The sequence below is a fragment of the Anticarsia gemmatalis genome, chromosome 2, assembly GCF_050436995.1.
Source record: "Anticarsia gemmatalis isolate Benzon Research Colony breed Stoneville strain chromosome 2, ilAntGemm2 primary, whole genome shotgun sequence".
In the NCBI taxonomy this organism is placed as follows: Eukaryota; Metazoa; Arthropoda; class Insecta; order Lepidoptera; family Erebidae; genus Anticarsia; species Anticarsia gemmatalis.
In genome coordinates, this window is record NC_134746.1 from 6,485,733 (window position 1) to 7,062,448 (window position 576,716).

General features: G+C 36.4%; 37 protein-coding genes and 1 pseudogene across 88 annotated transcripts; 22 read left to right on the forward strand and 16 right to left on the reverse strand.

The window, feature by feature from the left end:
• The first annotated feature begins 380 nt into the window (after positions 1 to 380).
• LOC142981659 (protein tramtrack, alpha isoform-like) lies at positions 381 to 19,012 on the forward strand. 5 transcript variants are annotated; one of them, XM_076127715.1, is made up of 5 exons: positions 381 to 843; positions 3,102 to 4,179; positions 15,332 to 15,778; positions 16,127 to 16,357; positions 16,662 to 19,012. In XM_076127715.1, the coding sequence occupies exons 2-5, from the start codon at positions 3,330 to 3,332 to the stop codon at positions 16,838 to 16,840; spliced, it is 1,707 nt and encodes a 568-aa protein (XP_075983830.1). In that variant the 5' UTR covers positions 381 to 843; positions 3,102 to 3,329; the 3' UTR covers positions 16,841 to 19,012. The 5 variants fall into 5 exon arrangements, with proteins under 5 accessions (XP_075983830.1, XP_075983840.1, XP_075983822.1 ...); XM_076127725.1 differs by lacking the exon at positions 381 to 843 and adding an exon at positions 1,389 to 1,660; XM_076127707.1 differs by lacking the exon at positions 381 to 843 and adding an exon at positions 1,403 to 1,571.
• Positions 19,013 to 19,200: 188 nt separating this feature from the next.
• LOC142981683 (uncharacterized) lies at positions 19,201 to 20,638 on the forward strand. Its single transcript, XM_076127756.1, has 2 exons — positions 19,201 to 19,491; positions 19,580 to 20,638. The coding sequence occupies exons 1-2, from the start codon at positions 19,441 to 19,443 to the stop codon at positions 20,510 to 20,512; spliced, it is 984 nt and encodes a 327-aa protein (XP_075983871.1). The 5' UTR covers positions 19,201 to 19,440; the 3' UTR covers positions 20,513 to 20,638.
• Positions 20,639 to 20,706: 68 nt separating this feature from the next.
• On the reverse strand, positions 20,707 to 103,359 carry Sulf1 (Extracellular sulfatase Sulf1). Of its 2 annotated transcripts, none has more exons than XM_076127695.1 (17): positions 103,083 to 103,359; positions 68,119 to 68,930; positions 67,447 to 67,586; positions 36,858 to 37,009; positions 35,216 to 35,385; positions 27,566 to 27,704; positions 26,890 to 27,077; positions 26,295 to 26,459; positions 25,664 to 25,835; positions 25,027 to 25,186; positions 24,543 to 24,691; positions 22,993 to 24,449; positions 22,783 to 22,897; positions 22,486 to 22,705; positions 22,086 to 22,217; positions 21,900 to 21,987; positions 20,707 to 21,787 (listed from the first exon to the last, which is right to left on the reverse strand). In XM_076127695.1, exons 2-17 carry the CDS (start codon positions 68,793 to 68,795, stop codon positions 21,709 to 21,711), a joined length of 4,203 nt encoding a protein of 1,400 aa, XP_075983810.1. In that variant the 5' UTR covers positions 68,796 to 68,930; positions 103,083 to 103,359; the 3' UTR covers positions 20,707 to 21,708. The 2 variants fall into 2 exon arrangements, with proteins under 2 accessions (XP_075983810.1, XP_075983802.1); XM_076127687.1 differs by having other exon boundaries at positions 22,993 to 24,470.
• A 2,246-nt stretch (positions 103,360 to 105,605) lies between these two features.
• On the forward strand, positions 105,606 to 116,434 carry LOC142981698 (uncharacterized). Its single transcript, XM_076127774.1, has 22 exons — positions 105,606 to 105,748; positions 106,111 to 106,169; positions 106,653 to 106,820; positions 107,534 to 107,552; positions 107,804 to 107,833; positions 108,046 to 108,075; positions 108,160 to 108,544; positions 108,631 to 108,771; positions 108,857 to 109,254; positions 109,448 to 109,549; positions 109,836 to 109,951; positions 110,152 to 110,257; positions 110,565 to 110,677; positions 111,038 to 111,223; positions 112,733 to 112,920; positions 113,592 to 113,716; positions 113,946 to 114,060; positions 115,092 to 115,251; positions 115,457 to 115,499; positions 115,753 to 115,841; positions 116,161 to 116,179; positions 116,318 to 116,434. The coding sequence occupies exons 1-22, from the start codon at positions 105,742 to 105,744 to the stop codon at positions 116,338 to 116,340; spliced, it is 2,622 nt and encodes an 873-aa protein (XP_075983889.1). The 5' UTR covers positions 105,606 to 105,741; the 3' UTR covers positions 116,341 to 116,434.
• A 140-nt stretch (positions 116,435 to 116,574) lies between these two features.
• LOC142981692 (uncharacterized) lies at positions 116,575 to 124,265 on the reverse strand. Of its 2 annotated transcripts, XM_076127764.1 has the most exons (8): positions 123,795 to 124,265; positions 123,579 to 123,719; positions 120,135 to 123,230; positions 119,812 to 119,947; positions 119,399 to 119,498; positions 119,128 to 119,208; positions 118,790 to 118,933; positions 116,575 to 118,659 (listed from the first exon to the last, which is right to left on the reverse strand). In XM_076127764.1, exons 1-8 carry the CDS (start codon positions 124,059 to 124,061, stop codon positions 118,518 to 118,520), a joined length of 4,107 nt encoding a protein of 1,368 aa, XP_075983879.1. In that variant the 5' UTR covers positions 124,062 to 124,265; the 3' UTR covers positions 116,575 to 118,517. The 2 variants fall into 2 exon arrangements, 1 of the variants encoding a protein (XP_075983879.1); XR_012959944.1 differs by lacking the exon at positions 116,575 to 118,659 and having other exon boundaries at positions 118,876 to 118,933; positions 119,386 to 119,498.
• A 613-nt stretch (positions 124,266 to 124,878) lies between these two features.
• Positions 124,879 to 126,800, forward strand: LOC142981707 (transcription factor E2F7-like). Its single transcript, XM_076127788.1, has 3 exons — positions 124,879 to 125,313; positions 125,388 to 125,721; positions 125,826 to 126,800. Exons 1-3 carry the CDS (start codon positions 125,126 to 125,128, stop codon positions 126,306 to 126,308), a joined length of 1,005 nt encoding a protein of 334 aa, XP_075983903.1. The 5' UTR covers positions 124,879 to 125,125; the 3' UTR covers positions 126,309 to 126,800.
• Positions 126,801 to 127,177: 377 nt separating this feature from the next.
• LOC142981713 (prenylated Rab acceptor protein 1) lies at positions 127,178 to 130,163 on the reverse strand. Of its 2 annotated transcripts, none has more exons than XM_076127811.1 (6): positions 129,999 to 130,163; positions 129,089 to 129,191; positions 128,902 to 129,005; positions 128,717 to 128,801; positions 128,324 to 128,432; positions 127,178 to 128,210 (listed from the first exon to the last, which is right to left on the reverse strand). In XM_076127811.1, exons 1-6 carry the CDS (start codon positions 130,067 to 130,069, stop codon positions 128,107 to 128,109), a joined length of 576 nt encoding a protein of 191 aa, XP_075983926.1. In that variant the 5' UTR covers positions 130,070 to 130,163; the 3' UTR covers positions 127,178 to 128,106. The 2 variants fall into 2 exon arrangements, with proteins under 2 accessions (XP_075983926.1, XP_075983916.1); XM_076127801.1 differs by having other exon boundaries at positions 129,978 to 130,163.
• Positions 130,164 to 130,430: 267 nt separating this feature from the next.
• LOC142981853 (uncharacterized) lies at positions 130,431 to 132,457 on the forward strand. 4 transcript variants are annotated; one of them, XM_076127993.1, is made up of 4 exons: positions 130,452 to 130,659; positions 130,730 to 130,932; positions 131,013 to 131,178; positions 131,921 to 132,097. In XM_076127993.1, the coding sequence occupies exons 1-4, from the start codon at positions 130,575 to 130,577 to the stop codon at positions 131,962 to 131,964; spliced, it is 498 nt and encodes a 165-aa protein (XP_075984108.1). In that variant the 5' UTR covers positions 130,452 to 130,574; the 3' UTR covers positions 131,965 to 132,097. The 4 variants fall into 4 exon arrangements, with proteins under 4 accessions (XP_075984123.1, XP_075984108.1, XP_075984116.1 ...); XM_076128001.1 differs by having other exon boundaries at positions 130,733 to 130,932; XM_076128008.1 differs by lacking the exons at positions 130,730 to 130,932; positions 131,013 to 131,178 and having other exon boundaries at positions 130,431 to 130,558; positions 131,921 to 132,457.
• Positions 132,426 to 230,613, reverse strand: mtd (TLD domain-containing protein mustard). Of its 19 annotated transcripts, none has more exons than XM_076127888.1 (27): positions 230,169 to 230,613; positions 216,356 to 216,563; positions 173,561 to 173,623; positions 171,904 to 172,001; positions 169,494 to 169,555; positions 167,399 to 167,534; positions 163,061 to 163,153; positions 161,418 to 161,521; positions 160,450 to 160,643; positions 159,583 to 159,655; positions 159,021 to 159,188; positions 158,524 to 158,616; positions 157,451 to 157,654; positions 156,995 to 157,165; positions 156,186 to 156,380; positions 155,739 to 155,881; positions 154,097 to 154,189; positions 152,821 to 152,966; positions 151,392 to 151,554; positions 150,789 to 150,927; positions 149,962 to 150,018; positions 148,901 to 148,993; positions 135,854 to 135,972; positions 135,336 to 135,495; positions 134,830 to 135,007; positions 134,520 to 134,625; positions 132,426 to 134,433 (listed from the first exon to the last, which is right to left on the reverse strand). In XM_076127888.1, exons 2-27 carry the CDS (start codon positions 216,490 to 216,492, stop codon positions 134,298 to 134,300), a joined length of 3,324 nt encoding a protein of 1,107 aa, XP_075984003.1. In that variant the 5' UTR covers positions 216,493 to 216,563; positions 230,169 to 230,613; the 3' UTR covers positions 132,426 to 134,297. The 19 variants fall into 19 exon arrangements, with proteins under 19 accessions (XP_075984003.1, XP_075984010.1, XP_075983938.1 ...); XM_076127895.1 differs by lacking the exon at positions 230,169 to 230,613 and adding an exon at positions 220,014 to 220,136; XM_076127823.1 differs by lacking the exons at positions 216,356 to 216,563; positions 230,169 to 230,613 and adding exons at positions 191,554 to 192,287; positions 199,786 to 199,971.
• Positions 230,614 to 232,701: 2,088 nt separating this feature from the next.
• Positions 232,702 to 234,676, forward strand: LOC142981846 (ankyrin repeat domain-containing protein 13C). The gene has a single exon (XM_076127982.1). The coding sequence runs from the start codon at positions 232,974 to 232,976 to the stop codon at positions 234,303 to 234,305; it is 1,332 nt and encodes a 443-aa protein (XP_075984097.1). The 5' UTR covers positions 232,702 to 232,973; the 3' UTR covers positions 234,306 to 234,676.
• Positions 234,677 to 235,824: 1,148 nt separating this feature from the next.
• Ccdc39 (Coiled-coil domain containing protein 39) lies at positions 235,825 to 251,359 on the reverse strand. The gene is made up of 24 exons (XM_076127970.1): positions 251,073 to 251,359; positions 250,883 to 250,991; positions 250,655 to 250,802; positions 250,197 to 250,354; positions 247,020 to 247,139; positions 246,609 to 246,710; positions 246,168 to 246,359; positions 245,606 to 245,731; positions 245,332 to 245,421; positions 244,858 to 244,984; positions 244,368 to 244,456; positions 243,991 to 244,088; positions 243,486 to 243,615; positions 242,510 to 242,704; positions 242,011 to 242,150; positions 241,759 to 241,834; positions 241,358 to 241,517; positions 240,852 to 241,017; positions 240,344 to 240,491; positions 238,319 to 238,494; positions 237,627 to 237,682; positions 237,234 to 237,352; positions 236,750 to 236,774; positions 235,825 to 236,333 (listed from the first exon to the last, which is right to left on the reverse strand). The coding sequence occupies exons 1-24, from the start codon at positions 251,198 to 251,200 to the stop codon at positions 236,221 to 236,223; spliced, it is 2,991 nt and encodes a 996-aa protein (XP_075984085.1). The 5' UTR covers positions 251,201 to 251,359; the 3' UTR covers positions 235,825 to 236,220.
• Positions 251,360 to 251,788: 429 nt separating this feature from the next.
• Positions 251,789 to 254,403, forward strand: LOC142981883 (uncharacterized). Its single transcript, XM_076128026.1, has 4 exons — positions 251,789 to 252,751; positions 253,051 to 253,248; positions 253,340 to 253,443; positions 253,852 to 254,403. Exons 1-4 carry the CDS (start codon positions 251,902 to 251,904, stop codon positions 254,359 to 254,361), a joined length of 1,662 nt encoding a protein of 553 aa, XP_075984141.1. The 5' UTR covers positions 251,789 to 251,901; the 3' UTR covers positions 254,362 to 254,403.
• Positions 254,404 to 255,196: 793 nt separating this feature from the next.
• ctrip (E3 ubiquitin-protein ligase ctrip) lies at positions 255,197 to 290,117 on the forward strand. 7 transcript variants are annotated; one of them, XM_076128037.1, is made up of 39 exons: positions 255,197 to 255,544; positions 270,004 to 270,308; positions 273,644 to 274,569; positions 274,800 to 274,910; positions 275,023 to 275,114; positions 275,530 to 275,628; positions 276,120 to 276,225; positions 276,765 to 276,838; positions 277,168 to 277,261; positions 277,697 to 277,921; positions 278,173 to 278,363; positions 278,613 to 278,801; positions 279,097 to 279,245; positions 279,433 to 279,568; positions 279,831 to 279,995; positions 280,217 to 280,391; positions 280,732 to 280,859; positions 281,208 to 281,301; positions 281,475 to 281,653; positions 281,873 to 282,076; positions 282,266 to 282,401; positions 282,495 to 282,582; positions 282,699 to 282,886; positions 283,080 to 283,275; positions 283,887 to 284,079; positions 284,321 to 284,505; positions 284,712 to 284,940; positions 285,108 to 285,205; positions 285,311 to 285,448; positions 285,779 to 285,903; positions 286,063 to 286,215; positions 286,328 to 286,539; positions 286,631 to 286,722; positions 286,831 to 287,524; positions 287,601 to 287,789; positions 288,142 to 288,310; positions 288,569 to 288,685; positions 288,769 to 288,948; positions 289,204 to 290,117. In XM_076128037.1, the coding sequence occupies exons 2-39, from the start codon at positions 270,250 to 270,252 to the stop codon at positions 289,398 to 289,400; spliced, it is 6,975 nt and encodes a 2,324-aa protein (XP_075984152.1). In that variant the 5' UTR covers positions 255,197 to 255,544; positions 270,004 to 270,249; the 3' UTR covers positions 289,401 to 290,117. The 7 variants fall into 7 exon arrangements, with proteins under 7 accessions (XP_075984152.1, XP_075984165.1, XP_075984179.1 ...); XM_076128050.1 differs by having other exon boundaries at positions 284,715 to 284,940; XM_076128064.1 differs by having other exon boundaries at positions 283,095 to 283,275.
• A 749-nt stretch (positions 290,118 to 290,866) lies between these two features.
• On the reverse strand, positions 290,867 to 292,699 carry LOC142981932 (transmembrane protein 256 homolog). Of its 2 annotated transcripts, none has more exons than XM_076128102.1 (3): positions 292,564 to 292,699; positions 292,123 to 292,395; positions 290,867 to 291,590 (listed from the first exon to the last, which is right to left on the reverse strand). In XM_076128102.1, exons 2-3 carry the CDS (start codon positions 292,342 to 292,344, stop codon positions 291,447 to 291,449), a joined length of 366 nt encoding a protein of 121 aa, XP_075984217.1. In that variant the 5' UTR covers positions 292,345 to 292,395; positions 292,564 to 292,699; the 3' UTR covers positions 290,867 to 291,446. The 2 variants fall into 2 exon arrangements, with proteins under 2 accessions (XP_075984217.1, XP_075984210.1); XM_076128095.1 differs by having other exon boundaries at positions 292,490 to 292,657.
• A 561-nt stretch (positions 292,700 to 293,260) lies between these two features.
• On the reverse strand, positions 293,261 to 307,116 carry LOC142981941 (inter-alpha-trypsin inhibitor heavy chain H4-like). 10 transcript variants are annotated; one of them, XM_076128126.1, is made up of 21 exons: positions 306,948 to 307,116; positions 302,834 to 302,950; positions 302,429 to 302,640; positions 302,172 to 302,282; positions 301,562 to 301,815; positions 301,184 to 301,431; positions 300,729 to 300,929; positions 300,324 to 300,480; positions 299,758 to 299,949; positions 299,318 to 299,461; positions 298,893 to 299,059; positions 298,520 to 298,666; positions 298,090 to 298,278; positions 297,739 to 297,826; positions 297,427 to 297,453; positions 296,837 to 296,962; positions 296,277 to 296,333; positions 295,406 to 295,534; positions 294,203 to 294,381; positions 293,874 to 294,019; positions 293,261 to 293,687 (listed from the first exon to the last, which is right to left on the reverse strand). In XM_076128126.1, the coding sequence occupies exons 2-21, from the start codon at positions 302,939 to 302,941 to the stop codon at positions 293,639 to 293,641; spliced, it is 2,931 nt and encodes a 976-aa protein (XP_075984241.1). In that variant the 5' UTR covers positions 302,942 to 302,950; positions 306,948 to 307,116; the 3' UTR covers positions 293,261 to 293,638. The 10 variants fall into 10 exon arrangements, with proteins under 10 accessions (XP_075984241.1, XP_075984231.1, XP_075984260.1 ...); XM_076128116.1 differs by having other exon boundaries at positions 294,203 to 294,405; XM_076128145.1 differs by lacking the exon at positions 296,277 to 296,333.
• Positions 307,117 to 311,630: 4,514 nt separating this feature from the next.
• On the reverse strand, positions 311,631 to 312,567 carry LOC142978316 (histone-lysine N-methyltransferase SETMAR). The gene has a single exon (XM_076122698.1). It carries the CDS (start codon positions 312,432 to 312,434, stop codon positions 311,631 to 311,633), a length of 804 nt encoding a protein of 267 aa, XP_075978813.1. The 5' UTR covers positions 312,435 to 312,567.
• Positions 312,568 to 313,042: 475 nt separating this feature from the next.
• On the forward strand, positions 313,043 to 334,974 carry RasGAP1 (Ras GTPase activating protein 1). Its single transcript, XM_076128198.1, has 15 exons — positions 313,043 to 313,657; positions 321,516 to 321,636; positions 326,787 to 327,591; positions 327,668 to 327,783; positions 328,416 to 328,608; positions 328,736 to 328,884; positions 329,113 to 329,329; positions 329,582 to 329,785; positions 330,033 to 330,176; positions 330,366 to 330,460; positions 330,768 to 330,878; positions 331,003 to 331,139; positions 331,243 to 331,381; positions 331,468 to 331,658; positions 331,749 to 334,974. The coding sequence occupies exons 1-15, from the start codon at positions 313,573 to 313,575 to the stop codon at positions 333,275 to 333,277; spliced, it is 4,236 nt and encodes a 1,411-aa protein (XP_075984313.1). The 5' UTR covers positions 313,043 to 313,572; the 3' UTR covers positions 333,278 to 334,974.
• A 1,015-nt stretch (positions 334,975 to 335,989) lies between these two features.
• On the forward strand, positions 335,990 to 338,551 carry LOC142981990 (uncharacterized). The gene is made up of 3 exons (XM_076128210.1): positions 335,990 to 336,193; positions 336,432 to 336,869; positions 337,148 to 338,551. The coding sequence occupies exons 1-3, from the start codon at positions 336,166 to 336,168 to the stop codon at positions 337,864 to 337,866; spliced, it is 1,185 nt and encodes a 394-aa protein (XP_075984325.1). The 5' UTR covers positions 335,990 to 336,165; the 3' UTR covers positions 337,867 to 338,551.
• LOC142981999 (protein cereblon-like) lies at positions 338,540 to 339,847 on the reverse strand. Its single transcript, XM_076128222.1, has 4 exons — positions 339,512 to 339,847; positions 339,236 to 339,438; positions 338,962 to 339,142; positions 338,540 to 338,734 (listed from the first exon to the last, which is right to left on the reverse strand). The coding sequence occupies exons 1-4, from the start codon at positions 339,603 to 339,605 to the stop codon at positions 338,691 to 338,693; spliced, it is 522 nt and encodes a 173-aa protein (XP_075984337.1). The 5' UTR covers positions 339,606 to 339,847; the 3' UTR covers positions 338,540 to 338,690.
• Positions 339,848 to 340,080: 233 nt separating this feature from the next.
• LOC142982006 (uncharacterized) lies at positions 340,081 to 344,123 on the forward strand. The gene has a single exon (XM_076128236.1). It carries the CDS (start codon positions 340,255 to 340,257, stop codon positions 342,400 to 342,402), a length of 2,148 nt encoding a protein of 715 aa, XP_075984351.1. The 5' UTR covers positions 340,081 to 340,254; the 3' UTR covers positions 342,403 to 344,123.
• Positions 344,124 to 344,258: 135 nt separating this feature from the next.
• Positions 344,259 to 349,517, reverse strand: mtDNA-helicase (mitochondrial DNA helicase). The gene is made up of 10 exons (XM_076128252.1): positions 349,183 to 349,517; positions 348,782 to 349,008; positions 348,184 to 348,448; positions 347,822 to 347,969; positions 347,269 to 347,425; positions 346,004 to 346,153; positions 345,608 to 345,796; positions 344,946 to 345,134; positions 344,753 to 344,839; positions 344,259 to 344,671 (listed from the first exon to the last, which is right to left on the reverse strand). The coding sequence occupies exons 1-10, from the start codon at positions 349,442 to 349,444 to the stop codon at positions 344,354 to 344,356; spliced, it is 1,992 nt and encodes a 663-aa protein (XP_075984367.1). The 5' UTR covers positions 349,445 to 349,517; the 3' UTR covers positions 344,259 to 344,353.
• Positions 349,518 to 349,989: 472 nt separating this feature from the next.
• On the reverse strand, positions 349,990 to 375,743 carry LOC142982015 (mediator of RNA polymerase II transcription subunit 12-like). Of its 5 annotated transcripts, none has more exons than XM_076128273.1 (49): positions 375,600 to 375,743; positions 375,302 to 375,513; positions 374,905 to 375,064; positions 374,353 to 374,544; positions 373,914 to 374,027; positions 373,721 to 373,822; positions 373,280 to 373,463; positions 372,644 to 372,825; positions 372,038 to 372,408; positions 371,053 to 371,202; positions 370,751 to 370,838; positions 370,526 to 370,668; positions 370,059 to 370,212; positions 369,577 to 369,684; positions 369,283 to 369,408; positions 368,930 to 369,069; positions 368,708 to 368,841; positions 368,504 to 368,586; positions 367,320 to 367,538; positions 367,028 to 367,140; positions 366,606 to 366,788; positions 366,029 to 366,173; positions 365,195 to 365,384; positions 364,821 to 364,912; positions 364,601 to 364,709; positions 364,028 to 364,248; positions 363,479 to 363,658; positions 363,005 to 363,145; positions 362,531 to 362,648; positions 362,025 to 362,066; positions 360,044 to 360,229; positions 359,698 to 359,785; positions 359,115 to 359,278; positions 358,614 to 358,737; positions 358,268 to 358,380; positions 357,797 to 357,950; positions 356,938 to 357,158; positions 356,222 to 356,429; positions 355,998 to 356,078; positions 355,573 to 355,712; positions 355,287 to 355,389; positions 355,048 to 355,146; positions 354,665 to 354,809; positions 354,190 to 354,299; positions 352,760 to 352,857; positions 352,395 to 352,674; positions 351,853 to 352,149; positions 351,586 to 351,660; positions 349,990 to 351,262 (listed from the first exon to the last, which is right to left on the reverse strand). In XM_076128273.1, exons 1-49 carry the CDS (start codon positions 375,604 to 375,606, stop codon positions 351,062 to 351,064), a joined length of 7,290 nt encoding a protein of 2,429 aa, XP_075984388.1. In that variant the 5' UTR covers positions 375,607 to 375,743; the 3' UTR covers positions 349,990 to 351,061. The 5 variants fall into 5 exon arrangements, with proteins under 5 accessions (XP_075984388.1, XP_075984397.1, XP_075984378.1 ...); XM_076128282.1 differs by having other exon boundaries at positions 356,222 to 356,417; positions 368,708 to 368,844; XM_076128263.1 differs by having other exon boundaries at positions 368,708 to 368,844.
• Positions 375,744 to 376,061: 318 nt separating this feature from the next.
• On the forward strand, positions 376,062 to 377,572 carry LOC142982036 (peptidyl-prolyl cis-trans isomerase NIMA-interacting 4). Of its 2 annotated transcripts, XR_012959960.1 has the most exons (3): positions 376,062 to 376,368; positions 376,477 to 376,965; positions 377,179 to 377,572. XR_012959960.1 is itself a non-coding variant. In XM_076128311.1 (2 exons), exons 1-2 carry the CDS (start codon positions 376,284 to 376,286, stop codon positions 376,794 to 376,796), a joined length of 405 nt encoding a protein of 134 aa, XP_075984426.1. In that variant the 5' UTR covers positions 376,062 to 376,283; the 3' UTR covers positions 376,797 to 377,572. The 2 variants fall into 2 exon arrangements, 1 of the variants encoding a protein (XP_075984426.1); XM_076128311.1 differs by having other exon boundaries at positions 376,477 to 377,572.
• Positions 377,573 to 378,161: 589 nt separating this feature from the next.
• Positions 378,162 to 388,255, reverse strand: LOC142982048 (uncharacterized). The gene is made up of 5 exons (XM_076128327.1): positions 388,113 to 388,255; positions 384,804 to 384,936; positions 380,989 to 381,149; positions 379,595 to 379,783; positions 378,162 to 378,727 (listed from the first exon to the last, which is right to left on the reverse strand). Exons 2-5 carry the CDS (start codon positions 384,931 to 384,933, stop codon positions 378,554 to 378,556), a joined length of 654 nt encoding a protein of 217 aa, XP_075984442.1. The 5' UTR covers positions 384,934 to 384,936; positions 388,113 to 388,255; the 3' UTR covers positions 378,162 to 378,553.
• Positions 388,256 to 393,888: 5,633 nt separating this feature from the next.
• Positions 393,889 to 401,116, forward strand: LOC142982055 (SPRY domain-containing protein 7). Its single transcript, XM_076128338.1, has 4 exons — positions 393,889 to 394,099; positions 395,207 to 395,377; positions 396,380 to 396,697; positions 396,931 to 401,116. Exons 1-4 carry the CDS (start codon positions 393,988 to 393,990, stop codon positions 397,026 to 397,028), a joined length of 699 nt encoding a protein of 232 aa, XP_075984453.1. The 5' UTR covers positions 393,889 to 393,987; the 3' UTR covers positions 397,029 to 401,116.
• Positions 401,117 to 401,379: 263 nt separating this feature from the next.
• LOC142986279 (cuticle protein 19-like) lies at positions 401,380 to 403,059 on the reverse strand. The gene is made up of 4 exons (XM_076134699.1): positions 403,048 to 403,059; positions 402,359 to 402,502; positions 401,811 to 401,977; positions 401,380 to 401,466 (listed from the first exon to the last, which is right to left on the reverse strand). The coding sequence occupies exons 1-4, from the start codon at positions 403,057 to 403,059 to the stop codon at positions 401,403 to 401,405; spliced, it is 387 nt and encodes a 128-aa protein (XP_075990814.1). The 3' UTR covers positions 401,380 to 401,402.
• Positions 403,060 to 411,459: 8,400 nt separating this feature from the next.
• On the forward strand, positions 411,460 to 413,675 carry LOC142986287 (para-nitrobenzyl esterase-like). Its single transcript, XM_076134711.1, has 3 exons — positions 411,460 to 411,654; positions 411,947 to 413,196; positions 413,306 to 413,675. The coding sequence occupies exons 1-3, from the start codon at positions 411,460 to 411,462 to the stop codon at positions 413,553 to 413,555; spliced, it is 1,695 nt and encodes a 564-aa protein (XP_075990826.1). The 3' UTR covers positions 413,556 to 413,675.
• A 622-nt stretch (positions 413,676 to 414,297) lies between these two features.
• Positions 414,298 to 416,648, forward strand: LOC142982058 (para-nitrobenzyl esterase-like). Its single transcript, XM_076128354.1, has 3 exons — positions 414,298 to 414,492; positions 414,758 to 416,031; positions 416,396 to 416,648. Exons 1-3 carry the CDS (start codon positions 414,316 to 414,318, stop codon positions 416,592 to 416,594), a joined length of 1,650 nt encoding a protein of 549 aa, XP_075984469.1. The 5' UTR covers positions 414,298 to 414,315; the 3' UTR covers positions 416,595 to 416,648.
• A 379-nt stretch (positions 416,649 to 417,027) lies between these two features.
• LOC142982071 (para-nitrobenzyl esterase-like) lies at positions 417,028 to 419,380 on the forward strand. Its single transcript, XM_076128396.1, has 3 exons — positions 417,028 to 417,325; positions 417,587 to 418,851; positions 419,131 to 419,380. Exons 1-3 carry the CDS (start codon positions 417,140 to 417,142, stop codon positions 419,318 to 419,320), a joined length of 1,641 nt encoding a protein of 546 aa, XP_075984511.1. The 5' UTR covers positions 417,028 to 417,139; the 3' UTR covers positions 419,321 to 419,380.
• A 2,276-nt stretch (positions 419,381 to 421,656) lies between these two features.
• Positions 421,657 to 423,951, forward strand: LOC142982063 (carboxylic ester hydrolase-like). The gene is made up of 3 exons (XM_076128366.1): positions 421,657 to 421,888; positions 422,225 to 423,498; positions 423,599 to 423,951. Exons 1-3 carry the CDS (start codon positions 421,685 to 421,687, stop codon positions 423,804 to 423,806), a joined length of 1,686 nt encoding a protein of 561 aa, XP_075984481.1. The 5' UTR covers positions 421,657 to 421,684; the 3' UTR covers positions 423,807 to 423,951.
• Positions 423,952 to 424,049: 98 nt separating this feature from the next.
• On the forward strand, positions 424,050 to 427,315 carry LOC142982068 (para-nitrobenzyl esterase-like). Its single transcript, XM_076128383.1, has 3 exons — positions 424,050 to 424,373; positions 425,303 to 426,585; positions 427,019 to 427,315. The coding sequence occupies exons 1-3, from the start codon at positions 424,188 to 424,190 to the stop codon at positions 427,221 to 427,223; spliced, it is 1,674 nt and encodes a 557-aa protein (XP_075984498.1). The 5' UTR covers positions 424,050 to 424,187; the 3' UTR covers positions 427,224 to 427,315.
• A 141-nt stretch (positions 427,316 to 427,456) lies between these two features.
• On the forward strand, positions 427,457 to 430,433 carry LOC142982078 (juvenile hormone esterase-like). Its single transcript, XM_076128408.1, has 3 exons — positions 427,457 to 427,671; positions 428,770 to 430,046; positions 430,195 to 430,433. The coding sequence occupies exons 1-3, from the start codon at positions 427,483 to 427,485 to the stop codon at positions 430,397 to 430,399; spliced, it is 1,671 nt and encodes a 556-aa protein (XP_075984523.1). The 5' UTR covers positions 427,457 to 427,482; the 3' UTR covers positions 430,400 to 430,433.
• An 862-nt stretch (positions 430,434 to 431,295) lies between these two features.
• On the forward strand, positions 431,296 to 433,343 carry LOC142982085 (para-nitrobenzyl esterase-like; annotated as a pseudogene).
• A 1,812-nt stretch (positions 433,344 to 435,155) lies between these two features.
• On the forward strand, positions 435,156 to 440,208 carry LOC142982095 (juvenile hormone esterase-like). The gene is made up of 3 exons (XM_076128431.1): positions 435,156 to 435,374; positions 438,125 to 439,401; positions 439,802 to 440,208. The coding sequence occupies exons 1-3, from the start codon at positions 435,186 to 435,188 to the stop codon at positions 440,007 to 440,009; spliced, it is 1,674 nt and encodes a 557-aa protein (XP_075984546.1). The 5' UTR covers positions 435,156 to 435,185; the 3' UTR covers positions 440,010 to 440,208.
• A 44,085-nt stretch (positions 440,209 to 484,293) lies between these two features.
• On the reverse strand, positions 484,294 to 549,464 carry Hs6st (heparan sulfate 6-O-sulfotransferase). The gene is made up of 8 exons (XM_076128443.1): positions 548,791 to 549,464; positions 540,641 to 540,877; positions 533,786 to 533,883; positions 505,208 to 505,333; positions 503,101 to 503,183; positions 496,671 to 496,915; positions 489,853 to 490,037; positions 484,294 to 488,066 (listed from the first exon to the last, which is right to left on the reverse strand). Exons 1-8 carry the CDS (start codon positions 548,977 to 548,979, stop codon positions 487,925 to 487,927), a joined length of 1,305 nt encoding a protein of 434 aa, XP_075984558.1. The 5' UTR covers positions 548,980 to 549,464; the 3' UTR covers positions 484,294 to 487,924.
• Positions 549,465 to 551,675: 2,211 nt separating this feature from the next.
• On the reverse strand, positions 551,676 to 560,323 carry Ythdf (YTH domain-containing family protein). 3 transcript variants are annotated; one of them, XM_076128462.1, is made up of 6 exons: positions 560,098 to 560,323; positions 559,965 to 559,989; positions 556,789 to 556,920; positions 555,451 to 555,576; positions 553,454 to 555,186; positions 551,676 to 553,344 (listed from the first exon to the last, which is right to left on the reverse strand). In XM_076128462.1, exons 1-6 carry the CDS (start codon positions 560,119 to 560,121, stop codon positions 553,303 to 553,305), a joined length of 2,082 nt encoding a protein of 693 aa, XP_075984577.1. In that variant the 5' UTR covers positions 560,122 to 560,323; the 3' UTR covers positions 551,676 to 553,302. The 3 variants fall into 3 exon arrangements, with proteins under 3 accessions (XP_075984577.1, XP_075984567.1, XP_075984585.1); XM_076128452.1 differs by having other exon boundaries at positions 555,448 to 555,576; XM_076128470.1 differs by lacking the exon at positions 555,451 to 555,576.
• Positions 560,324 to 560,580: 257 nt separating this feature from the next.
• Positions 560,581 to 562,754, reverse strand: LOC142978321 (ribonuclease H2 subunit B). Its single transcript, XM_076122712.1, has 5 exons — positions 562,532 to 562,754; positions 562,199 to 562,408; positions 561,877 to 562,001; positions 561,291 to 561,465; positions 560,581 to 560,990 (listed from the first exon to the last, which is right to left on the reverse strand). The coding sequence occupies exons 1-5, from the start codon at positions 562,626 to 562,628 to the stop codon at positions 560,668 to 560,670; spliced, it is 930 nt and encodes a 309-aa protein (XP_075978827.1). The 5' UTR covers positions 562,629 to 562,754; the 3' UTR covers positions 560,581 to 560,667.
• A 1,850-nt stretch (positions 562,755 to 564,604) lies between these two features.
• Positions 564,605 to 569,319, forward strand: LOC142982131 (replication factor C subunit 4). Its single transcript, XM_076128481.1, has 6 exons — positions 564,605 to 564,796; positions 564,873 to 565,148; positions 565,602 to 565,820; positions 566,162 to 566,321; positions 567,012 to 567,094; positions 568,301 to 569,319. The coding sequence occupies exons 1-6, from the start codon at positions 564,687 to 564,689 to the stop codon at positions 568,518 to 568,520; spliced, it is 1,068 nt and encodes a 355-aa protein (XP_075984596.1). The 5' UTR covers positions 564,605 to 564,686; the 3' UTR covers positions 568,521 to 569,319.
• The last annotated feature ends 7,397 nt before the right edge of the window (positions 569,320 to 576,716 follow it).

Consider the following 576,716-nt stretch of genomic DNA (forward strand, 5'->3'; position numbering starts at 1 on the left):
GCCGCTTGTATCTATCGCAACGTGATGCGGATCTGCCCACAACGGGAGGGAGTGTCAGTGATAACGATAGCGTTCAATCCAGTCACCATGATACTCTTTGAGGTCCACAGAAATAATATCTTTGATACAAATTTATTGAAACATTATCCTGTTTAAAATATTGCAAAAAAAATGACAGATAGTTAATTCTAGTAGAGTGTTGTGGTTAGTATTTCAGTGTGTTCGCTCCTGTAATCCTTCCCCACCATGTATATGTATCACAGTCAGGAATCAGTGTTCGTGTTTTCCACGATTCACTTTTGAAACTTTCTAACCCTGTGCCGGAGTGTAGCGGCAGGGAGGGGCGCGCGCGGGTGCCAGAGAGAGGGTACCGACCTCATTGCCCATTGCCACTCCTCCCGCCGAGGCGGCAGGCCATTTTTATTAAAAATACTTCCGAGTAACATCGCGCGCGGATTTTTTTTCATGTCCTGAAATCCCTCGTATTTAATGGTCCAACATAAAAATATTGAAGTGGTTAATCGCTAAATAAAAAGTAATGAATATAATTTTCGGACATTCTGTAAATAAATAAAAAAAACATTAGTGTTTGTTCAAGTGAATTTCAAACTTAAAAAAATACAAGTGCGCCCTGCGATCTATTTTCCGTGCGGACTCGGGTGGGTTCGGTTGCGAAAAGTGGCGGCGCTCGGCCATCATCGGCGGCGGTCGCCGCTAAGAGGGCGTCCATCCAACCCCGCCCGTGCGGAACAGAGACAGAAAACACTGCTGACATGGCGACAACACGAATGGATTGATGTTTTTCACGTGGAAAACTCATCCCTTCAATACATCTATGATAAGGTAGGTTGATACAGACGATAAGTACAGTATTATCGGTTACAATATAACCCTTCACGTAAAATCACAGGCAGCCTCAAGTTGTGAGAACATAAATAAATCTGTAGGTTTAATACTCTAAAATCTTAGCTATGTCATAAAAAATTCTACTGATCCTGTCATTTTGGCAAGAATAATCAAACATAGTCTATTCAAAATAAAATAATCAAACTGAAAAATAATTTGAAAATAGACAATATAAAAAGTCTCATTCAATAAATAGCTATAATTTAATAGTTTGGGTTACCGGCTACACCGGCATTGACCCTATTTGCGTCCTCGGTTTAAGGGATAATGAAGTTTTAAAACCCTTTAGCATAATCTCTGAAGGTACAAAAAATCACGAATCAATTACAGACGAACACTAAAACAAATAATGAAAAGCGAATCATCCTCTCGGGGGTGACGTTCAAGCTAACAGAGGAAATCAATAAATTTCAATAAATCAATATTTTACCGTGCACCCTGCGCTGAATATATCCGCTGCCGCCATTTCGATGATGACGGCGTATTTTTTGTGAGAGATATTCGAGTCGCGGAGCGAGTCGGTGTTCGTCGCGCGGGGTTGCGGGCTGCGGCCGTCAGTCGTCGGGTGAGCGGGGTGCGACGTTAACGCGGACTCGGACTATGGCGGAAGGGCTGATCCTCATTCCCATAAAAGGGTCGAGTTGATTGTGGTGCAGATACGTGTGGTACGTTCTCTTACATTAGTGCAGTGATATAATTATTCTCAAACGGTGCTTATCTCGACGTATCGGTTGAATTAATGTGGATATCGGAGGTAATAATGCCATTGTGATGACGTAATGTAACGCGCTCGACTGGGTGCGTAGTAATAATTCGAGCGCCCGTTTATACCGCGATAACGTTTGTGGTCAGCACCTGTGGATGTGGAGCAAATGTTCGTGTTTTTGTAGCTTTCAAATTATTTCCAGAGTATTCCAATTGGATTCTGATTGGATTGTGTGTCGATTACAAAATTATAGACGATATTTCAAGAAGATTGAATTGATTGCTAAAGAAAATGAATGATAACTAGTAGACGATATGATGTTATATGAATGTGTGTTTGGTTAGGCTGCAGTAGGATACGGCTGGGTTTGGTACTGCAGTGCAGTGCGCTCGGCGATGCGATGCACGGAGTCGGGCTCCTTCACGCCGCTAGACTAACGCGCCCTCGATTTTTTTAACCTTGATTGAATTGTGTAGGTAGCTCTATTGGATTCATTCACAACTTGCTACAAATACATTAATGTGGTATCCCAGTGATTAATTAGAACTTGTGAATGTTTACAATGTGTAACTAAAGTATATTTACGTTTTAAATAACATTAGGCTGAAACTGAAATAATACTTACCATTAGCCAACATCTTTTCATAACCAATAATATTATTTCTTTTAAAAATATGAGGTTATTGTGAATTTAAAATAAGGTCACTTTTAACCTATCAAACATGGAGAATTCATCATTAGGTATAGGTACTTGTAGGCAATATTGGTTCTCTAAGTAGATATTTTCAATTTTATTTAGTTTATTATTAATAGCTCCCATATCTACTAGGTAGGTACCGATATGTAGAAGGCATAATCAAATACAGCCGATTGGCAAAACGTTTTTGTCCAATTTCTATTCGTAATTTATTATCTCACTGCTTATTTGCTTTATTCCACTAAGGTTCTTCCTAACCTCTTACCTAGTAATATTCGTACGAAGATTAAAATATATTCTATTTAATATCAGACAAAGCGGCTGCTACTATTATTTAACTGTCGTAGATAAGGCTACAATGTTGTAACACTTATAGATGCTAAAATATTAACAAGTTTGTATGTTTTATGTAGTTATGTACAAACGTGTAAATATTATTATGTTTCGCAAGAATATGTTAAAAAATCTAAAAATATTGGTGTTGTTGTACCGAATTCAGAAATTAAAGATGTCTTATTTATATAAAAAGATTGTTAGCATACAAATATTGCGTGAATTCTCCCTGTGAGGATAATAGCGTGACAGAATCAAGCGCTAATGCGCACAAATACTGTAATCACATAAGCAGACTACCTAATTACTCATAATCGACACGAAAGCAGAGAAATCATGACGATCCTCAACTTTCTGTTTTAACCATAAATTAATATGACGCCGCTATACCAATATTTATAATTTACGTGTGTTTGTGTGTGATGTAATAGTAAAACAATGATTGTTATCTCGTTACAGGTCCCCCTGCGCCCGTCACACAAACTGCACTAAACACTATGAAACATACAAATTGAAAATGGCTTTTAAAAAGTAAACATTATCTATTGTTGACGTTTTGTTGTATTGTTCATGGAACAAGAGAGAATACTTATGTATACATGATTGATATAATTGTTGGTAAAATTAGATTTTAAGCCTGGACTGGTAAAAATCATATCTTCCAAAGAAGAATATATAAAAGCGAAAATGGCCACGCAAAGATTTTGTTTGAGGTGGAACAACCACCAATCTAACATGCTGTCTGTGTTCGACCAACTACTACACGCCGAGACGTTCACAGACGTGACGCTAGCCGTCGACGGCCAGCTGCTGAAAGCACACAAGATGGTGTTGTCGGCTTGCAGTCCCTACTTCCAAGCTCTGTTCGTTAACCACCAAGAGAAACATCCTATTGTTATATTAAAGGACGTTCCATACGCAGACATGAAAAGTTTATTAGACTTCATGTACAGAGGAGAAGTGAGCGTCGACCAGGAAAGGCTGACGGCATTTTTGAAAGTAGCCGAGAGCTTAAGAATTAAGGGCCTCACTGAAGTGAACGAGGAGAAGTGTGATATTCCAGCGCTCACGAACTCGTTAATACAACAACAGGGCAACGCGCACACGCCTCCCCCTCAGCTGCACAGAATACACCCGTACGTACATCAGAAACGACCGGCATCCGGGATGCCCAGCGGAGGGGCGCCACCTAACTTATTAATGCCCTTACTCGGAAACGCACTAATGCAACCGAAAAGAAAACGAGGCCGACCAAGAAAACTTAGTGGCAGCTCAAGTGACGCTCTCAACACAGCGGCCAGCCCTCCCGGCGAGTTCGTTCCCGAGGCGGCGTCTCACGCATCAAACAGACCCGGCGATCAACTGATAAGAGGTTCTCCCGAAATGTTGGAAGTCAAGATGTCGATGGACAGCTTCAACGCCGAGGACGGCGGCACGTCGGGCGGCGAGGAGGCGGGCGAGGCGCTGCTCATCGACGAGGGCGACGACGCCCAGTCGACCGAGGCTCCCATGACCGGCAAAGACTCCGAGTCCGCAGGTATGTGTTCCGCCTCTACATCTGTTTCTTTTCAGCGACATGGTTATACAATCTATTCACTTGTTTATATCATAATATATAATGTTGTTTTTATTTTACCAAAACTATGTGGATCATCTCTAATATGTACCGCAAAATATATGACTCCAAAATTTTAAAAATATATTTAAAAAATAATTAAAATAGCACGCAACAGTTGATAGATGAAGATAATTATATTGTTTATATTTGCTTACTTTTTGTAAATACCTATATTAATCTTCCTTTCCAAACATCTAACATTGTTGACAATACCTAGTAAAATTTAAATCAAAAAGGGAAAAGCTAATGGGATATAAGCTTTGATGTTAGGATACAATAAGTGAAAAGTGAAGTGTATTACGAATACCTACCTATTATTTAATTATTAAAGTATTGAAAAGGGGTAAGTGATAATATATGAAATTTTTTGACATATACGAGTAACAGACGCTTATTTCTTCTATAAATCGACAATAACTATTGCTTGCTTTTCTGCTTTTGGGGAGAGCTATTAGAGGAATGGCCAGGGGCAAATTCGGTGTGGTACTTAATGGTTTGATCATTTCTGTCTATGTAAACTTCTTCAAACATAAATAATTTATATTACGAATTTAAAGAAAAGGGTACACAAACAAGGCTTATTCCCAATAGCTTTCCTTGGTAATGAAGCAATTGGAAATATTATAGTGGGCGACCACTCAACTTAGGTTCGTAACTTAAACATTAATATAATATATCATAAACAATATTATTATTTATAAACAAACCGCGACTCACTAAAATATTTCCAAGAACGTTAGTTAACCAATGAAATAAATAATATTTCATTTATTTCATTAGTTCTTATCGATTGAGACCTGAAATAAACTTTTCAGATCCCGAAAAACCGCCCAAAGAGGAAATACAACAAAACTATTCAACAAACGGGCCTGTACTATCTATCGAAAATGGATCCATTAAACAAGAACCCGCCGGCGACGTTAACGACGGTTACAATGAACCAATTGAATACAAATATAATCCCGACAGAAGCCGCGAAAATTCCAACTCGCAGGATGGCCCTGTTAAAGATACAGAAGACAAAAACAGACTAGGTCGTAACTTAAAGCCAAAGAATAGTAAAAAATTGCTACCCCAAATGTCAAAAATTAGAGCTCGAAACTTGTTCAATCAGCTATCTGGCTTGTCCAACCTGAACCCCGCGTTAAATACGTTCGACAAATTCCCCCCGGAGCCCGTGCTCATGCCGGCGCTCGCCACGCAGCTGTTCGCCGCTGAACTAGAGCAAAATAACCTTAACTTGGCTAATAACGACGTATCCGATTTAGCGCAGACCAATTGGGAGCACCGTATATTTCCCTCGCCTATAAGGAAGGCCAATATGGGAAGCGTGGGCAACTATCACGAGGAGACAAACGAATCGGTGCGAGATTACTGCATTAAAGAAGGGGAAAACGTATTCAGATGTAAAATATGTGCGAGGGTCTACACTCACATTAGTAATTTCTGCAGGCACTACGTTACTTCTCACAAGAAAGATGTCAAAGTTTTTCCCTGCCCCATCTGCTTCAAAGAGTTCACTCGAAAAGATAACATGATCGCCCATCTAAAGATCATCCACAAAAATCAGCCAAATGCCAACGAGCAGATGGCGAAGCAGGAGTCTTAATTAATTGTGAAGCTTTAGTACTTGGTAACACTCAGTAGGTACTTACTTACTTACTTTACTGTTCGTCGCAGATGTAATAAGATCTGATTAGCCAGAGTAGACTTTAATCATGTTATACGTTATTTAAAATTTGGATTTTCAATAGTTTATATAAATCGTAGATTGCGTATGCGTATTGAGTAAGCGTTCGAGCTCTAAGTTTCATGCGTATCAATAAGTTTGTTGATATTAAGCGGCGCGAGCCGTTTGTTGTTAATATTTATCTATTTATTTATATTGTTCCATTTGTTTCTCAGAGTGCTGAATTCAAAGAGATTTATAAAATTTTCTATGATTTACTTGTTATTTTGCACTTACTTGTTACTTAATTTTATTAATTACAACATTTTCAGGGTACAAAATAACTACTCATGGTGATCATAAATTCAAAAGTAGTATAATTGTTTACGTGCTGAATATTTAATGCAATTCTCATTGAACTGAATTAGTTAGTTAAGTTTAGTTAATATGTTTATGAGTATATAATATTATAACAATGGCATAGTCTTTTTGTAAGTGTAGTGGGCAGTGGCGCTAGTAGCGCAGTGGTACGAGAGTGCAACACAATACGATACACTAGCGGGCGGGACACAGTGTTATGTACACATTGTACACGCTGTGTGATGTGATTATTTATATCGCGGGAGGTTAAAGGGACTCTTTATAAAAAGACTTGACAGCAAATGCCATTGTGTAAGTAGTAGCGGAAAATGCATTTTCATTTAACTTGCCTTAATAGTGATCTTAGTTGTAGACGACGATTTAACTTCTTCGAAGTAAAACTCAACACAGGCTATGATTTTATTTTCTAGAATTTGTTAAGATTAATTTAAAATAGTTTATCAATGTTGAAATATTTGGTTGTAAATGTTATTATGCTATCAAATACTTATTTAAATCGAATAAATTATACAATAGTTAAATTGTACAAGCGTTCTATGATAGAATAGCTCGTGAATTAGATATCGAGAGCTAACAGAGTAGTCAGCTTACACACTTACATTATGAGTAAACGTTCAGTTCCTGAGTATCTAACAGAGCCCCAAATCATTTAGATATTTTAATAAAAGTTTTCAATTCCTAACTTTAACTATATAGGAGTATATTTCTTTGTTAAATTATTAAATTATTTACTTAAATAAAATATATATTATATAATATTTGTCAAAGACAATACAACAATTACTGTAGCTAATATAGTAAAGATTGTGATACTGCGTTTAGCATCGAATTGTTATTTGTACAAAGACGTGAGAGGCGCGGGAGTAGAGCCGGTAGAGCAGCTATTTGAAGCGTGCACGGCGTGTGCCGCGTGTACTGAGCGTTGTCGTGCGTAGCCGTGCGTGGCGTGTGCATTATACGAGCACGCGAGCGCGGCCTAGGGCGCCGGGTGCAAGCGTCGCTATCACAGTCCTTCACAACACACATCTACCTTATTCACATTTGAGTTACTATCGAAAACAACTTTATGAAATTGTAACATATGATATATTTTAAAAGTTGAAGTTTAAATTGTATATATTTGAGACGATACAACAAAGCGTTGTTGTTAAAGTGATCTTAGCAAGGTGCTTTGAATGAAGTTTATAAGTAACTGGAATCATGAGATGATTTGTAAATTCTATTTTAGTAGAAAACAAAATGCCTTAAATATAAAATAAGGAATGGTACTTATAAATTATTTACTTAGTTAAATTTAGAGGCAAAAGTAGTCTTCCATGTAACGATAGCGACACGGTTTCATATTTCAATTATAAAGAGAAATTAAAATTGTTTAAAATCTATGTAGTACTTATAAAACGCGTTTAGTTAATATTGTTAGTATACGTTCACGAACGTGGTGTGACGTGACGTGACGTCGACCCAAAACCAAATCTCCAATATAATAACGTAGGTCCAGGGAACGCTTGCCTATTAGTGTGCCTTTACTTGTATATTAATAAGTTTAATATTTATCGACTACTAGACGACTAAGAAATTTCAAAAATATTATGTATTATTTATTTTCATTATTCAGAGTTTACAATATCTACTTTAAGAAGCTTCCTTAGGAGTTTAGAAAACCTTTTAGGCCCAAGTAGTTAAATTAAATGGTGTAATTAAATTAAGAATATATCATCTCATGTTTTCCATTTTGTTTGGAAATCGGAACAACTCGTGAATGTTATTTACTAAATGAATATAAAATTCGTGTAATTTTCGAGGCGTCTGGGTCTTGATAATCAATATTAAGACTGTTAAAATTCATAAAAACGAATTTATTGTACCTACCTTTCATAAATCTTTATACGAAATTTACCTTGAGCATTGATAGGTACTTAAAGATGAAATTTAGACTTAATAACGGTGAGGCTATTATTGAACGAGTTAACAAATCACTTACATTATGATAGTCAATTTAGCCAGTGCCTAAGCTTAACCCGTTCTCCTATTATTTGTGTTATTCGATACTTACTACTTAAATATCTCATTTGTTAACTATTATGTATTTCTATGTTTTTCTTAATATTTATTGTTGTAACTTTCCAAAACATAAATCACATAAAATAATTTGATTTACCTATGTACAATGAATATAATATGTATTACAACATGTCACTAATGAATAATTTTATTATTTGTTAATGTTATATCATAATTGGTGCTAAATTATACTTAAGAAAATGTCACATGTGATGTGACATAAAACGGAATGTCCCTAAAATATACATAAATTATATATTGTTTGTTGATATTGTTGTTTTAAAAGCATCTATGTAAGTACATTTATAGACGTTATATTTATCCGTTGACAAAGTTATCATGGGACTTGACATTCGCAATTATATCGTTTCATTCAAACGTTAATCAATATTTATATTACTCCTCGTTGAAACAAAATAATAAGGAAATCTTTTAACTGTTTAGTATCGAATTCTTAAAGCAATATTTGTATAAATAACTACATGTAATAAAAAGAGAAATAGTTTTACCGTTAATGGAATAGTACGATTTATCAGAATATCAACTAATAATTATTATATTTTCATCAAGTGAAGCTTCATATATAAATTAATTACAGGAAACACTTTCTTCTTCGTAAATGATCTAAGTACTTAATTAGAGGTATATATTATTTGAGGGTTTGTTGGTGTCTCGTCTGGAACCATGTTACACATTATATTTAGCATGATTTTACTCCAGCTACTTATGTACACATTTAGAGGGCTACCTGCTATCTATTATGTAATATGGTTTCTAACGATTAGTGTTCTAATATTTATTGTCGACACTCAACCTCTCAAATATAAGCCTGCAAGAGATTTAGTTTATGAATTGCTCTCACAAATATTATATTGAAACATTGCAGATTAAATTAATATTTAAATGGTATACCGATAAAGTTCACACGACAATTATTATAATTATAGAAATTAGCCAAATGTTAAGCAAATCCATATTTTTTGTTATTTGCACTTAGACAATAGAAAATGCAAAGAGTAATGTTTAGATAAATTTAGAAAAGGAAGTTACACGACTTAGCATATTTGTTAATAAAACAAAATACAATGGTATACAATAAGGTGTTAATTACTATTTTTAGAAACTTTAAAGAAAATAATAAAAGTTACAGCAAAAATTACCAATATTTTCAATATCTCTTACTTATTATTTTGTTTTGATTTATTTCTATTGTTATTTAAGTTTTGACCTTTTTGAGTTTATTTATTGTGAGATGTATGTATGACTTTCTCAATGTTCTGTTTGATGTTATTATACTTACGATGATGATGTTCTTGTACCTAATATTGTTCCGTGCCTATGTGTTGTAGGTGCTTCGTGCACGTGTAATCGTATGGCGTAGAGCACTGTTGTGTTCTACGCGCAATATCTTGCCGATTGAATTATGTTAAACTTGTATGGTGACATGATCTTGATAAGTTTGTACAGTCAGTCACCCGTGATTTATGCAGCAACGATGACGAACACTAACGATTTCAACAATATATTATTATTTTTTATATTTAAATAGTAGCAAAGTAACAACACGGGTTATTAGTAAAGAGTAGATTAAAAGTTAAGTTATTTATAATATTATAGACATAAATATAGTGTTGTTAACAATGGAGTGAACATTGGGACACACACGTGTTACTGTGTACTGTGTACCGTGTACTGTGTAGGATGTTTCATATAGTCACGACGAGAGGACTGATCAGGTACGTTGTCCTATGACGCTACTCTCACGTTTCGTAGATGGTGTGGTTAGAGCTAGATAGATTATGTTTAATGCTTTCTATGTTGCTCAAATTGATGCTCTGCAATGAACAAAGTATTGATTTGTTGGTCCAGTACAAATTGTTGCTTTTTATTTTTATTTATACCATACTCTTAGATATCTCTGATGCAATATTATCCAGATATTAATTAATGAGGCTAATTACATGTTCCTGATATTTTTATCCAAACATGATGTCTTTCGGCTCTTATTTTCCGTATGTGCATTGTGTAGTACTTATGTGTAATAGTGCACAACAGTGTACATACGATATATTGGCAACTATTTTGTTTATTATGTTTCATGTGCGTAGAGTGTGTAGTGAACTCGACACACACCTGCTGTATGTTATTTCAACTATAAACCCACCTTATGTGATCTTAAGAGCTTAAGTTAACTGAAGTGTTATTTTTATAATTATGTACCTACTACTGAACTTGCCGAAATAGTTCCAAATGCAAACACTTGAGTCCTATTATGTCATAGTGAAATCTATTCTTTTTTGTTATTATTTTTTAATTTATTAATTTATGGTTATTTTAAAATAGAGTAAGCAGTTTGACTTTGCTAAAAGTTCATGGTTTAAATAAAACAGTTATTAATTGAACTTTACTGTTATCTATTCAAATTTCTTTGCTTAATGAGTTTTAATTTATAGGACTGATGATTTAAATTTTGGTAAATATATATACACTTAGTAAATATATTCCGAAATTGATATTATTTCACATTTTTTCTAGTTTTAAATGTTTTATTTTGGGAGTCATGTTCTGTGAGCAGGTTTATTGGCTCGTGACCATTCGTCCATACCTTAATGTAATAGTGGTGCTATCTATACCTTATGTCAACTGTTTCAAACATTTCAATGGCAGCTAAATACACGAGTAAATCTGTTAACGGAATAATGAATCCCAACAATCGTGGTTTTCATTTTAATCATGGTGTAATAAATTTCGTCATTCAATTTGAACAAATAAAGTTAATATATTTTCTTTTTTTGTTTTTATTTTGTTTTAAATGTCCTTTCGCTTTGTCACCTCGTAGTCATCACACATTTGGTTTTAATCCTAATTTGCAAAATTGATTTACCTTTGCCTGTTTCCACTGTAATGTAAGTTGACAAATGTTAACTAAGGAGGACAATTCTAGAGTAATCACGAATACTCAACATTTTTTCTATTCCGTCAAGCTGACGCGTAATTTATATATGTTAACATGGCAAAAATGTGTGACTATAGCATTGTCCTCATATTTACGTTTAATGACTTCTAACTACATAATCAAACCGATTTAAAAAATACAATAATTTTATAACTTATTACAGGACGAGGTAGCCCTGATTCGGAGAATAAGGACATGAAATATTCGCGACAGTCACCATCAAACGATGGATCAGGAAAGATACGCGTGAACCCAGCGACCCAAGCCTCCACGTCGGAATATCAAAGCGACTCTATAAACAATAACAATCTTCAGAGCGGAACCAACCAGATGCAAAGGCCCGCTGTCAGGAGAAGGATAAGGAGAAGAGCGAATTCTGCTTCCAACGACCCCGCGGAGCAACTCACCGAGATGTCAGTGAGGGGACTCAATCTCTTCAGATACGCGTCGGTCAACGAAGGTGTCTACCAGTGCACTGAATGCGCTAAAGAGAATATACAGAAAACCTTCAAAAACAAGTATTCATTCCAGAGGCACGCTTTCCTGTACCACGAGGGCCACCAAAGGAAAGTATTTCCGTGTCCTGTGTGTTGTAAGGAATTCTCTAGGCCCGACAAAATGAAAAACCACATGAAAACGACGCACGACTGTTACGTGCCCAAAGATTGTGTGTATCCACCGAACGCGTTCTTCATGATTCCGGGCATGGAGGGCCAGCTGCCGCCCGGCATCAAGCTGGAGCCCATGGGCTCGGGCTCGCCGCACGGCTCCACGCCGTCGCACTCCTCGCCCGATCCCGCGCAAGTTTGAGTGAGACGCGTTTGTCGCACAATTTTTATTGATTCCACATAAACTTGTAAACTTTTCCTTTGGCTAGTATGTAGGTCGTCCATATAATATCGAGGTTTCGATTATAGTATTCAATCTATTTTTGGAGTTAAATTTTCATGTACATTTTTACATTGTACGTATTACATATTTCCAAGAATACTGTTATGCATTTATAACGAATGTTTGTTACATAATATAAAGCTCATTATGTTATCTTGTTTAAAAGTATGGTTGTGCAAATATTAGACAATAATATACAATGTATTCACTGAGGCCAGTTACTGCGTGTTGAATTTAACTTGTTTGTTGAAATTATAGCATTTGTAGGTGCTACAAAAGTCTGAGACGTGCCTTCCATTTACGCAGTTTATTAAAGTTTATAACTGAATCGTTGTCGCCTTGAAGTGCCTAAAGATACTTATAGTTATTCGAAATACCGCAAGACACCAACCAAAGACTGTATTACAAATAATGTTAATGTCGTCTATGTTCGCAAATTGCAACATTACCGCTATGTGATCGGAACTCGCGGACACTGTGGCCTTATGGCGCTGTGCACGAGCGGCGCGGCGGTGCGGTGCGCCCGACTACGTACACGTGCACGTGCGCGCTCGCGTGTACGTGCACGTGTCCGCCGCGACCGACCGCGCACACGCGTCTGTGTCATACACTAGGTATTGTTACGACAATATTATTTAGATATCACTTGCAAGCATTATTAAAATAGCTATATTAATTATATTAAAATAATTATCATTTCTTTCTTACTAAAGACTTTAATAAATAGATTATTATAATATTTGAATATATTAGTGAGCCTACTGTTATGTACGATATGTACCTATTTGATGAATCTATTTTAACAAGAGAAGTATAGTGGGAAAATATCAATATGTTAACATATAACTTAATAGTGCCATAGCGCAATTATTCATTTTGTATAATGTTTAATATTTACTAAAGTTTCCAACTCTTATTATTTCACTTTTAGATTATATTTAGGGCATAGCGAAGACGTTCTAGGTAAACTAGAACTTATAACAAAATCAGCAGTTCTTCCATTGATAAGGGAAATAATATTTGTTAGGTAATATTAATGTAACGCCTAATTTCATGTATATTTTTAAGTTCAGTTCGGAATGATTATACCTAATCTAGGTTACGTTAAGTTCACGTTTTGGAAGAGTACCTCTATGAGATCGATTAATGTTTGCATTCAGTGATGCAACTGACATCTGAGTGACAAGACAAGTGAACCTGCCTAGCGTTCCTTTGAGTTCTACTTAAGACATTAATCGGTTATGAATAATTGAGTTTTTATATTTTAAATTTTAGCGCACAACTTTGATATATTATAATTTCATGTACGATAAGTTAACGTAAATAAGTTTTTGTTAGTTCACGTTCTTGTATATAGTTTAACAGTGTATTACATAAATACTTAGATATATATATATAGTCGCCGACAAGGTATTAACAATTTGCAGTGTGATTTTTATTTAAGTAGGTACGTCAGCGCCAGTCAATCGCACAAACTAACTCAACGTAACGTAACGTTGATTTTATTATTATTTTGACAAGGATTACATTTTGTTTGTATTTTCTTTTCATTATTTCACCACTCATTGTAACCTTATAAATCTTGTTTTACTTTCGAGTCCATTCCTTGACGATCTTGGGACTACAATGCTATGTTTATTTTGTCTTCTATAACGAGGGGTGGTGAAGTGTTATGCCTATCTTTTTACCTTTTTTTGTAGTATTTTATTTTGTGATATTAGTGCTAACTAAGTTGGCGATCATGTTCATTGTTGAGTTATTGTAATTCTTACTTTCTCACTTCTAAACACATGCTGCAAGGCAGCCTAATTATAATATGATTAGAAGCATCGCAAAAATATATTTTACTTTATAAATAGAGTATTATGAACACATTGCGTGTTATACGGTAAATTTAATTTCGGCGATATAATTGATATGTTATGTTTACTTGTAACTGCAAAATTAAGATTTTCTGCACACAAATTCATTAGTAACCATTAGTAAGTAATTTTGTAAAATATTTTTTTGTAATAATTTCACCTGACTCCATTTATTTACATATAATTTGTTTATCATTTTTAGTTCTGCTGCATTCACTTGAGAACAGAGTAGGTACAGAACCGTTACGTATGTTTATTGATTGCAATCATTTACCTACTGTGTTACGTAGAAATCGTCTAGAAGTTTAATTAATTTTTATTATTAACTAATACCTATTGCAAGAAAAGTTTTTACTATTTTAGGTTCGTGTCAAGTGCAATGATTATATATGCAAGTGTTGATTTTTTCTATATTCTATTGATTCTTACTCGATGCTAGCTGTTCTTTATAATATTACATTTTATATGTCACGTGTATCATGAAACAGTCCACGTTAGTTGGTAACGCGTGGTGGTCGCCCGGCGAGCTAGTGTCGAGTATTAATAGTTTACTATCGTTCACATATAATGTACCGTTTATATTTCAACCGATGTTATAGTATTACATATCTATAATTATATTCTATTACATTCTTGTTTCAATAATTTAATTTGAGAGATTCCTACCAATTAGTCGTTGGAGAGTATATCTGCTACTAGGTACATAGTCTACAGCTCTACGTAGTGTACAGACGCGTATTACTTCCTCTATCGTACCGCTGGGTGACGAACTATCTGTTGACTAAACCCTCGGTAATGTTTTGTTTATAAGGTGGGCCATACTAAAATATGTTTATATTTCGACTACTCCTACAATATTGTAATGATATAGTAATTAAGAACGTTAGATATTCGATAGTCTATATTAACAATAGCGATTAACAAAATTACTACCACAGTCTAACTGATAATTTTAATAGTTCTATTGTAGGTATGTAATTATCGTTGCAAACATCAAAGCTTTAACAATAAATTGATGAAAACGAGACAAAAGTTTATTTTTATTATAACAAAAATATAGTAGTTATATTTTAAAGGAGGATCTTACCAACACGTATTGAGTAATTATTGTGAAAACATTTACCTACACTACAAATAAAAACATTAAAATATCTATGACTTTAATTTATCCCTTTACTAACGATCAATTGTTTTATATTCACATAGTAATGTATGATGGTTTTATACATTTATGTGTTTATATGATTGCAGCTGAAATTTCAGAATACCACTATACGTACGAGGATGACGCTGATCATGGTAACATGCCGGTTATTACACTAGAAGTATTATCGGATTCATCTTACACTGATCCGATCATCGCGCACTATGAGAATGAGACCATTGGTAACCGCCAGATAGAAACAATGACTAAGGATGCGTCGACAGGAGTACATTTCTTAACGGAACCAATTAACGACGAACTCGATCCTAAAGTCGATAATGGGAAGGAAGAGCTAACACCCAAAGGCAGAAGTGACTTACTAGAATATATGATGCGAAACGATGGTAGTGTCATTTGTAAATTGTGTGGAGAGATATTGCAGAGCCGCACGCACTGGTACAGACATAAATATAAACTCCATGTTATACAACCCCTGAACCCTGCGCCGCTTTTCCAATGTGAACAGTGTCTTGTATATTTTAAAAGTCGAAAAGGTAATATAACGCTCGTATTTTATAACAGCATTTCATAGAATAGTAAACTAATTCATTAATGAGTCACAATTTTGTCTTGTAAGATAATAGCAAGGGATCTTAAAATTAAATATTATATTTAACAACCACTCAGAATCAGTACAAATAAGATATTTGAACAATTAGAATTTTGTCTGAGTTGAGCATATTGATAAGTACTGTCTTGGTCCTTGTCTGCTGTTTTAAGACGCATTAGCTAATCCCGATTTTGATGGAACAATAAAGCACATATTAATCAAGTGACCATTAATATTAACTTGTAATTAGTCCCCGCTTCTATTTATTAGGTTAATGAAATATTTATTTTAGGTTACATCGGGCATTTATCTAGTAGACACAGCGAGGTACTCTCGGATGCAAGTCCAGTACTAACTAACGCGCAAATAGAAGCCAGTTGCAAGGAAAAGATCCCCATTCCGCAAGACACAAGGGAAGAATCCGACCCTGAATCAGTGATACCAAAAACAACCGTACCAACCTACCAGACAACTATTATTAAACATGCCTCGAAAGCTACAGAAACTAAGAAACCTTATAGAGGTAATTATGATTAAAAACATATTAGGTATATTTCCATTTCTTTATTCTGACAATTTTTCTTCTAGGTTAATAGTTCACAAGAGTGTGTAATGTACATTATGTCTTGTACAGCCCAAGTTAGGCAACGTCTATCAAGTCGGCAATGTTTGCCCAGTAATCTTTCAGTTTAATCTAAATTCTTAATCATCCGCCACTAGTCTACTGTAGTTGATTGCATTAATGTATCATCAGTACAGAAACTTTCTGAGATATTCTGTGCCTGTATGTATTGGAAACTAGAAACAACTCTCAACTTATTTTTCAGAACAAGTGATTCCAACAAAGCCAGCAGATTGGGCAGAACGTCGTTCTCGAGAGGAAAAGTTAGTAGCCGATATCATAGATCGAGTGCGGCGGGAGTGCGAGGCGCAGCAGGGCACGGGCGGCGGCGGCGGACCCACGCGCCGCGGCTACACGCGCAGGACCACCGTCATGCACACGTAGCCGCACACCTCGCCCGAGAGCGATCAACAAGTTCCTCTAGAATAAGTACTATTGTAACAATATCAGGGATCTGAAAAACACTATAGTGATGAATACTGAACATAACAAAAATGCTTCCTTTTAGACAGATTCATGACGAATAAAAATAATAGATATTTTACATACTTACTAAAAAGTATACAGTATAAATCTACGAAAATTATAATTAATGTCACAACTTACCAAATATATAATAACCAGACCGGAAAATATAGTTCCTTCTCCGGACGCCAGAGGCGCTGTTCTATCTTCCATAGAAAATAGTCGTTTGTTGCTCTACAACACTCACTAATAATTACATGATCGTCTTCTATCCTCTTGCTCCATTATTTTGTTGAGCATTGATCTCCATTCAAAGTAAATTTCAACTTGCATTATAGGGTCCCACCCTTGTTAAATAAGTGATTCTTAATATGTCGGCCTAAAATGGTCTGTAAAATCGTGCTCATTTTTTGTGCCAATCGTTTGTAAAATATTATGTGCCAATAGATTTTAACGAAATTAATGTGCCAACGTTGTCCAGAATTTGTAAATATTATAAATTATACATTATTAACTCGATGTCTACCTTAAGATAATAATCATTTTTGTGAAAATATTTCTTATTCTAATTTATTGTAACGTAAGCGTAAGTAAGTGCAACTCTAACTTAAAATATAATAATATTGTCTATTGTGTTCCTACTAGTATTTGATCAGAACTGTTAACAGAGTAGAGATGCGTATTAGCGGATGCAATAAAAGAATCTGCTGTTTCTAATGGCGTAAGAAAATAATAATAGGTACCTACATTTAATCGAGAGCTACAGATTTATCAATCCTAACTGTTTGATATTAAAGTCTGTTTAAAGTTTTTAATGTATTAGGTACATTAAAAACTGGTGTGAAGCGCCTATACATTATTCAAGAGAGCACTATTTATTATATTTAGCTAGATTATGGGTATAGTTAGCGACAAATATCTTCTAATAAATTCGTATACAGCTGCATAAAAAGAACTTTCTGCCACGTTTGCTGAAACTACCATAAGTTACAATAAGAGCCCGTAAACAATTTATTACGGCTGTTTAGACTAAGTTAACGATATGTATTTCATACCTACGGTTTTTGTCGCCATCTATACCCTATGAAATATGTATTATGTATATTATGGAACATTGACAACCCATATAAATATATATACACGTACCTTAGAGTAAGTCCTCAACTGGTACAGCTTATTTTTATTTACAATTAACAAAAGTATTTTTTATCACTTTACAGACAAATTAGTTATTTCATAATCATCTTGCAGCTACGATAAGTAGATACGTATAGGTACCTGCCAACCTAATGCTTACATTTATTATAATATTGCTATAAGTTGATATACCTACCTACCCACCTAATATACAATATATATTCTTGCTCCAATTTTACCAAAATCATTGCATAAAAATAATCCTTCTAGATCTATCGATGTATCGTGACTAATTCTGTCCCGTATTTCTCTCTTTCTCTCTATATACTTAATAATAACGATATCTCTCAACTAATATTATTAGATAGGATCGAAAAGTGAGACTGAAGTAAGAAAAGAGTTATATACTCCTGGAAGCCTATGTTGTGTATTATAAGTCAAGTATTCTATGGGTTACTTAGTTAAGTAACACTTGTCAAGATCAGCACTATTTTTTTTATAATAAGTAATTTACATAGTTTGCTATAAATTACGTCTCAGTATCGTACATCTAAGGTTTTTTAATTAATAGCCTATATAACTACATCTATGTCGCTTTATGTTTTATTTCAAATTACCCACTATATGAAATTTTAAAATCCTGTATCAGGATTCTATGAGTTATATTGATTAATAATATAATTTAACTGTATAACACACAGTAATTAAAAGTGTCATATTTTTTTGTCAAAAACTATTACATAAGTACATATATAAGTAAAAATTAATACTATTTTAATGTGTCAAACTTGTACATATTGAAATACGGAATCTGTGATGATTGTGGCTCATAAATATATGTTGTAAGAATGTATATTAAAGCTTTTTTTTAAACCTTTGGACATTTTGTCCTCTAGTACATCTCTGGCTTACAGCGACGTATTATAGGGGTGAGGAAGGCGTGAGTCGGCTTACAATAATTCCTCACTCCATACAATAAGAGCACTAATATCTTATAATGATGCAGCGGAGTCTCCAATTTAAATAATATGACCTTTTCAGAATTATTGTGATTGAACTAAGAATACCAATATACAAATTCCTTCAAACTGCGTTTTGTAGTGTATAATGTTATATCGACATTTAATTTTCCACACAATGTGTCGATGAAATGTAATAATCTGTCGTAATTCTATGTCAAAACTCATCATAACTTTTAAAAATGGCAGCACATTTCATGAATTTTTTTCATGTGTCAACTCGAAGCTGTCAAAGTCAAAAGTCATAACAAAAACAATATTTACCAAACAACACACACTAGAGACAGAAAAGCGTTGCGTTTTATAATAAAAAACCTCACAACAACAGTAAAAGTTCGTTTCATTAATTAATTCAATTTTATAATGCCGCAGACATTTCAAGTATTGCGATGTTACAAGTGTTTAGTTTTTCAGGTAAGCAATACAAAGAGGTTATGTATGAGTTAGTTTATTTTTATAATATGACGGTCGTACATTTATTCTTTTTCTCAAATCAACACAGGTTCATCAAACCAAGAAGTCAATTAAATGGGAATGTAAGTTGTGTGGCGAGAAACAATCAATTAAGAGACATTATGGAATTGGTACCGGCAAGGATTGTAGAATACATGTACAAAAACTAAATAGTCTTAGAGGTGAAATAGATGAATTAAAATGTGGTCAAATGGCTAGAAATCAAGATAGCGATGAAGCAAGTGAAAGTGAGTCTTTAGAACTGCAAGAATGTAATTTCCAGCCCGCAGCAGTCAAAGACAGTAAGTGGTCTAACTATGTAGAACAACAGGAAGAGAAGTTAGAAGAGCCTAATGAGCCGATGCTTCTTGGAGATGCAGAAGTTGTTCTTGAAATACCTAAGAAGAGAAGAAAGCAGTTCCAAAGCTTTTCTAGAACTAATAGATATAGTAAAACTGAGGCTGGAGATTACGGAACAAGACAAAACACCTATGACAAAGTGAACACAGATGATTCCTTAAGTATTAGTACAATTCATTCTGTTTCCAGTATTGAGCCTGCTTCTAATTTTGGTACAGGAATATTTGATAAAGAAAATAGAACAAAAGCAAAAGTTCCTCACAAAACATTTGCTCCTCCAGTATTGAGTAAGAATTCAAAATGGGCAGAATTTAATGAGACAGATGCCGCATTATCACCTGATATGGACAAACCACAAAATAATATTACAAAGGCTTATTCTAATGTAAATGTTAATTTAAAATATGAATCCCTTCAGCCAGATGAAATTAAAAAAGGAATTGAAATGAAAAAGAAATTTATTCCACCTGTGTTGAATAAGAATTCAAAATGGGCACAGTTTGCTGATGCTGATGATGAAACAACTGATACATTATGTTCACAAAACCTAGGTGCATCACAAAGTAAGCTCATGTTTTCTCAATGTGATGAAACTGAACTTGATAATGTCTTAGATCTATGATTATTACTTGAGTAAATAGATACTTTTAAGTAAAGATGTAGGTATAACATTTCATTTTATTTTTATAAAAGACCATTGAATACTATAATTTGTTTTAACAATCTTATGATGTTACCATTTTGCCAATGATTGTTTGATGTTGTTTAAAAATGACTCTTTTAAGGGTGAATGTTGTTTTCTGAATTAAAGTCAAATAATATTTTCCAATAATTTTATTATTACAACCAATACACATTATCATCACAATGGCAACAGTTTAATATCACTTTCATTAATGTCTACTAGATAAATAGCGAGTGTACTACAGGCATACTCTTACATCATAACACCTACAACAAATTTCAATGATTACATCCAACAGAGGTCTCACAGCTCCCAAACTATATGTGACAGTGAGATATACACATACATGTCTGCTGCACTCTAGTCCCGCGTGGGCGTGAGCACACCTCTAAGCCGCACTATCACAAGGTGAGTAGTTACTGCTTGAAGCTAACATTAACAATATTACATGGATAATAATTGCAGAATATTTATTAAAGCTACATGTACACAGACTCACAGAAAGACAGATCTATAAAGAATTATTGTACCGGCTGACTCTTGCAATGTTCAAGTCACACTTAAAGCTAGTCTTGTTCAAATATTATTATTAATGTAAAAAAATCTAAAATAGTAAAGTCACAAATATTCCAAATGTCCTTTGCTTTGGGCAGTGCATTTTTATAGTACTACTTAATAAAAATGTTGAATCTACATATTGTAGATTAATCAATAATTCCAAAATTTGAAGACAGTAAAGACAGCCATAAAGTTTAAATTATGTAGAGTACATAACAGGAAGCCCTACTGCTTTCGATGTATAGTAAGAATACCTTAGAATTTATAAATGTTTACTCACTTATGTATAATATCATTCAGACTGTTACTATGTTTACGTACAAGATTTAAGTTGACTCGTATGTAGATGGAAACTTCCATAATATCTATAAACTAATTTGATAGTTTCATTGGCTCGTCACCTACAGTCGCGGGCCGGCGTCGTGTGATTGAAGCCCGTCCTCACGTAACTCTGCGTCCTTAAATATTAGCAAACTATCGTTATTGCTCCCGCCCCGTGCTGCCTGCAATGTCCCCTCGTAGTTGAGCAGTGTGTCTGCTCAGTGTCATGTTCCAGAATGTTAGCACTACAGTGACTAGTACGGCGTCATGTGCCTACGTCTGTGAAGCTCTCGAGCGCGAGCGTAGCGTCGACCGTAGCTCCACCGCCATGCCCTGGGAACAAACATTTAATAAATATCAAAAGGACTTAAAACTTGCAGTCCGGGAAGAATAAATAATAAGGAACATGATAGGTATTCACATAAGGGTCATAATAGGATCCTACCTTTCATTATACCCGACATTGTCACCTCTATACAAGTGATCTTCGAAACGGTCGTCAAATCGTCGATTTACTGTTTCTTCACTGCTCCCTGGGAAAAAAGATTTGGATTTAGTCCTTATAATAATAATAATATATTTATTTTAAGATCCTCAATTTTGCTACGATATGATGTGTGTATTTACTTACCCATCGGGTTGGAATGTGAGAACCGGCGGCAGGAAGGACCGCGGCACGTGAGCAGTTGTTGCAACTGATTGTGAAAGTATTCCTTCTCAGCCGTAGTCAAGTACTTCACACGATTTTGAGTTTCAAACGGATCTGAAATTACAACAAACGATCTTATAAGTTTTATGCAAAATTATTATTATCATTTATTCAAGAAATGGACCATCTTTCCGACTTATGTTCGCTGTAATAACAACTTCCAATCTAATTAACTATCAATTACTTAGATAGTGTTTTAAATAAATAGGAAATCTATAAAAAGAATTAAGTTTTTAGCTAAGCTTGGTATCTAGCTGTCTGCTAATTTATCTGTATCTGATTTAGTAGCATCCAAGCATTCGACTAGTTTATGTATACTGACCGATCCTCAAGTTGTAATAAGTGACAAGTCCGGTGATGAACTCGCAGTAGAGCAGGTTGTGTGTAGCGTTGATGGTTCGCACGCAGTTGTACGTGTTGTTGGACGTGCTCATACAGAAGCAGAAGGGGCCCGCCGTCCAGAACGGAGCCGTGCGCCAGTGGTCGTTGTCGTGACGATAACAGTTCATTCTCTCCGACTCACATAACTTCTCTAATTCCGCCTGTAACCAACATAACGTGTTATTCAACTCTCTAAAATGTATTGTCCAAGTTAGATGTTTAAGAAATGTGTAAGTACCCTCTTTTTGGCTTTCCGTAATTTCTTTTGTAGCAACTGTGCTTTACGTTTTCTCTGCTCATCTCTTGCCTTCTGCGCTGCTTCTAAATAGCTGTGTCCAGGTCCTCGAGTTTTCCTATTAAAAGAAGATATAAAATTAGAAATAATCCGTTTGTACTTGATTTAAGTATAAACATCTAAGAAGGTATATAAAAATAAACGTAAACCTACCTATTTTCTTCACAATAACACACATGTTTGTCTTCATTTTCAATAAACAGTGGGTGCAGTCTTCTCTGGAACACATCAACTGGTTTGTCGAAAATGCCCATGGTTTTAGAAGGTCCTTTGTTCGGGTTGCTTTGTTCGTACTCTGAAGCGTCAAGTCTCGCGGGGCCGAGGTTCAGGGGCGCTACTGTCGTGTGTTTTGTCGTGGTCGGTTTGTTTGTAGTTGTACTTGTTGTAGCCTCACTTGTAGTACTGCTACTGGTAGTGGGCTTAGTCGTCGAAATCATCTTATCTATAGTAGAACTGTAATAATTCACATTTCGAGTAAAATACGCTTCATCCGTAGAAGTTTCTTCAGGTGCTCGTTTTGTGGCCACATCCACGCGTTTCACAAACTCTGTTGTCACTTCTGCTTCAGTCGTCACTATACTCTGTACCGTACTCTTATCATCTTCCACAGTGTTTTGATCTAAATAATTACCTTCTATAATGACAGTCGTCACCTGAGGTTTAAGTAAATCTACTTTGAAATCGGTACTGTTTATAGGTACATCTACTTCATTGGTAATGTTAGGTGTAAGTGTCGTGGGCACCTTCGTCGTAGTCTCATTCTTCAACTGTACGCCAAATACATCATCTTTGGTTTTAGCATTGACTGTAGGTAACACGAATTCATTCGACTGCCTGAATTTCTTTTCTTGAGTCGTATTGTTCCTGTGTTTTGCTTTCGTCCTATGTAGTCTTGTTTTTCTTAAATGCTCTTTAGAACTGTTATGATCATGTGTGATGGTCTTATTCAAAACGTGATGATTGATCACAGCAGGATGAACTGTTTGCGTTTCAATCACAGGCTTTGCAGTTTTTAAATGCCTCTTTATCTCCTTTAAATCCTCCAGTTTTGTTCGTAACTGTCGTATTTGATCTTCTAAACTTAATCTATTCGTGTGCCATGCCTTCAAATCATTGTATATTATTTGCGAACAGTTAATGCTTCCGTCTTTCTCAATTTTGCATTCCAAAGACGATTCATTATTGTTTATTATGGCATCATTCTTTTTATGTTTGTTGTGGTTCCTATTGTGTTGAGCTCTACGTTTTATTCTTTTATGTTCTATGTTTTCTTTGGTACGTTCATAAGCCTCGAGGAATGCTTCCGTTTCTAGAATAAGTTTATCTATCTTGTCCTTGGTGTTTAAGCTCTCTAGTTCATCAATGGGTTCGTTTTTGAAACTCAAGTGTCCGATACTAGGGTTTTCTTTAAGTATGCTGTCGACTGTATTCGGTTCATAGACGTCATTGTCAATGGACCTTCTCGTGCGAGTGGCGTTTTCTTTGATGAGGTCGCCGGGTCGTCGTGCTATGGTCCCGTCAGTTTCGAGTCTCGTATAAACAAGTCCGCTTGGCGTGAAACAGGCACACTTCTTAGTGCTCATCTTCGATTGTCCCGTGATGGATTCGCTCTGTAAAACGGAGAGATACGACTTTTTAAACCAATATAATGCCGAATAACCATAAAAGAGGTTTTAAGATGTCCATATTGTGATGATATTCACCTCATATCTGCACTTGTGTCGCCGCCAGCGTCCGTTGACGAGCACACACTTCCACTTCCTGCCGGCGGAGCACGGCGCGCGCAGCTCGGCCTTCGAGCAGTCAGCCGCGATGCGAGCAGCCTTACTCTCCATACTTGCGTCTGCTGCTTCTGTTACATACAAATACAATTTCAAAACTTTCGTTTCAGGAATGTTCAGTGCCTCGGAATTTGAGTACGAGTTTCGAAATATCGATTTTTTATCTGCAAGTATTTAAGAAATTTTGAATTAAATCAGCAGGTTATTGCAGTATTTCAATATGGTCAAACCTCTATTGCTTTCCATTAGAAAAAAAAGACAAAGTACGAGTTAATTCAAAATGATTCCATATGGAAATAATAATAGATTTACCTATAGGTTACGAAATGTAAGCGAAATTTTGATCCAAATGGTCAATAAAATAAGAACCTGAGCTAATCATCTCTTTAAACGTGTAGTAACTTACGTTCAAAGAACTTGGCCCCCGGCAGTAGGAAGTTCGGTTGTTCCTCTGCGTCGAGCGCCTTCTCGAGACTCGCCTCAAGGAGCGGATTATGACTCTCGTTGGTGATCAGCGGCTCTGAGGACTTCTTGATCGGCTCACTCACCTCACTCTCAGAGCTTTCCTATAGCACACACAACGACATTTTACAAATTAAAAATCTAATTTCTTTATACGTAGTTACAAACCTTAATGTGACTTCGTAATAATATATTTATAAGTAGCATAGGTACTTACTTACCTGAAGATTGATGAAAATATAATTGAGAGAACTAAAGCTTCACTTTTGACAAATTCTATGTTCAGTTTATTTAACGATAGGTTTTTTTATAAATTGTGAAACTGGCTCTTAATGACATAACCTGTGTAAAAACCCTGTAATTCGTTACAACAAAAAATGTCTGAGGCGCTGTCTCCACGGGCGAGAGAATTGCGACGAGTCCGCCCTCGTATCGTCGGACAATCTCCACGAACGAGCGATAATTCCGCCGCGTATCGTCGCGAGTCGTAACGGAATCGCAGAGATTCCGCGGCTACCAGTAGTTACACAAATTGACTATCGTTAATCATAGAATAAGTAATCATCCCTATATATCCTCACATCGTCATCATCATCATCAGGTTCCAGGAAGTCATCATCATCAGTGTCTTCATCGAAGTCGCCGCTCTCGGACGAGTGAGGGGGGGACGTGGTCGCTCTGTTCTCGTTCATCTCGCGGCTGTACTTGTTCTCGCGACGGTGGCCCATGCCTGGTAACTCGCGGCGACCAGAACTGGAGATAAAGATTTTGATTATGAATCTACTACATTTAACTATTTAAGTTTCTAAACAAATATTGGTTTTCGAAACTTTATAACGTTATAGACTGTTGTTAAAAATGTCGAAACTGTCCCCTACTACGCGTCCCACAGCATATGAGTGCGGAATAAGATTACGTAGATTTTGGACTTTAAATTTAAATATTACCAAATATCTAAAGTAAAAAGGTAAAGCTTCATGTAAATATACTCATTTGCGACTTACAACGGTTATTACCTAATTAATAGAAAATATTATAGTCCTCTTCTTTTTTAATAGAAATTACCTAGAACATGAAAGAACATGATGTCGCTCTGTTCGCTCTCGAATTTTCGTAAAGAATATCATAACAGGTTAACATTTTTTTTGTGGACCTAACTAACTGTACCTATAATGAAAATTCAATTAATTTTGGATGTATTATAATGGGTACCTTTCCACAAGGAAGCTATCAGGCCAGTGCGCAGCTGCATGACGTCGTCGTCTTGGCTGCAAGAGCGGCAGCAAGGAGCGACCGTCCATGTGCGCCGGAGGCTCCACACCGCCCATGTCCAGGAACGTTGGCGCCAAGTCGATGTTCAGCACTATATCGTCCACGCTGTTTACACAAAAATAAGTATTGAATATCCGCTATTAACTTTGTTATTTTTTGTTAGGTAAAGTTTAATGACATTAAGTTTAACATCTTACATTTTTTAATGAGTACAGACTCTGTTCTCATAAAAAAAATAATAATCAAACAAACTATTTTCTAATTTAGTAATGGTAATACTGGCTGTAACGTATCAAAATAATTGACTAGCAGCCTTTTACATTTAAAAATAAATAATATTTTTTCAATTCTAATGGCTTCCGAGATATTTTTCCGACCCAATCAAGCCAGAGTGTTTTATAGGTTACGTAAATGAGGTTGGCATCGAGAAAAATATTGAAAGATAAATCTGTTCAAAGTAAAGATAGGGAACATTTTTATTGAAAGCACTTTTTAATTAATTACGCAGTTACAAAGAAAATATAAAAATACTCACACAGTGCCGGGCTCCACTCCAGGCCCTCTCACAAGGAAGGGTACTCTGATATCGAACTCAAAGGGGAAGCTCTTGCCTTTGACCAAGCCGAACTGGCCCAAGTGATAGCCGTGGTCTGAAGTGTACACCAAATACGTGTTATCTAGTTCACCTAACGCCTTTAGTTCTTGATAAACTCGCTCTACAGCCTGCAAAAAAGATGGGTGTAAGGAAAAACTCGCTATTATAAGAAGTTTAATCGCTGCTGATAAATAGTAAACGTAGAGATATAATATGAAGATTATACTTACGTAAATATTGAAAAAGAAGGGAGGAGGACATATTATAACATTTGTATCATTTATGTAAACATTTCACTGATTAATTTGAGTGAAAAAAGGCAAGGATCTCTTCGCTAAAGGGTCCTCGAAAATGTTCCAAATAAGTCTAATTAGGGACCAACCAGGCGACATTGAGTTCAGCGTATTCTATTTATGTACTTTGATTTATTATTTGTTTAGTCAAAACTTTCAATTCGGTAAGAAAAATACGCAATTAGGCCTCGATAAAAGTGCCAATAGTCAATAAAATTGAGAATATATAACAAAAACAATAAATTGGAAACATAGTCTTAAGAATCTCAGCAGCAAACATTTCACGGAAGCAATAGTTGTAAATAAAAGTATTGTTGACGCACCATATCAACGCTCTGCAACGTTTGCAATCGTTTAGTCATCAGCAGGTCGGTGAACTGACGATGGATCGGCTTCATCTTGTCTGTCACGCGAAGAATCCACTGTTTGTCTGGATTTGGCGCCATGTCGTACGTCGGAGTACTACGGGTTAGCAACAAAATGAAGATTAAACAACGTGATTCATAGCACATCGGGTAACTGAGAAACTATAATGATATAGCTGCTAAGTATTTTTTATAATATAATGTTGTTTAAATTGTTATAAATATCGCAATACTTTTATTACCCTTGGTAATGTGTTTGTATCCATTTCTTTACAGATTTTTTTTTTAATGATTTAACTGAAACAAAAACTTTGATATTATGACAAACCTCCTATATTGTTTAAATGCTGGTTACAGATGCTATAATAAATATTTTATGCCATTAAATGGATTTAAAAAAAGAGAAACTTTTTTTTCTTGTTTCTAATGGCTGTTTTATATTTTTTCATCATAAATCAGCCAGGACGCTTTAAGCGTTAAAATAAATCTTTTAAAAAAGTATGAATTACCCAGAAAGATTTTATGCCTAGAACTACACCTACAGTCCCACAAACTTTTTTGCTTAAGAAAGTACACAACAAACATTTATTAAAAGTGAAAATGCAAGTTGCACTGGTTAGTTTATTGCCCAGTCAGCATATAATTATCAAGTTTCATTAAAAAGCAAGTGCAACAGTATATTTACGGCCCCGTAATTGCAATTCCTGTATGTTAATCCGGCTGAAAGACGAGAATCTACTTCACAAATTAGTGTTAGAATGTATAATATAGGTTTTAGTAGATAACCAGATCGTTAATCTGAATTGAGGACAAGCTGGTTTTCTGTAAGCCACGTCATTAACAGAGTTAGACACAAATTATAGATTTAATGTCAACAATCAGACTCTCCCAGACACTTCGAACAGTTGTATTGCAACTAAGTAGGTAAGTAGGTACCTCTGCTCAAACATGAGAATATAATTATGTTTCAAGCACTGCAAGTTACTACTGAAATTACCATAAACAATTTTTACCCCTATTAGTTTTTAGTTTTGAGTGATTGAATAAATACAATAATGCTCTATGGTCGGCATATCATTGTCACGTCATATTGGATACCGAAGATGCAGCTCTTACTTGAAGAGCTAATTTGTCTTTACTTTTTTAAAAGTTTTAATTTAATCATCATTATAATAAAGGTTATCAGATATTCATGTATTTATAAGCATACGTAATGGCGTCAAAATCGCAACATTAGGATAAAATATTACACATTTCTTAGACGTTAATTATAAGATTAGAAACATTATCCACGCAATAAATTAGCGAATTTATGCTTATTTTATTTATTTCATAATAAAAACGACAATACCAGCGGTTATGTGCTAATGGCGATCAAAAGGTCGTGAGTTCAAATCTTATTCCGTGAAAAAGTGGCATAACACACGAGTGACAAAAAACCTAATCATTTTTATTGGTCAGTTGAATACATTATTATTATTTAATAGCAGATTATATGGAATTATATAAATTAGCTATATGTATATGTTCCATACCTACATCCTCATGCTGTCATAGCTTCATAGGTTAGACCGTATTAAATAAATATAATTTTAACCATATAACTAAAGAACCCGTGTACAAAAAAAGTGATTTAAAAAGTTGTTTACCAATTTAAAGATTATTGAAATTATAATAATATTTCATGTTTTTTTGGCAATTATTTAAGGATTGTATTATTCAGAGCCGCGTTGCAGAAACACGATCAACACGGACCCGCCGCGAGAGGCGTGGCGCGACGAAGCTTAATTACAAATTAATACACACAGCGTTCTCAACTAATAACACTGTTAAGACAAATAAAAAGTAAGCTTAAATATAATGTATTCTGCGCCATTAGAGTATACAATATTACATATTAAAAGGTTCATTTTAGACATTTTTCAATTCGCGTTTGTCGGCGCGGGCCGAGGACAGGTTCCTTGCGATACGCCCGACCACACAATACGTCGATGGCTGAATATTAAAACATGCCAGGGTTACCAATTTAAAAGGATAAAAGTTAAGCCGACACTCTCAGTTCCTCGATTTTGTATAAAAATTAGCATTAATCTTGTATGAAAGCATCAAATTATTCGTAACCTTTATGCGATCATTTATTTATTTTTCACCATCTCCCGATGAGTATCAGTGCATTTTAAAAGTGGGATTTTCATGTATAGGCAGCCACTTTATCCCTTCACAATAACTTTGTGAGACACTTTTGAGTTCAAGACCTACCCTATACCTCCCGTTTCAAAAAAGTTTGACCGTTTCAAAAAACCTTGTAGACACAACATTTTGAAGCAAAAAAATAAAAATAAATTATACTTCGTACTACTCGTAAATAATGCACCTGGTAATTAAGTCAAAAATATAACTAAAACTTTACCAAAATAACCCATTAAAGATATTTACAGTAAACGAATTACCTACAACAAGAGCCATGTTTCTTCTTCGCAATGAATATCGCGCAAAGGACAATAAAAGCAAGTGAACGTGAACCCTGAGCTCAGCGTAGGGTCCCGCACCGAGTCTGGTTGCCGGCGCCGTCGCGTCGCCCTGGCGTCCACCGCAATGTACACAACCTGGACTAATCAACCACCACTCTATGTCACTCTCCAGCGTAATAAATAACTGTAGAGATTATATTTAAAACGATGATAAAGAATTGTTTCTGGTTAATAACGGAGCCTTTTATTAATTGTTCAGTTTTACAGATAGAATTTATCGGCTAATTTTCTGTAAGATTTATTTTTATAACAAAAAACTGCTCTAACTTTAATTCTGTCGAAAAATCTGTGAAATTTCAATTGAATCAACGTGTCTACAAACTATATAAATAAGTTATCAATAACATTTTCGTGGAACTGGGTGCATTTTACTGATACTCATTAAAATTTTCAATTTTGCAAAAATGTTTAATATCATAAACATATCAGCAAAGTTAGTAAGTACAAGTTTTCCTACAAACAAGTGCAGGTTGTAAATACTACCCCGTCAAAGTGGTCAGCCATCACTATCGATCAAATGTTCCATATCAGAGTAACCATTATCGTTTATTGGATTATTACCGGAAACCTGTTCTAGGAACTACATTAGCTAGTGTAGTAAATAGTAAAGCTCTATGGCATAACACTCATTCAATGAAGGCAGTAAAATTATAGTAGCATTCGAACAATAGGCTGTTACGGAATTTCTTTGCTTATTATATTGTTTACACTGTTTGTAGAAGAATGACATGGAAGTAAGTAACTGAAATGATATAAGTAAGATAAGACGAAGGTTGTTTTTCCCTGAAGGCAGGATTTATTTATTTTTAGACACCTTTTTCACGTATTGGCGTTTCGATGTGGGCGAAAGGTCATGTCAATCCTACTTATTGTTGAAAGATTATCAATGGTCAATTAATACCCAATATGTATTTGTATGACATGCGTGTTATTAAATATTGTAATTATCTAAGCTAAATAACTAAACACATGACTGAAAACTTTTCAGATAAACCTTTCTAAGAAACTATTTGCAGAAATATAATCATTCCTTTTGGATTAATAGAGCAACTTTTCAATACTAAGCGGAACGAAAGTCTTCATAGTAAATTATAAGTCGGGCACTATAATTATCTCGACATCTGCTATCTAGAGGCATCCACTTTACATAAACGGAACGTGTGATGTTTCCAATTACAATCAGCGATTGGATCGGAAACAACTTAGTACATACGTTGTAAACTTGTAACGTTATAAGTCAGCCCTAACCGCTGCGGCACTGCTACTTTAACGAAGGCTTCATCGAGCAGGAGTCTTAGCACGACTACAAATAAACAGTTTAACATTTATATGTTAAGTAATGATTGGGATAAAGATTGTGTCGTTTATTTGCATCGGCGTAGCTTTTAACCGCCGGCTGCAGTCGCCCGACCGGTATAATTTATGCGACGATCGGCACAACGAGAGACATGGCCGTCGAATGTTTCAACCGTACGATAAATAAAATCATGCAAGGAAGTCGTCCGTATAAAAAATAACGTAAAATATGCACATACATACATTTTTGATGCATTTATGTAGAGCTGCGGCTGTACTTTTATGTTCTACTGAGATGCACCAACGACGCCAATAATTGTGTACAAAAAATACATCGGGTTTTTTACTTATCTGTATATGGAATGTTAAAAAGTCGTTAAATAATAAAGAGGCGGCTCTTTATCAACTTAACGATAATTTCGTCGGCTTGGATTACAGAGGCATTAGCATCGAAAATTACTATAATACTCGCTCACTTATGACGAGAAACAGCATTAACACAAAGCATTCAAGAAGAATAAAATTGAAACCTAGTACCGAGAGAGTATACCTATATAAAGGAAAGGACACTAACGTAACATAACAATAGTCGCCTGAACAATGTAAAAGTTACGCTCAGTACTTACTAGCTATTTTTATGCTAAATTTATTCGTGTATTTTATGTAAACATTTTGTTCAGAGGCTACGTAATTGATTCAACAAAGTGAAAAATCTTCGGCCGAGGGTCTGTTTCTGAAGGATCCGTTCACTGAGATAGAAACTTGATGGACGTTTTAATACCAATTTTAATGCTTGGTCTATTACTGAACATTTTCTTTATAACGTTTTTGTATTTGTTTGAAAAAAGATTTATTAATGTAGTTACTAGTCATGCGCTCCATAAACGAGCCTATTTTTATTTTATAAAGACATGTTTCTTGTCAAAAACCAACTGTCTGACATAATTCGAACTCTATCAGCCTCGAAATATGAAAACTCATCGATATGATGAAGTTGAAACGAGTAGCTATCATACATATTCAGCGTGCATATTGTGTGGGCGAGCCGACAGGGCGACAGAGCGCAGGGTGCAGGGAACGTCGCGCGACGTCGCGCCACTCGCAATAACACTACATCGTGCATCTGCGACATCCGACACCCGATACCTCCCGCAACATCTGCCGCGCACGAATACTGATCCACTATTGTAATGGAATATGGAATATTCTATACTCTATTTGGCTTAAAGCTGTCTGTTAGATTGTGATTGCTCGTTTCCGTGTTGGCTGCAACAACACTAGGTATTGTAGAGTTATTCTCCAGGGCTGTGATTCCAAAATATATGTCGCATTTCTTTTACAATTCCGTTTTGTGTAATCTGGTTCATGAACATATTTTCATAAAGAACGCTCCCGCTCTGCCTGTATGCAATTCGACAATTGATACGTGAGTCAAATGCCACGCGCGACACCTGCCGGCGCGTGCCGTGAGCGATATTCTCGTTACATTATTCGGCGCCTACAACTTCCGCGGAATGAGCGAGCGAGTGTGATGCCCCCGAAATCGTAAGAGACCAGAATATAACGTCGGGCTGAGTCTAAACATTCTTATGAAACATAAATCAGCCTCGCGCCAGCTCCCGCCTGAGTGGAAGTCAAATTATTCAGGGCATCGCGTCCGCCGTAAGTGTACGTGAAGTTTTCGGAGAGTTCCACCGCGAAAAAAGGTCGTTCGTGATTATGAACACGCCTCGACTTAAGCCAGTATAAAATGGACAGCTTTTTACTATCTAGTATGAGGAAGTTATAATGTGCTAAGGATTTAATACTTTTCATGCTAACGTGAATAATTTACACGACAGTAGACAGTGTTCACACAGAAGATTATGCAAACTCGGGGAAATTTATTTGTTTAAGTAAATGTCCCTACAGACCGACAAAAGGCCGACGTCTGCAAGTATTTACATTGGACTTTTGTGATGAAGCCACTTAGTCACAGAAATATTAGTATGACAATCTGGATAACTCAAGTAAACAAGTATTGAAAACACCGATGTTTACAATGTGCAGGCTTCACTTTATGAAAATATTCGTATTACGAGATATTTTCTACATTAAACATTATATTATGATTTCAAGCAACTTCATATTATCATTTCTCTTAAGGCTGTAGTATAATAAATAACGAATAGGTTAATGAGATCTTAAAAAGTAATGATAGTAAGTTGGTTCCGCTCATTTGGTGAGGGTCTCCAGTAAACATCCCTAAGAGTATTTTTACAGCTAAATGTTGTAGGGTCGACCACAAACAACGAAGTGGCATCCCGAAAGCTATTTGACTTGGAAGGAGCCCGAAAGCCCAAGTTCTTAAATATTTAAACAGTAAACCAACCATCTTGGATACCCTCGCAAAAAAAGCCAATTAGTGTTTTGTCGAAATGCTTTGAGATATCATGATTCGTAATGCTTGCAGATAATCAAAATAAAACGTGATTTCACATTTAATTATAGTCTGTGACGAGTGAAATTTCGAGACTCCCAGGGGAATATATTAAGAATTGAAATATATTGATTAAAGAGGTACAATCTATCGTCCTTTTTTGAAATATTATTATGAGAACAACATATTAATTCAGGAGAGACTTTTGAAAATTACCCCTGGAATATCCAATATCGCATTATAGTAAGATCTAGGAACATAAGATACGCGTGAAAAGATGTCAGAGGTCACCATACAGAGAATAACGTTACCTGCCTTCAGGAAGTATCAGATCATAAGAGGTGTATTAAGTTACGCATATTATAGCCATTTATTTGTTTCTCACGCATAAGTAAACAGTACCTTCTTTGAAGATTACTTAATACTTGATCTCTTATTTGGTAAACAAACAGCACGAAAGTCTTTGTTCAAACTGCATCAATACTCAGTTGGTATAAAAAACGTCTGTCTACTATGCTTTTACAGTAACAAGAAATAAAACTTTATATGAATTGTCCTGTGAAAAAACAAAAGTGAACGACTGCCCTCGTTCACTTTTGTTTTTTGACAAAAAGCGTATGCAAATGGCAGATCCTAGTCGTAAGATATTACGTAATTATACTGTTATAGGGTTACGCAATGAGCTATCCCACAGTTAAAACCAAAAATTTAAAAAGTTTATCGTGAATTACACATAATTATAACCTTCGATAGTAGGTCTCTACTCCCAACGAAAAATCGCAACGTATAGGTTTAATATAAAGCTGTTAAAAAATACATTTGTTTAGTGTTTAACATTATAATCACAATATTTTAGCAGTAACCGTGTAATAAAATATCCGTACATACATTATGGCTGTAAGAATAATAAATCGCTGGTCTTAGCACTCGGGGGGACACAAAAGCTTTCATTTATTTATGCGAACTTCCTGTTTACCTCCCGCTTCAAGTGACGTGAACAATTGTTTATTTGCCGCTGTTATTACTTTCCTATTCCACTAATTGAATATCATTTTGGCACTTATATTTGGACAGCTGCGTCTTACATAGAGGTCATGATAACTAAAAGACAAAGAGATTTTAGAAAGCACCTTACGTTTATGTGTACGTGAGATCAAAACTTGCAACAATATACATTATATACATATAGTACAAAAGGTAAAAATGTGCATTATTGCGAGCTTTCGTTTCAAATTAACGAAAATTCATGATTTCCTAATTGTCTGTGAAAGTTACATTCAGACAAATATTGTCAATTTGCTACACTAAAAAGGAAAATCGCATATGTATCCAAATCAAATTATTTCTACAAACAATACTTACTGATGCGTGGTGACGTTGAAGAACAGATGCGAATACTGCGGCGCGGAGTCCTCGGGTCCGTGTGGCGCCGGGAACGACATCACCAGCAGCACCGGCTTGCGAGAGAACCGCCGCTTCGAAGAGCGCAGGAATGCTATCGAGTCGTTCGCTATCAAGTCCGGGTAGTAGTCCTGTAAAATTATATGAATTTTACTGGCCGGTTAACATTATTTTCTCCTAAGGGCTGATATTGTCGAAGTCATATAACTTAATTTGATGAATAACTTTGTCGTTTGGTTCTTTAATTAACAAAATAAATAAATCTTATTGATAATACTTGAAATTATTTGACGGAAATTTGCGTGAAATTAAGTGTAACTGCTTGTTGTGTATTTTGATCAAATCTTGACACCGGGTACTATAAAGGAAAATTAAGATATTTATAAGTCGAAAAGCTTGTTAAAACATGTGACTAATGTTATACCAAATTCTGTGCACTCATGCTGCAAATAAGCTGATAGTCATAGCAATGAGAGATGACATAAGATCGCATAAATTTCTCATGTGTACAAGACTAGGCCACATTTCTATTAAGATGTGTGAAGATAACGTAAGTGGCCGAATTTAGAAAATGAAACTGGCTTTGTCTCATCGTGATTGTGTCACCGCGGATATTTAGTACCGTCATGCTTCGTCACGACACACTGAAATATTATTTTACTAAAATAACAAGTAAATTGCCCTTGGCCTAATAAATCTTTTTATCCTATGATGCGGGCATATTGAGGTCGACTTCTCAGGCTAAATACGGCTCAAAATCTTTTTTATTCATGGAGTATATGGAATTTATTTATCTATCTTTACGAATATCCTATGTTCTCGTTGTGATGTCATGTTAATATTTAAGCTTAGATACCGATTTAAACCGTCTTTGGTTCACGATCGCCGTTTAGACGGTACGAATGAAAGCTCTACTCTTCAGCACTTAGCTATTGTAAATTTAACTAGAGTAAAGTCAAAATACGAAACTACATAATCAGTTGAGAAGGTAGACAAATACGTCCATATTGTAATACCTCTACCTCTGTGGTCCAGTGTTTGCAAACTAATCGTGAACAGAACTTTCAGGCAATGTAAACAAATATTTAATCAATATACGTGATCGGGCCACAGTGTTACATTGTTTACATTCGGAGAAAGGTCTATTGAAGGCTCGGCCTAACTGTTGAATTACAAGTAACGGTGGTCAAACTACTGACTATACCTTTATGCTTTGATGGCCATGACTAAGGGATTGAAACGTTGCGGCTTTTTGGAGTTTGTGCTCTCACGAAAATAGGGACTGTGAACTTTATAAAGTAATTATCATGAAAGAAAATCTTTGGACTAATAAACCACATGAACTCAAAGTTATGACATAACTTTCAGTTTTCTGAAGGCAGCATGTATGGAAACACAAATTCGTCTATACAAATGTATAGTGCATGATTGAAAATACGCTGGATTTTTCCTTCGACGAATTAGGCAGGTATCACTCAGTCATATTTTTAAAAGTGTATGTCTGTGCCTGCTGTTGAAGGAAACTTAATTAGCCAAACAGTTTTTAGCCCACGTTTGCCCTAGTATATTATATTGAATATTGTTCTGTTATATTGTTACTTACCCTCAGATAATCGTCTCCATGTTTGATCTTCTTGCCATTCATGTTGATGCTGTAGTTGTAATACTTGGAGTTCATGATGAGGCCCCCCCACTCGCGCCAGCCGGGCGGGATGTACGAGCCGTTGTACTTGTTCAAGTACTTACCGAAGTACCCTGCACAGACAACCGACAAACATCTATTAAAAGTTTAGAAAACTCACCACTATTGTGAGACTGCCCGATTGTGAAATGAAATAAGTTTTCAGTTTGAAAGTTTCGTGGAGACGTTTGTAGAGTCCTTGGGCTTAAGTTTTTTATTCAACTAAACGCAAATTATACGAACTCAAATCCGTACAGTTCAAGAGCCTTTCAGTTTTAATGGTATGTTATATATTGTACCTTCCTGCCTCAAGTGAAAAAGCATGTCTCAAGGAAATCTTGAAAGTACGAAGATAGTAATAAAATTGAGGAAAACGTTTTCCACAAATTAAAATGTCGTAAATGGCGTCCAATTAACAAAGGACATTAAGTGATTCCCGAGCAAAAAACAATAACACCTTAATTTAAACGGCAAACAATTCGCATAATGAATGAAGGGAACGAACAAATCTACAGAATGAATGAAAAGTGCTCAGTAACAAGAGATCATTGTTCGCGGAGACAATAGTTCTCAAATTTTAATTTCGGCGACATTAATGCAGGGAGGGTTTTTAATTCTGTCGCGAGATGAAGCAGTCGGAGAGGCGCCATCGCCTTCACGGGGCTGAGGGCTCAATGAAGTACAGCCGTTGATTACGGACGCGACGAACTATGTACCCGAGACGTAACATACAGCCTGATTTAACATTCATTTGGCAGAGATTTTTTACGCTACGACACGGGAGTTATTGAAAGATGAGTGACAGTCATTTTCATTTTATACGTCGAGATTATTTGAGAAGTTATATTAATACGAGAAGAACAATTTTAATACAAGTAACCCACTGCTAGGTAAAATGCTCTCCTTTAGATTTTTGCTGAAAAGTACAAAGAATTATCACTTTATAACCTACAAAAAAATGAATATTTTCTATATAAAGAAGGCTTCGCAACACCTTTCTCCTATTAACCATTTTTCCTCATTGTGGTGAAAATTGGATAACCCATTGAAAAGTTGCAGAGCAACCATAAATTACTCCTCATTGTTGGATATAAGACAACGGGGTGCTATAAAAGTGACGTACACTCGAACCAAACAAATACGCAGAATTTCCTTATTCTGCTGAACATTTTCTTACATAAATTAAAATTTAAAAGTACAACTTTTCCTTTCATTTCATAGGGAAATTTGATTTATCTTGCTTACATACGATCCTAATTTAAACTACTGGCAGCACTTTGTGTTGCGACTTAAAGCTCTACCTACCAGTATCCTTTTATACTAGGTTTAAGAACAAAAATATGTGAGCCGTTAATAAAATCCTGTCCTGTCAGATCCTAAATACGTTACTTGTTTCAGTAAGTGAAAATAGCGATAATAAAATATGTCTACAAACCACCACTCAAGTATTGATAAAGTGAACACAAATATAGCCTATTATTCAATCATTCTAACACCTAATTAACGTTGAATTGTTATAATTGAAGAGATAAAGTCTAGTATTTAGAGTATAAATCATAGTTCGCGATTGAAACCAGACGTTGCCAAATGAGAGCGTATTCTGAGAAACTAAGGCGCAGCTGTCACTATCGGAATTAAATTCCACACACAGGAGCTATCTGTCTTAGTAACTTGCGAGATATTATCACCAACTATGGATTTTCTAACTTAATTTATTTGAACTATTTGCTTTTGTGTGTGGTCTTTAACGGGTCTTTGTTTCTTTTGTTTAAAGTTTTGTTATATTTCTAGTAACACGAACAGTTTAGATACATAATTGAAAAATATTAAAGTTAGGCTTTATCTACTTTAGCGTATTTAATTCTTAATTGATATATCAAGATAAAAAAGTCAGAATCAATAATATTATGTACCAATTCAAAAATTACCATAAAAAATTCCAGTTAATTATTTCTTCAAAGAGTTAAATTGATATTGCTTTATTAAATTTCCAGGTATCGTAACATATTAAATGAAACAATAAAACATGTCCGTAACGATTCCGTGTTGTAAATGCAAAAGCAATTGCAACTGTAAAAGCTCTGCCAATTTATTGTCGTGACATTTACTTCGTAATTATTTATGTCTCAAATTATCGCGGAACGTGTCACGGTATAATACCACAGAGAAAAAGAGCACAGCGATATTTAACTGTAGTTCTAGTGTGTAGTAATTTAAATATTAATAATACTAAAGAGAAATCAGTTCTCAGATAAAATAATTACGCGCGTTTTTCATCCAATCATCCTCCCGAGAATTTGTTTTTTCGAGCTAAAAGCTACGGAGTACGGATTAATCCTGACATTGATTTTAATATCTATCGTCTTTTCATCGAATTCTTTCAAACGAAATCAATAGCGTAATGAAAAAATATCACCTTTTCGCTACTACAAATCTGTCAGCTGATTTGTACTACAATCATAATTTCTTTCGGTATAAGCTTTTTTTACAAATAGTTACTTTTTGTCGCCCTGTCATCATCATTACTCTCAGGTCATTGCGACTACTACTAAATATAGGCTTGCACTGTGCTAATCGCAGCCAGTTATTACTTATACCTAATACTATTATTTACAATCAGTAATCGTTTTCATAGCAATTTACCTAGCAAGAAATAGAGCTTTTTCATCGCAAGAAATAGAGTAATTGAATGTGTTAATTTATTAAACTTGCGAAAAATTTATTAACTTGTAAGGTTCTACCAAAATGCTCATGCCATGACAATTATTTAAAAAAATATATTACATACTTAAACATATCTCTTATATTGGGATTTCATTTTATTCCAACGAAAATACGAAATTATTACATCACTTTGTCGAATTTCTTCAAGTGTGTTTTTGATATTTGATGAACAGTAGCTGATTTGACTGGTAGTCAACCTAATAGTATACTACTGAAGTTTAGTACTTATAAAGCCAGTTAAAAATACCATCTTACTTAAGTATGTAGGTCTACTCATGTTCTATATTTAACTCAATCGTACGGTCCTATATCTAATCGTGTGGTTCCAGTTCAAGTTTACCAAGTTATCAAGCTGTCAGTTAGCACACTAGAGCCTCAGTATGACATATTCCGATAACACTATGTGCATCTGTTACTGTATCACGTTTATGTAAATATATGAATTAAATTGTATACATTTTATAAACTTTGATAATATTATGACGTTCAAAATACTTGGGAACGGAAAAGGCTTTTCATTTGAAGTCTCTGACGTGACTTCCGACAGTAAAAGATTTATAACTTTTGAAAAGGATGATGACATTTCGAATTGTCTGTTTTTCTTTTACTCGTTTGATAGGTTCGTTGATTCTATCAATTACATTCAAATTTTACGCATAGATTAAAAATAGATTTGGAAATATGCACAACCCTAAAACTTGTGATAAAGTGTCAATATAATGTTCTTCAGTTATTCGGTTAATCCGTAGGTCAAGCATAAGCATTTTTTATCATAGATTTTCTTTGAAGAGATAAGCATTATTTAAGCAGTCTATTAAAGTTGCCGCTTCTATGTTATGTATAATACAATATATGTGTAAATTCGAAGTAATTTGGCCTACATATTTGGAATACCTTGTAGCCAAAGATAGAGTTCGTTGAGGTTGTAATATGTCAATCTGACAAAGCTCTCGGATCACGACGTAAACATAAATTTTATGTGGTTACATTAACTCGGTTCAAATTCAGCTCATATCAGGGTTAGGTACTATAAAACCTTTGTACACGAAAAGTATTTTAAGTACATTAAAGCTTTTTACGATATATGCAGGTAATTCTTTGTTATCTTGTTTTTAACGTATGTTCTCTTTAGTACCTGCCCTGAGAGCATGAGTTTTACAAAGTACAAAAGTTCATGTTAGCGACTACTTTTTTCTGAATGACGATAATGTGGTATACTTTCACATTAGGGCAAGATATCTACTGATATGAAAGTCGAAATGTATTTCTAATATAGTATACATCGGAGTAATAACACATTGATGAATAAGGGCATGAACTCCGAATCACTTTTCGTACTGCTATGCATCGAAGTAAAACCACAACAAACAATACGACGACTATGAATGACTTTTCTTGATACATTGTTATTCTTTTAGACAGTGCTTTCTAGCACTAGTTAGCTTTAAAACTTTGAGATACATTCTAATCAATATACTCAAGTTACGTAATGTATAAGTAAGGTAGGGCCGTGTCAACCGCGGGTCACGTTCGAAGCAGGAATTTCATTTAGTGTCGGCAACCTTAATCTGGTTGCAGCGCCGCCGGTCCCCGCTGTAATTGCGTTAGGCACAAGACAAACGACCCATTTTACCATAGAGCTTGTGAACCTTTGACAGCTGACTGATCTTTGTTTAATAACTAACGTTTTTGGTATTTATGAACTGTTCGCGGAACTGGTTAACTTATCAATTAGTTTGAAGCAGAATTTGGCAATGTGCTTTTTGTATTGAATAATTGATATATATCTATCTGGCCCAGTGTAAAAAATAGTCACATTTACAGCAGTCAACTAGACTTCCTGTAACGTCTTTTCTTCTTAGTTTTTCCAGGTTTTTCCTCATAAATGGAATGACATGTGGCATAGACATTTACGTATTTGACAAATACCGAATATTAAAAGCTTCCACGACGACTACAATCCGCTTTTAACTTTACCAATTTCCCGTTTCCTAAACATCATTAACTTTTTTATTTCCTATTTTCCTTTCATACTGAATGCTAACAATTTAGTTCCTTACTTCCGGTACTATAGTACTTATTATTCTGTGCTTCCGGCTCGAATATTTCCAACCTACAGCGGGACATATAAATTTTATTCTACTTACTACAGTTTGTTGTTTACTCACTGACTTTTACTATCATAACAAAGACGAATGCGTATTCAGATTTTATTGTAGTTCGTAAAAAGCGAAAACTGTTTCATTATTATTTTTGGGGGTCAAGTACCTTCCTGAACAGTTATGTTTTTGCTGGTAAAGAACTAGGTTGTGCTATTTCCTGAATCCGGCAATGACCTATAAAATTGAATAAAAATCAATGATCAGATTTTATTATTAAAGTGAGTGTAAAAACTTTTATGTCTCACACATTTTTTTATATTTACATAAAAAAAAGAACCAATACCACTGTCAAACGCACGACCAATCTACACTGTTTAAAATTCGAATAGCAAAAAAGATGGCCACTGATTTGAAAGTTTATGTTTCCTAGACAACAGTGGATATTTATTTTTACACTTAACTTGAAAATGATAATGTCTCCTTTTATTTATATTGTTAGTTTCACATTATTAGCGTGTATCGCAGTGAACAAGTCTATCTGGAGGCGGTGTCGTGTCATGTCTCGGTAACCGCGTCCTTATCAATGTAAGTTAGAGGGCTATTCGCGGTAAAGCTCGCCTCGAAACCACCGATACTGACCATAGACACGCAAATCCTACACCTATTGTTTACTTTTTATTTTTAGAACAGGTTTGAATGTAAATATTTTGATCGTATAAAATAAACCCCTTAAGGAGTGTTTTGTTTTTTTTGTAATTTATTAGATTAGATGATATTCTAAAAATGTATAGAAGGGGCTATGAAAAATGCTACGAAATGTTTTGCTAAACATAGTCACATAATAGAAAAGTGTTCATATCTCAAGCGGTTATCGTAAACAAGCAAATAAATCGTTCAAACCTAATATTAGCGTGCAAGCTTAGAATACAATCCAAGCCGATAAAATCTTTTATTTATGACATTAGGTAAACAAGCCAAAACACACCATTTTTATACAAACATTATAGAACCGTAGGCGGACTTCATTAGGACCGCCCGCGCATAATTACAATGTGTCCGATTCATTTCATATTGAGCGTGCTATTGCCATTAATCATATCAACAACAGTGTGTTATAATTTATGGCGGCCAGACGTTGATAATAGATTTTAAGTGTAATTTATTGTTGTTGTGGCCCTTCGAGTTTATGTTACTGCACTTAGGCTTATCTACGAGACTGTTGCGATTAGTCGCGCCATGACGTGTACCAGCATAACGAAACCAATTATATTATTATGAAAAAAGAATACTTGTGAAGAGCAACGAATATTTTTATTCTAGTCATAACGATAAGTTTAAATTCAGAATTAATATTTAATTTATCCACTAATTCTCTTGCTTCATTATAAATTATATTAATCATTTGTATTTAAAGAACAATTTCTTAAGTATATAAATAGTGTTATTTGAAGACCAAAACTCAAATAGGTTTATTAATAGGATTGTTTATAATTAGTTATTTTTTTAGAACATAACAATAAAAGGTTTGAGAAAAGAGACTCAATATGTTCATTATCCTGATGCGTTTGCAAAGGAGGTCAAAAAACTTAAAACAAGCCTATATTGGCAAGACATTCCAACAGCTAATACAAACGTAGTTAGTGTCAGTTAGCACTCAGACCAATATGTCTGCGAACTAACTGTCTTTGTCTATAAAACAAACACACTAACTACTAACTATATTAGCTTAATTATGACAGACACACGAGCGATAGTCAAAGAGTAAGTCATGTTCAGACACTTCAAAGTAAAGTTTTCAAAATATTTCTGTCCACTTTGATTCTATTTTGACTAATGACTTTCCTGTTTGAAACTATGTGTAGCTGTTCATAGGTTGTCAACTTAAGTTCAAATAAATAAATAACAGAGAATCTTCTGTTTTGTTCAATGTGTTATGAAATGTTAACTTTGAAAGTAAATAGGTATATTACCTATTTGTTTATTAACCAATATATTCGCGGATTAAAAAAAGGTTTATTTGTAAAAACTTTTTCGCGTCACATGGAAACATACTGGCATCATATCTTTGAAAAAAAGTAGAATTGCCATTTAAAAATAAACAGTATCTTTTTTTTATTGATTAATGGCTACCATCATTTAATTATATTTTCAAGCTTGCCATTTAAAAAGAAGTATTTCATTGAGTTTTTATTTGCTTTAGTATTTTCAAAGTTCGCATCATTGACAGTATAATTTTTCATAACGGTGTTGTTCAAGTAATCTCTTGGTGTTTCTTTCTTAAAAACGAGTTCTATATTTACCATTAACAACTTTAGTTTAATTCCTTATCTCAATCATCTATTTCAAATCAGAAGTCAATAAAGAAGCGTCAAGTCAGCTTATCGTTAAAATAAAACAAGAAAGGTAAAGACAAATCGACTTTCTTATTTTATTGGGCTCATAAACACGTTTTATACGGTGAAATAAGTGCGTTGTCGATTGTAGCAATCACATTACGATAATGCGTGGTATTGATAACGCGATGGGGGTTTCATTGACAACGGGCTATGAATGACGCCGACGCGTTATGGTACCGCGGGCGTCGAGCAGGCACTTGGGCAGCGTGGTCGAGGCGAGGCATAGAGGCGCCACGTGCCTCGCCCACGCCTCGCGCGGTGAGAGGCGGAGCGGAAGTGTCGTCCGATTTGTCCGTCTGTCGCGCTACTGGAGGCGGTTAACGACTTAGCCTAAGCATCAAGCGATGGGCGACTTGGACATAAATAATCTGCTGTCAAAAGTCTTTATAGATCTTCCTCCTTTTTACGGCAATTTAAGCGAAATAGGCATAATCAAATGACAAACATTTAAAGTGAAAGCCTTCAAACTCTATCTTATTGTGCCTGTCAGCTACTTCTGCACGTATGCATTTGTAACGTGAACATCATTTTTCTTACTGCCTATGAAGAAACCTCACAATCTAAATAGTTAATGCGGCAAATCGATAAATCTGTCAAACAACACACAGACGCCTATTACTCAGACGTGGAGCGCGCCCAGAGGTGTAAGTTGCATGTGATTGCGGCGCGGGCACTGCGGCCGCCGTGACCCGCGTGGGCGGACCATAACTCGTTGAATTATTTATATTTAATATATTATATACGCCTCGCCCGGCACCTTTGACAACACCGACTATTTCAATCATGCCTTAAACGACATAAATTTTATCGAGATCTTGAGAAATGCTGTCTGAATAATTGGAATAATTGTTATTGCGTAGCAAACACGTGTACCTGTTTGCAATTAATATTCCAATTCATTACATCAATTCACTGCCTTTTTTGGCGTAGCTGCTGTAAACGCTACCATTGATTGTATCGAGTTCCTGAGTCAATTAACTCCTGTAGATTGTGGATTTGAGTTCTTGTTGCATTCGATTATTGTCAGAATTTATTGTTATAGATAGCGACAAGTTATCCTGGTCTCAAATAATTGTATAAGTTATGCAAGGTTCATTACTCCCAAACGTTGCGACCCACTAATCATTGCTTACCATTAAAATCAAATAATAATTTTGTATCTAATGTACCATGCTAACCAAAAAGTGATTCTGACTCATTATTCAAATTATAACGAGTTCTATCTATGTCAAGTGATTTCAACTAAGTATAAAAATAATTATGGTCGGTGGGCTACCGGGAGTTGGTTTGGAGGAGTCATCGAGTGCAAGTCAAGGACGGTCGCCTATTGACAGCTCAATTAGGAATACAATAGTCACTCGGTGGCTGAGAGTCGACCAGCGGCAAAAACTGGATCCTGCTTCGAAGAGCGCTTCTGTAGCTGCACACCGACACCACAGACTGGACGCGATTCAATCACTCTCATTCATTATTCTAAACTTCTTTTTGAGCAACATTTTCAAGAACGATCAGATTGTTCTCCAAGTTCCGCAATGGTATGCCTCAATATTCGCTTCTATTCCAACAAAAGCGATCCCAACGCAAAATGTTGAGTTGTTTCAAAAGAACGTATTCAATCATAAATATATTGGAAAAAGTCTAGCTGACTCACGTTACCTGAAAACATTTTCTATTTTCTCTCACTGGACACATTTCTATTTTACTCCGCAATCTGTAATTTTTCGGCTTCAGTGATCTGGGTTGCCAATAATAACATTGGGTGTTTTCGCTCTAATAAATTCACTTATAAATGAAATATTCATTCAATGGTATTCGATTCAACTATTGAAATAAACTGCTTTGCATGTTCACTGGCTAACAAACGTGTATTTAATTTACTTAGCAGTTTCAATATTCAGATTTGTAACTGTGACCATTGCATTGAAATAACTAGGATATATAAAGGAATGACTATTATTTTCCTTTAGAACGTTTAATATTATTAAATAATGAAGTAGCTGAACTAAGAGCTGAATTGATACAGCTTAGAATTGAATTAGAAAAATCTCAAGAAGAAGTTGATTCCTTAAATGTAGAGAACTGTTCTTTACAGAAAGTTATTAGCAGCCAACAAATTCAAATTGACCAACTAAAAATAATTTGCACTAATACTACTGATGGTAAAAAAGTGTCTAAACGCTCAAAAAGGCAAACATTATCTCAGTCCACAAAAACATCTAAAAAATTCCTAAATCTAAATGACAGTTTTACAGAGTTGAACATAAACATTGAGGCATCTAAAGAAAATGATATCCCAAACTCTAATAACATATGTATCACTGCTAATGAGATGAAACAAATTGAAAAGGTTCAAGAGGCACATACTCCATCATATGATCAGCACACCCCCAGTTATACCCAGTTTCAAGTAGAATTTACAAAAGGAGACATCCCTCCTAAACAAGATTGTAAAAGAATTCTCATAGTAACAGACAATTATGGATCTAGCTTAAGAAAAATTACACAAAACATATCAGGATCTTCATACTTAGTGACCTGCATCAGCAAACCTGGAGCAACTAGCGATAAACTTCTAGAATCCTGTGAAAATGTGTGTAAAGACTTTAGCAAACAAGACTTTGTAGTGATCTTATGTGGTAATAATGATAAAAACCCACTTCATTTACAATCATCTCTATATAACTGTATTGGTAGGCTATTACATACTAATGTTTTGCTATGTAGTGTAAAACGTAATAAGTTTCTAAATGAATCAAAATTAAATCAGTTACTTAACCATGTTGGCTCGCAGTTTTCCCACTGTACTTTTGTAAAATCAGATTATGAAGTACCTACTCAATTGTACAATGTTTCCATGTCAAGACACATAGTAAGGCACATACTACATGTTTACTACAATTATAAACATCAACAATATTTGCAGTCAAAGACACTAAACAATAGTAATTTATTATGTAATGCTAAAAAAATTAATGTTATTTCAGTGGGTACACAAACTGATTCATTCTGTCAACAAAATATTAGTACTTTAGATAATATTGGTGTTCAAACTGATCCTGATTCAGAGTTTTTTCGTTCCTAATAACAAATTCATAATATTTCATAACAATATACAGGGTTTAAGATCTAAACTGAATGAATTAGAAATTATTCTTTCTTTAAAAAATGTAGATGTACTATGTCTAAGTGAAACCTTTTTCAAAGATGATAACGCAGACAGCTTGAAATTGTCTGGTTACAGGGCAGCAGCACACTTTTCTAGAAGAAATAAACATAGGGGAGGAGTATGTATCTATGTAAAAAACTCCCTTTGTGCTCAGAAAATTGACTGGATTACAGAACTTTCGGTAGAACAGCACTTTGAATGTTGTGGTATTGCTATTCAAGAAATGAACTGGATCATTGTATGTCTATATAGAACACCAAACAGTAGTTTAGAAACATTTATGTATAAGCTAGAATTAATGTTATTAAAGTTAACTGTTAGATCTCGAAAGTTACACAAAAAAATATTTATTTTGGGAGATTTCAACATAGACACTTTAACTGTAAATACTAGAAGTATAGATTTCATAAACCTACTAAAAAAATACAATGTACACTTGACAATTGATAAGCCTACGAGGATTACCCATCACTCCGCTACCTGTATAGACAATATAATTACCAACCATAAAAAATGTAAATCTGAAGTTTGGGACTTAGGCCTTTCAGATCATACAGGCCAAGCTGTGATAATACCATGTAGTTTAAGCTTTAGAGAAAAATATTGGTACGTAGAAAAACGTATACTTAACAAGTATCACACTGAATTATTCTTAAAATATCTATCTCAAATAAGTTTTAGTGAAGTTTTCGAAGAGAATGACGCAAATTTAGCATACAATGAATTTAGCGAAATGTTTTGCATGTTATTTAATTTATGTTTTCCACTAGAACATATAAAAATTTGCCATAAAGCGAAAACAACATGGAAAACCAAAGGTATTGTAATCTCTAGTAAAAACAAAAGAAAACTTTACGTGCGTACTAAACTAAACAACAATCCTCCACTTAAACTTAATTATAAAAAGTACTGCAAAATATTTAAGCGAGTCACAAAACAATCTAAACAGCTTTCTAATATCAAATATGTCAATGACAGTGAAAATATCACAAAAGCAAGTTGGAACCTAATAAAAAGACAAACTCAGTCGACAAATGAAATTAGAACTACTATAGATAAAATAATTTACAATGAGAACACTATCACATCACCTGAGGATATAGCAACATCTTTCAACAATTTATACATAACTCAAAATTACAAGGTTTGCAGTCAGACAACATATACATCTGAGATAAATAATAATATAAATAGTATATTCTTATTCCCGGTAGATAGTGAAGAAATTATTACAATAGTAAGAAATTTAAAGAATAAGACTAGTACTGGTTACGATAACATTCCTATAAATATTATAAAAATAAGCATAGAATATACAGTGGATGCTCTAGTACATATAATAAATATCATGCTTGAAACAGGAGTTTATCCCGATAAATTAAAGACAGCCATTATAAAGCCACTATATAAAAAAGGCCCAAGGCACGACCTTAACAATTATAGGCCGATTGCTTTGTTGCCAGGTTTCTCAAAGATATTTGAAAAAGTAATTCATAATAGACTGAGCAATTTTTTATCTAGTAATGACATATTGAATGTCAACCAATTCGGGTTTCAAAAAAGAAAAACTACATCTCTAGCCATATTTAAACTTTTTCAGAATATATGGGATAGTATAAATAATAAACGGCGATGCTGCGCGCTGTTTCTAGATATGTCGAAAGCTTTCGACTGTGTGAAATATGATGTTTTATATAATCAGCTAGATAATATAGGTATACGAGGGATAGCATTAAAACTAATCGAATCATATCTAAGCAATCGATGGCAGGCTACAGAGATAGAATTCTACGATACTTCTACGAAAACAATGACTAAAACTCAGTCAAATTTTGAAAATATGTTATTAGGTGTACCACAAGGTAGTATCCTTGGTCCACTTTTATTCCTTATATATATCAATGAGCTCCCCAACATAACAAGACACCCATGTATCATGTACGCTGACGACGCCACTATTTTCATCTCTAATATCAACCTAAGCGATCAAGAATTCGAAAGCGAAATAAACAATACTCTATACACAGTAACAAATTGGCTTAGCACTATTAATCTCAAAGTTAACCTAACAAAAACCAAAATAATGCAATTTAGAAACTACAACACTAAATCAATATCCTTAAACATAAACGAACATGATACAAAAATAGAAGAAGTCAGTCAAATAAATTTCTTAGGGATCACACTAGATCAACACCTAAATTGGAAAGATCATCTCCATAAAATAAATAAAAAAATCTCCAGCTACTGCTACGTAATATCCATATTAATTGAAACTACATCTATTTCTATAGCTATGTCTGCTTATTTCGGTTATGTTTATCCGCTACTGACATACGGTGTAATATACTGGGCAAATTCCACCAGCATACAGTCGACATTTCTTTTGCAAAAAAAATGTTTAAGAATTATATATAATATTCAACCCACTGAGTCCCTTAGAACTGTATTTAAAGATAAGGGTCTACTTACACTTACAGGAATATATATATTAGAATTATGTCTATTTGTAAAAGGTAATACTGAAATATTTAATTTTAAGTCTAACACGAGAACAAACATAAGAAATAAATATAAATACAATATAAATTTGCCTATCATAAATAATGTTATATATCATAAGAGTACTTATATCACAGCTATTCGCGTCTTTAATCACCTTCCTGTGAGCATCAAAAGCTTAAACGGAAAGATGTTCAAAAATACTCTGAAGAGATGGCTAGTGTCACATGTTTTTTATACCCTTCGCGAGTTTTTCGAAACTGAAACAGTTTAAATAGTGTGTAACTTATTATAGTAATACAAAATATTATATTATATAAGATAGAATAATAAGTAAATGTACCCCTAAAAATTTGCAACACCCGAAATGGGTAACTATTGAAACTATTATAATTATAATAATGTAACAACTATTGTACACAGTTTTTATGATGCAATAAATATATGTCTATGTCTATGTCTATGTCTATGTCTAATACTGGCTGTGCATAAAATCAATAATCCTACAAAACATAAAAGACATTAAATAAATTAGTTTTGATCGTTTTCTGAATGGGCCTGTGACATTTAGGAAATTGGCTCGCAGTACCGTTACCTTATCTTATACCTATATTACGTACATAATATGGTATTACATAAAATACACATATACACTTAAGTTTTACAACTGGTGAGTGGCGCGTGGGCGGGCCGGCGTCGTTCATTCATACGTTTATCGCAACCGATGAATGAACTACCAAATAAAACGTTTATTGATAGTCATTTACATTTATTTCCATAATATTATGTGTCTATGCTACTCGAGACTTGAAAGGGCATAAAGTGTAATTTTCCACATTTTATAAATTTGGATTAAAGTCACATAACTGAAGTTCAAATAAATGTAATGTAATAGCCAATGAATTTATACGAGCAATTTTGTGTTATTAAACCGTAGTACCTACATATTTCATCGATTTCGGGTTGTCTGCTAGTGTTACTTTAGTTGAAAGCTCTTTCTATGTAAAATTCACTTGCAAACAATCTTGATTTAAAACCTGACGTATGGTGGAAGATATGATATGATGCGTTCGTAGACTACCTACATAGATAGTGCATGTCTAATTGTAAAGTTTCAGATGTGAGTAATGGTATTAATTTGACGATGGTGTAGACAATACGAATTAGTCCCTTTCCGGTCGTTAAGCAGGACATCCAGAGGGCTATATTTTTAACAGAACAATTGCTACAATTAGCGTGTCGTAAAATTATGACGTGAAATCTCCAACAGACAATTATGAAAAAGTTGAATTATATTCAATTAGTGAGCGGCTACGACTATGTGGGATATAATAGAAGCTTCCTTGATTTACCGCTCATTTTCTAATAGGGCTCTCAATTGGTTCAAATTATTACTATGATTAGCACTGTTGTTCAATGTCCTTATTCTTATTTGAATTGCTAGATTGGCTAGTGTAGCGACTACACTAGACACACTCGTAGTGTGTAACTGTGTACAGTTGTAGATTAAGAATTATGTACCTACGTATGTATTACAAATGTAGTTTGCTTTACGCAATCATTAATTTAATCATGTTTACATAAGCGTCCCACGCTGCACAAATTGTTCAAACAGATAGACAGATAGTTTATTTGTCGAGTGTCTGTTGCTGCGCCCTATCGACATGTAATTAAATTAATTATAGGTTCACAGTATTCCCATCATCATCATAATTCGTGTTTTCAAGTCATAAAGAAGGCTCGCAGTCAATATAATTGTAAACCGAATTACGTTCATTAATAAATGAATGATTACTTGATTGGTTCTTAAGCGAAGTCGGACATCTTAGAATGTCTGTCAGAGGGACACTAACATTTTTGACGCGTCCCTTCCGCTCCACTAATTACGTTCGTAATGAAAATCGACTCAAGTTCACGGGCGACCGTCCATTTCTAAAAATAAACCACTTTGGAGCGCCATAAAAGAGAGATGAGAGAAATATCTGAGCACCAATAAAATTGAAAAGCCTCATTATCGGGGCCGCATGTTTGTGATGACCGAAATCATCAGTCACGTTTGGGATAGTGATGTATTTGACCCACGAGTTAGCACCCACGACCTTTGGGAAGGGCCCGTCATTAGGCCGCTGCGCCCCACGCAAAGGTGTCTAGTGGCTTGCGAAACGATCCGTGGCAACTACACGTTTCTCATGAACACTTTTAGTCCATTGAAATGTTACATGAATTTTACATTTCTTAGAGGACGCAATTTTATTTTTGGAACATGTAGGGGGGGTCAATAGAAGCTTAACTTGAAGTTTGTGGGGTCGCCACTCTTGTCCCCCGGCCGCCATCTTGGAAAAGGGGGTGGAAACCCTTTTTTCGCTATATCTCGAAAACTATGCGTCTTACAATGAAACTGTAAAAGCATAATTTGTAGCAAATTATTTTGCCTACAAATATGTTTAATAACTTTTTGCCCTAAATCAAAAATTAAAGAAGTTATAAGCAAAAACGTGCAATTTTTTTTATAAAATTTTTCTTTGTTTCTATATAACTTTTTTTAACAACAGCCGCGCGGATCGACCTCTGAGGTTAAGCCACGCTTGCCGAGGTTGTTCTGTGGATGGGTGACCATCTTACACATATCGATTTCCGCCTTGTCTCGGAAGGCACGTTAAATTGTGGGTCCCGGCTGTCATTTTCGAAGATTTTTGACAGTCGTTAACAGTAGTCAGAAGGTTGAAAGTCTGACAACCAGTCTTAACGAAGGGTTTCGTTTTAAATCCCAGGTAACTGGGTTGTGGAGGTCAGATAGGCAGTCGCTCCATGTAAAACACTGGTATTCAGCAGCATCTGGTGAGACTGAAAGCCGACTCCAACATAGTTTGGAAAAAAGGCTAAGCTGATATGAATATATACAAAAAAATACCTCAGACCAATCTTGTAGAGTATTTTTCGAGGAAATTTTCTTCATATATTTATTTTCAATTTCATTAAATAGAAACTAAGTAACAGCGCTCCGAATTAGACCGGATTCGGAAAGAAATTTTTTGTAAAAAAAATCACTTTATTGCTTATAACTTGTTTAATTGTTAATTTAGGGCAAAAAGTTATTGAACATATTTGTAGGCAAAATAATTTGCTACAAATTATGCTTTTACAGTTTCATTGTAAGACGCATAGTTTTCGAGATATAGCGAAAAAAGGGTTTCCACCCCCTTTTCCAAGATGGCAGCCGGGGGACAAGAGTGGCGACCCCACAAACTTCAAGTTAAGCTTCTATTGACCCCCCCTACATATTCCAAAAATAAAATTGCGTCCTCTAAGAAATGCAATATTCGGCCCTTAAATTGTAACATTTCAATGGACTATTTAAGGTATTTAGAATTCGTTGACGCTTTGATTGATACGCGCGATGTGATAAATAATTGAACGTTTATTAAAGCTAATTTGTTTATTTATAAGTCCACCTACAGTTTTTGTTCAATTTCAATTAACTTTATTTCTTCTATAAATATCGAATGATAAATTACCACATTACGGTTATTATTTATTATTACTTATTTACAAGAAAAGGTAATTTGAGCATGTAATAAAAATGTTTTTTTTTTCTTTGGTATGGTAACACCTGGGCGGTCTCAGGTGGCAAGCGTAATACAATAGTTAAATTAATGGCTAACGAGTAATAACATACAGATTCAGTTTTGGCTTCGATACATTACCCAGCTATGAATTATGTTGTAAGTAAGTGTAAAACAATAATAATCTAATTATGTTTTTAAAATAAACATTAGAAATTTCACAATCTTTAAAATTGAGTAAACCTGCATATTTATGTACACCGTGCAGCCTGATACAAGTTTATGCGACATGGCTGCATTTTAGCCTTCAATTTTATGGCCTGTACAAATACAAAGATTTATTGTATCCTGAGCTAAAATTGTATAGAATCCAAGGTTCATAAACACAGAGTTTATCTTATATTCAATTTTATGGTCCGCAGCCAGCAGCGTGAAAATGACGTTTTGAAATTAAACATTGGTGCTCTTGCAATAAACACAGGAGTATACTTAGCACGCACTCGCCAGACATAAAGGTCGTGCACTCCCACACTCGATCATCTCGGCATTCTCAAGTGATGTTTATCTGTTAGTTGGCACATACAAGGGCCTGCCCTAAGCGGGGATAATTAGCGAGTGTTCAAGCACCTGGCCGCTTTCCCTGCTCGTGTGAAAGTTACTCACTTAAATGCAAACAACATTTAGCTGAACGAATGCATTGCAAGCATGACCTTTAACATCTCAATGGCCGCATAATAAGCTGAACCGATCGTGTCAATAACATTGTTGTGAAGTGAGCTTTCGGCAGACTTTCCGGTTCCGATAACCATAACGTGAAACACAAACCAAGATACTACAAAGTCGTATATGAAAGTCATCTTAACTTACTATTAATCTTATCCGTCGATTATAAATAAACATTGTCATAATACAATAGGAATGTAGTAAAACTAACTGGACTTTACGATGATAAACGAGAAGGGTCTCACTCATAGAGGCCGACACCACCCAACACTATTGTTTCACCACAGATAAAAAAGCGCGGTTATCAAATATCCAGCAAAGAGGTTGTAGTCGCAGAGGTATGTAATATACACCGGGACCACAACGAGGTCATCGCGAAGGTGCAAGTGGGAGATGGCTCGTCACTACTCATACCGTTAGGGTTGTCTATGATCATCTTGAAATGAAGCAAAGTCGTGCCTGATATTCGTGCACGATTAGATTTGCTAATGATGTTACTTTCTTAGAAGAATCGGTGAATAGAGAATATGGTACTTTTAGGTTCATTTCATTGGCATCATTTTTAACAACAGTAACATTGCTGAATCAATATTTATCCAAGTATCTTATGTCCAATTTTAGTGTTTAAAACTTCTGCTAATTAAGTTCTGAGCATTGAAATAGAATTTTCAACAGTAAGAACTCTTATGTCAAACCAAACGTCAGATTTTACAATATTATTATATAGAACACCACATTAATCTAGGTAATATCACTAAAATGGTTGACTGCATTTAATTGTCTGGCTCCGGTGTATCAGTTTTTCAGCTATACATTCCTAAGACAGAATTTATATTGCACATAACTATTAATAGACATTAAACCATAGCTGGAATATTTTCTAGTAGTTTACAGCTGTGTGGTACGGAACGCTAATTACGCAAGACTTGTGCGTGACTGGTCCAATAATGTGTTTCCTGTTGGTTGACACTATCTGCACGATATTGAGAGAAAAAGTGCTTTTTAATTGATCTGATAATTGCTGTAACTTATATGTAATTGAATTCAATCAACGCCGGAAATTATAACAAAAAATAACGATAAATATCGCAGTAAAGACTAGTATTAGTTGTAGTAATTCTAGAACATCCATACTAGCCATATCCATACTAAATATTATAAATGCGAAAGTAACTCTGTCTGTCTGTCTGTATGTTACTCAATCACGCCTAAACTACTGAACCAATTTGCATGAAATTTGGTATAGAGATATTTTGATACCCAAGAAAGGACATAGGCTACTTTTTACCCCGGGAAAATGACGCATGCCCATGGGATAATTCAGGTGGCAGAGGAAGTCGCGGGTAAAAGCTAGTTCTTTATAATATAATGTTCGAGATATTATCATATAATAACGTTATGAAAAGTGTTACGAATACATCAAGATTATAACGTTGACACGGATTTGAGGTTACGCATATTCTATTGTTACAAATGGTTATTAAAATCGTGCTAACATGATTAGTGATTACTGTCTTTGTATTACAGATCAATCAATTTATGTACTTTTAACGGTCAATGTATACCGCTTAAGTGTATATATATATTAAGTGTATATATTTTACTTTTACGACTCTTATTCAAGATTTTGAAGGAAAAATGTATCATTTAAGTAAATTATCCATGCAGCTTTTGTTACGATAACCCTTGCGTTGTATTCATGTATCTCTATATCATAGACAATCGTAGATTCAAACTTGTTTTTACAGATTATGTTCGCTGACATCTTTGCGTAACTACTTTTCTGTTTTTAACTTCAGAACGTTTTAAATCATGTGGCAGAAGGAAATTTCATCTTCGCGTATTTTCTTATTACACACATAACTTTAAAAGGAATAGAATAAATGCGTAAGAATTCCAATTAGTGCGGACAGCCCTGTAGTGCTCGCTCAAAGGCACGTAAGTACGTAGAGTCGCGGCCGCAAACCTCGGGCGGCGCGGCGTGCCCGTGCTCGTGCCCGCTAGACAGAGCGGCGCGCCACTAACTAGCAACTTTATCACCTCAGTTGTACTGAGCTATACTTTATCCACACCTAGCTCATTGTTTGCTAATCTTGTTCAAGCAAAAAATAGCTATTGAAAATTGTGATGTGGGTGGTGAGTTGACACTATGTTTAAGGCCTCTTCGAATTGTTGAATGAAGTCGAGTAATGTAGAGTTATCAAGGTTTTTGTGGGTACTAGTTAGATCTATAACTACTTTAAACAATTATGTTGATTAAAAAGTTCGAGGTTAAGTATTTCATTATGAACTGGAAAAAGCTTGTGTTGAATTTTCACAGCGAAAATAATCTGTAAATTACACTGAAAATGATTATCGGTTATTGACGTGATTGTTATAATCTGAATACACAACTGATCAGCATGAAGCAGAAGAAATTGTCTCATATAATTAATTACTGCATTGATTTGGAACTACAATTGTATTTTTATTTAAAATTTTCCAAACATACGTAAGACTTTTCAGTTAAGAAGTTTAGGTTAGAATTTGATTGTACATTTAGCAGTAAAAATAGCTGTTAAAGACGCAAATTCGAATAACTATTTGCTATCAACAACAGTGGAGGTCATCTACGTAACACATGAATTCGTTTAACTAGTGATGACGTCACTCGCAGATATATGATACAAACGAGCGCACTTCGCAGTAAACCATATCAAATATTATTTATTACGAGTTTATCCGATAATTCTAGGAACGTTGCGTAATAGTTGAATCGGTGAAACTCAATACTGCAAACAGCTTCGGGCCACGGTCAACACAACGGAACTAAAGTGGTCGGTGGGAACACCAAGTTTATTTAAACATCACCATTATTTTAACTAAACATTACCTTAAATCTCGACACGAATTAAAATGATGGGAGAACTGAAGTAGCTAGCAAATCACTAAACAAAGTTTAACTTTCAAAACATTATTTACTTGGGCTCTCGTCGACAAAAATAGTTGGGATTGTTTAAGTTGCGAATACTGGCCAATCCCAACAATTCTGTTTAATAACTTAAGTACAATAAAATGCATATTATTTGAAAGTATATGAGTCTGTTTAGCGTTAATGTTGACCGCACATTACAACATTAATTTCCTAACGTTTAAAAATTCTAGAAATGTTGTTTTCCCCGCAACGGTAAAGCGTCTAATCTTAAAACCATAACGTCCTATTAAAGCAAATTAAAATCAAATTCCTACATACCGAATGCTGCGAATATAAGGTTTTCCCAGACATCAAGTTGTGTTCTACGAAATACTAGGTAATCAATATATTCATCAACGTATAAATTAAACATAGGCCATCTTAAATTCAACAGCAGACCGGTATTTGTATCTAGACGTCGTTAAATATAATGTTGCGGACTTTTTTAGGTTTTAAATAATATTATGCTCTATGAATTGTATAGTTTGCAAATAATCTACATTTATAAAACGTATTTCAAAGGCCGTTAAATATATGTCGGATAACCCAACCGAGGGATAAAATGACAGCAAATATATGAATAAAAATTCCCTCCGTCATGCCATCCAATTATAAAAAAAAAATTGTTGACGCAAATTAAATACATTCATATGAGACACCTTTATTATTAATTATTGTAAGTTATTTAGCGCCTCAGCCTACTAAATATTCCGCAAAAGCTGTTTTTACGTTTTACAGTTACCGGCGACACAACTCCTTACCAATAAATATAGTAAAAGATTTCTAGCATTAGCTATCACTGTCGTCTGCGACGTGTGAGTGGTGATATTCCCCAGGTAGGCTAGACAGAGCGGCGCGATGAGCCCACGCATCTACGCACACTATCGCTAATAGCTTATACACTATTTATAACTATTATTTATTGGCTTCATTCCATCAACATGGCTGTGTGAAAAGAATTAATGACCTCGTCGATGGGCATACAACAGTTATTTTAAATTGGATTTAGATTTGAACTTGAACATTCATAGAAGCTTTATTAACTTGCTAGTTTCTCGCCACAATTACATTTATTAATGTAAAAAGTATAAGATATTAAAATTTAAAGAGACAAAAAAAATATTAACTCAGTATTGATATCTAAGAGATTTTGTTAAACATTTACTCTCCATACCGAATTCACTTAATCGAATTTCAATTGAAAATTCGGACGTGCATTTTGGAAGCAAACTTTGTATTACTGACCACTTACAATTGAATCAAAGCTGCTTTTGTGGTTGTTGTTTATTGAAACAATTCGCGTATAGTTTAAATAAACCACTCGGTTCTGGATTCAATTCAATTTTCCAGTAAATGTGGAGTGCAAAGTTCTCTCTTGTTGCAAATAAACGAAATTCTATTGTTATTAAACATGAGCAAGTTTTAATACGATTGGGTCTGAGGTTCTTTCGAGACATCATTTTTTTTAATGTATATAATTGAAAGAAATACATGTATATATGATGTTTTAATAAAACCTGCACTAACAGTTAGGTAATAAATCTTTAGTAATACGAAGTTATTCCGCAGCTGCGTCGAGATTCATTTCAAGGCAACATAGAGTGTGGAATTAAGGTTACATTCAGTTGCTAATGCGTCCACTATACTTACACTTTACTCCATTACTTACAACAATTTTTTTTTAATTTTTATTCTCCGCTGGTTTCTACAAAATATTTCAAATCTAATAATAGCTTTTTCCTACAGCTACACTTACTAATGACTATAAATAATGTTAAGATTTATGTAAAAACAGTAGCAAATGAATACAAAGCTTTCCATCAGCATAGTTTCTTATAAATCAGTCCGGTAACTTAGCTGTATACGCATAAAACATAAACAACTTAACTTTACTATTCTCTTTTCAAGCATATTTTCAGCCAAGTTCGACAGCTGCAGTCGATCATAAGCCTCAATATAAAACCAACACGAGTTCCTTCATAGAAACCTAAGTTGTCATTGTTAAGAACTAACACACGTCTAGAAATCTTTAATGGCCTTGTATGAGGTTGCTAGATTATATCTTTACTAGCTGACCCGCGCAACTTCGCTTGCGTCACATAAGAGAGAATGGGTCGAAATGTCCCCCATTTTTGTAACATTTTTTACTGCTGCTCTGCTCCTATTGGTCGTAGCGTGATGATATGTAGCATATATCCTTCCTCGATAAATGGGCTATCTAACACCGAAAGAATTTTTGAAATCGGACCAGGTGTTCCTGAGATTAGCGCGTTCAAACAAACGAACAAACAAACAAAAAATCAAACAAACAATCAAACAAAACAAACTCTTCAGCTTTATAATATTAGTATAGAAGTATAGATTAATATGTTTAAAAGCACAGGTCCGTAGTAATAAAACTGTGAGCCTAGCGAGATAAAATACAGGAAAGCTGTAACTTTCATTTTACGACCTCCATACTACATAGGTAGGTAATGAAACAAATGTCTACCTGCTTTCAAACATTACAGTATATTTTACATGCAAAGTTGAACCAACATCCGCAGTAGTAAAATCACTGAGATAAAATAATTACGAGTATCAATTATATTATTGAGGCGCTCATAGCCAGTTGTGCTCTCCAGACGGTAAACGATCTGTGGGTTAAGCAACCGTTGGCGCGGTCATTCTATAGGTGGGTGACCGCATAGTGATATTTGAACTGGGCGTCTCCGTGCTTCGGAGGGCACGTAAAAAGTCGGTCCCGGTTGTTATCAATTAAGATAACAGTCGATAAGCCATGTCAAAAGCCTTTCGTGCGGCTTGAACAACATTGTCAGTAGGTTGACCACTAACCATACGATGGATAGGTATCTCTAGACTCTGTCCGTAGGTTCATTTGCTATGAAAAATATATCCCAATCCCCTTCTATCCGCTAATATGGTTAATATTAACAGGGTTAAATATTTTATTAACACAAGATATTAAGACTTCTTTGAATATAGAGGTATAAGAATTAAATGTTACAAATAATAAGATGATACGATTTCTAAGCCTGATTCAAAATTCACACATAGCAGTTCCGTCGCTTTGCTCGCCGATTGCAAAATAGCATATTTTCAGGAAGTAGTAGTGCTAGTTAAAGCTATATTCAAGCTCAATAATAATCTTGAATAACACTATCAATATTTAACCACAATAAATATTGATCAGCTGGTTCCAAGCATAATGCTGCAGGATTGTTAAAACCATATTTTATTGCAGTAAGTAGGTATTTGTAGAGAACGTTGCCTCTTACTTAGTTGCACTTCGATTTAACCACATAATACCTATATATACCTACTTATCTATACTAATGTTATAAAGCTGAAGAGTTTGTTTGTTTGAACGCGCTAATCTCAGGAACTACTGGTCCGATTTGAAAAATTATTTGAGTGTTAGATAGCCCACTTATCGAGGAAGGCTACCGGCTAGATATCATCACGCACGATACAAAAACGGGGGAAATTATTGCCCATTCTCTCTTATGTGTCGCAAGCGAAGTTGCGCGGGACAGCTAGTGTATTTATAAACTTGTAGTGCTAATTAAATGAACCGTCGTACACAGAGCGCTAATACACTACTAATGTATAAGAAAGTTTGTTAGTCAGTTTGTGCAGGTAAATATATTTTGTTTTGTTTGTTCCGCGGGGAATCGGAGATATCCAATGTTTGTCAGTTATTGCATAGTTGGCTTTCAAAAGCTTATTTGAGTATATGCAATAGTTCCCGGTTATCACTTAAATAGTTCTGTTCTTTGTTAATGCATTTGAGTTTTACTTCAAACTTAATTATACGTTAATTTACTATTAACTTTAACTAACTAACGATTTGTTAGGGTTAGAAGATTTTAGCTTTTATATTCTGAGTGTAGGTACTTAGGTAATGGCAAATCTCGTAATGTGTTAAAACAACTGCATCATTAAATATCTGTCATTTAAATAATTAATATAGAAATACCGCATGCATATAAAATATTTATTATGAAAAGTTAATAAATAAATTAGCAATATATGTACGTGTTGGCTGCAATAATAATTTATAAGCAAAGTAAATTTTAACACGAAATCCATTGAGGTTAAATATCTACACAATAGCTAACAAAGTTGGAGAGTCGGTCGTGAGTTTTGATTCTACGGCGTAGAGTCCGCGCTCACGATCTCCGATCATTAGTTGAACGTAGCCTTAAGGCTGTTGAGGCTTGTTTATATTGTCTTACTGTGTATTCGATAAACAGAAACGAATTCACAAGGGATGTCTAGTTACTTACAATAATATTTACTCAAAATATAACAATGGTATACGTTCATATGCGTTGTATGTTGAAATACAAAGAGCCACTATATAAGCGCTTTACGTAAATACCACTGAGTATGAGCAGACCTTATTACGTATTTTCAATAGCTCCTTTAAGTATTGTTTGGTCGTAAAAATACTCGTAAAACGGTACTCGCAGCTATTGGTAACTAAGTTATTTATTAACAAACTGTTTGGTTTATAGCTTTGTTTTCACACTTGTTTTGTGAAATGTTGCTGTCAATACAATCGCAGAGAATGGTTTAAAGTCCATTAAGGCACGTGATAGTGTCTATAGAACTCGTGTTACTATGAAAGATTGTAAACTTAGTAATTTCCTACATTTTGTGTTGCCAACCGAGTTGTAGTTAAAAGTAGCAGCATCAGCCTAGCCTTTCTTCCAACTATAATGGAATCGGCTTCCCGTATCACGGGGTGCGGTTGAATACCAGTATTTTCAAGGAGCGACTGCCTATCGGACCTCCACAACCCAGTTACCTTTTTTTTTGTTTTTTTTTTCGTGGGGAAATGCGTTACGCATACCCTGCGCCCTGGGTGGAACAACCCAGTTACCTGGGTTAAAACACGAATTAACATGACACCCTTCGGTAAAACTGGTTGTCAGACTTACAAACTTTTGAATTTTGTTTAAAACCTTAAAAGAAAAAAACTACTTAACTACTTCTAAAGAACAACAACCTTAAGCTAAAATGGCTGGCTAATGTTTTATTGCAAGTTCAGTGAAGTAACATGTACGAGGATGGTGTGAAAGTTTCAAGTGTTTCGACAAGTGAGCGCTGGCCACAGCTGCTAATCTCAGTATTCATTACAGTATTGTTGGCACACAGCTAGACACGTTCCTTTAAACGCCACTGTCCTTTTGTGTTCAACAACTTCAAAGCTCCACAGGCTTAATTGTAGCTTTCCTGGTGCTAAACGACCAATTAGTTCTTGTACTAGTTATTTCTAAATGCTCAGCGAATAAGATGGATAGGTTTGTTTGTTGGGAGCTGAAATAAATCATTCGGACTTTGTGTTATACTTTGAACTTTTGATTCAACTATAGGCATGTATGTTATGCATAACTAAAATAATCTACGGTAACTATGTATGAAACACACAATGTACAGGAGAGTGAAGAGCATATTTCAAATTGAAACGGAAACTCATTTGACTAACAAGTTTAACTAATAGTAACTAGTAGAAAGAGTGAGCAGCTTGCTGTCCAGTGTACAATCAACGACAATTTGCACTCCCACACGTCTCAACTTTCATATCTGGACGGAAGAGGCAATATACGTGATTAGGCTCTATCATGGACACACGGTGTATGAACGAAGGCGATCCGGCCCAGCCGTGGGTGTGCCCTTCGCCTACAGACCAGCCCGGAAGGGAAAGTAAGGGGCGAATTTATGATAGCTCGTTTGGAGCATAAATTTACAAGGCAAATGGATTCTTAAGAGAACAGAGACAAACTGCCGACACGTGCTCTGTGTCACAAAGGGCCTTTAAACACACGAAGAATGTACAAAATGTGCATTATTGAACACATGCAAAACACCTCGGGCACCTGCGGTTTCCATTTTAATCAGTTTTGTGTTACACTGGAAACTACATCCATAACTCTGTGTCACACGCAATTAACGATACCTTCCCTTAACTGTTATAAATGGTGGTAACAGTTTAGCGTGTGATATATGGCGGCCACAATACGCGCTACAATTGGAAATGATGTAATCGTAACAAACACTGGAAAGCTCTGTAATGGCAGTATTATCGTGGCGCAGTCATACTGTAATGGGCTGTTAAAACGCGGCATGTAATAACATTCTAGACGTAGGTCAAGTCAAGACGAGTGGCGACAAATCTGACGCGCCGGATGGAGATAGCCGGCTCGATCGGTCTCCCCAAATACCGGCAAGGACACTTCCATCTACATTTATTCGTACGTACCTACGTAACTGTTCGAGTGATGCGATCAAATCGGCCGCGTCCGCCGACCCACGTGCGCCCACGTCCCATATGATATTTAGAACAAATCTTAGAAGATGCATAGTGCAGTTTACAAATTGTGCTTGTCTACCGCTCCGTTATTGATTTATTGTTTATTAAGTAGAGCGCTGATAAGGACAGTACGAATCTATTTAGATGTTCTGTGACTAGTTGCGAGTGTCCGCGCAACAAGCAACTTCCGCGACTAGCTGTTAACTATTGCCAATTCTTGAATAATACTTGGGTGCTGTGAACTGCTGCGATTATGAATGAAAATAAAACCGTATTTAATTTAACATTTTCTTATGTGCTAAATATCTTATATCGTATTTAATGCCAGTAGAGTATGTGTAGAACAAAACTTAAAAAATCTGTTCAGTCACCTGTACGAAAATGTTCTCCGTGTGCATGATTCTTATCATTCATGTATTTTTACACTCCTACTTCAGAATTATTTCCCACTAATCACTATTTATTATACAATACTATTACGTTCTAATAATCTGCTATATTTTTGCCTTATCAATCACATGCAGAACAATACTCCATCAATTACATTTACGTAATGATATTTTGCGGTCGTATCTGTTCATAGAGTCATGTCGTCAAACGATTCAATTCGAATGAATACACAATTTGCGGCTGGTTGCGGTGCATAATTTGTGCCGCAACAAACTTGAACAAAGTGCTTGTAAATGATTTCGTTACGACGATGAAGTCATCCTGATTATGATTGTCGATTCTTTTGTGTCACTTTTAATTATGCATTCAGAGAATCCGACCTTCTAATTCGAAATTTAGGCGCCTCTGACGACAACGCTTTCATAAGTTTTCATGTAGCTTGAATTCTACAGTATCAAGTCTTAATCCCAAAGCTTTCGTTAGAAAAATATGTATTTAGAATTCCGTATTACTTTTTCAGCGTTTTGATAGCATAACAATTTATTGCGTATTTTCACCTTTATGCAGTATATTCGATTCTACGTGAACATTGACCATGGGCGTGGAAATAAACCAAATTTTCATTGGCATTTGTATTAACAGACACATAAACAATGCGCGATGAAAACCAGATATTACGTTTGGCATATTTCAACAGATAAAAGCGGAAAAATTGCACAAGAATTATCGCAAATAGTCATAATCATAAAATGTTCTAAGGTCCGACATTTTTATATAAGTTATAATATTGTCATGTTCTGCACTTTATTGTTAAGAGAATCTGTTGAAAATCGACATAAATGGTTCGTGATGCAAGACGCCATAAATCTCGCAGATGGAAAATATATTTTGTAAGATCCGTATTGGTATTCCGTAATCCGTAGCTACCTGAAAATGGCGTGGTACAATATGTATGGCATATGTTATGTTACATTCTCGTCGATAGGGCTGGCACGCACGACCGTCACAATACAACTGTCACGGAATCAATGTCTGCACTTACTTTACAAAGCTGTACACAAGTTCCTACAAATCCGTGACACATGTATTGTCACGATGCCTATGTGCTATGGACGGGCCAAACAATACGTAGGTAACGCCGGTTCTAAACAGAATTGAAGAAAGAATATTCTCTAAAAATATTAGGCAATCATCAGATATCAACTTGGTCATAAGAATTTCACTTATTATAAAGAAATAGACTAACTTCCATCTGATTTTCAAACAATTATACGAAAAAAAAAGAACAACGGAGAGGTGCCTTCGAACCCAACACTCGAAAAGTTAGTGATGAGCCAAGGGAGTTCAAAAGAACTATGCGCGGGGTCACAAGAGTCGAACCCACGTGGCACACACATATATTTCAATGTGTCAAAGTTTAGTTCGTTTAACATTTAACTTGTGCAAGTAAGTTGTATAGGTGAAATGTGTGAGTCAGGCGGCATTCCTGACCCTGTTGCATCACGTCGTACCTGGCGGATAAGCGTTCATCGCTCCACAGTACTCGCCGCACACGGTACACAGGTATAAAGAGTATCAACGTATTATAGTATCGTGAACGTCTTCATATGTTCCTCGTATCACCGCTAAGCTGTACACACGCGTAGAAAAGTTTTACTCAGTTACAGCATTTGTTCAATCTTTCCAATCTATACTATCTATACTAATATTATAAAGCTGAAGAGTTTGTTTGTTTGTTTGGACGCGCTAATCTCGGGAACTACTGGTCCGATTTGAAAAATTCTTTCACTGTTAGATAGTACGCTTCTACCAATAGGAGCAGAGTACCAGTGAAAAATGTTACAAAAACGGGGAAAATTTTGACCCATTCTCTCTTATGTGACGCAAGCGAAGTTGCGCGGGTCAGCTAATAGCATCATAAATAAGTAATCATGTTTTTTTTATTTGAATCACATTGTTCTACCACAGCCTTGCTCCGCTTAGAACACAATATTATTCATTCCTATAATTGACAAGATTATTCATAGATCTTCATTTCAAAAGAGTTGTTCACATTCAGATATTTATAATGATAAAATATTGTATTACCCTCGTTTTCTAGTTTAATGGTGATATATTTTTTATAAAGACGTATTAACAGTATTTCCATCATAACTTCAGACCTAATGAATAAATAATAAGATCATAATTTCTCATTGAAATTTCAATATAGTTTATAGCACTAATAAAGTAAAGCCTCTTAGAGTGAGGGAATTTATGAATAAATTAGTGAGTGCACATAAAAGTTTGTTATGCGAAGGTACATTATTATGATCTAGACAGAGTAGTGATGTGCATTCCCAGGTGCTTGGGTGTCGGGTTACTATGGCTTGTGCACTCAGTAATAAAACAAGTTGATCGTCAGACGTACTCCGATCATACGGTGTCAGCAAAAACTTATAGCTCCATATAAATGCTAACACATGTGGCACAAAGTGTGAATAGAAAGGAGTTCCCAGAACAACAATGCATGTAGGGAATAAGGAAGAAAATATCAATGTTTTGCTTTGTGTTATCGGAAAGTTCACGGCAATGCACCTTGTTTTGGTATTGTTTGCTGCCAAAGGTTTTCCAGTTCGAGCTTGAGAGATAAATATTCTGTTTTATGCTTAAAAGTACACAGAAAAGACTCCAAAATAGGAACTATATTTATATGTTCTGTTTTTTTAAACAAATATGTATCTATTTTGCGACACTCAATCATTCAGCATCCGTTTTACTATCCTAACGACCACGTTTCCTTCGCAGTAAATATGACGTAAATTAATAGAAATTATCCAGTAAAACGCACTTTCTAAGCGATTAACATAAATGATCGAAATTGAACGTTTTCAATATAAAGCCGCAGCGGTTCTCTTTTGATATAAATTCAATAAGCTGACCACATTTTAATAATCCAATTTTAATTAGCTACATGTCATATTAATGCACTGATTAAACAAATTTAAATTAACCTTAATTTCACAATTGGTCACTACGAACATTTTATATTTCTAATACTCGATTTCAGTAACACAAACCACTACTATTAATTCTTAGTCGAAGGAGTACTTAATCAAAAATATTCCATAAATTATTCACGAGTTAAGCGCTCGGAATAATATTAACTGTATCAAAATATCTAAGTGATTGCAGGCGGATGATTAATGGTGTTAATCTACATCGATTATGCCTACTTGAGCACTTCCAGTATACGACGTCGGCGTAGCAGTTACAAAACGTAGACAATTCCGCCAAGTGGTAAATTGCTTTGTAAATCATGGTTTGATAGACGTGACATTTGCTTTACGCAACTCTGTGTACATAACAGGTAAATTGGGAAGCGCGTAGGATACCAAAAGTTTCTTGCCGCATTAAAACTTGGAAATTACTTTTCAACTGCGTGTGTAGTTCCTACTAAATTGAAAAATAAATGGAATCAGGCAAAGTATACATAAGTTTAATGTCTAAAGTTAGTGAGAACTGTTAAATAAAGAAGTTAACCGCATTCCAAGACGGATTATCACAAAAAACGAAGCACAGTTCTAGGAGTAAGTAATTATAGTGATAAATCTACCGGTTCAATTAAGTCGATTACAAATTTTATGACTTCCGTAAGTAATGCACGCTGAGTGTGAGATAAAGTGTTACATACCAGTGCGATAGCCAGCGTTGGAGAGGTAAGTGGCGAAGGTGTTGGTCTCGTGCGTGGCCTGCCACATCGGAGACGAGCAGTTGTCGTTGTTCGTGTACACATTGTGATTATGAACGTACACACCCGTCAGCAATGAACTCCTGCAAAAAAGACAATGTTTAAAATGATGGGACAATAAAAATAAGAAGGATAAATTTATGGCATTTATAATTAAAACATTTAACAGTACCTATATTGCACGAAAATTCTAAACTACACAGTTGATATTGACTTTCAGGAAGAAACCATTTAGGCTCCAAACAAAAATTATATGGTTTTGAAAACCGGCTCACATATAACCAGTCGCATTACTAGAACCGTAAATTACTTCGTCATTTAAAATATATATTATTAAGTTTGTCAGTGAAGACGTAAATGAGCCACAACATTATTCTAATAGTCCACTAGCAGATAGTAAATTGGCAGCTGCAGGCGCGCGGCGTGAAAGCAGTCGTATTAGGCAGCCACCAATTAGCAATACAGTCGTTGGGGCAGTCGTAATTGTAAACTGTCAGTCAGTCGATATTGCAACGAGTAATTTGAGTGCGCCGATAATAGCCCGAGAACTGTGTAATTTATATTCAACAAAATCATTATGCAGCAAACGGCGTGAATAGCGATCAGATACCGTACCTTGATGGACAGCACATCGGAGTGGTGGTGTAAGCGTGCCGGAACTCCGCGCCGGCGCTCCTGATGGCTTTCATCGTTCTTGGCATAAAATTTAAGCTCCCCAACTCGACGTCCTGGTCGTCCGTCAGGATTAAAATGATATTTGGCTTTCTCTCCCTCGGCTGTGGATACGGAATATATCCGCCGGCTTGCCATTTATTTGCAGTCTTCAGCTTAGACCTGGTTGAGTTGTCTCTGAGGGGCAAATGTGGCCTCTCTTGGGCTTTATTCTGAGTGATCCTCCTCGCTGAGTTCCAAGTCTTTTCCAAGCTGCTTTTATTTGTGTGCTTATCGGTTTTCCGTAATTTATCATCCTTCTTTAAACTGTACGGTTCGATTGTTCTGTTCGCGCTATCTTCAAGTGAGTGTGCGTCGGAACCTTTCCGCCGATCCCTTCTTGTTTCATGTTCCCACCGGCGTCTTTCTGCGCGATACCTCGAACTATTTTTATGTCTGAGGTTCCTTCTTTCAGGTAAATCAGTTAGTGTTCCATTAAACGTGGTTCTATTTCGGTTGTTATCTCTGTTTCTTATTTCTCTAGACCTCGATGATTCTTCGTCTTCATACGAGGATTCTCGCCTAGCAGATATTAGTATGAAATTCCACGTAAGAAGTAGGGATATGAACTTCAAATTCATATTGATTTATTATTTTAGTAAATAAATTAAGTGTATTATTTTCTTGATTAGCGTCTAAGCTGTTATGTTGTAGCTGAAGTGGAAAACGAAATGAAGCGTCGTCTTGTGCAGTGCCGTTTCATTTTCTAACACCACCTGTAAAAAATATACAATGTATTAATTACAATAATCATTTCATAAATCACTTACGTATTACAGTTTAAAAAAAGTGGTAAATAAGCTAAATTTTTTTATATAATACAAATATTTCATAATATACTACATATATAATCTTTCAGTATTTTTTTCTTCCTGTGTAGTTGACGGTGCGCTCATTCATCATAGTAAATGAAACATGTTTCGCCTAGTGTTGTAATTTTATATTCCATGTCGTTGGCGAACTAGCAGCAGCATTTAATAGCATTCGACTGGGGCATCAATCGCGAATTGCTTTTAACAAAATTGAACCGGTATTGGGGCCTTGCGACTAAATAATTGCGCCATGGCTGCACGAGGGTGGTTAAAATTGATGTTCGACAATCTTTACGTCCAAATACATTGGCAGTGCATTCCTAGAGCCAACTCTCATTTATCTCGTTGCGAAACTATGTAATGGGAGGTACACACGATCATTGATAAAATAATAAGCTAACTTATTATAATAGTTTCTACTATGTTCATGTTTTATTTTATAATTATGACCCTATTGTTATTAACGAGAAAGTGAAGCGTGATGCGAAAGAACTGGTAATAATTCTGCCATATGATCGTCAGTCATAAATTTCACGTTTGATAAAAAAATTGTATTGATACTTTCGAAGTATTGCAAAAAATATATACAATATTCAAAAACAGTTGAAAAATTAGCAAAAATTAATGTAGTTAATGAAACTATAGTGTAAGAACCTGATATATATTATGATGAGATATTTTGTTCAATGAAGTAACGTTTATTATTTTGATTGAGAGCGCGTGCGCGTGCAGTTCTTGCGCCCTGCGCCGCGTCCACGCTGATCTTGATTTATGTGAGCCCACGCCACGCCAGCCTAATTGATAGGGGACGAGTGCTGTGACGTCACACTGTCACACCACCCTCTATATTGTGCCCCACAATATTTATTATTCGACAATATGTTGAGCTCAATTGGTTTTGTTGATGGAGCGGCCGTAAACCCAACTGCTATTAAAGGAGCTCCCAATTTCAACATGGAATGAAATGTTTTTGGGTGTGATAAACAGTATATTGACAATTTAATAGTGACGAAGGATCCTTTTTGTTTTACACGTCACTATTTTAACAAATTCAGTTTAGATTTCCATCAGGAAAACTTACATGAACATCTTGAAGCTGATTCATCTCATTGTGCCTCGCAGTAGGAACCATAATATAAACGTGATCAGGATCTTTTACCGATTAACAATGGACTTCTAGAACGTCTGTATTCACGTCAACGTGTACATTATGGGTTATCGGAACACTTACTTAGACCTTGGAAATATTGGCCACGTGTGCTAGATAACAATGCACTGTGTTTAGCGTTCATTGCAGCACTAACATCACTGGTGTTACATTATTTAAACTAGCCACTGAGCTACGAGGATGAATGGCGATAACTCTATGAGTACGGCAACGGATTAGTAATAGAATGAATGGAATTATAGTTGAATCTGTTGAGGCAACAAAAAGGTTTCGATAAAGAAAAAGAAACGAAGGGTTTCAACAAAAACTGAAAATGCTACAAAAGTAGATATATGTACATTCTACATTTTATAAGCTGTTATTCAAAGTATCATGTATTAAAAGAGTAGTACCAACAACGACGGTCAACAATAGCCGTTCCTATTTTCATCTAAAGCGAAAAACGCAGGGAAAGCTCTCTAAATTATAAAAGCGCCCTTTAGCAATGTGTTAAGAAACATTTTGAAATGTTTGCATTTCTTTACAAAGTCAGAAGTAGGTCGTTTTTATCATGATGTTAAATTAGCTAATGCTTTTCACAAAAGGACGTCTGCGATAGCAAATTTACGAATGTAGGTGAGTGAGGTGCGCGGCCAACGCTCCGCAACTCTGAATTAATAAATGTGTGTTCACAAGTTAAGAACGAACCTGCCGGCGAGCTAGTATCATATTCAGCATTTTTATTCAGTTGACCTTTTCAACTGCGGTGTGTATAATTAATTAAATTCTCTTCAGTCGGCGCTTCGTGTTGATCTAGGCTTTAATTAGCCGTGTTTTGTACACATCACTTTTATAAACAAACTAAACGTCGCGTCGGCTCACTCAGCTCCGCTCAACACTCTCGTTGTTTACGAGTAGAAAGCACGCAGGTTTCAGCTCTCCGATACGTTTATAGAGCATTTACTGTTTTGTTTTACTAGCAGTATATAATATAGTATGAAAATGTGTACGTTTATAGCGAGTCGATGTCGATACTTTGATGTGTTCGCCCACGTCCACGTTCTCGTCGGGAACACAAACAAATGGTTATGTCGCTATGCGCCGCGTGTTATGCGAAGCATGTGCCGAATAATAATATTTATTAACAGTGGGAATAAACGCCTCGTTGGCTACAGCTTGAGAGTGAGCGCCGGTTATAATTCTCAGATCGAGTTTAGTGCAGAACCAATATTATACTGGTGGCTGCGTCAAATAATAAACATTTCCTGATTCGTCTTTTGCAAAATGTGTACCGAGAAACAGGAGTGTTTTTTTATCACTTTTTAGAACTTATTTCGGGCCAGTCATTTAAAATATGTTGCTTTATTAAATGTAAGCATTATTCGACGAGTAACTTGTACTCACACGATAGATCCTTGTTACGAAATACCAGCAAAAGGCGCTAATGTGTAAGCACCACAAGTGGGATGTCGAGCGCGTAGCTCGCGGCCATAAATACTGCTACGGCGCGATGGTACTTAGCGATACGTTTGTCTTCGCCTCTTAGCGAACGCGTATCGCAATTCGCGTATAACTGTGGTATGACCTATATCCTGCCATGTATGCAGTATTCATGGTATCTTAGGTAAACCAGAGAGAACTGTTTGAATGAAATACTGATTTAAGTTAAATTTTACCGTTGCAGTATTGCTGTATGACTAAATTGCATGTAAGCGCCACACGATTGTCTACAAAGGCATATGTGGCCAAGAATTAAAATGTTAGTCTAGACTTAAAAAAAACTGGCATTTTCTATTATGAAGCTACTAATGTTATAATTTTACAAACAAATATTACTTAGAGTTTGTATAAACATAACAAGAGTTTCAAAGAATTTGTAAACATTTCGATAATCATCAATACACAAAATTAATCTGAAAGATACTTCAATATTCTTAAAGTTAAAAAGTCAACCGAAGATATTCCAAAACGTTCATAATAACATCTTAAACAGGAAGTGGGAAACTCTGGCAACACAACCATAGATAATGAGTGTTTATAAATGAGGAGTTAATCATTCGAAGTTTAAACTTGATGTAAATCTCCTTAATGGAGCCGCAACAAACTTTATTTGTACCCACTGCTCTTTACTCTCTGATAAAATTAATTGTTTCATAAAGTTTCTATTTGCAAATTTCATGATAGAATTATTCGAGTTTATAGTGTTTTGAGATACGAAATCCTAATGACTGTAAACTTAGTTGAATAATATTCATTGCCGAAATTCCTAATGGTACAAAATATGGTTATAGCGGAATTCAGGTAATGTGCTTTTGCAATTTACTTTAGATAAGTACCTTGTGATATAAATGACTAATTGTTCAACATGATAAGCTACAATTTGAACCCTAATAACTTGGTTCTCATACCTAGCTCAGTAGCTCTCATGATGTTATAACCCAGAACCTAAAATATTTTTATAAATAGTTGAATTGCGACTTCTTCCCTCAGGGTTTACGATATAATTTTTAAGCAAAGTTACAATAGTCGATTAAGATTTTTGGCTCAGAATGATGAATTACTATTATAACTAGTCCTGCATTTGCAACATCAATAAATAAATTTAATAATTCTATAATTTATTTAAATACCTCATGAACTGCTCGCGTGAAGTTCGAGCGCATACTTAATCTGAGTTTCTCTTAAGCGCAGTTTTAGTTTAAGTGCACTCGTTTTAGTGTTCGTTAACGACCTGACTATACCTCGCACGAGAGCTCTTACTGACGGTTCTCGATACCACCAGATTACAGTAAAACGTGAGACTTAAACGACTTTCAAGTTTTATCACTTAAGTGTGCATTCGTCACTTGACCAGCTGATGCACTACCTACTGTGAGGAATCAAATCCTTAGTAATTGTACAGATCAATATTATCTTATACATATATAAAATGTCCATGCCACAGTGCTACCTAACGTACTCCTCCGAAACGGCTTGACCGATTCTCTATTTTTTGAGCATATTGAGTAGGTCTGAAAATCGGCCAACATTAATTTTTCATACCCCATTTTTTTTTACTTATATGGCAAACAACGTTTGCCGGGTCAGCTAGTGTTAACACATATTGAAAGTATTGAAACAAATAGTTCAGATTCGAAATGCAAGCTTCTGCCACACTTCCTTACTCCGTCCGTTCCGTACTTCCTTACTTCCGATAACTCGAGTGACCAGCCTTCGTTCGCCACCATTGACCATCGGTCGCCTGTCAGTCAGCGCGACTATATTTATTTGTTAAACACTACAGTACTTAACACTAAAACCCTACTAGAAATACTAACTCAGACAATCTTTGTACCTCAAAACAAACCAATCTTCTAAATACCCCATACATGGCGATACGATCGACAGAACAGAATATCAATCTCAAAATAATTGGCTCGACATCTCGACACTAGTACGACACGAATAGAACATAAATGGAATATAAAGCTTCATTATTATGAAGGTAACAAATATGCAAGGAAACTGCTACGTTCGTGTGATATCGAAAATAGTTGAATGCAGACCACAGTGACATTTAACGTGGACATTTGTAGAGCTGTGTTGCGTTCAGACATTTCTACGAAAGTGTGAAATATAGCTGTGTAACATTTATATCAGGCAATTAGATATAAACATGTAAATTGGACGGATGTTGAGCTTCTAAGAGAGTGAACACACTAATTTTATTAAGTAGTATTTATTAATTTAGTTGTGTAAAAGTAAAAATATAATTATTTATTTTAGCCTCTGTTTGGAAGTTGGTTGAGTAAAAAGTAAAAAATGTATTAATTTAATTATTCGTGTGAGTGAAAGTGTATGCATTTTAAAAGCTTTCATTTTATTTCGTCAGTTAATTTGTTGCTACAGTTTCGTAAACTAGTATTTACCTATGTTTAATTTTTATTAAACTTTCATTGAACGTTATCAAATACAAGCTTAATGAAATTGGTTTGAAAATGTTAAATATTTAAATAAAGGAAGTGTGAACATAACACGCAAGGCTAAGTTAGTCTCTCGCCTCTTCTTCACGAGCGATTAACATTGTGTCAAGCCACTAAAACTTAATATAGAGAAAATATCTCAAACTTTCACAGCGTGCACAGCGCCTTAAGAAAAGCTTAACACTACAACTTACTAACTTGTTCAGCGCTGAATACTTGTCGTAAGTCAGCTTGCATAAACTTATTACACGTTCTTACATACTGCTTGTGCAAAATGACGTCTATTTTAGTTGCAGTCTCATAATATTGGTTTAATATCGCCCACGACGCTCTAAGCCAATGTATTGAAAACAGCTCAAAACCAGTTGCCAATCATGTTCTAATTCAGTAATGTTAACACATTAAACCGACAGTTTGTTCTCATTAGTACATGACATAAAATATTTACGATTACTACTAAAATGATAATATTGAATACGTCAATTTATTTCGTTATTTTAAGCACTGCCGCGTACAGTCGGTTCGTGTGAACCCAATAAATACTCCGAATTGCATTGAAATTAAATCAGACACATTTTATATGATAATAAACATTAAAATCCGAGAAAGTCCGCGTTCAATCGAATATTAATATAGGAAATCGTAAATATTTTTTATGTTTCAAATTATTGAGTTATGAGAAGTTATGAGCCGTCATTATACCGGTATTTGGTTTAATTTCCTTTAGATGAATATGAAAAATGCTGGTAAAGCTTATAAATGAGGAGCTTCTAGTTGCTTGTCATTTGTTCTGTTTCTTTACCGCGAAGAATAGCAAGCTAGCTAAACCTAGTCTACATATTTAAGTGCTAAAACCTAGTCGGCAAGTCTCTAACCAAGCAGATAGAATAGAATCAAAAGCTTTCCACCATAAGTTATAAACCTATGACTGTGCAAAACAATCGCACAATCTGAATCATAACATCTAAAATATCGTAGAAACTGAGTGTATTCATAGTTCTATTTAAATGTATTCAACATTGGAGCTGTATTTATTCAATGCGGAGTGCGTTGCATGTTTTCATAGATCGTAGAAGTAACAAATTTAATGCAGCTTACATAATAACGAGACTGTTTACCATAGCCAGTGTAGGCTAACAAAAACAGTTCGCGCCAGCAATATTTACTGGACGCTCTAATTCTGAGTTACGGCAGACTAAACAGTTATATACGAACTGCAACTTGCAGTTGAAATACTGGCGAAATATTACGTATTTTTGCAACCAACCCTTTAAAAGGCTGCAATGAATAGTGTTGAATAATGTTGAAGCTAAACTCAAAAAGAATCATACATTTTCGGTAACACATATTTACTGAGCCTACGAGAATACGAATAATACCCGTTATTGTGCAAAATATGAACCACTTTTTCCTTAGAACCTATCTATAGAATCAGTTAACCAAATAATATCTTCTAAACGATTTCAAGAAGCTTAAAACACGAATACTGAGAACTTACAGTCACGCTGGAAGATTTATGAAATATAATAGCACTTTTGCGAAAATTCATCGAGAATGTGCAGTAGGGGTTGCAATTGGCTTCGTACGCACTAAGTCACGATACAGGCACCTCGGCACCAACGAGCCGCGAGCTCTACAAAGCATTATTACATCTGAAGCGTTTAGAAACGTGACGCATCATTTATTACATCCTTCGATTCATTTTTAAACGGCACGAATATCGTAAGGCGGGAAACAAGATGGCTGCGCATTAATTTCAGCGATAGAACTACGATATTCTTTGTAAAAAAAACACTGAAACTTATAAAATTTGTATTATTAAGAACTCTATCGATGCAATTTTACAAACCGACTTCAAAAAAAGGAGGAGGTTCTCAATTCGACTCTATGCTTTTTTCTAAAATCAAAATTGTAGGTACTTAAAGACAATTAAAAGATGTAAAAGATTCGTTTCATTCCTAAAGTGTAATTTTGTTAAAATTTTGACGTTTGAGAAAAACTAACGTGTTCAAAAATAGACCTACACGTTGGCCTTTATTGACTTTAGGCTTTGTAAACAGCGTAGTAACTATTTTCAGGTAATTCAGGAGCTAATGAGGTTGGGAGTCTGATCCGATTGCCGCCAAACGTAGTCTAAATCAATTTGGATAGCCGGACCAAATAGACACGCTTTCAAAAGCTACGGTAATTACATATTGAAACCTACGAATCCAATCTGTAACTACGTTGGGAGATTTACTCTCGACCCTCACTCGCAGTATTTACACAACTTTGCTTTTTAGGACCTAAATGGTAGAACGAAAACCCTGACTGTCCGTCTGTCACCAGGCTGTAGAAACCGTCAAAGTTAGACAGTTAAAATTATTATGATGAAGTTTCTGTTGCCGCTTTAACAACAAATACTAAGGTCTAAGCACCATAATAAAATTAATTATAATGCCGGTTTTAAAAATGGTATTGAAATGTTCGTGCGCGAGTCAAACTCGCTTTCGTCTTTTTTCAGGATATTTCATTTTCTATTTGCTGCGTTCTAAGCATGTTTAATAATGTTGCTCAGCTCACCATCTTCGCATATGTTGACTAAACACAGAAATTCCTCAATTGCTGAAGCAGAAAATAAAATGGCATGGCTAAGTGCGTGTCGGACACGCATTAAGTTAGGTTACCGGTCCGGTTCCATGGCTTTTGTATAAGCTATGCCATAATGTACTGTGCCCATACTGTGCATGGAAACATTTTATGGGCCTCACTTGTGCGGTCGTGGTTGGAATAAACTTGCACCGCGGCTCTCGTAGATTACATTATTTATTAGTGCACAATTTCAATTCAAGGCCTCACCTATTTCGTAAATAGAATTTTAATGCTTAAATAGGTATGCTGATGTAAATGTAAAATGAGAGTAAACATATACTTTGATGAAGGAACCATAAATATAATTATAGATCATGATTTTTAAAGCTATTTGAGGATTGACAATTTCTCCATACAGTCCGGGTATAAAGCGTAGTAAGCAAAGCATATATCTCCTATTTCCATTTACTGAAAATTCTGCTTCCTTATTGATTTCTGAGTTTCATATTAAGATTATAAAATTAGTCAACAAATTAAGCCGGTTTAAGTACTAGAAATTTTACTACTGAACGTGTTTTAGCTTCTACGTAATGCAGTAGTACACACATACTAGAATAATAAAAACTTTTATTTAGGAATGCTACAACGAAGTACAATAGTTGACAAGAACTCTTATCATCTCCGAGATAATCGCTGCTGATGTAATCTGTTCATTTCCTCTAGCGCTTATTTGTAGTCACTTCCACGTAACATTACTCAGTGTTTATTCTTAACATTTAAATCAATCTTAAGACATTTTAATCGTCTTACCAGCTGCACTATATTTCGAAATATTCGATGCAAATCTTTATCGTTGCTAATTTATGCCTACCATGTAATTCAGTTGCCAACGTTTAAAAGATTATGATCAATGACAATATTATTAATATCGGTAAAAGGTACTTTCAGAATAGACCTACTTAGTTGACAGTTTATAATTTGAATAAAAGAGGTGTGGCAAAGGCATGTGTTAATTCAGCCTGAGTAATTGGATATTAGGACGTGGGTAATTTACAAAGTAGACTGTGTTTATAAGATTAGGTAATTTTGCTTTAGATTATCTGGAATTACCTCAATATTCTGGTTGTAAGACTGGAATTTGCATAAGGCTGTGATCGAGTTGGCGATACCCTGTTTTGATTTCATATTCAGTTACTTTAATACGGTAAACAAATCGTAATACTAAAGGCACAATGCAATAACTGTTCATACTGAAAGCAATTTAAAACGTTATTACGTTCATAATTAGGAACTTTCATCTTATAAGGGTTTTCTTAAGAAGAAATTAAACAGGAGTAAATAATCAGAACTGTTATTTAGCTTATTATTTTTAACGAGTATTTTTGTTGAATTTTCTTTTGATAACTTATCTTGTCAGATTCTAACTTAACTATTTTATTTTGTGGTGAGATCAAAATCTTTAATTGATTTCTTTTGACGTCACGTCAGGTACAAGTAATTCTTTTACTTGTGACATATTAGGTCGGGAAAAAAGTCTTTTCGCATTATAATATGGTATGTATGAACTTGTAATAAAATCTTTTCTCTACACAAAAAAACTCGATATTTGGGTACCTCACGAGCTCACTGAAAGAAACCTAATGTACCGTGTAGTCATTTGTGATTCTTGGAGCCAAAGAGATTTTATTACAAGTTCATACATACTATAATGCGAAAAGAGTTTTTCCCGACCTTATATAAAAATCATGATCTTGACTAAACATATGTAATCTCAAGTGTTCCGTGACCATCACACTGTTGACATATACAAAAACAAACTTTTTTCGACACGTTTTTCAAACGCCACTTAATATTATTCGTGATCTGTAATTCTGTCATAATTATAACCACATGTATGTCATTGTGTTCACCTATAATTAACAACACATTGGTTATGATCACATGACGTAACGCTTATTTAAAACTATGTACTTAAACGTATGTTATTATGTAGGGAACGTAAGCATCATTGTATTTTTACCTTCTGTACCCACTATTATTGTTAATTGTCGTATGAAGTCATACTTTTGTGCTGTTCGTTTTATAGCTATACATTAAACTCGTGTTCCTACAAAATGTAAACACTCGCGGAATCTTCACTTAATTGCTATTCTTATAGGTCTTGGATCATTATCTACCAATAGAAATAAAAATAAGAAAATAAGAAAAAAAATTGTTAGTAATAAAAAAATGAGTCTCTACGGGATCCCTGAAGAAAATGTAAAAGTTTAATACAATGATGCCAGGACTAGTTAATAGTTCAGCAATACACCTCTCCTATCTAATGGTATTCAGCTGATACCACAACTGCGTGGCTGCTGGCTGGTCCATATATATTTGGTAGGACAAAGTCCATAGACACTGAAATCATCATCTCATCTTAATAGCGTTATATCCTAACGATTTTTAAAGTCAAATGATATTTGAAAGTTCAAAATGTCACGGAAAAATTTCATCACAATTTTACGTAACTACATATTAAATCAAATATATTTACCGTTTTGTAAGCGTATTCTGAACTTTGTAAATCAATAAATAGATTTGTTATTAAAATGTTTGACATCCAGCGAAGTTCGGTGACCCCACTTGATCGTGCGACTCCATTTTTGGTCAGAGATGATCGAACTATGGTTTAAAGAGCTTGAACTATTTGCAGCTGTCACTCAAGTGTTAAACAAGACTATCTTTATGTAACAACTTCACGGTATTATTTTAATGGCCTGTACAAACAGTAAATGGTAAACATTGTAAATAAGATTGATGTATTGTTGTTGATTAGGGGTTTCCCAATTATGTTTATCTAAGATTAAATAAATGGTAGGAAAATCCGTATTTATTTTTATTGCAGCATATATTTATGTGCAAAATAATGCTTATTGATGCAAAGTTTTTTTTAAATCTTGAACAATTGTACACAATTTACGTAGTTTCAGGTGACGTATTCAGTCGAGATAAGACAGTGTCGCGTTCTTAGTAGCTTTTTGTGACAACTTTCGAAACGCTTACGCAAGAGCCTATCAAGAATTAAAAAAAATAACTTGATTTCGAATTAGGAAAATATATTTTGAAGTGGATTTTTTTAATATATGGTTAATAAAAAAGTTGTTAATTATATTTTTTATTAATTAATTTATCTTTATAGTGGTTTTTATTCGAATTTATTAGATTTTCGACCTATAATAACAGTAATTCAGTCTAAGCTTAACATGGCGCAAGTGTTATAATTCAAATGAATTAATGATGGTTGCCTAATTAATAATTAAATATGACTGTTTATTATTCTATAGGCTTGTCAAGCATTAATAACATTAATATGTCAATATCTTTGATTTGATTGAGTAACTTGTTATGTTAATACAAATACCTCATTGACATAAATACAAATAAGCGAACATATTTTATTGTTAGTCTATGGTCGACGAATTCATAGACAAGATTTGTGTCACTGTATTTACTGTCAGTTTCCGAATTGCCACGGCACGTGAAGCAAGGAATATATTAGTCACCTATGTACATTGTATTTTATAAGGTCTCAATTCTCAACTTCTACAACTACATCCTAACCGTAAAACCTATCCCATCTTATATGAAATGCCAAAAATGCCAAAATAGCACAGTGATCCGGGGGTTGTTAAACAAAAATTGAGTGTGTGACATGACAGAACAAATATTTTTTTATGAACTAATTATAAAAACAATCGAAAATCAACAGTGTATGAAAGCTAACATCAAAAACTACGCTTCTACTCTCGTAACACAATAAATCACGATGTATCACACAAAAATAATTACTAGCCGGGAGTTTACAAACACATTCAGAACAGCGATTTATCACCGCAAATAAACAAAGCTATGCAAACATTGTACATATTGTACAAGCTCGTTACATATCTACATCTACATCTACATATTCTACATATAATATTATAAAGCTGAAGAGTTTGTTTGTTTGTTTGTTTGTTTGAACGCGCTAATCTCGGGAACTACTGGTCCGATTTGAAAAATTCTTCCAGTGTTAGATAGTCCATTTATCGAGGAAGGCTATAGGCTATATATCATCACGCTACGACCAATAGGAGCAGAGTACCAGTGAAAAATGTTACAAAAACGAGGAAAATTATGATTCTCTTATGTGACGCAAGCGAAGTTGCGCGGGTCAGCTAGTATCTACATAATAATAATAATTTATCGCTTCATAAACTTAGCTTCATATATTTTAGTAGTCCAATGTCAAGAGGAATAGTCGTTCTATGTAGGGATTGCAATCCGGTCCGCCGGATCCGGTGTTTGAATGAATACTAATCATTTACGGTTAGAAATGAATAGTATTCATTCGTCTTTTCTGAGCTAATGAAATTAATATATAATAATTCTAAGTAATCAAATAATCAGTCACAGTTATTAATGTAATTATCTGTAAGTACCTACCTACTAGAGGAGAGCATACTAATTATTATCTCACTTGACGAAAATATTTCAAATACAAACACCGGACCCGGCGGACCGGATTGCAATCCCTAGTCCTATGTTGATGACTCCTGACACAATATTATGCGACAAATTTACGAGTGCCGTCTGTTCGTTGAACATTACGTATGATTGTATTGATCGTGTCGATCGCTTTCGTAATTGAAGCATCATGTTATAACAATGTTGTTCTATTAAGATTATTTGCATGTTATTATGAGATGAATTGAACTTTGTTCAAAGGTTCTTCGAACAAAGCACGATGGGAATGGAGAATTGATTTTAAATGAAAATTGTATCTTTAATCGCCACATACGTTCCAGCTCTTTTGATCGAGAAATCAGTTTTACGAATATATTGGAAAATAAAACCTTGTTTCTTTTGTTTCTGCAAAAGACTGGGCTTAAAAACAACATACAGTAGCTCGATTCTCTATTACTATTGAGTTCCGACAACCGACCTGTCATCGAGAAATTTTGTATGAAAATCTGATCAGCGCCTTTCACGGGTGTAGTAGGTACTATTTTGGCAGTACATTCTAAATGTCAAACTTTCGATACTCGACAGTACCGACTGTACAGAATCGCGCTACAGATATCTTTCTTCACATCTACGTATAAACAGGCACAGTCAACATTTTTAATAAGCAAGCTCGGACTTAAATAAAACCGCACAAGAGTTTCATTAGAAGCAACACACCGCTCGTCGCTATTGTATGCGATTACTGCGCTGTAAATGGCCTAATCCGTCGGTGAAAGACCGGCTGTAGCTTACCGGCTAACCGCGCGCCACAAACTGCTGCTTAAAGCGCTAATAAGCCGGTGCAACCCGCCTTATTAACTATACTAAGCTTGTAAACATGCTTTCTTAACTTACTCCAGCTGTTATTTTCACGCTTATCAAAAGGAAAATTGAGTTTTTGATGTATTCCGCGTATAAAAAGCTGTTAAAACCAGGAAAAAATATCTTGGATATTTTTATCTACTGTTAATTTTGAGATTTTCCTGCTAACTAATGTTACCTTAACAAATTATTTTGCATGTAGGTGCAATGTTTGCCAAGATTTATAGCTAGATTCAAGGCAGACATATTGATTACAATGAAGTGGATCACAGACGGATTTATTTTGCTTACTTTACCTTGACGTAACTCGTCACTTCTGAAGTATTTAGCATATCTGAAGAGAGCTCTTGACCCGCAAACGATGCGTAGTTTACATAGAACTGCGAATCTCGCGGTTTTAAACACTATGTGTATTAACCACATGCCTACATTGCCTACACATATTTAGCTCTACCGCTTCAAAACGAAAGATTTCACAATAAAATTTTAAGTAAAATCGTTTAAAACCGATCAAATATCTTGAAATTGATGCAAAAAGTATATAAAGTCAAGTGTAACTTTTGTTATGTACAAAAAACCTATAAACCTATAACCTTTACCTTGCTTACAATCCTACTTATAATATTCTACAACAAACAAACATCAAAATAAAATACGACACCTAATCACAGAGAAATATTTACACACAACGGTGCTACAAGTTATCAACGAAACTAATGCGTAGACAACAGTAGACATATCATAATACGTGTTAGTAAAGTAACAAACAACTGAACAAGCTGTTTGATGGCGATGCGCCGCGCCGCCCGCGCCGGTGGCCATCGTATCGGGTTACAGCACTGCGCAGACGCAATGTCTGTCTGCCGACACTCATTGACTCATCTTTAATCAATTAACTATAATCAACACAATCATGTTACGCACTTTGTTAAATGATTGAATTGGATTCAATGACTTGTTTATGATTCTTGCGGTATAACGCGCTCATTGCCAGTTTTATGATGACAAAAATTAATGATGACATATCAAGGATGATATACAGCTACTCTGATGGTAAGGCCAACCCTTTTGATTTTTAACGATACTTTTCAAGACCCAAATAATAAAAAGAAGCAAAGGTTTAGTATGACATTAGTGTTACTCCATAAACTATTCGCTTTTCACGCCGCTTAGCTGTAAAAGCAAAACAAAACTTTCAAAAAATAAATGCCAAAGTTATGAGGCGAAAATAATTTCTTTACTGCTTCTATTTTATTCAGCTTTGCTAGAAATATAGGTCAGGCTTACTAAAAAACAGGGGCCAACGCTAGCCAGAGCTTAGCGCCACTTAAATCCGACATATTGCGACGCTAAACCCGGCCCAAATACTTGTTTTTATATGTGCCCAGTGCGCAGATTGCGCAAGACTGATGGCTCTTTAGTTATTGCAACTAATAACTTAGATATGTACGACGTATAAAACAAACTGATATCTAATGAACACGTTGTACAATGGACTGTTGCCTTTATCTCTGCCGTACCCAAATATAAGGGCTTAGTACTGTTACTACGCATAGTACCATTTTTATTTACTTTTAGTATACCTAAACATTACCGTTATAGAGGATCGTCAACGCCTAAAAAGAACGTGACTACAATTTCCACATTCTTTTAAAACCAACAACTTTTAGAGTTCTTTATCGAACAAGAATTTCACCAAACACCGAAATAAAACAGACAAAACACAGCCTGGTTCCAGAAATACTAACAAATATCACGTATTTTTATCTTTTTACCGTCAACTCGCTAATCCTTACTAGAACACCAAAAGGAGATAATGTAAAAGTTAAATATTAGTACATAATGGTAAAGAATCGTGACTGTCTCTTTACTCGTCTGAGAAATAAGTGAGTTCGTGGAACTGCTCCTAATAATGTGGGTTAAATATCCATTGTTTACGCTAAAGACTTGTAAACTTGTCGTATTATTTACTGTCTTCAAACTTGAATGCATACTTAATATGTTGTTTGTATAAATACCTTCTTGTTTCTGTAAAATATGACACTTTTGTCTATTCTTCTTATTGTATCCGGGAAATGTACACCTTTCTAGCCTACGCAAAGAAGAGGAGGTGCGTTAAAAACGTAAACGTCTACATTTTTAACCAATATTAGACAATATACAAAACTACACTTCAAAATATTGTAAGTAAGAAAAATACCTATAGTAAATCAAACAAACCCCGTAAACTACTATAAAAAAAAGGCACACGATTCATACAATCTTATAATTCTCCTAAACCCTATAATATAAAATACCACAATCCTAATATACAACGTATCCCGGTACGATTGTTTCAAAGCTAATGGCCCCACGATATATTCTAGTTACGAGTACACACTCCACAAAGGAGCTTTGACATCTATATTAGCTTAGGACGGGCTCTAAGCCAACTTTATGCTAACCAAATAGTTATTCGTAATAACACTACGGTTCGCTAAGTAATTGTTACGAATGATCAAAGCTTTGTCTAGCTCTTTGAATAAAGAATATTTGCATAAAATGTGTAACGTATCAAGTTAGCTAGAATTCGTGTGTTTGTTTTTGCTAACGTAACTCTGCTTGTGTAGAATAAATTGTTAGGAACTTTTTTGTTAGACGATACATGGAAATCTGTGTCAACATTCATATGTTACGTAGTTATGCACATGTAAACACACTAGGACATTCGTTTAGGATCGAAACAATAAATATATCATAATATTCTATTTCAATTACACCAACGAACTGAAAGCGTGATGGTAATCTCAATGTTCATATTCATTTAGTTTAGTTCAAGTTATTACGACGTACACAAAGGATTATCTTCACAAGCTTCAGACGTAATTAAAATCATTTCGAAGCTTAGAATACCTCAATAATGAGACAAATACCAGTCGGTCTGTAATAACGTACGATTTATGCCACACTAAATGAAAGCCCGCTCTAATTAATTTCAACAGCTGCTCGTTATGATTCTTGTCGAATTTTACAAAGTTTGTAAGGACAGTTTTGAGTGCTACTTAATTTGTGAGGACTCTTACGATCTTCATTTAAAGTAGAAGTTTGTTCCAAAGTGCTTCTATAACAATAAATGTAAGATATTATCTTTTTATTATGAAACTGCAACTCGAACCGTGAAATTCATCTACAACTTTAACCCAGATGGTGAAGCGATAAAAATGCCTGAGCTATTTTATGATTTTCCATACAAGTCGGTAAATTAAGTAACGGCGCCATAGTTCAACCGACTGAATACTTAATTGAGACAATAAAACAGAAACAATGTGTACAAATCAGCAAACATTTTAATGTAAACACAAATAGTAGCATGTTTCCCACGATACTGCGCGCAGGCCATATGGCGCCAACGCAGCAACGGTACCAAACTAGATAAATTATGAAAAAAAAATATTTGCACACATTAATAATCTTTATGTGAGCTGCACGGTTTTTATGGTCGTGATTCTTTTAAATGTTTTTTATTCTTGCATTTTATTTATAAATTATGAATGTTTATTTACCATAATATTGACTCAGTTGGCCGGCAACATAGTAGCTCGCGTCATATCAAGGCATAGACTAAACAATAATGTGCTAGCACACGTGACTTCTAGCCGCGAGGAACTGTTTGTTTTTACTGCAATGTTTAACTCCTGAAACATTGTGCGTATAATAAGCTTAAAATGTAAATAATAGATATATTAGATTACAATTAAATAACATAATTTCTATAGCGATAAAGTATTTTACTTATCGTATATTTAGCCTTGTGACAAAGTTGTTAAAGACCGCTACATTCTTTATGCCAGCAAGGAAGCTTTTAACTCGTCACTCGTCAGATTTTCTTAAAGCCTTTTCAGTATTCTCTTTTTACCGTTGTACATGTTTCAACTCACCTTTATGCGCGTTAAAAAGTATTTTTCTATTTATTTTTTAGTGAAAATGTGTAGTTTTTTTTTTATTTTTGTTCTGTAATACTCAAAATTCCATACAATTTGACCTTTAAACAGTTGAACTCATGTATCTGTCACCGGAAGATAATAAAATAATGCAAATTAAAAAAAATACAAATTCTATTTAATTCGATCCTTGTTGGTTTTTGACGAGTCTTAAAAGTTTTAAAAAGTAACTTTAATGTAAAAAGTCTACGCGCGTACTAAGTGCAAACCACTATCTTAAGTTTGAAGAGTGTTTCAACAACCATACTTGATTATCAGATATTTTAAAGCAAATATTTAAGAAAAAGCTTGCTCATGTACGTTTTGCGTTGTGAATTTTAAAATACTTGAATAAAGAAGGTCATTAAATATTTACTTCTTGTCTATGAATGTTCAAATATTGTGGCCAGTTCGTGCTTATATGTAACCGCAGAAATAATCATTTACGAAAATAATGAAACTTCATTATGTAACAGATCTATTATTCTAATATTTACTTACTTCGATCGACAATAATTTACTCAATATTGATTAAACATACGTAATTTAGCAGACAGAAGGTTTGAAGATAAGAAGTCCAAACCAAACATTTCCGCATTACTGTTTAAATCCATCACCGTGGCGTGGAATCAAGCAACGCACGTAATTCTCAACAAACCCAGTGGATCAGTTAACGCAAACAAACAACCTGAAACATTTGTAATACTACGAAATCAGTCTAAAGTCTAGCGTGGACCGGTTTCATCCCGAAATCCTAATCCGAAGATTTCCACTGTTATTTTGCTCGTATCGTGTTTGCTTCCCGTCTCTCGTTCGTCGCCGAAACATTCTAAAATACGCATTTGAACGTTCATAGAGCTAATATTAGTTGTTCACAAATGTGCATACGACGAATGATGTCAGTGACGAATTCGCTCGTTTTGCACTTAACGAGTAATACGCGACAATTGTTAGGCGACCATACTTGTTTCAGAGCAGATTCAAGTGACGCGCAGATTGCGCAGATATGAAAAATATGCAGCAAACGTGTTCTTGAGATTTACAGATGTTTTCCGTCACGTACGTGAACATAGTTGTAATAGATCCCATATGTATAACGTATATGTATGATAATTAATTGCAAACAATGTCTAAACTCGCAAGAATCGACTGAAAAAATGTATAATATAATTGTTATTCTTCACAAACAATGGGAAAGTGAATTCAAAAACTGTACAATCTGTACATGTTTAAGAATAGCTATCAACTCTATTCTTCCCGTATAATAATGTGAATTTATTGCTTGACATGCGTTTGAAAGCTTAAGTATTTCATTGTCAATATGTTCATAAGAAACTAACAATAAAATTATAATGAGTACGAATAATTACAAATATGGTAAGAAAAGATTAAATGGCTCAAGAACTTTAGATTTCTACCATTTTACTCGCATGATACAACCGCGGCAAATGTTTCCTAGAAATAGTACCTACATTCACGGTGAAACAAACATCAGCCAGAATTATTCGTAATAAAGAAAATCTTAATACTTATTTCAGTAGGTATACTCAGTCTTCTGTTTTATATCGTTATCAGATTTGTGTGTATATTCTATTGCACTGCGGCGACCCGTCCACCGGCATTCCATACTAAAGCTCTATCGGTTTTACGGAGCTATAATAAAATTCCCCCATTTCGCTCACATAGTTCCAACGCCGATGAGAAGTTTCAACTCAATTTTCTATAACGAGTGAGTACATTTTATAGTGCCGATCGCTATTCGTCGTATTTTATCGCTTCTATACTGTGCATTTCACGGTAGAATATAACCGCGGAAGATTTTCACAATCATATCAATTACGTTAGAAAATCATACAGTGGGGACGATGACATTAATAAATTATGTAAATATGTGTGTAATATACACATGTTAAATCTTTCGGAGTTAAATTTGTGGACCGACATAAATCATAAGCAGATTTCGAAGCAAATATAAGTTATAAGATCGCCCACAAACTTGTAATATTTGATCATCATTGACACATTTTATTTGATGGGACATTAAAAACATGCGCATTTGCTTTTTAACATGTTACCTACAAGTAATAGAGAACAGGTTATTTACACAAAATAATATTTTATTAAAACAAATTAGTATTGATATAAAATAAACCAGTTATATCGATAGTGACGATTTTTGAATAAATATATAATGTAAGTCGTGGATCTAAGTTGGCGCCATATTAACCTTGTGTCACAATATGTTAGGCCCCTCGGCCTTCACATAAGTCAATAAACCCATTCTAGACAGGGGAACAATTTATCTGAAAGCGAAGCCTAATCGAGACAGACACCAGGCGTCTAGCGCAAATCCCTTCAAAAGACAGAGGATACGACGTCTTACGGGAAAGCCTCGACGTCAGCCGACGGTATCCAAGTGTGTTTATTTATACGTTTTCGACAAGGAAGTAGAAAGCGTCAATATTATGCAGTCATACAGTCTGCACATTCATTCCAGTTTCAGATACAGCGCACGATTCACTCCAACATTTATGCTACAAGAAACTAACGAGCGAGATTGTTGAATACATTAAACTCTTGCAATCAATCAAGTATAAAATCAATATTCCGTTGAAATACAGAAGTGAGGGCGCGTGTGTGCAACGAACACTAACTTTAACGATGGAGAGAATTGACTTCAATAAGAAGTGCCAGTTAACGATGATTGCGAGAGGCTCCTCTTTAGGCGATAACGGCACAACCTTCATCAAAGTGAATATAAGCAGTTCAACGAGAGACAATAGACCATTGGCAGTACGCAATACGTTTATGACACATTGTACGATGTACACCGATGTAATTAACAACGTATGTGCGTCGACCACACGCAGTGCCGCTGAATCATGTGAATTTACGACGACAATTAAATAATACTAGCGGATATACAACACATTACATGTCATATATTCCAAAATAACCCTTTCAGTTGTCTTAAGTGAGGCATTAAAATAGTGTTTGCAAAATATATACGAAACAAGAAATATTTATTACTTTGACATAGTCGTACTAAATCAGAATTGTAACTCATTTTTGCAACAGCAGCGTGTGAAATATGTACCATTCGGAAAATCTACATGTGAGTTGAAAAAAACAAGATTGTTTATTCCGCGGACCGACAGAAAATACAAATTTAAACTAAACAAACCTATCTGACAAATTGCTTAAAGAAACAACCTAACAATTTAACTCACATTTTTCAGAAACACATTGGTTGCATATTAAAGAGATCTTATTCCAAGTCATAAATATCTAATGATCAAATGCATCCGAAGCGGTAAAACGCCAATGATTGCAAAGTTTTTCTTTTAGAAAATGCCCTTAAGTGCCATGATCTAGCGACGTCTTTCGCCTTAGATAAGACTATTTATTCGTCCCGTATAAGGCTTGCATGTAATATCGGCAGACGGCCGGTCGTCAAACAAGTCGGTCCACGGAGAGAGGCACCAAACATAGACTTGAATCCAAACTCAGACGCGAATTTTGATACGAAGAGTTGATGCACTTCCGTTTTGTTTTCATGATTTATTTCACAAGCTCCACTCATAATGCTTATCTGATAACGGAATACATTTGAACTTATTAAAATAGATTTAATTGATAACTTGCCAAATGAAAATAGATACCAAAACTCAGACTCTCAGTAAACATTTTCCATTGATACTTCTAATATTTTGCTTTAAGTATATTTACAATGTCAAGTAGGTTGATGGACTTTACGTCGATATTATATACACTTAAGACCTCCTAAGTTTGTATAATCCTTCAACTAATAGAAGCGACACACGGCGGGTAAATGAAGCAACGTCAAGTTAACCGTCCGCGTCATTTAGTTAAGCTGTAAAGTATGGAAGCAGGTAATCATGAGCTGACGTTAACTGCACTTTAATCGTATGTTATTTACAATCCACCGATTGCTCAGCGGTGAAATAGTATAGCGGTTCGACAAGAATAAATAAAATCAGACATTAACGTCATTATTAAAATATGTCGCGTTAAACATATAAACTTATGACAAATTGATGGTAAACTTTAAGTTATTATACAATTTATACATTGAGTTAATAAGCATTATCTACTTATCGTCTTAGTTCACGTAAAGAACTTCATTGGGCAACTATCTAGTATAAATCAGTATCAAATTGTGAACGTTCCATTTGCCCAATGAAACGCTCCTAAGGAAAAATAATGTTTGAGCATTAGCTTTTTCAAGAAAGTTCCGTGTGGTTGCCATTAATTTGGGAAAATAATGTCTTCATAAATGTCCTATAAAACCAACTTTGAGTCCATTTTTCTGGTAACGATCTTTAAAACACCCGTAATGGGTGTTACAAGTTAGAAGTGTAGAAGTGAACAAAAATCACGATGAACGAATCTCTATAGAGAAGAGTGGCGACGACATATTTTACGCAATTTGATGTTCGTAAAATTAGTATTGTGAGCGCACAAATAGGATGGAATATTTCGCTCAGGACGGGAGGTGTTCAGAAACCCCTCAAGGTTCCGGAGGATACCGGCCATTTAATATCCACCTTGTCAACGCCTTGCCAAATATTTGCTTTGGGATCTGCCGGTGACATGTGAAATGTTATTGTTGGAGTTTCGCGTTAGTTTATCTTGAGTGTGAATCATGGATTTCCATAATAAGCGATCTCCTTACGAAATCGTCTTTGTCAACTTAGAAATATGCAAACGCATACTCCACTTGTCTTACCTTTTGTCATTATTTAAATTCTAAGAAATATGTTTTAATAAAGTTCGCAAACATTAGCGAATTAATTGTAAGAAAGCAGCGGCGCGACGTGAAAAACGTTTCGGTTGTTTATAACAATGGGATGTAAGAATGGCACTCGCAGTTTCTCCGGACACCTGCTGTTCTAATTAAGGCTTGGCTCTCGCGATAAATTCGCCAAGACACGCTGATTCTCCGTACGTCTGGAGGGAATATTACACCGGCGGAGTTTACGGTTACCGCCCGGATTATATTTAGAGGGCTTTTTGTAAGCTTAGCCTATAATTATACGAGGAAGTTTGCACGTCACACGTCAGACAAATTGGTGTCGCGGGTTTTGTTGTCACGCAAAAAGGTTACATGTGTAAGGATACTAAGTCCGATGTTAAATATGGGTTTTATCGTGTATCCGGCGAACTTTACACGGGTTGCTGGAGCCTAAGTTCATGTTAATCACACATTTTCACCTAAGTGTCTTAAAACGTGTGCTTTAGATCTTATGAGAAATATCCATTGGAAATGCATTACATATCATCGTTGTACATGCGTCACGCGACATCATAGCGGAAAAAATGAGTAAGTTAATTAACATGTTCGATTTCATATGAATCGCTGAGCAAAAACAATACAGTAACTATTTTTGCATTTGCATTTAGATATATAAAAAATCTCAGCACGAGATTAATTTATAATTTAGATTTTTTGTAATTGACTGAATACTACGGATCTAGGCATAGCATTTGATATAAAACACCAAGGCCGAGTGCAGCAAAAAAATTGACTGTCTTTAGAATCTTGAGTGTAATAAAGGCGAATATATTCAAGTCAGGCTCAGATCCGCGTTCCTATCGCGAAAGGAAAGGATGAGCTAAAACAGCTATAGATAACACACAAAGTTCTCTTCCTGCTTTCAGACTGTGAAGCATATCAATTATCCGGAAGCTATCCATCTTTATTCAGAAGATTTAGTCACGCGAACTGTTATTTAGTTATTAACAATGATTGAAATACTGCATGTTGATTAATTATTTCCGACACAGTTAGATTCAGAGAACTCATTAACCTATATTCAGTTTTCGATCATATATGATGTATAAGACCAAGTTTATTAAATGCAATTTTATGACTGTCTAAAGTGCCCAAATGGAATGTTACTTATGCATTACCGTTCTCAATATTATCAGTTTTAAAATGTGTTAAACTACAGATTGGCCGCGATAGCCGCGTGGTACCACAGAACAATTTGTGCAACAGCTTTTAGAAACGAGAAGCCATTAACTATCTACGAAGCATAGCTAAAGGCGAGAACATCAGCCACACATAACGAAACTCACCGATCGTCTATTGAAACTGAGCCATAAATGAGCAGATTTTCTATGGTTTACTTCATGTGTGGAAACTCGACGGAAGTGGTTACACACTTTATGTTTCCCTATTTAAGCCTGTTTAACATGAGCCGGTGTCACACATATCAACATTTACAGTCAGAATTTACAAGTAAAAACTATTCATTTCTACAGACAGAAAAACTGCATTATAAAATGTTTTGTTGGCATGTTTGCAAATTTCATTTGCTTTATTAACAAATATTATTGTTAAAACATAATTTTTCGACCCAAAAGCAGTAGGCAAGTAGCATTCGAACATTTTATTTGGTATGTGTTGAGTACAACACAATAGTCACGGTTAGTTAAGCGAGCACACAGGTTAGCGCCCATATCCAATTATACACTTGTTGTAAACTTACCGCCTACAATGCTCCAACTGTTGCGGGCCTCAAATAGCCATGGATTAAGATAAGACTCAATGAGAAGCGTAGTATTCTACTCACAACATAATTGGTTCGTAAGGGTTTCATGATCAAGTATCATAATAATATCCGTACGTGTTAACGCGCAAAATGTGGAATGTAATTTTCTCCGAGGTCTTCCCTCAGCGTGGGATTATTCCGAATAGGAATTTAAATTTTCGGCAGCGCCTATCTGACGTTTCGTAACGAATCGAGAATGTTGAACATATTTCGTCGGTATTGCACGTTGGTTCGCCTCAGGAATGTTGGCAGGACTACACGTCTCAGATCGGTTAGATTAGAGTGGACCAACTTAAACAAGAATGATGACAGGATGTGAAAGGCGGACAAGAGCAATTGTGTGGTCCACATCCTGAGAAATGTCTAACATTAGATACCTACATAACTCTGACTAAACATTACGTGGGCACGCATATGAACGCTTTTATGATAACGATAGTCTCCCAAAAAATCGTATACAGTAAATGGGGGTGATTCAATGTAAAAGTATAAGGGATTATCGTATATTGGGTGGCACATGAAAGGTGAATGTGATCGCATTTCGCTGAGAGACGGCCGGTGGAGGCTACAACGGTTTTCCATTACACGCGCCCGACGATGGATCGGCCACCCGATAAGTACCCAGCGCTCCGAGGGATATTCCTACCAGCGGCTCTCATACTTATTACAATGTTACTGTATCCTCACTCTGTTGTGTTGCTCTATAACCGCACACATATTTGGCTAACGTTCAGTCATTCAGATAGATGAATACGAATTTAATTTTAATACAATGCGGCAGATGTCAATTAGAGTTGATTTAGTGGTGGAGCTAGTACCTACTCGAAATAACCAATGTTATAAACTGGATTTCAGATCTATTATAATAATTGTACGTGAAATAACTCCAGCGATATTATTATACACGGCATCTATCCATATCTAGTATGTGTACTTGTGTAGGTTTCATAAAAGTGCTGCATCATAAAATAACATCGAATAAAAAATATAATTTCAATACTCTCGCATCGGAGTCATCAAGAAAATAAATGGAAGTATGGACGGTGCAATAATCGGAATTAATTAATTATTCAAGCACGTCGGTATTCCTTATTCGGTCCATGGTTCCCTACGCCTCGCCATATCTGTCACCCTCTCCTATGACGACGCCTACAAAAAATATAAACCACAAAAGGATCGCCGGTATTCCTGCGAGAGACTTAATATCGCCACCAAACGTTTAAAAGGATAATCAAGTTTTTTAATAATCTTTTCCATAACATAAACTGGCTATTAGAATGTTTATTACCTGTCAATATAAAAGAACTGGAACAAAATAAATTGTAATAAAAAGTTCCAGTGCTCAGCTCGTCTAGATGTAGTAAACCTGTTATTCCGCGGTTAGGTTAGGTATAGTAAAACTGCATTCCACGTTTGATATCCGTCATAATATTTGGCGCCATCAATTTGCATAGTAATTAACGAAGAGGTTTATTATGATGCAAATTTTGCCCGAATCGCTCACATAACCTTTGAAACAACTTAAACTAACGTCGACCTCAAAAGAACCTGTCGCTGCCTAATGCCTAACATACGACTACACTCAGTCATAGTAAATAAAAAATATCCTGTTATTGCACATTCCTGCCTGATAGCACAGAATAAGTAATAGTACTACCGTACTGATAGTTTATGAGATAAGCCGCGTTAAATACGAGTAGGTACTTAATTCTACTGCGAATAACCTAAACGTGTGCATAAATGTCGAAACATAAATATCTAAAATCTTGAATAATTAAGCAATCCTAAGCTTACGAGAACCTGTGTTCAATGGATGCTAAATTAGCATACACGGTTAATTAAGTAATTAAATAACCTTTTGCTTTAACGTACCTGACAAGGATGAAATATATGCACATTATGTTCAGAACAGATACCTAAACATCGATAAATGATAATTTATTTGATGTATTGTAATTAATTGCGCATCCTAGAGGTCCCGTTTCTCACCTAACAGTCCCATATCTCCTGGAAGCTATAAATATTGATAACATTGAACTGCGAGAGGGTTATCGAAACAAAATAATACCATGCTACTGGAATTTACTGAAGTATCGGAAAGTAGGAAAGAAATCGTGATCATATTATACTTAACTATTATAACAGGGAATATTAAGAAAAAGGATTTAGCTAAGCAACATCTAGAACAAGCATTAGTTTCGGAGACATTTTGAGGATTCAAATAACCATATCAATAGCATGGGTTATGGCCTACAGTCAGATTGAATATGCAGAATACTATCGTATCAGTTAATATACCTACTTTCTTTATCACAACAGTGTAAACATTCTCAGTAAGCGCATAACAGCTGGCGACACGTGCGCGGGCGCCACAAGATCTAGTCTAAACATTGAACGACCCGAGTGACTATACCGATATTGTTTCTATTGAATATGCAACCATACTCCACCCAGTGCTGGTAGCCAAGATGATCTAACAATAGATTTACAGATGAGTAGTAATCACAATTGGTTTAGAAGTGTTAAAAGAAATTAATCAGGAATAGATGCAAATGTTTTTTATTGCAGTTTATAGTTCATCTCTGAAAGTTTCACGAATACTTTGAAATTGAAACATCCAGATCTTCACAAATTACGTTACCGTTAATAGATTCTGGGATAATTCCATCAGTTGGTTTTACCGGTAGGAAGGCGGTAATAAATCTTTTCCGCTCACTGTTATTAGATAAAATATAGCTAGCACTTTGTTCTTTCTTACAAAACGAGAGGAAAATTTTATTGGATCACGCTTTTCTTCGTTGATGTCAGTGATGGCTACGTCTTAAATAAAACTCTTATGCCCAGCCGGTAACAGCCAGTATTATCGCTAAGATACTGGTCAAAATGGTTATAAAATACATAAATTGAAGTATACTGTCTTACTAGCCTCATCTGCAGGATTATTTTATTACAATAAAATCGGAAGGTTTTACAGATTATAAGAAACCATAAATGTTTGCCACCTCCATAACAATAGTATCTCAAGTAGAACTGTTAACAGGCCAACATCGCACTTGACAAACAAAAGCAAAACGACAGACCTACTAACTATAATAAACAATAGTAATAATATTAAAGAATGGTTGTTACTTTTCTCGGTAGAGAGGACAGGTATGAATGGGGGAACGCGAGTCATTCACCACACGAAGCATTCTTTTGTTATTCGCCGCTGGCTCAGCGCCTCAACACGATAAAAAAGGGATGGCGCCCTTACCGACACGGTTAAGACGAACATCACTATTATACTGGTACTCGTTTGAGAATTCCCCTATAAATAGAATCCGTATGAAGCTATCAAATGTAATGGCTAATTTATCGAAGACGCTGTAATTACTTCTTAGGTATTCATGAGAAATTGCCTATTGCTTTATATGTTCTTTTTGTAGACCATCGCTGAGTCACGATTTATTTGCTATAGAAATGAATAAAGGAGTATCTATGCCTGGAAGTATAATAATATGCTTACTCGTAGATAGCCGTGCTTACAATTAATGTTCCTTTTATAACCACTGTTTAAATACATAGGTAAAATGTTATTTCAATAATCACTTTCAATTTTTACCTTAAAATAAGATGAGCTTAGCAACTTAATATGCGACCAGAATGCATTTACGACAAATGAAAATAAATGAATGTAATTCTCAATTTGTTTAAAACATTTATTCAGGGCATGCAAAGTCCCCAACCCGCACTTGGCTAGCGTGGTGGACTCAAGGCCTAACCCTTCCCTCATTACGGGAGGAGACCCTTGCTCAGCACTGGGACATTAATGGGTTAAGTACATTTATTTATTTTATTTTATTTTAATTTAATCTCAAGAGAGAATCATCTTAATAGTAAACAAACTCGTATCTCAGCGCAAAATTGTAGCGCCAAGTCCAAAATACTAAAGACGTGCCTCCAATTCAGATGATACGTAAAAAATCTAATATCCACCAACAAACAGAAATACGCCTTTGTCTCGAGAATTCATGAATAGAATCTTCATAAATAAGCGATAAAATGTCGGAAAATATTCTCGTACGGCATTATGGCGGCGTTCAGAGGTAATGCGTTAATATTTCGATGAAGACGAGCCATGCCTGCACGCGAACCGATGTGGAAATGGGAAATTTTCTTCCAACTAATCATATTTTAAGTAAAATATCATAAAACGTTTCTGTTAACTTGCAAGAAACTAAAAAAAACTGCTTACTAAACATAGCCATTAGGTATAAAATTTAGGTATAAAACAAAATAAAGAAAGTAGACATACATAAAGGTGCAACGGAACAAAACAACAGTTATTTAAAGTAGCCATAAATATATTTCCACAAGCTAGAGTAAACTAAATCAAGATAAGAGAAAGTTATTTGTGAAGTTTTACCCAACGTGAATATTCAGCGATATAAGCATGGATGGGCACCCTGAGAAATCCAAGAAGATCTGAGCGGCCGATAAGGTGGAGAAGTCCCATAAATGGCGGACGCGAGTCGTGCTACTGTTGCCATAGACAAGATAAGAATGTGTACCTAGATAAGCGACCCTGCAATAGACAAACACGCCCAGAGAGAACTACAGACAAGTTGGTAACACATTGATCGTAGTTTTTTATTTGATATTTTATACAGAGTACCTAATATCGAGAATAAGTTGCACTTTATATTTTAAGCGCTTCGTCTTCTTAATGTATTACACTTTTTGTAATTATCGGATGCAACGGTACGCAAGTTTTTGCTCTTAAATGTTTGTTTAATTACACTATAATTATCAATCTCGTTGTATTATTTATGAAGAACCGTTTATTATTCTCCAATATTTTTTACGATGAAATAAATCAAACAAGCATACTTCCTCATATCTTGTTAATTAATTAGTTCTTCTTTATGGTGGTAGATACGTTTAAAAATGGACAGGTAGCTCGTTCACGACAAAAACACCAAACAAAAACTAATAGGTTCATAAACAACTTAACAACTATTTATAGTGAGACCGGCATTTAGTTTGAAGACATATTTGAGAGGCAAAGTAATGAAGATGTTAAATATAATATTAACTATTATTACGAATAATTTAAAAAGATACGCAATTTTATCTGAGTAGGTTATTTTTTACAGAATTTTATTATATTTGTATCAAAGCATCAAAACAAGTCCTGTTACAATACACCTAGTTATTCAATTGTTGTTTCGTGTAAGCTATTTAGACTCCCCAAGATGTTGAACTAGTCATAAATAAGGGTGGTAAAGCAAGCGACGCGGCGACGCATTTTACAAATTTGCATTTTGCTGTGCCATAAACAACAAAGAATAACATTGCAATATTACACTGCTTTCTATTTTAAACCATCTAGCTTTTTACATAATACTTTTGTATTTATCTTACTAATGTTAAAAACACGAAGGTTTGTACGTTTGCCTGGATGTTTGTTATTCAGACACACCAAAACTACAGAACGGGTTTTGATAAAATATGGTTTATATCAATATCAAAGCATACCTTTTCCCCATCAGATCTTTTCACGCAGCCGTAACCGCGGGCAGAAACTAGCTGAATGAGCCCTATGTTTACATATAACTATAATATTTACAGGTCCTGGTTTATTACAAAGGTTTCAGATAAAATTACAAAAGCGATGACATTTTGATCACAACGTTGTATTGCATACGTATAATCTGTATTCATATTTGCTGAAGCACGCTTGCAGTTATGAGCACATTTCAAAAGATGTCTTAGTTTACGTTCTAAGCACTGAATATTCATCTGAGTATGACTTTGAAACATAGCACTGTGAGCAGTGAAACTAGTGAGCACTGAAGCATTATTACAAAGGAATCATTTTACAGGTGGGATAACTTGAATTAGTCAATTGAAAGGGTCATTTCAAATTATAATTCACTAGATGACGCGCGCCACTTCGCTTGCGTCACGTGTTGTTAAAATTTTCCCCGTTTTCATAACATTTTTTACTCGTACTCTGCTCCTGTCGGTCGTAGCGTGATGTTATATAGCCTATACCCTTACTCAAAAAATAGGCTATCCAACTGTAAAATATTTTTTCAATTCGAACCAGTAGTTCCTGAGATTAGCGCGTTCAAACAAACAAACAAACAAACTCTTCAGCTTTATAATATTAAGTATAGATTTACTTTGCAAGACAGATATTACAGTCAACTTCTGCGTTAATTTTTACCTTGGCTTTAAATGCAATTAGCATATTTTATACTGACCACCAAAATGTAATAAAACCTGTATTAAAATAAATCAATCTTATAAGGAGAGATGTGAAGTCGCCGCGAGTCTTTCCTTTGCAGAAACGTAACCAGTTTCCTATAATTTACCGCATCAATACGGCCTCAGATCGTTATTGTACTCGCACAGTGTGCGAGATTCCTTATAATGTGAAATAATGGCAACAAACTGTTTTCTTTCTTTTTATTTGAAGGCAATTTGGCAACATAATCGACTTTTAATAATGCCTGCTGCGTGTTCGTTAATCTCAAATAATTATTAACCGTACTTTTTGGTTTTATGCTTTGCTTTATAAAAAACAGTTGCCATAGCGGCTGCAAGGAACTGGCGCTAACTAATATTAATACAACGGATTTGCATCTTCGCAGCTGTATTACAAGATCGCGTGTTGTTGAAGACAGCTTGTCAACGACACACCCTCTCAAGTCGAAAGTCAAAGATCAAGAATCAATTAACTGATGACAACCATGAATATTCTTATTCTTTGAATTATATTTATAGTACGCGATAACTTGCGACGCACGCAAAAACTTATCGCCAGTTTATCGCTAAAGAAATAAATTATTTCAGAACATCGTATTACCGTTTCTTCTCGTGGTTTCTGAGTAAAGCCTTAAATCAAATCTATCTGTTTTGTGCGATAAGGATACTTATCGTAATAATAAAATGGTAAATTTCATGGTTTGCGATATGAAAAATTATTATGTATCAGAAGATTATCCTAGTTTAATACAATTACGCAAATAAGGATATTGAGAAGTGCACTTAAACATAGTGTTCATAGGCAATCGCCGTCAGACTGGTTGTAAAATTGCACTTTTATCGTTGATCTACATAAAAGATTGCTTGCAGCTCTTGTAATCCTAATCGTAATACTTATCAGACAATTACTCTGGTGCCAGGTCTCTTTTCAACGTACCTCCAGCAGATAGCTAGTCGGCAGAGGCAGTCAAGTGCAAGTGATGAAATATTGAACAGTATTTCTTACCGCGCGTTTCACTTTCGTTAAAGTATTTCCCATGGTCTTCGAATACTTCACGGAATAAAGCTTAGCATCATTGATTGGAAAACATTTTTAAAGAGTTTAGTTATTTAAGATTTTGTACAATACTTTGTTACTGTTTATCAAAATATGGATAAATTTCGAAAAAGTACATATAACAGACGCAAAAAGCTTTCGTGTAAGATCTTAAAAAACCGAAAAAGTGATGGAAAAATGTGAATAGAAACAAACACTTTAGCTCTTTAAAACATTCGTCATTATAATGGAAGTGTAACTTGCATGTTAAGTTTGTTGAGGCTGAACGAGGGTTTAAGTTACGACACTTACGACCTCTTATGAATCGTTTGCATTTACAACTCGTGCGTGATTAACTATGCGTGCACTGTGTTCACTAATTCACCTCTCGATTATCTGATCTTAAATATAGGTCTTAACATTTTCGCATCATAAATGTACACAATCATTATTCTTATCTCGTCTGTTTAGCGTATCAGGCAAGATTCTACGTAATGCTCCAGATAAAACGATGTTTCGTGTTACATTTTTAAGTGTTATAAATCCATTAAATATTCATACATTTTTGGAACGAAACCGCACATCAAACAGAGACAAAGCAACATAATTCATAAAGGTGAAACAGGACAATTTACGTGACCTATATAACTACATTGTTTGAAGACAAAGCTTGAACCTAACCAAGTAAGCTTTCGTTGAAATCTTGTCTTTCTATTTCTGCGTATGCTCAAAAGCTATTTTATGTAATCTGTACAAAGTCTGCAGTATATCTCGTCCAGATTCTCTGTCAAGATCACATCTATCAATAATGTCCGGCCGGACTACTTAAATAATGGGTCACAGATATTTAACAAACGCATCCAGAATTGACCTCCGACCGTGACAATCTAAAATTATTTCAACGTAAAGTGGGTCAAAATGAGCATAAATTTATACAACTTGATATTATCTAATGGGTCGTTGTACCAGGGTCGCAGTGAAGTGAGGAGCGCGCCGGTGGACCGTGGCGCAGGCCTATTGTCATTCAATCGGGCCATTGTGGAGTCTTTGTCGGCCGCCGCTGGAGCCCCGCCATTCGACATGGGGGATGCGGGACTTGAATTATGTCGAAGAGGAATGCAACATCATATCTGTATTCCACATGGGGTAAATTTTGACAGTTCGTAAATGTAACATTAGTTTAAATTGATATCAAAATAATGCTACAGAGGCAAAATAAATTGTTAATAAAAGCTATTCGCTCAGATCCCTGATATAGCATTTCTAGAGATTCTTGTACGGTTATCAATCGTCAATAAAGATCTCTAAACAAGTGATGGTACGAACAAGATGATCAAAACTGGATCCTGTGGTACATAAGCTACATAATATGACACGCACGTAGATATTAAAATGCATAACATAACACATTAAACGCGCATTATCTGCAATTAGTCGGCCGCTCTTAAACCCGTCACTCGTACGCACCGTGAGAACTCCGGAAAAAGCGGCATGGCTTAGCGACAACACTTAGCTGCCCATGCGATCATTATTTATAATATCTTTTATCTATAACACTCACAAGATAGCCAGAAAATTCAAACCAAAAAACAATCATAGGAACTGAAAAAAAAATGACTGATCTGTAATTGTGTATTATTGTAAAAAGTACCCACGACACAAGATAATTTTTTAATGAGCGAGTTGTCTTTAAAAAATCTGCTAAATGTGAGATGCAAGGTCTTGTATTTCTCTCTTGTATTTATTGGTTGGACATATTATTACCGATTACTCATGTTAAAATACAGTTTAGGCACATTATTATCCCTTTATAGCTCAAAAACAAAATCCGTGTTTCCTTCCTTCAGGTTTCTAAGAATACATCAAAATAATTCGATGACTCACTTTTTCTGCTTTGCGGTGCAGTTACTTATGACCTGCGTCTCATTAATTTGAAATTAAGATCCCATTAGTTTTACCAATATCTGAATATAACCAACTTTATTTCGTGTATTTTTTGGCGTCTTGTTGTTGCTAAAATATGTATGTTTAAACTCTTCATTCATAAAAGTATTTGGGGCGTATTCTTGACGTTCCGTACCTGGTTTACGGGGGCCATAAAAACTTTTTTTATTAAAATATTAAAATGAAAGCACTCTCTTTACGGTTCTCGTTTACGATGCACTTGTTTATTCATCAGTAACATGTTAGACACAATGACGCCTTAGTTCTTCACCTGTTTGTTATCTTTTGTAAATTATCTTGTTGCACTTTTTTCATTTTATCTCATATTGAAGGGTTGCGGTTGTTCCTTTAAACGTTTTTATTTCTAACAATACAAATCATAGCCTTGATCTCAAACTCTTTCTGCTTTGGTATTTTCGGAAATTATTAAAAGCATTGGAAGAATTACTATTTTATTTAGCCTAGTGTTAATGAGTTTTTTTTTTATCTAGCATTAGCATTTTTTTTTTTGCATTATTTTGGCATAAAAGAAATATCTTTATCAGTTGTCAAGACGGAAAAATTTCAGTTTAAAATATCTATTTCACCATGATCACCAAGGATTGATTGCCTGATAAATTGTAAAACATCGACGAAACATTTAACACAGCGAACTGGTGCATTTGTTCGTGTCGAGGTAACCGCAACACATCTAGATGTTAACGCTGGTAGCTATCTGAGTCTAGACCTATAAATCTATAGTGTATCTCCCAGATTTCATCTACATTGTAACCACACGATTATTGCAAGACACTCTCTTTTTTACACATTGTTTTATTTAAATCTATTTTTCTACACTGCGGTTTATTGAACGTAGATAAATTTGTATTTTAGGTGGGTATTTTTATGTTTGTTAGTTAAAAAGGCCTTTGTAAATATTTAATTAAGATCGAAATGTATTATTCAATGAGAAATATTTATTTTACATTCTACATTCGCGAAATAACGAGCACGTATATCGAAGAAATCATTATGATATTACGAGTTAGTTATCAACGCTTTGGATGTTGTGTACTGTCCAATAGACAAAAATCACTTTTAGAGATTTTAGTTTGTCCAGTCATAAGTAACAGAATATTTAATACACCTTTGATCTTAGAGAGGTCAAGATAGTTTTATGAACCATAAATAAAGAAGTTTTTGAAACAGCACGAAATAAAGAGGGGAATAAATCAAACTTCCGAAAATAAGAAAGTGTCGTAAGTTTAAAAATACTCACCGTTATTAAAGGTGCAACAGGATCTTCCTGGCATGCACTCGATACCGATGCTTTCCACAAAACTGAAGACACGATCTTATTCCTATCCAAACTGGTTAGTTTATATGAACAACTAAATTAAACATAGACTCCCAACTGGCTATTAAGCTGCTAAATACACTGATATATTATTAACAGTTTTAGCTAACAACCACAGGTGGTTTAAATATTTACGTAAAGTTTTTGACGTTTGAAGTTGTACGAGCGCGACGTAACGCGAGGCGGTCGGCTCCCAGTCGAGCCGACGCAAGACTATCTCGGATACACTCGATCCTCGAGCTTTCGGCCCGAGACTTCCGTCCCGCTCTCGCACCCGGTCACCTGCCGGTTAAAAAAATATGAGAAGCCTCACATTTCGCCGAAATGTGAACCAAACTAAACATTTTACATTCGAACAGACAGGTACGGGACTTCTCTGCTTAGCGCGGGAATCCTCTACAGCCCCTACATACTTTCATATGTATACTTCTACACAATACCTGGCGTATTATTGCACTTATACGATGCATGGGAAGGATACGCGCTCGCACGAAGCAAACCGCAATTTGACTAGATTATCTATTATTCCAGCTTCGTAATTTACAACAATACTAGGAACCTTTATTTTCTAAAGGACTAGCGAGCGAAGAAACATTCGTGCCGATGATAATGACGCGAGTAAACATAGGAAACATTTTAGCGGTTAGCTTGTAATCACCGATACAAACTGACCCGTCGCTTCCCAGTACTAAATTCAATTACTCGTTGTTTTCTCGTTTTATCTCCGTTAAGAACATCCTAGGTCAATATTTGTTAATACAGAATCGAGCAAGCTGAGCGGTGCTGTTGTTGACTGAAACAGATCAGATAAACAAACTCAATTTTCACCGATATGCCACCCTGTGAGATTACATCCGTCCATAATGGAGACTACGCAAATTAATTCGTAGAACTATTTGGGTTTAATTCCAACAATTAAACAATTTAGGTCGACCGTTATTCAGCAAATACGCAAACTGTTGGCCATTAAATTTTACGATATCCTAATTTGAGATCCGAGCTTACAACTCCAGCAAAGTTCCAAAGTACGTGCATATAAATCTGCAATGAAAAACTTTTGAATTACGTAAATATCGCGAACATTCCGAGTTGTGCGCGCTGCGGTGAGATAGTCATCAATGAGAAACCGCGGCGCGGTAGCAGTTCAGTGGTTTATTTATTTACTCTAGACTGTGCTCAAATAATCATGTATAACGACCGACTCGTTCGTGTTATACTTATGTTCCTTAAGAGCTTCTCGTGCTCAAAGAAAGACGAAACAGAGTTAGTATGACGCGGTGTCGACGCGAGCATGACACGGCAAAGCACTCAGAAAGTCAGCACCCCCAGGCTTAAAATAGAGTCCGAGTACCCGCAAACCGCTCGCAACTCTTAAATCCTATTAAAGGAGCTCGGGAGTACCTCTATTCATAGACTTCGCCAATAATTTAAAGGTGCTCCCTGGCGGCAGTTTCGCACTGTCGGCCGAGAACAAAAGGTGAAGTTTTTCCTCTAATAATGACTAAGGAATTTGTTTTGAGTGATGTAACCGTTCATGGAAAACTGAAATAGCACGATCGCTTACGTGATAAGATTACCACACTATATGTATACTCATGACTACGTGATATACTGCAGGCATCAGGTGTCATTCACACCTAAATTTTAATGGTTTTAGGCTTTAAAACGATCGTTAATAGTTTGCGTGAGGCTGCCTACTGCCTATTGTATTGAAAGCAGCAAAAAAAGACATTTTAAAAGGAAACCGTTATCACCATTTACATAAACTGATATTGCCCGCACATTAAACTTGCCCTTTGGCGAGTCACATACAACCATATCTTAGTACCTATTAATTTGGGCTACATTATCCGATCACAAATCCCAGCAGACAGAAAATTTATATTAAAACTGGGCTATAAATACTGGTCTCAGTTTCCTCGCTCAGAGTAAAAGCAAAAAGTCCAAGTCCACAAACTCGAGCGAGCCTGTGCACATAGCCCTCGTACTAATATTTTATTTTTAAAATAAAACAGTCTGGGGTATCCTGTTCAAACTAGGATTCGGTTCTAGTAGAAGTTAAAAGTTCATATAAACTCTATTTACTTACTTGCCTTCTTCACAATTAATTGCTTGTTTCCGACGAGTTTTCAGTTACTTTCAACTGCTGTCTTGATTAAGTTTATAGTGGTCGCAGCTACCTACAATGGCCCTAACTAGCCACTCTATAATAAACGGCATAAGAGGATTAAACTAAAGCCGGCTTACGTCAAACGACTCGGTGAAGGCAACATTGAATATAGTGTTCATTCCTTGAACCTAGAAAACCTAGACCTATACCAATTAGGTACATACTATTGTGGTTTTTGGTTACAAATCTCTTTGCTGAATCATGAACCACAGAGAACATAAATATGCAGCAATGTGTCAGAATTAAAAAAAAATAAACAAACAATAATACGTCACTGTATGTCTAAAGATGAAATTTTGCAAAATATTTACAATTTTTTTCTAGATTGCGAATATTTTCGATCTATTTTAGTTTGTATCGGAATCAACGTTGAATTTTATTTTTTAAGGACTAATTAACATAAACAGCAACATGGCAGGTAAACAAAAAGTTACTTGATCGTGATACTCATTACTATCGTGTTCGATCTTGCTATTTTGTCCACTATTATTTCACCCCAGAAAAGATATTTGAGAATTAATAAATAAGTATTGTATAAACTCACAGATACCGAAAGTTTTATATCTAGTTGCAATGATACCTACCTGGTCTGGGATAATAGAAGATATTTTAATCCCAAGATATCTTTCCACATAATTCGTGGGTAGCTGCTAGTCAATCTAAATTCCTTCTTAAATCAAACCCGTAGAGTTCTCATCTAGCAATATAATATTTAATTCATAATTGCTAAGTAAAGTTTATTCGCTGCAGTAAAAATTGTTATTTCTATCTTACGCACAGAGGAGGGTATCCTAATCAACTTATCGGAAATGATTGACCTAGCCATCGGCACGCCAGAGGTAAATATAAACCGAACTTTATTATTCTACTGACATAATATGGATAATTTTAAGTACTTACATACATATTCTAAACGAGGAGTATTTTGTTAAAACCCGTTAATATCTGGCTATACTTTCTGCAATATACGTAATAAGTAAAACATTACTGGTGAGTGGTGACTACTATCAAAGATGTTTAAAAATGACAGTCGTAACCCACAATTTAACGTGCCTTCCGAAAAACGAAGTAACTCTGTTAAGTTTATGGTCACCCATCCACAGACCAACCTCGGCAAGTGTAGCTTAACCTGAGAGATCGATCCACGCGACTTTGTTTACTTAGCCTCGAGCTCCTTGTATGATTGTCTAACCCCCGGTTTCTGAGTACATTTAATGGTAGTTTATTTATTCAATGGCGTTTTTTTTTGTATGAGTTTTTAAATGTATACCTTAGAGACCGGGGGTTAGTTAATTGGATTATTTCAACTATATTTCCTATAGGTTGGCGTGGTGGACTTCTGCATGCTGCAGACAGTGTTGCACTGCCTCGCGCAGCAGCTGCGTGTGTTGGACAAGAACATAGAGCTGAGAGGCACCCTGACTGCCTTACCTGTCGGCAGGCAGGCTGAAGCTGCGCCGACTATAGCTATCAACGAGTTCCTCATCGAGGTCAGTTGAAACAAATAACTGCTCAATATATTAAACATATTCGTTGTTTTACACCAGTGGTTCCCAACCAGTGGTCCGTGGAATTCAAAATATGGTTCGCGAATGATTTTAAAATTTTAAATTTTCATGATGACTATTACACTTTATTTTTAACTAGCTGACCCGCGCAACTTCGCTTGCGTCCAATGAGAGAGAATGGGTGAAATTTTTCCCCGCTTTTGTAACATTTTTTACTGGAACTCTGCTCCTTTTAGTCGTAGCGTGATGATATATAGCCTATGTCCTTTGTCGGATATCAAAATATCTCCATACCAAATTTCATGCTAATTAGTTCAGTAGTTTAGGCGTGATTGAGTAACAGACAGACAGACAGAGTTACTTTCGCATTAAGTATGGAAGTATGGATATACTTACGTAGTGGTTCCTGCTAACAAGAATAATATAAAAGTGGTCCCGGACTAAAAAAAGGTAGGGAACCCCTGTCTTACACGAAGACCGGCCTTAGATACACCCAGGTTTAATATATGCTTGATTCGATGGAATAAGTAGACTAAGCAAGTTTTATAATCCATAGGACCTGCTAATTTGAATTTCGTGAAACAAAATATGAAATAAATGTCCTAGCCCAGGTCTTAGTATGGAGCGCTTGGCAATGATATTTAGAAATATTTGTCTGTTTTACTATTTACAAGCTGTTTTATTTTACGTTTCAGGTGGATGGAAAAGTTCAAGGTAACCGTGTTCTAATGGTTAGACAAGCTTATTCTTCGTAAGTTTTTGAAATGATCTGTATAGATTTTAGAAAAAAAAATAATACAAGAAAGTCATTGGATTTTGTTTGTTGTTGTTGGTGCTCAGTTGCTGATCTTTACACCTGTTAACTTATTTAGTTTTTAAGCATTTTTCTTTATATTAACTGGATACATTAAAAATGCATATAAATTAAAATACTGTATTAATTATTAACTTTCGTAACATTGCAGAACCCGAGGATGTTGAAACTATTCTTGTTGGTAAGATCATTCAAATCTATTCACAAACATAATTAGTTATTAAGAAATATTTCAATAATAGGAAGAAGGAGTATAATGCTATGATATCTCAGTTATATAATTGACTGAGGTACTTACATTTTTACGGAGAACATACTTAGTAAGTCTAAATACGTCCTCAGTAAAAAAGTACACATCGAATGTACTGACTAAAAGGTTTATATTATTTTCAGTTGAACGCATTACAAAGGGAAAAGCGCCAGGTGAGATTGACAGACACACCTACTTTCCATATTTGATAACTGAAACATAAAAATACATTTAATATTCCCTATCATTTTTTGTAGCTGCCGTCGCACCGCCGAAGTCTGCGCCGGCTGGAAAGCCATTCTCGGCTAAGGAGTTCCGATCTGCAGCACGTGCAAAGTCACCGTCACCAGCAGCAGCGGCGGGTCCACCGGCAGCAGCTCCTGCTCCTGCCGCGCCACCTCCACCCCCACCTCCCCCTCCAAAAGCCCCTTCCCCTCCGCCAGCACCGACCCCCGGTGAAGAAACGGCTCAACCTGCTGTTTCAGCCACGTCCATGCCACCGAGACAAGGCTTGACATCCACCGAGAAACTCTCACTAGTCACACTCAGCAAATTTAATTTGTTAGAAACTACCGTGCTTGATCTGAAGGAACGAGTCTACGGTAGTATTCCTAAGAATGAAGAGATTTTAGAAGAAGTCAGGTACTACTACAGGTCCCAAATATCACTTTTATTAGCTTTGACGATTTTTGATATAATTTTTACCATTGTTTGTTTTCTGTTTTGAGGTCTCAATCGAATTTGAAAGCTATTACTGATATGTGGACTTCATTGAATGTGTCATCTCGCTTGGAAGCAGCGGAGGAAGGTATAGGGAAATTAAGCTCTTTGGTGCAAGATCTCGTCGGTGAGACAAATGAAATTAAAGGGTAACTTTAATACACAATTACACTTGTTAATATTAATATACCGCCATCAAAAATTAATATTAACAAAAAATTACGTTATTCGTAGTCAAGCTGAGGCTGCTGTTACAGCGGCAAATGCTGCAACAACAGCTGTCGCTGACACTGCTGCTAAAGTGTCAGCTGCTGTGGCGCAAATAGCTGGAGGGGCAGCTGTAGAAGCCAGTGCGCCGGCTAAATCTGTGGCACTGCCGCCGCCCGAGCCCCCACGCACCGCGTCCGTCACTGGCACTGCCCCTGCACAGTCAATGATGGTGCCCGCTGGAATAACAGCGCCTTCAGGAAACATTATGTTCGCCCAATCCGCAATGGAACCAAATTTAGATTTAGTCGCATCGAGAGACGAATTTGCTCAGCTGGTTGTTGTGGTGGAACGTCTCCGGGAGGATCTTGACAAACTGACGCAAGTATTCTACACGGCTATGAAGGAAATGGACTCGAAGTTTGGTAAGTTTGATATTTTTTCTACACATTTTACGACTTCTTCTTATCCACTACATCTCCACTTAACAATTTGTAAGCTTGTGTTAAGTCTTGGGCGGAAATGGGCAAGATCATGATATTTTGAATACGACATTCTGATAAGATATTTTATTGGGTTGTAAAATAACTCTATATATTATTGATGTTATATTTGCAGAACCACCTCCTGCGGGAGCACCTCCGCCGACGATAGCTCCCATCCGCTCCGCAATGCAAATGGCACCACCTCCTCAAGCTGCAGGCGCTGCGGGCGCTTCAGGTGCTCTATCCATATCTTTTTTTAGTTAGAGATTAAACTAGTTACAATATCGTACAATCGCGTGGCTTTGAGTCGGCAATGAGTTCTAACTTTGCACTTTATTAAGTATTATGTATATGCACGCAATGGATTTATAAATGATAGGTTTTTAAGGAGTTACATAGGAGCACTGCCACCATAGATTGCATCGCGCGTTGTTAAAATATGCCACATCCGAGATCCGTGCCTGTCGTGGTTCTGGTACTTTTGGTATAAAGTGTTATAATACTTGATGGTTTGTTGGCAGATGGCGCCACAGCTCAGAGTATAGCAATGATGAGCAAAAAGCTCGACGACATGGCTTGCAAGGTGAAACAATGCTGCGAAATTGTGTTCACGCCTGATGGCAATCTTAGAGAAAAGGTAAGTTGGTCTACAGGCACTTGACAATACGCAGACAATACACTTAAAAAGGAAAGGAGTTAGAACTTTATTAATCGTATTCACAAATAGTATAAAAGCAAAAGTTTCTGCCCACCTTCACTCGGCATCCGTTCGCTGAACCTATTTAGAGACAAAATTTGTACGGTGATAGATAATACGAATATTCTAATATTTTCCAGTTGGAATCGATGCAAGATCAAATCGAATATTATACTAAGCAATTCGTAGCGGATCAATCTGCCGCTGGTGGTAAACTGTCTCCAGACATCGCTAAAGACTTACAAGGTAAATTCTACGTATCTATAATCAGACATCATCAGCTCCATCAACGTATAACGGAAGTCAAGACATCGTGATGCAAACTTGCATGCTGCAGAGTTCTTGAAACATTTTGTAGGGATGCAATGTCTCCAACCTGCACTCGCCGGCACCAACAGCAGACATAAAAGGACTACATTATTTATTTATTCAAATATTTTTGTTAGAAAAGCTCGGAATTGGAAACAAAAGTCTAAACTTTACTGATTATATTCACATCTGAAAATAATACTATACTACAGGTATGAAACTACTTATATTTTGTATCTTTCAGGGTTGATGCAGCTGTTCCAGACGGTGAACACGATGCAGACGCAGCTGTCACAAGTGCACGAGACAGCGCTGCAGCTCGCGGCTGAGAAAGAGGATAGACAACATAACATCAATGTAACTATTTATTACTTGTACTGTTTAGAATGCCCCGAAAATGTTCTTAAAATCGTTTATGGATAGTGTTCGATGAATAACGATGCGATGTCACTAGGTTTAAAACATTATTTAGTTTGCGTGTTTGTCAAATTTTCTTTCAATTTAACTGTTCTGTCTATTTAGTTCGGCATGTGAGTAAATGAGACAATATTATGAGGATAAAACGTTTCATGTGATATTTTGATCAAAATTCTATGCTCGATAGTGTCCTTATAAACTTCTAAATCTCGATTTATGTGACCTAACAAGAAACAAAAAGTCAAAAAAAAAAATCAAAAGTTTAACAACAAGAACTAATTAAATTCTCATTTTCGTCAGGCATTGTTAGAACAAATCGAGCTGCTGAAGGCAATAAAGTTGGATCGTGAAGACATGGTGGAGGCTCTGGCTGACAAGGCGGACCTGCGCATGTTGGCGCGTAAAGTCTCTCACGACCAGTTCGAGATGGCCTGCGACGACCTCTCGCGGGGACTCGAACATGCGCTGGGAAAACTCAATGTTCAGGTACTTATCATTTGTTACTAGTACAGCCTTTAATTTGATCTTCAGTCCTGTTACCATCACTATCTTATCACACACTGTCATACGTAGATCGAGTATATAATAGAGAATTCAAGGATCGGTAACCTAGCATCAGGTGCGGTGAGTTTTATTGATTCCGTCTCTGGATGACCCAATAGCTCCATGATAGTTAACATTGTCGTCCCCAAGAAAAACATTCGTATAAAAGAAACCGGAGTGGTTAACTGACAAAAGAAAACCTGAATAAATAATGAGAATGAATACTAGAGACCACTTTTTAGCGATAACTTTCGCAGTTCCAGTTCCTACCTCTATTCGCGGAGTGTTCAAACTCCTGAAACTGATATAAGTCCCTTCCAAAGAAGTTATTTGAAATCATGCCAATTCTAAGATAAGTTTTGCAAAACTTCCGCAGTTTCCTTCCTGAACATTTTCGAGAAGTAAGCGAGTCACTGAACTAAGATCACGATAAACTAGATAACCACTACGTGCTCTACTTAAAAACGACTTTTAATAATTAAGTAGGTTAGAGGAGTTGAACATTACAATTTTGTCATGCTTACTTAATTTTACATATTTTTAATGCAACTGTATTAGGAATACTAGATAGATAAGCTTGATACACCCAGGGATCGTCCCATTATCATATCACAGACAGGAACGGGTCCGTGAAATTAGAATACTCTGTGCCTTGTCAAACGCAATCATATCTGAGGGGTGATTTCCTACAACTAGCGACTCTTGAAATCTTGGATGAAAATCCCATTAGCGCCTCTAGCGGGCGCCGAAGGAACGAATTTAACATTTTTATTTCACTCTCCATACTCGGTGATTCCGACTGTAGAGTTTCACGCCACTGAAAATTTAATATTGTGACTGGCTATGAAACAATAAATGATTGATCGTAACTTTTTCAAATCAGTCATTTTATCCAAGTTAATTAAACTAATTACTATCTGAATACTGACAGCTCAGACTGAATCGTTCCGGTATTCGATTGTGAGAAGCATCCAAATGTCTTATTGTCCAAGGTTACGGCTGTACCCACTGGGCCATGGCACAATGGATGTAATTGTTCTCAATAAATATACCCCAGTATTTAGCCCACTCCTTAAAATAATCTTACAAATTTCGATCACTACCTACCTATAAGTAGGTAGGCTGTTTTCTTTCACGTCTGATAGATCCTTACCTTTTTATTGTTTTAATCACTGGTTGGCCGAAGGTTCAACTCTCACCTTCAATTAATTCTTATCTTTGAAAACACAGATAGATTAGATTTGAATGTACTTTAATGCCTCTAATAAAATTTAAGCTCTACAGATTAATCTTATTTATTTTAAACTTAATATACAACTCTGAATAAAGGCGGACTTAATGCCAGGGGCATTTTCTGCCAGTCTACCTAAGGGTGATGCAGAGATAATTACGAAGGTGTTTAAAAGAGGAAGGAAAGTGAGTTAAGAAATTTAAATGTTCTGCGTATACTAGGAATCTCTATGGCAACAAGCGCTGGACGACATTCAGCGTGAGATTGAGACGAAACTGGACAAGATCGAGTTGTCTCCGGTGAAGGAGTTCTTCAACGCCAAGCTGAAGCAGCTGCAGGAGAACCTCAAGCAAATGGCCGCACTACGGCGCGAGGCTGAAGCCGCCGGCACCAAGAAGAGATTGTTGTCGTACGTAGCATAATTATTATGCTTCTTTTAAAGGCTCAATTACAGAACAAATTGGAGGTAACAAATAAGAATGATTTCTGCTGTATACCTTACATAAAAGCCTCTACATACATACGTAAGTAACTAGGTAATGCAGGAAAAATGATGATAACAAATTTTAGTTTTATTGGTCGACGCTAAGGAATTGATATAATTTTTGAGGAGCTATTTCGTAATACATTTTACAAGTCGATAAGTTTTAAATCTAAAAAATACAGATTATTAATATTACAGATTATTTACTAATTTTATTTTTAAAAGTTATTATTTAGTTGCCTTCAAGTACAACCTTCAACCAGCTACCGTATCCGTCTCGAGTCTTGCTGAGTTCTAAGAATTTGAACATTCGTTCTAATTTAATATGTACATTTCCTTATATAATATTTCGTCAGCGACAGACGCGTAAGTAAATGCATACGTATTGGGATTTACACTTTCGATATACAAGTCTCAGAGCCAGTATACTTACTTAGCTATAATATTGGTAAATAATTTTCATCTCATAAAATCATCAAAATCAAAATATAGTCATCACATATAGGTACTTACTGCATGCAATAGTTTACTTATCGACGAAATATGAGAATTCTTTGGGTTAAAAAATGCGATAATCCTTTCTTATTTTTTACCAGGAATGTGAACTGCATATCGTGCGACGCGAAGGCCGTAATGAATATGGAGCCGTCCCCTCCGACCGGCTCCAGCAAACCGCTGCCTGCCACCATGTCTATGAAACCCTATCTCAGTTACGAACTTGGTAAGTTTGTCAATGAAATGATTAACCCATTAATAATTTTGATTTTAGCGTTAATATCTATGATTGCACTTTCTGTCCTATGTCCGTAACATATAAGTTGGTATGATTGCAAATTTCTAGCGACTTAATTATTCTCGATGCGAATGCAATAAATAACGATTATTATATTATTTTTTACACCTTTGATATTTGCTTGAGCCACATTTACATTAGTAATTGTCCCGCACAGATGCGATACGCAAGTCTCAAGCTAGCAACTTGCCGCAACGAAACATGCACGACTGGGAGAACATCGACAAACAAATGACTGCGCCACCACCAGCGAAAGCACCGCAGAAAGTCAGGTGTGTTCTAAAACTACAAACTCCTTTTTTATCTGATCATCGCATTATCTTTCATCCTGAATTTCGCCATAGATGTACCAAGGTACCTCAGCTATAACAATTTGCGTACGTTTTCCATTACATAGAATTTGACTTTATGCCTCTTCATCAGCAGCACTCTTGTTTCTTGATCATCGAGTTATTTAGTTTGGTAGTTTAGTGTAAAATAAAAACAATAAAATAACATAAGAAAGATAAAGATAAACTTAAAGAACCGTGCAATGAAAGCGGCAGTTGACCGTTGTTAAATTTGTCTAATTCACAGGATATCAAAGTTATAATCTAATCAATCTTATATGAAATAAAGATATGCTTGCAAATTACGAGTGGCGTTAAACACAGCTGCAATATAATCAATTAATTATTTATCAGACCTATAATAAAATGCTCACCACACAAACGATTATCTCTATTAAAATACTATTCATAACTGCAATGATTACCTGCTCTAAAACTGCACTATTCCTTCTATGGAAGGTGGTAGAATCATATTATAAAACGAACGTGATGTGACTTTTAAACCTTGTGTGAACAATTTAATTACGCTTGTATAGGCTTAGTATATATTTATAAGACTAATTTAAAAAGATTAGGTACCTATATTACCATTCCTATATCGACTAGAAAGGCGGAAATTTCTTGAGACCACAACACGTCTAAATTAGCAGTTTCGGTACAGTACAAGTAGGATTATAGGTAAAGGGGTAGTATAAAGAAAACCTGTTTCGATTACTTAGCTAGGTATTGAAACCGTTTACAGCAATACTCACTTTAACGTAAGGAAACTTTTTGAAAGTTTTAAATAAAAGTTTCCCACCTCCCAACTTCACGTACATTATGATATCAGTTAAAACTGCCTGCTTTACGACAAAATATTTTGTCGCTGCTTCTTTAATTTACCGAGCTGCAACGAACTCTAACAAGATTTGTGTAGTTAGTAAAACTTGGCTTACCTAAACTTTGGCTTTAACTCGATTCTTCCCACCTCATAGATCTGAAACGGACAAGCACCTATGTAACCGCTACTGCGGCGGGTCTCACACGACGACCACTCCTGCACAACGTGTCGCACGACTTGGTCACTTCATTAGACAGTGGGGGCCCGAGGTGCTGCCACTCTCGTCTGCTTTTGCGACTGGTGATGACGGGAGGGTAAGTTAACAAATAATTCGAGTAAAATTCCTAATAACATAAAGTTGTCAAACTGACAACAGTCTGACACAGTAGGGTATCTGAGAATCTTAATACAACGAGTCCTTCACAACATTTTAGTGCCACGGCGATTTAGTACCTTTTTAATCCTTTGATGATTGCTGATAGATTTTATATATTAATGTAAGTTTTTTCTTACTTCTAGTTGTATAAAGTCAGCGGCACAGAAGGCGCTAACGTAGGTCCAGGTAAACCGCATCAATTAATAAGCTCATTATCGCAATTAGTATTTTCTACTTGCTTATTTGTAACTGAACAAATAATAGTTTAAATGGATGTTTGCAACTCAATCACGACGAAACTACAGAATGGATTTTGATAAAACTTGGCAATGTTGGCCCATATAGCAAGACATAATAATATAGAAAGCTTTTGCCCGTGGTTTTATCGCGGGCAAAAGCGTTGTATAAAAGTTTGATCATGATTTTGACTGTCTTGTAGGTGGTGCAGTGGATGCTCCATGCACGCCTAAATCTGCGCCGAAAAAGGCTGAGCCACCCAAGCCACAGCGGCCCCCACCATTCAACCCAGTAAGAGTTTATGTACAAGCTATTAGCTTAGTATTACTGTAGATTTCCACTTCTAAGCATTTTAGCAGGTCACCTTTCCGCTATGCTCTTAAAATGTTCTCCCAAGATTTAAGGTTTCTTAATAGAATGATCAAGCTAAAGGCATGATTTAATGATGACAAATTTTATTCGTTTTATTTTGGCTGTAGTTGTGTTGAATCCCTTTTGAGCGCAAATCCAAACCAAGTTGATGTATTCATTGGAGTTTTTGAAAAAAGCTTTACGAATTTTGATAAATGTAAGCATCTGTATATTTCATGTAATCATTGTTTTATTACAGGACTGTCGCTGCTTAGACGGTATGCTAATTTCATTATCTTTATTGACATTCTTAATAACTGCCACTCTCTTTATGTTATAGCGAGTGTAGTGAATATATAGCTGTTATCTATTGTTAGGATAATGGTCATTTATAACACAGATATCATTTGTTACAGATCGTGCTGCACAAAAAGACTGAGTTGCCAGCTCTTGACGTGCGATTATTTTTTATATTCGTTTTTTTAAACGTCGCTTTTGATTGTTATTATTGAAATTAAACACGTTTGATATTATTATATTGATTTTAATGGTAAATCAATTACCATACATATTGGCTTAGATGTAATTCATATCACTAAATATTCAAAATAATAACAAAATTGTCTTTTCACCAGTTCACATACTGAAAGAAATTACACCATTGTCAAATGCTACAATAGCAACATTAAGATAAGCCTGCCACAACATATCTAGATAAAACATTCGTATGATATAATTTGGAACAGAATTTGTTACATATATATTCATCTGAGTTATAAGAACTACTACAATTAATATTTACAGAGTAACTCAATGTGTCATTAATTTGGGACATAAAGCCGCAAACAGACGCTGAGCTGATATGTGCTAAGTCATGTTGTTAAAGTTAATAAAAGCCTCCACTTGACATACCCATTTGTATTCTTTTCAAAACACCGAAAGGCACAATGTTTATAAATATTTGTTCAATTCAAACTTACATTTATTTGATGGTCAAAAATATTTTTTTGTGTTAAAACGAGACAAAAGCGAAAACGCATCTAAGTTCGATTCCCGATATGATAAATGGGCTTCAAACATGCATTCTGCCGTCCGAGCATTGAGATGACCTCTTGAAATAGTTTACTCATTCTCCTGCGTATATAAAATTTGATTTATATTATCTTTATAAACGTGCTCTTACAACTGTCAATTATATAAGATCAGTGTCCGTTTGCGGCATTAAAATAGCACAACAAAATGAACTCGCCCATTATTCTCGAACAGGTCTGCACTAATTCCTTTACAACCAAAGAAGCAATTTGATAAAATTGCCCTTAACCACCAATCAGTCTTACAATTTTTACATAACAGCTTTCAAAGATAACATTATCCCAATAATTTCTTAATCTTGACAAGTTTTCGCGTTGATTCTATCATAACAAGCTTAAGGCGAGAGATGATACGCCGCATATTCACAGTAGGCAACAATTAACACAAACCATATGACGCCGCGTGACGTTTCGTCAGTTTACTTATTCTAAAGTCCATTATATATCAGCAAAAAATAATATAACAAAAAAACTCAAGCTCTTACGAACAAAGTCCGATAATGAAACCTCTTTTTAATTGTTGCCTCGTGAATATAAAATCGGCCTAGAACAGCATATAAATAAAGAAATCGGTTTATGTATTAAGTATCTCGTAAGTTCCTACGTGCGATTTAAGTGGCTTATTCTGGTTTACTGATACAATATTATTTCAAAGTCATGATATATGTTATTACTTCTATGATACCTTAAATGCTTTAAAAGTACTATATGAAGTGAAATATTAACAGCTCTGCTACTCTACAACAGATATATGGACGCAAAAAAGCACAGCAGACAGTTATTATATGAATTTTTAGTTCACAACAAATGGACGAGGTAACAAATTTCTATTGTTTAAAAATGAATACAGTATTGAGATCCTTACGGTTAAGCGCGTACATGAACAATATGTACTAAACTTTGAATTCCTACTTAGCAATTATCACAAAGCGCAAACGCAAATATATATTGTTTTACAGACGCAACACAAAAATAATTTGGATTTCGCGAAAGTAAATATACTACAAGTATACTGGGTGGAGTCCTAGTCACAGTTTTTGACTATATACAAACATTTAACTGACCTTAAACAAAGACAACTACTCTGTCTAACCTACAACGCGACGTATCTGACAAGATTCCGTCCTTTAAAACAATTTACAATTTTTTGTCAAACAATGCAAGTTATTCCCAGGTAACCATTCCATTTATCACTAACAAGAAAGTAGGCAAATAATTTCCAGCTTTTACATCGACAATCGATATAAGCTTAATATAATGTTCACCAATATTCGCTGAAAAAAAATCATCACATGATCGGAAACAAATCCAGCTCGTCACCTACTGTACAAACTTGGCCTGGATAACTGGGAATAATCCAACACTAGTACATACAAAACGTTAACTCGCCACTTGCAAGAGCTGCATATATCGGGTAATATTACAAGGGTTTCAGTCGAAGCACGAAGGTTGGCGGTGAACACTCATCGTCGCTATGCTAGTCCCGCTTCGAACACTGGAGCACTCACTGTCCGCACGAGGCGGCCTAGCGGTGGCGGCCGCGCGACGTGTAGTGCGTGCCTCCGTCGCGGCTGTAGCGCCGCTCCTTGCGCTCGTCGCGGGCGCCGCGCGACCGCTCCCGCCGATCCCGCTCGCGCGTCCAATCCTTGTCGCGACCTTCGTGACTCCTGCCAAAACGTAACACATTCACATTTTCTCTAGAGACTCAAGATCCACTTCCTATTCTCCTCTTGAAAATTCAACGTTGTACTTTCATTCACATTATTATTATACCATACGAAATATTGCGAGTATTACCTGGATTCTCCCGCTGAGCGACTGTCTCGTGATTTACGTCGGGCGGAGCCGGTAGAGCGTGCGCGAGGCGACCGTGACCGCGTCCGCGACCTGCGACCTTTTGGTGATGACTCGCGCTCACTGTTTAAATTGAAGTCGTCAAATCTGCACGAGAAAATTAAATTTAAAACATTAGTACGATCTTATTACATTTCTTCCAAGCACGACCCTTTGTAGATATATTTAGCTACATAATAAGGGTTTAGGTTACTATGAGCAAATAAATCACAATAAAAAAAAATACAAATAATAATATATTGAAATAACAATGACGCGAGCATGAATGACCTATAACTCACTTATTTTTTGGTGCCTGCGAGGAACTATGACTAGAAGTGGAACTGGATGACGAACTCGACGACGAAGATGAACTTCTAGACCTGAACAAGAAATAACGTGTAAGAAACAAAAAAGTTCTACATAATTCAACAAATAAATTTTAAGATTATTCTACATAAAAAGCGCAACTATACTCGGAGCTTCAGCAATATCTACAGATAATTTCAAAATTAGAAACTTAGAAAGCCTCCTCATAATGAAGCTAAACAATTACCCACTTATAAGACCAACCTTCTCTTACTACTCCTAACGGGAGATTGTCTATCGTTCTTGTCCATCATACTCTCTTTAGAATTTTCTCCGCCTTTCATGTTTTCTTTTTCTGCATTGTCTGAAATTATATATAACATTATTATTATCTTTTGATTACTTCACAGTCAACTAAAAAAAAATAAGGGGTTATTTTTTTAAAAAAATATATGGTTAATCATAACTTTAGGGTAGACATTTTGATGATTCTTTGATTACGAAAAGTTCCTGTCTGTGGTCCCATTAAACTTTGATTTAGATTTGACAAGTAGCTTTTTGAAGTCAGTTCTATCTTTGTTAAAATTTTTTGAGATATAAATCTCATATCAATTTAAAGTAAAGATGGTTAGAATGACTTTGACTTAAGGCATTAAAACTTATGTAACAAAATTTACCAGTTTTAGAAGAGTTGCCCTGCTCTGCGTCACTGCCCCACAGGTCGTATTTAGATAGATCGGCTTCGTCTCCGGATTCTTCGTCCTCGTCCGCACCCTCGCCCTCACCGCCCTCGTGCGATGAACCAGACTTGGTCTGCAACAAGGTTATCTTAATAGCCAACACACAACAGTCATAATCACATACTAAATTGACGAACTACTCGTTTTCATAACCTGCACCATTCCATAGAATAAAATAGCAAGTTCCATTGATTATAAAATGAAGTTTAAACTTTAACTTGCCATACATTATTCTTTATGTACAAAGATTGTATACAAACCTTTTTCTTCTTTTTCACTTTTTTGCCGTCTGTAGATTTTTTCGAGCTCTTGTCAGCTGTTTTTACTGTTAATTTTAGTCTATTCAGTAATATTGGTTTGGGCAGAGCGAAACTTTTGAAATTCCCTATAACAGGCGCATTTTCGTTTTGGCCTTGAGATTTTGATTTGTCATCTTGGTTATCGACGTCAAGGTTTAATTTTCGGGCCACATTTTGAGGTATTGAAACTGGACCAGGATCAAAAATATCGGCTAAAAAAGGAGTATCGCCAGGGAGTCCGTCCAATCGTTGTAACTGTCTCTCTATGCTACCATCTCTGTTAGATTCTTTCTCCCACTCCTCGTCATTTGTCAAGTTAATAGTTTCCACATTTGGAGGATCCTCATTTGGCTTTTGTTGCTCAACATTATTTTGCATACTATCAGATGAGGAGTTCTGTGTTAACTGATGAAGATTTTGTAGAGCCAAAAGCAATGTATTAGTATTTATACCAGCAAGCAAGTTGGACAAATCCAACTGAGGTGCAGGTTGAGCGCCAGGTTCAGGAACAAGCGTTTCTTGTTCAGGTGACTGTTCTGGACTGACTGTAATAGGTTCTATATTTTGTATAGGCGATACATTTGCATTCTCATTTACTGGTTTAGGACTATGATATTGATATTTATTTTGACGAGGTGACGGCCCGTATTTATAGTTGGAAGCAGGTTGAATAGTAACAGATTCTATAACATGTACTTTCTTCGAGGGACTGATTAGTTTAGAAGATTTTTGCATATCATCAGAGTGCTCCTCTGACATATAAAATGTTTCGTCAGACAAGACTGTCGCAACTGGCTCGGGTCTGGCACTGTTGTTGATAGGTGCTTTTGTTTGTACTTTATTATTACTTTCAGATATTTCTTCTATGCAATGTTTCTGAGGTGAAACCTGCTTCAAGGGTGATAAGACTTCACCAATTTCTTTATTTTGAAAATCTTTTAACAAATCCAGAAGCATGTCTTGTTTGCCTTTGATCATTTCTGCAGGAACTTTGTTAGGTGTGACTTGTAGTGGAGTTTGTTTTTCAGTGTTGTACAACATGTTAGACATAGGGCTTTGAGTACGAACAGAACTAACACTCTGAGGAGACAAAGCTCGCCGCGGTGGCGACTGTCTCTCCTCACTGTCTGAATGTTTATAAAGAGCGTCATCATCTTCATCCCATTCAGTTTCATATGCTTTGCGCGCAGTGTTATAGTTTTCTAATTCTTTATCTCTTTCTGGACTGTCCTGACCTGGATCGTCATTGTCGAAGATGTCCATAATGCTTCTATTTTTACTTGCACTGTTTGATTGTACCAGAGCAAATATTCTATCTGTATGTTCAGGAGATTGAATTGTAGGTTTCTGACCTAGGGCTACTTTATCAAAAGGTAAAGAATTCTCAGCCATAGTCATATTATCACTTACATCTTTAGTGTAGCTGGTAATGTGGTTTTTGGCAAGTTTTGGCTGATCTTGTACAGGTTCATAAACTTTAACACCTGTGTACTTGGATATAACTGTTTCCTCTCGTGGTCTAATTGTTATATGTTTTGGTGCAGGACATACATCTGTTGAGATACTATTTCTTTTCTGTACTATGGTAGTGCCATTCCCTTTAGCCCAATATCCTTTTTTACGGACTGTGTCTTTAAAATCCTGGTAATTCTTTTTAGCAGTTGCACCTAACCTAGTAGGAACATATTCAGTTGAACAATTATCTATATCAGTTGGCATATTTCTTGGAGGTTTAACATTCATATTACGCAAATTTGGGGTGTAAATATTTCCAGTTATTAAGGCTGATTGTGCTACTGATGGTTTAATAGTGTTGTACCCTCCAAATGATGGAGTCTCATTTGAGGCATAATTGTTAACTTTGGCAACAGTAGGAACAGGGCGCCTTTTTATTTTTCGTTTTCTCCTGCCTTCTCTATTTGGAAAACTTCTTGACAGGAAAATATCTTCTTCACTATTATACGACACTGAATCAGAATCAGTATCTTTAATGGATTGTATAGCAGAGATGCTTCCCGATTTAGTGCATGATGCAGCTCTGGAACTTACAGGTTTATTGGCCAATCTTTCTGAATCTGTTTCTGGATAATTAGAATCTTGACTGTCTCTTGAGCTTGAGCATGTTCTTCTGTGTGTAGATTGTGAATGACTGCTTGCTCGAGATTTCCTCTCCTCAGCAGTACTCCCCGACCCACCTGACGCATCGACAGATTTATCTGGTGGAATCACTAATGTTTCGGCACTTACACTTCTAGCTATAGGCTTCTGAAAACTTTTATTACTATCATCATCACTCTCAGATGTAATCAATATCTCATCTGGATTGGGGAGTTTAAAAACAGGTTTCTTCTTATTGCCCTCTTCAGTATTTAGAGCACAACTTGTTGATTTCTCATTTGTTTCTTTATGTGAATCAACTAAACAACCAGTAGTTAAAAGTCTCTGCCTCCAACCAAAAATTGTCTTGAAATCGGGTGCAGGTTTGTCATACAGTTGCTCAAATTTTTCAGTACTGAGTTTACAATTGCAATAAGCAATAGCAAATGCTGCAGCCTTGACTCTTTCTTCAACAGTATATGTGACTTGGAAATCTTCAGCTGGAGTAGGTCCAGTAAACTTGTACACCACATCATTATTTGTGGAAGAGACCATGTTTTCCATGACAGGATTATATGATTTAATAGCTGGAGATATAGAGCTGTCCCTTACACTTTTGCTTTTCTTAGAACTGGTTTCGTAGCCAGATGAAGCAGTTTGATCTCGATCACCAGTGCTCACAAACCGTTTTCTTGATGGGACACCATTTGGTTTAATAATTGGTTCTAAATGATTCTGTCTATGATCCATAATATATTGTCTAGTGAATGCTGCATTAGCACGAGGTGTCACATCACACACAGAACCATCACTAAGACTGCCATTAACTTTTTCTTGTGGTCTAGTTTTAGGTCTGGACATTCTAGTTTCAAGGACTGGCATAACATGTTCCATGTTTGAATCCTTCTGCAGCACAGTTGGTGGCAACTTTTTGAATACTGCTGCTTCAGTGATGCCAACCTGAAGGCAGGAAAAATAATCTCCACTTTAGTAATGATGTGCTTCAAAAATTTATTGCACTTATAATACAACATCAAGTCTTCTGAGCTTCAAATTCCATAACTCCCTGAATATTTGATAAAAAAGAAATATTTGACACGACAAGCTGTTGATATGGAATGTTAATGGTAAGACTTAATCATAAGACGGTGTAATATATTTTTAGTTGAATGAAATAGGTTGGTATGATCTTTCTTGTTTGAATTTTATATCTTATTATGTTTAGTTTAGACTGTCTTTAATTAAATTATTTGTGAATCACTCATACAAAATTTTAACTGTATCATATATTAATGCAAAGAAACGTACCCTCTCTTGAGACTCCGCCTTACGCTTGCGCTTCTTTCTGCCAAATTCATCGTATTCATCATCTGAAGAAGGTTCGCGCCTCCGGTACTCCACTACTCCGCGCTCATTGTAACCTCCGCCGTAACCGGTACGAGCTTCCACCTTTAACGACCACAAATAGTAAACAAATACAATTCATTCAGAAGCCACAATAATTATAGAGCAATAAATACTTACTTCACCATATTTTGGAGCGTTGCAAACATTACATGTTTGCCGCCGGGCCCAGTTAACATTAGCACATTTGTTGCACTGCCAATCATCCGCGTTGAATAAACCTCGCGACTTTTCAGCGGCGGTTTTGCCAATTTCAGTCCCAAGTTTCTTTTTAAAAGATTTGGAGGTATCTGGTCTTTCTTTGTTACATCGGTAACAAGAAACCCTGCGAGCGAAATTTATATTTCCGCAATTCGCATCACTGCATATCCAATCACCGTCGTTCATTTTGTTGTGATATTACACCTTTCTCTAGTGCAAACGAGACATATTCATTATACCAATAGTTCCACTTAAAATATATAACCAAACATTTCAAGACCGCTTATCCCGAAATGTAAATAAAAGTCAAAACATTATCTGAAACCTCCACTTTCAAAGAAAACCAAGCTCACTTTTGCAAGAAAAGTAATCAAGCTTCATGCCAGCCATGACGTGACGCAAGTAAAAAAAGAATTTCCTACCATAAACAATGGATACTTCCGCTTCTCGATGCGTATCATTTGTCTTACTTAAGCTTGGGTTACTTTGAAAATTGTAAAAAGCACGCTCACGGCTCATAACATTATTTATTTAATTTCAGGATAATAGAAAGTTATTTGTATATACAGTGTAACTAGTAAAACACCGTTCTCAAAGGTTTATCTGACGCGCTTACTTATCAAGATTAATAAACAATGATTGGCTACCAGCTCCGACGTAAAAAAAATATACCTTGATTGGCTTGATTTGTGGGGACAGGACAATACCGAGAGTATAGGCAGAGCTAAGGCTTCTCTTTTTTTTTCATCTCCTCAAATTTACGTAACATAACACATAGAAAACGTAAGACACATAACGATTGACTATTATCGACCAAACTACTCCCTTCTTAGAGATGATAATTAAACATTCAATATTCCGCAGCAGATATATCAATTTTTCATTTTAAAAAATTACAATCTTATCTCCAAACAAATTAATAATAAATATTTTATTATAACCAATTTCACAATTTCTCTCAATGAAACGAAACGCAAAAAAGTGGAATTTCCAGATTGAGAAGTTCGAGCCTCGCGCGCAATTTACTACTGTCAAAATTGTTTACCGTGAGGTTACTTTTATTGAATTTGTTAAAATAATTTACTATTATTTCTTATTTTAAATGAAACTAATATAAGTTTTGTTTTCGTTACAATGTCCTGTTCACATTGAATTTCTAAAATATAATCGGCCATCTAGATTTGTGTAAGACTGTCAAAAAGTACGCGAATATTTTGTAAAATTGGTATTTTGCATAATGTTATCGCACGATGTATGAAGATGACAACATAACTTGTACTCCAAAGCGTTGCGTTCTTACTGAAGTTACAAATTCAACGAACTATGTTTCACCAACGGCTAACCTCAAGTTATTGACTAATGTCGCGCTGCAATACCCCACTCCGCCTCCGAGTGCTGTTCACCGGAAAGAAAAGTCCCTCCAGATATTATGTGATAGGTAATCACTCACAACATTCTCCCTGGGTTAAGATTTGTTTAAAGCTGATTATTAATAGGTAAATGCTATTACAGATTCCTCAATCTGTATCCCCTTCATGGCGATGGACCAGTGGAAATACAGCTGGATAGCACTGCAGCCAGGCTAGGTGTAGAGAAACGACGAATGTATGACATTATCAACATACTTGAAGCTATGCAGTGTGCTGTTCATAAGAGGAAGAACACATATCTCTGGCATGGAGGGTCACGGCTTAATTCCTTTTTAAAGATGCTTAAGAAGCAAGGGGAACACCTTAAGTTATCTGATGCATTGCGTGGAAAAGCACCAAAACCTCCAACACCCAAACATAAGACACTGGGTGTGTTGGCTCAGAGGTTCCTCATGCTGTTTTTGGTGGAACCTCCGGTGAGCTCACTTTTTGGTATTTTATAAACTAAGAAAGCAAATATTGTGACCTCTTCTTATCCATGTTACAGGTCTGAATTAAAGTATCATAATTGATGTTACAGAATACTTTAATCAATTTGGAGATGGCTGTGCGTGTGCTGATAGATACATCAAGTAAGAACAAGACAGTGATCTCCCCTGAGCAGCAGGACCGCCAACACAAGTCTAAAGTCAGAAGACTGTATGACATTGCCAATGTATTTATTTCAATTGGTCTCATTGAAAAAGTGTCAGGTAACTTAATATTAAAGAAGCCAGTTTTTAAATATGTGGGGCCACACAAGATGAAGAAGTGTGACAAAACAGCAGTGAACACTCCATCACCCATCACACCACTGTCAGTACTGGACAATCAGCAGCGGACGCCTGCGTCTGTGTGCGCCGGCCGCTCCAAGAGGAAACTGGAGTTCACTACTCCAACTTCCACCAAAGAACTGAAGTTTGGTATCACAACCCCACCTCACACACCGTCACACAAGTGGGATGAGATCTTGCTTGTGGCTGACATGGAACTGACTAGAATTAACAATGGAGTACACTTGTGATTAATTATCAATTCAAATATAATGTATTAATTCAGATTTTTATATACTTAGTTCTTTTTTCTATTTTTGTCTTCCAGGAATTATATTAAATGACTATTATAGACAAAATTATAATGTACTTTGTTCCTATATTTAAATTTTATTCAGTTGTTGCTTAGAGCAGAATAATTTTATTTGTCGCAATAATAACAATGTCTCTGGTTATGAATATGGTCATAAAAGAGCATTGTGTTTAATATAAGTAGCAGAAAGTAATATTCATGTTTGAGAGATTAGACTGGAGTTCTTTATATTATTTCTATTTATAACTTCTTGTCCTAACTGACTAGGATTCTTAAATATCAACTATTAAATCTATGTTACAATAAATTATGATATGTTTTAACTGAAATATGTATAACATGTCCACTAGCTGTGCTCTTGGATTTATATAGAGTATGCTTTATTTTTTACTTGTTTAATTTGTAATCATAATAAATGAAATGCCCTTTATCATTTATATTCTTTGCTTAAAAGAGAATACCCTTAACTTATGTTTAACATCGGTATTATATAGCAGGGGTGACTAACTTGATAATAGTATACAACAATATATTATATACCAACTACACTGTACAATTTATTACTTTACATACATACATAAAATCATGCCTTTTTCCCATAGGGCTAGGCTGAGACCAAAGAACTCCACCTGGTAATGATCCTTACAATAATCTTACCTTGCCTCATTCAAATCCATACATCTATTAATTTACCTTCATAAAAAAATTACACCACAAGGTTTTAGGTTTCCTTACATCAGGATAAACTGGATCTATGTTCGACCTGCTGGCCACTCCTTATACTTCTTTCAGAAATAAAACAGTAAATTGAAACTTAAATTTAATTAATAATAGTCTGAATTATAAGTACTGGCAGAAATGTACATAATTACAAAGGTCCTTAAATAAATCTAAAATTACAGTTATACAAGCTAATAATTTCATGATCATTATCAAAATCTTGATTAAGATAAATATAAAATTTAATCACAAAAAATATCAGTTTTGATATACTAAAATATTTGAATAAATTGTGCTATACTGGCCTCTAAGTTAATTTAAGGATGAAAAGATGAATTTTACACACATGTTCAGCCTCGTTTTTCACAACTTTATATAGTGTCCCTAATTCATTTAAAATCAACACAGAACCTAAAGATTAATATTTTCATCTAGGTTCCACAGTTTTGCATTGAGATAGGCCATTATTTTGTTATAAGATCAACTAGGTTGTTTGGTTTGCACCAAACATTGTTATATAAGTAACATAGAATGAAATCTAATAATATATTATAATAATAAAGTTATTCGATTATAATTATCACACACACACATAGAGTTATATCAAAATTACATTTTGTATATAAACATTAGGTAGGTACTAATTGAATATGAGTTAAGATGATGAAAAAATCAGATTCAAGATTAATTTCTAGCTAACAATAATGAGCTAACTACATGTCAACACATACAAGCAAAAGAAAAAATAGTCTGCAATATCTTCATTGTATAATGATACTAAATAAATAATACATTCCTTCCCTCTTGATTGATTCACAATAAATGATAGAACAACAGATATAGAGGACATTATACTTCTAAGCTATTTGTATATAATAAATATTAATGGCATGTGATGTGATTCAGAGATACCTATAAATGATAGATAAATAATAAACAATGCCTCAATTTGGCTCATTGATGTGTTGGTACATCATCCGGCTGGTCGGAGGCAGGAACAGCGGTAGATGAGTCTGTCACACCTGTTCAATCATAGGGAACTGTTCTGGGTCGTCAGAAGGAGGAAGCGCCTCCGCGTCAAAGAAGCTTGCATGCAGAGCTACTACTGTCACTGTAGCACCTAAAACAGAACATTTTCAATATAAAATCTATCAAAGTCCATGCTTCAATTTTATTATCAATATGTGTGCAGTCTTAATGACATAATTTTAAATTAATGTAAGTCAAACTTACCTAAGACCCAGAAAAGTACAGCTCCAGCTCCAGCCAGCCAGCAAAGTGCCATAGATCCAGCTGCTGCCACTGCATACTGCTGAGTTTTGCTTAACTCCCAACCACCAACCTACAGGTGTTACCACAAGAGGAAATGAACTCAAAGAAAGAAACCAGACAGATCCAAGAAACCAAACATTTTATACATCATGTTAGTAAAATTCCTTCTTATCAAACAAAGCACATCAAGATTAGATATTTTTGATTAATAGATTTAAAATGTCTATAGAAACTACAGTAATTGTATTAAGAACTTACTCTAGGCTGAAAAAATAAATAATAAATTTTATTTTTAATGTTTGCTTTTGAAAACCACATATTACTGTAATGAGTAAGGATAATGATTGGACCTACCTTCCAAGTGTTTGGTCCTGATGTAAGTTTTCTGTATCCAAAGAAACTTGCAGCCATAGCAATAAGCAGCAGAGGTGTAGTAATTCTAAAATAAATAAATAGAGAAATAAGTGTATATAGTGCTATTGCTATACTAATTTTAGTTTAAAATAGGATTAGAAATAAGTACATTTCTAAATACTTACAGGCAGTAAGCAAACAGTCCCAAAAACACCATCAGGTAATTGGCTTGAAAGTACTCAACATTTCGGTAAAATCGTCTTGACAGTCGTGGTATGGATGGAGGTGCCTAAAACAGGAATAAATATATATCTACACCTGATAATTTAAATACACACATTAGGATCATTAAAATAATTATATCTAATTCACCTTAAAGTTGTCAGTGGCAACAAACTGTGTCCATGGTCTACGAGTTGCAAGTAGTCCCATGACAAGAGCAGGCCCAGCACCACTACGGACATGCTGAAGCAACCTTAAAAAGTTTTATTGATATCATTACAGTTTCACCAAAGAAAACACAGGTAGCAAAAAATACAAGCAACACAAACAATAGCCAAGGAATAATGTAGGTTAATAGTTAGGGATTGGAAACTCAGTGGAGAGGCCTTTGCTCAGCAGTGGCACATAGAAACAGGCTAATTAGAGAAAAAAATGTTATAATGTTACTAATTAGAAATAGTTCAACTGTGCAAGGGATCATATTATTGTTGAATTATTGTAAAGTTAAATTACAAACATACATGGTCTTTTACTATTTCTATATGATCTTTTTTATGATAGCTTATCAATATATGTGGAAAGTAAATAAATTAGAAAAACTTCATTATCAGATTAGGTTATTTAGTCAGCAGTAAATTTAGATCACGTTTAAGAGTCAGAAGCAGCATGCAAAGTTGTTAGTAATGCTATTCAGTGGTATATCACTAAGTGGTGTATCATTATTACATTACCTACTAAATATAAATACCAAATCATAATGCTAACGGTATAATCAAAATTCATTATAGTTCTTCTATTTTAATTCATGAGTAATATTTGTTATGAAATATTTTTTGTCAAAAGTTCTTTTGTTAAATACATTTTATTAATATTATGATGAAGCGGTTCGCATTTATTGAATATGCTTAGTGATTGTATGTAACTACTTCGTGAATTAATTGATAATTTTGTTTTCACGGCGTGTAACAGCGATGAATGATAACGCATATACAAATCAAGCTTAGAAAACACCACGTAGCGTTATTATGTTATGACTTACAATTCCATATCATTGACATACTTTTGAAAACCTTTCTTTTCAACCGTAGCATTCATTTCTCCAGATAAATCAATATTCACGTTTTCGGACATTTTGAGGACTGAATATTTTATTTTTCACTGAAAACAATATACACAAAACCCAACACGACTGCTATCACTTGTGTTTTTCAAATGTCAATGTCAGATGTTTTGTCAATTTGTCATAATATTTTACAACTCACACAAGTCAGAGTTACAAGAAAGTGAAATTAGTAACACATGAATTGATCAAATAAACTAAATAAGGTATGGAAAAATCGATGATTGATGTCTTCGTTAATAATTCGAGCTGAAATATAATTAGGCATATTAAAAAAGTAGAAACTAGCAAGTAAATAAATTGTTATTTTTAAATAGATAAATTGATGATTATTATTTCGTATCGGCACATCACTATCAGACGTGACGCTAATGACATTTGACAACCATTCAACTTTGTGAGGTGTAGAGGTTTCAGCTGATGACTGACGAGTTTAATTTTATAAATATATGCATTTCCTTTTTCATATAAAGGTACCTAGCTAATATAGGTACAAAAAAGTAAGCATTATCAATAATGATTTCTAATATTTATTGTTTCTTAATTGTTTTATTTATTATACTTAGATTTGACAACGTACTGCTGAGTCTTCAAAACACTGGTAATATCTCTAGTAGTTCGTGTTTGTTTTTATATTAAAAGATTTATTTTAAGACTGAATGCTGTTTCAGAAGTTATCCTGTGCCGCAGTTGTGGTCACGACGTGTCTTCCAGTAAAAACATATTTCCTAAACCAAGTCCAAAGGCTTACTATTACTTCAATGACACTTTGTTTGATAAAGATGAAGTTTTAGTGGAAGTATTTCTTGCTGATTTATTCTTCCTCTATCCTGTGATAGCATTTTATGATTCAACATGTGTAGGAGTTGGTGAGGTAATTCTTATTGAGACAGGGTGATATTCTTCACCCCATCTGTATTTGTGTAAGAACTGTAGCCACATAATGTTTTTCAGTGGCGAGAGGATACATCTTGGTACCCTGGCTATCGTTGGAAGTCATGTGTCTGCCCTGAGTGCGGAGCCTATGTTGGATGGATATTTGAACCTATTTATCCTGATTTGGTTGAGCCTTCTAAGACTTTTTATGGTCTCATCTTGACGTCTCTTATCAGTGAAAATTGTAAATATCAATATTACTCGTAGGTGATTGTTGTGTGGAGCTGGGTTTGTGTTTGTCCTGTCATGTTGTGGTTCACATTTGTATAATGGTGCTCTTGTGAAATTCATATATTGCGTGATCATTCTGTGTTCTGTAACTCATTCTATGTGATTACTGATCCTGTCCTTGAAGTGATTTCATTCCAATTTCTTTAAAAATATTTTATTGATAAAAACATCACAGTTCTATTCATAAAATATTTGAAGATGCACACTTTTTTTTGTTTGTTTGTTCAAAATAAGAGCAAGGAAATTCTATTTGTAGGTTTTAATATCTGCATGCGAACAGTCAATAGTAAAATTATTTGCTCTTATTTTTATTTAGCATCTAAATTAACTTATTGCAATAATGTTGACAAAGTATATTTGTTTCTTAATGTAGGTAAAACTTATAGTTCTTACTGTTCTGATGATGATTATCAAAAATCCCAAAATATTTGTAATTTGCAGATTGCTGATTAATTTGCAATCTTATCTAGAAATATAGGTAATTTATTGTTTGCATGAATTATGTGGTTGATTCATATGTTCACATAGGTACATTGTCAAGAAATTGAATGTAAAAAAGCAGTAGCAATGCTAATAGAACAAACATATTATATTTGTTTTCTTCAGAATTCCATCCCCCATTTTTCTTCATCAATCGCCAAAGGTTGAGTGTGTGAGTATGGTGTTACTTATTTTAATATATTATGTTTTTTCAGTTCTAAATTCCCTGACTGAGTTTCCTGAAGCCATATCCAATTAATAATGGCTGCGGACACAATTTCGAGTGAAGACCAGGATTTCCTAGCTAGATGTGAAGAAGTACTAAAAGATAGATATACTGACAAAGATGAAGAATTCATGAATGTGTTCAACTGTGAGCCATCCACACCACCAGTTATTGATTCATGGTGGGCTCCAAACAACTCTGGTCGTCGCAACGATCGTCGCAACAATCGGCGCTTCCACCCGTACGAGCGCTACGGCAACAGGGACCGCGATCACGACAGACGCGATAACCGCGACCACCGCGACAACCGCGACCACCGCGACAACCGCGACCATAGAGACAACAGGGACCACAGGGACAGAGGGTACAATGACTACGACAGAGGATACGACGCCAGAGGACATGGACGACATCAACGACATAGATATCATTATTAGTAAAATAAGGCTCATAGAGAATGTACTTTTTATAATTACATGTGAATAAATAAAACATTATCTTTCTCAAAAGAATATATTCTCAATTATTATGGCTTGATTTACATTTTAACAACTTAGAATTACATAATAAATCATCACCGATAAAGTAATGCAGCTACAGCAACCTTAAGATGGAAACCATAACAGAATAAATAAATATTTTAATTCTCACTGCTACTCAACAAGTCTAATGATTATAAATTTATAACAATAATTATGCCGATATAATTTTAAAACCTAAGTTCATCTATTACATTCCTGATGTACACAAACAATAACAACGTCAAAATATTCTGCATGAATGGACACACGCGCTAATATTTTATACTTCGTTAACAGCTGGGACAATTTTTGGTACTTGTACTTTCTACCATCGATATACACAATAGTTATTTCGCGTGGCCTCTCGCAAAAATATATATATATTATCTCTTCTAATCTCACATAGGAATATGTTTTTATATACAGTACACGACAAACAAAGACGATGCCATTATACTGGCCATAGCGGTAGATATACGCGGCGGCAGCGCGCGGTGCTCTAGACAAATAAATAATGTTATACGACCAGATAGTCTGAGTAACATCATGCTAACGATTACAAAGCACAATGACGATTACATTCATCAAGCATTCTAAGATATCTATTTAAGATTTTTTTTTACTATTTAATTAATAATATTCATATATTGGCTACTCATTTCTGTACTGAAGCGTCACATCACAAAAATAATCTATGGTTTACTGACAACTATATTGAATGCGTGTTGATATTTGTATAGATGTATGCTATCATCATAAACATTGTTGTAAATGTGTGACATGAATGAAGATATGTTCCACCATCGCTAACTCCGATCAGCACGTATACAAGATCGATCAGTGACAACGCTCCAATAAGTGAAAAAATGCAACCATAATAATCAAATCACAGTACAAGTGTAACATAATGATGCTCACTAACTTAATATTATGACTCAATACAATCAGACACGACAACATAACATACAAAATCTACTACACAACATATAAATAACATATTGATACTGACAGTGTCACGGCGAGCCTCTCCGGCAAGTGTGGCAACAACTGCGGAGCAACTCTCAGAACAACACGGAACTACTACAACCAGCTTCACTAAATCAACGCGTGTCACATGCTCCTTACTCCATAACTCCATACGGGACACTCCAATAGTCGGCGTCTAAACACATACGTAATGATCGATTCGTTATTATATAAACTTCTACATAACATACAGATTTTATAGTTACAAATATGCTTTTTAATTTCCTTAACAACAATGCACAATATTAATTGTATGAATTGACACGTAATAATTACAGGCGCGTGCGGGGCGGGTGCGCGGAGGCTGCGGCCCCGCGGCGACCCCGCTGCGCCGCAACACGATCTATGCGTCGGCTACCCTAGAGTCCTCAGCTATGAGCTCTTTCCATCTCCGTTAACTTTCAACTTACATACAAATGACAATTGACTAGGATTAATGCACTTGCTCAGTTAGAGGCCGGGGCGGGGCCCGCGGCCGAGCGGCGGCACTCGTATCCGAACACGCCTCTAAATTCGGAGAGGATGAAAACATTGGTCAGGTTTCAGTACATTTGACTAGAAATGCGCGTAGACGTTAATATATTGTCTCCGTTCGGCCGATCGAGGTCGATCCGCGCCGCTACGTTTCGAGTCACAATGCGAGTACAAAATCGTTTTCAGACTCATCGGTACTAAAGTCGAAAAGACTGACTTGTAAAAGTGTCAAATCTTCGTAGCAAATTTCATAAGATAATCTAAAGCTTATTTTTTGATTGAAAGTAGAGTGGCGGCCGGCGAGCGCGTTGCGTGGGCACGAGGCGAGGCGCGGGCGGGGCTCGCTCAGATGAACGTCCAGCACTCCATGATCTTGACGATGAAGTCCTCGCGCGTCGTCAGCGGCTCGTTGCCGTACGTCTTGCAGCGCTGCGTGCGGCCCAGGTACAGGTCACCGTCCAGCCACAGCCCGAACTTACCGCTGCAACGATCACACAGCGTTACTTCATAGTCAACACACAAACACACACTATGCAGAATGTCACAAACAACAAAAATAACACTTACTCGCCAGCGCCGATAGATATATTGTCGTTGCTGCCGCGAATGAAGTACATGTTGTCGCCGGTCCATCCCCAATACTTGAATTTAGTTTTCACTGCTACTGGTTGATCTGTAACAAGTACATAATAAGTAAATATCTTTTGTAGTCACTTTTAGATGGATGACCATTCATAAAAATCGTTAAACCTTTGAAATTGGAAGGTATGATGATCATATTACTTGACACACAGGTCTGTACATCATATTTGTACGTATTCTTCAATGTTAGAGCTATATTTAGTAGCGTATATGGTCAAACAATAATTATACTCACTGTCTTTTTCATCCTTGTTGGTTTCATCTTTCACGTCTTTGTCTTTGCCATTGTCGATGGCAGGCTGTGAGGGGCGGCGCGGCTCCTCTACGCGCTGGAATGAGAACAGCAGCGACTCGCCGGTGCCGTAGAAGTGCTCCGATGGGTGATAGGCGCACGATGTCAGAGCGCCGAATACCTGGACATTAAAGAATTCAAGTTTGGCAAGTTAATCCAGCAAGGTTTATCATTTTACTAGTTGACTCGCGCAACTTCGCTTGCGTCACATAAGAGAGAATGGGTCAAAATTTTCCCCGTTTTTGTACTCTTTTTTTACTGGTACTCTGCTCCTTTTAGTCGTAGCGTGATGATATATAGATTATAGCCTTCCTCGATAAATAGGCTATCTAACTCTGTTTTTTTTTTCAAATCGGATCAGTAGTATTAGCGCGTTCAAACAAACAAACAAACTCTTCAGCTTTATAATATTAGTATAGATTTGTAGGTGGTAAAGATAAAGTTCTCACATTGTTGTCAGTGTCCTGTATGACGAGCAGCACGGGGCTGTCGACGCGCTGCATCTTGCGGTACATGGAGGCGAGCGAGAAGCCGTGCTGGCTGGTGCTGAACGCCAGCGACCACATGTAGCCCTGCGCACGCGCCGGCAACACGCTGCATAGCTTCTCTCTATAATACACAACCATATAACGTTAACGGATTAGCCGTATAGCAACTTTATTGCGTTGCCGCGTTGGTTTGATAAGAAAATATTGTGTTTTGAAAATAAAATTGTAAGGCTGCGTTCATATAGCATGAGTTTCCCGCAGTCTGCAGTTGATTGTCATTTATCACCGAGCATTACGAAACTCTCGAAACCGAACAACTCGGATCACAGCGGCCAGAGGGAAATTATAAAAAAGCTTTTAATAGCATTCGTGCTGACAATAATAGTTTGAGCGAAAAAAAAACACAGCTGTTATCGTACACCCAAATGTCGCGTCGTTTTCATGAATAAAATACTTCAACTTTGCGATGTTGTACATACCTGTGTTCCATGGTGAGCACCTCGGAGGTGCCGATGAGATCGGGCGGCGAGAACTCCATGTCGATGGAGGCGCCCGACGAGTAGAGCGCGCGGCGCAGCTCATCGCTCATCGACAACACCTACACACAACACGAACAGAATTACTCACACGCACAAAACGTAACAATACTCTACAAACTACATTCGATTCTGAGCCTCAGCAGATGATTAGAAAACTTCGTTGTCTGCTTCTCTATCTACAGAAACAGTTATTCATACCATAAATACTTTAAAAAAAAAATGTAACATAGATATCGTGGTATCGCCCTGAAAATTTTGTTCAGAAAATGAAATGGTTACAGGAGCGAAGTTTTAAAAACTGGGGTAGGTAAATGTTAGTGATATTTTTAACATTTTTAATGAATTTTAGGTTGCATTTCATCGTCTGCTGTTGTTCATTGTTTATACTAAATTCGATCAAATGAACTAAATTCAAGAACATGGCAATTTTATAAAAACGAGGGAAATTCGTGCTCAAATGATATGAAGGTAAAGTGCGACTTACAATATGTATATTTCGAAATGGATTAACTCTTGCAATGATAGGTGAAGTGAACTATGGCACAGAGTTGCCGTTTCTAAAATAATAACAACTAAAAAAATAAACAATACTGTCTTAAATACTAAGGGAAGTGGTAACTAAGAATAGAGAATGAATGAAACGGCAACACTGAATGTTTTTCAGCATTGTCGGCAAGATGCATAGATGCAGTAGCAGTGATACATTCCCGATCTACAGTTCACATTCAACATTCACAGTGAACGGTGCGTGCAGTGCTCATGCGCACTACTTACACTACAATACAATACAATACAAATACGACCAATCGTCTCTGCACTTGCTTACATGTTGTAACGACCTAATTACAAAACAAAATTGCACCGCATACATAGAGAGTACAAATATTTCATATAATAAATGGATTACTTATATTTTACAAGATATAGTATTTATAATGGCTAAATATAAAAAAAAAACATATCAATTCAACTAGTCAATTATATTATCTCGTAAAGTAAGTGTGCTTCATTTTAGATTATAAAATAAGTACATTTTATAATTACACTAAAACTATTTGATAGGTACCCTAAACCGTATATACCAACTAAGAAGGTTTCACGAAGATGCGCAAACATGATCATCGCAGGAATACTCTGGAGAATTGATATGAATGAACACAGGGGAAATACACGTCAGAAGTCAAGATGATGCTCATTGGATAACCCTAGCTTTGCACTTGTTCTTACTAATATAGATAAACAACGTAAGTACAATCATGAATTATATAAGTCTACGCATGTTGATCTATTAATTGAGAACCATCTAGCCTAGTACTGTTACGAACTTATATAAACATGGACACAGCGCCTACACAAGAGTACGAGTTGAATCTTCGACAATCGTGAACGGATATAAATGTTATACTCATAATTATTTCGTTGCAATGTTAATTAGGCAACCAAAGTAAAGTCTCAATGTTAACGATGTTTATGTCATCATTAGACCATTCTCGAGCGTGTCCAACTAACTGTTTATATTATAGAAAATGACGTGAACGTGACAAGAGCGTCGATGAACTTGAATTTATGTAAATGTTGGTAGGTCAAGCACATAGTAATCTCACCTCACGTATGGAATGTATGGTGGCTCTCCTACGACCCGCGTAACCTAACGTTCCCCTGTCGCACACCGAGTGAATAGTCCCCCTCCTCTGCATAGTGACGTTGAACACAATCATTTCAATCTTGCGCAGCTTGCTAGCGATGCTGCGAGCAAGTCTACGTATCAAACGGAACATTTTTGGATATTTTATATTATTTTACTTGAATTTAATAAACTTGGATGTAGCTCAGAAAAGTTATGATCACTGAAGGTTTGTGTTTAACACTTTATGGATATGTATGGGGACGGCGGCTTGACACTGTTTATGTTAAGGCTGTATTCCGACAGGAGACATGTTGACTAGATATTTATTTTCACATTGACGTATAATACTAAACTTCTAGTCGTGGTGCATGTCAGCGAGCAGGCACAGACGCGGTGTCGTATCAACTGTGCCCTGTCGGCACATTCGCCGCAAAAGAAATTGCGTCAGTTATCAATTTATCGGCTTTATCTCGATGTATTAAAATTTAAGTGTGGTACAACAATCTCGGGATTAGGTTCAGGATTAAGGATTATTTACTATGCCAGTTAATGGCAATAAATATTTACTGATAACATACTTTGGCGCTGGGATCGTCTGCATCGTCACAAAGCGATCATCGTCTTAACAACCAAATGTGATTAAATTATTTCTCCATTTGACACAATTTTATGTTGGTAAGTGTCCAGGCCGCAGTACTCGCACTTGATACTATGTTTGGTTCCATTTAATAAGTATTAAATATATCCTTTACGTCGTTAAATCTTAAAATTGAGTATGATTGAACCGCCACTAGCAGAAGATACCAAATGGCAATGATGCTAGCTAAGGAGCTGCATGGGGAGCATTCACATGGCGTTAATTAATAATAAGTACAAGTTATAGGAAAAGGAAGAAACTTCAAACAGACGCGTATTAAAGGTTTTACACCTAGGTGTATTTCACATTATTGGTTTTGCTATAAGCCACAATATAAAATGATTAATCATCTAGTTATTTTATATTACGTAGGGTCTCAGTCGTGGTACACGTCAATAGTTACGCAGACAGGTTTAGATTTTTTCCTGTTAGTAAATAAACACGTACATAGCCCTAATAAATAACATAATCTTTACAATATTTGCAGCGTATAATGAAGTTAATATTGGCACGATAATAGCCGATAGTGGGAGTTTACAACTTGCACGTAACGTTGCTTACGTGCTCCAATATTCATAAAGCCGAAGATATTGTTTATAAGTTTCTTTATAAAATGTAATAAACCTGACATCATGACAATATACACAGTATTCAGTACAAACATTTTTTAAATAAGGTTCGATATAAATATGAGTGGTAGAGCTGTTAACGACAAAAGGAAATTTAGTTTTGTAACTAAGTATAATACATTAGGAACAGATCGCTATAAAATCACCTATAACAAATTCCTCAAATTTAGGATATTTCGAATCGATAGCCGACATTTATGTACATAAATTTCTAAAGATCAATCTGGGACAAGGCACGCCAAATTTCTTCCGTGATGAATACCGATAAACAAATTAATACAAATATCTACCTGTTGATCGTGTCAGAAGATCAAGGTAAAACTATTTATGTTGTCTACAAACATCATTAATTATGTATAAATAGTAATCATAAGCCACTAGCCAGTGGAAGATTACTGAACAAACAAATCAATGGAGTAGGTGGGCTTGTCGTTATGGCCATGACCAAAAACTAACCATAATAAGTCTTTAAAACAGTAAACCGTCGGAAAAACACGAAAACCTTTTTACTCGGGGAAAGCCGTGGGCAGAATCTATACTACTATAATAATGCTGAAGAGTTTGTTTGTTTGTTTGTTTGAACGCGCTAATCTCAAGAACTACTGGTTTGAATAGAAAAAAAAAAGATGTTTTGAATAGACCATTTAGCGAGGAAGGCTTTAGGGTATATAACATCACGCTACGGCCATTAGGGGTGGAGTAACAACGTAAATTTTACAAAAAATTATGACTTATTATCTCTGTGACGTAAGCGAAGTTGCTCGGGTCAGCTAGTGTATGTATAGTTTGAATGAAGAATTTTAGTTTCTAATCCTACCAAAATCTCTTTATGCAGTAGATGCTAGTGTCAGAAGTAAGACAAGTGTCACATAATTGACCCCCTGGCATCTAGATGGATGTCACACGGTTTCATCAGATCGTCTTACTCACTGAGTGCAAGGTACACTCACTTTGACGGATATTATACACTCTGCAATAACAACCAGTAACGGTTTCATAATATTATCATTTTATATGAATACGTTTTTATACAAATGGTCAACAAACAATTGTGTTGAGGAAGTATACTTAGAATTCAACCGTGATTTCGATTTCTTACATTCCCATATCAATATCTGTATAAGCATTTTCAATACGAAATTTGCTTTGTTTTATTAAAGAAATTAATGAGTACAGAATGCTTGCAATGCAAAATACGTAAATGCTTACATATCATGTGCGTTTTAACAAACAAAGTAAACATGAATTAATATGGACGCACCTTAGGAAGTCTACAATTTTACATAAATAATAACCACGCAATAGAATTACTAAAGTAATTTACTGCAGTATGCACATAACTTTACTTTTGAAGGGCTTATAGGTCTTCGACTAGACTGTATTGTTACTTTCTATGTAAACTACCAACATAACAACAAGTGTTGCAATGATAAACAATGAGTATAAAAAGTGAGCCGTATTTATGATATGTAAATACGTCACGATTGTATTTATCATTTATATGCTCAGTTCTAATCTATATGCTCAGCCGTGGGGGGTTAAGGCTCTACATAGAGCAGGTTTTGATATTATCCGACTCTTAAAAAAATAATTCTAAGAGCTCACGTGAACGGAACTAGTTTAACACGAATTTTGTACCAAAACATTTATGATGATTGAACTAAACTCACAAGTAATGAACCTAACGATGAAGCCATAAAATTCTGTAGTATTAAATAACTAAGAAGCAGAAGTATATTGTTTGAAATACTATATAAGGGGATCCTAACTTCCAACAAAAACACAAAGCAGATGAAGCTCACAATAACTTTAAGTAGATCCTTATAGGATAATACGAAAATAGCTTCCGTCCTTGTGGAAGTTTCCCTCGATCCAATCCAACTTGAAAGCCACAAAGGGTTAACGGCACAAATCAGATTGAGCATAATATTAAAACAATGTTTTGATTTATAACAACAGTTGTACATAAAAAGTTAAAAATCGAGAAGTAACTTTTGTGATAAATAATCTTAAAAAATACTGCCTTATAATTCCAGCATATACTTAAATTGTCAGACATGGCAAAAACTACAATCTCTTTATAATCGGAACCGAACAAAAACCACTCATTTTGTTTGCGGTGGCGTGATAACTTTTTGTTATTCACATATCGTAGCGTCTAGATAATATTTAATTAAATAAATTTGGTTGTTTCAGTGCAATCAAGATACAAGTACAGCCAATTACGAGCGGCACCTAATAAAGGGGATAAAGAAACGATACGTCAGTTTCTATAGATGGTGTTTCACGATTCATGTGACCCTTTGGCCTGTCTACAGTAATGTATTACACTGAATAAACAAATAGTTCCTAGACCTTGTGATTAGATACACCGCGGCGGTTTACCTCTCTCTCTCTATTTATAGAAGAATGAGTGTGACAACTAGATTAGTTAGGATTAGTAAGCTTCGGAAAAAATAGACTACCAATATCACAGTGTTGTATTGAAACAATCTTATCACAGCATAAACAGTATGTGTGGCGAGCACGTGGCGCCTGGCGGTACCTCCAAATGACTCTAATACTAGTTAAGCTCGCATGTTACCAGTCACGATTTGATTTCAAAAGAAATATCAATGCCAATGTGTTGAGTAAGAAACTCTAATGCTTAAGTATGTTTGAACATTTTTTTTTGGCTTATGCCTACGCGTTTAAAATATATTGCTTTAACTAGAACGGCGTAGTTTCCCTGTGACATGAAAATTGTGTAAACTATTTATTCTTATCCCTGATTTAAGCGCGTTATTGTGACGAGCTCTGCTAAAGTCGAATATAAATAATGCTTAATTGTATAACAATTCATTGTAAAATACATAGCTTCTTGTGATACAGAAGGCACTTTCTTCGAAAGAGAGAGCGAGCTATAGTCTCCAAGACACGGTAAAGTTGAACATTCTTACAGCTATCGATAACTGTTTTTTCGATAGTTCGTGAATGAGCAAGATATTATTCTTATCTGTAAGTAACAAATTATGGACGCAATTTGAACTTATATTGATAAGTGTTATTGTCATAATTATTGATATTTTAAAACGTTTATGAGAGCCGTTGTTTTAACACCGACTTGTTTGTATAAAATATGCAAACACTAAAGACATACATAGATTGTTCTGATGGGAATTATAAACCTCCGCACGTAAATAACGTGTTGACGTAATGCTTACTTCAAAGTGAATTATATGACATTGAATTGTGATTCAGAAATGCATAACTGTCGATAGACGACCTAATTATACGCACGGTGGCAAACTAACGGTATACCGACACACTGGCTCACCTTTTCATCGTCGTAAGTGGTTGAGGTGTCGGTGGTAGTGGGCCCGAGCCGCACCATCTCTATCCATTTGACAGTCTGCATTGATAACACACGTTTTTACACACACAACAAAGGCTTGAGCACTGAACCGCACGTTTTAGTACGCGTAGAAGCGATGCACCACAAAAAACTCGTCGTCCACATCACAATTGCCAGCGCTTAATTTAGAAATCACCCACGCGATTACAAGGTTTCATAACTAAACAGTGAACACGAGAGTCGTCAGCGTCTGCTTATAAACAAAAGTTGTTTGTATTCGTTACCACCATACATGAATCGGTTTTTACGTTACAGCCGGTTACAATGAGAGTACATGACTAATGATAAAGACTGTAGATCTCATTTGCGTTAGTTAAATGGTACGAATTTAGAGATTTATAATCGCGAAAACGCTCCGAGCGTGTACGATTGACAGCGGATCGAGTCGCGTTGTAATTAACGCTGGAATAGTTGTAGGTTTGGCAAGCAGAGCGGCGCGCAGGCGAGCACGAGCAAGCGACGTCGCTCGGAAACTAGAGTCCGCAAGAAAGGAGCGCAACACGCGGCCACCGACGACCCCGCCGCACGTCTCACCACAAAAAAATGCGCTTACTTCAAGCACCATACGTGCGGAAACGATTATTTTCGAACCAATAATTAACAGTATGAAGAGACTGCACAATACTGCACATGAGTACAACTGGACTAACACTATTAAGTATCAGTTTTCGGAGTTCCCGGGGCACGAAGCCAACTAATTACTACATAGTCAATTAAATAACGAGGTGTAATTTGCTAAAAAGTTAAATAGTTAATTGACAAACCCGGATTATTGTTAAACTGTAATTACAGCGAGTGTCAAAACTCGAAAATGTACAAAAACAATAGTTGTTCCAAGCGCGGGGATGGTAACCTTGGAAGTAATGTCAATGCTTGTTGTTGGCTTGCGGCTGACCCGCGCTCGAAGGTAACGTTGCCGTGCCCGATGTATCCGGGGTGCACAATTGTGAATTATCTTATTTAGCGACAAAGGACGCACTTAATGAAGCCGCTCGAATCAACAGCAAAAATAACTTTTCTTTTCTCAGAACATTAAAATTCAACTCAACGGTACTACTTCGAATAGTAAAAGTTTTTAATACAACCTTCTGTTGACGCTGTCACTAAAACAGGTCTTAGATTGACCATTGGTTTAAAAACGTGACAATTTATAGTAACTAATATTGATCCTTTAAGTTTAAACAAACATATTTTATGCTAGCTTTACTCACTGTCGGCGTGGAATAATTTCCTGGTGTAAAAACTATTCTATTTGTTAACTAAGTTACAAAATATCTGGGTGCTAAACCCTCAAAGTCTATTGGCGTGACAAAAAACTGAACATAGATGATAGTTCAAACCCTTTTCTTTTATAATATTAGTAGGATTCATCTCGATGGTATCAGAACGCACCGTAGAACAATGTTGATACTACATACACAAGTACCTACCTAGTTAGGTGATCATTATTACAGACTAAGCACCAACTAGTACAACTGGTTCTAACGAATGTTATTAGTAAAAGGTTTAGATTTTGATTTGAAAATAAATACACAGTCTGAGATAACATAATGAATGCATTACCTGTTACTTCAGAAGGTCTTGTACACAAGAGGTGTCAGTAATTTAGTCTTACACTAAAATGTTTATGCAAAATCAAAGGCTGTTCACTATTTCGTATAATCCATAGTTAGCATGAAGCTCGTTTACATTGTGACACAGAGCATACCGAGTACGCATATAAATTCAAGTAACCTTGCAATACGAATCGTTGAAGAGTTCTACAAAAGTTGAATTACGCGTCAACACGTCCATGTGACTGCACTCCACTGAGGACTGAGGTCCATCGTCGTACAATATCTTATATTACACGCATCAGATGCATAAATCTCCGTATATTTATGCAAGTCGAGCAGGAGCCGACAACAATTAGTGGCGATTATCACCCGGCGGCTAAACGCGGCGATTACGTCTACCATGTAAGTATATTTCTTAATTGAAATGTCTCTGAAAAGTACGTGACACCGCATGCATATTAATTGTCGCATCATAAACTACGTTGTTTAATAGAGCTTACGGCGACATGTTCATTAACTTCATGACTTCGTATTAAGTGCAACCGATACCTCTCATCAAGCTAATCTTTTATACGACTTGGATTACTTCAGAAGGCAGTCGATGCGCTATAAACAGATCTTATTATTTGTATGCAGAGAACCACATCTACTGTGTTTGAACAAAGGTACATGAACTGCATATCCAATTTTAATTGCAAGCGAAGTGTTTCCAGATCTAACTACATTAAACTATATTTATCTGGTCCCACTTGTTTTGAATCAGACGTGTAACTGAATACTTCAATTAACCTTCACGTTGGTTCTGAAAACTCCAAATTAAAATCCTCTATTTCTTGGATGAGCGAGAGTGAAATATCACCAATTGGTATAATTGTTCAGCTCTACATTGGCAAGAGTCAGCATACGATTTGAAATACTCCTTATGAATGTCGGAATTTGCAGGGAAGAATTAAGTAGATATATACATTTTGCAATATTTATTTAAGTCGCGACAGCTATTTCATTACTAGAATCGGATGTTATCACAAGTAGATTCCGAATAAAAACATTTTGCTTACTTGAAGTGGACATGAACAAATACTAACAGGAAACCGGTACATCAATATTCCCAACAACTCACACTATGTTTGTGTGTTTATTTTTCAGGATATTTATTAGCAATTAGTCAATGTTTTTTAAGCAATTTGTCAACGGAAGTATCTGCCATGTGCCACATAAGTTACAAACCACGTCAAATTATCGTGTCTGTTTATGGCAATAAAACATGCGATCAAAATAAGAGCACGCGGCCATTTGGACGATCATCACGGTTTACAAATTGTAGTGTATCAAATGAAAATAGGTTAATAATTTTCCGCTGAAGCATTAAGTAATTGATGGTCAATTGAGTCTTTATGTTATTGTGGAATATCCTCCAGTTATCCCGTCACGAGATGAGTGACAACGACGCGCGATCGTTGCGCAACGCAATTGGATAATCTGATTCGGGCCTATCGCGAAACATAATATATATCTACTAGCATTCAAATGTACAGATACTCTAATGATCATAATTGTTAAAATGTATTTTATATTTAACACATCTGTGAGAAATTACAATAAAAGCTTGTAAAAACGCAGTTTATAAAGTCACGTGAAATCATTTTAGCGATAATCATGAAATTTTAACATATTTTATTGTGCAGTTAGCATTAGTGAGAATCGAGGAACAGACTTCAAATTCAATATCATCGTAGTAAAATCTTAAAAAATAATAACTCTTAGTATGTGTGATAATAGTTACTGTATTTCGGATAATCATATTCCTTATCATTACTACGTCCTACCATACTCCAGTTTATACTTCTCCAGTATATAAATCTAGGATTGCATAACCAAGAACAGTTTTTAATATCAATTAAAGTGATACTTTTTATAACTATGTTTGTTAGATTAGTTTATAAATATCTTATGTTCTGTTATATAATTGAAGAAGCTATTATCTAACGGCTTGGACGTATGTTTGATCTAATAAATCGGCTACTGGTCGCATAAATGCGAAGTTATGTTCATCATTATTTACTCGTTAGGTTCGATTGCGTAACTCCTATTGTCGTTCAGATTATAATGTCTATTGTCTGTGAAATTGTGACATAGTTATTTGACTTTCCAGAAATAACTACGGTTTTAAAAAATGCTCTTGTGAAAAGTGCCTAAAATTGGGTGTAATTTATATGAAAATAATAACTCTTTCAATCATTTGTAACTAGAAAGTGGAACCAGACATGGTTTTCAATAGTATGGCTTAATAATACATCACACTGATTGAAACACTTTAAATTTTCCCGACACATTTCTAACGCCGTAGTTAAACAAATCCAATATCAACGATGTATATGTTGAGACTAGTACCGGTTATCGTTATTTACGTAATAAATCCTTACCAGAACATCATTCTTAGGGGCTTCTGTTTCTTTTTGCATTTTGTACAAAAATTTCATTTACAAATTCTAGACTGACATTTAGAACTATTGATATTTTTGACAATGTCGACAACGCGACTCTATGTCTTCTACACCAAGAAAGGATGCATACAGCTACCAATACTCGAGTAAATGTGTTACGAATAACATTGTAAATTCGTTTGCAGTAGGTTACCTGAATCCTTGGAAATATTTAGGGAGCACAATGAAGGACTATACTATATAAGAACCAGTAAAGAGATGGCTGTCTGACTTACAGAGTTTCGTTAGGTTCGTACAAACAAATCGGGTGTTTGAAAAACTATTTAATAATCCACGTCAACATCGCCTTCTCAGCGACATTATGAATGAATGCATAGAACCATATTTTATACGCATATGAATAATGTATCGTAAGACTTCCCGGCGCGGTGTAAATAAGCATTTGTAATGCTGAATACTAGCTGCCACACTCCATGTTGACGTTTTTGGTCGACTTTTGACGCACGCAACATGGTAATGAAGCTTTCTAGTAAATATATATTTTCTTTAATATTATTCAGGAAACAATGAACAAAGCATGTAGTAAACATGCTCTTTGTACGTTGTTTGTTGTTGAACCATCAGTATAGCTAATAGGTAGTTAGTTCTAGTGACGCGGTGGATCCGATATATTTTTCAGCGTTATTAGTTCCATACAGAAATTCGTTACAGTATTTATACATACGTAATAGTAAATGCAGTTTAAGATTGCGTAAGTATCCAATAAAATGCAAATCTATGTAGTTTAATCACGTTATGTTCAGATAAATGTAGTTTTGCCTGTTTATAACTTCATTCACAGATACTGGTTTATCTATAACGGTGTTAACGGTAGCTTAAAGGTTAGCTCTCACATAAAACATATCGTTGTTATATTCTTTGAAATGATCTTGTAAACAAAGAAGTTCACTGCATATTTTAGCATTGTTTGTTGTCATTCAGGGCTGTTACTTGTAAGTATAAGGTTTCATAAAGCAAATTGTTTGTTTACAGTACGTTTGTAAAGAAGAATGGGTACAATTAGATGGCCCGTGGTTGGATTACGCGTAATCAACAATAATTCTACAAAGCACCTTGTGAATGTCACGGAGCGGCGGTACTCCAGCGCCGGCCTATTGTTCACCTGCCATTGTAACGTAACGCTAACTATACCCGCGTTTTATAACATACACCGACTAATCTCACTGAAAATAACATGCCAACCATCACTGTAACTTTGTTATGTAACTTGGCAGTCATTGTGAAAAGTCGTGCCAAATGTATATCATATTAAAACAATGCTAGAGTCAGATTTAGGTTCTAGAATTTTGTGTAAGGTAGGATTAGGTATGCTGATGCCCATCCATCTATGTATTGACAGATTGCTATAATACCGAGCTCTTTCTCACTTTCCGTTCGTATTCTTATAAACAGAAACGCGCATAGTCGGCTAAAGAGTAAATAATAATCAAGAATTTACAATCGTGCTTACAATCACTACACCAACAAACCAGTGCCTAAATACTTAACATACTAAACATATTCAATCACATATCGTTCCTCTTAAACATAACTTCCTATATTCTCTTACAAGTTCAAATACATCAACATATAGTGCAACATGGTACATTCAATCGACTAGAACATACACAGCTAATGTGCTCGCTAACATGAACAATCTAGCCTAAACAATCGTCTTGAACAAGTCGAACATCGCTACTACATAGTCTCGGATGCAAACTAGGGGCAGTGCGCTTAACATTTCACTATGTGCTCAACAGTCGCACTACGAGGTATGTACAGAGACTGAATATGACATTGTAACACAAGAAACAAACAACATATTTAATATAAAAAAATGTTAGAACATTTTTTGCACCAAATGCATAATAAGTAGTAGGTACGTGCCAGTCGTTGCCATAAAAAACATATAAATAAATTATTTCCTGTTTAGTTATTCTGTATACATAATTTTGTTGGACTCTACATTTGGTTCGAGCACTCTTATTTATATTGTAGCAGTGCCTGAATAACCAAAACGAAATAAATGAACTTGTATTCTTTTTTTATAAAGTAAATAAGATAGGACTTGGCCCCCAACCCGCACTTGGCCAGCGTGGTGGACTCAAGGCCTAACCCCTCCCTCATTACGGGAGGAGACCCTTGCCTAGCAGTGGGACATTAATGGTTTAAATTTATTATTAAATAAGATAGGTACTTAAGTTATAGCAAAACAGATTTAAAACAGGTTTTTGGTCTGTTATTAAAAGGTAATTATATAAAACTTAGTAATTAAATACAGACATTGTTTTATTTTATGTTTTAATAAAACATTTACTTAGCGTGCAAGAGGATTCCGTACCTGTCGTACATTTTGTCTCAATATACAAGTTCAAAACAATTATTCGACTACATTCATCCATCGATACGTGCACGTTAGTGTACGTATACGTATATTCATACCCTCTTAATGATAAACACACTATAAACCTATTTTAGTAAAAAAACTACTATAATATGTTTTCTCCTTTCATTTCGCTATGGAGTGAAAGTAACAAAACTTAAGCCTTTCATAACTTCATATATTTATATGAATAAGATAATGTCTTATGGTCAACTACACGTTTTTTTATTGTAGTAAAGTCAATGTCATATTCAGTCTATCGCGTGTCATCGCCGTACCTCCGGGCGCGGCTCTTCGCCGAGCGAGTCGCCCAGCGCCTCCGCCTGGCTCTTCATTATAGAGTATATTTTCACGTAGGGCGCCTTCAGCAGCTATCGCAATACATTACTTTATACTATTCATATATTCAGTGTGTTTGCCATCGTGTTTTAGTCTTGTGTTGTAGTTAATAAAGTGAATATTGATATACCCTAATTTATTTATAAGTATTTACTATAATCTATGTATAGAAGTACTTATTGAAGTATAATTAACCCTTATAATAATTTTACAAACATTGCAGAACATTATAACAACGGGTCATCGACTACAATAACTCATTTCATTCACCTTAACTATTATTTATAACAACAACAATAGCATATTATAATGCAGGTTGCAGTTGTCTGCCTTTATCTAACGTATGGAACAGTGACAGATATTGTAGGTGTTGTCGCCAGTTATCAGCTGTTATCAGCTCATCAGTGACGTGTGTCATGTCACTGTACTACACCAGCGGACCTTGACTGATTGATAATGTAAAACTGTACTGCTAATTGGATTCTGTAAGTGACACCACTATATCCTTCACACTCCATATTTGCGAGTTCCATCGTGTATCTAAATTCGACGATTTCCAAAATAGGTGTTGCTAAAACAGTTGTTTTTCAACACAATAATAGTTTAAAACCACCCGTTAAATACATTACTTTGAATCTAAATTGTACGACCAAATACTGCTAATGATTAGCAGTACAATTTTGCATTCACTAAAAATCCTAGCCATATTGAATATAACAAGTCCGTCACGTTCTAATAGAACCTTAAATATTCTGTGTACGTTGACTTAATAACGTGGTTTCGAATGCAAATGTTATAGACAAACCTATTCACAGTGCCAAATATGGTATAAGACTAAGAACAATTTGTAATAAAATATCGATGTTCAATGTGTACTGTATGTGGGAGTGAGATGCACAGTCGTCGAAACGTGTGTTAAAAGCGTTTGTTAATAAAACGGTGTTTGTAAAAGATTGATGTAATATGTAAATAATGTCAAATTATAATGAGTGACACTTACCTCCCAGGACTCGCGAGTGAGGTCGGACACATCGCCCGTACTGCCGGTCCTCTCGTCCTACAAGGAATGCCTCATTAGTAACGCAATGTGATGGACTATGGGCAAGTTAGACCACAATGTAACACCATTGCATCCTCCTTTAGTTTGTGTTATATACCAAAAAGCGAGAACGTTATAAAGTTCCTGAAGAGTTAGTTGAACCATGAACAATGTTAGATAATAATAATTAGATCTTCAGAGTAACAATGTTATCAAGATGAGTGATGGCAGTAAACAAGATAAATCATTAAAAATGAGTGACATAGATTTCATATGAAATACAGCAGCTCATGTCAACACGAGTAGGTATGTTTACACCTGTTTAATTTATAAGATTGCAGTAAATTAAATATATAATAATAGTTAAACTCTATAAATGCGGAAAATGCTTTCTAAGTAAGAAGAACAAGAGGTGGCAGTCGGCTAGTTGTGAAGCCAGTATTGACAAGTAAATAACTGGCATTGTTTTCATTTAAGCCAACACAGCAATTTTAAGGCGCAGTTTATTCGAGTAGCATATGTCCCGCACGGAAAAGATCTCAAGTACATTCCTAGGTTCTAAGTCAATAATAAATAGAAAACACTTGAAGTTGTTAAAACGCAGTTATATTGCGTCGCAGAGTTCGTTTTGCCGTTTTTCCACATTCGTTTTTAAGCAGTAGAGAATTAAAGAAAGAAGTTTATACGTTGTGCAAGTTCTAATAATGATGTAAAGATCAAGAAAGAAACGCCTTCAAAATAGGGAAAACTTTAAGAGGCTCTACTGTAGGGTTTCAAAACAAACTTACTTTTTGTCCCGGCTTGGCTTCATCATCGTCCCACTCGGTGTCACTATCAATGAGCTCGTAACCCTGTGCGCTGACGTCGCCCAGTGGGCCATATCGGTCCGGCACCCAGTGCGTTAGGAACTTGAACAGGTCATCCACCCTGTATACAACAAAACATATTAGAATTGTAAAAAATATTAGTAAAAGGGTATAAATATCCATGTTGTGAAGATATAAGTGTTTGCGTGACTTTGAGGCGATAGAAAGTGACTCTTTATCGTTCATTTATCAGATCTAGAACGCGCCGCGTCATGCGCCGCTCTTTTAGTCACAGAATATAATATGTAGGTCATTTCAATCCGTCACAATTTGTCCGTAAGAAAAGATTTTCTTAGGATTCTTTGTACTAACGAATAAAAGAGAAAAATCTGACGATTATTTTTTTTGTATTATTGTAACTAATTGTTTTAATACTGTGAAGTACCTATAATTCTATAAAGAATTTTATATAGATTATAGAATAATCGTCGTAAAATATGTTAATTGTTATCACGATTTAAACCGACAGGATAATTAGGATATAATGGCCCTAGATGTAAATGAATCCTAAGTTATATTTCTTACCGGTTCCTGGGTACTCCGAACCAGTACTCGGGCTTCATGCGCTTGCGTCCGTAGCTCATGAGCGGGGTGGTGCGTGGCAGAGGGCGGCCGATGGGCTTGCCCATGCGCAGGCGCAGGTACAGCGGCGGGTCGTCACTCGGGCGAGCTGGCCGAGGTATTAACTCTGTTCACAAAGTAAATAGAACCACAAATTAAGAAAATATTTATCACTATTAAATACTTAAATGTGAAAAGGAAACTTGTCATCTTTCAATATTTTTAATTATCTGTTATTAAAGGGTAACTAAGGTAGATTTCCATTGGCTTCATAATCTTTGTAATCGATCCTGCATTTATTTCTCATTAAAAATAAAATTAATAACCTTTTTCATTATATATTTATATTGTTATTGTAATTATTATAAATAGCTGTAATCTGTACTCAATAAAAGTGTAGATTACAATAATTCACAGTTCAATCAGCGTCGTAAAGGTCTTTAACTTGCCTTGAACGAAATTCGATGACAAAAATCGTAGCGACGTTTTTGTATGCCCTTTGAAGCACGACTTAAATATCACTGAACGGTTTTCCAACTGTGGAACGACCGCTAATTATTGCATAACTTGATTAATCTTTTACCAATTAGGGAGAGCAAGCAGAAGTATATTAAACTAGTTTCACACCTAATTTTGGTTTTCTTTCGGTAAATTATTGTAATGTATTAAATCTAATATTATAAATTTAATGAGAAAGTGTGTCTATGTCCGTATTTACGCAAAGAAAAAGTAATTATTTTATCTCAAGGAAGAATGGATGAGCGTTGTCATAAATAAAAATAATACCGTTTGCCGACAGTTTGTTGCTATTTCAGAAACAGATTATTATAGCTATAAAATAACGTGGCTTCTTCATATCAGTTTAGTGGAAATATAATGGCTATAAGTCCATAGTCCTAAATAGATATGCGGCAGAGCTTTGTCTTAGATTATAAACGACTTATCATTTGTTGATAGGATATTATTTGATGAATAATAATGTTTAATCTGTATAAATATTCCAATGTACCCATTTCTTTAATCATAGTAAACAAATAATCAGTTAAGTGCAGTACTTTTTAATTGCCTTCTTAATGAGAATTTAATGAGTCAGAATTAGTGTAGTGACAAATATTATGATTTAAAAAGAAGTCCAAATTATCATTTGCAGTTTACATTTATACCCAATTCATGATATGGACACTAAATGTATTATATATGAATTAGGCTACTATAGTTGCTTCTCTACAGGACCAAAATTAAGAATCAAACAACCTAAGCACGGACTTTTTATTGTTGTACGACTACTTGGTGATATTTGAGCTCACTTTAAAAGGCACGTTAAATGTAGTAGTCAATAAGCTCAGTCGTTTAAATAACCAGATTGACCGCTGATAAATAATAGTGAACTTACTATCAAATGAGGCGAAGAGATCAGGCATGTCGTCGACGGACACCATGCTGCGGTAGTCAAGGCGCGGCGGCTGCGACGCGGACTGCGAGCCGGAGCTGGACGTAGACTTGGTGTGCGACCGACCGAAGCCGCCCAGCGAACTGCGTCTACACACCCATAAATACTTAGTACACAGGTTTATGCCATCGCGGACTCTGATATAACCATCTTTACATTTCAATTATAAGAGAGTTAGATATACATTTATTAAGAAGAGTTCATTACATACAATTTCAAAAAGGACTTGAATAATAAAATAATAGAAACTTTACAGAGAAAAGAAGGGAAACATTTAATCAGCACCTGTAAACAATCAAAGATCAAAATGAGATTTTTTGACAAACAAAATATTGTTTTAAATAAATCTTTTAGCAATTCAGATAGAGACACGCAAGGCACGTCTGTTAAAGAAGACGTCTTAAGCTAAACATGCTAAAACAGTACATATCAAAGGTGCCGGTAATAGAAGAGAATGACAGTGTTCAGTGAACCTATAACACATTGTTCCTATTGCAATGATTGATGACAATATGATGACTCAGATAACAATCTATAGGATTCTATCTGGGAGATGATGACTAAGTTCTCCTAACACATATACAACATGCTATTTAATTGATATACCTAATATAATAGAGAATAATTGTGAACTTTGAAAACATAGAATGAAACAGCCAATTAAGAGACCATATTTAAAAACAAAACTGTTAATTTTATCTTTGTATTACTTAATTTTGTTGTTGGCTGTTTTACCCTAAATAATGTTCCAAAATCCTCATTAGTCAGACATAAAAACAAACACATTTAAGCCGGTGGAAATGCCTAGAAGAGTGATAACGAATAAGAGGCCAGACAGTGTGACCACGGCGTCATAACAACACGTCTTGATACTTTGACTTGATGCACGCCGACACATAATCTTCTCTGTGTACACATAGGAAGTGTTTGTCAATCTTTATCTTAATCTCAGACAATGCATTGACTTTTCTTCAAAGCGTAAATAATGAAACCGAATAATAAATAGCTTATCGACAGATAATATTTGATCCTTGTTTTGCATATACAGAAATAAACAAACAAGACTTAAATCGCAATTCGAGATAAAATAGAAAGTCAAAGTATCAAAGTTGACATCAAGTGGTCGTGCTATGTCGCTGTGGTCGGATCGGTCCTCAAAGGCAACACATTACAATATTTGGCACATCGACACTTTGCAGCGGAACGTGACGTCACGTACCCCGAAGCCGAGAACACGTCGTGAGGCGCCTCTTCCGAAGGGGTTTTACTCAGGAACAAACCAGTACCGAACTCCACTAAGTTCATTGGTGAGCTATGAGCCAATGAACAGAGCGAAGTTGCGTTATTCCCGGTTAGCATCCACGGTAGCAAGGAAAAATTTACGATAGCAAACATTAATTGATATTATCGTCCCAGCATGTGTATATGTGTGTCGCATGTTAGTGGCATCCTCCTGTCAGTAGCGAGCTCATTGTTTGTGCACACATCGTAAAGATTATTCTAGAATACATGGGTTTATGATCGACGATGTCGTAAAACATTCGTTACATCATACGATTAACAGCAAGGCCGCAGATTCTTACGGCGAGGGATTAAAAGCTAGACGCTTTATTAATTGCAGGAAGCTAATGACATTAAAATCTGTTAAGTCTGAGACTTACACAAAATTTGTTGGTGAAAGTTGATTTGCTGGTTAGCAAGATATCATTTGAATACTCGCATAAATGGACATTTCTTTCAATTTCAATTAGATAATAATGCTTTACAATTTCAGTGTTATACAATTTTGTTTTATTGGCTAGGACGATTCATAAGTGGAAAACAAGACCAGTACCACAAAACACAGTTGACATCGATGGAAAACGCTTATCACAGACTATCAGTTAATGTATTCATAATTAAAATTCACAGACACGACCTCGTTTCAAAGGGTTATTTCTCCAGTATGACAATCATGTAAGTAATATCTTTGCATGACATTCCTTCATGCATGTTATACATGACATTCTGAAGTAAATAGTACCGTCAACATTGTAATATATACAATATCGTGACAGTATGATGAATGCCACTGACAATACACGGATGCGCCCATGACACAATGTATGCGTATTACGTATTTTTGTGAACGTTTCGATGTTCTTACTAAATACTGTGTAGATGTGACACTTCATACCTATACGTGTACTATAGGCATCGTATTCTTAGCAAGATGCTTCGAGCTTGTTGCACCGACTTATTGAGTAACAAAACGATAACTTGAGAATAAGTATTAGGATCGGTACATTACCACCAGTCCTCTGATCATACATTTTGAATTGAGTTTAATTCGAGATTTTTCAATTCTCTAACTTTTTAATTATGAGAAAGAGATATCACTCATCCAATCACGACTATGTGCTATTCAGGTCAATTATCATGCCGTCTTTGTCTATACTTTAAAGTAGAAAGAGATAGCACGACATGTTCCGTTACTCAACAGTGGTTTGTTGTATCAAAATCTATGATTTACTTAGCACTATAGTGTAGTCGCATATTGCCAGTGTTATATCTACTAACCGGTTTAATAACCCATCGTCAGTAAGGTCTATTAAAATTAACTTTTGACTACCATTGCTCATTAATTAAATAGTATAATCTTATTCCAAGTGTCAATTTATTTTGTTTTTAGTACCTATAAATAGGATTCATAAGGTAACCCCTTTTTCATTACGGGATGTCAGTGTTACATTTCTATTTAATTTTAACAGATTAACAGATGATCTAAGTCAGACAGAGAGATTGCAGTGGATTACTTAGTTATCTTAGTTTTTACTGTCGATAGGTTATCGGCGTCTGTGAGTGTGTAAGCTTGTATTTACCTGTTGAATACTTTGGAGAACATGCTGGTGGAGTTGTGGCTGTCGGCGGAGGTGGGCAGCGAGTCGGCCTGCGACGTGGACGCCGCGCCCTCGCCCGTCAGCCCCTCCACCCACGACAGCGGGTACGACAGGCGCTTTAGCATCTGAGTGATAAAATAATATCTATGTGTAATATCATAATCAATTTAAGTACAGGACAATATTTAAAATAATTGAATCGCGTTATTTTCCGTATTTTATTATACATTAAACACGCAACGCGAGAATTTAAAAGTTATGTACGATCAGTATTTGGTAATAGCAATTAGCATCACTACCCCAGTACATGGCATTAAGCACACCCCTATTCCGCAGGATTAACATTGTAAATAGCAAAACGTGGGTATATTTCTTACACCCTTGCACCAAAGGCGTATAAACGGCGTCATATTATAAAATGAATATTACCTTATTTTTCTTATCAGGTTTGGCATTATCATCCTTGTGTGAGTTCCCGTCGAGCGAGAAGGACACGTTGGCCTTGGAGTTCCTCGGGCGCTCGGCCTCGCCCAGCGGCGGCGCCGACAGCGGCGCCTCGCCCCGCGCCAGGCACACGGGCGGCACCCACTCGCCCGACAGCACGATGTCCGCGTCGCTGTACACCTGACACACCACATTACTCACTTAATCTTACTGTTTATTACACGCCCGACCGTTTTTTAATGATAGAGTAACATTTCCAAAGTTGTCGCCTTTCAAGAGAAATCTGCGTACTTCAAAAAATACCCAGCAGCTATCAGTGAAATACTATTTGATGTTTTTATTTACAACGGGAGCGAATATTGCTTTATCCAAATAATAGCATATAATTAAACGCTATGCAGAAACAGTTTACAGCATACCTTACCTGATAAAAAAGAACTGGGTCAGAATTTGACCATTAACCTCTGAGAAATGACGTACCAATTTGCAAAGGAAACACGATTTAGTTAGAAGAAAGTCAGAAAACAACACATTTGAAATGTACACGGAAGAGAAAAATCCACAGAAGAATAAAGTACAAATAGCAAGAATACTTAATTAAGACGACACACGAGACCAAAAGTACCTAAACCCTCAAAATGTAACATCACAATCGAGAAGAAAATAGAACGAGGAAATTGCCCAACAAGTCCTGCATAATTAAATATACAGCATGGAACAAAGGCGATAGTGTTCAGCGAGCTCGTGACGTCATTGCGAGAGAGAGACAGACGTCGACCACCACCGTTCCTCACCTCTTCGTGTGAGGAGGTCGACATAGCGTCCATATTGCGGTGTAGTACAATAAAACACTGTAACTGATGTGCCGCCTCCCGGTACTTATCGTGGCGGGTTATCTCCAGCTCGGTGGACTCGTATATCGTATCTATCTCATGGTAACACTCATCGTAATCTACAAGCGAGCCCTAGAAAATCATGCGGGTTAGTACAAGTTATAACGAAATGCTAACTAAAATTTATTAGTATTTGATTGTTAGTTGTGTATTTTGTGTAACTTTAGTATAATATAACCTTATTAACCATCAATAGCGTTTAAGCTCATGTAAAAACGACAGTTTGTATAGAGAAACTACCGCTAAATGTGCCTTAGAAACCGGGCATTAGTGTTGCAAATACTGTTGTTCCGTTATCTGTCCTTTTATTTCCAATCTAATTAGTTTTCTTTTCAAATGAATAAAGTGTGTACTTACTTTCTTGGAGTGTGCAGGAGTGACATGAAGCAGCGGGTCGCGGATGTCGATGCCAGAGTCGTGGTAGGATAGCTTGACGAGGTGCTGGGCGTCATCGTCGGCGGCATCTCCGGCCTCCGAGCCGTCGGGCGCCGCGCCCAGGTCGGCCTCGGCACCGCCACACACGCTCTCGTCCTTGCAGCCAACATCGGCTGTCGATGATACCTGGAAATTACCGGGGGGGGGGTGTAAAATTTCATTTCTGGTCTGTTCCATTGTGTCATAATATGACTTTCCTGAACGAGACTTGACCATGGTTGCTAATACCTAGCCATGGATTCTAGGAATCAAGTAATTAGGTAGATATTTGCTTATCGGCAGAAATATGCGACCCAAACTTTCACGCTCAATCAACTATGAATTTCGCGACAGGAAACGACTACACCTTTTTTAAGACCTGAACAGGGCTTAGTAACATGTGTCCTCTGGCCAGTATTTCATCACCAAAGGGTATTAGGTACATTGTGCTTTGTTATCGCTCCACGAGTGTATCACACGATAGTCTCATGTGATTGAATACAATAGAAAGTTAATCAATACTCTCATTGCAATGATATTGTGCGGCCGTACACTAGCGCGTGCAAAATATATTCTTATAGCGGGACCGATAATGATGTTATTATCGTTGATAGGTTTACAGATTGTAAGGTATTGAGTTGTATAAAGTTATAAATATCACTATTATCAACGTCTTTAAACATACATTTAAAATTTTCTTTTTGAAATACTCGCAATCAAGCCCCGAGTAAGTTAGTAACGTAGTAATATCTTTCAAACTTAATATTTTGACCCGTTTGCAACTATACCATCACTATACTGGTATATATTTTAAACACACATACATAATATCACGTCTTTTAAGTTTCGTCATTACCAATGTTAATCCCATATAATAGGGGACCTATTGCCATTTACTAGGCACATTACCAAACTTCGGACTACTGTTGTGAATAATCTACTCTATCGAATTCTGCAGTGTTCGTTACTCTATCGACGTCTGTTCTCTATTAACATGGTAATGTGTAGGTACTAACCTCGCTTCCTTGATCAATGGACATTCGGTCCTTGCTGGGAATGGCCCAGTGTTGGTCGAGCAGAGATTTCCGCCTGTCCTCGGTAGTTTGTTGCTGTAAATATAGTGTAACATAATTATTATTTTTAAGAACTTAAAATCGTAAAAATATATTTTAAAATCCTTCAAGAAGGCTAAGTGTATTGAAGTTTTGATGGCGGAATGTGCGTAAAAATGTATAAATATAGTTGCAGCAAAAAATAACTCATGTAGAGGGCGTAGACATTAGTGGCGAATAGCTGTAATTATTTGCAGTTTTAAAAAATAACACTGATCAACCGAAGCATAGTTATTGAAAAGAATTAACCTGAGTTTCACCACATCTGTATAAGAATCGGATAGCTAATTAAGTTAGCGGTCACTTTATTTATCAGATAGGTAAGCCGACAGTTATCCACTGAACTGTAGTCTAATATTATGTGGATATAATAGGTGTAAGTGCCATGTAAGTGTACAGACCTGTAGAGCAGTAGGAGTGACGAGCTCCCTATCGAACGCCTTGGGGAAGGCAGCTCCGCCGCGGTCCTCGGCGTCGGAGCCGGGGCGCTCGGCGGCGTCGGGCCCTGCGCCCTCCGCGCCCTCCGCGCTCTCGCCCGTAGCCGCCTGCAGCTCCGGGAATGTTTCGTCCTACAAACATTAGGAAATTGAAATGTTAAGTTATATCGCTGAATATTTTGAATAGTACAGTAATTATATGCTAAATAATATATTGACAGTACGTCCTTAGCTTGAATATTTCCGAAATAAATCAGGGATTACGTATTCCAGCAAGGTTTACAACTTTACCATTTTTACCCATATTCAACAACAACAATAATAAACGAAATTTATTACGACTTAGATCGAGGAAGTTTATTCTATGATACTTGTGACTCAGTGCTATAAAGAAATTGGATTTTCTCATGACATCATAATCTTCATCGTGATTGTAATGTGTTTAGAGGATTACACAATGAGTGCAATAAGTTACTAACTGTTTACATTCTGTGTAACACTTTACAATATGTGTTAATAATCTTACTTTGACTAGAAGAGAGTCCTTTCCGGGTGAAAGTTCCGATTTATTCATGTAATAGATTTCAGCTTGCTCAGCTCTGAAACAAACAATGACATTATTAGCCAACATTCATCAAGATATTTTGAGGGGAATCAAATCGCTAATTTATATGACGAGTTTATTGCCAGCTCAGAGCACTAATCAAGTGTTACAAGCAATAAAATTAATGGACGAAATGACGTTTTACAGTTTCTATTTCTGATTGCTTGCTCTGCCAAATGCGCACCAAACAAATTGATATTAATTAGTTAATTTACTATCATCACAAATATTGTGAATCATAGTTCATAAAATATTCAGATCATACACCTTTACTGAAATATAACAGGAAAAATAAAACTTTCCTGTTGCAAGTAATATATTAAAATGAGTCACTAAGGACAAAATATGTTTGTGTGTAATAAAACTACGTATTTATAACAAATTGAGAAGTATAAATCTCTTTAAATTAAAGTAGAGCACATTAAAGTTGTCATCAAACATCTGTGTAAACAGTGTTTAAATGTAAACACATTATGATATTTCTATCATTACTGTTCAAAGGTCAAGTTATGTTTGTTTTGTTATTCTATAAACACTATAGCTTTAAATTAAAAAGAAAATCGTATCATTTGTGTTGATGATGACCGAAAATGGTCAATTTCTGGGCTATTTTTATCACTTATATTTAAGACTAACGCAAGTTTAATAAATATTTTAAAATCTTCGACGAATAATTTAAAATTTTTGAATCAACATAATCTGTACCCAGAACTCCAACGTGAGAAAAAACTGGCTTGAAGTAATTTTGTTTTATTGGTATACGTACTACGTATACGTGCGTATACGTACTTGTGCGTGTTATTATCGGGTCCGTGCGTGCGCATGTGCGCGATGTCGTAGAAGATGGCGGCGTTGACGACGTACTCCATGGGCGCGATGACGCCGTACGACTCGGGCCCGTGCTCCATCACCAGCGTGTCCGACACGTTGGGGTCGAACATCACCGCGTTTGGTGTCACTAGCAACACTCCGGACACTACGCCCTGCAATGTTAAGTATAGAACAATGCTGTAGAAGTAGTTCTAAATGACTTTGTCTCAGTAAGATGTTGGATTTTCCAAAATCTGAACATTTCGTTTTCCAGGTTCGAGTTTTTTTGTTTGACCGCGTTAATTTCGGTAAGTATTGGTTAAAATTGGAGAATTCTTAGTCCATTTATCAAGGAAGGCCATTCATAAATCATCATGGTTTGGCTAATAGGAGTGGAGCAGAAAACTAATGCCCACGCGGATGCAGTCGCGAGCGGTCGGTGATATGAATAATAAAATCAAGTAAAGGTATAAACGTTATTCATCAAAATAAAAGCAATATATTATACTCGCTAATAGGTATGCTAATCTTTGAAGAGAGAGAGAGAATAAGAGACAATTAAAATGTGTCACGCGCGAGTAATCACAACAAACAAAAGATGATTATTATTTAACTGATGATACTGCATTTAAGTGATTTGCATTATAACAATTGAAATTTAAACCTTTTACTTTGCAAAATAATTATTGTCTCCTTTATTCGAATTATTTGTGATGTTACCATTGAAAATTCTAAATAGAAAGGGACAGACAGAAACAGTTTAAGAGATCATTCGGAATGTTATATTGAAGAAAGAAGAACGTTGATTCGCTATACGAAAAGTGTAAATATCCCTACATGCTGAGCCAAATCAATATACATCAAAGTAAATTACAAGCTATTGACATACATTACATTGAAATTTTGTTAACAAAAAAATTTAATATGGGAGGTACAATGATCGTTACCTGTCCATCAGTTATATGTCGGACATTGATCTTGAGGAAACGCTGCGGCCCGCTGCTGCTGGCCGGCGCCTCGGGCGACACAGGCCGCAAGCTGTCCAGGATCTCTGAAACATCAACAAATACGTCATATTAATACATTGAGACCATATTCTTATACCTTCTTCATCTTTCTTAGCTAGAATTTAGTAGAATAGCTACTTTTAACCAGGTCCAGGGAGGCTATTGTGTATCTTAGTTGACAATTGTTTAAAAGCTACTATGATATACATTGCTTTCTCCCTTAGAGAATGGCCATTAGCACGTTATATCAAAGCATAAATGAACGGAATACGGACTCTCAATTTGACATACACTAGTTCGGATCATGTACTACACACGGATCAAAAGGTCGTCTCACCTCTATTTTGTGAAGTGACCTGGTGCTACTTAAACTAATCAACCTGTCCTCATTAATGTCGGATCTTTGCAGCATTGACCCACACCCCGAAGTACATACAAAGATCATTACATCCATATTAGGTTTTATTAGCTCTGCCATCAAAATGTCGCAGTTGACATTGAATCATTATCTGACTCCATCTGGCATTCGTAAGAAAATCACTTGAAATTTTAATTACACCAGAAACGCAATTAAATCTACGATTACGTGCAGTACTATGAGTCATCGAATATGATTTTTTAGATGACTTATAATGTACTGAGTAGATCTATGTTTTAAATAGTTGAAACGATTTTCAATTAAAAATGCGCCTATCGCTAGGCGGAGACCTGAGGCAAAGTATTCGTAACCTGTAAAACATTTTAACCGCTTGATAAACATAATCATTAAATAAGATTTCTTTTATTTTCACTTCAAACAAAAAATGAGGCTTTTGAACTCAGTTAATACACACATAACATTTTATTACGCATGATCACGACAGGCCAACGACACGTCCAAAACTAAATAATTGACACAATTGGCTGGGTTTTTGTCTGAATGCTCGACACGTACATATACATGTGTAGAGAAGGCACTGGGCTCGTTTGTCAGAGGCGTGTCTCAAGTGCATTCATCTTTTCGTCATCATTCATAGACAGACAGGCCTCCAACACGACACATTGCCTACATAGATTGACGCCTCATTGTACTATTGTACCATCCATCCGCCGCACGACTACAAAATTTGCTTACAAATTCCACCCGATCTATTACATAACAGTAGTTTCATTTCTAATAAATCAATCCTGCCTGAAAATAATCAGCGTAATTTAACTGCGATATAAACGTGAGCTATCATCATACTTGACGATAAAATTGTTATAACGAGGGGCCTTGATCATTGTTATAGTAATAGATTACGAGTAGAATTGTTTTTTTATCATCAACCTGCATATTGTAGACAAACATAAATGTTGAAACCGTGCGAGTGCGAGTGCGACTACGGTGCGTCGTTAAAAATATTGCAAACACTCGTTAGGTGCTCGATAACAAGTCGAGTTTAACGTGATCTGATAACAGATGCTAATATGTCGACGCCGCTGTTTCATAACCATCATCCGCTGCGGTTCTTTGTTGTGTTTTATTATATTTACTTCGTACAGTAATCTTCATATAATACAGACCGGTTTATTCAGATTTATATTATAATGAGTTCTTGTACCTTTTTCCTGTGCGGGCTCGCTAGGTGCTCCCTGTGTTGACTCAGATGTGTTATCGCCGCTCTCGGACGGACCATCAGAGTCTTTATCGCCATCTGAAAATTGACAGACACGCGTTATTTACACCTGTTTATGTTTACCCACGACACGTCACGGCAAGAGTCACGCCACGAGCGACGACCACGTTGAATATTTAATAAAAGAGCGAAACAGCACGAAAACACACCGTGATACCACCGCTTCAGGAACTCAAAACTGAACATTGTGGTGATGCAGCGACACTAGGTCCATTATATCGGCACTTATCGTACGTGATAAAGCATATCCATATCTAAGCAGCTGTAGGCGATGACGGGTGTCCGCAGTATTGTTTTGAATGTAGCGTAATTATAAATGTAGGACGGAACGTAATTTAGTGACAAGCTAAAATAGCTCGGTATTGCGCGATGCGTTCGCTCGGCGACGCGGTCGCGTCAGTACTCCGGCAAATGTTGTAACTTTTGTTTGGCGTGCAAATAGGAGAAAAATTTGTTCCATGTCTACGTCATGCATGAATGAATAACACCAAGGTTGAATGTTATTGTTTTGCTCCATGCCCGAACAATGCATTATTTACAACGTGCGTGCAGCAGATGCTTTTCATCTCTATTCACTTATGTAGACATTAGACATTAACTCAACAATATCATTTATTGAAGACGCTCCGACAGTTCAACTAGTCTAAAAATAATATTGTAAAAAAATATGAAAATATAAATAAAACAAACTAGTTTCTGATTTATAAATAATATAGAGTTGTTTATAAACAACGAATGAACGACTTTTCATTTAATAAATATTGCCAGAGAGGAAAATTCTAAATTACAAGCAATGTTTGTAAATTATTCAGATACGTTAGATATTCAGATTAGCGAGATTTATACTACGTACTTCCTGAACACGATGCATAAACGATATTATTATTAGGCACTCGTGTTTATTACACTGTCTTAACATATAAACCTCGTTTACTTTTATATAGCGTCAGTAATAACGTTGAAATACCGCATTTGCGACCCACCTTCAAAGATATAGGTAATAGTTTCTCTCAGCGCCATCACTTTATCTCACATCAAACGACACATTATATTGAACTACTAAACATTTTTTTAGGTTAATGTACAACTCAATTAATTGACATCCGCCTGTGTCATATATTAATAGAACGCATTAAGACAAGAATACAACTGCACACGTTTCAAATTCTTATTTAGGATAGTTGATTAATAAATTGAATAGGATTTCACGAACAAAGGCAACGTGCTACAAGTAACTAAGCAAGATGGAATACTTTCAGTTCTTATAATTGCTAAATTATTGTACAATATTGAAGGCCGTGTGTCGTAAGTTGTATTTTCTCAATTAAATGATCCGTCACGACTCAGATTCGACGACAAGCGTATTAACAAATTAATAGTTAAGTACTATCGCCTCTATGTAGTTTATCTACTGATAGAATAATTAATCTAATTATTTCTATCAAGTATTTTGTTTGACTGCAGTACACACTACTATATCTAAAAATCCCTTGCACTACCTGTTATACTAGAAGTACTTCATCACTTCAAATTACTAAACAGTGAGAAGAAATTGTCACATCTCTCCAGATAGGAACTAACAAATGATTGAATAGTTGACCACTAATAGAGCGAAAAAAAATATTAGGTATGAACAGGACAACAATATTGACCTAGGTCACAAAACTAAAATATTAAGACCAATAAAGAAGACTGCATAGACACGTTTAAGACAGTACCTAACATTCATGGGAAATTAGATCAACGATATAATTGGTAGCCACGTTTGTGGTCATTAGAAGGTTAATAAGATAATTGCATGTTTACATGAAGCATTTAATTTATGTGAAAATACTTCCTACGAGTTGTTTTTATTCATTCTTCAATCACGTGGTACCAGATAATACTTGGAACAATGTATCAATGGACAGAACGTTATATCGGCCCAATCAATGAGCAACATTTATATTATTCAGAGTATTTTACTTTTGCAATCAATGTCTATTCATCGTATTCTATTGTTTCATTATAACATACGGACAATAGTTTTCGAATTCCATGACACGAACAATTATCTCGTTCGTAGAAATGTAAACAGTGATTTCTTGCTCCAATAAGTTTTCATGATGTTATTGAAACTGCTAATTGGTTTTAATTCAATTTGATTCGAAGTTGATCAAAGAATAGTTTTACTTTATAACAGTTTATTTCACTGTAAACATTTCTAACGTTGAACATTTTTAAATTGCACATTGCCAACCCAATAATTTTATTTAACCAGGGAGACCTAAATGTCAACGAATATTTTAAAAGTTTAGTATATTGCATTTCTAATATTGTTTCAGAATAAAACAAGCCCTTGTTAATCATAGATAATAATATAAATAGCTCATAGATTCATAAAAAATCTCTATGCACACGCTTATTTCAATCAAATTACAAAACTTGCACAACAAAAATCAATAATCCAAATTATCTATGGAAAACGAAAGAATTATTTCGAAACTTTCTTTCGCAGTGATAAGGAGTATGAGAATAATTTGTCATATGTACATAGTGGAACATTATCAGGTGAGATAACCGAACGGCGAACTGGCTTACAAACGTACATGTTCATATGACAGGCGACATAGTGACAAGCAGTCGGACATCGCTGAACACTCGTATTATTTGTAAACAAATAACCGGTTTATATTCTAAGCAAACCGAACATAATATGTCTAATATTAAACAACTTACTAAACGATACATGTGTCTATTAATCGACTAAACTATAGAACATTACGACAATCCTATTTTAAATTACATTAAATTGCAATTTTACTAAAATATAATAGTTAGTGACTTTTGTGAATTAAACTTATGCACTCTGATTATTATTATTTTAACTAGTGTTTCTAATTTTAAAATAACCCCTTATCTACCAAATATTCTTGCAGGCCACAAACAATTTGATAAAGAACATCCAAACTAATTCGATTACATTCCAATTTTAATATTAGCTATTCGTGTTCGTAGAGCCCTGACTCTGCATTTTTAATCCACAGCCTTTTTTGCAGTGTAACGTTTTTGCTTGTAGAATCATAATTATATTTGTATACAAACAACAGAGTCAACCTTTACTGCGACCTGCCACAGAGATGAAAAATAGTTCTAAAACACTAATTTATTTAAATTCGGTTTCCTATCTGTTTCTTTCTCGATAAAGTGTCTTTTCATCTAGGTATCATAAGCAGATTAAACCAAAGTTGTCGTCAACAGTATTATAAAAGACGTACATTATTAATAAATGCCTATAACGACAATATAAAAGCCCATTATCGTTTGACAGATCTTAGATAATTCCCGCTCGAGCCGATATAACTACTGAATTACTGATATAATCTATGCAAGTTACGGCCTTGCTAATGTTATAATGTGAATTTAGTCGTAGCATTGATGTGTGCTTATATTTAATGACGTATAATTGATCCCCTTAGGCGGTTCACAAGCTGCCTGTAATTATTTCTGGTGTTTATAATTATAAACATGTTAATTTTAGTTTGTTGGCCTTGTGTGTACAAATATGATATTTTTGTTTAGGGTGAGGAGCCCAGACTAAAATATATCAAGATAATTTATTAGCGTAATACTACCTAACCTAAATTTATTCTAGTTCATTCAAAACAGTGCTGTTAATTACTCCGTATTCAATTGAGATTGATTACATCGATACAATTGAAAGAGTCGTCTGTTGTTATCTAGAGTAATTTATACACGACCAGGAAAAAAAACTAAATAATACTAATCAAGTCAAATATAAGAAAATTAAATAACAGTCTATATTAATTTAAACAGTACTATCGTTTCGATCCCATTTGTCATTTTAAATTACACGTAACGGATTTCCTAATTGACTAGGAGGCAGTAACCTCAGAGCGGTGATATAAGCGTCCCACCCCTTCCTAGCGACATTATCAGTTACAAATACAATGTTATAGAATGTTTCTAATACAATAGTTGCTAGCGTAATTTTCACTGCCCTTTGAATTTTCCATTTCACCACCATAGAGTACTAAAAAGTAGTCTGTACTCGGAGAATACAGGTATCTATGGTAACCGGGGATCATATAAATTCTGTCTCTTAAATAACCCATTTTTAGATTTCTTCAATAGCGTCACAAATTACCCCGGCCAAATTCATGGGCAAATAAATTTAACGTTTTTGTAATGATTGACTAGAGCGAACGAACAGTCATATGTTATGATTCAGTACCGAAGCAGTATCTTAGTTGATAATCTTACCTTTCCTCTTATCGGGAACGAGGAGTGTTTGTCCCGGGAAGATGAACTGCGTGGCGAGCCTGTTTAGCTTGGTGAGCTCCGACGGGGTGGTGTCGAACCTCGCCGCCAGCGACGTCAGGGTGTCACGGTCTCGAACCTACGCAAGAAATTTACTAAGGTTAGTAAAAAATACAAGAATGATGAAGAAATTTAAATTAGTAATAGTTCATAATAAGCTAAGCCTACAGGAAAATGTAGTACTATTTACTTACGACACGTGTCTAAGTACCGTTAATTAGTTAAATCTATTCATGAGAAGTGGATCTTCTAAACGGTTTTCTAGAAAACACCTAAAGTATCATGGCGCCTCGCCGTCGTCGCCGCATTGTAATCGAAAAGTTTCTTTTAAATATTTAAAAATAAACCAGTGCAGAGTAGAAGATGTGCAAATATTTTAACGTTACATTTACCCAAACAAAAAATATCTCATTCCAGTCATAATATGACAATCATACATATCTTTGTTCTATTATAGTTGTTAAACTTATGATCTCATCTTATCACATGATCATGTATTTGGAATTATACTCGGAATATAATATGATATTGTCCCTAGACTCTTAGAAAATCTCGCGAGAGTTAGATATATTTTGTGTTTTTTTTTTTAAATTACAATTTGTGTCCACAGCATATTTTGTTCAGCTTGATAACAATAGGGAAAATCTTTCATTATACTTAATAACAAAACCTCAGTAAAATTAGTAATTCCAAAACATTAAGCAAATACTGAACAAAATGTGAATACAATGTGTATTCATGAAGCATATAAAACTAGAGCAAAGGATTTGTATGATAAAGACAGCATAATACGTAGATTTTGATGCAATGCTGTAGGTGATTAATCATTTATTATACTAGTACAAGTAGTAGGAAGCGAGAGATTACCATAGATAAGTATAGGGATGGGTAGGTAAAAACTATCAGAGATTAAGGTACCTGCGGGTATTAAGGCCTGTCGGGTAATAAGGCCTAAATCACAAAAAACGTACGAAATACAGTAGTTGACGATCAAGATTACTGTCACACAAGCTCAGAGCGTATACAAGTCGCTGCAAAGTGGCGGACGCACTCTAGCACTTCTCCTCCCGCAAATATCGTCGAAATCATTCAGAAGTGCGGTTCAGCAGCACGAATTATAAAAATTGACTCTAGTAAAACGTAAGTTGTTTAGAAAATATCATATTTACTAACCTGTATTGACTGTCCGCTTATTAATTAATGTATGCTTGTCTGTAAATTACCGTTTTAAGAGACTTGTAGTTATAAAAATTATATTATTATTCTTTTCTGTAAATAGGTGGTTGGCGGATATTAAGGCCTATAAAATTTTACAATAGGCCTTATTATACTCCCATTTTTTTAACTGCTATATAAGTAGGAGCGTGTTTTTAAAATGTTTTTTAGTGGTAGTATATACGTAGTTTTTATTTTCAATTTATATATTATTGTTTTTAGTGCTTACAGTCACGATGCCTCCCAAACGAGCATTGTGGTCAGAAGGCGATCTGACAAAAATAAATCACAAAAAAAAATGATCGGTACTGTCATGCCTGCAAAGAAGATAGAATGGATGATGCTATGAGGCAATGTTCGCGATGCTCTAAGTGGTACCACGAAGAATGTGTCGGTTTGACTGCAGAATATACTGATGATTTTCAATGGCCTGATGGATGCGAATAAGGACATTTTTTTAATTTATTAAGACTACTATGCTTTCTATTGCCTTATGTTAATGATTATTGATGTCAAGAATACTAATTTACTTAGTTTAAGTTGATTTTTGAATAGTTTATAGTATAGGCCTTTTTACCCTACCCTATTATAATAAGGCCTAAAGACAGCGTTTTTTTAAAAGTGATATAATGTTTTAGTTTTAAGCTTTAGAAGCTATTTTTTGTTTAAACTCGGTAGTAATATAAGTACATGACTGATTATTATAAAAACTGGTTGATTATATTGGATATTCTTCATTTTATTACAAATCTCCCTTAGCTAGGCCTTAATACCCGCGGGTACCTTATTATTTTAATACAATGATGAAAACAATTATACGTACCGTGTAAGTCATTGTTTTAATCGGCGGTGGAGGTGGTAATCTCTTAGCATGCTCATCTTCATCTGAAACAATAACAATTGAGTATTACCACAACGTATCAGTGTCATTATAATAAAAAATAAAAACGCCTTACAAAACCGTCGATGAGACTTCACAAGGCGCAAATTGCGTCGCTCAAAATGATCGGCGTTTTAACGGCCAAATTGTAATGTATGCAAAATGATTTATGAAGTAATCATAAATGTTTCGATAGCCGAACGATTTTTGTTCTTGCGAAAATCTGTTATTGCATCGAGTGGTTTCAGATATTTGGTTACTTTCTGCGGTCTTGTTAACAAGATTATATTATACGTGTCTTGTTTGAAGCAACTGTATTGAGTTTAGCCACTAGAATATGAATATTCGACGATTGCATAAATAGAAGGTTAAATACATACCACATCGTATTGATTTGTTACGATCAATCCAAAAAGGACAATAACTAAGCGTCTTTGTCAGAACCATCGGTTATAATATGTCGAGTATATTGTCTGCGATTGGCAGCCCTTTCATTAATCATATGCTCAGTTCCACAACGTATTTGGCAGTTTATTTATAGAGTCAATTATAAAGTTATCATTAATTACCATAAATCAACTGTCAGAAACGAACGCAAAAATGTTGATCGATTTTTAAATACGTTTAGTTTGTTAATATGTAGACATTGAGTTAAAACATTTTAGAACAAGATTTATCACTAGTTATGAAATCATAAATCTAAATAACGTTGAAGTAAAATTGCCTCGATAAAAAATATAAACAAACATTGGTTTCACAGAATTTACTGGATTAATTATATGTACTAAAAGCCGGATGTTAGTTTATAGTTGTGTTTATTTTGGAAATATGCCTCGATGCCAAGGAATATTTCGTAGCCAGCGAGAATGATTCGACGTGAAAATGTTCATTGTCACAAGTTACGAGTACGTTTCACGAAATGTATGAGAGAATGCAGTTGTTTTTCATGTCACAATTGTTCATACGAATAATATTACTATAAATCTCAGACAGTTCACAAGAACTGCCAGACAGAACCAATTCATTATAATCTGAATATTTTAAATCTTCGAGAAAGTGTATTAATCATACATTTTAATGTAAATTGTAGTTCAGCTTATGTCTGATTCCGCAGAAGGAGGTCAATATTGCCAATTGCCTTGGGTTATTCATTATTATGAAATTTTAAAGGTACTATGTCTAATAGTACTATTCACGACGCAATAATAATAATGGAGATTAAAGCTTAGTATTAATCTCTCCATAGGTCGATTGACCAGCAGCATGATACTCGTACTTGAGGCAAGTTACTTGTTGCACGAATACTTTGAATTCCATACCTCAATGGCAATCTTACTTAATGTGCCAACTGCTACAGAAACATAGCAAAGCTTTTCCACGATAACCGGTCTGTTAGAACTAAGGACTATTAATAATAAACTGACTTCTAGCTGCACTCGATAGACACAACAGCGTACGCCTTTAAGAGACGGGCGAAGTTCAGTGATTCGTAAACTAAAAGTTGTCGGTGTATACAGAGAGGAAAGAGGAAGTCTGGCTGACAGCGCGACATCAAATAAAAGCTCTACTACCTCACAATAAGTAGCAGAGAGAAAAGAAAATGTTAATTTCTTCCACAAAACAGCAGCGCACAATGGCTTTTATAATTACGTAACGTAATGGAAGAAAATAACCGCAATATTTCATAAGTGCGTTTGTCGCGCCTCTCGTATACTAAATATAATAGCACACTTTGTAATGTGTTTTAATGAAAGGGTTTAAGTTTTAACATGGTTTTAATTTCGTAACAACGCAACAATAATGTTAACTGTTGTGTAATGAAAGTGGTAATAAAACCGTTTCGTTGTAATGTAAGTGGACAAAGCTTCGGCGTTTATACACTGTTAGCAGGATTTATTAACGAATAACAACTCGTGGGAATATCTCCGTGATGACAATTGAATACAAAGATTCAATAAAGATTACACTAATAAGAAAAGTATTCGTAATGTAATTAAACATTTTATATTACGATCAAATACAGCGAAAAAGCAACTTATCGTTCACAGCAAGAAATCTTTCTGGAAAAGATTTCTATTCCATTTGATTGTGTAGTGAACTGAAGTGCACTCCATACTACTGCGTATTCTTATTCTCGGTTTTATTTACTCTCTAGGGAAGTAATCAAATCACCCGGAAAAAGTAAGCACGGGTCATTTATGTTAGACTATAACTGGCGTTACATACCAGCTACATTTTGTGCACAATACTTATATGGGAAGGCTCGTTGAGCCAGGTTATTGAGCGCCAGTATCGAACAAAGACATCACTAGGTTTATGGAGCAAAAATTATTAAATACTTATAGATATTTACCTCTGTGAACAGCGTCGAATCTGCCCTCGACCTTGGAGCGTAGCGCGTCCAGGTCGAAGGGCGGTGAGAACCCATGATCTACCGAACGACTTTTAGACCTGTAATACAACAAATGTAAATTAGCTCATCATTTTGAATAAGTGCCTTCATCAACAGATATAACAATGTTATAAATCTGTTGCTTCTTCCCTGAAAGATGAAACAAAAGAATAATCACAGGATGAAATGCATTGGACTCTCCTACTAATATTTGATTAGCAATTTATTTGCGTTTAATATCTTTCTATGCAACTGAAGTTTTTGACATTGACTTCCATTTAATTTAAATATAAACGACCAAAATTATGATCATTTTAACTGATTTTAATCAGACGGTATTATACATACCTTACAATATAAAAGAAGTTTTCTACAGATGAATACGACGTTAGCAGTTATAATAAATCTATTCGCGCAGTAGTAAAAACATTTGAAATTAATTCTATCCTGTCACAAAATTTTACACAATTTATATTTAAGTACTTCACGTATTCGTGTTTTTACAAATCATGTTTATTATATAGGATAAATAGTTTTAAAATTTCCCGGAGCTGAATAGGAAAACACAGCTTCCATATCTTATACCACACTAGTGGTTATCTAACTAGCAGCAGAGTTTGTAAACAGTGGGGGTCAATGCACGAATAATTGGCCACACTCTTAAAAGCTAACGTCCTAAATACTTGTAGTAAGACAGAAATAGAATGAGCCCGAGGCCTGTCCGACTCACCCACATACGACACACATGTGGGGGTTCGCCAAATGCACCTTATATGCACAATAGTCAGGTACGAATTTGGCAACACGCTACCAATATCAGCATATAACAAAGTAGAGGTAATTATACCGAAATAACTTGCATTTCTGCTTTAATCTATTACATCTGTATTTCCTTGGGAATATAAAATATCTACAACAGGAAGTATTCTAGTTGTTTCTAATGTGTAATGTTTGATTAATGAATTTCTCTGACACTCACTAATGCTAGTTTACATTTCTGCATTCATTAAAATGTCTATTACACTACATAAAGGCCAATATCGTATACTCGCTTGAGATTGGCCTCTAATAAGGCTAGTGGAGGTCAATACTTCACAATATTCATTTAACATAATAATATGAGTCACAAATCATTACAAGATATAATAATATTTATTGGACACAGCTTTATCGAATTTCGGTTACATTCTATAATTCAGGCTTGTGTTTATTTGTAGAATAGTTCCATTAGGAAGTAGAGTTAACGTAGTGATTAACCAAAAATAATAGTACAATCAATTCAGTAGCACAAGATTATACCTACACTGTAATAAACGTAATAAATAAATGCAGAATATGATTAAATTATATATCACACTCTAAACACACGAGAATAACTAAATTAAAAAAGCAACCTTGCGGTAAATAAAATGTGACACCTAAAAATGCTTAGAGAATACCGGTACATTTATCCATTGGCGAGACTCTACCCATAGGTACATTCTTGTACATTTTTAAACCAAATACATATTATAACAATAACATTTGTCACTGATATGCAAAACGCTGGCCAATAGATTGGGTACCAAATGAGGTTGTAGTAATGAATACAGATAACAAAAAGTGAAAACATGAATACCTCTTGTAGGACTGGTCGATGCTCTCGGCGCTCCTCGACAGCTGCTGCGAAGCGCGCCTAGACCTGCATGCAACAGAGACCACGCGCTACACAGCCATACGCATGCAAAATAATAACAACATTCAGACAACTCTATATGCTCATACATAACAATATGCATGTTATTGAATTAAATTATAATACAATTTCAGTTCACATTAGAACGCAATCAATTCGAGCAATTGCTCTTATATTTTTCCATTAGACTTGTCTGAATATTCATTAACCAATTTCCAATCTGATTCATCACAAAAACATTTATAAAATTAATAATGTCGCTTTGAAAATATTTTAGTAAATCAGAGTGGAAACTTACGTAAATTTAACAGTGCGGTTGGCAAACAAAAATATTTACATAAAATTATATCAGCAAATAAAAAGTGAAACATAAAAATGCCACATCGATCCATGCGATGGGTCGTTTTGCGAATCATGCAATGTGTAAATAATGACACGTAGTGAATAATGTATGTGACATTATAAATATTTGTGCGGACTTTTTTTTGGAGTAATTGTGACTTTAATTGCGAATGGCGATTACTTGACCCCATAACTTTAACAATTTATTGTCGCGATGACAACATCTCACAAGTTGAAGATTAACATATATCTTTTTAATAGCCTCGTCCCGAAAATTTTACAATAAAATCCTTAAAAGTAGGCGATTTAATAACATATATTTGGTAAGGAGTTTTAATTTTAATAATACCATCATTTTGTTAGTCACTCATTTCTCGTAAATACTCTATTGTTCTAGGTATAACGTCAGCTTTAGTAAAAAGCTGTTAGTGCAGTTCCGACTAAATTAATGTCAGCGATAATACAATTGTGTAGCGCTGACCCGGTCTATTGTTTATTGGTTAGCTTTGTAGCTCCATTCTAACCATTTCCCAGGAGTGTTGAGTCGACTCGACCCTCAATCAATCTGAGCTGGATTAATATTTGTACAAGAGAAGTGTTTTCAGAATATTCACAGATACAACAGTTACATAAATTCTAGGGAAAGCGCTGCAGAGTTTTCAGATTCATCTAGTACTTATATCCAGTATACAGCTACTATAGTACTTATTATTCTGTGATACAGCTGCAATGATGGTAAAATTGATCCCTGAACGTCCTCCCTCAGGCACGGAATATTTCCGATATCCAAACTATGATTAGCCCCTAGGGGTTAACCTCGGCACCGTTATAAAAATGTTCTTAGCTTTATAGTAGCTGTAGATATTAAGGATCCAACTTCCTTTTGTTTTCTAGTTGGCACGTAAAAGATACAAAAAATTATAACGTCGGTAATTTTTAACCTCGTATTAATAAGAAGTTGAATACCTAATAATTAAACTCCACCCCAAATACAATAACATCCATAAAAATCTTTAAACTATTTTATCAGATATACAGTCTAGAGAAAAACAAAGTTTAAGTCTCCGTAGTAAATTATGCGGATTATTTCCTTTATTGGTAGTGAATACAAATGTTTAAATTAATTAACGTTGAAGACCATGTATGTAAAATGTCTTTGATGTTTATTGACTTTTTTTATAAATAGAAAAAAAACAACCTTCATCAAATGGAAAACCTAGATGTTTATTCAGTGGGAGAGAAAAATAGGACGCGTTACGCTACAGATCTTAATTAGAGGGTTTAACTGTTATCTGCTTGGGGGGGTTAATTGCTTAAATTATTAGTGTTAATTTAAAGAAGCCCTCTAAGTTTAAGCGTGTATAACGCAATGCAAGCAAGCCGCGTCCCCGCCCGGGACACGGCGGGGTGGCTCCACGCGACAGCCACCTACGATTGAACTCCAGTGTTTCCTTTCTCCACGCGTGTATGATACGACCGTTCAAGAATGTAGGGGCTCTTCTTACATTAGCTGCTCCTCGAGCGTGATGGCGAATGAATGTGGGGAGTGGGCGCCGCCCTTGACACTGGGTGGGCGCCAAGCCACTCGCATATTTACTAACATCCGCGTCTACAAGTCATCTTTTTCGTCGAACTTTATTCATGAATATAATTATTACTTACTCGAGTTCTAGTAAATAAATTCAGTGTACAAAATGCCTATGTCTGATAAAAAGTATCATTAATTATTTTAGTAGGAAACTGCGATCAATCTCGTGCTGGCCCTGCTCGTGACAATATAATTACGAATATAATCCGCTCTATTAGGTTCAAATTTATTTCTTGCTGTGGCTTTAAAATTCTTACCAGAGCATTAATTTGGAAGATTTACAAGAGATCGCGAGCCAAATGTATGTCAAAAATACATACACTTTAATAAAATACTGCGCAGAATGTTTACACCGATTCTCAGCAGTATTTACTCGTACGACGTAGTTTAGTTTCTACTTCGTTGTATGTAACGAGATCCACATCCTCGGGTATTGTGACAACCTTTTATGTAGAAGCCTTCGCCGAGTAAGTGTAAAAATATACGTCAACATTGATTGCATTACACAAATATTTAAAACAAATCGAAAGTGGCATTGTTGTCTAACAAGGTTCGGAGTATAAGTTTTCTTGTTGTTCTGTCAGCATTTCAGCAAGAGATGTGAACAGAAAACAAATTCAGTACATGTGATAAAGTTATTGTAGTGGTAGTTGTAGGCAAGCAATATATTCGCGCAGTGTATTAGGAGACTAGTGTTTATAATGCACAGGCATGTTCGTACGACATGTCAACAATACTAACGCTATTCGACATATGACATAACACTAGTGTTATTTGCATACCAACCGACTGAAATACAAGTAATAGGTTCACTTGGGATCTCCTTCAGAGACAGATCTTTGGAGACATTAAATACAAGTACCTATACGTTTATAAGACACATTCATAAATATAATTGTAGTTGCTAGCGCTAATATGGAGATTGGAGGTGTGTCAAGAACTAGGCATGTAATGAGATAAACCAAAGACTTAAATCTGCCGTTTGTTGCGAACGTAATTTTATTAGATTACTTCGATATATTTGTTCGAATTTCATAAAATTATTGAGTCACTTCTCAGTAGTTTCTGTTTTTAATTCTCAACGGTATTTGTATAAATATTTATGAGGGAGCTTATTGCACTTTACACAGTACTCTATCTACAAGTTCAATGTCCACGAGTTATATTAACTCTCACATTTATATTATCAAGTGCACGTATGTAAATACTTTGATTATAATAATAATTAAAGCCAAGGCGGAACGGAACGTTTGCCGGAAATAATTTTATTACAAATAGGCGTGCAATTACACTTGGACGAAATAAATATGTACTAGGTTAATCTCGTTGCCTTCAAATTAGCATTTTTAATGATAGCCCAGCAATTATTATAAACATGTATGTTTATAACCGTACTATTACGAAGGCAAATCATAGAGTCGACATTCTTAAACAAACAACACAAAAAAAGTAAGTAGCTGCACATAATGTTATGTAGAATGCATACAGAAGTTCGTGTAGTGGGTTTTAGTGATGCAGAAAAACTTGTTTTTGATTTTATTTATCTGATTTTGACCGTGTCTTTACCCTTACTAAATACAACCTGCTCATTTGCATACTTTTGATAATCATATTTACGATACAATAACTATAAGAAATGCAGGGATTTGCTATAATTTTAGTAAGGTATTAATAGAACAAATCGTCACCTTAGTTCATTACCGAATCAATACCTAAAAATGGAACCGTTTCTTTTGTTATTCATGGAATATAACTTGAAATTTAACATAACTTCCGATATCCGGGGCGGTTGAGTATCGAAAATGATTCATAAGTTAAGGGTAAATTTAACGTACTATTAGTCAGAAAACAGTTTTATTGGTCAGACAGAATACGTCAGGCGGGATTAAACATTATCCAAGGTTTTCAAACCATGTCCATAGTTAGGGCGTCGAACTATAAAATGCATAAGTAATCGGTATTATCTATTGTCATAACCGTGGTGCGAGGAAGTAGAAGTAATCTACTAACCTATTCTGTGACGAGGTCATTGTACTGTTGCTGTGGTTTTGAAATGTGAACGAGCATAGTATACGCGCGCTCGCGCACGTACATCATGATTTCTACCATACTCCTACTAGTAACTAGATGTGTACTAATCATATTGTCGTAATACACGCAAATCGTAAGATTTTAATATTAAACCAAGGAAATTGAAATGAGCTACATCAAATAACTCAGTCCCTTGTTTAATCGTTAAAATGTTAGTCATTCCTGAGTGAAAGTTTTATTGCCACCTGATTCTAAAGATACAGATTTATTTGAATTTCTTAAAATCGTTTAGCATTGAAACGCTCAGATTTATAGCACTGAATTATTGATTGTTTGACTTTATTCAATGAATTGCCTTTATACATCACATGAATCACGTCTACTTAACGGACATTTGCAGGTGCAGGTATTCCAATGTTAGTGTCGAATTGAGGCAAAATTATTGACGTAAGTCATATTATTATATTGAATAGATTTCAACGCGTTGGTGACTTATTGTGATTTGTTTAATTCGGAGAAACACAGGAAAATAAAAGTTTTGAAATGTATTGTGTTTTATTTTCTCTATTTTGTGGAACACTGGTTAGTGCCAAAGTGGTGTTTTTATGATGTAAGAATTCTTTAAAATTCGCAGTTATAGCCTGGAACAGTGCCCGCGAATAAAATTTGCGATAGGTTTTAACCATTTTACATAAACATTGCATCACGTCTGTATACGTCGGAAGAGCCAACCAAACGCATTAATCAAATTTAATCAAGGCACAGCTTGATGTTATTTTGATTCTATGTTATTAGTAAAAAACTAGTAAAACACGATTCAAGTACTACATTTCAATGCGATGAGCGATGTAGGTTGTCGTTTATTATACTAGTGTTTCTTGTACACATTAATCTATTTAACAAATCCGAATTTATTTTCTTTCAGCAAGTACATGTATAATTATCAACACTCATCAGGCGTTATTTTTTGTACAATTTCAGGGACGTGGAGACAATTTTAGTTACGATTGTTGTAAATAAATAATGAGAGATGAGCATTGTAGAACTGTTGTAGTTTTTTAGACGGTATGGCGTCAAGGCAGACTCGCGCTACGTCAGTGGGTGTGACGCAGCGTGCGAGTTACACAAGCGTCGCCTGCGCCCGCGCCCGCGCCGCTTACACGCGCAACATACTTTATGTACCGTAAATTAAACGTTGCTCACGGGGACTTGTAGACCAACATGAAAACATACGTTTCGATGAGTTATTATTTTGTTTATACACACAGCCGATGTAGCAAAAACATATAAGTTTTCAAGATGAAATTGTGAACCATGAGATGACACCGCTCATTGGTCTGACTCGCGATATCAAATCATGATCTATTTTGATACCCACACGTGATGTATAATGGCCTATTAAATCAACAGCTACCGATATCTGTACAGTGAAGACAGATACAGACGTATCATTAGATAATGTATCTCGAGTAAAAACACGTATGACTCAATTGTCCTAAAATCACCGGAGCGCGTATCTCTTACGGCCGTACAATGTGGAGTACGCGTGTTTAACCAACGGAGTATAACTAATTATACCTACACAAATTATAATACATCGAAATGTTTGTTTTAGTTTTAGATGTACTATTCTAAATTACATATTTTTCATGAAATGATCTATACAACTTACGTCGAGAAAATATTACATTGCGTATTCTATATTTACCAGAAGCATTGCTAACTAGTGGTAATTTTAAGATTCTGATTGGTCGAGAGGATGAAATTGCTTCAGTATACAGTCGACATTTGTATCAAACATTAAAAATAATATGACTGACACACTTCTGGTCGACAGATAACATTATTTCGCTGTTTTGTGTTGCCGGAAATAAAAACTTTGCCTCATTAGCATGTTACTAGCCTAGACTCGTAAGCCTATAAGAGGTGATGAGGAGTTGAAAATATTACAATTAGTGCCAAGCAACGCTTGAAACCATATTTGGCACGTATCTATAAGACAGATTGGTAACAGATCACCTAACAACAAAACAGATTATAATATCATATCACAAATATCATTATTAGACAAGAAAATGATGAAGAATTAGGAATACTATTATAAATTATAAACAATGTAATTAATGTGTTTGTTTGAGCAGATAAATTGATCTTCAGCGCGGTGAGAAAGCAAACATATTTCGTACAAGAAGCTAATAAACGTAAATTATGCATGATGTAGGGTCATTTCGCCTGTTCGCGTCCATTTAGTGCAGTTAGCAAGTTTGAGGGAGAAAACAAAAATGTTGCAGCACTAGTTCCAATTAAAAAAATTATGTAATGTGGTGACTATATAGTCTAGTTTAATATTAACTTTCAGTTTCGTTTGTAACATCATGAGTTTTTTTTAAGAAAAGGCAAACCACAGAATTAGGCTTTTCACCTACTTTGCGTCCACAAAATCCAAATTGCGTCCACCCTGGGACTATTTCGCGTCCACCAGCTAAGAAAAGGTATGAGGGGGTGATATTATTAAAGAAATGTAAAGAAACACTAGATCTTATTAATTTATTTATTTAAGAACTAGCTGACCCGCGCAACTTCGCTTGCGTTACATGAGAGAATTTCCCCGTTTTTGTAACATTTTTCTCTGGCACTCTGCTCCTATTAGTCGTAGCGTGATGATATATAGCCTAAAGCCTTCCTCGATAAATGGGCTATCTAATACTGAAATAAGTTTTCAAATCGGACCAGTAGTTCCCGAGATTAGCGCGTTCAAACAAACACACAAACAATCAAACGAACAAACTCTTCAGCTTTATAATATTAGTATAGATAAAATATGTCTTTATAATGACATTATTGTTTCAAACTAACGCTTCCCCTCTTTATGCCAGTCATCAGTTGCGCGGGTCAGCTAGTCTCCGCCGCCGCGGCCGGCCCGTACCGTGCCGCAATACTAATATCGTGATATCTCCTAAACTATATGTCTAAATAACACACTGTAAACTGCAAAAATAATCTAAATTAAATGCTCGTGATGATGAACTTACTTATTTTGATAAGGATATATGTATTATTGGTTATATCACCAGTTAAACATCACCCAACGAATTAAATGTTTTTTTAATACAGAAAAGTAGTTTTTGTGACTTAAATAAAAAAGCTGGATATATGTCATCGCGGACTTTTTTGTAGAACTAATAAAGACCAATGTTTTTGCTATACATTGTTCTTACTTGTATCCAACGGTATAAGCGGCGCACGCACAAATGCAATCTTCAATTAGATTTTTTTTCTGACTTCTTGGACATAAATCGCTATAACTCAGCTAATATAGTTTCAATGTATTTCAATTATATATAAGAACCTTTCGGAGAAAATACTCTTTCTATTAGTGAAAACCGTATCAAAATCCGTTGCGTAGTTTTAAAGTTTTATGCATACGAAGGGACTACAGACAAAATGGGCGACTTTGTTTTATACTATGTAGTGATATACCTAATTATTAAAAAAATCTCTTGTACCTAAAACTTTTCCTGTTTTTGGACAGAAAGCAAAACCGCTTTCGTCTCCATTGAAAATTCATTTTGGATCACTTAAAATATCTTTCTGATACATACTTTCCAAATATTATTCAAGTTCTCTAAACCACAATCTGATTGATTCTTCTGTTACTAGGGCTCTAGCTTTATTAATGCCCTCCGCATTCTTAAGCGACTATTCTTTATTTCTGGCCAAAAAAAATTCAATCCACTTTGACCTGGACGGTCATCTTTGAATTTATTTTTAATCTCCCCGTCTCGAATGATTTTCTGAACAGTATCCAATAATTCCTGTTTTTTCACTGGGAATCCACATTGGGATATGTTGAGAAGCCATTCAACTACCTTTTTTTCACCATCTACACTTAGCGTTGGTTCTGGTCCCGGTTTCTTTACTCCATCTGGTCAGCGCCCACTGATTTTATCCAATATTGTGGTCTTGGGAATTCCATAATCTTTACATACTTGACTTACAGATTTCTTTTTCTTTCTTCAAATCTTCTTCTGTATAAGTTTCCTTTTCCTTCTTCTTGTTTGACTCTAAAGAAGTCATCTTAAACAGAAAAAAGAATTATAGAAAACATTTAATGGACCTACTAGATTTAAAATACTGAATAAAATAAAATATTAATATTTATCCTATTATCAGTATTTTACAAAAAATAAAGCGATTATTTAATAAAGACGGACGCCATTTGTTACAAGATTATAGCCTATAGGAATAGTGTGCGTCCACGTTTCGATCTATCTTTGTTACTTTTTCTACAATCGTAATAATGTGGACGCAAATTGGGTATTACAATTGTGTAACTTTAATGACAAAATGAACGAAAACCCAATTTGTTTTAATATTTTAATCACTTAAAAATAAACAACTAACTAAAACGTAAATGGATGAGTTCGCGTCCATCGTGGACGCAAAGTGGTAGTTTAATAAATTCAGTGTAGCACTTCGCGTCCACCCTGTTTTAACTATTTAATAGATAAAAAAAAGCAAATTAGTAATTAATATAATTAGTTTATGTTATGATTCATGTCTCGAAACATCTATGTGTCCTCAAGTTCACATAAAACATAAAGAGACTTACCGCCAAACGCACCGTTGCACACTATTTTTTTTACTAAAATCCCACACGTCCGCACTCCGTTGTTGAACAACCAAAATTAACTTTTTTTTTTACGGAGATTAATTAGGCACTCGGAGCTTTTGTCTATATGTGCGTGCTTCGTACAAATTGAGCTATTGACAGTTATAACATTCACGTTCATCAGTGTGATATTACATTTATTTGCAAGTATTTTTATAGGCAGGTTCGAAAAATGGACGCGATTTAGGCGATGGACGCGATAGGGCGAACTTACCCTAGTAGTTTTATACTATAAACCGTCACGTTTATCATGTACGTGGATTTTACAAGGTGTATTAAAGTTCATTGGCTTTCATATTAAAATTAATATCAACAAGGTTCTTTGGATCCAAACAAGAAAGTCAGAACAAACTGAGGATGACAATGCAGTCTCATGCTATGTTGTTGCAACTTAATAATTTGTTATTTCGTTACACAGTCGATACTTTATATATCCCATAATATAAGTGTAGAAGGTAACTCCATGCTGTCGGCCGGTGTTAAATGTTAGACGCTAGTTGACCCTAATGACTGCAATGGCCTTCTAGTGTGCGCGTATGTCCGATGAAACACACAACACACCTTATTGAAAGATCCCCGTATGCGCACTACATTATTTTACATTGTTGATACATATATGGCAGCACTACGCTATGTACTATACAGCTAAATATACATAGATAATCCTCACGAAATTTTCAGGTTACTACATTAAGTCCTTCTAAAGCAATTCAAACTTAGTTGACTATATTTAAATAAAGCAAGAACTTGAGAACAGAGCGCTACAAGGAAAAATAACCGATTTGAAGTTTAAAGAGATAATGTTTTTTATATCAGTTTGTCATAGTTCAATGACATGATGTTTTAAGAAACCAACACCAAGTCGAACGCATATTGATTGGTACCGCAATTTCGTATTATTCTCTCCCTTGGGGTTTTCTTATTTGATTTGGTACCATTCTCATTCTAATATCGAACAAAAATATGGTAGCACGACGTTACTGGGACGTGTTGATTGATATTTTCACAACAACGATAGCAGTGCTTTCTATTAATAGTGTCATCGGTTCCATGGTCCGTCACTGGCTGTTTGTTTAGTGGAAACGTCAACCGTCATCAAAGGCATGACGCGGGCCGGCTGGGCAGACGGCGAGAAGCCACACAACCTGTCAACGCCCAGTCTCGACGGGAAGGACATGTTTATTTTCATTGTTTTTATGCAAGGGGTTCATTAGGCGCTTTTGTCTACAGCTAAGAAGCGCGAAAAACAAAATTAGCTTTACAAACGATTTTAAGAGGTTTCGACTTTCACTTAAAGCATTAGTCATGTTCATTCATGAGCACTCCGCCACTTAAGTGGAACCAGGTTAAATAATGTTAGTTTTGTGAAACATTTGGATGCAAATAACGCGTGATATTCATTTACAAACGTCGCGAGGTGCGCACTGTACATCATGACTCGTTCGTTAATTGCGGAGCTTACAATTAGTTGAGTGCCATCCGCAAACGAGCGCAATTGGCGCAATGGGAAGGAAATGGACATCCATCCTCGAACACCTATATTATACGAGCACAAACACACTGATCATAGTACAGCTTCTGTGTACATGTCACATCACATGAGTCGAGTAAACAAATAATTTGTATAAACTAAGTATCAGGTGATTTAGGCGATTATACTGTCAATGTATCCTCACTCAGTACAGGAAATACTAATCATGCATAATCAATAGCAGCTAGTTTCCACATATTGAGTTGTTTTCATCACACTATGCCGTTAAATTGTACTTTACAATAATAATAATTGTACAGTACAGTAATGTTCTTATAAACCTAGCTTACAATTTCGTTTACTAATAAACCACGAATTTACATAAGTCATCTAATAATATTTGGTCTGAGAAAGATTATTAGCTAAAAGTAAAATTCCATAGAAATCACTGAAATGTTATTATGAAGTAAAGCTTTGCAGAAAGTATTGAAACATGGCTGTATTGAAGTACAGCGGTTATAAGTCGTGCATGACTCATTAAAATTAATTGCATCACTTGTCGTTGAAACCAGTCTAAAAATGGTATGTTGTAGTCCGTGCACTAAACGGTAGGCAATATAAATGAAAACGTGACCGCCGGAGACGATGCCGCGCCGGCACTGACAACGTTCAATAGATCTTAGAGACCACACACACTTACAAATACAATAACAAATATTATATTTTAGCATTTATACAACTTTCCCGTAATCTTTAAAGTTGCGATAGCGTTTATGGTTTTTATTTATCTAATACCGGATTGCACTATTCGTCATAAATTGTCATATACCTACTTAAAGATGCAATAAGTATATAATTTGCACCACATCATGTCGATACGACGCCTATAAGCAAAAGATGACATCATTGCAAATAATATCTAGAGCGATTTGGTAAAAAAATCTTGAAGCTGAGTGATATAGTTTGAAGGAATAACGCAATTGAAGTGCAACGAGTACCTCAAGTATACTGTGAGCGAGTGTTAATTTGCAATAAAATAAATACGAATGTATGGCTCAGTGTTGTCGTTGTAAGCAGTGCATGAATGTGACCGTCCTTGTACGAGACGACATTGTCACCGCACCGCGACCGCACTGCGCACACATCTGGGTCAGGTCTCTTTCCGCACTACATTCGGAAGTGGGCATTTATAGAAAACTAGAAACATTGAAACTGACACTCATCAGACACTATCAATGTCCATTTACGTACAAGGTAATGTGCAACGAGAATTAGCGAGTACGTGCCTTGTTACTCAATTTACTGCTCAGTAGTGCTCAGCGCGACAGAAAACATTGTAGGCGCAAAGAGAATAAAGGCTAATGTTTCGTGTAAACATTGTAATTTGTTGTGTTTACCCAAACCTATTTCTAGATTGTCTGGCGTCTGTGACCACTAACAACTGGCGGACTGAAATGAATTTTTCAACGATACAGATACATTGTATCAAAACCACAAATCGTTTATTGAGCTTCATGTGAACAATTCATGTGATCCTCCCGTCATTGGTGAACAGATTCGTGTGCATACAAATGAGACCGCTACTTTGTCTGATGACCCCGTTATACAGTGATACAGGGAGCGGGCTTATGGCGAATCAACTGGTACAATGAGGGATCCAAGTGAATAGCGATTTAATGCTGACTTATTATGAAATGTTTTTGATCACCCGAAATCGATTACAAGAGAGAAGGTTTAAATGAAGTAATAAATACTTTCTACATACGAATTCAAGTATCTGCACAAGAATAATGAGACTATTATTATTGTAAAACTGCCACATGTGCCAAATTGGTATTATATTTATTTGCAACGATTTCGTGGAACGGATCATTTAAATTCGTAGATCATCGCCAAGCACGAATTACACGTGAAAACTAAAAGCTGTTCAACAACACATTACCAAGGAGATATATTTTCATTTCATCGCTGACACCTGTTTTGGCGTGAAGATATGAAATACACAAACTCTATTTAAGTTGTATCTCAATCCTGTACTAATTCAATCACAAACTCTTAAGTGATTCTGACATAGATTCATGATTCAACAAATCAAAGTAACATTATATTTATATATCAGGTAAACGCAGAAGATAATTTATTATGGTCCTAATATAAGTTTTACATTTCTGCTATGATTAAGGCATTATTTTTCTTTTGTTGTATAGGTATTATTTTATTTATTCTATTAACTTCATGCCTAACAAATAATGTATTTATTTTACAGGGCGCACGTTATATGAATTCAGATTCATGTTTGATAAGTTCCATGCCACCGAACTTGCTTCAACGTAAAATTTACCTTTGATTTAAATGAATGTGTGTAAAATGTTAGATTCAATGGACATTACAAAATAAGGGACATAAAAATATTAAATTCATATAGAATGGATAAACGAGAGTGGGGTGAACACAAGTGGAAATAAGGATACAGTGGGAAGAGAAAAATCTCAGAAACCAACAAAGCGGAGACAATTTCGGTATGTGCGGAGAGCTGAGGATATTGCTATATTGTTTAATAGCTTTTGTTCCAGTGGGCCATACTCTCATTTTTTGGGTCCCCCTTGAGGCTACCCGGCTCGCCGACAGCCTATTCCCGAATAAATATGGCGATAAAAGTATTATTTATACAGAAAAAAGAGTTTTCAAATGTGTGAGACATTCGAGGGCACAGGCAGTGTCGGTTGAAAAAGCTCGCTACAAGCTATGATTATAATGAACACAAATAATGAACGAAATTTGAATTTGCTAAACATGTTTTGGGTTGGCACGTCTGTCGCCTGACACCAAAGCCCGCGGTGGGCGGGGTGATTACGTCAATTACTGGTCTTGGCTGTTGGCGACGACAACTTCAGATACGCCTTTAATGAACCATAGTAAATTATTACAATTCACAGCATTTTTCACGAGAATGTAATAATGTTGATATAAAAGGATATTAAAGAACATTAAAAGGCGCGGTCACGACAGTTTCATTGCTGTGAATTGAGCTATTGGCTCTTACAGACAAAATCCAATTAAGCTTTTTTCTTAATATTCATTAAGTATGGGAAATAACGACAGACCAGTGATTCATCTTATTTTCTTTAGCATGACAGATGGTCTTACTATAAACCATGCTTAAAATATTTAGATTTGGTGTGTTCGTCAAGTTTCTTCGGGTGTAAAAATCATAAAAAAAAGAAAAACAGGAGTAAATAAATCATTCCTGTTAGCACTATATTAGTAACAAGACCTGTACATTAATATCGTGCCGTAGGAAGGCGTATGATGGCAAAAACATCTAAAAAATAAAACGATTGCAGATTTTTTGTCAGAAGTGCGCACCTAACACATACTAATGAGCACTGGTACCGATTTACTTGTGAAACACATTTGCATCAGCTAATAAGAAATAAAGATGCTAGCAGCACTGCCAAGCTTCGCACAAGTGCAATGTATTAATCAATCGATATTTCTCTACATTTGTATATCACAGTGATAACTATATCAGTGTGTGTTGCCTCGAGACGAGGATAGTGCCTTTATTTTATGCAATTTAATGATGTAAACATAAATAAAATAACATCAGTATCACTATTATGCATTAGCATCGTAGTTAGCATAATGTTTTAATCCATTACATTAAAATTAATCTGATTCTAGCTGACACTAGTTTAGTGATAAATACCTAATGCACATGATGAACATCGAATCGAAGAAATACTACACCAGATTCATTATGTTCATAGGAACTTTTATCATAATATATGCAAACATAATATTTTTTGAAGATTTTAGAAATACTATCATATTAGATAATACAGCCAAAATAGTAACGGAAAAAATATGTATTATTGTTTAAGATCCAGGTACTGAAACTAGTAGACAAATAAACAGAAGATCATAAAAGAATATTAAAATCTGTCATTGTAGTAGCAAAAGTAAAATAGTGCTCTTTGCACACTAATTTCATGTGGACAGTCCTCATGAAATTTCAATTCTATTTGAAAAGTAAAATAAAGGAAAACATATGATGTCACAAGTATTTTAGTAACAATGTAGGTATAGTGGATGCACTAGGATAGCGAGACAGATGCGAGACGCTTGTTTTTGTCTCTGAATAGTTTTTAATAACAACATGATGTAGTTGGGAAGCGAGGCGACCGCATGGACTTCTGGCTACTCGCCAGCCTTGAGATATAAATCGCACACTATCTCAAGGTTCATGTTTTCAAAAAAACAGTTCAAGTCCAGCGGTGGGCGTATCAAGTTGTGCATATGTTAAGCGAAGGCCGGAGGTTTTATTATGTGCAATATAAAATATATAAGTAATACTATGTATGCCAAAACCACAACCTTAAAGTATGAGCGCTTCTTTTATAAATGTGTCTAGAACTTTTTATGAAACTTTATAACAAGAACAATCTGCGATAGTCCGTACATATTGTGTAGACATTTTATCTTGAAATTAAATCTGGTTTGTGCATTACTCATCGATTCCAACGAAGCAATACTGGTCAAAAATCTAATCCTCGTACGACCAGAAAGGTCGTTTCGTTCGGCTAGTTTATCAGGTGACAGCTAAAAGCTTAAGTTAACAACTTCCTGACCTTGCGATGAATATGTTCACATTCGCGCATTAGTCATATCACTTCCTAATGTAAATAACAACTGATTTCTTCACGTGACAGTCTTAAATGTAACATTAGATAATATTTAGCTTAAAGTTGTAAAAGTTTTTGAATAAAACCTGCACAAACAGTACAATAATGAGCATGTAGCAGGAGTGGGTGCGCTACTCACAACCGATGATTTAACTTCAGTTTTGAATTTAAATGAAAATAATACATTATTAATTTAAAAAATGTAGGTTACATATATAATTCATTTAAGTTTTATTACAACGCGGCGACGGCGGCGGTCATTCATAAAATGTGTTTTATGAGGGATAATTTACAAAAAATTGAAGCTTTTGAAGGCAATTAATATGGCTATTCCCGCGATTTATTTTTGTAATTACGTTGGCGGTTTCCCAAAATTCCTGTAAATGCAGAAACTTACATACGGACTCGTCATTTATATTTCAGTATCAAACATTTTATTGTTACAAATGCACGAATATGTCGTTTTTGCATTCACCTACAATGACAAAGTTGCTATAATAAAGGTAAATTATAATAATGAATACTGCATCATAAAGTTAATTTGCTTGTTTAGAAATATCTGCCCTGAGTTTAAAATGAATCAACAGAGTTTTCATAAAATACAAAATCATGTCGCAGCAGAAAGTAAATTTTCCAGATGTTTTATATTACAAACGTTTTACGTTAATTTGACAGTATTAATCAATCAATGACTTTATGCTCTATAAAGACGACCGTGTGGGTTATACGAATGCGCAATTATAATTTCATACTTGCAAATGAACTAAAATTTAAGTCGAGAATATTCCAAATATCAAGTGTTAACATATTTATGTGGCCGGCTGTTTCCGGTAATAATATAAGATGTTAAACGTCAATTCAGTACTACGGAGGTCGTAACTGTAAAACACGCGTATTTAACTCTATTAACAAAGACAATGTATGATACAACACACATGAGACAAAGGGTTTTCTTATAACATACAAATGCAAAGGTGAACGCACGATCGCGGAAGCTACGTGGAGGCTGTACAGACGCGAGCATGATGAAACCACCTTGTTCTATGACGTACAGTGTCTCCAACGGGACACAACACAAACATCATACTCCATGCTAATCATTTAATTCAGATTTCCGCATGATTATTATGTAGTCACTTAGTAAGTACATAATATCAACGCCTACCCTTAACCTTTTACTTATGTTTGCCATTTAAACTGGACTGTCCACAATTGGTCGCTGCCAGTAATGGGTTAGTTTGCGGAACATAATCATAACCTAGCGTGGGTTGATATTAGAGGTCGATGTATATTCACAACATCGATTGCAGGCTTCAGATAAGTCTGAATTTCATCTCGGTTCACAAAATGAACGTTCTTTGTATGTGATGCCACGTATACTTTAACAAAAACAACGAAAGCGAAAAACCAGAACCGGACATTTGAAACAATGTGGCTTACATACAAATTACGGGTACTATAATACAGATGTTGGTTTATGAGAAAGTAGAATGTTTGTATGTAATGTTAACGTTGGCAACATTTGAGGGACTTTTGTCATAATAAGATTCGAAGTACAAACATAAAGTTTGTATAACAAATTGTGTGTAAGGTAAGAAAGATCGGGAAGTCAAGGTGAAAACGATTGATGTATTTTGCACGCGTACTTCATATATACATTCGTACTTAGGTACCAATAAATTTGACACGCTTTGCCGGAGATGATCCAAAGAAATCGTGATCAAATACTAACACTAATAGAATAGCTACACGGTCGTCACTAAGGTTAACGTTAGTGGACAAGGCACAGCAATATTGATATGTACACAAATTATGATAGGTTTATTGAACTAATTATTGTGTACACCGAAATCTTTATTATAGTATAGTTAGAGACCTAGCGTTAGCGGCAACTTTGAATGATGGCATACTTCATATTCGTTTATTTTTCTAAGGACAATGATACTTGCGCAATGGTAAACAAAGATATTTATAAAGTTTCAATCTTGATGAAAGTTTAAACCTTGATGTACATAATCTAGTGGCTTATCTTTGGTCGTAATTCCCCTTCGCACGTATCGTCTGAATATCTTAATTTTTGACTGATGTTTTCAGGTCACCATATTTTGCTTTGATTGTTACTTCACGATGTTTTTTCGTGGTTAGGTGCTAATAATAATTATAATAAATATATAAATCTACATCCGATTCAAATGTTAGCATCTCGATGTTATTATATGGATTGTTTTTTTCTATTATTTAACAATGAGTATTCTAGATACGAAACTGCGTAATCTCAGTGAATTTACATTACAAATGAAAGCGATAAAATCTAAATTAATTTCTGATATCGCTAGTTTACTTTAAAACGATAACGCATAAGCGTTAACAGTTATTACTTGAATACAAATGTTAGAAAATATACTGCATCACGTGCGTGAATACCCGTCACGATTATGTAAAAAATGTTCACAAAAAATTACTTTTAGAATAAATAAATATATTATCAGTAGTGCAAAACAAACAATGAAGAGCTTTAGTGGTTTTAACCTTAATCACAGTAAGAGCTATAAATACAGTAAATATTTAAGATATATTTTTGGTAATAATGATACTTATTACAATGATAAAGTAATAGTGTAAATCTAGATAACGTCTGCCGCTGATTTATCAACAACAAAATACTCATAAATTAATCACGCAGCTAACTATCTATGTACACAATTGAGACACATCATGGAAAATTTAGAAAACATGAATTCTAGCAAAATATTCATACGATACTGAAACATAGCATTGTATCTTAATGGTGCAATGAGTTTGCCAAAGTTACAGAGGAAAAAAATTGTGTATATTTGTGTAAGTTAAAAATAATGATTTCGCAGTTCCACCCGCAATGTAAGATAACCCTGAGAGTTGTACACCTAGTTCACAAACATAAACAATCGGACTCCGAGCATTGGGTCAAGGTAATCCTGTGCCCTAGTACAGCTAAGTATGTACCATAACACATTCTAATCCCGTAAAAGGAATACGAACATTATGTCACATTGCATTGATTAGCTTTAGTCATTTTGAATGTCAATGATAACAGTTTTTAATTGTTGGTTGGACCAAAGTGTTAAAGTTAAAACATATAACTTTGCAAATTACGTGTTAAAACGATACCTGTTTTTCAGCATGTTATCTGGTACAAAAACGTTCCACCACGATGGTCGTTTTTGACGAACGTATATCGGAGTGTCGCTTTCTTCGTCAGTATCGTTTCCGCCAGATTTTCTTCTCTTTTTGCGTTCTAACTGTAACCGTGCTGCCCAAGAGCGTCTCCGTCCTTTATCGTTTGGCCCGTAGCCGTCGGGGCCTACCGGCACAGCGAGAGAGGCCCGGCGTGGCGACTCCGGCGGTGGCCCATCGAAATCGTTCAATTGTCTATATCGTTCAGCGAAAGTAGCGTCAGATGCTCTACGTCCATTAGACGTGGATCTGGATGGTGTGTCGGATATGGCGCCATCAGTGAAGGCCTCATCATCATCCGTGTCCGCAGAGAAAGTGTCTCCACTGTAACGTCTAGGAGACTCGTCTGCGGACTCCTGCAGGCTAGCTAGCTGCAGGCTCGGCCGATGTGCGCGCAGGTTGCGCGGCAGCCGGCCTGGACGTGTCTGCAGCCGCGACAGTGCTAGTGGCACTGGGGACTCGGTTAGGGTTGGTTCGACACTCATTTTATATTTGCACTTGAACTCGGTAACTGTTTCACACTTTTATATTCTTTCATATTATGAAGCCGAAATAATAATTACGGCTCCGCCATTGTCAATACATTTGTATCGAAAAGTTTCAAAATATTTTTTTACAATTGATGTAATATTGGAGTATCCAAGACTTTTGTAAACCAAACTTCACTCCTGAAAGTATATTATTATAATTTTACATCCCTATTCGTGTGACAAAAGTACTGTTTTTTTTAATTTGCTGTTTTTTAAGACACAGATGACACGATGATTTTGTTTAAGCCGATACACACTACGTTGCACCGACCACAATATACTCCCAAGTATACTGTGCAGTGTACACTAATAATAATCACAAATGATAATTATATCACCAAATTTTGAAATACTCTGAGAACGATAAATTGATTTGAAAATAATCCGCTATTTATAGAAGAGGCTAGAACAACGAGTTGCAATATAAATAGGTAGTAGTGGAGTTTTGGTATGAAACCTTAACGACAAGTCTCGGTACTATGCCTTATAAGCAGGTGATTGCAGCTTTCGTAACAGCGGCGGCGTTGTCCGTCATCGACTCACGCGCACGTTGCCGCGCCGCAGCCGCGCTGTGTGGGGAAAGTTGCCACCGTCTTGCATAAATACCTAGTAACTATCTCGTATAATCACCATCGATTTCATTATCATTTTAATGTTATAAAACTATATACGTATGTCATGTTGGAACGTGCCCAAAGTGCCGGATTTCATCGAGGTTTTACGATTTACCAGTGCCATCACACATAAACTATGTGAAATATGAAAGCGTAAATAATCTTACTTATCTGTCTGAACAGTGTATAAATATTTAATATTTTGGGTAAATTTCACCGATAATGAACAGGAGTTTGTGTTATTTGAAGGCAAATCAAAAGTAAAGTTGTTACTTTACGAAATGAGAAATAAGTAAGTATAAGATAAATAGCGCTGTAATTCAAGCGAAGCCAATAAGTAGATGTATTTACGATCAGACAAAACACATACGAATAGATATAAATAAATAGAAAAAACAGTGCACAGGAAATCAGCGAACATTTCGCAACCGCTATCTGGGTCAAGTAAGTGCGTATTAATGAAACTCGTATTAGTCTAGGACGCGACGAAGTGTGTGATGAAGCTAAACGTTATATTTTTAACATTTATCTAAACGTGGATCATTAACAGTAGGTATAAATGTGGCCTCGTGTATCTTAAATACAACTATACAACCTACAAACGTCAATCAGTCAGAGAAATGAGTAGGTCCAATGTCGACGAGGAGATTAACCTCTCCCAAGAGGGTCTCGACATCCGACCCTTTGCATATCGCAATCTCTAATGAAAACATTCCAGTCCAAATAAGTAAATTCTCTAATAGAGATACTAGTAATTGTGCACTTGAATCACGAGATAATAATAGTAATTGAGATGTATTGAAGTGTTGATTGCAAGCGCTCCTGCTGTACAACACATTGCTACTTGTTGACGTATACAAATCATTGTTGTTTACAAGAGAGATAAATAAAACGGAAAAACAAGTAATAAACCGATGTCGTTTCCACTTCTCGTAATTCATCTAAAGCTTTGATGTTTCATCGTTTACATTTCCTTTGAAGATTTCCACTTATATGAATCTAATTATACTACTACTATGACAATAGTTAACAATCATGCATCTAATTTCAATGAAGTAATTGAACAATTCAATGCACATGCGAGTACATTCATACTCTCGGTGCACATTTGTGAAACAAACAAATAGCAAGATATGTATTTAAATGAGCAAACAACTATTTATAATAAAGTTAATGAGGTAAAGACTGTATCGTTAAGATACATTCTATAAATATATTTTATCGCCAACATAGTGTTCAACAAACACGTGACTATTTGTTAGAGGAAACACTCTCTTTGAGTGCTTATACTTATGTGAGCTGTTAGAGATAGGGTGGGAATAATAGAAAAGCCTTGAAATAAACACATAGTTACACTCACAGTGGAAAATCTCTAACGTCTAAATCATTACGCGGTTTATGTTAATAACGTAAAGGGTGATAAAGCACGCACAAGCGCTCGTAAATGTGTTGGCACCATTAATGCTCTGCCTAACTCTGCAGTTATCTCACGTCGTGTTCTAGAGACCTTCTTCTGTATCAACGCGCACAAAATAATATTCATAACAGGTCCCAACCTTCACACAATAGACGCAAAATGACTCTAGCGATAGATAAATCTAGCTAAAATATTTGCTGAGATTTTACTTGTTGTCCCGATAGTGTAGAGAGCACGACCTTCTGATTGTGTACAACTGACATGCGATAAACTTGAGAGTAGCTAATGTAGGCGGCAAATAATATAAGCACAAAGAGATCCATGTAAAATGCCAAATGGAACCAAACACGATGTTATGGCACGACGGCGCGCCAGCGACGCGGCGAGTATCCACGAACGATCTCAAAGTCAAAACCTTCAAGTAAACAAAGGGGTCAGCGTTCGCGACGATGCCAGATTTTATATCAGACACATTCCAACAAATGTACACGAAAGCAGTCAACAAAAATACATTCTGATGCATCTACTGACTCTTGAAATAAAAACTGTTTTATCACAATTTGAACAAATCTTCGCTCTTAAATTAGATTATTAAATATCAAGAATATAATGTACTTATTCACATTCATAATATAACGTTTATCTCCCATAGGAGTAGGCAAAGTCCAAAAATCGCCACTTGTTACAATCCTTACAAAACCTTCATATTTAAATTATTAATAATAAATTTAAATAAAAAAATAATAATTTCAAAGGGGTATGTATGTGCTAACATCAAGTTTTTATTTATTTCCATCGCCTTATTTAATGCTACTATATTTTATACAAAACCTAGCATGCAAATTGGCATTCAGATATCTGAGCGATCGTGCAAATTTCTACAACACGTTAAACGTGACAAACAAATTCGTTAGATATTGTGACGGGTTCGTTTCAGAAAACGAGCATGATTTCATCTAAACTCAAAATAAATGTAAGTTTAATGATGAAGGCAACCTTAGACTCAACTCGACTGGAAGATAACAGAATAGTTTCAATATAATAGCTTTTTAACTAGATATTGGCGTGTTTACTCGAGTGATCGATCAAAATCTTCGATAAAAACAAAGTTCAGGATTACATCAACAACGTTTAATTTCTTTTGTTGGAAATTCAAGGTATAGATAAAACAGCGGAACATATCTGATTGTCAGATGTTCTGTTCTCGTGCACCAGCAGTCATCTGATATGTAAGCAGCTTAATACGCTTATTCTGAGATGGCGGTGATACATCGCAAGTCATTCAGTTAAACTGAAAGATTAATCTTTGCACAAGAATGCAGGAAAGTATATGTGGGTCCGTGACACGGGTCATTAGTTTCAATGGAACCTTAACGTGAATGCATTTACAAGAGCGGCTAGAGAATAGAAATATACTACATGTGCACACAATGATAATTTATAATTGAAACGTAGAACAACCGTCGCATGTATAATGAGAGGAGCAAACAGCGTCGCACTGAATACAGATTAATGGCCAACAATAAATATACTACAGACAAAGAAAATATTGAACTCATTAATTCATTCCCGGTGAGCAACGATCTGCCGGCATAACTGACACACTCAGATATTTTACATTTCAATCTTAAAATGACAAATGCCACAGTTTTACAAATCTTGTTATTATAAATTCTACCCCTAATCTTATTTTTATAGGAATAAACAAAGACTTAGGAATACGACATGTATCTAATTTTTGCTATATTTTTCACCATCCACGTTCATAATATTAACCAAGTGTTGCAAGCAAGCAAGAAAATATTTAACAATAAAATTACAACTAAATATTAAAGTGTATATGTTACTGTAAAAGCCGGAACTGTGGTATATCCTAAGATTTTCCGGTAAAACCTAAGATTTACCATCTCTCAATGGTAAAAGTCCGAACGTTCTTTTATTTCGAACTTTTACCACCATTTCATTGGCAAATCTTAGGATTTACATAACGACACGGTAAAAGTTGATTATCATGTGTTTGAGCCGTAATATAATGATATTGCTAGGGATATAATTATATGCCGTAATATAGTTATAATGAGAGTTTGAAGATGTCGCCGGAGCCCCGCTTCGCGGGGCTCCTCCTTCTGGGTGGTTTAAAAAAAAATAACCACGAAGGCTGAGGTGGGAGCTTCGCTTCGCTCGCTCCCACCTCAGCCTTCTAACCTAACCTACCCATGTCGGTTTGCCCAAAACTCCTTCTTTATAACTATTAAATTATTTTATATTAGCTACATTTACCTGCCCTTGAGGTATATCCTAAGATTTACCAAGTGAATAGGGGTAAAAGTTCGAAATAAAAGAATTGTTCGGACTTTTACCATTGAGAGTTGGTAAATCTTAGGATATACCGGAAAATCTTAGGATTTACCACAGCCCGGGCTTTTACAGTAACATATATATAACTACATATAAAAGGGCAAACTAACTTAATATTGAGTTCTCCGACTAGCGAACCTTTGAGGATACGAGGATAAGAAACTGGAAGTAAAAGGGTACTGGAAGTAAAGTAAGTTTACAATACTTTTTCTTTAATTTCTTTTGAAATTACTACGGATACTTTATATTTAGATTATTTCCAAGGCTTACAAATAGATTTCATAAGGATTTTGTATTTTAATTGATTGAACTCAAAGAAGCGTTACAGCAATTCCATTTCAAAGTCTGAATTTTAAAATTTTATTGTTTATTCAAACGGAATTGCAGAAGAAGAGATCGACATGCGTACGTGACACGAAACATTGATGAATAAAATTATCAGAAATCCAGCCCTGATATGAGTCACATTCAAATGCCTCCCTATCAATCTGATTCAAATATTGATTGTCGTAATAACTAACGAATAGCGGAGTTTATGTTCGCAATATCGCATTATATCATCATACAACAGTATCGGAAGCGTTCAGGAAACTGGCGTATTATGAATGCAGCGATACGAAGGAACTTACATACTAAAGACCGCCGGGTGCACGAGGCGGAATGACACAGATCAAATCAATAACGTTTTATCAAGAATAATTGCTTCTTATTTTGATAATAATAACGTAACCATTTCAGACATTTTCGCAAAGTATATCGTCAAATATTACCAAATAAAACTTTTGGCGAGCATACAAAAAACAAAGCTTGAAATGCGTTGATGGGAGCTAATTATATAACAAAAATGAATAAACCTACACTGCTAGATTACATTTTTCAAAAAGAAATCATCATCGATTATTGTCAAGAAAGCAGGCAGCACAGGGTAATATAAGATGGATCTGCACCATGAACCGGAATAATGTATGCAGCAATTTGCTACCAATGCACGATAAATCATATGTATAGCTATAGATAAAGTTCAGTAGCATGGAATATAAATTTCTTAACAGGTATGCGGAATTAGTTGTAGCAAAAAACAAACACATAATATGCTAAACAGAGTACAACTGGGCGTCACCGGCTCTCCGGTCAGCTCAACGCCACACCCTCTTCAGAGTTACATTTAACATTTCGTCCTAGCTGCATGCGGAGAACTTCACAAACATATTACTTCCTATTTCGTAAAAAATAATTATAACATTGCTCAGTTTTTCTTTAACAAAAATGTCTTGAGATGGGTGCATGAAAATTTGCAAAAGTTTAGTTGATACAACCGATGTTTTATTGTCAGTCGATTTTTTCTAACTAACGAAATAATGAGTAATTTAGTATTTACACTATTTTCTCGTTAAGCTCCCTTAAAACGATAGTGTGGCCAAACTAGAAATTTTAAATGAAATATTACTGCGAAATCAAAATGTCGCAGTTCTGTACATTAAGAAAACATACAAATTCCGTTTTAATACTACCATCTATAGAGAAATAATATTATGGTAGTTGATTTTACTTCAACTATTTCCTGACACATCTGACTTATTTATGTATTCATGATACTCTCGGAATGACGACAAGTGACTTGAATATAAGATCGAATGCTTCCACAATCCACAAGTATAAATGTTACTTCCTTTTAATGCATAACCATTAAATGCAAAGAAAAAACTAAAAATAGATGACGAAACCAGACTAAAATGGTAAAGAGGAAACAGAATTCACAAACCTGACTTTAATAGGAAAACTGCTAGCTACTGCAAGAATTTTTTTAGAGTATTGGTGGCACCTTGCGACTAAGAATGTTGCTGTGCATAACACAATGCTCAAGTTACGTCTATTGCTGAGAAAAATGTAGGTCGTGTCCGATTTCAAAGCGCAGCGGGACTTGCACAACTTAGCTTGAACTGGCAATGGCAAATCTACAGCCAACTTTCGATATTTACCATCCAGTTTATTACTATTAACTGTTTTACGAATATTTGTACATGTGAATAAAACTTATGGTCTGATTTCAATTGAACCGGCTTGATTAATAGAGTTAAATTATTGACATGTGATTTCATGGTCAAGAGAGGAATTCATTAAAATCTTTCGAACGTCCGGATTTAGATAGATATGGAACTTGTATTAATTTATGCACGGAAGTCGTAATGCTTGCTATAATAATATTGCTAAAGATAAGAATTTATTGTTATAGGTCTAGCTGGTGCAAAATGTTAGCTGCTCGTAATTTTTAACGAAAATAAGTGTGTACTTTTAAGGTATTAAATATTGTTTTAATGTAAGAAAACACAATAAGAGCAAAATAACAGTACGATAGTTACCGCAAGGAACAATATGAACTTATTATCACATTGAGCCTTAAGATAAAAATCAATCAAAACTATGATTTATACCTTGTCATCAACGTCTTAATATCTTAAATCGCGACTAAGTACAAAACAAAAAAATACAGACTTTAGACCATTTTGTAATAATGCGAGAGACCACATAAATTAATAAGTCATGTGATAGAGCATACGTGTATAACGTACTTAAGTATAGTATGTTTGAATGAATAAGTTTTTATGAAAGCACGTAAATACGATGTGGGAAAGGCGCGTGAGGTCACGGGCGAACAGAGTTGGCGCTTAGCTCTTAGTTTCACTAGACAGTTGTATGTGGGAGCAAGTTGGGCTGCAACGCCGTTTAACTGACGCCTACCGACAACTGTTAACTTCTCGCCACTTGTTGTCACTCCGCCTCCAAACAACTGACGAACAAACCATCAAGACAATTGTTCAACTTTACACAACTAGCTGCCCCAACTTTAAAGTTTTGACTTATCTACACAACTGCTTAAGTTTTATTTATTTACTACATTTTTGTTGTAAAAAGCTTTCGTAACAAGCATCGTGTCATCTTAGTGTCTCTTCCTCATACAGTCATATTTGAAAATATTTGGAATATTATTCTGACGGTATCTTGCATTCAATATTAACAAAATCAAATAAATTAATACTGAATTTAAGTGAAAAACTGTTTTCAACGTAATGTTTTTAGAAAAAATATGAACTTATTGTTTAGGATTCCTTCTCAGGTAAACAATAAAAAATAATTATAAAAATAATTATTTAATTGAATACGGCGAGTCAAAGTTTGGAAAATATTTCGAAATGTCACACGAACATGGAATTTAAAACTTCAATTTCACAAAACACGGCAGTCTTACGGGCTTCGGACAAGCACCGACCTCCTTTCCCCGTTGCACTGGCGCAACGAACAAACAGAATAACTAGACGAAGATGTCGGCGTACGAAATCGTAGCGGAACCTGTGCGCGCGACTTTCACTACCGTCCGTGTGCGCGTGCGGTGCGCGGCGTGCGAATCGCGCGCCGCTTGCAATGCTACTGATGATGACAACCGCCGCCCGCCACAAGCGCCGATGGTGGGGCCGACACACTATCGTCATCATCTGATAAACATACTGAAACCTACCCCCTATTTCCATCACTCTTATCTGTGCTTGAAGCCTAGATATTCTTCTTTCTCTGCTGCGCCAATTTCTTTATCGTTAATGTCACTTATGTCCCACATAAAAACTGACACAAGTAAATATGAATTTCATGAAATAATTTAAATATAAATTTAAAACGAAGTTACACACCGTAATTTACATGCCGAGCTCGGTCACCATATCAAAGACAATAACACAGCCAGGGTTAACGAGACTATGTAACGCACAGTTTGATGTAACCCGTTTAATAATTGGCTTAACTTAAACAATCTTAACATTATAAAGTTATACTTGTTATATTCATAAGGGCTTGGTGACTACAACAATCACACATAAGCATAACGAATTGCGGTTATTGTATTCAAATTACATCTACTCCTATTTCTGTAGATTGCACGAGTGGGCAGCAGAATGGGCCATGTGCGGTGCCCTACCTCTGCATTATTAAATTATAGAGCACAAATCGATCGGTGCGAAGGTGTGCATCGTAATGGTACAGCATACAGTGATATTGATTTCCTACGTTCTTGTCATTAAAAATTAACGTATGTGTGCCCAGTTCCTTGATGTAAAACATTGTTTAATAGAACTTTCATAAATGTACGCAGCAAACATCAAATTCTAAGACATTGCATATGTAGCAGTAGTAAAACTGTCAGCATATTTTAGTCACATTTACATTTTGACTTAGATACCAGTCATTAGTTTGATATCTTGTAAAAAGTAGTCGTTTTTGTGGTAATACCCAGACGAGATCAGGTATAGGTTATTCACCGGTTTTATTTTGTATCTCTTTTGATTTATTTATATTTTGACAATCTTTAAGTATTCCTGTTATCAACTTTATATTTGCTACTCGCATGATGCGAATTTACTATTAAATCCTAAAACGATTACACAAACAAAAGCTTGTCAAGAAGGATCGATAGTTAGATGGGTGTTCGTTATTTTTTACCGCAAAAACTATTTATCACGAACAGACAGACAGGCAAAACGGTGTACGATTTTGTTTTATAATACGAAGTGATTTATTAGGATCGCGACAATGTGTACAAAAGAATACGAATCAGGACACTGCATTCACAGATATAAACAAATAAGTAGATACACATAAATCGATAAAATAAGCAGGTCAAGATATCAACATCTATCATGTAACTAATAATAAATAATAATCATATGACATTCAAACTAGAACGGCTTAAAAAGGGAAAGATAAAACAATTCAGTGCAGATATTTGTAGTGTAAGCTATTTACTATCCGTAACAAACAGGTCTTAGCTATGTATTTATGTACTTACTACACTCTTGCTAAAGCGAGACCAGTTTTGAATATACACTAAACATTTTTTACATTAGAATAAAAATTACGTGATAAAAACTGGCGTAGTTATAACAAACTCGATTATATAGATATAGTTTATAAAATGAAGTACGTAATGATAGAAGGAAAATGGAAACTACAAAAAGACTAACATGGAGAAATAGAAAACATATTATTTTGATCATACGCAGCAAATGTATTAAATCACTAACAAATTATGTACCTGTCACGTTTCAAAAATGCATATTAAGTCCATATTCGTACATTTATAATGTCTATAATACAAATAATTTGCATTATTGCACGTACACGTCATATTTCGTACAAGCATATGTCAAGTCTTTCATCCTATATTTCACTGCGTGAGCAGTATCAACCACCTGATAACAATCTAAATTAAAAACTGCAATGAAAATTAAAGCTTTATTTTCGTAGACCCCGTTTAAACTGGCCTATTGCGCAATTTTTGCCCTTTCTGTGACTTTGACATATTACACTGATGCAAAAGCCTTCCATATGCTTTATGCACGCTACGTTATGTCGACGGCTTGACAGCTTTTTCAGTGCCATGTGGAGTAAGTTCAACAGACGAATAATGATATTGTGATATGATACAGGTTTCTCCAATCACAAAAGCGTGACGTATATTCGGGTATAAAAAACTATATTGTCTAATCGAGACAAGTGCCACGTCACGGCTGAATAACGGTAATCGCTGGTCTACGTTAGTTTCAATTGAAAGTGTTCGCAACGGTACTTCCGATTGTAACAAAACTAATGAGGCTGTTATGGCCGATAGCTACTAATACATTATTTTGACAAAGCATTTATTGGTGCACGTCAAATGTAATCCTCTGATCTGGACCAAATAATGAGATGAGGGCAAAAGCTTATTGGAACTCCACCTAGTTTGGGAAATCCAAATAAACTCGTTTTAAAGAAAAACCCGTACCTATGCGTCATTATAATAAATACACAAAAAATCGCTACATATTGAGCAGCAAAAAAATTAAATACATTGTTCTAGTACCAAAACTTAAATGGTTGAGGGAAGTAAAAAGAGAGAGAAATGAGAAAAAACAAAATGTGAATCCGAATTCGTCAGTGACACGAAAATATTGCTTTTAATGAATGTATTTCGACATACATTTACATTCTGCTACTGAACTGAACACTATTTAAATAAAAGAAATAGACTACTGTATAAGAAAAAGGTTCACAGCCGGACTCAGCCGGTACGGATAGAGTTCGTTCCGTTTTCGGTCCATGATTCAGATTACTTGGTAACAAATAAGACCAAGTTAGGATTTTTTTACTTCGGATCGGAGCCTGAATGTCGAAAGTACATTTTTCGGTTCGGAGAAGTGCACAAAACCATCAGTAATGTTTTCAATTTGCTGACTAAAAACATCTTAAGAGGGGTACGCCGTAATTCACCTCGTGTTTGATAAGAAGCATTGTTTTGTATTTATCACAAGTACTCGTAGTAAAGAGCAATAAAAATAACAAGTTATGGTTTAAAACAACAACTGAATAACTAACCCTTTTTCAAAGGTTCGGTTAAGTACTGTAACAAAAACGCAGCGTCTCACCACTAAATAAATTAGGTTTAAATATTATATTCGATAATTATTTATATTGAACCCTTTGGGCAATAGTAACTAACTACATCTATAAATATATTAAAATCGACGCCTTTTCACTCTGCAGGTAAGAAGTAAATGATAATGTAGAGATTTCTAGTCTACGACACGAGTCAATATTAATTTTAAAGGGTAAAAAGAAATTGCGTCATTCTTTCAGTGTCGTTGTACTGTTGATTTGATTAGAAGACATACAGTAAAGTATTGAGTATGTCATGTACGACGCACAATGTACGTAAGTAAATCGCGTGAGTGCTTCCAACCTTCTTACTATGGTTTCCCTGTAGAGTTCGTTGTTACGTATCTATACTAATATTATAAAGCTGAAGAGTTTGTTTGTTTGAACGCGCTAATCTCAAGAACTACTGATCCGATTTGAAAAATTATTTCAGTGTTAGATAGCTCATTTATCGAGGAAGGCTATATATCATCACGCTACGACTAATAGGAGCAGAGTACAAGTAAAAAATGTTACAAAACGGGAATTTTGACCCATTCTCTCTTAAGTGACGCAAGCGAAGTTGCGCGAGTCAGCTAGTAAGATATAGGTACATACATATATCAGCGCGTATTTACTTTAATTGTTTGATATTATCAGCGAACACACAATATCTGGGCCAAAAGTTAAATGCAATCACTAGTTCTTCCGCTTTTTATTATTTTATCAAAAGAATACACTTAATCATTTCATACTAAATGTATTTGAGAGAATTTAGTCCGAAATGAGTGGCAGAAGGTTCTACTTCGTAAATTTTCTTGGAAACGTTCGTTTTAGTATTGCATTTCCAGAGCTGCCATAGCTTTCACGCTCGCACGGTGCCGGATTTTTTAAGCACATTGGATGCCAGTTCACGCCGGCTTTTAGCTTACTTGTATTCGCTACAATTAAGAATATGTTACCCGTTATTTGAAGAATCTCGGCTGTATTTCGTTGCTCGTTAATATTAGGGAAAAACCAAAATAAATTAAGTTCAAAGCGTAAATTAAACTGACAAATTCTACCGGAAATAGAAGTCTTTTACATTAACCTAATATTTTAGTACAATAATGTTGGTTTTCTATTAGATAGCCGATACTTAATACAGTGTGTTTACAAACATTATTGGTAACAGTCTTAATCAAAGGTTAAACCGGTCATACTTGATTAACGATGCAGCGGGACCTACAGATTTATGCATCACTATCATATTTTATGAAAGCTGTTGATACAAAAATTTGGTCAAGGTTGAATTAAAACTTTTAAAAAATCTCAGCTCCTACGCATCATATTATACCTACATAGGTTAAAGAAATGTTTCCTATTGTTTCGATACTTTCTCTACGATAAGTAGGCATTGGAAATAAGGGCCTCACATTATCGGTTACTTCAACCTTGGGGTGATTGAGGCAATATCCCTTACGCAGCTACGGATTAATTCACTTCACAGCGCGAAGGAAATGTACAATGTATGTTGCTTTAGTTACACTGTCGTATGCCAAGCATATGGCTTCACTACAGGGCTTTGCTTATATATTATATGAATTGTAAAGAAAGAACCACCTACATAAAAATCAGTAATCAGGGTACTGTATGTAGGTACGTATCTAATAATCTGATTAAACTTTGACATAACCCTTTCGTAAAATATATTATCTAATTGAGTTAAAACAAGTAAGCAAACAAAACTTTTCTATATTATCCATTAAAGTATGAACAAATTGATAAAGCTCGTGTTGAGGTAGCATTTTAAGTTTAGTAATTGCATCTCTGCGCGGTGTTCATCAAAACTCACCGTGTTTTGGCAAAGACCCAAAATCTTTAATCACCCAAGTTGCTTTCATAACGAAAAATGTTAATTGAAATAACGAATATGCAATTATAAATGAACAGAATGGTTCCACAAACGACTGATAACGATATTCATCGCAAATTAGATATATATGTTGCCGTAAAATAGATATCTAGATATCTACTTAATAGGTATTTTCCATGCCCCAAAGATAATAGTCTATTTGAGAATTTTAAGGGCGTACTCAAATAGAATGTTATTGTTTACAACATAACTCGTTTAAATATGGTGAATAATATCAGAAAATATTTTCCTTGGTCCGATCTATGTCAAATGTCAATGTACTGGACTTACGAAGTATTTACTTATAAAAGCGTAATACTTTTCAAGTGCCACCAGACACTTGAAAGGGCTGAAAGGCTTAAGGCTTTTTTAAAAGATAGACAAAACAATAATACGAGTATGTCGATAAGAAGATAAAGTTAAATAGTGGTAAGTATAATAGAAAATCAATTAAGATAAACAAATTAACAATATACGTTTTTCCGGTACTCAAGTGCTTCATTTAATTTAAATCACAATGTTCGTGTTTCCAGACATAAACTACCTATTATTTTCAAGTATTTAATTATCAGCAAAGGTGTAAAAATCTTTAAAGACTTCTCCTTCATCACCATCACACAACTGTGAAGCATTTCAACACAATATAGGTTTATTATTCTGTTCAATCATAATTGTTTGAATTCTAAGTCTGAACCGAGAAATTTCGATATAATAGTGACTAATATCAACCACCCAGGGCTTAACCGCATCAATATCACTAACGGCGGAAATCCATCTATCTGCCCCACTTAGCGCATCTGAATTTTCAGAGAAATATTAAAGTAAATGATATTGATCAGTTGAGTCATCACGTGTCCTACAAGATAATGTAAATATAGACGAAATCGTCTCGATGACACAACTGTCAGGTAGTAAGAAAGTTGACTCAAGTCATTGTTACACTTTAGCTGTGGGATTGTTTTCCTTATTTTGCTACTGCGCATTACTTCTAGATAATGCGATGTGTTGACAGATTTAATCATTCATATCTTCGCTTTCATCATACACACATTATAAAGGGTGCGTAGGTACATGGTTGAAACCAATTGTAACATTGAGCAGGAAGAACGACAGAGTTGTTTAATAAACAGACTCCAACTGCGAGTCATCTGTGCGCCTGTAATACATTTGTTTATGTTGAACTACTGTAAACCAAAGCTTAAACGCGGACTATCTATTAGGTACTAGCAAAGTAGCACCTCTCTTATGTGAAGACACACGCTACGTTTTACTGAAAATGACGGTGATAAATTCCCTACAAAATGTCGCAACAAACACCGAATATGTGAGATGATAGCGAGTGAAAATGGATGAAAAAATGGAAAACTCGTCACCACAATGTAAATCTAATTTTATCGGTGAAAATTCAGTCGCAACGTGCGAAGATTTACGAGCGCCTTATGACTTTTATATTTTATTCACTCGTCTTCGTGAATAACATTTGTCGCTTACCTATTTACTCGGCAAGCTCGGGTTGATGATATGAATATTCATGACAATGCGGCAGTAAAGCAAACGTACGCTATGCTAGAGGAGCGGCGGAGCCAGGCTGGTGACGGTTGGGGCGTGGGCGGCGGCGACAGAGCTACCAAACTGAAATATCAACAAACTTGGATTTCATTGCGGTCCTATACACGAAATAGACCACTCGCTCGCATCTAAGAACATAGACATTCAAATCGATCAGATTAAAATGATATGAACCGTGTTTGAATTACTGCGAAGTGAATGATGCGTAGGTATAAAGAAATACTTAGTAGCGATATCTGGGCTGATGGAAAAGTGTCTCGGTAAACATATCAATGTAACACGTGAGAGATGAGCCCGTCACTTCATTTTGATAAGGATTTTAGTTAGAGGCCCGAGGAAAGGCTCCGCTTGTTTACCGGCCGTAATATCTTATATACCATACCATACCATACCTATAACGAAATATCGGCACGCATATATTAATACTATATTCGGACAAATATATCTCGTTAGCATATAACTCCTAGTGTCTAACAATAAAAAAATATGTTAATCATATTTTCCTTGGAAATCTTCATGACACGAGTAAAATAAAGATGCGGTACCTAGCACCCGAACAATAGCACCGCGGTATGTACAAACATACAACATTATCTTGACAGGTTTACTTACTTCAATGTATAATGTGATAAATAAGTTTCTTAGAAACAGGTCGGTATAGTATATTATCAAACTTGAACTGATATAGTGTTAATTATAATTATCTTATGATCTCAACAAGGTCGTGTTTAGTTATTGACAATGAAAGTACTCAAGAGACAGATCAGGGAACGCCAGCGAGTGGTGGTGAAGTGTTCGATAGTTTAGATCGAGTACTCACTCGATGTCTGCACTCCACACGTCGTCGTCTTCCTCCTCAATTTGCATGTTACAACAATTAAAGATCTACACTAGATATCGCGTTATCTTCTCGCTACGAAAGACGATACACCTGAAAATGGCCACGCCGTTTCTATCTTAGAATATATTATTTAAACATATCATCGCAATTACACATGTGGCTTGGAAAAACTAAATGTATCTGTTTATATAACGTATCTATTGTTTTTGTAGAGAATGAACTGTTTTGCGTAATTCTATCATCATAAAAGTTATGAACTCGGTACATTTCAGCGCTGATGTTCATTTTAAATGACACTACTATCATTATAATAATAGAAACAGTGCATGGACGGTGATGTCATCAATTAATCAATTCATTTACACACGCCTGACTCCACAGAATGATCACTAAAAGTAACAGCTACACGTATATCACACAAATTTATTCTATAATAAACGAAAAATAATTTCCCTATAACCACTAAGCGCATCTTTAACAAAGAAACATTTAATTAGCTAAATAAATTATATTTTCAATGGAAGTGAGTCAAAAATATTCACGTTACAATGAAACGGACAGGGCAATTTGTTAAAGTCTTTTGTGAATTTACACGAATAAATCAGAATTGAGGTCTCATTACACATGAGCTATAGCGTCACGCTGGCAACTGATTAATATTGATTGGATGTTACATTTTATCAGATAATACGTAAGTAAAAATAGGTAAGTACATGTTACCAAACGTCTGCATTAAAAATATCTGCAATTACATCAGTGTAAGGTCATAGTAATGAGAAAAATTCATGTACATACCCGGTGAAAAATGTCAGAAAACTCATTTAGGACGAGCAAAAGCCTTAGTGAACACAATACTAATCAAGTCACTAAAGTTGTGAAACACCACAATTAAAACAAATTTGCCCAACCGAGCATTGTGAACAACTGCCAAAGCAATATCTAAGGAATCAACACTTATCTGAGATACATTACCAATATGAAATTACGATAATACTTATTGATTAATTGTTACGATATTATAGCTACACGTTATTTTTATTTTTTGCTTTTTGTTCAAAACGAAAACAAAATATCAGTCTATAAAATGACACACGTGCTGTGGCTACTGATGAAAAATAGTTATACCTAATCATTAAATATTGTTCTAATCAGTATCTCATCCATAAATCAAATAGAAGCACAGTGATAAAGCAAGTGATTCAAGGCCTGTCGGTAAATTATTATTGTATTTTGTTTTCAAAAGAACCATTAAAATTAAATAACAATTACATTGCAACTTTCCCCGAAACAAAGGGCCAATGTAGATCACTACAATTAATTTACAATTTGTAGTAGAATCTGACATCAATCTTATGATTATAAATAGAGACGAAATTACAATCCAAAGTACTTTTAAAGAAAATGATACGAAACATAAGTATGATTTCATACATTTTGCACAGTAGCACACTAATATGAACCTAAATATGAGCGCAATACAGGTATGAGTAAAACGGGATGTACTCGACAACTCGGCTAACAATGTGATGCATTACTGTCGGATGCAGGCCTGTGCAGCATCATGGAGAAGTATCCAGCTGGCGCCGCCGCCAATCATTCAATTATACTCACTACATGATGGACTGCATGGACGCTTCAATTGCGGGATTCTCGACAATGTTAATACTCATAAACACTCGTGCATTTTGAACTGTAATTTGTGAAGTTACATCACTTCATTGTGTATATCCGTTGAGGTACAAACAACCTAAACTTTTATACATGGCTTAACATTTTTGCTGCGACACATATTATTATAACATCGAGAAATTCAAGAACTCATTGGCGAACTTGGATTCATTATCGAAAGTTAAAAAGATGACTACTATGCGCAGTCGTTCATGTCGTCACAAGATAACTAATTACTTTATACATCGCAAAAGTTCGATAATTGCCAAAAATTTTGTAATTAATTCGAAGAGACCAGTCGCTAACCTTAAAAAGATATATCTTTCAACGCAAACAAAGAACGCATTATATTTAGCGTCATTACTTTATATTGATTTGATACATTTTGGAAATAACTCTGTCTTTTTACTGAGCACATTCGTTTTCGGAAATAATAGAATACAGACAAAATTGAAGTACGCGTTCTAGTTAGACATGTGTTATATGTATATGTAATAAACGGTTATTAGAAGGCTCTTGTACGTAGAACGACGTTACAAAATATTGTGTACATAGCTCCAAAACAGACAAGAGATATCAGCATGGAATTAGGAAAACGATTGTTTCAACAAACTTATCATTTCTTTTCGTTTGAAATATCCAAACAAAGATGGAACAAACAATAAAACCGGGGGCTCGACTGCCTATTATCTCACTATCAAACCATCGGTTCAATATTTATAAGTACGTTTTATTACGCAGCAGTTATGTAAATGTAACATATTTAGTAGAAGTTACGTAAAACTGCGATAATGTGAAAGATTATTTAGAAATTAAGTACAATTATTGTTGACAACTGAAACAGTTACGACAAAAGACTTTGAGTGAATATCAAAATGAATGCGTGTTACTCTCCAAGCACTCTTTATAATCGCCACTGAAATACAGTGCATTGGAACATATGCTTTAATTTACATAAACATAAATATTTTCAATTACATAAACACATTCTTGAATATGAGTAACTGTACCTATATGGTACAATGAAATTCCAAATACATTTCATGTAGCGTCCTCTACGGCCACCATGAACCAGATAAACACTTATAAAACCTGTCAGCGCCGAGAACAAGGAGTTGTTAATCAATGGATCAGACAATACCTGATATCCTATAAAACCGCATTGAGATGCAAATAAGGAAAGGGAAAATAGATATATCTGTACCTAGCAAACGTTGAGTGTGAAATCGATTTGTACGCGATAATACGGCGACAAAGCATCGCGTTGTGTGTGTCGCGCGCGGCGCGTGACAACACGGCCCGCGGACAATATGCCTCGGCCTCGTGCACCTAGCGGCGTCACGACCACCACTATACTACACAAACATTACTCCACTGAAACTAACTTTATTGTCATCGCACTCCACAATAATACCCATTGAATCATTGAAAAACTAACCAACAACGTAAGACGGAACTAGAGTAACTTTTCGCTACAAAAAAAACAACAATCTGTGGCAAAACGCACCCAAGAAAATTTCAATTGTTAATAATATGAGAGGTTTCTTTCTTATTATGCCCCACGGGTGACTTTGCATTTTCAAATATAGCCAGATGAAACCACATCTACATTTTATTCATTTCTTGTGTTCAAAATCCCTGCTTTAAATACATACATTCAAACAAACTCCTGTTTATAAAACCACTGATACAGTTATTTTTCTGGGGTTTCAAACGATCGCCGCAATTTAAACCTTAAAGTTAATATTACGAATTCTCTTTAAAATTAATATCAAATGTATGAGTGAGGAACCATAACACGATTTGCTTATACGAAGAAGTTAAAAATAAACATGCATACATACGTCAATGAATGCAATGATAAAACAACTAACCAGATGCTACAGAACGGAATATTTCCTGCGATTTATCGACCCAACCGTCAACTCTACAATGGTCTTAAAATATAAGTGCTGATGAAATAAAACTACGAACCCTGAAATCGATAAGGCTGTATCGCCACAAGCAGCAGGGCCCAAGAGGAAAGGGCCCATCATAAGTTAACAAGAGCCACGGTCCGACATTACCTACATATAGCTAACCGCAAACATGTTTCGCCTGTGGTTTAGAATAGATAGCACAAAAGGAAACAATGACGGGGTGATCCACCCTCCACCCCTGGCCCACACTTCGTTTCTCGACGGTGTTGTCGCCTAAACGTTTTATATTGGCCAAGGACAGCCCGTGCATAACGTAGCACTGCAACGCTACCGATTCCAACAAATATGCGAAACTGACGCGAACGAATTAGCCCACGAAATTGGGTCGCCGAAACCTCCTCTCTACAGAATTCCAATACAATGCGTTATTATTGTTCGATGCATATTTTTGGGTAAGCCTGAAGGGTTTAAAAGGCATAAATCATGGCACTAGATAAATTAAATACACGACCAAGAGATAAGCGGCATTTAAGTAGCTATATCTGTTTTATACATCAGATGGCTGAAAGTGCTATGAGCTGATAAACTTTATACAAGTGGCAATAAACATAAAACAAATAAAAAGCTGAGTACGCCACGGCGTATGTTATTAAATTGAACTTAAGCAGTACGACGACGTAATTTCTTACTTTAGAACGCGTTGGAGCCGCGGAGCAAGCTTTTTAATTAAATTACAATATAAAGGGGCGCGGTAAACAACCGAGACTTAGTTTGGAAGGCCAGGGCGGCGTCAGAGGCTGCTCGAGTGGAGATAAGGAGCCAGTAGGTGGAGGTAGTGTACACACTGAGATAGGTAATGTTGCACAAGGCAAATATTTGCGTGGAACGCCGCCGCCACACCACCGACGTGCGACGATTGCCGACTGTCGCTCATCAAATCACTGCTTGCTGCGACATATTATTTAATTGAACATTTTGTACATTTATCAGACACGAAATTTGTAAGTAGGTACCTATTAGATAGTATTATAAGTTATATGATAAGAAGCAATAACTTCATAAAAGGTGATAAAAATATTTTTAATACATCTGTGCGCTGTTAGTTTACTTACAGAAAATTAAAACAATAGTAACTGGGAGCCTTAAAAATGATGTACACAGAATAAGCGAATGTCTGCACACTGTAATCTAAGACTGGAAATAATATAACAACAGATATTCACGAAATATATATTTCCCTATTTACAATGAATCTTTCAACAGCTCGTATGTAACTTGAGACTATCGACGAACGAAACATTGGGATAATAATAACAAATCAAGAATAACTAGATACTGTTTGTTTACCGCATCACCAAGCGATTAATTAACGAGATAGCCATATTATCTTGTTAATTAGTTAAATAATCGTTAAGAGGAAAGCGCTCGACCTTTCGATAATCATTTTCTACGACAAGGATTATTCCATAAGCGAGAGAGACAATAGTATGTGTTTAATAAGGTTAATATATTGTATGTAACAAACGCTAATCCATGATGCATTTGTACAAATTGCACTGGCAGCCTGCAACAAATTGCATTACCATCGTTTCCCGGTGACGAGCCGACTGTCGTCCTAGCGGGGTTAGTGCAGTGTGAGCTCTACCTCCGACAAACCGAATAAAGTGCACACATTTTGACTTTTATAACTATTTTAACCCCGTTACAACTTCAATACACGAATCTAACTGATTCTTTTTCATATATTTATAGTTTGCATACATAAAATAACTGTTTTAACGCGATTGGCGGCAAGCGTAGTGACAACTTTACATCAATTTACTTTGTATTACCAACAAACTGTAGTTACTAAGCAGTAAGTGTAGTTTTGACACTAAAAAATATATTCACCCGAATCTGCACTCACATGAAGAAGTAGGCTATGATGTCATATCACTGAATCTCTGGTTCCTAACACGCAAAATCATAATAACTTAATGAGTGAAACTATTGTTTCGAACTCTTAAATCCAAACACGTGTCAGTACTTCTTAGTTAAAACCAGAAGTCAAAAAAGTATGTATAGTTTACAACACGCTGAATGATTTATAAACATTCGCCAAATTACAAAGTCCGTTGAGAACTCGACTAGGACGAGCACAAAGGCTGCACACAAAGGCATGAATACATTATAGTAATTTAACATTGTCGATACTGGCCGTACATAATAATGAATACCGCAATAATCTCAAACAGAATCCCTTTGACATTGCATGTTATTGTTTCTTTTTCTCAAACTAACCACAAGTAGCGTGCTACGAAGCTACGAACTCTTCGAAAGTAGTGAAAGTGTTCGAGTTTAAACTTTGAAGTTTTCCAGTTCTATGTCGTCCGATAAAAACATCTCTTATCGGTTGATACTAAGCAAAATATGTTATACACACACAAACAATTTTCATTGTTGTCGAGACACGGGTGATAACATATTTTCAGTATATTTTCAGAACTAAACAAACAGCTGGTGATCGCGTCAAATCAACGAAACCGGCTAGCGTGTAAGATAAAGTAGTAGAGCACTGTAACAGTGAAATGTTATGTATGTTGTAAGTTGTAGAAAGTTACACAGGTACAGTTTTAAACTTATATTCATACATACGAGCATTACGGGCACGGCTGAAACCTACAACATAATATACATCATGAGATTGCTCGTTTTAGTTTAACATGTTACGTAACTTTATACAAATAGCAGGACAGGCTTTCATAGAATTTCTCGGAAACTACAAGACGTTCTCAGTAGTGTAGGAGAGAAGATGTAACTATATTGTAACACAGCATGTGATTTAATTATGAAACTATATAGGAGCTACTCACATAATTACTTACTGATGAAAAGTTATAACCTCAAATATCACACGAGTAAAACAAACAGTTCACAAATAGGTGTACACGACCTCACTCTCGGCTTGACTATTTAATTAATGAGCGTTTTTATCTTAAAATTACAAAATTGCCTTGCTACTGCTACAGTAGCGCTTTTGTTTCTAATGTGACAACACTCCGAACAAAACAATAATACGTAGAGACGCACCTTTGCGCTAACATTTTCATTTAAATCACAAAAGCCCGTCATCAAACGTGAATAAAAACCTGCAAAGCGTCGGCTACCTTTATTCTCGTTAAAAATAACGTTAAGTTACTAAATACATATTAGGAAGGTATTTACTTTGGTCAATAACTGAATAAAAAAATAACATTATTTTTTCTGCATGCAGCTGCACGTATATAAAATCCAAAGGCGATTTAAGAATGCTAAATGTCAAAAAATACGCGCAGTACCAAAATTTTTATTTTTGTATCTGACACCCTGAACATTTTCTCTTCGTCGCTACATGAAAGAACTGCTGAAAGTTATAAGTTTTACGCTAAACGGAGAAAACTAATACATTTTTGAAACAATAAAATGATCTTTTGAAGCATATAAAAAATTGACATTTATTGCTACGGAACTCTTAAGATCTACCATATTGTCTATGTCACAATTATGTAGATGTACGTAACTTTAAAATGGCGCAGTTATGAAAATTAATGGAACGACAGCCTACAAAGTCAGACGCACACCAAACTATCATTAACTATATACAGCCTTGGCCAGAAGTATTAGGCACCCCCAATAAAGTTACTACACACTTGTGCTATTTGAATAATGAATAAATATTCTATTGAAAATTGATCTTGGTGTCTTAAATCACTATTAAAAACAATGAGTGGCAAATTTTAGTGGTCGATTAACAACTGGTGCAACAATGACCAAATATCATAATTTCTTACAACTCTGTTTTTGATGTTTTGTTCGTCTGCATTTGAAAGTCTAAGCTTGAAGCTAGAACATTTGTAGTTTTGTGATTAAAGCGAGAAGAAATCTATTTGAAAATGCCAAAAAAAAACGAAATTAGTTTTAAAAATCGTGTTAATTTCGAGCTTTTCCATGAGCAAGGTAAGAATCAGAAAGATATCGCGCAGTTGGTGAAATGTTCGTGGTGTTCAGTGCAATCAGCTATTAAACGATTTGCTGAGACTAGCATTCACACAAATAAACCAAGAACAGGCAGAAAACGAGTGCCTACTAGCCGTCAGAATAGGAAACTTATCTGTGGGTGTGTAAAATACAGAAAAAAAACTTCTTTGAAGCTCGCTGCCGCTTTAACTGAAGAGATTGGAAACCCGATAAGCACTCGAACGGCAAGACAGAGGCTGGTAGAAGAAGGCTTAAAAGGTTGCAAAACCAGGAAGCAGCCGTGGCTTTCAGGAGGCGACAAAAGAAAACGACTTGAGTGGGCTCTGAGACACCAACATTTCACGGAGGAGGATTGGTCTAATGTGCTGTGGTGTGATGAATTCCAACTTGAGGTTAGTTTTACTAATTTAGTCTATAACACAATAACAACGATCAATGTAATGCTAGTCTGCAATCTTAAATATTATAAGGGTTTGTAATGTGTGATTTTTTTTCTAATTTACAGGTATTTTAAACACCAGGTGTGGCGTTCGTGACGAAACGCAGAGGTGAAGATTATCACCTAGATTGCGTAGTCCCACGCAAAAAACACGGCGCAGACAGTGTAATGATTTGGGGTTGAATGGCTGCTGATGGAGTCGGCCAAATGTTCAATTGCAAAACTCGCATAAAAAGTGAAAAGCACATTAATGTCCTGGAAACTGCTCTCGTACCTTCGTTTTCGTGTTTTTTTATGTGACTCTAACCTAAATGGTGAAATTCCATCAAGGCAATGCTTTGTGTCACAAGTCAGCCACCACATTGCGCTGGTTTACTGATAATTGTATTGATCCGTTGGAATGGCTTGTCCAGTCCCTGGACCTAAGCCCTATTAAGCATTTGTGAGGTATTTTAAAAAGAAAAAATAACAGAACACTCGAAAACATCAAAAACTGCTTCAAAAAGCGCGTTAGTGCAAAAATGAGATGCATTTTCAACAGAGGATTGTACGAAACTTGTACGTAGTATGACCACAGAGATGCTGCTGTCATAAAATCAAAGGGTGACTCAACAAAGTATTGGTGTTTTTATAATGTTCTAATGGAAATAAAGTACTTTAATCATTACAATTAGTTTTATTTCTCTGTAATCTTGAAATATGCAGTAATTTATAGGGTGCCTAATACTTTTGGCCAAGGCTGTAGATTACGAGACAAGATTTGTCCCGTCAAAGTTCACACGCAAACAATACTCCGCTTATTTCAAACTTATACTAGTTGTCACACACAAATATTACAATACCACAAATTATTCGTGTCTTATATAAATATCAAATATAATTCATATTATTAAGTATATATAATTAAAAAATCGATCTAACAATTATATTTAAAGCACACTTCATTCCGCTAAAAGCGATCGTGAAATAATAACATTAATTGCAAACTAATACTCAGCTGACGGGAGTCACGTCGTCCTGAAATAAGGCTTTTGAAAAAAAAAGGGAACTCACTGCCAATGGAAAGGTCCTGTAATTCCTTCTCTAAGTCTGTCTTTTAGGGAGCGCTGGCGCGAGGGTCCGGGGCCGGGCGGCAACATGCCCGCGCCGGCCGGCACCGGGGGAGGGGGCGCGCGCGCCGGCGACGACATCACTACTTATCGCGAAGCACGCGCACTACCAGCTCCGCGCCAACATCACACCACTCCACTATAAACGCGAGCTGCAACACAACAGAAACAACCAAAGCCACGTAAATAAAGCGAAGCGATACCAACGTTTAATGCAAATAAAGTGGCAAAATTAAATATCCATATAAATAAAATATTGCATTTACAGTACAATATAATATAGGCAGCACGAACTAGCGTGTCGATAAATAAAAGTAATGTTATGAATGTGACTATTGCTATAAAATAAATATAAACCTCTATACAAAATATTAACTAAGTACAAGCCTACTAGTTGTAACAATGTGCCTAATAGTTTTATGAAGGCAACGCATAAATTTCCTTCATAACAATTTTATATTATCAGGCGCTTTACTATTACGAGGAGCGGTCTTCATCGACTTAAAGATAATATTTTAATCACGTGGTATTGTTGTTGTATAACTGGTTCTTGAATTATAAAACCTTAAAAAAAGCATTATATAACATTCTAACAATTGTTTCTATTGTTGTGATATAAATACCTCTGTATTCCACAACATAAAAGTAAACAGTTCACTTAATAGTTATTTTTAATATAAACCCAACCTAGCATTTAAAAGAAAGATTGTATATAATAAAGCTACGTTTTATTATCAGACGATCAACTACTTTGACTCTACCTGCACGGCAAGCTTGGTAAAGATTCTCGTATGACTGATAACATAATAATATGATAGCATAGTACCGCCGTAGTTAGTGCAATTAAACCTTTTCTGTTTTATTTAACTTGACAGCCAGTATGCTTGCCCTGTCTAAGCGAGTAAGTTTGACTCGTGACCTACACAAGTCCGAGGTAGTAATGTGCTGGAAGCAAATACTACATACGGTAACTACGTAGAATCACTTCAAAGCTAAGTTACTCTTGAAAAAAAGAATATTGCGGTACATCTACAAGATGTATAAATAAATAGTAACAAGTATTTTTATTGATCCATGTTCAATTGCATGACCTGTGACATTTTTAAACAGTTGAGAATTATATTGTGCCTACAAGAATTAACCTGATTTCTCCAATTTAAATGGTCTAACAATATTTTTTTTTTAATTTCCATTTAGAACTTTAACAATAGCAAAGACGTTTGCTTCAAAAATTAACATCACTCCAAAGAAATATTTTACTAAAAATGTCATTGTATTCAAATTGTTGTTACTTCTTTAAAAACTGACAGAATCCTAACGTCGTTGCTTCAAAAAGAGATATGAAAAAGGCTGTTGTAGAAAGCAGGCAAGAGACATTGTACCTTGACCTAATTTAATACTGTTCGAAAGTGATTCAATCTAAGGATAATCAATAAAACACGCACTCTAGCGTATTTCGCGTTAACGGAAGTCTAATAGGGGGAAACTTGTAAATTACTTTTGGATGTAAAAGGAATGGCAATCACATTTCTATTTAGCAATCTCAATAGAATAGAAAACGTTTATTTGTTGGTGCAGAACAAGTTTTGGACAACTAGTTAAGATCCCTTTGAACAATAAAGTTTTGTTGAGAATACACTGAAACGGACAGGGCGATAGCAAGGGGCGAAAGCGGGTATCGATCGTCCCTAACATCCTCGCCCCGCTCGCTCCGCGCCCCTCCCTCGTCCCAGCTCAGCTTACGTAAGTCCAGCTGATCGCACCCACCCTGTAACCTTGGCAACGAGCCTTATGCACGCATTTCTGTGCGCTATTCAAAACTAACAATGCAAAACAATAGTAACACGGTTCTATGGAGCATTCACAACTGTCACAAGAGACCAATTACTCCAAATTAGTATCTATACGTATGTTTAAATAAGCTAGTAACATTGTAGGCTTTTATTCGATTGTCAAGTTGTATTCCGAGAGGACAGTCTCCGGCAGCATTGTTCCCTTCGTAAACATAACACGTCGAGCATAGACATGTTAATTTCCTGCAACAGACTGACCCTCCCTCCATCTGCCAATACGTTCTACTATTAAATCGCCGTCTAAATCGACATCCTTTCGTTCCTACTCTTATTATGTTGAATTTTAATAACAAATGAAGGTAAATAAATAATTTTATTTTCTTTTCATCATAACCTGCGTTGTCGCTTAGCGTCGCTAGCTTCGAACTATTCTTGTAGACAAATATTAGACTTTTTTATCAATCCACACATTGAACCCAAAAATCAAAATGCTATGAAATAATAATTCTCAAAATTTGATTCCAAAGTTATATAGTACAGATCTAGAATTTTTTTGTAGGAACTCGAAATTCGCTCATAAAGTAATACAAATTCACTAACGGACTATGGGGGAAAACATACGTACTTAATAGTGCAAAGTACGACCCCAAGAACATGATTTTTTCTTACATACGAATAAACCCAGAGCTAACAAAATTAACATCGTGGCCCTGAACATAAAAACAAACTCCTGCAGGTACATACACGGTTAATTTATAGATGAATGATTTGTATACAAACTTGAAACGATAGTTCTCTAGGAACTTGTCCGTTTCACGAAAATACCAAGCTGGAAAAAGTGTAATTTTGGTAAACGAACTTTTCTGCTCCCTCGGTAGGTATTTCCTTTGCAAAGAGCGCACCAGTACGGGCTTTATTCATGTAATCATGGAACAAGGGAAGTGCGCAGCGGACAGGGCGGAAGTGACAGACGAACGAGAGAATTTCAACAAAAGACCATCCTGTGCCTCAGTGGAAGAGTTTTAATTTTCCAGCCTTTTACGAGCTGCTCTGTGAGCATGTCGCATAAAATTTGAGTAATCAGAAAACAATCGAAGTTAAAGCTTAACATCGGATTGATTGTACAAATACGGGATGTTCTAAGGGTTTTGTGAATTTGAATGAAAGGAAGTGATGGGCTGGAGCTTTACGGTTCGTTAAATATTTGACCGGTGCCGTTCAATACAAACGACCTTGCGACCGCGACGCGACGCGCGCGCTACCGGATGGCAAACCGACGTGGAACTAGCGATCAGCTGTTACCAGCCCCTGAACTTTTCTGTCAACAATTACACATGACAATGTTTTCAAAATAATCTCATATCAAAACAGATTCTATTAAGATATAACATCTTAGTTCGAAATAACAACGCCTAGTCACAGGGATATTTTATGCGTAGAACCACCATGTTACAGTATGACACGAACTATTGCGTTGACACGTTTCATTTCAATCAAAATAGTCTTAAATTATGTTATTTCTTTGACATTAGACCAACTAAATAATTTAAAGTTCACACAAAACATAAAACAAACCTACTTGCAATAGCATAACAATTAATGTTAAAAACAATTCGTGAATCATAACAACAAACGACACTATACACAATTGAAACCTACATCAACTCCGCCACGGTAAATGGTGAAATCTAAGAGCCCTTAAAAACTAATAAATCACAAAGATGAGGTTGATGATAATGCTGAATACGACTAATGAATGATTAGTGCAAGTAAGCGTCTAGGTGTGGTCCATGCATGTTTGCAACGAACCGAGGAAGAAGAACAATATTCATGTGAAGAAGCGCTGACGGGAGGTTAAATGGCATAACGCACACGCGATGTACTTCGAAGGCTGAAAGCGTGCAACTGATCGCGAGGCAGGCGAGGCGGGCGAGGCCGGGGCGTGGGGGCGGCGCGGGCGGTGTGGGCGGCGAACAGGGGTGGCGCCCAACGCGGGCTCGGCGCACCCCCACAACACCTCCTTCACATAATCACAGGACAATTTCTACACCTCCCGTACTGATATATCGGAAACCTCCGTTGTACAACCACTCGCTTGAGGAGAAATTAAAATAAGCACCTAACTGGTTGAAGCATTCATCTCAACAGCAGTTTCTACAAGAATGGGACTAGAACGTGTAGGCCATACCCTTGCGAATGACGAATAAAAATTTTTGAGAACACTGAATACGTCGATATTTTAATGACCATCGATTCATTGAAGTTCCAAGTATACCACGTAGCCAGCTGGCCGGCGTTATAGCGATCAATAAAATCGCAATACCGGACATCGAATGTCCGACATACGAAACCGAGTTGAGATAGATAGTTAACTAGTGGCAAGCATCATAAATAACAGACATGCTGTTAGTACCACTCACGCACAGGTTTAACATTAAGCAATGGACTAAACGCCTAATGCTGAATAACATATTATGTATACCGATTAGATAAAAAAAATATTCACGGTTTTATTAAATCTGGGTCAGCGCAATAAAGAAAATTATGGAAAAGTATGCAACGGAGTACACCATTCTTATCGATGACGTAGGTCCAGTCATGTCTGCCTGTAGCTGACGTTTTTACGATTTCTTATTTCTATATCACAATGCAAACGCGATCCTTAGAAGTTGGATCAGAGTTAGACAATCAAAACGTAAAGATTATTAGTTAAGAAATGGTATGTATTAATTTAATTTTTTTCAGTTCTAGATACTTAAAAAATCTGTCTAAGCTAGTTGATGAAGCAAAGTACATTCATATTATTCTAGTGTGAATAACAGAATAGTGCTTCGGTGGCAAGTGAAAAGATGGTCTCGGTATTTGTACAATAAATATAACGATTGTGATTTTGAATGAATGCAGGTAATATAGCCTAACATGAATGATTTGCTATCAACATATAGATGACGCAACCAACAGAATCACGGATCCATATCAGTCGCTTGACTAACATTTCTAAGATGAAATCTCCAACATTATTTAGATAGCAAATTAAGAATGGTGATGGTACGATAGTATGGCGGGAAATATGACGCAAGTTGTTCAAAGATTAGATATTAGTATTTATTTTAGTATCTTTAACATCCGATACGTGATTACAAAGCAATACTTTTTTTAAATTCCTAGCAAAATCTGAATCCTAATAGTAAATGTGGCTTGAGCATAGAATAGTGTAGTAATGGAATCAATCATAAAATTACCAATTTGTTTCACAATTAAGAATGATATAATAAACAAATAAGTACAAAAACATACCAGGTCACAAATTACATAAAATTACAATACTGTTTTTACGATAAACTAAAGTAAAATATTTACGCTATTTTGTATCCGAATTCCATACGATTGAGTGTATCTAATTCAAACAATAATATTATTGCTGCTCCTACAAAACGCTATAAATAAATAAAAATGTATTGATTCGTGAATTGACTGAAACCACACACACTTGATTTTACTAGATTTGTTGATTGTACATACTCTTTATCTATAGAACTATGCTTAGTTTGACTCTTATTGATCAATATTAACGAAACTGAAAGCTTTATTATTAGATTTTTTCTTGTTCTCATCTGATCAAAGTTTCATTCGTTTGTATAAAGAATAACGGCATAACCACTTCAAGTTTGATACAGCCTTCAACTATAACATTTACACACACGTCTATAACTCGATAATTTCGGCAGTATATAATCCCAAAGAACTCACCCCACTCTATATTAGACCGGTTCCTCCGATGCACAACACTTGAATACTGATTAGACGTAGACTTGTAGAGGATGCTAAGAGTTTCGCTGCACGGCTTAACTATTAACAAACTATACATAATAATATTGACTCCAAGATTCTCTGTCCTATCTTAATTAGACTCTATGAGAAAACCAACAAAGTAAATAAATACGTGATAAATAGTGTCCAATAAAAACTATCCTAATCGTTTAAGTATTGTACTAACTACAGTTAATGGTTAGTGTGCTCGTCTGCTACAAACGCAAATATATGCCAGCAGGAAAGTCTACCAAATAAACTAGAAACGTGCAATCCACGATACAATTTGAAATAAATTCAAACCGGTCCCTAGAGCATATAAAATCTAATAGAGTTATGAATAAACAAGCATAATTCAGTTCTGTAGGAGAAAAGTATTCATAAGAGCCGACTGGTTTTGTAAAGTGGAGCATCGTATTCCGTGAGGTGGCCTTGACCCGGGTACCTACTCTTTAGGCGGCCCTCGGCCCTCCACTTGCTTGTAACATTTCTCCAGGGAATTGCTAGCTACTATGAAGTTCATGTAATTCTCTAAGCGATTACAAGGGAAAGACAACACTGTTTGTGGGCTTTACACGTTTGTGAGTTTTCACTCCCCAACTTTGTAATGGAATTGTCTAAATTATAGTAGAGATGCTCACTCAAAAATGTTTCAAACATGTAGGTATACCAATTTAATTACTAGATAGCAGAATGTACTATGGCTATAAAAAAGAAAAAAGGAGAAAGATTCAAAACAGCGCAATGCATTGTGCAAAACTCATAATAAGAATAACAATATTTTTCATAATATGTGATTGAACATCGACGCATGTGCAAAGAGGTCAATGGCCAACGAAGGTTACTTATATTTTCAAAACAGGATCCAGCACTGGAAGTGAGTCAGAACCCACGCCCTGTGTATAGTGTAGCGATTTCTGCTCGGCCCTTTTGTCAAACAGACAACTAATAAATCAACTACATAACAAAGAAGGCGTTAATAAGATTTTTTTACTTACAATTAATATTTCACAATAAATCTAAGAACTAAATTGAATCTCAATCAACATTTTCCTTATTGCTTTAACATATCTGGATGCTTTGTACATTTTAAGGGAATTATTTGCATCTGCGCATCTGTGTTTGTTTTTTCAAATATAAGCACTTTGGCGAAATCTTTGGTCAGAGACTCCTGACTCAGTCGGTTATTGATATTTATCACGAGGTTAAGTAAAAGTTATCCAGGGGACAGGTTTTGATCCAACAGTGATTAGTCAACAAAAAAGTAAACATTTTAGCTATGGATTTGTGGTGAGGTTTCTAAAAAATGCGTCAGACTACTCTTATCAAAAAGATCAGTTTGTTTTTAATCTTCAGGACTACCTCAAACAAATACGATCTGTAGAATCCGTTGTTTGTCTGACCAATGACCAAACACAATAAAATAACTACTACGCTTCTCGCGCCAACATTGGCATACAAAGTAAATTTAGTACCGAATAATAAAGTCTAGTGCCAACTATGTACTAGCCACTAATACAACCATTTGCAGTATTAGTACAATGTAGTATTTGTAGCGTACCACGTACTAATTGCTCACAGCAACCGACATTACAGGGGCTGACCTCTGAGACCTATTAAGTGCTACCGGCCACTAAACGGCAGTTAGCCTTTTATAATAATTAATAGGACTACTGCTACTTAACCTTTTCTTTTTCTGAAAATGTTAAAGGTGTTTTCTGGTCAATAAGACTTACCCCCGGTTTCTGAGTACAAAGCGGTAGTTTATCTATTCAATAGCGTTTTTTTATATGAGTTTAAACGCTATTGAATAGTTAAACTACCACTAAATGTACCTCAGAAACCGGGGGTTAGACTTATACGCACGTAAAGAGAGACGCAGAGACCCTTCATCATGACGTGCATTTACCAATGATAACAACGAGGCAAGGTAGAGCTAATTAGACAAATCGATATGAACTATGACCTAGTTTGAACAATGCCATTTTAGGATTAGAATACATTGATTTGATGGTTAGTCGACTGTGACACAACTGGCTCTTCGTTAGCGTGCTAAGACGTCAGTACATTTAGTCAGTGATATTGTACCTGATGCGATTACCGGTTATATTAACAAGCTACTTCTCAATGTAATATTGTTTGATCATGTGCATTCATATCATATTTATTTTTCATTGTTAATATGTAATTAATTGTACACGATACACGGTGAATACCATTTTTTATCACCACATGTTGAACCCGACGGTGTCTGGTCACACACAGAACACTTAATAACATATATTATATTGTGTTTATTTATACTCTGTCTGGCAACTCGTCTAGCTTCACTGACTATGAATATCATATAATATGATATTTTACTTGATTCTGGTCTCAATAAACGTAGACATTGTCGACATGCATATTATGCATAATCATAATAAAATTCAACCAAAGAAATCAAATGTATTCTACAACTAGTATCAATCTCATAAAATAAAATCATGATAAAAATACAATTGGCTGAGATATCATGAAAATTACTGATAATTTAACTTACCTAAATTGATTGTAGCGAAATAATACACCTTAAACAAAACACGTTTAATATTTCTCGTTAAAAACTAACTGTAGTTATTAACGTGAAACGTAAAAAAGTTACACAGGTGCACTTTTAAAATGTCACAAACGAATTCATTATAATAAACTGGCAGTCTGTCAGTGTCGAAGTGAAAACATGTAGTGATAAGTTATTACAGAAGATAACCCTTTATTTATGCTCAGATAAGACTAAAATCAGTGCGACTTCGTAATGTCAATAAGTTTGTTTTGAATAAAACTAACATTTACACAAACTAATGAAGGTTGAAAGGCAATCGCCTAATTTGATATGGCAATTAGAAATTACTTTCCCAGGGTAAGGGTACATACCAGTTTCAGTACTTACTGAACTGACTAAAGTGACTACTATAAACTGAATGTTTTATTATTCCAAGCTCTTTAATAACCCGTTCCACATGTTAACGTGCTAGTATGAACATTAAAATCAGCTGTTATTGTTTGTACGATAATTTCCTTTTGCCACACCTGCGGAAAACATGATGATCTAAGGTACGATTCAGACCAACCGGCTCGCGTCGGGCCGGGCCGGGCGGCATTTTACAATGCGGTAAAGAACATTGAATTGTATCAACAGTAAATACAGTTCATATTTGCAAGCAACTTACGCATAGCTATCTCCGTCGGCATCCCGCGACGCGTCGCGACCTGTCGCGACGGCCGACCGGCCCCGACCGGCTCCGACCGGCCCCGACCGGCTCCGACCGGCCCCGACCGGCTCCGAACGGCGCCGTCGGCATCCAATCGGCTGCCGTCGGGTCCGTTCGGAGCCGGTCAGCTGTGCGTCGTGAAATACGAACGGAGATTACGGTGCAGCAACTAGCGAATCATTGAAGTTGTGTTCTTCAAGCGACAGTTAACATATTAAAATCAAAAATGGATACGGAAGAAACACTAATTTCTTTAGTCCAAACATATGATTGGATTCCAGCGGACGCTGCCGGCTGCCGCGGCACGCGTGCGGCTACCGCGGCAGCCGTACGCATACCGCAGTAGCGGTACAGCTCCGGCGGACGCGTTCGGCTGCCGCGGCACACGTTCGGCTGCCGCGGCATGCGTACGGCTCCGTTCCGATGCGGGCCGACGCTAGCCGGTTGGTCTGAATCGTACCTAAGTCGGCGTCAAGGACGTCGAAGGTTAAACCTAGTTCTAACCGAGTGTAACCTACTGTATCTAGCCGCATCTAATCGACATAGTTGATTGCGACTGTGCTAACTGAATATCGTGTTCAAGTATAGTTTATACTGCTTGTTTTACAAAGTCTAGAGCAGTGGTTCCCAACCTAGCAGTAGTTTTAATGCAACGGGTCTTATACGCGATTGAAAATTTAAAGGTTAGGATACCTTATTTGCTGCCCGACGTTTCGATCGCATTACAACGACCGTGGTCACGAGCTGACTGATGTGGCTGCTAAGCGTCGTCTTCTTGCGGCGCGAGTTTCGACGCCTACCCTCACTTGGTTTTCACTTAGTGTACATTGTTCGGAATTGTCGGTACTTCGACACACAACACTAACGACGTCTTTACACTGGCGCGTTACGTCATGCCGGCGACGGCTGCACTTGCTGATGACAGGATTCCACGTAGATGATAAACGGTATCCCTCTTCACGGTTGAAATTGGTATGTTTTTTGATTTCAACCGCTTCTCGTACTATTCTGGAGTAATAGTGACGATCTGTGGAGAGGACCCGGGGTTGATGTAGCTCGATCCAGTGATTGGTTCCTGCTTCCAACAAGTGCTCAGCTATCGCGGATTTGTTGACTTGCCGGTTCTTGACAGCTGCGATATGTTCCTTGACCCTTTCAGCTATTGTTCTTTTGGTCTGTCCGATGTATGAACTACCGCAGCTACAATCCACCTTGTAAACGCCAGGTGTCTGAAGAGGAATTACATCCTTTGGCGTGCGCAAATGGTTAGCTACTTTGGAGAACGGACTATATACAGTCTTTATGGAGTATTTCTTCAGTACTGTTCCAACTTTATCCGTTACTCCTTTTATGTAGGGCATAAAAGCTGGTACTCTGCTAACACCAGTCTGACATTCTTGCCTTCGTTCAGACGTCGTTCGGTTCTCCTGTATCCGTTTCGCTTAAGTACCTCCTGAACGTGTGAGAGTTCACCGTCTAGGTGTTCAGGGTCACAAAGGTCGTATGCTCTAGTTGTCAGCGAAGCCACCACGGATTGCAGGTGTCGCGGATGATGATGCGAATTCGCGTGGAGATACCTATCGGTGTGTGTCGGTTTCCGACATCAGTCAGCTCGTGACCACGGTCGTTGTAATGCGATCGAAACGTCGGGCAGCAAATAAGGTATCCTAACCTTTAAATTTTCAATCGCGTATAAGACCCGTTGCATTATAATATTATGTGTACTAGTCGCGAGAGTTTAAAAACATTACTAGCAGTAGTTACCAATATATTTACATAGTGGTCCCTGCTAAGGAGAATAATAAAAGAGTCGTCCCTGACTAAGAAAAAGTTGGGAACCCCTGGTCTAGAGGGATGCTCTACCATTTTCCCGAAAATATGGTAAAAAGAATAAGAAACACACAATCACGTATTATTTTCACAAAGAAATCCAGTATTTTATCTCAAATAAACTGTGTGAAATATGAAACAAAGAGCGTAACTTCTTATTTTGTTGTCGTTCGTTTCGCAAAGACGATAACAACATAGAGATAAATATTGATTTTACTATATTGTTATTGCCTAGTAAACAAATACTTTTTAATGGGCTTCAAGATAAACTGCGACTATTCTACTACACACACGGACAAACGTTATTTTAATGTAAGAAAATGTTTTAGTCTTAGAGAAGGCACATGTATGAACAGCAAGAAGTATGTAGGTAACTACACTTACGCTAATTCGCTGCTCTTTTATTATACTTACATCATTTCAGTAATCACTGCTGTGTGAAGTTTTATTTGTGCAATGATTATGCCGATCACTCTTTCTTCTTTCTTTGTTGTAGAAGTCGTAGTTATAATGCCAAAGTTCGTTCAACTGTGCGAAAACGAGTGATTTGGCATCGAGACCGCTATTTTCACAGAGCTACTTTATTAAGGAAATACAAGGAATTCTTAATTATAATCAAGTGCAAGCCAATGCTCTCTAAGTTATCGCACTACAGGCACCCTCGGCCAACAATTAACGTGCACTCAAATTCAAGGGTTGCAGGCTTGCAGGTATATTTGTTTACGTAACTCATTGATCGTAGTCGTTGTCTGACCGGTGGAGCCACTAACTATGGACGCTTAACATACCTACATCTAACCAGTTGTATGGATGTCAGTAAAAATAGTTTCAAAATTTATGATGGGTTCCAAAGTAATGTACTTCAGTTACAAGGATAACGAATTGCAGTTACAGAAGTTTCTTCCAGATTGCCAATGGCTATGATCAAGTGTGGGTTTAGTCGGGATACAAACGGGGTAATTTAGCTCCCAGCCTCATGGGATCGAGGTATTTCTAAACGATTTTTCGATAGCTTATAAGGCAAGAGTCTTCTATGGCTTGACATGGATTGAAATGAGTACGTGGGGGTCAGTATCTCCGAAACAACCTAACCGACTCCTATCATTCTTTAGTCAAATATTGATTAAAATTATTATTTACAAGACTTCAAAAGATCTCAAGAAACATTTCCACGGTCTTATGCTACTGATAGTAATAACACCACTATATCCGATTGTACTTCGACCTCCTCAAAATCCTGATCACACTTGGGTCAAAATATTGACACTTGTAATTGACATAGTTAAAGTTTCATACACTAAAGTTATAGTGAATTAACAGAAGGTACACCTTAGTACAGTCACGTAGTCCGTATTGAGTCAATAATTTTCTCGTAATTGAGTCGGAAAGTTCAATGAATTGCTTACGCAAGTGGGAAGCGTATATGATTATCATCCCTGCATCCCAATCAACATACCGCCTACTCCATTTAGTCCGATTATGATAATATTGGGGGCGAATCCCACATGACTGAGCACGAAACAGTATTCATGTTACATGCCGTAAAAGTACGAGAATCAGTAATTTTATTTTAGTTTTCCTTAACATACAATAAAACATTCTTACCTAAAATTTGATGAGCCTATTGTATTATTACTATCTAAATTGACCTCTGTTTCCTACACAATGAATCCAATACTAAGTCCACCTGGACTATAACTTCATGATCTCAGTTGTTTAAAACTTTAAATTGTGAACAGTATGCAATGAAAACTGTAAATAATAACAAATGAAGTTGGTGTATCAGGAAGGTTATATAATAAATTACATTGCATTACATTACAACCTTCCTTATAGACAATAAACAACAGTAACATGTGAATATTTGCACTTAATATTTACCACTGTGTGTAAACGTTGATAATGGTAAAAACTTCATGTTATCTCATCACTAATGTACCTACCATTTTGCTTTGAGATGAAAATATACATTAAAAGAGTAATTTATCAGTATTTATTGTTTAAAATACTCTGTACTTTGAGCTTTTTGTATTGTGTGTGACAAATTAGTGAGATAATGTTATGATCGCTAGTTTATTAGCTACAAATAACATTTAAAGTTTTATGGCTCATATTATATGAGAAACAATAAGTTATTCTAATATGGCTATTGTTTACGACTCCAAGGAGACTATAAACATGTAAACAACTTCCTATATTGCTGAAAATAATACATGTTTAATAATATTGCATGCTGTCATTACTGTGACAACCAGGTAAAACCATAACACAATGCTTATTATAATTATAAAAATCTTTCCAATAATACTATAGGTACTGTTGTGCACACCATTGTTATCAATTTTATTGTCATTTACAAAAGGTTTTTAAATTTAATAGATAAATATTATAGGTGAGAAAACCTAATCAATTGAGTGATAAAATATTAAGTAACAAATCAGAGTGAATTCATAATAAAGAACAACAACCAGCATTGAATATTTTCTGTCGACCATGTACATTTTTGATATTTTGATAACTTTCTGTAATCATAGGTATAAGTATTTTTAAATTAATAAAATTTGCAAAATCTTTTTTATTAGTTTACTGAATATATTTTGTCCTGCAATAAAATCGATGAAAAGAAATATGTTAAACCGTCTTTTCTAACAAATAACTTGAACATAAAGTCACAGTTCATTTCCTCATAGTCTCCGCAACATAGCCCGATGACAAACTGATACAGTTTAATGAGTATTAAGTGTTTCTAAATACACACAATATTTTTATCTTTAGGGATTTTAACATTATGAATGTATACTTAAATCTGATTTATTATGAATCAGCTGTGAGCCATATATAAGAAATGATATGCTAGAGATAACATATCATTTCTACCTACTTATTGTAAACCATTTAAGATTTAACAAATACTCAATTACCTTTAGATTGAATGGAACGCATTGATTCTGTACACTTTCAGATAAAATAATTTTTACTTGAGTCCAACGAATTTCATACATTCAGTAATATCATTTATGAACCACTTTTAAAACAATTGGAATATTGAATATAATACAAAAAAAATACTTACATCGTTATTAATCCTTGTTGCTATAGAATCAGGAGCAATACGCCGCAAATTGTATAAAGTCAATTCATAAATTTAATTTATTACGACGCCGCTAAGTCACAATAACAACTCAAGTCTTGAACGATGTAATATCATATGATAACGCATTGAAGGTCCTGTTATAAAGATTTAAAACAATCTGCGATATAAACTAAGTAGAAATCCAAACAAATTTTCAATCAATACTAATCTTATCTTTAAAACTACACCGATACAATCATATTAATAGTATCTCCGATACAGTTGTTTATCGTATTAATAAAACAATTTTCACTGCAATTATAGAAAGAAAAATAGGTATATCTCATTGATTTAGGTCAACTTTATCTAAAACACTATTATTTTAAATGGAAAAACGAGTAAACGACGTAAAGGCGTTTCACTACTTCGCGCATCTGTCAACTTTTTTCTGCGCTTCAAATCAAACTCGATCAAATCAAAACAATTCCTTTAGCACCATCTAGTGGACACAAAACTAAATTAATTGGACGAAAAAGAGTGAAACTACGAAAACCAAAATACTATGGTATTGCTAAGCTTAATCGAGTATAATTCCAAATTCTATGCTAGTAGGCGATTATATTCACCTTGGTCAGCGACCATCCTTATGCGAAACTTAAGAAAACTATACTGCAACGATGCAAATTTACAGCACCGAAACTAAAACCTCTTAATAAGCAACGGGAATTGAACTTTTTGAAATGTGCTGAGTGGTAGTAATTATGTAATTATGCTACCGCAGGAGGTGTGCTTATCAACCTGAATGACCTGACAGGTTTTTGAGCACACCAGTGCCTCAAAGTAGGATCATCAAAGCATACCTAAAGAGAATCTATGTTATTTTATCAAACTGAATCCAAGAGCATTAAAAATTCCAAAAAGTAAGTTGCATATTAAATGTTGAATGTGGCGCAAAATTACTGGACGTCTCAATTCCACACCAATCTACGGGATTGATTGTTCAAAAAGCGGGGAATGCGACGACGTCATTGTGCTGGTTTAATTCAAGATCCTTATCCTTATTCAGTCTTACACCCCGGCTTCGCGTAGGCACATAGAACCTTCAGGGAATTAAATGCCATTAAAGAATCGAACATTTAATAGGGATTTTTTTTATTATTATTTTTCTTTTTCTCTCTGTTCGGAAATCACCACTTTCGCAATGTAGGTAACGGTGTTTATGAACTAGTACGTGATTTTTATATGGTACTACAAAGATAAAACTTCAATGAAAATGTAACTATTGCAGCAACAAAAGGTTACTTAATTAACCTCCTAATACGATGTACAGGTATAAAAGAAAGTCCTCTCAGTATAGCTACCATGATAGTGAAGAATACATCGTTAAAAATGGCTTCAAAAGTTCTGATTTTATTCGCCGTTTTATTTGTACTCCAGGTAAGTACCCATCTATGTATAATTTCTTTTATTTCCTCTATTGCGCGCTCAGTAGTGTATTGCGACTGTCACGCAGAGGTCAAAAAATGTTTGTTTCTAGTATTTTGAAATTACATAGTGCCCGTACTGTATACTGAGATACGTCGTATACGTACCTATAATGTAATGCGATTTAATGTAGACCAGATAAAAGACCGTTCTTTCTGTATCCCTAAAAGACTACCTACACATCAAAGTTGCTAATACGCGTGGACCACTTAACGGTGGTGACAGCTTTTTTAATTTTTAAAAGAATCATGTCAGCGGCTTGTAGACTACTCTTGAAATAAAGTTGCCGACACTTATGGTCGTCGACATGACATATCAGCTGGTAAAGTCTGAAGGTACGGTTAATGCCTTTGCCAGCCATTATATCGTAAGGAGTACCTATCATCCACTAAAATACATAAGTTGTTCCAGATAACTTCAATCACCTGCTTTCCCGGCTCCTACGGAATGGGACCACCCGGTTTTCCTGGACAACCAATTGTTATCAGAGACCGTGATAATGACCGTGACAGAGATATCCTATACCCAATTCTTTTATTAATGTTGTTGGGTGGTGATGGCTTTTATTAGGTACTTGATGACAGATATCAATAATAGCACTTTTAATTTGAGAAACTGTATCATTTTGGCTTATTACACGAGCTACACCAAATATTTTCTGTTCAAGTATATTTCATAGTAATTGAGCCAAGTGTAGCGTAAACGGTGATGGTTCGTTTGTAGCTAATATTTTTTTATTCATTAACAAACAAAATTATTACAATACAAGCTGTTCCAAAATCAGTAAAATAATCTCATTTAAATGGATCGGGTAGTTAATCTTATCAATATTCTTGATTCACGTTCTAATCGATTCATTGTATTAGTCGATTTGATAAGAGTACGTTTCTCTCTAAAGCGTTCCAGGTACTAGCGATATTAACATTTTGGCATACTTCTATTTGACAACAGAACAAAAAGCGAAATTCACTATAAGTGGAAAAGTGATGACAGATGACAAATGTTTAAAATTCATATTTTAATTGTGTTCTATTACATGGAACAAAACCTGAAAACTATGATGGACACATTAATTTTCGTAAAAGAAAGAAAATAATTATTTTGTTTGATACATACTTACGAGTAAATATTATGGTTCCAAAAATAAGTTTGTTTGGTTATTAACTAAGTAGGATTCTAATCATCATAGCTGAAGTCACTTAAGTTATGAAGCTGTTTTATTATCTCGTTGATTAGATTATAATCAAAATTGTTTCCATTCCAAGTTTCTTTGTAATTACTTATCAATGAGAGTAATGAGTTAGATACCTTGCGTGCGAAATGTCTATTTCTAATTGTAGTGAAGAAGACGATACGTATCCGCTCCACGAGTGTGTATTTCTTGGAGATGTCCGCAAATTGTCGTCGTTACTAAGAAACAACGATGTCGCTCGCAAAGACAAGCACGGCAACACGGCATTGCACTTGGCGGTCATGCTCGGGCGCAAGGAGTGCGTCCAGCTCCTATTGGCCCACAGCGCACCGGTCAAAGTTAAGAACCTCGCTGGATGGTCACCCTTAGCTGAAGCTATCAGTTATGGAGATCGCCAAACTATTTCATCGTTAGTGCGCAAGTTAAAACAGCAAGCGCGAGAACAAATGGAACAGAGGAGGCCTGATCTTATACGAGCACTTGCTCAGATTCAAGACTTCTACATGGAATTAAAATGGGATTTTCATTCGTGGGTACCTCTAGTCTCCCGAATACTACCATCTGATGTTTGCAAAATATACAAATCAGGTTCTGGCATCAGATTAGACACAACTTTAGTTGATTTTAGTGACATGAAGTGGGAACGAGGAGATATTTCTTTTATTTTCCAAGGTGAAAAAACTCCTAGTGAATCATTAACTGTTTTAGACAACAAAGCTAAGGTGTACCAAAGAGTGCGCTATGAAGAAACTGAAACTGAAATAGAAGATGAAGTTGATATCCTCATGTCCAGTGATATTTTGGCAGCTCAGATGTCCACAAAAGCTATTTCATTTACAAGAGCCCAGTCCGGTTGGATATTTCGTGAGGATAGGAAAGAAACTGTTGCAGGCCTATATCGAAGTGACATCTACACAATAACAGGTCTTGTCTTAGAGTCACGCAAAAGACGCGAGCATTTGTCAAATGACGATTTACAGAAAAATAAGGCAATTATAGAAAGTCTTACGAAAGGAAATACACAGAACTTGGATACAAATGGTGAGCCAACTCGTAGAGCATCCCTCAATCCGCCACCTGAGAGCTGTGTTGACTTTAATGCATACATATCATCTCCACCTGGATCATATCCTAGTCTGGGTAGAGAACTTGTTTACAAAGAATCATCCAGAAATTTCCGAGCCACTATTGCTATGAGTGATGATTTTCCTCTTAGTGTGGACATGCTTTTGAATGTGCTTGAAGTGATTGCACCTTTTAAACATTTTGCTAAACTTAGACAATTTGTTGCAATGAAGTTACCAACAGGATTTCCTGTGAAAATTGATATACCAATTTTACCCACAGTAACAGCTAAAATAACATTTCAAAAATTTGATTTCCGTGAAAATATTGCACCAGAGTTATTTATTATTCCAGAAGACTATATAGAAGATCCACTTCGCTTCCCTGACTTATGACGCTTTGATATTCTAACACTGTTTGAAATTAGTGAAAAGCCTATATGGCATTGTGAAGTGAAACGAGGTCGAGTTAAATGTTTAGCCCTGTGCAAGCCCATGGGGCATGGCTTGCTCACTATTGAATTCCCCATGCTGTTTGGCCTGGGTAGCTCCTATTCCAGCCATTGTGTCCTTTTTGTTGAATAGCTAAATTTCAATGTAGGAATGTTAAATTTTGTGGTGAAATGTGTTGTGTATGTAGTCTGGTCAACAGTGTTAGAATGAAATGTCTAATAAATATTCCTATAGTGTTTTTAATTGTAAAATGGCTCATGTTTTGATGTTTAAATTATAATTTGTTTTTAATATATTTTTACTTTATTACTTTACATATGATACAATATTTTATTTCTAAAATTATTTTAGTCTTTAATGACATTATATGACCAAAAACTCTTAATAATTATGTTCAGTATAATTTTGGCAATGTAAATGCAAAAATATTTTACTTGATGTAATAGTTTTATTAGTTGTCACTGTTTAAATATATTAAATATTATTAAATAACTACTTATATAATACACCCCACAAATTGGCCTCAAAGTATTACTTTTGTCTGGCCTTTGTTCCTCACCTTACTTAGTTCATGGCCTATACCATGTAGAAATTCAAAGTGCACAGTTCACTTTAGGCACTAATTATGTTTATAAAAATGTGGCAGAGAAGCTATCTGATGCCATTCTTTATAAAATGTATTGCTCCATATTGAATTGGAGCTAAAAAACTGTCTTTACTAGAGACTATAGGCTAAGTAGTTAAGTAGGGTATCACATAGTCATCTTGTGTAGAATGTCATACTTAAATTATTGTACCTATTTTATAATTAATTTAAACCTCACTTTCTACATTAGGTTACTTATGTATTCAAAATCTGTAGTATGGAAACAAATCTACTTGTACCTCCAAACTTTATTTGGTGTTGTAAGTATTTAAGTAACTATATTTATGTAATGACAATGTGTTTCTTACTAGAACTAAATGCCCATAGCGACAGTTGTAATTTAATTTAATTTTGTGTGTATTATACTTATGTGTATATTGTACACATGATTGTTGACATATACAAAATATACATATTTGTATTTATACCTAGATTTATCAAAGTTTGAAAGCACAGAATGTACTTATTTTATGAAATAGCACATAGTTAAAGTAGAAATCAGATGCTTGTAGTGAATTGCGCAATTTGTATTAATGTATTTGACAATAACTTTGAAATGACAAATCCCACCAACTAAAATATTGTGTTAAATGTATGAAAATTTTATTTCTTGCCAGTAGTGTTTGTTGTATCAATAAAGTAAAGACAAAAGTACATGGCGGAATATCTGTAAATCACATGATATATGGAGAATAAAATGTTGTAATAAAATTTAAATTAACTTTGATTTTGCTTCGATTATTTGGTACCTTACCTGAAATCAGTTGTGCCTTAGTAAAAAGGAAATAAAAGAAAAAGTAATTCTAAACATTTTATTAAAAACTTCCATTGTTAGTAGTTACTCAATCAAATTAATTTTGCCACACCAAACATCCAAATAAATAATGATCGCAAGACAGCCCTTGGGTCCAGCTTCCACATAGAACATGGTTAATTATTAGTGTATTAGGCAGTAAGCTTATATTGGCACAACATGCATAAGATACTTAATATTTATTTTAGAGATACAAGTTGTGATGTGCCACCTGCCCTGTGTAATTGGCACTTGTTACAAGTAATCCTTCACCAGATGTAAATGTTAGTAGTAAGTGGTAAATTGGCCTAGTTACTTCGTGACCGGGATACACGAGGAGTGGAGCATGACATCCGCGCATGCAGTATAACTAGTCATAGTCATTACCTAGTTGTGTCACAAATTGTTACAATGACACGTTAGTCCAAAGACTTGCGGGATCGTAAGAAGTAGGTAGATCCTGCGGTGTGCGAGCTCGTAGGCTCGTCCAGCCCCAAAGTGATTACGCGCAGGGACACCGTCGAGCGCCGCGCTGAATAAACATAAAATAAATGAAATTGTATCTCATATTTACCAAATGAACTTAGGCTAATACTTATATTATATTACAAACTACGAATATACCAAAGTAATTGTGAGGAAAGCCCAAAACAGAGCTGTGCGACATTTTCGTATAAAAAATTCCTGCGATTTTACAGGTTAATAAAATGTAAACAATCTCTACAATAGAACCAACGTTAACATTTTTTTCTTCTATCTATTATTCATTTTTTATATTTTTCTAAGTTGTAGGGGAAATACTTATTTGGAACAGGGCGTGATTTTTATGTATGTATGTAAAAAAATATACGCTGGGTTGGATTTGAATTCACATTGCTTTGCGTTACGAATTGACGGCTTTAAAAAGTGTTATCTATTTCTATATTATATGAAACAGTTTTGTGTTACCTTGTTCTGGAATGTCGTCCACTAACTGCAAACAATAAACAAAATAGTTAAACCCTAAACACGTGAAACCGTAAAAGTTTGGGTAATCTGCTAAATTGGGGGAAGCCTAGAAATGCCTTATTAAGTAAGTAAGCCAGTTGAGAGTCGTTCAATTACATTATTGCACTTATGTACCGTGTAGATTACACATTTTGTCGGTTCTGACACGGATTGTTATGAACTTTACGCTATACCTAAATATTAGTTACAATAAAACTGTTAGATGCTAAGTTTCTGGACTTTCATAATAAAGCACAGTTATAGGATATGCTCCGCATTGGTGCCACTACTGTGCTAACGTGAATACACGATATTAACCACGTTTAAAATAGAATTTGATTATAAAATAAAGTTTTGGTCAGCATTGGGCAGTAACGTAGGTAAAATTTTGAAGCCAATGATGATAAAATCACAAAGGCTCTGAGATAGCAAGACTGTGTCTTACCGCATCCTCCTGCACTTTGGGCGCCAGTTGTCTCCGGAAGCCGGCGAGTCGCTTCGTGTAGCCGCTAGCGATGCTCACGCCACTCCGTATGGACTCCGACGACGTGGAGAATACAGACTCTGAGTACATAATAACAACAATACATCTTTAAATTCGTAACTTTTTTGGATATAAGTACCCCGTCCCGTCTATAAGAAGTATAATGGCGTAGAAATATCCTAATTTAATTCCCGTAGGTAACTAGTAAGTATAATGTAACTTAGACCGAGTTAGATTGCGCAGAGGTTAAGGCTGTTGTCGACTTGTCGTCCCTACGACTGTGTCAAGGATGGGATATCCGCAAATAAATACTTTACAGTTAGGTACTGGTTCTGTGTTTTCTTTAAATCTTACCTTGCAGTTCTACGCACGATTCTTTCTTGCCTATATGTGTCTTATCCGAAATAGTCCTGGAATAAAATTAGTTTAATGATTGAGTAGGATAGAGATGATTCCAGAAGTTACATATTGTATTTACTATTAAAATCATTCAACAGACCACTTGCTAGATACTGGGCGTATATTTTATTCAAAATAAGTGATTGATAGTCGTTCAGTGATAAGGTATGAGTAATATATATCTATTATGCTGCAATAAATGAGCTGTGTTGTGTAATATATTGAAATTTAATTGTTTGTGAAACTAAGCAAAGAAACTGCATAAGTTAATAGTATGATCACGTTTTTGATTCAATTCCTTATATTCTGTGTTTATAACCCACCAGTATTAAGTCATATCAACAGCTCGAACACGTGCGAATACGTACGTGCACGCACGTGTACGTTCTTATCAAGCGAACGTCCAAATATTAATTTACACGTGACAAAATATGTCAATAAAAATACTGTCTGGTTAAATTCTTTGCAAAGACAACTTAATGTAGGCAGATGCATACGAAATAAGGACATTTCGTCTTTTAGGTATATCCTCAGTTGTACGCCACGGGCGAGTCTTTATCCATAAACGGGTATGTTATCATATTCTCAGCTAAAATAGGAGTGTTGAAGTAGAAAACTAGTGTGAAGGAGAAAATAGTGTGTGGTACTTGTTGATGAGCGCGAGCAGCCTGCGCTGGTGCTTGGGCACGTGTCGCTGCAGGTCGGTGGCGCTGAGCAGCGCGCCGAGCTGCGCGGCGGCGGGCGGCACGTCGCGGCACGCCGCCGCCAGCGCCGACACCGCGCTGCTCGCCGCCTCCGCGTAGTCGCGACACCACACCGACACCTGCCGACAACGTAACTACTACATCACATATATCTACTATGTATATCGAGTGCAGAATACGATCAAAAAAGATAATATTATTATGCTATGTTGTGTATCAGGAGATATATTTGATAGCTACTGTTCCGTAACTACATTGCTAGGCTATTATGTATATCAGTAGACATCTATTTGATAACTACTGTTGTAAAAAGTGACTAGCAATTTACTACATTAACTAAAGACACCTTTTCTATGCTACAGTAGCAAGCCTGCGATGAAAAGTGCACATAATCTCCGCTCCTCTTCAGTGATTCAATCCGATCAGTTATATTTTTATCTATGTTTCTTCGTTTCTCCGCACCGCAGCCTTGCTCCGTGTCAACGGACAGGTAGTGTTACAGACCGTAGTCTCATAGTTAGGAAAATATTTTCTTCAAAAAGTTCTTTAGTATTAGACTAGACAGGGTAAAGTAGGTACATAGGCGCCGAATATTAAAATTTTCGCACAATAATGTGTATAAGGAAAACCAGACAATTATCTAAATAAGCAGAACACATACTTTTTATATTTGTAACTATAAATAACCATTACAACACTCGTCTATACTTAGGTCATAGATAGTACTTAGCATAACACCTACATCCTGGCACCTACTATTATATTTCAATGAACACAATAATGTAAGTATATCTAATCAGTTTAGATCGCAGTAACCGATACCGTAGCGGATACGATAATATTATGTGTCAGTGGCTCAGTGCATCGTTTAAACTTACGAACTGAGAAACATGACACTGTTTCAACACAAAAGAGCGATACAGCTGCCAACATTTAAATGTAACTGGGTTACGTGATGGCTAGCATTGATACCCCGATAACAAGGAAATATTCGCAATATTATGAACACTGATCCAGTATATTTATATACGTATAAGTAGATGCATATCAGACATATTAATTCGATGTCTGCAAACAGCAATCTCATTAATTCACCTAATAAAAATAAATAACACGGAAGACAAAAATATTCTTCAAGGTGAATCGGTTAAAAAGCAATAATAAAACTTTTTCGATTCCACGTCGACGTCTCGTACTTGGCATTCTTTTAATCTTTCTCCTTATAAGAGACTCCTCTAAAATATTAGGTCGGGGAAAAAGTCTTTTCGCATTATAGTATGTATGAACTTGTAATAAAATCTCTTTGGCTTCAGGAATCACAAATGAGCACACGGTTCATTAGGTTTCTTTCAGTGAGCTCGTGAGGTACCCAAATATCGAGCTTTTTTGTGTAGAGAAAAGATTGTATTACAATTTCATACATACTATAATGCGAAAAGACTTTTTCCCCGTCCTAATATATTTTCATTTTATCAAATACTAGCTGACCCGCGCAACTTCGCTTGCGTCACGTAAGAGAGAATGTGGGTCATAATTTTCCCCGTTTTTGTAACATTTTTCGTTACTACTCCGCCCCTAACGGTCGTAGCGTGATGATATATAGCCTATAACCTTCCTCGATAAATAGGTTATCTAACAGTGAAAGAATTTTTCAAATCGGACCAATAGTTCCTGAGATTAGCGCGTTCAAACAAACAAACAAACAAACAAACTCTTCAGCTTTATAATATTAGTATAGATTTAAATGGATTGAATTGAGCATCTGTCATTGTACCATAAAATATTTAGATTAATAGCCATTTTCACCACTGTTGTTAGCCACCATGTATTGGTAAGCTTGGTTACCAATGGATTTTTTCATCTATTTTCCGTAACTTTGTCTATTGTATAGGATATCTGACATATCCACAAACTAGTTCTAAAAGTGATATGGTAGCACATAAAATGCAGCAATAATTAGTTAATGACCTGGAATATCCGCCAGTCGTCGACGCCATCCACGAGCTTCTTGGCTCGTCGCGCGTTGTGTCGCACCACGTCCCTCGCGTTCTGCAGCCGCCCCTCCTGCCGCTGCATGCGCTCGCGAGCACCCTCCAGCTCCTGTTCCGCCTCGCTCCTACGACATACCCGAGCCATTACAAATATTTCTACTACGTCATAGCCAGATTAACGGGAATCGTATCAACGGTTGTGTTGAAATGCATTTTCCTCTCGGTGAAGAATTTAAAACCTTCAGCAATTTCGTAGTTACAAAATCTTGTATATGAAAATGAATTTTCGGTATGTATACGCATAATTTTCGAACAATTAGACTAAATTATGTTATATTTTTTTGTCACGTGTTTAATGGTCAGGACAAAGTATGTACGAGATCCAAATTTTCACGAGAAGCAATGTGAATAAAATCTGCTATATACCAGGACGAAGACGGGCCATCCAGCTAGTTTTATGAATAATAATTCATTGGTATACTGACTGCCTCGCAGTGAGTTGTTTGTTCTTGTCACTGAGTAACGTGAGGCGCGACTCTGCGTCCGTGACGGTCTGCTCCAGCTCCACCAGTCGAATGTTCTGTTGCTTCAGCTCGTCGCGCAGCTCGTAGTATTGCTTGGATAGGTCGTTCAACTCCGTGATCTCGGGCGCTATGGGAATAATTAAATAATTTACTTTAGTATCATAGATCTGTATAATATGTGTTCATATGCTCTTTGTCCTTACTTGGACTATGTGTGAGAGGATGAGAGATGATGTGAGGCGGGGTGAGGTGAGATGAGGTGAGGTGAAGAGAGATGAGAGAGATAAGCGAGATGAGGAAGGGTGGGGCGAGGTGAGGCGAGATAAGGCGGGGTGAGGCGAAGTGAGCTGAAATGAGCCGAGGTGTGGACCGAGGGGAGGTGAGGTGAGATGATATCATTAGAGGTGAGGTAAGGTGAGGTGATTTGGGGCAAAGTGAGGTGAGGTGAAGTATGTTGTGTGACGCACTGTCGTCCTTGAGCGGCGAGATGTGGTGCATGAAGTGCGCGTGCGCGTGGTGCACCACCCGCAGCGTGGCCTCCAGCGCCGACACGTCGCGCTCGCGCCGCCCGATGTCCGCGTCCAGCAGCGCGCCGCGCTCACGCAGCTCAGCGCGTTCGGCCGCGAACTATACAAGCACCATATGTGTCAAGAGGCATCTCATGCTACACTGCGATTCGACCAGTTTGCGACGTTACCACCGGTCTGAATAAATTGTGGTCTTATTCTGACGATCAGTTCCATTGTTATATGATATAAGGCATCAATCGCAGAGCACCGAAATTATAGCTCCACATACGATCATGTAAAACTAAGTGATCTTATGTGCGGTATCGTTACTTTAATTATTTATTTCTACATAACATTACCTTGATTTTGAAGTAAGTAACAGATAGCTGTTGTCCAGAGTCATCTTTGCCGAGCGATCCAATAAATATGTCGTATCTGGAAGATAACACTTTAAATTAGGAAACAGCACTGAAGCAGCATATCACAATTTTTTTTGAAAATGAGTCTTGAGACCACACTAAAAAATGCTAGGTTAATGACTTTGAAGGGCGAAAATGGATTGTATGGGGTAACAAATAACAATAATGATAAAGGCAAGTTAATATTTGTACCTCTTAATAAGTTGTTCGATCCTCTGCTCTCGCTCTCGTATCTCGGAGCGCAGTTTGCCGCAGTCTTCGAATAGCGCGCGCTTCTGCACGCTGAACATGTCGCGGCGAGCACTTATTTCTACTAGACGCTCGTTCATAGCCTACAAAATACACAATATTAATAACTTAAGTGTAAAGAGGAGATAAAGAGTATGCGAGAATCCTTTATTAATTTCGTTAAATAGATTTTTTTATGTATATTAATCAGTCAAATTAATTATCAGAATATTGTAGATGCCAAGTCGAAATTATACAGACAGGGTGACAAATAAAATAGGTCATAAAGAGAAAGTACTTTAAATATCGAACGCAGCTTTCACCGAAACAAGCAGTCATTTAAGATATTTCGATAACCACTAATATAAGCCGGGAATCATACTAAAACATAGTTTCTATGTCCCATTATCCACTGCCAGTCCGTTTATTAGTGTAGTGTGTGTCGGTAGTGACAAGCACGCACCGCGTCGATGTGCAGCCTCTGCTCGTCGAGGTTGAAGCCCTTGTCGTCGAGGCCGGTGAGCGCGCGCGCCGCGTGCGCCACGCGCAGGCGCAGCAGCGCCTCCTCCACGCGCCCGCGCCGCCAGCCCGCGCGCGCCAGCCGCAGCTCCTTCGACCCGCCCTCCACGTTCAGCATCGACGACTTCAGGCGACTTTGCTGGGGAACGATAACACACACGTTTAGGTATACTCATAAAAAACAATAGGTTATAAATACTACTGCATGGGAATGAAATGCAGCAAATGGCTCTCCCATCACTGTACTAGAAAATTATGGGTTGGGTGGAACCACACAAAAGACGCATAATAAGGTCTCATTCTACTTCTTCTTGTTTAGTGGGTATACCCGTTCTTCTGGCGAGAGAGTCCCACATAACCCTGCATAGTGCATAGTATGCTCTTGAGATGCCTCTTATGACTGCAATACTATCATGATGTAGGTATACGCTCCTATAATGCTTCCAATACACTTGTTATCTTACTTATTAGCACCTTTATATTGATTTAATTTATTAATTTATTTATATTATGATATATATGTGTTCGTTCTATAGTGTTGGTAGCAGCTCCTTACATCATCAAAGATTTATACCTAATAGAAAGATTGTTAAAATTAATTGGCGATTAAAAAGAGTGGCCTGGTGTTTCTTGCCAGTTTCTTTTCTTACGAACTGGCGGTAAATTCACTCTCTGTATCATTGACTATCATAAGTGTCAGCATTTGACCTATATGAATAAATGATTTGATTTTTTGATTTTGATTTTGCACACTGGGTGGAGTGCAGGTATATGCTTAATGCATTAGCCACATTAAAAAAGGTGTTTAATTTTATTCTACCTTATCAATTTGTATAATATGTCAAAGTCCCTACGACACAACGACTACATATTAATATGAAGGTTATGTTTAAAATAATAATAATGAAACAGTCATGTACCAGTTTGGTAAGCTCGAGGGTCTTGAGCTCGAGGTCCCGCGCCAGGCGCCGCATGTCGTCGTGCAGGCGCGCGCCGTGTCGCTCCAGCAGCGCCACCCGCGCCGCGTGCATGCCGCACACGTCCTTCAGTCTGAACAACACAACATAAAACATATTTAAAGGCAGTTACACAGTACACTGTCTGTCAGCCGTATGGTTAGTGGTCAACCTAGTGTAATAGTTGTTCAAGCCACCCGGTAGGCCATAGACATGGCTTAACGACTGTTATCTTAGTAGACAACAGTCGGGACCGACTTTTTACGTGCCCTCCTCAAATACCACTACGCGGTCACCCATCTATGAAATGACCGCGCCAGGGGTTGCTTGACCACAGATCGTTTACCAAATGGTGAGCGCAACTGGCTAGGGGCGCCTCAGTTCCACAACTTAAGGATAAGTACTAAACAACCTATCCTACATAGAATAATTTTAAATGTATAAAATCAAGTGTAAATTTAATTCTTGCCTATTCTCTTTCTCGACGAGTTCGGCAGACGACTCCCGCTCGGCCTGCGCCCCCTCCATGTGCGCCACGCGAGCACCGATAGTCTCCACTTGGAAACACTATAATACGATATGAATTAAATAAGTGCGAAAATAATAATATTATCAAATACCTATCCAACTAGTGGGAGATGCATGATTTTACTTTTCGAAAAAGAATATAATTTAAAACGGTTTGGTGTGTAAAAAGTTACGAACTCTCAAGATTGAGAGGTTGAAGCTTAAGTCCTTTGTAAACAGAATCTGATAACCGTACCGTAACCAATTGAAGTAGACGTTTGGCATATACATACTAACGCTAGACCAAGATAATAAAGTAAAGAATAACATGTCACTTACAATAGCGTAAAGGGATTCCTTCTGCGACTGACGAATCTTTTCAATTTGCTTCTGTTTGTAGTCCAACTTGCTCATCACTGCTTTTGATGCTGTAACCAAAAATATATTGAAATTAACACAGTCAGCTCAAGTTTGATGCCAGATTATTTTATTACTTACTCGAGAAACTCAAATACTAGTTGTTCTAGTGATAAGTAAAATATGTGAACAAATGAAAAACCATTCAATATTTTTGATATAATATATAATATACTACAGAGGGGCAATTCGTACCACTACCGACTTTCAACAACCAGCTAGTTACCAACTTTTAAAAATCTGATCAGCGCCACTAGCGGATGTGTTAGGAACTATTTTTATAATACATTTTAAATGTCAAACTTTCGTTACTCGAAAGCACAGAATCGCTGCAGGGAACTTGTCTATTATTATCTAAAATATTCTACTCAGGGTCACTATTGCCAAAGTAAATAAAAGTGAGACAGTTTACCTTTGAGCTGCATGTGGAATAACTTCACCTCGTTCTTGAGCGTGAGAAGCTTCTGTTGTTCTACGAAGGAGCAGTGCATGGCGCGCTGCTGACTTGCAGTCACTTGACTTGCGTAGCGCTCTTCTTCCTACAGACACAATCCTATATTATTATATCGGTTATAACAACATGACGTATACTACTTTTATGGATCGATTTAGTGTAAACTAGGGACAGTCCAATCCTCGATGTTTTATTTAATTGTTCTTAACGATACATTTCTGATTCTGCCGAAAAAGCACAAGGTATTTAAGTACGGCATTTGGTTTATACATATAATTCAAGACTTAGGTATTTTCGTCCGCGGGCAAAAATCAGAAAAACCATCGGATGGCCTGACGGCAAAAGTTACCGCAATTAAGCTATACGCATCCAACTGGCTCCTACAATCATTTAACCGTCGTTACAAGTTCATTTACAATTTTTTGTACTTACATTTAATATTTCTTCCAGCTCCTTCGCCCTTTTCTCTGAGGTTTTCGTTTTATCCTTGGAATCTATCAGCTTTTCCTTCAACTCGCTAATCTGCAAGCAAAATAGGTAAAATAGTTTTCTCTTAAAAACGTACTGGGCAGGAGATATGGCAGATGCTTTTGCAACTGGCCGCCTGTCGCCTAGGTTTAACTGGAGAGTGGAAGCGAAATTTGGGCAGTGGTGGGGATACGGATTAGATCCATGGATAGACAAATATAAGGAAATAATGATTCACCTTGTTATTGCACAGTTTAAGCGCTAGGTCTCTGCGCTGTTGTTCGTCCATTATCTGTCTGTTCTCCATGTGCAGTTTCTCCAAAGTGTTGCGCATGTTGCTCAGCTCGCGTTGAAGACTCTGTGCCTGCAACAATCAACCCGATTGATTAGAAGACTAAGTATAATAATTTTTACAATATTTTATATGTGTACTAATTGCCTTTATAAGTGGGATTGAGTGACACTATAAAGAAATTGACCCAAGAAATTGTCATATACGCATTTTTGATGACATACACTCTTACAGAGCACGCACATCTGTCAGTCCTTTGTCGACTGGTATGGCAAACATATAGGCCAAATTAATAACCTACCTATTTTTGAATCTATAAAATAATCAAAACCTTTACCAAAGTGTGAAAAATATTTTTCTGAAAACTGCATTAGAATCGGTTTAACCAAACGCGAGACAATTGCCGACAAACAAACAAAACATTCATACATACACACAAAAATGCTGATCAACAATCCTCCTTCAGTATAAGAAGCTCTTTTTTACAAAGTTGGTTATGAGCACGTACCTCACTGTCAAGCGTAGCATTAAGGTCAACAAGTCGTTGATACGCCATCCGCGTGTTGCTGAGCTGTTGCGCGAGCACCATGTTCTCCCGCGCCGCCTCCGCGTTGTTGCCGCGCTGTTGCTCACAGAACGACTGCTGCTCGCGACACTTCTCTGCGATGTTGTTCGCTTCCTTGTCTAGTACGGCGTAGTCCTACAAATTAAGAAGAGGATGGGTATGTAACTGGTTTATATTGGTAATTGAATAATACCAGTATTTGTGTTTCAGATTCGCGTACGAAAGGTTGTGAACCATTATCTATAAATAACTGGAAATAAAGCGATGGTTCACTTAAATATTTTTTTGTGAAATTTATTGTTCATGAGATATAACATGGTGACAGACAGATGAACAGATAGACGGACTACTGAACCCCATCAATGCTACAGTTAGTTAAGTTACCTCTCTAATGTTTCGTATGTCAGTATCGCGTTGCCTCAGATTCTCGACAGCTGCAGTCCACATGGTCATCATTTGTTTTCTTTGCTCCATACCTTCCACGACCTGGAAAGTTAAAAAATTCTTAGGTAGTCAGCAGCCGACAACAGTTCAGAGCAGAGTTTACACCGCGCATTCAGTACAAGTTCATAAACACACCAGACATCACGTCCTAGTGGTGAGACCGTAGTAGTCAACAGAATCAATGATATTATCGTAAATCACATTTGGCAACATGCAGAATCATCTATTCCGTTTTAAACAACTCTTAAGTATCACTCTGTCTCTGTCACTTAGAAGTAAAATAAAATGTATAAAAAAAAATACTTTCGAATATCACTTAGAATTGGATGTATTTAGCTATAGATTGTAAACCTGAACAGAGATTCTATCGCAGGCTCGTTCTTCAGCACTGAGGTTGGACACCAGCTGGACAAGGCGATCATGCATACGATCATGTTCCAGCTTTAACTTCTGCCTCTTTGTCTCCAAAGCCTGTAACATTCAGTTAAATTCTATATTAACCTAAATGAAGAAAAAGCAGCAATAACTGATGGACATGGAGGACTCAAAGTCAAAACCCTCCCCCATTCCAGGAGGAGACCCTTGCCAAGCAGTATGCAGGCATAAACAGGCTGCCAATATCATTATACAGGGTGTCCCATAACTCAACGATAATCCGAGACAGGATGAAAGGCCAAGTCATACCGGTTCTAGGAAAAATAAAAAAAAAAATCCATATCACTTAGTTCAGCAATAATAGACACTTTTCAAAAAAGTTAAAATTCCACACCCTTGGTCGCATTTTCAAGTCCTGTGATCACCAATGTCACAATTTCGCTGTGTTTTTTTAAATTTCGTGATCTTCATTAAATATGCTATTAATCGTAAAACAAATTAATGCACAAAACATTGTTAATTTAATAAAAAAAGTTAAGTTTTAGTTAGTCATCGTTCACAAAAATATCGTTAGTTAACTTTGACGCTTCATATTGAAAAAAAAATGTACTACACTACCCTTGGCAAGTTATTTCAAAAGTTGGCGCATTTCATCAAGATTTCAAAATGGTGCAACACTTGTCACTTTTCTTGCCATTAAAAATGTTATTTTTATTTGAACGACGAGTATCCTCGAAAATGGATCGAACGCAGTCGTACAATTGTATGGCCTCCTCGGTCCCCCGATCTTAATCCAGTAGATATTTTTTACTGGGAATGTATAAAATAAAAAGTCTATTCAAAATCAATACAAAATCTATCAGAATTTCGCCAGAAAATTGACACAGCGTCAGAAGAAATAAATGCAAGGAATTTTGCTTGACTCGTGCAAGGATCTTTTGTATGCCGTTGCAGAGCCTGTATTCGTGCCAGAGGAAAGCAATTATTTTTAGTAAAGATCTAATTGAATCAGTCCATAACCAATATTTAATGTAATATACATAATAGGTAATGGTAATAAAAAAAAAGAATTAACGAACCATCGTTCTTATTTAATTATTCTCCTTATACTAAAGTAATTCCGAATTGTTTTCCTCTGGCACGAATACAGGCTCTGCAACGCCTTACAAAAGACCTTTGCACCAGTCAAGCAAAATTCCTTGCATTTATTACCTCTGACGCTGTGTCAATTTTCTGGCGAAGTTTTGATAGATTTTGTATTGATTTCGAATAGACTTTTTATTTTACGCATTCCCAGTTAAAAATATCTACTGGATTTAGATCGCGGGAACGAGGACGCCATACAATTGTACGACTGCGTTCGATCCATTTTCGAGGATACTCGTCGTTCAAATAAAAATAACATTTTTAATGGCAAGAAAAGTGACAAGTGTTGCACCGTTTTGAAATCTTGATTAAATGCGCCAACTTTTGAAATAACTTGCCAAGGGTAGTGTAGTACATTTTTTTTTCAATATGAAGCGTCAAAGTTAACTAACGATATTTTTGTGAACCATGACTCACTAAAACTTAACTTTTTTTATTAAATTAACAATGTTTTGTGCATTAATTTGTTTTACGATTAATAGCATATTTAATGAAGATCACGAAATTCAAAAAAACAGCGAAATTGTGACATTGGTGATCACAGGACTTGAAAATGCGACCAAGGGTGTGGAATTTTAACTTTTTTGAAAAGTGTCTATTATTGCTGAACTAAGTGATATGGAATTTTTTTTTTATTTTTCCTAGAACCGGTATGACCTGGCCTTTCATCCTGTCACGGATTATCGTTGAGTTTTGGGACACCCTGTATATGTTAAACTAGCTGACCCGTGCGGCTCCGCTCGCGTGAATTTCGTACTGTTGCTTATTCGTTTGAGCAAGCGAATTGCGAAGCGCTCGATACACCTACACATAAAAATGCTAACAACTCTTTTGTCATCTAATGGTTATTTACGAAAGGGACCCGAAGGGCACACAATGTGACACAGGCTCAGGTAGGCCTGATTTCCTGTGGTTACCTTCTTTTCCGCTCTCGTCTGTATCCGTACCAGTTTACAGTGTAAAATATAATACCTTATTATAGACTGACCATTGCTTACCCGTCTGGATTCAGAATATTATTATAGCTACAGACAGACCTATCTGCGCCGGAGCTCTTCACACGCGTAATAATGTATACTTGCGATGATACGTCCGAAACCGCGTAACCCGTAATTATTTTTTATATATCATCCGTTGTTTATTTTTTTAAACTTACCACATAGTCTGTTTCATAGCTATCCAATTTATTTCCAAAATGCAACCAATTAATTTGGTTATGTGTTTCGAACAACAACGCCATCTGTTAGTTGCGACGAACAACGACAACAAACGAAATTACTCGATTTGCCATCTAGGATATCCCGACCGCACCGGACCCACGTAAACCAACATTTTTGTGTAATATATCATACAACATTTATGTTTTAAAATCTTATAAATGTATAGCATGTTTCAAAGGTATTTTTTTTACAATAAAGCCATTAAAATAAATTAATTAGAAAAAACATGCTTTGTTGCGGACTATAACGCCATCTATTGGTTGGTGCGAACAACAGGTATCGATACGGTGGGCGCCGCGTTAACTTTATGCGAATTTCATACGTTGTGAAATAGATTGTAAAGCCATCTATGGTCTCTATAGGGAAACGCAGGTTCAAACGATTTTTACGTATTTTTTTCAATTTTCTAAAAATCTTTGAAATTTTATGCTATAAAAAGTATCCTAGAAATTGCTCCACTACTTATTCTATGCATATACCAAATTTTAGTGCATTCTATTCGGTAGTTTTTACGTGATAGCGACACATACAGACGGAGGACAGACAGACAGACAGACAGACAGACAGAAAAGAAAATTATAAATTGCAGATTCGGTATCAGTATCCGTTACTAAACATCCCCCATTGGTTTTTTTTTAAATATATTCAATGTACAGAATTGACCTCTCTACAGATTTATTATAAGTATAGATTATTGTGAAATACATGGCAACTAACTTAAAACTTAGACATATCTTAGACAGTCCTGAAATATAAATTGTGTTGTCTATATATTTTAAAATATAACCTTGGCTTTAGAAGTATCCTGTTTAGTAAACTGCTCAATAGCAGTGATATCGCAGGCATTTCTCTCTAATGCTGCTCGCCATTCTTGAAGGGCTCCACGTTCCCCACACACCTCAGTCTTCAAACTGTCCGCTTTCTTTAACAGGCGTGCTATGGAGGCTGGAATTCAAAATATTTTTTGTAAGACTAATTTATTGTATTCTAAGATAACTATAGTTACCATATTTCATTTATTGTAAGGTCATTGTTATTGCAAATGCAAAGTTAGTTTATTTTCTTTTCAATACAGTGTAATAGAATGTGTACATTAATTATATTATCTAGTGTACAATTTTTATGTAAAGGAAAGATTAGGTATTAATTACAAAACTTTATAATTTAACATCTTATCCTTCAAGTAAAACATCTGTTGTCTTTTAAAATAATATATTAATTGGAATTAATTTATATTCTACATACTCTGTAGTCTATCTATTCTGCTGTTAACATCTTTGTTCTGCTTGCTACATTCAACAATGTCTCTGTCAAGCCGGTCAGCCTCATTGCAAGATAGTTGACGGAGTTTCACTTCTTGCTCCAATTGTTGCTTGTGGGCAAACAACAGTCGCTACAAACATAAAAAACACTGATAAGTACAGTGAAATAATATTTCAGTTGAAACAGTACTGCATAGTTAGTTTTACTTACTGTATTCTCTTGATTTTCAGTAAGAACAAGAGACTTGTATTTATCAAGATCATCACGCTTTTGCTTTTGTAATATATAAGCCTCTTTCAAACGCTGTAACTCGTTTTGTCTGAAATATTTTCATAACTATTGTTAGTTTTACAAATATATTTTTATAAGAAAATACTAACTAACTGTACACCAACCATACCTGTTAATTAACTGGTTTTCTAGTTCTTGGTTCCCAGGATCAGCTAAGGGAATTCTAGTTCCCTGGTTCCATCCCAAAGCTTCTAAAAGTTGAGCCATATAGCCTGGAGTCTTTGTTGTTTCGGCCATGGCGTAACAAATAAAAATACAGTAAAATAATAGAAAAGATACCGCAGCCGCTGAAACTAGCAACGCAGTTTTTTTTGTATTGTTAAATCAATAACATGAATACTAATTAATATCACCAAGCATATCGCTAACAACAATAATAAACAAATTCACCGCCATTTTTTAAAATAACAAATGACATCTGAACTTTTTGTTTTTTTTTTTACCAAAAAAGAGAAAACCGTAATTTTAATTTAACCCGTATAAATTACGGTAAAATAATACCATGTAAAGTAATATGAATAAATGGTTTCTCTTTCCAGTTTCGATATAAAACGTTGTCAAACCAAAAAAATAATTCAATGTGATTTTAACATATTTGCTAAATTATCTAAATGAGAATAACATGATATGCGCAAGGTAATTCATCGTTACTGTAGGTAGAATAGTTACCTTTACAAACATACATACCTACTTAATATAATTTCTAATTGAATTTCTATTACCAGTTTTACAAGTTTTCATAGACGTATATTGCATTCATGACTTCGGGATAAGCAAAGCAATTTTACAAAATATCTTGAAATCCCGCCAAAAGATTAAGTATGTTACTCCTAAAAATAACTCGCTAAAGCTTTAGTATCGTGCTATCGTTCTTGCATGCGCTTACGTTAGCGCTGCCTAATTATTGTAATCAGAGTATCTAAAACATTCAAAATACAATGAGTGCTGATGCAGCATCTCTACCTTGTCCAGTTTGTGCCCACACAGGGGTCTTCAGTTCGGTGCAATCATTAAGAGATAAATTGATACAAGTTTCTACAAATAAAATATTGTGCCCAGTTTGTCAAGAAGAGGTTTGTGGTCTAGACAAACTAACAATACATTTATTTAGCCACGTGAAACTATTAACACCAAAGACATGCCAAGGAAAAGTTCAAAATGTCCCAGTAAATGATAAACCCAATAGTGAAACTCAAGGTACGGCGCAACAGAAGAAACCAAAAACGTCAGTGGTTAAAAATAAAACTCCGGCGCCAACAGCAAACGCGCCTGTGAAGTTTGTAAAAATATATCCAAAATTGCCGGTAATTTCAGTGAATACGGTGCCTGTTATAGATATATCAAGAAGCAAAGAATGTACGCCTAGTGGTGAACCAATGTTTGTAAAAACGGAAGCGACTATAGTGCAAACAAACACTACTTGTAATATCTGTGGATTACAGTTTATTGATGCTAATATTTTAAGAATGCACAGGTGTTTAATACACAACATCGATGAAAATTCTAACCAAAATTTTACGCGTTACCAGTGTCACTTGTGCCCAAAGAACTTTAAAATGAGAGGTTCCCTTATGGTACATTTGAGGGTAGCACATTTCGGGTTTTTGTCCGGTAATTGTGATTCCAATCGCAATTTGGAAAAAACATCCGGACAATCTACCTTAGAGCAACAGGATGAAAAAGTAACGAGTTTAGAAAGAAATGATAACAAACAATGGCAATGTGAAGTTTGCCGGAAATGTTTTACAACAAAATATTTCCTGAAGAAACACAAACGACTTCATACAGGTTAAAAAAATAATTGGTGTTAGTTGTTGAGGTAATTCGTACTAACAGAATAATTAATTTAATATTTTTAACATGTAGACCGAGTACAGCTAGTAAAATGCTATCAGAGCAGTGTTTTAAGGATCGAGTAACTATTAAAATCAGCTAACTCTACGCCACAATAAGCTTGCTTTGTAGCTTGGTTTATTTTATGGCTCCATACAAACATCTCCTTAGTTCTTAACGGTAACGTGAAAACCACATTTTTAAATAGTATTTTTTATTCAATACCAATTACTATATATCTTATATTGTTACAGGTGAAACTCCATACGCTTGCACACAATGTAACAAAACCTTTACATTTCAACAGTCTTATCATAAACATCTTTTATATCACAATGATGAGAAGCCGCACACATGCAGTTATTGCGGGCGAGCTTTTAAGGAACTATCAACATTACACAATCATCAACGCATCCATACTGGTGAAAAACCATTCTCGTGTGAAACTTGCGGTAAATAATGTTTAAATGAGAATATTTTAAACCAAAATTGAAAATCATTTTGGTGTATTAAACTTAAAAATTCGTTTATCTATTTTTACAGGGAAATGTTTCCGGCAACGCGTTTCATATCTAGTCCACAGGCGCATACATACTGGGGTTATGCCATACAAATGCACAGCTTGCCAAAAAAGTTTCCGATACAAAGTGAGTATTAAATACTGATCAATTAATTCGTCTTTTGTTACTTTAACATTGATTGTAAATTGTAAAAAATGGCGACATGTAAAAAAAATATTATATTTATTTATAGCATTTCGCATGTTATACCCGAAGGTATAAATAGCTAAAAGAAGTAAACACACGTGTCGCCATTTAGAATGTACGTCCCATGTAAGAGACGAGCCACTTACTGTACCTATAGGTACCGGGACTGCTCTACCAAACTCAAAGCTGCTATCGAGAATATTCAAATGTAGTTCAAAGAAACCCAATAGCACCATGCCAGTCCCGTGAATCGAACTCCAGCCAAACCTCGTGTTCAGCAGTCGCGTATTCTACCACTCGGACCAGAGATATTTTTTGTTAAATTAACCTTCATTATTTTATTTACAGGTATCTCAGAGAACTCACAAATGCCAGGCACAACCACCTGGTACAGTTGTCAGACAAACTGGTGAACTTGTAGAAAAACTGAAAAAGAAACATGAAGAACCCCCTGCGAAGTCCTCAGAAGAACAATCAAAATCGCCGGAGATTTTGTGTTACACGCAAGTCTCTGAAGCTAATGCTGAACTTGTGCGCACCGGTGCGAAATTGTCCTTAGAGGATATGGAATCTGAACATTTTTCCTTAATTGCTGAAATAACTGAAAACGGACAATGCAGTAAAAATTCAAGTGGCGAAAAATTCAAGACGGATGCGAAATCTGATGATGAATTCTTCGACCAAAACATCGAAGATCTGATAGAATCTATACCTATAGAGGATAAAAGCATGCCATCTCCATCAGAAATTCTTAAAAATTTGTGCCTTTCTAAAGAAGATGATTTTATAGGTATTCTACATAATAGAGATGAGGAGAAAAACTTTGAAACCAGTAAGGATTTTAATGGTTTTATATAAAAAATTAATATATTGTTAAAGGTCCGAGATAATAAAGTTAATGATTCGTCCTTCTCTGTATTTTATTTTAGATGTAATAAATAGTTTTAATTAATTAGTCATCGACTGCCCAAAAATAGGGACTAGGCGCATTTTTAGACTCTTCTTTATAAAAAGTGTAAAAATGTTGGTACTAAAAAGATAATAAAGACGTTACTGACTGCATCTGCCGCGAGGTCGATAGTGTATCCGACTGCTGATCTTGAGCTGAGCTGTCTTGTGTTCGATTACCGGGTCGGGGAAAAAGTACCTACTTCTGGTCTTTCTAACTTTTATTACAATATTTTCCATAGTAGTTTTTCCGGAGTTTAACAACATGCCCAGTAAATGGTAATCAGCTCGGGCCCTATTACATGAGTCTAACATTGTTAATGGCGGAACGTGTGCGTGTTTCATGTACGTCTATATGTTAAAATCATCAATCTAAATAAAGTAGATAATGGTTGAGCTAACAACCATTTTCTAATTTAATTTTGTTACTTCGTTTTTAAAAATGTTTGAATAACAGTCAGCCGCAGAATTTGATCTTAAAAGATTTATTCTAATAAGACCTTTAATATGAGAAAAATAAACTTGACTTTAATTTTATTTTTTGGTGTTTTACTTTTTGATTTTTATACAGTTTACGATACTACCAAACAGTGTTTAGAAGTCTAACATTTTATCACTTATTAAGTATTAGGGAAAATGCGAAACAAACAATTATTTATTTTAGTAAAACCGTATTTGACGATTATTACGGTTTTTAGTCTTCAACAATTCGTATCCACTTCACTACGCATGCTTTTGCTTGCTTTGCTGTATGTGGCAGAAAAAAAACATATATGAGTAACCAGCTGTTTTTGTTCTCAAAGCGCTTGAAAATCGGTGAAAATCAGTATGCATCAAAATTAAATAGTGTCATTTCATCCCAACTTGGTGACATTTTGTGAACTGAATGTGAAAATACTAACATTCTTGTAAAATTCATGTAGAGTAGAAAAATTAATCGATTTGAAGTTTTGTCAAACATCACTCGCGATAAATGGGCTGCGTTAGTGATTTATTCTGCGTCTCATTTGAGGTACACACAATGTGTTGATTTTAGACCAGCAGGCTAAGTTTTTGTGTGTATTTTCCTGCTTCTACGGGACTTCGTAAATCTGTAAGTATTTTTTTGTATTGTTGTGTTGGAAAACGTAGTATTGATTTCAAGTGAATAAAGCTTGAGTATACTTGTCTTGTGCTATGGACACTACTTTTATATCAGAAGGTCATGATTGTATCTTCTGGTTTCAAATTATTAACTTCCTTGTTCAACTAAAAGAGAACCTCGCCTTGTTTCCAAATTCTGAAGGTAATAATATTAAAATAGAAATGTCACTCGTATTTATATTTATTTATAGTATAGTGACATGGTGATAATAAACGCTTTGACGATAATGTGCGCATTTGTAAGTAAACAAAAGATTTGATGTTCAAAATGTGAGGATCAATTAATCTGAGACAGTGTTATACAAAAACATACATGTAATAGTTTGTGCATGACTGTTTCCTTTGTCACTGTGCACTTTTGGGAAAATCCTACAAAGCAAGGAAGGTAGTTGTAACTATAGATGTTGTTCTTTTTGTTAGTAGTAATTTATTGTTGTAATTGAATTTAAGGATAAACTACTCATTATGTATTATTTGATATTGAAATATTATAATACTGCTAGGTATTTTTAGCTCTTTGTTCCAATAATATTTAATTATTCTTGTAATTAATTTTTTTATTATTATTATTTATTTATTTATTAGTTGTGAATATTTACTGAATTAATTTTTTACATAATTAAGTATGGCATAACTACCCACTTCTGTTCTAAATTATTAGTTTAACAATTTGAAAACTACTGAATAATGGCTGTCAAGAAATATAGGTGACTACAAAATATTGAAGCTATCTTTTATTACTTGAAGACCAAACATTATACAGGGTGTCCCAAAACTCAACGATAATCCGAGACAGGATGAAAGGCCAAGTCATACCGGTTATAGGAAAAATAAAAAAAAAATTCTATATCACTTAGTTCAGCAATAATAGACACTTTTCAAAAAAGTAGAAATTCCACACCCTTGGTCGCATTTTCAAGTCCTGTGATCACCAATGTCACAATTTCGCTGTGTTTTTTTTAAATTTCGTGATCTTAATTAAATATGCTATTAATCGTATAACAAATTAATGCACAAAACATTGTTAATTTAATTAAAAAAGTTAAGTTTTAGTGAGTCATCTTTCTCAAAAATATCGTTAGTCAACTTTGACGCTTCATACTGAAAAAAAAAGTACTACACTTCCCTTGGCAAGTTATTTCAAAAGTTGGCGCATTTAATCAAGATTTCAAAATGGTGCAACACTTGCCACTTTTCTTGCCATTAAAAATGTTATTTTGTTTTGAACGAAGCATGTCCTCACAGATGGATCGGACGCAATGGTTGAATATTATGGCCTCCTCGTTCTCCCGATCTAAATCCAGTAGATATTTTTTACTGGGAATGCATAAAAGAAAAAGTTTATTCGAAATCCATACAAAATCTATCAGAACTTAGCCAGAAATTTGACACAGTGTCAGAGGAAATAAATGCAATGAATTTTGATTGACTGGTGCAAAGGTCTTTTTTAAGGCGTTGCAGAGCCTGAATTCATGCTAGAGGAAAACAATTCGGAATTACTTTAGTTTAAGGAGAATAATTAAATAAGATCGATGGTTCGTGCATTGTTTTTTTTTATTATTATAACCTATTATGTTTATTACATTAAATATTTGTTATGGACTGACTCAATTACCTCTTTACTAAAAATAATTGCTTTCTTCTGGCATGAATACAGGCTCTGCAACGGCGTACAAAAGATTTTGTCACCAGTCAAGCAAAATTCCTTGCATTTATTTCTTCTGACGCTGTGTCAATTTTCTGGCGAAGTTCTGATAGATTTTGTATTGATTTCGAATAAACTTTTTCTTTTATGCATTCCCAGTAAAAAATATCTACTGGATTTAGATCGGGAGAACGAGGAGGCCATAATATTCAACCATTGCGTCCGATCCATCTGTGAGGACATGCTTCGTTCAAAACAAAATAACATTTTTAATGGCAAGAAAAGTGGCAAGTGTTGCACCATTTTGAAATCTTGATTAAATGCGCCAACTTTTGAAATAACTTGCCAAGGGAAGTGTAGTACTTTTTTTTTCAGTATGAAGCGTCAAAGTTGACTAACGATATTTTTGAGAAAGATGACTCACTAAAACTTAACTTTTTTAAATTAAATTAACAATGTTTTGTGCATTAATTTGTTATACGATTAATAGCATATTTAATTAAGATCACGAAATTTAAAAAAAACACAGCGAAATTGTGACATTGGTGATCACAGGACTTGAAAATGCGACCAAGGGTGTGGAATTTCTACTTTTTTGAAAAGTGTCTATTATTGCTGAACTAAGTGATATAGATTTTTTTTTTTATTTTTCCTATAACCGGTATGACTTGACCTTTCATCCTGTCTCGGATTATCGTTGAGTTTTGGGACACCCTGTATATTTAATTACATGAATGCTTACTCTATCATATCCAGGTTGACAGTCTAGGGAGCATGAGCCCATTCTATAGTTGGTATAATGAATACTGATTTCATCACCCCCATATCATATGCAGTAACTTTACTTATTTTACTTTATTGGTAAATTACCAAGATTCATTTAATAGTTCAATTAAAGTGTAGCATACTTTATGGCACTACAATAGCTTAGACCCTGGGGGAAGACAAAGGAATTATCAGGTCCTCTTGGAATGAAGCACAGAGTGACTGAATTAATTGTGCATTGATCACCCAATCGTTTGATCAATCAAGTGAGTTTCTTTTGCACAGTCTACAATCTAAATGCAGAATTTGTGTTTTTGTGGTACCTTAAACTAAGCCGAATATATTAAGAATCCCTGAATTTTTTTACAGACATTGAAATATACATGTCTCCCGTTAACATGCTGCAAAGGTACTAATGTATTGTCTTTAGTACCAATTTGCTTGTTTACTCCTTTCCTGACAGTCTGTGTTGTAAAGTCACATATGAACCATGACCTCGGTTTTATTCTCATTTACAATGACATTTAGTTTTGTACCTAGGTAGATTTTCCTGTCACACTGATTTTGTAAGTCCAGTTCGTATTCATGCTTTACTTGAATACCCTTACCTTTTCCCCTTGGTGTAATATCTCTAGTCTCTTAAAGTAAAGAGTTGATATTCTATGTCTCTCTCTAAACCAAAGTTTTGTCAAACCTTATTGTAAACTTTAAAGAATTTTAGGAGTATAAAAGCAATAGATAAATAATTGTTGTCCTTTTCTTATCTTTAATATTTGTACAGATTTACTTCTATAATAATCATAATATCTCCCTAAAAGCTACTTGTCTAACAAAAGTAATTTACAAAATACCTGTTGAGTTACCATCTGGTTAGTATTTCTTAGGAGTAGAGCATCCAGCATACTTTTGCTTCAACCCCTACAGATGTTAGAAATAAAGAAACTTATTCTATCAAATTAAGGATCAATTCCAAGGTCATAGCTGGGAACTTCAAACTTCAAACTTTACAACTCTAATATTTCCTGTATGATAGGAATTGAGGTATTTCTTGGTCATGCAGGCACACAAAACCTCCCCTGCAGCTATGATGATGAGCTATGCTTGTTTAAGTAGGTACACTCCAGGATTTGGTACTGATCCATCTTTTGTCTCAGTCTCCACTCTAGTCTGGGTCTCAGCAAAGATTTGGTTAATTGTTCTTTAGTTACTTTGGTAGGTAGCAAAAGACCAGTAGCATATAATAACCAGAATTTAGCATATTCCAAACTCTTTTTAATCAACTGATTCGGGCCAAAATCCAGTCTTGTAATATATTTAAAATAGTAGACTATCAAAAACATTACATACTGCAATTATTCTAAGTTATATTAAAAGTAACCTTATAGTTCTAAGGTAATTTTTCGGATACGAATTCTAGTCACGAATCTTTGTAGCCTAGTTTTGTATTTAGCATTGTTTAATCGTGTGCATTTTATTTATAATATGCACAACCTTCGTTAAAACCAATTTAAACACAAGGTCCTAACTTAAATCTTTATCATGTTCATTCTGTAATGTATTTACTGAATATAAAAGTGCTTTTGTGATTAATAACGAATAACTCGTAAGTTCATTTTAAGCATCTACAAAGAAATTTTTGTTGTACTTATTGGTACCTTAATTAGTAACCATCGAATTAAATATCAAATCCCTTCGGCTGTCCCCAAAAACTTCCGCAAATGTCCGACGGATGATAGTCGTCAAATTTTACCTAACTCAATAAACTAATGTGACATCAATAAATAATGTGCTGCGATAGTTAAACTTTTATGTGCTCAAATAACCATTGTAATTAGTAAATCATTAATGTTTGTAACATTACCGATGTCGTTGTAAAAATGGCTGTTATCTATAGTTACGAGTTCAAGTGCTCGTCCACTGAATGATTGGCAAGACCCATTTCGCCTGAGTTCGCCCACTTCCCATTTTATGTTACGCACGCCAACGTATCTCGACACATTAAACGAAGCGATAACTTATCGTCAGCGGTGCAGCCATTTTGTTTACCTCTGCTGAGTGTGGACCGAATTTACAGAGGTATATAAATAGCCACCGCCACGCTGTTGCTTGTTGCCGACTGCGTCAACGTAAACCACAGTTTCATTACTTACTTCCATGAGTTCTAATAACTTATCTCAAGTAGCTTGTGTTAACCAGTATCACTTATGTTAAGTTAGACTAATTTGTCTATCTCCGAGATTGAATAATTATGGGCCTTTAAATACTTAAATAGACCAATTAATTGAAATCACTTACCGAGATCTATGTATAAGTAGGTAGGTGCATACGATTACTTTAAAGTCAAGTACGCGCTGTAAAAATTTAAATACAACGAGGCTGCTCATAAATTAATCCAAACCTTTGTGTTGTTATTTTAATGAGGCAGGTAGTTAGCAGGTACACATTCATGTTAAAATTATTTTTTTAAATATTGATATGAAATGTATTGTTTAAAATGTCTGAAAGTGCGGGGGATTTGCGTTGAATTGGCAGGGGTACAAGGTGGCAGGGCAGGCAGGCCGCGTCTGTATCGATCCGTCGGTGGCGGCCCGGCCCAGCTCGCCCGACACCTCTCATTACCTATCTACCATGCAACAGTGCCACTTTCATGTTACTATGAACACGATTGTTTACATTAATACCAGATATGAACATCTAACCCACTGACATTGATACAAAAATATAGGTGAGATTAAAAGAGCCTTATCTTGCAAGTGTATACTTATGCAGCAAACATTACTTTTTTTCTGCATACTAATGTAATTTTGTAGACAATTATTTTGTCACGTTTTGTTGATTAGATTATACGTTATACTGTTTTTGCGTACGATATAAAAAATACTCCTTTGTGCAGAAAATGCGTGGGGCGCATAACTGCGTAGAGAAACTTTTCCCTTTGTTACAAATTGGAATGTGCGTTATCACTTGTGGACCTTTATGATCTTTATATTATTATCCGTTGAATAATGGAGGTATATTACTGGCGTTATAATTTTATGAATGTTTAATGCAATGCTGGCCATCCATATTTGCAAGAAAACGCACTCACAACTGTAGGGCGACACTTGTGAATTATAACACTCTTCCCCTGTATTAAATAAAATTTTAAATGTTGAAGGAACCTTTAAGCTAAGCATGTCAAAAATAGAATGTGCGAAGCATTATGACTTACCGCGGTAACTATCGTCTATCAGGGAGACTCCCCCGCGACGTGAACTTTATTTGAGTTCATCGATTATCAGGAAGTGAATGCACGTCACACATCTCAGAATTCACAAAGGAATTGCAGTGACGAAATTAAACAAGTTTGTATTTATACTATAAAAACTCTCAGTATCTATCGTTATGTCCTCATAAATTAACCCAATTAGCTTTGACAACCATACTTATTTTTGAACTATGTGGTGAACAGCAAGAACAGTAAAAATACAAGAGTTGTGGAACAATCGATAACGTGTAAACGAGGACAAGGCTATAACTCATAACACTTGTTTGAGTTAGCGGTTAATACATAATAGGCTGTTGATGATCGCAGTGCTGCACTGACTTAACACTATGCACAAACATCATTGGTGTGCCATTCTTTTGAAATCTGTGTGTTTTATTTCATTAAGCACTTTCCGTACCGTTTACGCCAGTATCGAAAGCAGCTGTGAGGCTAATCTTCCTCAAGTGTGAATAAAGTAAGGTTTCAAAAGATTTAGGAAAGAAGTGCAGGTGACGGAACAGAATGACGTTGTCGTTGTTACGTCTCTTGTTTTTTTTTTTCATTTTCCATCCTCGTAACGGCGTGCGAGGCTATATTCAGACGCACAATGTTATTTAGCGCGTGCGATGCCGTGATTTTATGCATTCATATTAACTTGCAGCGTTCGAATCTATTTCTGTACGTGCTTCATTGGTTTCATTAATCGCGTCGCTAGACATTTTGTTAGAATGTGTGTTTCACAATTAATCACTCGACAAAATGTTGGCGCAACAGCTTTAGGGCGAATTTGTAACTAGTTCACTACGTCTGTCTTATCTTGACAGCAGTTATCGGAACTGTTTCGACGTCTACTACTAGAACAGGTACTGATAGGATGGAAGACTAGGTAGGTAAATAATGGTAAACATTTTACAATTTTCACCTCTGCGTCATCAGATTTGTTAGCGTTTCAATCTTTAATGGTGAGCGGCACTAGTGAACTACAATCGAAATGCACTTTACTGCAGGTGAAGCGTTAAAGAAAATCATAACCCTATCCTCATCGTAATGTCAGTAGCCATGAGTGCCGTTATTATTAATATGCAATAGAAATAAATTAACATTACAAACGGATCGTTCACGTTATTTACACACGGTTCATTGCTTTGTTATATGCGCGCAGCACGTGGCTTCAATTACGTAATATCACACCGGTACAGAAATAGGCTCACCACACCTGTCCGCGATTGACATGACATCCGACAAGCAGGAATACGTCCGCGTTCTGCGTCACAATGTAACAAAACACCCTCCCTGCACATACAAATGATGTGGGTACTTGTTACACATAAATATTACCTTGAAGATAGTGTGCTCTCCGTCGACATATATTATATAGAATATCACAGGCACAATAACTAAATATTCAAGTGGATAATTTAACATAATGTCACACCAAAGCCCAGAAGAAACCCTACCCACTTGTTGAATAAAATCTTTCGGCAAGTTAACGACCGCCAATTTCTTGTAATATGCCTTCAGTCTGTTACGAGAATGTCGCAAAATTAAGTTAATGGCAATCGTGATAGCAAAAAATTAGTATATAGTATCGATGTCTACAATGGGTATTTTGTCTCACGGTAGATTTTTGATTAAATAGCATTTCGTATAAACAGTTGCTTATTAGTTAATATGGTTGCCTTTAAGAGAAACCAGATCTGATTTTTAAAAGGAATCCTCATCCTCGTCAATAGCTGAATTATAGTGAGTCTGATGAGTAGGTAGGTAAGTATTAAAGCCAACAGCATAAGATACAATATTGGCCTAGTTGCGCACGTTGCGTAAACGGCCGTAGACTTGAACTCATTCTTTTCGCTGACATACTTAACTGTTGGGTACATACAACTTACAAGTCCCTAATATTTGTATGCATATTCACATAATAAGTAAAAGATCAATTAAAATTGTGCTCTGTTAAAATGTGGATATTACTTCGTATGATAATCATATTATTGTCACTTAACTTCAATCACATAAAAAAACAGAAAAAGCGTTTGGTTTTTGCTTTTCCCAGGTGGAGAAATCGTTGTATTCGATGTTAATCCGCGGAGGTTGATCGTGATCGTGGTGAACGCGGAAAATTATGCAAGAGCCAACAGATTGTCGTCACGAAACCTTTTGGCTACACGTCGGCCGGTGATGTTGCAACACCATAGCTTTCTCTACTCCAATCGACCCGAAAGCGATATTTATAGCTTTTCAGTTATACATATTACAACACTGCTGACCCGTTTTTAGGTTTTCCATGTCAGCGTAGTAAAGTTGTGAGTGAGAAAGTAAGATAAAAACTGGTTTCGATGACAAGTAGTTGTTAGTACAAGAACACGAGTACGTAACGATTCTTCGCTGCAGATAAAAATAATAGTATAAGTATTTAAAACATTTAAAAATTAATAAAAAGCTGCAGTATTCAAATAATGCAGACTAACTTCAGCAATTTTAAGAGCAACATTTTGTGCAGTGCAACTAGTGCACTACTTATTTGATGTTAATTCGCTCGTTATATTCTTTCAGCGAAGTTTTCATTCCATAAGTTAATTAGGTCATTTTTTTACACAGCACAGTGACTAATCCGTATGTAGGTAGGTATACAACATTTAAGCGACTAGTTGTTTAAGTTTCCCTGTCTCGTCTTTATATTTACCCCTCATAAAGTTATACCCAGTAAAATGTCAGGAAATATAAATGTTCGCTGCAAATGAGGCGCACTCACATGTAATAGAACTTTATTATGCACAAATCGATTTCATTGAGCGCAGTTTATTTCAGTCGCGTGTGGTGTGGTGTGGCACTCGGCGCTCGTCGAGTTACGTTCGCCGAGACAGAAACTTGTCTCTCGCCTGCTCCTGCACTGCTACCTTCACGCTTCATGTGCCTTCCATTGCCGCGTTATAATATAGATCCAGCTACATAAGTCTGATATATGCAGATATGGAAAGTTGCGGTACCAGCGCTCCACTAACTTGTTGGAAGAACGCGTGGCGACATACTTTGTTTTATTTCGCGTTGACAAAATTTTGCTTTCTGCTGTTACTATAGAGTCCAAGTATCGAGTCTGGTAAAATAATATTGGTACTAAAATCATAATAATTGAATGATAATTGCATTGTTTTTATTTTTTATGTTTTGACATTTGGAACGACATAATCCCAGTGTTGTATAAAAATAATATCATTGCTATGCTATACAAGCTCTGAATCTTTCAAATGCATATAATTACTAGATACCTGTCTATCACGTAGCTATATCGATTCTATATGGATAGGAGTTGATCTGTCTGGCTGCTATAGAGTTTACAGGGGGTATCGCCGGAGGGTCGGACAAAGGTTCATTGAACCAATAGGGCTCCGGAGAAGTCGCGTATGTTTGGGCGCGGGGGCGCGGGCGCCATACTGGGCCGGTCGTTGACTCCCCCGGGGTGCACAATGCACCCCAATAGAACTGCACATTGATTTCGTCGCACTCCTGCCGACGCCCGACACTCATGTTTACGTCCATTCATATTGTATCCCTGCCTATTAATTTCTGGCGTAGTCACAAATAACCCTGTAGTTTAGAGATCAGCTGTTCCAGTGATGGTTGTCTTATTTGATAACTTAATACAATAACAATAGTCTTCCAGAGAGTTTAAATATTGTAAAGTGGATAAGCTATACAAAACAGTGAGACAATTGACAGTGATTGTAGTTTTTCTCAGTAAGTATGTACATTTTTTTGTCAATGATATATTTATGACTTAAGAAAAGGTCCTTAAATAATGATTAAAACTGGTATATATTATTGACATTTAATTTTGTTAAGTACAGTGACTGCATGCAGCCAGGAAGCTATAGCCTATGCGCAACTAGTTTATGCTTGTAAAACTTATAAACCTGATAGCGAAACTTGTGTTATTTTTTGTTGCACTTATTTTTCTGAGTACACGGAGGGCACAGCACCTTCATGGGATCTTTGTGCTTATATTTTTTGCAATAACCGGATGTCTACCTGATATGTTTTGAACAGCTGATCTTTTGTATTTTTTTAGTTTGCTGTTCTATTTCGTTTCGTAGACAATGTACCTACAGAAGACAAAAGTTGTAATACAGTCCAATAAAAAAATGTCTTTTTGTAAAATGATTCTGTTTATTCCTGATTATGATGTCGGTCAGAAATCAGAATACATACGTATAAGTACTAGGCCATCGACGTTTGAATGCATATTAGACATTGCCTTGTTTGCAAGAACGCGTTATAATAGGAAACGGTGTGTTGTTTATTGTAACGAAATTTAGGCGTTTCACAGCCCGCGGCGTTGTTGTCGAGGTGAGCTGGTTTCGCACGTGGCCGCTGCAGCACCGCCGGGTTGTCGACCCACGGCCTTGTGGCGCAGCCCCTCGCTATACACCCGAAATCATACCGATTTACACCTTACCATGACACACCAAAAGTATATATTCGCGTGAAATATCTTCAAAACCCAGTTGCGAACGGCTACTAAATTAAAATGTTGCCAAATTATATCTAAGCTTCCCAACTCCAGCTTTCAAAATCATATTAATAAACTTGTTTATAGTTAGTGTTTATATCCATTATAGAGTTTAATTCAGGTAATTCAATATGTTTGCACTGTCATAATAATCGTAATCACCAATCCATGACGTAGATACTGTCTGTTACGTTTTGAAACAAATGAGTTTGTACGGGCACGGCTTATGTTAGCGTGGAGAGGATAAACGTTCAGAGTCAAGGAAGGTCATGTTGGAATAACAAATTAGTGGCTGCGACGAGCGGAGACTGCGATTTGCGTTGTTTTTTGTTCGGCCGCTTCGGCCATCTCACGCGCAGTATAATAACAACGTATCACGTGATCCCGTTGCTGAGCGCAAGCACAACCCCCTCGAATTTATTACACGACCATGGCATTGGTTTCTTTTTTAAGAGCCAAGAGTCAAAACATTAGTTACGTATGTTGTTGCTCACAAAAGGTTTAAATGTTAAAGCGATAATTAATTCTTATTTAGGTACCTGGCAACTGCACCTGGTGAACCTTCGCTGGTTTATTTTCCATCCCGCGGCAAGTTTGAGATGCGATTGAATTGTAACTAGGTGCCTACTTACCTAGACAGGTTTATTAAAACAGGTTGTAGTTCTGATAGTGTTACTTTTACCGTTTCGATTGTTTTATTTATGTATTTTTAATGGAAAACTTGAACTTGCTACCATTTGTTATCAAAACAGTTTGTGCTGAAGGACATGCATATTATAGTCTAATCTCAAGTTTATGTAAAGGTGTTGTAATATGGGAGAAATAAATTTTTCGTCACTACTTATTTTGTCATTCACTTGTGTTAAGCAAGCATCGTTTGGTCACAATCTGTAGGTAAAATTAATACCCTAAGATCAAAGCTATTTTGTCAACGACTTTCATTGTCTTAGACAGCATCGTTACTTATCATTCTTATCTGTAACACAAAGTACCTAGGTACTTAACGCCAAGAATAAATATTTAAGTCTAAATGCAATTACGTAAAATTTAAATGCTGGTAGGCCAGGCGTTATGTGTCAATACCGTTACAAGCTTGCAACAAAGTTATGTCTGTTTACTATGTGCACCACGTCGACATGGTAGTTGCATCGGGTTTTACACATAATATAATCATTTTCAAGCTTATTCCATATTGGCAATGAGCGGTCGGCGAGCGCTCGGACCGGACACCGAGACACGAGACGCGGTCGTTCACCAGCGCCCTGGCCCTTTGCCCCGCCTACGGGACCGCGATACCGAACTGCGACGTAAATAATACTTACCCACTCACCTACTAAAATGTGAATAACATGGAAACTTGAACAAATCTTAATAGTAAACTTAAATGGTATATTTTGTCATTTATTTAGATTACGAGGTCATGCAACGGACAATGACGTCCTTGCATTGGTCGCTAAGCACATTAACAAAACTTGTATACTGAAGTATCGTACCTAGTAACTATGTAAAAATCGAAACTACATTGCTTGGTTTGATCATTAATTGTACTTTATCTGATTGCCAATTATAGTTTAACAAATTCTCATGAAATCTTTGACTTGAGTCAACGTCATGTCCCCTCATCATAAAATTGCCCAAAAATCCAAAAACAATTTTAAGATTCAATATATTTGATCTAATGCTTAGTGAATACTTTATCCACGTAAAATAATATTAGACAAAACGTGTAATTTTGTGTCGGTCTATCCAGTTCATCTGTCATCAAAATCTCTTTGTGTGGTCGCAAATTCGGGTCAGCCTATTTTTATTTATATTCTTACCATTTTGGGATAACTGTCTGCTTTGTAAATGGTTTATAGGAAGGATCTTTGAAGTCATAATCAATGTTTAATATGCTGTGCTGTCAAAAAGTCACCCTTGACTTGTCTTCTGTGCTAACGATGAAAATTGAAGTTATCCTTTTAATTAACAATTTACCAAAATCGATGCGATTTGCTCGTTAAACTTCTTGATGATATTAGATAAAACCATATTTATTATCTTACTACTTACGTCGAAACGCTGTAAGTAGTGTGCTTTGTTTTTGTCAATGTACTTATAATAATAATAATATTATGACGTACCTAAACGTGAAATTATGATGTGTGACTAATCAAATTTAATAACATAACTGTAGAGTGTAGAAGCGTGTTCTATTGCGTAAGATAAATATTCGCTGGTAGTTATGCTAATTAAATTGCTGTTCTTAAGTTAGGTCAGGCCTATTTCATTACAATCTAGGTTGTTTTGAATTTATTCTACTGATATACCTACTTATTAAAAAAATCCATAAACGGAACGAATTCAGTGATTTCCTACTTTCCTATTTTTCAAGTGAGTGGGCGAACGACGTGCTTCTGGCATTTTTTATCGAATCAAAATATAAATAAGAACATCTGTCTCTTTTCCTCACTTTGTTGGTATTATCTCCCTTACTCCCTCCCACGCTACCTCGCTATAAACAACACCTACCAAATGTTGCAAGGTGTATTTTCTCTCCTCTCGTGTAGTATTTTTAGTGAATAGAAAAAATACGAGATCAATAGTGTCTGGTAGTTTTTGGTATTTTTTGGTAGTTTCTAAATAAAGAGCGAACAAACCAATAAAATGAATAATTAACTTGAGTACATGCTTCGACAGAGCTAGAAATTGAAAAGCGCACACAAGTAACAGATTAAAAAAAAAAATTGACCGAATATTATAAACGCCACTCAATTTGAAGTACTCGTACTGTCAATATTACTTCGGCATTTGTGTTGTAGCGATAGATATAACTTGGGAGAAGACATCAATTTAGGTGACGTTTCAGTATTTAGCTAATAAGATGACAGACATGACCATGCAATATAGACGACAGAAAAAATGTAAGAAATTAATTAACATCTTTGTCGAAAAAGCAATAGTATTAAGTTCCTTTCAAGATAGTGGGATCTTTATATTTGGACATATTATTGTTGAACGTATTATGCTTTGGCCAATAAGTTTTTTATTGAGTGCCCAAATAAAATTAATCACAGTTTATAAATAATTCTATATATTTTTATATACACGATAAAACAAAATACTTATACTCTTTAAAATATAGCTTGATTAGAATGGCAGATGTCAAACTGTTTTGACTAGGGTTGTAGAAGTATTGTTCAAAATCGATAGCTAAAAAATCGAATCTAAAATAATTATATTCGATTCAATTATTTTTGAATTAGCTTTTTACGAATTGTTGTTGTGAATCTTATAGTTTAAGCAAATTCGTATAGGACGACCAGCCCTACTTTTAACACCGCACGGAGACCTCTCCTAGTTTAGTATTAATTAGGATCAATTAAATAAAACAATGAAAACAGTTTAATAAAATTAATTTATTCAATTAATGGTGCAATTCTGATGATAGGGATGAGGATGATAGTAATATAGGATGCGCAGCTAATGGTGCGCATCCTAAATCAGTATCATTCTCATCGGTATCATCAGAATCGCTGGAACAATCTTGGAGATTAATTATTAATTCTTGGTCACAAATAGTATCAAAGTGTACTTCGCGATTAACGATTAATCAGTCGATTTAGTCTTATCTATTGTGTCTCCTCACTAAAATTTTTGCAACATGACGTAGCCTTGTAGAGAGGTTGAAAATTATTAGGTTTATTTTTAAGACTAAAGAAATAGTACTGATTTTTAGTTTAAAGGCTGATTGTACTGAATTATTCTGATTTCTTATTGAGGATCTGTATTTAAAAAATAGTTATAATGCTAGACAAGACAGATTTTTCGTGTTTCAATTTGTAATACTCGTGAGACGTCACTACAAAGTTGTGTTCTCTGTTTTGCTTAGAACTGTCATTTTAATCAAGCTACATTTTAAAGAGTATAGTTAATATTGTTGGTAGTATTTTTTATTATTCAATGGCAACACTCGCATGACAGCCAGCCAGCTGTGTGGAATGGATTGAAAAATAACTCTACTCGAAAACCGTAGCTCTGTCCTTGATGTGTCATCCATTACAATAATTTCTACAAAACGTGGTGCTTGGCAATCTGGAAATTCTTAGTATCGATAGTGTTTATTCAACAGTGTATTTTGTCCGAGCATTATTTTTGTGGATATCTTACTCGGGGAGTCGGGTGACAGGTAGTGCTAATTGTTAAAATGTTTATGTAACGCAGCATTGTTCGATTGCTGACTGTGTATTTCATCTTTTGTTCCAGATAGCTTCGCGGTGTGTCATTGGTCGTGCAGTGGTATACGTGTTAAGTACGGTCATTCAGTGCGAGGCGGACGTTGAGAGCATAGTGCGTAGTGTGTGATGTGGTGGTGAGTCAGTGAGCCGTATCGCAGTGGATGCGGAGCCAGCGTCTTAGCGCTCGCCCTGGCATGGTGCCGGGCAGGTAGCGCGCGCGGGCGGCCTGCGCAGGCCCCACACAAGCAGCCGCGTGTGTTCCCCAGCGTCGTCTATGGCCGAGCAACACATCACACCGTCGTCGCACTCTGCACTCACGAGAGAGTCCAGCGGGTAAGACTAAACAATTTTGGAACTCATTACATATTTTGAATTTTTTACCCATGATGTTGTTCCTTATAGGTAGAACTGCTTACAGAGCCACCATAAAAATACCATGAACACACAAAGGATACCCTCCAACACTATAATTATAATCTTTCTTATTCTATAAAACTGTCAGCTGATTGTGTTTTGTGCATTCCCTTGGAAAAAATATTGGTTACAAATATGTTTCAATGACAACTCATTATCTTATCTATTGTATTTACACACAAGTATCAAACATGCCCTAATTATTTATTACAGTTTCCTGTATTATTTGTAATACTCAGAAGTAATACCAATGAGTTATGACAACCTTATGTTAATTTGAATTAAAACAATAAATGGGGATGATAATAATGTCCCATTAGTGAAAGAATTCTCCATCTTGTATCAGTAAACAACACGAGTTAAGGATAAGTATGATCTAACATTCTTCTTATACAGTAATGAAAATGTTTTGATGCTTGTTAATCAATCACGCCTAAACTACTGAACAGATTTTTGTGAAACATGGCTGTGTCATAACATAGGCTGTAGTAATACTAACATTTTTATTCTGTTTTTTCCAAAGCACAACATAAACCATGCAGTTCATGTAGAGATAGAGAGAAACCATTACATCTATATAAAAGTCAGGAAATCAGCATGTGAGCACTGCCGATGATGAGCTCTAGCTTTCAATTTGGCTACTTAGAAGAAAATCTGACAATTAACAGCAGTAGTGTGGTGATTTTCAGTAGGTGACAATAATCATGTGATAATATCAATCATGCACACCTCTAAGGAACTGTCAAAAAGAAAATATTAACAAACAATGCATCAAAGGGTAGTTGCTTATTAGGGATTTTTTCTATTTATCTAACATAAGGATAATGTTTCTATTGTAGCTTTAGAAGTTTTGTTACTATATAAAGTAGTTCTTTAGGTTGAGGTGGAAAGTAATTTGAATAATGTCAAACTATATTAACTGTTTGCCACATTTCAGCTGTCAGTCATTTCCTCTGTCAATGCTGTTTGTTGTTTTGGTTGTATACTGCAGTAGACCAGTATTTTAAATTCAGAGACTGTCTCCAAAATCCATTAACCTGGGTCATAACATTACACCCCTTAGTAAGACTGGTTGTCAGATTTTCAAACTTCTGACTACTTGTAACAACTGTCAAAGATCTTTGAGAATGACAGTACTGGACCCATAATTTAACATGCCTTCTAAAAGACTAACAGTCCTCAAAATATCAAAATTGGTTCTGTGTTTCAAGAAATGTTCTTAAGAACTCTCAGCATGAAGGTTGTGTTAATCTTATTTAATGTATTATAGTAATGAATCTGATAGTGTTCTAAACATTAAATAATAACTACCTACCTATAAATAGTAATATTAGTTTAATTATAGATTCTGGTCATATTTACTCTTTTGTGCTAAATGAGGGTTACATCAATGTACTTGTTGCTATAAATGAACAAGCATAAACCTATAATAGTCATCTACTGTACAGTTGTTATCTCTGAATACAATAGTACCCTCTCCTTTATTGACTTTTACTACTAAAGTAATGTTGATAAGCAAAACCGACAGAGCCAAGTTACTATCAACAACTTAAATGTCCATTTCTTGTTCTGTCCTTTGTGTTAGTATAAATATTCATATCATAGATATACTGCAAATACTAATAGGTCTTGTATGACAAGATGTATGGATGTGAATGAATCAAGGGAAGTTCATAAGGATCGTAGCAAGTGGTGTTCTTTGGTCTCTGTCTACCTCTATAAAAAAGTGCTTGATTATATGTATGTTTATAGTACTAGGTATATTTAAGTTGTTGGTTAAAAGTAGCTTACAATGTAGCACAAAGTGGCTTGCACTCAAATGTTTACAGAGATACAATTTTAACATCTCTCCAGGAAACTGTCTATCTTGACTACTGCCATGATACATAACATCTAATACTAAATTATTATGAGGTCCACTGTAAATTTCGTCAGTAGATAGATGTACATTTAAGCTGCCTAGTAACACAGCACTAAGCCTATAATATTATTTTCTTTAATCATGGGATTTCCTAAACAAGGTGTCTGCTCTTGAGTGCAACATAGGCAATCATCAACTGTGCAATCAGCAACTCACATATCAAGCTTTGTAAGCCTCCATACAAAATTGTTAGACTATAGTACACATTATGATGGTAAAGAATGTTTACTTTAATTAATTCTTTAGTAAAACCTATTTTCTATCCAATGTGACCTATGAAGATGAGGGGTGATATGATTATTAATAAAACTTTGCAGAGCACTGAGTTATTATTTATTCATTGTGCTCAAATTAGTAAAGTGATAATTCTGCAGAATAGTTTTATTTCATCTGCTGTCTGGTTACCATAGTACAACCTCTGCTTAGTTTGCAATTACATGTTTGTGTGTTGTTGGGGTCTAATAAAAATTAAGTATCAATGTTTTGAAAATAAATGTTAAAATGTATGCCTATACATATCTGAAAAATAACGAATAAGTTTTTGCAGCTGATAAAGTCTCCTCACCCAAACCAAAATCTTGAATCTGATTCACTTTAATTTGTTCTCATTTTTCATAGATCACTCACATTTATATCACAAACTGTATTAAGTACATAAATTTGAATTTACCTGAAATTTTACTGCAATGTTAAATACACTATGCAGGTGAAATTTTAAATTAGCTAGAGGATAAATGTATTAAAAGGCAGAATGAATAGTAATATAAAATTATATCAGTAACTAGTATAGTAAATAGGTATAATACACAAATGTTATACCATTTTATTCCGCATTATTATCATTTAATTGACAGGAAAAAAAACGGCAGCTTTATTGACAAATTACTTGAAGTTCCTGTACAGAACAATTAAAGCTTGATTTAAGATACATTTTATGATTTAAACTTGAACTCAATAGACTGTAAATATTATGTAAAAGTAACCAATAGCAGATCGTTGTTTCGACGTCATTTGAGTTTTCACAGATTATTGTTACCAAGAACCTATTATTTTTCCCTGTTACAGTATGGCACATAATGTTGAAATGAAAAGTTGTGGCTAATATATTTTGTTGATGTAAATGTCCAGCTGACTGGACAGTGTCAATTTGTGGGTGACAATCATAATAAATGACTAACTTTTCTAAAAATGAGAACCAAGTGTTACGGGTTTCAGTCGACATAAATATTTGTGTAATGAGCTGCAATATAGGTTTTATGAAAAATATATAAAGCTGTTATTTACAACTTTTATGTTTAAAGCTTTTTAAACATATATTGTTGTCATGTAACAGGTCTTCTCCTAGCAGGGTGGTGGGCGGTCGGTGGTTGCGTCAGGTGCGTCGAACGAGCCACAGTCGTCGGAGCAGACGCAACGTGACGTCGCCTCTGCCTCGCTCCACCAGTCGACACTCGTCCAACCGCGTGTCTGACGCCGAGCCGTTCGCGCACGTCGAGTTGCGGCGGAGCTCGCGCCTCATCAACACACTGCCCCGGTCCGACTACTCCATCACCGAGCGTTGGTCCTACGGTACTGACGTTTACGAGACGCGCTGCGATACTACCGACTACAAGGGTGGAGACACTCACAAATCTAACGTTCACCCGAAACGCGGGCGCACTTCCTCGCATGACAGGAAAAAACGTAAGACCATATCGAACAATAGTGCAGAGGAGTGCGTCGCATACTGTACACGCTCACGGACTGCTCTTAAATCCAGTGAGAGTGCTTGTGAGCAAATTCCGAATAATTTAAAATCACATACATTAACACACTTCCCGTTGAATCAGAACGCTACAGCCACTTCTACACAAGCTAATCAGTCGGAAGGTGGTCTGCTGCCGTTAGACGAGAGAGATTTTGCATATTCACCGTTCAGCTCGTCGACTGTCACAGAATTGCTAGATTCTGACTATTCCGTGTACAGTCCTACAGCGAGTCGAAGAAAAGGAAAGAAGAGGAAGCGATCAACGCATCGTTCTTTATCAAGTAGAAAAAGCAGTTGTCTGCTGAACGTCGACGAGTGCCGAAAGAAATTTAAAATAGATTCACACAGCAAAGACGATACAGACACTAGCAGTACCGGAAGGACTTCGTCCAAATACGAATTAGATAAAGCTGATCATCCTTCTGCTACTCACACATCTTGCACGTACTTGTTGCGGAATAGACACAGTCACCTCGGACCCCCTACTTCCACTGTTATCAGTGAAAGTTCAGGTAAATATTACTCCATTAAACTATGTATTGTATTATTCTCATTGATCAAAGTTTTATCTAGTTTTGAAAGCTTTTACTTAAGAATAATGTAATATCTGGTGACAAGTGTAATTACGTGTATGTAAAACATCCTAGTCAGGGTTATGTATGCCTCGCCTCATAGCTTATCGGGTTATCACGTGTATCAGCGCAGTCATTCATAGTAGATAATGTTTGTATTGATATTGCAGCGAGCCCGCCGGCCGGCGACGTGGTGCATAGTCAAACAGTAGCAGAGCGCAAGAGTGCCTCCGATAGTCTTACCAGGACCGCTACTCCACCGCCATTCAAAGATATTCAAGGTAGTTGTTTATTAATTCCTCACGATGAGTACGTTACAAATCACTCTTTACTTGCACGAGCAATTATTGATTAGTGATTTATGAGTTTAATTAATTATTATGTTGTTCACAGAAGCGAGCTCGTCAAAGGCTCACAGTTCTGCCAGCAAACTACTTATTGTACCACGAGATCTTCCTTACTTGCGTCAAACTAACGCGCGAAGGGTAAATTGTCACCATTTTTTTTACTAAAATTACACGTACACGTTACTACTCATGCATAAATGGGCAAAAGCGTATTACTCATTACTTCTTAATGAGGTAGATTTCAATCGCAGTAATTACCAAAACGTTAATGAATAAACTTTTTGTTTTTAACACTCGCTCATAAACAATACGACATATCTTCGAAAGAAGATATACATAAAGTTACATTGTATCGTGAAACATCATTATCAGTGGTCGTGCGGTGGCAGTACTGTAAGAGCCGCGTCACGAACGAGACCGATATCTTAGCTGTTATAAATGTGCACGATACACTCGTAGATTACATGATGCATAATTCATGTTATAGAAATGCGTTGTGTCGATAAATATGCGTTATGTTTAGTGTGGTTAGTGACCGCTGTGTTGTGTGTAGAGTATCGCTGCTGCGACGGGTGCGACCCTGGGTGCTTGCTTGACGAGGGGGGCCAGCACTTCCCAGCGTCAGAGGCAAGACACTGCGTCTAAAAGACAGGTACATGTCGCTGTCTGAGTCCACTATCTCCCACACGTAGTCATACATCAAACATATTCATAGGCAGGAATGTCTACTGGAATTAGAAACAAATAACTGAAACATGTCATGGTTGGTTGCATTTGACAAGTTTCATGATATGATTCGGTTTACTTTCAGTGAAAAGTATGAAAACAGGAAGTTTATCTATTATGACTACTTTATAAAAAAAAATTAATTAGATATACTGTATACATTTCTTAAGAAATAGATGTCTAGAAGTACCTTCGAATCAATGTTTATACCCCCTTTATCAAACGGATAAGCCAATAATAATGCTCATTCTATTGTTGAGCTCGTCTAAATTGGCACCGCAGTGACATGTAGGTGCCTAAACGGAATTGATTAAGCGTGACACTCAACATGACCTCCGACTCACTAGCGCCATCTATATTGATCGTTGTTTTTCTTCGTGATAATGTAGTTTAATGGCGGTTGTTGTTTACATGCAGGTATCCGGCGGCGAGGGCGCAGGCAGCAGCGCGGCAGGCGGGCGGCGAGCGCGAGCTCGCGACATGCCGCAGCCGCAGCCAGCGTCCACGCGTCGAGACAAACGAGGTACTACTGACTTACTCGGATATTGGCCCCGCACCTAGAAATTCCATCACTGTTTCTGTCATTTAGACTTTACCAGCATGAGAGAATGAAGAAACTTGTTGCATTTTTCAGTATTATCAGCAATATTACGATTTCGAAATTAGAAAAATTATATGCGTATCTAAATGCGCTATTTGCTACGTCTATATTTTTTTCAATTAACGTTTCCTTTAAAAGCATAAAGCGATACCTTTATCGCTAAGATTGGGCGGATTAAACCCTAATTAGTCAATTAGCAAATTATAATTGTTATAAATACCGACGTGGGTGACACATTACAAATATTTCTACCCCCTCCAAGCAAAGTATGCTTGTTCTAGTAATGAGTTTACATGAGTGCTGTAATTAATGTCATTTGGAATCATAACGTCTTGATCAGCAGTCCAATGCGTTAGCTGGACTTTCGCTTTTAATTAAGTGTTCAAAGTGAGTTATTTGTTGAGTGACTAAGTGTTGTTACGTGTTGGTAGATTTTGAACGTGTCGTAATGTGGTCAACAGGTAAAAGCAGCCTGGGTTCTTGTGCCAGTACTGGTGGTGCGTCCAGCCGGTCTCACCCCCAGCCATTAACAACGGTATGTACTGCACATAAAATATTCACATTTTAATGAACGTCGATCAATGAACTCATTGCTCATAATATTGTAAACATTCTTGAAAATAAACCTTACATGTAAAATGTTTAAGTAATTAATGTTTATAAAGATTGTTGGTTATTTATAATTGTTTGTCTTAATCAAATCATCGAACTAGAATGAAAACATTACTTATTGGTAAAGAAAAAACTGCGCGAGAATTATAGATTTCTATTACAGTTATAATTACATTCAATTTTTTTTTTTGGTTCTCGTTATATTATATGTATTTCTTGGCAGAAAAATGAAATTGTTATTATATTTTGTAGGGTGCCGTGGCATCCACGTCGTCGACACCGCCGGCGTCAGCATCAGCTACGATGCCCGACAACGCATCCAGCGATGCCAAGCCTAAGGGCAAAGGTAACTTTCATACAAACCACTATAACCTAAATCTCGCTTCCTTGAACTGAAGGGTTATACATTGACATTGCATTGTATTCAATACATATCTATATTGACCTTGGGTGCAGAGTTAAGTACCTAATTATTGCTTGCAGAAAGAAAACATCACTGATTTCGTAGAATGAATCAAAGTAATACTATTAATTAATTAGTCGTCTTTTGTGCTGTAGCTATACTTAATCATCAGTAATTAGTAATTACTAAAGTGTCTTTTCATCTTTCTAAGAGAAGTGTGAATCTGGCTTATGTATGAACACGATCAGTTCACGCGCAGTAGTTATATATCCGTGTTGATGGGTTGGATTTCTGGCCAAGCTGGCCGGTCGTGTCGTGCGAACTTCCATTATGGACACTTACGGAAGTTCAGCAGTAACAATGAAGTGTTTATTGCAGCGGCGTCGTCCGGCGAGGAGTGCGTGGGCAGCGGCAGCGGCGGCGGCGGGTCGGGCGCGGGCGCGTCGCTGAGCGGCGCCAACAACGAGGAGTCGTCGTCCGAGGAGGGCGAGGTGGGCCGCCTGCAGGCGCTGCTGGAGGCGCGCGGCCTGCCGCCGCACCTGCTGGGCGCGCTCGGCCCGCGCATGCAGCACCTGCTGCATAGGACCGTCACTGCTAATTCTGGTAAAAACTACTAAATAATTACTCGAATTTATTATAGCAGTCTAGATCTGTTTACTTATTCATTTTTTCAAGCGATCCATTTCGTTTTTTATAATATATCTGACTTGTTCCACTAACCATTTGTACATTTTGCGATTTAAGATTTTCTCCTTAGTGGTAAGTAATTAGCTATCTAAATACAGCAGTCCATTTTTAGTAAATTGCCAGTCGAACATACCATAAAACTTAAATCTCATGTTATCTTTCCACAGCTGCATCGAAGGCGGCTCAGCTGCTAGCCGGTCTGCAGGCGACCGGCGATGAAGGGCAGCAACTGCAGGCCGTCATCGAGATGTGCCAGTTACTAGTGATGGGCAATGAAGACACACTCGCTGGATTCCCAGTGCGACAGGTTGTACCGGCGCTGGTCAACTTGCTCGCCGCTGAACATAACTTTGATATGGTAAGTCGACAATACAATTGTTTACATTGCGGCAATCCGCGGAAAAGTTGAGTGTTGTAATTAATAGAACCATAAACCTAAACGATAATTAATTTAAGACTCCCTAATAAGATAGTAATTAAATTACCATTAGTAATTCTCTGCGACCAAACTGTTAAATTTTGATCACTTAGGCATACTTAGACAAGTATGCCTAAGTGATCAATTATTAAGTATCAAACAAGATTGTAATTCATTGTTGCATTCCAGATGAACCATGCATGTCGTGCACTGACGTACATGCTGGAGGCGCTGCCGCGCAGCAGCGGCGCCGTGGCGCTGGCCGTGCCCGCGTTCCTCGACAAGCTGCAGGCCATCACGTGCATGGACGTCGCCGAGCAGAGCCTCACCGCGCTCGACATGCTCTCGCGCCGACACTCCAAATCTATTCTACAGGCGGTCAGTATCATTCTTAGAAAAAAAGTGTTTGTGTTGATAAAAACTGTGTAACTGCCGGGGTGTGCCGGCGGGTTACGCGGCTTGCCGGCATCAGTTCGTTTCTCGACTTCGACCGGTAGTTGTTTACTATTGGCGGCCTTGCATGGCTTGTGCCGCTGGCACTGTGTGTAGTAGCCCCAAAAGCGAAGCTCATCATTATTTTATAAAAAAGAAACATCAGATCTTACTGGGAATTTGTTCGAATATCAACTAGCTGGCGCGTTTAGAGAATAACATGTTTTTGTTTTGTGTACAGCGTGGAGTATCAGCGTGCCTGACATACCTGGACTTTTTCTCCATCAACGCGCAGCGTGCGGCGCTGTCTATCACCGCAAACTGCTGCCAGAATCTTACGCCTGACGAGTTCCATCTCGTCAGGGACTCACTGCAATTACTTGCTAACAGGTAAATATACGAGTTATTGCAGATTTTATTAAAATTTGTTTATTTCTAAGTAATTACTTTAAGCCTTTTCTTTACTGTTTGTTCGTTCGTGTACTTTGTGCAAATGGTTAACTAAGAAAATAACTTTTTAAAATGTGAGTACTAAGCCTCAGATTTTCAATATCTCATTCTATGTTGAATGTTACAGATTAACTCAACAAGACAAGAAGTCTGTGGAGTGTGTGTGCCTCGCGTTCTCGCGCCTGGTGGACAGCTTCCAGCACGACCCGGCGCGTCTGCAGGAGATCGCCACGCCTGAACTACTCACAAATCTGCAACAACTCGTAAGTAATTCGTTCACGTCTTTGTTTACACACTATCTGTCAGATTACATCGGTTTTTTACCATATTTGAAAAGTTTAAAAGTTATATATACTCTGCATTGGCTTGTCTTAACCGCTTCAAAAGAAACACGTATTTAATTTTAGGGGCGTTGAAGTTGCGTGTACAATTATTTTTGCATTTTATTGCCCATACTTACAACCATGAATGCACTGAGAAGAATTCAGTTCATAATGTACTAAGATATTGATATTGTGTGTGTAGTTGGTGGTGCAGCCGCCGCTGATCTCGGGCGGCACGTTCATCACGGTGCTGCGCCTGCTGTGGGTGATGTGCGGCGCGTGTCCGCAGCTCGCGCTCGCGCTGCACCAGCGCTCCATTGCCGACACACTACTGTGTCTACTCACCGGCTCTACACTGCACCAGGAGGTGAGAAGCTTTTAATATTAAAACTAGCGGACCCGACAGACGTTGTCCTGTCTAATAAATTAAAAATTAATTGAAAAAACATTGTCCAGTGGACAAAATTGTGACTCTAATCCATCTAGTAATTGCACTTAAAAGAAATGTCTTAACTTCAATGAAAACTTAGCTATCATACACTTTCACACTCTATATAAGTGTTTATAACGTTTCGTTTTACATTTTAGCAAGTGGAATTAATTCCACGTCTGCCGCAAGAGTTATACGAGATCACGTGTCTGATCGGGGAGCTGATGCCGCGCCTGCCCACTGACGGTATATTCGCGGTCGACGCGCACCTCGACAGACCCTGGTCCGCTAACACCGACCGCACTGCTCACTGGCAGTGGCGAGATGACAGAGGTTTGTTATGCTATAGTCATTTTACAGAGTGGTGGACTCAACCCCTCCCCCCTCTCTTTATGGGAGGAGACCCTTACTCTGCAGTGGGACACTAGTGGGTTGGCTTTATTTATTTATTTACAGTCAATTCTATAAGCTGGAATAGTGAGCGATATTAGACAGTTTTCAAAGATTCTTTATAAACATAGAAAATTGCTAAACTGTTTTGAATCTAATATCTCTAATGTGACTAAAATGTATTTCATCATAGTAACATAAGTCATTAACATTAAATGAAATAAGTTTTTATTTTTGCTGTGACGAACTTAATTGACTTTTATAACGTTTGTTGTTTGTGTAGGTGTATGGCGTTCATACTCGTGGGCCGAGAGCCGTGCCCTGGAGGCGGCCGCGGCGGGCGGCGAGGAGGAAGTGTGCCTCACTACACTGGGCCGCTCCTACACCGTCGACCTCACGGCCATGCAACAGGTAAACTATATTGTTCAAAGCTACTGTACCGTAAATGTAATAGCTTTATATTTAGGTAACTAAATGCTTGAGAAGTAGTTGTTGGATGATAAATGTTATCTTAAATTTATATCAATCGTTATTCGTAAACCTAACTGTCAATTCTCATTATTTGACTTCTACCTAGGCATCCGCAATTCGGGAAATTTCCATTGAAATTAAACGAGATTTAAGCTATTAAGACTGTGTTTATATACGCTGTTCTAAAGTAACTTTAGAGTAATTTATAGTTTTGGCATCTGGATAATAGACTGTAGTACATAGGTAGACTCTATAGACTTTTATCAAATACATGTGTATTTGTTACAGCTAAACGATCACACCGGCACTGCGCGGCCCGTACAACGCGTAGCCCCCGCGCCGCCACCCACTGACCAATCGTCTTCACTTGCACCTGCACCCGGTATGTTTCATTACATTTTACTTACGTTACCCTCCCTAAATACAGTAACTTATTTTTTTCATATCGAGCAATGTAGTGACCCTTTCAATGTTTTCAACGTAGTATAACCATAATATCAAATATTTATTTTGTCAAACAAAATCATGATAATAACGTATGTATATGTGTGTCAGACCCGCGCATAGCGATGGTGCGCTCCAACCCGTCGCTGGCGCGCGCGCTGCTGGCCGTGCTGCACGAGGTGTACTGGAGCTCGGCGGGGCCCGCGGTGCGCTCGCAGGCGCTCAAGGCCATCCTGCGCTGCGTGTACTACGCCGACGCGCCGCTGCTCAGACAAGTGCTCAAGATGCAGGTACGACACTCGACATTTATTTAAATTTATGAAGTATTTTATTCAACAAGTAAACGTTTTGCTTGTATCTACAAATGTTTTGCTATATTTATCTTTGTAAGTTTCGGGTTTTACAATTTATTTCCGTCAACTGAAAACCAAAGCAGTTATTCTGATGTTAAGCTGGAAGGCGGATGACGGTATTGTGCAGATATATAACAGTGTGTGTAACGTTTGCAGGTGATATCGTCGCACATCGCGGGCATGATGGCGTCGAGCGACCTGCGCATCGTGGTGGGGTCACTGCAGCTGGCCGAGATCCTGATGCAGCGCCTGCCCGAGGAGATGGGCGTGCAGTTCCGGCGCGAGGGGGTGCTGCACCAGGTGGCGCAGCTGGCCGAGCGCGCGCCGCCCTCGCACCCGCCCAAACACCACGCGCTCAAGGTACCACTACTATACTTGGTCTTTATAATTATAAATTGTATAATATGATACTATCGGTGATTACAATTCGCTTTAATTTAACATTACTCAGTTTGTTTGTACTCCTCAGATGTTTATGTATATACACCCGTCTAAAGTAGTGTGATAAAAGCTTTTTTGTACTGTACTAATGAAATTGTTCTCTTTTAGTCTCCAAGTAGTAGCAGCGTCCGCTCAAGTGGTGGGTCTTCACCCCCGGCTTCCACATCCGCCACATCACTTGAGCATCAGAACAATTTGTCACTCGCCTTCTCCGCCTCCGGCTCTTTCGTCGCTAGCACTATGCGTAAGTATAAAATATATCACAATAGCAGAATCATTAATGATAATCATGAAGAGTATTCTTTATATTTATCTTCACGATATACTCATTTTACAGCGGCGACAGGCAGCGACGGTAGCGGTTCAGAACCCGGCCCCGCGTCGGTATCCTCACATGCACAGATGGCCGCTAGCACCGTTCACAGGTTAAGATCATTAAAATTATATTAACAGAATTGCAATTCTTTAAACTCTTGCGCATACTATCGATAGCTTATAGATTTGAGCGTTGACATAGAGGTCGTTACGACTGTTTTCGCAGGTCGGGTAGTCCGCTGCAGCTGGCGGAGATGCTGAAGCGCAAGCGCGCCGTGAAGCGGTCGGGCGGCGGCACGCGGCACGCGCGGCGGCGCGACGAGCCCGCGCCCGCGCACGCGCCCGCGCCGCCGCACGCGCACCTGGCGCACCCCGCGCACCAGCACCACGCGCACCACGCCGCCTCGCCGCACGGTACGTACGCCTGCACTTCACTGTCACAACAGACTACTCTTTATTTCAATACCTTAATAGCTTTATTTTTTCATTCGAATGTCATTCGGTCGCCCCGGGGGACGCCGTTAATGATACGACTCGATCGTGTCGAAGCTTAGAGACGTTAGTGTGGTGTCAGTGACGTGTCGTCTAATATGTGAGGATGGCACAGCGTATCGTTGGACAGGTTCGGGCGTGGCGGTGGGCGCGCGCGGCGCGGGCGCCGGGCGGGCGGGCGGCGCGTCCAAGACGTCGTCGTTCCTGTCGTCGCTCAACCCGTCGCGCTGGGGCCGCTCGCCGCACGCGCACAAGGACCAGGGCCTGCTGGCCTCGCCGCACGCCTCCGCCAACCTCACCGTGCAGAACAAGTATGTAGCCTCATCGTTAATGTGCCGCTTCCGCTCATCATTGAGTACACAAACTTAACCTGCTTTGTGTTTTTTGATATGTAACGATGCAGCCAGTTTTACGGTATCCACGGTTACATTATTACTTAAATATAATTTACTTATGAAACAGTGTTATCTTTTGAATATCGGTCATGCGTTTTACTCGTATTTATTAGTTACATTGTAAAGTGTCGTTCACCGATCGCGACATAATAAACGACCGGGACTCAAGGGTCAGGCGGGTTATATCGAAATAGTAAACAACAGTATGTTAGACATAATAATTCATAACGTTTATGTAAATAATGATTAGACTCATCCGTATCGATATTTGTTCGAACGATTTTGCATTTTAATATTTTTTTGTTACCTTTATTTTGAATTTATTTTGAATTTACCGATTTGTATGAAGGGGGCTTCCCTTCATACAAATCGGCACGGAAAGCGACATTTCTCTTTATGCTACCTAAACGGTAATCTTTCTCAACGAACCTAGTCGGGTTTGTTCGCTCATCTTCCTTCTTTTCCCAACAAAAAGAACACAATGATTATTTCGAGTCGCATATTGATCGTGACCGTGGTGCGTACAGGGAGAAGGTGCGCGAATGGATCCAGTGGACGGCCGCGCGGCTGCAGCGCGAGTGGGGCGCGCTGGGCGGCGGCGGCGGAGCGCTGGAGGCGCTGGCGGCGCTGGCGGCTGCTCTGCCGCAGCCCGCGCAACGTCGCGCCGCGCTGCGGGACCTGCGCGACACGCTGCTGCACCACGACGTGTCGCCCTTCGAGGTACGCCGCGCTCACTACGCGTGCACGCATGCGTTTTCTTATTTATCACAGTACGATACCGATGACGCTGCTAAAGTATACCTTCAAGCGACCGGATTAGAACTGTAATTGTAATTAGAGAGACTATTACGAGCCGCTTCTTATATTCGCGCTTGTCTTTGTGATAACTCTGTGAGAGGTTCTCACTGGAGATATAATTGTAATATGACGAATGACCGTATGTTCCCTTTACGTTACGCAGGTGAATCACTCGGGAGTGTTGGGTGCCTTGCTGCAGTTTTTGACTGGCGCTGAACCGGAGGCCGAGTCGACCGAGACTCGGGAGACTGAAACCGAAGCGCGTGATTCTACAGACTACGTAGCCGCTTGCGAAGACCGGCTGCGACTCTTCCTTCACGTGTTCGCCGATATGCCGCTCGCGCCCGAGTTAGTACTCTTCTCTCTAATTGTTAAATAATGTTGAAAGAACCATTAGGTCACATTATTGAAACGAAGAAAAATTTACTGATTATATGTATTATATTGTCTAGTTTTTACAAATTCCACAACATGTATTTTAACAGAAAACGACTGTAAAGAATTTTCTTTGTACCCTTGTAGCTTTATTATATGTAAGCATTGTTTATCCACAGCAGCGCGGAATGGAACGAAGTGACAGGCTCTCTGCTGGGCGTGAGTGCGGCGCTGGGCGCGGGCGCGGGCTCCAGCAGCGGGTCGGGCGGCACGCTGGCGCTGGGCGCGCTGGTCAGCAAGGTCAACGCCTGCGTGTCGCACCTGGAGCAGTTCCCCGTGCGCGTGCACGACCTGCCCGCGCGCCCCGCCACCTCCGCGCTCAAGTTCTTCAATACCCACCAGCTTATGGTCAGTATACGATCGTAGTATTAACGTCGTAAGTTCAATCCTCATACAGTCCTTCCAGATAGTTTTCTTAAGTCTATAGTACAACTTCCCCCACGAAACAGGAATAGTTGTAGATAGTATTACTTAATACTTTTGTGGATTTTTATTCGACATATTCTTTTTTATAGTGTGATCTCAAACGGCATCCGACGTGCTCGAATCTGAAGCAATGGAAGGGCGGAGTGGTACGCATCGATCCTCTCGCCCTAGTACAGGCCATCGAACGGTAAGTTGCTATAAATAAATGAAGTTGACTTACAAATGCTAACTATTTTTATACTCAAATTGTTGTGAAGAGCAAAAGTATTAATAATATGTGTGTGTCGTACAGCTACCTGGCGCAGCGCGGCTACGCGATGGGTCGCGCGCGCTCGGAGTCAGCGGGCGGCGCGGCGTCCGACGACGACGCCGCCTCCGACGATGACGTGGACGAATCTCTGGCCACGCCCCCGCACCACCACCCCACCGAGTACGTACACACTTCATCCATGAACACTATATAAGACTTTACATTAACATGACAAATAGCTGAATATGTTCAGTTGTGTGTCGCCATAAGAGACATAACATTAGTGAGACTTTATGATGGCATTGCAACATGAGTGCTTGCTTGCCTATCACTCAGATAGGCAAGCAAGCACTCATATTATGACGACCAACACGTTTTATCTTGTCTAATAATATAATGTAATCTACTGTCACCTTTGTGATGTCAACAGTTTCCCCTAAGATTTACTTTTTGTATTTTATTTTACAGTCGAACATTTATGCAGTATGCTTACGTGTAATGTTGTTTCAGCTCTGATCACAAACTGGAATTCTTGATCGGCGACACAGTGTTGCCATACAACATGACTGTATACCAGGCTGTGCGACAGTTCGGCGAACAGACTGACGCCGATACCGACACTGAGACCCCACTCGGTAACTAACTTACAACTTATTCTATTAATATACCGTTTTAAAAACAATCTTTTGCTGATATAGAGTTAAATTTAACTTTTCATAATCGAAAGAAGTAAGGGACCGAAAATATTAATAACGATGATGATGTTTATGTAATCTGGTTCTTTTTTTTAACAGCTAACGCGGGAATATGGGTACAAACCCACACGATTTACTACCGCGCAGTGGAGGCGGGCGAACAACCTCGCACCGACACTACCACTTCACGGAAAGGAAAGGGACAACCGACTAAACTCTCCGCTAGACGCAAACCCGATCTCCTATGGAACGGTAAGATCTACGATTACACAGAAAATACCTAAATCTGATGTTTAAAACTATATTTTATATGACATACATGTGGATAGCTAAATGCATACACTCTTCTATTCGGTAACAACAGAGGGCATAGTGCCGGGGCGCTCGTCGCCGCTGGTGGCCATCCTGCGCGGCGCCGTGCTGAGCTCGTGCGACGTGCGCGACGCGTCGCTGGGCGCGCTGGGCCTGCTGCGGGCCCTGCACGCGCTGTCGCGCCACTGGCACACGCTGTACCGCGCCGCCTGCCTGCCCGACCACCGCCCGCTCGTGCCCAACGCGGACTTCATCAACGCCAAGGTACGTCACCGTGCCGCGACATCGGCTCTCTTTCCAATGTGTGCGGGGAGAGTGACAGATGATTATTTTATTTCGTAAACGTCTTTTGCAGCTCGCCGCCAAAGCCAACCGCCAACTCCAGGATCCACTCGTCATAATGACCGGAAATCTTCCTCCCTGGCTGAAGAAGATAGCTTATGCATGGTGAGATTCTTTGGTCGTATTATCATTCACTAGTTCGTCCAGTCCTCGGAATAGAGGAACGATCGCGCAGGACGAGAATTTAGCTCACGACGATCGTTATGTCGGCAGCCCGTTCGTGCTACCGTTCGAGTGCCGGCATCTGCTGTTCTACGTGGTGTCGTTCGACCGCGACCGCGCGCTGCAGCGCCTGCTGGAGGCGGGCGGCGAGCGCGGCGCGGCGGGGGCCGGCGCGGGCGCCGACGAGCGCGTGGCGCCGCGCCTCGACCGCCGCAAGCGCACCGTGCAGCGCCACAACGTGCTGCGCCAGGCCGAGCACGTCATGCACGAGTTCGCGCACTCCAAGGCGCTGCTCGAGATCCAGTACGAGAACGAGGTGGGCACCGGCCTCGGGCCCACGCTCGAGTTCTACGCGCTCGTGTCGCAGGAGTTGCAGCGCGCCGACCTCGACCTGTGGCACGGCAGCGAGAACTTCAAGCAGAAGCCCACCTCGTTCGGCGGAGAGATCGTCAAGAGCCAGCCGCCCGTCGTGACGGACCGCTCGGCCGACGCGGCCGCGCGCCTGGCGTCGTCCGTCCGCGAAGCGCTGAGCCTGGACGAGGAGCGCGCACCCGAGCACAGCGATTTGGAAAAGGAGACGTCCATTCCGTCGCCCGCGCCCGACGCGACCTACGTCACGTGGCCCTGCGGCCTCTTCCCGCAGGCCGTCGGCCGCACGGCGCGAGCTTCACACCTCTCTAGAGTCAAAGCCAAGTTCCGCTTCCTCGGGAAGTTCATGGCCAAAGCTGTTATGGATTCTAGAATGGTGAGTGTTCATAATATTTACTATTTATTTAAAAAATAATTAAACTCTTTATTAAATTTGTGACTCTGGCACTTAGGTGGACATTCCGTTGTCGGTGTCGATGTACCGGTGGCTGGTGAGCGAAGAAAAGTGGCTAAGCCTGAGTGACGTGCGGCACGTGGCCCCGGAACTGTGGCGCTCGCTGTGTCGGCTGCGGCGCGTGGCGGAGCGCGCGCGCCTCATCGCCGCCGACCCCCGGCACACGCCCGAACAGAAGACACAACTTGTACGTATACCGTCCTAAATTACGTCCTATAATTACTTTTTCATTTGATTCACTGAAATACTCGTTAATTCACGGCATAAGTCGTGTCCTCCACATTCGTAGGATCTCCGTAACCGTTCATGAAAGCCGCTGCGAAATGGACGTAGAAGCTATTGCCGCAATAACTACTTTTGCTGTTTAATACTTCGATTTCATTATCCATTTGAGTACTTATCTGCGTCCAGGCATCATCGTGACAGCCCTTTTCATCTTTGTGATGCGGGTTTTTTTTCTAGCATCCCACAGTACATTCTCGCCATTTTTTTTTAAGTTTATTTACCTGCCTCTTTTAACTATTTAATATGTTTTATAGATAACTGCACTCGAATTAGATGGCTGCCCCATTGAAGAGCTAGGTTTGGACTTTATATTGCCGGGTGACGGTTGCACGGAGCTGCGGCGAGGTGGCCGCGACCTGCCCGTTACCGCGCACAATCTACACAATTATATTGATCTCGTCTCACACTGGCTACTCTATGAAGGTAAGTACATATTATTATATAATATTATATAGTACCAATGTAACTCTCAGGTATGCAAGGAATAAGGATGCATCACGATGTCTTCTACAATTTTTATTTCTGATCCACACATAACTCAATAATAACATGATAAAAATAATTTGTGTACCTTAAACACCTTCGATAACTTGCATGAAGAGACGTATAACACTTATAATATAGTAATTTATATTCTTATAATAATCAGTATCAATAATAACTATATATTTTTGTAAACAGGTGTAACCAAGCAAATGGAAGCCTTCAGAGAAGGATTTGAATCAGTATTCCCACTAGCCAATCTCAAGATTTTCTATCCTGAAGAATTGGAACAAGTATTCTGTGGTAGTCCATCTGGTAAGATATTAAGTTAACTTAAAATTACTCATTTACAGTATTAATTGACGGCATTTTTTTAATTTGGCGTGTTATGTGTGCAGGTGGACGCGATCAGCGCTGGGAGCCGCGGATGTTAACTGAATGCATCAGGCCCGACCACGGGTACAACGCGGAATCACGCGCTATTCGTATGCTCATTGATATATTGGCATCATATAACCGCGAGGAGCAACGGCTTTTCTTGCAGTTCGTCACGGGAAGTCCGCGATTACCCACTGGAGGTAAGAAATATATTAAGTGGTTTATATAATTTACTATGTGAGCAGCACGGCTCCCCTCGCGTAGAGATGAAATTGGCATATGTTTGACTCAGGGTGATCATCTGTCTGAATTGTATCATCAAAATCACTTCCGCGGTTGGGCCAAACGATCATGGTGAAAATAAACCAATTTCATATGTCTTTGTCTTCTTTAAGTACCAAAATAATTAATTTAAAAAGTTAAAAGTTGTCTCAACACATGATTGTGTTCCAAAGGTTTCAAGGCTCTGAATCCGCCGCTGACGGTGGTGCGCAAGTCGCTGGAGTCGTCGCTGGACCCGGACGAGTACCTGCCGTCAGTGATGACGTGCGTCAACTACCTGAAGCTGCCGGACTACAGCAGCGCCGAGGTGATGCGCGCCAAGCTGCGGCTGGCCGCCTCCGAGGGCCAGCACTCGTTCCACTTGTCGTGAACGCCTCGCCATCTCCCCACTACTGTGATTACTTATCGACCCCTCAGAGTTGTTTGTATACACGTGTGAATGCGGTTAGTGATACCTATAATAATTGTGTTATATTTGACGGTGCGCACGCCCCGGACGACTGCTGTTTATGTGCAATCAAAGTGATTTTATTAACCTTAATGTGACAGACACTCAAAGTGCTGTGCGTTCTATAGTTTGTTTTTCTTTGGATTCTTTTTAGATTACAGAAATGTTTATATTATATTTTGTGTTAATTTAATGTGATAACTTTGTATATTTACTTTCTCTATACATTGGAGATCAGCTGACTCTCAATATAAAGCTTATGACGAATATGTAAAATGGATGGATTTTGTTGGTTTTATTATAAGGAGATAAGACATCGTTAGCCACAGGACTGACCATCCATGCTACTAAGTTTGCTATACTATATCTACATAATAATAATAATAATAGAGTGCCCTTTCACTTACACGTCGCGAAGTATCCCTCGCGCGCTACTTGCAGTTGATTTTTTTCCAATAGATCGGCACGTTTAAATTAAGCTATTTTGAAGGACCACTTATCTTGTTTGAGAGTCCTAAGAATTATAATAGCATTTATTACCAAACGGTGTATGTTTTAAGTATCATAAAAGAGTAAAGAAAAAGTGCAAAATTTAATATGTAACAATTTCAATAAAACCATGTAAACGATATTGATCAACACTGGGTTTCTTTTCGTCACCTCACACTGTCAAATGTCATAAAGGGGTCATTGACGAGAGTAACAAAATAACTGTCTCCAGCCAATATTCAGACTCCACCTGCAGAATAAAATTGTACAGTAACTAAAATATAACTTCTATAACACACCAGACTGCTTAGTGCCCGTGAGCACCATGGTATTGGGTTAACCAATAGATTTACTCAACCACTGCAGCCTGAGTAAATTTAGCACACCTGTCATTAAAATTAGACACTTAATATTCTGAGATCCCTAAATATATCTACTACTTGCCAGCTATATTTAATTCTCTTAAGAAGGCAATATACTACTCAAATAGGAGCTTAGCTATAAGAGTACACTTCATGTTCATCAGCAACAAATATGCTGTACAATTTCTAAATCACTACTCTATATTTTATATCATTGTAGCCAACAAATCCCAACTATTTTCACTGTGAAATATGTATGCTACAGTTTTAGTGTGTATAATGAAATATTTGTCTAAAAATATTATCCTTATACCTTATTTGGTATTTTTTATAATAATTAAGGCATACATTTGTAACATTATATTAGGTGACAGCGGTTCCTGTAATAAGCTGAAGTTGTTTGAGGTTTGTATTCATTTAAAGGGTCCAGGTAATATTATTGTCATCAATATGATGTAAGAAACAAGACTCTGAAACATTGAGGGACATTCTGAAACATTTTTATTAGGAGTAGGTATGCCTTTGCAATAAAAGACGTTTTGAACATTACACCTTTATATTACTCATACACTACACCAACAACCAATCCACAAATATATTATTATGGTAAATATTTAAATAACATTGGTTAAAAATTGATTATGTTTGTGTCCATTGTACCAATATACATGTATTTCTTTCTTTATCTAATGATTATTACACAAGATGATATAAAACATGAATAATAAAGTTACATTTGGCAACTAAGTATTTATATCTTTGTAGAATATTGACTACATAGGGAAAAAACAAGATATGATCCCAAATGTTATAAACTTAATGAAACAAACATAATATGTAGGTTAACATATATGATTAGTACTATCTCAAACTGTTGCAGTATAATATGATAAAAGCAACTTTAAAGATAACAGTCTAAATGAAAAAGAAAAAATACAAGTTGTATCTGTAATCCAAGTAGGTAGGTATACGTATATCCATTTATTCAAAGTTATCTCATAGTAATATTGAAAGTAATAATGATTGTGCAATAAAATCTAAAACATAATCCTAAACTAGAATGTACACTTGACCATCTATAAATTAAATGAACATCTAGGAGATCAACCACAAGAGCTTACAGCACCATTGCAACCCATCCGAGTATGAGACAAGATCCACCAATAGGAGTAAGCCTGCGCAGCTTGCGATCACCAGTGAATGCGTGGTAGTAACAGGTGCCACAGAATAGACTCATACCAGCCACAAAGAAAGCTCCAGCCTAGAAATAAAATAAGTATACGGCAAACTGTATAAGCTAAAAAATACATTAATTCTAATGCATATTCATAATCTCATATTTGTAATAAAAAGATACTTGTTTATTTTTCTTTAGTAAATAATATATGTTTATTCCTCCAGTGTTTTGATATTTCTGCTTATTTTATCCCCGTGTATTTTGTCCTGGGATAATAACTTCTATAAATATATCAAAGTATGCAAACACAGAGAACAAGTTCTAAGTGTTGCTTTTGGAGGGGTCAGTTACAAACAGCCTAAGTATCATATAACAAGTAATTATGAAAAGCTCTATGATATACACTTAACAGTGACAGTAAATTCAAAGCAATTCTTTTGGTTATTGCTTAGTCATATACATAAATTAAAAACAAACCAAATTGCAATTGAATAAAAAGCAATGTCCATGATATTCTAAGCTATTTCAAATTCTCACTTTAAAACCTTTCAGAAATTTAAGAATATGAGGGCAAAATAATTTCATAATTGGCTTATAAACAAGAATTAGTACTTACAATATAAGGTCGCCTGCAAAGGGGTACAGTCACTAGTGCAAGAGTATGTAAGAAATGGAATCGGTTAGCAGTATCGAATATTTTTCGTAAGTCTTCTTTAGTTTCGGGTTCCGGGAATGTGCGGTGAGCGCCCATAGCACCGAGAACAACTGCGGCTGCGCCACTCAATCCCGCCAGCCTTACAAAAGGCCCTGCTTCCTGAGCTAATTCCCATAACGGCATCCTTATTATTACCGGAGGAGGCGCAGGACAGCTTTGTGATTTAAAGATACCCTGTAAGATGACGTTTTATCAGAAGAACATAATGATCGAGCATATTTCTGATAAGGAGAACGTCTCATTGTACAAAGCTCACATCGAAACTTACAATGTTACGCAACAAACTCATAGCTCCATCCGTCACCGTATTAATCATAAGTGTTTCCGTGAGGTTTACCATACCTTTTGTTTTACTTTACTGTATTATATATTTCCACTGCTGATCAATGATCACAGCGACTGCGATGTTGCTATTATTGACACTGACAGTAGAAGTGACCAAGACAGAATATGAATATGACAACACACTGTCATGTTAGATCTAGAGGTGGGTTTCTTCTTTTAGTTCAACATCTTTTAGTCGATTCTTAATAAAAAAAAAAGTTATGTGCTAAGATTGATTTTCAAGGTTCCTGAGATGTATAGGTACCTTACTACTTACAAATAGCTCTAGATACATTTTTTTAAAATATTACGAATATCTTAGATATGTGCCTTTCAAACTAAAATTCAGTATAAGCTTTCTACTTATAGTTTGAGCGTGTCCGATATTTTAGCCAATTTTATATACATTTATAATTAACGAGACCCTGTCATTATTACTTGAGATTCATACAGGTTTCCTAGAGCTTTTTTTTTGTTTTCGCTCGGTTTATACTTGAAGGCTGCAACCGTTGTAGATCATTTTTATGTAGGTACCCTTTGTATGCCTCGGGTAGGTAGGTATCAAGTGAGTTCTGCACCTAGAAGACCATTGTCTACATTAACTGTCTTATGGATAAATATGCAGGTGTGAAATGCATAGCAAGGTAATAGTATCCTTGTATAACATATTATTACTTATATTAGTAAATGAGTGATAAAGAAAACATAAACAATATAAAAAATCTTATCTTTTATTTAAGATTCACTTGTAAAAAAACGAAAACTAGGTACATTTCACAACAGTATTTCTTGATCATTAATTTATTAATGGCACTTTGAAGTCAAACCAGCACCATAAGTTTTTAATAAACTATTTCAGAGATTCATTCACATATCTGCCCATTATATAAATTAGGTAATATTATTTGTCCAATCGTTTCAAATTGTGTGACAATATGAAAACTACCAACTTAGGTACCCACTAATTAACTTCACAAAACATTTGAATTTCATCGCCGCGTTTACAAACTGCAAGTTTTAATTACGTCATGTTAGATTGACCTCAGTTCGATCCTAATTACAATAATTGTCTTAACTTAAAACTTAACACGTTTCAATGTACTATGTCGACTTTCTCTCGTTTACAGCATACACCCGCATATCTAGAACAACAGAAATTTATTATTAATATTTTTCTTTTAATACATAACTACGAAATTGATTTTTATGAGTTTTCCCATTTACGTTTAACGCTAGGTAAAAGATAGGCTTAAGGATCTGATTGCTACTTATTATTATCTAAATCGTCGCTTTATGGAAATAAAAATATGAAAGTGTAAAATACATACCCTTGACTAACAGCACAGTAAGTGGTGGAATAAACTTGTGCAGTGATATGTTTCGCGGAGTCGCACCGCGTCAGATACACGCACACGCCGGCGCCGCCGTCCACGGCGCTAGCGCACTCAGCATCACCGCTCGACTCCTTCGGTACCTGAGTAAACCATTTTTTTTACTATAGTTAATATAATTTATACAATAATTGTGATGACGCCACTAATGCCCACCGTGAAAAATTGAATATTTTTGATAATATGCGGTACAAAACATATTCTGGTACCTAATCACAATCCGTTGTAGTTTCGTCAAAAACAATTGAAGCCGTATTTATTCTTACCTCGGATAGAGTGGCCAACTTCAAAGCAACGGTATCTTTGTCGGTGGATAACAGAAGAGTGTCGTTCTGTGGGATGATGAGTGCTTCTGCCCACGGATAGTTCAGCAAGTTGTAATCTACCAACACCGACTTCGGAGTGACGATGGGAGCGAAAGTAGTAGTTGGTGCAGGCAGCCGAACTGGAGTAGTGAAGAATTTGTCATCTGATTATAGAAATTGTAAGGCAATCTGTTATTTTTTAAATTCATTTCAAACGTTGCTTAGGCTCGGGTTATAAACTACAAATCTAGATTAGTATTTTTCGTTTTCTTTTACTCATGGGAAAAAGATATTGAAAGTAAAAAAAAACGAGAATAAGTAATCCGCACTTATGTATGAGATCATTTTTTGTGCTATCAACTTGTTCCTTCCTATCTTTAGTTACAAACAACCCTGACTGTGCATTGACCTCTATCGTCAGTATTTTTTTTGTAATTTCGCAGTTAAGCATTAAAATAATGTTATCCATCCAAATCCATTGCAAGACTTTTTAATGCTTATAATACTCAATACAGTTTTATTTCAAACATACTGATTTGGAGCTTTGGCTGATTGCATAGATACAGGACCTACTAGAATACAAATATTCAGTACTTTAACCTGATTTCTGTGCCTGATACCAATGGGAGTATGAATTACCTAAATAAGTAAGTACATAGTAACTGCACGTTTGGCGCAGTGGTTTAAGCGGTCACCTCGCCGCGACAACCGTAGCGCCGCGTGTGGTGGGTTCGAATCCCACCCGGGACATATCTTTGTGTGATGAGCACGAGTATATGTTCTGACCCTGGTTGTGAATTTATCTATATAAGTATGTATTTAGAAGTATATAAGTATGTTTATCAGTTATTTGGTTACCATAGTACAAGCTCTGCTTAGTTTGGAATCAAATGACCGTGTGTGAATTGTCCCACTATATTTATTTATTTATTTTATTTATAGTAATACGGGTATGATCCTATACTGAAAAATATTTCGAAAGAATAAATCGATTTGTTGACGCCTATTAGGTACTTACTAATAAACTACGTACCTAAGTACTTACTTATTAAAATTAAAAATACTGGAATTGTGGAGAACTTTTAAGTATTCAAAAATATTTTTGGATTTACCAGACGTCTGTTTTACACCATTATTCCGTTTAAATATGCTCGTAGTACTTACATGGCGTGTATTGTTGAGAAATAAAGTGACTGATACCGCTGCGATAACTTAAACCTCCTGCAGATTGTGCAAACCCTCCGCCAACGTAACCTCTGTTGACCACGTTGACGCTGGAGTCGTGGCTCACTCCTAGGCACAATACTCACTACATGTAGTCATGAAACATGTTACAAATGTGTTTAAATAATTTTAGTCCTCTATAAAACAAAATTATGTTTATCCCCCATGCAATATTTTAATTAATTATAATTATTATATGAAGTATTTTATCCCAAAGGTTCATTATTATTTTGAACAGTTGTGAATGCAAACAAATGCAATGGAACGGCTTAAATAATTATATTAAAAACATGTTTCCCAAATTGAATTTACTCTGATGAAGTAAGTACCTAACTATAAATGTATAGATACCTACTAAACACAATGTATTCTGTGTGTAATAAACGCATACCCGTCAGGAATGTCAAATGGTGAATGTCGCAAAAATACGAAAATTGATAGTTTTGCCGCTCTAATGATATCCCATGAAAAAGCATAAAATATATGATATGATGAAACAGGCCGGCAATATCCTGAGTTAGACGTGATAATCGTGATACGTACCTATTTCAACCAGTCTATCTATCACTATCAACTACAACTTCAGATTATTGCTAACGGAAATTCGAAACAGCCCGAACTTTACTACATATCACAATACTAAAAATAAATTGATAGAGGTCTTTGCCCAGCAGCTATATCTAGATCCAAACCAAAATAATTGATAGCACAAATAATATCTGATAAATTAACTTTTGCATCTAACTCGTTTAATACTAAGAACTGCCAGCATGCAAAATTACATTCAATAGGAGACTAGGACAATTCTCACCGTCAAGATCAACATAATCGTCGACTTCCTCTTCCAACGCCTCATCTTGGCCTAGGTCTAGATGTAAATAATTTAATTAAAAACTGGCTATCATAATATACTTATCAATTTATTTAATTAACAATAGGAATTTAAAAATTATGTTAATAAAAGTAAGTATAGAAAGTGTGTCTTTAGAAATAGGTGACCAGGCGTTCTACTTATAAACGAACTAGTGAATAGAGTTTACCATTCACCAGAATATTTTATAAGATTGTTAATGTCTTAAGTTATGTAAGAAGTTAGATCAGGTTCTAAGAATGTGCAAATATTATGTTTAATATTTAACACTATCATCACCCATGCTGTTAATTTAAGCTAAAAATAGGATGTGAATCAATATATTATAGTTATTGACAATGATCATGCATAATAATATGTGAGATCTAGTTTTCCAAGAACGTAATGTTAAGTTAAGTATAATAAAAAGGTGCAAATCAAATCAGATCATTTGTATAAGCAAAAGAAGTGCAAGTGAAATAACGTTTAGCGCAATCACCAGGGTTATTTCAAGTACTTACTGAAGCCGGGAGATATGTAGGCGGCTCCGAACGCCGCGGCAGGTGCCGGCCCCGATAGACCGAAATGGCCAAACGAATTGTGACTAGCCATAGGACGAGCCAACAAATTGCTTGTTATTGACAGAGCTAGAAAAAAACAATGCTGATTGTGTTCTAGGTTTTGAAAACGAATCATCGAATGCTCATTCGATTATTTCTAGCTTGCGTATTCGTACGTCCATGTAGAATAAATATGTTTACAACAAAAAATAAATAATAATAACCAACGAGTATTAATTTATACCGATAAGGTAATTATTTAAATTAGTTTCATCAAGTTAATAATAAAGCGTGAGGCATGCGGGAGTTCGTTCGAATATTCACCATAAGACAGACTGAAATATCTTTTTTTTACGAAATGACATTAAAAATTGGCCAACACTACGGGTGTTGATCAATATTTCCAATATAGCGAATTTATTTGTAAAATTCGCCAATTCAATAATTGATTGATTGATAAGTTTTATCTTTAAAGTTTACTTTATTTTCATGTTATGTAGGTATCTCGTAAAGCGTGTCATGTCCCTACAAAAATAAATAAATATACTTACGACCACCGCTCACGGGACCAATACCAGCTGAAATAAAAAAATATTATAATTTAATTTTACCACAACGAGACAAAAATAATTCAACGCTTTTAGTTACTATCTATAAGTAAGGTTAAGATAAACGACAATAGGAATGTTTCTAAGGTATCAAAAAATAAGTTAAATAGTAATTAGCCCGTCACTTAGATAATTAAGTAATAAAGTATTATGTAATTTTTTTGACGGTCTAACAGACGGATAAAAAATAATAATTTTATAATATCCCTATTAAAGAATGATAATAAGTAAATATATGCATAAATGTTTATTTACCTGCTTTGTCCACTGATTCGGCATTCACTGCGTTAGTTGCATTAGGTTTTACAACGACCAGCGATGTTAGCGGAGTTACGAAGGAATACTGAAAGAACAATAGACAAAGTTAACTTTTGTATGCCCAAACATTTTGTCAAATATTGATCATAGGCACCAAGAGCGGGTTGGGATTTTGCATCCTTCCAAGAAATGTGCTGTGGAACTCATTAGAAATAGGCAATAGGCATACCAGGTCTTATTGCGAAACAACATCATTCTTCCAGGCATCCAGCTGGTCCGAGGAATATCCGAAAATAAGGTCAAAGATATCAGACCCATATAATAGGCATCAAACAAAAAAATATGTACCTTAAGCGCAAGTTCGAGGGCCTTCTTCTCATGTTCGCTCTTCTCGTCGTCCTTGTGCGGCGCGTCCTCGCCGGCGTCGTGTTTGTCCAGCAGCTGCTTGATGGTGAGGTACGACCACAGTCTCTCTAGAGGCAGGTAGCCTGACTTCTTCTTCTCAACCGGCACTCTCGGTATAACCTCGTAACGTTTCTGTTTGACATTAATTTTGTTAGGATACTGTAACTACTACTTATCTTACTTAAATCATCCATGCAAAAATTTGGATATCTTTTACTCATCACGCCAAAACAGATACACAGATAGTTTGAAACCTGATTAAACATATAGGTAGGACATAATTATGGGAAGTTTTTTGACCCGGACGAAGTCTTGCAAACGCTAGTAACGTAAAAACAAATCTACAAACCACTATAGTAAATGTAACACATACCCTGCCGTATCCATCGCGCACTCCACAGAAAGCGGCGAGTTGCGGCGTGATCTCCGTGGCGCTGTCCTCCACTCGGCCTGCCACCACCACCTCCGAGCCCGCGTAGTACGTGCGGAACTCATGTTTCGTCAATGAGTCTGACTTCACCTGCACACAAACAACATACATTTTAATATCCCCGTTCACTTTTTTCAATACTTACTTCACAAAGTTGCTCTCAAAAGGCTAATGATGCCTGACAAATTCTTTTTAGTTTAACATTGTTGTGCTAACAATTTAATGATAAAGCAGTTTTCAGGAATGCTTTTTTTAACATTTTACGATTTTATACAATATATCGCATTGAGGAAAAGAGTTTGTAAATAATAGCTACCTGTCCTGATGGGTAAGTGAACTTAAGATGTGCGAGCAGCGGTGAAGAGATCTGTCTGTAGAAGTCTCTGAGTTGTAGCGCGGCGTCGGCGGCCTCGTAGATGTGGCGCATGAACCCGCCATTACGTAGCGACACCTTGCGCAGGAACTTGCGGTCAGCGTCCTCACCTATACAGATATTTTGTTAGTACGTATTCATTGTTGACACAGATTGTCTAACAAAGATTCTTCAAGGTTTTGACCTAATTTTGGTCTATATAGTAGTATTGTTTATATAATACAAAGTCTTGTCTTAGAATATATTTTAGAAAACCGCTACAACTTCGACGGTGAAATATAAATAACCTGTCGGGGAACGTAACAGATTCATACTAATTTTATCCGTCCCTTTAACTATTGGATAGCTTAATAATACAAAGAACTTACCAAAAGCAAGAGAGAATATGGTAGCCTTGTTTTCTCCGTAGTTCTTCTCCTGCACGCGCGTGATGATGCGCTTGGGATCAGTCTCGCCTACGGTCGGATCGCCGTCAGTCAAGAATATTATGATGGGCTCCAAAGACTTTGCCGCTGTAATTTATATTTATTTCCGATAAGCACTTTAAACCATTTAAAAACAAGCATGCTGGGTAAAAGCGATCTGTTGCTTGTTTTCAATCATAATAGCAGAAATCTATTTAAAAACACTACTTACTACCTGATTACGTTTAACACATAAGTACCTACCTATTGTTGTATATAATCTTTAAGATTTCCAGAAGAACTTAACCTTTTCAGGTAGGATATATTGCATTTGGGGACTGGACAAACAACACCAAAAACTATACACGAGCAAACCTACGGCAAGAAGATCATAAAATACTCACTTTTCTTGTCTTCAGTCTTTTCCACGGCTACTTCAGTGGAGGCGGCAGTGGTGACGTCACTGGAGGCAGCAGCCTGAGGGCTGTCCGAGTTTTCCTTGGCAGCAGGCACGACAGCGCTCTCTGACGCCTTCCAGTCCACTCCCTTGTTGATCAGTTCTACAGCCACGTCGAGGGCACGACCGATGTTGGTACCTACAGTAACAAGATTCATGTATTAACAATTGAACAAGACTTTTGAATACTTGCTAAGTATTGGTACCGAATCCAAAGTGGGGCGCAGCTCGGACTCAAAAATGCGTAGATCTTATAGAACTTACGAACTTTCCAACCAAATAGTCAGTTATCAAGTTTGAAAGCTTTTCAGCAGGTTTGTTACGTTTTTCAATATAAATTAATATTTAACCCCAGGGTTGTCAAATCAAATCTGTTTCCAAACACTCAAGGCTTAAAAGTCTTTCTTCAATAGATTACTATCTGACATAAACAGATCAGCTGTTCTTTTTGAGGAACTTCTAACATAAGGAACTACAAATTTTTATATATCATTTTTTAAGCTGTATGCTTACCTCCGGAAGCTTGCAGCCAGCTGACGATGAGTTTAGCCTTAGCAATGTTCTCCGGGGTGGCTGGTGAAGGGGGCACTAGCGTCACATTCTTATCGTAGTCGAAGTACGAGTAATGACGCTTGGGAGGCTCGCCATCGGCTTCTTTCAAGTCGTGGACCTAAATTACATTCAGAGGCAAAACATCTTAACTGATGGTTTTATAAGCTTTAGTAAACTGTTTCTTAACTTTTAGGTATGATCTTTAGGTAACTTCGTCCTTCCAGCATGTTTTATGCATTAAGAATAAAAAAGCGAGAGTTATAAAAATTATTCGGAAATATGTATTTTTCGAGTGGAAAAGCTTATAAAATCGCATTTGTAAAGCAAGTGTAAAAAAAAAGTTGTAACTTAAGTAATTGTACTTACGGTGACAGCCGAATTAAATTCCACAATACTGAAGTAATCTCCTGCGTTAAGTTCGCCGAGGATGGTCTGCATGGCCTCGCGCAGCTGAATGATCTTGCGGTCCATCATAGAGCCCGACGTGTCCAACACAAACACTACCAACTTGTTCAACGCCTCCAAGTTCGTCGGCGCAAAGAAGTGCACGAAGTACCCATCGTTTACCTTCAGACAAAATAGTTCGATAAACAAACTAGCAACCGGCAGCTCGAGATAATAACCGAAAAATAGATTAGAGAAATAATCATAAAATGCGCTTTATAAATTTGCACCTATTTATGAGGTGGAAAATCCGCGTTCACAAAGTCCCATGATAAATCTTAAAATTACTTGCATACCTATGCTAAAATAGGTATCCTAAGTAGCTGCAATCATTTTTATTACCACTTTGTTGTGTTAGTAATAAATGAGTGACTCACCAAGACCTCGCCGTCCTTAGGGCGCGCCACATCGTACTGTACTACGAACTGTCCCAGCACACCTTCAGGAGTGGTGGTCTCAGGCTCTGCGCTGTACCATGATGAGGACGAGTGCGAGGCAGCCGCTGACTCCTTGGATTTCTCGGTGTACAACTGGATAAGTCTCTCCTGCTCTTGCAAGTCTGGGGTAAATGTAATCGTAGCCTCACGGTCATCGTGGCTCCTAACAATAGTTGCTCTGGAGTTCTCTGAAAAATTAATGAGATCATTGCAAAATTACATAGGTACAATAGTAGTGACATGACTCAAGTTCAGTCTTACAATGAAATAATATAGTACAAAAGGGTAAATCTGGTGTGAAACATAATATGTACTTACGTGCGTCATCCTTAGTAGCATCAATTTCATTTCCAGTTCTTATTTCAGGTACTCTCAGTTCTATGAGTTTCTCAGACTCCTTGATGTGTACGGTGACGGTAAGTTTGGGCACCAACGCTCCTGGGTGCAGGTTGATGGCATGGTTGTAGACGCCGTTACGACGTACCAACAACTCTTCATACGTCAGGTTAAAGATCGCATTAGAAGAAGCTTCCACGTTCACTGCTACCGTAAAGTGGTTAGAATCACGAGCCCTGCGAAAGTTGTAAACATTCACGCGACGTTGTCAAACAATAGCCACTTATACTTATCGATGCTGATGATACATCGCCGCATAATGGCCCACCTATACACATTTACATAGAATACATATTGTAAACAACTTTCGACGAGTGATTTCTAAGTCGTGACTGTGACATCTCAGGCCCATTTTTGGTTGTGCGGTATAACTATATTTATAAGTATTGAATCGTTATGTATACGTTATTCGTGTGTACTTAGAGAAACATTTTTGGTTGTGTCTTTAAAATAAATAATTTTGGTGGTTACCACCAAAAATTATAAAAAGCTTGTCCTGATGTATTATTATTAATCTATAATCAATACTTACTTGGCGGAGATATGGGCCGCGCCGATACCTTGCGACACCGCATCCTGATAAATTTGCTTAGCCTCTTCCTTTTCTTTTACATACGCTTTGTAAGATTTTCCATCAAGAGTCCTGTAATAAATATAATGTAAATAATTTGTGTTTTCTTTAGGTCTTCAAGCGTACTATCTTTACGTAAGTTTAAAATGTGTTACAGATAGCAAGGATATATGATAATGATATAATATTTATAGGGTGTGTATATAAAATATTCTCACATGACAAATCCGCTGATGAAGGCGGTCTCCGGCAGCAATACCCTGAAGTGAGCCTCCTGCGCTCGTTTGGCGGGATTACGCACTCTGGCGACCACCGTCGTGTGCGCATATCGCAACGACACTTCCGAGATCACTTCCATTTCGGTCAATTTGATCGGTGGACTGGACTCCTCCGTTGTGATATCCGCTACCGAGGTCGGTGTCGTTGCGATCTATACAATAATAGACATGTATGAAATAATAGATCTACGCAAACGCACTCGACACACCCGTACGGCCATGGACCTCAAACTGATTGCTGGCACAAATTGCATGCAGGAAGTTAAATGGTTAATGGTCACTTCCTAAGGATTCCAAATGAAATTTGATAAGTAACATGTCAGGTGCAGTTGTTACAAAACTTACCGTGTCATCTGACTTGGCGACTACCATGGTGTCCACAGTTGGGACGGCAGCTGAGTGAGCTAGTGCCAAAAGGCACAGCCCTCCAAATAAAGCCAACCACCGGGCCATTGTGCTTTCCTGTGAAAAAAATATCGTTAAAAGAAATACAAACTCCTTACGAGTACCTAATAGGTAGATACCTCCTTGCTTCATAGTTATTTGAAAAAAAAATAGGTAGGTATTTCTAAGAGTGAACGATCTCCATAAAAAAAGCTCAAGCAAAACCCGTTTATTGCGATCTAGTCGTATAGTAAGTTGTGTAAGTTCAATAGCAATATAAATATAGGTAGGTAGATAATATTTCTTATTATTCTGCGTAAATCTCTATGAGAAATTGTAGATAGGTAGGTATATATTTCAACAACACGACGATCACGGCGATAGTCATGCACATTTGCATACTAGATAACTTTACTGTGTAGTTACTCCCGATAATACAACGAACTCCTTATTGATAAAAACCATCGGTCTATGAAGGTCAAGTAAATACTAACAACAAGCGATAAACATACTCACAAACAAATCTATTGTATCAGCTGATTTAGGTAAGTATGAGGAAAACGTTAATTAAGTATATCGTATTCTTACTTGTACGAAACATCTGTTAGTAAATATTATGATTATGAGATTCTAAGAATCCACATTGTGTTTGTAAATATAGAAAACCAATTTTCAACACAGTTATATAAATATTCTAAGAAAAACGATCGATAAACTTGAATTGGAATAAAGAAGGAATATAAATGATTATTGAAAAAGTTTTTGCGAGGACACTTAAGGAAAACCCTTTGAATAATCTTGAAATACTGGATTTCAAAAAATCCTTGGTGATTACGCATTCAACAATACTTGTTGAGACATAACCTACGTTAAGATTACAACAGCGATAATTAAACCTAAATGAATACTTTGATCGTTCAGCGTGAATAGTCAGGTTTTTTTGAGCTAACATGTTGATTGGTTAACAACTAGTTATTGCGAGTAATTTACTTTAGTGCCTAGGATGAGGATGACGCATGGAAGAGGAACTATTTCCTTTTTTGCGAGTTGACGTATTTGTGAAGACCATAAACTAATCTGGGTAGGTCCGGAGACATAGATTATTATTTATTTAGGCAATAACATAACCGATTACCGTCTTATTTTTATGCTAAACTGATCATTTATTTTGGACTTTTAAGTTTAACTGTAATAATTGTAATAAGTTGCCTGTATTCATTATTTGCAGATGGCTAAGTTGTATTAAATCTAACTGTATGTTATTGATAAAACTACACCAAGATATAGTATTCTTACTGAGTATCTACTGTGACCAAAATCTGACAATAAATTCACTAGATTGACAACTATCAAACTCAATGTTACATGGATCGACGATGCAGAAACGATAACGGTAAACGGGCTATGAAATAATTCGGCCCGTCTCGCTTCAACAGGTTTAGAATGTTAAGACTGGATAAAGATTTGAAAGAATTATTGTTTTAAGCCAAGGAGATCTTGACGTGTCAACGTTTTAAATATAGTAGAGTTTGTGAATAGAGCTGAAATACCTTAGGTACCTACCTATTTATTTACCTCCCTAGATGTTAAATTTTTATATAAGATTGAAATAAAAATGATGCATGCCAGCAAATATGTAAGTATTTATAGAATAGATAAGAATCGGTAGGAATTAAACACAATGTTCCTCGGATGTACTCTGGTGCATTTACAGTCATACAGGTTGTGTTGTGTTGGAATTGGTTATGTGTTGATATGTTGATAACAAGCGCACGTTGCAATAGACATGCAAATGCATTACAAAGGGTGCGCCTGAGCATGATTGATTAATTGACGTCTCACTCACAGGTGATTGGACTTCATTGAAAAATGTTTCCAATCTACGCGACCTACGACCCTAGTAATATGATAACATAATTTTCGTCATAACACTACTGAAGGATTGAAGGCTAAAGGCACCTTATTAAAGTAAACAAAACAGTTTACTGAATTTTTAACTTCGAAACTTGTTTAACAAAAAAGTTGTTAAGCAAAAATTTTATAGATATGTTGTCAATTAAAAAAGTATGGGAAGTATTAATTCGAAAATTGTGAAAGAGAATGGAGGTTGAGGACGTAGTTACTGTTTAATCATTTGTGGTTGAGGATATTGCAATGCAATTAGAAATGCAAATATAGCCAGAACAACACTACAGATTGCACGAACATCTCCCAATGAACCTTAACATTGAAAACGAAGCGTAGCAAACCGGTAATATCGGATCCTTGCAAACTGAACACCGTAAATGCTACAACCAATAATAAAATCTATACTAATATTATAAAGCTGAAGAGTTTGTTTGTTTGTTTGTTTGTTTGAACGCGCTAATCTCAGGAACTACTGGTCCGATTTAAAAAATTCGTTCAGTGTTAGATAGCCCATTTATCGAGGAAGGTTATAGGCTATATATCATCACGCTACGACCAATAGGAGCAGAGTAGCAGCAAAAAATGTTACAAAAACGGGGAATATTTTGATTCATTCTGTCTTATGTGACGCAAGCGAAGTTGCGCGGGTCAGCTAGTAACAAAATAATAGCTGTTGGAAATTGATGTGCCAATTTTGGGTTTTACGTACAAAAAAATAACAAACCGTGAATGCATTTACAATTAGCAACGTTTAATCCTGATTGCACTCTAGGGAAATTACCTATCGGAATTAAATGAGATAACTAATTTCTACATTTTTCTAACTACGTACGATTTCGTACTTAGATTTTTAACAGTCAGCTTGCACGTCTTGGGAAAGACTAAGAAAAAACAAAACAGTTCAAAGCTACCTGTAACTGGAAGTTAATCAGATCCTACTTCTACTAGAATCGTTAACGATATTAATTGGAAGTTAAAAATAAACAATACGTAATGTTTCAGGGTCTGCTAATTTACTTCTAGTATTACATAGCAGCTTATTTATCCATCTAGTAATGCGTTGAGACGGAAAGAGATACTTTATATTCTTAACTATATTGTAGTATTAAGAAAAATGCTCTAAGCCTGAACGATTAACTTTATACACAATTGTATAATATTTAAGTAATCCAATGTTATTTTAGTTATTTTTGTTAACAAAATAACTTGTTATTACAGCAGAGGTCAGGAGATAGTTTCAATACTAAAAGATAACACTGTTACCGATAGGTGTATCAATGTCATGTCATGTGAATCATATTAACTTTGATTTACTTAAAATATAAGAGGCGGAGAATGTAATAATCCTATACCAACATTTTAGGTGACTAAGGGAATGACACGGAATACCAACTTAATATGATTATATGATTAGTTATAATAATATGTAAAGTCAAACATGTAGGCCGCATTGCTATGACTTCGAGGCTTGAATAATTATGAAACTTTACCGAAACTAGCAAGGATTCTATCAAAATTATTTTCTCTGAGAGGTAGCTACCTATCCAATCACAATTGAAATCTTGACCATACCTCTTTAGTATGTAATTATAATAATGAAGACAAAATTTATCAAATGCTAGTTATAATAATATGTATTTATCATCATATCGCCGAATAAAGCTGGAGTGTCTAAGATCGAATAAGAGAAGCCGAGAAGGAACCTGGTGTCTGACGGGTTATTATTGCGATAACTGTAGGAACACCAACTACTTTTATACATATCGAGAGAAACAAGTTACCTGAGGAAACAAGTCATTGAGTTTATCCGTAGGTATGTATGTGTATGTATTTAATGATCTCATCTATTACAGCAGCCTTAACTAATATAGTTATAACGCATTAATATTCAACAGTGTAATAGCTGTAGAAGTGGTAAAAGATAATCGCGTTAAATTAATAGACGCATTAAGGGAGATTGATTAAAACTTTGTATCAGACTTATAATAAACTATTTCTTAAAAATGTCGATGGCCGGTAGCGGAATACAGTTACAAAACTGTTGTTTGCGGAATAAATCGTTTACATGTAGTTATAGCTATCTAGCAACAACGCCAAAACAATGATATTTTCAAACACCGGTAGCGGCCGACCGATACGATGTTACATAAAGGCAGGCCATACTTACTCGTTTGTTTACGCTCAACGAGATGATTGCACCAATTGTCCCTCAAGCTCTGGCACGTTCCACGTCCACCCTCAGCAGTGGGTACAGTGTGTATGTCACGTTAGCGCGAGTGAGGAGCGTGTGCGCTCGTCGTCGGCCGGCACCAAACTCGTTAGGACGCGGCTCGCGGACGCCTTAAGTAGTTATACACACATAATATACTGTGACACATAATATATGTACGTAGCTGTATAGACCACGGTCCGCGACTTGTGGGCTTCCCAATGTATTCGTGGATCTTAGACATAATCAGTCAATCGTTCTCCAACTGTTTATTACCTTTTCCGAGAACACGTTATCAATATTTTGACGCAAGCAACTTTTGTTATTTCGAATTTTGGTAAAAACCCGTTAATTATAACTGCCGAATATCTCGTGGGCGGTAGCAAGTTTATTTTTTATTTACATTTGTTTTCCTTCATGGAGATGTGTATCAGTTGTCTCCAATGTCGTTCCTAAGACCCGAGTACTAGGGAGCGATACTGTTCTGTTGTCATTTAGATCGTCGTAGCTAGCCGGCACAAGTTACCAAAAAGATATACCTAACGACCAACTGGATACATTTTCAGTATATGTGCTGGTTATAAAGATATTCGTAATCAGTCTACCTATGCCGAGTTCGAAACAGAATAATTAGGTCTCCCAGGAAAAAAATGCTCCAACCAACCAAGACCTAATTAATCCACATTTGTTTACCATGTTAGTTATCAGTTCAAAGTGAGCTCATAGTTTATGCTTTACAGCCGCAATAATCAATGAATTCTATAAATCAATAATTTTATTTCAACCTATACCTACCTATTATTTATGTATCTCAATCACCAGGCATAGTATCTATTGTAAATTTAAAAAAAGACAGTCAGTAAGTAAGTTAGGTGCCATTTTCCCTTATTTTGTATCAAGCAAGATCTCTACCTAGCATAACGCTTAAATATAAACTTACATTAAAACCTTAAAGCTACTAAAATTATTACTAATATTATACATAGTTAATACCTACTAAAATGTCGGAAAAAGTCGTCTTTAGGAAAATTGCTCTAACAATTAAGGATCTCTAGCCATATAGACCTACTAAGTCGCTAATACAAGCTTCGGACGTATATGACGCTAATTTAGTGCAAGAAAGTACATAGAGTATTCTCAATTCAATTTTATTTGCGTTATTTATTTGTCCGATCACGTCAGGTGACAGGATTTTTTTGTTTTGTACGGGAATAGAAACACCTGCTTGAAAACAACGGTACTTTTCAAGGATACATTGCACTAGTGCACAAATGGCACTAGTTAACCTGCAGTTAATGTAGCACATCGCGAGTGCAGTCGGGTAAACCCAAGCTACTTTCTTGGAAACGTCAGAAACCGTAGCTAATAGGCGAGCGAGATAACGCATGTTTGTTTATTAATTATTTATTTATGTGTAGCGCTCTGACGTTAAAACATTACCAATATAATCTCTGGTTAATTTAATTTTGATCACCGAATGTAACTTATCTCATTAATTGCATAAGAAAATCATTAATTAATACCTACATCATTCTTACTTAAACATGCGGGGGCTCTAAATTGTTTTTTCTTTCAGTAAGATTTATAGATTTTCTTTAAGAAACGGCACAATTTTACTGAAAAATGTAAACGTGAGCTTACGCTAAAGCCTCTTTATTGAGTTCTCTTTTAAGATGTTAACGATGTCATATCGATATCTTTGCAAATGTTTACTTATTTTGTTTACAAAATACGAATGCAAAAGAACGAAGTCATCTATCAGCTGATTTGACGATAGAACTGAAAGGTGGAGAGCCCGGACTTGTAGAGATGAAACAGAGAACTACAAAATAGAGAGAAGTAAGCAAGATAAATTATACCTAGGTACGCAGACGAGATCGAGGATAGAAGTTAGTTTTATAATATTTTAATTAAGAAAAGGAAGATCCGCTTTATTATCCGTGTCGGTTTGCTGCTGGTACGGCAAAGCTAAGTTATAAAACAACCTACATACATTTACATATGACGTACAGTTTTCAACATATAAATTAATAAGTTTTATTTTGAGATACCTAAGACTTACTAGTGGAAAGTATTTAGAATTAGAACTTGATAATAACAATGGATTTACTGAAAAGAACAAAAGTTTGAAACTAACGATCACGGGTTATGAAAACGTACATTTGATGTGAAATTCTAAGCTCTACTATCTACGTATAATTAATTTTACAGCCTATCAGAGTCGTATCTAGAGGTGCTAATAAAATTTAATGAATGTAGAAATTTATATTGAAGGCTGAACTAACTACACTGAATCTTGAATCTTGCCCTTATGATATTATTTTTACAAACTGAGAACATTAAATTCAAATCTTACTTACAAATTTTAATTAGATAACGTATTCTAGTCATACAATTTTGACACAATAAGCCGCGTAACACAATATTCTAGGATAGCACTGCATTATTACTTTTAAAACAAAAAACATCATTAACTCCCTGAACCTGTTTCGATTTTTTGACCCTTAACATTTTACAAGGAGGAAAACCTCAACATACGTCATGTCCTACAAAAAAACATGAGCATCACGATCTTACACAAACAATATGCGCTACAATCTTACAATACAAAGTATTAATTCAATAATATCTTCTTAGAAATATCTAAATAGCTGTTGATGCTTACACGGAATCCCAAACACTATCATGTTAATGTGTCCATAAATATATTATAATTGTTATTTAAGAACTACCACGTATTTTATGTCTTTATCTCTCGTACGTAAAGTACCTACACAACATATTATTTTGCTTTACTACTTACCTACTTATTTAGCTTTTGTTAGCAACCGCCTTCATTGTTTTTACCGACTTCAAAAAAGAAGGAGATTGTTTTTGGTTTATGTATGTTCATCGATTACTCCGCCACCTATTGTCAGCTCAAAATATTTATTTCATTCAACGTGTACCTACACTTACTCCTGAAAAGGCCCTCCTATTTGGCCCATAACTTCGGAGATACACCACAAAAAATCATTTTCTAATGCATTTGTCTGAAAAACAAATTAAGTATGTCACCGATGTATAGGCACCTACTAATTGAGTTAGAATAAGATCCCAGACGACTACGGACTACTTACTTTCCGAATTTTGTAGAATTAAATAATTGTAGTATTGTAATACCATTACATACGTACATAATTTACGTACGGTGCATACTTTTATCTCATGCATGTTCGTTTTTTTTATCCGTGGATCTATTTATTAATATTTGGTAATACGCGTTGGGAGAAAGCACTATTTACAAACCTATGTAAAATTTCGGCTGTGCCAGTTCAGCCTGGCGGGGCCAGTTCGATGGCTAATAACATAATCAATAGTCCGGTATTCCCAGATACCTTCTGTCGGCGATAATCGCTTTATACCTCTTAGAAGAATCCCGTAGTCTGACACCTACTCAGCTTTCATATTTTGTTTTCTTTACTTTATAATACTTACATAGTATTTTTAATTTATAGTCTTCTGGGCTTGACACTTTATCTTACGATATTAATGAAAAGATGGCCTTCCCAGTATATACAACCCATTCTATCGTAGGATAATTTAATCAAATTAAGTCGCAAAAAGCAAGAAGAATATTCTTAAACCAAAACATCCTGCAAAAATCTCCTAGTTGCTACTCAGTCGACTACAGATACCGATATTGTTGAACCGCATGAAAAAAAAAATCCTATTAGGAGCGGTTTGAGGCCCTTAGGACAGGCTTTACATTCTGAACAGAAGTTTGTTCAGCGATAATACCATCGTCTTTAATAAATCTTATAACGCCTGTTTTAATAATTTTACGTATTCTCAAGTGTTGCTAATATTTTCCGCCAGGCGTAATATTTTTCTATTGCTTAGAAACAGCATGTCTTTTTTTTAAAGCATTAATTTTCTTCAATATGTATAATTTTTCTGTCTATAATTTTACTTATAACTAAGGCTAATATTGAGCGACCAGTTAGTAAAATAGTAATAGTAGATAGAAATTATATCGAAGTAATAGAAAAAACTTTTTAACTAACAATCTGAGAAGAGAATATTATTATAAGTGTGTGTATGTGCAAAAAATAACTAAATAATGGGCAAAAATTAACTAATTATTCCTCACTATATATTGATCTATTTAGCTGCCTACTATCTACTAAAAAGTATAACTTATTAACATTTCAGTGATTATAGTTACTGACATTACACAGAGCAAGATTTTGTGCCCATCAATCTAACAAATTTTCTGCACCCTTGGATGCAATGGTAAAATCATTAAAACACATAATGCACTAATAATACAATAATGTTGTAACTAAAAAAACATCAAACTTGACTTAACATTATAACCAAACCATTATTTTTTTATTTAGAAATTAGATTTTCTATGTATAATAGAAAGCTTTAAATAAGTTTTTCATTGATCCTGAAAAAAAATTTTTTTGAGTAACAACACTATTGCATTAATAATTCAATGAATAAATGGATAAAAACAAGTTACTTATTCCTTTCCTACAAAATAAACTATCTGGTATTGATAGCAAATATATGAAATAGTTAACTAACATACTTGCTGGGACAAGTTTACCACTGGTTTCTATTTTGTTACAAATAAGACCAAAACATGTAAATTCAATATTTATTAAAAGGTATATAACCACTACAGTTCTTAGTTTTACATAAACACTTTATTCTACAGTCAACTGAGTCACTACCATCACTATCACCATAGTGGAAAGTCAGTTCTTCATTAGGCAATATATCTACTCTAGCAAATATTGCAAGTTTAGGCACAAGAGTATCACACCTCACAGGAACAATACAACAGTTTGGTTCACAGCTATGATTCATATATCTACCTATATTACCAAAAAGACTCGGATCTACAAAAGTTTCCACTACACTTTCACCACAATGTTCTTTCAAACAAAATATATAGTTCATTTTACTATTAATTAGATTACTCTGATGCCTGGTGGCCGCTTGAGATCTTGTTATTACTTCTCCAGCGTACTCACATACAAATGTACCTTTTGGTATAAAATTTGTTGTGAATAGACCTAAGCCTTTGTTACATTGTTTTATTTCTAAACCTTCTATTGGACCTCTCTGAACAACTCGATTGCCACATTCATTTGTGCACTGACAATATTGATTGCATTCAAAAATAGGAGGTGAATCTGTTTTTAGATTTGATTTATGTTCAAGTGTTTCAATGTGCCAATTTGAACTATAATTGAAATTGTAGCTGCCTGACTTATCAAGACATTTACACAAAGCATAAGAACAGCTTTCCTCACAAGTACAGTGCTCTGTAAGTTGAGAGTTGAAATCATTTAGTAACCGTTCATATTCAGTACTTTGTTCCAGAGGACCTATTATATTTTCTACAGTATAGAATACGTTGTTTTCAGCGTGAGTATAGTTATCGTTCATATTTTCAAATTCTTGACTGGTTCTAGTCTTTAAAAAAATCAACACTGACTATATCTGATAAGTTTCCTTTATAAAAAATATATATTTGGGATATCTTTAGAATGAGAGATTTTAAAAATCGTCATCAATCATCGATGTCAGAAATAACTTGACAGTCTTGACACATGACAGCTGACAGCTGACAACGTTATGCTAGTCTTGCCAACTTCATAATGTTTTATACTTATCATAGACAACTAAGGCGTTTCAACAAGCTGTGTGCTCTCAAACTTTCGTATTTTCTGCAATTAATCTTTATTTGACGTTATAATATTGTACGATTATTTTTTCCTAGAAATGAGGTGGTAGTTATACTAGACTAAAAAATAACAAGAGCTGAATTTCTGCAGTCAGCTCGGTGGATCACTGAAATTTCTACCTATCACAGTTGATGCTGAAATTTAATGCGATTTAAAAGTGAACAGATTTAGTTTAGCACCAAATGCTTTTAGAAAAGCTTATGTGTAAAATAAATTATTAAATGTTGCCATTGAAATCAATGAGTGTAAATTTTCTATCCTACAATGTTGTCTATGAATACTTGCATCTCTTTCTTTCGTTCATGAGGAGTGACGGACTGGTTGGTAGTCGAACTACAAAGTGATTGTGTTCGAAGTTGGAACGAATTTATCCGTGGCCGCGCAGGCGCAACGTTGAACGTCTTGACGTGACGTAATTGCCCATTCATAGTTTTTATTCATTGAGAAATGAAGTTTTCAAAACATTTTCATGATCATGTGTTGTGTGTTGTAAAGGATCGATGATTCGAAATGTGAAATGAGTGCATAATATTGAAATTGTATTAGAAACAAGAAAATATTAATGGAAGTTGGACTATAAGTGCATCCATTCATTGATAGAAGAGTGCATGTATGTATTGAGCACATGCGCAATGCGATCGTGAATTCATTCGGTTTACTGTGTATAATAAATGTATACTCAAAACATCGTCGAAAATGTGGATTCTTAGAGTGAACTTTGTGTATGGATTTCAATTACCCAGCTAATTCGAAAACAGGCTCAAGTAGACCATTACGACACTCCGGAAGTGGCGGGACAAGCCGGCCGAACGGGCTCGTTCCGAAAGAGATAACAGCGGATGAAAGAGATAAACAGTTATGGATTTAACATGGCGGACGATACGCGTAAAGTGCGAGTTGAAGAAAGATTGAAAATAAAGATCGGTACGTATTGTTTTTTGATATTTCTTTTATGTATAAACATAATTATAGTTCTATATTAGTTTAACGATTGGATACATATATTTTACCGTGTGTTGAGCTGTGGAGCAAATATTGTTGTCATTGTGGTGAACAGGTGGTACCAAAGAACTCTGGGTTTTCTGAGCCAGATGTGAATGAATATCACTACAGGAGTAAATTAAGTGGCTGTGTAGAGTGCGTGTGCAGATGATCCGACGGATGTGATCTATTTCACGTATATTTATGGCACTAGTTCTTTGTTTTCGTTTTGAGCTGTTTTGACAGTTCACGCACACTTTATGAATGAAATTGAATTGCCGTGAATACAATGAATATCGTGCCTAGATCTCATAGTAGATTAGATATTGCACTGTACTCTCATTATTTAATTCATTATATTACCTGCTTGTTTATGAATCGCTGTTCGAAATACTTGTTGGCTTTCTTTTTCAAAGATACTTGCACTTTCCAATTTATGTGATGTGTTGGTATTGTGTCATTTATGTTCATTGCAGTGAACATAAGTATAGCTTATATTTTATAGTATGCAGATAATGATTTCAATGTAAAATGCTATGTTACTGTTATTTTTATTTCAACTTCAATTAATAAACACTTTATTTTAATGTTATAGTATAAAAATGCTTTGGCAATTTTTAGGTACCAATGGTCACAAGTTCCTATCCAACTACCTAAATAACATCTAAGAATTGTAAGAGTCAAATGTAGTAATATTAATTAGCCAATTAAGTTACCACATAATTGCAACTATCATTTATTAAATACTTCTTGTTATTCATAGTTTAGTATTTCATTATGATTTTTCTTTTGTAACAAGAAATTCATTGTGTAAGGTATACATACATACCTATTATTTTATTATCATCAAAGCTTTGTTCTAAGAGATAATTAATTATTCAGTTGATAATCTGCAAATAAAATGTTTATTTATATGCCAATATACCTATTTAATGCTTCTATAATATTTTGTAATGAACATTATTACATTAACATCTCATGTAAATGTACAATAAATGTAAATAATAATGTAAAGCCCTCTTCAATGGTTACTTACATGCAGTTTACTCAGTCAAATATATGTGATATATTTTTGCTGGCGACTCATTCCGTGTGGAAAGATTGCTGATGAGCAAAAACTTGTTGTTTCTATCTGTGCACTAAATGATTAAAATCACCAATTAATGAATATTGCAATCCTAGTTTCTTGATCAATGTGAATTGATGAGCTGGTATTAACTTAGGAAAAGATGTTTAAGCAGTATAAATTGAACATAAAGTCAGTAAATATAACAGTTAATAATGAGCTAGGTGGGCATTTAATAATATCACTGCGCTTTCATGAATAATTTTATTAGAGTGAGCCTCACTTCAAAACTATCTTCATGCTATGAAGTTAAAGCAATAAAGTATGTAGTTGCGTCTTTAAAAATCTTAAATTGATATAGTGTTGTTATTTGAACAATAATTTATTACCATCCCTATTGCTGTACACCACAAAGATATGTATTATGATAATAATAAATAAATAAAATTATTTAACTAGTATGATATACTTATGTATATACTATGTTTCCTCATAATAAATCATTGGGCACATACATATTACTAACCAGCCATAATTTGTACAGAATTTGTAGACAAACTTTAAGCAGATCTTCCGCAGATTAATTAGAGATCTATGTTAAATATTTTTGACCTGGGCTGTAAGTTGTTAGAAGAAAAATAAATTGACAAAGATGCCTAATATAATTTGAATTTTTTCTTCTAAGTAACATTCTTATAGAAATAACATCAAAATAAAGGCACAAAAATCCTGTAATTCTTTTCTAGATATGTACATTATTCCACGAAATAAGTTGAGAATAACCAGTGTGTATATAGCTTTGGATTTGTAATACAGCTTAAACTCAATTTAAGTGTTGTCAAACAAGCTATGAGACTTTACTTACTCTTTAAGACTAATTAGGTATATACAAGTATTTAAAAAAATAGTTATATACATACCTTGTATTATTTAATTTGTAGAGGTAATACATAATGCACTCCTAGTAGCACAAAGATTAATGCCCTAACATGAATACCTATCACAGGTGGAGGGTGATACTGAACTTTTATCACTCTGTACATTGTTAACTTAGAATACTAATAGGTAGATAATGTTTCTATATTTTCCATACATTAATATAGAGGTATAATAAAGATGGTTTGTGTGTATGACGGCGCAAACGCATAAATCTACGATAACGCGAAGTGTGTCTGCCTCGATAAGGGTGCAGTATGTCTTCCGGGGCGCGACCCGTGACGCTTTCGCCTATAATATGTTGCACTCTATCGTAGATTTGTAAACTCATCGCACTTGAAGTCATTTATTTTAGGAATCACAAAAAGAACGGACCTCAATGGTATGCAGAATTAGTTAATTTATCTTACATGCATTATTATTTTCCTATGGATCGTTTAGACACCTTCAAACAGTTCACTAAAGGCAATATAATTACTTAATTAGTATAGTTCATAATGCATACCTACCTTGTTGTTTGTATTTTAAGTGGGCGAGTGTTTCGTCTTCGCTTTTTAACTGTACGGTTGCGCTTAGGCGGCTTAACCAATGAACGCGACAACCTTATGGCCTACGCCTCACATAAGGTAACTTCCGCCGCGAATGCACCTTATCTACACCGTCAAACACCTTTGTTCATACTAACACTTAGCCGATCCCGAAAGGGCAACCACTAATTGAATACTATCATTTATTTTATGCGTGGTATGATTCACAATTGGTTACCTGTGCCTTTTGAGGCTTCTTGAACATAGGGCATCGTTTTCACTCTTAAAGTTGTCTTAGCTCGTCAGTGTGTAATATAAAATTTGTTTTTGTACGCTACATTAACATGTGAATGTGAGTCACGCACGTACCCGAGTATGTACCATACATATATCGTGTCTTATTTCTTGAGTAAACAGAAGTGTCTGATTAGCAGTGTACTTCTCTGCATGGAGCCGCCTGTCACATATACCGACTTACCACATTTTTAAGTAATGTTTATTTACAAGTAATCTATATCGAACTACACATCGCACCTTTATGTTTGCTACTAATACGACGAAGTTCAACTTCTCATGGATTGACTTACCCCCGGTTTCAATAAGGTTTTTTTTTATACGTGTTTAAACGCCATTGAATAGATAAACTACCGCTAAATGTACCTCAGAAGCCGGGGGTTAGTAAATTATAAACCTTCTGTGTAAAGGAAATATCTTATGCTATGCATAAAATATAATTTAATTATCACCGTAGCACCAATAGACAATTAACAAAAACGAATAATGGCCGTTTTCTATGCCAACGTCATCGACTTTGCTTTAAAATATTAATTCGTTACCTTATTTTTGATATAATGAGTTTCATTAATAACTAGTATTCCTATAATAACTGTTTTATATACACAGTCTAATTGGGATTGGCAAGAAAATATAGACAACCACTAATATTGTCTTGCAAATACCAGAACGATTTTTATGTGCACGGAATAAAACAGTGTCGCTGCATATACATATAATAATATGAGAATTCATTCAACAGTAGCAAACATTTCCGTTTTCTTTTAACGTAAATTCAACAGATCAGAGCACTTATACTATTTACGATCGTAAAATGCAAATCTAGGTTGAACGTAACCGGACAAGCTGCGTACGTACATATTGACCTAAATATACCCAGATTTTACAGGAAGCAAGTACATAGTAATATTTCGTATAATGTAAAAAAATGGATCAGATAGCAGATACTATTAGAACAGACCTGAATTGTCTTATGAATGAAATAATACATAGCTACGTTTTGTATTTGGACATTAAGTGTGTTGTCCTAGCGAATAATCATTACTTATTAGCAAAATGCTTACTAGATCAGTAGCTGGTAACATTTTAGTGCGGGCGGTAAAGGCGCGACGGGCGCCTTGACGGCGTCGGGCATCGCGCCTCGTTACATAGCTATCTTGACAAAGCGCTACTGCGCCACTGCGGGTCGAGCGACGGCGGAGGCGTCGCCGTCGCGCCCGTGCAATGAATGGGGCAAACCAAGCGTTTTCCATTCAGCGTACCCATTCATGGAAACTCGTCGATCCGTTAATGAAAAACGCGCTCGGTTATCGTCTCCGTTATCGCTCGTCTTCGTGAACGTTACCACGTGTGCTTTGGCGCGCCACTTGCCAATATCATATTTTCATTCAATCAAACAGTCCTCTATCACATACGTATTATCATAGATAAGATTACGTGTTCAAGTGATAGTGAATGATATTGCGTAGTAGGTATAATAATTCATTTCTTTTCATTTGCTATGCAAATTATTTTTATTCGTACATTATCTGTGGCTATCAGTTTAATTGATTTTCTTTATCACGATACCTATACATTTTTATTATTATGGCAAAGTAAATACTTACACATATTAGGTAGTAAGTTTAGTTATGAAATAACAGTTATTCGCGTATGATAGTAGGTGCAATAAGCAGATAATATGCACTTGCTCGACTACAATAGTCACGTGTATAACGAACACATATCACAAGTAATCACTTTGTGAAAGTACCTGCCTACGTAATTAAATTTAACATAATACACATTTATGATGAAAACAATGAGGATATCGTCTTTCACTTTTAAATTTCCACGCAGAAAAAAATGTACATTTTCTTACATTCAAATTCCATAACAGGCATTGTTTTTGCGTAAGGGAAAGAAATATTTTTCCGGTCACGTGTTATATTATTTTCGTTGAAATTAAATGACGTTTTTGCTAAAAAGTGGTTAAGTTCGCAAGCACAACCCACCTGATTTGCAGCGATTATGCTCTATGTGGGTGAACGTCTAATACTGCTGGATATTATACTACGAACGTAGGATTACCACCCACGTCATTTATTAAAGTTGATTTAAAAATGTGTACGGTGACATGCTAGAGTAGCTACTAGTAATAGGTACATTTTTTTACATTTGGTATGTATTTATTTTGTTAGGTTGATTGTTACATCTTAAACGTCGATTTCAAAAAGAGATTCTTGAAAAATAGAATATGTATAATGAAAAGCTTTTTAAAATTAACTGCTTCGGTACACCCTCGTCGAGACTGTCGACCTGTAATAGTTTACGCAGTATTTAATCGTATCATTTTGCTACTTACTAGTTCTTTGGAAATAAGTCAAATCACATCATCATGAGAACTAGGTCTATACAGAGGTTAAAAGACCTGTTACTTGGGTTTTTATTGCTATACTTACTTCACTTCCAATTGTTTAGGGTTTCTTCTTATTTATATTTATACTTTACAGTTACTACACCATTACAAAAAAGACATTTCTCAAACAATGTCTTCGTTATTCCAAAGTTTTTAGTGGCTTGATATAGTTCGCGTGTGTCTTCAGGTTTTGCAGTTTCGACCTTGCTATTTTCCGGTAAATTATAAAGTACAAAGGTAAAATAGATATAAAGGTATTATATTGAAATCGATCGGTTTGCCAGTGGAACGGTTCCCAGGCGTTCAGACAAGAGCCGAGGTAAAATACTCTCGATTTCGAAACAATTGCACTACGCATACGAGCGTGTGGAAACATCTTAATGATCGCTATTGTGGCTGTGGCTAAATAGCTGGTGCGTATTCGTTTCCTCAGTAGCTGATGGCGCTATTCAAAGGATCCCGTTTCTCTCCCACGATCCAGTTTAATGGCGTGTGTTACTGTCATGTTGATGATGATGACGGTTGTTTTTGCATCAGCAATTATGTACAGTTTGTTGTGAGTTTCTCCCGCACTACAATTACGAATTTGTGAGAGTCGCAGGAAGGTCTTTCCTTTGTTTAACGACCCTAACTATCGCGGCGTGCATCAATTTACAACAATTACGTACACACGGATTAATTGGGCAATTTAGTACATAAAAAACGTGAAAGTAGTAGGCATAAAAGTAGTGACGTATCAATATCTGCACCACTATCAGCGAGTTATCGTTGTGAACGGACATTCAATATAATAAGTGCAATGTCTATCACCGGTTTGTATCAGTATCGGTCACGGCCATTACTCCTATAGGTACGTTTTGTTTCCTTAAACCAGGAAATTGTTTTCAAAACATTATATTCTATTATTAACATTCACAAACATTACGTCAGCTTTGTTAAGAGAATTATGTACTTGCATGACTTGTCTCTTGGACACGCTAGCATAGCATCCTACATTATATGTGTATAATAAACTACAGTTAACGTAGTACGGGTTCAACAATATTTCTGAATGTGAATAATACCTACTATGTAATGAATAACTAGCTTAAATTATAATTATGATTTATGATGCAGTTATGTGGAGGAGGAGGATTAGCATTGAAGTTGTATTTAATTCGTGACAAATATTAGGTTCGCCATTGATGTAGGTACATAACACAATTACTTACGCTTAAAAATTAAATAACTATGCTATCATTATTAAAAAAAATTAAAAGCACATACCTGTATTTGTTTCTATCTCCCTACTTAATAGTATTTTAGACGAAAACGTTTTGATAAATGATCATAGTTAAGCTAATTGCGATGGGTTCTCATGACAGATAATGTACAGAAAACCATTTCGTCATATTCTTTACAAATGGACCATTCATAGCGTCTGATTGTTACTGTCTACGTCTCCACGACGAAAGAAAACAGTGGGAATGTATTTCTTGCCACCTAGTTTGCAATCAAGTAAATTAACCTTATTCATACCATGACTATGATACGAGTAGCTGCACTATAACTTGTATTTCTTGGTGGACGATATACGTAAATAGAAAAACAACAAGTATGATTGAAGTGTTAGGCGAGTAAGAATACAACAGCATAAAATCTAGAGCTTAATTGAACATAAAAAGGTCAAACAGGTTTGGTCTGCAGGCAGTGGCAGTGGTTACTTATGGGTCGGTGCCGATGGTCGCCTCACCTTGTCTCTCCATAAATAGCGATAACCGACGAGGTCGCACGCGTTGCGCAACTACCAATGGTCTTTCCTTTTTAGTGTATCATTATTTCAGTCTTTAGTCCCAAAATGAAACCACTTTTAATGTGTTGGGTGTCTGCAATAATTGGACGTCTGGTATGGCCTACTTTTGCAACAGGTATTAGGCATTCATCAGGCATCTTAGCCAATGTGCTACCTTATTGCGGAATATCTAAAAGACGCTCAATGAAAATAAAACCTCCAAGGTCTTACTTCGCAAGTAGTACGAAATAAGCAAACAAGTACATGCAAACTATGGGAAACTGACAATCTCAAACTGAGTAAGCTTAAACGTTACGAGCAACAGATCATATCTTATGATATAAAGATAAGGTTAGCAATAACAAGGTGTCATTGTAGTTACTCAAATGAGCTGATGACGATGGTTAACTGAAAAGGCAAGGTGATGCGATAGCGCATGTCACTGGAGACGCCTTGTTAGACTCTGTGGACAGCTGACACGACCTCCCTAATATCTTTATGCTAATTTATAGTGCACAAGTATAGTTCTATGTGATATGTATGCAGTAATGATGTTCAGTCCCTGATTGAAATGGGTGATACTTAGGAATCCAATTAATCTTAATTAGTAAATGAGAAACTATAGTGGCATATTTACTAATGTTGTTGACCAACTGGTGTTGTTTTTCACCCATAATTTATTTTTGTTTATCAAGTCTATCGGTCCTGATTTATGCCAATTCTTTTTCATGGACCTTGGAGAGCTCTGTGAGGCAGAAGACTCTATGACTTTGTAATCGTAATATTAATTGTATGTTTATTTGTTTCAGGTGAAGCTAAAAACTTGCCAGGTCGCAGCCATGGGGCGGCATGTCATCGAGACATTTACTGTGTGCTGTCGCTCGACCAGGAGGAGATATTTCGCACATCCACCATGGAGAGAACACTCAAGTAAGTTTAATGCAAACATGACTTCTCATGCGTAATTGTAAATTATGTCGTGAACAAGAGCTTCTTCTTCATAATATTCACATTACCTGTGCCAAGATCAGGAGCCAAGTAGAGCTAGGTTTTCGAAAGAAAATTTAAAATTTGCCTTCCTGTTCTTCAACAAAATCTGAATAATCTGATAGACTAATTTTGATTAAGTACTAGTAATTTCTTCAGTCGGCTATTGTAATGAGATCTGCATGAAAAAATCATATCTTGACCATAAAAATTATAGATTATTTACCGCATTGCTCGCAATACATTCTCATTTTGCAATAATGACTAAGCGATCGTTTATCTAGCAGGCAACCTTTTTTTATTGGTGTCACTTGCCCTTGACTTAGTCGTTACTATTTTCAAGTTTCCTGTCAAGCCCTTCTCGGCCTGTTCAAAATGGGCACGTTATAAGTACTCCAGAATTGACATAATAATAACGGATCCTTTGTCCGGTGTCCGGCCCCGCTTCCGGTCTTATCGGCTGGGAACCATTTACCAACATTTAGGGAGAGCAAACATATTAAATGGGTCAAGGTTTTACTACTTTATGAATGGGTATTTTAAATGGCTGATACGCTAAATTAGCGGTAATTAAGACCGTTGTACTACTGGCGTACAAATGTTTTGTTTGTACGTTAATACCTGGAATTATTGAACCAAGAGCACTGAAGTTCGTACTCTGTGAAATAAATATTTTATGTTTACGTTCCTTATTATACGTCCTTAAGAAAAAAAAAATTGTGGCATGCTTTATTTAACCATGTCACATGTATACTTATCTCGACTAACAGACTACACTACAACATAATAATTTCTCAGAACATGTTGTGGGATATGGAATTCCGATAATAATTTCTAAGTAATCAATGAAAATACTGACAGGATTTTGTAAATCACCGGAATATAAAGTAAACGTTTGAATCTAGCCAGGTTTCCGGTGTTTAAATATTCCATTACAGTGCATATGTGTACAATGTACATATACGATGCCCGGCATGCACTAGGTATTACGTGTGACTTTCTTCGAAGCATTAATGTGTCGTCACGAAGTGCGCAGGCGCACGGTACGCTCCTAATCTCTTGCATATAATATGTATTACTTCCGGCGCTTTCACGTCCATGTGTCACTAAGGAATAATAATCCATGTTCTTTATCTTGTTTAGCGATGTTGCTATCAACAATAACAGCAAATATTATTCATACGTGTTAGCAATTTATACCCAAGATGAGAGTCTTGCAAATATATATTTCACGGTTTTAAATTGGATATGGTAGCTATCGAAGCGTTAACCATAACGTTACCGCGTCGCCGGCTATGAAACGGAAAGTAGAAATAATAACGTATGTATTATCAAACGGTATGTTTAAACGTATTCTATACAAGGCAGGTGCTTTGTCACTTGACTCGCATACCCAACGATTTGTCATCAATTAAACATTAGTCACAATTAATTCGTCGCTGCGGTGGCTTTGTATAGTGTCGGATATAATTCGGGGGAGGCGCTATTGTGCCGTAAGGGAGGGCGGCGCTGCGGCGCGCCACGTCCCGGATGCGTTTCCGGTGCGCGTGCGCCCGCGCGGAACGTCCCTTCCGCTTCACCCCCTTGCCATTCAGTTTTTAGAATGAATAAAAGACAGCCGCACCGCACCAATGAATTTAATTACCGCCTCTGCTTGTTACGCTCCCCCTGATTAGTTGTGGGAACGTATTTTACGCGTACTCCTCATTGGTAACAGGAAGCTCACGTCCTAATACAATTAAGATCCGCGTTGGTCTACTTGCAAATATTTTGTACACTATGAGCACACGCACGTTTCAAATATATTTTTAAGTAATCATACCTTATTAGACGAACAAATTATAGTTGTACGTTTAAATGTTTATCTAAATTGATAGTCTGTTTTGCTTGTTAATGAACGGAAGCGATAATGATTTTGTGACCTAAGAGGTGAGGACACAGTGGCGGATATCGAAGGAAATGTCACGTCACTCGTCGAGTTAATTTAATGGGTTCTTTGTCTCGCGATACCTTATCACTGCACTTACTATGTGCCTCTGTCCAAACTATCTGTGCCTCACTAACTATGTACCGCTGATAATATACATATTAGTCTCATAGTGGTATTGCGGCTGTGTACTCATTCAACTACACATTTTATTATTTTATCTGTAACTAACACTATTTCAACTTTTGCTTTTAATAAGCTAGTATCTACAGGTTTGTTATTCTTTATCTATTTATCAAAATTAATTTTAATTATTTCGTTAACAAAAAATCTAAAACAACATCTATAACCGGCCGCAACGAAATTATTTACAGGAGTGATTTCGTGAAGAGAACGCCATAAAAAGCCGTCACTAGTTCTATAGCAAACGGAAGCTTTTAAGTGATAAATTGGTCCCGGAACCTCATGGCACGTAAAATGATCATCGCCTGCGTCTCAGCGCTCCGCGGTCGGAGCGACGGCAGCCATAAGTGCATTGCTCTGGTTTCCTAAACTGTACGCTATTTTGTGCTCAACGTCGTGTATCCGACTGATTCGCTTACATTTAAAGGTGGTTTGTAATTCAGTTGAAACGCATCCACTATCGACCTATTTATCGTTGATGGCAACCAAATAAAAATGCCACAATACAACCGGTTCGTACAGTAAACGGCACCATATCCTACATCCGACACACGAGGACAATGGTTTACATTCGGTTTAATAGTAAATGCGTTATTGAACAAGTGGTCACGCTTAATGAATTCGGCGTATTGAAATTGAAGGCGTGAAGTATGCAATAGTGAGCTTGCGCCGCCCCCGCTCAGCTGGTGGCGGTTCCGCCTCCGGTTTATAAATACCAAGCCGGCGCCGGATGCGCGAGGCAGCCGACTCACCAAGTCACACCGCGGCTCCTCGTACTTACGTCGTGGCACACTCGAACGAGTCAATAAACTCCTTTATTGAGTTATTATCGTGTTTTACAAATAGCTACACGTAATGCGCCCAGATAGTACGGTTATTGTTTACTATTTAGGGTTGTCAAGTAACTCATTTTAGACAGTCTCATTTCCTTCAATAGTTTGTATTTGATAAAACAGTGATATGTTTTCTCACCACTATCGGCTATCGACAAATTTTGCATAAAACACTGATCAGCGCCACAAGTGTCTTTGCTAGAACCTTTTTGATTCAAGTACTTTTAAAACGTCAAACGCTCGCTAGTCGATAGACTGTAAATAATCGCGCTACATTCGTTGTTTTTACTTATCTTGTATTACACAAATCTAATATTAGATAAGGATTAACTCAGCCCTATCTATTTTTTACTAAGCGGTGTAGTTTAAAACACCAACCTGTATTTAATAATGCCTATCGGAATTTATTAGCATTTATGTTCCGAAGACAAGCAAAGTTAAAAGCGGAAAATATATAAATAGGAATACAATAAACAATTTCATTAACACAATCAAACTTGAATTATAAACCGCAAGGCCCAACAGGAAGATTGGATGCTGTCAATAAGGTCTTACATGTACAATATGTACATATATTGAACATGGCCATAAAATAACTACTGTTGTTGTTTATTAATTAATATGAGGATAAAATTATATCAGCTGTTGTTAGGCGTGAATTTGAATGAGTCCATTGTCATTGAGTGAGGCTGCCAGTGCCTCAGATGCCGTCAGATGGACTATGTATGGGGAACGAAACTTTCACCTTTGATCAAGCAGTCCCACGCATGTACGCAGCCGTGCAACGTCTTACATCATGACTTTGTGTACTCGTACACTTAACAGCCAATACTACTAGCTACAATTCATGTTCATCCATACTAGTTAGAAGCAATTTTTATGGTACTTAACCTAGAAAGAAAAAAATCAATGTCTGTTTTATAAAATTAAGGGAAAAAGAGATCGTCTTTGGTAGCGACTGCGACCAAAGAGAAGTCATTATTCGTCTTAAGTAGATCGTTTCTAGGTCGAGCTGAGCATTATTTTAAATTATGTATAATTGTAACAGTTCTAGCTTTCGGTAGTTTCTGTACAAAACATACAAGACTTGAGTACATGATTACTTTCTCTCAAATTTAAGCTACTTCTTGGTAAAGTGGTTTGTAATTAGTTTGGTGATGAGTGCGGGTGGTTAATGTTAGTACTGAGTGATTAGGATATGGTAGTTAGACATTTTTAACATAATTCATGTACCCCGTCCATCCTGCCTTAGCCTCTGTTCCCTCATCTCGTTGATCTATAAGATATCTGTATGTCGGATACAACAAGGTTCGATGACTCATTAGATGAAACTTCTTGCTGTATCTTGAATTAAATTTCATCTGATTTCGTAGTTAAGTTTCGTCTACGAAAATATTTAGTAATATTAAGTAAAAAGTTTATTTTGTACTAATCCAGGTTAAAAATTACGGGTGTACAAAATTATATCAGATGTGTTTTGCGTAAAAGAGCTATTTTCACATTTATATAAGGCCCCATAGAACATTAGAACAATCAGTTCATATTACAAAATTATTGCTTTATTCGATATTTCAAAGGGCAAAGTTAATTATTAATTGTTAAAATAATGGAAAAAGCTTTTCACAGAATAGAACTAATAGCTAATAAATAAGTAACAGCTTCCTTGTATCTGTATACTGTTTTCCATTTAGTTTAATGGCCGATTTCACGGACTCGATACGATTAATTGGTTCAATTTATTGTTACTGCTGGACACTAATTGAGTTCCTTGATACCTGGCGAAGTGAAGCACGTCGAATTTGATGCAGGGTAACATTCCATCAGAGGCTGCTTTGACTATAGATTATTTGTATTATGTTACAAATTATTTTGCTCGGAATATATTATACGATATTATTCAACGCACTGTAGGTGGAATATTGTCGATCTTATGAGACAGTCACCCCACGCGGATACAACTGACTGGTGCCTATAAATTACAGCGCCGGGTGAAAACCTGATAACGAGCGTTTGATGTAATATTCATACACGATAATATTATATAGACTTGTGATAAATTTGACATTCGACACCAATCCTTGCATATTCAAATACAATGTTGGCAAAATTATTCTGTTAGCAAGTTATTACAACTGTGTACTTTGTTGCAGTCCATTCTTCGGCGAAGAGTTCCAGTTCGAAGTACCCAGACGATTTCGATATTTGTCCATATACGTGTTCGATCGTGACAAACACCTCAAACAAGATAAAGTCCTCGGTAAAGTGGCCATCAAACGAGAGGATCTCCATCGGTATAATAACAAAGACCATTGGTTCGCACTGCGACCGGTGGACGCAGACTCAGAGGTGCAGGGCAAGGCATACATCGAACTCACACTCGAAGACTCCAGGAAACGGCTACGAATGGAGCCGAAGCCGCCCGACCCGGACCCGTCCGCCGATAACTGTTCGACGAAAACTAAAGGAAATAACTTAGTTAGATTATCTGAATATTGTAAAGAGAGTATGAGATTTGGATCTTGCTCGAGCTCGACGAGTAAGAAACTGTTCAGCACGGTGGCGACGGAGCCGTCTCTGTCGTTGTCGCGCTCGGAGAGTCTGAAAGATCGAGCACAATGGGCGGCGCGGACGAAGCCCCCGATGCACGCGATGCCCGAGTCGGACGCGTCGCCCACCCCCACCGCCGCTGACTACTGGTCAGACCCCGAGAGGCATTGCGCAGCGCGCGTAGGTCACGACACCTTACGCCTCAGAGTGCTGGAATGCTCAGAACTCACCACAAAAAACGGACAGTGTGACCCGTTTGCTCTCGTCACGTTATTGTATTCGAACGGGCGAAGAGTTGAAAAACGCACGAAACCTAAAAAGAAGACTGTTAATCCACAATTTGATGAAATTTTTTGTTTTGATCTCGTTATGGACGCAGACCCAAAGGATAAAGATGGCTCACAATCGGTAAGTTGGTTGAAGTATTTGCTGCAAAGACTCATTAATATTCTGATATTAAATATTGATTATTTGTTTGATTCAGGCGGGGGTTGCGTGTGAAGCTAGAGTGTCTGTGTGGCACGACGGGGCGACGCCTATTTTCCTGGGAGAAGTGAGGCTACAGCTACGGCAACCATCGCCGACGCCTCTACGTGCATGGTAATACATCAAACTAACTATATATTACCTCCTGAGTCCATGGTACAATAAGCACATATATCACTGCATATTTACGTGTTTCCCCCTAAATAAAATATTGTAAATAAGTCACAACAATAATTTTGTAAAGAAGAATGCGATCCAAGCAGGCCACTAACAAGATTTTGAGTAGTTTTATTAGTCATAGCGGTTACTTACAAAACAAATACTAAGAACTGTTAAACATAATAGTAAAATACGATGACTAATAGCAGTTTCTTTTTTGTGGCTTCACGAGAATTGCACAGTAAGGTGATGGTAAACCGCAGTGTTTAGTGATTGATTGATACACGCTATAATATTGTTTATGTATTGGACAATTAGGTGACGTGCGCGGTTTCATTCGCTTGCAAAGTTTCATCCCCAATGTCTAGGTTAATTGAAAAAAGAAATATAATTTTTGATCCCGGTTCTTCTACTAACGATATTCTCCATATCATTATAATCGGTTCAGCGGTTTAGTCATGAAAGTGTAGCAGTATAATACTTTGTTCGTAGAATTACCAACATTGGTATTGTAAACAACTGGTGCTCACCTAATAAAACTTGACTTAATTGAGTCATACGAAATGTTGAATTTCCTTGGTTTGCAGGTTCTTTCTGACATCACGTGCGGGCGGCGCGCTGTCTCGCGGGGCGACGCCGCCGGGCACGCGGCTGTCGGCCGCCGGCAGCGCCACTCTCGGCTCCCTGAGGCTTCTGCTGCAGTACACTGTCGATCACGTCTTCCCGATACAGCACTACCGAAGATTAGAGGAGTTGTTCTTGAGGAGTGTACATCAGAAGGTAAGTTTCAAAGCGGATGAACTATCCATAAATATCCAATCACTAGATGCTGCACTATGGCTTTTATCTTTGTGAAAAAAATGTTGCGTCAACTTTGAATAGTGTATCCTATATTAATTATTTCCAGCCAATAACAGCATCAGCAGTATACATACTTGGGGAGATAGTGTCGAGCAAGACAGACGCGGCGCAGCCCCTCGTGAGGCTGTTCACTCATCATGATCTCATCGTACCCATCGTCAAGGAACTCGCGGATGCTGAGATATCGGCACTCACGTAAGTATTTAATTTACTACTCTCCTATGAATTTTCTTTTAAAACCTCCGAAAAGCTAACCTTGAGTTTTTGTAGCCTCGTCGGTAGGTCATATAATGCTCGCTGACACAACTGAAATTACTTACTAATGGAAATATCAAACAAATTACTTTTTAGTTACCCAGTTTACGCGGCGTATAATTAGTTAGTCGTAGGTCCGTACAATAAAGCGTACATGTGACATTGCAGCGACGCGACGACGATATTCCGCGGCAACACGCTGGTGTCGAAGATGATGGACGAGGCCATGCGGCTGAGCGGCGCGTCGTACCTGCGCGCCGTGCTGCGGCCCACGCTGGCGGCCGTGCTGGCCGAGCGCCGGCCCTGCGAGATCGACCCCGCCAGGGTCAAGCCCAGCGCCGCCATCACCTCCAACCTCGCCAACCTCAAAGACTACGTCGAAAGGGTACGCTACTATTAACTATCTGACCACCCTCACTCTCAGAATAAACAAATGCAATAGGAAAATTATGATATAATTTAATTCGAGCAAGCGCTTATTACTTCTTAATTATCACTTAAAAAACCATAACCATGTAACCTGTTTGCCCCTCCGTATTTTTTTTTTCAGACGACTGGATATTTCAGCATGACTCATGATGTTGATGAGTAGTAGACGAGCAAGCGAGTTAAATAATTGTATGATGTGTACCGGCAGGTGTTCGCTGCGATAACGTCATCGTACGCAATGTGTCCGGCGGCCATGTGTCGTCTGTTTGACGCGCTGCGCCAGTGCGCCGCGCGGCACTTCCCGCGCAACGCCGAGGTCCGCTACTCCGTCGTATCTGGCTTCATCTTCCTGAGGTTCTTCGCGCCCGCTATCCTCGGGCCCAGGCTCTTTGATCTCACTACTGAGCAGATTGTAAGTACTTCAATAAACAGTAGTCAAATTAATATTGAGCTTACTTTTGGTTTTGTTCTCTCCTATGTACATATTACGAAAGAGGTTTGGGTTTAGGCAGTGTTACTTAGAGCAGGCGTTTCGTCTAACTTATGAGTTTCTACGAAACAAACTCTATTAGTAAAAATAAGAACTTTCGTATTGTTTAAAAAGGAAGGAGGTCTTAATGGAGTACGGTGTTTGAAAATATATATAAAATAATTTTCAGGACCCCCAAACGAACAGGACGTTGACACTGATCTCGAAGACGATCCAGTCGCTGGGCAACTTGGTGAGCAGCCGGTCGGCGCAGCAGGTGTGCAAGGAGGAGTACATGGCTGAACTGTACCGCAGCTTCTGCACGCCAAGACATGTACGTACAATTTACTTTCCAATTAACTCACACGTGTGTACTTATAACTTTACCAAAAGTATTGAAAGTGATAATTCATTGTGTCCGGTAACTGTTGTTGGTGTCTTAGTCCACTTATATTTATCCGTTATCCAGTCAAAATAACTCGCTCTATACTAGTTTTGTTTTAATATGTATACTTAATTACAGGTGCAAGCAATCAAGCAGTTCCTAGAAATAATTTCCACGAGTACGGACACTCAGAACAATAACGTGCAAGAGACCCCCGTGCTGCTGAAAGAAGGGTCAGTTCTCTTTATTATTAGCCAACCAATAGCTTCTTACTCATTTACTTTATTAACTAATTCACCTGACCAAATTGCGGGGGATATAAAATGATTGGCTGGTATTATTCTTGTCTTAACCCTTTTGTTTATTGCATTACATTTCTTGATTTCTTTTTATGTGTTTATATCTTTCCACTTGTCTCACAAATATTTTATATTTGTTAATGCATTCTGGGACTAGATCTGGGTATGTACTACACAATGTTATTGTTGTAAGTTTTTAGAGTGAGTATATAAGATAATAAGCCAATAATGTATGTTGTAGAACGATGATCAAACGTTCGGAGGGAGTTCGTGCGGGCGCTGGCTCGCCGCGCCGGCGCTGGACTCGCGCCGCTCAGGCGTATGCTAAGAGGAGACACTTCCGACTCACCAGGTTATTTTCTACACATGTTTTTGTTGCCGAATTCTGATGCCATCGGCTTTACAGATCGTTTTATGGAAGTCATAAATTTTATCGCAGTTTGATAATTATATGTGATCTTGTGGTATCGGTACAGCGGCGAGCTAACGTGGTCCCGCTGCGGCGCCAAGACCCCGGCCCACCGCCTGGCGCTGTCGGGCGTGCTGGCCGTGGCCGCCGTGGACTGCCCTCCCGCCGGCGCGCCGCTCGGAGCCAACAACATCTTCCAGATAGGTACTCTAAGTTGATTCATGTCGCTGTACATAAGAAATAGACGTCGTTGTCACGTATTGCTATTTTACTTTATTTCTAATACATAACCGTCGTTTCTATGTAGTTCACCGCGAGCGTGTGCTGTTCGTGCAAGCGAGCAACTGCGTGGAGCGAGCCGAGTGGGTGCGGCTTCTGACAGCTCTGTGCAGACACTCGCCCGCGCCGCCACACCGCGGGTACTACTGCGACACCGAGTGGACCTGGTGAGTACGGCTCGGAGCTATAGCCGCCACCGACGTGGACGCGGTTGCTATCGCTCGGAATTAATTAATAGCCTCCGATCTTACAGTTGCGGTCGAACGGAACCGGAGGCGGAAGGGTGCGGCGGGCCGGAGGCGCGCTGCGACAGCGCCACGAGCGCCACGCACCCGCCCGCCGCGCTGGCGCTGCGCCTGGACCCGCCGCGCGACCTGCAGCGCCTGCACGCGCTGCTCGTGGCGCATGCGCCGCGCCTCGACGACCGCCTGCACCGCCCGCAAGGTACTGCACGCTTTATGTACGAGCTCGAGCGACCGCTCACTCGCCTTTACGCCTCGTCGAGATATTAACTGATGAATGTGTCGTTTATAGAAGGTGCGAGCGTAGAAGAACGCGAAGCGGAAGCGGCTACGCTCCGGGAGCTGCAGGAGACTATGTTCGACCTCGAACACCGGCACCGAATATACCGACGTTCGCTCGCGCGAGAGACCAAATATGGCAGCAAACAAGCGCCCATAGGCGACGACAACTACCTGCACTTGGCGGGTGCCGCCGGCAGCGTCGACTCCGGCTCCTTTCTGTGGAGACCGTGGCGCGGCGACACGTCGCCCACGGTCGACCTCGACGGCAAGACTCTTCCGCTCCAGGCGTCGCTCGACATCGGCTCCAGCACCGAATCGCTTAAACTCGCGCGACACGCGGACGAGCGCTCTTCCGGCAAGTCCACCAAGTCCACCGGCAGCGGCTACCTCACCATGTCGTGCATCAAGCACGAGCCCAGCGAGGACAGCGACGCGTCAGCGGGCCGCCCGGCGCGCCCGCCCAAGCCCGCCCGCCTGTCGCCCGCGCGCGGCGCCTGTCCGCCCGGCGCCTGCCCGCCCGGCGCGCCGCCCGCCAGCGAGTACGTGCACGTGGAGCCCCGCGCGCCCGAGCGACGTGCGCGGCTCGAGCCCGATGCAGAGCTCGTGTACCGCTGCAAGGAGTACGAGCTCATGACGGACTTCATGAGCCACGCGCGCGACGAGGATGACGAGACGCCGCCCGCCGTACCGCCGCGCGGTAACGCGGCGCGTGCCCGACCCCCGCCGCGCCCGGCGGACGCGGACGCCCCGCTCCCGGGGCCACCGGACCCGCCGGAACGACCTGAACCGCCGTGCAAGATGGACACGATTTCTACTGACGATAGTCTGCTCGACGAGCTCCAGAGAGACGCTTACTGTGTGCTGAAGGTCTGCGAGGACGAACCGCCTACTCCCGCGGAAACCTCCGCTCCGAGTGTCGAAGCGCCGAAGCCGGGGGACGATAGGCGAGACTGCGGACCGTTCTCTCGAGTCTGCGCCCAGCGTAAATCGAATCCCATCAAGAGTCAGACGAGTGCGACGCGGCCTCTGAAAACGTCCAGTTCGACGTCGAACGTACACGACGCCGGAGCGACGACGTCGCGACCGCTGGCCGAGCGCCTCACGCCGTTTTTTCTGAAGAGGAAATCGAAACCGCCGGAAGAGGCGGCGACGGCTCGCTGCACTCGCAAGGAGGACAATCTCATCGGGCGCCTCACGCCCCGCTTCGGTCAGTCGCGTCTGTACGGGCGCGGCCAGTCGCTCGAGCTCGCGCCGCCCGAGGGCCGCACCAAACGCATCGAGCGCTCGGCGACCACCGTCAACATCCCGTCGCGGCCGATGAACTCGTCCGTGGTGGCCAACCTCAAGTTCCTGAGCCTGCACCGGTACGGGCCGCAGGAGGACGGGCAGTGCCGCGCCTTCGGCCGCAGCGAGGAGGAGGCGGGCGCGGGCGCGGAGGCGGGCGCGGCGCCGGGGCCCGAGGCGCTGGACGCGGCGGCGTGGCGCCGCAGCCACGCGCCGTCGCTGCTGGCCGCCGCCACCAACGACATTAGACTGTAGCGACTGTTCGATTCTTAGCCTAAGGTTGTATTTATTTCTATATTTTTCGAGATCCTTTTCGTCGACCTGAAGTGTGTGCCTCCTCTAGATCGTAGTCTATTTCTGGAAGAAAGCCGGTACGTTTAAGTATAGTATAGATGGTAGCGTTAGATGCGTAAATACTCAGAAGGTGCCAAGTGTTGTGCGACTCTTTGTTGACGTCGGGCGTACTCTCATTCCTGTAGCACGATAATTTTGTAAAACTCTAAACATTGACATTAAATTTTTTATTGTTTTGTATGATCGGTGTCTTATCCAAACTCGAGCCTAGCGATACGTCGTAGCGTATTTTTATATATATATTTTTAATCGTTTAGTATGTTAATAGTGAAGTGCATGTATCTTCGCGCAATTAATATTTCATAACTATTTCGGGTTCTCACAGCTGATGTTTCTGTATATTGTATATATACTTTTATAGTTTCTCCAGCGATCGCACTACTTCCGACAAATTGTTACCTCTATCCAATTTTAGCACCGTAATTGTACTTAAGTTTAAAATATTTTGATATTACTGATATTGATTACTTGTCATAATCATAACTACTAATAAATGCCTGTTATTGTATTAACGATTCTAAATATTATGTCAAATTATGGCCTTAATGTTATTACGCCTACATTGACGGCCTTCAGGTTAAACACCATTTACTTAAACTGTGATTCACTTTACAAACTCAGCTCATATTTTCTCGTATATAATATCGTAATAATACTATAGTTTGTACATATATTATTAGTCAATTATAAAATTTAAATCAACAATTGTATCGAATATTCGCACTGGAAGTTACAATTAGTTTTATTGATAATTTGTATGTAAAAATTGCCAAACAATATGCCTGTTGTTATACTACCAAGTCGTAAGAAATGTCCTTTCTTTATAGATATCGGACTATATTCAGATGGTGGCTGTCTACGTCTTTGATTAAGCTAAACTTTAATGGTTGTGTTACAAACATACTATTGTGACTGGCTATGGAACTAGTACAGGATAAAGTATAGGATAAAAGTAGTATTAACTGTGTATATTATCTGTAGTGGCAACACTGACACAAAAATACAGATCATACATCGTCTATATGTATGAGTAACTATTTTGGCTATCGTTGTAAAATATTCTTGCCTTCTGATTTTGTTTATATAAAGAGAGATTATGTTTGTGAGGGGTGACTTACGTTATACTCTGTGACATTAGATACATATTGGGAATTCCCATAAAACCCTCTGAGAGATAATCAACATTATGGATTGATAAGACTTATACACTTCTGTTTTGACTAAATTGTTAATAGTTTTAAAGTGTTGTCAACATATTGTTATTAATTTTCTTATAATGTACACTGTTTCTTACTTGTTGTAGTTTACATAATGTTTTGCCAATGGTGCTAAATATTACTGTAAAACATAAACTAAAATAATATATTTTCATAAAAAATATAATATAGATATAGTGTTTATTGGTAGTATAACGACAGTGTTCTACTTGTTTATTAACTCAATTGGTATTTTATGTGCGTTATTGCCTTTTGTAGAAAAATAATTTACATGTAAGAAGAAAATACATAATGTACAAATTAATACGACATGAAAATATATTATGTTATTTATTTCCACCTATTTTCATTTTGTTAATAAACCACATAAGTTCAAACTTTCTCTCGTCTATTATTGGCATGTATTAAATATTATGTCAGTTACAATTTGCTGATAATTAAAACATTTTAGGTGTGGGTTGCGAAACATGATGTGTCTTGACTGGAGTTGAAGTGAGGGGCCTCCTTGCTAGCACAAAACTGATGGCAGAGTAAGTAAGATGTTGATGTTAAAAGTGTTGGAAGAAAAGGCTAGGCTGACTGAATCATTGTAGACGATATTTATTTACATCAAACAAGTGACTATGGCAGTTACCAGCACTTATCACAACCATAAGTCATAAGTTGTAGGTAACTGAGGTACTTTATTTTGTTGTCATGAATATTCTACGTAAGACACTGAGTGGTAGCAGTGTTATTATGCCATCGTGACATTATACGGTATCACCTATCTATTAATTAAGATTCTTTATTTCTTACGGTAATTCTTCTTCGAAAAATTCTTGTTAGTCAAGTAGTATAGCTATAAACAAGGAATAACTAACACAAGAGGAAGGGGCGTGTAGGAGTGTCGCGCGTGCCATATGAAGTATGTGCAGCTTTACATACCCTAGTACTAATCTAAGAGATGACACTAAAAGCACGCAGATTCCGACATAGTATAAGTGCGAAATACAACTTACTCTAATATCATTTAAATATTGCTGGTCATTTTAATTTGTAATAGTTATTTAATTATTGTCATATTTTAGTGTACGTTAAATAGTACAATATGGTCTTTCCTCTTGCGTTAGTTATTCCGTGACTATAAAGGCCACATGCTTTTATAGTAACTAAAATTAATATAGTCATGATTTGTTAAATTGTTTGATAGGACGTCTTTATTAATGCCTAATGACTTTTAGTTGTTAAGAACGGTTAGGTGAACTTATGCCATTCGTACACGGGGGCTACGCAAATCTTTAATTCTCAATGATTTTAGTCTTTAGGTAACTACATGGCAACATTTTTGTTATATTCTGTAATTATTTTATCTGTGGTTCCTCAAATATTCATTCATTCGTTCGTAATTTTTATAATCTGTGAATTAAAAAATAGAAAATAGTAGAGAAGAAAAGAAATTAGCAAGCCGCAAGCTTTCATTTTTCTAAACTAAATCGACACTAACCTCTAATTGGTGGTTTTTCTATTCAATAATCAATAAAATAGGCATAATTAGTTTGAGAACGGGAACAAAATAGTACAGTGTTTACCATGTCGGATTCCGTGAATATGTCTTTGGGTATGTAAAGTTGTGCAAACCTACACAAAACTGATTGAATTCAAGTCTATTTTTGGACGATTAGTAAGGACTCTCACCGATATTTAGAACTAACAGTGCATTATACCCATAAATTATTCGTAAAGTAATACTTAACTACTCGATGGCAACAAATTTCTGCCTACGCCATGAAAATAGCGCGCCCAATTTATAATTTGATAATAATAATATTTCATCATATGTACCACTTATGTTGCAGATGAGATAATTAAACAAAACAAACAGAACCGTGCAAGTCGGTCTCGCGGGCGCGGTGGAGGCAATGTTCGCGGCCGTGGTGGAGGGAATATCCGTGGCGGAAGAGGTGGTGGAGGCCGAGGCAGAGGCCGAGGTCGTGGACGTGGAAGCGTGAACCGCAGTCAATCGCAATCTCGGCCAGGAACACCGGGTGCGGGCCGAGCACGGTCACGCTCCCGGGGCCCTGGGGGACGTTCTCAGTCAAGATCTCGTTCCCAATCACGTAATCGTTCCCAAACGCGTAATCGCTCCCGTTCACAGCAGCGTCGCTCGAATTCCAGGGCTAGATCTACTTCCAGGTCTCGCTCACGTCTGAGGGGTTTAACTCCCAAGGGCAGAGCTGGACTAGAGCAACAGTCTCAAATGCCTCAGTTAGTGCGAGGTGGCAGAATGAACAGAGGTAATTTTTCGTTTTTTTACTCGTCCAAAACAAATTCAACACAGAACTATGTACGCGTACAACACAGTACCAAGTGCATATTGTTAGGCTTTATCTTAGTACTAGTCAGTACTAGTGTAAAATTTTATTTTTGTTTAAGTTTTTTCTTACAAATTATTATGTTTGTCACAGTTTCATGGAATCAACCCCTTTTTAATATTATCTATAGAATTATGGTGCTGTGTGGTTCTATTAGTTAATATAAATTGTACATTATCATGGCATGTATTTTGTTTCAGGAGGAATGCGAAACCAACTTCTACGTTCAAATTCAAACCAAAATCTCCAAGGTGGTGTACACAGCCGACTAGGTGTCACTACTAGGAGGGGAATGAACAATCTTCGCAGACCCCTAGCTGTTGCTAAGAGAGGGATATCCAAAAGAGGAAGAGGTTTAAGTACTGCTAATCAGTACAGTGCAGTTGGATTAAGATCAGACCAAATTTTAAAGGAACGAAGACAAAATATGATGTTACGTAACAATATTATTAAGTCTCAAACATTTACACGTTCAAGAAATAATTCTTTTAGTTCAGCCTCCCAGCTGACAGTCAGTGTTGCAAATGACTTTGTGAAAAAACGTAGGAACAGCGTTGGCAATGCTGGTTACTTGAATAAGCAAAGCTTGCAGCAATTGAATAATCAATTTGGTGGGTACAATACTAGAAGAGGCCCTGGTAGTGTCAAATCTATGGGTTCCAATAGATCAAATCAATCTAATGCCAGTAGAAAATCTAATAGGTCAAGAGGAAGGGGTCGCGGCGCAGGTCGTGGAGTAGGCCGTAACTTTGGTTACAAACAAACATTGAATGCCAAATTACAAAAAGAAATAGCTGTAATTCAAGGCAAACAATATAGCGGGAATAGTTCCAATGGCGAAGCCCCTTCTGGTGTCAATTTCACTCCTACTCCTGCTGCCACTGCACAGACTTTGCATCAGAGATTTGCTAGTACTTAGTGAATTAGTAATAATTTAAAAGTTAATGTGATTTTTCTATGTTTAAGTACATACTGACTAAAAAATTTTTTGTGCTGATCTATGACAGTGAGATTGAGGTTGAGTGACAAAATTTTGTAATTATTATATTATAGTGACTACTAGGGAAAAGCACCAACATGAGCTACTATTATGGTTTGTTTGGGATGCTTTTCAAAAAACTAGTTAACTTTTAATTTAAAAAGCAGTCACTTTTCTCCCTGGAACAGTTTTCAGGACATGATTTGATTGAGTCTTCCATACCTTCGTATGGAGATAGTAGTTGTGTTGAAGTGTTCTTTCAGTCTGAATCTGTCATTCAGCTTGACAGGGTGAATATTTTGTAATATACAATTTAGTTTAGATAGTTAACTGGTTTTTGTAAAATTCTATACTTGTAGCAATTACTAAACAAACAAAATTGATGTGTATAACATCATATCATTTTTGTAATAAGAATAAGTCACATAGTGGATTTAAGTTTACAACATAGAACCACTAAATTGAATTACATGTAAGTTTGCTTATTTCAGAGTGTTATATAATATTTTGTTTGACTACACTGTTTATTTCAAAGTTACTAAAACTGATCTTATATCTATAAAGATATTTTTGTTACATTAGAAGTAAGAAATATTAAAATAAAATAACTTGATTCATAAATAATATTTTATATTTAGTCTTATAATTCTTTCTTTTCCCCTAGAATACAGTGGATAACCGCAATGTTCTAGGAACACACCCATTTACAATACTTACAGAACAGCTCACGAAATTGTATCATTGCGATCTTATTTAAAAAATACTTACATTTTATACATTTTCGGCATCATTATAAGAGAATCAGTAACTGAAAGAAGAAATGGTGGTTAAAAATATTCTGACTAATGAACTTTGATGAAAACTATATTGCATTGGTTTGACCACACTGTGGAATGTTGAACATACTAATGTGATCCACAAATATTTGTTTGGAACCTACTTAGCAACACAAGTTCAAAATCGAAATGTAGGATCTAACATCTGATTCATAATGATAATTAAAACAGTTTATATTTCTAATAAAAAAGGACTTACAATTTTCACCAAGAATATTCTTCAAAATCAGTCCATGAAATGATTTTATGTTATCACTTGAGTCATTTTCTACATTGTTAGATATTGTCTTTTCAAATGTCCAACCCAGATGTTGACCACAATGTGGACATGCGCAAATCCGCCAACTGTAGCCTGGAAACCAGGAGTCTGCACCTTGATCCTATAATCATTTATTAATGATTAACTCAAAAGGTTATCTACAATTCTAGCTAATTTATTAGCTGTGGCATACTGTAAAAGAAGATAAACTTACAGGTCCTATGTTGTCACATCTCGCTTTTTCTGCAGTTACAATATCAAACTTGATGCCAAATGGGTTTACCAGTGTTTGCACTGTTACATTCTGCTGCCCAAACAAATTCTGTTTCTCTGTCTTTCTAGCGCCCGGACTTGGTTTGCTAAACAAGTAATGGGAGTCAGCCACGTCAGCTCCACATTTACGGCAAAGAAGTAATTCTGTAAAAATGCCGATAGACATTAAAATGTTATGTAAACAAGTTACTCCATATCCATAAAAAACATTGTTTACCTTGTCCATTTTTTACAGTAGGATATTGTTCGGCAGATACGCAGAAATTACGTGTAACGAATGAAAGAAATATTAGGTGTAAAAGATAAAACATCCCTTATTATTGTTAAAAAGAAGTTTGGTTGTCGGTTAGTTGCGTGTTGGCTGAGTGAGATAAAACTGTAAGTTCCAACATCAAACATATATTTTTTGCATAAATAATACACGAATTAACGAAAAGCTACAAAAGCTGATGTAATACGCTAATAAATACAAAATAATATATTTTTTCTGAAATCAGGCGTCTACCAAACAAAATGATAACGATTACTTTATTGACATTGACAGCCAGTTTGTTTTGTAAGTAATCAGTTGCTAGAGTTGAACAAATCTGAAATGAGAAATCGTCTAAAAATATTTAGTTTTGAGTTACCGTCAGGTAATTAAAAAAAAAAAAGACAAACATCGTGGAGATATTTATATTTTTGTAGTTTCACGGATAAATAATAATCATTGAAGTGTTGTAGCAGCGACAATTATTTATTTGGTACAAATACCTAGAAAAAATAATAAACAAAGCGCACAACTCTACCTTTAGACAAATTTTGACATTGTAGTGGTTCTGGCTCAGTTCAACAGGACAACAATACAAATAAATCGCAATAATACAAAGTGTAATCAAGGGAAAGCAAGATAATGTAGCTTTTTTTCATTGTTCTAATATCTTAATACAATAGAGACACGAGTTAAACGTCGTAGTAAACATGTCCTTCTTTAAGAACGTAGCATCAGGGTTTACAATTCGCAGTCGTGATGCGATACTCAAAGAAGCACTTATAAACAACTTATCTGAATGTGTAAAGTACATCCAATATTGCAGTCAATTTGAAGAAAACTTCCACAGTGTCCTCGGTTCGACTGATTCTACTAACACTCTGTGCATGGCTTTGGAAGCCGTATTTCTTCATGGTTTAAAGGATACATTCTTGAAAAAGGCCAAAAATGCGCTCACTGGTGATTCTGATAACCAACCGCAGCCTAACTTTTGGCCTCTCATACTTGTGTTGTCACACAGGCAAAACATAGACCAAATATCATCACTACCACAGATCAATACAGAAATAGGCCAGTGTCGTGCGTGGCTTCGTATTGCGTTGAACGAGGGTTTACTGTCTGCCTACATGTCAACACTTCTCAAGAATATATCAGCCATTAAACCTTTCTACACTAGATCTGCATTTGTTTGTGATGCAGAGATACTGGAAGTAGCACAGAAGCTCATTGAGGGACTGGAAACATGTATTGAATTCAATTTACCAACAAATTCAAGCCTGCTAAACTACTGGCCTGAGCAGGTACTGATGCAAGCTGGCATATGGGTGCCTAAGATAAGACAAGCTCCTATAAGCACAGCATTGGATGTAGCTAGTACTATTACTGATGAAGAAGCAAAACCAAAGCTAGCTTCAACTCCTACACACAACTCCAACATCACAGGGTTGGGGCAAATGCTGCCTTTCAGTGAAGATGAAGCTTTAGATTTCATTCTCTCAAAGGCATCAAAAGGTGCCACTCAAAAAGATTACCAACCTGAAATAGAGGAAGAGACTACACCAACTGCCAATAAATATGAGGGAGAACCAACTGATGGAATCGTAGAATCAGAAAAAGAGGTCACATCACAAGATATAGACAAGCCATCCACTAGTCAAGAACTGAGAGATATAGCTTCACTGTCACCCTCCTCTGGTCACTCAGAGGAGCTTGTGCCTCCCACTGATGTTGTTATCACTGGTAACTCCTTGTGTGGGAAAGGGTGGTCAGCAGACAATAATGATGAAATGAACACTTCCATAAACTCTAATTCATCTCATGGCAGCAGTATGATAAAAACACCAGAGTTAAAAAGTTTATCATCACTTGTTGATAACTCAAATAACTTTGGTGAAACAAACACAAGTACTCCCAATCTAAGAGATATTATGAAAGACATTCATAAAGAACTCAAGCTTAATTCAGATGATGCTGAAATAAGTGAGTTAAACATTGAAGTAGTGACACCAGAAGATCCTGTATTGCAAGGTCTAGATTTTGAAGTGGTTCCTAACTCTATGACCACATCTTTTTCAGTTCCTGAGCTGCAAAACATGATAGCACAGTTAGGTACATTATCAAGAGAGCAGGGTTTGGATCACCAGAACTATCAGTGTAAAGGGTGCAGAGAACTTCTTGGCAGCACTATTTCTAAAGCCAGAGTGTGTGGCTATACTGGAGAATACTTCTGCTCTAACTGTATGGACGCTAATGTGTTCATCATTCCTGCACGGGTTATACACAACTGGGACTTTAAAAGATATCCAGTGTCCAAAAAGTCTGCTCTTTTCTTATTGGAATTTCAACATCATCCGTGGATAGATATGAAGAAATTGAACCCCAAAATCTACAGTGGAGTTTCTGACATGGCACAGCTACAAGAGTTAAGGATACAACTAAATTTCTTGAGAGCTTATATATTTACCTGTCGAGAACATGTGATAGAGGAGCTACAGAAGCGTGTCTGGCCTAGGGAGTACTTGTATGAACATGTTCACTTGTACACAATATCAGATTTGGCTCAGATCCCCAATGGTTCATTAGCATTACAGTTAGAAAAGGTGGTTAGCTTTGCTAAGACTCATGTCTTAGAATGTTGGCTTTGCAGTCAAAAAGGTTTCATTTGTGAGGTTTGCCGTGATCCCAAAATATTGTATCCATTTGAGACCAGCACAACCTATCGCTGCGATGAATGCTCAAGTGTGTTTCATGCTAAATGTCTGAATGCCAGTGTACCATGTCCTAAATGCAAAAGGAAGCAAAATCGCACCAATGAATTATCATTAATAAATGCTGTACATTCTCATTTTATAAAATAGGTGCCAATATATAACTTAGCTTGGGTACAAAACTACTGCATTTTATCCTGTGGTACACAATTATTGTTAATTTTTATCATCAATGAGTTTTTCAAGCATATTATGTTTATAATGTACAAATGGCACCTACAGATTACAAATGAATTCCTTAGTACTTTCAAGTACATACCTGTATAACCAAATATTATAATTATAAGACACTGTATGTAACTTTGTAATATATTTAGAGACATTTAGGAGTAACAAGAAAGCTAATATTTGTGGATATTTTATCTCTTTTGTGTGTGATTAAAAACTTTAGTCTCCTGTATCTAAAACAAATGTTTAAAAATGTGATATGATATAAATATTTATGTAAAATATAGATGGATATATTTTATACTTATAAGTTGCCTCTGTGGTAGATTCTATTTTTATAACTATTATTTTAATTCTTGCAATTTATGAACTATCTAACTTTAGTGATGTGGTACAGTCTAAAGGACAGGTAATAGTTTTTACTATAAAGGCACCGTCCCAGCACATGATCTCTATGTAAATGACCTTCATAATAAACACACAATCACAATAACTGTAATAAGTTTCTGTTTTGCGTGATCTCACGAGTGTGACAAAGGTTTGAAATGATGCGATTCAAAGCTCTGATTTTGAAAAAAGAAAGCATGATTTTACACCATTCTATGTAATTTTATACGCGAAAAGATATAACTTATTTTATTTTTGATTGTTGATTTTAGACAAAGAAATGGCACTGAGAATTGATAAAAGGATTTTTATAAAGTTACATTTCAAACATTTAAACATGATTCATGCACATTATGAGTTATTGTTTGAATTTCCCTGCAGCTACTAATATTTAAAAAAGCAATCAGACTTTCTGGAAGAATAAACTAAATGCAATAACAGTTATAATCGAAATATAAAGGGCTTAGACTGCTATTACCTATTATAAAACTTAGCGACTGTTATACCAACAGGAAAAGAAAACTACAGACTGGGTTAATCCGTGAATTGTTATGTGGTAATTTTTAAATTTAGGTCCTTCATTCGGGAAAGGAAAAGTTGAATGAATAGAGTTCCATTCATGTGTACCATTGATTGGGTTTGTTGAGGAAATATACACCTTTAGGCCCTATAATCAGTTGTATTAGGAAAGAACCTGCAATGACGCATTAGGAAATTATAATGTTAAGTGCCGCACAAAATTATTTACAAGGAACATAGCGCGTTTTCTTATTATTACGAAATTATGAATGTATATTATTAGGCTGCTAACGTAATAATAATTATAATTATCAGGTCTTTAACAGATTTTATTAAACCTCTGTAATTATGTAATTACAGTGATTATACTAAGTATGTAGTTCATTGTATATTGTTTTTGCTGCCCCAAGTTATTTTCTTTAGATAAGAGTCATTGTTAGATGCAAATTCCGGGACTAATAATAGTTGCTTACCTACTAACCGTTGGCTTAGAGTTGACATGAAACATGGGATATACTTTAATTTGTTAGTTTAAGATGACATTAAAATTATAGCTAATATTTTTTTAAATCTCTATTATGCCTTGCTACTAACTCATTAACAGTTGGATAGGGTGATATGTTTATTTTTACAATTTGTTGTCTGTATTCATAATAATTGTTATCATATCATTACTTGTGATACGATAGACAATAGCGCACAGCTGTGTCTGCGTCAATAAAATAATTTGCGACATACGTATTATGACTATTATTTATATTTTGTTACTTGAACCCGACATCACTCGTAATTGCCTAATTGGTGTAATATATGAGCATTTTGTTAACGTTTAAAATGTTTCTTATTTAATTATAGACCAAGTAATAGTTTACCAAAAACAGTTGAATAAAATATTTGTAAATAAATAATTTTATTTTACAATTTATACACGAAATTACTAATCAAGTTAAAGTATTACTCTTAAATACTATCTATTGGAATTCAGCACATCGCTTAAGAAACTAGAATTATCTTTGTTGCGGGGATTTTGAGATTTTTTTGAAAAATCTCGTTTAGTAAGTTTTCCATCGAAGTCGTCGATGTAAGCTCGTTCATCTACTGAATAGTCTTGGAAACACTGATTGAGGAGTTTGTCTGGTTCATCTTGCCCTTTCTTCTTCTTTTTAGCTTGGTAACTGAGAGCATCCTTGTCGAAGTCAAGCGGAACGATGCCGAGTTCGCCACTGTACCGATTTTTAGCAACCTGTAAGTACTTCTTTCCGCGGACGGCAGTCAGCCTTTTATCCTGTAATATTTTTTAAATAAATAAAAAAGGCCATAAACGTCGAACAGGAAAATTGGGACGACATTGCGAACATGGGCTTACCTGAATTATGAGGACATTATCCGCTTCCTGAGAAGCTTTTGCACTACCGAATATAGAACTCGTTGACAAGTCTTCGGATTCTCGTTCCTGCAAATTAAAGTGGTCTCTAAGATCCGTTTACAAAGCATAACCCTTGTTTAATTTTAGGTAAGTAGAATAAAAGATAACTTGAAAATCTTTCGTAAGTGTGTACCTTTCTAGGATGCATAACGAGTGTGACATGGCAGTGCCTGGCGGTGGCGAAAGTCCTGAAAGCTGCGATGACGGCGTCCTGGCGGTGGTAGCGGTCGCCGTCGCGCTCCTCGCCCAGCCCCAACATGAACTGCACGTTGTCCACAACCACGTGCGATATGTCGTGCATATAGCGAGCGTGCTCCACTGCCTGTGTTGCATAATTAAGGGCGTTTTATTTATCAGATGTTGTAGCCCTTGTACGTGCGTGCACGTGTTAAAATGTACTAACGTGCGCATATCTAATTTAACTAAGAACAAGCATAACGTTTTTTTGACGATGTGTCAAGCTATGCAAGACTTGAGAATCGACATTGACATTGTTACTAAGGACTTCGTGATAACTTCTAGCGCTATCATTTGGGAACAAGCGCCGGACATCCGTGCCACATTTCTAATTAACGCAATGGAATTATATTTATAGATATTAACACTATTCCCCGTAAGTACTGAACCGATTCTATGAATGCCTTCGCCTTAATTCCAGTCTTGGCACTTTAATGCAGAAAACAATGTCATGCCGTTTACACAAATTGCAAACACAACTTTGCATTATATCGAAGACGCACAAAACTATCTACAGAAAAAAAGTAAAAAAAATGTAGGTGTTGTTTAATTATTTACCTCCATAACAACTTTAATAGGTTGTTGTCCATGGAAGGCGAGGTAGTATATCGGCAGTTTCTCGAACTCATCAGCGTGGTGGTCGAAGTCCTGCAGGTTCTGTTCTAGCGGCACGCCTGCGAACTGCTGTAGCATTGTGCGCGCTAGACGAGAGTTGCGGATCTCGAAGCTGCCCCATAGCGTGTTAACCTAATAAAAAAAGTAGTTAACTTCAAGAACCCGAGCTAAATTTACTTTTGTTTTTTAACGACTACTACACCTAGTATAGTAAGTACATCAAGTCATTATTTCTAAAGAAACTGAATATGTTCGAAGTGTTACGTAGCTTATAAACCTGTAAATATGGTGGCAGAATTACACAAGCATTTTGTAAAAGGTTGTTCTGTGAATACTGACCCCTTGTTGCGCGAGGTCGAGCGACATTTCAGCGCAGAGCGTGGTCTTGCCGCAGCCAGTGGGGCCAGTGAGAACGGTCAGCTCGCCGCGTCTGTGTCCGCCCAGCAGTCGCGTCAGTGCCGGGAAACGACGCCATTTTATACCGCGAACCTAGCATCATAACACTTAATCATTCGCTTTTATAAGTGTTAAGGTGTATGAAAATACACCGCGTTTAGCAATGTTAGCCCCTCGTAATAGGGGTTGGGGTCTATATTACAATTTACCGAACCCGTTACCGTACCTATCGGGTTACTATTAGAAAAAAATCTAACAAGCATCAATTTGGAACAGATTATAAAGACTAAAGAATAGCACTTATCCAACCGGGGAATCAAACCCGAGACTTTGTGATCAGCAGTCAAATACATAACAGCCCACACCATAGGAACAGTCAGCCATCATAGTCCAGATTGATGCAGAGTTAAGAAAAAAATTACCTTATGTATTTAAGAAGGTTTTTCATCTTTATAATAAAGTTTTGGTGCTAGTCAAGTCAGTAAGTTAAATGTATTTAATATTCACAACAGAACAGTTACTATCATTTCGCGTGTGATTTCATTCGACCTCATTAGCTATCAAACATTTCACACTATCTTAAATTGTAATATTCAAAATAGTAGGTCAATATTATATGTAATAGGGTCATTGATATACATCTAGACTAATTAGATAAACATAAATATCTAATATCAATTTAATATATTGCTATATCAGCTAGCTGACGATGAGATGGCTAAATGAGCTGGGTTGAACACACAAAATGATTGTTACCCAGGAGATAGATGGAGGGAGGCCTTTGTACCATAGTGGGACAGTACAGGCTGATAATAATATTATCATTAGAACACAGAATTATATTAAAATATTAGGTTTTGTGTTGTTTAAAATGTTACGCAATATTGATAAATAGGTAGTTTATATTTTTTTCCCCTTTACTGTCCTGCTGCTGGCCGAAGGTCTTCTTGAGAATTTGGGAGAGGGCTTAGGCCCTGAGTTTATAAGTACCACTACATAATTGTAAACCCAAGTTACCGCCGCATGAGTCTGGTCTAGTCTGATGATTGATGATGATGTTGGAAAGTAATTATAGCACTGCAAATAAGAATCTTCATATGCACAGAATAAAGGTGGACTTAATACCCAAGGCATTCTCTACCAGTAATTTTACGGGGGTATATTTGACGGTTCAGCATGTTTAAACAAGTGCTATACTTATTATTTACCTTATCAACATTGGTAACTTCGAAGTACACGTCGTCTCGGAGCGCGGCGAATGTGGTGATGGACCGGTGAGCCGCCGGCTTCGCTTCCGACACCAATGACTTGAGTGGAAGGTTCGCTGCTGCAGCTTCGGTCGCCGTGACTAGCCCGTCTGTTGGCCTGTGTGGTAAATGCTATGTAATTTATGCAATAAATGAAGGTAGAAAGAATTCTTTGACAGGTAGTTTTGTGTAAGCTACATCATACACGAGAGGTGCTGACAATTGGGTGATAGTAAAGCATTGGCCTTATTTTAATTGAAACTCATATTTATATAAAAACATATGAAAATTGTCAGGTAGAATCGTCAAGTTTTATTTGCGTCGTAGTCTTAATGGTATGTAGTATAAGTACCTACTTACAAATGAGAAGGTAAATATTATTTTCCTGTTTGTCTAGGTTCAAACAACTATCATCAATACCTGAACAGTTTAAGTTATGTTATAAACCTACGGTGGCTTTCCCTAACGGATAGATTGGAGTGAACTCAATAAGAAATGTAAGCTATAGGGATACCTGACAAATCGGCATCTCTCCTCGCCCAACTTCTCAGCGACAGCACGCATGTTATCCCAGTCGCCCCACAAACATAGTTTTTGGTAGTTTTCAAGTGTAGGTAAAACTATTGGCGGTAGACTGCAGTTGCTTAACCAAACCAATGTTCCTGCAAATATTAGTTCAATTAAAACAAATTTTATCTACAGTACAGCTCAATCATTACTGTTTGCTTGACATGATTAATGGCTCAGTGAATAATTTGACCCTCATAAATGCTACATATTTCATTCTGTGCCTAAATATTTCTGGAGTTAAGGTATAAAGCAATACAGGAACTTTAGACAAAGAAGTGCAGTATAAAAAACAAATAACTTGCTTACCAGGTATTTTATGAGCAGCCAAATGTAAAACATCTTGTATTGTAGGAACTAGAACAGCCTGATCACTGCGGGCAACCTTTGGAGCTCTGCATGAGAACAGCCCGGCAGTATGAAGGCCAAAACTTTCAACCTCATCCTCTTTCCCTGCTTGAACCTTCCGGTAGCCAACCACTTTGTCCAAGGAGTTTTTTAATGGGAAGTATAATACTGTGTGGTCAGGTGATACTCTTACATCTGTTAATACTTTATTAGCTTCAGGAGTAAACTAGAAAAATATAAACAGTTTTTAGCTTGGTGAAGATAATCAGATGATAATAAGATGTCAGGAATCCAGCTTTTAATAATGAAGTGTCCATTTTATGGTTTCAGGGTAGCTTTGATTGGTAGATTAGGTAGCATTATCAGACCAAAGCTGAATTTTTTGATGAAGATTGCTAGCACAAACCAGAAAATTGTTAAGAGGATCTAAGAATGGACTAAAATTGATTGACATTGTATACTATTGCTCATTATTAATTGCGAGAACAGAAGTTAGATGGATAAGCTGTGCAAAATAAAAAATAAAATTTGCTTAGTAAATCCGTAATGTCATACTTACAGGAAATTCGAATAATCTAAATAAATCCAATAACTCTGTTTCATTTAATTTACAAAGTGATTTGGTGTCATTGACTAGAGTTTGCCAGTCTTTTTGGAATTCTTCTGTCTTTTTTTGGCATTGATCTATAAAGTCTTTGATTGTGGCTTCGACTTTGGCCTTTTTCACTAGCCTTTCTAAAATGTTCCAATCTCCATGAACATTACATTTGGGACAGAGGAAGTAACCTGGGAAAAGTAATAAAATATTATTACATTTTCAGCTTATTGTTTTGCATTTTTAAACGATAAAGTAAAGGTCCTCGTTTCTTATAAACGCTCGAAGCAAGAACAATTGAAATAACAAGTAAAACTGGAACATATCTTTAGGTTATGTTTACAAATGATAAACACACTACTCACCGGTTGTTTTGTTAACATAAACCTTACTATCCGCGCACTTCTCATCAGCTGAACAGATAGAGCATTTTGTAGTAAGAGCTGTGTGCCCGTCCTGAACTGCAAATCCCTTTTGTCGCAATAATTTTCGAATATCAGTCACAGTTATCTTCGGTATATCATTTAGGCCTACATTATGTATTTTTCTTTGAAAACATTCACAATTGTATACGCTTATAAGATTCCTTATAGAACTATGTTTAAAAACTCTTGTATAATGCAACATTTCATAAAAGTTTAACAATAAACATAGAAAATGCGTAATCAAAACATAACCTCAAATTGTATTTTGACAGTTATTGTTTTTGTTTATGTCTCAAAAGTGTGAACCATAAACTAAAATAATAATTATAAACAAACAAAGAAAGCGCACGCTGCTTTACTTTTCTGTTAAATTGTGATTAAGTTTTACCTTTTCTTTACGCTTTCAGCGCAAGTAGTGCAACAAAAGATAAATATAATATAGAATTATTATTTAAATATAAAATACAGTCATTGATCTTTTGGTTATTCCAGCATTCTTTCAAGTTCCATTAGTTCCACTAAGGAGTCAGCACCTAAGTTGCCCACACGTCGAACTCGACACATGTCATGACTTGGTGCCAACGGTCTACTTCAAAGGCAGTATAGAGAGCGCGATTCGTAATCACTACTTGGAGAAGCAGCTAAGTCAGTTCACTCCATAGTACAGTAATAGCTGCATTACTTACAAAGACTTGATCTGTATTATATTATAAGGTATATACATATAACAATAATAAAACAAGGGTATTCTAAATTATTCTTATATTTAGAAATGAAATTTTAAAGTATTTACAATTTAACTTAAACTCTAATAAGATGTGAGTTCATCAATTGTACTAGATATATAAAATAGGCATTACATTCATCTTGCATATAAATCTTGTACGATTACAGTGTATGCTTACAAAATCGACATGTGATTATATTAGACAAAATACTCTACATAACACAGTAATAATAAATACGAACAAAACGTTTGCCACAAGAGCATCCAATACGAAAAGAACTCACAAAGTAGGTAAGATCATTGTATAAATAAAAAAATAAATACAAATAGTAATTTCCCTAATTTATAACAGATTCAACTACTACTGAATGATCAGTTCAATGAAATATAACTGCTTACTAAAGCAATAAAGTCATTTTTTTATAGCACAATACAGTGCTAGTTCGTAAAATTAGCACATTACTCCGAAAATAGTTTTTTATATAGCCGCTTGTGATTTGTTTGGACGGCATTTTCTTTCAGTTGTTATATTGACATATATTTGTACATTACTTAGTACAAATTCAATAATTCATTTACATTTGGTCGTGTAAATAAGCTATGTTTACAACAAGTTGAATTTAAATTGCAAACTGATCATCGTAAATTGAGTGTTATATTTTCTGTTTATCAACAACCATAAAAATGGTGTTATCGTCAACTCGAGCACGAAGTTAGATTTTCTGTACTTGGTCCAATAATACTTGAAAGGCATAGAACACTTTAATAACGGCTGCACTTTGTAATTAATTTTCTTTAATCTTAATAAATATGTTCTACAAAGTTGGTTTAAATTTCAGTCTAGTTATATAATTTTTTGTACATTCAGGAGTACCAACCAGTAGATTTTATGCCTGTATACTATATAGGTATGGCTAGATGCGCATAAATATACCTACATATTAGTTCATTTTCAAACTATGATATGGTAAAGACATTTTATGTATAAAAATGAAAAAGTTCGCATTCCAAAAACACTATTGGTACTTTAAACAAATATATAGACCAATCACAAAGGCATTCGTTATTAATGTTTCTTGCTATATTTAATAATTAATATGGCGGTTGATACTGTTGTCGTTGTAAATGCTGTACTAGTGGTCCGCCTTGTTGTTGTTGCATGGCCATCATCTGTTGTCGCATGCGTTGTTGTGAGATCTGCTGCTGGTACTGAGCGCTCTGCTGCGGCTGCATACCTCGAGGGTATGGCGGCGCTGGACCGCCCATACCACCCATCGTCACGTTTGGTGCTTGCTGTAGAGGTAAGGCAATGTTATATTGTTTTGAGATAGAATAGTGATATAGATCTTTAACTTTGAGACTTGTGGAGTTTAGATGAGTTATGTTTAGATGAGCCTTATTTTAATTGCCTTTAGAGATAGGAGTCCATTTTAAGACAGAGATATATTTAAGTGTAGGCATGCTATAGGACTAGTTCCTAAGAAGTTGCATATGAGGCAACGATAATGGTGTCAGTCTCTCCATTTATTGACCCACAAAATAGTCGGGTTACGCCTTCTTTTCCCGGTGCACATCGAAATCTTGTTTCCTCCACTGAAGTGATTATCTATACGAACCTGCATGTAAGGTGGACGAGCATTTTGCCTCTGCGCCAAATATGCTTCTTGACTGGCACGGCCACCCATCATATTCTAGAAAGAAAACAAAATGTCAATAACACAAAACACAAGCCAAATATAAAAACTGTAGCTTTATTTAGGTGCAAGAAGTTACCACATAATTTTATCGACTGAGGCAGAATTTCGACATGACTATTAAAACACGCGAATTTAAGCCAATGAAACACTTGAGCAAGATTAAAGTAAAAATATACTATAGTTCACCTGTTGGAATGTCTGTTGTCCAGGGAAAGCTCCCATCGCATTACCCCCTTGCGGTCCCATCGAGCCTCCTTGACTGTTCATAGCCGCCATACCACCACCTTGCCCCATTTGGCCCATTTGGCTCATAGGCTGGCCCATTTGCCCCATGCCTTGACTCATCTGGCCCATGGACTGCGGCATCTGGGACGGCTGACCGACGCCCTGGTTCATTTGTGCTACGTTTTGACCGATGCTGTTCACACCCTGGCTCATGGGGTTCACTTGTTGGCCCATTTGGTTTACGCTTTGGCCCATACCCTGAAATTGGGAAAGTATTATAGAATGTTTTTGCGACAGCTGGCTTGATTGCAGTTTTTTAAATTAAAAGTTGCGCTTGTTCTTTTCAAAGGTAGATAGTTTGGTATTGCACGAATTGTCGAGCTTGTTTTTATGTGGTAGAGAAAGCACAATACACTTTGATCACTACTGGAGATATTTTGTTGCAGTGGATAAGTTTCACATAAACCTAACCTTAGCATATGCTAAAGTAAAATTATTCATACCTGGTTCATCATTTGTTGTTGTCCTCCCTGCATCATCTGCTGCCCATACCCTCCATAGCTCTGCTGCATACCGCCGTACTGTCCTCCAAACATCTGTCCGCCCATGCCTCCCATTTGGCCGCCGCCCATCTGGCCGGCTCCCATTTGTCCAGCGCCCATTTGCCCACCACCCATCTGTCCGCCTGCCATCTGCCCGCCTCCCATCTGAGTTGGCATTTGTACTCCACCCATTTGGCCCATAGGTCCCATGCTGCCCATTCCACTCATTGGGTTCATTTGCCTGGTAAATATTAAAGTACTATTTAGTAAACAGAATTGAAACAAGACATTAAGTATGGTTAATTGAGTATGTTGATGTAACTTACGCAGACTGCATGGCTCCCATTTGGTTTGGTTGCATCTGTCTCATCGTTTGCCGCGGGAATGGTGCGCGTGCGTGAGGTGCGCCAGGGTATCCACTGCTCTGTAATATCAGTCATTATTAAGTCAGGTCCATTCATTTGTAAGTCAATTTCTTTAGTTTGTAATTTTTATAAGACCCATGGAATTGTGAAATGGGCTAGACATCAAAGTTACAACTATTAAGTGCAATATTGTAAAATCACTACATAGTATAAAACAAAGTCGCCCATTTTGTCTGTAGTCCCTTCGTATGCATAAAACTTTAAAACTACGCAACGGATTTTGATGCGGTTTTCACTAATAGAAAGAGTATTTTCTCCGACAGGTTTTTATATATAATTGAAATACATTGAAACTATATTAGCTGAGTTATAGCGATTTATGTCCAAGAAGTCAGAAAAAAAATCTAATTGAAGATTGCATTTGTGCGTGCGCCGCTTATACCGTTGGATACAAGTAAGAACAATGTATAGCAAAAACATTGGTCTTAATTAGTTCTACAAAAAAGTCCGCGATGACATATATCCAGCTTTTTTATTTAAGTCACAAAAACTACTTTTCTGTATTAAAAAAACATTTAATTCGTTGGGTGATGTTTAACTGGTGATATGACCAATAATACATATATCCTTATCAAAATAAGTAAGTTCATCATCACGAGCATTTAATTTAGATTATTTTTGCAGTTTACAGTGTGTTATTTAGACATATAGTTTAGGAGATATCACGATATTAGTATTGCGGCACGGTACGGGCCGGCCGCGGCGGCGGGGGCAGCGGGCAAAATAACATGTATATCTATCTACCTACAGGTAGTTTTTAATTGTAGATAGTCTTTAATTTTAAATATATGGGAAACCTTTCTCATCGTTAAAATGAAAATGTATGTATACCTTATATTATATTTCAAAAAATGTAGACAAAGTTAATCTTCTAAAAATAAATGTAAATAAAAAATAAGTAAAAGTAATAAAACGTAGAATGTAAATAATTTAAAAAGTAAACAAGAAAATAATAGTTAGATGTATATAACAAAAGTAGGCAAGTACATAAAAAAAAACAAAAAATATAAAAAAAACGGTACATAAAAAATAAATAATATTAAAAAGTAGGTACTACGACTTTGATCTATACATATAAGACAAAAAAAAATCTGTACATTACTTAAATATTTTTTCCAAAAACTGATAGGGGAGGCGATCAAAGAAGAGTCACAGAAACCAAAAAACATTTTAATATTTTAAACGCGGTTAAGGGAAAGAGAAGTTATTGTGAATTGAAAATTAGTATCCAATATGTGTTGGTGCGTTGACTGTATTTGTCGAAGTAGCGGGATACACGCAAACGAAGTTGCGCGGGTCAGCTAGTACTATATAATGTGTTGGAAAGTTACCTGCATCTGCGTCATTTGGTTGAAAGGCACTCGTTGTCTCAGCATGTTGCTCAACGCTTGCTTTGACTGATTGTTCGACGGTGGCGCCACGCCGCGGGGACTCACACCAGCTATTGACAATTCATTTTGCTAATGAGTATAACCAGAGTAGGAACAATATCTTCGCATAAAATACGCATGCATTCGTCGCTACCGGATGCGTATACAACTTAGAACTCTACGCTAACTTTTACAATTACTATAGTCTTTTCACCATAGCATGGCAGTAGAAAACATTGTAGTCCGTCGACAATAAATTGTATTCCCGTAGTTATTGCATTTAATCGTGTCATAATCAATATTAGCAAATGATAATACTGGTCAGGATCGTGTTTATCTTATTCTTCGACCATATTAACGTGCGTAAACCATATTCCTTGCGTATGAGTAAAATGGACTATACCACTGAAAAGTTATAGCTGTATCAAATCCTTACCGGGTCCAGCGCCGGGCGGGTTGTAATAGTTCTGTCCGGGCGGCGGGAACCACTGCTGTTGAGGCTGCATGAACTGCGGCTGTTGCTGCGGCGTCGGCGGCATGCCTTGAGTGCCCACACCGCCTTGCGGGGGCACGCCGTTCGTCTGGACAAAATGTAACTATAAAGTTTTCTCTTCATACAAACTTGTGTCGTGAATACTGTGTCTGTGATCTTGGCTAACATGTTACGTATCGCTTGGATTTGAATAACTCTGTTTTAGGAGGGACATCCAGATGTTGATATACAATAGTATATCTTTGGAGCATCAGCAAAAGGCGGAGACGCCACTTTAAGCATACACAAAAATATCAGAAGTAGAAAGAAAGTAGTTCTTAACTTACCGGTGTCGTAGGTTTAGATTTTTTAACATTCTTGCAGGGTACAACGCGTGATCTCGACTTGCCAGCCCCGGTGGGACTTGAGTCCAGACTTCCATTATCCTTTACAAACATACAAAACATTAGGCATTGTTATACGCTGGTTACGTACACTTTACGTATAAGTGCACGTATACATTTTGTAGAACTAAATTTGATCGGTAATGTTTATGTTAATGACATGTGTATTATGTTTTTCTTACCTGTTTGCTATCGTTAGTTTCTAGATCCTCCGGTGGTAAGGGAAGCGGCTCTAGGTAATGACTTAACGGTTTCACCAAACTGTGTGTGTGGTACTTCAACAACCTGAACAAAAAAACGAGTTAAGATTTTGACCAAAGAAAAAACAGACATTGGATTTCGCACCATTCTTTAATTATAGACTAAAACTCCGTTCGTAAAAACCGCATGAAAATATGTATGGTAGATTTTGAGTTAATCGTGTACAGACAGACAGACGCGGAAGTGACTTTGTTTTATAATATGTACCTGTGTGCATTCTCATAGGTAAGTGGTTTTCGTTCAATCTTGGTGGCTGCAAACCACGCCCATGAGAGCGGTGCGGGATTCCTTCCACCTTCCACCAGCTCCCAGCTCGATACACGTTGTTTGTCCGTCAGACGAAGACCCTAATGACAAGAAAAAATATAAGCAACAATATTTCAACACATATTTGTTCGTTTTTTTTTTAAAGGCAACTCCCGTACTAAGAATTGCTCTTGTGTCGCGGGGACTTTTACAAACATACAAACGACGGACACAAAGCACAACCAGACCCGAAACAATTATATTCGTGGATCGCACAAATAATTGGAATCGAACCCACGACCTCCCGACGTAGTGGTATCGGCGTGGCGACCTAAACCACTGCGCCACGGAGGCAGTCAATATTTTATATTGTTGCAAGTATTTACCTGTTTTTTATCACTATCGAAGCCGGTTATCTTGTTTCCTTTTTGATCCACAAGACATCCTATCGGCTCACATGCAATCACCTGCGTGTAAAGTAATACATGTAAAATCAATATTCCTCGAGATAAAATCGTCGTGTTAATAAGGATTACTTCGCGTAATACAAACAACTTGTGCATAAGCCTGTTATTATATGAAAATTCATGGGTTAAAAACAAAATATTACCTCAATAATAGTATTCTTCGATAACGGTAACAGTTGTCGTACACACTGCACGGAAGGTCCATGTCTGTCACCGATCTCCTTCTTCAATTTCTTCATAAGGTTCTGGTAGTGTTTCCTGTTGTTGTCGTCGCCTCCGTCCGCCAGCGTCGAGTGTATCAGAGTGGCAAGCATATCGATCAATGTGGTGAACAGGTTGCTGCGACACAAACTATATTAATTTATTGTAAATACACTGTCTGCCCGGCCATGATCGATGTCCCGCGATACGGATGTTTAGTATGATCCTGCAGTGATAGGTTAGGTTTCTGCTGAAGATGTTTGACAATCCAAAACCTTCCTTTAAAATAAGTAAATATGAAACGAAGTGAACCTTGAAATAATACCCTCGTAACAAGGAAGTATGGTTACAGAAATATAAAGAAATATAAATGTGAGTCCTAACCCCTCCCTCATTACGGGAGGAGACCCTTGCCCAGCAGTGGGACAGTAATGGGTAAAATTTATTTTATTATTTTTAAATGTGAGTAAAAAGAAAAAAAGGTTTTTTTGAAAATATTAAAAAAAAATCGTCAACCAGAATCAACCAGAATGCCCGTGACAATGATAGACGGCCACCATCCATGGAATGTCCTCGCCAAAATGCGCTTAGCAGTCTGTGGAATGTAGTGAGAGCGGCACACAAGAGACACAGCAGGCCCGAATGGGTCGGCGGGTACCTGTTGTTGTAGGCGTCGATGAGCTGGTGCGCCACGAGCTGCGTGAGCAGCACGGCCCAGTCGGCGGTGAGCTGGTGCGAGCGGCGGATGGCGTCGAACATGCCGCCGGCCAGCGAGAAGCGCAGCGCGAGCGCGTCGGGCGCGGCGTCGTCCTGCGCGTCGCAGGCGGCGCGCCCCGCCACGTGCTGCAGCTGCGCGTGCACCGAGCTCAGCAGCGCCTCCTGCACGCGCACGCCTTATAGTGCCACCGCTTACGTTCACATATTACTTTCAGATTACACTCGATGAGCCGAATTAGATCACCTTTATTCTTTAGTTACTTATGCGACAATCGCTTATAAGCGTCAGCAGAACATATCGCCGGTCGCTTTAGTTGAAAGCTCTTTATATATTTATATCTAGTATCTACATACCCTATTCGATGTTTATGTTTACTACGACGGCACAAATAATAAAGCTACCGCACTCGAATGAAGAGCCACAGAGTATTCATAGTTATTCAAACAGATATTTTTATCATTTCATGCTGCCGCTAATAAAGCCATATTGATATATGTATATCTCGAGATCGGTACAATACAATAATATGATAAATAAAATAAATAGAAAAATGTAGCGTAAACAACCTTTGTCTAACCTTTCAGCAAAATACAGACATGTTTAAGAAATAAAGAAAAATATAATTATTAGATTTTGTTATACATTTTTAAACACAGGTAAATATTATAAAGTATGGTATAAGAAGCGCATAAACAAAATATAAGCACACAGAGCGAAACAAAAAATATAACAATATTATAATTATGTTAAATTGATGTAGTCATTATTTTATACATACATATGTGAGGTTTGTCCGTACCTTTTGATCATCTTGATGTCTAAGACAGGTGAGTACGAGCGACAGTAGTGGTTCGTTAGCCAGACGTACGGCGTTCCCTCCGCCGCACGCGCACCCTCCCCCGCAGCCACCGCTGCTTACCCCGCGCTTACCACCGGCGCCACCACCCGCAGACCTGACCGTATACACAAATTTTAAAAATGTCACAACACACCATCACACGTCTAGTATACAAAGATGTATGTAGTATCCATTTACTACTATTGCAATTAGGGTTTCTCATTCCCCGACTATATTTTGTTCCCGAATACCGAGACTTCTCGATGAGAAACTTTAATTGCAATATATCGGCCGTCACCGTTCAAACCGCAGAAGCAAACAGAATTATAGTATCGGAAAAATTACAATCTATTAAGATGTGTAGCAAGGAGTAATGACTGACACTAATGAAAAATTCTTTGTGAAGTATTTCGCATCGTGATGTCCACTCACCCTTTATAACTGGGACTCTGGTGGCTTTTGCAGTCGCGATGAGAGCTGCCGCCGCCACCACCCCCGCTGGAACAGTTGCCGCTACACCCCGCGCCCCAACCACTCTCCAATATCTATGCAAATAATAGATTTAGTACATATTCGTATGTAATCGAATTGAAAAATTTCCCAATCATTTGACAGCTTCAAAATCATTATAATGCCATGTTATACAAAATAGCAGTGTTTTAAATTTTTATTGGATATTTAATACTGTAAGTTACGAAGCAAATTACAACAGACGACAAACTTTGACTTTTTGACAATAAGTAGAGAAAAGATATGTGAATAATATTAGTTGGCTCACCTGTCCAGCTTGTTTCAGCACTCTGCCTTGTACGGCGGCAGGTAACTTGGCAACTAGCGGTGCCACCAGCCACACGGACTCCGACCATTTGCTTGTACTCACTACGCCGCGGTCGGTACCAGTCCTGTACAAAACAAAGATTTCTGATAAATTCGCCCGCGTTAACATATTTTATCCCTTTATCACAGCATTTTCATTACTGCTCCACTCCTATTAGTCATATATCGATGAATAGGTATTAAACAAAATAATAATTATTCAATTAGAACCAGTAGTAAAAGAGATTCAAGCAAACAAATTCTTCAGCTTTATATTGTAACTAAGTTTAAAATAGATTAACGAATTTCCAAATTTTAATTATATGACGAACAAAAAAACAGCCTAAAAGATTGTTACAAAATAACGAGTATCTATAAGGACGACGACTTTAGTCTACAAAGCCTTAGTTGTAAGATTCTTATAGCTCAGGAACAGGGATTTATGTTGTGTAGCTATATATACCTGTCCTTGTCTGGTGGTGGCGGCGCCGGTTGCTGGAACACATTGATGAAGGCGCGCGCGACCGTGTCGAGCCACGCGCTCAGCTCCGACGAGCCGCTCGGGAACTGCTTGAACATCAGCTGCAGGTCCAGCCACGACATGCGCAGCGACCATTGTTCTAAGTTCTAAAACAATACACATATATGTATTTTAACAATCTTACAGTACAGAACAGTTTTTCGCCCAGTACTTGAAAATCGACTATTATGAATTTTAATTATAAGTTATTTAATATAAAAATAATATGACATTCAGTAAAACCTCAGTAAAGATATAAAACGGTACTCTCTGTCTATGTCAGTGCTCTATGTATATATACAAAATAATGTCAAATGCATGTTAGTGTGTGTAATGCTTTATTCATTGATTGAATGTATTTTATAAGCAATATCATTACAAAATATTCGCGTTCTGCACCGCTACACATAAACTATAAGTGTGCCCAATTTCTTACTCCTGCTTCCGCACAATTTTCGTAAAAAGGGGTCCAAAGTATATCGATAAACCATTAGATTTTTAAAACAGTTTAAGAATGAACGCTTACCTCTAAAAGTCGTGTGATCATCGTCTTCTGATCGAGATCAGGATGAGTGTGACTTGCTGATTCAGGGTAGCAGATCATGTGAAGCAGCCTGTGTAATAACAATGTACAAATGCTTGCATTAGTCACGCTTACAGATTGCTTACATACAAAAAATAGTATACTAGTATAGTGTTGAGCAGTGATAGCCGAGTCGTTTAAGTTGTGTCTCCCACGGAAGTGGTTTCAGGTTCGAATCCGAGACAACACACCAATGACTTTTCGAAGTTATGTGCATATTAGAAATAATTATCACTTGTTCCAACGTTGTAAATCAGCTCAATGTCACTTAAAATAAGGTTTATATTACCTTTGCGCTTGTCTTGGAGTGAGCATAGGATCGAGCAGCATGTCCGGCTGGTACAGCTCATCGGGGTTCTGTAAGCATTTCTGTAGCACCCACTCTTCAGAGCATATCTCTGCCAGTACCCTCCTGGCCAACGAGGACAATGATTGCGAAGAGTCCAACAATGTTGAACCGACGCCGCCGCTACCCCTGCAACCATTCACTTTATATTCAATTCACTTATTAAATTGTGTTTCCAAAATACCCTTTGTTAGAGGTAAGTCAGTTGATAGCAAGAGTAACCTATTTTTGGAAATATTACTTTGATACGACAGACAAAGTTGACCAACATTATTGTATTGTGAACAGTTAGCTTTGACTAAAAAAAGTAACCATAGGTGTATAAAATTAACTTTAATACTTTATTGCTCTTTCCTAGTTGTAGTACGATATAGATTATAGAAAAACAATTTCTATATTGTCAGGATCTACTCAATTAGACTTTCTTACTAAACTAATTATGAGTTTAAGTATAAAGGAGATCATTCAGGATCCATAAATTTTTGGGCCGTTTTTTAAAGTGCCAAAATGAATGATCTACTTTGCCAAAGAAATTAAGTTCTGACCAACCTCTACACTACTTAGGTATCATGGAAGATAATTTCACAGAACATGGTATTACCACTCAATACCAAATACCCCATTAGTTTCGTATGATTCATTTGTTTAGTTTATACAATGAACAAGCAGGAATCACCCAAACATAATGTTTGACAATCACAATAGTGTTCTAATTCACACTACGGCTACGAGACTTAAGGAAGATGTGTATGTGTTATTAGTAGTGAACACGAATACACATAGAACTGGATTGTACGCAGTGTTAACACAATATGGCGGACCTGTGGACGAACACAACCGTGATGGAAAGGACCGTTTACTTACAAATATTTAATAAAGTATAATGATATATTGTTAATTTTAAAATTGTTTATCGTTATTTAAGTTAATAATGGAGTTTATTCGAGTCAAAATAATAGCCGCGGAGCAAAAATGATTACTCAACTTCAAAAAATTGGCTCAAGAGTTAAAATTTTTAACTGTATACTTTTGGGGCATTATTTACTGATTGAAATGTCACAGTAACTTGTAAACCAATTCAAAAGTTTTTGAAATAAAAAACAGAAACGAAAGGGTACACAATAGTCACATAAACACAAATCAAACATTTGAAACCTATTTTATGTAATAGCAGTTTTAATCGACAATTATAATTACATCACTATTATAGAACTCGAATAAACTATAATACTATACATAGAGGTTGAATATTTGTAAGTAAAGAGGTGCATTAGTTAGAAGGACAACGTTACAACCACGTAGGATCTCCTCTAGATAGACAGGGTGAAGCAACTACACATCGACACTTCCCTTGGCACAGCATGATGACGAGCAAAACAATATGAAGAGAAGCGAAGCGAGTGAACGTTGGCGTAGCTAACAATACATAAACCAAAGAATATATATTTTTTTACTTATGTTAATTTATAATACGACAAAGTTGACTGTACTTTTCTGACACATCTTTTTATATTAAAATATCTGGTTAAGTTAACTTGCGAGTCGCGTATATGACAAGTGCAGTTAGACGATTTATGCCACGGATTATGACTTCTGGGATGCATGGCATAAACTATTATTTCTATGGTCGGTGGAAATTAACTAACCGCCCGGTTAAATTAACAGAAACATAAATATAAATTAAAATTTTTGCTCATAGCTTTTAAGGGGATTAACGAATCCTTTGGTTCCAATAATTAAGTCACTTTTTTAAATCGGTTATATACGAATATTAAGATAATCAAGTGATGCTTAGCTACGCCAACAAAACAGTGTACGTCATGTAAAGAGAATGAAACGAGTATGTACATAAATGAGTACACAGTGAAGCCATGTCCGTTCATAGGATGTGCAACCGTGTAACTCAATAACAAAATAAACAAACCTAGGAGTTCTATGGCCCCCACTCATCTCTGAATCTACCATCCTAAGGATAAAAAAATAACGCGAGTCATTATGTGTATCCTTTATATAATTATATGGTTTCATTATGATCCTTGATGATGACTATTTTAATTATACTGTTGGTAGTTATTACTCAACCACGAGGAGACATTAAAAGGTCTAATTTTTGCTTCCATCGCCACAACTGTTTCTCAGTATTAAAGGACTTCTTTTAAGCGAATGACTTTGTAACTTCGACAATACTTCATAAAATCTACAGCTGTCAGACAATATCAGCTCTTAAGTTCTCTATATTACTGAGAACTTTTGAACAATGCAATATAAGTGATAACTTGCTCAATAGTATAAGTAGTTGCTTATTATCACTTTATTTAGGTTTCTGTGGTCGAGTAACACTACCAAAAAGTTACAATTACTTCAAGGATTTATAACGTAAATGATGAGAAACTAATAAATTAATATGTGTTATAGAACTGATATACTTACGACATGAGGTCTAGTTGCGCGTCAGTGGGTACCGTGTCGCTCGTGCCCAATATGTGGGACAACTCGCATGACTTCTTGCCGGACTTGCCGCCGTCGCGGGCGGTCGAATCGCCTACCACTGGTGGACAAATTGTATTAATGGGTGAACTATAGTTTGGTTTATCAAAATCTCTATTCACGATGAATCGTGAAGTAAGCATTGATTGTTTTACTTTCAGCATATTATGTGACGTAAAACTTAAGATACAAGATGTATTTTTCGTTAGTTATCCTAATTCGAGGATAACTTAAGACGTTTTGGGTAGATTATCGTACATCGAAATCAAGAGATTTTCCAAAAGTGGCTTTACAGACATTTTAATATAAATAAAAATCGACATACCCAGTATATTCAAACAGAAATAAGCCGTCCTTTTTAATTTTTTTATACTGCCATGGTTTATTAAAAATGTAATATTGTAAACCAACGCTTACTAAGTATGGCTTTCAATGTAGCCAGTACGGGTCCAACGCCGATGTTCTTGTGAGCCGCGGCGAGCAGGTGACGGTCGCAGGACAGCCGGACCCCCGCCGCCGCGCCGCCCGGACCGGGTGACGTTGACACGGAATATAAACCTAGGTAAGCAAGAATTAATTAGTTTTAGTTATTAAGTGAGCTAAGATTTTAATCAATGGCAATCATTTGCGGTAAGAATTACAGATATCTTCGTCAGGTTGCAACCTATCAGAGAGTCATTAGTTACGTAACAATAAGATTTTAACAACTGACGGTGAAGTGTTTGATAGCGTATTTAATACATTAGGTACATAACGGCAAATATATCAAATTAATCGATACATATGTTCCAACAGGAGTAGTGGAACTGGACAAAACGCAAGTTATAGATTATTCGTATAGGCGGAATTAAATGAGCTGTTGCCTTTTAAGTTTTATTGACGTAGACGTACCAGGTTGTGGTGTATCAACAGTCTTGAACAGCCTCAGTAGTAGATGACAAGTGAGCCTCGCTCCGGTGTCGGGGGATGGCGCGTTCGCCGGGTTGCCGCTCCCACCGCCGCCGCATGCCTTCAGAAGAGAGGGCAGTGCCGCGTGGCGGACGAAGTCTTCTAGTGAGAAGCAGTGGCGCGCTGGAACAAACCGTAGGTTTACCATAAATGTACTCTAAATCTACATTTGACTACTTGGTTTATAGTGTTGAAGTGTGCACCATAGCAAGGGCCGCCTACGATTCTGAAAAAATAGCCGCCACAAAAGGTGAGAGGCCGGGCGCGGGACCAACGACTTAATGAGCCAATTTCGGGCAATCAATGAGAATATTTCGAAAGATAACTTAGGAATACATTTTTGTTTATAGCCAGAGTCTCAACCCGAATGTGCGAGCGTTTGAAATTAAAAGTTTTTCTTGAAGAAAAAGTTATTTCAGAATAATCAAAGGCGATGCCTTATAGTAAAAAGGCCCCATTAAAAGGATCTATAGTGTTAGAGGTGGTTCTCACCGACGAGTATGCAGGTGAAGACGGCGAGCGCGTCGTGCGCGGCCGCGTCGTGCAGGTCGCGGTGGTGCAGCAGGTCGGGGTACAGCGGCGGCGGCGCGGCGCCGGGCAGGCCGGGGTAGTGCTGCGCGCCGCACAGCGCCACCAGCGCGCCCAGCCACTCCGCCGCCAGCCCCGAGCACCACGCCGTCATCTCCGCGCACACCACGCCCAGCTCGTTCACGCTGCGAGCACGCGATACCGTTATACGTCCATCAAACATGCATAGCACTCAAATCATAAAAAATTGAATCCATGATACTCATATGAATACCAGGCAATTTGAACAACATTCTATGAGACTTTGCTATTCGTGTATACCCTTTGTTATAAAAAACGTTTCATAATAATTATGGTTGATCCCGGACAGTAAGCACAGCTCCAAAATTTACAAACTGTAAGATTAATCGCTTTTGGAAGCTTAATAGCGCCAGTGAAGCGTGAATCAACAAAAATGAAATTATTTCGTGTAAATACACGCTCTCATACAGATTGCTAAACAAATATAAAGAAAAATAAATAGAGGTAGTTACTTACCGATCATTGTCTACTTCTCGACAGACAGCAAGCATTGCAGAACAGACGAAACTGTATCTGTTAGCTGGCGACTCTCCCACTTGACGGGCCCACGCTATCTCGATTTTACCTTCAAAATAAATGCACGTGTACTTGGAATATATGCAAATATGATTGGTAATTGAATAATTTATAATACTTTAGTTGTTATATTAATGTTACGAAGAAAATTACACCATACCTTTCCGTGGATTCGTGAAGAATTCACTCAGGAACTGCGGATTGTAAGGATAGTTTGACGGCGTTGGCTGCAGCGGAGAGTAGAGGGCTTGCCTATGATAAAATACACACACAATATAATAATTGCCAACTAGGACTTAAACAACAAAATAAAACGAGTCAAGTTCTGTCTATTTATTAGGAGTAGCCAATACTAATCTTCTCAATAAGCATGTACACTATACAGTTATATGCGACTGTAAGAAAGTATTATTTGTACAACAAAAACAAATGTAGAGAAAAATAAATATTCACTCTCAATATCTACCTAATATTATACTGAAGGGCAAGGCTATACTTAAAACTAAATAATACTATTATAGGAGGTATACGTACTTGATCTTAGGATACGCATTAGCGAACGTATCAGCGTGTGGCGCGTGGAACAAATGTGCGGCCGCCTTGTACAAGTCGTGCAGTTGCGCCAACACGCAGCGCTCGGCCGAGCCGCAGTCGCCGGGGTTCACCACGCACTTCACTAAGCGACACAGTTGCTCGAACACTGCCGATGTCTGCTCTACGCATACTGGACACAAAAGTACACATAGAAATTTCTTAAGAAAAACTTCGGTTCCGCGGCCGTTATCGGTTTCAGTAATGGAAAGGATCTTTCTGTACCCCTTTATGCAAACTTACAATGGCGGATACTATGCTTTGGCATACTTAAGGACTCATTTACGTCCTTATAGACTATAGAAGATGCAGCGAATTGGTAATGCGTGAGAGCTTGTACTGTTAGATCTGTATTGCATGCGAATTGGGGTTACAACAAGCCGTTTTATTGTTAGACACCTGAGTAGGCTAGTAATTTTTTCATGAACACATTCGGCCACCCGCAGCCGGTATTCGCTGTTACGGAAAAAATCTATACTAATATTATAAAGCTGAAGAGTTTGTTTGTTTGTTTGAACGCGCTAATCTCAGGAACTACTGGTCCGATTTGAAAAATTCTTTCAGTGTTAGATAGTCCGTTTATCGAGCAAGGTTATAGGCTATATAACATCACGCTACGGTCATTAGGAGCGAAGTAGCAACGAAAAATGTTACAAAAAACGGGGAAAATTATGACCCATTCTCTCTTCGGTGGCGCAAGCGAAGTTGCGCGGGTCAGCTAGTATAATAATAATACGTAATAGCTAATAACTAAGATAAAACTAAAAGTAAACTTACATAGTAACGACGAGTGGTATTTCCTAAGAGCTCCGACCGTGTACAGAGCGAGAGCAGAGGTGTAAGCTCGAGGCGCGGCCAGACCACTGCTCGGCGCACCACGAGATATCAACGCGCTCTCCACTTCAGACAGTTCTTTCAGTATCTGGGTACAAACATTAAATAGTCAACTTTATTATTACTTACTAGCAATTACTAGCAATATAATGTTTTAATTTCTTTATTAACTCAAGTGTAATTTTCGGATGTTACATTATTACGAGCGTGACAGAGTACAAAATACAAAGGTATACGGGTACGTACACACAATATGTAGGCACGAATTTGCTAAAAAATGTGCCAAGTTGATGAGACATAAATGAGCCTACATAAAGCGATGCGCCTCTGTACGTTTAGAAATATCACTGTAATTTCTGTTAAAGTAGAAAATCTTTACGAAATACAAAGAAAGTTTAACGATAAATTAATAACGTGAAAGACTTGGAAAGGTGCGTGTTACGCAAACCCGTATCATACATAACCAAAAATCGGTATTTTACATAAAAAAATGTGGCTCTTGAGTTACAGTGAAGTGTACCTGTATGCAAGTGTCGATGAGTCCGTGCACGTTGAGCGCGATCTCCATGAGGTCGAGCGCGAAGGCCACGTGCTCGGGCTGCGGCAGGTACGTGGTGGCGCCCGCCGCGTAGGCCGCCAGCGCCTCGCACACCGCGCCGCCCACGGCCCACGACACCGCGCCCTGCTCGTACATCGACATCGCCTGCACCCAGGGACATAGCGGTGTGAGTACTGAGCTAAATAATACCTTTACACTTATAACATGTAGTCATGCCATCATGACACGGGGTTTGTGCTCCCGGCCACTGCTATCTGTGTTGAAATATCAAGCCATAAAAATCCTTTTCGAAAAAGTCTAGTAAAATCACATTATTTAAAAAATCATGTATAAATTAACGTAGTACTTATGCGTAATTTGAAAGACTTATAAACTTTTGGTACCTGGAACTTTTGCGTAACAGCCTCGAAGTTGAATTCACTCCGAGAATGCTTCTTGATTTTCCCTCCTTCAGCGACGTCAATAGAAAACTTCTTAGAGAACAGCTTACATATTTCTGTAAAAAAATTAAATAATTCGCAACACCTTCTAACATTAGCCATTAGCGTAAAGCCACCGATAGACCTAACAATAATGTACATAAGTTTGCAGTTATTGTTTTTAATCTGTCAAAAATATTGCACAATTTAAACTATCTATTATCGTGTAGGGATTGTCAAACTATATTTTCCATACCTTTGGTCATCTTCTTGACAGCATGCTTAGCGTCATCTCTGGCCCTTCCCACGCCGTACAGTAGTATGTGTCGTTGGTTGGCATCGTGTGGCGTGTGTTCCGGTTCCGCGGGCGGCAGTGGAAAGTGTAATGTGTAGTGATAGTGTCGCGACACGGTGCCTGTTGTGATGGCACCTCCGCCGCAGCCTGATGAGGGTCCTGAACTTGTGGTGCGAATACCTGCGTCAAAATACAAAGTTATAGTAGGGCCGCTGAGTTATTACCGATTTGACACATGACAAATTGACAATACTAGTGAAGTGACTGAACCAGTAACCCTAATATCATTTTGGAACAGTTTGTTTTTAAATATTCTAGTATAGAGTGTAATTAAATAAAATCAAAACCAATAATAGTGAAAGACGCAAGATCTTCATTAGGTGGAGTATCCTTGATGAAATAAAATAAATATCCATATTCCTTATTTCCTATATTCCATCAATATTCCTTGAAATAAAAATTATAACTATTCCAATGAATTCGGACAGAATACTATTAAGCACATCACTATGAAAACTAGACGCACGAATCCGCACGATGTAACTTTGTACAAGCGCGCCAAAGAACAAAAAATAAATGTTTTCATATTATTCACAAACTATTTTAAGATTTAAAACAGTGTTCATTGGAAAATTACTTAATTCTGATATTTTGACATAAAGTTGTATATTGAAAAGGTATTCTATATCATTCGGCAAATGTGTCGCTCGTGCAAGGTTATATCGATTAATTTAAAGAATAATCAGTCAAATCGGTAATAACTCAGCGGCCGTACTTTAACTATAGGATTAATAGGCTGAAAATATGCCTAGATTATAGCAATAGTTGGTGACAGTTAACTGTCTTCCTGACACAATGGGAATAAGTGCTTCTGCATTGAAATCTTGGGTACCATTCTTAGCCTAAGTTTCTTCCTTCATTAACGACAGTGGCATATGATGGTCGGGGGTACGTTTATAAGTACTCGATGTTTTAAAGAATTCCGCACTGCAATGTTGACATTCAAGGGTGTTTCTCTATGTCGACGATGCGCGCGAACGACTTACGCAAACGATGAAGGGTAACAGGAAGGAAAACCTTAGGTTGACATGAATGTGTACATTTATTCCTTCAAAAAAAGTACCTTACGTTTATTGAGCACTTACCTGGTACAGACATCGGTCCCATACTCATGCCCGGCATTCCCGGGATGCTCATACCACTCGGGCCCATCATTGGGGAATTCACGCTGCAAATTAAAACGTAATTGTAATATACACTTACTACTATTATTACTTACATAACTGTCAAACACACTATAAATAAATCGTTTAATTGCAAAAAACCAATACGAGAATAATATTTTTTACCTGTGGGATGGTTCACCAGGATCCTTAGGACTGTCTGGTGCGTCCATAGAGTTCTGTTGGTCTTCCTTGATATGCTGCAGCAACTTGTCAAGATCATCATCTATCTTCGAATCATCGAGATCCATTCGTACATTCTCCTAGCACAAAGAACAAATTAGATAATATTCTGACAATTTTATAAACCTTTTTTCAAAAGCTTTTTTATTATGTTGAGTTTTGTACCTCCATCTTAGGCTTCAAATCAATGCCAGCGAAGATGTCTTCATCCATGTTGTGATTAGTTCCCGTGCTGTTCGCAGGAGGCGCCACTGTATGAACACTTCCACCCGTTGATGTTGGTTCCGTTGGGGATACTAGGTCTCCTGAAAACATAAGAGTTGTTTAAAACCTGTTGTAATGTTTGTGTACTAAGTGAAAATTTGTTTTATATTGTATTCAATTTAATGAACTCAGCAACTGCAAAGGCGTCATTATCGTAATGATTGCGTAGCCACACGATTATTTCAACAGTTCAGACAGTATTTCAACGATATACTACTCTATCAAACGTATTACGTAGGTGCGCGTATACGTACCTCTAGATATGAGCGTACACATGTACGCGTCATGAGAGAACACGTCACGACGAATAAGTTCACCGAACAGGTGCACCAAGTTTGCGAACTGCTGCCTGTTGCCCGGTGGCGCGTTTGGACTTTCATCTAAAAAATTAAAACATAATATTAATGATAGAATACTGAAAGGCCACTCAAAAAAATGTGACCAATACGTCTTGAGTTGTCTCTTTCACTTTGCCACATGCATGGCAGAGATACACATACTTATGAGCATAATTACAAATTATGTGACGGGGTACCAGTTTTTCTTACCAAGAACAGGCGCATCATTGTCTAAGAAGCGAAGAAGGAGATTTTGGAAGATCGGTGAACCATTGTATAAGCCAGTGCCAGAACTAATTGATTCTTTGTCGTCTGAGCCTGTAACAAAAACATAAAATAAATCTTCATTATTATTTTTAATAATACTTAGGTGTTGAGGGGGAGAGTGTTTGGTAGCGAAATCTATATGTTGCAGTGTTTTTGACGGAATTAGATGATTATTAGGTCGGTCAAAATTCCAATCGGTAAGCTATACATTTAAGCAGAGATGACTAACCCCTGGTTTCTGAGTACATTTAGCGGTACTTTATCTACTCAATAGCGTTTTTTTTTGTATGAGTTTTGACGCTATTGAATAGATAAACTGCCGTTAAATGTACCTCAGAAACCGGGGGTAAATAGGCCAAAAAGTTATATTTTAGTTTGAGGCCTATTGAGTTGCTCAGTGGTGATGTGTAGTGTGGTGTAGTTACCGGTGGCGTGGTGCTCGTGGTGGTGGTGCAGCGTGTGGTGCTGGCGGCGGTCCAGCAGCGCGGCCGCGGCCTGCGCGCGGTGCTCGCCCCAGCGCGCGCTGCACACGGCCCACTCGCAGATCACGCGGACCACGCTGTACGGACACGCCCACTCCTACGAACAACAATTATATTATTATCGTTACACGTTATATTAATTATATATAATATTCCAAAGAAGAGCAATGCATAACCATAAAAAGTCGATAAACGACATTGTCTTTGATTGGTCGAACTACGCGCGACCTAAACATGAGAGAAGTCGATCTATCGATTGCCGCTTAAGGAAATGGTTACAGTTTGGAACTTGACCCATATCATATAGGGGCAAGACTTCTGCTCAGAAAGAGACAAATATTAATAGTATTTAGTTAAAAATAAACTCGTAATTGGTTTAATTCATTAATTTATAGATTTCAATTACTTACCGGGTCTTTGGTATCGATGCTATCTTTGGAAGGCGGCGGGCAGTTGGCGAACACTTCTTTGTACAACGTGTCCAGATTGTTGTTAGGGTCCACGCGGTCGAAGCAGTGGCGGTCTAGCGCTTCTAAAACTGCTAACACACGAGCTACAAAGATACAAAGAGAATTAAAGATCATTGAAGTGATGCTGTTTAATGATCTATACTAAGCTATAAGTGTGTTTTTTACCTTGAGAACTCGTCTGCCATTTATCAGTACACCATTTGCTTTCGGCTTTTTTGCTTCTGGCCGAGATTTCTTGTTCGGCCTCATACACCTAAAATACAGATTTAAAATAAGCAACCATTGCAACAACTATTTAATTTAAAAGTCACTCGCATTAAAATAATTCCATTAATGTACTATTTAGTATATTTCGAAAATAACTATGCTACAATTGTACTTTTAAACTTGTGCACGTATGTATACGTTTCTGTACTGCGGGCACGGATATGTGCGACATATTTAATTAAGCATTGAAAAATTCTTACCATTTTCCTATGTTCTTCAGTAGTAGCGGTGTCCATATGAGGCATGGGTAGTGCCGAAGGTGGTAACGGCAGTAAATCTAGAGGTGAACCTTGCAGTGATGAGCCACAACCAGACCATACCATGGCGGTTGGACATTCTATACAAATTATCTGCAAGGTAAAAGCTTATTGTAGTTGTTGTCATTAAGTCTCATTAAGATTCGGCTTTAGAATTATGTATTATCTAATATATAAATAAATATTATATGTGAAAGAATACAAAATCTTGTTTGTAGTTAAATGAGTTGCGAGTATTTACGGAATTTACTTATTAAAGTAATTTACGAGATTGTGTGTCACCAAATCATTGGAAAAGTAACCTTATCTATTTAAAGTGCCAATCTGAGAGGGTCAATTAAAAAAGGTTTTTTTTTAACTTCAATCCCAATCTCAGAAGGTTCTTAAACCAATTTGAATGGAGAATGTTAACAAATTTGGATTATTAGCTCTCCATATTCTCTGTTAAAAATAAAAAATACTAGTGAAAGAATTACTTTGATACGTCAATTAGTTTCCGATTTATAAGTAAAACAAGTTGTAACCGCACGGTGACGGTGTGACGTCATTGTACACTATGCTTAATCTGGCTCACATAGTTTTTTTTAATAATATTTACTATTATTACACTTTCAATGTAATAAGCAGACGAAAACACAATAAAATACTGCATAAGCTATTACATCTACGGCTGGAGACTTGATATTAAGCGGGACGCGGCCCGCGCGGCGTGGTGTACAATGACGTCACGCTGTTAGCGGGACTCGATATTTTTTGAAACTTTGAATGCTTGTAAAATCAAAACTACTTGGTATTTTTGACTAAAACAAAAACTAGTTTTCATGTACATGTACAGGCTTTACTGAGTCAAAATTTCAAGCGATTTGGCATACCTAGTAACATTCTCCATTGCCATTATATTTTGCTATTATGTTTATATTTTGTTTACCTGCAAAATGGTAGCCAGCTGTATAATAACATCTCTATGATAAGCGCAGTTGAGTATCTCTCCAAACCCGACTTGTACCGGGTTCAAAGCAGCCGTGACTACAGTATTAACCGTCGGTTTCGTTTCTCTAGGAGACGACGCTCTCTCTTCTTTCACCACATCCATGGGTTGAGCCGGGTTTGGGGTCCCGAGACTGTGATTAGGGTTAGGGGTCCCAAGACTGTGGTTCGGGTTTGGGGTGCCAAGAGAATGGTTGGCGTTAGGCGTGCCTTGGTTCTCCACTGGCGTCGGCTCTCGTTTAATTTGTGATATGTTTGGTTTGACATCTGCGTTCGTGTCGGGCGCTGGCGACATCGGTGTTCCATTTGTTTCTGTAGAAATAATTTAGATGAAAGTTGTTGAAACAAGAACCGTTAAGTGTAGAAACACGACTAGAGCTTTTTTTTTAGGAACTACTGAAACTAAAATATATGCACTCCAGAAATACTGTTTCATAATCTAATTTCTTACTGTAGTCCTGTAGATGAAAAACCTTACAAAACTTTGCTTCATGCAGTACACTTATCTAAGTGGTCAAGCTCTCATAAAACATATTTTGAATGTTACCTGGATTCCTCTCAACAGTCTTCGTAAACACAGCAGGTTGGTTGAGGGTCCTCAGTGTGGTATCAGACAACACTGAGCATATAGCAGCCGCCTTTTTAGCACAGGACGTGGCTAAACGGCGGGACAAGCTCTCGCAGCAGACGAACTCTGACATGTGTTGTAAAGCCAGTGGTAGGAACAATCTATGAGAGAAAGAAAATTTTAAATCTTCAAATATCGTTAATGGATAAATGAGACGAAGCACCGACACGGCGTGTCGATACAATATTGACCAAATACTGAAACCTGAATCATCACTCAAAACTTCAGTTTTATGCTGTGTCTGACACTATAATATCTATTATATTCGTAGTTATTGCAATATTTGAAATTGAGCGACATCTAAGTTTGCTATCGGTTTCAAAAGAACATAATTTTCACAAACTTAAAATAATCTTATCTATGCATCTTATTTTATTTAGTTTATAGTCTCTTCTCGGACATGACAGTATCTTCTTTATTTTTCGTATATTGTTTTTGTGTTCCACTTTCGCGTGTCCGTTTGCCAGGTGGCAAAGGCCTCCTCCAATCTTCTTCATTCTGGCCTTTCTATGGCCATTATCTATGAAAATTAGTTTTTTATAGGATATGTCTCACCTCAAAAGCCCATCATCAGGAGCCCTCTTGTCAAGCAGTTCAATGATCCAAGTGAGGAAGTCATGTCTGTCGAGCAGACCTTCGTCTAACAGGTACTTGGCGAGGCGACAGCAGTAGTTCCACAGCTTCAGAGCTTGGCGCCAGTCAGTGCTCTCACTTGATCCGGGAGTTGATGAACCTAAGGCTGAAGATATTGTGTTATTGAAATATTAACTCTGTAGTGTTTGATTTAGGATAGAATTTAGATTATTTGATCTTTATGTTATGTTATGCTAAGCAGAATTAGCCTAGTGTTAATAGACCCAAGACTATTTGAAATGTCTTTTATACATAACACAGAAATTGCAAAGCCAATTTTGGAGATGCACATTGAACCTTATATCCAGCATCTGAATTGTCACTGTCTAAGTGGTATTATAGTTCTTAACTAAATGTACTTACTGCTAGAATTCCCTGGAGAGTGCATAGAGTTAGGTACTGTAGAATTAGGAGTGGACCCACCAGGAGGGTTCCCTGAGGAGTTGTGGCTAGGAGTGCCTTGACCTTAAACAATATACATTATCAATTCACCCATACTTTTTATACAGTGCTTATTTAACATTGTATGATAATGTTTTGATTATTTAGTACATACCAGACTGCGAAGGTGGTGTTTTATCAGAAATGTTACCAGGAACTGCACTTTGGTAATGTTCAGCCAACTTTGGTATTTGGTCTTTCAGGAACTTTATTAAGGTTGTTGTCCATTCTGAAAGAGGTAAAAAATTTCAGACTGCATAGAAATAACAGAAATAAAAATTTAAACCCACCCATACTTCTTAAAATTTATTCGCCAAGACTATCTCTATACTGTATAGTAATTAGTACTCATGAACAACATAAACTATAATTTATGGAACCACTTTGTTCTTAACCCAGCCCTTAATGAGTCCCATTGTTAGACAGAGACTTCTCTTCATTCCAAATCTGCCTATCCTCTGTCATCCCACCACAATGGATCCACAAATAATCACCCCTAGATCATCAGGCCATAATAAGAACAAATAAAGAGTGTAATAAGACTATAATGTTACCAGTAGTAGGATCAGGCAGCTGTCTCTTCTTGATCTTAGCCTCAGAAACAGCAACAGTATAAGCCGAGCTGAGTTTAATGAACCATGCAGCCCGAGGCATAGACACTTGGTATTCAGTCAGAGTGATGAAGATCTCCTCCTTCTTGTTGAAGTTTGGTGCTTTCTTTGCCAATTGGGAAAGAGGTTTGCTCCCTGAAATAAGTTTGGTTTTAAAGACTTTTCATTAAAAAGTGTGTGTGTAACAGAAGCACAAATTTAGAGGCACCTAGTCTGTGCATTTTCGCGTTGCTGTATTGCAACATTACAAAACGCACAGACTCGTCTGGGGCAGCGAACAAGTTAAGTCATTATTTTCGATTCACACACTGCAGAACTATACTTGGGCCATTGAAAATGTGTAAATGTTCAAGAACATTTGCACATATTTGTAACAGTTCAGTATAGATATAGGATAGACCTAATAAACTTAGTATGTTTAAATATATAACTTAATACTTTGTTGAAATAAGTTACACAGTAGGTAAATGTGTTATGATAACATAGGTAGCTTACCTGCTAAATCTTTGAACCATGCTTCAATCTGCGCTTTAGTGCGAGCAGTAGCTGGCCAGAAGTTGTCCTTAGGGTTCACTTGCTGCCTCTTCCTTCCACAGTCAGGTAAAGTGTTCAACTCTTCTTTCTTGGACAGAATACTAGAGAAAAACTGTCCTATCTGCAAATACACATAAAATATAGATTTGCTTGGTGTCAGTAAGTTTGAATGAATAATAGTATTTAATGTTAAGGACATCTAGAAATTCTGATAAGTAATAGTTGCTTGTTGGTAGGCATATTATTGTGGATGTGTTATGTAGGATTGCGAGTACTGACAGGTGACCTATTTTAGTTATTTATTACAGTTTAAAGGTGAAAATGTACAGTGTTTGAATAACTGACAACAGTCACTTACCTTAGCCGCTGAATAATTAAGATTTCTTGCAGTACCGAACTCGTCATTGGACTGTGGTGTCGTGGAAAATCCATGTTTCACATTCGTGGATGTAAGTTCGTCCTCTTTCTGTCGAGGCTCTTGAGGGTACACATCCGGAGGACCCAACTTAGGCCTCTTCAGAGGACGTTTCTCGTACATAATACCCATGGTGACTGGGTAGAAAGATGTATCTGTTTCGCAATAGCACTAGTAAATATACAAGGATAATGTACACGACTGCAACTTCACATATTCACTATAAAACAGTAATACTGACCACTCATTTAAAGTCTACACAAAACATACATGATTATAATTATGCTAAGAAGTAATTTAATAAGTATAACGTGTTTAAAAATCCATTTATAAAAAGAAAACAAATTAGTACGCAGAGCTAAACAAAAAGCAATTTCATGAATGATTAATGAATGATCGGGAATGAGACCAAATGTAGCGAACGAATGAATAATTTGAATGAACATTAATGAGGTTTTTGACACAGGCAACAAATTCGTAATTCGTCTAAAAATATTTTCTTAGTCGATTTTTATTCATTATGATGGCATGTAATGAATTATGATGTCATTTGTAATTATTTTTAACTAAGTAGGTACACGCAAACACAAATTTGTAAGAAAATTGTACCGTCTCAAGGTATCAATTATGAAAATTTGCTCCCCGAAAATATCTAAAAACCGGTAACTCCGATTTTGTGTCAAACTTTGATATTTACTTATGGTAACACCAAGCATAACCTAAAAATTGTAAACAGCTGATCTGTTTACCGCTGTTTACAAAAGAAAATAATAAACACTAAAAGATAAACTCATTAATGTAAACACGGTTCTTAGAGAAAACAACCTGTAAGAAGGCTAGAATAGTTATAGTTATCTAATATCATTAGTACTAAGTGCTAACGTCTACTCTAGCTGATAAGATTGTATCAATTTAATTGTTCAACATGCCCCCTAAAAAGCAACCAGAAAAAGGAAACAAGGCTGCTGGTAGTGCTAAAGGTGGTGGAAAATCAGGAGGCGATGCTAAAGGTATGCCACTGCGGTATGCACAAAGTATTTTTTTTAGGTTATACTAAATTGCGAAAAAATATTGTCGTCGAAAGCAAACATATCTAACCTATTTTGTTTCGAATTTAGAATCGGCAGCAAAGGAGAAAAAAGGCGGGACCGCTGTCAAAGTACGTCACATACTGTGTGAGAAACAGTCAAAATGTTTGGAGGCTTTGGAGAAATTGAAGGCTGGTCAGAAATTTCCGGATGTAGCTGCGGCTTACAGTGAAGACAAGGCGCGATCGGGTGGTGACCTGGGCTGGATGACCCGTGGTTCTATGGTCGGGCCATTTCAGGATGCTGCATTTGCCTTGCCAATATCCTCAGTCACCAACCCTGTGTACACTGATCCACCTATCAAAACTAAGTTCGGATATCATATCATAATGGTGGAAGGCAAAAAATGACAGACATGGTTTTTGAATTTGAATATTTTTGGGCGATACTTTTGCTGTTTATTATGGAAAGGATTTGCTGCTTGCAAGAGCAATTTGATAAAGACTTCTCTATACTACCTGATCCACAGAGATCTACTGAGTCTTTAGACAGTAATATGGAGGATTTTGCTAACAGAGAGTGAGTAAAAAGACTTAAACAAGAATACTCTAAGTTACTAAGTATAATCTTTGATAATCATATAATCTTTATGATTCAGGTAGTAGAATAATTAATAATGTATAATGTCATACATTTGTATGTTTGCAAATTATTTAATCAAGTAGCTACTGCTAATCAAATATTTGTAGTAACTTGTTTTTGTTACATGTTCAATGTTTCTATTATTTCCAGTTTTGGTTTGAAGCTCAGCTTCCTTCGTCTGTGTCGTTTAATGCATGTTACAATGCTACTGACCCTCGTTTACTTTTGCAATGTCAGTCTCTGGTTCATAATGACAAAGAAAAAGTCGCCCAAGTCTCTACGATACAGGTTTAAAGTCTCTATACCATCATAATGTTTATTAATTGAACTATTTTGAAGTCACGAAAATATAAAAAAGTAAAAATACCTATTGACAATTAAGTTTATAATGCATTTTTTATTGTAACTTACTTTGGTTATGGCAACATTTAACCTTTTATGCAAAAACTTGAATGCTGCTGATGAGTTTAAAATAGTGCAATACTAAATCAAATTATTTTGTTAAGTAATATGCTGAAATAAATGCATTTATCTTATTTCTAAATGGTTTATTCATTAACTTGCCCAAGACTTGACAATATAACAGCCATAGCCCCATGAGTAATTGACTGACATTGGAACAAAGTGGTTACCAACATTGTCTATTATTTTTCAAGTTAATTGAGATTCCTACTAGCAAAGTCATAGATGAGTAAAACAATGTAAATTGAAGACGAATTCCATGGCGCAGTGGTTAACGTTTGTCACTTTTTCGCGCAGGTCGTGAGTTCGATTCCCGGATGGAACAAAAACCATACGAGATAAATCATAGGCCTTTCAATTCGATTAGCAAATAAATTTTGATTCACGTTCAAAATGTTCTTATATTTATCTTTGGACTGGTCCTGTCTATCGGTAGAGCAAAAGGTGAGGTTCGAAAGCAGAAGAATTCTCATACTTTTCATGCGTCATTCAGCTATTAAGACACACTACATTACATACAATTAAAGATAGATTGATATCGCTCAATTTGTATAGACGATAACGTGATTGATGAATAATTTTATGTTTGGCAAAAGCACGCGATATCGATAAATAATTAAGACATCACGCCTCTATTGTTAAGGAGAAAGTAAAAATAAAACAAAGCCACATTAAAAATTAAAACAGTCTTTAATGACAGATCTTAAATATTTATATGAACTTCGACTGCAAGAGTTACATGACTAAAATTATAATGTACAATACTGCAATAAATATTTATGTAATGAGGTATTTAAAGCTAGGACCGGATCGTTGAATTTGGGTATCGAAAGTTACGATTCTCGTTTTTCGCACATTACAGCTTTTACGACGTGCTTATCGTAGTAATATTGTTACCTCATGGTTCACATATAAGCATGAATGTTTTCTAAAAGATGGATTGCTGTTTTATGAGACAGCTGATGTGAATAGTCCATGCTTATTTCTTACGTAATACTAAGTATAAATTATGATATTCTTTGTGATGACAACACAGGCCTACAAGGCGGTGTATGGGGTGTTGTTAGACTCTGAGGTTGGGGTTGGTGTAGCGCACGTATTTGAGCAGGGCGTCGTTCTCCTCGCAGACGAAGGGCTTGCGGTGGTGGCAGGCCACGTCGTGCCAGTGCACTCCGTCGTTGTAGAAGTTGTTGAGGATGGCTATGCAGTGCTCCGAGGCACCACCCTGGATCAGCTCCTGGGGATTTATTATAATTAATATCATGTTCGTACTTAACCGTAGATCCTTCTTGTAAATGCGTAAAAAACAATTAGTGGAGGATAGGTGGTAGATATACCTATAATAAATGTTTGATGACTGTACGATTCATACTATCAATGTTGGGTCTAGTTGCGAATGGTTATAATGACAATTGTTTTAATTTGTTTTATAAATGATTCAATGAGCCGTAGTCTTTATAATAGCAATTGTTTCAAATTGTTATATAAATTAAATAGAATATTGATTACCAAATTTTCCTATTGATAAGTAGTTTTAGAGTAAACAAAAACCTTATTAAGTGATTAGTTTCAGTCGATTGCGTAGGATAAGCGCAAAATGCGCGAGGCCTTGAACACGGCTACGTAATGACGCGACGGATACGGAGGATGCGCGTGCGACCGCATGGGTTACGTATTGTTTGTTCCGCAGGTGGCGCGCGCCCGCGACACCCGCGACACGCAGGGAAAGTGACGCGCAAACACTACGCCGACGACGCACGCCGAATAAAGATGAGCTTTTGTTGTACAGCTTGCGGTCGCTGTTTGTAGAAAGTGGCCCGCCACACGCATGCGGGTACGCCCTTCGGCGAATATTTCGCAGGCCCATAAATATTCACGTGTCGCTTTCGTTTTCATTGCGTTATATCCGTCGTACAGATGCATTAACAGGTTCGGCGGGTGCTTATGATAAAACATTACTCAACACTTCGCGGAATCGGTTCCATATGTTGCGTCAGCGTATGACCGATTTCGTAATGTCATGCTTTCTTACGTGCTCCTATTGTGTGATTTCTTCGAGTGATTCCTGGTTATGTTTATAAGAAGGGTGGGTTAGATAACTTACCCTGTTGTCAGGTTGAGGCTTGCCGATGCCGCCACCCTCGGACCAATCGTTTTGCTGACGGTTGTTGGTAGGAGCCAACTTCTGCAGCTCAGCGGTCCAGAACCATCCGTTGATCTCGTTGGGGAGCAGGTCAGGACGGTTGCATCCTTTGAAGTCGCACAGACGACCCGACGTCCAGATGTACTTTTGCTGTGATCACCGGAAATTAACGTGATTATTCTCTACACGCTCGATGGTTTGTCGTTACATTATAATATACCTTGACACCAAATCGTTTAGTTTTGAATGAACACGTAAACGGAATAATTACCGCTCTGCCTACTAGTTGCTTGATAGTATCTGACAAATACAAAGAAAAAATAACAATAGTAAAACGCTCATTACCTATGAGGAGCCTATTAGATAAGCGAAAAATACGAAATCATTTGGTGACTTCAACAATACAAACAATACTGTGAAGATTCTGCAATGAACAAGACAATTTATTACTATTATCAATGTTCATAATGAGTCTCTAGGTGTGCGTCCCTACACTGCATAGCTAACTTCTTGATTAACATAATAACAATACAGAGTCTACTGAGCGATGACCAATTTTGTTTGGCATCTGTACAAATATCATATTGTTGGCGTTAATATCTAGGTTAAGCAGTTTGTCGCTCCACCATAACAATGGTGTCGGAAAGTTACATGCTTTGTTGCGACTAGGCGCCCACACAACCCATAACACCGTTTTTGTATTACCCAAGAGAGCAACGTTGCTGATTGTCTTTCCGTTGTATTCTACCCAGTGACATAAGTTTGTTCGCTGATTTCTAAAACAGCTAAGTATTCAATTATTCCCGAGTGTCGATATTGTCGGGAAGAGTGAACAATACAACAAAACGTTGTAATTCCCACGTAATGCGAAAACATTCCGTACCAGCAGTGAAACTCGTTAGGAAAAACCAATGTCGCCATTGTTGCGTTCCTGAAACCATTCTTCTATCTACCCGCACTTAACACGCGGTATAATTTAGGCACAAATTGTAATGCGACGCATTAGTTAAATAACTCTTGCACATAAGTACAATGAGTTAGGTTTGGGGTATTACGAAAACAAGCAACGTTGAGAATTCTTTGACTACAATACTTTCTATTTAGCTTTGAAAAAGTGATATGTTTTCACGTCACGGTCACGAGTCGTTTTCCTCGTGTTTTGGACTCGTGACACGCGTGAACAGTTTGCCAAACTGTCAGCCTTACAGTCATGTAAGTCAAGGATGGACTCAAAAACTTACAACGAAAATTCTAGAAAATGCTTTATTTGCATTTTCCTTTGAGCGTTAACTGAGTGCACTTTGTAACTCTTTTGTTGAGACGGTAGGGCTTAATGATAAGTGATATGTTCTTACCTTGTCCTGAACAATGCGTGCCTTGACCCATTCGTTTTCATCGCTGGTCTCCAGTGAGACGAGGTCCATGCATCGCTGACGACAGTAGTTCCTGGCACTCAGCCAGTCCTCCTCCACACCGCGGAGAGCAGGGTCCCGCCATGAGAAGAAGTATCCCTTATCTGAACGAAAGATAACAATAAACAATGGGTAAAGAAGTTTCCTACAAAGTTTCACAGTGTTAAGTGCTAACCCCTGATCCCGCTTTCTACGGGAAAGTGTTATTGCTAAATCGATGTAAGCTGTTTGTAGGAGATAACCGGAATCGTTATCAACGTTGAGTCATCCCCTGCATCTTGTTAGTCGTAGTATTAAAGAATATTTTAAGCTTGTTGACATACTGAAGTTACGCAAGTTGTATTTATAAATATTTTTGAAAAGAGTACGATAAAGACCTCTAATACATTGTAATGCTATTGTTGTATTTTTAGTAAACAGGATGCAAACATTAGACGACGAAAAGGACAGGACAGTTAGTTCACTTGTTCGCCATTAGGAAGTAATCAATCTCTACATAGTTCCTCAGAATTTAAATGCGAGTTGATGTTTTCTTTTAATGTCTACTAGTACGTTAGCGAAAGTATCTATAATGGTAATGATCTTAGACATTTGCAATACTTTTGCCCAGTTTTATAGCTAATAGTTAAGTGTTAGATAAAATATCCGGTAGATAAAGTGATATGAAAATAACTCCAATTGACAAGCTACACGACAACTTTGGCATTCTCGAGCGTTTCTATTTTTATTCACAGTTCACAATAATATAATATGTTGATAATAACCTTAAATAAGGGATGAGTGAAACTTGCAAAGATTACGTTATTGAAATGATCGTGACATTCTTGGTCATGTATGTCTTATTAAGGTAAACATAACAACAGGCGTATTTCGGATGCAGAAATAAAATTAAGCACTTACATATTTTATTGTAGATTTACGTACCTACTAAGTTTACCATTCATGCTTGTTATTAAGATTCTTATCATACGACGATTGATGATATCGGTACAAGAGAAAAGTCGAACAATGTAGCTAATTAAGAGAATATAGCCCTTTACGTAACAATCTACATATTATGAGTTGTGCAAGCTTCATATGTTTACACTGGACATTAAGAACTTACTAAGTACGATCTACTATAATTTTACCCTAGAGCATAGTACTACTTAAATCAGTTTTTGATATGAATCATCAAAATAGGCTCACGCGTTTTGTTTCTACAGTAACACAAAGGATTATAGGTAGGTATTTAGATTGTAAAACACTTAACCAACCATCCTTTGCGTCGCGCAGTTGGGTAAAAATGAATATAGCTTGCTTTGCGTGAGTTATAGGTAGTAGAAAACGGATTAAGTATATTCAAGTAGATCGGGAGATATTGCCATTAACCTTCCACCCTGCACGAGTGAGTATTTCGATTTCTTCCGCAGACGCGGCGAGTTCGCAAGTCGTGATTCTGCAACTCGTGGGAACCTTACCAGATAGAAAATGATTGCTTTCATTGCGCCGCCGACTCTGATACAAAGAGTCAAAGAAAATATGTTTTCTAATGTGACGTTAGTGACATATCTTATGAAATACTAAGGCTTTTCATCACTTCTGTATAGTTTATTGGTTAGAAATTGACAGTTGTTTTCATACATTTATTGTCACTTTATGTAGCAGATAAGCTATCAGACGCTTATTCATTAGCTGTGAAATGGACTTAAGCTATATATTACGTTATTATTGTTAAGTAATGATTGAGCGTTTCCATGCTTTAATGTTCGGACCCGGTTGTTGTCAATTGAGATAATAGTCATCTATATCAAAGGCTTTTGGGCAGTTTTGACACTAGGTTGACCATTAACCAAACGATAAAGAAATGAAATAATAATATTAATAGATTAAACACAAATATGTATAATTTTTGCACATTGTGGCCTTTAAAACAAGCTGCTTAAAATGTCATAATAACTTCCTATTGTAAACTTGTCATTACAATTAAATAAAATTGATTTACGTTATGCGAAAATTATGCAGTTTTTTCACATTAAAGTCATTAATTTTATTGAACAACAGAAACCGCATCCTCTTCACAAAAGGACAAGATGCACTATCAAGAAACTCGTTACTATATGATTAACCAAATAAATATGCAATAAGTCGTATACATTCCAAAAGTATTTACTAAAATAGAAATGACTATTACCTACATCTTATGCGCGATGCGGATGTTGGGTGTTATCACAAATATTTTGTGTACTTAACCCCAGCGAGGCTTATCGCACGGGAACGAGATAAGAGAGCTTGCACCATGATGAGCACACAGTTGCAACCATGATAACATTTTTTCAAATTAACTAGAAAGGGTTTTAACTATCACTGTATTTATTTCTTAAACTGGTTTTAAGTTACCACCGTTATAGCAATTTATCTCGCAAAACGATCTTAGAAATGAAAAGGTGTGATAATTTTCAATAAAAATGTTTACACAAGCAGAATATTTTTTTTGAGGTTTTTGCGCCAAAATATGTCGTTGATGTCTTTTGTATGAAGCTATTTAAGTTGAGAATGGGCAATGAGCTTTTTATTAAGACTTAACAAAACTGCTTCATATTTATGTATGATGCTTTTATTATGTCATTCAGGGCATTACGCATCACTGATTATGCTTTTGGCAGATGGACAAAGGGCGTACGTGAAGTACGGCAGGATAATGTTCGAGGTTTTATACACGTAACTGGTTCAAGGAAATAATTGTCATCGCGATCTATTTAGCAAACAATTACCTATATTCTTTATTCTGTTTTAATTTCTTGTACAAGTTATTTTCAGACTTTTCAAAAGCAAAGATAGTCTTTGGTTTAATATCCTCCTGATTGTTCCTAGTTGATCTGTGGCCACGGCGGCCAGGGTAGGAGTTTGTTTATAGTGTCCAAGTGCACAATACACAGGTATACATTATACTTCCTCACTCTCATAGGCAGGTAGGCCTTATAAATGATACGATCAGTAAGACGTCTTTCTATAGAGGCTGACGGCGGATATTTACGTGCATTTCAAGGAAAGGAAGTCTACAAATCAACATTTCTTAAATTTGGGCAATTCATTAATACATTGGGTAACTCATTAATACATTTTTGGCCAGATCTGGGATTCAAACCCGTGACTTCAGCAGTCCTCGGCAGTCGTAAATATAGAGGCAGACATCTGTATGGTGTCTATTGAAACATAGATTCTAAGTTTAGATAGAGTTACAATTGTTTGTGGTAGTACTTACTACCGGTTACGAGTGCATTTATAAAACATGTGTGCCTATTAATAAACATTCGCAATCAAAAGGTTGAGGTAGGTCAGTTACTAACTTTCCAACTTTATCGTTTATTCATAATTATGTAGTTTATTATAATGAACTCTGCGGTCGGCGCAGTCATGTATACGATTGCTGACTACGAGGTCTTGGGTTGGATTCCCGGGCGATGTCTTTTCTAATTTACATTAGAATACTTTTTAATAGGAGCCCAGAATTTGGTAACTTGCCTGGTATATGACAATACGCTAGCCTCTAAGGGACTAACACACGATGTGTTTTCTTATACCTCAGCCTACACCTACGGGTAGCAGTCTTGATGTTATAAAAAATATAATCTATCAATATCAATTTAAAGTCTGGGTACCTTATGACGTCAATAGCTAGACTTAAAAAATCACGTTAGAGATCTCTACGAATGTGGATAATATAAACCCAAATGTATGCTAGATATACTCGTAGGTATGAAAGGTGTAGTACTTACTGTCGCTGTATCTCTCGTGGATGGTTCTCTGTACACAGAGAGACGGCACTGGTGGCTCCAGGATGCGTCCGTTGGGGAACTGCGCGTGCGCCACAGCCGCGAATAGGGCGAGGAATACCAACTGTCTCATTTTCTGAAACAAAACATAAATCTGGTAAAGATTTTGCTGTGTTACAGCAAATAAATACATACAAAATAAAACTGAAATAGTGATTGAGTAGTTAGATTCAGTAGATACCTATAAGACGTCTAGTTTTTGCAATGTAACAAAGGCTGAAAGGCATAAAACGTTTTGACAAATAAGAGAAAATAAAATTAAAGTTTTAGAAGTACAAAGTAAGTTAAGATGTACTACGAACGAAGAAATATTATGAATAATTTTGGAGCCTTTTTTTTAACTTTAATTTGGTGTTATATTGTTAGCTTATAAACAAATATGGCAAGTGCATGTAAGTGAAAATAGTGTTGTTTTAATTATATTGTTATAACATCTTGGCTAATAAAAAGATAATTACTAAAAAAAAACACTAAAGCTATAAGTTACGAGTAACGCAATATAAGAGAAGATAAGCCCTTTCTATAGATTGATAAATTTAATTATGCAAATATTTTATCATCATCATTAACATATTATTCGTAATATCATCGTATAATTTTATTAAAAGTGCCCTATTTTACTGTGTAATTAAAATACCGGCCTTGACTAGGAAAGCTTTTAAAGAAATCCAATATCAATAAATTAACTATAAAGAACGAACTATATACCTACATAAAAATTTAGATTTACACCTCATTAAATACAGTAGCCTAATGATTTGAGAAAATTATATTCGGTACATCTACTAGGATGTTAAGTTTTTATTGTTATTTTCAACCCGATATTTTGATTCCTAAGATGATAGGCGCAAAAGTTATTTTAAGAGCTCCCTTGCGCTACAAAATTATTTTACAGAACTTTATGACATTAAGCAAACAAGCTATAATATATTTTAATACATATAAGCTTTATAAATTCTGGTATCCAAAGAAGATAGGGGAACCTGTTGTACCTTGGCACTATTTGTACCTAGGCCACTGGGCTCGTTTTCATATATTCGCGCGATACTAAATTCTACTGTTTATGGTATTCGATACGTCACTACAGACTATTTAATGTAAAGTTAGTCGCATTCCGCCATTAAGCCGGTGTTTGGTGTTATCGACGCTGAAACTTTTTTGTGTGAAAAAGTAAGTATTTCTAATATATTTTGTAGTCTAACAGTTTTAAAAGTTTTCTAACAGTCACTTAACTGTTATATGCTATCGGTTCTTTGATTTTACAAGTCTCAACACAATAAAAAACTTACGAGATACTTAACTCTAAACTATATAAAATCCACCGTTTTAGTGAAGTTGGAGTAGTGTTGTACCTCGGCCACTGTCGATTAGCTGTACCTTGGCCAGTGGCCAAGGTACAACCTGGATGTTGTACTTTGGCCAGGAGAATATTTTATTAAATTATTTCACATTTACGTAATAATATTCCTAATTAAATATCTTTATTATTTCAGAAATCGATGCAAAAATCACTTAAAACCTGGAAATGGCCTGAAAAAGAGGATTTAAATCTGTACCCGATGAGTGACGTTGTCGAAAAAATTAAAACCCCGCAAAAAGTTAACAAGAACAGAGAAATTTATTATGTTCCAGAGATACAGAAGTACTGGGATTTCTACTAAATGCTTAAGGCTGAATAATATATCTACACTAGCTGACCCGCGCAACTTCGCTTGCGTCACATAAGAGAGAATGGGTCAACATTTTCCCCGTTTTTATAACATTTTTTTCTGCTGCTCTGCTCCTATTGGTCGTAGCGTGATGATGTACAGCCTATAGCCATTCTCGATAAATGGGCTATCTAAAACTGAAATATTTTTTCAAATCAGACGAGCAGTTTCTTAGAATAGCGCGTTCAAACAAACAAACAAACTCTTCAGCTTTATATTTAATATTAGTATAGATTATTGATAGTGTTTTTATAATAGCTAGTCCAAATGACTGATTAAAATTTAAGAGAGAAATAATAATTTGTATATAAAAAGTAGATAAAGATAATTGTTTCAATATTTTGTTTTCCATTTGCTATGTAGAGTATGTAGGTATATTGATTTGTTATATTATATTATGTGATATCGTCGCTGCGCCTGCCAAGTTCCACATGTGTCTTTTGTGAGATTTTGGAAAACTTTTTCTTTGATTTGGGACACAAGATTCATTTTTTTTAACATCAAAATACGCATATGGACTTTGGCAGGCGCAGCGATGTGATGTAACGAAACGGTGGCAAAAAGTTAGTTGTTTTTGTTTAAATATTTTGTTTGAAAAGCATAAAAATAGCTATGAATATTATTTTAATTTTGATCATTTCTAAATGTTGATCATTTGAGAATTTTTAAAATGTTTTGTTAAATACTGTATACTGTAATAATACTGTGTACTGTAATAAATCAAATAAAATGATTTTAGTTAACAAAACTTGATAATTTGCTTAAATTACCCCCAAATTTCAATGTGTCCTAGGTACAACGTACTACTGGCCTAGGTACATAGGGTATGTTGTACCTTGGCCACATTTCCCATTTTTTTCTAAATTTAAAAATATTATGTAAGTATTAAATATACATTTCTGATATTTTTTTGGTGAGTACCCAAATAATTGACATTTCAAAATATGCAAATATGATTTGTGTGCTGCACGTCAAATCACAATAAAAAATATATTTCTAAAAAACCGGCCTAGGTACAACAGGTTCCCTTACTCGTTATTAAGCCTAAGTAGAGACTTCATAGGAGATATTGTTTACAATCATCTTAGAATGATTGCGTAAGCGTTCTCCGGGGATTAATAGACCGGTCCCGGTGTTGTCAGTTAGAAAGCGACCTTGCCCCGGACAAAAAGAAGTTCATTCCACCCAACACTTCCGAGGTCGGTTAAACCCCATCATTACAAAATTCCAATGAATTATATTGATCCGACCGCTTGGCGTTTTATCGCTTTAATTTGTATTATGAGTCTTGCGACACCCATTATGATAATAAGATAGTTCACTCAACCTTCACAAAAATATCACTGTTATTTAAAATACCATAGATAGGTTGGACGTTTTTTTATTCACAAAACCTTAATTTTTAAAAACCAATCATGTCGATAGATTGAAAACACTTTATTTAAAAACTGAATTTAAAAAACCGAATTCTCGTTAACACAAGTTTAACAATAGGATGAGTAATTAAAAGGAAAATTGGAATTGGAAAAAAGGTCCTACTCACCGTGCAGCGTGTGTCTGGTGCCTTCACAAACTGATGCGTGTGCGGCGCGCGACCGTTTTATATTGAGGAAGTGTGGCGGATGATCCGCACACCCTCGCGTCTCAGCAGGGTGGTGCCGCTACTGAGCACCGCCTTTGCATTGTCTAGAAATTACTACAACTCGATGACAGTGCTCTTACTGTTTTTCTAAAGGCTCACATAGTGAACTCAATCTCAAGTTATAGAATGCTTCCTTCGATTGTTTGTAATTGTTGCACGAGACTTGGTGTTTTGTTGTTAATATTTTGTGCGTTTGATTGATAGCGCGTAATATAGGAAGGCACATATTAGATCTATTACGGATTTCAACGTTAAAAATTGAAAATTAACTTTATAATTTACCAAATTATTTTTTTCTATCATCGCGATAAAAACACCTATAATAATTTGCTAAAGGGTATAGTGGATATTTATCGGAAGATTTAAATCGAAAAAGAAAATCCTTTACGTTTAGTAGTTAGTTCGTAAGGCATATTTATGTAAATTGAAATTGTAAAGAGCATGAAAAATTGGGTAAATTTACGCCTATCATTGCAAAATCTGATAACATTCTCCTTTCATGCAATTAATCAGGCTTGGCGAAATATCGTCAAACTCATGTATAAATATGTTTTCATGTCTTTTGGGAAAATATTACTTTCATTTTGGCTCACGTGCGGAATACCACATACCTAATTGTCATGTACATACATAAATATGTATGGTATTACTCATGTAACAAGCGTTACATGCGGAACTATAGTATCGTCATGGGTTGCGAAAATACCATCGAATACCGCGACACCCTTAGAAATGAGCTTGTTGAACTAATGCCAAATACACTTTTGTAATAAAATTGCTTATAACATGGATGTGTTGTTCTTATTAGTTATACCTATAGTATTTTCTCGCGTAATGTATATTGTTTATAGGAAAACTTTTTTTGTGGTTGGCTTAAAAAATAATTTGTTCCTACTTGTGTGCACTGCGTGTATGGCAACTGCATGTCATGTGATGTTCGGAAGTAGGTAAGGAAACAAAATATTTACGAAATGATGTTTATTAAGTTAAGGCCGGAACAGTCTGCGGTGAATAAGTGACCAATTATGTATTATTTCGGCGGTAACTCATGTATGTAAAAATGTTGGTCCCGGCTATTGTTGTAAGATGACAGTCGTGAAAACAAAGAATGTACGGCTGCCTCAACTTTTGCAAAAGTAATACCTTGCAAGACACCTAAACATATTTTTAGTAGGAACTTAAATTAACCGAGTCTTGTTTTTTTTAAGCTGTAATCGGTTTTAAAGGAATATTTACTCGTACCTTGTGATGACGTAACGCTATTAACTTGAAAAGCGACTATAAGTTTCGAAAATGACCATAACATGATATGACACTCTCTCATAAATATGCATGCTAATTAGGAACTTAAAAAATAAACACGTAATGTAGGACTAGCACAAAAACATCACGTGGAAAGGACATAGGTTAAAGAGAGTTTCTTAAATAACTGTGTTGCTACTGATGATATGGGAAGTCGGTCATTCCATACAATGTGTAACTACACACCTGCTTCGTCTCCCTTATTCTGAGTTTCTAGAACTCCTAGGTTCTATTTATACTAACTAAGAGACTCATAGTCTCTACAGAGCCACAGTGCAACTATTTTAAAAGTTACTATCATTGTTTATCACCCTAAAACAATCATAGCTAAGTAACCATAGGCACCCACATGAGTAAAAAGCAAAATATACAACGTAGTATATTCGCTTTCCACTAGAAACTACACAGAATGCAATGCTAAAGAAGAATAATTATTTGCACGTTGTGTAATTTGTCCACTTTTCCATGCTTAGGTAAAGTTCGTTATGGTAATTTGTTTGCGAACCGACACAGATTTAAACTCCTTCAGATACTTGTCTAGATAAAAGATAGACTTGGGATTGTTTTGTAGTTCCCTTCATTGTTACCGTTTTGAGATTTCCGAAGATAAAGAAATTCCTTAAGTTTATTAAATAGCGTAGGTTTGACTTCACTATAATGACTACTTTAACTTATGCTACTCACGATGCCGGAGTATTTAATTACAATCATAAATTAATTAATACAAGATTCCGACATAATTGATTTTTCAAATTATAATCAATTCTCTATAGAATAATGCCTATTATGACGATATTATAATAGATACTTTAGATTTTATAATAAATTATGAAACATGGAATATTTACTCTTTGTGTAGTTATCTATTCATCTACTTCTTACGATGTGAATAGACGTAAATCTAAACATATTTTTAGCTATTACTAATCATGTACAGTTAAATAGATGGTATGCACGTGGTGACAAAAAAGCTAGACTAAAATGACACGATTTTATAATACTGATAACAATGACTAATAGAAAACACATTTTTTGTCTAGTTTTAGACTTGTTAGACTTATTTTTAAATCTAAAATGTATGCTTAAGTCCGTTCATTCAACTTTAGAGTAGGCATATAAAATGTTTATATTATTTATCACCAATAACAGGTACAGTTACATTATGGCAACATAACACTTTTATTCGCGCGTAAAAAATATTCGATGGGTGTCGTTTTACAATACGTGATTTTGAATTGTACGCAAGTATTGAAGGGTAAGTATGCTAAGTATATTCTCATAATAAAAAGCCGGTTAAGTTGAGAAGTGGAAAATGAGGAGACAATCAGAATCTCTGGGTTCAGTCCATCCCTTATCAACTATAATTGCTAGAGTCTAGCATCCGTCTGGAGGTTAGCAATAACTTTGCGCTATTTCTTACATCATCCACTGAAAAGAGTATGAACCTTCGATACCTGGCACCGGTGAGTATCTACATGCTATACATTTCCAATCAAAGCCGACCCTAGGGTGCAAATATATCTGCATGAGCATTTATCTAAAGATGATAAGGTTGAAGGGGTAACTAAAATGTATTAATACGTTAACTTACGAAGCTAGGCACTTAAAACCATTAGCATGCAATCTTAAATTTCTCATCACCTTCTGCAGCCTAGGTTATCAAGACTCATCTATGAACTGTGATACTCTTATTTACATTTGACCTATACATTAACATTACCTGAGGTCATAGAACATAAATTGTTTCTTTTACGATTATATTTCGCCAGGTCGTTGACTCGTAGTTCAACAGACTATACAATATGTATAAATATTTCGGAATAATTGATTGTCAATATTGTTTCATGCGGAGAAATATTAATTGTATATGTCTTAAGGTGAAAGAAGCGTCGAAGTTCAAGTTCATCGTGATCGGCAACTATTAGATTATGCGGGAATTTCTCAACACGTTCTTTACGAGAACAAGTTCGTATTATAACGTATTAGTTACGTACACGACCGGTTATTGAAAATAGATCCTATTAAATATTATGAGCGATTGAGAGTGTATCGTCTGAGAATGAAATGTACAAAGCAGTTCATTACCAACGCACTGTATTTATCACGATGTAAGTATTACTTCATACTAATTTGACGAGGAACCTCTGCTCTCTATGGGAACAATCCTTTACCTCGCTGGTAAAGCTAGTCATGTGTGTACAAGGAGTTATGAATAATGTAAACTCTATTAAAAAGTGAATAACCTTCGAACTTCGGACTGTACAGAATAGTAGCTTGTCGCTTGCTCTGTCATTATTTTTTATTATCTTTATATTATTGAGCTATCTCTGAACTGGCACTCAAAATAGTAGGTAATTCAAGCTGACCAAAACTTCAATGCTTAAATAAAGTAGCCAGTCGAAGTGCGGGAGACTAGCAGCAAATAAGATGCGGGTTTTCCAGACACATATTTTACAAAAATAATATATTATAATAGGTAAAAGCTAATTGACCGTTACTGAATTTATAATATTTTGTCTAAATGGTCAAATTTTATTACCTTCATCCTGCCTATACAAGATTTAGAACTAAACGGTTAATCAGCGTTTAGTAAACTTGGTTAGCAACAGCTATATACTGAAATAAAGCTCGTGAGTAAACCTCGTTGCGTACGTGACCGGTGACTTTGTTTTTCTATACCTACTAGTTTGAGTTTACCTCAAACACAAGTTTACTCTATATAAATATGAATCGTAAGCCTTAGAGAATAGGATCCTTTACACAGGATTTAAATGTAACGACGTTCCCGGATGTGATAGAGCATCTTTATTACATATCGCGTGGGTGCTTTGTCAACAAATTAAAATTAAAAATGCTTATTTATCGTTTTGTTTTGTAAAGAAAAGAGTTGTTCGAGGCAACACATCAGGGTATGGCAATTATGACTAAGTCACGCAATGACATCATCCCTGTAATTCCCAACTTTCTTAAAGTTGCTCAACAAATTCTTCTAATATTACTTGGAGAAACTTTCGCAATCAAACAAGTTAGTTAAGGAAGAAATATCAATATTTTGATTTTGTTTATTAATTAAAATTAGGAAGGTATGACAATTAAAATTAATAGTGATTCGTTTTTGTTTTCGGATCAAGGTATGGCAGCTACATTTTTTTATTTCGTCCAGAGGCGGTACGAAAATTATATTTTTATCAAATCATTTCAAATCAGGCACCTACATAATATTGTTATGTGTATTCAGAAAGAAAAGCGGTAGCACATCCAGAATCAGAGGGAACTCTAGGTACATCTAAACAATAACATAACAACAATTTACTTACTACTTAAGTACCTACAATAATTCCACCTTCTTTCTTTCATATATTTTTTCTTTTGTTTTTCGGCCAAAATTTATTCAACGGTCTGTTTGCTCCAAACCCAATTGAATTTCAAGGCGAATTGCTCTTGCACAATACATAATAATCATAACGACAAATATTAGGTTTAGGCCGCAATACAAATATTACCTGTTAAAACTATTAACGCAAATCAATATTTGAATTAAATTGAAAAGAAAATATTTGTCTTCATCCATATCCATATATTGGCCTAGATACAGCACGTGATGAGAAATTAAACTTTGCGGTCTGGGTGGTGGTATATAAGTAGGCACGACTGCTGATTACGGGTTCGATTCCCGGATCAGCCACAGTGCTAATGAGTATATGGCTTTTAATATAACCTACGTTCCCCCTCAACCCCTTATCACACGAGAATGGCTTTGTTAATGTCCAAACGGGGAAGCATTTCATACACTTCCTACTAGTGTTAGCGTGCTTATTGAAACAACAAAATCAAGAGGGTTAAATGATTTAGCGACTTTTCTAGACGACTATACAATCTAAATGAGGACAAGGGAGTTCCTATTATTTAGCATTAATTTTTTACTTCGCTAGTCATTGCAGATGGAGCGCATTGTTTTATCAGTTTGTGTAGATAAGTGTAAAAAATTGAATAGTTAAGACTATAATGCGCTTTTAGAAATTACTTTGCGTCTGCTGCATGCTGTAGTGATTACGCGATAACCAAAACAGTCTACTGAAGATTTAAGGCAAAAAAGTGATGTGAGATATTATGTTAATCTCACAGAAGTTACATAGAAAGTGACATTGTGAGCAAACCAATAGGGTAGAAAGAAAATAACTTTCTAAGCGTAGATATTTTTATACTTACTACCCAATAAAAATCTTGGGTTTAATCAATAAGATAATAAAATACTATTTCATCATCCGACGACCGAATAAATCCATCGGTGAAAAACCGATATCTGATAAAAGATATTCAACTCTACTACGGTTTTCCCCCACATTTATTACCTCCCTACAACTGTCACTTAGTTGTCAAAAGAAAATGACGTAAATGCGTAAATTTTAGTACAACAAAAATAACTGAATTGAATCAATTTCTGTATTGATTAAATAAAAAAGTTAACTAGATTATGTTCAATATGTTTTGTTGTTTGAAAGGCTGTATCAATGGCTTCTCACTCACGCCCAGTGTCCCGATACGCATCAAAGAAAACCCTGTACAATTGGATACATTACACATGGGTTCGTATTTTACTCTTATTTGTTTTTGATTTGGCTAATGAACACGTATTGTTTGGCCTAGGTAAATATATGTGTTAAGGTCTCGAATTATGATGCTAGAGAGTGAACCGCTCCTAGAGTTATTGAGTTCTCGACATTGTGTTTACGCGCATCGATTTTGCGTGGGATGTCCCGGTTGCTCTCTCTGGTACTTAAATGTAGTACGGAACTACTCTGACGTGTATAGGATGATAAATCAACAGAGTCTCATTTGTAAATATTTGTCTAATCAAACAATATGACATGTATGACACAAATATAATTTACAATAGAAAACTTGGATTGATGCTTATTTATTATATGTTGAAACCATAATATAGTTCAGATATGAAGTTTAATGATCCTGCTTACATTAATGAGATCAAATATTATTATTTTCTATAAGATCCTCAACTCTATGTATATTATTTCAACCAGGTAGACATAATTATGTCTTTTATAAGTATTTATAAGCAGATATTTTAGTTGATTGTACATGACCAATGGAAAGAGCTCCCTGATGCATAGTGGAGCAATCACACAGTAAAACCATAACAAAGTATTTTTTTAATATGTACAAAGAACAATAAAATATGTAGTAACTGCACATTTCATTATCCTGTTATTATAATGAATCACATATGTAAGACTTCATGTAATAATTATGCAACAATCTTGTTATAACTAACTTCTTTTGAAATAATCTGGTCTTTACCTATCCCTATGGAAAGAAGGCATGATTTATGTATGTATAATACCTTTACCCTCTACTGGTCACTTTCTAACAAAAGAGTAACCAGCCGCTCTATACAACAATGGTGTACAGCTTTGCTCTATAAATTTGAGAATCATCATGCTGACTAATCATATATATATAAAGTACAAATACACACAATCATTATAATAATATTGTAGGATGACTGAGCTTTGTAGTAGAAAGAATCTCTTTTCAGCAAAACAATGGCTAATACAAAGTAGCAATTTATTAATTGGTATAAATACTATAATGTTCTTTAGTTTCTGCCTGTCTCTATGAAAAAAGGCATGATTTGATGTATGTACTAGTGGTATTCTTTTATGTATTTGCAGGACATGAGATGGTAATCATAAAAGGTGGTCAGCGAGTTTGTGGTTCAGGCTGTGCGCTCGGCAATGCTCCTCTAGTCCAGAATAAGTCATACTTTGAAGTGAAGCTGCAGCAGGGAGGAGTGTGGGCTGTCGGTGTTGCCACTAGAGAAACAGATCTTAATAGAGTTCATGGTAAATAGTACAATTGTTAAATTAATTAGTAAAGTTTATGGACTGTCTGACCCAAGATTTACTCATGATCTGATGATAATTTGGGCAAAATGAAAACATTTATCTCATATATGTCTGTCTGCTAGTCTACTATTTTGCTAATATTACTCAATACTCATTTACCATTCAATTAGTATTACCATCGTTTCCAATCACACAAATAGTCTTTGTATGCTTCATAAGTAGGTTAAAAGTAAAAATATGATGTAATTGTACAGTTAGTAAATTCACACTTGAACAATATACAAATGAAAGTGAAAAGCAGATATTTAAACAATACTGTGTCTCTATTGTACTTTTATTACAAATGTTTGGTAACTGTACTCTTTTAAACACAATAGGTTACTTAGAAAGAAATACAAATACACTACATTTTTGGGAATTTCTTCAGGAAAATATACATTTTGGGGTAAAATAAGATATTGGATTTTTGGACACAAAGAAATTGTATATTCTAAAATGTCATAACACTAATATAATGTAGTAAGTTGAGTTAAAAATGAGTCATGTCCCACATTATGAATAAATAATTAAGCATTCCATACAGTTACTTAGATGCCATTTTTGGGCCAACAATTGGCAGTGCACTGCAACAAGTCCTTCAATATTGCTATGCAGAATTTTGATTTCTGTTGCCAAAAATAATATTTAGGTCGGTGGTGTAACATGTTATGTAAAAATTTCAAAATGTGGGTGTATTTTGTGTTGTTATTTTCCCTGTATGAGTGATCACTCATACGTAGATAAGTAGATGAGTAGCTGTGAGCAACAAAAGCTTACAAATAACTCTAATAAGCAAATATTATTTTTGAAACTTCATCTTCAGTAATTATACCCAAGTAAAGATGTCACAACAGCCAATAGCAATAACTTTAGAACACCTACAAATTATTGAAGGAGGCCTTCATTTATTATAGGAATGGCTCGCTATACCTAAAGGTCATATGATTTAATAATTTCCAGGAGGCATGGACAAAGAGTCATGGTGTCTCAACAGCGACGGTACAGTGCGACACTCAAACATAGAACTCTATCATCTCGCACCAGCGCCCAGGGAATCTCCCACTGCAGACTTGCTGGTGTCCACCGACTCTCCCACTCACACAGAGCATGAGAAGCCTGAGAGTGAGAAAGAGGCAAACACTGCGGCGATCATGCCGGTAGAGGGCGACACTATCGGTGTGTCTTATGACCATGTGGAACTGAACTTCTATTTGAATGGCAAGACTATGGAGATACCTGTTAGTAATATTAAGGGGACTGTTTACCCAGCTTTGTATGGTGAGTGTGATATATTTTGGTTTTTTTTTGTGCTCATATGTAATCTTTGACAGCCAGTGAAGAATTCAACTTCGGAAGAGACTATTTTATTTTGGTCAGATACTTCGTATTTGGTTTAAATCATTTACATTTCTAAAGATATGTAATTGAGGTCATCATTTCGTTTGGTTACCAATTAGATGAACATTCACACTAGTCCAAATAGCATTAAAATTTCAATTATTTGATTACAGTGGATGACGGCGCGATCCTGGACATAATCTTCGACAATTTCCTGTACCCACCTCCGTCGGGCTACGAGAAGATCATGGTGGAACAGTCCCTGCTATAACGGCAGCAAGCCCACCGCGCCGTGTACGTGCACGCGCCTAACGAAATACACGCGAAAATACGCCCAGTGATCATGTGAAATGCTTAAAGACTAAAAACTTTCTGTGTGGATGAACTATATTTTTGAATACTTATCACTAAATGCGGGCTCCTTGTTTTATCAGCACATTTCATGACAGAGTCAAGATACGAACGTGCACGTATGTATACGCTCAGAACGTATACGCTCGTAGCAGAAAATATGTCGAGTTTACAAAAGTCTTACGTTTTGTTTTGTCACCTTCAAATTCGTGTTTGTAAACAAAAGGTAAACACTGTCTTTAGTAAGTCCTAAGGCTCAACGGAAACCAGCGGTGAAAATAAGGAAAAATATATCAATTTAAAATAAATCTTAACTCATGTGACATTTGGTTTTAAAACATGACAGCTTAAAGACGCGGTGCGTTAGTGCTGTTTTAATCCATAGGTGATATGGTATAAGGTTTATTTTAAAATTGAATTATTTTTACCTGTCAGTGGCGAAGCTCGTCTTGAATGTAACTTCTTGTTTAGATCCGCTTGTGTGCGCTTTTCTGTATGATTATTTGTTTTAACTATGATATAGTATGCTGGTTTAGTGCGATAGGCTTTGAAAGGCTAAGGTGAATTATGACTGGTCTGATAATGTAATCAGAGGTAAAATGATCATTCATTCCATATCTACGTCTAATAATGTTCATGTTTTTTTGTAGTTATTGGTCAAAGATTAAACCACCTGAAGACGTATGGCTTTACTTCTACCGTCGGTTTAAAAGCGAATACTAATGAAAACGGTTTCTAACACAAGGCATATTTATAACAAATATAATTATTTCTATAATAATATTCCTTCTCCATTTCCTTCTACATTTAGTTTTTTTCAAAAATTTGCTCTCATAAGCCTCGATAAGGCCTAAAATATATCTTCATTCACTTGCATCGCTCATATTGTATCGTGATCAAAAGAGCTCCAATATTTAACCGTAGTTAATTTTAAACTATCCTTACTTTATTGGTTGGTTAGAAAGATATTTATATAATGATCAAAATCAAGCACAATTTATAAAGAGATCAGAATAAAATGTTTAAAAATAAACATTATTTTAATTCTGAATTGATTTGCAGCTAAATACGTAAAGAACGGAGTACAAAAATGAGAAAAGACGAGTTGGTAGTAAAAAAGATTGAGATCCGGTTTCACAGCTTCTGGATATCTATCAAATAGGTAATCAGATGGAAGTGTGACAGTTTAATATCAATATAAATTTATCTACCGCACCAAGAATTGCTTTTGTGCCGCGGGGACTTTAACAAACATAAAACGGACACAAAGTACAATCAGACGCGAAACAACTATCTGTGGATCACACAAATGTTAATACGTGTGGTATCGAACCTTCGACCGCTTCACACACTGTTAGTGGCGTAGGGACCACCTTAGCCATTGCGCCACGCAAGTCGTCAAAGAGGTTGGAGAAGGTTGATTTTATACATTTGCTGTCGCAAATAGTTTATCTGATACTTATTCAAAAGCTGTGAAACTGGCCCTTGAACTTGTAATTTTCTTTAAAGTGTTAATAGAGACACAAAACATTCTGTTATAAAAGTATATCTTAGAAGGACAATTATGTGTACTATACGAATTTAACTTACCTGTAGAATACATTAATATGAATTCAGATTATCAAATTATGTATATCTTCGCATATATGAATACAATTTCCTTAAAACATACTTAACATAAGTTGTTGTAAAACAGGTCGTATAAGTAGTCACATCTCGAATCTCATATCAAGAGATTTCATAATTGCTTATGATATAAATATACACATTCCAATTTAAACCTTATGTGTATTAAATGTAAGTCAAAATTTGATCTCCATGTATGTTGGTATGTGTCTACAATGGTACTAATACTTAATCGATAATTAAGGTAGTAGCTTGGCGTATACCGCCTATCTATGCAAATTCATGTATGTGTCAAAATCAGTATTACCACGTATGTATTAAAAAGACAATATTCTAATGTGTGTTGGCAACACCGCTGATAATTTTTGTGTGATGGTAATACTGATGTATATAATGTTTCGTGCCGTTGCACCGAGAATCCTGATTCTGCTAATAGCTAATGATAAAATTAATGCTTTGAGTTTGATGTAACTAATTTATTCGAATTCTTTTTACATTTTAGAGAATGTTGCGCACTTCTTGCTCTTAGAAATTAAGTGAGCATCCAGTTGATACGCTATTTATTTCACTATAATAATAATAAGCGGCCTAAATACTCTCTTAATTAGCATCAAATTATGCCAGAAAATATGCATTGCCTCATCTTTTAATTTTTAAATCTAGGCTTGCCTCATTTGATTATAATATTTATAATAAGGTGCGTGCACGGACACACATTCGCACGTGCACGCAGCACGAACGCATTCGATACATGATAGAAACAAGCACACCTTCAACAACCCTAGTGTGTCTAGTTATAGTAAGCTCCATGCTTTCACTGCGATTTCACCCCTGCTTTAATTGGACGCTTTTTGAATTGAGACAATAATTCTAACGTCCTTCTTACCTGTCCTGTAGCTAACTATTGCCTTCCATTCGTGTTTATCGTTAGTAGAATCGGAGTACCGAGTGTGACGGATAGCTTGATGTCTATTATATTAATGGAGGTTACACATATTAACTGTAGGGACCAAAAAGCAAAAAACTAAAGTAAGAAAGAGGCCTGCTACACACACATTCGATTCGGTATTAATCAGCTTAGCTGGGAGGCAACCGAATGTGTGTAGATAAACCCGATCGGTACTAGCCGAATATGTGAGTTGAATCCGTTTTGTTGTCGATAAATATTGCCGAACCGAACGTGCCGAACCGAATATGCGGATAGCAAGCCTTATATGAAACAGAAATAATATGATAGGAGAGATGTGCGAGGATGTGCGAGACGAAATCATCCACCAATAGGATTACGCCTAATTCAAAATCTCCCTTAATACTCCTAATACTACTGGTGGAATTTCTCCCTCCATCTCTAGAAGAAAACCAGCCTAAAATACTAAAGAAAACATGAGATTTAAGTCTTATTAAAATTTGAATGACGTTTCAATATTCAGCCAGTTATCTCAAGTTGCAAATACCAGAAGTTCGTATCAAACAAAGTTGCGTGTGTAAACTCCATTAACGCTATACATATTGTAACATCTCATAAATATATTTTTGTATGAGTGTAACGACTTAAATGTATATTTGGAAATTTCAATAATATATAGGAATAATAATAAATTGTCTGTTAATTTAAGAAGTTTTGGAATGAGACCAATTGGTAGCAATCACTAACAAAAATGAGTTTATACGAATCGATTACGTTTAGTGGTATTGAATGTAGCTCTACATACATTTAGGCTCAATAATACCTGTTTTATTTGTCACAAGTACTTGATTATAATCTTGAGTGGAGTAACATGTGTAGTATACTAAATCTGAAAAAATAAATGAACTTTTAATGTTTGTTTATTCATATCATAATGTGTGATTAAAAAGAGTATGTAAATAATTATCTCATAGTTTGCTGTGCATAAGTTATTGAGCGTAATTAAATACAATGAAATTTTCTGATTATTAAAAAATATATCACTTAGTTTTTTCGATCGTTCCACTTTTCAATTTTGAATAGAACTGTTATCGAAATATTAAAAAAAATAGCAGTTTACACCATAGATTTAAACAATACACAGATTTTTAAGTAGATTTTCAACATAATATAGTTTCAATATTACATCTAATTTCAATTTTAAGTGTAAGACCATAAATACTGATTATTAAATGCTATAAATTCTTAAAAATGCACTTTTTTTAAATAATTTCATAGTACAAAGTGTTTCACAGTGTTTATGGTCAATTGTGGCCGATTTAAACAGCGACTTAATAATATTATTTGACATTACTTATAACTATATTATATAATTAATGTGATGTATGTATAATATAAGACAAATTATAAGAACAAGTGTCTATTTATTTTAACGTTGTGATAAGAAAGCAAGAATAAAAATGAATGCAAGCATATTCTGATGGTTTGATTTGCCAACTACTCCAGCTCAACTGAAAGTTTTTGACAGTCGTCATGGATTATTTGTAGTAACTTTCGTTGTCCCGAATATGACCAAGAAGAAGGTTTGGAATCGAATCTATAGTTAATTGTTTTTTATTAGTTACTTGGCAAAAGTGTTCCATTTAACATTTTATTTTCTTTTTATTAAAACAAAAGAATATTTTTTAGGTAAATATTTTATTAAAGTCAACAAGAAACGAAGTAACAACAATAACGACTAGGTATTATTAGCTGGGAGGACTAGTGGTGGTGGTGCTTCTTGGGCACGATGTGGTGCGTGCTGTGCTTGACTTCAGCGTGGAACCTAGACGCAGAGAAGACATAAGCATTAAAATATGGTTAAAATGTTTCAAAGGTGACTGTAAATGATGATGTCAATGAAATCTATATGTCACCATTACTTAATTTTCCATAAAACACCTTTAAATCTAATACACTAATTTGTGTTTTTCTTCAGACATGTAAGACACCAGTGACAATTCAATATTAAGTGTTTGAAATAAATAAAAAAAATGCCCCTTTCAATTTTGAAAGTATGACGGGGGGCGCCTCTTAAAGACCAATGTGGCCAAATGTAGTTTTTGAAACTAAAATTTAAATGGTGGTTGACCAAGATCAGCAGCAGAGGAAAATTTAAGTGTAACTTACCCGGTATGTTTGTCAGCGTGGTAGTGCACGTCTCTGCGGGTGCCGTCGGGGTCGTGCAGGGCGTAGTGTCCCTTCACGGAGTCACCGTCGCGGTGCTCGTGCTGCGTCTTGAAGTCATGCGTGTGAGGGTCCTTCACTTCGTACTTGAACTCGTATTTAGGATGCGTCTGCAATAAAATGTTAGGTTAAAGTACCGATAAAAGGACGATATTCGCTTTTACTATAAATATAAAAGTGTGTTTGTATCTCTCTCCTTCTTTTAATTTAAATTAGTGGACCAATTTGGATGAAACTTGATAAGTTGACAGTTTATGACCCGATAAAGAACAAAAGCTGTTTGTTTTAAAAGACCGCAAAGCGGCTGAAGTAGGGGATGAAACATTAAATTGTGTCGAGGATCAGCTAGTGAAGAATAAACGGGTGTTTACTTTCTTCAATCATTACCTATAGATGTTCAGTTCATGCACTTAAGCTTAGGTACTTAATTATCTTGACACATTTTGTTAACAATTCACAAGTATTAAAATTTCATGGTTTTTAAAACTTACATAGTAATCCACATGATGATGTCCGTGCTTGTCTTTGTATGACACTTCGGTGTGGTGTCCGTCATGCTTGTGGATGTGCTGGGACGAGTGCGCGTGCTCTTTCGCTACCACCGCCACGGCAGCTACTACTAGCAGGCACAATACCTGGGCAAGACAAAAACAAATTACGAATTGTAAATAGGAAACAAATAAAAATCTGTATTTAGAAAATTTCGTTGAATTGGTTTTCTTTAATAAGGATCCCGATTAGAATAGCTGGTTTGTATATAAGTGAAAGTTAAGGTAAATATGTATGATTTTTTTATTTAATAAAGCAGTAATTATATGTTAGCAGTCAGATTTAGTACATGATTAGTAGGTTTAGGTGGATGATAGAATTTACTTTTCAAATTTTAGATGGGAGCGTAAAGAAACTGATTTTCGGTTTCTCAAATCAAATATTTAAAAAGAACATAAAAGAGAACTTGATCCATGTTTAGAATATAAGTACCCGAGTAATTCAAATGCTTATTTAAAATTTTATACGATACAACAAGGTTTAACAGATTGACTAATCCATAGCGGAAATAACTCGCGTGCAGCACGACCATTAGTTTACTTTTGAACCAATGAAACACCATTTAAAAAAGCGTAATTTGTGATTGCTTATTTAACACACATTTCAAAAAATATATTTAGAACAAATATACCTTAGAGAACATTTTATTATTGTATTGGAACGTTCAGTGGTGAACTGATACTTATTCACAAAAACAAACCGCTTTTATATCAAAAACAAAAGCTATCAAGGCTACAAAATTTCGCCTACTCTTATTATTTTGACTATATTTGTAACAGTTTAATGTTTTTCAGATTTCGTCAAAGTCCTTTCACACGCACTTATCGTATCGTAAGAGGGACAATAAAAATATTTGTCAACTAACATACTTGTATGTAGAAAGTACGCTTATTGTGTGTTCGTTGGTTAATGTAGGTAATTCTGAGATGTGATTTTTGAGAGTAAAGTAATTAGCGAATGAAGTCTGCTTTTTATGACTTTCAAAGCTTAATATTGTTTTGTTTACCTTTCGAACTGACATTAAGGGACCCAAAAGGTAAACATTAAACACATAAAATAAAAAAAGAAGATCTATAAAAAACGCCATCGAACACATTAACAGCATGTAGAGATATGCAGCGAAAATGTAAGTGGAACAAGATTTGGAAGTGGTCCCAAAATGTAAGTGCGGTTACTGTATGTGCCCTGTATCGTAACAGGCAAGTGTCATGAAACTCGCATTAGCGCCACTAGAGTTATGTAAATACGCTACACAGAGCGTCTACAGGCACTCGTTCAGTTTTATGGCAGGCGTCGGATACGCGCTATTAACATTATTATATTATGGGCACGAGCCCAAGACAAAGAGTTTTTTAAACTGGGAAAGAGTGCCTTTGTAACAACATATTACAGCGACGCTTTTGTCCCGCAATACTGTTCATATTTCATGCAGAAAACCCACATTCACGATCAACATTGTTCGGCCATTGTTGTAAAGTCGATTTAAAGTAAACAATGACAAGGGATATCGCGATAATACTCGAGAATTTCACTAGCAAAGGGTCACCATTGTGCCCGCGATATTAAACGTAACATGTAAAGTAAGGTGAATGCCCATTGCCCACGTTTGATAAAACAATCAGGCTTTTTTACTTACTACTTAAGAGCAATCAGTTGGTCAAGACTATGAGTACCTTCCTATGTCTAAACATAGCTTGTTTTTAAAGGAATTCAATTTAGAGAAAATAGAATTAGTATGTAGGTATTATGTTTTCATAATAATGTGGGTAAGTAATTGAAGAAGAATTTTCATTTAATAGGTTTTTGTATAGACATCTACGCAACATTTGATAGATATGATTCACGCACGTTGTCTATACCCATCTAATATCTGGACGGTGTTATCATTCTATAGGGTATACCATCGTTGCGAGTGCAATAGCGCGGTAGCGCCTACAGCATAAGTGACGTCTAACAAAATATAAGAAAACCTCATAATTAACCAAAGATTTTCATGAAATTCGGGGAAAGAAACAAAGAAAATTCCACTAAATAAATCACAAAAATAGTTAGACAGACTCCCTTGAACTATAAATTCTTGGTGAAATTACGAGTGGCCGAGCACTTATCACTTTTCCGAACCATTTAACTTAGAACATTGCCTGTCTATAAATATTCCCCAATCTTTAGGTACACTTTTGTTCCAGTTAATCTAAAGAGAATACGTCTAAAATAGTTGTTTGCCTCAGAATCAGATATGATAACAATCTGTATGTAGATAAGGGCTATGTAGATCGTTTAACATAATGAAATAGCAGAATAAGCGATTATCAATCCACATCAAATTATTGCGAGCGACGCGATATACGCTGACGCTTCCAAATTTGAAATCAGTCCATCCGATTAAGCTTGATTGAGTAACAAACCAATCAGTTTCATATCGCGTCAGCTTTTACCGAATGAACCCTCAGATTGATACACGTTATTGTTGCTAAAATATATTAATATAGATGTAAAGATAAAGTGTCGTACGTGATCTAAATGTATACGATTGTACAACAGTTATACGACACTTAAACCGATATAAAAACAGTCTAGCGGGAGCCGAAATTGCAATATCGGACAGATGGTGGTATCGGCGAATTGGTGCGCTTTTTACGCTAGCCGATATCGGCGAGGCTATTTCGCACTGAATATGCTAAGCTTTTGTTCGAACGTACGGACGCGTACGGCTGACACAAGCAAATAAATGGAAAACTAAAATGGAAACCGTTCACCGTTAACTTTTTCAGCTATGCGTTGAGTTTAGGCGTGCATTCACTCTACTCCTTTTATTACCATTTTATGTTAATAGCAGTAAATTCTGTATTCTGTGAACGTAGGCGCTGAAGCAATATTTTCGTGACGGTAACTACTTGAACATTTTCCAAATTCCTGTATAATTAGCAGACATTTGCATATGATTTTACGATGTTATTAATTAAAAGCTGTGTAGCCATGAAATTTTAAAATAAATTTGCCTTTTCTTTCGTCGAGTTCTACCTTGTTATCTTGATGGAATGGTTGAAAATTAGGTGCAAGTTTTACCTTTACAAAAAAGTCAAAACTGATATTGTAATTAATTGTAATTTCATATTCTGATAAATTTTAATTGCGATATTAAGTAGGTACTTCGATATCTAACGAACGTAAATACATTTATCCATTAACATTTAGATAGATCTAGGATCTTGCAGATACCTAGCAGATCCTACGAATACCCTAAAATAACATGCCAGAAACAACCAATATTACAAGTCATTAATTGTAACAATTACCAGCCAAACATTAAATTGTACTTATATCTTGTAAAAAGCAACGTAGGGTGTCTACATAGCCTACATCAAATTAATAAAATAATAACTGAATGAATTTTCGTTACAAGTAAAGTAATATCGTCTTAGTTTTAAACGAGAGTCCGCTATTAATATTCATTAGTACTAAACTAAGTATTAATTAAGGAACGCTAACAATTTTACAAAGATTATAATAAATACGATGATGGATGTTCGTTTTATTTTAATTATAAGTTACCTTTTCAAGTTCACACGTACTTAAGGCCCACCTACGGCTTCAATGATATCTTTAGAATGCTTATTTTATAAACTTACGACAATGATTAATAATAAAATGTATCTAATTACTTGGAGTTAAAGCCTCTAACATAGTTTGTCAACTGCTCATTTAATGTTACAAACAATTTACGGTGTTAAGGCTCTTCATCAAAGTTTTATAATAAACACAAATCGATTCTGACTTTGAACAAAACTTGGAACTGTAATTATGTACTAAACGACTTTTACATAATATTATTAATTACTTTACATCTTATAATATAAATTTAAAATCTAGAGTAGGAATGGGTTAATTTTTTTTATAAATATAAAAGGATCAATGCATGCAATTGCAACTATATCTGCACAAAATAAGTAACTCTCTCTGTGAAATTATTCAAGTTAAAATTAAGCTTATATTTAGCTTAATTATCAGTATAACAGATACAGATCTGAAAGGACTAAAATACTAGTAATTTATTTTTGCTTCAATAATTGCAAAACTCCACGCGATCCGATTGTCGACTATCAATCTATCAGTATATAATAACTTAATAGCCAGTTGTACAGTTATTGGTTACTTCCGCGAACTCTGTTCAGGATACGGCTTACTGATTAAAATTTATGAAGCTACGAGCGAATTTATTGACCACTCGATAATTATCATAAGTTAGGACTGCATTTTAATCTTTGTGTTTTACATGCACGTAACGGCTGAAGTACTTATATGCATATGAAAATAAAAGCATTTTTAGAAGATAATTAAGTTACTTTTTCCTCGTAAAAGCTAAAACCAATTTACGTGTAGGGGGACAATTGGCCTCCATTGTACGAAAAGGCATTGCCTCTCCAATGAGGCCGAACAAAGCAGATAAAAAAAGTTTTTAAATAACTAAACACCAATGAGTTTTGGCAAACAAGTGCAGAGATGTGCCAAGTGACTCGAGTGTTTGTAATACAACTGGCCCGAATCAGGAAACTGGTTAGCGCGAATATTGGTTATCTAAAGTCAACGGCAGTTTTGTTAATTTTCGAAACGTGTGACAAGCGGTGGTAACGGTTTAACATAGTTTTCGTGGTCGATAAAGGAGAATCTCCATTGTGTTATTAAAACTGCAGTAAAGTCACTGCACTACCTTATTGATTATTACCAAGCTACTAATTGTAAAAATGATTTAATGACTGTAACTATTTTCGTCATTTGCCACAATTCGAATGGTATTAGCTTACATGCTATTGAAATGGCTGTGATCTAGAAGTCTGGAAAGTATCGCAGTTTAATCGTTATTTAAAGAAATGACTCCAACCAATAGAAATTACCAAGCATCCAGATACCGAGTACTTTGAGTATGTATTAAGCAACTCTCCCATATGACCTAAAAGCCAAGTAACTTTTGGCAGTTGACAAGAGCTCACTTCTTCAAGAGTTTTGCAGTTGACTCGTATTCAGCCCGTCCGTGCAGTGTAAACTTACTGTTACACCAAAATTACAGTAGCCCAATAAACTTCGTAGCTATGAAGCTGACATTATTCGATAAGTTAGCCAGGTGGGTGAAGTATTTAGTCGATCGTTTATCGCTCGCTCCAGTTGTGCAGCAGCCCGTGACCGAGGATACATGCAGTGCCACATGGATACACACTTTGTGGACATTATCTGACGACTGGAACACACTGCTACTTTATAGCTGCGCTCTTTCTTACGGATTATTGGTTCTAATTTATAGCCGTCTTCAAGAAATATTAGTTGAGTCTCGCGTTTCGAAAAAGAAGCAAGTGCCTTTCTGTTAGTTTGCCTTCTAAAAGTCAATCCAGGGTTAATGATGACTGCTTATTCTATATAACACGATAATTTTAATTAAGAAAAGAGACTTGATTATGTAATTGCGGACCGCGTAAAAAATCCTTTACTTCTATTGGGTTGGTTTATTATCATAAAATATTGCATATTCGGAATTGCCATTATGAAATAGAAGATCGATTGCACTATTCAATTCCTTACAACGTGACACATTCTCTATTAATCATAGCCTATATTAGAACAGAAGGAGGCAGGGAAATAGTTCACAAGATTCACATCACATTTATTATAGTCGTCGGTTTTCACAGCGCCCACGTAAATGAGCCGGGTGATCTATTCTTATCTGGACCACACACACGTTGGACTTGATTGTAAGTACGCGGCTAACCTCGTAAATTTTACACAATCGTTTATTAATAGATGCAACAATAAATCCTTAAAACGTCTAAAACTGTAAGGAAGTAAGATATATTTATTAACTAGATACGAATTACTGCTACAGCATTTTTTACGTCAGTTTAATGAAATGTTTATCTTGTCGTAAAGGCAATGTGGAAATCGATTGATTTGTAAGCTCGGGTAAAATCAAACAATTTCAGCCTATCAACAACTCTATCAGTTGTGTACCGCATTCAGATATAGGCTCTCTACATTTTAACACATGATAAATCTACGTAAAAGGAAAGTAAGTAAACTGTCTGAAATGAATACACTAAATGCACTTAACAAAGCATTGTTTATAGCGTGTTTTTTAAGAACTAAGGATGGCTTAAGTTATATCACGCATAAAAGATAAAATACAGTTAGGATTTGTAATAACGACGGCTAGCTGTAGCTGCAACTAATCGTAAATATAGCGAGGCAAAGGACTTTTGTGTGTTGGAAACAACGAGAATTGTTTCAAAGCTCGTTTATTACGCCAATCCTTTATTGGTAGAGCAATGAAAGCGGCGTGACGAATGCGCCGGACACGCGGAAAATTGGAAAAACGACGCGGTCACTTGCAGCCGCGACCGAGCGACCCTCCGCCCGACCTCGGCCCTGCGCCCTCCGACATTCATGTAAACGAGACCTTTCCTCTTGCGGAAATTCTGATTTAGGAATTTAGGTTTGTAGATAGAAAACAACGTGAAAATTCGAATACCAATGCTTTTTCCTGTTAACGTTTCATTTCTTTTTTGAAAACGAAGTTTTACGGGCTGGATTTTTAAAAATGAATGATAAGTGAGAATATTTCGTTGTTACTATTCTACCGAGTAGCGAAATTAGTAATGTGTAGATGAAACTTAAACTAAGTAATATTATAAGTTCACTGCATAAATGTTGCTAACAATAACTAGAACGATCATTAGAGCTGCAAACTTACAGCCTTCTATAGTTCCGTACATCACTCGATCTGATCTAAGTTTGTCCGTTGTAGTAATCCGTGGATCTAAACACTAAGTTCCGTTCAAGAGCTTTACTTGTAAACTCCCACACAATTACTATCCTATCCAAACTCCTACCATTTACTAAACTATCGAACTGTAGGCAAATATTTATTTCGACGTAGTTTGTGTTGCTTTGAACCGACGAATCCTGTTTGCCGTTTTACACGAATCAACGATTTGTTGCATGTTGCGGTGAAATATTTTATAGATTTCGGTTTTGATTTATCTTTCGTTATTATTTTTTGTTTTTTTGAAGATTGGATTTAGTCACAGAAATACGGTAGATGTCACGCACCGTGACACACATTTCTGTGGTCAAATTAGGTACTTAAATTAAATAATTTTGCCGTAGATTATTGCGAAAGATAAATTATTCTATCATTTTTGCAACCAGTACTAACCTAACAAAACTGGAAAACACGTCTAGATTATTTTAATCGATTTAATGTAGCTTACAATGACAATGAGTAAATATGGACGTACACATAATTTATTGATAAAGAGCGCAAATAAGTATCTAACTTTTTACTTTTTTCATTCAAGTTTTTCTAATGCTTAGAATTAGTACTTCACAAACAACTTTCCCGATTTTAAACAAAAGATTAATGTAATGTAAGACATCCCAGCGCAATGAAACATTGTAGTAGTAAAGCAAAGTTGATTCGCAGCAATAAAATGTTTCACCCGAGGCGCGTTGTTTCGTTCCATAGACGATTAAGTGCGAGCTTAGGCCAAGAGCAGTCGAGATGTACAAACAGCATCTAGCCAGCGAACAATCGGGATCTGTAGCGATTCTCTACTACTATCGAGTACAGCCGGCTAACTAACGAAAAAAAATGTATAAAAATGTAATCCGCGCCTTTAGCGGTCGTCGTAGAAACTATTAAGGCTGTACATTTTAAATGTCAAACTCTCGATACCCAATGGTTCCGATTGTATGGAATCGTCTTAGTACTAACGCAACTTAAACTCTACGCCGGTTTATACATGTTTACCTTCTAGTACATATTTATAGCACGTCTATCTGGCTAATTAATTTTGCTAGGTAATGTATGATAAAGATAAATATGTAAAACATAATGCCGTGATGCAGCAATTATTGCGTGATTTCGTGTGCTAAATTCCCATTATTAGCTATATCTAGTTATCTATGTATCTACATTTGTTATGACAGGCTTAGTAGTACCTACTTTGTAAGTGAGCATAACTTTCCGAGGTAACAAGATCCAGGCATACATATTTCCGTAAATGTTTTACTAATCTAGCTGCTTTTCGTCTAGTTAATCGTACCGATGTTTTCGTAACGTAGTCTTCATATTACGCTCACTTTTCTTTTCCTGCCTCGTTTTCTTATGCTCCAAAATATTTTCATCAATATCTAGGTTGTATTTTGCAGTCAGTATTTTACACGGTTCTCATCAAGATCACAATCACGTATGAAAGAAATTGCTTTCACAGGTATTCCTTCCAACATAAAAATAAAGTCCCAAAAACTAGTTTAACTTGGATAGACGAAAATACGAGTAAATATTGTGCCTCCCACGCGAACCAAAGACAACGAACACTTTCCTAACTCGAATTTGATATTTGGAAGTAAGTATTTGAAAGTAATTTTACCGATCATTGCACAATTCATGTACCTACAGCCCTTGAAGATTTTATCACTGAATAAAGTTTGGGAAATTTCCACGCTTAAGTTTATTGCAAAATTTCCCACCGGGCGGAGTGCCATCAAGAGTGCTTTAGCGGGCGCTTTCCATGCCATTTCACGCTATAAATCTGAATTTTGTGTTAAAAACTGCAGTAGCGAGACTCCACTATACTTGCAAAGATGCTGGGATGTACTTGAAGAATTTATATGAATATTCCTTTCCAAATAGCGAAGATAGCGCGAAGTTCGCGAAACATGTTGCGAATATTTAAACCTTAATTGGCAAAGAAACGTCTACATGTTATCAGGAAATATAGTTACTGATGTAGTCGTAACTACATTTTGAATTAAATATATACATTTTTGGTTATTACCTACCTATTGAGTCTTCTCTTGTATTATACGCTCGCAAAATGTCATGAATTTCAAGTAGCCGCAGAAAATGCATATACATTATTATTGATATTTATCTACAAGCCAGTAAGTATTTCGATTCGTCCGATATTTGTCTAATTACTTTTATCAATCGATTAGCTTCTGAGATAGGAGTATAAAAACAAAATTATTTCTTTATCAATAATTGTTTTGAAATATGTGGGACGTAAAGAGTAAGGCTCTATTGCTGTTATTTGTTGTGAAGGCAGTTATTTCGCAAAGCACAGATGATACATGGCTACTGAATATACCACAAGGACCAATACGAGGGCACAAGGACCCAGGAGGAGGTCTCTACGCGTTTTATAACATACCTTACGCAACTGCACCGACTGGAACTGACAGATTTAAGGTACATTTAAATATTAGTTAGATTCTTGACGTCTTCATAGATTTATTGTGTTACAAAAATATTAATACAATTCCAGTGGGATTAGTGCTTGTTGTCATAATTATTTGTGTGATGAACACACATATCTTTTCTGAGCCCGGTTTTTATTTATCTATATAAGTATGTTTATCAGTGTGGTTAGTATAGTACAAACTCTGCTTAGATTTGAATGACTATGAGTAAGTTGTCTAATAATATTTATTTTATTTATCTACTTGTTTTGGTGAATCAATGTTTTTTTTTTCGATTTCAGGCTCCACTTCCTGCGCCAACATGGACTAATATCTTTGATGCAGTGCAAAGAGGCATCACTTGTCCTCAGCCCACGCCGTTCCCTAACAGACAAGAGGATTGTCTTGTAGCCAACGTGTTTGTGCCCGATACAGATGTTACTGACCTCACTGTGCTCGTCTACATCCACGGAGGAGCTTACCAATACGGTTCAGGAAATACTGCCACACTTAATGCTTTAGTGCGCTCCAACAAACTAATAGTTGTTACTTTTAATTATAGACTCGGAGCTCATGGCTTCCTATGTCTTGGCACAGAAGGTGCTCCCGGTAATGCAGGGTTAAAGGACCAGGTAGCCCTACTACGTTGGGTTAAATCCAACATTGCTAATTTTGGAGGTAATCCTGATGACGTCACTATATTCGGTTGCAGCGCGGGTGGAGGCTCCACCGATACTTTAACTCTTTCTAAGACAACGAGAGGTTTATTTAATAAGGCTATCATCGATAGCGGAGTTTCTTTTGGCGCGGTAGGTCCACAACAAGAGCCCGTCGCAAACGCACAAGCCTACGCTAGATTGTTAAATTTCACAAATGTGCATGATCTTGCGGCTTTAGAAGAGTTTTACACAACAATATCGTACGACGTACTATATTCGCAACATGAAGCAGTCACTGGAAATCCAGATTCAGCAATCGTATTTGCTCCTTGCGTTGAACGTGATGTCGGCCAAGAAAGGATTCTTGAAGACGCTCCAATAAATATAATTAAAAATGGCGAATATAACAAAGTACCTTTACTGTATGGTTTTGCTAACATGGAGGGTTTAATGAGAATTAATTTATTCCCATCGTGGAAAATCCAGATGAATGAAAATTTTGCTGATTTTGTACCTGCAGAATTACATTTTGAGTCCGAAGAAGAAAAAAATAAAGTAGCAGATAGCCTTAAAGAATTTTATTTTGGCGACCAGCCTGTAAGCGAAGATACTATTTTAGGTTACATAGCATATTTAACGGATGTTTTATTCGGTTACCCGATGTTGAGAGCCCTGAGCGCTCGTAAAGAATCTCTTGATGACGTTATATATTTGTATGAATATTCTTTTGTTGATGAAAATTCTCCTACCATACTGAATACAAACCTCACAGGCGCAGATCATTGCGATCAAACTGAAGCAATTGTCGATGAAAACAAAAACGATCTGACTATAGAATACATTAGAATGAAGGGCATCATGCGAGAATATTGGCTGAATTTTATTTTAACCGGGTAAAGTTCTAAATAATTGTATAAGACACACATTTTTTTTGCTAATTTATATTAATTTTACTTCATTCAATAAGTTCACTTTTTAATGTTAAATTGTTTTATGTTTCAGTTCACCATGGGTGGAGGGCTCTCAGTTAGAGCAATGGCCACCTGCTAATACTAACAGAACGCCACACATGTCACTGGGGCCCACAGTCCAGGTGAAGGGTATTCTTTTGGAGGAGAGAGCAGCTCTCTGGGACGACATATACGCCAAACATTATCGTGCTCCGAGGCCTCCAACCGACTCCGCGGTATCATTCTTAATCTCAAAAGTCATGCTAACTTGCACAATATTTTTAATTTATACTTTGTCGTAATAAAATAAAATCGCCTTACAAATCTATATGAATTTTTAATTACCTATCTGTGTTTTGACAAAATACGTGTTGTCATCATCATCATTATCATATCAGCTAAAGGACGATACTGCTGGACATAAGCCTTCCTCAGATAATTGTGCAAATATATTTGTTGCCGCTATAATTTTGTTGCGTATTAGTTCATATCATTTTTCCGATATTCATTTTCATTTAGAAGTCATCGATCAATAGTCACAAATAAGAACTTCAATAGTATTATTAAATTCAACTTAGCTTAACCATCGCATCGTCGGTCGGACGCAAAATGGGAGGCATAATGACTGAATCTGTCCCCCAGTAAATGGAAATAGCATCGCTCCCTATTTCATTGGGATCTAAAAATCGTCCTCGATAAATGCGTAAGTAATAAGTGTGCCTTCACCGACCCTTTTGGGGTTCCTTTCGTAGGATTATAACCATTCGTGGAAGTTATTTATTTTGCTAGTCCTCTAAATATTTGCATTAGAAACAAATGCTTTGTTAGTAGCTTTATTTTAGGATACAATATATCTGTCCTGATAGATGTTCTTTGAAAACACATGTTGAAAAGATAATGATTGAGACGTCCTTAACACGAGTCATAATATCGCTTAAACGGTAGCTCAACTAGCTGTCGACGGGTGTGTTTGATTGCAAAGTTATCTATATACCTTATCAAAATCGTTAAATATTTTATCAAAATATTTATTTATCAATTTAGTATTAAGTCGAAGTCGCAATGTGGCGGTCGTTGTTGATTCTGTGTGTGGTGGTGGCCATTCATGGTGACGAAGGAGAATGGCGAGTGGTGAAGACCAGCCAAGGACCTGTAAAAGGAAGAAGGGATCCAGCAGGAGTGTATGTTTTCAACAATATACAGTACGCCACCGTGCCTAAAGGACGGTTCAGGTTTTCTGTAAGTTGATTATTATTTATCAGTTTTATATCAACATAGCCGGTGTTTAGAATGTGCTAGAATGTTGATTACATGTTTAATATTTTATTAAGTATTTAGTATTAAAGAACAGTATGTATTCGATTTTTCTGTTCAACACATAAACATTTTATTTTTTGCTTAATTTAAAAAGCTACTATAAAATTAAATATAAAAACAAAGTATGAAATAAAAAAGTAACCGGTTTCTACTTTTAAGCTACATTAAGCTAAAATTTTAATTTCAGGCGCCTCTACCGGGACCAGTATGGCTAAATGTCATTGAACCCTCAGAAAAGAGCATCGTGTGCCCACAACAGAGCTCCGGCTTTATAGATCTACAAACCAAAACTGTGCAAGAAGAATGTCTCGTCGCCAACGTTTACGTCCCCATCACAGAGGAGAAGAACCTGCCAGTACTAGTCTACATTCACGGAGGAGCATTCGAAATCGGCTTCGGAGATATGCTTACACCAAAGAACTTTGCCAGGGAAAACAATGTTATCGTTGTGACATTTAATTACCGTCTAGGAGTTCACGGTTTCCTGTGCTTGGGAACAGAAGCTGCTCCCGGTAACGCCGGTTTGAAAGACCAGGTAGCACTACTTCGCTGGGTTAAAAAGAATATCGGAAAGTATGGAGGCAATCCTGATGACGTCACCATAGCAGGTTACAGTGCAGGCTCCGTTTCAGCACATTTACTGATGCTAGCAAAGTCTACGAAAGGACTCTTTAACAAAGTCATTTTAGAAAGTGGTGCAAGTGTAGGTTCTATCGCAATTCAGTCTGATCCTTTAGAAAACGCTAAGGCGTATGCTCGAAAATTAAACTTTTCTGATGTAGATGATATTTTTGCTTTAGAGCAATTTTACTTAGATAAACCATTAGAAGAAATTGTAAAGAATTCATTTTTCGATAGAAAAGATGCTTCTCCTCTTTTTGGACCATGTATAGAACGTAAAGGGAAAGATGCTTTAATTTCCGAGCCTCCAGTCAGTATTATTAAAAAAGGAGAGTACAAAAAAGTACCAATATTGTTGGGGATTACTAATATGGAAGGTCTACTACAAATGCCTAAATTCGGAGAATGGAAGAATGCTATGAATGAAAAATTTTCTGACTTTTTACCGGCTGATTTACATCTGGAAATGGAGGAACAGAAAGAAGAAATTTCTAAAATTGTTAAAGAATTTTACTTTGGAGATAAGCCTGTGAGTGAAGACACAATATTGAAATATATTGATTACTATTCTGACGTATTCTTTGCGTATCCGACGTTGAGATCTGTCCAGCTACACGCAGGAGGTGGGCATGAAGATTTGTATTTGTACGAGTATTCATTTGTGGATAGTACAGTTGCTCCACGGGCGGGTATTAGCGGCGCCGGACATTGCGATCAGACCGGGGCGATATTCGATGGAGCCGGTGCAGTCAGAGGTGCAGATGAAAGTAGCTTGTCTGAGCCACTAAGAAAGATGAAGGCAACTATGAGAGAACTTTGGGGCAACTTTGTCAAACACGGGTAAGAAACACACATACCTTTGTCTTCTAGAATAAAACAACTTTGATTTCATTTTGATTGCATAATATGAGCACAGATTTTAAACAGTATTAATGCCTCTTCGTCATCATATTTAAAAAATGCCGTTTTGTGCGTAGATAACTAAACACGAAACATTAATATGTCTTAATCGTCTCAATTATTGCTATTTTTAACGTGAGCAAATTTAAATTCATCTATTAACTGACCCTTTTTTATTTAACCTTCTTAACGGATTTATTAATTTTCTACGAGTAAGAAGAATTTTCTAAGAAAAAACATTCTTGTTGATATCATACATTGCATGGTACGTCAGCCTTATTGTGGAATTGATGCTCATTTTCAGTAAACCAGTACCTGAAGGGTCCTCGCTGCCAGAATGGCCGACGGCTGGCATTGATCGGTCACCGCACATGTCTTTGGGACAGAATCTGGAGCTTCGAGTATCGTTGCTAGAGTCCCGAGCTCGCTTTTGGGACGTTATTTATCACAAATTATATAAGGAGCCAATCCCACCGCCAGCTCCACCGCATACGGAACTATAAAAAAATAATTATCTTGTAATTGTTATGAAATATACTTTTTAGGTTTTAAACAAATATGTTTTTTTTTTATTTATTTGAATAAGTGTGATATAACAGGTTTTATTTGAAGGGACACAAAGTGGATTCTGATTTGTAACGTCATTACAACCTTTTATGATGTGGACTATTGTAAAGTTGTAGCCTTGAACGATACTCGTGCTGATCTCTAACTGTATACCGAAAAAAGCTAAGGTCACCAAATCACAAACAAAAAACCAAGGAGACTATTATAAAATGATTATCACGCAAAAAGTACTATTCGAAGGCATTGGATCTGAAGCTTGTCTCACTTATTGCGACATGTTTTTATAACTCGACATATTTACTTAAAAGTTTACGAGAGTGTTAGATATATGTATGTATATATATACGCGACATAAAGTAGGAAATACAAGTACGGTCGACTGAATAAGCGATGATGTTTAATTATAATAGAGATGTGAGTGACGAAGACTAACGTATAAAACTGGTTGTATATCCAATACTCGTTTTAGTATATTTCGAATATGAGTTGTGTTATATGGTGTTTGGTTGTGCTGTGTTTTTCGTCGATATTTGCACAGGATGAGGGCGATTGGCGTTTTGTGAAGACTGCGCAGGGCCATGTGCGTGGGCGCAAGGAACCCGATGGGGTGTATGTCTTCTACAACTTACCTTATGCCACTGCACCTAGCGGGGACGACAAATTCAAGGTACGTATCTACGGCTTTGTAGCTTTGTTTACATAAAAGTGAGCTCATAATGACAAGTAAATGTTTCTCATTTTAAAGCAACAGTTATATTATTTGCGTTTTTAATAACATCTTTAAATATTGTTAAGGATTCTGCGCATGTTTAATAATAAACGAGTTCTATAGCTCGTATTTTGAGTCGATGTAAATTACACTTATTTTAACTAGTATTAGGACTGGCCTTGTAAGTTTAGGTTATGATAAAAACTTGTTTGCTTCCAGGCGCCTCTTCCGCCACCAAAATGGACAGAAACGTACGAAGCAGCCGACAAAGGAATAATATGTCCGCAGGCAGATTTCGGAGCCGAAAAAATAAAAACAAAAACTATGCAAGAAGACTGCCTCATAGCCAATGTGTATGTTCCTGACACTCTAGAAAAAAATCTACCAGTGGTCTTATATATTCATGGAGGAGCTTTTCAAGTGGGCTTCGGTGATTGGCTGAAACCAAAACAGTTGATGAAAACCAATAAGATAATTGTTGTCACTTTCAACTACCGTGTCGGTATTCATGGGTTCCTATGCTTAGGTACTAAGGATGTTCCCGGCAACGCGGGCATGAAAGATATCGTAGCTATGTTACGTTGGTTGAAGAAGAACATTGCTAGTTTCGGCGGAAACCCTGATGATGTCACAGTGGCGGGGTACAGCGCAGGAGCTGCAGCTGCGGATCTATTAACTTATTCAAAGTCTGCAAACGGATTGTACAAGAGACTTATAATCGAAAGTGGTTCAAGTTTGGCAGAATACGCTGTCCAGTTAGATCCATTAGAAAATGCAAAATCACATGCGAAGACTTTAAATTTTACAAAAGTAGACGATATTCGTGCTCTAGAATGGTTCTACAAAACTTTATCTGATGATGCGTTGAGAGCAGACGCATTTCTCGTGAGAAAGGATTCTACATTTGTATTTGTACCGTGTGTGGAGCGCGACACCGGCGATGAAGTGTTCCTTGACGATTCTCCAACTAATATTTTAAAGAAGGGTGACTATAATAAAGTGCCGATGTTGTACGGGTTCACTGACATGGAAGGTTTGATGCGCGCACATTACTTTGATCTTTGGAAGAGCGGAATGAACGACAAGTTCTCAGACTTCTTACCGGCTGATTTGAAATTTGATAGCGACAAACAGAAGGAAAAAGTAGCTGATCGGATCAAGAAGTTTTATTTTGAAGATAAGCCTGTAGATACAGACTCTATACTGGGATATGTTGATTATTTTACCGATATTATGTTTGCGTCTCCTGCTTTAAGAACAGTTTCTTCTAAAGTAGCGAGTGGAAGCGACCAAATATATTTGTATCTTTATTCTTTTGTGGATGAGAATGACCCATTTGTACCCCACACTAAAGTTAAAGGAGCATCCCATGCCGCGCAGTCTCATGCGATATTTGACGATTTGATAGAGAAAAACTCTACAATTGAATTTGAGAATTTACGAGAAATTATGAGAGAAATGTGGCGCTACTTTATTACTACAGGGTGAGTCGTTTCTTTAAATCATTGTTTAGCTGAGTTTGTTATTATACAACAGACTAATGCCCGATTTCTGAGTACATTTAGGGGTAGTTTATCTATTCAATAGCGTTTTTTTATATGATCTTAAACGCTATTGAATAGATAAACTACCGCTAAATGTTACTGCGAATCCTGGGGTACGGCAGAGAGTAAGCAGTTAAGCAGTTATATAAAAATTTGACTGCACACAGGGAAGGTTGCTTTAGTTTTCACTATTCAAATTATATAATATTTAATTTGCAGTAAACCGGTGCCCAAGGGTTCATCGTTACCGTTTGCTTGGAGGCCTACGAACGCAGCGAGGTCTCCACACATGTCTCTGGGCCGTGTGGTGGAACTAGACGGCATCCTCCTTGAAGATCGAGGTCGCTTCTGGGACGGCATCTATAAGAAACATCATCGGGAACCAGTACCTCCATCAACACCTTCATAATAATAGAAAAACTATTTTAGTTGCCTAGAGTAAATTATTTTGATTGTATCAAATTAAAAATGTATTTATTATTGCATGAAGCCTGTAAAGTAAGTACACATACATATGTTTGTACAGCGTAATGACCGAACCAGTTTGCAAACGTGGTGTGTCCATTTTGCCCTCCGGGACCGTGTTTTTCTACCTCTATCTACTTGCCCACAATATATTATTTTGTCAGTCTGAACGAAAGGTCAACAACCTACACATCCGCAACAAAAAGTTGTTATGCTGACAGTTATATTATTTTTAATTCCTAAATCGCTATGACGTAATACGTTACTATGAGTCATCAGTCATCACTCGTTGACGTGATAGAGAAGACCCGTAATAAAAGCCTTAGAAACTATTGTTAAATCAACTAATACTTAACTGAATGTACGTGGCTTATTTCTCATGATCTTGTCAACAAAGTACACCTTAATATCAAGGAACCGTTCTAAACTATTCCTATTATAAACTCCTTCTCACCGAGTTACCCTGTCAGTACGATAGAATACTCCAACTTCAGACAATGTAAATAACTAAGTAATACTAAATTATATTGTGTCCTAGCACGATTATGAACTTTAGATATCGTGGCGATTGCCATTTTATATTGTTTGAAAATAAAACCGGCCATGTGCGATTTGGACTCGCGCACGAAGGGTTCCTTACCAAAAAATACGAAAAACACTTTTATTGTATGGGGACCCCCTTAATATATATATATTTTTTAATTTTTTAGTATTAGTCGCTATAGCGGCAACGGAAATACATCATTTGCGAAAATTTCAGCTATCTAGCTATCACGGTTTCTGAGATACAGTCTGGAGACAGACAGACAGACAGCAGAGGCTCAGTAATAGGGTCTCGTTTTACCTTTTAGGTACGAAATTCTAAAAAGTTATTCCTTAAAGTACAAAGGGCTTAAGCCGCTTACACATTTAACAAAAAAGGTCACTCAATAGCTCGATATAGCTTTATTGTAATGAAAAAATTACGCCTGCAAAAAAAATGTCGTTCATATTATACTAATGATAATGATTCGCATAAGAAAACTGAAAGTTTATGTTATACTATTGCATAGTTTTGTAAGTTTTGTAACGTCATTAGTAACATTACAGCGACAGTCATGTTACATCAACCAAATGACATAATAATATCCTACTAATGCTAATACTTTGACATCGTGGACCCGGCGAGACTAGCAGTAGCTCAATTCTCTACTACTATCGACTACCGACAACCGAGCTGTCATCGAGAAATTTTGTATGAAAATCTGATCAGCGCCTCTGACGGGCGTCGTAGAAACTTTTTTGGCAGTACATTCTAAATGTCAAAATTCGATAGCTAGCCGGTTGTCGGTAGTCGATAGTGGTAGAGAATCGAGGTACAGGTATACGTCATATATTTAGGACGACAAATAATTTTCAATTTTGGACAATATTAATGCCTAATTCCACCACTTTTGGGATAAGTGGCTTATCAGCTGTACTTTTAACATACATTCGCTGTAACTTAAATAAGAAGATTGGTTATCAGACATTTATTTATGAATGGTCAAACTGGCTATTTATTCTCTTTCTCTTCAATATTAGTTACTTGTGAATCGAATCATTCAAGTTAGTTCTTTAAACAGCCTTGTGTCTTGTACTAGGGGAGCATGAAGGTCATATAAGTTTGTGCACCGAGTTAAGACTATGATTACGCGGTAATAAAATTGCTCAAATTGGAATCAGACACAACATCGCACGATATCTTCACGTTAGTACTAATAGCCTAGTTGTTTTACGACTGAAAATAGTTTTACATAAAATCTGTTCGTGTTTTAACTAGTAACGACCGTGACAGCAATATTTATTGAATTTTTATACTTAATAAACAGTTGTATAATTAATGATTTAATGCCAAAGTAATCTTTTTTTCCAGTTTTCTTTAGGTTGAAGCAGAGATGAAGCGAAGTTGGTACAAAAGATAAAGGAGAGTAAGTTGAGAAAGTTTGTGGGAGTGTCTGGGGCAGAGTATCAAGTTATTCTTTTTCTAATGTTTTGTATGTAAAAACTTTTACACTATAATGAAAATATACAAACTAAGCATGATAATGATAATTTAAGCACATCTTTGATTTATGACAAAATCTACCATTTAGGAAATAAGGCGTAATGATACAAAATAAGTGAATAATCATTTTAAAAATATTAGAAATAACAGAAAATCTAATAATAAAGAACAAAATGTACTCCAAATATACATATGTCCAATTAAACAATATTACAAGAGACTTGTTTTGATTTACCTTTATCATGAGAAGTGACGTTCAGATATCAGTATGTTATAGAAGCAATGCAGAGACACACGTGTATAGCAATTTTGTGCGTCGTTTTGGCGGGCTTCACTTCAGCCAAAGAGTGGAGGAAAACTGGTCAATGGTTGGAAGTGATGACCTCGCAAGGTCCAGTGAGAGGACTAAGGGACCCTAGTGAGGAATTATACACCTTCCACAATATTCCTTACGCCACAGCACCGACTGGGGAACACAAATTCAAGGTAACTTTTTTATAAGTCCTTGCACCAATTAGGTAAGCCAAATTTTTCACAAGAGCATGTGACTCTCAAATTACAATTATTATATTATTATTTGGTTTTATATCTTAGGTCTATGTGTGTTATCGATTGAGGACAAATATCGAGTGGAAATAATTGACTCATAACAAATTCTATTTATATCGGACATAAGATATAGGATCGTAAATAACAATCAAAATAATGCATAGTGTTAATATGTTCGACTGAAACTAATCTTATAGTATCTAATTATTTATAGATCTAAAATAAAAATATTCAACACTCAAGTATGTATTTGACGTCAAGTTTCCCTCGTAGGCACCGCTCCCGCCACCAACATGGTCTGAACCGTACGACGCTGTCGACAAAGGCATCGTTTGTCCACAGTTCAAAGCTTTGCCGATAATGCACAACCTTACGATGCAAGAACAATGTCTCATAGCAAACGTGTATGTCCCTGATACTGCCAAGGAGGACCTTCCAGTACTCGTGTATATTCACGGGGGTGCTTTCCAAGTTATGTTCGGTGATTGGATCAAACTAAAGAATTTTATGAAAACAAAGGATATAATTGTCGTCAATTTTAATTATCGCCTTGGAATTCATGGCTTCCTGTGTCTTGGTACGGAGGATGCTCCCGGTAACGCCGGCATGAAGGATCAGGTTGCGTTGCTCCGATGGGTACAACAGAATATCGCTGCCTTTGGAGGCAATCCCAATGATGTCACTATATCTGGGTACAGCGCAGGTTCTATTTCTGCAGATCTACTCATGATCTCAAAATCTGCTAAAGGACTATTCCACAAAGTTATACCAGAAAGTGGTGCCAATATTGCAGCATTTACTATACAGACGGATCCTATGAACATAGCTAAGGAACATGCAAAGACACTAAACTTCGAAAATAATGATGTTTACGCTTTAGAGAAGTTTTATAAAAGTCTGTCATATGAGAGCTTGACAGCTGATGGATTTCTGGATAGAATCGATTCTACTTTTATGTTTGCACCGTGTATAGAGCGAGACACAGGAGACGGGGCATTCCTCACTGAACCTCCCATAAACATACTGAAGAGAGGTGATTATGACAAAGTACCTCTATTGTATGGTTTCGCTGACATGGAAGGATTGATGCGAATAGATTTTTTCGATATGTGGAAGACAAAGATGAATAACAAGTTCTCAGATTTCTTACCTGTCGATTTAAAGTTTGAAACTGAGGATGAAAAAGAACAAGTAGCAGCACAGATCAAGAAATTTTACTTCGGAGACAAGCCTATAGATAATGACAATGTCCTCGGATATGTGGATTACTTTTCAGATATTCTTATCAATTATTCCATGTTAAGAGCTGTGAATTTATACGTAGAAGCTGGACATAATCAAGTATATTTGTATGAATACTCATTTGTGGATGATCAGACTCCTGTTGTGCCTTACACAAATGTCCGAGGCGCTTATCATTGCGACCAGACTGTAGCCGTGTCTGATAGCAGAAGTTTCTTAATACTTAACGAGGACAATATCTCTGAAGAGTTTAAAAATATGAAGAAGATAATGCGTGAAATTTGGCACAGCTTTATTACAACAGGGTGAGACTTTATTCCTACAGGGTCTTTTATTCCCATGTCTTAGCAATAATAAGAACTAGACAGATGGATCTATATTTTTCTGCTGTTTCTTCTGTTTCAGTAAACCAATACCAGCGGGATCATCGTTACCCGCGTGGCCGGCTGTAGGCTCGGACATGTCGCCGCACATGTCTCTGGGACAGAAGGTGGAGCTCCGAGGAGTATTGCTAGAGGAACGCACCCGCTTCTGGGACAACATCTATCAGAAGCACTACCGAGAACCTATACCACCTCAACAGTCACGAATCAAACATAATATAGAGTTATAAATTAAACTTAGATTAATAACTTAAATTTAATTAATTAAACAAATTAAATATAAAAAAATATATATATTAAAAATTAATTTTGTAATCAATTTTAAAGCAATCACTTTTTTAGGTATATTTTTGAACTCAGGTGTTTCAAATCCTCAAGAAACGAATGGAAAAATTAATGTATAATGTACGTATTACGGTACGGTACAGTAGTCAACTATAATAATATCAAGTCGGCTAAATTAGTAATCATTACTTATAACACACGATAGTACTTAGTATTTTTATGGGGTACCGCGTTTGCACCGTCCGCCGGCAACCCAGCGCCATATCAGAAAAGAGACAGTGTTATTTTGTTTTCATGAGCCGGTAAATTAGTATTGAAGAAGAAACATGTGGAGTTGGACGTGTGTTGTGATATTGTGTGCGGTGGCGGCGAGCGAGGCCGCAAGAGACGAATGGTGGCAAGTTCAGATAGCACAAGGCCCCGTGCGCGGGCAAAGGGACTCCAGTGGATACTTCCACTCCTTTTACAACATACCTTATGCAACAGGTCCGACAAATAGAGACAAATTCAAGGTAATCTCAAAGTTATTACTGATATGTATGTTATGTATCATATAACATCTAAACCTTGATGTGTTAGATACTAATTACCAAGATTATGTTGTTATTTCAAAAGCATGTATTTATAGATGATAAAACAAAATTGATCAGTCATTATTATTGATGAAATAATGCCAGCTCATCATCAGCTACAAGCGTCGAAAATCATTATTTGTTTGTCAAAAACCTAAACACTACTTATAAATAAAATTGGTTCTATAAGACACATTTCTGTGGTTATACAAGGAAAATCAATAATTTTGTTGATTTACTCGTGTTGAGGATAATCATTCACAACAATATAGTATGTGTTACGTAATCTTGGGTGCTTTGTAAACAACTGAAGTATATGTTATAACCAAACCTTATGTTTAGACTTTTAAAAAGCCTTAACGCACTTGAATGTATAATTACTTACTAAATAATATTACAGGGTTTATTTCTTCTGGCTGTTGAAATAAATAAATAAATAGTTTTTTAACTTACAGTATACCATAGTTAAAAAACTGATATTATAGCCAGCATCAAGTCAAAAGTGGCAAAAACTGAAACACATCCTCTTCTTGTGTTCATCATCGGACATTTGGACTCTTTTTGTTTTGATACAGTAAAAAACAAGGGCCTTGACCGTGCCTCCACCGGTTTTGGTAACTAATTCTACCAAGGTCAGTTAGTGTTTCATGAAACAATTTTTGAACTTTTTCTCTACTTGATCAGAGGGTTTGTGTTTATTGAATACAGGTTCTAGGAGACCATTATGTCAACAAATGATTTTTTAAGCCCGCAGATCGATTTAAGAATAGATAAAATCGATTCAGAAAAATTGGCGTCGAAAATAGATTTCCAAATAAATTGAAAAAATACATCTTAATATTAAAAGACATAACATTTGTCTGTTACAGCCACCACTTCCACCACCAACATGGACGGAGCCGTACGACGCCATCGACAAAGGAATTATATGCCCTCAATTTGATCTCAGACCCCTAATGCCTGACAACTTAAAAACACAACAAGATTGTCTAGTCGTTAACGTTCACGTGCCCGACACACAAGTAAAGAACTTGCCAGTGTTCGTCTACGTCCACGGCGGTGGTTTTCAATTGGGCTACGGGGAATGGCTAAAATCAAAGAATCTCCTTAAGGATAGAGATATTGTTGTTGTCACGTTCAATTATCGCCTTGGAATCCGAGGTTTTCTCTGTCTTGGCACTGAGGACGCTCCGGGAAATGCTGGTATGAAAGATCAAGTAGCGTTACTTCGCTGGGTGCAACAGAACATCGCTGCCTTCGGAGGTAATCCTAATGACGTCACCATAATCGGCTCTAGCGCTGGTTCTGCGTCAGTAGATCTACTCATGCTATCTAAATCAGCTAAAGGACTATTCCATAAAGTGGTACCGGAAAGCGGTGCTAGTATAGCAGCATTTGCGGTATTGTCTGATCCTCTCCAGAAAGCTAAGGAGCATGCCAAAAAGTTAAACTTCACAAACGTAGAAGACGTTTATGCTTTAGAAGAGTTCTACAAGACATTATCAGATGACTTGCTGACAGCCGACTCGTTCATGGACATTGCTGATTCATCATCGGTGTTTGTACCGTGCGTTGAGCGTGACACGGAAGGTGAAGAGTTCCTCACTGAACCTCCTATAAATATACTGAAGAGAGGTGACTATGAGAAAGTACCTTTGTTGTATGGGTTTGCCAACATGGAAGGTTTGTTGCGCTTAAATTTTTTCGAAACATGGAAAGTCAGGTTTAATGAGAAGTTTTCCGACTTCATCCCAGGAGACTTGTACTTCGAAACGGAAGATGAAAAAGAAAAGGTTGCAAAACAAGTTAAGGAATTTTACTTCGGAGACAAGCCGGTAGATAGTGATAGTATTTTGCGATATGTAGATTTCTTTTCAGATGTTATTATACGTTATCCTATGATGAGGGCGGCGAAGTTACATCTTAAAGCTGGCCATGATCAAGTATATCTGTACGAGTATTCTTTCGTTGATGACGATACTCCTGTAATTCCTCATACTGAAAATTTACGTGGAGCGGACCACTGCGCCCAAACGTTAGCTGTCTTCGATGGCAAGAACTTGACGGTAGTGTCAGAAGATGACATATCCAAAGAGTATAAAGTCATGAAAAAAACAATTCGTGAGATGTGGCGTAACTTTGTTAAAACAGGGTGAGTTGCATTTTCAGAAGAATTACTATTTTTTATGTACGGTCAGCTCCAAAAGTCGCTGAACATATTCGATCTTTCGAAACCATATATTTATAGCATTGCATATTATTCCACCGAGAAAACATCTGACGGCGATTGAAATGATTAATTCCAATAATTCTACTTGATTTTGTTCATATGTTAATTAACACTTGGTAATAAAGAGGTTTTAAAAATATGAAGGTGAAAAGCGACTTATGGAGCTGACTGTACGCATTGATATTCTTCAACTCATAACATTGAAAAAAATAAGAGACAACAAACATCTCACTTATAGGTATTAAACAAAAAACATTACTCGTAGGTCGTCGAAGTGATTTAAAGAAAGTATAGTGTCTCAACACCGCGTAGCGTAAGTTAAATAATAATTCATTTTAAAATCTGAACTTTACAGTAAGCCAGTACCAGAGGGTTCGTCACTACCCGTGTGGCCGGCTGTAGGCGCGGACATGTCGCCGCACATGTCTCTGGGACAGAAGGTGGAGCTCCGAGGAGTATTACTGGAGGAAAGGACGCGCTTCTGGGACAACATCTATCAGCAATATTATAGAGAACCTATTCCGCCACCAACACCACCGCCTAGACGTACCGAACTATAGGATTAGACATTATGTAGTCTTTATATTTTATACCATATTTAGTTACTAAGCGGCTAAAAAAACAAAATTAAATAAAGTATTTTAAATTAAAAGACGTTTTATTTCTTTCTTTGTTAAAATGTTAATATTTTTTAGCATTTAATCTGAACAAAAATTGCCTCTTCATGTAAACTTCTTGACGGAGAGTGAACTAAATGAGTCATGAGCCAAACAAAGTACTTTATGTATGTCGTTTATTCAGCAGTATTAAATTACCAGCATGCGTGGCTGGACGTATGTAGTTATACTGTGTGTCGCGGTGACCGTGAGTGAGGCCGACAGAGGGGAATGGCGGCAAGTGAAGATCGCGCAGGGACCTGTGCGTGGGCGCAGGGATCCCAGCGAGGACTTCCACTCCTTCTACAGTATTCCTTACGCAACGGCTCCCAAAAATGGAGACAAATTCAAGGTGAATTGAAGGGGAAAGATACTTATATCATAAGAACATAACTCGAGGCAGGACACAAAGTGTTTTCTTAAATCAATTTCTGCGGAAACTCATTAGTAGGTAGGTACTACACATAAAATTAAATCATCATCATAATTTTATGAAGTCGAATGATGAAAAATATACCTATTAATGACTTCAACCCACGCAATACCGAACTTTGTACCGGTGCGATAATTTTAAGATGTTATGATGACCCGTCGCTTCTACAGTACCTACCTATTGTATTCTACAGGAAAATATACACTAGAAATTACATAATGTGACATAGAAATTACACCTCAAAGAACGAAGAACGTACACTTATAAATTACAGAAAATAATTTGGACACTGTGTTCTTAAATTCGTCCTCATGCAACTTCATCTTTTTCGTTCGGGACATTTTTATATATTATATTTGTATAGGTGACACATTCTTTATAATCAGTTCGGTTTTGTAATATTACAGCCGGAGCTTATCTCTTTACAACATACAAATGTAGTATTTTGGTTGTGGTATCATTCTGTAATCTAGGTTAGGTGCGAATCTGAGTGTACAGATTACTAATGATACCTACACAGTAAATAGATATTGTCATAATGATAAAGCAATAATTACCACTTATCTATCAATGCCTTAAACACAGTCATGATGAAGTCATAACTTTTAACTAGGTATGCTTGCGTGACTTGAGAGGTAGAAAGATAATAATGGCAATCAAGGATCATGAAAACTTGTTGAGAACTATTGCGTCTTTTTGGACATTAAATTGGACAGTTAAAACAACCGTAGACATTTAATTTTGTTTGACAGTTTTTTTTCTAAGTAGATTATGCATCTCAAGTTTTGTTAGTTTTCCCAGACGTACCTATAGTCAGGTACAATCATAAAGTTAAACAGCCTTTCTAAATCTACGGTCTAATTTTTTTTTACCCTTGGAAGCCAGATACAGAACTGCACGCGGGCATGTTACCTAGTAATATTAAAAGCAAACTGGTAATAAGTTAGTACTGTTACAATACGTTTAAACTCTTAAACACCGTTTTAACATTAATTGTTACTTATTATTCTCTTACAGGCACCACTTCCACCGCCAACATGGACAGAGCCATATGATGCTATTGACGAAGGTATCGCATGCCCGCAATTCAATTACCCAGGTATGATGCCGAAAAACTTTAAGGCACAAGAAGATTGCCTCATAACAAACATTCACGTACCTGACACCGAGACGGAGAACCTCCCAGTTGTAGTATATGTTCACGGAGGTGGCTTTCAATTGGGCGTTGGTAACTGGCTGAAATCTAGTAACCTTATGAAGAATAAGGACATTATAATCGTAACGTTCAATTACCGTCTTGGTATTCACGGTTTCCTTTGTCTTGGCACTGAGGACGTTCCGGGAAATGCTGGTATGAAAGATCAAGTAGCGTTACTTCGCTGGGTGCAACAGAACATCGCTGCCTTCGGAGGTAATCCTGATGACGTCACCATAGCAGGGTACAGCGCTGGATCCACGTCAGTAGATCTACTCATGTTGTCTAAATCAGCTGAAGGACTGTTCCATAAGGTGATACCAGAGAGCGGTGCTAATATAGGAGTATTTGCAGTACAGTCAGATCCTCTACAGACTGCAAAGGATCACGCCAGAAAGTTAAACTTTACAAATGTCGATGATATTTATGCTCTAGAACAGTTCTACAAAACTTTACCGTACGACGTGTTGACTGCAGATGCGTTTATTGACAGAACTGATTCTACATTTGTGTTTGCTCCGTGCGTAGAGCGTGACACGGGAGGAGAAGAGTTTCTCACTGAATCTCCTTTAAGTATACTGAAGAGAGGTGATTATAGGAAAGTACCTCTGCTGTATGGGTTCGCTAACATGGAGGGTTTGATGCGAATAGACTATTTCGATTCATGGAAGAACAGAATGAATGAAGAGTTTTCAGATTTTCTGCCAAGTGACCTGCAGTTCAAAACAGAAGCTGAAAAAGATAAAGTTGCGAAAGAAATTAAGGATTTCTACTTTGGAGGCAATCCGGTAGACAATGATAATATTCTACGATATGTGGATTACTTCTCAGATGTAATTTTTGTTTACTCTACTTTAAAGGCGACGAAGTTACATATTGAAGCTGGACACAATGAAGTGTATTTGTATGAATACTCTTTTGTGGATGACGATACTCCTGTGGTGCCTCATACAAATGTAAGAGGGGCCAACCACTGCGCGCAGACGATGGCTGTATTCGATGGAAATATGCAGAACACGTCTGAAGATAATTTATCACAAGAATTAAGAACTATGAAGAAAATAATACGTGGGATATGGCGTAACTTTATTAAAACGGGGTGAGTTATTGAGATATACAATAGTATTTAATATCTCATGTAATGAAAGTAAAAATCTAATTTGATCTCACATTTTCATTTAAAAGTCATTTAACATAAACAGACTGATATATACAGGCATAAACAGACAGATTATTTATGTTTCCAGTAAGCCAGTACCAGAGGGTTCGTCACTGCCCGCGTGGCCGGCTGTAGGCGCGGACATGTCGCCGCACATGTCTCTGGGACAGAAGGTGGAGCTCCGAGGAGTATTACTAGAGGAACGCACTCGCTTCTGGGATAACATTTACCAGCAGTACTACAGAGAACCTATTCCGCCACCTCAACCGCCCCCCGGACGTACAGAATTGTAAAATTTGGAGAAATAAATGCAGATTTTCCATATAATTATAGAATAGTATTTTTTTTAGTGGAATAAAACACAAATAACAACATTCATATCTAAATATGGAAACAGATAAAATACATGCATGGTTTCACTGGGATCTGGACATGCGTAAGTGTGTTAATGCTCAGCGAGAGAACTGGCGAGCATCACCTAAATAATCTCAAAATAATAAAGGCTTTAAACATACTTAGCTGCATCCTGTGGTCTTCAGAAAAATACAGATAGACTAGAAACGAATAATACTTGTTGTAATAAAAACAAATACCTATTACTTATCTTTTTACGACTAATTGTGGCCTCTCCGCTCCGTCCGCATTTGATTATAATGTGTGGTGATATTATCTTAGCCGGCAGTGATTTTAGGGATTACGATGGTACCTATATGTCTATCAATGACAATATTTTAAAATTAATTTCCTTTTCAAAGCAATTACAAAGGGAGCTTATCTCTTTACAACATTAGCACCTGAAAGTACTTATAGATTACAGTGTGATACCATAGTAATAGAGGTAAATTAGTCATCAAGGAAAAACATTAAAAAGTTGTGTTTTAACAGTACCGAGAGTTTGACATTTAACATGTGCCTCAAATGAGTTCTTACGACACCCGATATATAACTCTAATCTAGATTTTTGTCAATATCCGATCCCATTTACATTACCGTTTCGAAAATTCAAAGCAATTATGGTTTTAGCCACTGATTTCGATGATGGTTCTTTTGCAGTATCTGCTCATGTTTACATGTCGTCTAAATCACTTTTTGTACGCGGGTTTTTTGGACATTCTCCGTTAGATTCATATCTATCATACGTATATAGATGAGCGATACAAGTAATCTACCTACACCAGTTAGTCCTTCATCAGTCACAAATAACAATCATGTGGGGTTGGGCGTACGTAGTGGGTCTATGTGTCGCGGTGACGATGAGCGAGGCTGCCAGAGGAGACTGGTTTCAAGTGAACATCGCGCAAGGACCTGTACGTGGACGCAGGGATCCCAGCGGGCACTTCCACTCCTTCTACAATATACCTTACGCCACGGCTCCATCAAATGGTGATAAATTTAAGGTAACTAGCTAGTTATTACTAGTGCCTATTATGATTGATTCTTAGTGTTATTTTGGAGAGAATATTTGTAGGTCAGCATATGCATGATTTTACCGATAACTTTACTAAATACACAGATCTCAAATAATAAATTTGAACTATACCCCTCTCACAGGCTCCACTTCCACCGCCAACATGGACAGAGCCATATGACGCTATTGACAAAGGTATCGCATGCCCGCAATACGATGACACAGCTACATTGCCCAATAATTTTAAGCCACAAGAAGATTGTTTAGTCACAAACGTACACGTGCCAGACACCGAGGAGGAAAGCCTGCCAGTTGTAGTATATGTTCACGGAGGTGGCTTTCAAGTGGGCTGCGGTGACTGGCTGAAATCTAGTAACCTTATTAAGAATAAGGACATTATAATCGTAACATTCAATTACCGTCTTGGTATTCACGGTTTCCTTTGTCTTGGCACTGAGGACGTTCCGGGAAATGCTGGTATGAAAGATCAAGTAGCGTTACTTCGCTGGGTGCAACAGAACATCGCTACCTTCGGAGGTAATCCTGATGACGTCACCATAGCAGGGTACAGCGCCGGATCCACGTCAGTAGATCTACTCATGTTGTCTAAATCAGCTGAGGGACTCTTCCATAAGGTGATACCAGAGAGCGGTGCTAATATAGGAGTATTTGCAGTCCAGTCAGATCCTCTACAAACTGCAAAGGATCACGCCAGAAAGTTAAACTTTACAAATGTCGATGATATTTATGCTCTAGAACAGTTCTACAAAACTTTACCGTACGACGTGTTGACTGCAGATGCGTTTATGGACAGAACTGATTCTACATTTGTGTTTGCTCCGTGCGTAGAGCGTGACACGGGAGGAGAAGAGTTTCTCACTGAATCTCCTCTAAGTATACTGAAGAGAGGTGATTATAAGAAAGTACCTCTGTTGTATGGGTTCGCTAACATGGAGGGTTTGATGCGAATAGAGTATTTCGATTCATGGAAGAACAGAATGAATGAAGAGTTTTCAGATTTTCTGCCAAGTGACCTGCAGTTCAAAACAGAAGCTGAAAAAGATAAAGTTGCGAAAGAAATTAAGGATTTCTACTTTGGAGGCAATCCGGTAGACAATGATAATATTCTACGATATGTGGATTACTTTTCAGATGCGATTTTTGTATACTCTACTTTAAAGGCGGTGAAGTTACATATTGAAGCTGGACACAATGAAGTGTATTTGTATGAATACTCTTTTGTGGATGATGATACTCCTGTGGTGCCTTATACGGATGTACGCGGCGCTATGCACTGCGCGCAGACATTGGCTATCTTTGATGGCATGAATGGGTTTAACATGCCCGAAGAATACTTATCAGAGGAGTTTCAAACTATGAAAAAAACAATTCGTGAGATGTGGCGAAACTTTATTAAAACAGGGTGAGTTAATACCCACTCTAAATTAACATCTCTAACATAATAATGCTATAATTGGATTAGAAGAGAGTGATGATTTCGTTTTCTGCCATGTTTATTTTACTGTATTTTACCGAAAAGTGCATAAAAATGGTTTTAAAACTTATTCAACTTTGATTGTGTTTCCAGTAAGCCTGTACCAGAGGGTTCGTCACTGCCCGCGTGGCCGGCTGTAGGCGCGGACATGTCGCCGCACATGTCTCTGGGACAGAAGGTGGAGCTCCGAGGAGTATTGGCGGAGGAGAGTGTGCGCTTCTGGGACAACATCTACCAGCAGTACTACAGAGAACCTATTTCCGCCAACTCAGCCGCCACCCAGACAAATTTAAAATCATTTAAGCTTTTTATTTGGTTTATATTATTTAATTTATTGTACTCTTGCACATAATTATGTAATAAAAAAAAAACCTTCAGTAAACTTAAAAGTATGTAAATTTAAGCTCGCATATTTTTATTTTTCCTAATTTGTTAATATCATTTTGTGTAGTCCTTAAAATAACACATTGATATAAAGTATGCAATTATTTTTAATATTGTAGTTTCAGGCTATCCTTTTCGAAATGCAGACGCGTATTATAAAATTAAATTAGTGCCTTCTTGAGTTTTAAAAATAGTGTTTCTTAAAAAAAATCTACTATTTTTTTAACTAGAAAAGACGCGATTGGCATAGTATAATAGGGAGAATAGATTTTTTACATTTGTCATTTCGATCCCCGGTTAATCCCGGAAATTTTATTGCATTTCTACTTGTTCTTAGAAATACATATATACCTAGTATAGTATCTACGCTGAAATCTGAAATGCAGGTCGGGCAAAAAAAAAGCGGCACGGCCGTACCATCCTTTTCTCGAAGCGATTCAGGCTATTTTTGACCCCCCTATAATTTCATTGTGGATAAAACAAGAAGCGTAAATTTTCAGCAAATAATTAGTCATTGTATAAACACGGTATATTTGAAATTTCAGTCAATATGAACCAGTAGTGTAACACGTTTGCGTGAGCAACGTCTTACGACGTCGTGTTGGTGTGGTTGTGAAATGGCGCAACGTCATATGACGACCTACCGATTGTCATATTTATTGGGGTGGAACGTCTTTGGACGTCTATTTTAAGGGCAGATTCCTATGGCGCATCTACTTAGCGCCACAACACGTGCAATTTTTGAAACCACAACCGTCGCATGACCAAAAAAGGAAGCATCTTTTCAGCGTTGTACGCGCACAAAGTTGCAACGTCTTATGATTTAATAATTTTGACAACCTGACGTTGCTCACGCGAACGTGTTAATCAGAAAGATAACATGTTAAAGTTTCTGAATTTTGTCACCCACTGACTCACCGACTCACCGATCATCAAAAGTCTAAGGTACTTCTAGCAGACATAGAAGCTTCAAATTTAGAATACAAATAGAAAGTAGTGCCCTAATCAAGAGAAAAGTTTTCTAAATACACCAACTGCATTAATAACTTTGTAATCTTATAATAATGTTTACAGGATTACAAGGTTACGTTTGCAGTTAATGAATTATTATTACTGTAGTATAATAGAAAATAATACTATATGAGGCATAACGGGACTGCACATAGGGTGAGTAAGAGTGTTTAGCCCATGAAACTGAACAACATTACCATGGGAAAATATGTTGAATTATGAAAAAAAACGTCTTTCCATCCAAATCGGACTTATGCTCGCTCTACAAAAAGAAGTGAGATACCACCAAAAACATTCTGTAAAAAAACCAAGACTCGCCGCTCATTCTCTCTGCCGTAAAAAGTAGTGAGATCCATGTAAAACCAAGTCGGTTAATCTATTTTCTCTACTTAAAACACCTTCTGCCTTAAGTTGTTACATAAGTTATTATCATGCCATTTTTATTAAGAATATTTTTACGTTAAAAACAAATAGATCGACTTGGTCATCGCATGAAAACACAAATTCGCCGTTAAATTTCAGGAGCATTAACTTCATTAAGATACTCACCTCAATCATCATAATTCGATTGCTGGGCCGTCGTGCTGTGTAGTGTGATACATACTAATAATCAAATCATGCGATAGCCAGGTCGATCTATTTGTTTTTTCCCCCTGTAGGTACTTTAATACGTACGGCGAAGGGCTGACATGACAGAAATTTAAGTAAATGTGTCACTGGCGCGATTAAATGTATATATACTGTTGTACCTAAGTAGATCTTTCAGTGTCTAACAGCTAGCATGTGGGGCTGGACGTACGTAGTGTTGCTGGGTGTCGCGGTGGCGGCGAGCGAGACTGCCAGAGGAGAGTGGTGGCAAGTTAACATCGCGCAAGGACCTGTGCGTGGGCGCAGGCATCCCAGCGGGACCTTCCACTCCTTCTACAATATACCTTACGCCACGGCGCCAACAAATGGGGATAAATTTAAGGTAAATTGAGAGAAAACCATACTAATATTACCAATATCTACTGTGATCTCTTCCCCCTAATGAAAACAAATTTTATCAAAGGAAATCTTATTTAAGAGTGGCGGGGTCGATTGTGTGTCCGACTGCTAAACACGATGTTCCGGGTTCGATTCCCAGGTCGGACAAAGTGCTAAGGGTCTTTTTGTAATTTATATCAGATTGTGATCAATGGTAAACCGGGAATGGCTCCCTATTAGGGTGGACTAACATAGTGGATGTCGAAACGCGGGCGTATTTTCATACATCTCTGCCTAAACCTTCGTCCAATAAAAAGCGTGTTATTGGACGAGGAATTGGTATGGTTTATTTATGTAGTAAGTTAGGACGTGGCTACAGAAATCAGAACGATTGACATCTATTTCCTAAAACATATAGGTAATCACGATGTGATGCATTGAAAATAATTTTTATTTGTCTTCCAAATTTATCGATTCATAAATACGGTTTGTTTTCCCTAATATAATATTTTAGTTCTTTTAATTTTCATTAAAATGTTGAGTAGTAACTACTAAAGAACGGTATGATTTACGATGCAATTAATCTCTATTTAATGTTGTTTCTACTAGATTCTTGAGAAAAAATATTGTTTCTTATAATAATTACAATAAAAACTAAAAACTATTCTTCGTGTTATAAACTATCTGTGTGCCAAATATTATCAAGTTTAACAGACAACCATTCAAACATTCAATATTTCGCATTTGTTATTTTCATAAGATTTCTAGTGCAGTATATTTGCGTAATTTGTGATAAAAGCTGGACTGAAGTGAATCCAGTATGAAACAAGTAAGTTCGTGTGAACTTAGAGATTATATCGGTAACTAGCTGACCCGGCGAACTTCGTACCTACCGCCTAAAATATGCAAAATTAAAATTTTTCAATATTTCCGAGAGATTTTCTAAATATTTTTTTCGTAAGAACTTTCTCCTAATAATAACAAATACAACACAAAAAGAATTAGTAAAATCGGTCCAGCCATTCACGCGTGATGCCGTGACCAAGGAAAATGGGTTTCATTTATATATATATACTAGCGGACCCGACAGACGTTGTCCTGTCTAATAAATTAAAAATTAATTAAAAAAACATTGTCCAGCGGACCAAATTGTGAACCTAAACCATTCTCAGATCCCCTTGAACACACACAAAAAAATTCTTCAATACGGTCCAGTCGTTTAAGAGAAGTTCAGTGACATACACATTTACAGAAGAATTATATATATGGAGATATATATGTATATGTATATATATAGATGACGATGATGACTAGACTTGATTACTTTCAAGTCATAATATGATTGATAACATACAAATGTTATCTAAAACTAATATTTTGTTTCTATACTTATTTAAATTTGTATACCTACATGCATAGATAATTTTTTTTACCTATTCCACTTCTGCCTTGAGTCCATCACGCTGTTGGGGATTTTTCGCATGCTCTCATAAATGTATTAAACAACTTTTTAAGCATTTAAGGTTTCATTACGATGTTTTCCTCAGCCGTAAGGACAATAGTGTCAAATTATCACGCCTGTTATATTACTACGCCGACCACCCCGCAGAAGTTGTAAATTTTTATAATTGGTTTTTAAAGTAAGAACTTGTACTTGAAAATAATATAAAACATTTTAAACGAAACCTGACACGTATTTACGATGAAGCATTCTTCTTTCGGCATCAACTTTCCAAACGGAAACTTTAGATGCTTCAAAATTTTAAAACTAAAAATATTTGTTTCCTAAATAAGTGCGATTTCAGTCGTAATTAAGTCAGTGCTAGGCGTTATTTCGTTATTTACCCATAAACTAAAATTCATATAGATAGGTATTTGTTCTATCACCGGCTTCATCGTCAATAACATTTATTTTTGACTAGCCGACCCGCGCAACTTCGCTTGCGTCACATAAGAGAGAATGGGTCAGAATTTTCCACGTTTTTATAACACTTTTTACTTTTACTCTGCTCCTATTGGTCGTAGCGTGATGATATAAAATATGCTTTTTTTTCACGAAAAATATTCTCAAAATTATTTATTTTATATCTCTTATTAAAACGAAATCGCGCTAAGGCATATCCGCCATTAAAACAGTTGCCATGACAACGGAATTTTGTTAATTCAATGTCATTATAATGTTGATTATTCGCGACTACGTTCGCCACCTGAATTTTCCCGGGAAATGCGTCATTTTCCCGGGATAAAAAGTAGCCTATGTCCTTTCTCGGGTATCAAAATATCTCCATACCAAATTTCATGCGAATTGGTTCAGTAGTTTAGGCGTGATTGAGTAGCAGACAGACAGACAGACAGACAGACAGACAGACAGACAGACAGACAGAGTTACTTTCGCATTTATAATATTAGTATGGATTGTTACATAAATCTTCTTTCTCGCACTAAATTCTACGCATTCATCGATTTTTTATTGTCGTTCGTATTTATTTATCCTACTCATTTTCCCTCGTCCCTTGCGTATTTGTCAGCTTTCTGCTAGTAGGTTGAAAGATATTCATTAAGTTATCTGTCAAAAGTCAAGTATTAGTTGTTTACTCATTTACGAAATACCGATTATTTAATACGCCAAAGGTCGACACCGACATTACAGCATCAGACTATATTGGTTTAACTAATGACTGAGTGATGAAGTAAATTTACTCATATCGTTCACCTTATACCTATCCGAGACTTTAAGATGTTATTTTCTTGCAGGCACCCCTCCCACCACCGACGTGGCAAAAGCCGTACTACAACGGCGATGACCTAATTATATGCCCACAATCTGAATTCGGTGAACTTATGCCTGGTAACACAAAGGCACAAGAAGATTGCCTCATTACAAACGTACACGTACCTGACACCGAGAAGGAGAACCTCCCAGTTGTAGTATATGTTCACGGAGGCGCCTTTCAAATGGGCGTTGGTGAATGGCTGAAATCGACTAACCTTATGAAGAATAAGGACATTATAATCGTAACGTTCAATTACCGTCTTGGTATTCACGGTTTCCTTTGTCTTGGCACCGAGGACGCTCCGGGAAATGCTGGTATGAAAGATCAAGTAGCGTTACTTCGCTGGGTGCAACAGAACATCGCTGCCTTCGGAGGTAATCCTGATGACGTCACCATAGCAGGGTTCAGCGCTGGATCCACGTCAGTAGATCTACTCATGCTATCTAAATCAGCTGAAGGACTCTTCCATAGGGTGATACCAGAGAGCGGTGCTAATATAGGAGTATTTGCAGTACAGTCAGATCCTCTACAGACTGCAAAGGATCACGCCAGAAAGTTAAACTTTACAAATGTCGATGATATTTATGCTCTAGAACAGTTCTACAAAACTTTACCGTACGACGTGTTGACTGCAGATGCGTTTATGGACAGAACTGATTCTACATTTGTGTTTGCTCCGTGCGTAGAGCGTGACACGGGAGGAGAAGAGTTTCTCACTGAATCTCCTTTAAGTATACTGAAGAGAGGTGATTATAAGAAAGTGCCTCTGTTGTATGGGTTTGCTAACATGGAGGGTTTGATGCGAATAAACTTCTTTGAATTATGGAAGAGTAGAATGGATGAGAAGTTTTCAGATTTCATCCCAGCTGACCTGCAGTTTAAAACAGAAGCTGAAAAGGAAAAAGTTGCAAAAAAAATTAGGAGATTCTACTTTGGAGACAAGCCGATAGATAATGATAATGTTCTGCGATATGTAGATTACTTCTCAGATGTAATGTTTGTATACTCTACTTTAAAGGCGGTGAAGTTACATATTGAAGCTGGACACAATGAAGTGTATTTGTATGAATACTCTTTTGTGGATGACGATACTCCTGTGGTGCCTTATACTGATGTACGCGGCGCTATGCATTGTGCACAGACATTTGCCGTATTCGATGGAAATAACGGTACGATACCTGAGAGCACCTTAACGGAAGAGTATCAAAGCATGAAGAAATCAATTCGTGAAATATGGCGCAACTTTATCAAAACAGGGTGAGTTTATTATACGGTAGAACGGGGTTACTTTTGAATGCTTGGGTTGCTTTAAAACCGAAATAAAGGGGCATGTTCAAGGTCAATGTTACAGTGTTTGAAAGACTTCAATTATATTCATAGCGATAATTAAGTAGTAAGTAAGCGATAAAAGTAGAACTCATCGCTAGCTTTTTATGCCAACTATTTACGTATTTTTATAATCAAATGAACCCTTAAATGTCCTGAAGTTTACCGTAGAAATCTACGGTACATCTAATTTAGAAATTCTCGGCTATGAAAGTTACTGGGTAGATGTTGTATTCAATATAGTTAACCTCTGTCGTTCTCTGTGTTACTGTGAAAATGGTAGATAGTGGTGTCAGTCATGAAAATATTAATGTTTTATTCTGCGTTCCAGTAAACCGGTACTTGAGGGTTCGTCACTACCCGCGTGGCCGGCTGTAGGCGCGGACATGTCGCCGCACATGTCTCTGGGACAGAAGGTGGAGCTCCGAGGAGTATTGGCGGAGGAGAGTATGCGCTTCTGGGACAACATCTATGATCAATATTATAGAGAACCTATTCCACCGCCACAACCTTCTCCAAAATTACATTCAGAGTTGTAGACCGGGAGCACAAATTATATTTTTACTTATATGTAATATGTATTCAGTCATATGGGTATATTAGTAGCAAAGTGGGAATTAAAAGTAATTATATTGTATAGAAGTTTAAGGGAAGCACAAAAAAGTCTGTTTGAATATTAAACTACATCTGTGTTTGCTTGTTGTGTGTATCAAAAAATAAAATACTTTTACTATGACAAAAAAAAGTTTTAGCACTCTTTATTTTTAGAATACCTAAGTGAAGTTATTCATGTAGAATATGCGCTACTTTTAATCTAAAAGAAGATGGCACCGGTGTTCAGGCAGCCAGTGACGTTAATTAAGCAGAGCAATTATTATTCCTTTGAGACCACATTAGAGCGGTTTCAGATCGACCGGATGTTCAACGGATACACGAATACACGAGGGAGGTGGCACGCGACCCACCGCCGGCTTAACGCTCTGTCATATGTAACCACACAAGCGCCGCATATCAGTGTATCCCAGAGTATTATATCAATTAAGCTGACGAACGAACAGTCAGCAACACATAAATTCAATCCAAGTGAAAAGTTTGTATCGTCGGCGCGCGAATCACTGCTTGTATATTTTATTAGGCGCTGAAACTGATCTAAGCGACGAAACATATGATGAGTAATCCCCCTTAAGCGCTCAATTAATGTGACAAGCTGACGAGACGACAGTTCGACACATTCTCCGTTTTCTCTTTCAAGCAAAAAATAAAAGTGGCGCCGGCACAATTAAGTTTAAATCCGTGGCCCCGGGAGAGCGCGCGGCGCCGGTGTCGGCACACTCGGCACCTCGCCCCCTCACACCCTTCTGTTGCTATATTTTTATTGTTCACATCTCTCGTATTATTCATTAGGAATATAAATCAATTAGTGACGAAACGAACAAGTTTGGCAGCAGCTCGCCAACGAACCAATATGAGATTGGAAGTGGAGTCGAAACAATGGGCTAACAGCCAAGATAAGTCTGTAACTTAATTAACTCCCGAAGGCTTCGGCATAATTAACTTCGCAGCTTTCGGGTGCGGAGTAAACAACGAGCGTAGTGTGCGTGTATCAGTGCGAGGACTGAAGTAGGACCGGGTAGCGGGGGGGGGGGGGGGTGTAGGGGGGAGTGAGTGGCTCGTAAGTCAGGGGCAGCTGATTTATAACTCGTGTAAATGAAACTGTGAAGAGGCGCGTCGCGGACGTCTCCCGGGTCCGGACCGTTTTTGTGATGTTATCTTAGGATTCACAACAATTCGCTGAGTTACGCGTGCCCTTCGTGACCAGAGACGTGTTATGGCTCTATTAAGCTGAGTAGTTTTGTTCTGGCACGTTTATTGTATAATAAATTTTGTCTATTGCTTCCACCGATTTAAAAGTTGGAACTGCAGCCCTTTGTTGTAAAGTTTTGAACTTTACGAGCGCGGGTATTAGGTTCAGGAATGTGGAACAAACTGAGACATCCTGCACCCTCATACTGTTTTGACACACAAAATAGCAATAGACCAATAGTTTAATATTAACTATCCGTCTCTGCCACTATAAGTCAACAAAGATTATCGTGCAGATACTAGAGATAAGGATCGGACACCGCGTTAATTTGTTAACTCTAATTGCTACAAACGACTAATAGATTGTCCTTTACAATTTTGTTACAAATAACATTTAAGAAATAATTAAAAGGAACCGCAATGAAAAGCTCTTAGCAATGACACTAGTGTATAATAAAGTCGATATTATAATATTATATACCCTAAAATCAAAAGAGTAAAATAGAGTTCAGACAACCACTCGTCAAATGCTGGTTCATTTAGTAGGTAGGTATTCATAAAACTACTATCTGAGATGACATGTAGACATATTATTATTATAAAATACGTCTATATGTTAAGTCATTGTTTTAGATGCAACCCTTACGATAACAAATTGAATAATGAAATGAGTTATATCTAATTTAAGACGCGTACTCTTCGAGTTAATCAGTTAACTAAGTTGCACGTGCGATGTGCGTATATTTTAATAAAACAAGCTCCTTTATTATTTATTGATTAAACATTGTGAATAACCGTATCGTAAAGTTTAAATTTCGTTGTAAATTCACAAAGGTAAAATAACTTACATCCGCGCCTGATCGTTTTATATCGCAAGACACGATGTCAACTAGTCTTTCCGCGAAGGAAGTTCGTGTTGAACTGCATAGTCTGCATTCCATACATTGTTGGCGAATTATCTAGTTAAAACGAAGGAAAACACCACAAATATCGACATGAATGTGCTAAATTTTGAAATCATATTTTTTATTGGAAATGTATGTAACGTAAGAGATGATTCGACCGACGATCTTCATGGCTAATTTGTTAATTTTCTACCACAGAGTGTGTGTGATACCTCTACGAACTCGTAATAATAACATTTTGTATGTACCTATCAACCGTTTCGCAGACATCAGTCGTATCGAAGTCGTGTGTTGTAAAGAGCAGACACATGTAGGTGTACCTCGAGATAAACAGCGTGCAAAATTTTATGGCCTTCGAGATACTTTTGGCAGAGTATCGGGTGTCAAATAAATTACAAGTTTCTGAACCGTCATACTTTCACAATATATTTTCATTTTAAAATCATGAACATAAAAAATACATATCATATATGCTGCGGGGGAGAGATATAAATAATATATTGAGTTCGTTTTATGGGATTTTTCTTAGGTTTATACATTTTTACGGAATATTACCTGCTTAAATGTATGTTATATGCAAAACTTTCGTACCAAAGATACGTTTCTAAGCCAATCGAAGGTATGTATGTTACGTTTGAATTGTATTACGAATATTGGAAACTACTTTACGTGGTACTAAACATAGTTTCTATCTTAAGACTTTTATTGGATAATATTGATACGTAGAATCGGGGAATGCTAAAAAACAGTTATCTTACCAATCGTAGACGCAGATGTTCCTAAAACATATTTCATACTTACAATATTAGCAATAGCATCGAAAAGGAACAAATATAACCAACTGCCAAAGAAGATTGATAATATAATCAACTAATACAATACACGTCTTGTAACTTACAGATAGTGTGGGGAAAAACCGGTGTGTCAATCAACCTAGTGATGTATCACTAGGGGCTAAATTGGCCCTCTAATATGACAGCCTTACCTTCCCTTGTACATAAATAATACACCCCTCTATTACAGACAATGTAGACATTCTTGACAACGGTTCTTCGAACGAAGGAAATTGTATAAGCTCTTGTATTTATTCTACTGTATTTTAATATGTCCCAGGAATTATTAGTTTTAGGTGCGCTGTAAAAAGTGACATGGCGATTAAAAAAATCTGAAAATAAATTGATCATGGGAAATCGGTAAATGGAGAGATTGTTACAACGTTTATAAAAAAGAAAATTCTGAGAAGCTTTTAGAATAACATTAAAAATTTAAGAATTTGAATTATGAAAACCGGACAAAATAATTACAATATAAGTCAAATCGGACGCCAATATATAATATTAAATTTTGTTCTTACTGTAGCACTTGCGCACCCCTATAGACAAATGACATTACGTACAAATTAAACAGATTTAAACGACATTAATTTGTCAGTAACGAACCATGTCGGACATTCATTCATCGCTTGTTTATCGAGAATATGGAATATCATCAATGTTAATATAAAATCGTATTACTGGCGTGTTCTCGTGGGACACTCGGGTCCATAGATCATTTAATATTTAATATGGGATGAGTCGTAACACGCAATATCCGGAGTATTCCGGAGTGACGATGGACGCGATATGCATGCGTGAGGGAAACCAGTCATGACGCTATTTATTCTTAATATTATATTATATGTATTTATGCGTAGACTTTATTATAGTTTATTACAGCCTTTTAGATAACAAAACATCCTTGAGCATCGTTTAATTATAAGCATAAAATCCAAAGCAGATAAGCGTACAGGACCATATTTTTTGTTTTGAAAAGTAAAGACGGTAGACGATGAGACAGACTAGCAAACTCTTTGTTATTTATATCGATACTCTCGAATTTTCTACTGTTTTTGCCACCAACTAATTATTATGACAAAAAAAAGTTGGGTATTTGTATAAACCAAGTTAGTCTAAATAGATCGAAACTATATCGAAAATTTTGTATCAAATATTAATTTAATACATTAAAACAAGGGGCAAAAACTTCGAAATGTTACAACGATCCACCTCTCGCCATTGCCAGGTCACTATTAAGTAGAAGAATCCTTAATTAATCTTGGTCATTCGTCAGCTTACAAATTAAGCTTTCTTCAATACGTCACATGGTTTCTTCACTGGCGCCAAATCTTTTAGACATTGACTTGTCTTTTGTATAAGTGGTGTAAGTTATCATCACGTAAGATTTAGGATAGGAATATATCATTGTAAATCTGTCCACGATCCTCCCAAACATTAGTCAATGTGTTCTAAATACAGCTATTATCTATAAGCAATTAATTTGTCACTCCACTGGACTAATTGATGACCAAGTTCAATGTAAATTCAATGCATAATTTACAATAAACTGCAAATCAAACGCTTTTGATAATGAAACTTTTGATAAACCATTTTTAATTAAAAGTGGATTAATTAATTTTCTGAAAAAGTGGTTTAGGGTTCCTTGCCTGAATAAGATGATTTTGTAATGATAAGGATAAAGTTAAACTCCTAGAAAAAACAGTTGAGAAACAATGTAATGTAAGTTGGATATTTTTATCGACTATTAATTAATGAAATAGGACATTAATGAGCGAAAAAGTTTATTCGAAGTAAAATGTTGATAAAAGTATGTATACCGTGCAATCTTAAAGCAAGAGGAAAGCTTATAAACATTACACAAATATAAAACGAATATCCGAGCGTCGGTAGTTTGTGAGAAAAATAAAAGTTTTAAGATTTCACAGAACCCTCCGAGCTTGAGCTTACCTCGCACTTTTACAAATGCTAGCCAAGTTTTATTGATATTTTGAACGATTGCAAATAATATTTATATTCAAATTCTTTTGAACTTTTATACAAGCAGTTAGCTCAGAGATAAAAGGCACACGTATTCCACTTCAAAGTTTTATAGAAGTCAATCTTTTTCTGAGAGCTCGTTACAAAAAAATCAACAAATAAAGTAAATATGATTTCACACAAATTCTTACTTTGTCAGCAGAAAGTTATTGATTGAATATCTTGACTTGAGTGCTTTTCAATAGTAAAAGTATTGAAAACTATAATAGTAACTTTGCTTGGAATAAGTTAGTCTCGTCGTCAAAATAAAATATGAAGTTACGTTATTTTTTGCTTGACAACACAATTTGAATCTATTGCTCTTATTGAAGTGAAGTGTATCGTCTGTCGCAATGTTTACTTAGCAAGTAATGAATATTATGTGAGGTAGAGCAGACGACAATTTAAATTGGTATTTACTAATGTGAATATTGAGAAAAACTTATAATCATACCTATCAATTATAATTTAGAAAACGATTTTGCAGAATTAGATACCTATTGAACATTAATTTAATTATAAAATATATATTTTCATTTACCCCGAACAAAATTGGCGACAGATATTATGTATTTTAAAGCCGCGAGTGCCATAAAGAAATAAATAAATAAAAACAAATCCCAAACTAAGAATTGCTTTCAAACCTAAAATATTTCATAGGTTCAAAATTGAAATATTCATATCTTTGCTTTGCATATGAAAAAACATTGTCAGATCCATCTGTTGCCATCAGAATGACGCAAACTGAACATAAAATGACTAAGGACAAGGAAAACTTATTGCTAAGAATGTTACTGTCGAAGGATTACTTAGTGTGTCATGTAAAATGAGTCTTTAAGTTCATTAGTATGGCTTCCTTCTTGCTAATGAACGTATGAGTAGTACCTTCCTATACCACAGCAATGGAAAGTACTGCGAACAGTACTAAGATAGATTTTTTTATAATACTAAATATGAGATAGATGGTAAAGGTTTTTTTGTAAATCATGTCAATCAACTCAACTTAGCGAAATTATTTCAGTTTATACAAACTAATATAATCAGTGGAATGCGGCAAATTTTCGCGGCGCTAATACTATATTATCATCCACCAAAAAGTATAAGTATAGAACCGAACATAAAACTATTAAACAAATATATTACATAACACTATACACTTCCAAGCAGTTGCTTGAATCACAAAGTACAGGTATATTTCAAGCGTTGAAACGTTTATGCTCGTTAGTATCAACAAATCTTTAACAGGCTATTTCTATTATTATGCACTAACCGGTTGGTAAACGATTAAACCAACGGGTTAAACTAACATTTCTTTCGTACATTGCAGCACCTCCAATGATGATTTAAAGACGTTTAATCAAGGCTTACTTCACTTCGACACTATAGTAATAGTCGGTAGTATATGCGACTGCGGTGCGAGAGGTCTCGGGTTCGAATCCTGGGTCGGGCCAAAAAGTCTTTTCTGAGATTTTCTGTTAAGAATTTCTTAGAGATTGCCCGGAGTTAGGAAGTTGAGGTCGAAGACCTCCGTGGCTCGGAGAGCACGTAAAGCCGTCGGTCCTGCGCCTGACCTCTCACTGGTCGTGTCGGTTATCCGTCCCACCAAACTATGAGAGTGATGGAATAGAGAGTGTACCTGTGTATTGTGCACACACTTGGACACTATAAACAAAGTCCTGCACAGATGGCCAGTTTCAATGAAACTGACCGCCGTAGCCGTATATCGGCTATATCGGCTAGGAGGACATTATAGTCCAACAACTTAGTAAAGAGCCTTGTATGCAAGGTTCGCGACGGTATCTGGAACGTCATCGACTTGCAGGCTTATGCAGCTGATGTTAGCCTGTCGGATACATCTTCATTATTTTGGTAATAACTGCAGTATTAATTACAATATATGTAGATAAATCGTCCAAGCCAAGAGGGTTAAAGAACAAGGCAAATATAAAGACCGGTGTCTTTCGCCCTGTTCCTTTACAACATTGTTAAACGAAATAAATTGTATACTATTAATTATTCCAAAACATTTTCAAATGGTTTTAGTCGATGTATGACCGATTTACCAACTGACACTTGTCAGTAATGGATAAATCTCAGACATCCATACTAATATTATCAATGCGAAAGTAACTCTGTCTGTCTGTCTGTTACTCAATCACTCCTAAACTACTGAACCAATTTGCATGTAATTTGGTATGGAGATATTTTGCTACCCGAGAAAGGACATAGGCTACTTTTTACCCGGGGAAAATGACGCATAATGGGAAAATTAAGGTGGCGGACGAAGTCGCGGGTAAAAGCTAGTGTACTATAAAAGTGTTAAAATTTACGAGACAGGAGATATCTGTGGGCAGTACAGATGTTTAATAGTTTGCGGTGGCGTTAACTGCAGACGGTTTGCTACCTGCAACCCGAGCATTGACAAGACCTGCTCTATTTACATAAGTGGGAGGTATAACTTCATTACACTGAGATATTTGCCAACTCGTTTCTCCGGGTCCCATTTTACTTATCAGCAAATTGTTAATTTTGATCATTTGAATATAAATATTGAATGATTTCGTTCTTCGATATCGATAAAATATGCTATCGTAGTATTGGAATCTAATTGATGTGTGAAATTACTTGTAAGCAGATACATATCGGTAGGTGATTTACAGGCTTTTATGCTTAATCTTTTATTATTTTATTTTCTTATCTTTTGACCATGACTTGCAGCTAATAGAAAAGTTTTCGTGTGCCAAACATTTGAATCACTTTAGTAGTTTCTGCGTGTCACAGTGACAAACATCCTCACAGGCTTAAGTTTACGATACATATCTAATGATCATTGTTTATTATACCTATATTATTATGATTGTAACAATGAATCGTAAAAATACGAATATTTAAACGGTTTGAACATTCATGCATGCATGGTCAGTCATACCTACCTCAAAGTTTAGGCAGGGGTGTATGAAATACCTACACCCGCGTTTCGCCATTTACAATATCAATCCCATGTAATTTATAAAGGCAAAACTATAGCCATTTACTGAGCACGTTTCGTAACCATTATTGAGAATTATTCTAAAACTAGCTGACCCGCGCAACTTCGCTTGCGTCACATGAGAGAAAATGGGTTATCATTTTCCCTGTTTTTGTAACATTCTTTACTGGTACCCTGCTCCTATTGGTCATAGCGTGATGATATATAGCCAATAGCTTTCCTCGATAAATGGGCTATCTAACACTGAAAGAATTTTTCAAATCGAACCAGTAGTTCCTAAGATTAGCGCGTTCAAACAAACAAACTCTTCATCTTTATAATACTAGTATAGAAGTATAGATTGGTATAGATATGTAAATAAATAAGAAAAAAAAATAAAAGCACTTTGCCCGACTCAAGAATCAAACCCGAGTCCTCGTGATCTGCAATCGACACTGCCGACCGCGTAACAGAAGTTTTAACAATACAGTATTAATCCATTGTAGAATTGTTTACTTCGAGATTACAATACTCGCAATTAAGCATTAATATAAATAATACGACATTTATATCAATGTTATGCTTACAGCGCGTTACACAGTCAACAAAGTTTTAATTGCTGCTGAATTTCGTAATAAACAATTAAACAATTTTTCGAGTCCTTGAGCTGTCACGGCTTTCAAGAGTTGAATGACGATTGTTACGTTTTAATATTATTATAAAGTCTTGTTTCGTTTCTTGTAAACAGAAAAGGAGTTGACATGTTGACATTCTTCCTCGGATTAATAAGCTCTCTTTTTATTTAGATGTAAACTAACCATACGATAGAAGAATAAAATCGCAACGTCATTGTAGACCCGAAAGCCTAGGATTTGAATCCCACATGGAAAAAATATTCGTATGATCAAATAGTTATTGCGGATCTGGAACTATTCCTTGTATCATATGTATGTGTCAAAGTTTAATCTGCTTATTATTTTTAGAACTAGCTGACCCGTGCGGCTCCGCTCGCGTGAATTTCGTACTGTTGCTTATTCGTTTGAGCACGCGAATTGCGAAGCACTCGATACACTTATGTCATCTAATGGTTATTTACGAAAGGGACCCGAAGGGCACACAATGTGACACAGGCTCAGGCAGGCCTGATTTCCTGTGGTTACCTTCTTTTCCGCTCTCGTCTGTATCCGTAGCAGTTTACAGTGTAAAATATAATACCTTATTATAGACTGACTATTGCTTACCCGTCTAGATTCAGAATATTATTATAGGTACAGACAGACCTATCTGCGCCGGAGCTCTTCATCACAACGACAACAAACGAAATTACTCGGTTTGCCATCTATGATATCCCGACCGCACCAGACCCACGTAAACCAACATTTTTGTGTAATATATCATATAACATTTATGTTTGAAAATCTTATAAATGTATAGCCTGTTTCAAAGGTATTTTTTTTACAATAAAGCAATCAAAATAAATTAATTAGGAAAAACATGCTGTGTTGCGGACTGTAACGCCATCTATTGGTTGGTACGAACAACAGGTATCGATACGGCGGGCGCCGCGTTAACTAAATGCGAATGTTGTGAAATGGATTGCAACGCTATCTATGGTCTCTTTAGGGAAACGCAGGCTCAAACGATTTAGTACGTATTTTTTTAAATTTTCTAAAAATCTTTGAAATTTTATGCGATAAAAAGTATCCTATAAGTTGCTCCACTACTTATTCTATGCATATACCAAATTTCAGTGCATTCTATACGTTAGTTTTTACGTGGCAGCGTAACATATAGACGGAGGACAGACAGACAGACAGGCAGAAAAGAAAATTATATATTGCAGATTCGGTATCAGTATCCGTTACTAAACATCCCCCATTGGTTTTTTTTTTAATATATTCAATGTACAGAATTGACCTCTCTACAGATTTATTATAAGTATAGATATAGATATTAATTCATATTTTCCAAAACTAATCGTTTGCATTGTTATCTATATCTATACTAATATTATAAAGCTGAAGAGTTTGTTTGTTTGTTTGTTTGAACGCGCTAATCTCAGGAACTACTGGTCCGATTTGAAAAAATCTTTCAGTGTTAGATAGCCCATTTATCGAGGAAGGCTATAGGCTATATAACATCACGCTACGGTCATTAGGAGCGGAGTAGCAACGAAAAATGTTACAAAAACGGGGAAAATTTTGACCCATTCGCTTAGGTGACGCAAGCGAAGTTGCGCGGGTCAGCTAGTAAGACATAAATATGATCACAATAATGTAAAATTGAATCAACAAAATACAATTTTTCTAATAAATCCCAAACGTAATAAACAAATTGTATTTTGTTTACGATTGTTTTGGCGATGCAATGGACGGTCAATAGATATTCATTTATTCAATCTCTCTAAACAAATAAACGTACCTAAACTAAAATCAAAATACACAATTCATTGAAACAAAAATGTACACAGAACATTAAATAAATTCATATATATTTGACTAGCTGACCCACGCAACTTCGCTTGCGTCACATAAGAGAGAATTGGTCAAAATTTTCCCCGTTTTTGTAACATTTTCTACTGGTACTCTGCTCCTATTGGTCATAGCCTTCCTCGGTAAATGGGCTATCTATCACTAAAAATTTTTCAAATCGGACCAGTAGTTCCTGCGATTAGCGCGTTCAAACAAACAAACAAACTCTTCAGCTTTATAATATTATTATAGATAGTATAGATAAATAAACCACTTAACGTGTATCTATTTATTTATTCATTTACAAATGGACATTAATAAATCACGCATTGTGCATACGCCATTCAGTAACGTACGTTGTAACTCGTTAATCATACGTTTAACCTTCACCCTTGATTATAGTTTATTTTATCGAGAGAATATCACGCCAGAAGTATTCATGAAGGGACATTCCGTCATTAATTTATTTTTGAAACTTACGATGGTTATTTCGCGGCAGTTTTGTGAAACGGGCTGTAGTAGAATCAAACAATTCCTTAAATATCAGACTAGTAATGAAGAAATGTTGGGTTCACATACTCCCATTAGACTCTTACATAGTTGAAAAAAAGTTTGAAGCTTAGTTAAAGGGGTTAACAGACTATTGGGTAACCCAGCATGCTTACCTACATATAATGTGCATAATAACCCATAATGCTAACAATAGCAGCATCTACGTTTTTCGTAGTTCACGTGACCAAACAACTACATAGTAAAGTTAGGTATATACCTTCGATTGGTCGCAGTTTACGACCTCCGCGTGTTACTTGCTTTTTCTAATCAAATTGCTAATTAAATAGCGTTACCATGGCAACGGGTCTCAATCTGAATCACAACAATTTATTTTCGGATACAGTTTGCTACGTGTTTGCCTATTATTACATTACAAATACGATTCAATTGAGTCTTACTACTTAATTAAGACAAATTGGCACTAGAATTTTTCAGTCCTTATTTGTATACCTAGAAAGCTACGTACGATTTGCGCTAACGTTTTAACTATGTTAAGTAGTTTAATAAAATTGATTTTTCATACAAAAAAATCTATATACGCCTTCAATTTGTATTGAAAAATTCTTCTTCTTCTAGTAAATATAAGTATACATTAGTGGTAAAATCCTTTAGAGCACTGGTTAGTGGTTATACTCTACTCTTCCCTATTTATATGTAAATCACAGTACAAAGTTCCGCAGAGTTTTAACAGTAGGAACCAGAGCCGTGCTCAAAAGCAAGTGACCTAATAAAGTTGCCAGCGAACCTTTATAACGAACATGATGACTGTCCATGAATTACGATCTTTATCTATCCTAATATTATAAAGCTGAAGAGTTTGTCTGTTTGTTTGTTTGAACGCGCTAATCTCAGGAACTACTGGTCCGATTCGAAAAATTCTTTCAGTGTTAGATGGCCCATTTATCGAGGAAGGCTATAGGCTATATATAATCACGCTACTGCCAATAGAAGCCGAGTAGCAAGAAACAAGAGTAGAAAAATGTTACAAAAACGGGGAAAATTATGTCTCTCCTATATGACGTAAGCGAAGTTGCGCGGGTCAGCTAGTCACAAAATATAATTGAAAAAGAACTTGTAACGTTTTTCACAATGGTCGGCCATTGAAGCTTTTAAATCACGATGACGTAGCAACGTGTTAGTGTTAAAATATGAAGTGTTTCGTGACGGGAAGTGATTTATACAAGTGTATGCGTAATGTATGTAATCATATCAACACCAAAAATAGCCTGCGAGCCTCTCTCTATTTGTGATTTAGTTTTGTTTTAAGCTGTTATTGCTTTAGTTTGTTATGATAGTACCTCTTGGTGTACCATATTGAGATGCTTAGTTCATTTACCCTCGGTTTCTGAGGTACATATAGCGGTGGTTTATCTATTCAATAGCGTTTAAACTCATATAAAAATGCCTCAGAAACCGGGCATTAAATAGTTAAGTTTCTTGTGTTTCAGGCTAAAGGAACGGTGCATCAACATTGTATTGATTTTAGACATAATTTACCAGGAACGAGCTTAAATGCCCTCGGGCCCATGTACCCATCAGTAAAGCACAGTTTGTTCAAAAGGAAGTAGCATCGGTTCCCATAATTTAAAAGTAAAATTCGGTAAGTATAACCGGACACCGCTGCGAGCGTAGGAATAAAAATTACTTTAATATAATGTGTAGATGAATAATTCTAGAATAACGGTTTTATTCCGTAAAAACAAAATTAGGAACGTCATTAAGAATACCGTGCTCGGGTATAGTACACCCGCATGGCCGAGTCATGGGAAATCCCTTGAACGGCTAAAATTAATTTTATGTACCACCATCAGCTTTTTATTACAGCGGGTAGTTAATTGTCGATTTAATTACCACGAAGTTGCGTGCGTACCGTCGTTCGCGTAAACGTAAGCTTTACTTCAAATTGATAAAAAATGGCGTTCTACGTGTCTGGTAATTGGGATCCGTAAAAAACGAGTTAAGGAAAAGTTAGGCAAGGAATTTTAATAAATCTTTACGCCGATTTTACGGTAAAATTGGCTTAATTTATTATTCAATTGTTGGTAGCTAACTGCTTCTTTTTAACTTGCGGTTTTTGCTTTGGTGATGGATAAACTTTTCGTATCTACAATGACTCAAGGCCTAACCCCTGCCTTGTACGGCAGAAACCCCTTTTTTCCTGGCCTCTGCCGTACGGTAATGGAATGAAAAAAATCTACAAGTCAAAGAAAAGTATAAACAAATACATTGAACTAAAAAACTTATAGCTAGCTAATAAATTTAATGAGCCATAACAATTAACAACTAAAGTAAAGCTGTAATACCAGATTTTTACGTAAGACTTTCGTGAATCTATTTTCCACGCTTGCACCGTATTTACTTCGTCGCCAGTTTATTTAAACGCCGGGATTTCCTATGACTGTAGCCCGTTCGTGTGCTTCGTACATTAAAGCATGTAGAAAATTGAAAACACTTTAGAAAAAACACACGAATTTCTGAAAAAGTTGTATAAGTAGTGACTTATTACAAAAACCACTGTTTAAACTTCGACAGGTACCTACTGGATATTTCACGACCTTTTTTGCATTGTAACCAATAAAAGACTTACCCCCGGTTTCTGAGGTACATTTAGCGGTAGTTTATCTATTCAATATCGTTTAAACTCATACAAAAAACAAACGCTATTGAAAGAATAAACTACCGCTAAATGTACTCAGAAACCGGGGATAAGTTCGTTTTACAGTCACAAATACTAAGGCATTTAGAAATCACTTTTATCCGTACGGGTTAAATCATGTACAATCTGCAAGATATCACCGACGTACAGTTAGTACCATGTCGTACATAACAGAACAATTATTTGGGTGCTTTCAACGCAATTAATACATTCACTACCTAAAAACATACTGTTCTAAACACGAAGCTCACACATCCCGACAAATCGCATAAGGGCCCAGTATACGACAAATCGCATGTACGTATTTAACCTTAGACAGGGATGCGGAGTACCTCGACGCATAGGGCACTGTCCCTTTCGTTTACGTCTACTGCCAAAATGTTTCCTACGACACCCGACAGAGGCGCTGATAAGATTTTCATACAAAATTTCTCGATGACAGTTCGGTTGTCGGTAGTCGATAGTAGTAGAGAATCGAGCTACTGATAATATAATTTAGTTTAAATTGTAACTTGTAAATATTCTTATGCAATTACCGAAGACTATGTTCTACGTTCGATAAAGCTATAACAAACAATTTACACGGGACGATCGCGGCGATCCATCGTAGTGTGTGAAGGCTGTATCGGAGTAAAGCCTTAACCATCGCTAAAAGGTTTTCAATGTTGTTCACCGGTCGGTGTGATTGAATTTGAATACAGGACTCGCATGTGAAGCGACCGGCGACGACGCAAATATTCATTGTTTACGACGTTTTCATAGGTTAACGTAAACGATTGTGGAGCTGAAAGGGAATGTGTGAACTGAGAAACTGTCTAGCTTTATGCATATCATACTTACTATATGAAGGTTATCATAATATGCACTGTACAGTTAAATACTATAACATTAGTATTAACTGGAACTTAATAAATGACATAGTTAGTTAGTAGCTGTGTCTATTTGTAAGATTTCTATATTTTTAAGTTTTTGTGGTTTGGTCTAGCTGGACAAAAACTTATATATTTTCAGTAAATTGAAACTTGAGAAATAGTATGTTTTGTTATTATACTTCACGCACGGGTCATTAACTGCGACAACACGCTCATTTAATAAAATCAATTATCTGTTCTACAAATATGTAACTTTTATTACTGCACTAACAATTATGTACTTGAGATATTGAATTAGAGAATTTCAATTATCATCATCAATACATAAACATTACAAGTAAAAAAGTCACATAAATACATGCTATCCATCCATATGTTAATGAAACATATCGCAATCATCGTAGTTTTTCTGTCGAATTCACACACGGAAGATTTTCCCGTTCTGCATCAGTGAGGACCACGAATGCGTTGACAAATTCTTATAGTTATACTTTATTGTCAGTTTATTCCCGTACAAGGAAACACTTGTAAAGCTAAATGAGTGGCTACTGACATATTTGTTTGAGCTGCAAATAGTTCCTCAGAGCACTATCATCATTTGTACAGTAATTACTGGTCTGTTCTGCCCTTCCTGCTTTAAGTACTTCAGTCATAAAATAAATTTTGAAATAGATTTGTAGTTGTCTTCGGATAGCAAATAATTAGCAGACGGTCAATGTAGATGTAGTTGTTTTAGTAACAACAAAAAAAAATACTTAATCTATGGTCTTAGCAAATAATTGTTAGACGCTTAATCTAGACGTAGTCGTATCAGTAAACGCAAAAAGAATGTCCGATAAGGTATCGTTAATATAGCCAGTTGCGCTCACCGGTCGGTAAACGATCTGTGGGTTCGGTTTCGGTTTCGGTTTCGGTTTTAAAAAGACAACTCCCGCACTAAGAATTGCTCTTGTGTCGCGGGGACTTTTACAAACATACAAACAACGGACACAAAGCACAACCAGACCCGAGACAATTATTTGTGGATCGCACAAATAATTGTCCCGTGTGGGAATCGAACCCACGACCTCCCGTTGCAGTGGTATCGGCGTGGCGACCTAAACCACTGCGCCACAGAGGCAGTCTTGGCGCGGTCACTCCATAGATGGGTGACCGCATAGTGGTATTTGTACTGGGCGTCTCCGTGCTTCGGAGGGCACGTAATAACATAACAGTCGTTAAGCCATGTCAAAGGCCTTCGGGCAGCTTGAACAACTTTGACACTAGGTTAACTATTAACCATACAATAAGGAGAAGAAGAAGAAGAAGGTATCGCTAAAGCCCTAACATGCCTAATGCAGTAACTTTCAAACGTGGTCAAGCATAGGTATAAAGTACAGCCACTGAAATAAACAGGAAAAATATTGTCAAAAGTACATATTTAGATTGTTTACAAAAACCTCGGGCCTTAATTAAGCCACATTATACTGCACCGCGGAACCTAGTACCACTTACATCATACATCAAAAAGAGTCCCACGAATATTCCTTTCAGAAATGCAGTTCTATTTCGTTTGTAAGTGCTCAAAAAGGAAGACCCTCGTTAGTCAGAGGGTGTGCACAATAATCGCATTAGAAGTACCAGTGTACCTACCGTGTGTCTACGTGTAGTACAAACTGTAGCAAAGAGGCTTTACGAGCCACCTCACAAACACTGTTCATATCTCTTTATGTGCCATGTCTACTTACAAACTACACTAATGAGTAGTAATGACTGTAATGGGCACTTTCTGGAATTCCGTTTACGTCTGCGCTGTTTTTGAACTCGTAAATGAAATTGTTGTGATGCTTGACTACGTTCATTAAGGAAGGTATTGTAAACAACGATGATATTATTATTTTGGGAATAAATAGATTGATGTAACTACCAATACAATTGAATGGGGTTAAGTACAATTTGGAGGTTTGGACATAAGTTTGAATTAAAGTAGGCAGGAAATAATTAAATTTTAAGTTCTAATGTATCAAACTCATTCCCCGATGTATAGAAGGCACGGAAAAATCAAAAGTAGGTTACTAAATAAATACATTTTAAAATAAAACTTTTGCATAGTTTTCTAGTTAGCTCTTTTCAAGCAAAACATTTCGATCTATATTACTTACTAGCTGACCCGCGCAACTTCGCTTGCGTCACACACATAAGAGAGAATAGGTCATAATTTTCCCCGTTTTTGTAACATTTCTCGTTGCTACTCTGCTCCTATTGGTCGTAGCGTGATGATATTATAGCCTATAACCTTCCTTGATAAATGGGCTATCTAACACTGAAATAATTTTTCAAATCAGACTCGTAGTTCATGAGATTAGCGCGTTCAAACAAACAAACAAACCATCAAACAAACAATCAAACAAACAAACAAACAGTCAAACAAACAAACTCTTCAGCTTTATAATATTAGTATAGATATAGATTAATACATCTAATATTTGTTACAGTACAAGTTTTTAAAAGCATAGTCAAGTTTTCTAACAGTGCAATAACCTGATAAACATAGAATTTGCAAGTACAGTGTCCGTGTACAACTGTTCACTGACACTTGTCTATGGTTACGGAGCTTTTTTTAATCGCCATCTTTGTCAGCCGGAGGTAGGATGTCGCGATTCAGTGTAACTAATTATCATAACGTGATTAAATCCTGCATGATTACAAAGAAGGAATTACATCTATAACGTAGAATTAGCGTGTTACTCGTATAAATTACTTATTTAAATAATTGAGGAAATCCTGACTTTTAAACCACTCAAACTAAGAATCTAAATTTAAGCAAAGCAGGCCTGTGGTCCCTTTGGCCAATCTAGCCCTTTCTCCATCCTAGGTATACTTAAAGGTTTAAATAGTTCACGCGTCAATTGCCAACAAATAAAACCAAAAAAGTAAGTTTCGAAGGGTTTATTGCGTTGTCAAGTACCAGCATTATATTTATTATTGTCGTAAAAAATGCCAAGACATTCTTTCTCATACCCAACATCACGACACAGCGTCACTCTGACCTAAACTTGTGATTTTGTAACCCGTTAAAACACCATTTTTTACGATTGACCCGACCTCTGGCCCTCTATAACTAAATGTATGTTAACACACGAACAAATATTTTATGCCACCATAAATTGACGTACACTCAATTTAACAGACATATTCATATCGGGCCGAACGCATTAGGAGCTGAAACACGACATTTCGTAAAAGCACCGATTCAATTAATTCGTCGATAATAAAACAAAAGTTTATCGAAGGACAAATTGCTTTTGTTTCACTCGGCGACGCATGGCCGCCCTTAGAAAGGTCTGTATCTATCCAGAGACGAGCCAGGCTATAAACTACACGATAGAAGACATACAAATGTCTACTGTACACATCAATTCCTTCTAATGGGTAATTTAACGACTTGAAGTGAGTCCTAAACAGCAATTATAACTTCGTTATCAACGTTATAGCTATTATTCTTCGTTATATCTGCGATAACGCAAGTCTGAATGGCTGCTAATACCAGTTATCGATTCATTACGGCTTTTTAACACTTCTATGTAAGCACATTTGTTTAATTCAATGGATATAGGATGCTATATTGAACAATCAGGATTCCTTACCTTATTAATGATATTATATGCGTTTCGTTTATCTATTCACACATTTTACTGTTCAGAGAATAGATGCTTTACGATAAACAGAAAAGGACTTGAGGTTTCTAAAGCTTTTATTATTCGTTTGAACTAATAAAAAGTAATCACCGGTTCCAGCAGGTTTATATTTACATGTCTGAAATGGTAATGGAAGCCATTAAACAGTGCATTGCGCGAACACACGTACATGGAATCAATTAATGAGGTTTACAAATCAGATAATTGATGAGGGTATCAAAATCTAATTATAATCCATTATCGCTTTGGGCGTTAATCTATTTAAACTGATCATGCATTAGTTTCGCGGCTTTAATGAGATTGCATGTGTGTATCCTAGGAAGCCCTATTAAGCTCTAACAATACTATAGTAGTGTGTAGTTACGACAAAAAAGCCACTTGAACCTTACCTGCAATAGACGACTGTCAAGATATACCTTAAATATAGTGTTTTCTTTTAGTAATGTAGACACTAGATAGCAAAAAAATAACAATATTTGAGGGTCACACAAAAGTGTATGCCTAAAACATGGATAATTTCTAAAAAAAACGTCAGTTTTAATTTTATAATGGGTTTAATACCTCAACAACTTTGCTATAAAAATTAAATTCTTACAAGAAAAAACTCATAAACTAAACCAAAAGTAGTCCAAACAAGACGTAAAAATATTTACTAAAGTGTCCACGACATAAAATCTGTCGTCTTCAATGTCCATCAGTAAGTTTATGTGATGGTACGAAACAGGAAGCAAGATATTAATAAGACAATTAGCATATAGCGTGGTCACACTGCTCACAATAACGAACATAACAATTAATGATCATCTCAAAACATGTCACAGTGGCAACACTGAGTTATTTTGACGGTAGCGACGTCATATGAATGTGTGAACAGATCGGCCGGATGGGACATGTGTAGGGTTCACATCTTAATACAGGCTTAGTTTAAAATGCTCACCTCCGCATGTTCATTGACGTAAAAATTTCCTGATTTTGACTTTTAAGTTAAAATAAATACAGCAATAGAAATACTGTAGATCATTTTTTTCTATCAGTATAATGGTGTAAAATGCAACGACGAGTACCAAGACCCACGTTGGTATAGTTACTAAAAATGATTATCTTTTAGTTAACAAATGCAAATGGATTATGATGTGGCCATGTGGTCATCTCATTGTATACTAAAGAAACATAATTAATGAATACCTTTTTTTTATTACAATATTGTACCATTGATCAATGATTATTAGTAAGAGTGAAAAAAATAAGTTTGGTTAATTCAATTTTCCTTTATAGTTTCTGACAGCCCTACACGTGGCGCATAAATGAGTTAACAATATGACAATACAGCGGGTACTGTAGGGACATCACAGAGTAGAGACACTTAATAAAACTCACATCAAAATCGGTTCACTCGTTCCAGAGATTATGTTTGACAAATAGACAGACATGGGTGACTAATTTGTGACATCTCATTGTGAGAGGAGGGGTGAAAGTATTTAATGACATGTGAGAAGGGGAACATGATTTAGTTAGCACTGTGAAGTTATTAGGAGGTAGGGGGATATAATCATATTAAATTGCGCGTTTAATTTCTGATTACTTTTGTTCTCGTTCGTTAGATTATATATTTTTCAGTTTTTTTTTGCAATACGTGATGCTAAAGACTCCCAAAAAGAGACTTTTGAAAATGGTACACTGTCGGTAATAAGAAGTAGTATATGATTATTGTAAATCATTAACTATAATTATGAAAAGTACCTAACTATTACCAAATAACAATTAACGACGACAAAAATTTACAGCATAAAACACAAGACTAAACATTTTTTTTTTGTGTCATGGTTTTTAGATTTTCTAACCGCATTCCATCACCGCACTCAAATACCTTGACAGTCCTTGAACATCTACTCTGTACTAATAATCCTTTGACAATCAGTCATAAAGTAGTCCCCGACAATGCGACAGGACAAGTGATGCGTCCTGTCTGTGCTTGGCACGCGACGCACACCTCTCTCATTTGCACTCCATCTCATTTGCAAGTTTGCACCGTGGGACCGCGCCACGCTTATTCGGCAGAGAATACCAACGATCCGCGTAAATACTGAATACTGATGCAGTTTCTGAGATGAGATGTATGAAGTACTAGTAAAATGCCGACCAAGACATAATTTCCAATGAAATACAGAGCCTTTTTACCAAAGAAACCAATAGGTACTAAACTTTTCTCGCTAAATTTCAAAATACTATTAGTATTTTATTAACTCAAACGTGGTGAACTGAAGGCCTAAAAAAATCCTTGCCCTGCAGTTAGACAGTAATGGGTATACGTGTTTCTTTTTAACTTTGTTTACATTTAAAAAATACTTAATTAAAGATATTATTACTTCAAAAATGTTTCGGATGGCTAGTACTGTGGTGCGATTTCGATTTGCATCATTCAAAACGATCGTGCCTCTTTTGTTTCCAACATTTGACATTTAAAAACTGCGTTGAGAATCTGCTCTTGCGGAATAATCTAAAAGTTTACATTGGAACTCAAAAACTTACTTTTGTTACAAGGTTAGTGCATGAAGGAGACATGCAGATTGCCTAATTAGTACTCCAGGCGCGTAGCTATTTAGTCACTTAGATACTATTGTACTGAATGAGACGGCATATGATTGACTTTTAAGTGCGTGATAAATTAGTCCAGTCTGGAAAAACAAGTCTGTAGGTCAAAAAATATTCGTTAGTTAGTTCACATCTTAGTTGCCCAGACATGAGACTAGGGAATGCAATCCCGACTCGAGATCGTCAACTCGAGATCCCTCGCGATCAGAAATATCAATCCCGCGGGATCCAGAGATTTTCGGGATCCCGAGATTTTCGGGATCCCGTCTAGTTAGTAAAAATAATACAATTCGAACGGCTTGTTTAATGTAATATGCGTGTGATAGTGTGGTGAATGCAATAAATTATTATTTGAAAGAAAATAAAAGCCTTTATTTTTGAATATTACTAACAACGTAACATAATTAACAGGTGTAATAACATGAACATAATCAAAAAAGTAGGTGTAGCTCCAGGAGATCAAAATAAAAAGTAATCACATGGCATTTTGAAAGTAGCCTCTTAAAATACAAAGTGTGTAGTAGTAGTGTAGTACGAGCTTCTAATCGGCATCTTAAGTCTATTGCAATGTAGCCAGCTGCTGAAAATGCCCTCTCCGACAATCCCGAACGGGATCTCGTCATATTATGCTTCGGGATTGATCCCGAAAAAATACACGGGATCTCGCGAGATCGGGATCCCGCGAGATCGGGATTGCATTCACTACATGAGACAGACTGAGCAACAATTTAATGTTATGTTATTTTTCCAACTTTTCACAGAATAGAATCTGGAGGTCCTTCTACTTACTTAAAAGAGAGATTGAATGATATTGTTAATCACTTAGGATTTTAACTAACGAAATGGTTTATTTCAGTATTTTGAATAGCAGAAAAATATTTCAAACATTTACTTAATTTTCTGCCTAACGGACAAATTACAATTCGTTCTGTTACCTTGTCAACATCCCTTGTTAATTTATGAGCACAAATGACTCAAATGACAAACATGCTTCTTGTTTACAACTCAGTCTACAACCACTATTATATCAGTATACCGATGTCATGATCACAATAGACACAATACAGTTACGACTATCATTCAGTTACCAAACGTTGGCAGGCATCACGCTGCGAGCCTGACATTTCGAACGTCATGCAATCAATTCACATTCACTGCATATTTATGATATTCGAATAACTATGCGTATTACTAAAGTGTGTTAAATATTTATTAAAAATATAAAATGTCATGAGTTCAAATAGCATTTAAAATGAGTTTGAACTTACGCTTTATTAAAAAACTTTTCGATAATCCTCAGATTAATGCTAGAAATTCTATCGAATTGTAAACGTTCTTGGTTTATAATATAAAGTAGTTTTGAGATAAGGCTATATTATAGTCATAAGGTTTAACTCTTGTAAGGTAGTTTGGAGTTTATTAAAACCGTGGTTCATAGTGTTGGTAGGACAGCTCAGTCGGTTATTAAGTTACAGTGAGGTCAGCGGTTAATGGTCTTGACATAATGTACTTTATAAACTTAACTCGCAGGACTTCGTTATTTTGTTACTCTAGACCGTCGTATTTGTAATCCAATAGGGTTAGTACTACGAGTAATCCATATCCATACCAATATTATAAATGCGAAAGTAACTCTGTCTGTCTGTCTGTTACTCAATCACGACTAAACTACTGAACCAATTTGCTTGAAATTTGGTATGGAGTTATTTTGATACCCGTGAAAGGACATAGGCTACTTTTTACTCCGGGAAAATGACGCATTCATGTATTATAAGTATAACATAGAAAAAATTAGAATTCAAATACAAATATATCATGTTTTCAATCCTCACTGCGCAGTTCTGAAACACGTTGGTATGTAGCAGAAGTCGCGTTGTCTCTACTTATCCCCAGGGAAACAAGGCGTGATTTCACGTGTAAATGTATTATCTGTAATCTTTCTTCATTTCAATAAGTGCTGGATAAGAAAAGCTTTTTCTACTTCAATATTAAATCAGATTGAAAACTAGCCGGTGCTCATGTGATATTCAGCTCGTTGCATTATTCTACAAACTGAAATTGAAAAGTGTTCCACTCTGGTTCTAATATAATTTAGTTTGAAGGAGCGACAACAAACGTCGAGACCTCAGCTCGTTTACTCAGAGTAGTACATTATCTTAGTTTCGCAGTTGAGAAATAAAGGAAAATGTGATATGAAAAATGTAGAGATTCTCATACGGTTACTTGTGTGATAGTGATGGAGATTGGCGACATGCTCTCATATGTTATTGTCAGCCATACCCTGTCTGTCTACAAAAAATGGTTTTTCGTTACCAGTTAAATCCTAAGTAAATAAAATATTTTTAAACTTTTTTAGCTTAGATTATTTTTACACTTCATACACCTATAGAAAATAAACAATGATAGGCCTAAATTATTTAAGTAATAACAATAACATTAAGCGTATTATAAAATTATATAAATAAATAATAATATATAAATAAAACTTGTTTTGTATTATTATTCCAACATTATCATATTGAGTCAATAATTTACACAGCCACGTTTATATTCTAAGCAGAACAAAAATTACTCAAGTAAAATGTAAGAAGAAAGCTATTACACATATGAATGGAATACGGGAATAAATAATCCGTGGGATTCAAACAATATTGTAATCGCTTACAATAACAAATTGATTACACCAATCATTTATAAGAGGAAGCTTTCCAGTGCTATAACAAAAATACATTAAATTGAGATGCCATTGTCTAATCGAAACTAATATTTATGTACCGGATGGTTTCTTATAATGTATCAGACGTGACATAGGTACAACCGTTACCGGTGAGGAGGCTAAGGACACATACACACGAAGCGATGAAAACGTTCTTTGTTTTTCCCGGCGCGGCGTGGCCGTGGGCTGGATAATTCCCCACCGAATGTCGTCAAAGAATCTTCCCAATAAAACTTATTCATGATTAATGAATCTCTCAAAAACACTTCATAACAATACTCATAAATCTTACCACAACCGCTTTTAGCTACTTTACGCCCGCGTCATTTACTTAAATAAGCTTTTCGAGGAACAATGAACAGTGTTCTGTAACAACCTATCAATATAGAAACTGTTTTCTGTTTCGTTGCGAAACACACGCCGTCGCCGCCGCTGTCTTACTGTCGACCAAATGTGTCAGTAATTGGGAGTGTCAGCCGTCGATGTATTGCTCAACCACAAATAGTTGGCCACATGTGACTGCGTCCTATCCGAAGTTATCCTCTAATCCTGTCATTTCAGATAATTCCTTGAAGTGTCCCGTAGCTACGTGCGCGATGGAGAGTGTTTCGTCGAAGTAGTGTTACTTAATATTAAGCCGGATACAACGTAGACGGCCGTCGTTTCACACGGTAAATTGTTATGGACCGATGTTCTTGTTAGTATGAATTTTACAAGGCCCTTGAAGCATAGTGTAAAGGGATGTACAGTATGTACGCCCACGTCGATTTTGCTTATTATTTTAGGTATTACTACGTAAGGGTGGTCGTGTATCTGCGGAAGCTTACTTGATAATTCGACATGAACTACGTCTGTCTTTAAAAATCTGAGATAGTGATATTAAATGACCAATTTGTAGCCTTAGTTACTGATGTCTAAACTAAGAAGCAAACAAAGCAAGAGCTCAGTTTACATAGTTATAAATTTCCATGAAATTCTCCCAATAATGTGTTTACAAACTTGTAAGTTATCGGTATTCTCCAATGACTAGTATCAAATATAGTCCACACGAAGCCGTTCCTACCACTTACATCTCCGTATATCGCATCAATAAATCCTAATAATTATCAAAGCATAAACGTGGCACTAAAACAATGCTTTATAGCACATTAACGATCGTTGCATGTGAGGGTGACGCCACCATATTGATTTTCACATTTCACAGAATCGTCGGTTTATTTAGGGATATGCTATGTTTGATCATCCATTTGATTAATCAACGCTGTTTTGATGCGCGTCAATTAAGATAAGAGAATCCTTGAAATAAGCTTTACTTCAAGGATCTTTTCACTGCAGTGGGTCGGGGATGTTGCATTGTTTTTCTTCACTACATCTACGTTATTCTGTTTCGTAAGCTACAGATGCTGTCATAAACACTATTAATACATATTATAAAATGAAGTACCTCGCAACCGCCTGCAATAAAATAAAAACTTTAGTATATAATTGTTTAGGTCAATCCTGTGTATCCCGGGCGAAGTTGTAGCGGGTCGCATGTGTCTGCTATTAATTTTTACTTTCAATGATATAACTGAGATTTTGCTATAATTTATTAGGTCTATAATACAGCAGTAAAAAGACATGTAGTCATTAATAACTGAACCGTGAGAATTGCTGTTGTCATACGCACTCACCATCTGTTGTGTCTTAATAAAGTGAACATTCTTTTAGTCAAGTCCACACACCGGTTTGTGTGTAAACGACATTTGATTTCGCCTCTTAAACACTACCACAATAGGCTATATGTTACTATAACTATATAAGTATATACTATAAGAAGCTATACTATACAGCAGCTAATTATAGCCTACTCTGGTAGTGCTGTAGTAACTTCTATGAATTCAAGAGAAATACGTTAAAATCATTATTTATTTGGTGTTAATCTTACAACATTAATCGTCAATATAACAGATAAAACAATCGTTAGGTAATCTTATAAATTACGAGAGATCTATTGTTTGCACGGCGTCATGACGTCATCAATACAGCCTCCGTGATCTATCGGCTGAGCCCGGAATTATTGGAGGAATGCTACAAACAAAACTTAATAGAGCTTAAACTCATTATGACCCTATAGTTCAACAACTAAATAAAGAGCCTCGTATGCAAGCTTTTTACGCGTTCGCGGCTGTGGGAGGTACACGAAATACAAAATTAAGAACATCGGTAGCCCGCAGGCTTATTTATACAGCTGACGGTAGCCTCTTTGATACAGCTACTTTATTTTAGAAATACACATAATTAATAATTAATAGCTGACCCGCACAACTCAGACCACAAATTATCTTTGTATCTTTTTTGCTTTTTTTTTCTCGCCAGGAAAACCTTTCCCGTGTCTTGAAGACAATTTTACAATAACAATAAGTCGAATCGGTTGAGCTGTTCTTGAGTTTTGCGCTAAACAACACATTTAGCGATTTATTTTTACATACAAGAAGATAATCAAGATAAGTCATACATGCCAAGGTTTCAAGTTGTCGTATACAATTACATGTATGTCTCCATTTAATTGAAGCGTTAAATAACTAACGCGTGTAAAGTTAATGGCCACGAATGCTAATAGCTCGTGTGAAATTTATTTCTGACAAAAATGTTGCCAGATTGTTGTAATAAAGATTTCAGACTATTGTTACGTTGCGTTCTCTATGAACGCATCGGTGAAAATTATTTTCCGTAGCGCTTGAAAACAATTTTCAATTTTTTGAAAATATTTAAGCCTTAAAATCGGATAAGTTTTTCTACAGTATGAGTCCTGCCATGTTAAATGGCAGAGAGCTATGAAATAGTAGAAATAATTCGTTGTTGAGTTGATAAATAATCCATTGACATTAAATATACAGGGGAGTGTATTATCGTATATTTTGCACATTATCAATCTCCAGACGGAAAAGCCTAACAACACATTAGGTATAACCTACTTGGCCTGAGAATCAAACTTTAGATCACAGTTGTCCTCATAACGCTATAAAATATGTAATGACTTGTCTCTACACATAAAATGTATTAAACTCTACGAGTCCGATGACATAAGAACTTTCGGATAATCCCAAAACTAGTACCATAAACAGACAACCAATCTTTTCGTATGACATTAATTAAAATTGAATGTAATTGACGAGCCAACAAATCTTTCAATACCGTTCCATAGATAAAATATTTATTGTCAGCATTAAAAAAAACAATCATAAAGATAGAGTAACAGCATCCATTCGGAGTTTGAATAAACCTCTATTACTTTAAAGTGGTGAACTTTCCACTTTTATATTTCGATTATTTGACGTTCAATATAAACACCTGCTTAAATTTATTGTCGATTATGTATCGAGTGGCTTCTCATAAAAATAAATAATCGTGTAAAGCCTCGGGCAGACTGGAGGCTTACCTAATGTTGACAGTATGATTGTTTTTTAATAAAGTCTCGTGTGATTTGTTGGTTATGGTTCTTACTTTTTTTTAGGGACATAATTGGTTTTGATTTAAAGCCAACAAATAGTGCGATTGCTTTTGTAGCTTGCGTTATTTGTAGACTTTAAAGTTATACAACATTGGTTGCACGGTAATGAGAATCTACCGATATCGAAGCGACAAAAAAGCTATCTAGTTAAGTAATTTAAACTGAATGCCGTTTGTTAAACCTACGCTAAATTATATTTTTTACGATGGCGTAAATACCCACCAATACCAACAGTAGGTAGGCTTTATTTTTTCTATTTACTAAATGGGAAATCTTTCAACGCTAGTCGCAAATAAAATCGCAGCTTCAAGCTAGAACGTATTTTAATTTATAAATATTCTTTACGCAGTTCGTAATGACAGCAATACAGAAGGCTCTTATCTCAACGAGTTGTGTTGATTGCCGCAGAATTCTTTCAATACTAGTTATTTGCATTCCTGCCTTTTATAAGAGGTTTAATAAAATAAAAATAAAATCTCTCGGCTTAAGTATCTAGTTATAAGGATTTAGACTCGATTTACTGCTTCTTCAGGGCGATTAGCAGGTGTTATAAGTTAAGCTTATTTTGCATTAACTATTTGTTATACTCGAACACATAAACTTTGTCACATTTATATATTCTTTTAATAATTATGTAGTATTCCGCGGCTTAGTAACGGCCCGAGTATAGTAATTTTGCTTTGAAACAGTTTTGATATATGCAATTTTTATTTTCCGTGTTTTGCAAGCAGTTAAAGTTAATAATACTTTAGTCAGTCTCATATCCCGGTTTATCTGATCATGTCAGCCAATATTTGACTCTTCAAAATATGTACATTATGAACGATTCCTAAGCATGTGTGTTTCGGGCGCCGGCTTCCACACATAATTTCTGTTATAAAACAACAGTATCTTATCTAACATATTATTATTTGTAGTAAACCTTTGTGGCCTGAGAATGGTGTCATCGCTCGGAGACAAATAACTACCGTTACTGTCTTCAGGTTTAAGGCTTCGGGTTTAGTACGCGGAAATGACCAATATACTGACCGCAACGACTATTTTACGTTTAGTTGCGTACATTGCATCTTTTCTAGTAATAAAAAGTAAGCTTAAAGCATTTTTACGGAGCGTAGCAGAAATGAATCTGGTAAAATCTCAGTTTTATACAATTGTTTATGAAATGTTTTCTTTTGTGAATAACGATGACGATTTATGATGACGTTAAACTCCTGAAGAAATCTATATAAAGTAGACGACTATTGATGGCATGAAATGTCATCATAAAATTGTATTGTACTTTTTCTTATATTATTTTACTAATTCCTCCTCCAAATTTACAATATAGTCATGTTTCTTATCGTCTGTCCACTACACGGAGAGCTTAAACAGATAAACTATTAGTGAGATTCAGTGATAACGAGCGATAAAAACTCAAGCATTGTACGACCTCGTTAGATTGCTTTTTATAGATGTTGCTTTAAAATGTGAGCTATACCGGGAATGGCGGCTAATTTATTATGAACAATGTATCTTGATTCTATCTGTGTTTATTATGTGATTCCGATACCGATAGAATAGATAATAAGCTCATTTTCGGTTAAAATTTATCGTTTATCAGTTGATATAATTCAAAGTTAGATCGTGACCTAACCGTGACCCCGGGCATAAAGCATTCGTTCCATTAAAAATATAATTATATACTATAATCGTGTTAATTGACTAAAAAAGAAGTTGACTGATCAAATCTATATCAAATTAATACTTTAAGCATGACCTTCTTCTTCTTTGTCATGTCCTTATCCCACGTTAAGTGGAGTCGAAAGGCATGTTTTTTTTTTGAAAAACTTACAGGAATTAGGTTGATGTTTATACAATCGGCCTGATGTCAATACTTAAGCATGTTATAAGCACTATCTCAGTGCTACCAACAGAAGGACATGGACAAAGGAACCGACGGAAAAAGGACTAAGACTAATTTACTAGTTAATTACTATATAATTATTAGCTAGTAAATTGGTAGATATTTTTCATAATTGAATTTTAATGTAAAATTAATGATAGATCCATATGTTTTTCTTTCCTATAGAGCTGCTACTATATGATAGAGCAGCTGATCAGAACTCCATAGTGTCATCTTGGTCTCCAAGTCGTTTGTCTTCCTATAATGAAGGACATCCCACGCCGCGATATCACAGTCAAAAGTCAATAACACGATTATAAATATATATCAGACCCATTTCTCCATACAAATATTAATAAAATCCACTCAAGGCTAATTAACGTTAACCTTTAGAGAATATTAATTAAAATAATTTTATTTAAAAACTTTCAATATCACAAATTGGAATTCTTTCGTTAATAAAAACATAATGGTTATTATAATTTAAATTGGCGTTTGTTCATTCAATTAAATTGTGTTATTGCTACGTTTGCGTTAAATTTAAGAAAAGTAATACAGAATACTTATGCTAATGCTCGAAAAGTAATTAAAATAATAAGACTGTGACATTATACGAAATTATACGAATTTATTTTAAACACCGGAGTTATTTTTAAGAGTATATTAATATTATCTGCCTACGTAACAAAGCAGTGCAATTACCTTAGAGTCCCTGTAACCATTATCTTCCCACGCGGGACATTCAGGTTTTCATTCAAGACAAACGCCTATACTTCGTAACTATTTTGGCATCAAAATTTTATTGACATTAGGTTTAAACGTGGGCATTACGTCGGCACTCCTGTCACTAACCTACACATTAAACACCAGTTTGAAACTTCTGGCTAAGTGTCTAATAGCTTATCTAACAATTAAAGTGACTGAGAACATTCTGTTAATATTTTTATCCACAAGTGATGAAATTATTTACATAATAGAACTGTAAATTCTAAATATAATTTTGCTCATTTTTAATAGACTAATAATACAATAAGTATGAGAACACTTATCATCATATTATAAACTTTACGACGTGCGGGTAGGAGTCTAAACAGCTATGTTTAATCTAAGTTACCAATGAACCCACAAACTAAATAAAAGGACTAATTGTAATTTATATTTAAGTAAATTTAAATTACAATTAAATTACGTTATATCCAAAAATATAAAATTACAAGTATAAAAGCGTCAACTTTAAGTACGGCTACTTAGAGTTTCCTTGCAGAATTTTCCTGAATATAATATCAATCAATCTTTCTTTTCGTTTCCCGCCCATCCTTTTATTCTGTCCTCTTACTTGCATCTACTTAAAGAAAAAACTAAGATATAATGTTAAGCTGGCTTTTATACACGGGTAGAGAATTTCTTAAAAATGCTTTATCTTTTTATAAGACGTATCTTTAGATATCGTAAGTAAGAGTAATATAATAAGTATATAAGAGATCGTAAGGAGGATAATAAAGTATAAAAGGAACGTAAATTACAAAACGTATATAATAGTTATACTAAGATGCTCTTTTTAATCATGATGTAAGACTTTTTATACAATAAGATCATAGTTTATATCTACATAACTTTAGTTTTCAAGTGACCTCTGAAATTCAATAAGAATCTAGCAGCAAAAGTACGTTCTCACTTGCCGTTGTTTTAAAATAATTGTTTAGTCTTATAAAGGCCACCTTAAAAATGTTAAAGAATTTTTAATTAACGAATACTTTGTAATAAAATTTTGTTTAAGAACCTTGCGTTACGTTTTGCTTTGAAATACAAGGTTATGAAAATTTCAACAGTTTTAGTTTATGCAGTTTAATATAAACTTTAACAAATAGGTATATATTTTTAAACTAGTACTGATGGTAGGAAAATATGTAGAAAACATGTGAAAAGTTTTTAAAAGATACCAAACGGCTATGGATTGTGAAACTATTTGATTCTATATAGCAAATACACAGCGAAGAGAAAATAGACCATCCGATTGACCACAGATCGTGTAGATAGTTTTTGTTGAGAACATAACCACGCTCCCGATACAGAGATAAAGAAAAAATAAAACTAGTTAATGGACGAATAAACAGTCGACACATATTGTATGAAGACTGTTTGTTTGTTTATTATGACGTGATAATCTCTAAACCGTATGATGTGTATTAGAAATAATATTCACTTGCTCTTACGATGAAACCTTGCATGCCTAAAATTTGTTTAATTTAATACATTTATTTAGGGCTTGCGAACTCTCCAACCTGTACTTCGATAGCGGGGTGGGTGGACTCAAGGTTTAACCTCTCCCTCGTTTAGGAAGAGATCTTTGCCCAGCAGTAGAACAATAGCGGGTTAATATTAGGGATATCTAACCTCTGAAATTACTTTACATTCTTCTCGTGTGCTTTGTGTCATTTTAGATCGATGTCATTAAAACCAGTACTATATTTATATTATTACGATCGTGTCCTCATTTCCGGTTAATAATGTATAATATATTAAGTACTTCTGATATATTTACTGAACTGAATATGAAAAAGACCTTCCATGGATATTAGCGCTAAATCTCGTGATTAACTCGATTCCGAGTAGAACCATCTAATTCGATATATCATCGGATAGATACAAACAAACATAAACCAACATTATTATAATCGCATTACGATAACAGCTACCGAGAAGTACGCCTATAAACCGATAATAAACTTACTTGACATCAAAATAAGAGATTATTATAATCCTATTTCTTCATAAGGCAAGTTATTACCCATTAGATGTATTCATGGTCTGGTAATTTGGTATTTTGGTACCCTGCAGGTGTGTTGTGGAGCGAGGGTGCTTCGTGGGTGGGCTCAAGACTCTATCGTATCGTACAACATCATACTCTCAACTGGAATGTAGCTAATTATGAATCACTGATTTTATCAGTCCTATATCAATGGTAGGGCTGGTACATTCTCCTTGTTAAGATACTGAATTGAATTACTAACTAGATTCTTCAACGATCGGGGATTATTTTAGATTAACAGGTTCTGATAGGTAGGTAGACTTATTCCTAGACAGTTTACCTTCACTCTTTGTAACTCAATTATTTCCAACAAGGAGTATGAAATCACGCAATTTAGAATCTACTAATAAAGATTACTAATATTTTGAGCAATGTTTGTGTTCACAATATAAAGAAAATATGCAAGTTAAGCCGTTTCATCAAGTAAAATTTGAATAGGGTATTAGTCTCGTTACCGTGGTAGCCCTAATGAGCGTTGCAATACGAATATTATAATAATGCCCCGCGGCGCTGCTCACTGTTTCATTTCACGTGGTAATTGAAACCGCCGCGTTGTTCGTACCCGGTGGCTTGCGATACATCTGAATGAAAGAGCAATATTGTCTATCGTTCAATCGTTCATTCGTTCAATAGCTCGCTAATGAAGACCGTAAGTGATGGTACACTACTCATCAGTACATCGACTTTCTTTCTCTGTTTATTTTAATAAAAGATGTAGCTTCCGCGACCTCAGGTTGCTTGTTATCTTATATACGTTGCTGCAATATTTGAAAAATAATTAGAAAATAAAATGCTCGTCTGCGTAAACAGTGATCATATCTATACAATATAAATAATATAATAAGAATAACATTCCAATATTCCAGAATTCAAAACTCCAAAATGATTTTACAGTCAGAATTCAGAATTAACATTGAGACGATAAGATTTTTTGCAATTTTTACAAGTCATTGCGTCGAGGCTGGTAAAAATTGCCCACGCGTCACGCTAAGTGCGTTTAATTTTTTAGAGAGTACACTGAGATGACATGAATTTATTAACGACTCACAATTGAAAATACCTATTAGCGCACTGTCGTGAATGTATTCACGAGATCAAATTATCAAAAAAGTGTACATTCATGCAATGCTACTTGACATAGGTACCAACAATCCTACTATTCTACTAATATTAAGAATGCGAAAGTTTGTGAGAATGTATGGATGTTTGTTACTTTACTCATTCACAAATTTGGTATATAGGTAGCTGAAGACCCAGAATAACACATAGGCTTTTTCCCGGAGCTGCCGAGGGATCGGGATTTACATGGTAAGGGTTTCCACGCGGACGAAGTCGCGGGCGGCCTCTAGTTTATATTAAAGATACTTCTAAAAGATATCACTAAACCGGTACTGAATATCACTAAACCCTTTATACTGACTAACTTACACATCGACCTCTCCTAAATGGACACTTACCACTAAATAAAACAAAAGGGACCGTAAGTGAAATACTAGACTAGACTAGCATAGACATCGTAAACTGCATATAGTCCAGTTATCTTAGTGCAACTGCTCTATGGAAGACTAACTGCCTAATGGAGTCTAAGCTAAAAGGAAAGTTTGTGTGTTGTTGTCACCACACAGATTTCGTTAAGCTAAGTTAGAAGCTGTTCAGACAGAATAGAGGAAATCCGTTATGCTATTATTACATAGATAGATTAGATTTAATTCCGAAATGTCATCATTGCAACTACAGTTAATTTATAAATATACTGTTAAAAATGTGACCCGTAGATTACTCTCTACTACTTTTAATCTCTTACTCTACTCAAAGTTTAATTATCTAAACTACAACAGACGAAATAAAATTCGGTAGTTCGATGAAGCAAATACGTACCGGTACATTAATTGTATGTATTTAAAACTAAATATAATAAAACTTAAACAATAACCGCATAGCTAGACTTTTATGTAAGAGTATTGAAACGTAATCAAAAACACAACATTTACAAAACATAAAACCAACGTTTCATGCAATTAATGTTTGGGTAAGACAAGTTGTCCAGGAATGCCTTTTGGCGTTGTCTTAGAAAAACTCAGAACAAACTCCGAGGGGAATCCCCGCTGACATAGAGCCAGTTATGGCAACCAACATGGTGGATATCTTTAAGTTTCTTGGACAAAAATGGCCCGGCATTCGACATTTTTGATAACAAATACTCAAGTCCAAAGTAATGTGCAATTATTTCTGCAATCATGTAGAATAAAAAATCTTAATTATATTTGTCTGTCAAAAGCGACATTCCAATCACGTTTATTATCATAATTTCAGTTTGCGTGTATTAGTGAAGTAGCAAGACCGTCAGCAATCCAATAATAACTCTCATTACTTTCTACAATTGGTTATTTTGTCTCAACAAAAATAGTTTTATGATTCCTGAAACACGACATTAACAAACATTATCTACATGAGCACTTAGTAATACTGTGAACACTTACCTCTACTCGTCCCCTAATCTCCGGGCGAGGGTGCTCGACGCCCTCCACCAGCGGTGATGACGTCACGCGCCGACGTGCAGCCACTCACCCAGAGGGTAATGACTACTTACGCTTAGCCCTTCACCCCCACTATGTAACATTACCACCCCTTTACCGTTTGAAGTTCTAGCCTACGAGCTAAGTATGGTGAAAAGGACCCGATATAAAATTGTAGGCTTTTAATGGATATAGCTACGTTTTATGTGCCCATTGTTGCTTTACGACTCCAATTGTTAAACGCTATTAAAGTCAGTCCTACGTAAGGGCACGAATATATCTCAGACGTATATACTTTAACAGTTAGAACAATTATTATAAACCTTAAAACGCAAGCCATTACATATTTAAATGGCGCATAGTGAACGCTTTGTAAAAAAAGTAGACTTATTTTTCGCATTAGCAGCGTTAAAATCTGAACCGATCGCAATAAAAACTCTAAAAGCACTTAACCAGCACTAAAATGAGTTCTTTAATTGAAAATCGCATTCAAAGGAAACATTTACGTTTATTAAATTGAAACTTAAGATAATCTTCTTTACCGTGGCGCAAACTTAAACAATCTCTGCTAAGACTACCTCTATCTGATATCGTTAATTGCATTCCCGCTTTGCTTACCTAGGAATAAGTCACTCGACATTTCATTTACTTTATTTAAATCAGCACTTGATTGTTTTTTCCTTTCTGAATAGAATGTACTGAGGTGAGGAGTCAATACGTACACTTGAGGCCAAAGATTTTGAGTCCTATATCCTTAAGAGCGAAAACAAAATCCGAGCAACTGTGACCAGTTTTCCAAAAAGGCTACCCAGTCACTCATCGCAAGATCAAAAGTCCTATGATTAGAAATTGTATTTGGACACTAATTACAAAAGTATTTAGATACAAATGAATGTAAGTAATATTGAAAAATAAATGAATACTGGCTTAAAAATATAATGTAAGCTCTGATTAGTTATATAGTGTTTTGTCTTGTTCACAAGTTTCAAAATTTAATGAAAGTGACAAATAACTAATCAAAGCTAACAATGTTTATTTGTAAAACAGTAAGTCAATCATTTACATTCCACGGGCTGAATACAAAAGTGTTATTCCCTGTTGTTTTCTCTCCGTCAAAAATCTTATTTAGGTAAGCATAACAATGTTTTTGATAAACAAACATCTTGTTAATCCATCGATTCACACAAACTTTCTCCATTGTATTATTAACAGGATTAACTCCGGTCCGTTTTTATCAGCTTACATTAAACCATTCTAATATAAGTACATTTGTTTTGCCAAAGGGTTGCTGAGAATATTACCAGATGTTTTTGACAGATTGCCGACCGTCGCTGACGAGAATAAATCCTAGTTATTTATATTTTAATCAGAATGAAACAAATTTACGCGGTGTAGTCAATTATTGGTACATTTATGGTTGCGTAACGACAAATTATGGATAACTAGCTGACCCGCGCAACTTCGCTTGCGTCACATAAGAGAGAATGGGTCATCATTTTCTCCGTTTATGTATCATTTTTCGTTGCTTCTCGGTTCCTAGTGGCCCTAGAGTGATGTTATATAACCTATAGCCTTCCTCGATAAATGGGCTATCTAACACTGAAAGAATTTTTCAAGTCGAACCAGTAGATCCTGAGATTAGCGCGTTCAAAAAATCTAACAAACCAACTCTTCAGCTTTATAATATTAGTATAAATGTTATGCTTTTCACGGTTGAATTCAATCGCGTTAAAGGTTTTGATCAAGAACGGTTGACGCCTGGTTGACGCGTTACCCAGTTTTCAGATACCAACAGCTTCTGAGTTTACTCTCTCTTACTTCAATGCTTTGTTTCTGTGGTTATCGTACTCTTAGTGGTTCATTTTTAACTTCTGTCGTACAGTCGTTCTAAGGGTGAAATAAGTATGACCCAATTTTTACTAATAACTGTAATTAACGCTTCATATAATTATGTAGTCAACTCTCTGATATTATCAACGTAATTTCTTTCGTCGTACATTTTGAGGTAATTGGTCAAGTAATAACTTTATACATTTATACAATTTGAAGTTCTCTATTTATCATTATCATTACCACGCCAAGTTCCTTTTTGTAATATACAATTATACCGACTTTTCTAACAAATTATCGTTGGGTAGCACATGGCTATCCGGTTGAAAGTGTAGGGAAACCATTTTAAAAATCCTACCGATAAGCTAGCCAATAGTTGTATAAAGGTAGTGAACTCATAAAAAAGCCTATTTATCGGGAAGGTACTATCCCTGAAAGCTGCCAAGAAACTCACAAGTCGACCTTTTCAAATTGCTGTATCATGTCACGTCGAAAACGTGTTTGCACAAATATTCGCAAATATTTCTTTAACATTTCGCTATTTATCATGAGGGTATGTTTTATAAGGGATATAATATATGTAGGTACGAACATTTATTTTAAGCATTATTCGTGGAACGGCGGGGTATCGGTGGCCACCTGTCAGGTTCACATGTATTGCATCGCGACGTCGCGCCGCGGACAAAGTGCACGCCGATACTCGATTAAGTTCGGGGCCAGGGGAAATAAGTGGACAAGCGGATAAAAGCGTAACACATAACTACATGTGTACTGTGTAGTACACAACATACACTACTCTTTTGTTTTGTGGGATGACAACAATTTTGTTTTTCATGTTGTTCTTTCATGCACCTTTCACGAAAACATTGCGTAAATTAGACATTTCGCTTTAGTGGAGCTTTTTGTAAACAAAAAATGTGATAAGTATGTGTGTAAATGAAATATATCAAAATGTCAATTGGATTTAGTTAAATACATTATATCCCTGATATAAATCTGATACAGTCATTGTAATCTCCACATTATCTATTGTAAAGCTCGGAACCGTGATTGAGCACATTAAATGTTTCTGAGCCTCTCATTAAATTCAGAGACTGGACACAGGGAGCGAAGGATTCGTAGTTTACTAAGCAACGGGTGTTATGAGAAAAAGCTTATAGATTTTCTGAAGGCAGAAAATTAAAAGTCGATATTGAAGACGCAACAAACTTGCCGAGTAACAACTACTAAAACTATTTTTAAGTACTTGGCACTACTTTGCATTCCAAAGTTTTTGCATAGGTAAGTATTAAAATAGTTGTACCGTTTACTTTATAACAGCACATTTTGCCAGCTACTACATTTACCCACTAGTTGAGAACTCTATTATTTTCTAGAATAACTATTATGATTATCGAGCTCCGAGTGAGAGGAGTTAGGCCCAAATTGGTCTGAACACTTCGTAACTAACGGGCTACGTAAACACTTCGTACGTCAGGTATCACTTAGAATAAATACTTCGCCGTTAGGGTTCGGATAAATATATTATTCAGTACATAAGATGAAGATACATCTACAGTATTAGGCTGATATGAATTATGTATTTGATGAGAAAAATATTTCTCGCAAGACTCTTTAAGAGTAGCTTTTAGTAGACAAAATATTAATGTAATAGTATAATACATATTTGTATTTATTTAACTTAATACACTGTTCTTTAGTATAAAGAAAATGTTATTATGTAAATCACAAACGATATTTAAGTCTTCGAAAATCGTAATTACGGATCGGCTAGCTTTATGTATACTTTCCAATTGTTAAACGGGTGATGAAACGATTCTATTGCGTAAGTATTTATACACAAAAATGTTTGTTTATTTTACGTTTTTCTCTCTCAATCGACAGGAAAGAGGAGTAAAAGGACCCAATTTGTATTTGTAGCAAACCAATGCTACAAAATCAATGGGACGACCCTCGTTAGTCTCTACCTCTTTTGACGATTCAAAGAAGTGGCTATAACGTTACGGATACAAATTGTTAGTATTTCGTGGTCTGATTCACTAAAAACACATTTGCAAAGTGTACGTATATACACATGTGATTCTTAAAAAGTTCGTTATTAAAAGTCAGAACGCCATGGTTGACAAAAATAATTGCAACATTTCTTAAAGCGCCTAATTACCTAAAAAATCACGACAGAGTTTAATTTTAACAAAACACTCTAAAAGCCAAATAATCACTCTTTTACATTAAAGGAAAATAATATGTAAAGTCAGAAGGCAGCAGACAACAAGATATTACCTAACATCGGTTCTCACAATCCATTTACTATCCGAAATCCTCCTTTGAAGCTCATCTACGTGTGATGTTTATGTTACGAACAATATGATAAAGGCAAATTATTACAACGAGGTTCCCAAAACATCACATTATCGGGAGGATCACACAATAGCGCGGCGGGTTTCACGCGCCAGCGCATTTACCCGTCAATACTTTATTACTACCAATAGCCCTTCCCTTCCAAACAATATCCCTTTGTTCTCTCACCGTTATAGCATTAATGAATGTCTAAACGTCTGACCACATATCGTAAATTATTGAAAGACTAATTTTATTTACGATACGGCACCACCGACCTTTCCAATGCCTTTTACGTTTAGTAGCTGCGAAAATTTGTTGTCTAGTTGTATCATTACGAGACATTCGAATGAGTAGGGATGAAATTATAGGTCCTATAATAGAATGAGTAACTATGAAGCACACCGCTCGCTAATTTACTAGAAGCCAATTATTTTAATAGACAGGAATTATTATAATAGTGTACCTGAAATATCCAGTTAAGTATATTAAACGTACTTATTATAGAAATATGTTATTTTAAGCTTATCTATATTCAGATTTTAAATGTTAATTTATAATTGATAAACTTGTACCAGTACAAAAAGAAACGGTAAAAGGGCAAACAATGAATTTAAAAACCAATTCAACACTGTTTCGATGAGATGAACTAGCATTATTATGGCATCTTATCTTATTCTATTATGTCAACATCGTAATCGAACTAGATAGTTTGAATACGGCCTACTATTGAACTCGCTCGGAGCACCGTTTTAATTAAAGAACAATACACTTTGTTGACGATACAGTTTCATCGTGTAAAGTTCGATTATCTAGGCGAGACCTCAATGAAGCTTTCAACTGTGAAGTGGATCTGTACTATTTTGAATACTCTTGCAACATCCCTACTTGATTCATCGCTTTATATATAGTGGTATAAAACTAAAAGGGGTTTACATATGGTTAATATGTGTATGTTACTTCTGAGCACGGATATAACAGCGAGGTATACCTGTATTCACCAATCCACCTAGGCCGTAAAGAATTTACGTAAAAAATAAAATTCCTCTCTTCAACATAAAGATTTATGTTCTCTCGTAGACGGATTAAAAAATTACATTACGGAAGCTCAATCTACAGTAAGATGATTAATCTACACCGTGCAACGCTTAAGAAAATATATTTATAGCGGATGAGAACTAAAATAAAATGTTTCGTAACAAAAATAAACAGGTAACCGATGATAGCCAGGTGCTTTTCCTCAAGTTCACTTTAAAAGGTTAACTGAGGGAAATTCTACACGTATTCTTAAAGCGACTTTACTGTTATTACGAAAATCCACCTTTTGTAATGCTATTGTGAGAGGTTTAAATATCGTGTGTATTGTTAGCTCGGGAGAGAAAATTTACCTAGCGTGTACTACATGAACATACTAACGTCGGTTTATAGGTCTTGGTCTAGTAGATTTTCCTTACAAAGCACGGTATTTTTACATCACGGGATTACGAAAAATATCTACATACATTTTACGCCTGTGTTAATCTCCTGGCGCCTTTATTTCTTCATGAAATAACCCGACATAGATATGTGACAGTGATTTCTGTATCTGGTGACTATTACAAACTGTAATCCCACCTATTTCTGGTTTATGTTAAATATAACAAATGTTTACAATTTAATGTTACATGTCAATTTAATCTTTGATTCCATTAGACATTACACAGACTCCACACATATTCGAGATAATATGCTACGAAACACTCATTGTACATCAAAGTTTAAATATTCTAATTTTATAGGTTTTGCAAATTTAGTTCCTAACGCATGCATGGATTAGTATTCAACTATAGTTTTGCTGCAAACTAACAGTTCTACAATAAATCCAACAACAGAACGAGCATACAATCCACATTTAAAGTAGCCACAAAGCACGAACAAGCAAATAGTTTCCATTCGTAATAGGCAAGTCTCGGCGTGAGGGTTAAAAGGCACAAGTCAATGAATGTCAATTACGTTCGATTCACACCGGCGACCTGCTCAGCGCTCAATAACGACACCAACCCTTTATCGAGTGCAAAACAAAGGCCAACCGTAATAACTGCTGTGCCCTTAGGCCCACCCGTATAATAACTATAAATTGGTACCTAAACCCCACAAGATAACTGGTGGGCGCGATAAGGACACAATGGCGATTACAAGAAACAGAGTGGGAGACAAAGAGTGCGGACTTGCGGAGGCGAAGGATGCGCTATGTTCCCAAAGCTTTTTAGACGTTTCGCGATCCTTTGTAAAACTTCAAACGCTTAAACAGTAAAGTGTCTCTGTGGAAACAACATCGCTCATTCGCACAGAAATAAAACCCTCTTTATCTTAATGCATTTCGTTCAATTTACTCAAAACAATGGTTCCAACAATCCCGTATTGTTTTGTGTGTAAACTTTGCTTTAGTCTCGCCTCTCTCGGCATGTTTCGAGTTTCGACCGACGTTTGCAGAGTTTCTCTATAAAGAATTTCAGCACTGCTTCTCAAATATTGGCAAACACCGAGAACCTTTTCGCACACGGATAAGAAAATATTCTCACTCCACTCGTGTTTGACATAAATAAACTAGCAGTATAGCGATACGGGTCGCTATGAACTTATTGAAGGTGGTTTCCGGTAACTGTAGGTAGAGAATACTACTTGATCATTTATATAGGTAAGCAGAGTGTCTGACGAACTAAGACTTAAGGAATTAAAGGGTGAGGCCAAAATGGTCGTGAAGCGGTATCATTCCCTCTTTGCCAACGAGTTCACCACCCGAGAAAGCGGTGACCTAATTAAATACTAGTTTAAGAGCGCCTCGAGCCCAAAACTGACTTTGATTACTACATTTCTACAAACTAAAATAATCGTAATCCTACATACGCACACACATTAATGACATATCAACGCGATAAAACAATAAATTTAAGAGATGATGGCTGCTAACAGAAATGTTTACTGAATCTATTATAAAACCGCCTTCAAATTAAAAGTGCCTCTATCTGGGGGCACGGAAGTGCCCCCGCAAGTCGAGCAAAAAAAAAGCGGCACGGCCGTAACATCCTTTTCTCGAAGCAATTCGGGCTATTTTTGACACCCCTATAATTTCGTAGTGGATAAAACAAGAAGCCTGGATTTTCAGCAACTAATCAGTCATTGTATAAACACGGTATATTTAAAATTTCAGTCAATTTGAACCAGTAGTTTAAGAATGACAACTTGTTAAAATTTTGAATTTTGTCACTCACTGATTCACTGACTCACTGACTCACCGATCATCAAAAGTCTAAGGTACTTCTAGCAGACTTAGAAGCTTAAAATTTAGAATACAAATAGGGTTTAGTGTCTTAATCATAGGAAAATTTCAATATTTTCTAATTTCGGTCAAGTTTTCTAAATACACTAACTGCAACAATAACTTTGTAATCCCATATAAATGTATAAGATTACAAGGTTACATTTGCAGTTAATGAATTAAATTATTATTTCTGTAGAAAATAAAATAAATAGGTGTAAATATGATAACGGGAGGGGGTATAGGGTGGGTAAGGGTGTTTAGCCCATGAAACTGAACAACATTCCCATAGGAAAATATGTTGAATTATGAAAAAAATACGGCTTTCCATACAAATTGGACTTATGTTTGCTCTATTCGCTCTACAAAAAGAAGTGAGATGCCATCAAAAACATTCTGTAAAAACCTCAAGTCTCGCCGTAAAAAGTTGTGAGATCTATATAATACCAAGTCGATTAATCTATTTAGTCTCTACTTAAAGGACCTTCTGTCTTAAGTTATTACGTATGTTATTATCATGCCAATTTTAAAAAAATACCTTTAAAACAAATAGATCGACTTGGTCATCGCAAGAAAACACAAATTCGCCATTAACATTTCAGGAGCATTAACTTCTCGTCGTGCTGTGTAGTGTGATACATACTAATAATCAAATCATGCGATGGCCAGGTCGGTCTATTTGTTTTAAAGGTATTTTTTTAAAATTGGCATGATAATAACATACGTAATAACTTAAGACAGAAGGTCCTTTAAGTAGAGACTAAATAGATTAATCGACTTGGTATTATATAGATCTCACAACTTTTTACGGCGAGACTTGAGGTTTTTACAGAATGTTTTTGATGGCATTTCTAGTTTTCTAAGAAGTTCGGGGTTAGAGGACGTTGTTTCCAGAAAGCTGTCAAGTGTAATACAAGACGGGAAGCGTCCCCGGGTGCATCTTAATGCACATAAGAACTACCAAACAGCACTTACTGGAATACGATCGTTTTATTATGCGCCGCGTGATCTTATCTGACGGATGACGACGCGTCGAATTTAATATTACGACTGCCCATTATCTGTTCATTCTTTTTACTTGTTATGTGAAGAGTTTAATGTATTTGTGTTTGTTTTTAGTAGCGCTCGATGATTCTGATAACTCAAAATAAATAAAAGGGTTTTGAGTAACCAAAATAGCATTTAAATTGTAATTCTGGAATGGATCCAGTTATTTCAGAGTGCCTACTTTTAACTTCTTGTCGTGTGCTTTCAAGTTTTAAATCGATGTCATATATCATATATTATGAAGTAATACTTACCTCGCATTCCAGCACACATTTTATCATCACTGTTGCTCTTATTATTTGGAGCCTCTTCTTATTCTCTTTTCTGTCTTTTGTCGTCCGGTCAGCGAAATACACACCGTCACTTACCGTAATAAAAACTATACTTTTTAACCCGAAAACAGCAATCATTTCGACAAGGATTTCACAGAAATTTAACATATTCTGCAAATTACTAAATCTACTAAAGTTGTCCTATAAATATGGTTCATTGAATATAAGTTCACCCAAATAAAGTTACTAAATACCTACTCCAGTATTTACTGATCAAAATTCGATGTTGCCACTTCTCTTTGATTCTCCTATTTTAAGTTTAGTTTTTAATTTGGATAGCTTCTTTTTATAATTTTATTACTTTTTTATTTCTGCCTTGTTGCAAACTGCATACTGAAAAAAATACGCATTACGGGTAATTGTTTCTAGTAAACGAGGCATAGAACAATTGCCAGTTACAATCGATCCAACGTTTTCAGTCTCCAGGCCTTTCATTTCATCGTATTACTTGAATTATTGAACACCGAAATAAAGCTATTTGCCCGCAATGGAAACTGCACTATATTATTTACAAAACACTCGATAGTTAGCGTGCATTATTTACAATCGAACGCGGTGTAGGGCTCCATACGAGCTGTGTGCTCGTCTGTCTGACCCACATTCACTCATAATTCTTTATTCATCTGATCAGTAGCGAAGCTCTCAATATACTGACGACACTACGGCTATTCGTGAGTTTTAATTTATAGCTGTTTTGCGTCAGAGCGATTCAATTTTGATTGAAATGCGTTAGTATTCTATATTATTATTGCTTACTCGTCTCTCCTATCGAGTATATTACTACAACAATAGAGCAGACAGTGGCATATAGTAGCTGGTATAATGTGAGGATGGGGTGCGCGTCGCCGGGACGTCCCGCTCGTCCGACGGATGCGGCCTAATGACATAAATGCAAATTCGACCATTCAAGCTTCCTGCACGTTGCAGGGCGACGCCGCGCGCCGCACCACACATTCCCACTCTCGCCGTATATGGACATATTTAGAAAAATGAACCAACTTACCGGCTACAGGTTTTTATAACGCTGGAACTTAATTGGACCTGGGCTATTTCCCCCGCATAGCTCACGCGCATACTTACTTAATTAAGAGTTTATCTGATACTGGTGAGTTTGGGTACATTCCGCGTACGGTTGCATTAGACGCGGTTATAAATCTCATGTCGCAAGTCGTTAACTTCACGCCGCAGTATGTGCCACGAAATAAAACTAAAGAGTAGTTTCGCTTGTTTTTATTACTCGGTGATCGTTAACACAATATAAAGTACTATATTTTGGTTCAGTCGGGAACTTAAAAAACATAACTAAACGCTAAATTTTGGTACTAGACAACGCGAACCGTACCGGTGGTGCTATAGGTACATACGATACATTACTATTAGGTATCTAGTTTATTATCATGTCACCACAATAACGTTTACGTGCTCTATATGGCTAACTTACCTTATGGCTTATGCACCCATCGTTTATAAGTCATCCACGTCACTTACACCAATATCGTACCATCAATTTTATATGTACACTCGTCAAGCATAAAAAAGGCAAATTCTCAAATTAAATTATCCAAAGATTTAAACAAAGGATATTACTGCAAAACATTGGGTGCAATTGTTGTTTTTTTTATTCATATCACAGGGCTTAGCGTTATATTACACACAGAAAAATATACATACATTTTATCGATACTTACTTCTATTCAATAAACTAATTATGAGAGTAACATCGATTCTGAGACAGCTCTCAAATAAATGAGATAAATAAAAAATGTACAGTCAACTATAACATACCTGTCAAAATTGTACAACACGTACTTTCCAATAAATTGAATAAACGTCAACGCGACAAGTTCAGTTTTGACAGATAAGCGATGTCATTGTTCGTACAGGGTTAAAGTAATTCGTAAATGTCTTTTATCTAGATATCTAAAGAAATGTTGTTATATCATACACACAGGCTCGCACACAACTCAGTAGGAGTAAATTGAAGCGACCTATAAACATTATTGTCTAGAGCCGACGTACCAATCGTACAGGGCATGCACTACTGTCATTGTTATTCGGCATCCGAACATATTCATTACAAAATTATATACACAACTACATACATTTCGCTTCTTTACAAAATATAGTTATTATTGAATAAATATTTTTACATGTTTTCTGTTGCTGCAAGTGCCATCAAATAGGTTTAAAATTTGTTACAAAAACTTATTAGTCTACTATACAAAAAAAAGATTCAATAGCTGTCAAATGCATTAGTCGGGCAAAAACAAAAAAAAATGTAGTATAAATGCAGTAAATATGGAATACAAAATAAGTAAAATGGCTCTGTGAAAATACTTCGCTAAAATAACAGACAAGTTACAACAAATGTTTACCGAAAAAATGTTTGTAAAGTCAGTCGCGACTCGTACCGACCGTTTCAAATAGTTTAAAAACAAAATTCGCTTTGATACACAATTCCCTTATACTTTAAAGCTGGTATTATTTAACGTTATTTTCGGCTTTATGTGCAGGTATTAGAGTTCAATATTACAAGTAATGGTATAGCTCGAAATGGACTCGTACTAAGAATAAATTGACAACACTCGGTATAGACTCGTTTGTTGCAGTTTACTTTCGTTGATGCCTCGAGTATTTCGATTTCAATATAATAGCTGTAGCTTTATTACCACTGACATAATTGAAATAAATACTGCAGAACTGCTTTAAAATAGTTGCGAACATTATACAGAACGTTGATTTTATAAATATGCAAATGATGTTGCCAATGCTACGCCATCCATATTCAATTAATCTAATGTCAAGAGCATTGCCAAAATTACATAGTCGGCGAACACGACGACGTTCTCTACACTATTTATAACATAATAATAAAAAAATGAACACTGGTATTGCTTTTAGATGATGTCTGCAGTTTGTCTCTGCAAAAAATAACGCCACAGAAAACGTGACTGAGATACAAAATATAGCTGACGAACTCAACAATCACGCTTTTTCTATTTACGTATAATACAAAAGAACTAGAACGAATATAAAAACACTTGAGTTTCACGAATACACACGTGTGTACAAATATATCGATACTCATACAAATCTAATAAAAACAACACAATAAAGAACACAATTGATCTTATTTACAGATTACGTCTTAAACTTATGAGTAAAATATCCGTTGCACACGTTAGTTTAATTAAAAATAATGACTTCCATAATGTTCTAATGTACTTAATCATACGGTGTTTTTTTATGTTTTAACGAATCTTTTTTTAATTAAACTAGCGCTAAACAGGCTTTATTGTAAAACTTAACCATAAGCTTATATCAATATGAGAACAAACATACATAGCACTCATTTTTGTTCTTTGGTCAAATTTTTAAAGATGAGAATTTATATGATCCAATTTTGAAAGTATAATAATAAAAAACGAACATCAAAATGTGAAAATTTCAAACAAACTCCAGTAAGTGTGAAATAAATGCAACGTAAGACTAAAGATAGATGCACTACACGATTGAGTGCTCTTCAAATGATATCATCTATAACGTAGGAAGAGTGGTAAATGTAAATTTATGTCTGACGTGCATGGAATTTCGTAGCTTTAGTCTTATTTGCACTTGACTGTACTTCGCGTATTATTAGAGGTGCTTCCTTTACGGGCGTTGGGAACAGAGGGAGTAGCACTAACGATATTGTTCTATCGGCAAAGGCGAAATTAAATATTACCGGCCACAGCTATCGATACTCGTTCACAAGCGTCCAATGGAAATTCTATAATATTGTTCGAACATCTTAGTTAAATATATCGGACAATATTTCTTGTGAATGATTATTGAATTGTGACACATTTTTTTTTTGTTATTAAAGGACTCCAAGATAAAGTATAGAGTAAAATTGGAGATCTGTAATCATTAATTTAGTTGATAAGTAGATAAGCGATTCGCTCTCAAGAGCGATTGGGGTCACAAAACTCGCACAATCAACTCGACACGATCAATCACCCGTCTCGATTCAATCACAAACAATCGCAATTGACCGCATCCTGTCTCTTTGTAAATGAGAAAAGCTGGTTGGGAAATAAATTGTGACGTCAATGATGCCGTCTCACTACCGCCGTTTACCTCGGAGCCCATTCAAAACTTCCACTACGATAGGATGAAATACTACTCAAAGTTTGAGAATTCATTTTACATTTCACTGCACTTTTGAGCATTCGTTTTGATACGGAGCGTCGATAATTTAAAATAGATCAAGTGAGTTATAAAGTTGGCATACGTACTGTGGTCGCGATGGTCACGGTGGTCACGGTGGTCACGGTGGTGGACTGTCTGTCAACTCGCTGCACGTTACTAGTAATGGTTACGCTAAACACTACACTTCGTTGGGTTCAACCTAGATGCATTACCTACCCTGTATCTATCAAACGTCAACATTCATTCAACAATATAGTTTAACATTAAATACCTACTACAGATATATTTATAATATATTGTATGTATAGTTTACTTATAAGGGATGGATTAGAGCGCATTTTATAAATTAAATGTAAACTATAAAACCGTAGTCGAAAGTAACCAAAAATATAAAAAGTTCTAGGATTCAAAGTTTTTGAATATATTTATAAATGCACGACGATTAATAAAAATTAAATAAACTCATTTGTACAGGGCGGACTAAATCGATTTAGTTGTTCTGCACATTCCGCTCTGTGAAACTTAACGCATATTTATTTACATGATGTCTCGGCGAGACGGATGAATAAATCATAACGTTATTTATTCAATTAGTGTGGTTATCTATGACTAGTGTATGCACTAGGGTGTGGTGTGAGGCGGCGGCTCGGAGACGTTACTTGCCGCGGTACTTCTCGGTGGTGGCGTCCTCCAGGTTGCTGTCCCAGTCGAACTCCGTGACGCCGGCGCGCGACACCTCGCCGAGGTGCCGCCACCGGTACTCGAAGTCCGTGTCTCGTTTCTTCAGAGCTTCGAATCTGCGCAGAGGTAATTAGGTCAAACGATTGTGGAGCGCAGGTGTTGATACGCTACGAGCACTTTGAACACGTACGCTCGCTACGCGAATAACTATTCCGACAAAGCATATACGGCTCAATTAACAACACAAATATACCGAATTCCTTCATACGTGCCCGAGCTCGGCTAAAATTCTCTCCGAGACAAAATTACTTTGACACAGTTATCCAACTTTTACTCGGTCCACAGTATCGGGGCGTAGTGGGGAAATAAAAGAAATTCTATCGAATCAACCCTGGGTACCACAAACGTGCGGTATAAAGGGCACAGTTGATATCCCCTTAGATTAGAAACCCAATCTAAAGCGACGTTTCTCAACTTATATCCTCGGGGTCACGGCGACATGTCGACGTCGGAAAATAAATATGTATCGTATGCGGAGAAAATTTGGCCAAGCGTGAATTTAACTCGCAACTCGCGCTTAGGGAATAGTGGTTATTTTAGAATCACTACACCAGAGAACAAAAGAGATCCGTAAACTGGTGAGCTAAAACTAATTGTACTTTAACAACGTGCGAACAGATATACGATGGCGCTGCTAACAAAAGGGTTTCGTTATCACCCGCCGATATGGAACCCTAAAAACCTTTCACGTCGTTAAACCGCATTATTAGTGAGCCGTGCGAGACGTAAAACAGCCGATCTTTACTTGATAACATTTTGTTTGTGTGAATGTAAAAAAATCGGTCACGCATTCACCGAACTTCACAGAGATTCAGTTTTATAAGGAATTTCGTTTATTCCATCGTCGGGTGTCGAACTACTAAAAATGTTAACAAATAACTGGTTTTATGCTATCAAAGCGATACAAATATACTAGGTGGGCGAGCTTAGTGTTATAGCGCTATCCTCTTTGAAATTGGATTGCGATTGCGATTGGTGAGCCGAGATTGGTGAGATGAAAATTTGGATTTTATGTAAAACTGGAATTCGCGATTGGAAATAGCGAAGAAATTGTGACCAACACTACAGACGAATCAAATAGAATACAGAATAAAGTACTTTGACTCTTACATACGGCTAGCCGGATCGTTTGCGATCAAAGGGTGGCTAAAAAGAATTTACGAAATCGAATTTGTTGAATCGAGGACTGCGAGGATCTGATATTTGACTAGTCTTTAAGCTGCTTCTAATTGATGGGTGTCCCTTTAAACGAATCTCTCGACTGGTAAAGGTCGTTGGTGTGTAACGTGAACACCTACTTAAAACTAAATCGCACAAAGACTTTGTTACAGAATTAATGGAGTGTTTTGTCATTGGCTTCTCCATTAAACACAAATGCTCCTGCCATTCTTCAGCCAAAAGCCGACATTATTTGTTCAAGGCATTAATCGTTGAGGGCAAATTACCATTGCGTTAATGATGTTTTAGCACGACGTATTTGAATTTGGGGGACTCACGGGATTCACACCACGGTAGAAAGGACATATATCAGAGATAGGATTACGTACGTACTTATGTTTTTGTTCATACATAGATCTACATTAATCCTGACTGACTGTCTCCGTGCCGCAGTGGTTAAGGTCACCACGCCGCTGCCATTGCGTCGGGAGGTCGTGGGTTCGATTCCCACACGGAACAATAATTTGTGTGATCACACAAATAAAATTATTTCGGGTCTGGTTGTGCTGTGTGTCCGTTGTTTGTATATTTGTAAAAAGTCCCCGCAACACAAGGGCAATTTTTAGTGTGGGAGTTGTCTAAAACAAATAAAATAAAATATAACTAAAGTATTAGCTCTGGTACCTTTTAAACATGAGGTTTTTGGCGAACTCATAGAGCTCAAGGTCGAGTGAGTTGAGCCGCTTGATGTGTGCGATCTGCGCCGGTGAGAGAGCCGCCAGGGTGGCCCCCGACACTGTCGCGTTGTGTTGCGTGAACGGCACCGCGAACAGCAGGTTGAATGTCTCTTCAAACACGTATTGAGATATCTGCAACAATACAAACGTTGTTAGAAATCATCATTCACAATTGATGGATTGATTGAATATTGAAACACTTTTCCCGAATAGACACTTAATGTTTATTTGAAATTATTTTAGTGATTAATAAATGTTTGGCAGTTTTATTCGGATTTTTGGGTATTAAGTAAGTTTCCTAAAATGTACTACAATTCACATTGCTAGGTTGTAAGAATACTAGTAACATAATAACATTATAATTGCATTAATTTAAATAAGTAATTGACATTGCTACCTAACAATACCCAAGGTAAAACTTGTTGTACATTGTAGTTTGGAATAAGGGGTGCAGTTTCAAATTTGAGTCACGATACCTGATCTCCAGTTTGCGCATGAAGTTTATCCCAATAGAGTGGCCAATTTCGAAATCTAATATGCAATCTAATTGGAATCAGCTTCGGGGATAATGTTTGTGTTTGTCGCGTCTCTTGGCTATAGTTTGTGATTGTGACCTATCACTAACTACGTCAATACGTGAGTAGCTTTGCACTATTTGAAATTCGCTCGTTTCTATTGTTGTCGTATACTTGTACTTCTGTTTTATGTATAATTATTATAAATATTTACCATTTTACTCTAATTCCGTGTCTATGTCTACTATCCTTTTTTTATTTACCTGAGATTAAGTTGTAATTGGTCAACAACAGCGAACGTCAGTAAATTTTTCTACATACGAAATGCCGACAAGAAAGGCCCGAGCATCACTTAATTCCTGGGGGTACAATCTATGATAAACGAATTTCAACAGAGTCTATACCCATCTCCTAAAACTAGTTGAACACACACATTTTCTTCCTCACACAAAGTTTCATCACCTAAAGCGGCCTCTAGCCATTTTCTATGTACTCAACTATCTAACAAAGCGAAGTACATGATAATTAGAACTTGTACTACGAATTTCGTGATGGTACTTGAGACTTGAGAGTTTTGGTCGACAAGAGATCATCGTTTATGAGCAGCTATAAAGTGAGAACAGTAGTAGCATTATTGATCTAATGGCACTTTGGTTTAATGACTCATAGCAGGAGCCGAAGAATCAGTCGGTGCAGTATACTCGAGTCGTCAAATGTACTAGCCAATCACCTCCATTCACGCCTTCCGATAGCACACTATCGCACAGTTTATAGCACACTAAAGTGTTGATGGCGCCGGAGGGGTGAAAAGATGGGGAAATTATGGAAACATGACGTGACCCATAATAATTATACCTTCAGATATTTCCTTTCTTCTTTTAAATTATGATTGTCTTTATAAAATTGCAAATTATAACACAAATCGTCAAAGGTAAGCTTTCTCAGAGCGCTTTTAACTACGACAACTAGAAATATAACATGCAATTCAGGGAAAAGTTCGTAATTACAATTCAAACTCAATTGAATTCAGGTCCGAATACGACTCTTACGAAAAGTCAAATTTTCTTTTCGAAGGTAGGTATAAGTCGAACAGTGATAGAGCAATAATAGCCACTACAGATCTAAATCAACACAGTATAAAGGCATTAGTAATACATTTGGCAGTAACTGTCTTACGTTACAGCATTTCATGTTTGTGTGGTCAACCGCAATTGTGCGTCTTATCACCATGCAGATTAAAACAAAATATTATTCGATTATACTTAGATATTACAAATATTTAAATTAGAATGTTACAGCGTGGCGTTTCATTACTAATGGGCTTTAAAATTTTCGTTCAAAAATGAAAAGTTAGAATTTAAGTAAAATTGTACCCATATTACTTAGAAAATTGTTAGGCTTAATTATAACTTATTCAAGTTTTTCATGCCTACAAAAAAATCCAATTTGTGTAGTTTAATTTTTTCTTTAACGAAAAGCTACGTTCAGATTTCTAATGGCCTCGTAAAGCCGAAATCCTTTTTAATATTTTTATTTAACAATTTCGAGAAATGAATAATTTGGAAATACACGAAAGAGGCTATTGTTGTTTCGTGGATGATTAAAAACCGTTTCATCTACAGCCGATTTCGATATCGCTGTAGACAGAGATTGGGCTAGGCAGCATTTATTTCTTTAAAGAAGTTGATAAAAATATTTAAATTAGAACGATTTTTATATATAAAGGCATAATCATCGCAAAAGATACGTTATTAGAATAAACGTAACATTTAATGTTGTTCTTTTACTACTTAAGTACAAAAATTCACACTTTATCGGCAAATCGCGGTACAGACCAGTCAGTCTATTTTGCAATAAAACAGCACCCGAGGGAGCTTCCGTTATAAAGCTAACGCAACAAGGACGAAACCTTGGACGCAACGTATACGTAATTGTATACCTATTGTAAACCCATAACCCTTGATATCAACCCTATTCGCATGACAATAAATTAACTCGGGTTAACTTCGTACCACAGAGTAAATTAAATGCAGTGAGTGAGGCTTTATAGAGCAACAAAAAGTAGCTTTTAAATCGTAAGTCCGAAAATAAGGAAGCCTGTTTTCCGGGCTTAGTCTGAACAGTATCATAAAACATTTATTTATGCATTTATTGAATTACAAACAGGTTACATAATTTTTTAAACCCATTACTGTCCCACTGCTGGGCAAGGGTCTCCTCCCAAACTAGGGAGGGCTTAGGCCTTGAGTCCACCACGCTGGCCAAGTGCGGGTTGGGGGACTATTAAAAGGTAAAGTAAAATATAGAAACACTAATATGTATACCTGTGACAGGTGAATCCAGCATTCACTCAAGAACGATGACAAACGTGTGTCCCAAGTTACGTAGCCTTCGACATTATTTCAATTGCATTTTTACCAAGACATCATGTCTCGTTGCATACTTTAGTTTAAACTGTTTTCAACTGTTCAACTTTACAGGTAGTGACGTGAAATGTATGTAGACGAACGTATACAGAATATCGAAGATTCCCTAGCGTATTGCGAGGTACATCCGACCTCTAACGTTTCATGAACCGATCGCTTTACGACTAGACTTGTAATAGGACGTGACTTATTTTTCTATTTATCGAAATGATATTTTAAACTTAGTGCTTCAAATGTTATAAAGACTTAACGACTTATCAACAGTGGCATTAATTGGATCTACTTCTTGTTTTAACGTGCCTTAAATACTACGAAACAGATTTTGAGGTATGGAATGTTCACAGATTGCTTAACTTTTTTTTTACCGATGAACACAGATGGTTATAAAAGCTCATTTTTCTCAATATACCATAGTTACACTGTGGTACTACCATACTGTATTTAATTGCTTTACGAACAAGGCACCTTTCATTTCTTACGTGCGGTTTTTACATTTGAACCCGACAGCCAAGATTGATTAGCTGCCAACCATTAACTGCCAGAGTTACATTGCTCACAATATTATATTTTGACGTAAGCCCTTTAAAATGTCGTGATAAGACTTATTTTTAACTCTCGAAGCGTAGTTCAGGTTATTTGCTAAGTTTGTTCGTTAAGCTTTAGATTGTATTTAGTCGATTTTAGGTCGCGTTCGGAATCTAGGTAAGTCATGTTACTACACATGGCAACATTGATTACGTGGCTTGGTAGTAAACGATTATTTTACATTTATGTTGTTATACTAATTACCTAAGGGCTGACGTTTTAATGTACATATGTAATGTATCGAAAAATGAAAAAGTGGTGTGATTTATATAATTATGTAGTATGTCGAAAATGTCAAAATGATTCCCGAATTAAGTAATCCTGTACAGTAGACAAACAACACTAAATTTAAAAGTCTGTGATGTCATACTAAGTTCATGTCGTTTTCCCAATATATGTATTTTGAAAATTTCAAACAGGTTGCAGGACTATGTCAATGAAATAACAAGATGTAGTTAAACTCTACTGTGTACTAATACCAACGAAACTTGCCAAGGTTTATGTTAGAGCTTGTTCCTTTACCAAAGTTAGAAGCCAGCCCGCCTAAAGTTCACAAGGTGTACTGCATTTAAAACGACTTGTGTAATAACTCACACTACATCGTTCTAAAAAGTGCTTAACAGTAGATCCCAGTACATAAAGCACGGTTCATTGGCGGTGCAACCTAGTTCCTGAAGCCCGACGCTTAACATAACTCTTTACATAAACCATACTCGCGCCCCCGGCCCCGGGGAGCGTACATAACTAAGGCGTTCGTTCTCACCTTCAGGAGGGCTCTGTGCAACAAAATGTCAGCGCAAAACCGATCCACTTTCATGAATATCGGCCAATATTTATAACGCTTTTTAACCTTTATGAACGTACCCGTGACAGAGTTTAAATTGAGTTTTGTCGGCCTACTACATACATATTTTAAACTGGTAAACTGTAAAAACGTGCACACAGAATCCATATAAAACAGGTTAGTGGTTGCACGACGAATCCGACTTGAGCCATACATTGTATATAGATGAGCAATGAATATTCATTGGGACAAAGAATAGTCCGGGTCGGGGTGGAGCGGCGAGAAATGGCGTCGCAGATACGACAACAATGATTCAAGTGCAAATAATGGCGCGCTTATCTACGCCAGAGGTCACTGGACACACCGGCGATGTGGAACCACTAAAACAGACGGATTTACGTAATGCATTTTTACCGTTCCTATCATGCTTGTGTGAGAAATACCACTTTTATGAATATTTTTGCAGAAAATGTAGTCCGCCATTTGCCGTGTCTATGTTCGAGGCTTTTTAAATATCAAATTGATCTTGCCCTTCAGTAAATGTTGCTGAAAGTTACGAAAACAAAATTGCAAATCTGTGATTTGTGAAGCCTTCTAAAAAGTCAAATGTGCAATACTTGAAAAAGGCGGGCACAAATAAATGTGAAAGTAAAAAGGGGTGCGCAGAAATCGTAATACGTGTCGTTTCGTAGTTTCAGAAAACTCTCTTATCTAATGTAGTGAAGGTAACACAGTTCACGATCCTTTAATATAAAAGTAGCCACTAACGTAAAAGCCTACAGAGATGACATTATAAATTCATACTTTTTAAGTGTAAGACTAGACAATCCAACAACAAAGCTGTACAAAGTGCGGCGTTTATGTAAAATGCAGAACTCTAACACTAATGTAAGTGCTAGACGTTTGAATTTTACATACGTACATATACGGCCCCGTGAGGCCGAGACGTATGCACTGTACAATGTTCTCGCACGCTCGTACGAGCACGGCTATCGCGTTTGCAATAGCCGAGATTTAACTTTATGCGTGAAGAGCACAAAGGAAATAAAATTGCTATCAGTTTTACAGCGTAATAACGATAGGATTAACGGGCTAGTGTATGGTCTAAATAGAAGAAAATACTGAACAAATTATTGGTACATAGTATGATAGTGACTACAAGATGGTAGCGAGATTACAAGATGAACTAGTATAGAAAATAACGATTCCTCAAACAGACAACGAACAAAAATCGGTCAAACTTTGTTCTGGATTTAAATAGACTGCTTTTACATCTTTATACAGGTCATGAAACTGGTTGTATCACAGTGTATGTGTATAAAATTGGTTTAGAAATGTAAAAGGAGTAAGATGACGTCCACAATAAATTCGTATCACTATTAAAGATATAGCTGAAAGTACGGTCAAGTCGTTTAGTTTCAGATATACGAGTACGTACAAGCGTATATCCTACGGATACTAAATAATTGATCCCGGTATAAACTACGACACGGACGGTTGGATACACTCCTCACTACTAAGGGCAGGGTTAAGTCGCTTTAAATAATCAATGACTTAAGTGCGATCTCACGTAGCTTAAGATAGCAGGCCGAATAGAATGCAATTTTCAAGTCAGCCTAAAGTGGAATCAAATGTCTACATTAAGGTCTTCTTCGAACGTTCTCAATTTACAAGTAAAGCTTTTAATCCCTCAGTTATTATTCATCGACGTGGAACTAACTCTGAGTGGTTTCAAAACTAGGTTTCGTCTTTGAAACTTATCTAAGTGTTCCTAGTTTTAGGTCTCCGGATCGAAGTGAGGTTAGATGCGAGGTAGGTAGACAATAAATAAATTGTGATAAGCAGATATCGGTGGACTGTTAGACATTAAACAAAATGGACAAGGGAGTGAGGGTGGGACTGAAATATGTGATCGTATTTTACAGATAAATTTGTGAAATATCGCCGCCGAAAGTATTTATTGGTAGCTTTTGAACTTCGGAAAGGTGTTTAATATTTTGATAATGGCTTAGGCTAATGGGAAAATGTGTTGTATTGGTTTTACCAGAATAGCGTGTGTGCAGTCAATAAGCATTGCTAATTTAGGCATTACCCGACACCTGCACTACGATCGGTAGAAAGTGGCGATAACGAAGTGAGAGCTATAGTTTAGCACTGGGTGTGAAACATACGTATCTTTACTATACAAATTAGGTAACGACTACATAAATTGCAACTGCATTAGGGAACTATTTACGATGTGTTTAAGCTAAGTGTTGTGAAAGTGTCCCTTATAAATATACATGTTCTTACAAGAAGTACTATATTTTAAGTTAGGTTATTGGTCACAGTCTACACACGCGATATTTGAGCTTGATATTTATTTAGTCCAATTTACGGGGGAACCTATTCAACGTTAAACTTTTCAAGATTGTCGGTATCCCTAATAACTAAGAAATAAAATTAATTCACGAACCTTTTGGAATTCGGTAAGACCGAAGTACGCCATAGCAGCCAGGTTTCTCTTCGCTGAAGCCAGCATCACTCTGTCTGTCTCCGCGGTCCTGTGTCTCAGGGTACCGTTGTAGCACCCGACTAGCGCCAGGTCAGCCAACATGCGTGTCTGCCGGTTGTTGGCTAAGTTCCACGGGCAAGACATGAACTCCTCCAACGTCACACCGCGCCAGGAGTCGCCGTTGTAACAAGGTGGGACTTCCGCACCTGTAACAAAGAAATAATGTAAAGTCTTTGCCCATATAAAGAGCGTAATGCCTATCTAATAGCAATTATGGTAATGCTTATGAAATCAGTTTATAATGCGTTTGAAACATAATTATGTAGACTTTCACACCTAAGGGTCAGATGATGAAAGTATTGTAAACTTGAACACTTTTCCTATCGCTAAGCACAGGTCTTGATGCGTAACAATATGGTGATATCCAATAGTACAGTCATTTTCTCTTACGTGTGACTGTTAAATCAGACGATATATTCGTGAGACTGTCAAATGGAGATCGCACGATTCTGTATTCATTTGAATGCTATATTTTGCTCTGTAAGAGCACACACAATTACAAATGCAACATCATAGGAAATTCAAGCCTAGATATTTTCTTATCGGCTCGTATCTGTGTAGGTGAACGTATTCCGAGCAGTCTTACGTGGGCAGCAGTAATTGCTATCCGGTCGCGAAATCAATTCAGAGATGCAGCTTGGGCTTTAACAACATAAATATGTGCGGAGGTCGTAATGCACTCGACACGACAAATGGCTGTCATTGTGTATCATTTCATGCGACAAAGAGATTTTCTTTGATTGGGATTGACACAAAGATGGTTATTCAATTGAACAGAATTGAAATCAACTGCGCACTGGACCATATCATTCGAATGCATTCAAAGGAACGAGGACTTCGAGATGACTTTTAAATTATGACGTTATTTAATAAAAAAGAATATTGCAGAGATAAGAAATAAAAACTTTGATGATAAAAGGTTTGGAGGAAAACTGGCATCGAAAATAGTAGGCCATGAAAAATTTCTGACATAAAAAGTTGTTTAAAAAGTTAGCAACATCAACAACTGTTCGGCGAAACGAAGTTAATGATACATTTTCATGAAACTTTAGTGAACTAATTATTAATGAAAATTGTGTTTTAATAAAATCGGAATGCTTTTTTTTTCTCATATAACATACGAGCATTTGAATAATTAGCATACGACGAAAGAGTTGTTTTACTTATCAGTGTGTAATTACCACACAGCGCCAATGCAAAAATGACGTATTTATAAACGATACATTGACATTGAAAAACGAACAACTAACAGCGGTAAAAAGTATAAACAATGTGAAATACTTGCATTAAATAATCAACGTATACCAAATATATAACACAATTACGTATTAGACAATAAAATATTCAAAAAAAATGTATAAGAAATAATTTACTTATTTAAAACATTTTCGCAACTATAAACTTGATTGTATTCGTGTTCAAGTTAAAAAGAGTAAGTCTAGTTTACACGGCGTATTTCCCACGGGATCCACGGAGGTTTCATCCAACCCGCCGCCCGTGTTACAGGAACAATGGGGAGCTAGTACAAAATGCCTGCACGCAACCAGATACAACATAATACTCGTTATATGTCATTTTAATTAATGTTAATGGTCAAAGTCGATGTTTTAATTCATAGAGAATCGATTAAAGTCACGCTATTTGCTTTCTCTGCGACATTAACAATACAAACGCTGTTACTTAACACTGGACATACTATTTATAACGCTCTAATGGACTGTTATTCTGCTGTCAGATACGAAGAATATGACCAATTATGTGTTGTTTTTTCCATGTTTGTAGTAAAAGTACCTAAATACTACCTAAGCCATAATAATAATAAAAAATGTGTAGCTAAATGTGTCGTTAAACGAAAATCTCGACAACAGCTGAACCGATTTCGATAATTCTTTTTTATAACATTCCTTGAAGTACGGAAGTACGAAAAGAAATGAGCTATGAAGTGTTTATTTAGGTATTTATTAAAAATCGACTGTTAGGCGATACTAAGTTCGCGGATGAGTGAATAAATAAAAATAACGATTTCATTTTTTTTTTTTAAAGTTTTAGAATGTAATGGAATTACTAAGTGATAATAAAACAGCATAATATTCAGTCTTACAAAAGATTAGGAGCAAATGCAGCCGGCCCGTTACCCATACATTATGCGAGGTGCAATTAACGTGAAAGGAACATAAATGAGTTGTAAGTGGCGTTACAAATTCTGCTTCCCATGGGAGAGAGACGCGACGTGACATATGTAATTGCGCAAGTCAACCCCCAAATGTTAGATAATGTTATAAAATGTAAGATAATATTATAATATGTTAGATAACGTTATAAAATGTTACAGTCTGCAGAAAAATACGTGCAATTAAAATAAATAAATAAATAAATAAATATTATTGGACAACTCACACACGGTCATTTGATTCCAAACTAAGCAGAGCTTGTACTATGGTAACCAAATAACTGATAAACATACTTATATACTTGTAAATACATACTTATATAGATACATTAACATCCAGGCTCAGAACAAATAGTCGTGCTCATCACACAAAGATTTGTCCCGGGTGGGATTCGAACCCACCACACGCGGCGCTACGGTTGTTGCGGCGAGGTGACCGCTTAAACCACTGCGCCAAACGTGCAGTTAATTTGAGCACAATACTTGCAAATAAACAAAGATATGAAATGTACGATAAGATCACCTCCGCGCTCTCCATGAGTATCGTAAAAGCTTTACAGGGTTGTTATAAGGTGATTTGGCAACGGCATCCACATATTTAGTAAACTAACATCTCAATACGATCACCAGTTGTTGCCAAATTATGTGATTATGGCAACCCTAGCGTATAACTGTCGATGGGATTACGCAAACTACAGAAGACTATAAATCATTAAACTGCGAAACTTTTTTTTTCTTATGAAAGAATAAAATCATTTTTCAAAAGAAAGTTTTTCTGTTTCATCTTGCAACTAATCTTATAAGTCTAGTTGATGTATAGTTTGAGAGCAGATTGAAAAATAATGTTATCAAGTTGATATAATTCAGTTGGCCGAACTATGCCAACTTTGGCAGCGTTTGATCTCAATGTTTTATTTCAAAGTTATAAAAGCTATGGCATTTTTTATAAGCCATATATTTTCATGTTGAGTTATGCCTACTTATTATAACCTAACCATAACCATAAGCATTTATGGTCGTAAACTATTATGGCATTACTTATTCAGTTGATCTACTTAGGAAACTGCCTTCGCATAAATATAATATTCAGTGTTTTATTATCATTGCAAATACTAGTCTATACTAAGTACTATGATTGTATAATTGCACTCGATTTCCTTGTCATTTACAACGAACAATGTTTGAACCACTACAAAGTTTAGTAGATGAAATGGTGATTTAACTTAGCTTAACGGACAGAGTGTGAAGATAAGGAAAAAGCTAATTAAATTTTATTCGTATACAACATGCGAGGACCAAAAGCAAAGGTAAGCGAGAATGTTTACTGGGAGATTTTTTCGATAAACTCTTGTATAAACGGCTTGGAGATCAAAAGGATGGCACGTACGGGCCTACGCTACGGGGCCATATGGAACACGCTCGAGTAGACGAGCAAATATCAATGAAATATCTAGGTTACTTATAAACGGAAAATCAAATGCCATCAAAAACATTCTGTAAAAACCTCAAGTCTCGCCGTAAAAAGTTGTGAGATCTATATAATACCAAGTCGATTAATCTATTTAGTCTCTACTTAAAGGACCTTCTGTCTTAAGTTATTACGTATGTTATTATCATGCCAATTTAAAAAAAAATACCTCTATAACAAATAGACCGACCTGGCCATCGCATGATTTGATTATTAGTATGTATCACACTACACAGCACGACAAGAAGTTAATGCTCCTGAAATGTTAATAATGGCGAATTTGTGTTTTCTTGCGATGACCAAGTCGATCTATTTGTTTTAAAGGTATTTTTTTTAAATTGGCATGATAATAACATACGTAATAACTTAAGACAGAAGGTCCTTTAAGTAGAGACTAAATAGATTAATCGACTTGGTATTATATAGATCTCACAACTTTTTACGGCGAGACTTGAGGTTTTTACAGAATGTTTTTGATGGCATCTCACTTCTTTTTGTAGAGCGAACATAAGTCCAATTTGTATGGAAAGACGTTTTTTTTCATAATTCAACATATTTTCTTATGGGAATGTTGATCAGTTTCATGGGCCAAACACCCTTATCCACCCTTTACCCCCTCCCGTTATGCCTCATATAGTAGGTACCTATTTACACCTATTTATTTTATTTTCTACAGTAACAATAATTCATTAACTGCAAATGTATCCTTGTAATCTTATACATTTATATGGGATTACAAAGTTATTGCTGCAGTTGGTGTATTTAGAAAACTGGACCGAAATTAGAAAATATTAAATTTTTCCCATGATTAAGACACTAAACCCTATTTGTATTCACAATTTTAAGCTTCTAAGTCTGCTAGAAGTACCTTAGACTTTTGATGATCGGTGAGTCAGTGAGTCAGTGAATCAGTGAGTGACAAAATTCAAAATTTTAACAAGTTGTCATTCTTAAACTACTGGTTCAAATTGACTGAAATTTAAATACACCGTGTTTATACAATGACTGATTAGTTGCTGAAAATCCAGGCTTCTTGTTTTATCCACAACGAAATTATAGGGGTGTCAAAAATAGCCCGAATTGCTTCGAGAAAAGGATGTTACGGCCGTGCCGCTTTTTTTTTGCTCGACTTGCGGGGGCACTTCCGTGCCCCCAGAAATAGACTTAAAATAAGGGTTGCAATTAATGGTCATACAACTTATATTCATCTTGCCGACCAAGGCCTACATTATGTTAGTCGGTCGAAACGTCAAGTCACACATAAGGTATCATCGTAAGTAGATGAAAATCTTATCGCTCTGAAGACCAAATTTGGTAAATTAGTATTTAATTGGTCTTGAAAGTGTCTTTATATGTGTATAGTTGGTCTTTCCGTTTTGCCAGTTTGCCAGCACCCTAATAGTGATTTTATACTAACAGCTTTAGACTGTAATTGCTGATTGTAGGACAGATCGCAATGAAGATAAAGTAGGTTATGAACAGTTAAGGCCTAAGCAACATGATCTATGTAATAATACGTTTAATTTAGTGCCGTACATAGCGCTTTAAACTGCCGTTATTTATAGTCAACTGCAATATTAACCGGCTCTTATGCATATAGTACCATATGGTGGAGTTTAATTATGAATAATAAACACAGAGCATATAGTGTTATTTGTGTTATTCGATTATTATAGCCAGGTATTGTTATGAGTTGTAAATTTTCGTATGTTAAAAATAAAACGACCAAAATAGCAATATATACAAAACTCTTCCTTTACTGAATGACTCACTAACTGTTACTTGTTGACAGACAACGCACTGACGAAACTATTGTGCGTAGAAAGTTGCAATTTGGAATGTCGATTTCTTAGGAAGTGAAGAGGAGCAATAAGAGAGGATTTTAGAAATTCCTCACCGAAATTACACACGAGTAAAGCCGCGGGTGGAAAACTATTCCTTAATAAAACTAATCCAACTCTAAGAATAAAATCTAAGCGACTCAAACTCGTGTACTCTGACCTACAGGCGTGAAATAATTATGCAAATAGAACGCATCACACGTGTCTGCAATTTGTATCACCTATTTGCTCAAGGATCTACTAAGCCGGTTCAATGAAAATTTAGATCAAATCAGTTATCTAAGTTAAATTATTGTCATTATGATTGTCCTTACAATTCCTTCTTCTTCTTAACGTATGATTAGTGATCAACCTAGTGTCAAAGTTATTCAAGCCGCCCGAAGGATTTGACGTGGCTTAACGACTGTTATCTTAATTGACAACAACCGGGACCGACTTTTTACGTGCTCTCCGAAGCACGGAGACGCCCTGTTCAAATACCACTATGGGGTCACCAATCTGTAGAATGACCGCGCCAAGGTTTTGCTTAACCCACAGATCGTTTACCGCCCGGTGAGCGCAACTGGCTACGGGCGCCTCCTTATGATTGATTCTTATAATTGTTAAAACTACAGTTGATGATTTTACTGCAAGTACAGAAGGTAGAGCTGGTGACTAAGAACGTTCAAGAAACTGTAATTATTACTATTCCGAAGAGATAATTATAACCTAGGTGTCTTTAATATTATAAGCGTATTCATGTCATAGCGTTTGAATATTAAAATGACTACAAGTGGTCCGTCTTGACTCGTATAATTGCAGGAAGTTGTTGATAAATGAATAATTAATGTTATAAAGAGTATTATAATTTACCTGTGGCGGTTCGCCCCTGGCACCAGTGGCGTGATCCTTTCCACGTCGCTCCACGTTTCACATGTCTGTACTCTGATAAGTACCTGAATAAAAAAAGATCTTTTATAAAACTATTTTAAAATAATAATTGAATAATAAAGGACATAACATAGAACTATAACGTTCCCAGTATATGGCAATAGGCTCGCCCCTATTAGACTGACATTATTAATGGCGAAACGTGGGTGTATTTTACACGTCTGTCTACCCCTTCGGTTATAACAGGCGTGATATTATGTATATGCATAGACTATTTCCAAAGTCGGTCAAAAATAACGTTTTTCTTAAAAACTTGTAATAGCAGACGATCTTAAATGGAGCAAGGTTTATGCAAATTAAACTAGACTAAAGTTCATAGTTGAATGTTATTCTTTCATTAAGACTTTATCGAGGACGAGTAGTTTGTGGGAGAAAGACGCGAAACTTGTTCAATTCTAGATATACATACCAAACCGCGAGATACTATTGAATATTGGTTCAAGAATTGGATACGTAAACTACTTAATTTCACTACTGTTGTTTCTTAATCGCTTTTCAGTGAGAGAGTGGTGATGCAATGCAATACTACGACATAAAATCCACCTTGGCTAGGGCTCAGGATTAATAAAAAGTTTTTATTCATTTGACGCTTAAAACTAAGTAATAAATACTGTATGTTATTAAATAACTGTAAAGTGTTAAGAATTACATAAGCCTTTGTTATCCGTCAGCACATTTCTGGTCACGGCTAGAGCTATACTAGAGCTATGAGGATGAATTATAACGACACAGAACTATAATAAGCACTATTACTATCACACTATCGACTATTACTCAAAGTATACTCTATACAAAGTTAGGCTAGCCTGTCATACCTATTGGATAAGGATACATAAGAAAGTTCAAAGCACCTAGGAACATACACCATTATCACATACCTACGTTAAAAATATAATGGCCGTCTTATATTTTCAACACATATTTGGAAAAACGCTTACTGGAGGGTAAATATTGACAAGGGTTGGTGACAGTTTCCGAATACAGTATTAGGAGGTGGCTAAACTGTCCGCCACGCTACGGCCAACGTTTAATGGCCTGTGACACTTCCTCTTAGCTTTATGTTCATGTCAATACGTGCCCACGATTTATGTAATTACATGAAAATGTGTTTTCACAAAATGAAAATCTGATTCTGTAAAAAACGTTCTGGAAGGCGTTTGTGTTATGTCCGTTATCGGATGTTTCGATAATCCATCCAGCCTCTTAGATTGCGACTAGTTGTCTAATTGCATTTACTTTAATTACTGTAGGTTTTATTGATGTTGTGGTAACCAATTCAGGTAACAAAATGTTCCGTACAATTAACAAAAGAGTACGAAATTGAAACAAAAATAACTTTATCGAATTCCTTAATCTTGTCTACGATTTTTAACCTAACTATGCTAAGCGAGACCCGTATAATAATTATTGCAGTCAATTGCTTTACGTACTAAAATTTACGGTAGGAAATTACGCTTGCGTTCTAAATATATGCCACGAAAGGTTAAAGCATAAGCTAAGTTTAGTATAATAGTAATTATGTGAACTAGGCAAAGTGTTATTTGCAGGTTTAACGCGCTCAACTGAACCAATTTAAGGCTACACTCTGTTACGTAATTATCAGAATAAGGTGCACTTGCGATCACACGTTTAACTGGTTCATAAATATACTTTAGCAGTTTAAGATCATGCTCTAAAGTAATTGACTTAGGTAAATTACTCGAGATTTAAAGGATTAGATGTGAAAGCTATATTCAAGTAGCTGACCCGGCAAACATTGTCTTGCCATATAAATTAAAAAAAAGTGTCCCTTAGGGGTATGAAAAATAAATGTTGGCCGATTCTCAGACCTACTCAATATGCTCACAAAATTTCATGAGAATCGGTCAAGCCGTTTCGGAGGAGTACAGTAACGAAAACTGTGACGCGAGAATTTTATATATTAGATTAAATCTAATTAAATTTTGTTAAAAACGAGTCTCGATACCGCTCCTATTTCACAACAAAGAACGTTAACTTGTATCCAAAATGTGATAGTGTTCCAACTCACCTAGACACTGGTTCTCTCAGCAGTGTGATGTAGAAGTACCGTCGGTGTACAGCAGAGCCTTCGTGTCGGTCCAGCTCGCCCCCCACACATGCTGTCAGCTCCGTGAAGTCCGCGTGTAAACCACATCTGGGAACAATTGTTTACACTTTAATAATATCCTTCAGAGACCCTAAGTAGACCCATATACCTAACTCTAAATAGGCCCATGGTCGTGGCGACATTACTCATGGACACATTTACATATTTGTGCATTTGTACTTATAATATAAAAAGAGAACTAAAATCTAAATTACATATTTATGCAAAAAGGTGTGAGTACAGCACATAGAAGCTTTTACCTTTTTAGAGAAACCCATATAATTGCAAAATACACCTGTGTATATAGAATTGATAACTGTCATTTTACTTTGTTAAAACTCGTCTCAAGTAAACTCGAGTTTTTATTGCAGTTTCAGAACAATTCTGAAATAACTTCATCGTCTCAAAAGTTACGTTAAAAGCTTACAGTGTCTCAGCAAATCGGAGGTGAATGGGGGCGACTTTATATTTTAAAATAAGCTACTACGGACGACAATAGAAAGTAAAATGGACGCAAATATTTCTCGTTTGCAGAATATAAATCTCGAGGGAACCGAACACAATGTTCGCTGAAGACCGGGCGATGCGTGAAGCGAAGCATGAAGTCATAGATAGGTCGGACTCGGAATGCTAGCGTATAACCGCATACGAATTGTTTACCTATATCTCATACCCCGATTTCTCACGGTGAAATCTTGTTTACCTTATTAAATATTCATAATATCCCGCGGCAGTTGTTCGGCAGATCAACCCGCGCATTATATCCGGGTATAAATTATTTTGATTAACAACAATAACCGTCGCGTTGGCAGGCGATGCGACGCAAGCGTCGTTTCGCTTGATAATATTGGATAATCGGTATTAGCCGAGCCGCGCGTTCGCGTGTAATTGACATCAAACGTTCTCCACATGTATGCAGATCATGATACCGATAGCGCAGATACATTGTTATATAACGCGACGTAAATGTTGTCTGCATACTGAGCCACTTTAATGAAACAACAGTGATAAAAATTCGATTTGCATGTGTTTACCGTATACGAGGAAGAGGTTTACCTTCAGACGGCTTGGCGGCGAGGCGAGGGGTATGAAGCCAACGTGCGTTTAATCAAGATTCACAGAGTCGTGACTAGCTGGCACTCGGCCACTATACACCTAGTTCTACTAACTTGCACTTTATTACCGATGATTAAGCCATCGTCCAATTTCAAGAGTAGACTATATAATAGACTAATTGCCAGTAATTATTCCTACACAGGTATGTTAATAAAAATGAAGGTGCATATAGTTAAACCAATCGGAGGTGCAAATTGCGTTTTCTTGATAAGTTCCTTCTAACAAGTCAATTATGCAGATTAGTTATTACGATGGTGACATGCCGCAGACCCACACGTGTCTTTCACAAATATGTTTTTCTTTCATCTGGCATAAAGCCACATTTCAGCGTTATTCATATGGACTATTTTTGCGGTCATTATAGTTTGGTTTTTAAAATAGCCAATAGTATATTTGTCTTCCTCTCAATAACGCTAAGGAATAAATAAAACGTTTTTCTTTGATTTTCTGGTTGAAACGATCATGAAATCTATAGTTACGATTAAAAATAAAATTCTAGTGCTCGATTTGCAAATTGAATACAGTTGAAGGCTTCTGCATGTCCATGTTATGTACAAGTACAGGGTGGTATCAGCGTTTGCGGCGCGCGACGCCGGGACATGTTGACAAATGTTATTGTCCATTAGCTAGTAGTAGAGGCAAAGTGTGACGATAACGGCTCCCGTAGGATATTCGAGCGCGGATTGGCAGTACGCCACTTCCCTGTGAACATGCACGCGCCGGTCGACGAGCTCTCTCTGCGGTTCATTCACCGACAGAATGCCAGCACACCACTCGCCCCCGACACCCGACGCATTGAATTAGCTAACGCTTAACGGCACCACTGCCAACCGTACAAATATATTATAGTCGTTGCCTATTATCTACTTGTCGATCTACATTCCCTACAAAAAATGCGATAGATCGTATTTTGTTTCTAATGTTATGTATGCTGCGGGCGACTGTCCAGACTAAACAATGCATATTATGAACATGGTAAAACTGTTTTAATATGCCTCGCGTCAATGTCTAAGAGCCACTATCATTATTTATCGAACAAAAACACCGTTGTCTTCTAATTGATCAGTAGCGTATAAAGTCTTAAGCGAGTAAGCACAAAGATAAATCGTTAGAAGTTTAAAAGGTTTCGTATTCGCTTTGTTACCTCAGTATCTTGAAGTTTTAAGACGAGCAATGTTTGTTATTCAAAATGAATGTCACGATCTATTTGGGATAGTGTCAGGCGTACATAATTTTAGTGAAGATAGACATCCATTTATCTTGCAGACTTAAAACCTGACATTGAAATATAATTATTATTAGAAAACTAAATTTACTCCCGAGAAAATTGACGACGATTCTATTTATATATTTTTCTAGATTCTAGAAGATACATTGAGACTACCGGTACAATATGAAAATATTGCGCGGATTATTCAAGCAAAAGATCTAAAATTATTAGCGGTTATGCTATTTCGTAATAATGACTGTTAAAAATGTAGGTATCAGAGCTCAAGTCGAGGTTTCAGTGACGCGACAAAGACTAATGAGATTACTTCCGACAGAGGCAAAGACAAAGGCGGTAAAAAGCGGCTCGCGTCGCCGTACTAACAGAACCGACATAGCTAGTTATAACATTTTTCCACGCGTGTTGGATTGCGAAACCAACCGCAAACTTTGTTTTCAATTTTCTTCTTTCGTATACTGAAACGGAGCCAGTTAAACCGCTTCTATCTGGCCACAGTTGTTGTGGGAATAAAACGTTTTTAGTTTATGTGCAATTTTAGGATAACATGACGTCTGTTGTTATCAAAATAAAAGGAATCCGAGCGACTTTCTGGACATTTAGCGTCGGTGTCGACAGCTGTCTTGAGTAAACATTTAGAAAATAATTCCGAATGTTTGGGTAGCGAAGTTAAACTACGGAAACCGAGTTTTGATGTATCGGACAACGGTCTGTGTGGCAACGACACGACCGGCAAATTTCTATCAAAACATAGGTACTATCGAACCAACTGAATCATGACCCATTTTGCCGATAATTCGCTTGACACCGTCAAAACAGTTAGAATTTCATCTTTATCGTCAAAGTTGCACTTAGGTCATTTTAAACATGCATACGACTGTGTTATGATGTATTACGACTACAGACAACTTTGACCTTTGTTATTACAGTACGTAGATACGTTATCGATAAATCACTCGTAATTTGAATCTAGAATGTTAATAATCTAAACTCTTTTCACTACGAAAAAACCTATTTGTGTCAAATATCAAATAGCACGTCATATAGAAATCTGTGAAACGATTAGGGTAACCACTATAGTCATTGCCCAGCAAACAGTATTTGTCAACGTTAAGCAATAATACGTTTATTTTAATTTCTAAAGTAACTAGTTCAAATTAATTGCGATATATGTCACTTTTAGAATATTGGTAACATTATTAATATATAGAACTCATGTGCGACGTTTGTGCGACAGATGTGTAGTTCGAAAAGAAAAAGTAAGTTTGTTGCAATTTTTGTTAAGGATAACACATTTGAATTTATTGTAGTGCCTATATAACATACCGTTTTAAAATGGGGTGGGCAATTACTGTGATTTTAGAAGTTATTTTTTGTTAGTAATTTATTTCTATGTTTCCAAATTTATTGAAACTAACGACTGACGTTCCTTTAGAAAGAATATTAAAGTTGCGTTTATAATAGAGTTTAAGTCAATGTTTTACTAAATAAAGTTGCTATTGACCAAAATTGTGTATCAATTCCTTAACCGGGTACCTAATAACTGTGCTGGTTACCCTATATTATTTTAATTTGTATAGTTACATTATTTTCTGTAATGGCCGATTTAGCCATGTTCTGAGTGGGTATCGAACCCAGTCCTGACGCGTTGCAGTCATAACATCAACCCACTACGCCACGGAGCCTGTTGAAAACGATAACAAAGCATTATTATATTGGTGCACAAAGATTTGTCGCAATAATGACAGATAACAAATTCATTACCAAGGAAACGTAGGTTCAAGCGAATTTCGACCTACGTGTATATAGACGTGTTTTAGAAAATGAGCACATGGTGGGTCATGATTCAGTTTGTTCGATAGTACATTAGGTTTGAGTCGACACGAAAGCTAACGACATATTTCGTCCGTATAACATAATAGTTACCTTTCGCTAAAAGTTATTTAGTGGCTTTGTAGTTGAAGCAAACATAATCTGTTAATCCTAGCGAGCGAGTCTCTGGTTAATCAGAACCACTACTAATTACACTCGTAGAGGTATGTTCTCTTTTATGCTTATAATATAAAGCGGGGTCTTTCACAAGTTAGTTCTATTTGTTCAAAAGATAGGTTTATTCCACTATGTTATTCACTTAATGAGTATTTGTTATAAAACAAACATGTGTTATATCGTCATTAAAGCTCTCATAGAAAGAAATATACTTAAGCTTTTTGTCAGGTACGTAATTTCAGAGATGATTATCGTGACATCAATAAGTAACGTTACAAAACGTTAAAATTAACATCGAAACATCGAGAAATCCTTTTCAATAATACATGCGGGCCGTTAGTCGGTATAACACCCCGGTTCTATTCGGCGGACATCATCGATATAGCCCATGTATCGGTACAGCGTCCCCTCTGCATTCCAATTTATATCCGCACTATAAATCTCTTTTGTCAATTTCCTTTCAAACATCCTCTCTCCAGGTGAAACGAGCACAACAGTGTGTACTATAAGTTTTAATCAGCGATGTACTCTACTCATAAGCCTTGCATTTAGTAAAATCCGAGAACCCGTAGTGACGGCCATACTAATTTGATGGCCAGAAAGGATTTCGTCGACCCTCAGCGGTATTAACGCGGTTTCGACATGAGAACGAAATTACATCTCTTTTTATTTCGTCGTGTGCTCTCACTAATGAAAACCTTCATTGCGGTAATCCTCGCATCTACAGGATTAGTGCGTGTAAGTTGCTAATTGACATCTTTGATATACACGAGTTCGACAAGTGAAGTTTGCTCGTTACCTGTATTTGTAAGGAAAACATTTGTGATCCTTTGCATCTCGTGAGTGTAGTTTAATACTACGTGCTTATATCAGACGATTGATCAATATATTTAATGTAGAGAAGACATTTGCAACAAAATTAAATGCACATAATTCTTACTCTCTGAATAGTTTTTTTAAACTCGTAAAACATTTCGTTTTACATAATTAACATCGAATAGTTCGCATGTAGAGTGTACGGACGATATCATAAAAAAGACTATAATAGATATGATAACATGATATGCATAATCAGTTAGCCGGTCTCACCGTAGCGAGATCTGATAAACATGATTTGCAAGTAACAGCCTTAGTATATGCGACATAGTATAGGTACCTAGTTTTATTTACGCCTCGCCACAAGACAAAAGGAAAACGCCAGTGATTTCAGCACGTGTAAGCGAGTCACGCGTGAATATAAAAACAACAATAACAAGAGATGAAAATAATAGGAAAATACAGTAGCCTATAAGGTCAATACAACGATGTTATTGAAAGATATTATTTACAGAGCGAGCCTTTCTACGAGCACCGATAAGAGGCATCAGTCGGAAACGCGCGGGTATTATCCGGATAATCCGGACAAGTTGGCCGACAGGGCTCGACACGCTTACTCCTTTGTACAGTACAGCTCCCGCCGTTCCTATCAAATACGATGCTCGACTGACACATTGGAAAGAACTCAATATAACGAGACAGGCACGCGCTACGACTTTGAATGAGACATATTAGTCTTCTTGAAGAAGATAGATATTGCACATTAAAGATCTACTAATGCCTCAGTAGCTATCGTCATGCACCATCAACTGTAGGATTTACTTTCATATGCGTTCGTATATAAACTGTACTACAGTAGCGCATCTATCTTTTTTGAATGAATAATAACCTAAAACAATTGTAATATCCACAACAATAATACTGAGTATTATTCAAAAAGAGTGTAAGTGTGTAAATAACTAAGGCACGTTGTATCATGAATAACTAAAAAAATACAAATACAAAACAACAAAAACAGTTATATCTGTTGTAACAGTTGTTAAACTTACACCAAATGTGTACATAAAATTCGCATTCGCTAAACAGTTACTTCAGAACCGATAACCGCTGTTAAATTTATGACCGAACAAAAATAGCCAACCGTAGCGAATTAGTGTTTAGTGCCTAGCGTTCAAACATGTCTGTGGCCGCACGGTTTACGTTTCCAAACGAGTAATGTAAACAAAACACGGGCTTAAAAAAGTTCACACATTTTCCTCTGTATTGTCTAAAGTATTACGTCCGTTACGCGTAAGCCATACCTGTCGATGGAGACGGACAAAAATATACCGTCGACCGCTGAGTATTTCTAGACATCGTCTCCTGCTCTCGTCAACATCACCGTTCACGCAAATGATGGATTTCATCCTCACAAAGCCGTAATTCGGCCTTCTCTTTGGCCGACAACATTAGCTATAATTACATTTTGAACAACGCCAGTTATGTCGCAACACTTTAAAAGTTTGTAAATATATCACCCTAATAATAGCGCAACGTTTCTCTTGGGATGCATAATTATAAACTTTACTTTCGAAGCAATAAATATAAGTTGTAAACCGAATATCCTGTTCCAGCTCAAGTAATAAATGGCAGCTTTGGCGGTACTCTAGCCGCTCTCTCGTAACGTGTAGTAGGACCAAAACGAAATGGATATTTCATCCCGAGCTATATAAAGCTGACACCATTGAACAGCACGCGATGAACTAATCACTGGGCGGAGCGATTAAAACCTTTTTATAGGTGATACAATGCGCGTTCACTTAGTCTAAGTGACGACGTATTGTAAGATGTACGATGGTTAGTTACGTCGTAGAGCACGTTGTAACATCGGCGACTCAATAACTGATCAGAGACTGTATTGATGTAAAGTTCGTTCACGTCTACAACTGTTAATTAATACCCTCTAATCAACACCCTTCAGACAGAAACTCTATATGAACATCGAAATATAAGACGGAAGTAATGATGTATAATAAGACGCGACGTTACAGTAATTTAATCCTCTTGTTAAATTTAATTACATCATTACGTTAAAGTAGATGGCGGTGGCTTAGCATACAAGCTACAACTATAAAAAGATTAACATGTTATTCTCAAGCTTTGGTATTTATGTATCAGTTTAAAAAAACGATTCTTGCAACGAGAAATAATCCTTGGACTGTGAGGGGCTTTAACGAAAATCATTCACATAAAGTACGCCCAGTCCTGAAACAACTATCTTTCTGGAGAACATTTATAACAAACTAGCTGACCTGCGCAACTTCGCTTGCGTCACATAAGATAGAATGGGTCAAAATTTTCCCCGTTTTTGTAACATTTTTTATTGCTACTCTGCTCCTATTGGTCGTAGCGTGATGATATATAGCCTATAACCTTCCTCGATAAGTGGGCCTTCTAACACTGAAAGAATTTTTCAAATCGGACCAGTAGTTCCTGAGATTAGCGCGTTCAAACAAACAAACAAACAAACAAACAAACAAACTCTTCAGCTTTATAATATTAGTATAGATTAAATTACAGTCGCTTCGAATTTGTTTGAATAAAAGCAGTTTAAACTTCGAATTACAATAATCTAGTTACGTATGTGTGGATGAACTTCTTATAAGCACGTAACTCAATCTCAGAGGGGTTACGTGACTCCTGTTTTTTTTCCTAATATACAACCATTTTGTTATTCACAACAAAATAGATGTTTAGAAAATAAATATATTCACTGTGATAATGACGGGCCCTCACGCGTCGCACTCTCACTAAATCATAAATACAGCGGTAAATCATTACACACCATAAACAATGCGATCATTTCCTACTAATTGGTGGCAAAAGAATGATAATATCATTCGTGTCAGAGATGTAGCGCGGAGACGATAATTTGTGAAATGTGCTAAGTAACCGTTTATATGCAGCCGGAGCATGGAGTCACGGCTACCGAGAACATCGTAGAGGTTTTTTCGACATCCTCGATTCGACGTGTTAACTTGTCGTATGAAGGAGATGTGAAAAAAATGTAGAGTCGTGTTGCATGTGCGGGTTGAATTTTGATCGGATGAAACCGGGCGTGCGACGCGCCGCCGCTCAACGGCCGGTGCCGAACATAAAGCGAATACTACTGTGTATTGCATTCGCAATGCGTTCCCAGAAACCGCTCACCTAGACAGTGCTGCGTAGCATAATAGATCCACTTAAATGTGGCGTACAACGTTCAAACACGACTACAAACTGTCGTTCAACTCATTCATTTACTACTATTTGCAACTGGACTAATGGAAATTGTTTACTTTGCAAGTCTACATTAATTTATTCATAGTGTTTGCTCCTACCCATTAACTTTGTTTAAACCCTCGAAGTTAATCTTCAAGGAACAGAAAATTATTTCTCGAAACAAAATCCCTTGGGGTTGTTTGTAAATTTTTAATTTTCTGCTTGTTGGGCAAGCATCGGGAACACTGTTTACTGTAAAAAAATCTTATTAAAGAGCGAAATAAGGTTGTCACGATCAAGAACCCTTTAAACGTACATTTAGATAGCAGTGAAAAGGATTTTTTGATATTTCAGACGGTTTTAATTGTGCGTTACAAAGGTTTGATTGAGAAGTTAAGATCAAAGAGGGCAGATGTAACCCTAAGTCAGTGGACATTAGGGAGGGGTCGCCGCGGGCGTGGTTCATTATGGGGAGTCGACGGCTCGTCTCCGGAATTTCTTTGTCCGTCCGTCACGCGCCTCACTCAATCTATAGTTGTTATAATTGCGCGAACAATGCTTCTAATTACATATTTATAAGATTTTTATGGAATCGTAAAATAGTACCCTATGAGGTTTCATTAATTTTCTTTGATCTGTAAGTGTGCTAAAATTAGAATTAAAAATTTCGCAATTAAAACTGCACGCTATCGCAAAGGCTCTAAACGTTGTGTGTGTAAGTGCAAAGTAAGTGCCCTACTAACACACACGTGGCTATTGCACTGGACGATGACCTTTAAGACTAACCCCTTTCATTATGGACTTGCTGAATAAGCGAAGGCGACCGAAAGCGAGTACAAAATCCATATTACACAAAATGTCTGAATAGGATACTACCTCACAAGCAAAATATGTTAAATTCAAAAGTCCCATGAAACTCCGAGCATCAAGTTAATAACTTTGAAACAGTTCGGATCGATGAGAGGCAACATATTCGCCATAGACAAGTGACGCTAATTGCACTGAGCCTAGCGTGCTTGCGGCTGCGTAACTATTTAATATGAACGCATTCATACGATGTAATGTCTACCCATATCGCATTAATATTTCATAGTAATGTGTGTTCAACAGACAGCGCAAGTTGAGGCTATCAAGAACAACGTTACGTAAGACGTCTCGCGGTGAACCGTCAGCTTAATTTAGGTTATATCCATATAAGCCTACATATAAGATAGGCAAATCTATTAAATTTGCATGGATCGATATGGGTTTAGCATTCGCTCCGCCCTCCTGCCAGCACATGTGATTACGGCCGGTGCTCACCGCCGGAAGCGGCACGCGTGACGTCTCCGCATGTATGAATGTATCCTAAGACGTGACTCGTACAGCTAATGTCACTACGAAAGCTTTCCACTGTCCCACACAATACCCGACAGACATCTTGGGAACTGATCGTAGGTGGCCAATATTGCTAGCACACCTTGTACGTCCAAATATGTCGATATTATAATTATTAGCGCCGCGGCAAGACAATAAAAAATTTAAAACTCAAAAGTGAACGGTCATATATTTGAATAAGCTATGAAATTGTCATATGCCATAACGGCGTCTATAAAATTATAAATTACGGTAAATAATACACCAGGGATTTTATAGCGCGCGAACCTAATTAAGAGATTATTATAAAATGTCGTTAAGCACAGCGGATGACATAAATCTCAAAGGTAAAGTACCTGCACAGCTCTGTGCTTACGTATTGAAATTACTCCTTATAATTACTGCACCCAAATAACAAGGTATCGACATAAATTTTAATATCATGAATACATTAAACTCACAAGATTTATGTACGACATGTAATAGGTTTATTGCGTATCTGATTTTGATCATCTTTCCCACCAATAAGATTATCGTGACACACGAATTATCAAGAAAATTAATCCAATTAGTATAGTACCTAATGAAACCCGATACAATCTTATATAAATCAGCGTATATTGGTTATACCATCTGATTGTGTAATGAGACGTCAGCGCGCCGCGTACGCAGGCGGTGCGCCGCAGCCGGACCAATTAGTTACTGTTTACTAAAGCGTAGCTTATTCAAAGCACATCGTTCAGTGGGCGTAAAATAATTGATATTTCCTCGCTCACTGATTATAATAGTAAAGCACGGCGGTATATCTGGTTTTTCAATAAGCCGTGGGAAAGCAATGTCGATGTCGTCGGTCCCCCAGATGCGTGTCTCGTTCGCATCTGGTATACACAAGAACTTAATTTTTAACTAGGGACCGGTCGGAGCTGTCATTATTCCACGTTTATCAATGCTAATGGGAAACGTAACGAAACTGTGAGTTCCACTTTGATTGCCTTTATGGCGTGTTTACACGACATGTTTATGGAAAACACTGGACGGTCCGGGCTGCTCCCTCGACTTGGTGTTTATGTTCCACACATTCATTGAATTTTATGTGTTTCATTTAGTTAAGATTTATTAACTGCAAATAAATTCTTAACGGTGATGATTAAAAAGTTACGGCTTTACACAGGTGGTTTAAAAACCCAATTTAAGCATACGTTTTTATTCTATAAAAGTTACTTCTTAGGGTTGTGAAACATAGTATGCCTGTATTCTCTTTTTTGACTAGGTAAACAAATAAACTTATATGTATCTACGAGTAAGGTAACATTAATTTGCAACCGTACGAAAACACAAGTTACATTAAGCTCGAGGCACTCAATAAGCTATAAGCCTCCATAGAGAGAACGACGCTTATGTATAAAGCAATAAAGTGAATTGGTCTGCATCCTGTTTCCGAAACGTTGCCATGGGCACATTTGTATGCCACGAGTGATGGATCACTGTCAACACACAGACAGACGACAGTGTTTCAACTGTGACACGCACACTATACAATACTGTAGCCCGTACATTGCTTGAAACTGATACCCATTTTGAATATGTATGTAAGAAATTATTCATCAATGGTCAGTTCACACGCTGAACCAGTTTTGTTAATTTTATGACCAAAATGTTATTGACCATTTGATACTTGAATTGCATTTATTTCAACACCAAAGTATTAGGAAATTGTGACAAATTAGACATTTAATATTGATGCAACTACATAAATTATGCAGCAGATTTTGCCAAAAGTATGCAAATTGTTAAAATGATACAAACAAGCTTATTAATTAACAATAAGTGTAAGTTCTTTGAAATCTGTAAACCATAATATGCTCTTAATATGTAGTTTAATGAAATGGAAACAATATAAGTAAGTATAGTTAAATAGTTTCATTCAAGCGGACGCATATGCCCGGTACCGCGCACTTGTTGATAACACGATAATTAATCAAACGTTGATTGATTGCTCTTATCACTGCACTCAATAACTAAATGTGTGTCGTTTTTGTGCTTTGATATATTCGTTGTTTAAAATATACATATTTCATTTAAAAGGTTTTTTTTTTAATCTCGGGTATTTATAAGCTACACTGTAAACTTTTAGTTGCTGTTTTAATAATACCAATATCAAAGAGATTTTATATAACTAGGCAAGCCACTATTGAAACCACGATACAAATAAAATAACTATTTTTATCACATTCTAGATAAACAAATTCGTGTTACATTGTTCAAACAACGTTATTAATTCTCCCGATCGATACAAGAAACTATTACATAATTGATTATACGTATTTCTTTAATAGAAAGTGGATTAAGTTTACATACAATAGGCTTAGATACCATTAATCACTTATGTTCATCAATCAAACGCTTGTCATAGACAACTTCTGTATTAGACCTCTCCCATAAGAGGGTATGTCATAAACATTGTAAGAAAAAACTCAGCTCTGCATTTTTTGCGGGAGTGTTGCAATTAAAAAATAATAATATTTGGGTGGGTGAGATAATGATCCAACGGTTTAACACGTCTGCTCCCCCTGTACCACGGAACTTATAAAATGTTGATAACAAACGCGATAGGCTGCTAATGTTCTTTAGTTGTAGCGACAATCACATCCATTTATACCCCTATTTCGTAATCATTCCCACAATTATATAAGCTTAGATAATATGATAATATATGACTATGTATATCCGTACACTATGTTTCATCGCTTTCAATAATGGTTTTTTATGAAAGGAAAGCTCATCGAAACTACACAAATAAGTTTTATTAGTAATATTTATTTCATTCAGTTGCAGGCTTATCGGTGTTCGCGTTCTGTTTAAATTAATCAAGTGGAATGTTTCAATCTATCGAGTGGTTATCTTCAGCTGAGTGGAGCGGGCCCAAGGCCCCCCGAGTGCCGCCTGACCTCCCCGGTCTATATTTGTTGATGCCGAGCCGATAGCCGCCACAAAGCGACACCCAACACAATACATGCACAACATTCCCCTCCAATACTTGACATTTTCCAATCCGATAAAATTAAACTATTTTACCTACACTCTTCTGAGTATCTTCGGGTTTTTATAAATTTTGTTTGTATTTTTATCCAAAGCACTTGGAGGGTTACAATCTCGAAAAAATATTGCAGTATGCATTACCATCTTCTAATTTCCTTTCTTTCTCATAAAGTTCTGGAAGGGTGAACTGAGTGCCACAAATATATTTCGTAAAAATCAAATAGACACACGATTGAATCAGTGAAACTACTCGATGTTAATGTGAAGTATTCACGTAAACGTGAGAACGATACTATTTCACTTCGTGCAACATTTTCGTACTCTCACGCTAACATCAAATATGAATGTGCTGTGCGCTATGGGTTGCGATTATGTCTTACATTACAAACACGTGGGTAATAAACATTTATATGAGGTAAACCTCAGCTGATGTAGTTACGCTCGCCACTTATACCCAAGTATATTTTCCCAAGAATCACAGCGGGACGTCGAATTAGGCGGGCCATTAAATAAACGCGTGTTGGCGATGTTGATACATAACTGTAATAAAACAAAAAGCGTTTTATATTGTAGCGTTGTGCGACCTGCACAATAGCTGGCCCACTTAAGTACGGTCCAGCGCTTTCATGCCGGAACGAATTTTCCGGACCTGTCGTAATAAGCATCCGCGAACAAACAAAGACATTTTCCGTTTCGAGCAGCCGGAAACATTACGCCCAAATTATGTATTTGAAGTCGACAAAATTTAAAAAAATACTCTCAGAGTGTAGAAGCAAATTCGCCTTTTATGTACCTAGCTTACAAGTTGCGTAATGAACGAAATCCGTTTAGGCTTTCATTAGGAATCCGTTTAGGGTTTCATTCGTTAAGTAACTTTCATAAAATTGCAAATTAATAAAAGCCCAAAACGGATTTTGTTCGTTAGATTGAATTTCACTGAGCATTTTAAGATTGAGTTATCAACTTACCTTTAAGGGAACGTTGGTGTAATAAAAGATGCCATCAAAAACATTCTGTAAAAACCTCAAGTCTCGCCGTAAAAAGTTGTGAGATCTATATAATACCAAGTCGATTAATCTATTTAGTCTCTACTTAAAGGACCTTCTGTCTTAAGTTATTACGTATGTTATTATCACGCCAATTTAAAAAAAATACCTCTAAAACAAATAGACCGACCTGGCCATCGCATGGTTTGATTATTAGTATGTATCACACTACACAGCACGACAAGAAGTTAATGCTCCTGAAATGTTAATAATAGTGAATTTGTGTTTTCTTGCGATGACCAAGTCGATCTATTTGTTTTAAAGGTATTTTTTTTAAATTGGCATGATAATAACATACGTAATAACTTAAGACAGAAGGTCCTTTAAGTAGAGACTAAATAGATTAATCGACTTGGTATTATATAGATCTCACAACTTTTTACGGCGAGACTTGAGGTTTTTACAGAATGTTTTTGATGGCATCTCACTTCTTTTTGTAGAGCGAACATAAGTCCAATTTGTATGGAAAGACGTTTTTTTTCATAATTCAACATATTTTCTTATGGGAATGTTGTTCAGTTTCATGGGCTAAACACCCTTACCCACCCTTTACCCCCTCCCGTTATGCCTCATATAGTAGGTACCTATTTACACCTATTTATTTTATTTTCTACAGTAATAATAATTCATTAACTGCAAATGTAACCTTGTAATCTTATACATTTATATGGGATTACAAAGTTATTGTTGCAGTTGATGTATTTAGAAAACTGGACCGAAATTAGAAAATATAAAAATTTTCCCATGATTAAGACACTAAACCCTATTTGTATTCTAAATTTGAAGCTTCTAAGTCTGCTAGAAGTACCTTAGACTTTTGATGATCGGTGAGTCAGTGAGTCAGTGAGTCAGTGAATCAGTGAGTGACAAAATTCAAAATTTTAACAAGTTGTCATTCTTAAACTACTGGTTCAAATTGACTGAAATTTTATATATACCGTGTTTATACAATGACTGATTAGTTGCTGAAAATCCAGGCTTCTTGTTTTATCCACAACGAAATTATAGGGGTGTCAAAAATAGCCCGAATTGCTTCGAGAAAAGGATGTTACGGCAGTGCCGCTTTTTTTTGCTCGACTTGCGGGGGCACTTCCGTGCCCCCAGATACCTAGCTTACAAGTTGCGTAATGAACGAAATCCGTTTAGGCTTTCATTAGGAATCCGTTTAGGGTTTCATTCGTTAAGTAACTTTCATAAAATTGCAAATTAATAAAAGCCCAAAACGGATTTTGTTCGTTAGATTGAATTTCACTGAGCATTTTAAGATTGAGTTATCAACTTACCTTTAAGGGAACGTTGGTGTAATAAAAGATAAATATCTGTTAGGGGTAAGATGGTTAGTGTGGGTGGTCAAGCCAGTGGCGGCATTAATGGTACGTGCAAAGTGGAGACATTAGTCGTTGTGTCAGGGCAGCTCGTTACCGGCCACCTCTCGAGGGACCTCGGGTTGTCCCCTATTTGTCAGACGACCGCTTCACGGTGAATTTTTTATGGACATAACTTATGTCTTGAGGGATTTTCACGGGGTTTGCGGTGTCGGCAAAAGCGGGTCGACGTTGTAATCATTGCGGTTTTAATGTTATGTTTGGGCTCTTTAGATTAGATAAATGTGTTATAGTAACAGGATTGCCTCATAAAGAGGCGTCCTTTAAAAAACGTAAATAAAAGTGCTACATGAATAACTCTTTCCTGTAAGAAAACGCACAGCTGTCAGTCGACGCTCGTGGCTGCGCGTGCGCGCTTAAACTAAACACATTTCTACAAACGATTGCCCTAGAAAACAAACATGCACTGGCGATAGGAGTGTTGCACAGGGCACAGGGCTGTTCTGCAACTGATAATAACTTTGACAAATATTTGTGCACCTCGTGGGACTACGTGCGTACACAACATTTAACATGTCGACGTCTGGTCAAGCTATTACAAAAACGACGTTGTGCCACACTTTTTACTAGTGTAAGTAAACGACAAATTTGGCTACTAGGGATTTCGTGGGCCGATTTCTCCACAGACTCATAGCGTCATTTCGCGAAGCATTAAACTAACGACCACATATTCACTATCGGCAGACAGCCCTATTAGTTAGGGCCGCGTGTCGGCAGCATGTGCCGCCGCCTCCGCCGGGCCCGGCTGACGGCTCCCGAACCAAAACAATTAGATCTCTACCACCCGGTGTCTCTTAACACATCCATGATATAAAACTTTTGGTGTATACAGTATACTGCCATCATTCAGAAAACATAAAGATTTCATTGACGCATTCAATCTTTCCGCGCCCCTGTCTGTTATAACATAAACAAGGAATCGAATCGTAAAGGACGCCATTAATGTTGCCAGAATGACAGTTAAAAAAAGAATTCGATTATAGTTCAATCACGACAAGAGAAATAGGTTTATTGGAAATCAGCGGCGTAACCGATTGATTAGGTATTTGAGTCACCCGAGCGTTATATTGAAACGGACAGATGGTAGATCCGGTACAGGCGTCGCAGTAGGGAAGTAAGCAAATTAATTAACCGCAAATAAGTCCGAGCGAACATGCGCGCCGCTGACAATAATAATCTTCGCGACTATCAACACAAATGTACACGCTGACCGAAGGACGACTGTGGCCCGCAACTTGTGCCGTGGCCGTGATTATTCTGAGAAATCTAATTATACGCTATAATTTGAACATAAATTTAAGTCACTGTGAACTTAAATCACTCAAGGGACTGAAATAGGTACGCGAAATGAAGTAATTGTATCATTTTCAGGAGGTACCGTGACAGCTAAGTCCTTGTTTGAAGATGCGCATATTTCAATGTCCCTAAAAATTGTGAATAAGTAGCGACAAATAATAATTAGAGGAGTGCGAAAGTCTTTGTAATTGAAGAGATTACGAGTTTGAGGGTGGGCGCTAACTTGGTAACAAAGTTGTTCGTCGCTGTGCTCCACTTTGTTTTCCGCTGCCGTACCTAGAGCTCCAACTAACAAAATTGTTAATTCAGTACTTCTATATTAAGAGTTTTGTGTAGCATTTATACGAAGTTTATGCAAAAGAGAGCAACTATGAACTGAAGCGGAGAAAGCAATCTCGCTCTGTCTGCACCTACCCGGTGGCATACTAGCCTGATATTCAATAATTAAAATTTTCTAACATTTTCATACGTGTAACTAAATTTACTTGGAATACACGTAAAATTCTTCAATATCTTCAAAAATATCCATATAACGCTATACGCAAGAGCGCGAACGAAAAGCACAGTACTGCATTTTGAACCAAGCTCGCGTAGTCCCGATATGTAAACAGTAGGGCCCGTAAACCTATCGTGTGCAGCTTTGTTTATCCGTGCAGATACACAATAGCGATTCAGACATGAACCCTCACTAGAAAGCAAACGAGGAGCTATACTGAACCAACGTTCATATGCAGGCCTCTTACTTAATCATGCCTAAATAGATCTTGATTTGACCAAGAACATGCATATCTCACCACAGCTACTACAAAAGTTCGAATAAAACAGTCTGAAGCAAATAAGGTTTAATATAAAGCGGAATACCTTCTGCATCGCCATTTGTCACGCTTCGCTCCAAGTGACGAATACATTAAGAGAAATTAAAACAATAAAGATTATAATTGGATGCTGTAACAGAGCGCAGACATCAAGTTCATGGACGGCCAATAACCTAGCGCCAGGACTCGTACATTAGTTAAATTGACAATTTAGAAACACATTTACTAAAATTGTGCAACACGGTCTCTCACGCGATTCATTCCTCTCGGCTCAAACGAATTAAAGTGGCTATTGTATAAAAATCTCTGTTCGTTTTAGCGTACATTTATTCTACAAAGTCAAAGTAATCTATGTTGATATAAAATGTCGCCAAAAAGCTTTCCGTATCCTACTAGTAATAGGCAATATTACATCCACGAGATCTTTCCTGTAGATCCCGTCTCGAGGGATTCTTATTAACATCAACCATACCATATATTGGAAGCAATCACATATTTTAATATAAATAAATAGATAGATATATCTACAATTATATACAAGGTTCATAAGGGGAGTTGTGATTTACTATCTTATAGCTATAACGAAGCAACATTATTTCCACAGAGGTTTCTATACAATGTCATTCGTAGTGCACTAAAGTGAAAGAGGATTTAATGCGATCATAAAAATAAAATTGCCTATTTTCATGAATCACATTATGTTTCACTCTACGCTCTACCCACTCGCTCAAACTGCAATTCGGAACGGAAACGTTTAAGTTAAATTGTTTTCGAAACACCTAAATGGCTAAATATACTTTAATAAGTAGGTATTAGTAGTAAGCAATTACAAGTTACAAGAATGACTCTAAACTTAACTAACTTTCAAACTGCAAAACGATAAGTTAAGACCCTATACAGTTTTAAACACAACAGAAATACCATGAACAATCATGTTTCTAAATTAGTATAGACGTGGGCAATAAATTTAAGGCAACAGTTTGTTGAAATACATATTAACAGTTTAACTAGTTTAGAGAATCGCCTGCAGAGATGAATGTAAAACAAAAACGTTGAGAGCTGACATGACAAATCGTTGAAATCGCGTGGCGAGCGTCCCAGTCCGACAGACGGTCGCGCGTCCCAGTCGCGCTAGAGGGAGGCCAAATTGCACGGATCCTTACAATTCACATTTATTCGAAACTCGGCTCGTAGATTTATATCGCCGTAGATTGGCGGCGCGCCTCACGCGATCTCTATACACTGAAAGCAATTTCAACGTCGGCCACATGCGCTTCGCGACTCCTATCCCTAAGAATATAAACATCAGTTATTTCCACCCGCGCGAGGGTTGTGTATGACTCTAATATAACAATGATTTGATTTGTTCCGTACGATTCTTTCGTAGGAAACTTCCGTAGACACGCGTAGACTAAAGCCCATCACGTAACATAATAAAGAAAATATCGCGAGCAAAATATTAGCGCATGTTAACAGAGCGGTAGGTATACGAACGATGTCAGTTAAGGCTTTAGGGTGCGAAGTGAATGCCATTCCCACGCGTCAAATATTTCCGGATAGCGCGGTAATTAATGCTCGGGTAGCGAAGCTAGACAATGCGTCAGTGAGCGAGCCATTAGCTGCACAATTAGTGCAATTGTCGTTAATTTATTGGTGTACACGTCGACGGCGTCGAGTGGCGTGTGGCAGTCGCAGCCAGCGGCGGCAAAGAGACGCGTATCATGTACAATCAGTAATGACTGGTGAAACGTTATCATGTTTAAACTGTGACACTTGATGGACTAGATAATGTTTCATATCTTATTTTAATAGTTCGGAAATCGCTGATATAAAAGATAGCCATATTGAAGCGTTTCCTATTGACCCAGATACAGTATCGACATGTAAACAAGCGTTACGAAATATGTCCAGCCTAAATAAAATTTTAGACTCATTTTTGTTTAACATTACAATTATATTATAATAATTTATTATTACAATGAACAATTATTTGTTCAAGCGGGTTTCCCACGCGATATAAAACACGTTTCCTGGCGCTTCACAATATCATATTTCATACAAATAATAAATACAGATAGTAAAATGCCTCGTTATGTACTAATTGGAAAGTCGATATTATTTGAATGTGGTAACCTAAGACCTACTCATTAACTTCTGTCGATATTTTGACGGTAAAAAGTTCCATTCTAATTTGTTCAATCAATTGTATTAATTTCTTTATAAAAAGACTGGTTCTTTGTGATGTAACGATCGGCCTGAGCATTAATTTGATACTTGAACAATTCGTTGACATGAATAATTTAATTTACATGTTTTAGGCTCCCTTGACCATTTCTTGCGGTTAGCATATATTAAATATTCAAATCATTGACTGGAAGTTACATTGTGCATGTTTATTGATTCAGACGGGTGCAGATAGAGCTGCGATGAAAATTAAAATTTGATGAAGTGAAAGAGAGAGCTTTTGGTAGAGTCGGAGATAATATACCCCTAATCAACCTCAGTCCGTAGATCCCTATAGTTTATACGTATTTTATTATTCGTGACGTTATACTTAAAGCAGTAACCGTAATCATTATACAGATAAGACAAGTCGTAAATCTATGAATCATTCGTCTCCTATCAAATGTTGTTTACAACAACAAAACAAACTCATCTATACTCCAAACGTACTACAGACAAGATCATGTTAATAGATTAAGTGGTAAATTAAGTTTGCGATGTCACACCCTCGTTACTTGGGGACAAAATCACGTGCCAGATGGCAAAGCACCGCGGTTTTAAGTAATAATTTATTATGGCAACACTAAAACCACATGGACCGTGAGAAAATTAATAGCAGATAATCCTCAACTAATTGCGCTGTGATGAATTTAGAACTCTATTTTAATTAGTTCAAATATAGCGGGCGATTGGTGCACTGTTTTATTTTGTATGTTGTCGGAAAGTTTAAGAAGTAATAGGTACTCGTAATGAGCGTAACATTTTGAAAGAGGATTTAATATCATACCCTTTTTTAATATCATAGTTTCTATTACTTTAAGATTCCAACATGAAAAGTCATTTCGTTGAGAGTATGACATTATCTTCAAAGTCACGTATCTCAGGGCCTGACTTCAATATAACGATTATCTAAACTCGTACTCAATACATATTTCATTTAGATTTTAGAAAATTTACGCCACCTTTCAGAATCACATAGCTGCAAATCAAAACCAATTTGTGAAATACCTATGTATGGAACGCATATTCACTAATGCATTAACCACTGAAATTGAGGCCGAATGGGTTCATAGTTCACCCTAAACGAGATTAACTGCATTGTGAGCAATCCGCATCAAACTACTATGAATCAATAGAACCGAATTGATTTAATTAATCAAATGCCAGTCATCGCGGTACCTGTTCAGCGAATGATGCACGAATAACAGGTGGAGTTTTACTGAAAAATACGCTTTAAAACTTTCATTTCAATATACGAAACGTACCGTTAAGCGTTTAATGATGCTCACAGTACTATGTGGAGATTTCGCCAAAAACAAGTACTGTATTTAACTTTTATTTCAGTGAATACATCTGACATTAATTGTATCCGCCAATGTCGCAATTAAATTCTGATTTGTGATCAAATCCTTTGCAACAAAGTAGTATTGCACAACGGAACAAAAGTTTTAAACTGTAGAATAGTATGAAGCTATAAAGGAAACGACTATACCGGCCAACTAGTAGAGGAAGTGATTTAGTTGAATTCGTTCCGCCCCGGTCAACGGACAAACATATTAATTTACTATTCCGACAAAATCGGCTGACTTGTTGATTTAAGAAGTTCATTTTGTCGCAGGTTTAGATTGATGGCACTGAGTCACACGAGGTGTAGCGACGAGGGCGAATACAGGCTGTTATTTGACTGTTAGTTAACTGCCAAGTTGTGTTCGAGTACAGTCGTGACGTACAATTTGAACAACACTTAAAAAGTTTGGAAGTCGCTGCAGCCGAAACTACGCCAATTCCGAAAATTGTACTGTTCAAAACCTGCAATATTTTTCTTACATTTGTTTATAATAAACAGATATAATAACGTGTGTATAATGTACTTTGTAAGTAATTTGAAACACCCCAAGGCCAATAATAAACAACACATAGGTTAGATACGTTCTAAGTAAAGCAAGATAATTAGGAGCGAGTCTGAATAATTAATTTATAAGGTTCACCACCTCGGGGCAATGTCGCGATATAATTGTATGGAATTCCTTATACGTACAATTATCAGTAGTAGTAAATTACAGCAGCCCTTTTCCGCGATCCTTTTACAATTAGACTTAGACTTGAGGGTAATGAAATAGCAAGGGTTATAGCTTTTATGATACGGGTACATAGTAGTGGTTCATGTTTACCCATCGCCCTTCTTACTCGTCCCCATGTACACGTCTTTCCGTCCCACTGACAACAAGACTCCACATTGACGGTGCATCCATGCGTTCAGTAATTTCATGTTAATGCTTGCGCATGTTTTGTAGAAATCTCCGTATATATTTGTTGAAAGCGTTTTCTAGCTAAACGTCTAGTCATAGGGTACAAGACATTGAGAAACTACTTATTCTAGAATTTTAAAGTGCTTCATGAATTCACCTCCACAATTACGATGTAAATGAGATGTTATTTTTGTTAAAAACTGAATTAAAAGACATTGCTATTATGAATAGATAATCTATAGGGTAGAGCTTTTAACTTTTAAGGCTTCATCTTATGTACCTATCAAAGAAATTTCACTCAAGGAGCGATTTAAATCACATTTATTTATTTTAAGTAGTGTTCTAATTTTTGTTTATCGTGAACACAGCGAGGCCTCGGAAAAACCAGAAAAGTAGAAACACATAAAGCGTAAACAGAATTATCGGTATTGATGGATTTAAGTCATTCATGTTAGGCAGTAAATAGCACAAAACGTGTAAATATGGCATCTCTGAGAGGTCTACACGTAGAGGTGAACGTACGATTAATTCTCGCGATACATACGTTGTTTATCAAACTAAGTAATAAAGATATGTGACGCGGCTCCTGCTGCGTCCGCGTGATATATGTGACGTTTTATTGTGTTGTCACTCCAACTTATGAAATGGCCAGATAAAAATGTTTGTCAAGTTCAGTTGCAGCTTCGTGTTACGCTCAAGGTGAAATATTTTGTTTATTTATTTATTGCACGTTAAACCACGTTTATTTGAAACAAAAACCCTCTTAAAATTGTAAAAAAGGAACTAAGCTATCTTTGCAAGGTATTTTTGCATTTCTTCACAAACAAACGGTTCCAAATGTACACGAAATACAAAAAGCTATGCTTGAAATACTTCTAACAAAGGTTCCGGTTAGTATTCATCAAGATTCAGCGGTTCATATCTCTCTAATCTCGGCACAAACTAAAAATAATATAAAACAATGTCCAACTTTGCAAACTAAAATTAAATTTTCATTTTAATGTCTTTTAAAATAATGGACAGTGGTCGGTAACAAAGGGTATATTCATTTATTATATTTTCTCTGGGCACGTTAATAATTTTAAACGTCATGTAACAAAGGTTTTAGTCAGCATAAAAATGTTGTGCGTTCAAAAGGTTAATACATTGTAAATTTTGTTAGCGGACAGCAGGCATGTTCAAATACATTAAATCATGTCTGCATGTGGTTTTTAAACATCGGTACGTGGCGTCGAGCAGCAGTGTAGTATCAGTGAGTTAGTCGAATATAAATATCATTTGAGGCTTGTACGAATAACAATCAATACATTAAATTTGTATGTCGCTTGAAATCTTATAAATGGACTAGATATTCCAGCGCATGTATGTATGATAGTGCACGTAGAGCACATTAGTGCAAAGTTGTCTTACTGCAAAAGGTTTACACTGGAGTAGAAGAAGCGTCGGCGTCGCTCGCACTCTGAGCACAAACAGGAACATGAAACGTGACACTATTACCATATCGCGTTACTAGAAACTATACACGAGATCTGAATCTATTGTTGTAATGCAAAAACTTTGAGAAATTCAAATAAAACAAACTATTGTTCGTAATTCCATGAACACAGTTCCGTTTATCAACGTGCTGTAGACGGCACGCTCAGATAGCTCTACTTGTCGGAAATGATAAAAGAGTACAATATTAAATTAAATGGATTTTTAAAAAGATGCATCTGTACGCGAACAGCTACACGATAGATTTAAAAAGTTTCATACATGTGTTAAAAAAGGCGTCTTAACAGAGAGACTAAGACTTCCCGAAATACCTTTCTGTTCGGAGAGGGCACAAGTTCAACCTTCGTCTATATATTAGTCGTAACGAAACTCACGTGTGGTTAACAACACACATGGAATTTCAAAACCGAAATGGAGCTTAGATAGTGACAGGATCCTTCGTTTAATCACAGTAATCCATTTCCTTTGGTTGACGCTTGAAACGTGCTTGGAATCGCAACCATTTTTTCTGTATTTCCCACATCGGTTAGACAACGGTATTCGGTTAATGAAGGTTAAAACTAATATATTTAAAAGAAATGATATAGGTTTAAATCAAGCAAAAAAAAACCATCGAACAACAATTACTGAAGCACATAGTTATTAAGACTCAAAAACGCTTTCATATTAAAGATAGAATTCGCCTACATACCTTATTCTAATAAATAAAGTTGTATTTAAATGAACTACAACTTTACGATTGCTAGTCAAACGAATTCTGCAGTAAGTTACCTACTCGTGCTTTTGCGATTAGGATGTTTGTTCAAAATGAAATACTCAAGGTAATCATTTACCTTCACTTCAATTTTCTTCAAATATTTTTTTTATCTGCCTAATATACAACACAAACAGTATTTCATAAAATATTTACGAGCGAATAATACCGTCTCCCTCCATATCTACGAACATCATCATTAAGCCGCCCTGCTCCATCGGAGGCATTTATTTTAACAAACTGAATGTCTTAACAAATTGTATCCAATAAAATTTGTCTAAATTAATGTGCCTCCGGTACAAACAAATCGTTCTGGCAATTCGTCGTTTCTAATAGAACCCGGAAATTATTTTTCACATTCACCAATGAACCGACTACCTCTTCACAGATTTAACATTATAATTTGAAGGAATTGACTTCAATAAACTCAAGGCGAAATCGATCGAATTTAAATGACAGAAATTATTGTTATTAAATCAAGCCACTTAAGAATAAACATTGTTCAAACAAATTAATAAGCCCTTTGCCCCGGTTTTATGATACTCGTACCTTTCAATTGGACTCATTTCGGACGAATTTAATAGCTTCACGATATTCCATCAACGAATGATTTTGTAACGTTCGTCGGAATTATTTCAGGTTCTACCTTTATTTATGATTCTTTAAATGAATTTATTTTATGTAAAATACAACCGTGCCTCAATAATCGTCAGTCATCTTGCGGCCCAGTCTAAAATTTACCCAATTAGACAAAGAAAAACGTAGAGATATCCATTTACTAACAACCCAAGTTTTTGTCATAATTATAGAAAATTATATTTTTGCAAAAAAATATTTTATATTTCTATAATTACGAACATTAAAAGAATACGTTGAGACTTTTTTTATTAGTGGTTAACAGACTAGGTATTCCGAAAATGCTACGACTTGTTAATGACTGCAATTAAATTTATTATTAATACTGCAGTGGTTTCTTTGTTCCATTTCTTGACGATAATGGTCTCGGATAAGCTAGTTTGAAAGCACGCGAAAACAAATTCTAAATTATTTTAACTAGCCGGTTGTAAGGTGAACATCGGAATGAAAATGCGAGGCAGCGCAAACTTTCCTCTAATTCAACTAACTGAATTTTGTTAACAAATTGTCTTTGACAGAACTTTGATCCTTTAAACATAATGTAATAAGTTTTAAGTATATTCCAAGGTGTAAGTACTCACAAATAATGATAATTCACATCTTCACTTAGACAAGCTTGAAGAGTTGTTAATGTATGAAGAAATAATTTCGTGTAAGATGTAGGTTCGGCAACAATAAAGATAAAGTAGCAGGTTATCAGATCGCCAGCTTCCGATCCATGTAGAGCAAAGCCGACAATGTTTGTGAGTGGAGACAGATAATTTGAGTTAATTTACGATTGGAGCGATAACGACCCGCACCGGCCTATCCGAACGACGTGATAGATCGAGGCCTAGATACCTACACTCTACAGACACAACCGCCTCGTTAAAACTGCCACCAATTGAAACAGAATTGTGATACCACTCTAATATTAACGCTACTATTAATGGAATGAGTTCCGCGTAACTGCAGGCTGGTTAGATATTTGATCAGATGACAGCTACGATAGCCGACGAGGCGGGCATCTCTTTAACAGAACACATTTCGAAACACAAGACTGAATAACTGACTAGAATTCTTTGAATTGATGCTGCACCATTTGTTCAAATACACACACAAATGTCTACACGTTTGAGAAAGAAAGAGTTTTTATTTACAAACTGTAATAAAAGCATAAAATCTACGATGTCGCATTGTACTATGACAATACTTTTGGTCTGATTTAAACGACTTGGTCACAAAGAATCAAACGTTCTAGAGCAATAGCTACCGACGCATAAATATACACCCACACAGGATTATGATAAATAATATCAAGTACACAGTTCGTAACTGTCGGGCCGGTGCATAAAACAAGATGGCCTTCAGCCACAACAAACCCAGATCTTAATCTGACGTTTATCCCTTATTAAGTAATAATATATCCAACTTGAACCACCGGTTAATAGAGCTCTGCCGTATAAGGAACTTGTTTACCCAAACCGTAATGTGTAACGCATTAGTGGGTAAACATTAGAGAGTACAATGAGTGTAATCTCGAGCTGAACAGCTACAACTTGTCAAATAAGGGAAGAGCGCGACCTCCCGCCGTACGACACTACTTGGGAGGTCCGCCGGTGCTGTCGACGACAACCAAATTAATAGCTTACAAGTGATCAGAGATAGCAGAGCCACCTATCACCGCGTGAGAACTTTCTTAACGTCCCAAACACGCATTATACTAAGCATTCTTTTAAATCGCTTCAGCGGTAAACATTCTCCATAACGTCACAGATGCATAAAATCAATTACCGAACGATGACTTCTTGACGAGAATACGACATGTTTCCTTCGTTACAAAAAGGCGTCGAAGGTAATGAATAAAATATTCAAAGTCGTCGACTATTTCAATAGATCGTTGTGGCCCCTAACCTAATCCAACACATTATCCATCTGTCTTGCTTGTAAATTTAAATAACCCTTTGTGACTCTTCATGTCAACATGCTTCTTGTAACAAGATGACGCACTGCATGCAATCAGACATTTGAAATTTGTAAATAAAGAATGAGTATTCACCATCCACAAAGTGAAATTCAAATACAAGTTCAAACAGACTCATGCGTTTCTCAGGTAAATACATGGTATTGTAGGACCGTTTATAATAGTCTATATTCTACTGACAGTGTCTTTTACTACCCTACAGTAAATTAAGTACGCCGTATAGATAATATTTTTAGGTCCAATAAAAATTCAGTTCGGGCGATAACGCCCGCCCAAGTGCGGTCGATATAGGGAGGGTATGAGAAATAAGATTATTTTCGTTGCAAATTGATCAAACGAAATTTATTTTGCGCTCCCCTCTAGATAAGACAAACATTCACAACGAAAATAATGATACTTTTTCTGACGAAAGCTTTAGAAAATAACAGTATTAAATTGACTGACCAGAAGTAATAATCACTACCAAACGAATGTTTTGCGCGGTCAACATTCCATTTTAGGATATATTAGAAACTTTTATAAGATATAATGAACACATGTCGCGCAAAGAGGCAGCGGTTGTCAACCAGGTTTATGAAATCAAGCAATAGATTTTTGTTACCCAACCATAAAACTAGTGGCGATTAGAATCGTACGCGTGAATTGTATTGAATAGACCACCGGTAAACTAATTTTGTGGGCTCACCACGTGACAGACAGTTAATTTACGACTTGCTAACCGGCATGACAATGAGCCGTCAACAGTTTAGGACGCGACAAAATTGATATAATCAACCGACCACAATATAACAATTGTGAACCACTATGATCTTAATTGTAGTCAGGTGTCGGGAACGTTTCAAACTATTATTTTGACACTTACAACTTGGTCTAGATTTTGGCTAGAGATCTTTGAGAACCTTCTACACATATACTTGGCACGCTATTTTTCTACATTGCGCATAGTTTTTATCTAGAGAAAAATGACAAATATTTTAGTTAGTAACTTGTCTGTTCAAATTATTACTATCCCGAAGTACCTAAATGCGGAGTCCAGAGTCCAGAGGCAGAATAAAACGTTTATGTGCTTGTATTTATAGAGCGCGACACTTGTGTCAAAGTATCTTAGGTACATTTCACAAATAAAGCCGTTTCCATGATAATGTCCCATCGTGGCGGACCCGACAAATAGATTGTACCCATTATCCCATACCATTTATTTCTATGACTACCTCGAAGCATCCAGTACCTTGGCCGACGATATTGTGTGTACGATATCTGCCTACTTATGTATGTACACTATGTACAGTTCGGTTCACATACAAACGTTTATGACTACTAGACAGGGTCAGTAGTAATCAAATTGAAATTCGTTTTCAATCAACGATGCTCACCACGTCCGAGCGACCGTATAATCCCCAAGGGCGGCGAACAATAGTCGGGAGAGGTGATTTGCATGGTTTCAGTGTATCAAGTACCTATTATTTATGTACATTCGGCACATTTGCATGCCCAAAACAGGAAAAGCCGACGATGGGCCCAAGGACACGTCGACAACGACGCCGCCGCTGATGTAATCGAACGTCCCTCTTGTTCTGCGCCCGGCACAATAATAATTCATATTCAAATTTCGGGCCCCAAATAATTATCACGACATGAATTTATTGCGCTACAATATGACTTAAACTCTTTGTCGCCATTTAGGAACCGAATATGGAATTCTGATGAGACACGTGCATCAGTTTACACAGCTTGTAGGCACTGAGCCATTGGTCACACAAAAAATTTGTTCGTGCGCCGACAAAAAATAAATGGAGCACTTTCAACTATTTTAAATATTACCATGACAGCGAAGTTTTTTTTTGTATCGGGTACTTACTTCCAGCCGGTAGAGTATCTTGAAAAGAGCCATATTTCGTTACTGTGCGGCCGAAAACAATGGCAACGTTTTCGCGCCCGCTGACAGTTGCACGGTCGCTGCAAAAAAACATACTAATTATTTTCATATCAGTGAAAATAATACTTAAAATATAAAAAATGCAGTATAATACTGTTAGTTACTTGGGGATGCGCAAGACAACGGGTAATTATACACTATATTGATTCTATCGTTCTTTATTGGGTCACATTTTGTACCATTTCAATCATCAAAGATCGTTTGAGAAATTCCGCACAAATTAAATATAGCAAAAACGCTATGACATTTAGAACAGAAATGTTAAATCGTGCCTCGGCATACAATTTAAACGAGAGGGATTTTCATTTCCTCGATTGGGCGTGAGTTCTTTGAGGGGGGGGATCAGTACTGTGTGCGGAAATTACCAGTGAAATCGGTATCAGAGCGTCGGGAGCGGACGCACGGCGCGGACAATCGGTGCGAGCCGAAACGAAATCACATGAAAAGTACCCTAACAAACTTAAATACACTTTAAATTAATTTAAAAACACAACGCCTACTAGTAGCTAAATAGAAAAGGTTGGCTACTCGTCTATTCTAGGGCCTAGGCTGTTCATTGTAATCTTAGGTCAGGAAACGATTTTTACCTTATATATGTTACTGTAAAAGCCCGAACGGTGGTAAATCCTAAGATTTTCCGGTATAACCTAAGATTTACCAACTCGCAATGGTAAAAGTCCGAATAAGCCAGAGTTTAAAAACTATGTTACGATATATAAATATATTATAGGGGTAGGCAGAGACCAGAGTAACATAAGCCATTGTAATATACTTATCCAGGCAAAAAGGCTGAGACAGGAACTTGCCAAGATCCATTTCAATTTATTCAGCGATTACGACGTGATTGAATAACAAAGACACACTCATCTCTCGCAATTTCCACATTAATATCATTAAAGATAAGATATTCGTATCTTAAAAGGAAAATTATTCGATATTCATACAAAAGCATAATAGGATACTTAAAAAGAGCGTTTGTGTTTATTTGTTTGCACGTTTTTCCCGCTTGTTGAGAAAACAAGTCCGTTTGACGCCAGAATTTGAGACAACAAAATGAACTGCCTCCCATTTTATGTTGATACTCAATGAGATGGCTCATCGTTTATCTAAATCGATCATGCAGATGCTTAACATTAATTTAATTTGCCGATTATTTATTAGTTAGAGATACTATTTAAATAATATATAAACGTGTTTTCATTGGTTTAGTTCTATTTTCTTGGTGCAAAAATAATAGTACGTCAAAACTTTCTAAACACAATAAGAATATTCTAAAGATATTATACATAACTTTGAACTAAAACTTTGACAAAACAAAACTAATCAACCTAACTAGACTATTTATAGGCTCAAAATGTTATCACATATATCATGAAGAAGGTGCGAATCACTAAAAATAACCATCATTATACTAAAGGTTTAACTGATAAATGACAGGGATATTTTACTTTGGTATAAAAAAGCTACAGTAAAGTTGCAATAACAACAAAAACGATATTCGTAAATAGATAGAGATACTCGTGTAAGACTTCGGCGGAGTGCCTTTTATCTTTTCTCTTGTTCTTATTCTTATGCCGAGGTATCGCATCATAAAAAAGGTGAACAACGTTTAATAAGATCATAATCACATATTCAATTAACAATCGCGTCATGTCAGTCTCTCAGTAACACCGGTGATTATGATGTCTAAAAAAACTAGAACAAGAATTGTAACAATGTGATGTTACAATAGGCGGTTTTTATATTACTCTTCAGTGGGAGGACAAGGCCGACGATAGCAATCACACTTCCTGCACAAAATGTACCCTCTTTTATACAGAATCTATGTAAGTACCAGTATTTAACGAGCGAGCCCTGCGGCTTCGCCTGAATCAAACTCAATTTGCTATCTACGCCTCGGGAAGAGTATTTTATTATTCCGTATAAGTTTCTCCTAATAATTTCATGCTACCGTATAATCGGTTTAGGGTCCCAACGCCTGGGTGTAACAAATTGCGGAGCCAGCTACAATTTCGATATTATATTTTAATATCATTATCAATATTTGCAACATTTCAATCACGTAGCAAAGAAAATTAGAACGGAGTCAGTTTTTCACAGACGATGAAACAAATCTAATAACTTTGTCAAATAATCCCGCCCAAATACCATTACTGGACATTTTCACTACAAAGAGTCAATATCACGACTTACGGATATCTACTCTTTGTTCATTTTAAACTAGAGAAGGGATAGTGTGTCCAAATCGCAGAGTAAATTAGGAGGACGGAAACGAACTGGCCGGACTTCCGCAGCTCACTCACAAGTGGGCGAGTAGCGCGAGATACTCAAATACCAAATTACACGAACGTAGCTAGTCGTGTAAATAAACTCACACTGAATACAACTGGAATATTTACTAACATGCGGCTAATGGAAAGCGCAACTTGAAGCTTTATTGATATATTACGAGAATTATGGAAGTTACAGCTCGAATTTGAACACGCCATTCTAAAGGTAGAGTTAAATATCACTGGAAAATACACAGAAACTACTCCAAATTGTATGCAAGTGCGACGATAGCTAAAAAATCTAACATTATGTAACCAACCGCTCTTATGTAAGTGATTCTAACATTTTCCGGCTCAACACTTCATTTACGCTATCAGAAAATTATATAAAACGGGAATACTATTGAACGCACACACAGTGTGTAGGTAGTAATAGGTATAAGTTAGTGTGCGGAATAACAATAATAAAATTCATATTATTCCGATAATTGGTAAAACAAATTATGTAAATGAACTTAAAGAGAACTAGCACAGTAGTGAAATATAATATCTAAAATTATGAGAGAAGTTTACAGCGATATGTCGATGTTCAACGCAAAAACTTTTGATTGGAAAGGCTAAAACTTAGACGTACTAATAATATAAAGAAGAAAGTTCTCTCCGCTTTATATTTTGATACGAATCAACGTACAGACACTAAAGTCTGATGTATTTTTATCGACACAGATCTAGGCTATAAATAAAGAGACTACCTAGATGTTTTTTTGCTAGTCTTCGCCGTTCTTATTATGTAACAAACAATATTGCGAGTAATGCAAGAATCAACCGCCATTGATGTGTTATTAGCGTATCGATCGCGACTACCAGTCTCGAGAAATTCACGGAAATAGCGGAACAAATAAGCGTTTGATTGAACGACAGTCAATCAGATCTCATACATGTGGAATATTCCCCGGGGAGCGCTGAAATAACTGTAACGACATCAAACGTAAATAACGCCAGTATCTTTCTGGTGTGCGGATGCTAGGACGCGGACGGTATCAAATATTCGACAAAATCTTACAGGCCCGCAAAAACATGGTGTTTGCACATATACGCGAGGATTCAAGAAAACTGAATTATTTATTCTCCATTAAGTTTTCCGCCGCGTTAGTTTCATGGAGAAAAACAAAGCCCGAAATTCAAATAAGATCTTTGTTTTACAGATTCATTTATCAACATTCATAAAGACAATCTATCTGTCTATTAGATGTTATGCCATTGCCACTAATATTTTCCTGTAATATTAATGCTACTTTCATTCGCATTATTCATAGTTGTCACATTGATTTAACAACTTTTTATCTTCGAACCTTTCGTTCTTTCTCACGCTTTGATTAATGCAACCAACAGCAAGAATAAAATAATAAATGTTGAAGGTTCTTTACATTATACACATTTATTGATTGCTATTCATACACAAAACAATTAATAACCAGGGTTCATTTAATAAAACATGACAAAGAAGTCAAGAACATTGATATGAGTTAAGAGCATAAACGTTAAACGCATTTATAAGCCAAATATTTTTGTTTTAAATAATTTACATGGGGGCGAAACGAATTCTATAGAACAATGACGGCAGACCATGTAGTGGTACATTGTATTGCGTAGAAACAAAGCAGTTAGGAGGTAGCCAGAACAACATAATATGTATGCTATGCACATAGAATTAAAGTTGGTTCTGTACCGGAATACATCCATCCTTTGTTAAACTCGTCTGTCACGAAACTACAAAAGTAAATGCAATGAGGAACCGTTGATCGGTCTGCTACTATACATCATTGTTTTAAGCAGGGACACGGAAATATAAAAAAACAAGTCACTTCAAAGTATATTTTTTTTTATATTCGATTATATTTCGACCGAAGTCTTAGAACGTATGCATATTTCTGTCAACGAATACGTGATCACGTTAGTAATCATACGTCGTGCTATTTGTAGCTCCGACAGTAATTTTATATGTCATAATAAAATATGTAAGCAAAATTACTTTGTCTCGGTAGAACAGTTTTGGTCCTGCGTCTATAAATTTGCTAGACATTTTTCTTTAAAAAAAATAACCCTTCAATGTTATTTTTCAACTTTTTGTTAAATAACAGTTGCATAATAGTTAACACCGTATCCATAAGAGGGTTTAGAACATTGTTGAAAGCCACATCCCAATACAGTAGGCAGCAGGCGGGGAGAGTGCGGGTGAGCAGGCGAAGCGTTAAAATATTTACACTGCGGTTGAAAACACGCGCCCTCGTTCTGAGCCGCGCTCCCAGCCTTCTGCCAACCGACATATGGACAAACTACGTATCTAGAGCAGACAATGACTTTGAAAAATGTACAAAACATCCATTACTAACATATGGAATGTAGGGATACTTGTGAAATCGGATGCGAATAGGGATGTTTGCTTTAACGATGAAATTGTAAGCTTCTTCTATTCTTCATTCTTCGTTAAATGATAATATTATTATCTATTAAGACTACTAGTTAAGAAAGACTTAAAATAAAGCATACATAGCTCTCTAGTTGTATCTCAAGAGAAACCAAAACGAATTAACAAACACAAAAGAAAAGGACTAATCAGATTTGTCAACACGATCAAGACTAATCAGTCCTGCCGATGACAATATGGCTGACCGAAACGGTTATTTAGATCGAGCGGATCATAAATCTCTGTCTGTCGCAGACATACATTACCATCTGCCGATTAAGATGCGATATTCATCGACACATACCGACATAAATTAATATTCTTTAGCACAATAGACCCGTCTGTAATAAATTTATACATACCTAGTACAATGAATACATCATTCATTCACGATATCGCATACTTCTTCAATTGTTCGCTCGAGAGAACGAATGAATGAAAGTGTTTAAAGGTTGCGTACGTGCGGGGGCGGTGGGCGCGGTGGGTGCGCGTGCGCATACACCAGCTTCTTTATATTATCTATGACCTATAACCCGATACGTTATAATATCGCTGTTTTTATTCAATTAACTAAATAACGATTCGATTCAATTTCGGTGGTCGCTTCCCGGTAATCAATTTTATCTCTACATGGCGACAGAATACAAGTTCATTAAGATTGTGGAATATTCCAAAAACGGTCACTGGATACCATAAATTTTGTTCACAAAGATATTATTGATATTAAAAACCGGAGCACACAATACCTCCAGTATTAATGAATCCAGTTTTTTATTCGTAGCACACGCCAACGCAAATTGCTTGGTTTCCATCATGAATAGAAATCTATCTCACATGAGCAGAAATGATACACTTTATAGCTTGAGCCTTAAGGCTATCGTGGAAGTAGCTACTTGTCTCAATTTACATTCAAATCGGCTTTATTACGGGGGAATATCAATGAGATGCGGAGGATCACGATATTGCTTTTTAATATGAGCAACTTAGTCACGGTAACCTATACGAAATAATAACATGTTTTAACATAAATACGTGACATGTTGAGTGAAATAAAGACAATAAGAAGTAATAAATATAATAGAAGATGTACAGTAACTATTTTCATTTAAAAGGATTCATTAAGCAAGTACTGGTAGTAAAGCAATCTCAGATTTCAGCGAGAAAGCTTAATTTTTATCACGTCAGATGCGATGTCATCAATTTTCGTAACTAACGATAACCGCCAGCGGAAAAGAGGAAAAAAAATCCAATTAATCTCAGGATTATAGTACGCGCACTTTACTCAGCGCCTGATACTGAAAATTCATTTTTAATTAAGTCTGAAAGCTCATCCACAAAGAGCTTTAAATGTTTGACGAGTCAGCCGCAACGCCTCTAATTATACCACGATTATCATTTACATTTACGTCTATGTGCCGACATTTGACATAACCGCTTTTATGAACCCGCGGATTTCAACTCCAACGTTTTCCACGAAATGTGTAATTTAATTTGTAAGAAGGTGGTGGTACAGTGTTGAGAAGTCAAGTTGCGAGGGTGACGTAGCGTGTTCTTTTAACGCGTTCGCCATTTTCGCCAATTTCGCCATGTCACCGTGCCGTGCGAGCTTTAATAGCCTACTCTCCGGGTAACACCCGTGTTTTCATATGTCTGTCACGTTTTACAGAGATTTTTCAATGAGATTTTCGAATGCTGAATTGGTACAGGTGAATGTAGTAACTCATCGCTTGCTTTCAAATTATAATAAGGTCAAAATAAGTAACTGAATTTTAAGAAGTCTACCTTTCACATGAGCCTGTTTATAAATGGAATATCTACAAGTACAGATTTACTGGCGACTTCTGAACTTTAAGTGTAGGCGAGACCAGTTTAAAGCTTTCAAATGCAATTTAGCACACTTAACAGAAAGGAACCTCAGTCGCCCACAGTCATTCCAGCTCACCCACAACAGTTCGCATGTCTAGACACCTACGGGGAGAACGGGAGAAACAGGTGCTGTTGAAATGTGGGCAGGAATTTTAATATATTGATATTACAAACCTTTAGATCTAAATCCATGACTAGGTGCTTTCCGAAGGAGGTGCCGCCAGTTTTCTGTATGTGCAGAAAGACCATGACGTCATGTGCATTCAGGTCGAATCGGAAGTCGTCGTGGAGGACCTCGTCGTACGACAGACCCGGCTGAGCGATGACGTCTGGCAGTGGCCGACCGGGAGCTTCTGCGTATGTTAGAGCCAACGACTCGGACACTCGCTCCCTCGGCGACAATGCGCACACCTGCGAAACAAATACGAAGTTTGACAACAGAAAAGGTAATAGCAAATTCTATTGATTAAAAATAATTAACACGCCAAAAAACCTATCAATATCGTTACTGGAAAATAAATAAACCATTTTGCCAAACATTACTACTGACTAATTACAAGACTTTATTAACTTCATAAAATTCAGAAGAACTGTTGTGACCTCTGGGGAAATATATTAATCTACGAATATTATTAATATTCGGTCCGCCATATATTTGCTCGAAACTTTCATTCAGAGCAATCCGCAGAGACCGCTTTTGTAACTTGCACAGAAGGGATATTTGCCAATTTTTGATATACCTTTTAGTTCTTCCTATGTTATTAAAATGTCGAGGAAAAGCAAAGCTATATTTGAAACTATAATATAATTTACTTAATGACTGTGAAAAAATGTGTATTGTAAAAGAGACCCACTCTTCATTTTAACAGCAGTTTTAGACTAGAAGTAATTAACTATGTAGGTATATAGACGCTATCAAATTGTCAAAATTTCACGTGTGCGATGTCATTAGACTGCGCCATTTGCTATAACAAATTATTTTAATGTGGTTTTAAGGCAATAAATTTTGCATCCAAATATGGATCGTAAAACGTTATAGGTAATCAAATTTTATTAGCATAACATAATAGAAACATATGGAACTGGTCTCATTTGTGGACGTCGCTTTGTCATTCATATTTGTCGCAAAGGTTGTGGAGAGGGCCCTAGTGGCCCTTGAAAAGTTCATCTATTAGTAGAGGGCGACCTCTACAAAGGCGTATCAAAATCAACTTGATATTGAGGACGGGGTTGTGTAGCCAGAACCTAAATACACATTGGACAGATACGATTGAAGCATAAAAATATGCGGTTGTTTGTTGTATACGCTCGAGCGATATTTTACTGATATTTGCGAAAAGGTTTTTGCTTATTGCCAAAAATATTATATCTAGGTACCAAAGCTACTTTCTCATGGGCGATAAAACAATGTTTACTTGTGCTTTTGCTAACGTATGCCTGACTTGACTGCTGTCTGATACATGATAGTTATTGAATAAATAATGTAGTCCTGTTGACTGGAAGTGTGTCACATAACATACAGATCAACGTAAAAATTGCAAATGAGTAAATATATAACTACCTACATCTAATTTACATACAATATTGATTGTAGTAGGTACTTCCGCGTTCCTAAATAAACAATTATACAACAAGCTTATCATGGCCGCAGGCAGAAGGGATTATTCATTCACTGTTGAATACGTACGGATTAGCAGAGAAATTATACATAATATTATAATTTTTCGATAATATTGCACAAGTTTTGTAAAATATATTATTACAAACAATATTAACAAGCGGATTACTACTGGATAAAATCAATGGATTATAATCAACTAACGGATTTAAAAGCATGATGTTTATTTATTTCATCAAACACATAATAACTTATGCAACTATACAATATGTTTGAAACCACAACAATTTAAGTATTTAACATAGCTGAGACAACATATTTCTATCAGTTCATCCATATAGCCTTATGGAACTATACATGTATAAAATAATATACATAGGTCCGTAAATATATTATGGTCTTTAATAAACGGCTCTCCTTTTCTTGTAGATTATCGCGTAATAAGATCACGTTAGCTTGCCCCTATTAGTTTGGCGACAGCCCTTAAAAACAGAGTTAATGAGTTGGCTTACATCAAATTACCCTCACTTTTGTGGCGGGAGAAATCTGAATGTCAAAAGCGGTCACTTATTCACCGCGAGGGAAAGGCTGTTTAAATTATGCTCTTTTTACTTAGTAATCGCTATAACACGGGCACAAATTACATTTCCTGATTTTGATAATGCAATATGGATATTGTATAAAAATAATATAGATTTTGCCCTTTTAGGAGGACGTTATATCTAAGCATAATTCTGGTAAGTAGGCAACATCCAAATAATGTGGTGATACACACACATATACGTGCCTATATGTGCTAAGCTCTTGAGCTTCTATCAAATTCGTTTGCCTTAAAAAATATATTATTTCCTAATACTTTCTCTCAAAACAGAAAGCACGTACTAAATAAACCTAGTCACCATAACATTATTATAAAATTACATTTAGAGTGGAATGTACGTTTCTCTGACATTTTCATCAGACATTTTTATATTAGTATCACGCGTCCGTTCCATTCTCTCAGTAAATTTTACGCAGAGCAGTTACCATTGTCTTGTGTAATTCACCACGAAAATATGAAATTTTATTCAACTTTCCCGTCCTCGGAAAACTCTTTATTAAAATAAGCAGTAAATGAATTGTCGGGAAAACGCGTAGACTTTACAAGCTTTATACCTATAATCCTTAGAGAATATCTAATACATACTAAGCAACAAAGATCACTTGATTACCTACAGTTATATTCCTGATTATTTACCGAGGTCTGGTTTATTTATTGGCATCTGAAATAGGTATCGCGTTCTGACCTTTCGTTTCTGTGTTGCAAAACCAATAATTTACCGGTTTTTAGAAAGCACTTGAAACTGTAACATCTGATTAAGTGGTTCCGGGACATTGTATTAACTTTCTGCCAATTAAGATAAGGATAAATATATTTTGCATTAATGTTTAAACTTAGGTAAATAAATTATATGTTTACAACTTACATAATAATCGTTTTTATACTATTTTAGCGCGTTTTAGTTATAAATCAATACTATTTTAATACATTGTTTATCCACGACAGGTATTCAATTGAATACCAAAGTTTACCTTTTAAGTGTTGCGGAACCAAATCGAGTTTCAGAAAGCGTCGTGTTTAAAAAGAAGTATTATTTTAACTCCAAAGTTGGAAAGCCGACTTTGAAACGTCGGCCGTGTAAGATCGCATGAAAGGAGCCCTTAACCTCTTTAACGAAACCAATTTCTCAAGTTTATTTCTCATTTCTCGGCATATTTTCATGGTTTCCGTTACAATAAAAACCAATCTGGAAGGAAAAAATGTTTTAATATCTTTTAGACTCACGTTAAAGGTCGGCGGGGGTTAAGAGGGTGACGAGATAAAGGGCGTCTATCCTCTCCTCGCTTGTTTGTTCGACTAATGAAGTGGGTAGAGCCGCACAGCCCCAGCGCCATTAATATACAGTTACAATCAGCACTGAACCCACCCGCCGGATCTACTCCACTTATTATAATTACTGCGAGATGTCACCAGAATGCTTCCTTTCATAAATATGAATTAAAGTCATGACATTTTTTTTAAAGCAGCTGCGTTGCGCAATTATCGGTCTACTGTGAAAGCAATGTATTTGGAATCGTATCGATTATTATTCTAAATAGCCCACTCATCGATCAAAAGGTTTTCGCGGCGGATTACTCATCATTGATGCATTGGTATCGAGTGTAAAACATACAGAACATAATAAACTGTTAATGCTAAGAAATACGATCTGGCGCCGGTCGCTCAACGCTACAGTAAGTAGGTATATCTAAAGATATAGAAATCCTATTATATTAAACGTTGAAAGTTATAAAGTTTATCTTCAACTACAGCGTCTACAGGCCGTCGGAACTTAGCGAAGCACTTGTTTACCTTCATTGTTTTGTTATCTTTTCCTACTTGACACACGGGAGTGTCGCGCAAACTTTACACAAGCAACTTGCTCTGTAAAGTGAAGCAGTCACAGATTAGATACTAGTTAGTGAGTACAGTGAAAATCCGAGATGTAAGTATTCGTAAACTACGGCATACACTTAATCGTACGCTAACAACGCTACGGTCTAGCAAAGACTTATTAGGCAAACCTATAAAAAGAAATGACAACATTAATATAAAACTGAGCTACAATAACAATTTTATTGCAAACACCACTTACCTATAAATAATTTCTGTAGGCACATAATCACGCCTCAAACGACACAACCATGTGTTGACATTACTGAATTAACCAAAAACCGCAACGTGCCCTGCATACCCGTTCGTCGACGGCCGCTCTAACTTATTTATCATACAAGCTCGTATTTCTGTTAATAACGGACGAAATACAACTGTAGGGGAGTGGACCACGCCACGAGTGCCTGAAGTAGAGCAGAGAGAGTCGAGAGTAATGCGCAAGGTCCACACTATTTTCTTACCCTGAAAGTAAGCCCTAGTTCCGATATAGGTCAAGTACATAACGGTTTATCAACATGTAGTAACAAGGCTCAGTTATAATAACCAACAAAATAAATGCGCGGATCGCGTGTGAACGTAATTTAGTGCAGAAAAAAATGTTTAAGCTCTAAATTATCGGTATTGTAATGTCCGAGCTTTAAGAACAAACTGCACGAAACCGCTTTTCAATAAAGTACAAGCAAAGATTGTAGATAAATTAAGTTTGTATTATTGATCATCATGCTAACAGCGAGCTTTTGTTTGTTTGTTTTAGGGATTTGCATGTAAACGGATTGAATTATCGATCAGGGACGTTTAAGACGGTTTATCTATGCATAATACAAACTGTAATTTGAAATAGCTTTATCGAATTACTTTAATGGATTTAGTTCTACCTAAACGCTTATGTCGTATTTTAGAAAAATCGTAAGAAAATGAAGTAACTCTGTTTCAACAAGATCGCTTCTCTGCTACTGCATTAACGATTAAGCGTTCATTGGAACTTTTTCGTTACTTTTTAATCTTGTTCTTTGTTATTTCTTTCCACTGCACAATGCTCACAGAGGCTTACAAAGTAGGTATTATAAAACCGCGAATAGAGTATTTTTAATGCTTTATGTTGGTCATTCAACTATAAAAGGTCTTAGCAACAGCTACTGAACCGCCTCGTTCGCATTCGATAACGTTTACCATTAGACAAATGCCTTTATCCTGAGATAATCCTGTAACTGACCATTCTAGAACATCTAATTAGGTTAATTGAGCTAATGTACAATGCTAAATGGTTACAACATGCCTGCAAATACTGAATACGAATCGTATGTGTAAGTGAGTAATTAACATAACTTATTTGTTGAGTAGGCTGTGCGACACTGGCGGACATTTACTGTACTTAATTGAATAATGACCAAACAAACTCAGGGATTGTTTGTGAAGATTGTAGAGTAAAACCTATTATTTGTTTGTATTTAATAAGGGAGGTCTTAAACAGCTTAACTGAAGCCGTAGGATGAGTTCACTATATTTTTTTACGTTATACAATGTCACAGAGACATAGAAGAATATGTTAGGCGTACAAATCTAACAGATAAAAGGTAGTGGAACGAACAGTGCTCAAGACAACGTAACCTTACTGTGTTATTATAATCAATAATTGGGTATATCGACATATTGCTACAGGACTAAGACATTGAAGAAACATAGAGGTTTATACCAAGCAACAGCAACAACATGGGTAGGTAGTCTAAGATATCGTAGCGTAGGCGTCTATCCAGGTGTTATCCTGTACATTATCAATTCACAGCGCGGTCGCAACGGCCGACAACTCGCCGCGCCATATGAGGCCGTTGGGACCTCGCACTCACTCTATACGAAACGCCACTTGCGTGCAAACACATGCAATTTTATCCTTTGTCTCCACTTCAATGCGAATGCTAAACGGATGACCATAACGGGAACTGGAAAGTGGTATTTCGAGAAACGAAGGTTACCATTTCACAGTCCCTGACTTAGCAACAATGTATCTTTCGACAAAATTCAAAAAGAAATGGAATACAAAAGGTAAAGGAATATTTTCAAGCATGAAAGGCGACTTTTGGCCTATTTGCACAGGTGGTACGCCAGTTACATTTATAAAAATATTAGTCAAGACAATAAATACTTAACGTTGTAAAGAAATTAATCAGATCGAATACTTTATGAAAGAAAATCTTTGAGCAACATACAAACAAATTGAACGTACGACTACAACAAGTTTGAAAACATAGAAGCGAGGTCAGGCGCCAGGCGTGACACCTACATACGGCGTTATTGCAAACGGTTTGCAGTCATTCAAATTCATTTTCCGACTGCTAGCAACCATCCGCCCACGATGATATGTAGTCTGCGAGCTCTGGCTGTTGTTCACGACATGAACCAGTTTTAATAACAAAAATTATTTCTATCAAAGAACTGGACGAATGAGATTCGCCGGGCGGCATGGTCCAATTTTTATTAAAAATGATTGATCGTTATACGTTACGGGCTCCGCTACCATGCCGACATGTAGACTATAGTCATGCCTTGTCTGGGGCTGCAAGTCCAAGTGCGGGTTTTTTGCAGCACGCCCGACCGGCCTGCACGATTCCTGAATATCTACTTATAAAAAACGTTACCAGTACGGTTGCCGCGCTCTTAATTAAGTAGAGTTTAATACTTAGCTATCAGTGTACTCTTGAATTATAGAAAACTAGTAGGTACTTATCCACTTCATGTAATAGCATCTATGTGCACTTTTAAACAATGTCTACACATTAAACGAATTATATAAACAGGTACCTACTTAATATAACTAGTAAAGAATAATAATAAGATTTTTGCTACCATGATTTTTAATAAAATTTGATAAATAAAAATAAGTTATAGGTTATGGATTTGTTACTGAAAACATGTGTGTATATTTTATGAAAGATAACATGCTATCTGCATCATTATGTAGACGTAGGTAACTGTTATTTGAATATCCTATTATCTCACATAATAAGTACAAAAATAATCTTATTATCATGATAAGTTATTGGAGTTGATTGAATAATAGATTAATCTTATACCTACCTACTTAGGTATATTGAGATTTGTATTTACTAATAGCAAAGCAGAGAATTACCTAGGTTGTACTAATAATGCATAGACAATATTTTTTCTGGCATGCAATTTAAAAAGAAGACCACAGCAGATTTGAATAATTAAGTTTTTTTTGACCAATAACAAAAGAAACATAGGTACCTAGGTATACTTTTATCATTACAAAACAACAAAATATAAAATTTTCAAGTGAATAAGAGAGGTTAGCAAAAAGTTCTAATAAATATAAAATAAGTATTGTTTGACTACAAAACCAAATCAGTACATTATTTTAAAATAAAGTTAGGTACCTTCCTATTAATTATCTAACCACACAAATGGTTGTGATTTTAATATTAATTTTTCCTTTTTTAATTTTTTAATTTTAATGAAAAGAGTACTTACATAAAAATATATACCTAATATTGTGTTTATACCGACATACAGTGTACATTTTAAAATATAATTTATTATCAACTTTAGATAAAATACTGAGTGCCTAAAAAATATAGCCGTGTAATAATATTATAATAATATATAAGTTCTACAGATTCATTTGTCTATTCATGACTCATGTCTGTTAGGTATGAATGGAGTAGGTATCAATAAGCCACATGGTTTCCTCATTGTAAACAAATTAATTATTGTGGTTACCATTTGATAGTTCAGTTTGTTCTTAGTGAAAAATACTGATTTGAAATATGTATCATTTAATTGTTTTTACTGTGTTCGGTATATAATATTGTGCTCATAGAAAGTAAGTTTAAAATATCTAGGTTTTTTTTAAAAAAAAACCTACTCTTGTAATCATTTAAATATAGAGTTTTTTTTTTTTGCTTTACATTTGATCATGTGTGTCAATGTGTATTGTGGTTGAAATGAGAAATGATATGGCAACCTCACAGTTGTTTATTTATGTATAATTATAATCACCTATATAAACTTGAGTTAAATATTACAAATATGATTTGTAATAAATAATGTAAAGGATGGCTTATGTACATCCCAATACCATAACATAAACAGGCTTGTGACATATTTTCACAATTGACAGCTTATTATAAACAAACATAGATATTGTCACTTTATTATCAACATTAGAGCTCAGTCCAGGTGTATAATTTATAGAGATTGTAGAGAAATGTGTGTTACCTGATCAGGACAGAAGTATCCAAATGCAACCATTCCAAATAATGAAAGTAATAAACAGAATAGTATCACTTTGCGTAGCTTCGATCTTGGCTCCATTTTTTTTATTTCGTAGACACCGCTCGGCAGCAACAAAGCGAAATCACTATCTACTTGCACTGATACACTTTTTTGCATTTCGACTGAATGCATGTCTCATTTTTACAAAAATATCTACGACCCAACACACACCGATCCCTTCTACTGTCTTACTTCTCATAAGAAAGTCCATAAATTCATCGTAACATTGAATTCACATCGTTCTTATCTTCGTTCGATTATCATTATGATATAGTTCGATAACATTGTTTTGTTGATATCACTCGTAATATGTTATGCCACTAACGTAGCCGAAAATAAAATGCGGGACCAGTACGAGACTCAAAGCGAGCTTGAGCCGACCGACTACGACTGACACTACACGAAGACGACTGACGGAACCGAGACGCGAATGAACACAAACAAAGTAACAAACAATCCTAGCGTACACGTTTTCACTACGCTGGTATTTTACTACCATATTAGAACGGAGATACACCACAATAATTTCATTTTATGACAAAATATAGCAGTTGACTCATTTAATTAAAATAATAAAGAAGAATTCACTGCAAATTCAATTTACTCAACACACACTAGTGCGTTTCATATTTACGGGATAGTGTTTGACAGCATTGATGCTAGAACAGTGCAGAGATAAGCCAGTCGTAAGAAAGAAAGGAACAGCTATAAAAGAAATGCTACTTATTCGTATGGTTCTGATAGGTATTGCAACACAACTTTCGTTCAAAAATAATCTGACATTTGACTTTTTGACATTTGATAATCAGATGATTGCAAGATTAAATAATAAATGCCTACAACAAAACCTGAATCGCTTTCAAAACGAATATGATATGATTGTAATTTGTAATATTTTTACGTTGTTATTTGCCTTTAACTTGTTAGACCGATTTAGTAGACAGTTCCCTTAACATTCGACCGATTTAAATGCATTGGTGAAATTGTTAGTCAACCTACGCAGGGTTAGGTTGCCTGGGCTTTTTCCGCACTTAGCCTCCTAGTTGGGCCTTTGTGCGTATTAACCTACGCAGGGTGTACCACATTCGAATCCTGGTTTATATAAAAAAACATGGAGCTAAGGTATAAAAAACAAGTCTTTTACTTACCCGGCACATTTGTCTATATAACTTTACAGGCTTGCCCCTCTGACTAGGCAAGCATTCATTGCCTTTAATTATTGAATAAAAATATTATGTATACTTTGTTTGTATATGCTCAGTTCTCCTCATACTTGGATCTATAACGTAACTACATTAAAAGCGAACGATTCCAGCGAGGAAGCGCCTTAAGAGTTTCTGAGCCGTGAGTAATGTTTATAAGCGCATGCAGCCACAGGATTACATATTTAATTGTACTTGGCGTTTAATATCCGTCACTAACAATATAACTTGTGCTGTAACGTTATTGATACTCCTGGTGATTGTGTATTAGCTAGCGGCACCGCAGTCGGGAGGGTTCCAGTATTGGACGTATGCTTCTCTAAAGGGTATACCTAGAATACCGTATGGAAAAGAATACTTTCCCATTGCAATGAACCTTCAGTTATGTATGTAGACTATTGCATAAACAGCAACTGCAATTTCGTAGCCTCATTCAACAGAGCCTAACTATCGTATTTTGACTTGTTAAGCTGGCAGTAACACGTACCTACACTGAGTGTAATACAAGAAAGAAAACATTATTTGCACAATATGTCTACTTGATAGAACTTTGGAGCAACTGCAGATACATAGCTAAACGAATAAGCAAAAAAACCGTTCAGAAGTTCCGAAGATTACACGTAGGTACACGAACTTACAAAACACTGTCTCCCTATAAAAATCGTATAGACTACTACTACACGACGCTTTCATCGGCAAAAGTATAGCGTCGTGAGCACGTTCAGATTTGTCGAGTATAGCCGACCGTGGCGGTCAAAGGGTTAAGACCGGGCTGGTGGGTGTACGGTAAGGCAGTAACATTTATTTACTACTACACTTCAAGTTTCTAATTACCTCCGAGGTTACGGCGGCATAGTGTACGACTGTTGATAACGAGGTCTCAGGCTCGGTTCCTGATCGAGCAAATAAGTGCATAAAAGTAGTCTCGGAAGTTTGGTAACGTCTCCTTTATACCGCTCACGTTATCAATCTGCATGGGATGCTATACATTGCACATGGCGAAACGTGATGGAATTTTATGCACCTCTATCACTTCATGCATAAGAGTTATGATATTATTATTATGCCTGTATGTATGTAATGTTATGTATAGACGTGGTTATCGAAAGAACGAGAATATGCGTGTGCATGTGTGTGACCATGATAGGTACTCAATATACGGACCGTAGGTGCTTACAGTACGGGAATGCGGTCCGGGATGCATTGGTGGCAACGATGATAGTCCGGGTTACTACCAACATGAAGTGGAGGCATGATCTCCGGGTAAGGGCCTTAAGGCAAAATGCATATGGGGGAACACTGGAGTGTTTTTTAGCTCCCAGGGTTCTCTCAGTCGCGCATGTAACGGATGGTTACCGGGGCGGTTTTTTAGTGGAATCACCACATAACCTGCTATTTCCTCCCCTAGGGATAGCGGGTATCCGAAGGGATTTTTCCACTCAATATACGTATACGTAACTTACTTGAGGTCCACGAATTAGGTAGGTCTACCTAAAATCACATTTATCATAGTTCGCCTTGTGAAGAAAGGAACCTTGTTAAATGTGTAATAATATTCTTCTCAGACTTTATTGACGAGGACTATAGTATGATGGGTTAGATTACTCAACAGTTAAAACAAATGTATAAAAATATATAATTCCAGATTTATTTGATGGTCACTTAAATCTTTAAATAAACTTAAAATATTTGCCTTTTAAGAGTCCTTAGTTTCCAACAGAAGCTCTAAAACAAAAAGTCGGTCTTATTGTAATTTATAATATTATGTAGGTACAATTATTAACAATAATTCCGTATTTCATAAAATAAATATAGCATGTTTTGGGAATGGCTGGATAAAAAAAATAATTAACGATTTCAAAGACAGGCTTTAATCCAGTATCACTTCTAATTAAGAGAATTTCATATAGAAGGTACATAATTTTAAATCAATTCTTCATTTGTAATGAAGGAAATCCATTTTCCTTACTAAAACAGAATACAAACTAAAAATATGTAAAACAAAGAACATATCTAGAATGCATTAGCAAAATTAACTAGAAATTAGGTTAAGGTATTAAAATACCATTGTGGCACTAGTACTAGACGTCTACACAAAATTAAGAACAGGTTCCAAATATTTTATTTATTGTAAACGAAAAGGCACTTTAAAATTAAGGTGGGGAATAATGATATATGAATAAAAATATAATTAACGTCAGAACAAGTTATAATGTAAATTTCCTTCTGTTTGTCATCAAATTTCTCTCGTCACACTGTAGTTTCACTTAAAAGTAGAAAATATTTTAAGTTTTTTTATAATATATATGTACACATGTTAAAAAATTCAACAAGGAACAATCCATACATAGCTACAACTTAGAAATAATTATGTGATTAGTATCCTTCAACTAGTTCACATAGTCAATTGAAATACATATATTATGAGGTGTTGTTTACTCCATGATATCGCAATATATTTGTTGGAAGCAAATATGCAATATTGTTATGTAGTAAAATTATATGTAGATCGGGTAAAGCCAGCACATGGAGTAGATCGAACTCAATGCCACGAGAGAACTCATACATAACTGTCCTTTATATTGATATAAAAAAATTTATACAAAATGTCCACACCTTATTTGATTACAATTTCTGCAATACAAAAGTTATAAGTCACCACTGATATAATCAGCTATCCATCTTATAAGATATCATAGACACTGATGATGTGGTATCATTTCACTCAGTCAGCGCACATGTGTAGATACTTGAATCATCGTTTCTGTTTCTTCACCAGTCCCTAAACCGTAAGGATCAACTCCTCTCACCACAGAATTTTCTAGTTATAAAAATTACTATATTTTATCGATTCAGTCCACAAATTTGAAATAAAGTCCACAATTCCACTCATCATCACATAATGCATTACTAGAACGTGATGACTGTTGGTAGTTAGTTAATGTTCTGTTCACTAGGCGTTTGTTTAATTAAACGTTCTTCCAGTACGAATATTATTTAGCACATTTTAATTTGTTGAAAGTTTTTTAGCGATGCACTGTTTAAAACAATCAATAATATCTATGTTATATTAAAATTGTTCAGGTTGGAACGCGACGACCGCAGGCCGCGTCTTTAGGATATCATTCCTCATTCCTGTCTATGTATGTCCACTATACATACATCTATGTAATGCGGTACCAATTAGTTGACTACTAGTTGTCTATGGGGAGAAGCCAGTCCTCGAATTGTTGTCACATAACGCGGACACCAATCAATTGCGAGGACGTCCGCGGCCGCGCGACCCATCCCGGTCCTGAAACAAACATCCAACTTACTGACTGATATACATTTAATATATATTATGCAAGTGCATCTTAATAGTAAATACAAATATACGTGAATTATAAATTTGATGAACTAACCTTACGAGGCCTATTGTAATCGCGATCACGATACATATTTGATAGCGGACCGTCACGCGCATACATGCCTGAGTCATTACGATCACTATGATCATTATAGTCGCGCGAGTCATCGTCCAGATCGAGAGCATCACGAGGATCACGATAATTGCGAGAGTCACGATGGTCCCGGGAGTCGCGGTTGTCGCGATGGTCCCGGTTGTCTCGTCCGTCCCGTCCATCACGTCCATCGCGTCCATCACGTCCATCACGCCCGTCCCGCCCGTCACGTGCATCACGTGGATCACGTTGTTCACGTGGATCACGGCCGTCGCGACCGTCGCGCCCATCTCGTCCGTCACGCCCCCCGTCACGCTTGTCGCGGAAATCGCGGTAGTTGCGATACCCGCGACCGCCGTCGTGGTCATCCCGGTTGTTGTCCTGGCTGGGGTGATGTGGCACCTTGCGCGAGTCCTCCTCCTCCTGACGCCTCTCGTAGTGGATGAAGTCGTCAAATATAGAAGTCGAATGGCAATAGCAATGCATAATACGCAACACTTGAAGTCCCTTGGCGTGCGGCACTTCCTGAGTGTCGCGAGAATTAGTTACTGGCTTATTCTCGTTATTCTCTAATTTGATATGACGCAGTTGCACGTTCGGAACGTCCTTAACATAGATCCACCTCACACGGAATTGTCCCTTCCACTTGTCCTGTGACCACACGTTCGAGTTAGAATTGTAGTCGACCGCACTAGTCATGCGAGCCATTCCACAGAAATGGCCACTCCCGTTCACAGAAAAGAAAAGGTAGACCGCGCCACCCTCCCTCTCGCGCTCGCGGTACGCTGCGTCCAGACGCTTGTTGCCGTGCTCCGTACTGCACCATATCTCGTACTTGATGCTGCGGTGAATGTCGTCCTCCGAGTACGACTTTATCACGAAGAACCGAGCGAGCGGAGCGCTCAGATCGAACTCCTTCGGGTTGTAATCGTTCTTAACGCGCAACTCGTCGAGCACCGGATGAGGCACAGGCTGAGCCGGCGGCGGGGCGGCCGTGGCCACAGGAGGCACCGCGAGCTGCGGGCGCGGCTGATGCGCCTGGTGCTGCTGCGGGGCGTGCGCCGGGTGTGGCGGCGGCGCGCGCGGCGTGTGGCTCCACGCGGCCGGCGCCTGGTGCTGCGGCGGCGGCCCGCGCTGCTGCTGCAGCGGCGCGGGCGCGGGCACGGGCGACACGGCGGGCGCCTGTGCGGGCATGGGCAGCGGCGCCGGCACGGGCGGCGGCTGCAGAGGCGGTGGAGGCGGGGCGGTCACTACGGGTGCGCTCTTACCGGCGTCCCACGTACTAATGTCCATATTGTGTTTTCCGGGCACTATGGGTGGAGGAGGCATGCCGGGGCCCTTCTTCTTAACCGCGCCGCCCTGCGAAGAGGGGGCGGGTTTGGCGGGCTGGCTCGCTATAGAAGCCCATGTCATCTTTTTAGGTTGAGAGCCTCCGGATACGTCCTTGAGCTCCGGGGCCCGGTCTTTTTCCGTCTTGTGGTCGCCGAGCGAGAGTGCCTGCACGCCGGTATCGACGGCCTTAATGCCGTCCGGCACGTACAGCCCGTCAGCCCTGTAGTAGTCATCGTACTGCTTGGCGCGACCTAGCTGCCCCCAGGTTGAATAGTCACCGTTACCGTGAAAATAGTTAAAAGTCGACGCCGGTTGGCCGAATGCAGCTGTCGAGAATGGTGTCGTTGAGGGTCCAAACACACCTGAAATTGTAACATACGAGGTTTTCATAAGACAGTTGCGTGTTACGAGATGGTGATAATTTAAATATTTGGATGTAATGCTTGTATAGACTTGGGGTGGATAGATGATAGTGTAGTAGTAGAAGAAGTAGATAGTTACGAGAAGACGGATGCGGTTTACATAAGCGGGATATTTATCAAGGTTTGTTTTATGCATAGAGTAAACATGTAAGTTGATGAAAATTGTGACATCTTTTCTCTTGTTACTGAATGAATACTAGCTACCATCCATTCCATAAGAATCGTGAGGATTGTATCCTCCGAAAGTCATCGGGTCTGTTCCATTGGTGGACCATGTCCCATCCCCGACTCCAAAAGCTTGATAAGGAAGTGCTGTTGTACCGTAATAACCTGAAATAACGAAAAATATTTGTCTCTAAACAAATATCTCATTTCTCTTTATATAAGTAATGTCTTAGAAATGCAACAAGATACAAAAGATGTTTTTATAACGGAATAACATACCCATGTCATGATTTGATTATTTATTTTATTATGAAAGGTAAAAGATAATTATATGTGTAAAAGGCTATCTAAATACAATAATTTTGTAGCAACAATCCTAGAACAGTTTAAATGAACAAATCATTACACAAGTGTATTACAAGTCTGTGAATATCACTATGTTCTCCATAGTCACTCACTTCACTTCACATGCATGTTTTAAAAATATTATGTGTGTCTATCAATCTACATTGTCCAAAGAACATACCAATAATTAGATGTTTTTGACATATCATCTATTAACCGCTAAACATTGACTAAAATTATTTCATTTAGTTAATCATATCACAATACTCAGTTATAGAAATTTTTAAGAATTATCTAGAAACATTGTTTGTAATGATAATAGTGAAATTTAAAATCTTTATTGATAGTAATCTGTATAGGTAAATAATGAATACACTAAAATGTTTATCTTTAAGCTGCAGACATGATAGATTACATGTATTGCATATTTATTTTAAAGTTTTTCAGTAACATTAAATTAATAAAAAATAGAGTTAGCTTGCAATAATATGAACTGTATTTTTCACTCACACCTTCATAAGATAGTGAAGATCTAAATACTTGTCGATTCCTAGCATAACACAATTTTACTAGTAAGTAGAACTATTGAGAACTTTGTCATCACTTAAATATGAGAAAAATATAAATTCAGGGTATTCCCCAACTAGTAATTAAGTCAATACCTACAGAGTTTATCAGTTACCTACTTAAGCCAATGAATCAGAGGCTCTAGTTTTTTAAGTGGAGTGAGCAACTATGTAGCGACACATACTAACTACCACATTTTGGAAAAAAACTGTATATTATATGCAAGGGTGGACATAGACAGACGCAGTACAAAACAAAAATGGCGCTTAAGTGGCCCCATTTTAATCTATAGGCATGCTACTAGGATTATAATAAAATTTTCATTTCATAACCTTTTTTAGTATTCATTCTGACTTTCATAATCATGCTGTGAGGCAAATCTATCTATGTCCAACCAATCAACATGATTTTAAGTGAATAGGGATAAATATATATATATATATAAGTAAATGTGTATGTACCTACCTGCCACGCTGTAGGGGTCGGCTGCTGACGAGATGGGTGGCGCATACGAAGGTTGCTGCTGGTGGCGCCATGACACCTCCGCCAACTCGTCGCCGCCGCTTTCTAAATGTTGCTCTTTCGGTGCATTTGTCACTGTCGGACATAATACAAACTAATCAGTAACATTCAACAATCTTTTATTTAAGACTCCTTCAAAACACAAGAACATAAGACATTTCAATAAAAATTTACAGATTTATGTTTTAAACATAGTTTTTAACATGTACAAAAGTATTCTTAATAATAAGCTTTTAATTTTTCCTTATCTATATGCTTCTATCCATGTAGAATCTTATTTTGACTCACAAAACTATATTCTAGTGAACAAAATGATATTTTGATGCATGACTACTCATTTCTTAGAATATGACTTGAGGAAACCTAACTCAAGAAATTAATGAGAGAGTAAGAGAAAGGAAGTTAGGTGTTACATTTTATATTAATTAATGTTAGAAAATGTCTGGTTTCCTGCTATGAATCATATAATACAGAACAAATATGAGGAAACAAATTGTTCCAAATCACAATAATAAATAAATGAATGAACAGTATGCAGAAGCATAACATTGATTTGTTAACTGTGAGTCACACAAAACTCGCGATAAACACTACTCAAGCATTTCTCAACTATATGCAAGTGGCATAAGGTTGCATTTTCTTATTTTATTTATTACATAGAATTTTTGCAACACTAGGCTTTTGGATTCGTTTTACAGTTCTTATGTAAATAAATACATAGTTATGAGTGTATATAATGAAATGCAGTGCAGGAATTCATATCACATGCAACACAATCTTGAATGCCCTAAATGGATACACCTTATTAGTGGTGACCTTTTAAAAAGGGACAGGTGTGAAATGCTGGCTCTTATTACAAGATGTTTAACCACTCAAACGTCCGTGGAGACTAAAGTATCCATAATTATATTACAATACCCTCCACGGACGTTTGAGGGGTTAAATGAAGATAAACAAAAGGTGTTTCTGGTATAGAGGAATAAACATCCTATGTAATAATGAGTGCATAGCAACAAAAATATATTGTACTTATGTATTGTATTCAAGGAAAAAATGTGCAGTTGAAATTAGTAGAATAATTACATTCAATAACAGATAAAGTATCAATTATCCAACAAAGTAAGCAAATGATTAAAGGTGTAAAGTTCAGATGTTATTATGTAAAGTTAGTACATAATCACACATTTTCTAGACCCACATACAGTATGACTTATATGAAACAATAATTATTTTACAACAATCAATATGATATTATTACATAGATTTAAAGCAAGCATTACAATTTATCAAGTATAGGAACTTCTTACAAAGTATTTGAGAACTGCTATGGCCTTGAAATAGCCATAGTTGTTAACAACAATGGAATTAATTGACAACAATTAACCATAATGGCCAGTATTTATTACAAAGAAGACTTATGGCTTACACTAAACAATCAAACAAAAACACTGTATGTATTGAATATTAATGCAACCATTTAACATGAACTAAGAGTGACAAAGACCAACCTCCTTATTTAAAGTTCATAAAATTATATAGACTTGACAGTTATAGGTACTTTTGTATGCTTTGCCAATTTTTTTAGTGCATATGATATACCCTCTTATTCATAAACACACTATAAACCTATTTTAGTTAAAAACTACTATAATATGTTTTCTCTTTTTCATTTCGCTAAGGAGTGAAAAAGCATAACTTTTTATAAGCCTTCATAACTTCTTATATTTTTATGAATAAGAGGGTTAGTGTATAGCCAGCATGGTCAACTCAATACTTAATCCCAACCCTTCTTGGACAGAGACCCTTGCCCAATTCTAGGATAATATAGTAAGGAACATTTAATTTAAGTATTCTTGTAATGAAATAGCATTCATTGATAAAAGTAATCTACAAAAGCATTCATATAAAATGTTGTCAAACAACCCAATAATAGAACCGCAAAACCTGTTTAGGTGAACAGCTGTTTAAACAAATTATTTGCATGAATAATGTTAATGTATGTACAATACTTTAAAGTTAAATATTAGAAATGGTGGTACAAGATAATATTGTTAGACAGTAACAATTGTACTTAGTAATATTAAGACTAATATGGAATAGCGCTTGTTCAATGCATACCTACACAAAACAGCAATACATATTTTTTATAGCAATTCCTTACTTATATGATAACAATGTTTCTCAAATAACATGACTCATTCTAACACTTATTGCAACATTCCAAATTTAGAGGAAAGACTTTAGAAACACATATTTTTAAACTTGAGGTCTTAGAGAAACAGGAAATACTAATATTAAAGGAAATATTCATAAGTTTTATTGATATCTTTACCTATCTTTTGCAATATGTGAGTGAGTTGTATTAAATAGAACATCGTTATTACTTCCTAAATACGAACCAAGCCTGTATTGTTCATCTAGTAAGTTACTAAATACACTGTATGATATGCAAATAGTCAATTATACACTGCACATATAATACATATATCTATGATCAATGTAATAAATACATTTCATAAATAAATACAACATTTATAAATAGCAGACAAGGTTACAGTGAAATTAAGTGATAATAAAAATACCCACTGTCTAAGGAGCTGAATTCCAGAATGTTTTTATAATGTGTACCTAGAACACTTGCACATAACAGTAAACAATAAGTTTGTGTACTTATAATAACAGATAAGAATTATTAGACTCACTGTGGCCCAGATAATAATACATGTCTGTTCCTTACTCCCCCATATATTAATATGACTGCTAGAGAATGGAAACCATTGATTCTGTGTGGGTGGCAAGATTTTCATGTTATTTTAGATAGGATGTCTGTGGGCAGCTACCCACCTACTTATTACGTACAGGTGAACAACATCATTACTATAATGAAACACTAATAATGTTACAAGCTTTAAACAACTCAGTTATCAACAATTCATCTCTATGACATGGTTATTTTGTTAATCTAGAACGAATATGCACGCAAGTTAAATATAAAAGTGAAAGCTAAAAAGATTACGACGCTAATCGCAGCATCGCAATAACGAAGAGCGAAGCCGACCGGTACGCTGTTCCTCCTACGGAGAAAACACTTTGCAACGTCATAACGATACCATCTTTACCTTGGTTCCCTTGCCCTTTCATCCGCTATGACCGCCACAAACATGGAACAAGAAACAGAATGGCAGTATTAGCGATAAAATATTTATTTTTATCACATAATTATGGTCTTGAGATAGTGTAAATGCGAAATACCTGATCTGACACGCCTGCTGACATTGGCCGCGATTTTATGAATATAGAGCACTTATAGAAGTCTTTATTCACGACAATATCAAAATAAATCACATCAGTTTCACTACACAAGGTCCGAAGTGTCCGAGATTCACTTAATTATTTCTAAATATCCGTGTTGTATAAAAATCCGCTGAAAGTCCGAAACGGATGGACGTTTGTTAATGGCGACCAAGACAGTGTTGCCAGTTTTTTTCGGATGTTATCGGTAAATACAAAACCGTAAGTTTTCTGCTGTCAACTTTTTATACGAGTAGAGTAGCTAGTAGGTAGGTAGGTACCAAGATAACTGAAGATGAATTTAAAATTAATTAGTAACTTAGTATAGAGCCTCAAGCAGAAGTTGTTTCACTGATTCAAAATAATAATATACTTGCATGCTGTTCTGTGTTAAGTAGAATCAGAATAGTAGTATAGGCTAAGTAAAAAGAGGATGCTCACAAATTAGATTAAAATCCTGAAATTAATTTATTTTTATATAATCATATCATTATAACAATCAATTCATTCTTTACCCCAACAGAATAACAATTATTTTTTCGTGAAAAATGATGATATAGTCTTAGTTCCACTAGCTGCTTTTTGTCTTGCTTTCTCTTTGGCTGTCAATGGTTTTTCTTTCTTTACTTCACTAAAACTTTTATCAGAAAAGTCGAATCCATTTTGTTTTACATCCACATCAGGTTCACATTTTATTCGTTTACTTGGTTCAATATTTTCGATTTCAGATTTTCGTTTGTTCCCAATAGTTTCAATCAAATCTGGCTTGAAATCAAATCGCTTTTCTAATAATTCTATAATGTCATCCTGTAGATATTCGGATACCATTCCAAATGCGTACTTTAAGTAGAACTCTGAAAGCATAAAAATAAGTATTAACACCTAAGTACTATTTACTTAAAACTAAATCAATGTTTACCTAACATGATATTTTTAGAGTGTAATATCACAGTGAGTATAATATCATAGTCCCAAAACTATTTGAATCACAATAACTAATTAACCTAAGGGGCCAAATGAAAACTCATGAGAAACAACAAAAGGCCTTTTTTTCTCTTTGCCTATTTCAGAGTCCAACTGCTAACTGCTCAGTCAGCAGAAGTGTAGATCAAAAACTAACAAAAATAATTGTTGCATCTTCTGAATAATATTACCTTCATCAATATTATCATTCTTAATATTGCTAGTCACAAATGTAGCAGAAGTAGCTCCGGATGTGACATGAATGTTCTTCTGTCTCAATACTTTAGCTGTCCTCCGAACTCTATCCTCTAACCATGTTAATGTCTTCTCTTCATTGTATTTGTAAGCTTTCATGTCTGCTGGTCCCTGGAAACAAATGAAATATTACTTAATGATATTTATGTAACAGGAACTCAGTTTCAATCTATACTAATATTATAAAGCTGAAGAGTTTGTTTGTTTGAACGCGCTAATCTCAGGAACTACTGGTCTGATTTGAAAAATTCTTTCAGTGTTAGATAGCCCATTTATCGAGGAAGGTTATAGGCTATATATCATCACGCTACGACCAATAGGAGCAGAGTACCAGTGAAAAATGTTACAAAAACGGGGAAAATTTTTAACACGTATGTAACGCAAGCGAAGTTGCGCGGGTCGGCTAGTATAAGATATAATAACAGATTACACCTATGGAAAAATGCAAAATATTTTGATACTTAAAAATAGTAGTAGTAATTATGAAAATTATATAGGTTAATATACATAAGTATTTTATACCTTCAAGTCTCCAATATTATCCAAATTAGGCACAAAGTCAAGTATTTTGTCATATCCCTTTTCTGACAGTAAGTCTTCGAGGGGTATAGCTCTATTTACGCATTGCTCCTTTAATCTTGGTAAAACTGGAAAATCAACATTTAACATAATTAATTAAAAATAAAAGAATTGCACATTATCTGTGAGTATTAAAAAAACAAAAACCTTTTTTTAATATAAGATTTTGCTAATTTTAAATAAATAGAGTATAACATGTATGTAATTTATGTCATCCAAACTTAAGGCCGTTTTAATGTCACAAGCATACAACAAAGAAACTTACCCAAAAATAGAGGATTAACCAGTGTGACCATTTGCACACTGCCATCAGATTTAACAGTTTCTCCCACAAACCACGATCGATGTGGTTCGTCAAACGTCACTATTTCATATATCTTATTATTTTCATCGTCCAAACAATATTTAGCAGGCTTTCCAGTGCCAGGATGCGGTAGAGTTATGATGCTGAAGTTACTGTTTACTAGTAACGAATCTGTAATTATCAACTTGTTTTAAATAAATAATATTCAATATTATACACGCAGAGTGTGACTTTTAATATTTTCTTGCGTAATTATTCTTTGTATGTATAATATTAGGTTTCTAAAAAACTAACCTTTTACAAACATTGTCCATGAGTTTTCAATACGTTTCTTCGCCGCAGCCACAGTGGCAACGGGCGTCTCAGATTTCCTTTTAGATCTTGTAGTCATTATGAGTGTTAATTCAACAAAGTAGACTTAAATTGGTGGCAAATTATTTATTGATTTCTATCCTCTATAGCTTTTATTATTTCCCGCTTCTAGCGCGTTGTTTGTTTTGACAGTTGACAAGTCAGTAATTTAGGGTTTCCATGTAACAGTTTTACAAATTACCCAAATTTATGATAATCAAAAAAAATATTCACTTCCCTAATTTTACTGAGGTTTACATACTCATACGTTAGGTACTCTGAGTTGACACGTACAAAAATATACATTAAAGTGTTCTGGTAATTTCTCCAATAACAGCATAATTTTTTCCGATTTAGGGTTAAGTGAATCTTACTAACGATTCACCTTGCATTTATTACAATTGAAAAAAGAAATGAAAACTTGTATAGGTCTTCCGCACCAATAAGATACCCTTAATTAAGAAAAATTACCTTTTACTGGCAGCTCTTATTTATTTGTCACTGTCAGTTTGAAAATAATAAAATGTTACCACTAAAAATAAAATAGTGAAGTGCTATAAACATTAAACTAATCGGTTACGGTTCTGGGCTCACTGTCAATGCGATCATCTTGATACGGACATTAGGTACCGTAAAACGGGGTGAATAGAATTCGCGGGGTGAATAGAAAAAAAATCAGGAAAGTTTTCAAGGCCAATATTTGAGTACTCCTCGTTGAAGAATTTAGTTCAAATTTGAAATGATTACACGTCGATATTACTTCTCTGCGGTGTCATAATTGTTTAAATGTTTAAAATGATATTTATACCCAAAAAAATGCTTCAAAGACAACCGTCCTCGAATGCCTTAATATCGACCTCCAAAACTTTGGATTTAAAGTGGGATTTCTTTTCTAATGAGTTGTTTGAAGTGTTTATCTCTTTAAGTGTATATTAATCTATAAAGATACAATATTGTTAATTGAAAAAACGTTTTTAAACCTAAAAAATATGTTTAAATCACAGAAATAGTCATTTTTTTGTATAAACGGGGTGAATAGAATCGTTTGAAGGGTGAATAGAACTACAGTACGGGGTGAATGGAAACATAGCAGGGTTCAAAAGAAACGCGTAAGGGGTGAATAGAAACGAGTGAGGGGTCAATAGAGATTAATAAATAGGGTTGTCAAAAACTGTAAACAAAATTAACATAAACAATGAAAAATTAATAGTTATTCATGTTCTGAAATTCACAATTATCATTGTATCAAAGTTATAACGGCAAACTACTGCATATAGTATGAAAGTTAGTCAGGTTATCTTGTTTTATTTTTTGAGTTAATCTATACGAATCTATACTTCTATACTAATATTATAAAGCTGAAGAGTTTGTTTGTTTGTTTGTTTGAACGCGCTAATCTCAGGAACTACTGGTCCGATTTGAAAAATTCTTTCAGTGTTAGATAGTCCATTTATCGGGTATGAGTACGGGTGAAAAATGTTACAAAAACGGGGACAATTTTGACCCATTCTCTCTTATGTGACGCAAGCGAAGTTGCGCGGGTCAGCTTGTGTAATTATCAACGGTTATTTCAATTTTTAAACACACAACCTCCCTTTTCAGCATGTTGGATAAGTCGTCTTTGACAGCCCTAACAGTTTTTCCATTCACCCCTTTGGTCGTTTCGATTTACCCCTATCGCTGGGTGAATAGAAATTGACCATTTTTTTAAGGAAATATCGTAAAATTATGCATATTTTTCGACAAATATGGTTTTAGCTCTTTCTTCATGGCGCCGGACATGATATAGAATAACCCGACAATAAAAATAACAAGTTATTCGCAACAAATTTTTAGGACAAAGTTGAAAATTGTTTCTATTCACCCCGTTTTACGGTATTTACTTACTAAGAATTAACACTTATCAATTTCAGACATACGCAATGCCTTCACAATACCAAGTAAATAGAGCACGACGCAACTAATAAATCGACTACAAAACTGCCTTGTTTTGACACTGACAGTGACAGAGTTGACATTAGACGATTTGTGTCAAAATTGATGTTCAAAGATAACCGCGCTTTCCAGTTGGCTAAAATAGTGTAAAAACTTATGAAAAATGCAAGCTTTCCTTAAAACTGGTAAAATATCAGCTTCAGACAAGCCCTCTTCATCTGGGCTCAAAGGTTCCACGAAGAAAAAACCGCCGGCACCATGGGTTGAGAAATAGTAAGTTGCGAACTTGATGAAAAGTTCTTACTCAATTTGGAATGTCGATTTAACTGTGTTTCTTTGTAACTTTTAGCCGACCGAAGACAATTGATGATATAGTAGACCAAGGGGAAGTGGTGCAAGTTCTAAGAGAGTGTTTATCAGGCGGAGATTTGCCACATTTGTTGTTTTACGGTCCGCCGGGTACCGGTAAAACGAGTGCGATTCTCGCAGCCGCGAGGCAGCTTTTTGGCGATATTACTCGTGATCGTGTGTTGGAGCTGAACGCGTCGGACGAGCGTGGTATTCAAGTGATCAGAGATAAGGTGAAGACCTTCGCTCAGTTGACTGTTAGCAGCACAAGACCTGAGTAAGTATTCATTCCAACAACAGCTGACATTTGTTATTACTTGTAGTCATTTAAACATTATGTGTGCAAACAGCGAAAGTTTAAGAACTTTAATTACTAGATGTTGTTCATAGATTAATTTAGAAACAGACACTGAAAGTAAAAAAGTATAATCCTATGTAACATATAATTTTTGTTTTGCCATTCAAAATAACATATTTTTTGGATACTTATTCATTTTCCAGTTTAAGGTAATTGGTCATCATGTATTTTCCATAGTAACATTGCATCAACTATCCATAAGTATTGAAAAATCAGTGGTGTATGACCAATAGATTAAGTTAGAATTGTTTGGTGACATAAGATTTTTCTATTGTGTTATGGTCCCATAGAAATATTATTTGTTGAGACTACATTATAGTCACAAACTTCAGCATAAGATGTCATAAAAAATGGAATTATACTAATTTCCAGTGGTCGACCATGTCCTCCATACAAGCTAGTGATCCTGGACGAAGCCGACTCCATGACCACAGCAGCACAGGCTGCTCTGAGGCGAACCATGGAGAGAGAGACAAGGACAACACGGTTCTGTCTCATCTGCAACTATGTGTCCAGGATCATACCACCCATCACTAGCAGATGCTCCAAGTTCCGCTTCAAGCCTTTAGCTAGAGAGAATGTTATCAAGAGGTAATACTATTATAACAAAATATTGTTGAATAAAGTCCTTTCCATCAAATACTTCAATGAGATTGTCTTGCTTCTTTCAAATTTCAATCATTCTTATTCTGAAGAGATTGGAAGTATCATAGTCACACAATAAGCAAAAGAATGAGAAGAATTCCTTAAAACTTTTCATAGCTATACTATGCATAAACCTTTTGCTTATTTGAGTATTTCCCATCATTATACCTACATGGAACTTAACACAAGAATCAATTGGCAAATTTTACCATGAGCTGGTGCAATCATTGTAAACAAACACCTTATTTAAAGAAATCAAGTTAAAACAGTAGTCCATTCATGTGTAGATTGCGTGAAATCTGCGCGGCGGAAGGCGTGGACGTCGGCGAAGGTGAGGTCCTGCATCAGGCGGTGGACACGTGTGAAGGAGACTTGCGACGTGCACTCACCGCGCTGCAGTGCTGCCAGAGACTGCTCGGGAAGATCACTGCTGATGGACTTGTCGAGGTAAAATTACTACTATATGTAAAAATGTTCTAATAAGAGATTCTTGCCAGCTCTTCTCATTGGCCCTACCTTCTGAAGTGGCAGTAAATTATCTCTCTGTATCATTGACTATCATAAGTGTCAGCATTTGACCTAAATGAATTATTTGATTTTCAAATATTACAAGTCCTAAAAGTAAATTCAATACATAGTAGGTAAAGAATGGCCTTGATTAAATGTTTGATAACAATTAAAAGTTACATTTGAGGTAAAACAAGTCTAAATAATTTATTGAATTCTCAATTATGGTGACTAAAAGTAAATGTTTATAGCGTTAGCGTTTATTAGCGTGTCTCAAGTCTTTGTGCTTCAAGTTATTCAATTCAGTCATTATTAAGAAAATACCACGCGGCGAGGGCACGTTACTTGGTACCGGTACCTGGTATTATCAGTGAGTCATATGGCCTATTTTGACGCTTGTTTGATATTGCATACGATTACATGCACATGCACGTATACGCAATACGAGCACGTATGTTAGTGTGTTTTTATTTCTAAATACAATGTGAAAAATAGGGTATTTGACATAGTTTACGAAAATATATCAATCATCATTTGATATAACAGTTTTTCTTGACTAAAAAGTGTTATAAACTGGCTGAAGTACTCTATTGCCTTACGAAACAATTCTCATGTGGTCTTTCTTATCAGGTAACAGGGCTGGTACCTGATAAGTTGGTCAATGAGTTCCTGGGTATCAAGAATTACAGTGAACTAGAGCAGTTTGTAGAAAAGTAAGTACTATTTTAATCTTTCTTCAAATTTCTTATACAGATTAGGGTAGATGGTATTGAATGTGCAATTTTTTACTTGATTAAGACTAGATTTACACAAGCTTTATTTAAATCTACAGATCATTTGCGTGGTAGGAACATAATTACCATCATAGATAAACTCATTATCTGGTATTTTTTACAAAAGTTACTCTCTAGTTACGCGGTCTTCTTATATTTACACCGGATACGCTATTTGTCTTATTTTATAGTCTGACAACTTAGTAAAGAGCCGTGTCATGCACTATATATCTAGATTATTAGTAATATTTTTGTGTTTTCCCAAAATAGAGAATCTGTGTCAAATGGGTCACCGACAGCTGCATAAGCCTGTGGGTAGCTGATGTTCTAGCTATATTATGAATTTTTTGTACCATCGCCAGTCGGGTACCTTGCAATCAAGGCTCTGCTAAGTTGTCGGACCATGGTATACTAATATCCAATTTCACAAACCTTGAATAAAATTGCGTGTTACAAAAGTTAAAAGAAAAACACAGTGTCTAACCTCGTGTATGTAAGACTCCTTGTTATTATGCCAGGAAAGTTTATTATATTTCAATGTTCCTTATTTACGTAAAACAACGTTATCCTTATGACGAGTGTTAACTTGCGTCACTGCAATCAGACATTGACCTAATGCTAGCGATGTCCACCTCATCTCTGAATGGGAATTCCATGCTAATTTATTTCAATTAATTAGCATTTATTGGGACGCAAATTTTGTGTAACGGCGTGCGTCATACTTTTTGGTGACTTTATCATTGTCTACGTATTTGGTTATTTACTGGGTTCCTTTTTAAGGGTACTTACTGGTACTTTATGGCAAGATTTAAATAGTCGTAGTTAATATAGTTTGCATTTGTCCAGGCCTTTTGCCCAAAGCAAAAGGGAGTTGTATGTCTCTTTTGTGTTATGGTAGCTCCTAAACGAATGCTTCTATCTTGATGTGAATTCTACTGTTTAAAACAGTGGCATCTAAATTCCAAACAAGTGTGTCCCTCGTGTTTTCCTCCTGATCTTCATTTTATCCACCCACATTTTTTGCAAATTGTAGTAGCATAAATTATTCACTCAATTAAAAAAGTTAAGTTTAATCTATCAGTACATTTTAAACAGCTATTCTTACAGCTTTCTTCAACAAATTCTAGAACATTCCATTGTCCCCAGGTTCCTAATGGAGGCGTACTCCGCATCCCAGCTGCTTGAACAACTCAGTGCTACAGTAGTAATAGCCGGGCACCTCACGAACACTCAGAAGTGTTCTATAAGCGAGAAGATAGCGGTGTGCTCGCACAGACTCCTCGACGGCGGCGCCGAAGTCATGCAGCTAACGGACCTAGGGTGCACTGTCATTATGGCCAATAATAATCCTAATAAGATGGTATAAGCAAAGATCTGATGCAACAGACTTTTGTGTGCATGAGAACCACTGTGTTTTGTTTTACAAAATTTTCGGTGAGGAGTTTTTAGCTCTTCTGAATATTTAGGTCTAGGTGATAACGGTGATGACCTACTGGGCATAGTCCAATCTATTTAAAAAGTTCGGTTACTCCATTTTTTAAAGCAGTTGTAGTAAACTTATCTCTTGCAATCGAAATGTTATTTTCTATACCTGGATTGTTATAAAGATCTGCCGTTTCATTCTGAGGATTGAAATTAATTTTAAAAGTAATGGGTATAATACTAGCTTTCATTTGAGTGGCATGTTCATAAATTTGTACTTATCAAAAACATTCTAGGATCTTGTTTTAAATGGTCATCTTCTTATTAATACTATGCAGTGGACCTTGTTTACAGTGATGGAGTGATGTAATGTCACTCTTATTTCATGGTCAATCAAACATACAGACAATTGTACATATGAGCGTTATAAACGCACGAAGTAAATACTGTTAGTTTCACTAAATGTCAAAGCAATTTGAATGTAATTGCCTATCCTCCATGGGAAAACGGCGTGACGTTATGTATGTATATTTATTTTTTTGTTTTATGTATGAGATATTCCAGTTATGGTTACCTATTTCTTGTGTGAGATGAATATAAATTGTTACGCAGAAATGATAGTTAAACTATTCAGTAGTAGTGAGGCAAAAACTTGTTAAACTAAGCACAACTGTATGTTATTATCTGAATGGGTGCTCTCATTGGTGTAAGTGTATGTTGGCTTAATAAACGCGCTTGTTGTATAATTGAGTTTTAATACACGATTCGGAATATGATTTACTGCATCGTTTACTACTACGTTTACTTTCATTCATAACGTCGGCCGTTAAAACTCTGTCGTCAGGTGGAAGTGGCCGGCGCGGTGCACTCTGTACAGTCCGCACTGCTCCGTAGAGTGGGGACCGCGGCCAGTGGCGGCCAGCACTAGCGTCGAGTGCAGTTTACGCGCGCGTTCATTTCACTTCCGCTGTCGGTTGAACGGACGGCCGAGTAGGAAAGAAAGAAAATAACGTTCTTATAGAAAAGATAATATCGGGCGGCGCGGTGGTTCGCCCCTCCACGTCACGGCGAGCGCGCGCTGCTCCGCCATTGGTCGGCGCGCTCCCCTCCGGCCGCGCACGCGCAGCGTCTAGCTTTCCAGATTTCAAATCTCGACCGTTTATTTCATAGTGAGCGCGCGTAGCGGGCGGGCCGCGCTCCGGCGCCCGCCGCGCCGCATACATACTCATGATTGTTTAAAAAAAACACGGCAACGCGCTCGTGAACGGTTCGGTGCTACAACGTGACATCGCTAACGATCAGTGCGTGCAGTGGGTCGTGCTCGACAGTCGACGGTTCTACGAAACGGCGCTCGGCGGAAAGGTCAATTTCTTTCGATGAGTGGAGGTTTAGTGCATGTATTTCGTATCATCATGACTAGATCCACACTCATCCACGGAAGTTGCGAGTTCTTCGGTTGGAGCGGCATCGAGGGCAGCGGTGGCGGCGAGCGGTGTCCGTGAGCCGGTGATTACGGGCGGTATCATTACCGGCGCGCGTAATGATACGTTGAGTCGCTGAGCGGCAGGTACGCGGCGAGCGCTGACGCCGAGCGACCTCCGCGCCTCTACCTGGCCGCCTCACGCCTCGCACACCCGCCCAAATAATGTCATTTAGATACACTCCGCGCCGGTTAGCTATTGGTCGTTTAATGTAAGTTTTTGTAGTTGTTTTTCATCAATTTCAAAGGTAAAGAATTGAGTTTTTTTTGGATAGTTAAGTCACGGTTTATTCTGTTGCCGAGCGTCATTTTAAAAGTATGAGGTACGTTTTGTTAGATGTAACCTGGGAGGTTATCGGCGTCCATTCGAAAAACTCACGTGCGGCCGGGGTGAGCGCTCTGGGGCGAGGGGAAGGGAGCGGCAGATAGCGGCGCAGGCGCATCTGCTCCTTCTGAGAAAGGCCATTGTGGCGGTCCCGGAGTGGTCAGTGCGGTGACGTCACGGGCCGGGGCCGACAACCTTACCCCGCGCGCCGCGCCCCCCGCCGGCTGTACCTACACAACATTGAGGTACATCCGACAATGTTCGCGAACCATGCTCTAGAGATTGCTTTGCATGTTATTTGTTATGTAAAATATTTTTGTTGTTAACATATACCATTTCCGGTGAGATTACTAAAATTTCATGTTTAGTACCCGTGCTGCCGTGACTCGGTGTTTACCAAACACTTCTGGTCATGTATTTTCCCTGTGGGTTTTTCTATATCACATCTGTCAACTGTTAAGTTCTTGGTCAATCTATTAATGTCGCAGATTTTCCTTAAAAGTGAGCAACGTCAATGTTTGTGATGCCATGAACATGGCGGGAAAAATACCAAAACGTAAAAGAGTAACCTTGCTCCGGGTTGAATAATAAAATGCACACAATAAAAAGAATTTTATAGCTAACTGCCGAATTTTATGGCCTTCGCAAGTTTTATAATTGTAAATGTTCCAGGAATAACCCCGAGCTAAGTGGCAAAAGGGTTCAATATTCTCTGATTTAAAATTACTTAAAAATCTTTTTAAAAGTAAATGAAGAGAGGCAGGGCAGTTAAAAAGTAATTTGGAACAAATTTATCAGAGGTGAAAAAGATTATAATGTTCCAATAAAGACGCATCTTTTCCATCTTGTCTCACAATGGTCAAGGGCGCAAACTCATTTTAAACACCCCATATCTAGAAACATACCACTAAATTGTGCCCTATTCAAATCACAGCTATTACGCTCCAGCGCACGATTGTGCGCCTTTCTTTGGAAATTGCCTTCCCAAAGTCCCACCGGCCTGTCGGACGAACGCATAACAAAAGCAATTTCACGAATTCTTTTCAGAGTAAATTATAGTGTGTCCATCAAGAACCCCGGCTCTGTTATTTCTACATGTTTTTATGCCTCGTGGAGTTGCTTAATAGTGTTCCGGGTAGTGGGTTTAGTGGGGCAGGTACCCATCGCCAGGTAGAAGGTATCAAAGCGCGGGCTCCAACAAAAAAATAATTATGTAAGGCCCCGCTCGCTTGTAAACGTTTTGTTAAAAGTGAGAATTAGACGCGGGGAACGTTTAGCTAGACCAGTATGATGCTTTAAGCTCGTAGCTCCACATTATTTTTCATAACAAATTATCGCATTCGTTTTATTACACGTTAGTTTTCTACTACAGTACATTTTCCATAAGCGTTTCATATCTTGTTTAATTGGATAGCGTTTAATTTAAAATTAAGTGATTTGTGTTACATAGAAGTTAAATGGATATTGATTCATTATTTTGTCCGTGTCTTGTAATTGAATGCTTCGCATCGACATAGTTTCTAGTTGAATAATACTTACGATATTGTTTATGGAGTTAGCGCATTCGATGAGGCATTAGGTATTCAGGAGGTTGACCTCATTTCCCCTACATTCCAGAAAACGTGACATCATGTAACATAATGTAAACATGTCTGGGATCCAGTTGACCTTTGAATAGATTTTCAATGAGTGATTATCCATAAAATATTATGTAGATTTGATTCTTCGACTATTCTTCATGGATGCTTAACTTAGGGAAGTTACAAGCAACACACCTAACTTAAATAGGCACATAAATAGATGTTTAACCCATGTTGTCTTACAAAGTACAGTTTCAGTAAGTGCATATTGTAAGCAAATAGGAAATGAAGACGAAGAATAAATAAGCATTCAGCCGTCGGACGACAAGTTGAATGCGTCGTTTATTTCAATCGGATATAACTCAAAACTGGCCGTAACCGGAGTTGACTAGGCACGAATCTGCTAAAATATAAATGGCGATAAACAAGATCGTGGCGGCCGTTATAATTCCCATGAAGTTAGAGTTATGTGTATTGTATGCGCGTGCTCACGCGGGTCTATTTTTTTGTCGTGTAAACAGTGCGCTTCCGCGTTAGTTGTGCCGTGCGAACCGCGAGTGCCGAGGGTCGAGGGAACCGCCCGACCTAACGTAAGTTTCCTTTGTTTAACACTTCAACGCATTAGTGTAATGTTCGCACAGTTTACGCCACCTCACCGACGCGATACTACATGGCAAATTAAAGACTATATTTTGTATATTTTCCTGCCTTGTTCGGAAACCAAAAGTGATGGTTTGAACTGCAAATAAAGTAAAAATAACTATGCTTAACGGCGTTGATGTATTCAAACGGCTGAAAACTAAAGGTGAGGGGAATCATGCAATATGCACCCCATCTATTACCCCATGACGTCAATTGCATTCATAAATAATTAATGTGCTCGATGAAATAACAAGCTTTTCAACAACTTTTTTATGCCCTACTGATATTCTTTGCGTTATTATGCGCTTCGGTAGTAGAGTCGCTGAAAATGGTTTAAGGCTTCTCGGTCTCAGAGGAAGTTTTTTTAAACATTGCTCATATCTTTGTAGCAATGTTACCCGCAAATACGATGTTAGATTTTGAATTGTCTGAAAAACAAAGTGATGCGACGAGAAAATTGTGCGGCACAAAAGCAGTAGCCGACTTGATTGTCGCCAATTAGTTGTAATAACGGCCCTCGGCCGGCCGCGGTCGGATAACGCGCAGTAATTTGTTAGCGAACACCGAACACGGCTCACGGGGACTGTGAGTCTGTGAACAAGATTTATGTGTGAAATGTTCGAGGTCGATGCCTCTACCCGCTACTGGATTTTGTTACATCGTCGTACCGCTCCGCTCTCGCTCATCTGGTTTATGAAGTGTTGGACACATTTTATAGACTCTGCGAGCGTCGATGCATAACGTTATTGATTCTGTAATGAACTTTGATTGCTATTTATTGAGAGCTTTATTGTTAAGGACCTTTTTGTGGTTGGCGTAAGTGATATTCTATTTTTACGATATTGCTGTAATAACCATTCGTATTCTAATGTGACTTTTTATGATAAAGATACGTGTTCTAAGTTCGCACCGTAATATCGAGTAGGTTTTCTTACTCTTGTTGTACCACGGGTGTATTTTACGTAAGCGTAGCATGAATCATGCAGTCGTTAAGTTACAACATTTTGTTTGAATGGTACCTACTACGTGAGGCTAGTTCCCATCGTGTTTCAAATTGGCGAAGTCAAGTCTCAAGTATCACAACATCAAATTAGGTTTCGTGTCGTGTTACAGATAGCTCAGCGCTGATTTTGTCATTTGTTTTTATTAAATGTGCTTTATATGCTTAATGTGTCGTTTCATTCCTAATGCTAATCTGTGTTATTGCATATAACTTGTTATGCAATACTTTACAGCAATGATGACTGAACACTTTCAGTAAGTACCTACATACCTACCTATCTATGAACATTATCATTTATTTTGTACGTACGCAGCAAAAACATCCTGCAGTCACGTTTTACCAAGAAGAGCCATTGGCCAGTAACACCGTCGACCACAGCAATGCTCGGCCGGTACCGCCAGCGAGTGCAACGTCCACAGGTCGGTACCTCAAGGGCAGTGATGCGCAATGCCTATCCTTGGATCCTGTTTACGCGCATTCGAATCCAATTTTCTTTGAAGGCGGTCTGCAATCTACAATCATTATTTTTGCAAAGACAAATCCATTTCTGCCTGCGGTACGTGACTGTGGGGTAATGAGAGCTAATGGCGGGTGAGCTGTCATTACGCGGGCGCTCGGCTGCGCGCGCGCCGATTGCGGTGTCAGGTCCGTGCGCCGGCGCAGCGGCGCTCGTTCGATGCGCCCTCCTCGCAATTCCGCTCCGCCGCCGCGGTCACGATTGCTGTCAGCTTGTGACACCACAATCATTATTGCACTTTTATGCTCAATTCGACGGTTACAACAGGCACGCCTTGTTTTCTTATTTTTTGCAATAATCAAAGTCTCCGTGCACGCTAATTGCAGTTTGGCAAAAACTTCAGAGTACTTAAGTCGGTTGCATAATTAAATTGAGTTTTTATTGTCCTTTGGCAAGTTAAAGGTAAAGGTGGTGCCTTTATTTCGCCAAAATTGCAGCTATAACAGTGGAGATTAAAACAATATAATGTAGCAACCTTCTCACCAAACTATAAGTAAGTATAGTGCCAAAGAGCCACTAACAACCTAAATGCTGATGTGACATGGTTTGCACATAAGCAGATACTTAGTTAAGTTATATTTTTGATGTAAAATAAATTTACCTACATCATAAAAGTTGTTTGCTTGAAAATCGTTTGTCTGTGACAAACAACGTCATATTGGCCTTTATAATGTTCAATATCTAGGACCTACTTACATTATAGTCGCATACATGATACTTCAGGCTTTGCTTTCAATATCAGAACAAAAAAAATGGAGGATTTTTCATGTGTAGGAAACAATAAAGAACTACCTATGTGAAAAAAATACCTTGGGGGCTCCGAAAATCTATCTGGTGTTTTATTCTGGTGATTATATATAAAGAAACACCCATCTGCCTGTAGATAAGCGATATTATGACGTACATACATACATAACATCACGACTGGTATACCCGAAGGTTAAGGCAGGCAACGGTGTATGAAATACACACGTGTTTCGCTGTTTACAACGTAATAGGGGGGAAATTTATTGCCATATACTGGGCAATTTACTAACCTCTGCTAAGAGCTACTATTGACAAAGATCTAATATAAAAAAAGACGGCCCGATCCGGGAATCCAACCCGAGACCTGGTGATTAGCTGTCGCATACACTACCGTCCAAACCACAGAAGCAGTTATGATCTTAAGACGTATACTTTAAATATACAATAGGTACATCGGAAATGACATACCCAAAATGTTACCGAAATTCATAAAAATACAATTTTGCACAATGATAAATGCGATGGGGGAAAAACTCGTTCACTGCAAAAACAGACAGATGGATGTCTGCAGGATCATGAATGAGAAATATACAACAAAAGGTGCAGATTTCTGTGAGGGGACTAATATGTAAATCTTCAACGGGTTTCAAGAGTTTAAACTGCTTCTGCATGTTGTGGTTTCAACAGCTAACTAACTCGATCAAAGAATTAAGATACGCTATATACCTAAGTTTGGTAAATATGAGTGCATATTTTTGACATAACAAAACTTACAAGTTACATATTATTACGATTTAAGGCTTACAACATTTAATATCAAAGTTCTGACAGAGAGTTAAATATTGTAAAATGTTTTTGTTGACGTCAAACTTTAAACAGAATTACTCGGTTATGACGTTATTGAGAAACTAGGGTTAGAAATGGAAATCCCAGTACAGTAATTTCAGAGATTATCTTATACAAACAATACAAATAAAGTAAACTAATGTCGTTGGTGCCCAGCCTTCTAGCCTTCTGAATTTTATTATTAGCCGCAAACTTGGCTCCAATGAAACACGAATCAAACTTACTTTTACATATATATGAGCTACAACTTCCACGAAAGCAATCAAATAATGTCATAACAAGCATACAGTAGTATGTAGGTGTTAATAACCGCATTAAACATATTTATATTTATGCTACTCGTAATTCGGCGGGCAACACAACCGATTATGTGTCTGACGCGGTTACATTAACATTATAACTCATTACAATATTTTTATAGCCTTTTGTGGAAGTAATTTGTATGCTGTTACGAACAACGGTAATCAGATTAAAAAAGGAACATGTACCTGGCACATACGTATTTTTTTCAGTCTAGATTCATTTGAGTGATTTTGACGCTATATACATGTGTCTGTATTTAAAACAACATTATTTGATGATATATTTGTGTGACTAGATCTTAGATAAATTGTGTCAATTAATATTCAGATTGACTGCCTCCGTGGCGCAGTGGTTTAAGTCACGCCACGCCGCTACCATTACGTCGGGTGCTCGTGGGTTCGATTCCCACACACAAATAATTGTTTCGGGTCTGGTTGTATTTTGTGTCCGTTGTTTCTAAGTTTATAAAAATCCCCGCGACACAAGAGCAGTTCATAGCGCGGGAGTTGTCTTCTATAGAAACAAAAAAAAGGAAAAGGTGTTGCTTTTTAGACGAACTTTGACACAGGTCCAGCTTCAAGAATCTCTTGTCCTTTTTTTATACTAATTTGTAAGTAGGTATAATATCTTAAAAGCTATTAACGGACGTTAAACAATCTAAAATGGATAGCACTTGGTACGTTTCAAGGTACAACAA

Coding starts and splice junctions, on each gene's coding strand:
- LOC142982058 (XM_076128354.1), top strand. CDS start 414,316: ATGTGGCGGTCGTTGTTGATTCTGTGTGTGGTGGTGGCCATTCATGGT. Junction 414,493..414,757: donor AAGGACGGTTCAGGTTTTCT/GTAAGTTGATTA, acceptor TTTTAATTTCAG/GCGCCTCTACCGGGACCAGT. Junction 416,032..416,395: donor GGCAACTTTGTCAAACACGG/GTAAGAAACACA, acceptor GCTCATTTTCAG/TAAACCAGTACCTGAAGGGT.
- LOC142982055 (XM_076128338.1), top strand. CDS start 393,988: ATGTTCAATATGTTTTGTTGTTTGAAAGGCTGTATCAATGGCTTCTCA. Junction 395,378..396,379: donor AGATCTTAATAGAGTTCATG/GTAAATAGTACA, acceptor AATAATTTCCAG/GAGGCATGGACAAAGAGTCA. Junction 396,698..396,930: donor TGTTTACCCAGCTTTGTATG/GTGAGTGTGATA, acceptor ATTTGATTACAG/TGGATGACGGCGCGATCCTG.
- LOC142982131 (XM_076128481.1), top strand. CDS start 564,687: ATGCAAGCTTTCCTTAAAACTGGTAAAATATCAGCTTCAGACAAGCCC. Junction 565,149..565,601: donor GTTAGCAGCACAAGACCTGA/GTAAGTATTCAT, acceptor ACTAATTTCCAG/TGGTCGACCATGTCCTCCAT. Junction 566,322..567,011: donor CTGCTGATGGACTTGTCGAG/GTAAAATTACTA, acceptor CTTTCTTATCAG/GTAACAGGGCTGGTACCTGA.
- LOC142986279 (XM_076134699.1), bottom strand. Junction 401,978..402,358: donor ATCATCATGTGGATTACTAT/GTAAGTTTTAAA, acceptor ATTTTATTGCAG/ACGCATCCTAAATACGAGTT. Junction 401,467..401,810: donor CACGCTGACAAACATACCGG/GTAAGTTACACT, acceptor CTCTGCGTCTAG/GTTCCACGCTGAAGTCAAGC.
- LOC142981853 (XM_076127993.1), top strand. CDS start 130,575: ATGATTTCTAATATTTATTGTTTCTTAATTGTTTTATTTATTATACTT. Junction 130,933..131,012: donor CATGTGTAGGAGTTGGTGAG/GTAATTCTTATT, acceptor AATGTTTTTCAG/TGGCGAGAGGATACATCTTG. Junction 131,179..131,920: donor GTCTCTTATCAGTGAAAATT/GTAAATATCAAT, acceptor ATGTTTTTTCAG/TTCTAAATTCCCTGACTGAG.
- LOC142982063 (XM_076128366.1), top strand. CDS start 421,685: ATGCAGAGACACACGTGTATAGCAATTTTGTGCGTCGTTTTGGCGGGC. Junction 421,889..422,224: donor CTGGGGAACACAAATTCAAG/GTAACTTTTTTA, acceptor TTTCCCTCGTAG/GCACCGCTCCCGCCACCAAC. Junction 423,499..423,598: donor CACAGCTTTATTACAACAGG/GTGAGACTTTAT, acceptor CTTCTGTTTCAG/TAAACCAATACCAGCGGGAT.
- Ccdc39 (XM_076127970.1), bottom strand. CDS start 251,200: ATGGCCGAAACAACAAAGACTCCAGGCTATATGGCTCAACTTTTAGAA. Junction 250,355..250,654: donor CAGAATAGATAGACTACAGA/GTATGTAGAATA, acceptor TTTGAATTCCAG/CCTCCATAGCACGCCTGTTA. Junction 236,334..236,749: donor GGACGACATTCCAGAACAAG/GTAACACAAAAC, acceptor ATGTTTATTCAG/CGCGGCGCTCGACGGTGTCC.
- LOC142982036 (XM_076128311.1), top strand. CDS start 376,284: ATGCCCCCTAAAAAGCAACCAGAAAAAGGAAACAAGGCTGCTGGTAGT. Junction 376,369..376,476: donor ATCAGGAGGCGATGCTAAAG/GTATGCCACTGC, acceptor TTTCGAATTTAG/AATCGGCAGCAAAGGAGAAA.
- LOC142982071 (XM_076128396.1), top strand. CDS start 417,140: ATGAGTTGTGTTATATGGTGTTTGGTTGTGCTGTGTTTTTCGTCGATA. Junction 417,326..417,586: donor GCGGGGACGACAAATTCAAG/GTACGTATCTAC, acceptor GTTTGCTTCCAG/GCGCCTCTTCCGCCACCAAA. Junction 418,852..419,130: donor CGCTACTTTATTACTACAGG/GTGAGTCGTTTC, acceptor TTTAATTTGCAG/TAAACCGGTGCCCAAGGGTT.
- LOC142982048 (XM_076128327.1), bottom strand. CDS start 384,933: ATGAGACAGTTGGTATTCCTCGCCCTATTCGCGGCTGTGGCGCACGCG. Junction 379,784..380,988: donor CACGCATTGTTCAGGACAAG/GTAAGAACATAT, acceptor CGGTGATCACAG/CAAAAGTACATCTGGACGTC. Junction 378,728..379,594: donor AGCCTCAACCTGACAACAGG/GTAAGTTATCTA, acceptor ATAAATCCCCAG/GAGCTGATCCAGGGTGGTGC.
- LOC142982006 (XM_076128236.1), top strand. CDS start 340,255: ATGTCCTTCTTTAAGAACGTAGCATCAGGGTTTACAATTCGCAGTCGT.
- LOC142982015 (XM_076128263.1), bottom strand. Junction 366,174..366,605: donor TCATCGACACTTGCATACAG/GTACACTTCACT, acceptor GTTTGTACCCAG/ATACTGAAAGAACTGTCTGA. Junction 355,390..355,572: donor ACCTATGAGAATGCACACAG/GTACATATTATA, acceptor TTTTTTGTTCAG/GTTGTTGAAGTACCACACAC.
- mtd (XM_076127823.1), bottom strand. CDS start 192,104: ATGAGTGTCGAACCAACCCTAACCGAGTCCCCAGTGCCACTAGCACTG. Junction 161,522..163,060: donor CGAGCCCGCACAGGAAAAAG/GTACAAGAACTC, acceptor TTGATGTTTCAG/AGATCCTGGACAGCTTGCGG. Junction 159,656..160,449: donor CCCGATAATAACACGCACAA/GTACGTATACGC, acceptor TGTTTGTTTCAG/AGCTGAGCAAGCTGAAATCT.
- LOC142981659 (XM_076127715.1), top strand. CDS start 3,330: ATGGCCACGCAAAGATTTTGTTTGAGGTGGAACAACCACCAATCTAAC. Junction 4,180..15,331: donor CAAAGACTCCGAGTCCGCAG/GTATGTGTTCCG, acceptor ATATGATTGCAG/CTGAAATTTCAGAATACCAC. Junction 16,358..16,661: donor AACTAAGAAACCTTATAGAG/GTAATTATGATT, acceptor CTTATTTTTCAG/AACAAGTGATTCCAACAAAG.
- Hs6st (XM_076128443.1), bottom strand. CDS start 548,979: ATGCATTCAGTCGAAATGCAAAAAAGTGTATCAGTGCAAGTAGATAGT. Junction 503,184..505,207: donor CTGAGAGAACCAGTGTCTAG/GTGAGTTGGAAC, acceptor TTTTTTATTCAG/GTACTTATCAGAGTACAGAC. Junction 488,067..489,852: donor AAAAACCTCATGTTTAAAAG/GTACCAGAGCTA, acceptor ACCTCTGCGCAG/ATTCGAAGCTCTGAAGAAAC.
- ctrip (XM_076128037.1), top strand. CDS start 270,250: ATGGCCGAGCAACACATCACACCGTCGTCGCACTCTGCACTCACGAGA. Junction 276,226..276,764: donor CACGCGTCGAGACAAACGAG/GTACTACTGACT, acceptor TGTGGTCAACAG/GTAAAAGCAGCCTGGGTTCT. Junction 283,276..283,886: donor AACCTCACCGTGCAGAACAA/GTATGTAGCCTC, acceptor TGGTGCGTACAG/GGAGAAGGTGCGCGAATGGA.
- mtDNA-helicase (XM_076128252.1), bottom strand. CDS start 349,444: ATGTTGCATTATACAAGAGTTTTTAAACATAGTTCTATAAGGAATCTT. Junction 349,009..349,182: donor TTATGTTAACAAAACAACCG/GTGAGTAGTGTG, acceptor TACTTTTCCCAG/GTTACTTCCTCTGTCCCAAA. Junction 344,672..344,752: donor ATAATGTCCTCATAATTCAG/GTAAGCCCATGT, acceptor AAAATATTACAG/GATAAAAGGCTGACTGCCGT.
- LOC142981846 (XM_076127982.1), top strand. CDS start 232,974: ATGTCTATTTCTAATTGTAGTGAAGAAGACGATACGTATCCGCTCCAC.
- LOC142981698 (XM_076127774.1), top strand. Junction 109,952..110,151: donor ATGGCAATCTTAGAGAAAAG/GTAAGTTGGTCT, acceptor AATATTTTCCAG/TTGGAATCGATGCAAGATCA. Junction 110,258..110,564: donor CATCGCTAAAGACTTACAAG/GTAAATTCTACG, acceptor TGTATCTTTCAG/GGTTGATGCAGCTGTTCCAG.
- Ythdf (XM_076128452.1), bottom strand. CDS start 560,121: ATGTCAGCAGGCGTGTCAGATCAG. Junction 555,577..556,788: donor CGACCCCTACAGCGTGGCAG/GTAGGTACATAC, acceptor TCGTTATTTCAG/GTTATTACGGTACAACAGCA. Junction 553,345..553,453: donor ATTACAATAGGCCTCGTAAG/GTTAGTTCATCA, acceptor TGTTTGTTTCAG/GACCGGGATGGGTCGCGCGG.
- RasGAP1 (XM_076128198.1), top strand. CDS start 313,573: ATGAAAGAGATAAACAGTTATGGATTTAACATGGCGGACGATACGCGT. Junction 321,637..326,786: donor ACCATGGAGAGAACACTCAA/GTAAGTTTAATG, acceptor ACTTTGTTGCAG/TCCATTCTTCGGCGAAGAGT. Junction 331,140..331,242: donor CAACAACATCTTCCAGATAG/GTACTCTAAGTT, acceptor GTTTCTATGTAG/TTCACCGCGAGCGTGTGCTG.
- LOC142981883 (XM_076128026.1), top strand. CDS start 251,902: ATGAGTGCTGATGCAGCATCTCTACCTTGTCCAGTTTGTGCCCACACA. Junction 253,249..253,339: donor ATTCTCGTGTGAAACTTGCG/GTAAATAATGTT, acceptor CTATTTTTACAG/GGAAATGTTTCCGGCAACGC. Junction 253,444..253,851: donor AAAAAAGTTTCCGATACAAA/GTGAGTATTAAA, acceptor TTTTATTTACAG/GTATCTCAGAGAACTCACAA.
- LOC142982095 (XM_076128431.1), top strand. CDS start 435,186: ATGTGGGGCTGGACGTACGTAGTGTTGCTGGGTGTCGCGGTGGCGGCG. Junction 435,375..438,124: donor CAAATGGGGATAAATTTAAG/GTAAATTGAGAG, acceptor ATTTTCTTGCAG/GCACCCCTCCCACCACCGAC. Junction 439,402..439,801: donor CGCAACTTTATCAAAACAGG/GTGAGTTTATTA, acceptor TCTGCGTTCCAG/TAAACCGGTACTTGAGGGTT.
- LOC142981999 (XM_076128222.1), bottom strand. CDS start 339,605: ATGTTTTATCTTTTACACCTAATATTTCTTTCATTCGTTACACGTAAT. Junction 339,439..339,511: donor TACTGTAAAAAATGGACAAG/GTAAACAATGTT, acceptor GCATTTTTACAG/AATTACTTCTTTGCCGTAAA. Junction 339,143..339,235: donor GATGTGACAACATAGGACCT/GTAAGTTTATCT, acceptor AAATGATTATAG/GATCAAGGTGCAGACTCCTG.
- LOC142981707 (XM_076127788.1), top strand. CDS start 125,126: ATGTATGAAGATGACAACATAACTTGTACTCCAAAGCGTTGCGTTCTT. Junction 125,314..125,387: donor CTCCAGATATTATGTGATAG/GTAATCACTCAC, acceptor ATGCTATTACAG/ATTCCTCAATCTGTATCCCC. Junction 125,722..125,825: donor TGTTTTTGGTGGAACCTCCG/GTGAGCTCACTT, acceptor TTGATGTTACAG/AATACTTTAATCAATTTGGA.
- LOC142978321 (XM_076122712.1), bottom strand. CDS start 562,628: ATGACTACAAGATCTAAAAGGAAATCTGAGACGCCCGTTGCCACTGTG. Junction 562,409..562,531: donor ATGGACAATGTTTGTAAAAG/GTTAGTTTTTTA, acceptor TGATAATTACAG/ATTCGTTACTAGTAAACAGT. Junction 561,466..561,876: donor ATAATATTGGAGACTTGAAG/GTATAAAATACT, acceptor ATTTGTTTCCAG/GGACCAGCAGACATGAAAGC.
- LOC142981941 (XM_076128116.1), bottom strand. CDS start 302,941: ATGGCCCGGTGGTTGGCTTTATTTGGAGGGCTGTGCCTTTTGGCACTA. Junction 298,279..298,519: donor TGCGCGATGGATACGGCAGG/GTATGTGTTACA, acceptor AATGTCAAACAG/AAACGTTACGAGGTTATACC. Junction 294,020..294,202: donor AGTTGGCCACTCTATCCGAG/GTAAGAATAAAT, acceptor TGGTTTACTCAG/GTACCGAAGGAGTCGAGCGG.
- LOC142981932 (XM_076128095.1), bottom strand. CDS start 292,561: ATGGTAAACCTCACGGAAACACTTATGATTAATACGGTGACGGATGGA. Junction 292,396..292,489: donor TGAGTTTGTTGCGTAACATT/GTAAGTTTCGAT, acceptor GTCATCTTACAG/GGTATCTTTAAATCACAAAG. Junction 291,591..292,122: donor TTTGCAGGCGACCTTATATT/GTAAGTACTAAT, acceptor TTTTATTTCTAG/GCTGGAGCTTTCTTTGTGGC.
- LOC142978316 (XM_076122698.1), bottom strand. CDS start 312,434: ATGAACGATAACTATACTCACGCTGAAAACAACGTATTCTATACTGTA.
- LOC142981990 (XM_076128210.1), top strand. CDS start 336,166: ATGTCGGATTCCGTGAATATGTCTTTGG. Junction 336,194..336,431: donor TTCCGTGAATATGTCTTTGG/GTATGTAAAGTT, acceptor CTTATGTTGCAG/ATGAGATAATTAAACAAAAC. Junction 336,870..337,147: donor AGGTGGCAGAATGAACAGAG/GTAATTTTTCGT, acceptor ATTTTGTTTCAG/GAGGAATGCGAAACCAACTT.
- LOC142982078 (XM_076128408.1), top strand. CDS start 427,483: ATGCGTGGCTGGACGTATGTAGTTATACTGTGTGTCGCGGTGACCGTG. Junction 427,672..428,769: donor AAAATGGAGACAAATTCAAG/GTGAATTGAAGG, acceptor ATTCTCTTACAG/GCACCACTTCCACCGCCAAC. Junction 430,047..430,194: donor CGTAACTTTATTAAAACGGG/GTGAGTTATTGA, acceptor TTATGTTTCCAG/TAAGCCAGTACCAGAGGGTT.
- LOC142981713 (XM_076127801.1), bottom strand. CDS start 130,069: ATGTCCGAAAACGTGAATATTGATTTATCTGGAGAAATGAATGCTACG. Junction 128,802..128,901: donor GGACTGTTTGCTTACTGCCT/GTAAGTATTTAG, acceptor TATTTATTTTAG/AATTACTACACCTCTGCTGC. Junction 128,433..128,716: donor CAGGACCAAACACTTGGAAG/GTAGGTCCAATC, acceptor TAACACCTGTAG/GTTGGTGGTTGGGAGTTAAG.
- LOC142981683 (XM_076127756.1), top strand. CDS start 19,441: ATGCCGCAGACATTTCAAGTATTGCGATGTTACAAGTGTTTAGTTTTT. Junction 19,492..19,579: donor ACAAGTGTTTAGTTTTTCAG/GTAAGCAATACA, acceptor AAATCAACACAG/GTTCATCAAACCAAGAAGTC.
- LOC142986287 (XM_076134711.1), top strand. CDS start 411,460: ATGTGGGACGTAAAGAGTAAGGCTCTATTGCTGTTATTTGTTGTGAAG. Junction 411,655..411,946: donor CTGGAACTGACAGATTTAAG/GTACATTTAAAT, acceptor TTTCGATTTCAG/GCTCCACTTCCTGCGCCAAC. Junction 413,197..413,305: donor CTGAATTTTATTTTAACCGG/GTAAAGTTCTAA, acceptor TTTATGTTTCAG/TTCACCATGGGTGGAGGGCT.
- LOC142981692 (XM_076127764.1), bottom strand. CDS start 124,061: ATGAACGACGGTGATTGGATATGCAGTGATGCGAATTGCGGAAATATA. Junction 123,720..123,794: donor ACGCTCCAAAATATGGTGAA/GTAAGTATTTAT, acceptor TGGTCGTTAAAG/GTGGAAGCTCGTACCGGTTA. Junction 123,231..123,578: donor AGGCGGAGTCTCAAGAGAGG/GTACGTTTCTTT, acceptor TCCTGCCTTCAG/GTTGGCATCACTGAAGCAGC.
- LOC142982068 (XM_076128383.1), top strand. CDS start 424,188: ATGTGGAGTTGGACGTGTGTTGTGATATTGTGTGCGGTGGCGGCGAGC. Junction 424,374..425,302: donor CAAATAGAGACAAATTCAAG/GTAATCTCAAAG, acceptor TGTCTGTTACAG/CCACCACTTCCACCACCAAC. Junction 426,586..427,018: donor CGTAACTTTGTTAAAACAGG/GTGAGTTGCATT, acceptor TGAACTTTACAG/TAAGCCAGTACCAGAGGGTT.
- Sulf1 (XM_076127687.1), bottom strand. CDS start 68,795: ATGAATTTGAAGTTCATATCCCTACTTCTTACGTGGAATTTCATACTA. Junction 67,587..68,118: donor CCGATGTGCTGTCCATCAAG/GTACGGTATCTG, acceptor TCTTTTTTGCAG/GAGTTCATTGCTGACGGGTG. Junction 24,471..24,542: donor GACACAAGTGCAGATATGAG/GTGAATATCATC, acceptor TGGTTTAAAAAG/TCGTATCTCTCCGTTTTACA.